At 39.3% G+C, this 443,130-nt stretch overlaps 24 protein-coding genes, 1 long non-coding RNA gene and 13 other non-coding genes across 62 annotated transcripts; 10 read left to right on the top strand and 28 right to left on the bottom strand.

Annotated features, from left to right (window-relative positions):
• Positions 1–37,322: 37,322 nt before the first annotated feature.
• ccdc85a (coiled-coil domain containing 85A) lies at positions 37,323–47,771 on the bottom strand. Of its 2 annotated transcripts, none has more exons than XR_013303863.1 (4): positions 47,206–47,771; positions 45,119–46,192; positions 39,242–39,299; positions 37,323–38,536 (listed from the first exon to the last, which is right to left on the bottom strand). XR_013303863.1 is itself a non-coding variant. In XM_077613239.1 (4 exons), exons 1-4 carry the CDS (start codon positions 47,425–47,427, stop codon positions 38,521–38,523), a joined length of 1,359 nt encoding a protein of 452 aa, XP_077469365.1. In that variant the 5' UTR covers positions 47,428–47,771; the 3' UTR covers positions 37,324–38,520. The 2 variants fall into 2 exon arrangements, 1 of the variants encoding a protein (XP_077469365.1); XM_077613239.1 differs by having other exon boundaries at positions 37,324–38,536; positions 45,130–46,192.
• Positions 47,772–48,186: 415 nt separating this feature from the next.
• trnaq-cug (transfer RNA glutamine (anticodon CUG)) lies at positions 48,187–48,258 on the bottom strand. Its single transcript has one exon. It is a non-coding gene; the product is annotated as a tRNA-Gln (tRNA).
• A 99-nt stretch (positions 48,259–48,357) lies between these two features.
• trnaq-cug (transfer RNA glutamine (anticodon CUG)) lies at positions 48,358–48,429 on the bottom strand. The gene has a single exon. It is a non-coding gene; the product is annotated as a tRNA-Gln (tRNA).
• A 1,006-nt stretch (positions 48,430–49,435) lies between these two features.
• On the bottom strand, positions 49,436–49,507 carry trnaq-cug (transfer RNA glutamine (anticodon CUG)). Its single transcript has one exon. It is a non-coding gene; the product is annotated as a tRNA-Gln (tRNA).
• Positions 49,508–49,606: 99 nt separating this feature from the next.
• Positions 49,607–49,678, bottom strand: trnaq-cug (transfer RNA glutamine (anticodon CUG)). The gene has a single exon. It is a non-coding gene; the product is annotated as a tRNA-Gln (tRNA).
• A 99-nt stretch (positions 49,679–49,777) lies between these two features.
• Positions 49,778–49,849, bottom strand: trnaq-cug (transfer RNA glutamine (anticodon CUG)). The gene has a single exon. It is a non-coding gene; the product is annotated as a tRNA-Gln (tRNA).
• A 99-nt stretch (positions 49,850–49,948) lies between these two features.
• Positions 49,949–50,020, bottom strand: trnaq-cug (transfer RNA glutamine (anticodon CUG)). Its single transcript has one exon. It is a non-coding gene; the product is annotated as a tRNA-Gln (tRNA).
• Positions 50,021–50,119: 99 nt separating this feature from the next.
• trnaq-cug (transfer RNA glutamine (anticodon CUG)) lies at positions 50,120–50,191 on the bottom strand. Its single transcript has one exon. It is a non-coding gene; the product is annotated as a tRNA-Gln (tRNA).
• A 99-nt stretch (positions 50,192–50,290) lies between these two features.
• trnaq-cug (transfer RNA glutamine (anticodon CUG)) lies at positions 50,291–50,362 on the bottom strand. The gene has a single exon. It is a non-coding gene; the product is annotated as a tRNA-Gln (tRNA).
• A 99-nt stretch (positions 50,363–50,461) lies between these two features.
• trnaq-cug (transfer RNA glutamine (anticodon CUG)) lies at positions 50,462–50,533 on the bottom strand. The gene has a single exon. It is a non-coding gene; the product is annotated as a tRNA-Gln (tRNA).
• A 99-nt stretch (positions 50,534–50,632) lies between these two features.
• Positions 50,633–50,704, bottom strand: trnaq-cug (transfer RNA glutamine (anticodon CUG)). Its single transcript has one exon. It is a non-coding gene; the product is annotated as a tRNA-Gln (tRNA).
• A 99-nt stretch (positions 50,705–50,803) lies between these two features.
• trnaq-cug (transfer RNA glutamine (anticodon CUG)) lies at positions 50,804–50,875 on the bottom strand. The gene has a single exon. It is a non-coding gene; the product is annotated as a tRNA-Gln (tRNA).
• Positions 50,876–52,160: 1,285 nt separating this feature from the next.
• trnaq-cug (transfer RNA glutamine (anticodon CUG)) lies at positions 52,161–52,232 on the bottom strand. The gene has a single exon. It is a non-coding gene; the product is annotated as a tRNA-Gln (tRNA).
• A 99-nt stretch (positions 52,233–52,331) lies between these two features.
• Positions 52,332–52,403, bottom strand: trnaq-cug (transfer RNA glutamine (anticodon CUG)). Its single transcript has one exon. It is a non-coding gene; the product is annotated as a tRNA-Gln (tRNA).
• Positions 52,404–55,141: 2,738 nt separating this feature from the next.
• Positions 55,142–82,884, top strand: slc24a3 (solute carrier family 24 member 3). Its single transcript, XM_077613491.1, has 17 exons — positions 55,142–55,464; positions 62,730–62,855; positions 74,380–74,456; positions 75,562–75,636; positions 75,719–75,803; positions 76,166–76,269; positions 77,122–77,196; positions 77,503–77,528; positions 77,621–77,674; positions 77,747–77,874; positions 78,158–78,318; positions 78,411–78,651; positions 78,825–78,991; positions 79,462–79,576; positions 79,940–80,052; positions 80,455–80,520; positions 81,521–82,884. The coding sequence occupies exons 1-17, from the start codon at positions 55,278–55,280 to the stop codon at positions 81,668–81,670; spliced, it is 1,950 nt and encodes a 649-aa protein (XP_077469617.1). The 5' UTR covers positions 55,142–55,277; the 3' UTR covers positions 81,671–82,884.
• A 2,587-nt stretch (positions 82,885–85,471) lies between these two features.
• LOC144084410 (uncharacterized) lies at positions 85,472–114,857 on the top strand. 6 transcript variants are annotated; one of them, XM_077612793.1, is made up of 11 exons: positions 85,472–85,561; positions 88,906–89,123; positions 100,849–100,905; positions 107,013–107,201; positions 110,476–110,618; positions 110,698–111,253; positions 111,565–112,144; positions 112,366–112,433; positions 112,764–112,860; positions 112,951–113,075; positions 114,169–114,857. In XM_077612793.1, the coding sequence occupies exons 6-11, from the start codon at positions 110,765–110,767 to the stop codon at positions 114,685–114,687; spliced, it is 1,878 nt and encodes a 625-aa protein (XP_077468919.1). In that variant the 5' UTR covers positions 85,472–85,561; positions 88,906–89,123; positions 100,849–100,905; positions 107,013–107,201; positions 110,476–110,618; positions 110,698–110,764; the 3' UTR covers positions 114,688–114,857. The 6 variants fall into 6 exon arrangements, with proteins under 6 accessions (XP_077468919.1, XP_077468918.1, XP_077468917.1 ...); XM_077612792.1 differs by lacking the exons at positions 85,472–85,561; positions 88,906–89,123; positions 100,849–100,905; positions 107,013–107,201 and adding an exon at positions 108,965–109,316 and having other exon boundaries at positions 111,565–111,847; positions 111,938–112,144; XM_077612791.1 differs by lacking the exons at positions 85,472–85,561; positions 88,906–89,123; positions 100,849–100,905; positions 107,013–107,201 and adding an exon at positions 108,965–109,316 and having other exon boundaries at positions 111,604–112,144.
• Positions 86,011–104,418, bottom strand: rin2a (Ras and Rab interactor 2a). Of its 2 annotated transcripts, none has more exons than XM_077612784.1 (12): positions 104,201–104,418; positions 101,721–101,799; positions 101,137–101,234; positions 100,306–100,516; positions 99,769–99,880; positions 98,922–98,994; positions 98,602–98,693; positions 94,059–95,621; positions 89,817–90,125; positions 89,581–89,712; positions 88,935–89,098; positions 86,011–87,834 (listed from the first exon to the last, which is right to left on the bottom strand). In XM_077612784.1, exons 2-12 carry the CDS (start codon positions 101,769–101,771, stop codon positions 87,502–87,504), a joined length of 3,138 nt encoding a protein of 1,045 aa, XP_077468910.1. In that variant the 5' UTR covers positions 101,772–101,799; positions 104,201–104,418; the 3' UTR covers positions 86,011–87,501. The 2 variants fall into 2 exon arrangements, with proteins under 2 accessions (XP_077468910.1, XP_077468911.1); XM_077612785.1 differs by having other exon boundaries at positions 101,721–101,796.
• fam98a (family with sequence similarity 98 member A) lies at positions 104,895–108,640 on the bottom strand. Its single transcript, XM_077612794.1, has 8 exons — positions 108,465–108,640; positions 107,868–108,016; positions 107,523–107,657; positions 107,015–107,196; positions 106,667–106,747; positions 106,482–106,598; positions 106,226–106,393; positions 104,895–105,963 (listed from the first exon to the last, which is right to left on the bottom strand). Exons 1-8 carry the CDS (start codon positions 108,500–108,502, stop codon positions 105,355–105,357), a joined length of 1,479 nt encoding a protein of 492 aa, XP_077468920.1. The 5' UTR covers positions 108,503–108,640; the 3' UTR covers positions 104,895–105,354.
• Positions 114,858–117,273: 2,416 nt separating the features above from the next.
• On the top strand, positions 117,274–132,826 carry cdh1 (cadherin 1, type 1, E-cadherin (epithelial)). 2 transcript variants are annotated; one of them, XM_077612787.1, is made up of 20 exons: positions 117,274–117,815; positions 123,794–123,939; positions 124,010–124,096; positions 125,197–125,311; positions 127,001–127,089; positions 127,244–127,384; positions 127,587–127,727; positions 127,845–128,000; positions 128,111–128,255; positions 128,868–129,040; positions 129,162–129,290; positions 129,445–129,630; positions 129,796–130,040; positions 130,131–130,273; positions 130,612–130,703; positions 130,923–131,055; positions 131,224–131,442; positions 131,540–131,670; positions 131,760–131,903; positions 132,070–132,826. In XM_077612787.1, the coding sequence occupies exons 3-20, from the start codon at positions 124,046–124,048 to the stop codon at positions 132,280–132,282; spliced, it is 2,646 nt and encodes an 881-aa protein (XP_077468913.1). In that variant the 5' UTR covers positions 117,274–117,815; positions 123,794–123,939; positions 124,010–124,045; the 3' UTR covers positions 132,283–132,826. The 2 variants fall into 2 exon arrangements, with proteins under 2 accessions (XP_077468913.1, XP_077468912.1); XM_077612786.1 differs by having other exon boundaries at positions 117,275–117,815; positions 123,794–124,096.
• On the bottom strand, positions 129,107–133,615 carry LOC144084413 (uncharacterized). Its single transcript, XR_013303794.1, has 2 exons — positions 133,119–133,615; positions 129,107–133,042 (listed from the first exon to the last, which is right to left on the bottom strand). It is a non-coding gene; the product is annotated as an uncharacterized LOC144084413 (long non-coding RNA).
• A 32-nt stretch (positions 133,616–133,647) lies between these two features.
• Positions 133,648–145,951, bottom strand: rasgrp3 (RAS guanyl releasing protein 3 (calcium and DAG-regulated)). 3 transcript variants are annotated; one of them, XM_077612781.1, is made up of 17 exons: positions 145,198–145,951; positions 142,616–142,667; positions 141,704–141,829; positions 141,469–141,568; positions 141,113–141,175; positions 140,903–141,034; positions 140,419–140,566; positions 140,166–140,339; positions 139,921–140,037; positions 139,550–139,828; positions 139,372–139,452; positions 138,268–138,381; positions 138,069–138,184; positions 135,139–135,286; positions 134,973–135,009; positions 134,396–134,545; positions 133,648–134,312 (listed from the first exon to the last, which is right to left on the bottom strand). In XM_077612781.1, exons 3-17 carry the CDS (start codon positions 141,771–141,773, stop codon positions 133,906–133,908), a joined length of 2,136 nt encoding a protein of 711 aa, XP_077468907.1. In that variant the 5' UTR covers positions 141,774–141,829; positions 142,616–142,667; positions 145,198–145,951; the 3' UTR covers positions 133,648–133,905. The 3 variants fall into 3 exon arrangements, with proteins under 3 accessions (XP_077468907.1, XP_077468908.1, XP_077468906.1); XM_077612782.1 differs by lacking the exon at positions 145,198–145,951 and adding an exon at positions 143,414–143,834; XM_077612780.1 differs by lacking the exon at positions 145,198–145,951 and having other exon boundaries at positions 142,616–142,883.
• Positions 145,952–146,271: 320 nt separating this feature from the next.
• On the bottom strand, positions 146,272–178,881 carry ltbp1 (latent transforming growth factor beta binding protein 1). 4 transcript variants are annotated; one of them, XM_077612777.1, is made up of 33 exons: positions 178,749–178,881; positions 176,751–176,859; positions 175,457–175,790; positions 173,315–173,385; positions 169,191–169,530; positions 166,353–166,498; positions 165,136–165,303; positions 163,785–163,991; positions 163,414–163,715; positions 162,953–163,055; positions 162,655–162,714; positions 162,088–162,210; positions 161,021–161,188; positions 160,642–160,815; positions 159,421–159,440; positions 158,914–159,016; positions 158,377–158,463; positions 158,176–158,301; positions 157,837–157,962; positions 156,853–156,972; positions 155,647–155,769; positions 155,029–155,151; positions 154,750–154,878; positions 153,755–153,883; positions 151,175–151,312; positions 149,991–150,152; positions 149,492–149,581; positions 149,262–149,390; positions 148,447–148,587; positions 148,205–148,381; positions 147,867–148,019; positions 147,512–147,661; positions 146,272–147,435 (listed from the first exon to the last, which is right to left on the bottom strand). In XM_077612777.1, the coding sequence occupies exons 3-33, from the start codon at positions 175,669–175,671 to the stop codon at positions 147,287–147,289; spliced, it is 4,452 nt and encodes a 1,483-aa protein (XP_077468903.1). In that variant the 5' UTR covers positions 175,672–175,790; positions 176,751–176,859; positions 178,749–178,881; the 3' UTR covers positions 146,272–147,286. The 4 variants fall into 4 exon arrangements, with proteins under 4 accessions (XP_077468903.1, XP_077468900.1, XP_077468902.1 ...); XM_077612774.1 differs by lacking the exons at positions 176,751–176,859; positions 178,749–178,881 and having other exon boundaries at positions 175,457–176,155; XM_077612776.1 differs by lacking the exons at positions 161,021–161,188; positions 176,751–176,859; positions 178,749–178,881 and having other exon boundaries at positions 175,457–176,155.
• On the top strand, positions 177,168–180,795 carry LOC144084406 (uncharacterized). Its single transcript, XM_077612779.1, has one exon. The coding sequence runs from the start codon at positions 177,377–177,379 to the stop codon at positions 178,469–178,471; it is 1,095 nt and encodes a 364-aa protein (XP_077468905.1). The 5' UTR covers positions 177,168–177,376; the 3' UTR covers positions 178,472–180,795.
• Positions 179,413–200,024, bottom strand: ttc27 (tetratricopeptide repeat domain 27). Its single transcript, XM_077612778.1, has 21 exons — positions 199,942–200,024; positions 199,743–199,856; positions 193,195–193,378; positions 192,356–192,485; positions 191,842–191,982; positions 190,601–190,703; positions 189,862–190,020; positions 189,369–189,499; positions 188,874–188,986; positions 188,434–188,500; positions 185,302–185,415; positions 184,521–184,616; positions 183,234–183,356; positions 182,739–182,966; positions 182,469–182,567; positions 181,943–181,995; positions 181,160–181,325; positions 180,887–181,084; positions 180,667–180,778; positions 179,946–180,046; positions 179,413–179,558 (listed from the first exon to the last, which is right to left on the bottom strand). Exons 2-21 carry the CDS (start codon positions 199,831–199,833, stop codon positions 179,433–179,435), a joined length of 2,535 nt encoding a protein of 844 aa, XP_077468904.1. The 5' UTR covers positions 199,834–199,856; positions 199,942–200,024; the 3' UTR covers positions 179,413–179,432.
• Positions 200,025–202,158: 2,134 nt separating this feature from the next.
• birc6 (baculoviral IAP repeat containing 6) lies at positions 202,159–246,578 on the bottom strand. Its single transcript, XM_077612675.1, has 73 exons — positions 246,141–246,578; positions 243,974–244,155; positions 243,429–243,566; positions 242,992–243,185; positions 241,755–241,866; positions 241,603–241,685; positions 241,293–241,518; positions 241,027–241,196; positions 240,818–240,876; positions 239,066–240,703; positions 238,563–238,712; positions 238,264–238,489; positions 238,032–238,192; positions 237,825–237,956; positions 237,406–237,537; positions 237,125–237,291; positions 236,898–237,031; positions 235,503–235,661; positions 235,252–235,383; positions 235,072–235,169; positions 234,842–234,989; positions 234,295–234,428; positions 233,942–234,091; positions 233,624–233,811; positions 233,101–233,406; positions 232,935–233,034; positions 232,465–232,679; positions 232,102–232,310; positions 231,670–232,022; positions 231,172–231,391; positions 230,928–231,064; positions 230,713–230,850; positions 230,262–230,389; positions 229,930–230,061; positions 229,612–229,827; positions 229,333–229,516; positions 229,079–229,252; positions 228,579–228,712; positions 228,163–228,316; positions 227,975–228,091; positions 227,713–227,873; positions 227,216–227,342; positions 227,023–227,133; positions 226,596–226,854; positions 225,951–226,522; positions 225,660–225,835; positions 225,482–225,578; positions 225,201–225,395; positions 224,908–225,108; positions 224,493–224,772; positions 224,152–224,408; positions 223,938–224,046; positions 223,416–223,640; positions 222,413–223,250; positions 222,189–222,332; positions 221,549–221,678; positions 221,009–221,140; positions 220,756–220,917; positions 220,507–220,680; positions 219,949–220,148; positions 219,290–219,623; positions 218,981–219,198; positions 218,175–218,339; positions 217,639–217,810; positions 212,222–212,444; positions 211,777–211,922; positions 211,410–211,520; positions 210,465–210,682; positions 209,887–210,048; positions 208,910–208,987; positions 207,399–207,587; positions 204,135–204,269; positions 202,159–203,325 (listed from the first exon to the last, which is right to left on the bottom strand). The coding sequence occupies exons 1-73, from the start codon at positions 246,349–246,351 to the stop codon at positions 203,146–203,148; spliced, it is 14,922 nt and encodes a 4,973-aa protein (XP_077468801.1). The 5' UTR covers positions 246,352–246,578; the 3' UTR covers positions 202,159–203,145.
• Positions 246,579–247,468: 890 nt separating this feature from the next.
• On the bottom strand, positions 247,469–251,545 carry yipf4 (Yip1 domain family, member 4). Of its 2 annotated transcripts, none has more exons than XM_077614051.1 (6): positions 251,484–251,545; positions 249,226–249,379; positions 248,661–248,832; positions 248,413–248,490; positions 248,228–248,341; positions 247,469–248,042 (listed from the first exon to the last, which is right to left on the bottom strand). In XM_077614051.1, exons 2-6 carry the CDS (start codon positions 249,336–249,338, stop codon positions 247,905–247,907), a joined length of 615 nt encoding a protein of 204 aa, XP_077470177.1. In that variant the 5' UTR covers positions 249,339–249,379; positions 251,484–251,545; the 3' UTR covers positions 247,469–247,904. The 2 variants fall into 2 exon arrangements, with proteins under 2 accessions (XP_077470177.1, XP_077470176.1); XM_077614050.1 differs by lacking the exon at positions 251,484–251,545 and adding an exon at positions 249,621–249,861.
• exo1 (exonuclease 1) lies at positions 250,061–255,690 on the top strand. The gene is made up of 13 exons (XM_077614043.1): positions 250,061–250,201; positions 250,625–250,803; positions 250,888–251,007; positions 251,200–251,323; positions 251,418–251,555; positions 251,722–251,934; positions 252,536–252,723; positions 252,829–252,931; positions 253,039–253,252; positions 253,621–253,804; positions 254,094–254,589; positions 255,121–255,293; positions 255,500–255,690. The coding sequence occupies exons 2-13, from the start codon at positions 250,643–250,645 to the stop codon at positions 255,549–255,551; spliced, it is 2,166 nt and encodes a 721-aa protein (XP_077470169.1). The 5' UTR covers positions 250,061–250,201; positions 250,625–250,642; the 3' UTR covers positions 255,552–255,690.
• A 5,142-nt stretch (positions 255,691–260,832) lies between these two features.
• Positions 260,833–266,655, top strand: LOC144085062 (uncharacterized). Its single transcript, XM_077614042.1, has 5 exons — positions 260,833–260,937; positions 262,334–262,376; positions 262,458–262,575; positions 262,657–262,832; positions 262,919–266,655. The coding sequence occupies exons 2-5, from the start codon at positions 262,374–262,376 to the stop codon at positions 266,381–266,383; spliced, it is 3,762 nt and encodes a 1,253-aa protein (XP_077470168.1). The 5' UTR covers positions 260,833–260,937; positions 262,334–262,373; the 3' UTR covers positions 266,384–266,655.
• A 469-nt stretch (positions 266,656–267,124) lies between these two features.
• On the bottom strand, positions 267,125–271,449 carry edaradd (EDAR-associated death domain). Of its 4 annotated transcripts, none has more exons than XM_077614052.1 (6): positions 270,564–271,449; positions 269,531–269,592; positions 269,089–269,131; positions 268,908–268,975; positions 267,733–267,781; positions 267,125–267,618 (listed from the first exon to the last, which is right to left on the bottom strand). In XM_077614052.1, exons 1-6 carry the CDS (start codon positions 270,595–270,597, stop codon positions 267,233–267,235), a joined length of 642 nt encoding a protein of 213 aa, XP_077470178.1. In that variant the 5' UTR covers positions 270,598–271,449; the 3' UTR covers positions 267,125–267,232. The 4 variants fall into 4 exon arrangements, with proteins under 4 accessions (XP_077470178.1, XP_077470180.1, XP_077470179.1 ...); XM_077614054.1 differs by having other exon boundaries at positions 269,531–269,589; positions 270,564–270,855; XM_077614053.1 differs by having other exon boundaries at positions 267,125–267,615; positions 270,564–270,812.
• A 139-nt stretch (positions 271,450–271,588) lies between these two features.
• Positions 271,589–274,857, bottom strand: LOC144085067 (uncharacterized). Of its 2 annotated transcripts, none has more exons than XM_077614049.1 (6): positions 274,740–274,857; positions 273,410–274,098; positions 273,140–273,282; positions 272,396–272,513; positions 272,253–272,316; positions 271,589–272,180 (listed from the first exon to the last, which is right to left on the bottom strand). In XM_077614049.1, exons 2-6 carry the CDS (start codon positions 274,088–274,090, stop codon positions 272,152–272,154), a joined length of 1,035 nt encoding a protein of 344 aa, XP_077470175.1. In that variant the 5' UTR covers positions 274,091–274,098; positions 274,740–274,857; the 3' UTR covers positions 271,589–272,151. The 2 variants fall into 2 exon arrangements, with proteins under 2 accessions (XP_077470175.1, XP_077470174.1); XM_077614048.1 differs by lacking the exon at positions 274,740–274,857 and adding an exon at positions 274,596–274,731.
• A 69-nt stretch (positions 274,858–274,926) lies between these two features.
• Positions 274,927–283,254, bottom strand: LOC144085065 (monocarboxylate transporter 12-B-like). The gene is made up of 9 exons (XM_077614044.1): positions 283,097–283,254; positions 280,102–280,259; positions 278,568–278,671; positions 278,353–278,496; positions 277,533–277,628; positions 277,307–277,466; positions 276,265–276,804; positions 275,935–276,194; positions 274,927–275,802 (listed from the first exon to the last, which is right to left on the bottom strand). The coding sequence occupies exons 2-9, from the start codon at positions 280,224–280,226 to the stop codon at positions 275,615–275,617; spliced, it is 1,617 nt and encodes a 538-aa protein (XP_077470170.1). The 5' UTR covers positions 280,227–280,259; positions 283,097–283,254; the 3' UTR covers positions 274,927–275,614.
• A 1,427-nt stretch (positions 283,255–284,681) lies between these two features.
• On the bottom strand, positions 284,682–295,042 carry pank1a (pantothenate kinase 1a). 3 transcript variants are annotated; one of them, XM_077614045.1, is made up of 8 exons: positions 294,109–295,042; positions 290,349–290,495; positions 289,598–289,803; positions 289,208–289,461; positions 288,354–288,530; positions 287,761–287,884; positions 286,869–286,994; positions 284,682–286,360 (listed from the first exon to the last, which is right to left on the bottom strand). In XM_077614045.1, the coding sequence occupies exons 1-8, from the start codon at positions 294,374–294,376 to the stop codon at positions 286,301–286,303; spliced, it is 1,362 nt and encodes a 453-aa protein (XP_077470171.1). In that variant the 5' UTR covers positions 294,377–295,042; the 3' UTR covers positions 284,682–286,300. The 3 variants fall into 3 exon arrangements, with proteins under 3 accessions (XP_077470171.1, XP_077470172.1, XP_077470173.1); XM_077614046.1 differs by lacking the exon at positions 294,109–295,042 and adding an exon at positions 293,750–294,093; XM_077614047.1 differs by lacking the exon at positions 294,109–295,042 and adding an exon at positions 293,564–293,727.
• A 395-nt stretch (positions 295,043–295,437) lies between these two features.
• LOC144085052 (C-signal) lies at positions 295,438–297,580 on the bottom strand. Of its 2 annotated transcripts, XM_077614024.1 has the most exons (5): positions 297,513–297,556; positions 297,214–297,440; positions 296,464–296,641; positions 296,291–296,385; positions 295,438–296,217 (listed from the first exon to the last, which is right to left on the bottom strand). In XM_077614024.1, exons 1-5 carry the CDS (start codon positions 297,538–297,540, stop codon positions 296,026–296,028), a joined length of 720 nt encoding a protein of 239 aa, XP_077470150.1. In that variant the 5' UTR covers positions 297,541–297,556; the 3' UTR covers positions 295,438–296,025. The 2 variants fall into 2 exon arrangements, with proteins under 2 accessions (XP_077470150.1, XP_077470149.1); XM_077614023.1 differs by having other exon boundaries at positions 297,214–297,580.
• Positions 297,581–298,032: 452 nt separating this feature from the next.
• Positions 298,033–304,351, top strand: nphp1 (nephronophthisis 1). Its single transcript, XM_077614025.1, has 20 exons — positions 298,033–298,223; positions 298,298–298,359; positions 298,428–298,488; positions 298,547–298,686; positions 298,777–298,963; positions 299,677–299,778; positions 299,846–299,961; positions 300,033–300,081; positions 300,146–300,233; positions 300,343–300,437; positions 300,500–300,628; positions 300,942–301,016; positions 301,095–301,205; positions 301,275–301,357; positions 301,953–302,029; positions 302,101–302,200; positions 302,269–302,381; positions 302,456–302,529; positions 303,865–303,909; positions 303,984–304,351. Exons 1-20 carry the CDS (start codon positions 298,158–298,160, stop codon positions 304,251–304,253), a joined length of 2,043 nt encoding a protein of 680 aa, XP_077470151.1. The 5' UTR covers positions 298,033–298,157; the 3' UTR covers positions 304,254–304,351.
• A 2,016-nt stretch (positions 304,352–306,367) lies between these two features.
• On the top strand, positions 306,368–312,088 carry LOC144084598 (myelin and lymphocyte protein-like). The gene is made up of 4 exons (XM_077613183.1): positions 306,368–306,501; positions 309,642–309,806; positions 309,898–310,071; positions 311,325–312,088. The coding sequence occupies exons 1-4, from the start codon at positions 306,415–306,417 to the stop codon at positions 311,397–311,399; spliced, it is 501 nt and encodes a 166-aa protein (XP_077469309.1). The 5' UTR covers positions 306,368–306,414; the 3' UTR covers positions 311,400–312,088.
• Positions 312,089–312,531: 443 nt separating this feature from the next.
• LOC144084599 (myelin and lymphocyte protein-like) lies at positions 312,532–314,521 on the top strand. Its single transcript, XM_077613184.1, has 4 exons — positions 312,532–312,670; positions 313,538–313,705; positions 314,115–314,237; positions 314,311–314,521. The coding sequence occupies exons 1-4, from the start codon at positions 312,578–312,580 to the stop codon at positions 314,383–314,385; spliced, it is 459 nt and encodes a 152-aa protein (XP_077469310.1). The 5' UTR covers positions 312,532–312,577; the 3' UTR covers positions 314,386–314,521.
• A 146-nt stretch (positions 314,522–314,667) lies between these two features.
• Positions 314,668–319,121, bottom strand: mrps5 (mitochondrial ribosomal protein S5). The gene is made up of 13 exons (XM_077612685.1): positions 318,962–319,121; positions 318,745–318,846; positions 318,288–318,419; positions 317,998–318,123; positions 317,817–317,930; positions 317,591–317,710; positions 317,352–317,386; positions 316,634–316,724; positions 316,467–316,513; positions 316,236–316,293; positions 315,723–315,785; positions 315,079–315,215; positions 314,668–314,987 (listed from the first exon to the last, which is right to left on the bottom strand). Exons 2-13 carry the CDS (start codon positions 318,791–318,793, stop codon positions 314,763–314,765), a joined length of 1,197 nt encoding a protein of 398 aa, XP_077468811.1. The 5' UTR covers positions 318,794–318,846; positions 318,962–319,121; the 3' UTR covers positions 314,668–314,762.
• slc8a1b (solute carrier family 8 member 1b) lies at positions 318,771–437,959 on the top strand. 4 transcript variants are annotated; one of them, XM_077612683.1, is made up of 12 exons: positions 318,771–318,916; positions 319,396–319,521; positions 372,709–373,602; positions 375,200–375,364; positions 376,898–377,688; positions 419,629–419,741; positions 423,660–423,817; positions 425,950–426,049; positions 429,060–429,245; positions 429,305–429,394; positions 433,034–433,137; positions 433,324–437,959. In XM_077612683.1, the coding sequence occupies exons 3-12, from the start codon at positions 372,760–372,762 to the stop codon at positions 433,594–433,596; spliced, it is 2,823 nt and encodes a 940-aa protein (XP_077468809.1). In that variant the 5' UTR covers positions 318,771–318,916; positions 319,396–319,521; positions 372,709–372,759; the 3' UTR covers positions 433,597–437,959. The 4 variants fall into 4 exon arrangements, with proteins under 4 accessions (XP_077468809.1, XP_077468808.1, XP_077468807.1 ...); XM_077612682.1 differs by lacking the exon at positions 318,771–318,916 and having other exon boundaries at positions 319,257–319,521; XM_077612681.1 differs by lacking the exons at positions 318,771–318,916; positions 319,396–319,521 and adding an exon at positions 362,692–363,161.
• Positions 437,960–443,130: the final 5,171 nt, after the last annotated feature.

Raw genomic sequence — 443,130 nt, 5'->3', positions numbered from 1 at the left:
ACCTAACTAAACAAATCAGCCAATAGAAAGGAAAAAAAGTTTTTTGTCTGCCTGGTGGTCCTATACCGGATCCTCCACGGCAGTCTGCCTGAGGGGGAGATGATCAAAGGGCAGGGTTTGTGTGAGTCTTTGATGATGCAGAAAGCCCACTTCTGCATATTCTGGTGAACACGTAGATATGCTAAACTGGATGTAATGGTAGAAAGGCTGATGCTCATAAGCTTCTGAGTAGCCTTTACCACCCTCTGCAGTGTCTCTCTCTCTCTCTCTCTCCAGTTAAGGAGCAGCTGCTGTCAGGTGGAGGCCAATCGGCTGAAACAAGACCGCTGCACTTACGGTGGTCTCAAAGTACACACAACAAAACCTGCATGTTGGTATTATTGATGCTGATAACCATGGTTTTATGGATTCTTAAAGGATTTGTACTAACAGCCTACCTAGTAAATTAACAAAAATAGCAGATATGTTCCTCTTTTTGTGATCAATGCCTCATTGAGCTTTGATTACTGTATTATTTGTATTCATTATTTATGTGGGGCCAAAAGTCATACTATTAGTACTTGTTATGACCACCTGTTAACTTTTATTAAGTAGTTCTTTACTGTAATGCCTTCTCATAATTGATAGCATTGGGTGCATTCCTTGAAATGACTATAATGGTGATGGGAGCGATGGTGACGATTTTTATGATAATGATGATGAGGAGGGCGATGATGAGGAGGAGGAGGACGGCAACAATTAAACAGACAATGACGATAAGAATTGTTTTTCTAGACCTCGTTTCTAAACCCTTATCATTTCAACAAATGTTACCATTTCATGTTTCAATCATGAATATTGTCCGGTCCACTATGAACATTCACAAGGTCGAACACAAATAAAGCACACCGAGACAGATGAGTGAGATTTTGAAGCTTCTGCAGAAGGCGAGTACGGAGGTGGTGGGTCCGACGACTCTACTTCTATAGAAAATATTTTACTTAGGGCAAGATTTCATGACATACAAATTCTCTGTTACAAAGATGCATCGCGACAGTGACACCGATGATGGTGGTGATACTGATGATGTTAAAGGCTACATATAAACATATAAACAAAGGACATACCCTATTACAAAGATGCATGGTTTGAAACCGATGGCTGTGATGTGGATGGTTTCTATGACATGGGCATGACACGGATTGAAGGTGATGTCATAGATGTGAAATAATCTGAATTGAATTGTCACTTCAAATGAATTTCTTAGAAATGTAATGGCCTCTAATGAGATGTTGTTTTGCCATTTTGGACATGGGGAGGGTCTAGACTAATGTATATGCACTGTGTGAGCTTGTGCTCTCCAAATTGTAAATGATTCTAAAGCATATTTTCTGCACTAGGGAGCAAACACTGACCAGGATTTTGATTAGACCCTAATGGCCTTCAGGCCTTAGGCTAAATTGATATGAGAAAGAGGAGAAAAAAAACTAAAGCAAACATAATTCTATCCTTTATGGTTCTCCGTGAGTGGAAATTGGAGCCATTTAGTTGTTGAATTATAATTTTCACATAAGCACAGCTTTGACAACAATTTACACGTCCGTTTGAATTGCAATACAGCTCAGTGAGGACTTAATATAGTAAAATACTGGTGTTTACACCTATTTTCTGTATAAGATTGAGTAATAATACTGTATAAAGTTGTGAATACAAACAAAAACTATACTAATAAAGGAATAATTCCGGTAAATCAATAAATTACATTTTATTTTTGCTTACGTTCTGTACATTTCTTTTCTTAGAAGTTATTATTTCCATAAGAGGTGCATCATTAGCAATTCTACCTCACAAGTATGCTGTTATTAAAAGAAAATATCTCTGCATGGAAAACTTAACCTGATATCTTATCTTGGTACTTGGAAAAACACTTCCAACACCCTCATTAACATAATCTTTTATTGTTCCCAAGGGATTTGAGCAGGGCTGTAAATCAGGCAGCAAACAGCAGCAACGCTAATTTTGTCTTTAGACTAATTTTAACCATGTGTCATAGCTTGCATTCTAATTACTCCTGAGGGCTCCTGAAAGTACATGATTCACATATTATTCAGCACAAAGCCAGTTAGCCTATCACAATGTGACAAGATTCCACATCTTTTAAAGGAAACAACTTATTTGAGGTGATTTGACATGTAGTATATAGGTACATAAAAGACTATCAAAGTATCCTCAGTACAAAGATTCATAACCGTATCATGGTCAATGATTTTGATGTCTCTTAATCACATGCCTATATTTCCTACGCTCCTTATTTTTTTAAATACATTTTTAAAAATTCCGTAAATAGAATCCATCATCCGACATGATAATCCAATTTGGATTAGACTGGCAGTCTTCCGGCCCATATCAGGATCCAAAGCAGTCTTTGGAAAACCCATGTTTGGATGCAGATGGTAATCACCTTGGTAATTAACTCTCTCTCTACCAAGGGGGGTTGAACAGAAATGATCCGTCAATGTTTGAGGAGCAACATCAAAGTGTAAAAGTAGTCTCAAGCAAATGATAGTTGGGTAATTGCCCTGTAGTACCTGAGAAGAGTTTGATCCTCTCCGTCTCAAGAGCAAACACACGCACGCCTGTGAGCACACACATAGGATGAAAGATGCCTTCAAATTTCCCGAAACACATTATTTATTGAGATGTGGAGGAATAACAAGTGCGACTTGATATGATGCCAAAAAAATAAGTATTTATTTTATTGTTTTATTTGGATGTTATTTATTGAATGAGCAACTGGAGGAGCACTACGAGCAAACCTCCACCAAAGCACCAAATCTAAAGCATCAGCATATTTGGTATCATAGGCGCTCCCTTAAAATCCGAGATAGAAACACCGAGCATACAGACATTTTTTAATATATATTCTTAATAATGTTATTGAGAAACTCCTCCCACATTCCAAAAACATGCATGGTAGGCTGATTGTTACACTCTAAATTGCCCCTAGGGATGTGTGTGTGTGTGTGTGTGCATGATTGTCCATCTCCTTGTGCCCTGCGATTGGCTGGGCCACCCATTCAGGGTGTCCCCCACCTCTGGCCCGGAGACAGCTGGGATTGGCTCCAGCACCCCCTGCGACCCTAATGAGGATGAAGCGGTTCAGGAAATTAGATGATATGAGAACTAGTCATTAAAAAAAGGGAAACCAGACCTTTATCTTATTTTTGTCAGGTGGAAACGTGGCACTGTTAAATTTTTATGCATCTGAGATCAGACGGTCCAACATACCATTTTCTCTCATAGTCAGATTTATAGTAGTACATCAGCGTAGTCTGTATCCCATAATTTTCCCATTTAAACCCCACTTACCTATGTTTTCGGAAATAAAAAATTGGTCTAAATGCTGACTGATATGAACACCAACATAAATGAAGTATTGGTTTAGACGAGTGTCAATTCCAGTCTGTAAAGGTTGTTATACTACCAATAATGTGTGGGGTAAACTGAGTTCTGCTTGGTTTACCTTCCATCAGAAACACACACACATACGCACACACATCACTTTGTCACTCTGATGCCAACAACAGATATGTCCATGTTTTTCTTCTTTTCTCCCCCCGCTCATCGGTAGCACGGTGGGAATGCATTATTCAAATAGATCTTTGTTACTTCTCCAAGATGATTGTGGCACAATCAGCCATGAAATAAGTTTGCTCTTTTAAAAGTGTTATTCTCCCTCCAGGTCTCTCAGGTGTAGCTTTGTATTCAGGTCGGCTTGCCGGCGCCAAAAATCAATCTCAATCAAAGGTGGCGAGGAGTTTATCATAAATTATCATGAAAAGGGTTCCCACTCAGTAGATGCTTAATTACAATCTCATTTGAATAAGTTTGCATATTAATGAATTTGGGATGGAAATGGTTTTCAGGGTTTGTGATGGAGAGCTGAGGGGTAACCCACAGCGATAATGACCATCTTTTAAATGTAACTGTAGTTCACAAACACACACACCGACACACGCACACAAGTGAATGGGTGAAAACACAAAGCACAGTCAGAGTCGGTAAGATTATTATTTTGATTTTTATGATAGACTTTTTGCCCCTCATCATTTTTAACTGCCCCCACAGTTGTTACATCTTACGACCACGCGCACACACACAAAAGACACATGCTCACATCTGGAAATAACTCTTTGTTGTGCATCCACACACTCACACACACGTGCACACAATTTTACACACTGGCTATTTGACGTTAATGCAGGCACACACACTCAGGGGCATTTTAATATGATTAATGGCTGTGTGTCTCTGACATTAATAAACGATAACAAAATTAAAGACTTCATTAGTCTTAACTTGGGCTTGGCGTTTGGTCACATGGTGAGTCAGCGCTGTGTGAAACTGGCCTCGTGTGCCTCATTTTCGTGCTTGTAGTTTTAGATGTATGCAAGTTTGAATTGAAGCATTTAATATCGTATCACCCAGATGTTGACATTTACACTCATGTTGCCAAAAGTTACAAATAATTTATGTGCAGAAGAATTGGGATGGGTGGAACAAATTAGTACTTGAAACATCCTGCAAACATGCTTACATATATCACCTATAAAGTTACATAGCCATCCTTTATTTTTCTAAGTATAAAAAGAGGAGACTATAATACATCAAATAGTCAGAAAAGTGATTTATTCCGCAACAGATTACGGCTGTGACCATAGACAATCCTTAAAAAGCTCTAAATCATTACGTTTGTCTGCTGTATTTCAGGTTTAGTAATACAGAGTGTGAAGCAAGAATTGGTAGTAATGTGTTGGGTAATTTAAAAAGAGTAAGGGAGTTATTTTGGTTGGTTGGCTTCCGCAAGTTCAAATCACTCATCACAATTTACAGTATAAAGGAATGCTACGATATTTTGTGTCACTGAAATAACAAATGTGAGACACATTTCCACGTTTCCAGTATATTTTAAAATAATAATTTGAAATTTTAATTCTTGTCCATTTCACTGGTTCCCAGCATGACAAATCTCCTGCTGCCAGAATTAGGAACGCAAAGAGTGTATTAAGCGCTTCTGTCAGGAAGGACTTAATGAACTGACAGCTCATGCTGGGATGATTTTGAATAGTCAGTCGGAGTTGATCCACTTCAGCCAAACCTTTCAACTACCATGCATACAGGTCCAGGGTACCCAACTAGCCAAACTTGCTTTAGTTTTTCTGATAACATTTTTTTTAAATCAGATAACGTGAACGGACTGGCTTGTGCCATGTGCGCAGAGGTGGTTGCTATTTCCAAGACTGGTTCCAGCATCTCCCAGTGTTCCATTTAATGCTGAAGCATCCCTTAAAACAAGATTGTAATGTGGTTTTGAATATTCACTGCTGTCAGCACCCATATAAAGAGACTTAAAGAGTCTATCCCTGCTGCTAATCTGTGATGACCCATTTATCTGCAGCACCGTGGGGAAATAACTTGACACAATGGAAATAAATCGGAGACTATAGTACCCACCAGGACTGTCTGACAAGGGAGGAAAAAAAAGATTTGTAGGGCTGATATGAGGAGAGAGTCTTTATTCTTTATATAAGGAGTTTTGATTTATGACTAAGAACAACCTTTTCAATTTTTATATACACGTATTTTTTTCATTACATATGGAATCACGCTCAGTGAGTTTCGAAACACTGCAATTTGATATTGCTATTTAGAATTCTTGACTGCAAAACTTCCACCGTTAATGGGCAGACGTTAGCGTGTTATTTGATTGCCTAAAGCCGTGAATACATGTATGTTATGCTAGAAGGAAATTCTGAAGAAATAATAATTTGGAAGTATATTTATATACTTGCCAAAAAATATTTTCATGGAGGATTTCTTTATTGATTGTTATGCAAGATGGCTTTCGCCACTAAACTAAAATGGACTAATCCCATTTACCCTAATCAATAATATGGCAAAGAAGATTAAAATATAAAATCAATTGCTAAACCATCATAATATTGCAACCATGTTATATCAACTTTAGTATATTTATGTATGACTCATGTTTCAGTTGTGGTTTAATATCTCCATCCATGCTAATTAATGAGGCCTTTTACCTCATTACTTTACAATATATTTTATGACTGTGTACGTAACTGTTCTGAAATTAATTATAATCTAGTCAAAATATTAAGAACATGTAACTGTCTTTCTGATTGTAAGTCATATTGTTGTTTTGCATTAATTTAAGAAAAGTTGCCCATTCCACTTAATAGCTACACTTGATTTATACACGTATAACCATACATGCCGTGGAAATAAAGTAACAAAAACAACTCTTTTTCTTAAATAAAAATATTATTCAGAACTCTTAACAATCATTTCAACCAACAGTCACTTTTTCTGTCAGCATGTGGTGGACATACTTATACTGGGACAATACAGCTGTCAGTGCTTTGACGACAACAATTCAATAGCGTCTGAAAAACCTTGAGTTTTCAAGAAATAGAGAACTAAGTGGGTTAGTGTGCTGTATGCGTTTGTGTGGACGTGATCATTTATCCTTGATGCAATAGCGTGGACTAGAGGCAAATTCTGGAATCGCACTTTAGTGACATCTAGACTTCACTCTCAACATCTCTGCCTCCCTCTCGGCTTCTTATCATTCATTGTTGCCTTCAATCCTTTCATTCCTTTCTTATTCACCTTCAGGACTTGACCTTATCCATCTGTTTGCATGATTATTAGGGCAATAGTTATTGCACATTATGCCAATGGAGGGGTCGTTTGTGATGACACAATTACAGACTCACATTAGAAGCTTTTTATTAAATCTGGACAAAGGCACTTATTGACTTCTTATATCACCTGAAGGGCACAGGCACATGTAAAATAAGGAAATTGATATATATGTAATTTAGTATTATTAAGTATGCAGGATTTTTTTTTCAATTTCGTAGTGTTTCATCATTGCTGATCATTTAATACACAAAGAAATAGAACATTGATTTTATGTTATCACGTATTGACCACAACTGACAGCGATAGACGTCAATCCATGTGAAGTGAGAGGTTTGGCAGCCAGCCCTTAGGTTAAAGGGATTGGGGGGTCTATTAGTGATAAACTCATTTAAATTCACAGCAGACTTTTACTACGGTCAATTGCACCGAAAGAGTTTATTTAGCCCAAAACAATAACAAAGATAATCAGATTATTACATAGAGTTAGAAAGCAAAACAAACAAGGACAGGAGTTGGTGTGTTCAGCTGCGTGGAAGAATCTGATCTTAATAGGAGCTGAGGGCCAGCAGATTAATTGCGGCAATTTTTACACACATAAGGCAAAAAAAAATATGATGGGACTTGGCCACACTAGTGGCCCTTGCTTATAAAGCAGCATGCTAATGAGAAAGTGTAACCCCTTAAAAAAAGAGAAAAGAAGAAAACAGCCATGGATTAAATCAGTCATAAAGTCACACTGATGTGTAAGTGGAGACGTTAAGCCTCCATTAACAGCAACAAAAGAAATGCATCATGCTCCATCACCAGCTCAGGCAATGGGGAGAAATGGGAGATCACAGACAGTTTGTCATTAAGGACATCATGTGACATCCTCACACATGCTTGCACACTCCGTCATGTTTGCGCTCATGCATACACAATGACAGAGGCGACAACACCGACCGATAAAAACACACTCACACGCACACACGAGGCCGTCACACAACAATGCAGATGCAGAGGGAGGGGAGGGAGAAGAAAGAGGGGGAGAGACAATAATGGAAGATTAAGAGGGGGAGAAGGAGAACAAGAAGGGAGGGCTCCTCTAATAAATCAGGAAAAACACGCAACTCCTGTTTGTTTGGTGATGGACTCAGGCTGAGCTTTTATGAGTGTGCGACCCTCCTGCAGTACACAACTCGAATGCTAAATCTCTGCTCTTAAATAGTCAACATGGAATGCCGTCACAGCACATTTTGACAAACTAGTCTATTGTGATATAAGGAAAAAATAAAGGAGATAAGCATAGGTATTTTACCGTATGCTAAACAACAATTCTTGGGTTCTTGAGGATACAAAAATATAGTAAGTAAAAAATGTTGAATTGTCCTTTTATTTTATTGTTCTCATATTATCAACAAACCATTTTTATTTATTTATTTTATAGTCCGTATGACATTTTTTGCCTACATTGCCAGTAACTCTTAAGCTGTCAGTGAGTCAACTTTTCCTAAACGTCTACAAGCACAAAACATTCATCGTAGTCTGCAGCAGTTCAGTGTTTGGCACCTTTGACTGCCAAGATGATGCTATGGGTTCAAACCCTGAGTAGAGAAGGGAACAATAATTAAAGTTTCAACATGATTTAACCACCATACAGCCCAGTTGTAGAACAGCAGTATAAAAATGTAACAATATTGACTTTTATCACCATGGTTTAAGTTAAAAGAAAAAAAACCTATCTTTACAGAAACTGACTTCTACAGTGCCACTGTTTTTGATGGTGGATCACGGTGCGATGTTATGCCGTGCCTTGCGGTCTTTCTGTAATCAGAGGTGTGACGTGTAACACAACAACATCCGTTATGGTTGTCTCCTTGACATTGTCTGTGACAACACTTTCACAACCGCCTCCACAGTGGAACAATTTGGCTCTCCGTGTTTTATATTGGCATAAAGAAAAATGGTGTGAAAACATTCGCTTCTTGAATTATCGGTTCATGTCAAAAAAGCTGTGACAAGTGGACTGAAACACTAACGGCCCACCCACCAATACCCCCATAGTTACATTTTTTTAACCAATGTGAGATGCAGTAGAAGCGCAAACTAAACCAATTGCTTATTTAACTTTTGTACGCATGCTCAAACTCATATTTTGGCTCCTTGTTAGTGCATCTAAATAACTGAGATTGCCCTGGCAGAACTCCAAAGCTTGTTTTGGTTTTAGCCCATGCTGAGACAGAAGAGTAGACAGAGAGAGTTATATACTTCACCCTAGCTCCCATTAGACAACTCGGGGAAACATGTCGAACTGCAATTTGTTTGCCTTGCATCCAATAAACAGCTCATTCACTGGGCAATCAGTTACTACGTTGCCGAGTGCGATTAAACCCAGTGGAGGTTGACAAAAAAAGAAAATATAACTGTTGGAGAAAAGAGAGAAGAGAAAAAAAGATAGTACATACAGCAGACACTCTGAAAAAATGGCTTTTGTGATTCCCTGCAGGTGATTATTTAAAGGACCTATCTTGTGTGCGGTCGATTGGTCGCCGGTCTTTTGGTCGCCGTCTTTTGGTCGCCGGTCTTTTGATCGCGGTCTTTTGATCGCGGTCTTTTGATCGCGGTCTTTTGGTCAGTCGACCGCGACAACGGGCGACCAAAAGACCGACGACCAAAAGACCAACGACCAAAAGACCGGCGACAAAACAAGGTAAAACAACACGGTCTACGCATCAATAAAAGCCAACAATGGCCATGAGCAGTTTCACTGAGCCGATGTGTGAGTGTATAAGAGTTTGTATGTACATGCGTTGTCCCTTTAAGAAGGTACGTCAGTCAGGGTCTTAACAAGTTCTCCAAAAAAACAATAAAAGTCCGGGAAATTTTGAGCTTTTCTTTAGCCTAATAATTTCTAGGGCATTAAGTATGACTAAAGAGTAATTCGCAGTTTGTATTTAGGGAATTTGAGCAACGATTTAAATGGTAATTATCACTTAACTTCCGGGCGACCAAAAAAACGGTGACCAATCGATCGAGTACCACCTATCTAATGCTCATAACAAAGACACACATTTTAAAGTTGGGCTTAAAAAAGATGTCCGCAGGAAAACCTCCCACCCCTTGATTAGTAATTCACAGATTTCTTCAAAATTGAGTGATATGTTTGAAAATGAGTGCAAGTTTCAAGCGAAAAATTGAGATCGTCAGAGACGCTAAAGGCCCTTTAAACATTGACTTTAATTTCATGAATCCAAGGAGGACTAGCAAGCAATAAAATGTTGCGTTCTCTTTAACAGTTCATTGATTTGATAGATGAAGCACAGTGTGCACATTACGGTTTTTATTAAGGGTATAAAATATGCATAACTCCCACGATGTTTTTTTCCTCACAATTGTCCTTTTTGTCTTTGCTGCAATAGCAAAGGCGGTGGATGGATGATTGGGAAATATCAGGGAATCTCTGTAGGCTTTGTGGGCCTATAAAGTGCACCATTGGGGCTGAACCTGATGTGTCAGATTAGTTGTGTAGACAAGGTAAATCTAGAATCTAGACAAAGTAGCACCCATTTTCCACATAGTAACTAGTAGAGTTAGTTCATTGGCATTGGGCACTTGAGCAGTAAGAGGAAACTCCTTCAGCTTTTATGACCCTATAGGCAATGTTCCCTCTAATTTTTTGTTTGTCTGGGCAGAAAGACAACCTCCCTGAGCACACTGAGTACCGGTGTGAGCAACATCATCATTGCTCGCTATGGGCACACACCAGTATCACACCTGCCATAAGATAAGTGAGATAGGTGTATGTCTACTACACATAAATAATTTAGTAATAATAAAATATAATGATTAATATCTATGAATGGGCGGCCCGGAGGATGAGTGGTTCGCGCGTCGGCCTCACAGCTAAAAAAATAAAATAAAATAAAATTTAAAAAAAAAATGGGATTTTATTTTGTGCGCTCCATATGATTTGCTGTGCGCAGAGAAGACAACAGTAGTGCACAATTCCGCACGCGCGCAGCTTAGAGGGAACATTGCCTATAGGCCAAGCCCTTTTCCCCATTGGGAAGCCTTACTATATATACTATTTTTATATTAAAATTGCTAGTTCTGTACATTTTTCCTAGTTTTTTTCTTTTCTTTATTTTTTTTTACAACTAACACATCCCCCATCATTTGCTCTTGTGCAACCTCAATCCCACCCTCCCTCTCTCTCTCATTACCTTAATTAGATCCAGCAGATGAACATCGTCTTGCCTGTTGGGGAAGAGGCTCGGCCTCAGTGATGCAATAAAGCTCATTTGCATTGGCAAAGTTAATTGCAGGAGCGGAGCAGGTGTATGGCAATAATGATCATCACACATGACACTCACCTGTGACCAGTAGCGTACGTGACGCACACACCAATACATATACAGACAGCCCAATTTTCATCAACATGGTGATGTTACAAAGTGTATATACTGTTTCCATAAAAAGTTGGTCAAGTAAATGTAAGTGAAATTCAGGGATATGAATATTTTCACATTAATATCCGAATTCCTGGTAGTAATGTGCAGTGGAAAATGGGCAACGACATTCAAATTGTGATGTCACCCAGTAGGCCAAGGAAATTACTGTGTTGTACAGTGTTGAGGCTTGGAAATTGTTTGCGGATATGTGTGTGAGAGAGAAATGAAATAGGATGATTATAGTTATGACATAAATTAAGCATGGAGAAGGATCCAAATACAATTGAATAGTCTTTTATTCATCCTCCATGGTTGAAATTTACTTGCCAGTGCTGCATTTTTTTTTTTTTAAATATCTTCATTTTTTTTCTTCAAATAAGGTCAGCAATTTCGCCAATGTTAATCGTCAATGTCAACAATCTCGGTAAGGAGAAAATATATGCGAACGATGATTGCCGTCTGACATGGATCATGTCATGGCCTTGAAATAAGGATCACACTTTTAGGTTGCCAGGTTGAGCAAGCTGGTAACGGTCGCACCTACACATAGATGGTGAGAGATAATATCACTGTGCATTTTGAATACTTCATTATTATCGCTTTTTTTCACATGCACCATGTGTGACCAAATTCAATGCATCAACGTAAAGAGGTATTTTAGAGAGCTCCTGAAATTTATAGAAGATGATATAGAAAATACTTTCTAAAGAAAAAGTCACTAAGTCTAAGAGGAGCATGCACAAATTGGTTAAAATGTTACAAACTGAAGCTGTCTCCTCCGCTCATTGATTTAAATGTGAGAATTCCAGGAATGTCAAAGTGAAAATGTGATGATGGCGCCAGATGGTGAGTTTTCCAAGTCACTTCAAAGAGTCAGGGACATGGCTTTGTAGACACTCTGCAGACTGCTTCTCTTTTCATGTTAGGGTCAGAGAAGGTTTGCGATGCACGGTTTGAGCCACTTCATTAGACTCCTACTTCATTTAGTATAGAGTGTTCTTAATTGTCCTTTGCTGCTGTGTTCATATTGCATTTTTCACTCATTACCTGCCATTGACAGTGCAAGATATTCAATCCATTTGAACTAGAAGGGTGGTAGAAGCTAGGTTTTTGCAGTTCACATTAGATTGCTTCTCCAGGAATCTTGCATTAGTTAGAAAGGCTCTTTGGGGACTCTGTGAGGAGTAGCAGTGTAAGTTGGGGATGGAAACAGCAGTAGCAGGCATTAGCAGTGTTTGCGCAGCTGTTAAAGTAATACAACGCCATTCCTCAGATTTAGAAGCAGTTCTGCAAAGCGCAAGGATTATCACTCTCAGAACTAAAGAGTCTAATCATCACCTAGATGAAAGTTTAGTTTGAGTTAGAATTTAATGATTAGATCATTGCTTACTCTGCTTAGTTTAGCGTAATTGTACTTGATAGATAGGGCTGAGAAATCAAAGTCCAGGGAGACATTGCAAAGTTATATGCCTGGCACCATCAGCAAAGTAACAACAAAGTAAATCGTTTGCATCGGCGTCATTCATGTTTTTTGCTCAAATAAAAATGTCTCAAAAATTGCAGTTCTCGATTAAAGATCGATATATTGGAGAATATATACAGTTTTAATTAACAAAACAAATGTAAATGAAAAACTTTTCAAAAGAAAAATGGTTTTCCATTTTTTAAATGAAATCCCCAAAAGATATTTTTTTCCTTTCCCCCTCTTTTTATTAAATATGTAAATAAATAAAATGTAAGAATGTAAAATAGATGAATAAATAGCTATAACAGATATTCACATTACTTTTTTAAAAAATTAAACATGAAAATAGGTTTAAAAAAAGGGGGGAGAAAGAGAGTGAGAGATATAAATATTTATGTTGACATAATGGCCCTTCAAAGGAAACCATGGCTATAATGTGGCCTGCAACAAAGATGCCTTTGACACCCCTATCTTTTCATATGCTGCCACTCCTATATTGTTTAACAATTGATTAAACTGTATGTAATGTGGTTAGTTATGTGATTTGGATACAGTAGAACATTTTCCTTCCATTTCCGATTACGCTCATTGTAGCACATATCAGCCAGAAACATTAAACTGACCATAATTGGATTACTGATATTGGAAATCTAAATTGTAGTGGCGTTGGTCTGCCTATCATCTCTATCATTCTTTGTACATGTCAGTCTAAACAGGATTATACTTCTTTATTGTCATTCTTGCTGACTGAATTCTGTGATGGAATTTTGCAGTCTGTGCTGCCTGAGATTGTCGGTTTTAGCAAAACTGACTAATGAGAGGCTGGAACACTGAAACTAGGTTTGTGGTGTTCACTGACTTATTGAGAAAAATAGCCATCATGAGAATATTATTATTCTAATTCCACCTTCAAGCCAGGAAGGTTTTTTTCCTCACTAAATGAATATAATATTGTATTGACATGTTCAGCAATATTACAATAGCTTGTATTTCCCAAAGGTGCTCGTATAAAAATTTAAAAAAAGTACTCAGTTACATTTTTAAGTCACCTTGCACCACATGTCAAACTCGTGGCCTCAAAAAATAAATGTATTGGAATTTTCTGTGATCTTCAACAGAATTCAGAGAGTATTTCTTTTTTTTCCACCTTTTTCAACATTAAAAATAAATAGCACTCAGAATGTATTTAAAAAAAATTTTTTTTAATAACAATTGACTTAATTGCATGTGTTTTTTAAAGATATTTTGCATTATAATTGGTTTTCTATTTCGGGCAAGATTTTTTACTTTGGTGCATCAATATTTACTGTACCTTCCTCTTTTTTTTCAATCAAAATGTGAATTAAACAAATAAATAACAACTCTATATATTCCTGTGAAGTAAACCATAGTTACGATGTGGCCCTTGACCAACATGAGTTTGACACTTGTCTTCCACTATATGGCAATCGTGATCTTGATGCTGCTGGATAGAGTGAGGAAGACGAGCACAACAAATACAAAGAAAGGTGGCATTTGGGGGTGTAATGGAAGCAGCTTGGCATGTCCGTGCTAATTTCCCTGCATTCTTTTTTTGTTGACGGGTGGATAAACAGTCTGCGTTGTGGTAAATTCCGTTTGAAAAGTGTGATTGTTGACAGGCCTGACCTCTGAGCTCTCGCCATGTTTCCCCATAACTCACAATTAACACAGACATTAGTGCATCCCGAGAGGCCCGTCCAGCTTTATTTCTTGCCTGGCAGCCACTGGGATCGGCAGCAAGGCCCCTGGACCAGAGCCCAGTTTTATGATTTAGCTGGAGAGGAAGCATTAGAGAGTTTGGGGGGGTAAAGAAGATGAGGGAAACAGAGGGCTACTCTGAGCACACTTTGGGGGTTTGGGGCTGTTACGGATATGGCTGCGGTAATTACTCAGTGCTTGTTATTGCCCACGTTGCCACACCTGCTCCCAGCAAGTGGACAATATAGAGTGGAAAGTGTCCAACAGCATCTTCAAAATGTTGAAGATGGCATTAAACTGAATTTGCAATAATGCTCAACAAACTACTTCGAAAATGAATGAGAGCTTTGTAATCCCACAAAACGTAGACGTCGACATCGCATCGTTATTTGGACAGACGCATTGTTGGGCAACGTCTGGGCGAAGTCCTTTTATCTGGGAAAATAAACGAGCACCTGTTCTTTGACGTGTCAAACTCAATCTCACGGCTCGTTAGCGGGACCTCTGCCCAATAACTGGGCTTTAGCACCGCTTTGGATTATAATTCCCTTGTCTGAGCTGTCACACAACGTCATTGCCACAGTTCTTCATGTTTTTATTCATTTCACATTTCATTATTTATTTAGTAACCGTCCAGGCAGGTGCCAAAACTGCCACCTATAGGAGTGCAAAGGTTCAAGCGAATGGCGGAGGTGATGCAAAACTGTAAACAGAGTGACCAGTACCAGTAAAAAAAACTACAGAATTAGTTGCTTTCAGTAATAATCATGATACAGCCTGTTATTTGTTATTTTCTCGTTCCTTTTGTAAGGGCTTACAGAGTAAATTTGTCACTTTGTTCTTATTGCTGTTCTTGGAAAGGAGACGACGATGAAAATTGTATAAAATGTCTAATCCCATTATTCACGGATGGATCAGAATGAAATTTAGGTAGATATATTCCAAGAATGTAGACCAATCTTAATTTGCTTGTCTCAAGGCTACATTTATCACATAATTATTGTTGCCTGCAGGGTCTGAGTTAGCCAGTAGAGCTGATGAGATATAGTATATTTTCACACACAAGGTGAACTTGATCAAAAAGCGCGTTCAAGTATCAAAACGGTTATCATTTGTTCTTTCATTTTTATATTAGATTGGATAACTTTATTCATTCCGTAATCGGGAAATTTCACTGTCACAGTAGCAAGAGAATACAGACACAGGAAAAGACTTAGACATAAATAAATAGGTAATAAATAAGTAAATTGTTATTGTATTTTTTTAAATAAATATTATAAATTGTTATTGCAATCCATTTTGATGCCGCAGGATGTCCAATGCTGGCAAAGATTGAATGATTTGAAAGCCAAATTGGATCGGATGTCTCCGTGAATGGCAGCTAACGAGTTAAGCACAACCATAATCCATACCTAAGGTGCACCATTATTCTTCATTAAAAAAGGGATATTTAGTGTGCCTTACAGTCGAGAAATATGGTACCAAAACGTATGCATTATTCCAATCATTTTATCTCTGGCCATATCTTCGATGCCAACACGCCCTTCCCCTTCCACCAGGTAACAGAGCTGTCACTCTGCTCTCAACCAGATCTGAAAGCATTAACACCTTCACCCTCCCATGGGGTTAGGGTCGTGGGCAAAAGCAGTGGCGCCCTGTATTCACCATGCCCTCGCCAACGCTGGCACATTAGGATGAGCTCGGCAGAACGGGCTCGTGCACCTTGGCAGGCAAAGCCAAAGTCACTCTGCAGGCTCTGGCACAAGGCCAGTCAGTTGAGATGAGGCCCAAGATAAAAAAAATGAAAAAAAAGTCAGCCAGAGAGAACGGGAGGGACGAGAGCAAACCGACACAAAGAAGAAGGAAGAGGGAGAGGCGTATTTCCTCTTTCATTGCGTCGACTAACTGTTTTCGCCTCGTCTTCTAATTGACAGAGTAAATGCACCTGCCATTATGGCACATCGCTGAAATGAGTTTTGGTGAATGAAGTGACTCACCAGAGAGAAAACATTGACTGGATGAGCAAATCAAGGTTTGACTACATGTAGGCATTTATTATCCATCCTTCATTCAGGTATTTTCTCAAACAATTCTACCAATGAAATTGAACTACTTTATTCTAGTTCTTATTGGGTCCTTGAAATTAGTATTACGTCTTATGAGAGGAGCCCACTCGTTCTAATGATGACCTTTTCAGTAAGATGCAAATTCTGTGTAATACCCCCGAAGAAAAACATTTTATTTGTTAAAATTTTAATTTGCATGTAGCTATGTTGCATGTGATTAAAGAAATGCTGGTAATGTAGTCTTTGAGGCACATTACAAATAAATGTGTTTTTGAGTCTGCCAAACAGAACATAAAAAACACAGTTGTGGGAAGTACGAGATATTTACTCCCAGGAATGAAAAAGGAAAATGATATAATAACTAATGGTGTGCTCTATAAAAAGCAGACATCACCCTAACCAACCAATTTCAAAGGAATGCCAATTTTGCGGGCACTCCCTTTAAGTATAACAAAGTCATATATTTCATTGTTTTTAATCAATTATTATTAGTGATGACTTTTTATTTCATCATATCACTTACACTGCACATTTGAGTTAGACCAACTTATCTGTTATCAAGTTATTGTTAAATTTTCTGACATTTGTGACCTTTGACCTTATTACCCCAAAATTTAATCAGTTCTGGTTCACATTATAAACAAATTCTGCAATTTATGCAAATACTCTTATGCATTCAGTAAGTTTCACCTACTGGTACAGATAAAAAGTTGTTCTTTTTATGAAAATCCATTCTATTTAAAAAAATATTTGCACAATTCACATCTTTATTTTTACTATATGGTTAATGTATTACATTCAAACTCCTAAATGATCAAAATATCCAGTAGAAAAATGCAGTGTGCAAAATGGAGGTTAACATCCATTCATCAATCCATTTCAACACCACTTATCCTTGTCAGGGTCGCAGGAAGGTAAACACAAAACCATATTAAATTATGTCTAATGTGGCATGCTGTTAGGCATTTTTGATGAGTGCTGTTTTGAATTAGAATCACGGGGAGTGATTTGATAGGCACCTTATCTGTGCCTGAAAGTGTCACGGAACATACCATCTGAAGTACGTACAGTAAATTATTTATCAGCTTCCTTAATTTTACCGTCTTGATTTTATCCTGGCGACACTATAACAGGCAAACAAGTGGCTTGTAGAGTCAAGAGCTAAGGTTAAATGCCTCTTCCAGACCGTGTATGCTTGTTTCTTTGTTGCTTAATTCATGCTGCATGTGAATATACAGGAGAACAAAAGGGACTAGCATATGTATGGCAATATGTATTGATATACAAGTTGTAGCATTTTGCCCTAAAGGCACCATGAGGGCTATTTGTCAGTGATAAACTGCTACGTATCTAGACTGTCTGTTGTGGTCTGTTTTATTACTAATACTAAATCCCTACTTATTACTAATACTAATTACCTTACTTATTACTATTACTAATACTAAATCCCTACTTTTGTCACTTTAATTACTTTGATAAGAAAATGTCATGAAGAAAAGATTGACCTTTCTCATGTATTGGATGGTTTCTAATATGCATAATGACTCTATCAGTGGAGGTAAGAGATTAGTTACCATGATGTGGCCACAAGCGAGATGCGGGGTTCTTAAAAACAGGACACACACAACTTTTTTAGTGCCATTGACGATGATAGCCATCCAATTATGTGACCCTAATGTGCTGTGAATTTTGAATTAGTTTGTCACTTGTGGACATCCAATCCATTTGAATTTTGAGGGCTGGCAGCGAATGAAGGTTGGTTCATTTGCTGGCAATCCTCCCAAATGGACTTCTATCGCTGTCAATGGCTGCAAATGAGTACACTGGAAAACAGATATATACGGTTCAATGAATTTTTTTCTGTTGCATTACCTCCATCTGCTGGATCGACAAGATAAAGTTTTACTATGTGGCTGTAAGAAAAATAACTATTTCTCATTAAGTAAATGATCATACATTATTGTCTGTCAATAACCATTGCAATTAATAACATTTTTAGGCAATGTTTAACAAGACACTCTGATCTGGCTTATGTTTTACCCAAACTTTGGCTACTGCATACACAGAACATGAATGAATATTCATATTGAATTTTCAACTTGCTGATTTGTTTACTATCGCTCCTTTAAGTAAAAAAAAAAGCCCATCCAAGAATATCACTCATATTTTCATCCATTTTAATTGATTAATTGCATGTCGTCAATGCAATTCTAGTTTGTAAACATATTGGAATGCACTACATCTGAAATTTTTACTCGCCAAAATAAAGCAACCTTGTGAATGGGTATGACTGTGTTCATGCTGTACACATGTAACTGTGTATGCTCTGCACACATTTTTGTGTGTGTGTGTTGAGGTGTCGGTGAATTTGGAGATGAGAGGAGGGGGGTAGACCGGACAGATTCCAACGCATAATTTAAATTTAATTGGACTGGGCCTGACTGGCTGGGGTCAAAATGAAGAGAAAATCAGGCACATTAATCAAGATAAAATTATCAGCTGATTAATCAGTGTTCTAATTATGGTGCCAGCGAGTCTCTTCTTTGTTCTGTTTTAATTACTCTGCTTCATTGTCTTTTCCATATGGCCATCATGTCCCCTCAAAATGCCCACTGAGCACACAGACAGGCCGGGTGCGACACACACACACACACACACACACACACACACACACACACACACACACACACACACGCAGGGAGTCATAACTACAACATGAAAAAGTACCTCTTAAAAAAATGACTACGCTTGTAATTTATTTTCTTCCAGAGCGTTAACTTTATGTCACTTGACCGCTAACTACACATAATATTGGTTTCCTGATATTTTACATTACAATAAGATTAAGTGAGTTCACTGTGTGGATCGACTAGTTGATTTCTATTATTGTTACATCAAAGTTTTAAGCGGATTTGGTCATTTGATGAGAAATATTGATACACATAGATAGCATAAAACATGGTTCTCATTTCTTCATTCACAAATTATTATTATGTGTGTGATAAGCTGGTGAATAAAACATGTTCTGTTGCCACAGGGGCTCTGCATTAGGCAGGGCAAAGTGGTGATTAGCCGAACCATCAGATTGTGCATTGTAATTCCCATGAATACTTCTTCCACCTTTTTTTTCCAGACTTTTTTTTACACGTCATATAATTTATTCCATCCATGTGCTTTGTTTTGTCCTTTCTTTAGTAATTCCAATATATATAGATATATAGAAGTAAATTTTAATATTTAATTGGAAATTCAACTTAATTTGACGAATATCTTTGTTTTTGTTAGAAGAATACTCCATACTCAGACTTTAAATGTTTTAAATTACAATCAGATTTTTTATTTTTTTATGTTTAAATATTTCACCTTACAGTAGTACAAAAAGGGGGGTAGCCCACATTGCTTTAGTTATACTGCTGGTTGGTGCATTACTTGGTTGTCATTGTGTCAAAAGGAATCGGAGCACTTACTTTTACGCCTGTGACCATGAGTCTCTGAATATGTAATTAGCTGCAGCAGAGCAAGTGTTCAATGAATATTCATGATCTTTCTAATTAGGCTTTTTTTTTCTTTTTGCACCAAGCCACCTTAAAAAGTTACCACCTTATTTCACACAGACGTGTGAGATTGATTGTGTGCAGGCTGAAAACATCTATTTCAGTCCATTTTTCTATTTATTACTCGTGTAAATTTTCAGAAGATTTTTTTCTAAAGGAAGTGTCTCTTGCAGTTATCTTTAACAAAATTGCTGTTCAATGTGGGTGCATATATATATATATATATATATATATATATATATATATATATATATATATATATATATATATATATACGTCTTTGTTATTCTTTTTACTATATCGTCTTATAAAAAGTCACTTCTTCTAATACAAGGCTGGTATGATTGTTACCACTATGGGTCACTCAGGGGATTGGATATTGCTGATGTTTAATGACTCTCCTCACATGTGCGGTCATAAACATGTCAGGCACTTGACACTTAAATTGACGACAGTTCTGCTCTTATGATATCTTGCAACAAAATGCTGCTAGATTATCATTCCCGCATGTGACTGGACATTTTGGCAAGTGCACTATTGTGATTTAAGGCAGTGTGACCTTCAGAAGAATTGGAAGTTTGCCCTTTTTGTGCCTGAGTTGTTCCTGTATATTTGCTCATTTTAAAAATATTCTTAATAAAATCTTGGAATTCCATAGTAATGCGGATCAACTGTTATCTGCCACAAGTCTTTTAAAAGATTAATTCATTCACCCCACCCTGTCTAAATGAATTGGACTTCTAGCGTCATTAAATGTGCAGCCAATGATTTAACAAGGAGGTAACCCAAATATACCCCATAATTAATAGGAAGTGACCGAAATCTATAAGTTAGCCATAAGGGAGCATAGAATCTAATGCAATTTCCCCATAAATTGTGTTTTCCAGATATATTTTAGTGATTATCTTCATTGCTTCATCTGTGCAGGCAGTCAAATGTAATTTCATAATATTTATATTTTTTTCTTCTTTTTTTAGTGTATGTGTTACTTGTCCTGCTCTATTACAATTATCAGTTCATCTGCTTTAAACAGTCCTGACCTCCTCCATCAGAGGTCTATGGCTTGGCACAAAATGGTTGCCCTAAGGCACTCTTGGCAAGTTGTTGCAAAACAGTGGCTCCGTTTGGGATGCCTCCATTGTGGCAGATCTATCCATCACCTTACTATTTATCTCACTCTGCAGTGCTGGCAAACTAATCCATCAGGACCTAAGTGTCTGAAAGCACTGCACCCCGCGGTAAATAAAGAGGGTACACAGTAGGATCACTGTGTAAGAGGGGATGCAAAAAGGTGGTCGGGGAAGAAACAAAGAAAAAAAATAATGAAAAACAAAGTAATATCATAATGAGGAGTGAGTCCGCTGAAAAATAAGAAATGGAGAGTAACCGTGAGGATAGAATATTACTTCAGAAATAAAAAAGCAACTTATTTTGCTTCAATTCTCTCATCACTACAACGAATATATCGTACAGTTAGCTCTCTATATTATGTTGAGTTCTTTTTTCGCATTCATTTCTCAGCTGCTAATGAGATGATCGTCGTATGTTCCATAGTACAATAACTCTTTATTATAAGTTGTAAAACTTTCCATTCCACTAGGACAACACTAGGCTATCCAAACCCCAGTGCATCGGGAAGTGGATATCAAGCAATCATTTTTAATACGGGCAATAAAACAACCACAGCGATTTGTATGGCAACAAGCTGGGCAATCTTCTTTATTTCCTTTTTATTTCTTTATTTCACAATCATTACAATTAATTGATGTGTTGTTATTAACATTTAGAAATGCTGTCACATTCGTATGTGGTAAATGAAAAAGTTTAATTGCCATCATTGTAGCTCGAATGGGGCTCACAAGGAAAAATCGGAATGGCCTTGTTGCGCTTCAATAGACTTGTGGTTTAAACCCACACTGATAATAGAAAGACAAAGTTAAAAGTTCACAACTCATATAAGAATTAATTATATTTGGTTTTTAGAGTTAGCTCACCCAGTCTTTATTAAGGTCACACTTATTATTCATTCATTTTCCTGAACCGCTCTTATCCTCACAAGGGTCGCGGGGGGAGCTGGAGTCTATCCCAGCTGACCAGCAGGGTACAAGGAGACGGACAACAATTCACACTCACACTCATGACTTGGGGCAATTTCGAGTGTTCAACCCGTGTACCATGCATGTATTTGGAATGTGGGAGGAAACCAGAGTACCTGGAGAAAACCCGTGCAAGCCCGTGGAAAAAATGCAAACACCACACAAGCGAACTAACCTGGAGTCGAACCCAGGACCCCAGAATTCTGCCATTGCACTAAAACTGCCTTGTATATTTTTGTTAGTTTGTTAAAACTGTATCATAAAGTGAACCTTTTTTGGAAGACTTTTTTTCAGTAAAACTATGAAGGATTGATATTTTCCCCATTTTAGATATTTCTTAACAAATACAGAGAAGCAAAGAGGGGCATGTGGAAAAAGTCCTGAGTAAGTGTTGCCTGCTGAGAAAAGCTTTACTCCACCATCAATCCTCTGTCTGTGTCTGGCTCCCTCGCCTCGTTAGCTAATTGAATAAATGAAAAATTGTTCTCTGCTCCTCGGGCATTGTGTGTCCCTTTGGCTTCAATTTTTTGCTCACTGTGTTCTCTCTGGCTTCCCTGGCCTCTTTTATATGACAGGATCACATAGAAATAACAATACTGTAATGATACTAAAATAAGGGTTGTCCTCTTTGTTTGCAGGCATGAAACAGAAGATAAGAAACAGAACAACTACTGCACCGCTGTCCAGGCATGACCCACCTTAGAAGGCCTTGAGGGTCCCGGAGTCTTACCCAGCAGCAGGAGGAAGGGTCCAGGCTTGCAATAGGGGCATGTGTGTTATCTGCACATAAGCATTTACAGAAATCTGACACGCCCACTATTAAAATTTATATCTATTGACTCATTTGTAGCCTCCCTCAAAACTGCAGTTCATACTCATGTTATGTCTTGTGTGTTGGGTATATATTTGCATAGCATTGCAATGCCATCTACAGGAGAAAGATCATAGCATTTTTTTTCCACTGCATATTTACAGGAGGAAGATCATAGCATTTTCCACTGCATAATCATTTATATAGATTTTATTTTTTACTGTCATGCGTGGATTGATATAGATTAACAATAAAAACCGTGCATGATATTAGCAATGGTCAGCCCAGGAATTTAGGGATATTTTAAAACTAATAATAAATAGATTTTACATTATAACTAGGGTATTATCACAGTACAATGTACTATACTAGTTAATTTTATTATTTTTTTAGAGAAATATTTATCATCTGTTTATTGCCATTTCCAATTCAAAATACTTGTGAATTAAATATACATATGTACATTGAAAGGAGATAAACAATTCTATTTCCACATTTAACAAATTACACATTAAACCAAGGGTAAAGAAGTACAGTTCTGCAGCTTTAACAAATGCATACATTTCTATGATATAACACACTTTTTGAATTCTGTATATAATGACACCCTTAGTATTCAAACTAGCTCCGTTAAGAGCATCTATTTGAGGGAGTAACAACGTTGTGATTAACCTCACTTCATCTCATCCGTGATATTGCTACAGTAATTGAAGCCATTTTAACCCCAGACGTGACTTATTAGGAGAGACGAGACCTGATTTACCTTTAAGCTTTTACCGTCGGGGGAATTATATTTTCAAAATAAACCTACATGTGACTTTTTGCCTCTGAGTGGTAAGCATAAGACCTTCAAAGGAGTCTTGAGATAGAACTGATTAGGTAAACACATGCTGTCCCTGCTTTAAAATGATGCTCATAAAGGTAGAGAGTACTTGCTTCAGTCATAGCGAAGAGGAAGCGGATTTGTGTTCGAGTGTGTGGACAGCATCCTGTATAACCTTCTGTCTCGCCTCATCCCTCTTGTGTCATTTTAAGCATGGGCACTGTAGAGTATATAGTGTACCAAGGGAAAGTGAGACGTGTGTGACCGTGCTTTGATAGCATGTCATAGTGAATTAGCCTCTGTGTGGCATCCGGCTGGCATGCAGCACAGACTGCCCTCTGCCCACCACACCGCATATGTGCCCAAGATTAGAATTAATAACCAGTACTGCCAATCATGCTTAAATCACAATAAGTCTGCATTTAGGGGTTGCTGGGAGGTCACAGGCATCTGGGCCTCTCGATGGCCAATCTGGAGTAACTAATAAGGGAAGTTTGCAAAAGTGTGTGCCTGTGTGTGTGTGTGTCTGTGCTCTTGTTTCATTGCTGGTGGCGGCAGCATCTGTTCTGGTGGACCACAGAGACTTGACAGAGTTCACAGCATATTAGAAAAAAACACAGGGCATCACACTAACTCCTGAGACGGACATTTGTAGTCAGAAATTGGAATAGTAATAGTCGACATCGATGTATATCACGGATGCGATATATTCTGTTGCTAATTAAAATAAGGAAATAGATAGCTATAAATAAAAATGTTAAAAATCATAATATATTATCAATACTGTTGTTTACCCCTCTCAGAGACAGTGATCCCTACAGTGGACAGCGCTTTCACCATGTATTTATTAGGCCGTCAATGGAAGCCAATGTGTTAAATGACTGCCCTGCGAAGGTTAAAAAAATATGTGAAAGGATCATAATTTACCATGAAATTTGTGATATATTAGTTTTATTGTTTTTAACAAGCTGAGAGTGAGATACCAAAGAAATGTGAAAATGACTCCCATGTTTACCAACATACTTGTGCATTCCATGTCTCCTTTCCAGTAACACTAAGCAGTGGCCATATTGCAGTGGCCACATTATACTGCTTCTTTAATAGGCAGACACATCCTGTAATTGCAATCAAAACAACAAAACAACATATGTCAGCCCCCCAGAGACTGGCAGCAGCGTGTCCTGCAGGCTCTACAAATGATGAGTGATGCTTGACAAATGAACACTAGATTGCCTATGTAAATAGAATCTCTACAAATTCACAACAATGATTTGGTATTCAAAGTATCCGTTGTAAATAGGAATTGGGGGTGGTACAGTAAAGGAGGGTTAAGGGATGGGCTGAAAGAAAAGAACAAAGGGACATGGAAATGCAGAAGTTCATCATGGCAAAATCTTTAAAGATAGAAAGGCTAATATTTTCCATGTTTTATGGTTTGAATGTAAATTCTGTCATTTCATTACATGATCATTATTTAAAAATGTTTACATATTATTTATCCATTTCCATTCAAGTTAGCATATTGTAATACTAAGAACATACTCAGAACAACTCATGCCTCATCATCAGGAGATGGTTATGTGAACTTCAGATTGCTCACATTTGGGCAGTAGTGCTTCTCAATTAAACTGCAGGAATGTAGAATTGCCATTAAATCTTTGTTTGCTATTGACTGTGATAGACAAAACAGAATTGCTTTAAAAATTTGACCAACATGTTAGGTGGTGACTGACCTTTCTAATAATGGGAATTCTAATTATACCTAACTGGTTTTACTCTGATATAGTGCTTTGTGCAATGATGCATATCTAAAATTTGCAACGTTTTATATATCTCATCTCATTTTCTAGGGTTGCTGTGGGTGCTGGAGCCTATCCCAGCTGACTTCGGGCCAGAGGCGGGGGACACCCTGAACTGGTGGCCAGCCAATTACAGGGCACAAGGGGACAAACAACCATTCACGCTCATACCTAGGGGCAATTTAAAGTGTCCAATCAGCCTACCAGGCATGTCTTTGGAATGTGGGAGGAAACCGAAGTACCCGGAGAAAGCCCATGCAGGAGGACATGCAAACTCCACACAGTTAGACCGATCTGGATTTGAACCCAGGTCCCCCCACTCCGGTTTTCTCCCATATTCCAAAAACATGCATGGTAGGCTGATTGGACACTCTTAATTACACCTAGGTATGGGTGTGAGTGTGCATGGTTGTCCATCTCCTTGTGCCCTGTGATCGGCTGGCCACCCATTCAGGATGGCCCCCGCCTCTGGCCCGAAGACCGCTGTGATTGGCTCCAGCACCCCCCACGACCCCTAATGAGGATAAAGCGGTTCAGAAAGAATATTTATAAAAACATTCTCAATATATATATATATTTATTTTTTTATTTTAGAAGAGGGGCCAATTCACATCCAGCCAAAATGTAAACCGCATATCCCTGCACGATAGGAAAGAAAATATGTTTTCAAACGAAATACCATCTTGTAACTTTCAGTGCTCTACACTAGATGTCAGCAGTCTCTTGTAAAAGATGACACCTTAGGGGACTGCGTAGCAATGCAGCTTTCAGCCATATTTGAGAGTTCACCCTCTTTAAAAGCTTGCATTTATTCCAACTTTTGAAAGTACCCTTTAATATTATATTTTAAAAATATATGATTATCTGGAGCCATTTTAAATATATGTAAGACTTTCAGTAAGGAAAAATTGTTTGTTCTGTTCGATACAAATACACACGAGTATATATTAGACCAAGGCAATAGAATAACAACACTTATTGTTCACCACCTTTTGCTGCAATTACAAAAACAGTCTACATTCTGTCATTTAACTTTTAATTAAATCATGAGAACATGGTAGCCCACTTCCCTTTTTCTTCATCACCCTACTCAACTGCGCTGTGTAGAATCTCACCTTATCAGTAGAGTCTAATTGGTCTGAGCCTGCAGAAAATGCCACATTAATGTATTAACTGTTCCCAGGAGGAGAGTAGGTGGGTACTATAAAATTCAGTGGCTGTCTAAGTTCCCCCGTGGGCCACCTATGTCTTTCTGCTTTGACATGGGGGTGATCACAGTCAACTTCTTGGCATGATTCTCCAGAGTTTATGGTACAACATAGTACTGCAAATCTTTCTTCTAATCTTATGATGTCCATCTGCAAAATGGCATTCAGAACAGCGTTATGAAATCTACATGTACCAAGACAATGTTTTAGTTTTGATACTGTCCGAAATATATTTACACAAATTTCATATGATAGCGTGGCCTTCTGGAGCAGCAAACTGTGGTAACCACAATTAGAAAGAGCTCTATATATCCATCAATCATCTGAGGTGCTTGTCCTAATTAGATTCCTCGAGTGATCTGGAGCCAATCCCAAATGATTTGGGGCGAGAGGAAGGGTACAGGATGAATAGATTGCCAGCCAATCACAGGCCACATAAAGATAAATATCCATTCACTTTCACATTTGTGGACCGTAATTGTAATAGATTTGTTGAGATAAGTTCTCTACTGGATAATCTACAATGAAAAGCGATGCAATTAACTTCAAAGTCCAGATAAAGAGACTTTGTAGATTGTTAAGGGGATTGGGGTAAAGTTATGTAATGCTTTGTAATCCGCAGCCAGTAAGAAAGTGAAACGCTTTGTCATTGGGCAAAATACCCTAGAAGCCACGGGGACAGGAAAAAATGATAAAGATAGAACCTTTGGTCGAGGACCAGAAGACTGGGGATTCTTGAGGGTAGGACATTGCAGGTAGGACAGCAGCAAGATTAGCAATAGGTCTCACTCATGAAAAAGTGATGGTGAGTAAGTCATCAGATGAGCATGAAATATACTACGTTGGGTGTGGCTGACTGCCAGAGTGGAGGAAAACCTCTATTGACCATCAGTTTCGTTTCTGCCATCTGTAGACAATTACATTTATGGGTGACAGGAAAAGGCTGCCAGTGGATAAAATGAAGGCGATTAAAAAGAAAAAAAGGAAAAGAAAAAAGACAATATAGGGTTTTCTCTTTCTAAACAGATAGCATCTTCATTTCAACTGTGAGAACAAAATAAATCAAATCCAAGCTAACATTGAATATCTAATGTGATTGCGTGGTTGCCCTACAAGCATCAAGAAGGGAGAACCAGAGAGAGGCACGGAATTCAAGCTGCTCACTGCTGCCAGGCGTTCATTAGCTGTGGAAATGTCAAATTTTATGTCTAAAGTCATCTCTAATTAGAAAGAGAGAGACAGTCAGAGAGTGTCTATTACTCTTGTCTTTCTGTTGTGATTGGAAGTACGAGCATAAGAGGGACACCAACATACTGATTTACAGAAGTGTATTGCTTCTGTGAGTTCAGGGAATTCAGCCACTCCATAACAAACTATTTTTGTCTGATATGCACCCAAAAATAATTTTTCAATGATGATTTGGTATCTCTCACTTTGAGACTCAAGAAAACTATACGAATATGAGTTTGAATCATTTAAATCAACCATATCCTTTCTTTCTAGTATTGGTTGCATTTGTCTCAACATCTTTTGTTGGCAAGATGGTTCAAGTTTGTTCTTTGGAATCATTGTGTCATTCCTACAAGGCCTTTACAATTACAATGCCTGTGCAAAATTGTTTAATTAGATTAGGGAGTGTGACAGTGTGCGATTTTACACGGTTGGGAAGAGCTTTCAAAATATTGCACAAACATTTTTGTTACTTGCACACAAATCATACTATTCATAAATTATTTTTGTCCAAAAATAGCATTGCGCCAGTGTCTTTTTCATTTTCCTCACTTTCGTTAAACTCATCACCCACCAGGGGTACAATAAAAATATAGAAAGTGGAGCTGGAATAAGCAAACTATAAATAAACCTGACCGCGGAGAAAAAAAAATCAGGGATTGTGGATGCTGCTGAAGTCCCCAATGCATTGAAAATGCACAAGAGACAATATATTCTCTTCTGCACTGCTAATCTTAGGGTGGACCCATGACACTGTTAGTTTAAAGAAAGTCACGAGCCATTTCTCAAAGTTATGTGTCATCATGGTTGAAGGTAACCTAGTAATTAGACCAGCAATCTTACATATGCTGGTTGATCCAGGAAAGGTTTTTTATTGCCTCTCATGTGGAACAATGTTATGTTGGTATTGCTGTACATTGGAGCTAAATCAGTACCTTAACTTTGGTACTTAATAGAGGATGATATACACCAATTTGGATAAGTGTGAATAGAAATGATGGAATTTTGAGGAGCAGAATATGTCGTACTGCATGTCTGTTGCTCTGACACCTATTATTTAAGATGGATATAATTGTCTACTTTATGTCTAAGCGATATCTAACAATAGCTGGGAAGTGTCAGGGAATTTGTGCAACTCAAATGCTTTGCAAAAGGAAAAATATCAATTCCAGCCTTTTTTATAATAGGGCTTCATTTCCAAGTAACTATCTTTAAATATGTTATCAATTATTGAAAGGTAATTTTCATGTCTTTTTTGGGACTCCAAGCTGAAAGTTTTGGTAATTATTTTCCATTTCACATTTTCACATCAGCTTCTCAACCTCCCTCTGTCTTTCTCACCTCTCTTCTGTGAGCGTACTTCCCATTTCACACTCTGCAGAATGAGTTGAGCTTCAATCACCTCTCAAGGGTGGAATAGTGTGTTCTCACAGGCAGCTTCACTTCTCATCTTTGGCTTATATCTGGCTTGCTCGAATTTTCCATTACCACCTTTAGAAATCTACAGTAATACGAATAAACATATATTTATTGCAACAAAATGGGACTTGAAATGCTTAGATGGAAAAAGTTGGGGCTTTCTTGTGAAAATACATTTACTGTGAAACAGAAGACTTTACCCCCACATAGAAAATCTAATGCCCAACTTTGTCATATTGGGGGGAATTTCACCAGATGAATATAAAATTAAAAAATGGTGTCAATCATTGCAATGTTCTCATTAATAAACAAGACTAGACTGCGTGCAAATGCAAAAGCTGTTTAAGCAAATCCTGACGCCTTACAGAAGAGGAGCTGTCATTCGTTTCACCTCGGGAGAAACAGCAAATCAAAGTGGATTTATAGGTGATAAATAAAATAAAATCTCAAGATGTTATTTTATGCATGGTAAAACTATCATTCATAATTCATCATGTTCTTATTTTAAGTTTTTTTTAAATTCTACAGTAAATCTAATGCCGAAGTCAAAGTGAAGAATTAGGGGTGTTTGTGAGCCTAAATGCAGGTCTCCAATTCACAGTACATTTAAAAAATGTGTGTTTTTAAGGAATCTCACAATTATGAACTCTTCAAGTCATCTAAAAGCAAGGAAGTCATGTAAGTCATGTGCAGAAAAAAGTCTGAAAATAGGGAACTATTGTGCTGAACATACATATTTAGTAAGGAAGAACAGAATGTTGACAAATTTTGATAGATTGAACTTTCACTATTCTCCGAAAAGCTCTGTTGTTGTGGAAAATCACTCATGATGCCAGTCCAATATGTAAATATTCTCAAAGAGAGGCATCATCTGATAGCCGTGACTTTTCAGTAAGGTTCAAATGTTATCATCATGTAATAATAATCCGAATTTGTTGCTGATGACAGTCTGGAGCACATGTGTCAAAGTGGTGGCCCGGGGGCCAAATCTGGCCCACCGCATCATTTTGTGTGGCCCAGGAAAGTAAATCATGAGTGCCGACTTTCTGTTTTAGAATCAAATTAAAATGAAGAGTATAGATGTATATTATTAAATTTCCTGATTTTCTCCCTTTTAAATCAATGCATAATTGTAATTTTGTAATCATTTTTTTCTGTGTTTTTAGTTCAAAAATCATTTTGTAAAATCTAAAAATATATTTAAAAAAAAGCTAAAATAAACATTGTTTTAGATCTATAAAAAACGGAATATTCAGGGCTTTTAATCAATTTATTTTAATCCATTTATAAAACAAAATCTAAATATGATATCTAAAATGGTCCGGCCCACGTGAAATCAAGTTGACGTTAAAGCGGCCCGCGAACCAAGCCAAGTCTGACACCCTTGGTCTGGAGAGAAAGTGAAGATGAAGTAAAGACAGATACTGTACTGGTATGACACTGTCAGGGTCAAAGTTTCCTCAACAACCTTAATAGCCTATTGGGATTATTTGAATAAGGAAAGACACTTCAATCATTTAAAGTGGTGGTCTGTTTAACATCGTTAGATTAAAATTATTACATCACAGTGCTGGGTCGAATAAAGGATTATAATTTTAATATTGAGTGTATCATTTATAGTAGAAAGATAACCATGAAATACTGCTTATCCCAAATTAAATGTGTCTTGTTTGGAAATCCTCAGTGATTGTGGTGTATGAATTCGTTTTTTTTTTTTTCATTTTGCTTGGGGCCAACAACCTCTGACTACTTGACTGTGATAGGCAATTAGAAGCCTCATTAAATTCTCACTATATTCAAGAATAGGAGGGCAATTGACTGGGCTGAGTGTTTTAATAAAACACCATTCACGCTAATATAAATGGCACGGAAACGAGTTTGCACCCCCCATGTAGAGATGAGACTACTTAATACTAGCCATCAACAAACAAAAATCCTGATCCAATGGCTTCCCTGGAGCCACAAACGCGTCCACTACAATGTTTACTAAGCCTCTTAATAGTCATAACAAGTGACAAACTGCAGGCATAAAATTAAATCCAACATGAAATAGAATGCCTTTGAGAGAGCGTATTCTTGAATGAGCCATGGTGCAATAAATCCTGCTCAGGTACTGCAGTTTCCAATCGCATGTATCAGCAGCCACTGCAAAGGAGGCTCGTGTATCATCACGATGAGGAAATGTCATCGTCTACTCTTTGAGGAGCTGATAAAGCCTCCAAATATAATACATCAATAAGTTAAAGGTGTTAAAAAGTAGGATTCATTCTAATTAAGCAAGGTATGGTGGATGAGGTTGCCATGGGGATTTTCACTGGGCAAACGGCCACACCAAGCCTCGAGGTGAACTTTGACTGAAAAGGAAGAACTCTGTGCTAGTAGTCCTCTTAGACACAGCACAGGCATTCCGGTCAATAAATAATGAAATTCCACTGTATCATGTCAATCTCTGTTTTCTAAATGAGTCCCACAGAAAGTCTCACAAAAGAAATGGTTGTTTGTTGTTTGCTGTTTTGAATTATTGATCAAATCTGTCCTTTAAGGTCTCTGACATTTTAGAGTGATTTTCTTTGCTCTCGGCCTATCTTGTATTTATGGACTGTTTAGAGAAAATTTGCTGTGGTGTACTGTGAATCGTTTAGGTGTCATGCTGACATGCATTTTAAGGTTCAAACAAAAACTGGCTGGAGCAACACACATTTAAATGCCTTTGAATGATCAATTTCTGCTTGTTTCACTGTTGTAAACTATAGCATTTTCAAGACTGATTTAGAGGAACTAACTGTTTGAGCACACCTCAGCTCTTCACGTAATTTGTTACAAAAGCCTGGGTCTTGTTCTTGAAACACAACAAACTGGTTCCATTAAGTGTGTTGTCGACCAGCAGTCAACAAACTGGTTCCATTAAGTGTGTTGTCGACCAGCAGTCACCAGCAGAATGTTTTTATAATCTGTCCTTTGACTCACAATAAGCCATTGTAATTATTTTAATGAATAGTGTAACATTTTCTTTGTATTTTTAAAAATTCTGGTTCAGCTGCCGTTTTCTTATTTTTTGCAAGACCTGTAAATACGCCAGTGTAATAATTTAATTTCTACTGAAGAAATTTCTGTTTCGACAGAAGCCGCTTAATTCTGCCTTTTTTTCCTTTAATGACAGATTTTACATTTAGAAAGTTCAGGTCAATAATTACACCAAAAGCTCAGGGACATTGGAACTTTTTAAAAATTAAATTATGATCAATTGGTCTCATTTCAAGGCATCTAATGTTTTGTTAGAAATTCAGTTAGTCACTCACACCCATATTACAATATTAGAGCATCAGACACGGCTCAAGCAGCAATGACTGCGAACAAACTAATGGGAATCCATTGCTCATAGGAATTTATCAATGTAATTTGACCTTGCCCAGTATCATTTCAATTTGACTTCCAACAATGTGCCATTCCACTGTCTCAGTAAACATTGATTGACAGCCGAAAATGCAATCAATCTCCATTTTACAGTGCAGCCAAAACTACTTTGCAATTAATGAAGGACTCTATGCTTTAAAAAAAAACCTGTAACGCATCACTGGCATAACCTTGATGGTGAGGGGACAGATTTTATTTTTCCATTTTAAATACTTCTGTTGTACTTCAACTTATTGGTTGACATTGACAGTGATAGACATACAACCACGCACACAATTTCATTCATCAGCTGTGGATTGAACAAACGTTATCACGCGTGGGCAACCAGTTTGGTTAATTCGCTGACAACCCTCCCACGGCAAATAGATTAGACTTATATTGCGTCAGCGGCATCCAGCAAGTGAAGAGTCGCATGAAGAAAATTTATATCCGTGGTTTGTAAAACGGTATTGAGTTAAAAGTTTCAAAGACTGGCCCATCTGAGATAAGCAGACAAAACTATGTAGGTTTCTCATTTCAAGCCCTGCAACAACAAAAGTCCCCAAATAAAACATATTACACAAATACCAATGATTTGTTATGATAGACAGTCTAAAGCAGTGAAGAAACAAATAAACCTATCCATCTTATATTGCACCTAAATGATATCCTGATGATCTTGGCCTACAGGTGTGCACAGAAGGCTCCACCCACCAGCAATTAACCTGGTTCCTGTAACGCCTGTGTACCAACCTCCAAATACTGCTTTTGGAGGTCAGTTATTCATTCATTTTCTGTACTGTTAGCCTCACAAGGGTCCCACCTACCCTGCATGTTTTAAGGATGAGGGAGGAAGCCATGGTACCCAGGGAAAACCCATGCAAGCCCACGGAGAACATGCAAACTCCACACAGGAAGGTCCGGACCGGGGATCGGACCCGGAACTAACTAACCACTCGTGCACCAGGCCACAAGGTTAGTTTTATGGTCCAGAAGCTAACTTTTTTTAACCTGATAGCTTCGCATGCAATATCAAGAAGCAAAGTGTATTTTTTGTGCATTTGCCAGCCATTGCTCTTTTTTTTTTCTCGAACAGCAGTGACATATTTCACTAGGTGATGATGTATGGTTCACAGTCATACAGATATGAATTTATACATAGTGGTGTCAATTTCAAATAGGAATCCAATTTTTAGCCCAATACGAACAGGCTTAGGTGTCATTTTTAAAAATTGGAATTGGACTGTTCTGACTGCTCAAAAGATACGTGTTGCAAATGGGCAAAAAAAATAGAATTAACCTGCAGTCTGAACGTTGCTTTGCTTTATCATTACCATTCTAGTCACTAACACAATTCCTGAAACTGAATTTAAAAGCTATTGACATTTTCATGTTATTGCCAACAATGTTAAACATCAGTACAATGCATTTCAACTGAAGTTCTGTATCTGGAGAATCAACTTGACCAGAAGAAGAGAGGAAAAGTTTCCTAAACATTTTCACTGCACTGCATACACACTGCGACTTCTAATGAGAAGAGAAAGTGCTGAGCCATGCGCTCTCTTTTACTAATTCTATTCACATTGTAATTTCCTCTTTTAATCTGCCACTTGCAATGACATTTCCACATTGGGAATTGACTTTTGACTTTTGAAACTGATTTTAGATCTCTTTTATAACATGCCTTCCTACATTTTCCATATTGCTTGTCATCATCAAAGTCATACGAAAAAGGCAGGAAACATTTAAACAACATAGGAGTGCCTGTAAGAAAATTACAACGTCACAGACGTTCATAACTCCAGTCCACATAGATTGTAGAACATAAATACTTAATTTTCTGAATGATTAAATTCCTTCACTCTAAAACTAAGGAGTTTTCTAAATACTAATACATACATTTCATTACCTTACTACTTATGAAGCTAATAATAACAACAGGGGGTTAATCAATTCAAAAGTATAAATATAAGCAGCTGTAGAGGTTACAGTAGTAAATGAATAAATTAAAGCTCCCTATGACCAATTTATGTATGAACAGAAGGGATATTATTCAATCTGACCTCAAAGTAGTGGGAAAAAAAGGTGTGCACTTCTTAAGTTGATGTGGCAAAGTCCTGTTCTTGTATTGGAATTTCATGTAGAACCCAAAACTTGAAGGGAGTCATAAATGTGCATGCATGGCGACTGATGAAGTCACAATTCATCTGCACAAGTTAGTTGTCAGCAAACACGGCCACCGTGTTACAACATTATACCAATGGGATGGCCAATCACTTAGAGATGGCGTTGCAATAGTTGCAGTGCCAAAATGGAGTCTTGCAAGGTGGACACATGGGCCTTCAATCAGTCTGCTTAAATAGTTCGGCGCTCAGGCTCATCCATCACCTGGTGAATCTCATTTCCACGTGTCCAATTGAAATGAACAAGGTCTACAATCAAATGGCTCTGGCTATGTCGACTATAATCAATATAAGTTATAAGTGGGTTTTTTGTTGACAAAGAATTATGGCATAATTTCGAAATAAAAAATTGTATATAATTTCACAATGGCTTATTTGTAGCCGTCTTGGAAACCAGAGTCAGTAACTGTGATGCAAGCATAGACAGGCTTTTTGATAATCATGAAAAGAATGAGCTCGACCTGGTCCAAATGGGTCTGTACATGAAGCATTTTTATTCTGATCAGACTTTAAATCAATACAATGTCCATGCAAATGTAACCAATGTATTTTATAGAAATAATTTAAAATTTACATAAATGTCCAGATGCATTTTGGGTTTTAGATTATGATTCTGTACGCTTGACCTAAAACGTGTCTGACAGGCAGAACAAGTCAGAATTGACAGAAATGGAACCCCTACTGCAGTTGTTCTTAACCTGGGTTCAATCGATCCCTAAGGGTTCGGTGAGTCGGTCTCAGGGGTTCGGTGGAGCCTCTGCCATGGAGGTCAAGATGTCTATTCACAATAACACTCCACGCTTGACCATTACTGGCTGCAGATGATCACGTGACCTTGCTTGGCCAATCAGTGCTGCAAGGAATTTATATATCTTGAATTAGAAAAAAAAATCATATTTTAAAGAAGGGTTCGGTGAATGCGCATATGAAACTACTGGGCTTTGGTAGCTCCAACAAGGTTAAGAACCAGTACTCTAGAAGAACAGTTCCAGCCTGCAGGCCTTATATTACACTTTTTACAAAACATAAATTCAAGCAAACATGCTGCATTTTGATGTTTTCAGCAGATGATCATGGCTCAGTAATCTATTATGTAAGAACAAGTGCAGTCAATGAGGCAGAAAGGTGCATGTAGTATTTGTGTGCGTGGGTAGAGACACACGTTTTTTTTTTGTTAGGGACGTGAGCGACTCGTGCAATAGATGCTGGCCACATGTCGCTTGAGTATATGCTTCGTTGCCTATTTCCCACTTCTGACTGACCATTCAAAACAAAGAGAGACACGATAGAATAGCATATATAGTGGGCTATACTTATTTTCAACTTTAAGATTGTTTTATTATTTCCAAGATTACAATGTGGCCCTGTGAAGGCAATACTAATAATCCGCCAAATTAAGATATATTATAGTTAGAATTGCGCTTTATTGAACCTGTTAGTTTTGCTTATTTCACAGTTGTATTTGATATATTCGTTTTTATCAAAGCCAGTTTCATAATTTATGTGCAGCAAATGATCAAAGCTGCTCTCGTCCTTGTGTCCTTTTGTGTTGAGGTAGCGGTCCCAATGTTTTCATCTCGGCTGAGGTCGGAGTACCTTTGTAGATTTCTAATGAGAGCGATGGAAATTTCATCTGTTCAACAGTACACATGTACAAAAGTCGTGTGGTGCAAAACATCCCCTGGTCATAAAAGCTGTAGCTTGAAAACCAGCATTTCCCACCCACACATCAGCTGCAGGCAGAATACAATCTCAGACAGCATTTTGGAAGCATCATCTTGTTAGGTGCATTGTATGTTGTTTTTTGCAGCAATGCTACTATTATTTGTTAATTTTATGTCATTTCAATTCTTATATGAGCAATAATCATTCTTAATTTCCATTCTAAATAGATATGAATGAGGTAATACAATACAGTAGCCGTTTCAAAAATCACACACTAAACAGTGAAGGGTGTTTTATCTAAAGTCACTTTATTTTCTACGTACAATTTTAGATATATATTAGTTATAGCAACATCATATAATTGGAAGTCAAAAATAATATTTTTTGGTATATATTTATAAAATGTTACAGTTTACAGTACTATTGTTAAATTATTTTATGAACCGAATCGAAAGCACAATATTTCTTTTTATTTTGAAAAAGGGACACAAGATTACAAACTACTAGTGGATGAACGTGACATAATCATATTTGCTTTTTGCTCATTTTGTAATGTGCAAGGCAAGAAAGAAAATAAATTCAAAATAAAAATAGTCTTGCAGGACCTGAGCTTCCTTTCAAATCCTCAAATGCCTTCAAATAATTTTAATAATGGTGATTTATTTCTTTGAAGCTTAAATTTGAATTAAACATCCATTTATATATATATATATATATATATATATATATATATATATATATATATATATATATATATATATATATATATATATATAAAAAGAATACTTCATTGCAAACAACTGTATATCTCAACCCATCCTCTCACTAATGTCAAGCTATCAACCCCCTATAAAATGTTAAGTTTACATAAAATTTATGACAGTAGTTTTGACACATTATTCATAACATAAATCATTTGAAGTACTGTATTTATAGAAATTCTCATGCTTTATGGATTGAAATTTGTTGTTATTTAGAACGTATATCAAATCCCATTCATTTTCTGCACCACTTATGTCAGACAATAGGTGAGGTAGTACACTCTAAATTCAGCATTTATGTTTACATCTATAATAGAGGTGTTGCAATATTGATTTGGACCGTCTTGTTTTGGTATAGAATTCAATTTGAGGTTCATTATAGCTTATTAAGTATGTGCTTAACAAGGCCACAACAGTGTTCTGATGCAGCTAAAATAGCATTTTGGTACAGCATTTGGGTGGCAAACGAATGTTAACATTAGACAAACTGAAATGCATGGAGATTTAAAAATGACTTTTTCACAAAAACCCATAGATAACGTCACAGAGCCTCTCGAGAGACACTAATAGCAGACAAAAATGTTTTGCCACTGCCTCTGCTGCAGCTTTCCTGTCAACATTACGCCAATAGTTTGAGCTTTCCTACAATATCGCAAGAAAATATTGTGCCATGAGATTGATACAATGACAATATTGATCCATAAAATTTAAATATCAATACATCCCAAATATATACAGTAGATAATGTTGTGCCTGCGATGTGGACCACTACCCTGACTATGGCATTAAAAAGTTATGCCATTGCAAATTTTCTTATTCATTGCGATTATTACTAGCAGCACTATAGACATTGAATGCACTTTGTATTGTCATGTTAGCATTTCTACTGTGGGATTCCGTGTTTCCCATTTGTAGGTTGTAGATTACATACAATGCTCTTTTTACAACTATATAGGACTCTTTTAGAATGAGAATTAGATGTGGGTGTTTCACAATACATAAAAAAAGAAGTGATTTAAGTCTTTTGTGGTGGTCTACAGAAATGCACAGCAGCAGCCGATAGGGCAACAGTTCTTTCAACTTCTTTCAGTTTTGCATTGATCCACGTCTCCTTCCATCCATACATGTGCTAATAACATTCTCTCTCTGGAGTGACTGTAGTCAAGCAGCATCCGATCACGAGGCAGGTGTGGTCAGGAACCGTCAAAGCTGTAAGACACAAAGGGAAATGTGCAATTACTGCATATTTATGCAAGGAATGTATGGGCTGTGAGCGATCGTGTGTGGTCAGCAGAATGCAAGGATCCTTACTCCCGTGGTTAAGATGGAGGCTGATTTATTCCGCCACTACGAGCTACTTTGTCATTAAATATTAACCGCCACCATCACTCACTAGCAGTCAGTACATTAAAACCAGGGTCACGCCAGGGTAACCTATCACCGTGGCACGTACACGCAAATACACCAGGGTATGGGTATTTAGTGGTATTAAACATTGAGGTTAGAAAGCTCGATATTTTATATCGACAGATAGACGACAAAGTATTAATCCATTGAAAAGCGAGCTGACCCCACCTTTGTTTTGTGCGAATAGATTATGCCTACAAGTCTACAAATGCATTTTTAAAAATGGTGTAAAAAGAGGAAATGTACACTATCATATTACCTGCCATTGACAATGATAGACACCCAATTCATTTAAACTGGAGACAATGATGGCGCTAGAGGGCCAATTCATTTCGATGGGAAGGGGCGAATGAGCGTTCATTTGAGAGATTACCATTAAAATTACATAATGCGTTACCCAATGTGGATATGACATTTGGACTGGAATGGTATAATTTGATACTCCAAAATATGTAATGGTATAATGCTTAAAAAGCATGAAATCTTTCCTACATACAAGAAGCTCACCTATCCCAAAGCTTTACACTCTTGCACGGGTTGGTGCAGCAGCCAGCAGATATCAGAACTAGGAGGAAAAAATAAGATTATCAATGAAAGCATTGATGGCACTTTATTCATGAGTCTGTACAGACTGCAGAAGTATTTGCATAAATGTCAACCACTGCAGTAGGGATGCAAAGAATGGTTTCTAATGACCAAATTTCAACCTTGTCAAAGATATGTGGCGCACCTTGAAAGTACATGTAATTCCAGTTGTCCATATGAAATACTTTCTTTTTCTGTCTATTGCTCTTGATTCCTGTCACAGTTGGACAGCCCCTCGTAGTGGTTTTCCCTCCCAGTCATCTTTTCTTGTCTCTTCCTTTGGTGACAGTAGGTGTCAGTCTGCCTCAATCTTTAATGACTATAAACATATATTTTTAAAGAAATTCAGATGCAGCTCATTAGGAACGAATGCAGCGTTGCTATAAATTAGCAATGTTAAAATTGGTTTTTCGTCTAACGACTAAACAACATAATGTTGTAAAATAGTGACCTATATAACTAAACTTTGACTGACTGACAGTTCATTTTATCATGCTAGTTGCCGGATTTTGCTTTCACGTCATGTTACAGTGCCATTGACGTCGGAAGACATCCAATCAATTTGAATCGTCACATTTATAGCATCGTCTCTAGAAACAAACAAATTCAGTTAAAATTCCAAAGACTTCTACAAATGTATAAAACTTAAAGGGCCATCAAAAAACGTTTCTAATTCCAGAACAAAACAGAAACCGAGCTATTATTAGATGGTCTGTTCATCTCAACACTCGTGTGAACTCCACCATGTGACAACTTCACGGGCATCACGAGCCATCTATGCACATTTCATCCACTCAGAGTTTCTGTCACCAAGCAGACGAGACCTTGCGCGTGCGTGTGAGAACGGCCGTCATGTCATGCAAATTCCTTGCATTGTGTACAGCTCCAAACATCACTCCTTTGCATTTGCTAAACTCAATATGCCCTCATTCACACAGTGACCTGCTTGCACCTCGGAGCAGCATCCCAGCGGCCCCGGCTAGCAGAGCGAGACACACATACATACAAACTGAAAGACAAGCCTCTGGGCTGATACACAGCTGTGTCCTCTGGTTCACTTCACTCACTGTGCATGTCAGCGAGTATGATGGACAAGGGTGGATGGATGAAGGAAGAGAGTGTCTATGAAGGCGCACAATTTTTCTGTTCTGATCCAAGGGTTCTGCATTTTTATTTTAAAGACACAGCAAAAAGAAGAAACGCATTTGACGGGGGCTATTTATCATTCATGCGCACACACCTTCACATGAAAGTATTACCACAATTTGGCTTTGATAAACTCCACACCAGAAGGGAATAACAATAGGCTATACAATTTGAACACACAAAACCATATATCTTATTCATGTTTAATAGTGTTAGTATTACAGCACCTTTACGCATTTATCGGGAAAGTCATTATTTTTGGTAATACGTTTACTTCACATTTAGGCTGCAATGTTGTATTTGAAATAATTCCACCCCCAATGGCATTATAATGCCACAGAGTGACATTTATTTAGGGGGCAGCTAATTTGTTCATTCACCAAGTGCATAGCCGAAAATTAAAAGCAACACCTGAATGGACGTCCTCCACTGTCAATGGCAGCCAGTGAGTTAAATGACAGCCCTGTAAAGGGTTAATGGTCTTTGTGCACTACCATTAATTTTGCAATGCGTGTCTTTGTTGAAATATGAGGACAAAAAGAGGGCATCAAAGCTGACTGGAGATAAATGACCATGAAAGCAGCTGTTGGCCTAGTTAGCAGGACAGTACTTAACACGGGACATCTGATTATACACACACGCGTGCGCACACAAAAGTATATTACAATCGCATGCTCTCTCAAAAAAAAATCCCAGACAAAGCTTAATAAGTCTGAAAAAACCACTAGACATTTGCTAACCTCAGACTGTGGTGTAACGGATAGAATGTTGATGTTCATATATTTTTATACCCCTTATCTCACTGTAATCTACCATCTTATTATCCAGCAAGCTTCCAGGTCACTGATGTATGACTCTACTGCTAAATATTCACAAGCCTCACTAACTTTTGGCCCAAGCCGCATGGAGCTCTTAATTTTGTTTACGCTCTTTCAATCCATAACAACCAACTTTCATGCAGCCTAATTGAAATGCCGCATTTTTATTATGGTGGAACTAATTAAACACTGGTGTCAACAACGATTACCGCTATGAAGCACTTTCCACCCAAAGGAGATGATTCGCATATGTGCAACAACGTAAAACAAAACAGTACCAGAACCCACTTGAAAAAAGAAAAATCATCATGAATCACTTATTAATACATAATACCAAAACATAGGCCTACGAAAAGGCACAGTCTTCAAATACAGTTTTAATAAACGAAAATACAATGCAGGGGTTATGGATGGTGCAGCATACATTTGCCTGACATCATTTGACGAAGTTTGGGATCAAAACGTATTCAGTGGCTGTGAGATTGTGATTGGCCAGTGATTGCCTGTTTCTGTGTGTACACTACAAGTCTAGTTGCCAGAATTGTACTGTTAAAAATAATGGGAAAAACATAAAATAACATAAGCTCAATATAGTGCTTTAGTAACCATCAAGTTTATTTTTGTATTTTTTTTAATGAAAATCTTGATCATATACATTCAACATTCTTAGGTTGTACGCAGTAATTAACATGAAGCCAGTCTTGATGGTGATAACATTACGTCGCTCCTTTGCTTATTTGCTAACTATAGAACTAATGCCGATCCATTGGTGAAGGTGCTCTGCTGATTATGAAAACGTGACTCCCTGAGATCATAAAAATGTTCGCACGTATGAAGATAAACTTCCATTTTTCAATGTAGTATTTACTGATTTTATAAAGGTGTCAAAGCCCCTCAACTCATTGGCTGCCACTGATGTCACTAGACGACCAATCCATTTGAAATGGAAGGGATGGCAGTGAATGAACGAACTTTCATTTGCTTGCACTTCAAATGGATTGGCCGTCTACTGGTAAGAAACTAGCAATAAAGTCACTTAAATTCATATCAGAATGATGAAAAGAGCCGCATGGCTGAACGGCTAACATCAACAGTGGCACTGAAAAGTTAAATTAGATATTTTGAATTCTCCTTTTTGTTAATAAACTCCACCCGTCATGAGACTGATGCCGAAAATTACTTTCCAGCTGACTGCTGCTGCAGTGGCTGCTACCACTGCTGACTGTACTGGGTTATAACTAACCTGCTTGCTACTGCAAAATTTGAGACCTGAACCCACTCCAGCGATTTCAATGACATATTATCAATTTATGCACTGCTCTTCCTCTGCCGCACATATCTTTTTCTGAAGATGTGCAAAAAATAAAAATACCTGTCTCCTTTCACAATAACAAATAAATAAATCTCATTATAAGCGTAGGTGTTGAAAGTCTATGATACTATATTTAATTGCTCTTAACAGCATCATTTTTTATCTTTGCCTTTTCTCATTAAGTTCATGCAAAATGGATAAACTTGAAGACACCCACTTTGGTTACTTCACATTTTCCTCACTTGCCTGTCTTGTAAGGTGCTGAGTGGCCTTGAGATAGCAAAATGTCGATGCGCTTTAGCGGGCTCACGAGAGGAATAAATGAGCTTCTAGTTGTCTGATATTTATGTACATGGGTCCATTGAATTACCTTCTTGTAGTTTCTATACATGTCAAAGATAAAAGCTTTCGCATTGGTAGATATTTTTAACATTTTTCCAATAAACCACTTAGTAATTGTTTAATATCTACATGGAGTTCCCGGAGGAACGATCAAGGATCAAAATCCCTTAAAAGCCGGGCTCCTTTTTTCCAAACAAGACACATATTGCACTCGTTGCAACATAGTTAGTGCACGTTTGTTGGCTTAAAGGCTCTTTCACTCTTTTAGAAGAGTTTCTTTCTGGAAAGACCCCAGTTATAATGTGAAAGGTACCCATCCCTAACACCTGACGCTAAAAATAACACCACTGCACACACTCCTCTCACATATGCCAAACACTTCGCACATACTTCCACAATTGCACAGAGATCTTTGGCGCGTGTGTTCGTGTCTATAAAAAAAGGAAACAGATATCATCTTATCAAGATAGCATAGCGCATGGAAATGAGCCTGGCCCCATTAGCAGATGAATGACAGCAAAGCGGTCATTCTCATTTCCTAAATCGTCTGTCAAACTGACAACGATAGGTGCGATTTAAGCACCAAAAATCCTCCTTTGTTTTCTGAAATTTTTAAAACTGCAATGATGTAATGCCATAAGCAGTCATTTTAATGCTATTGAAACAGAGTACTCAATGACCTCCTTCATCAAATGACTGAAGAAATCTATTATGGAATAATTGTTAAAACAGAAAAAGTCTGTCTACATATGCAGTGTTGTTAACAAGTGTTAGTACTTTTTAAACCATTATTATATTTTTTTTTATTCAAATTTTTTAGGGTTGTTAACGATGGTCTATACTTTCACCCAACCTAACACTGTATTCATTTTCAGTCTAAGCTGTCAGAAAAGTCATTTTATTTAAACTAGGAGGAGTGGCTCTGAATGCTAAATTTTATATGCCCTTGATGGCGCTACACCTTCATTCTATTTTGGGGAAAATAATGGATTAGACATGTAATGCCGTCAATGGGTGCCAATAAACTAAGGAAGTAACCCGAAATATAGGAAGTGACCAAAAATATATGTGAGGTTACTCTTGGGTGACAGATTGAATCATCCTTACACAAATTCTCCAGAATCTAGTTAAATGAAAAGAAACTTTATGTAACGGTTCAAAAAAAGGTAGATAGAACTGATTAAGTAGTATGGCAGCTGGACCAAAGCAAATGACAGTCTCTGTGAAGCTGGGTGTTGGACTCAAAGTCACCTTAATTAAAGAGCAATGAAGCTGTGATCTGACAACCAGAACAGTCTGCCAGAAAAGCAAATGAGAACATAGTTCAAATGGAACTCTGGTGCATAAAAAGGTCTGAATTTCTTAAATTATTTCAATTTTCTGGGAATTTTTAGGTATTTTTATTCACAATCCAGGCAGCTTCAGCAAATAGCCACTCATATCCGTGGTATCTGCTCTGTGGTCGTCATGGTAACAAAGTCATCTCATAGTTGGAAGTGCAGTGAAGGTGACCAAGGTGAACTGTGGCCTACTTTTATGAGACAGCAATTCAATCTCAAAACAGTCTGAACTCGGTAGGGATACAAAAAAAGAGGGTACAATGTATGCTGTTTGATGGGCAATTTTGACAAAAGCGTGTCACTTAAATTGTAGAAATTTCAATACATTTATGAACGTTTATTCACACGCTGTCATCCGCTTCAAATAGATTGGACACTTGGCACCAGGGGAAAAAACATAGTATTGTTGAACACTATTTAATATGTTATTAAGACGCTTTTATGCGTGTTAATTGTGCAAAAATGCATGTTTTCCAACAGTGAATCTGCAATCAAAGTCGTATTATCACGGCATGAACGCCTCATTTAATCGAAACGCTCTTAATTAGCTCCGACAACCTTCATTTCTTATTTGTTTCTGTTTACAAAAGCATTGCTAAAAAACAGCATGTAAACTATTTTTTCTCTTCTTTTTCAGGGTTATGCACACAAACAGCGTATAAGGCCTCTGCAGAATTTAAAAGATTGCAGCCATAATTGCCTGCCTCTAAGTAAAATACATAATAAAAGGTAAGTACAGTATTTTTCGGACTATACGTTGCACTATAAGTAGCACTAGCCAAAGACTATTTAATAACACATGCAAGTAATCAATGTGAATTTAAATACAAATGAACATTACCCTGTGCCTACCGTTGTACAGACTCTGTTGGTGGTGTGTCAGTTCCTCTCCAGCAGCCCTCCTGTGAACCATGTCTCGGTTTGGGGAGCCTCCACTCCTGCCCCCCTTGCTATATTCCAACCCTGGCCCAATTGGATAGTGATGGTGGTGTCGTATAGATTCTGGACTCCCAACAATCACTCGTGCTTTTCGAAGATGTTCAGGTGTTCCTAGAACTTTCTTGGCCTCAAGGCTCCCACAGCTTGCTCCCATGGCCTTTTCTGGACGGTGTCTTTGACTCAACTCTGGGCTGGACTTGGCTATGCCCTTCCCACAACCTGGTGATACTTGTCCTAAAATTAATAACTGCTTCTGGGCAAGTAGGTCAGAGCTGCAGGCTTTGCGATAGGAGTCACGGGGTTGCCTGTGGGGAGACTTGTGTTTCTCGGGGCTGTGTCCTCCACATCCTTGTGGTTCCAAGTTGGTAAGGGACCCCCCTCGTGGGCGGCACGGCTGGGGGAAGGTATGATATTCTGGGGTGGAGCTATGCCTCCTGCCTGTGGGATCGCATGCATCTCCCATTCGGGTTGGTGGTTCCAAGGAAGCATATCTTGATCCACGGCTAGCAGATGAACCCAAAGGTGAGGTTTTGTGCTGAGTGTTATCAGGGCTGTCTGTGCTTCCTGCACTGGAGGTGCTGCTACCGTCACCAACATCACGCAGAAGGCCAGGGGCACATAAACCTCCCCCCAGCTGAGACAAGCTGTTCTGGCTGTCAATAGAAGTCCTGCAGCCAGGCACCTCTTGACCACTGCCACTTCTCCCTAATGCAAGCACAGATGCCCTTTCCTCCTCCAGCATGAGGCACACCTCTTTAAGCTCCAAATTATCTCGTATAACATCACTCTGCCGCTGTTCTAACTCTTTTAGCTTCTGCAGGTAGATAGCCACCTCTTTTCTCATCAGGCCGCTACTGTAACGGCCCAAGCGCTGCCACTCTCGCGTCATCCTTTTCCCTTTCTGACGGTCATCGTCCAAGAAGCAGCAGAGGTCCCGGAGCTCTTGGTTATCTTCTTGCAATTTCTGGTTCACGTCCTAGTTTTTAAGGTACAAAAGAGAAAAGCTCACACACTGCAGTAAAGTATTAGGAATAATCATTTCTTAAGTGGTTTTCTTCTTTGCTTAACATGAAGTTTAATGAGTATCATTTAGCTGTGGGAGAGGCGGTAGTCTGTAATCACGTATCTATGGAATCACATGTGGGTACAGTTCATAAGTTCACATGCCAATTATCAGATAGCATCATCATCACAACTCATAAGTCAACAGCAAATGTAACACGGCAGGATTTCCTCCTCCCCCAGTGCTTTATAAGTCTAACTCCAGTTATGTTAATCAACTTTGTGCAATTAATTTTGGCTACAACACCAAATAATACACACACAACGTATCAAATCTTTGTAAACACGATGAAAACAGTTAAAAATGCAATTTTGAATTTTGTAGAATGTGGTACACTAAATTTGTTCACATACTCTGCATATTCTGAGTTTTGCCCATGCCCATAAGACCGGGAGTGACACCTCTGCTTTTTATAATACTCTTATTAATTTGAGATTCATCCATTCATTTTCTGAACCCATTGGTTTGCAGGGGTGCTGGAGCCTATCCCAGCTAATTATGGGAACAAGCAGACCTACAACTATTCATGCTCAGATTCATACGTAGGTATAATTTAGTGTTCAATTCGAACCTGCATGTTTTGGGGATTTAGGAGGAAACCAGAGTACCTGGAGAAAACCCACACAAGCCCAGGGAGAACGCTAACCACTTGACCACCCTTAATTTTATACATTTTAACAAAGAAATTCTTGAAGTCATATTAAAAAATTCACATGTAAAACATTTTACTGTGGGTCACCATACTTTGTGTACATAAACAAAGAATAGCTTTTCAAAACTGAATCATCATCCAGTTTTCTAACAAAGTGCTACCTCTATGTTTCTCTACACAGTCTAATGTTCCTTAGTCAATTTTAAATATATATATACATTTTTCCTGGGCATTCTTCCAAGGCTTTTCCTGCTCTACTCTCAGCCCACCTCACCTTTAAACTCCGGATCTCATTAAGGTGTTGCTGTAGCCTTCTATTGACTTCCCGCATCAGGTTCCCGTGCTCCACGATGACACCCCTCTTCTCCGTCTCGGTCTTCCGCAACTGTCTTACCAGCTCGTCTTTACCCCACAGAAGCAGATCCTCATCGGGTACCTTGGCGATGTCGTGACTCTCTGTCCTTTTCTGTGCTTTGTCTCTTGCGCTTTTCTCCATCCTTTCAAACTCCAATAGGGACCCCAAAAAGTAGTGTCCAAAAGAAATCGTAAGACCGAGAAAGCACTGATCTTATCCAGTCCCGTTCGGGTTCCCCAGACCACCCTTTCTGATGTATCGGAATCGCTGTCATTTAAGGCGCTCCTTCCATAGCCTATGATACCCGGATTATCGCCGGAGCTGTGTGAGACAATGAGCGGCTTGACGATAGGTGCCGGTCGGTCTCTCTTCCGGTGCTTGAGGCCGCCATGCGTCTACCATCCTCTGCTCGGTGCCCACCACCGTTGCGCAGGGAAGAGGAGGGACCGAACGGCGATGCTGCAGGTGCAGAGAGAGTCAGGATGAGCCGGTGTGTGCATGTTGGAATGTCACTGCATGCCCGTCTTCGGAGATCTAGCTTTGTGCGTCACCTGGTGTCCGCTTTAGAACAGTGCAACCAAAGTAGTATATACGTATGTAGTAGTTCTTGAATCGAATTGAATGCCTTTATTGTCATTATACTAGTATAATGAGATTTAAACATTCACCATGAAGTGCACATTTAAATAGTAGTCCTAAAAATATTTAGGGATCCTAGTTCAGTGCTCCTTTCATGGGTTTTCTCCAGGTGCTCCTGTTGCCTGCCCTATTCCAAACAGATGTATGGTTGGTTGGTTGAACACGTTGTGCATGTACTCTGGGTTATATCCTTTTATTGGTTAAGACATTAGGTCCTGCAAATGGAAAAGCTAATATCTGCTCCAAATAACAAAACAGTAGCAGTTCCACTGAGACTTGAACTCAGATCACTGGATTCAGAGTCCAGAGTGCTGACCTTTACACCATGGAACCCATCTGAGCTCATCTGGTGGATCATATGCATTTATTGGTTAAGACATTAGGTCCTGCATAGGGAAGTTGAAATATCTGCTCCAGAAAACAAAAAGGTAGAGGTTCCACTGAGACTTGAACTCAGATCACTGGATTCAGAGTCCAGAGTGCTGACCATTACACCATAGAACCTATTGGTGTTCTTGATGTGATTAATATGGTTTCATTGGTTAGTACAATGTGCTGCTGCAGGTAACAAAAGACATCAGGTTCCACCTAGAGTTGAACTCAGACTGCTGGTTTCAGAGTGCAGAGGGTAGATGTTCCACCGAGACTTGAACTTAAACCACTGAATTGAGAGTCCACAGTGCTAAGCATTCCACAATAGAATCCATTTGTGCATGTACTCTGGGTCATATGCTTATAATTGGTTAAGACATTAGGTCCTGCAAATGGAAAAGCTAATATCTGCTCCAGATAACAAATAGGTAGAGGTTCCACTGAGACGTGAACTGAGATCACTGAATTCAGAGTCCATAGTGCTAACCATTTTTACACCATAGAACCCACCTGAGCATGTTCTGTGGGTCATATGTGTTGCATGGGTTTTCTCCGGCTACTCCCCTTGTCTGCCACATTCCAAAGAGATGCATGGTAGGTAAGGTCATTGAACACTCAAATTTGCTCCTAGGTATGAGTGTGAGCGTAGGTAAACTATTTATTTTCTATACAAACTTTCATATTATTAATGGGTAAAAAGCACTTGGGGGGATTTGGGCTCAGGTCAACAACCTTACTTTCCTGAAATAACAAAACTATAGTCTTCCTTAAATCGTATTACCTGTCTCAAATATTTTAGGAAATAATTGTTCTTTTTTTCCTTCTTGGTCCATCTGTGCAGACAAACAGCTCACTTGTTGGTATAAAATTTGATTTAATAATTTGGGGGCATAAACATAAAGGATGATTTAACTGTCCATTTCACTGCAAATGTTTAACACTAGATGGTAGTACAGGCTTAGCTATGGTGTTACTTCTTTGGATACGTGTACAATAAAATAATCAAGTTTGTAGAGTTTTAAACTTACACCATAGAACGCATCTGAGTATGTCCTGTGGATCATATGCATGTATTAGTTAAGACATTAGGTCCTGCAAAGAGGAGTGGAAATATCTGCTACAGATAACAAAAGGGTAGAGGTTCCACTGAGACTTGAACTCAGATCACTGGATTCAGAGTCCAAAGTGCTGACCATTACACCATGGAACCCATCTGAGCTCATTCTGTGGATCATATGCATTTATTAGTTAAGACATTAGGTCCTGCATAGAGGAGTGGAAATATCTGCTCCAGAAAACAAAAAGGTAGAGGTTCCACTGAGACTTGAACTCAGATCAATGGATTCAGAGTCCAGAGTGCTGACCATTACACCATGGAACCCATCTGAGCACATTTTGTGGATCATATGCATTTATTAGTTAAGCCATTAGGTCCTGCATAGAGGAGTGGAAATATCTGCTCCAGATAACAAAAGGGCAGAGGTTCCACTGAGACTTGAACTCAGATCACTGGATTCAGAGTCCAAAGTGCTGACCATTACACCATGGAACCCATCTGGACTCAGTCTGTGGATCATATGCATTTATTAGTTAAGACATTAGGTCCTGCATAGAGGAGTGGAAATATCTGCTCCAGTTAACAAAAGGGCAGAGGTTCCACTGAGACTTGAACTCAGATCACTGGATTCAGAGCCCAGAGTGCTGACCATTACACCATAGAACCCATCTGAGTTTGGTCTGTGGATCAAATGCATTTATTAGTTAAGACATCAGGTCCTGCATAGAGGAGTGGAAATCTCTGCTCCAGAAAACAAAAAGGTAGAGGTTCCACTGAGACTTGAACTCAGATCACTGGATTCAGAGTCCAGAGTGCTGACCATTACACCATAGAACCCATCTGAGCACGTTTTGTGGATCATATGCATTTATTAGTTAAGACATTAGGTCCTGCATAGAGGAGTGGAAATATCTGCTCCAGATAACAAATCAGTAGTGGTTCCACTGAGACTTGAACTCAGATCACTGGATTCAGAGCCCAGAGTGCTGACCATTACACCATGGAACCCATCTGAGCTCATTCTGTGGATCATATGCATTTATTAGTGAAGACATTAGGTCCTGCATAGAGGAGTGGAAATATCTGCTCCAGAAAACAAAAAGGTAGAGGTTCCACTGAGACTTGAACTCAGATCACTGGATTCAGAGTCCAGAGTGCTGACCATTACACCATGGAACCCATCTGAGCACATTTTGTGGATCATATGCATTTATTAGTTAAGCCATTAGGTCCTGCATAGAGGTGTGGAAATATCTGCTCCAGATAACAAAAGGGTAGAGGTTCCACTGAGACTTGAACTCAGATCACTGGATTCAGAGTCCAGAGTGCTGACCATTACACCATGGAACCCATCTGAGTGTGCTTTGTGGATCATATGCATTTATTAGTTAAGACATTAGGTCCTGCATAGAGGAGTGGAAATATCTGCTCCAGAAAACAAAAAGGTAGAGGTTCCACTGAGACTTGAACTCAGATCACTGGATTCAGAGTCCAAAGTGCTGACCATTACCCCATGGAACCCATCTGAGTGTGATCTGTGGATCATATGCATTTATTAGTTAAGATCAGATTAGGTCCTGCATAGAGGAGTGGAAATATCTGCTCCAGAGTGCTGAACATTACACCATAGAACCCATTTGTGTATGGACTGTGGGTCATATGCTTTTATTGGTTAAAACATGGGGTCCTGCCATAGGGGATTGGAAATATCTGCTCCATGGTAGGGTCGTTGAATAGTCTAATTATCTCCTAGGTATTAATGTAAGCGTAGGTAAACTTTTTATTTTCTATACAAACTTTCATATTATTAATGGGTGAAAAGCACTTGGGGCATTTGGGCTCAGGTCAACAACCTTACTTTCCTGAAATAACAAAACTACAGTTTTCCTTAAATCTTATTACCTGTCTCGAATATTTTTAGGAAATAATTGTTCTTTTTTTCCTTCATGTTCCGTCTGTGCAGACAAACAGCTCACTTGTTGGTATCAGAAAAAATAGGTTCAATAATTTTGGGGCTCAAACCTAAAGGATGTTTTCAAATGTCAATTTCACTACAAATGTTCAACACTAGATGGTAGTACAGGCTTAGCTATGGTTTTCCTTCTTTGGATACGTGTTGTACAATACAATAATCAATAGTTTGTTGAGGTTTAAAAAATAAAACACAATGACGACAGGGACGTAGCTCCTTAGAGTCCTGAGGGTCACGTTTGACCCATCACCCCGGGGGCCCCAGTTTGATGGTGGAGCCAAAGGAGAGTCAAAAACAAATTTAAAATATGCAGAGCTATAACATCGGGTTAAAATGAACTAAAATATTTCTGTCCCCTAGTTTCATCATGTTTCACCAATTTTATTTTCAGAGAGAAACCATTACTACAAACTGAACAAGTAGTTTTTTTTTTGTCCAGTATATTTTTTCCTCCATTTTCCCAAGTTTTACTATTTGCGTTTTACGTGAAGCTGAACTACTAAAAAAACGCTTCTCCTCCATTGTTTTATCATCTGTCTTGTTCTAGGGAAGTGCTGCCGCAGGTAACAAAAGACTTCAGGTTCCCCCAAGAGTTGAACTCAGATCAGTGGATTGAGAGTACAGAGTGCTGACCATTACACCATAGAGCCTCTTTGAGTATGTGCTGTGGGTCATATGTTTTTATTGGTTAAAATATTAGGTCCTGCGTAGGGGAGTGGAAATATCTGCTCAAGATTAGAGCAAGAAGTGTGGATCATATGTTTTTTTTTTAATTTGGACATTAAGTCCTGCATAAAGGAGAGGAAATATCTGCTCCCGATAAGAAATGGTTAGAGGTTCCACTGAGACTTGAACTCAGATCACTGGAGTCAGAGTCCAGAGTGCTGACCATTACACCATAGAGCCCATTGGATCATCAGCTCTGGGTCACATGCTTTTTTTGGTTTGTACATTAGGTCCTGCATAGGGAAGTTGAAATATCTGCTCCAGAAAACAAAACGGTAGAGGTTCCACTGAGACTTGAACTCAGATCACTGGATTCAGAGTCCAGAGTGCTGACCATTACACCATAGAACCCGTCTGAGCATACTCTGTGGATCATATGCATTTATTAGTTAAGACATTAGGTCCTGCAAATGGAAAAGCTAATATCTGCTCCAGAAAACAAAAAGGTAGAGGTTCCATTGAGACTTGAACTCAGATGACTGAATTCAAAGTCCAGAGTTCTAAGCATTACACCATAGAAACCATTTGTGCTCTTAATGTGAGTAATATGGTTTCATTGGTTAGTACAAAGTGCTGCTGCAGGTAACAAAATATTTCAGGTTCCCCCAACAGCTGACCTCAGATTGCTGGATTCAAAGTGCAGAGTGCTGGCCATTACACCATAGAACCGATTTGTGCTTGTACTCGTTTGAACATATACTGTGTAGATCATATGCCTTTGCTGCAGATGTCAAGACACATCGACTTATCATGTCTATTCACGCTAACATGCCACCCTTGACCATCACTGGCTGTAAATGATCACATCACATTGCTTGGCCAATCAGTGCTGCGAGGAATTTATATACATCTTGATTTTTTTTAAAAATTCATACATCTTTGCGTGTCAAGCTTTCATTGTGGATGCCACAGTACTGTGATCCTTAAGGAGTTTATGCTTCTGCCTTTCTATTGCAAGCACACAATGTCGATGTCGACTTGCCTGGATTATATGGCATTAGTTTGCCCACATCAGTCTTGGAGAAGGAGGATTAGTCAACTTGCTCTAGCCGAAAAGCAGATTTGTCAGCCATGCTGTGTTTCCTCTCTTGTTTACTTTACTAATGGACATGACATGGTACTGTACTAAGGTTAAAGAGGTATTGGATTGCTCCTTATTGTAAAGTTTATTTGGTTGTGATGATTTTCTTCTGTCATTTTATTCAGCTGGTCACTGTGATATTTGTCTTTCTCAAAAGTCAAACTTTGTGTGTATTATATCACACAAAGTTTCAGATGCACATGCACGAAAACTAATTTTAGGTTCATGCGGAATTTGCTTTTCTGACTCTAGTAGAATACAGATTTATTCCACAACCACTACTGTAGATGGCAGTGGCGTTCATTGTTAGAGTTGCATACAGAGTTGTGGTGCTGCACACCTTCTAAAATATGAACAAAAACCTCTTTCTTCTAACACACATCATTTTGCACACAGTAGTAATGTAGAGTAGGTCTACTCTGAGAGAGGTCCTTAATATGTCTTTGCATCTCCATGCATGCATCTGTGTTCACATCTGTGGAAATATACTAAGCAAAAAAAGAACCTTAACAAAATACTGTAATCTTCTTTTATAACAGTGTTTTGTTAAAGCAGGATTATTCATCCACATAGCTCTGATTTGTTTAATACCACCTTTCCTGTCTCCACTATTCACAATTGTGGCATTCATTATTGTGCTAACTGCAGTTTTAAATAAAAACAAGAGAACTGTAATTATCTTTACTGTTTATGAATTTTGATAGCATTTTAGAAATCATAAGGCTTTTTACTGCTCCAGTCAAATCATGACACTAAAGGCAAAAGACAGCAGCTTCAGTGGTCCATAAATGATAGAGTAATGGTGAAATCCTGGAATGATTTACAGAACAATGGCTGTAGTAACAACACATGAAATGAGAATAGCATCACTATTGTGCACCCTCTGCCCTCCTGCCATAATAGTGTTGCACACCTCTGCAAGAACAGGGGGAAACTGGATTAGTGCAAAAGCTTTAGCGTGAGATGTGATGTTTTTGTGTTGTCACATGGTGCTATCCACTGCAGCTGAAGATCAATCGTGACAGCCCAATTTCACTGACCATGAGGAGTCCCAAGTGCTTTAAACATCGACCTTTCTTTATCTTCTTCAGCTTTTTGCCTAACTGCCTTTTCCATTTACAAAAATGAGTCTTTCTGATGTTGAGGTCAGGAAAGTGTACCCTTTGAACGCAAGCAACTGAAGTGACTTTGAGTGGAAGTGTATGTTTACAGGGTAACCAATCAATGTTATTTGTGATAATGTGAATAAATTGCAACACCTTTATTTTTTTAAAGTATTTTGCATGATCCATCTATCATTGTTGAACTGTTTCTGTACAGATTGGTTGATTCAAATGTTCCCCTATGTATTGCCGATTCTATGGCCTCTACAACTCACAACATTTCCAAATAGAACAGAAAACACGACACAATACCACTAGTCGAAATAGTCATCCAAATTGTAGCTTGTCCTCATAATGTTTGATGGCAAATTCTTCATAACAATAAAATGATTCTGTAAAAGCCCATGAAAAAGGAACCGTGAATCCTTAGAAATTTTTAAATTGACTTAAATTGAATAAAAGTAAGTGCATCTTAACTGAAAGCTATGAGTGACTTAACAATAAAAACAATGTACTTTTTTTTCTTTCCTTGCCCCTATTATTACTATTACAATACCAATATCATGCACCACCACTCTTTTAAGTGTGAAAACAAACCCATGGGACAACAAACCCCAATCTCCATTATATATTGTATAGTAAATGCCTCTGATATATAACAAAAACATTTAAATTATTTCCTGTGCGGACAGATGAGATTTCAGTGTTCTGAGGCACATCTGTGGTAAACTGACATGGGAAGTAACAATTTAAGGACATTCAATGTACGTCATTTAAAATGGTATAATAAGCGGCACTATGTCGTCACATTCTTGGTTAGAATGAGTATATTAGTATTTTTTTTTTATCTTGTTTTGAAGGTCTGCACCGGATGTCTTGGATAAACGACGTCTAGCTTGCTAGTCGGTCGTCAAATCAGTCACATCTGCCGCTCCGAGTAACTCCATCTCACTCAGAGCTCATCTCTCGGCGTCGTCCTCCCATCCGCCAACACTCCTACCTTGGTACCACCCGGGGACCAGCCTGAACGCTCGCCAAACGATGAGCGCCATGGCCCGCGTGGTGGGAGAAGGGAGGTCCGAGACTTTAGTGGGAGTAGGTGTGATGCTGAGCCGCCGAAGGAGTAAAGGCAGACGGAGAAAGCGAAAGGGCTTGTTCGCCTTGCAGATGTGCTTCATGGGCATTCTGCTGGGACTCGTTCTCGGGCTCAAGAATGTGGAACAGAAAGGTGAGGAACCAGCCGAACTCGTGCAAATTATGGGAACATTTAGCATTTTTGAAAGAAACAAATGTCAAGATTGGACACTAATCATGGCATCTATTGCTGGATTTTATTCATGTCATAATTCATTAGGTATGTCCTAATCACATATTTTTGCATGTGAGTCCAAGTCACCTGATTTGGAGAATCTGCTGATTCCAACTCTTGATGAGAAACCTTAACGATGGGTGGAAGCACATCCAAATTTGTAGTTATCCCACCATTATGGGCTTGGGATGTGGGAGGAAACTGGAGTACCCAGAGAAAACCCACACAAGCCCAGGAAGAACATCCAAACTGCACACAGTGAAGACCCAGCTGGGATCGAACCCTCGAACCCAGAATTGTGAGACTGGCACGCCAACCACTCGGCTGTCGGGCCACCTGATTTTTAAATAATATGTATCCTGAATTTTAAATGGGCCCGTCAATGTTGCATTATTGTAGTACATACAGTGTTCTATTCGAATGATGATGATTTCATTATTAGAGCAGTATAGTAGTATTTTTGCACATGTTGCTCACTTTGGAGAGAATGTGTGCACTTTTTGTGGTTATTTTGCATTTTTTTCAAGTTTTTGTTTAGTATATCTTACAAAGCCTCCCACTCACTCAAACATCCTAATTAGGACATTTGGGATGAACAATGAATGGATGGATTACTATAAGTAGTTGTGGTAGTACTAGTATTCAACCCTTACTGCAAATAGTGAGGATGTTAGTGCTGGTATAGTGCCTTAATACTCATCCTCTGTCTGCTCCAAATCCGGATGAAAAATAGGTGGTGTGTGACGACCTGATTTGTGGAGGTATCCAAATTAACATTTTTCAAAAATGTGCAGTACGTTATGGCACTCCCATATTTAATCATACAAATGTGACTTTATTTAAATTTAATTTTCCAATTTATTTTTATGTATCCAATAATTACTCAACCCTGATTTTAGGGTTACAATCCCATATCTTGCCTTTCAGAATAGGCTATCCATGGTGGCCCTATTCTTGTAAAGGAGTTTTAATACCTAGAGTAGTATATATATATATATATATATATATATATATATATATATATATATATATATATATATATATATATATATTTTGCTGCTCATGCTGTGCTTCTGTTCTTGGAGAAGGGGGGGGGGGGGGGTAGATAGTAATGCATCAATTTCATCCGAACAGTCTGTCTTTCTTGGCAGTTAGCTCAGTGGCCCCAAGCCTAAAGTAAACATCATTTACTAGCGTGAAAGTGAACGTGAATAATCCGTTTTACCTTTATAGGCGTATATTATAGACAAGTACTGCACTTGTATTCAACACCATCTGAAAAAAGTGGAACCAAATAAGTCTGTCGATTAATTGTATTTAGCCTTTCCAATAAAAAGTTGAACGGTGCGCATATGGATGAAAAGCTTAATACGGTGGAGGATTAGCCATATGAACCACTATTATCTATAGGGTTTAATGCAAGTGAACTTCACTTTCCAAGCTAAAGTCCCCTTTTCATCCATCTGTGACAAAAGTATTAAAAAAATGTTTACTGTCATGGTACATGTACTGTCATGGTATAGACATGCCATAAAAGGTTGCTTGGTTTCAGCATTAGTGTTCCCATTACCTTATTACATAACACAGACCTTTGCTTATTGGGTCTCCTCCTTTGTGTTTGTTAGCAGAATGGGTTGAGGGGGACACAGATGGAGCACTTTGCACTGACAAAGCCTGGGGACTCAGAGCAGAGGAACAGAATTAGACAAAAAGGAAAACAGACAAGAGTGCAGGGGGTGCTGTGAAGAGGAACAGGATCATGTGGGGACAGCTCAGGCTATGAAATAAGCAGGAGGAGGAGAAGGAATAGAAAAAAAAGCTCAGTCAGTGATATCATGAGAGTGACGGCATGGTCTTTACTTGATGATGAACAGTGTTTCGGTCACACCAGACTTATAATTTTGAATTGTGGCCCAAAAATTGAGCCGTACTTTCATCGGACCACAATATAAATCCGAGCAGTAATCTAGCCCAGATTCAATTGGGAGCGGCTTTGTCACGTGTGACTCCAAGTGATGGTAAATGCAGTAGTCAACGGTTATCTTGAAAATCGATTTAAAACTATGCCAGGCTTCACCTTGCTACAGGTTTAAGCAACTCAATGCAGTGTTCTTTTCATAATATTACTCGGTAGGTGAGCCCAGAACACATCTGCCCAAAATAACTCACTGCTGGAGGCACCTGACACGTTCTCTTATAGTTCCTTTGATTGACAGTAATTGTTCTTGACTGGTCTCATTGAAAAATAACTGCAGTGGGACGTAACCAATCTGAGGAATGAACATTTGAATTTTGCGGATAACACAGGTATTCAAACATCCAGAGGAAAATGATATTTGCGCTTTATAGTTTGCTGCATAGCATTTGTTGAACATCAGGGTGTGATGGGGCTACTTAAAATGCTATTCAGTCATGACAAATATTGAAGAAAAAGAAAAAAAAACAGTCTTAAAAGCAAGTTTGCTTGGGTCTGTATTTTCTCCCTGAGTTTAAATTTGTGTTCGGAGCCCTCCAGCTGTCAAAGCGAATGCCAGCAGCTTTGATCACTGCGAATCTCTGCAGCATCCTCATATGTTGTTATGCAATTCCTCTTGCTCACATCGGTTATGCTCACAATTCTGTCCCTCCTCACGCTCTAATGCAAATTCTGCTCTTACAAATTTTTGCATCAGAGAATTTGGGATTTTTTTTGGTCCGTGCTTCCTCAAAAGCAGAGACACAAATGCTGTCCCTTAAAAGTCAACATATAAAAACTCTTGTCTAAAAATTCCTCGTGTGTTTTAACATAATCCGCTAATATATATACTTTTTTAGTTTACGTGCTCTTCCTGTGCTTTCGTGGGTTTTTCTCCAGCGACTGGAGCTTCCTCCCACATTCCAAAAATGTGCATGTTAATTAATGACTCTAAATTACCCATAGGTGTGAAATTAAGTGTGAATGCTTATTTTTCCCTCTGGATTTGGATGTTTGACAGAAGGATTATGCCTTCATCCCTTAGAGCTTCAACATTTCTGTCTAGCACGGCAAGCAAGATATTTATGTACAAAATATTAATTTTAATTGGTGTGCTGGGTCCATTGACCACCGAGCCAGATTCTTGTAACAGAAATGTGATGATCTTAAATGACATCAATCTTTCACTCGTGCAACAGGGTCTTTTGTGGTATCAGGCTTGAAAATTATGTGACATTATTTAATATGCCATTAAATTAGATTCAACACTATTGTCTAACAACATAATGAAATAGGGATTGTGTCAAACAAGAGGTGAATCATCAGTGATTAAAGTGAATATTCAGTATTCACAGAGTGGGCGGTACGAACTGAACGCACCTACATGAAGTGCCTATTTCTAGAGGTAGGAGCAGGTTATATCTACAATAGCACGTACCTGAACTTGAAACATAGCCTGATAGCTTTATTATATAATGAACTCTATGGTGACTAAGAATTAATATTTCTATAAAATGTTATTAATGGGAAGGGTTAGGATATTAAAAGAGAATATACAGTCTGCCTGAATTCTGAGCTTAAATTTATAGTCTTAAAGTAGCTGACTTCATATTTTGTTGAGGTTTAGAATGAAAACAGGAATGTCTCTTTATCCAAATACTAATTTTGATACTTGGATACGCTCACAATTTGCTTTGCTCGCACCCTTTTTTTTCTGCTATAGTCTCAATCCTATCTAAATGCAAATCCAAAAAAAAAACATCTTACCTACACTATCCATAAAGCTTACAAATGCTTTAATACATATTTCAATTTTTAAAGTGTCAGTATATGCAACCCACCAGTGCGGCCTGATTCTTATTCCCTCTTGGGACAAGGATGTAGAAAAGTAGCTTGTTATACGTAGATGTGCAAGGTTTTAAAAAAGTTTTTAATACTTACAAGACGTAAAAAGAATGCTCATGGTCCTTAAAACAAACAGATATATTGCTAATGCATCTGTCATCGTACATACAAAGAATCAGAAGCATCTCTATAAAAGCATGTACACACATTCCCACATGCATGAACAGATCTGTCAAAGAATGCTAATGAAGATGAAGTAGCTAATTAGGGATGACATTGAGAAGCGATGGGCGGCCGTGTTATATGACATTATGTGGGCGACTTGAACCTGTAGATATAGGACCCTGGCCAATATAGGACAATGTGTTGATGAAAGATAATGTGGTGGTGAGTGTCTATGTTAGGTATTGGTAGAAATATGTGCACTAGCAAATCCCTGGATAATAATGGTATCCCAGATTGCATTTTCTTCTATATACATTCATCTGACACAAATGCACTGCATGCTTGGCCTAGTTCGAGTGAGCGAGTCCTGCAGGTACAACACATCTCAGTTTATTCTCTTATATATATATTTTTTTACAGCAACAGGGAAATCATCAAAATGCTCACACATTATTCCGGTGTAAACTTTAGTTTAATTGCACTCTTGACATTATTTCTACAGTACAATGATATTACTATTGATTCATTCATTTTCAACACCGCTTATTCTGGTCAGGGTCGTGGGGTGCTGGAGCCTAGGTATTGTATTAGAAAATCCTGAAATTGAAATCAATAAATGCATGATTTCTTTAGTTACTTCCTTAGATTTTTTTCTCAGTGGCACAAAGTAACCACAAATAAAATTAATTTTAGATAAATGGTATGCTACTTACAACAGATTTTTTTGTCTGCAATTGTAATGCTTGTTGCGGCTTGTCTCAGGTCTATTCAAAATCAATCACTGAGCATTTCTTCACGGCCTCAGCTAATATGCACAATACTTTGTGCTATTTTTTTAATTCATCCAGTTGTCTGGTATTGCAGATTGTGATATTGAATGCAACAGAGCAAAGTCAATAATTTAATTATGAATGTGTTTTCAAGCCCTTTAATCCACACATTTATTGGATATTCGAGACTAACACTAAATCGTTTTGTTCTTTTTGAAGGAACATTATATGTTAGTGAAATTCATCTCATCTTATCTCATCTCATTTTCTCGCTTTATCCTCATTAGGGTCATGGGGGTGCTGGAGCCTATCCCAGCTGACTTCAGGCCAGAGGCGGGGGACACCCTGAATTGATGGCCAGCCAATCGCAGGGCACAAGGAGACAACCAACCAGTCACGCTCACACTCATACCTAGGGGCAATTTAGAGTGTCCAATCAGCCTACCATGCATGTCTTTGGAATGTGGGAGGAAACCAAAGTACCTGGAGAAAACCCACGCAGGCCCGGGGAGCGCATGCAAACTCCACATAGGTGCACCGACCTGAATTTGAACCCAGGTCTTCCTCTGTGAGGCCAATAGCCAAATACTGTAGTTGTGAAAAATCACAATCTTTTAACCTTGAGCTTGCTGTACTTTAATCTTCGGCTAGTGCCATAGCAACACACGGTCTGAGCAAAGATCATATGTTGTACTCTAGTCTTCGGCTAGTGCCATAGCAACACACGGTCTGAGCAAAGAACATATAGTAAGAGGACACAAAGCTTGTTTACAAGTTATGACAGCCAAGCCCTGATGCAGTTTGACAGATTTCACCCTTGGGTTCTCTTTGCATAAACTGTACACTGTACTGTAAGAACCACTAGTATATGCTTCTGACTTGTGATTTTTCACCAGATAATGATCATACAACCGGGCATTCTCAATAGTAACGGATAGTGAGAACCTGGAAAAAATATAGAGAATATACAGAAAAGGCATCCAATACAGTCGCGATTAAATTTCACATTTATGTTCACAAAACTCATGTTGAGTCATTGCGCACTCAGTTTCTCAATTCTCTTTACTCATTCCTACTCAAAAGATGTGAAGTATAACTACATGTCTTGTGGAAATCCACCCTAGTATGAAAACAGTCTCAACCTATCTTTTTTCAAACCTGGCAAATAGATTACATTAGATTAGATCAACTTTATTCATCCCGTACTCGGGAAATTCACTATTGCAGTAGCAAGGTGAAATAAATAAATAAATAAGTAAGCTTGTTACATGAGATATATATATATATATATATATATATATATATATATATATATATATATATATATATATATTTATATATATACACACATATATATATATATATATATATATATATATATATATATATATATATATATATATATATAAGGATAAAGCAGTTCAGAAAATGAGAAATAGGATATATACAAGAATGCAATTCTAAACCTTATTAATCTACTTTTTTGTTTGACTTTATTTTTCCTTGCCTTAGGAATCTGGCATAATGGCATTTGCAGAGAAATCCAGGAATAAACTATACAAAGTGACAATTCTGTTGACCAGCGGCATAGTACACTGTGCTTGTTGAAGAAAATGGTTTCAAGCCAGATTCTCCATTACAGCTGTGATATTGCCTTTGCTGCCCTCTAAAGCATTTTACACTGAAACATTCTGTTCTTATCTTTGCAAAATTTGTCATGTTCTGATAAATATAGCGTAGAGTGGTGCTATTTATGGAAGCTCTCTGCCTATGCCGTTGCCTGTTGCATGGTGAGAGAGGAGATGGGCTGGAAGAGGGGTGCTTGTGAATACAGTGACCTACATGAATGAACTGGAATGATTGGCCTCACTGAGCTAGCCCTGCATACCAACATATGAGCACTCCTGCAGAAGCGTGGTGACACAACGTCCACATGGCATCTTATTTTGTTCTAGAGGGGAATAGGAGGGTTAGTGGGTGTTAATTTGGATGTCAATTAACACTTGAACTAAAGGTTTGTGTGGGATTTCAGCAACTCCCTTTCTCAACTTTAAATTCAATCCAATCAGAGCAAAGTTTATTTAAATGCTAACAACTCTGGCAAAATAAAACAAAACAGTTATTCAAGTCCAACTAGAATAGCATTAAATGTGGGAATTTTCAATGTAAATTATCTCGCAAACCCCATGAAATGACATTGATTAATGACTAATTAATCGACCTATTTTTACCCGTTACGAATAAAACCAAAGATGGTGCATATTTTGATGGCCTGAAACATACAAATGTTATCTTATTCAATAAATGAGCTGTTGTAAAATGTTCTAATGTACTCAGAAACCACGTTCCTTTTACCATAAGTCGTCTTTTTTCCCCGATACAATTGTTTTTATTCCCTCTGCAATTATTAACACTCATTTTTTCATCTATTTCTATTGTGATTTTCTCAGAAAATCATGCCCCAGTCTCCACAATGCTTGAAGATCCGAGATGGGAAAGCCGTCAACTTCTCCAAGAATTTAATGACAACCAGTCTAAGCTTTTCACCGAACTTGACAAAAACTGCACCGAACCAGGTAGGATTATTTTATACTTGTGGATATAAAGTGTTACTTTTGCTGCTCATCTTAGCTCTGAATTTTCAGATATACTTCTCAATTGACTCATCAGATTAGCTCGTAACATATTGCTGTTTTAGTGCAGTTTTATTCATGTTTTCAAATGTTGGGTGCTATTCACACTAACAGGAGGTGTAGGTTGGATAAATTTTTCCCCCCTTTTGGTATTCCACTATTAATACCCTTTAGCCCTGCTCAATCAAATTCTAGTTTGTTTGCTCAGGTGTGAGCACAGTAATGAAACGTGGGTGCCAACCAATTCAATTGGATCAGCCCAGACCGCCTGCCTGTAGTTACAAACAAATCTTGGCATGATCTAACATCTGGTCTCATCCAAATGGCAAATTAATACATTGTGTTATAGTTACACAATCGTTGTAATAACTTACCAATGGATAATGGTGACATAACTACGAGGAGCATGTAAACAGATGACACCATTGACTCAATTTTAGTAATGGTAGTTTTGTTTATAACTACTTTTTATATACATACTTTTTTTCTTTAAGTGGAAACTTCATTTTGCTCACCTACTGACAGCTTTCTGATTGTCGAAATAATCCATCCCATGTGGTTTGTTCTGAATGTGTATTCAAGGATTAGGGGCTGGGAGACAAACAGTTTTAGATTGCCAACCAATTAATTGATTTATCCAAGAAAAAACAGCTTTGGACACACACATCCACGATGTAGCCCCACATGTTTGTCCCTGAGCTTCTAGTTGTATAACTCAAGACCTACATTGTAGTTTCTCCTGTTGTTCATCATTGTGTTTTTCCCCTGGCACGGAGAATCGAAGTGTTTTCCGTCTGGGATCCCAGGGTTGAACAGGCTGATCATCTGCCAAGCATTCTCTTGATCTCATTGTAAACTCACTGCACCACATGTCTATTGCAAACTTATACACACTCCATTTTTTTTTATTTTGAGTATGTAATCTCAGTAGATTCAATAATTGATGTTAAGGACAATTTCTACAGTATAGACAGATGCTATTTAATTAAATGTTGTTTCGCCAAACACCAATTACTGCGATTGGGATTATTTTTGCTTCCCTGCACTAAAAAGAGTCTTTGAAAAGTGCTTCTTTTAGTCCCTCTCTTCCTGTAACTACTTTTAAGCTATTTATTTCCATGCTCCTTAAGCACCGTCTCATCTCTCCTTTTTCTTTGTTTTTTCACTCTTCTCAGGGTGAGTCATTGGTTCAATTTAATGCCGTATAACATTCTCATGCATACACACCACACTCAGATATCTGAGCACAGGCATTAGACAGGATAACAAGAAGCAAGGCGTGTTTGCCATTTCAAATCTAAACCAAGTGGAAATAATTGGACAAGGTAGCTGAAATAATATTTTTTTTAACTCATTGGCTGCCATAGACGGTACGAGACGTCAAATTTATTTGAACTATGGGGCTGGCAGTGAATGAACGAATGTCTAACAAGCCTCCGAGTTTATGTGAATTGGACTTTACGTAGTTATAAACCCATTTACATTAATTCAAAGCTGAAGTATGAAAAATGTGATTGGATTCTATCACCGTGAAAGGGTTAAGAATTTAGATTAATTTGTATTGTTACTACCATTTTTTTGTTTTGCATAGTGAGCTTCTTTTTACACAAGCACTGTAGAGAAAAATAGATGTATTTTTAGTAATATTATATGGCAACACTCCTGTAAATGTGAAACAGTAATGCTCAGCCACGTGACAGCCATGTCCCCAAAATAGCCCCCTTTGTCAAAATGGTTTCTTCTGTATCCTTCGAGGTCAAAAAGCTTGCAGCACTCTCTCATCCAACAAGCCACCTCACACTCACACTGTGACTGTTTGGTAGTGCAGTAGTGAAAGACAAATGTTGGATTTATTTTTCTATAGTTCTATTTTTATGATCCATGAGTCACAGCTACAGTTTGAGGTTTAACGTATTTGCCCTGTCTGCCCATCTCTGTGCCAGTTAATAGAGTGCGTAGTTTGTCTTGAGAAAACGTCCCTTAAGAGTTGAGGATGAACGATGCTTTCGTGAACAGTAAAATTCAAAAGTAGCTTTGCTCATCAAGTGTTGCAAATGTGGTCCAGTATTATTTAGCCTCTGTACAAGATTAGTGGGGGTTAAAAGTTCAGAATTTGAGTGCTATTCAATATGGAGGAAAAAAAAATCTATCACAATTTGGCAGATTTTATTATTTCATGATGTTTTCATGCCATGATATATTGCATTTTATTTATATGGTAAAAAAAACAATTATAGAACAATTATGTTAGCCAGCCCCTATCCTTACTATTTTTTTTATTTTGATTAAACTCACCGGCCATTGTATCAAGTAGGGCTGCAACATAAAACTATCCAGTGTAAACAGAGGCAGTACATTAGCATGCATATTTTTGTTCAAATATCTAATTATCTACTAATAAATGTGACGAGTGCTTTTGACTTTTAAGGCTGCTGTATATAAAGTTAGCATAATATAATGAATACTATTTTTGTTAGTATTGAGATTGGAACAAATTGTGTCGTCTGTGTTCTGTGTGGATGAGTTGTGGTGCTATTTTCAATTGTCTTTAATGCATTACTCGAGGATGGTACAGCAAACTAAAAAGGAAATAGACTATCTGCATTAATGCTTAATTTTTTTGTCAATGTGTGACTAATTATTCACGTCTTCATTAAATTGTCTAATTAACTGATGGAGCACTGCAGCTGTCCAACAGTATATTAAAGATTCAAGAAATGCAATTGCTACCTGTCAATTAAAATTGAGGTGTTCTGTTTTTTTTTAATTGTTTTTATTTTTTTTAAAGAAAACTAATAAATGACCATGCATGCATACACCTGCAACACAGAATACACGCTGGAACCCCAGAAGTTTCACCGCAATGTTTTCTCCTTGGAGGAAAATCAATGTTAATTGACTGTAGCTGTGTTCTAAACAAGACACATCTCTGCATGAAAAAGATAAATGTCTTAGGATGTCTCCCTGTGGGATTGCTTTTATTCTCTGCAGTTGAATTGCTCCTTTGGCTTTGTACCAGACGGCTAAACCCTACAGACGTGAAACCTCTTGAGTGTGTTATATGTCTTCTCAGTGTATAACCCTCTGAGGAAATTACTGTAGAGGTGAGTGTCCCAGGTCTCCATGATTTGTCATCATCGGCCATACATTTTCGCTTCTGAAGAATAGTCTAACCTTTGTGAAACCTTTATTAGCATAAAGAAGATAAAGGAGACATTGAAGAAGATTCACCCATTTTAATTTAAAGCACTGAATCATTTTCCTAGGGCTCTCAAAAAGAATTCAAATATTAGCAATGACTGAATACTCCCATATGATCATTCAACATGCTATAATCTACTCCTCCTATAGTATTAGAATTTACTCGACTGAACATCTGATTAGTACTTTCAAAGTGAAGGGTAGGGAGTGTGCTGTGGGCAGTCATGTATGTGAAATGAAAGATGACACATTCGAACCATTGTGCTGATCAGGCAAATCAGCATTTTTTTTCTTTTAGCTTTTTCAAATGGACCCTCAACCCTCTGCTGCCATGGAAACCATTGAACTGTGTCACCTGTGTGTGTGCTTACTTGCTGTCGTGCAGCAGTGTTTTTCAAAGAGTAAGCAGTGTGTTAAAAGATACACATGTATTTATCTTGCTCAATGCATTAAATAACCGTTCATTCTACCATTTCGCTTGTCCATACAATATTTCAGCATCTTAGTTTAGTTTGTTGCCTTATTTGGACACTTAACTCAAAAGCCAAAATAGACTGATCATCGTCCATCCTCAATGGCACCCAATGAATTGATATTAAAAAAACTGATCTTTTTTTACCGCATTCCAAGCCTCTCTGTAACTAATGAACGAGAAAAAAAAATACATTTTTTTTTAGCCCTTGCATCCTTTGATTTTTCTGAGCATAGCCCTCAGAGAAAAAAGTAGACCCCTAGACCCCCTGTAAAAGACACTCCTGGTCTAGATTCTTGAACTCCAGCACGGTTATTTATATTTCAAATCAGAAAAAGGTCTGCAGGACCTCGAACAGGCCATCAGATAGTTATTTTGGGTAAAGGTCAGCCACTAAGATAACACAGTTTAATTGAAATAACAAAGCTATTAACATTTTGTTGTATGTGTGTGTGACTTTTGCAACAGTAAATATCCCAGTAGATTGGTGGTGAACATCAGAATATTAGTGTAAGACTGGTTTTAATTACTTTTATTTCTCTAAAATTACTTGTTTTAGCACATTTAATTTTTGCAAAGGTGCCAGTCATTTAAAAACCTGAAAATGAAACATTGTGAATACCAAGCATTTTTTACGACCAATGACCAGCCATTTGCAGACGTTTTGAAGAGTAACTTCACCCAGAGTTACAAAAAAAGTTAAATAATTCAAGGATACACAGCATCAACTACCAAAACAATTAAAGAGTTCATACATAACACGTCGTTTATGTTATGGCAACACATTTTATGCAGTAAATGATGTGTTTCAGTAGGAAATCCTACAAACCATAGCCCTTTACTCTACTGTGAGATGTCTGTCAACTTGTTTGGCAGCTTGCTCCTCTCTATAGCAGCCAAAAGCACAAGCAGCCGCAAAATGAAGAAAAGCCTGCCAAGACTATGAAATAGCTGAAATGGAAGGACCCCAAATGCTCCTTCCCCGCTTGTTTTGTTAACTCTTTAGCTGCCATTGATAGCAATAGACGTCCAATCCCTTTGTAGTGGGAAGGTTGGCAATAAATGCTCATTCGCTGTCATCCTCCCACTTCAAATGGAATGGGCATCAACTAGTGGCAAACTCATTTAAATTCTTCTTATCCGTTATTCGGCATTTTCTGGAATTGTTACGAAATGGTATATGCAACACTCAGAAAACATATATGCGAGAGTGATGTCATGTATAAAGCGGATCAAAATCAAGATCATATCAGGCCATTCTGTAAGCAACATGCCATATTGTACGTGTGTGCGTGTGTGCATGTTTGTGTGTGCTGGGATAAGATTAATACTTGGGCCATCTGTTTGAGTCATGTTATATGTACTATGATAAAGACAGACTCATATTTGAGGTTTGGGTTCAATGCACATGCTCATTTGAAGACTGGTGCTGGGCATTCTTGACAATTTGTCTAGCTAATTTATGGATGAGTCTTATGTGGGTGATACAGGGTAGTACTATTGTAAACAAAAAATAAAGTGAAATAAATTCTTGAAAAAAATGCATGCGCAAGAAAGAGCACTTTGATGTGTCCAATAAGGTAACTGATGTTGCAATTGCGTCATTTATACTTGGCAAATACTAGACAAATATATAAAAGATAATATGACCAGCAGTACGAGAGCATTACTGGTGTACACTGTTGTCCTGGTCACAGTTAAAATAGAGTTCATGTGGTTTCTCAGATCTAGCTGGCGACATTTATACTTTTGCTGTGATGGTTGTAGTTTCCCTCTACTAAAAATGTTTATGTAGTAAATGTAACCATCCACAGCGTCCTACAAATTCGCCTCGATTTGGAGGGTATTGCTCTGGTTTTGCCCCAAAACAAACCACTAATATACTCTGATATACGCTTCCCTCCCATCGACTTTACCGTCAGAGTCACATAGCTTGACTGAGTAGCAACAGTATCTCAGTGGGGCAGAGCTTTTGTGAAAGGTCAAAAAAAGTTAGTGTGGGGGGAAAGCTGCCATAATGATTCTGTAATTTGTCACTAAATAATTGAAAATGTATTTAACCGTGCCATAACAATATTGTGGATGGTATAAAATTGACCATAATTGATGGGACATACTTTGCGTATCAAACAGCACTAATCTTAACTATAAATTAATATTAAAAACCAAACCAGTAACTTAAGAAAATGATGTTCGTTTTGTGCCTCCTGTATAATAAGTCCCCAGGCCAGCGCAGATCATGATCTGATTTCTTGCTGCCTCCCTGATTAAATGCCACTATTACCATGTAACCTTTAGCTTGGAACTAGCACACCCTCACACAAACATACAGTCAACAAGTTTTCAGTGTGTAGTTTTCCCCATCTGCATCACAATGTAGTTTCTGCTGTCACTCATACCTCACAGATGGATACATGGAAGATGGAAAAACAGATTCCCATTCTCGTATCTTATGTTTACACACTGTATTGCCTACTTGTATCTGTCCCAGCTTTTTGTGCGGCATGATTCATTTTTTCTCTGTCTACTATTGATCTCTTGGTAATTCTTCTTTTTCTACTGCTTACCGAGGTTCTGTGAGACCGAAATAGATAGGTTTCTTGAACGTTGTCTTCAGAGTAGAGAGAAAGAGCAAGGTCAATTTAACAGTCTGGGATATGAGTAAGGTTGTTATTTGGGTGATAAGAGTAATTCATCAAACATATAGTATTGATCAGGTGTAGCTGCAGTATATTGGATTGGATTGGATAACTTGTCCTGACTGAGGTAGAGAATATGCAGAGTCACTCTTCCAAGTTTATCCGCACAGTTCCTCAGTAGTCTGGAGCTGGAGACAACAGTAGCAGAGTAGGGCACCTCGACTCCGTTGCTGGTAAGCGCCGACAGCTCTTCCATCTTATCCCACGATGGAATGGTTGGTCAGAAGCGTTGCCCCTTCTCCCGGCACTTTTGTCCAGCTCCTGCTGGAATATGTTCTTATTGATGGAGAGAATCTATGCCAATATGCGAGGTCTTTAAAAATAGGTGTCCAATTCCTTGTTGTGAATTTATAGAGTACAGTTATCAGCTAAGCTTGTTTTGCAAAAAACAGACTACAAAAAGAAGGAATTCTGTGTCATTACAATCAATGGAATTTCCCCTGCTTGCAATTGTATGCATTAAAAAAACACTATTGCTGACAATTCCCCGAGCTCAGTATGGTTTTATATTGCTTTGAAATGACCCATTTGGAAAAAGGCACCCAAATACATTTTTATATATATGTATTTTTTTCTTTTTAAGTGTTCTATACACCAGTGGCAAGAAGTGTAGTATTAACCCTGAACCCTTTCACTGAGCAGTTTTACAACTAATTGTGTCTTCAGGCTTCAGACACTTAAGGGAATTGTTAATATCCGACGAGAGTGGTAGGCAACCTAAACTGTTCAGCTTTTCAGGGTCTTTTCTCCCTTGTTTGTCATTACTCTTTGCTGATATATATTTTTTCTCGTTAAATCAAGTCTTTCAAGGGCTGTTGCAGTTAGTAGAAATGGTTTATCTCTATCATTCAACTGTTGTCGGTTGTCCTGATTTAAAAGAAATTCTTTTGTTTCCACAAATTGATTCCATTCCATCTTTTTCTCTGCTTGTCTTCTCTTTGTTTTGCACTTTTTTTCTTTTTGCATTCACAAATGGTTGACGTGTTGGGTAATAACACCCACATACTTGTAAGTACTTGTGGCAGAAAATAAATGCAACCACATGCTGCTGCTCGTGAATTTTTGTGTCGACACGTGTATATGTTTGTGTGTGTTGCAATTGCATGCGTACAAATCTTTCTAAAACTTTTAAATGCCAACCAAACTATAAAGTGTAACCTTTGAAATATAAATCCTATTGTGCATATAACTTCGGCCTAGCCTAATGTGTACATGCCGTGACGTTTTTTCCCCTCAGTGTCCATCTTAAGCTCCTCAGCTAAGAGAAAAAATTGCATATATGATATTAAAGACAGTTTACCGTGCATTAAAGGATGAACCTCCATGACACTATATGATAGTACATTGTCGAAGGATAGACAGAACATATTTACCTCACTGTACATTCAAAAGCCTGCCTATGCATGTGTGTGCTTGTGTATCAGTAGAAAAGTGTGTATTTCTGGCGGTTTGGATGCAGATAGTATTTTTTGTTGTTGAAACCAGATAGCTGTATGTCCAATGTAGATTCCCTATTATCATCTGTGAACACAAAAAATAATTGTCCACACAACCAAATGTCTCGCACCATACCTATTGTGTAATTAGGCTCATGTTATGTCAACATTTGATTCACTGTTATGGATATTGAATTAGAGCATATCACGACTCACATTTGATCACATTCCTGCTCTGTCTCAAGGTCATTCTGATCATTAATATCTTTTTAAAGGCTGAAATGTTTTAAACAACTTTATTTTATCCACTAATTGACTGTCTTTGCTTTAGCCTAAAAGGTACCCTCCCTGTTTTTTTAATAGAGATAAAAATAAGAATTACCAGGGAAATTGCTTTCTTGAAGGACACAGAGTCATTGCTAATGTCACAAAAATATACTATTAATCAGTTGGTTTTATCAAATGTCAGCATTGGAGACTCTAATTTGTCCAAGGTGACTTCTGGAAACTGCCCCAAAAAACTCAAATCCTCAAGGGCAGGGCTTTGTGTTCTTAAAAAAAAAAACTAAAATTACTTCTAAAATACTTTTTGCTTGCTCATTTCTTTAAACTCATTGGCAACCATTGACGGCGCTAGATGGCCAAAACATTTTTACTTGTTGAAACATCTGTGAATATTCGATTGCTGCCAACCCTCTATTCAAATTGGATTGGACAACTGATTGGGACGTCCCTACTTATTATAGTATACTCTGTGTTTTCCTTAATATTTTATCCCTTTGCATAATAGTGTAGCCTTTTGAAAGTAAGCTTTTGAGCTTCAGTTATTGCTCCGTGTCTGTCTGTAGTAGGAACCAATTCAGCAAAAGACTGACATAATGTAAACAGTTTATTAGACTAAGTACAAATCATCATAAACATGTCTATATTTTTTAATATTATAATTGTGTATTTCTGTGAGCGTGTGTTGCCACAGTATGCTTATTGATGATGGAGTTTACAACATCTGTCATCGGCAGGAAGGGTGGTTTTTTTTCCGTTGCTCCTAAAACACTGAGTTCTTCCATTACGCTTTTAACGATGTATAGGATTTACCGTTTCTTCTCTCCTTATGTTTGCGTCTGTATCAGTGCCACACAGCTATTATGTAATGCTAGCAGTATTATGCAAGGGGGATGGGCTGACTGTTGTTCTGCCCCTGAAGTGACAAGCCGTCCGTCTCTGCTTGGGTCAATCCACGTTGATCTCGCGAAGCTCAGGGATTTGGCAGCTGACTTCAACTCACACGCTAGATCTCTTCATCAGTTCACACACGGGCTGCAACTTTGGTTTGATCATTCATTCTTGAAATCATTGTTGACAATACCCCTAAGTCATCAAAATCACAGAGTATTATCACAGTGACTTCTTAAAAAAACAAAATCGGCTCTTAAAACGCAGCCAAGGAAAATATGTCCGAGCTGTTCATCCACTGTCAGCCAGCCGGAACAGTAAGTCACAGTGGTAGAAATAGGACTACCTGACTTTGAAATCAGACTGACCATAAGCTTTATCAAAGAGGAAATGCTTGAGGGTCAGCCCTACAGACCAGAACTCAAAAATAGTTTCATGGGAGAGAGCACTGATAACGGAGGGTTGTCCATTATATTTTTCACCGATTCTGGGAACTACAGATAATTCGGAAAATTCGAAGTGTTCTTCTCTGTTACTTCGATAAGGCAGACCATACTCAAAAATATACTATTTTTGATATTACATATACCCACATAAAAAAATGTTTTCTTTTTAATATAAATTCTTTCATTGTCACCATTGGTGGTATTTTAATTTTGAACTAAAAACAAACGGCCCATAAATGGCACAGTGACAGAAAGTACCCCAGAATCTCCAGGAAGTGACGCAAAATCGACAAAAAGTAACCCGTATGTACCCTAAAACAAACGGAAAGTGACCCTAAATAAATAACAGGAAGCAGCCAAAGAAAAGGGAGGCATCCTGGAAATCCATTGATAGAGATAGATATCCAATTCATTTGGACTAGGAGGGGAAAATGAAAATTAAGTAGAAATCGCCTTAATACAGACCAATTTATTTTTATTTGACATTTTATATCTGAGACAATACTGCATTTTAAAGGACCTTTTAAATGTTGTATCTGTATCACATGTACTGTATCACAATATAGTCTACGTACAGTAGTATGATTTTACTCATTTCCCGACATACTACTTTTTTTACAGGATTGTTAATGAGATTGGCCTACGACAAGAAAGTTACGTCATTGCTGGGCTGTTTAAATATCTATCACCATAATCCTAAATCATGTCAGATGCTTATATCTGTCTAAATCTTTTTGATTGTACATTTTTATGTTTTAATCCAAACTGGTGGGGCAAACTGCATTTTTTTGTTGTTGATGGTAGTTGTTTACATTAAAGAAGGGTAGTTTTTTTAAAAGAAATTATTTTAAAAAGCTATATATACATATTTTAACCGTGTCTGGTGATGTGTTTGAAAGTGTGTTGACAACATCTTAGGTTCGACATCGTACCAAAACTGGCCCAGCTCTGCGCCTTTCTGTCAGATTCTACTTTCAAGTATTGTTAATAAATTGCTTAAATAATACTACACAATAGTCATATCTTTAATTCCTGCTAACTTAACATTTGTATTACCACCAGCCCCAAACCACCTTACTTTCTTGTGGAAATTCTGCATATGTGCTGTACAAAATAACCTTCCAATTGTCATGTGCAATTTGCGGTATCAATATTTTAGTAGCTTCTTCATATGACATCCTTTATTTATTTGTAACTTCCCGTAACTGCTGCTCTCATCTTGTTCTCTCCTCTTTGCTGATTACATGCCCAATAAAATAATAAAAGGGTTTTCTAGACATGCTGCAGGTGCCCCCGCCTGACTCACGAGCTCTTGGCTATGCTGAGAGAGAGAATGTCACTGCACATTGGGTTGCTATCATGTTAAATAAGCACATAAACACACACCCAATACACACTAACAGACACTAACATACAATAAGTTAAGCAGACACACAGTGGAGCTAGCCAAGCAAATCCCAAATACACGCACCCAAGTACACAGGTTGGGTCATGCTGGGTTGGAGCTATTTTTAACCTACTGGCTTGTATGCACACTTCTATGACATGGGAATTGTGCATGGAAAAAATGTGGCATATTCTGTCTTGATTGGGCATGATGTGGCCAAATTGAAATGATATGTACAATATGCAGGATGTCCATCACATTGTGAGAAAAAAAATCCTCTGTTATCCTGCGATGCAATATATTTTCAAATATTAAACAACAGGGTAGCCCGGCCAGCAAATGAATATTAAACAACAATTATGACATGCTTTCAATGTGGGCAATGGTCGACAAAGAGCTCTAGGAAAATTTGCGTACATAATGCATTTAATTACTCCCTGAAAACAGTGCGAACAAATGAGGAGGAAGTCATGTTCCAGATAAAAATATCTTATTTGCTGTCCTTTAGTGGATGTTGGTAAGTGCTTGTTAATTCATTTATTTGTTTAGTAGTGGAATGCCAATGAGATGTTTTGTCTAACTGGATAGCTATCCTCTCACAATAACTGCCTTTCCATGCCCTATTGTTTCATTCTTTTGTATTTAATCTGCAGCTATCCATGAGTTCCCCAGAGATTACTTCACAAACCAGGAACGAATCGATGGAGCTGTTGGACTGCATGTCCTATGTGTGAGTGTTTTTTTTAACAGTAATACCACTGCGTGCAGTAATTTAGTGTTATCCCCCTCTTATCCACTGTACCAAGTACAGGGGATGATGTTTGTTCTTGCAGCATATAAATTGAGAACTCTTTTACTGCCATTGATGGTGATAGACGTCCAATGGCTGGGGGTCATGCCACGATCAAATAATTCCAGTCAAAATGGATAGGACGTCTATCACCGGCGATGGAAGCCAATAAATTGAAATATAATAATATATATATTGAAATATTTTTTTACGTTTCAAAGACAGTTTTATTTCCAATGGCCTTGTCTTAATTAACATATGAAAATGTATTTTTTAACAGAGAGTGCTCGTCTCTTGAGTATGTAGTTGCATAACGAAGCTATGAATATGTACATGCATGATGTGCCCTAAAAGGGAATATTTCAAGTAAATGCGTTTCAACGAGAGTTTTATTTTTCTCAACTCGAGAGAAGAGAATGTCAATTGTATCTCGGCATGACGAAATCAAAAACAATGAGCTGCTTGCACAGTTTGTGTGCTGAGGCGAGAAGCTTACTGTGGGCTTACTGTATGTATGATACCAGGACAGGCTCACTGGCTGTTTAAGATTCAAATCAGCGCAAACACAATACCACATCTGTTAGGAGCTAGGCAGGTGCAGGCATGGTTGCTGCCACCCAGTTCAGTACACGTCGCCGCTTCTCTCTGTTGTTTTCCAAAAATGCAAAACAGAAGCTTGGAGCACCCAATTTTGGAAGTCAGAAACAGAGGAAACAGGAACGATACTTTGGTTTTGGACTAATTGTTCAAAAAGGCTACATGCAAACTGCAGAATAAATAAATACTATTGTCTAATTGGTGTAAAATGGTATTGTTCATCGAGGGAGATTGTGAAAAAAATCTGCCACACATTAGGTTTACCTTATGTTCATTGCGTCTGTCTGATTGGGTTTTAGATAAATCAAGTATGAAGAAAGGGATTATTATAAAACTTTCAGGTTACATTTTTAATATAAAACGAAAGATCAATTAAATATCAGGGTAATGAGTTCGGAGGTCACAGTTATGTAAAGCTCACAAGTGGATATGTAACCTTTTTCTCTAGACAATCTATATGTTCTACGCCTTGGCCATTGTGTGCGATGATTACTTCGTCCCCTCACTGGACAAGATATGCGAGGTAATTGACTGGCATTTATTCATATATTTAATGATATTCTAAATGTTGTTTTGTAAGAATCTGCATTTTTTTGTCTTACTAGCGTCTTCAACTTAGCGAGGATGTTGCAGGGGCAACCTTTATGGCTGCAGGAAGTTCAGCACCTGAATTGTTCACTTCAGTCATAGGTGAGAAACACACACATTATAACATGCACCAGGGATTAAATTCGCATTACTGCATCTGTTAATACATTGCCTGCCATTGCAAACAATAAACGTCCAATCCAATTGAAGTGGGAGGTTAGCAGCAAATGAATAAATGTTCATTCGCGACTAGGTTCCCACATCAAATGGATAGGACATCCAGTAGTGCTGAACTCGTCTTGATTGGACATCTATCATCCAGTTAACCAGAAATTCTAAATGCCAATTCAAACTCATGCAATACCTATTTAAAAAAAAAATCATGTAACATTGAAATTAGTCTGGCAACTCGATCAACTGATTTTTAACGTCCAGTAAACACAGCTTGTATGTCTGCCTCGCAGGCGTATTCATTACTAAAGGGGATGTTGGTGTTGGCACTATTGTGGGCTCAGCTGTCTTCAATATCCTCTGCATTATTGGAGTATGTGGCTTATTTTCTGTGCAGGTAAAGTACATTATTAACAGTAAAATATTTAAATATCACACATTGTTGTTTTATTCACGTGAAATGGAATGTTCCAAATCCTCCAAGTCTCCCCTATCTTGCATTGAGGAAACTGTCAAAGGACAAAAACAATAAGTTTGATTTAAATCCAAAGGACATAATTTCTTTCATTGAGACCACTCATTCATAGGGCAATTAAGTCTGCTTTGAGGCATCAGATTTATCTTTCTAACAGCACTCTGAGGACAGTTCAAGCTCAGGACAGTGAATTTTAAAAAGAATACCACAAGGAGAATAGAAAGGTTGTCGTCCAATTTCAGAATCTTGTAAGAAAATCATGTAACTGTCACCAAAATGATAATTGAGCTCCATAATGTCAAGGAGAAGTGGTCTGGTTGAAAAACAAAAACATTTCAGAAAGACATTGGTCCATCAGAAGAATGTAGAAATGTGTTTTTATATCACAGTGCAGATTAGAATCGCTTTTTTTCCGGTATAATTAGTGCACACTACATTTTACATGAAGAAAGTGCTCTCAGGCCCCTTTCGTGTTACAAAACAGAAAATCCTGTCTGTCCCTTACTCCCTCTTTAATCCCAAAAGCAACACAGAAACATACTTGAAAGAATGTTTTTCTTATTTAGATTATATGTTACGCAAGAGTGACACAGGGTGGCGTTCTACTGGTTAGAATTGTAGTGTCATTAACTCGACTAGTATTGATGATATTACAAAGTTTGTCATTATTTAAATATGAAATACACCACTGTTTTAGCAGAAGATATTTCATTAATTCTAATAAATAAGTGTGAGTCTGTGTTGTTAAATATTCTGACTTTTTTCCTCTCTCAGACCATCCATCTATCCTGCTGGCCTCTACTCCGAGACTCTACTTACTATACCCTTTCAATCTCAGCACTCATTGTGGTAATTTCTTACTTTTAACAACACTTTAGATTTAGAATTGGTAACTAAAAATGCTTGTGTACATGATGTGCTTTTTTGGGCCACCAAAATCATGCGGTCAGCCAGATCTGACCCCCAGGCCATTAGTTTGACACGTGTCGAAAATAAATAACTTCATTTTAGGAATAATAGAATACAATACATGCATGATACAATTACGTAATGTTATGATTATAAAGCGTTTTGCATTTTTTTTTATTTTATACTGTGATTGCAGTATTTCCAATGAACTAATAGTATATCTGTCCTATTCCTTCTTTGTTATAGTTCATATATGATGAAAAAGTTGTTTGGTAAGTGTTGTTTATGTTATTGTTCATTAAAATCCAGCACAGGACTTGTATTTATCTTAAAGGTTAAACTTAATCTTTACCATGCTTTTCAGGTGGGAAGCGCTCATATTGATTCTTATGTATTTCGTCTATATTTTGATCATGAAGTAAGTTTGCTCATAAAATCCATACAGACCAATTTTCCTGAAGGTATTCTAAATGTTAGATTTGTGTTCCAGACTTAACTCCCATGTGGTTCGATTTCTGGAGCGGAGGAAGAAGAACTCATCCAGTTTGAGAAATGGAGCCGCTAATAATGGCGAGCTAGATGATGGCTCTGATGCCACTGCTGTCCTGTTAAAAAAAGGTATACAGTATTATGTAAAAGTTGTAGCTCTTGAGTTATATTCTTCATCTTACTCAATCTATAGTTTTTGTATTAGACGTGTTTCAAGTCGTGTTGCAACGATACCGATACTAGTATTGATGATAGAGATCCAAAGTGGACACCGTCCAATTGCGTGGTGTACAATCATCAATCTGCTGTGAATTTAAATGGGTTTATCAGTAGTAGAAACCAGAAGGGAGGTGTCCTAATAACAGAGAATGTTGATACTATTATAATACTTGCCTTCTTTTCCTGCGTAAAGCAAACCGCCACAGGAAGACATCAGTGCTGATGGTTGACGAGCTGTTGTCAGCATACCCCCACCAGCTGTCCTTTTCAGAGGCCGGCATGAGAATCATGATCACCAGCCATTTCTCCCCCAGAACCCGCCTCACTATGGCCTCACGGATGCTCATCACTGAGGTGCAGAGCTCCATTCGCATACTCGTGCAGATTAATCGCTTTGGTTTTGAAATGTTTCATCTTTCAAGTCATATGTCTCATGCATCTTACAGAGGCAACGTCTGATCAACACACGGAATCTGACCAACGGCGACTCAGACGGGCCCGTGAAAGGGTCAAACAAGCGTAGCATCGAAAATGGGCTGTCCGGGGCAGAACGGGGCGTTAACTTGCGGCGTGAGGATCACGTGGCGGGCAACGAGACAGAGAATGAAGATAATGAGAATAATGAGAATGATGAGGATGAAGAGGAGGAGGATGGAGAAGGGCCGTTGGTGCCATTCCAGTGTCCAGGTAAATGAATTGATCACATTGAATCAGCTTTCAACTCAAATCAGATGGCTTATGTAATCACCAAAAAAGAAAAAATAACTTGATACTGTGGTATTTTGGACCCTTGGCCAAGAGGTATGTTTTCAGTGCACTTGCATTTTCCTCCTAATATGCTTAAAATATGTGCATTGCAGCTGGTGTCTGCAATAAAGTGAAGTGGCTGTTAGCCTGGCCTCTTTGCCTGCTGCTTTACTTCACCGTCCCCAACTGCTCCACACCTCGATGGGAGAATTGGTTTATGCTTTCTTTCGTCAGTTCAACCCTTTGGATCGCTGCCTTTTCTTACATCATGGTTTGGATGGTGAGAGCTTTCAAAGTCAACCCCAGACAGACTTATTTATAGGGAGAATCGTTTACAAACAAGTTGAATAAATATTATCAATCTTCAAGACAGTTTGTCGAGGATGTTTCTTTGCCGATAGAAGATAAATATTAAACATTTTGACAAACTAATTGATTGAGGATTTTTTGTGTGTGTTTATGCACCCAAAAATGTCGATACATTTAGTCAAACTCTATGTACATGTAGGATATGTTGTCCTGAAAGAAAAGGGACCCAATCAGGCTATTGTACCCAGGTCTTGCTTTTCAATTGGGTTGAGCTTTTTTTTGTTTGTTTTCTGTATTCCTGCATAGATCGTATCGGCAGGTACACATAGCTTCCCACTCCAAGTTGTGAAGGAATATTCTAGGCCTTTGCAACCCAAATTATCTTGCAAAACATGTAAAGGTTGAACTGCAATATCCCCCCAAAAATCACTTGTCTCGCAGGTAACAGTGATTGGCTTCACTCTTGGTATTCCTGACGTCATCATGGGCATCACCTTCCTGGCCGCTGGGACCAGCGTCCCTGATTGCATGGCTAGCCTCATTGTGGCAAGACAAGGTAGTCAATCACAAACAAATGTCACCTTCCTTTCTGTTCCCTTTTGGTGGGCGGTGGTGAGGGGAGACATCTCAATAGGGATCCTTCCACAATCCTTTGATCTTTGCTTTTCAACCTCCTGTCATCAAATATTTAACATTTCTGGGTTTCTGGGCTTGTGGAGAGGTACGCCCTCGCCACCACTCTGCCGCTTTGTGTACTCGTCACGTCACCATCTCTTTGGGACATCAATCGGACATAAGACAACACTGAGATAACCTTTCGAACCCCCCAACCGAGCTGCTCGCATCGTCTCTAACCCCCGTTTTGCAGACGAGCTTTTTTTCTTTCACAATACAACTTTCTTCCTGTGCTTGTGCGCAGGAATGGGAGACATGGCGGTATCCAATTCCATCGGTAGTAATGTGTTTGACATCTTGGTAGGCCTCGGCCTCCCCTGGGCCCTGAAGACACTGGCTATTAACTACGGTTCTGACGTGAGTAGCGAACAAAGATAAACGTGGAGTTCCACAATACAATAGTAATTTGTCGCTGCAAGTCTAGCGGGCTGGGTTCGATCGCCGCTTGGAGAAACCTATTATTTTTATTTAAACTGAAGTCCAGTTGACCTAAAATTTTGAGTTTCATCCCTTAAATTGGTTGCACGTTCACGCGGTATGATGAAGTGACAAACTTGCAAAATGAACAAAAGCAATTAAATACCCCACAAGGTTTTATTTGAAACAACAACAGATTAATGTGATTATTTGTTAAAAAAAAAAAAAAGGTTTGTTTATTCATATACATATAACATAGATTGTTGATAACTGTATGACAAATGTAAGCTTTTACAGCTTTCATTCTTCTCGCCATAATTTGAATGCATTATTTTCTTGCAGATCAAATTATACAGCAAAGGACTGATTTTTTCGGTCGGCCTTCTGTTGGCGTCTGTGTTTCTGACGGTGAGTGTGCATCTGAGCATCTCATTACTTCCATTATAGGCAGCATGTTTTCTCAAGCAGGCAACAACAACACTCAAATAGCTTGTTGCACTTCGTTTGATTGGAGGCTTAATAAGCCACTCTGCTATAAACCGTTTCATGACAAGGCGCGTTGCCATAGATTGGACCAATTTTGAGGGAGTGCCGGAACATTCTCTTCAAGTGTTTTTCTTGAATTGAATGTTTAACCAATCATAACACATCTCCAAAGCTATTTTTCTTGGGGTAATCAGAACACACAACCACAGGACCTCTAAATCCAAATCATTTAGACAACGACATGTAGAGTTTATTTTTTAACCGTTCTTCAATAATAGAAACCTATGTTAACTTGTTTGTCTTTGACTAACTTAGTTTTTGACTCCTATTAGTAATTAATTTGTTTTCCGTTCTGCCTGTCGTCACAATGTTCGCGGGCGTGTGGGATACTATCCAAACTAACAATGTGCAGTAGGCAGGGTACAACCTGGACCTCTTCGTCAATCATCTTAAAGCCTGGCTGTTAGACGAACAAAATTGCGATCACGACGCTGTCTAAAATTGTGCTACCTATGTGTGTGTCTAGTGTGTGTCATTGTTTATCTTGTACCTACACAAGCGACTAAAGATGGCAATTAGCCGGCGGCTACAATCTTACATATTTACATATATATGTTCATTAACATGAATATAAATATGTTCATTAATATGTGCTGTCCCTTATCAAATAAATCAATCAATCTATCAATAGGTAAGCAGCCAATCGCAGGTCACAATGAGACCAAAAACAATTTTCGCTCGAATGATGATGATGAAAACACCTTTTACTGTAACAGACGTGTACGATTTCATGTAAATTATCCGCTGACAGCCTTCCCAGTCAAAATGTATTGGAAATCTAGCACCGTCACAGCAGCCAGTGTTCTAAATAGGGTTCAGCTCTCTGCTTAATAAAAACAAATACATTTGTCTTTGTCTTCAGGTTATTGGAGTTCACCTGAACAAGTGGACGTTAGATAAACGCCTCGGTGTGGCCTGTCTCCTCCTCTACTCTGTCTTTCTGAGTTTCTCTTGCCTCATAGAGTACAACATCTTCACTTTCGTCAATCTGCCCACGTGTAGGGATGAGTGACGCGCCCACGTGATAAAAAAAGATGCGTCATTTCAATTTGACTTAGATGACGGGATACAACACTCGAAATCTGAAATTATGTTAAGTTTTGCCAAGATTTATGGGCAGTCATTGTCCACCTTCCCGGATTCTCGAGTGGAAATCACACATTTATTCATTTATGTTGTCATTTTATTTATCAGAAAATGACTTTCCACGCGAGAGGCATCAAGGATGAGAGCCGCGGCAAGTTTCTGATGAATTAATATTTTAAGTGCAAGGCTGGATTTCACATTTGGAAATCAACTCGGAAGGACTCAGTTTGCCCGGCAGACGGGATAATATTTCAGCCGTCAGTTATCTGATCATACATCCTGGATTATGTTGCATTATTACAGATCCAGGATTCGATGGGATACATTGTCTACAGTACATAGCCAAAAACACACCAGGGCATTATTATCCAGTCATGTTTTCTAAAACGTGTCACAGCAGAAGTGTCTACTGTACGTTTTGTATTTAAAAATGATTGAATTAGCTTTATGGAGAGCTTTTGGTTCCCTTTTTGTAAATAGTTTTCTGTAAATAGCCCCAGATGGCTCATATATTATTTATTGGTGTCATACGCACATTTCTCCTCGGAGGTTACGGAACCCTCAACAGGTTTATTTATGGTGCCAGGGTCGCTGCAATCCGCTTTTGGGAGAGAAGCTCTTCTTTCCAAATGTCTACTGATAAGCACAGTTCATTTTGATGTTTTTGAACGACTTGATTTAGATGTCAATATTAGGAAACAAAAGAAAAAAAATATGTCTGCACTCTTGTGAGATGGACCAGTTTGTATTATATCACTAGAACACTGCTAGAGTCTTAGTGTTGCACCGATACCATTTCTTGGTTCACGATACCTAGTTGTGTGGTATCAATGCCATGTTTTTTTGAAAATACAGTTGTTGTTGTTTTATTAAAAAAATAATAACTTCAAATGGATTGCATATACATACGAGTGATAATGCAATTGATGATAGGGTGCATCTTTAAGTAATTGTCTGCCCTTGATGACGCTAAATGTCCAAGCCATTTTAAGTGGGAGCCATGCCACGAATTAACAAATATTAATTCCTCATCTCAGCCAGGGAGAAAGTTAACTTTTTTTACTGCAGTGTTTGTTGCTGGTGGCCATCTTGAGTAGAGCGAAGGCGTTTGGAAAGTAGATCATGAAGAGTACATTTTGTGCAGTCATCATTTTTTTGTACTCTTCAATGACGTTATTTTGATTTTGTATCGCTACTGATACTACAATCGGTGCAACACTACTAAAATGAATAGCCTAGTCACATAGAAAATACTGTACTTTACTGCTGTTTTGCTAAATTAAGATGCTGACTAAGTTTTGCAACACTGATGGCATTATATAACAAGCCACTCTTTGCTAGGTTGATGTCCCTTTTAAAGATGTAATATAATACTGTACATCAGGACATTTATCCTAGGTGGAATATTTTTTTGTCTTTTTTATTGCCTAATGTTTAGATTCGTCAAGATTTGGTAGGTTTGTTCTAGATAAATATTTTTACTAGATTTTAGAGCATGTACAAGGTACAATACGTACAGGTGTCTGAGGCAGAATTCGCACTTATTCCTTGTAACACTTTTACAACTGTTAAAAACGTGTTCACCTGTGTAGTGTATCCTTAAAAAAGTTTGTTGGTTGAAATTACATTTTTCTTCTCCTTTAACCTATTTTAATTCATGATGTTTTTTAAATTAAAGTTCAATTCAAATGTAGGGATTTTATTTTGGTAGTTCATGCTTTTGTTGTTTATTTTTGGACAGAATTATTTGCGCTTTGACAGGAAAACAGGGTTTAAATCTGTCTAAGATGTAATGCAATAATATTGATCATACAAGCATATTAATAACCTCTTTTAAATATGAAATATGCATTGAAAGGAGAAAATACTCTTTTATACATGACACTTTACTACCAAATGTTGTAGTTTTTGAACTGTTAATAGCAGGATCAATTTTAACAGGACTGTTATGGATTGACATCAAATCATTTTGCAACCTAACAATCAAATTATAAAATGTTACTATTCTGGTAAATATGTAATATTAAATATTAATTATAATTTAAAACTCATCCATCCTTAAAAACAATGCATGTTTTGGAAGTCAATTGAGGAAAATGCTAATTAGACTAAACACAAACTGCTTCTGGTTTTGGCTTGTGAGAAATATTGATTATTTAAATTGTTTTAATACATTTCAAGCAAGTAAAAATTATAATAGACAATATTCTGGACAATTGACCCCAAAATAGTACAGGTTTCACTTGAGGAAATTGATTGAGGAAATTTTGAAAACTTGTCATGTTTTAAGTATTATCAGTGTCTTGGATTCTCATATAGAGCAAAATATATTTATATCATGCACTTTATCATTCACTCAGTTGTTGCAGGTGTTTGACATGTTTCTCTTCACGAGATATTACTTAAAACCAAAAGAGTATAGAGTACATGCATTTTAAACTAATCAGAACAATGCTTATGTTTTGAAGCAAAATTCTGTCTTGTAGATTCTTAAATGTGTAGTATCCATATGGATGATATATTTCAGATGTATTATATGTATATAATAGGTGTAAATGTATATATATTTTTGTCTCAATATGTATATTTGTTGAATATATTTTCATAGAATGTAGATTGCCCTTGTACTACTCCTTTGTTTTGATGTGTGTTGAAGACCTCTGAAGCTATTTGTTTACTCGCATGAAGATCCATGTTCAATATAATAAATTATTTATAGTACAACTAAATGTATATTTGGATGGGATTCCACCGACTTCCCCGAACTGGATTTATTTCGGACTGTCGCTGACATGAGTGGAATTTGAGATAGGAACAAGGAACTTTTTAAATGGATGCTTTACTTTGTGTTTCGATGTTTCAAATGTCATTTTAGAGAACATTTTGCTACCAGAGCATTAATAAATAGGTATTTGCTAAAGGGATCAAAACCTGTGTAGCATCATTATTCCTTGATCAAACACTACAAATGAACTAACTTCTAGGGCACGGGTAGGGAACCTGTGGCTCGGGAGCCATATGTGGCTCTTTCCATGGGTGCATATGGCTCTCCACTAACTTGTGATATGAAATATGGAAATCAATGGTGAGATAGCTGAATCCTGAATGCACTAATAGGAATGTCATGTCATGTTGACACTACCTCTACCACCACTTTAATCATAATTTTGTTTGATGATATCATTGATACTGATTTATTAGCAACAGCATAACAATGTTGTCAAAATAATTCAGAGACTTTTTGTACTTTAAAAGTGGTGAAATGACAAAAAACATCACACATTTGCATGTATTTCTACCTTTCAATTCTGAAAATGGGCCTCAAGAAATAACATTAGAAAATATGAATTGTTTATGGCTCTCTCTGTCAAAAAGGTTCCCTACCCCTGTTCTAGGGAATCAAAAAAGTTCCCAATTTTTCTAGTAAAATGGTGTAATGCAAACTCAAGGCAAAAGCGCAGATTCAAACCACCATGTCATTTTGTGTGGCATGTATACAAGTAAATAATGTGCATTAACTCATGTTTATTGTTAAAAAAAAATGAAATAGGGATCAAGTCATAGGGACTCGGACTCAAATCGCATATTTGATGACTTGCAAGTCGACTCAAGATTTGGATGAAGAAAAAAACAAAATCGGAAGATATGACTTGAGACTCGCCTCTACTTACGAAGCAATGATTCGATAAACTGAAAACTTGGAAGCAAGCATCCCGAGGCGCCTAACTATTGTCACCTGCTGCCTAGGACCGCCCCCGGAAGCAACTCGGTCTCGGGGACTTTTGACGGGGAAGACTTCCATTCGATGTGGAATGCGGTAAGGTCAAACGCACGCGATTCACAATTAAAAATATACCACGTCAAACTTTGTCCGCCGATTGACCGTTATCGTTAAAATTGTGCAATAACTAATAGATAACGTCACATAGTAGGTTATATACAGCAGGCTGAGCATATCGATGTTTGTTTTTTTGGTGTTGTGACGTTTACAAATTGCTGGATTGCACGTGTCTTGCTAAAATGAGCAAGATTTTCATTTTTCTTGGTGTTGAAGCAATATTTCTCGTCAGGGTAGTTATTTATTATTTCACATCTAGGGAGAACAGGGCTGCTTGCCACAAAGGTTAGTTCCCACAGTTTTTCTTATACCCTATCCCAGTTAACTATGAGCAGGTGGCAGGGTAGATCCTGTACTGTTTGCCAGCCAATCGCAAGGCACGTAAAAACACGCATCAAAGTATTATCACCATTATGAATTTGAGTCCATTATTCGTGCAAAATAATCTTTATTATAGTACAACGCATTCTTGTTGGAAACATTGACACTATGTAGATTAAAAACAAGTGTGGAAAATCCCTGCACGGATTCATGAACATTGATGAATATTGGTCATCTTCGATCATCAAAAATGTAATAATTGAACATTTGGCTCTCAGAGGTACTCTTACTGTGCTAAAAAATAACAAGAGCTCTTTTACGCCACTGGAAACTTTGTGGCGCATCTATGCAACATGTAACTGCACTACATTTAAAGGGAATGAGAGGAGATGCTTTGATTGCCTGTAAATTTTCGCAAATCTCATTTCTAGCTACCACTCAAGCTATTACAATTGATCGAAGTATTTTTCCGTGTGCTGTGTAAAATAATGCAGGTTCCAGTATTGAGAAAACACAAAACATTTCAAGTAAATTAGACAAACAGTACCATGTGTAATACTGATTGCAGACATGTATATTGTATCATTGCCTCTATGTGATCTCTCACCAGCTAGAAGCATACATAATCCTTTAAAAAAAACTGGCCTTTAAAAAACATTTTTTTTACAAGTAAGATTTTTCAGTAGCAGAGACCTTTTTAAAAACGGATTATTCCTCCGACATGTTACTCTAAAATCAACAGAGTAATGTGTTAGAATACAGTATACAAACAAATACTACTGGCTAAATTGCCGTCATGATCAACATTACACTGCTGTTATAATATTAACGTAACATCAATCATTTATGTATTTTCTCATGTTAAAGTACAATCTTTTCTAGTCACTCCATAAATGGTTAATCGCTCATGTTTCTAGTATGATGATGACAAATTTGTGCACTCTTCCGACACGTAGCTGTGCAAATTTTACGGACTTGTAGTGCACTTCAGCAACCTCTAGATGTCTCTATTTCAAAGAAATCATACAGGACTCAAACAGTTAACCAGCAACTGTGTTTGACATAATTTAGACTTATCGATTGATAAGGTGCTGTATATTGACAGCAAGTGATATCATAATGGAGACACAAATCATATTTTTCTCTATGTACACGAAACTTAGCCACTACCACAGTTGGCCCTTACACCAGCATTGTAGTTAGTTCGATTACAATAACAACACGTGTATTGTGATCTCGTTTTAAAATAAAGCGTAGATTTAAATCACAAAACACGACTTATTCCGCTACTCTAAAAACCCAAACAACGGTGTCGTTTGCTATGGTGGGTTTACAGGAATCAAGTTGAAGAAGCAAAGAACAAACTTTCACTTCTGTCAATGTGCTTTTTCTCTGTCTCGTCTCCTTGGCAATTTCTCCAGAGGATGTCAAACGTGACATCAAAAAAGGGAAGTGGCGACCGATACACGCAGTGTTTTGCGAGACGCATCCCGATGCGCTCGTTGGTCAGGGACATGTTGACTTGGGAAGGAGTAACTTTAACGTGACAGTCTGAGGACCAAATTGGTTGACTCCAGACTGAGATTGTGGAGGTGGTCCTAGTATTCAGATGTCAACGTGTGGTTTTTGGCATCCAGAGAGGTCGACGGCGAGCTGCCGCAATTGGCCAGGCGTCGGTAAACAAAATGAAAGGGTGGCGCTTGCGGGCGGCTGTGGAGCTCCGCCTTGATCTTTTGAGGGTGGGTGTCGGGAGCGAGCTGCTGGCTACTACCTTCCGTCAGCAGGAACAAACCGTAGCTGTCGGGGTCCGATACTTTGAACTTCAGCGCGCAGAGCTGACACACTTCCTCCGCGGTAGCGTAGGGCCGGACAGGGAGAGTCTTAGCGGTGCATCCACTACCTAGCTCCTTCAGTGCAACCCTCAGGTAATTCTAGACAGAAGTTAGAAGAAGAAAAAAGGCGGGGAAATTACTATTTTGTTACTGTATTTGTTTCTATGAATAAATAATCTGAACTTTATGAAATTGTCTTTTTTTTTTAAAGCAAATACATTTTCAACTTTTAATCGACCTCCTCTCCTGCTAATTGCTTACCATGTCATGTGCACTTAAAAAAATGAAGAAAAAGTAAACATACATATGTATACACTCATACATATAAAACACGAAAGTGAATTTTCAATGAATGTTACAGTTACTATTTTAAAAAAGGGAGTTACTTTTCAATCACCTTGTATAGCAATCATAGCATCATCATAGGCGCCGTTCAAAGCGGCAGCCAGTTGCAGTGGCTCCCCAAACCCTCACTCGTATTCTGTTTTTACAGCTTTTTTATCCTTTATTTTTACGTTTTGTCTCTAAAGCTTATATATATATGTATGAGTGTGTATGTATATATATGTGTGTATGTATACGTATGTGTATATGTATACCGTATTTTCACGACTATAAGGCGCACTTAAAAGTCTTAAATATTCTCCAAAATAGACAGGCCCCCTTATAATCCAGTGTGCCTTATATATGGAAAAAAATTAAAATGTGTCATTCATTGAGGGTGCGCCTTATAATGTGGTGCGCCTTATAGTCGTGAAAATATGGTATGTATATATATATATATATATATATATATATATATATATATATATATATATATTTGTATTTCAGCAATACGCTTATTTATATATTTATTCATGTATTTATTTATTAACTTACTTATTACCTATCTATTTATGTCTAAAATGCCTTTTCTATTTCTGCATCCTCACCCTCTTGCTACTGTGACAACGAAATTTCCCGAATATGGGATGAATAAAGTTATCCAATCCAATCCAAAAGCATAAATACATTTTTAGATTAAAAAAAATCACTGATTGGCTGCTTATGACGCCAAATCGTTTTGACTGGGACTGTTTGGCAGTGATCCAACGGGACGCTCCCAGGCAAAACGTATTGGACGTCTATTGCAGTCAAAGGGTCTTTTTAATATGAAATGTTTTCTTATAGGGCAGCCACATTGAGATTGCTGGACATACTTGAAAGTCATCAAAGGAAGGCTCGGCGTGCAGAGTTGTGCGTCGCCGGTGCCACTGGTGGAGCGTGTTTCTGGTCTCGGAGCTCAGCACCCTGGCCGCCTGCTCCTCCTGGAAGTTGTGGATCAGCGACATGGCTCCATAGGCACTGGTTAGATAATAACCACCTGGACCGCAAGATAAGAAAACACTGTAAGTCAACCTGTTCCTGTGATGCTCATTTTTGCCTAGCAGATGGTGCTCAACTTGCGCTGTCATGTTACATTTTGGGGTTCCGTAGGCAGTTTTAAGAATCAAAACTACTAGGTACAACTGTGAGTAGATCATTAGGTATCTTTACATAGCAGTGAAAATATGCATTCTACAGTACCGCTGCTGCTTTTTACACTGAATAGCTTGAGCCTGATATTTATTTTAATGTCGGTGCCAGATCAGTTTAATGTCAATTCAAGGACAAAGTGAGTGGGGGCAACACTGTCAATAATTGTTGTGTATTTCTCCCCCAAATAATTTGAAATGTACGACATCTCCATAGCGTGATATAAAATGGTCCATGTCGTGCTTAGGTTTTTTTCCCCCCATATCGCACAGGACTACTGTACATTCATAGCCAATGCAGACTCTAGATTAGGCATAAGGGAAAGATGACCTTCTCCATTAAGGAGCGAGGGGTCCAGAAGCTCCATCATGTAAAGTATCTCATTGTTCAGTTGTGGCATGCCACACTGGGCAAGCACGTAGGTCAACATTGGTAGGAAGTCATCCGCACCATACATACGCCCTGGGAAACAAACAAACAGTTATTTTAACTGTTTAAAGTGATGTCAAATTTAGGTTTCGCGCACATAAGTTTGTATACGTAGAATTCCGTGAAACCTTTGCTACCTGAATTGTCTTCCATGATGGTGTAGATGAGTTTGCAAACCCTTAGCAGCATTGTGACTTTCTTCTCCGGAGAGTACAGTTTGCACATGGTGTGGAACTTGTAGTTGATCTTCTCGATAGCGATCGGATCCGGCGGCACCATGTCTTCCACACCCATTTCATGCGGCTGCCGAGCTTTTGCCAAAGACATATTCTCCTTCAGTTCCTGCAATTCCCCGCTGCGCAACTGGAACTCCTGCAGTGCGCCGCTAATCATCGGCTTGAGAGGCTTCAGTACGCACTTGTGCATGGCCTTCTCTAAAACGTGATCTGAAAAGAGAAAAAAAAAATCATTTCCTATACCGCTTATCCTCACTCGTATTGTGGGGGTGCTGGAGCCTATCCTAGCCAACTCTGAGCAGTAGGTGGAGAACACCCTGAATGGGTTGGCAGCCAATCACAAGGGCACAATAAGACGAGCCATTCACGTTTACATGCAGAGATAGGGACTTTGTCTTCAACCAACCAACCATGCATGTTTTTGGGATGTGGAAGGAAACCGGACTACCCGGAGAAAACCCACGCAGTCACGACAAGGAAACATGCAAACTCCGAACAAACCGGGTATTGAACTTAAATTGAGAGGCGGACGTGCTAACCACTCGTCCTACGTGCCACCCTCAAAAAAAATCTATATGTATCTATGATCTTCATTTTAGTTTTACCATGAATTCACACAATTCACGGGTCGCACACAGTGATTTGTGGAGCCGGATTTGGCCCGCCGGCCGCCATTTTGACACCATTGCCTTACAGGGTTCCCCCAGAAAAGTTAGTGGCTGCCACGTAGGCGGTGAAAGATGTCCAATCAATTTTGACTGCTTGGGCTAGCAGCGATCAGAACAGCATTTGAAGGTCTGTCTATTTGAGTTCTCGTCAACATCACTGTTCTAATCAATCTTGTGCGCACAAAAAGCCACAATGGCACAAGTCAAGGACGGGTCGAGTTTCTGCAGTATGCCTTTACGGCTTATCTTGGCGTGTTTTTGACTATCTCTACAACACGAAAGTAAAAATAAGAAGTGTGTCGTCACAGGGGGAAAACTCACACAAAAAGAGGGAACATGCCTCCAAAGCTTTTTTTTCGTTTACATTTCAGCTCATGTGGCCTGACTAACAGATGCCATGATATCATCCAGACAGGATGGAAACCAAACCGCAGCACTGCTGAATAAGGAGGAACGTGTGTGTCTTTATGTGCATGTGCATTGCTGACTTTTCTTCAGAATAGGGTTAAGTCAGTTGTTTTATTTTCAAGCTCAGCATGTGCAAAGACAGATTCTTACTCAGCACTGCGCCTGGCCGGATCACATAAATCCCACTTGCCCAATCTGGTCGCTATGAATCATTCATTTCCAACTCGATCATCTTGCATTTTTAATTCCTTCTGTTGCTACCTCAGCTCGGCTGGAACTAAACTGCTGAGCACAAGATGTGTACTTTATTCCGAGAACTAGACAAAAGAACATTGTGACATTCCCCCAAAAATGACTAACAGCTGTCATTAAGGGCTTTGTACAGGAGAGTAGTATATTTAATTGTACAATAGTTATCAGCTAAACTGTTGTTGGTGGGTCCTTTATTCCCAGATGGCTTTCAGTAATATATAGTAAATCAATTTCTTCATGAAAATGCATGTTTGTCACTGAATTTTTTATATTTTGCACAGATCCATTCATCAGTCTACACAAGCGTGCACTGCTGTAAAAATGTATTCCTACTCGATGCAACCATGGTATTTTTTGCCCTCATACTAAACAACTAACCATTGTAGAATAAGAACGAATATTTTGTTTTAGTGGCATATACGTACAAAATACACAGAGATGGGACAATACACGCAACCATAAAAAGGCAAAGCTGCCAAAACTTCCTTTTTCCTAATGATAAGTGTTATGAAACTGAAAAGCGCAACCACAAAACCAAATTGATGCACCACTAATACTCTACTGAGCAGTAATGCGTGTCACAACACCACCCAATGGTGGAGTGGTTCTTCCGCTTGACTTTGCTAAGGCCCACGTGGGATCGATTTCCACTCCGTCATGGAGTGATTGTGAGTGAGAATGGTTGCCTCTCTATATTTGGGGGCTCTATCATTGTCATTGGCACTACAAAAAATGAGATGACCCCATACGTTCCAAGATATTTCACTTTGGAGAAGAGTTAAGTGTTTAGGAGTTAAACATAGCCTAGTGTAATCAGGATGAGAGGCGTTTCTGAGATATGTCTCAGTTCTCTTGATTGTTTGCTTCCTGCTAGTGACACAACCTCAATATAGCACCTTGGGTCAAAACCAAGCCATTCAGGTTGACGGAAACAGACCATTTATCTGACCTGGTACTAAATGTGTGAGCAAGAGTGTCTTTCTCACATTACTTTATGATTACAGTGTTGGCTAAGGAAGACCAGGTGATTATTTTTTCTAAATAGCATGAAACAAAAAACTTAATTGATGGCATTTTGACCTCAAAAGCAAAAGAATGCCGTAACAATCAAGAGTAGTGCATTTCAGTATCAATAACTTTGACATTTTTCGATACTTTTGACAACCCTAAGAAGCACATATTTTAAGATCATTGATCTGTGTGGGGAAGAGTATGAAACAAGGAGGTCCATTCTAACCCCACACTTCCACTCACCCCCCCTCCGATTACAGAACTCTACTCATTCTCATCTCAAAGAGATCCATAGAATTGAAGCCAAACAGAAACAGCAAAGCCTCTTCAATATGCTATTGTCTTCTTGGCCAAAATGTGATGATACTGTCTGTTTTTCCCCCCTGTTGCTGTTGTGATACTACACTTCATGTTTATTCACTTACCAAAAAAAAGGAACAATATTCTCATTTACAAGACCGCTGCTTTAAAATGTGTATATATGGTGAGCAAAACTAGGACAGCATCTGGAAAAACAGTTAGGAAAAGAGTCACTGTGAAAAAATGCAAAGTGAGAGTCAGAGACCTCCAGACTGCAAAAGAGAAAGAAGGCGCTCTGCTTCAATTCCACTCTCTCTCTTATTGTGTTCATCTAGCCCAGCTGGGCTTTGAACGAAGCATCGTCAAAACAAAAATATTGTGCAACAGTTCTCAGAACTAAAATTACTACTCCCAAGTATGTTATTGACATATTTATATGAATTTATGTCCACTTTCAAGGTTACCAAATTGAAAACAGACAAAATGACAAAAACTGGAATTGGAAAAAATCCTTCTGTTGATTGATAGTGTATTCACAAACGAAAATGTTTTGAATTTAAAGTCATACATACCTTAGTTGACCTATTTTATTCCCAGACGCAATATTTAATATTTACAACATTAATAAAAATAAAATCATACTTTTAATGTTTTTTTAAGTTACTTTATTTTGTTCTTTCTAATCCTGCACATTTCTTAACCAAAAAAGAACTAATAAAAATGACCAAATCTAGTACTCTATAAATAATTCGACGGCGCAAGAGGGAGAAAAAAAAATGACTTCCTAAAACTACTTATCAACATGATGACACATGACTGGATATGACATAGCACGCCTCATTCCCTAATCCTTGATGATAAAGTCATTATGCTTATGTAGTAGAAATAATATTGCAGCAAAACGTCAGACTTAATAACTCTTTCACTGCCACTGATGGTGTGATAGACATCCAATCCTCTCTTTTCTTCTTTCTACTATGAATTTAAATGACTAGTAGATGTCCCATCCGTTTAAAATGGGAGGGTGCAGCACTCCCAGTCCAAATGGTTTGAACGACAGGGACCATCAGTTAATTATGTGAAGACTGGATTAACTAAATTCAAAGTCAACTGTTACGAATGTAAGCATCTGGATGTGAAAATTAGGGATTAGTATAGTAATCATTCATTCATTCATTCATTTTCCATACCGCTTATGCTCACAAAGGTTGTGGATGTGCTGGAGCCAATCCCAACCAACTTTGGGTAGTAGGCGGGGTACACCCTGAATTGGTGGCCAGCCAATCGCAGGGCACAAGGAGAAAAATTTAGACTGTTCATCCAGTGTACCCTGCATGTTTTGAGGACATGGGACGAAACCGGAGCATCCGGAGAAAACCCATGCAAGCCCGGGGGAGACCCTACAAACTTGCCCTGTATCGTGTTAGATTGCAAAAGTCAGTCTGGATTGCCAGGTAACAAAAACCCACTCCTGGGGAGAAAACGACCAAATTCCTAGACTTACCTATTTGGTCTTCAGGTATGAGGCTCTCAATGGGCAAGCCCAGCTCTGAGCTTTGTCGCAGGTAACTCTTCATCTGAGTGATAAACTGACGAACAGTCTGAAGAAGCTCCAGTCCAGAAGCAAAGCTCTGCCAGGTCGGGGTGCCCGCCCCTTCGCCCATGTAGCTCAGGAAATCCTGCACTAGGGAGCCGAAGTAGGAACCTTTATCCTTGGACAGATCCACCACCCGTCGAATGGCTCTCTTTTCGGGTGTCAACAGTGAGTTAAAAACGCCGCTCATCTTGCGCAGCTGACCCCGCAGTGCTTTCTGGAGGACCAAAGCGCTGGCGCTCGGCCGGCGTCTTATCCTGTGCCCGGGCGGCATCATGGTCAGGTCGTGGTCTTGGTCCTGGTCACTCTCTAGGACAACCCCGTAGTCAGGCTCGTCTTCGTCGTCATCCTCCTCGTCGTCATCGTCTTCCTCCATGCTGGAATAAAGAAGATGGGACGAGGGTAGGGAAAGGGGGAGCTGGGTGTTAAAATCCTCCACTGTTGGTGGACTTGGGTCGTGAAGAGGAGGAAGGAAGAAAGCGGTGGACAGAGAGGAATCGAGGGAGTCTGAGGAATCCGTGGAAAGACTCATGTCACTCAGACGCTGGCAAACCCCCTGGCAGTCATCTGAAGCTTCTCCACCATTCTCTCCGCACCCCGCTGCTTCTTTCCTGGAGGAATCTGGTATACTGCTGCTGCAGGGCTGGCTACAAGCTTTGCCACCATTCTGTTGAGATAGTTTGGCCTTTAGAAGCGCCTTTTCGATAGTCTGCTCCTCTAGTGCCAAGTGACATTGGGCATCCTCCAGGGAGAACGACGGTGAGGGTTTGACCCTGCGAGGTGAGGAGGATAGAGACGACAAAGAGAGAGCCAGAGAGGGCCTGGGGATGGAAATAGGCGAGCTAATGCCGAGTCTCTTAGGTGGGGATGACGAGGGGCTGATACTAAATGAAGAACCAAGACGGGATAGGAGGCTACTGCTACGCTCCTTTTCTTCCGCCTTTTCCTTCGGTACGTTGATCCAGGGAATTTTTTCGGGCATACTGGCCTGCCGGGACGATTGCTGTGCTCCAAAGCGAGGCGGTGGCGGGCGGGCTGGTGGAGACCGGGAAGCAGTGTCTACACCACTTTTCTTTTTTTCAGCTTGCTCTTCCGTGTTGCTGTTGAGACAATGAGATTTCACCTCATTGGAGGGTTGCCTGTCAGTGATATCAGCAGGCCTGTCGCCAGCGACTTGCAGTGCTTCTGTTTCTGGGTTCTGATTTAGACGTTTGTCAGGCAGACCAGAAGAATTTGCTGGCGGGCTCTTGTTGATGTCTTCTTGGTGAACTTTAATGAAAAGAGGATTTATGAAGCAGAGTGCACCATTTGACTGAATGCACTCGAGTTCTGAAGGGCTGCGAGTCCGAAGCCAAGGGCGGCCTGTGGTGGCAACTGAGAGTGGTCGCTGGCCAGTCAGAACCCGTTTGTCAGAAGATGTGGCTCCTGATAAGATAGAACCCTTCTTACGGCACAATTCAGTGTCCCAGAATCCTGAAAGACAAAATAGGGGTATTCAGTATACCGTGTTGATTGCTGTGTAATACATTCCATAAAATATCCTTTAATCAACAAAAAGAATGAACACAACTTTTTAAGATCTGAGAAATTTACGATAAAATGTCTAAATGACAGGAACACTGTTAAAAAGAAAATACATTACCATGTTATACTCATTTAAGGGCAGCTGGTGTCTTTCTTGCTCTTAAGTTACTGAACTAAGAACTATCTAATGATCTACATTTACTAAGGTGCATTGTTTTCTTTGATTTGTCAGAAAACAAAGAGTTAAGGATGTACTTTTGATCTGGAATTCCATTCTCATTGACATCACTTTGAAAGAGGTTTGCAATCAAAGCTTTGCGACATGAAACAAATAGCAATAATATTGGGTGTTGCATCATTTCCACTGCAACATTAATCATTCTTCAGTATGAAACAAAAACAATTCTGGATAACAAGTATCCCTTCGAAGAAAGAGGAAAAACAACACTGGGTTTACTAATCGACACAGTCGCATAGGATTTCCTGATCTTGGCAACTTGAACCTGTAAAATTATTAGTACACCAGAGGAGCATCTGCATTTAAATTCAACTAAAGGACTGGTCAGGTTTAAGGTTTTCAGTGACCAAAAATTGTACGGGAAATTCCGAAACAGCATTATACAGCTCACCAGAACACAACACTTATAATGAGCTATACCACAAAAGTTGGTGGCCTCTTTCCATATAAACTCAGTCACCAGCTCAATTCCCACATGCTCGCACAAGTTAGATCAAACAATAGAATCATGTCTTTAAAGTATATCAAGGCCTGAAAGAGCTGGATTTTTTTCAAACTCAATGGCCTGAGACAAAAAGGTTTGAAAAGCATTATTCTGCAACTATTATCATTATTATTCTCATAAAACAAAATCATTTCCAGCCTCAAAATTTGTTAAGTTTAACCTTTCATCTGAGCTTCTACCGAGCGCACTTTTTGCTTTTGTTCATCAACTAAATGTTCAATACTATAAGTCAACTTTAACCAACCATAAAATACTTTTTATACATAAAAAGGACCTCCAGCAGGTCAGTTTTTGCAAAATTACAGGCATTACTTTCAAGCGGTTTATTTGCAAACTGACAGCATTCTTTCAAGTCTCACATGTGCCATGCCAGGCAGTGAAGTATAAAATATACACAAACACTAACAGCGCGGTTCCTTTCGACAACAGAAAATGGATGACAGGAATACTTACTGTGATCGCAAACAGATGAGAGGTTTTGAAGAGATCGGTTCCAAAATCACAGGATCGTTTCACTGGTTAATAATGCCCTAAAACACTGTTTTGTTGGTGTAAGCTGATCTTCTACTGTCTTGAGCAAAACTCCTACTCAATATTTGTGATGACTCCTCATGGTAATGTGTTTTTGGGATGGGCTGTTTGCAGAGTATCCCCGCCTCCATCCCTCCCTCCCTTTCAACTCTCTGCCTGTAATTCTTTCATGGACACATGCCCAACCCCCGTCTGGGCTCCCACTCTATCCTTGTTTACAATCGAAGTCTTCTTTGCTGAATGCATCAGTTTTACATGTTTATGTTTTATTTTTCTCTTTTTTTCCCTCTATAGCATTAGTTGGAACTTGTTTTCCAGGCGGCGTTTCAGGAGAGATTTTTGTAAAATATGCTGTGTGGCTTTAAGAATGATGTTATATATTAGTTTCATCTTATATTAAGAATATGACTAATGAAAGATAATGCATTCCATTTTAGCCATTCTCTGTTTCCATTTGAAAAAAAGAAAAAAAATGTTGGCTTTTGCTCTCCTTCAATGAAACTCGACTCCCTTGGGTGTTCACTATTTATTTACACAGGCGCGGTTTAGACTTTGACAGTATATCCAAAAGCTGGAATAATGTCCGAAAGATTGAGGTCAATTCAGTGTCTGTGGTGTTTAAACAAGCTTACAGGTAAAGACGCAAAGATGATTTTTAAATAAGAATAAATAATAATTGATCTCGCCCTGGATTTGGGGAAGTTTAGGCCTCGGATAGTGTAGTCTTAACATTACCTGATACTCAATTTCATTAAATAGTGGGAACTTAACACATTGGGTGCCACCGAGTGTGATAGACGAACCAGACTTGGTCTAAAAATAAGCAGTCATTGACCACGCAGTTATAGAGTTAGCATAAATCAGTCAAAAAGGATTGAATGTCTTTTGCCGTCAACGGCATGAAAATATGATCATCCATGCCAGACATCCTAGTTAAAATGGGTTTCATATCCACTGCAATCAACGACAGTGAATGAGTTGATAATGTTGAGAAATGACTTGCTGTATAAGTAAGTCTCTGCAACGTCATCGAATGTGATTATCCGAGACACAATCTCTTTTCACCTTTCATACGCACAGACACACACAAACCCCTTTGTGTGTCCATAAGAGCACCCTTTTATATACCTCACAAACCACACCATTGTCACCTTGCCTAAAAGACGACATTTAGTTAATAAGGCAGGGAAATTCTGTCTTTTAAATCCCTTCAAACCACATTAAAGGGTAGCTTTGAATGTGTGTCACGCTGGACACCTTAATATGATAACAGATGTGTTTTGTCAGGTTAACTCTCGAGCTGAGTCATACGTCAGAGCTTGAATGGACACCGAGATCACTGTATTAGAAATATTACATTCCCATACCTGTCAACCTCTGCCGATAACTGCCCTTATAAATGATTATGATTCCCCTTACAAACCCCCCAAAAAACCTTACAAACACCGTACGACTCATACGGTGTTTGTAAGGTTTTTTGGGGGGTTTGTAAGGGGAATCATAATCATTTATAAGGGCAGTTATCGGCAGAGGTTGACAGGTATGCATTCCACACAGCAACTTTTGTGTCCCCACAGTTGTATTTGTCAGAGGTTGCTTTCAAATACCATCATTTCAATTTGCATTACTGTATAATAAAAACAAATCCAACAAACCTGCTCCAAATTTAGCGATCTCTGCGAGCTCAGCAGGGGTTTTGGCTGAGGCAATGGTCTCCGGTAGCTTCAAGGTAAACGGAAGCACATCCCTGAGTAAAAGCAACAAAAGCAGGAAGAAATGGAATAATCGGGTTGGAGCAGGTGGGACTTAAGTGAGTCAGTCAATCTGCTGAGGATGGCATAGCTTTGGCAGAACCATGGATTCAACCAATTGTCTGGAGGGCAAAATGGCTGACTCTGTGCAATGCTTTAACACATTTTTAAAGCCTTCCTGACAGTCCAGAAAGGGCAAGGATAATTCTGAAGAATCGACTCACCTACTGATGCAGCAGAATGCAACAAGGCGAAACAGGTCTGCAAAACTCAGGCCAGATCCTTCTAAAGAAAAAGCTGGAGGACAAAACAGAACAGCAAGATAATCATGAATTCAATTACCTGGGCATGATGAAACTTCTATTAACAAAGTTTTTTAACAAAAGATATTTTTTATTACCAAACCCCAATTGTTAAACAACTACAGTTTGGTTCAATATAATTCAGCACTATCATACTTTAATACAAGGTTGTCAGACTCGGGTTGTTTCGCGGGCCGCTTTAACGTCAACTCGATTTCACGTGGGCCTGACCATTTTAGATATAATATTTAGTTTTTTTATTTTTATAAATGGATTAAAAGAACTGGATTAAAAGCCCTGAATATTCAGTTTTTTATAGATCTAAAACAATGTTTATTTTAGCTTTTTTATATATATTTTTAGATTTTACAAAATGATTTTTGAACTAAAAACACAGAAAAAAATGATTAAAAAATTACAATTATTGATTTAAAAGGGGGAAAATCAGGAAATTTAATATACATCTATACTCTTCATTTTAATTTGATCCAAAAACAGAAAGTCGGCACTCATGATTTACTTTCCCGGGCCACACAAAATGATGCGGCGGGCCAGATTTGGCCCCCAGGCCGCCACTTTGACACGTGCTTTAATAGGTCTATCTTGCTGTACATTAGGTTATCCACACATTTTCCCCTCTATGAAAAATTATTTCAAACTTTTAAAAAAACACCTTTCACTTTCTATCCTCAATCAAGAATGAAGACTTACAATACCTAACTGTCTCACAACTCCCCATTTAGTTTCTAACGCTACAATAGTGGCTTACTGTACTGGCTCTCCTTGACGGTAAAATCTTTTACAGGAACTGGGAAGTTCTTGTCCATGCGTAAGGATATGACCTTTTTCTGAAGGCTTGATGACTTCCTCACCAGAAATGTCTACAGGCCAAAGGAAGAAACACAAAATAAGAAGTCTTACAAATGCTGTACTTCATTGTGTGCCATATTGCATTTCATTTTTAGCCTCCAAATTGTTGTTAAAGCTCAGTAATATTGACCTTGGCAGGGATATATTCTTTTATCTGGTAGTTACCTCACTACAAATGTAGTTTTTAGTGTTGTGCTTAAAGGAAAATGAGTATTTTGATGAGCAAAAATAGCTAATCATTGAGTGTAAATATCAATAAAAGCTCATTGTTTGAGTGCTTGCTGTCAGATTAATTGGCTTTTCAGTTTACAGTGAAACATAATTGGTTGACTAAACATTTTTAACTCAAATTATATGTTGTATCTTAGATTTTTTCTGAAAACATTGTTTTTCAAAAACATTACATCAGGTATACAGTAAGAAATAATTTTCCTACTCCTGCTGCTTGCTTCTGTAGTATGTGTACAGCATTCTGGTGACTAAGGTCAAGTTGGAGCCACACAGGATGTGTATTAATCAGTCTGTCCAAAACACTGAGTCGCCGATGCAGAGAGTCATAGCCAGAATCTCTAACTCCAGCCAGTCCAGTATCTATTTTAGCACAGGGAGATTCTTGTAGAAAGAGTCCCCCCACTTCTTCACCTAGCCTAAAAAGATAGGAAAACAATTGTGCTATATAAAAGTAGTAAGTGGTGTATAGGTGCATATGCATGTCCAAGATAAAAATCCAAGTATCTGGTATATTTTACATTTAAGCCAAGGAAGGAAAAAAATGCATTGGGGTTTTTGTTCTTCCACGTTCTTTCATGATTTTGTCTTATCTAAAGAACAAAAACGGGTGCAGGCATGTTGGAAGAGGAAAAACAAGCAACCTGCTTCCTGTAATCTGATTTGTGTTTACAACATCAACTCGATTTTTTTTCTCGTTTATTGGACATGTCCAGAGTAGCATGTGTCTAAATCTTGATTTGGTTTTCAGGTGTGATTCAAGTTCAGCAAAGTTCACACACCGTTTTAGAGGACTGCATCAATACAGGTAGGCTAACGTCCTGCTTGCTACTTCTTGAAAACTCACATAGTAGGTAAAATAGTCAAGTAATATTGACACATGTATGCAAACAGTGGTTCTTCATCACACATATGCATAGAAATACACAAAAATCTCAATTGTGCTCTCTGCTGTCTGTACTGAGCTAGTGCATGGTATTAGTTTAACTGGCTTTTCTACGCATGAAATGATCTCATTCAGTCAACAAACTGAGCTAACCCTTGTATTGAATCTATGCCGTGTTTTTCCGTGGTCTCGGGCTTTTTCCCCATCTCTTTCTTCAAAGTGCCGATTTCCAGGGCAAAGGATTCAATCAACTACACAGAAAGGAAAAAAACACATTCACAGAAAGAAGTGTTAATACATGGATAATCTCTTCACATGTCAAAGCAGAAATACATTCAAATAAGTAAAAAAGAATCATATAAATTAACTGTTTAAAAATATTTCTCGGCTAAAATCAGAATGTGATGCTTGGGTTTACATTTGAGTCTTTTTTTGACGATGCTCAACCTCCAAATGTGCGGCAGCGTCCAATCATCCTGCTCGGCGTAGATGTAAAAGTACTAGCAGTTCTACTTTACTATGTAGTAGTAACATGTTTACATGGTTTATATGGCTGAGAGGCTCGATCAGTCATGGAAGATATAAGGACAGATTTTTTTTTGGAGTGGAGCACTTAAGAAAATATGGAGCCTAGAGGAAGAGGCACAAGAAAAACTCAGTTGTTTTTCTTCAACATACCAAGTTTGTCGCTGACTGACTTCCTTTTTTGAAAAACAGTAGTGAATGCTGTGACGTACCTTGAAGAAACTGCTTTTCCTCTCCTGTTTGTGGATTTTTTGGGTGGACATCTTGTTGGATCGCTTGGGTAGCTTTCTGCTAAAAATAAAAATAATAAAAGATACTTTTGTCAAATGAAAATTATGATGATAAAAATTCTAAGATGATTCTATTTTCAGTTCGTGTTTAAAATATGCCAATTTGTGGTTGATTTCATTTATGTTTTGTGCAAAAAAGATGGTCATTTAAGCAGTTGAAATATAAATATGGATATAAGATAAGTTATGATATGTTTATGCATACCTTTCAACCTTGGAAATGAAGAGGTACAGATACTTGCTTGCCTAAAAGAAATCACTGCCGGATTTTGCGGCCTGTAGCGACAGTTTTAACTTAAATTGAAGCTATCAAATATGTTTTATATTACCTATGAAATGAGAGATATCTGGGTCACGTTGCGCGTTTGGGGGTTTGGGAGTCTGACTCTCTATTAGTGTGAGCCATGTAAAGCGTGACTCAAAGTACAGACCAGTAAAATAGGAAGTGTGTTGTGAAAATAAAATATGGACTATGCCAACAGTTCATATAATCGTCTTCTCTCTATCCTGAGATACTGACCAGTGTTAATTGTTTCAAATGTTATGATTTATGACAATGCTATAATAGGTTGTGTTCCAAAACATGAAGGCAAAATTACCAGTCTATTCTAAATGAACTCACACAGAACCCAGAGACCGTTGACAACCAAAGCCTGCAATTTACACCTCAGGACACACCCTGTACTCTAAACCCAAAGTCCTGAACTTAAAATGGACCTGTTCCTTAAAGCTAATAACTACCATTTGCATTGTCTTGAAATCAAAGAACTACTGGCAATTATAGTTTGCAGCACTGCAAACCTTTGTGTAATATAACCGTTATACAGTAGGACATAAAACACTTCTTAGAAGCAATATAAATGAAATGCAAATCCTGTTTAATGCCACATTTCAATCCCATATTGGTTATTTTATTTCAAAGACGAAAACAAAAATACTCGGACATAGTACAGAAGTTATTTCCATGTGCAAGATAAAAATAAGTATTTAGCTTCAACCAGATTAGGCATTCGTTCATTATTAACACCACTAATCCTTGTCAGGACCACGGGGTGCTGGAGCCTATCCCAGTTGACTTCTGGTAAAAGACAGACTATAAGGTGGACTGGTCGCCAGTCAGTCGTAGGGCACACAGAGACGGACAACCATTCGGACTCACAATCATACCGTCAACGAGTGGGAATCAATCCCACGCTGCCCGCGTCGAAATCAGGCAAAAGAACTATTTGAGTCATCAAGCTGCCCAAATTAGACAAATTGAGAAATTTGTGTATCTTAAATGAAAAATGAGTCACTTGAATATTTCATCAGAATGGCATTGTTTGGTAACTATTACACTCCTTTTATTTCCTCAGAATGGAAACTCAGCTCACACTTACTATGTAATAACTACTATATACACAGTCTTTATGTTTTTGCATTATGGTTTCTTGCTCAGGGAGAAACTGAAAAGCAAATCGGCATCCCCCAAGCTATTTTTTTGCCAATATTTACATTTGTCTGCAGGGAGGCTTGAAATATCACACGTGGGCTCCAATGTACGTATAGTATATTTCTGCAGTACAATTTGAACATATTTGATTTATAAATTCAGCATTGGCGCAAACGTAACAACTATGTTTGGGATTATGCTATACATTAACATAAGGGTGTTTTTTACTGGATTGTTTGACCAGCAGTTAACTTAGATTTGAGTTCGCAAACCTAGCACTGGGTCGTCAACACTGAGAAATAATGATATTATCAGATTTTCAATTTTTCTGAGTAGATTAAAAATGTGTTGGAAAAATTCCAGCCCCTGCTCATTGAAAAATATAAAAAGAATAGCCGAAAGAGGACAATTTACAAGTGTAGTATATAACCTTGCAATAATCTAATTACTTACAGTCTAATTACTGTGCAAAAAAAAATACATTACACAAAGCTCTTCTATGGGGGAAGGGTGATTACAAAAATAAGTACATACTGTTAAAAACAGAATGCTCATTCATCGTGTAGTTACAAAAACGAATTTAGGTGTCGAGTTAGTGTTTCATTTTGTAGTACGGTACGTGGAGATGGTTGGCAACTTGACATGCAAGTCTGGACAATTCCTCCCGTTTTCTACACGACTTCACTCAAAGATTATGATGTGCCACTGTGCCACATCACTTTTTTGGGGTCAATTGTAGCACATCGTCACCGATCGAGGGTAAACAAACAACTAGTAAACAGGTGGTGGCGGGTTGAACAGCAAGTCCCACAGGATTCCTTGAACCTAATGCAATCAACACACCACAATACTGGACCTTTTATTCGAGTCCCTGCCTCAACAAGACACGTCGACTACAAAAAAACACAACGAAATGACCAGTCACGAATGCCAATACACAAAATTTGCTCAATTGAAAAACGATCCTTACCCAAATGCTGTGTATGTTGGTCAGAAGAAGCCCCCACTGTTATAACTATGTAGTTGGTGAATGTATCATCATGGCTCCATTTCGTATTGTCACACAAATTTAGTGGATTAATAAATTATCTCTTCATTTCCTCAAAGGAAGGAAGGTAAAGACCATCGGGGAAGCCCGATCGTCGGCTTCTTTCCATTACTTGGTTCCTTTCCCGACTTGGCTGCGATCGCCACTTTGTGGAACTTTTTGTTTTGTTTGTGAATACACAGAGCACTTCCGTTGAAGCCCTTTCATAACAAATGCTATAAACGGGATAAAATTTCCGCCTTGCTTTGAAAAGGTTGAACAGTATTTGGTGGTCGTCGTTTGAAAATACGTGCCTACAGAATAGAAACGTGTTGGTTTATCATCACTTATCTTAATATTGACTTGAATTTCAGTTATTGTCAACTAGAGAACTTGTCTTCAGTCCCACCCCCTCATGGGGGGCAGCAGTATGGCTGCACACAAATAATGTTTATTACCCAGGCAAATGTGAATTTAATAACGTGACTGGCTCAAAAGTATGAAAAGTAAGGAGACAATTTCCTCTGGGAGGGTCACTTATCCCCCTTAAAACCAGCAAACACTCAATTGTAACACAGACATGCAGTTATCAAGGTTTCCATTCATTGTCAAATAGGCAATTAGACAGTAAACCAACTTATTTCAATAACTTTATTGCTCCGCATCACATTCATGCAGTCAAGTACAGTATCCACATTTGTAGGCTTAATGGCAACGAAATGTGACCTATTTTTAACAAACCAATTTGTTTTTAGCGATAAACAAAAATTACCCTTGGCCATAAGAAAATTTTAAACCTGAAAAATAAGAGTTTTTGAAAACCCTTTATGTAAGATTAAGCATTTGCACATAATGCTCTTGTTTGCAACTTGAGAAAATAAGTTGAACTGAAACACACACATTGTGCAGGGCGACCAATACTGTACACTTGTAAACATTCATGTGTACATTTACATACAGTACATACTTAAGTATACATGTTGTACACTGTTGAGTAGTCTGATCAAACAGGCTGAAATGCAAGGATTGATAAGGCCTTCTCCACTGGGCTGTTGGATGGACTGTAGACTGCGCTGCAATGTCCCACACAACTATCTTCAACTAGTGTAGTGGCGGCTTGAATTAAAGCCAGCTTGGTTGTAGTTCTGGCCGCCATGTTGAAAATACTGTTCAAACTGCCCTCCTTGGTTAAAATTGTGGCCTCTCCCTCCCCAACCTCCTCGGCCTCCTCTTCCCCTGCCTCCTCTACTGCCGCCTCTCTCTTGGTGCCAGTTTCCATTCTGGTGGTAATTGTCATTATAGCCTGAATGGTGGCTGGACTCCTGGGGGCCTCCTTGATGGTTCCCGCCTCCTCTGTAAGCCCCTCTTGTGCCGCCTCCCCCCTGATGAGCCCCCGAATCGTGATACTGACCCTTGTAACCGCCTCTCCCTCCTCCACCTCCACCTCCTTCCCCCCAGCCTCCTTGCACCCTTCCACCTCTGCCTCCTCCCCTGCTACCCCGTTCCCCTCCACCCCTCTCGTAACCCCCCCGATTGCCTTGGGAATAATGATCATAGCTGCCCCTGCTACCACCGTGCCCACCGCCACCATAGTGTCCACCACCCTGGGGGGCATCCTGCCGCTTTTGCCACGAAGGCATTTCTGGAGGGGGAGGCTCAATTTCACAGGGACGACCTCCTCTGTCTGGCACTCGCCCCATTAAAACCTGGGGGGGAGAAAATAACAACATGAAATTGCATTTCCAACAATGACTCTGGATATTTTCTCCCAACATGACGCACAAAAACATTCAATATCTTTTTGCAGCACAGGGAAAAATGGAAACTGTCTAAAAAATTGGTTGCTCCCCCCCTAAATTCCATACATTAGTAGGACAATTTGTGCCATATACTGCGATACAGAGCACAGTTATCAGATCTTTAGAGAAAAAAAAGGCAATTCACTTTCATTTTTTTCAACTAACTCACCTTATTAATGGCGCAAGCTGTCTTCTCTCTCAACTTGCCACTGCTTGTGCGTGTGATTTTGGAGAAATCCTGTCGGGCTGCAAGGAGGTGTGCAACTGACATTTTGCTTTTGGTACCAAGAGCAGAACGTAGAGGCTGATAAACTTTGGCCAAATTCCCAGCTTGCGTCTGTCATGGAAAAGAAAAAAATCTTGCTATCATATGAGGAAAATGATAGCCTGCTTTTGCAAAGCTCTAATTCAAGGGTATTGCATACCTTTGCTCTTTCTGACCAACCAAAAGACTGCACGGTCACATCCAGACGTTTCAACAACATCTTCCGTCTCACTTCATACTCATTTACAAGTGCTTGATTGATGGCTTCAAATTTTTCCTGACGAAGAAAAAAAAGTTTAACTATTCCTCCCGTTTAAAAAGCAACCCTCATTTTTGAGTAATTACCATGTGCACAGGACCAAAAGGTTTCTTCAACAAAGGATCTCCTATGTGATTTGGTGGTACTCGACTGATGGCTTCTTTCAACTATCACACAAGACACATAAAAAAAATGAAGTGTCAGAAAGTTGCTGCTTTATCACATAATACAGCAGGAATGGCGACTCATATCATTTATTTTACTTGTGACCAAGAGAAAAATAGGAATAGAGTTGCAATTGCACCAAAAAGCCACTTATGTCATTTAGTCCTTATATGTATATAGTTGGATAGGAGGCCAATAAGCGATTTTTTTTAACGGGCATCAGTTAGCAATTAACAAATCTATGCATACTCTTTTTTTAACCAACAGACCTTCTTCTCAATGCCACTGAAGAACTGGAACATTGCAATGTTGGCTGGAGGCTTGGACATGCCAAGTGCCAAGCAGATGCCCTTTAGCTCTTGGAAGGGAGGGCTACCAGACTCCTGCGCCTTCTTCTGAGGTGTATTTATCAAGATCATCCTTGAAGCCTCCAGCTCAGACAGCAGAAAAGCTAAGGTAAAAAAATGCATTTGGTTATTATTTCAGTCAATTCAAATATGTTTACCTTGCTTTTGAAAAGAGTTCCCTCTGAGAATATTTGTGTCAAACTGAAAAAGTTGGAGCTCCTATACAAGCAGCCTTTCAGAGTAGCCTGTAGTAGTTTTAGTTTTGAATTCATGTCGTTATATGGCTGTGACAATTGTGTGCAAGCTTTTCAAAAGTACTACCGCATGTTGGCTAGATTGACACATCAGAACAGGGCTGCTGAATTTTTTTTTTATTAAAACTGTCACCAACATGTCGTGTAGATTAAGAAATATAATAGGGAAGACGTACAGAGCAGCAGCAGACAGTCATTCTTGTTGAGAAGTCTTCGGTTAACATCCCCACTTGTGAGGACAGCGTAAGGGCAAGCGATCTCTGACAACAAACCACTCATCTCCAGCTGAAAGCTCTCTGCCTCACTTGGACCTGTAAAAGGAACAAGAAATTAAAACAGCATTTATAAATTTACAAACACTTGTACAGGACTGTCTGTATGATTTAAATTCATTGCTTTATATTCAACCACATTGAGGGTCATTTCATTTTAAGATATTCCCCCCTGGCTTTGCAGGAATTGTGAGGATTCAAACAAAAGCAATCACAAGTGTGTCTAGGGGAAAACATGTGAGATCTTACAGCTTGTGGCATGGACATTCTCCTCCAATACGGTGTAAAGTCTGAGCTCTGACACAATCCAAGCACACAGCTTTGTAAACTCCGGTGAGGCGGCCCCACCATTAACAGCTGCCTCCAGAGCCCCGTCTTCCAACAGTGGGCCTTGATACCTTCAATCACATACTTGGCATCAATAATCAATTCAAGCCCTTTATTTTAAATTAATGACATCGTGCATAGTAGAATTGAGAGGGCCGTAGCAAGGAGATAATTTGCTAGAATTGACCCCAGCACAATATAATGACGGCGACGATGGGGTTAAACCAAGAAAAGGTGGAGCAGAGACACTGACTTAGAGGACTTTCGTTTTACGAGAAACAAGTGTGATAGATGTAACCGATGGCCTCCATGAATAGCAGTTTGCGAAGTTAAAACTACCATTATTTAGCTCTAGGTTAAAATGACTGTCAAATGGACTTTAGCCGAAACACCGGGTCAGCTGTTTAGCTGCACCCCACCACGTCACAGTGCTAAATGGACACAGGCATGGCTAAGAATTGCAATTCCCGTTATACATTACATTATAAAATTATTTGCTTATTTTTTCCATTCACTTACCCTAAATCCTCAAGAGCGACGAAAATATCATTTTCCATGGTAATAATTATTGCGTACGCTCTAAATCTCAATTTTAAACGCACTGATGTGGCCCAGTTGAGATTGACAGCGTTTGCGTTCTTCTTCGTTGGAATTATTGCCGCTCAGCAAGATGACGAAAGGACGAACTGCCGCCATCTAGTGAATGAAAGGTTCTTATACTCTTTAAAATGTTCAAATATGTTTGGAAAAGACGATATAATGAGGTCCCAAAAAATATTGCAAATACCCACACCCAAATATTTCGATTCCTTTTTCTTCAATTTCAACATTAGCATTTAAATCATTGTCATTTATGAAAAACACATTCAATCCATTTAAAACTTAAATCGTTTTTTTAACATGAAAGCAAGTTGTAGTAATTGCAGTTATTTTGATAATTATTGTATAAAACAAACAATCAACCTACAATTACAAATAAAACATAGCTACTATATACTCCTATCCTGTAGGTAGCGATGCAGTGATTTGCGCTTCAATTTATAAGTAGAAGAAGAGTCTGTTGTTGCCTCCTTGTGCTTAACTCCTTCGCAAATGCGCAATTAATAGACTTGTAAACTTAATATGTTTGGCGTTTGAACCGACTATTCTTTTTTCTTACTACTTGATCAAACTACAATAATGTTCCGATCCAATCAAAATCCGCGTAATCGGCCATCTTTTCGTGGATCGTCATTTCACGAGCCACCGTTGAATGTACGACCCCCTTATGTCCCGCCGTCTCCTAGAGATTTACCTCCTGGATCATTTTCAGACTCAACGCCTCCGGAAGACCAATTTCTACAAAAGCCTCCAGAACCAAGTTTTCCGAATGTACGTACACACTGATGTCGCTATCTTAGCTTAGCCTAGTTTAGCATAACATCGGAGCAAACGCAAAGTGTCAATGCTTGTGAAAGTACCTACTCTAGTCCTTTTTTGTCATACCATCTTCATAAAAGAAATTCGTTTGACATGACTAAACTCTCAATGAAAGTGCAATCATACATGAACTGTGGGTTGAAATAAATGTGCAGACTTTGACTTGAATTTAGATGGATCGTACCATTATAAAAGGTAGTTCCACTTTCCAAAGCTAAGAACTACCACGTGGAGTGCTTCTGGATTGTATATATGTTAACAAAAATGTAAACAAAGCTACTTTATGATTATAAAATCAGCTCCTACTTATGTTTATTTAGATCCTCAAATGATCTACTTCCGTGTAATTAGCACATTTGAAGATGTACGGTACAAGTAACTTGTCAAGAAAGAACTCCTTAGTCCACAGTCTCCATTTTGCTCAAATCGTCAATATTCTTTTTAAGCAAAAAGGATGCATCGTGTGCCTTTAGTCATTACTCTGTCTGATTTTTATGTGAAGCCTTGTGCTTAGAAATGGTGATTAAAATGTAGGAATACACATCACAGCATGTCATCAGTTATGGATATATGTATTACTGCATATAAATTGATATTTTGAGGTGGTGTATTAGAAGAAAATATAGCTCCTAATATAAATAATTGCAATTGATAAATTATTTCAAACCATTTTACATCAGTAAAGTGGCCTATATATCCTGGATGATGTTTTTTTTAAGTTACGTGATTTTAGAATGGGCAAGGCGGAAATAACTGAAAATGTGGCTGCACGTATGTGCACTCACTCTTAAAACTAAAGATGTTTGTTTTCAGAATGATTCATCAGCAGTCCTTAATTTATTTCTAGGACTCGCTTGTCATTTTCGCAGTCACATTTTACATTTCAGTCGATGGCACATCTAGTCACTTTGACATCTTGTAATATTTTATCTTATTTTTTTCTAAAAATGGCCAAGTGAAGACTCCTACTGTATGTCAAAAAATGGTAAGTTGATGGATTTGTAAGATCAAGGCACTTTTTTTATTCTGTTCTAATTTTTGTTTATACGCCATACTTTATCACCATTATGTCATGTAAAGTACTACTAACTTAATTTCTGAATACTCTCAGCCCCAATGCAGCTCCTTCTCCAGTGACCCTAGTACAGTGATTACTCTGGGAGGTCAGCAGGTTACTTCTCAGGCACCACCATCACAACCTCCGGTCTCCCAGTGGAATTCCACGCCCGTCCAACATGAAGCACCAGACAACAGGTAAGATTTTGTATGTCAAAATGTGATAACTAAATTCTTGATTCAATGTGGTAATCGATTTTTTTTTTTACTGTGGCAGTGCTGGAGATGAGTTCGTGAAATGTATAGCTCCAAATAAACCTTTCCCAGACTATCTTCGTGGCAACATGGCATACAACCTGGCAGATGCGTTAAAGTCAGCCAGTGTCCTGAAAGAGGCTATCAAATCAGATTATGCTTTCCAGAAGTGTTTGACCAGGAGCAAAAGTAAGAGCGAAAGTCCTGACTCTAGCCGCGGAAGATCTCGAGCCAAAAGCTGCAAGCGAAGTCGAAGCCGAAGCCGAGGAAGGAGCAAAAGCCGTGTTCGTGAAAAAAGTCGAGCAAGAAGCAAAAGTAGGGCCCGCAGTCGAAGCCCAACGAAAAAAAGGCCCACACGCAGCAAAAGCAGACCGAGGCGGTCATCATCGAAAAGTAGCAGTACGGACAGTAGCCATGGCGAAGAAGATAAAAAGGAAAAAACCCTGAGCTACGTTGAAAAAAAAAACTGTGGTAGTAGTGTTCTTCTGGGCAGTCATTTATTAGAAGGACTTAAGATGGTCCTGAAGAACCAAGACGCAGGAGACAAGTGGCCTTCCTGCAGGGAGGTCACTATTGAGGTAGGTCATCTCATTCAAACATGTTATAGTTCCATTTCTAATGTTAAATTTCAAGGCATTTCGTTATGTTGGTACTTTAATTAGGTGATTTGTTTTGAACAATTTGCTTTAGTGGTTGGAATGGGTTAACAGAATTTGTATTAGGTAGTTTCAACTGAGAAATTTGATTCCAAGTATTAGTTCTATTTCAGTTATTAGTGTAGGAATGGAATAAATTAGCAGCTGTATTTAAACGTACAAACACTGCATATACAAATGATCAAATTTGATTTTTCCGATTTTTAATAACTACCGTACTTTTGTCGCTCCAGGACTCTAACAAAATCAAAAAATGTGTTCCAAACAAGCAGAAACTTGACACTTCAGACACAATGACGACTTCAAAAACTCCGGAAAATGACAACATACTCCTGCCGCATGATAGAGTCGGCAGTGACTTCGCTTGGCTTCAGCCCTCAAATTCGGAGGTTTCAAAAGCAGATCAGTTTGACGATGAAGAACTCTTCTTATATGGAGATGAAAAAGTCACAAAAGACCAACTCTCCGGTGGAACATCTACAACACTCGTGACTGGAGACTCGGTCAAACCAAAGTGTAAAGAAATATGGGTCTCTGATCTGGGGAGGCAACAAAATAATCATGATAAGGCTAATATTTCTATTTTGGGTGGCCCTTCAACCGCAGGTCAATTCTCTATTACTGTGGAAAACAATGAGTGTGAGAAGATCAAGCAGATTTTGAACAGTTTGGGAAAATCAAACAAGAGCGAGAGAGGCCAACAGGCGCCTTCTGACTCGCCTCTGCGTTCCAAAGCTGCTTACTTGGATTTGGTAACATCTAAGGCCCCTAATGTGCGGCATGCTTTGGAATCTCTACAATCTCTGATCAAAGGTAAGTATACGCCATTAAATTTGATGTTTCATTTATTGCATGGATTTGTTTATTTACATTGTTTACATGTACAGCACACAAGAACAGTGTTAAATTGTTAAAACATCAATTTGATAATCAAAGTTTGGTGGTTGATATTTTTCAGTACCATTTGTCAAGCATAAGGGGCTATCTGATATGGTTTTTCTAATTGCATTTGTTCAACAATGCATTTTTTTTAGCAACCAAGGAGAAGCGGGAAAAAAAGGATGCAGTTAGTACATCTCAGGCTTCCTCTGATAAATACAAGGTAAGCTATTTCTCAGATAGTGTCTGTAACAAGATGAGAAACAAAAGGCCACAAAAAATATTTGTCACGTAAAATGAATGGGGAAACCTTTTTACTGTTTTATGATTTTCACTCCTTTATATGTACATGAACTTCATCTTTAAACAAAGTTAAATGACAAGAGCGAACGTATTTGGCTCAATCGTCCAAATTTCCAGTGAAACATTGTGGATTAGATTGGTAACATAGAACTATTTAAAAAAGGTGCATATTGAATTATTTAATCTTGATAACATTTTTTTGTTTTTTTAATTTTGTTTTGATGGTTAAATTGTAATTTCTATTCCGTAGTCGGATGATGAAAGTGAACGAAAACAATTAAAACAAGCAAAAATCGCTCAAACAGAACTTTTGATGAAAGAAGTGGGGGAACTTCTCAAAGAGGAAGGTAATCTTTTTTAATTATATTCATTACCTAAATTGCTACATTATTTAATACATTCAGACACTCACTATTTCCCTGTGGTGTTTTTTTCAGGGTTCAGTTTTCTTGTACCAGTGATTGGATTTTACTGCCAGAAATGTGAGGAGTTCATTGAAAATTTAAGTGCTGCTGAAAAACATGCAGCCATCCACACCCATCAAAAAGCCAAGATTGCCAATGTAAGTACTTTGCAATAGAAATGTAATGAGATTTATATGCCATAGCCTGAAAAAATATACTACCGTATTTTCACGACTATATGGCGCATCATATTTTTAGCCGCAGTGTCAGTAACGAGTGCTATTTCTGTATTTTAAACACACAAAGGGCGCACCGATTTTTAGACGCATATATATTATATATGAATATCTAACCGCAATAGCGCTGGCTACCGGAAGCAGCCCCAGACTCCTTTTCCGGTTTCCAGTGCGCAGTGACTGCTGGGATATATAGTTCTTGCACGCTACACCCACTCGCTAAAAACACGTTTTTAAAAAGGCAACGAAAGCAAAACTGAGTTTGGTTGTACTTTATTTAGCCATTTTACAACTTACTCACGTCATCATCACCCACAAATCCATCAAAGTCTTAATTTTCTGTGTCCGAATTGAACAATTGTCCAAATGAGTCACCGAAAACGCTAAGTTTTATACGTTCGTCCAGGCGGCCACAATCCATTCGCAAATAGTAGCTAGCTGGTAGCTAGCGTAACTTTTCCAACGGTGCTTTCCATGCTTCGTCAAGCTGTATTGATGTCGATGTATACAGGCCACAATCCATTGGGTGTATTGACAAAAGAACTACTACATATCCCAGCAGTCACTGCCTAGTACTTTGTCTACGGGAAAATAGTAGAGTCGGTGTACCCTATCAACTGATTCATTTTATTTTATCGTGATAACAATTTTAGTATTGGTCCATATATAAAGCGCACTGGATTATAAGGCGCCCTGTCTATTTTGGAAAAAATGTAAGACTTGTATGTGCGCCTTATAGTCTTGAAAATACGGTATATTAAAGACAATTTAGAGTAATGAACACAATATTTTGTTAGCCGTATGAAAGGACACTGCGTTCTATGGGTGACTTTTCTCAATTTTCCAAATCCCGATGAATGCTTTTGCCACAAAAACAAGCTTTTGAGTATTCATGTATTTCCTTTGCCTTTAAAAAAAAAAAGATGTATAGCACTTTGTAGCGTTCGCTTTAATGGAATCCATTTGAAGGGGTTAATATTTGTACATAATCATCTCTCTCTCTTTTCATCTTTAGCAGAAATCACTGGTGAATAAACATAAAGAAGAGACTAGAGGACACGCTAGCTCTAGCGGCACCAAACATCCCACATCGTCAGAGGAAAGAGACCACGTCGGTCACAGTTATTTAGATAGAGGAGACCACAAGAAACAAGTGCATCCTTACAGTAGGAGACACGAGGTGGATCAGAAAATTAAACAAGAGGGTGATCGTGTTCACAGGCCTGGGCAAGAGCGTACTTTTTTTAAGGACACCATGCTGATAACTGTTTCACAGTGTGTTGAACCTCCAATTGTTAAGGAAGAGAGAAATAAAGTTTTGGATGATAAAAGTCACGCTAGAGTGAAAGAGGAAGCAGCACACAGCGTAAAACGTAAAGATAGCAAGGAATACGAAGAGGAACAAAGTAGTGACGAAGGCAGCATCGGCAAAGAAAAGGCCTCAAATGGAAAGTCACGCAAAAAGAAAAAGGAGAAGAAAAAAGAAAAGAAAAGGGAGAAAAAGGAAAAGAAGAAGAAAAAGGAGGCCAAGTGAACATGTCTTAATATGTTCAGACCAAACTAAATGTCCCACTGCAACATCGCATTCTCTAATGTACCAAAATTGTAAATTGTCTTCACTTTTAATTACGTACGTCAATACTTTCCAGCCTGTTTTGTTGTAGGTTTTGAAATACCGTGAAATAAATCATTGGACAAACTTTTTATTTTTATTTCTTTTTGACTACCCATTTCAAAATGAGTTATCCTAAAATTGCCACTGTACCACTGAGACTTCTACCTTCAATTTTAAGAAAACACTTTTGTTGAAGACCAACTTGAGAAAACTGAACATTTCACTCATCAATGCTATACTAATCGTTTTTCTCTCCTAAATCAACTTCTTAAATTTAGATTCTAGCTACACTGTAGTATTTCTAATAAGACAATTTCAGACAAAAAGAATAAATAACTTTGCGGTCTTAGTTCAGATGTCCATAGGGTACATAAAACTATATATCTTACAGATTTGTGCTATGTTATTTTACCATGTTTTGCTGTGTTATCTTAAAGGTGTGTTGTTATTCTGCAAATGTCATTTTATGAAAACATGTTTCTCCTTTCCCCCACGTTCACCACATTTTTCTATTCTTTATTGTCAATTGAAAATTGTCTTCTCTTTCATAGATGCCATCATTGCACCCCTTTGGTCAAATCCCTCCACTTCTGCATCCTACCCTTACTAAGGTAAAGTTCCATGGTAAAAGAAGTCCGTGCATCCCTTGAGCTTCACAATTAAGTAAACATTCCTTATTATTGAGTTACTCAACATGCATATCACATGGACATTGTTGTCATACATCTCATTGTCTTGATGCTATGTTGAGGAGTTTACTATGTTTTTGGGAAACATTGCCTTTATTGCACGGTATATAGTATTAGGCAAGAGGTTTTACAGTTTTAGAAAAGTTTCATAATTTGCACAAAAATTAACCCCGCAAGAGACCCCATATACAACGCATATGAGATGGTATAGCAACATGACCATAACAGCATTAATTCACAATATCCAGACAAAATATTTTTCCCACCTTTTCGTCATACACTAATAACGTATTTTTCACATGAGCTACTTGTATTAATTTTTTATCCATTAGTTGGATGAGCCAATTTGTTTCAAGCTAGGTGCTTCAAAGGAAAACAGTTGATTTCAGCTTGGTGTGTTTGTGAGTACAGTGGTACCTCGACATACGATCTTAATCCGTTCCGGGACTGAGATCGTATGTCAAGCTTTTCGTAACTCGAGCGAACGTTTCCCATTGAAATGAACTAAAAACAAGTTAATTCGTTCCAACCCTCTGAAAAAACACCAAAAACTGGATATTGGATTGGAAAATAATGTTTTATTTCTTCTAATTCGCCATCTATTAGCAAAGTAACACATAACTAGTGGTTTAATAGTAATAAAATGTGTTTAATATAACTAAATATGGGCGATCGCTTATTCAAGACTACTACTCGTTGGCAAGTGGTCGTGCGTTATCCTATTGTGAGGACATTTGTGTGCATCATTTTCGGAATATTTTGAAGGGAATACAACAGCAAACAAACAGCCCATCGATAGCGAACGTGAGGGTGGAGGTGTGGCAAACGGCTAACCCGGCCAGAACGAAGGTAAAAAAAAAATAGAATTCAGTTTTGTGTAAAGTTACATTAAACGTATGTTTGAGTGTGTCTGTATATATTAATCCAAGTTAATTTAAATTTGTTTGTTTCGTTACGAGTGCGTTGTCGTGGAAAAAGGATTAATATATACAGACACTCAATATATACAGACACACTCAAACATATGTTTAATGTAACTTTACACAAAACTGAATTCTAATTTTGTTTTAATTTTTTTTTACCTTCGTTCTGGGCAGGTTAGCTGTTTGCCACGCCTCCACCCTCTCGTTCGCTATCGATGGGCAGTTTGCCGTTGTATTCCCTTCAAAATATTCCGAAAATGATGCACACAAATGTCCTCACAATAAGATAGCCCTCTTTTTGCCTGTGTATGCGCGTTGTGCGTTTCCTGGTCGAAACTTGTCTGAATAAATGATTCAGTGCTCGTAGATATCAGTTATAGATATATATATATATATATATATATATATATATATATATATATATATATATATATATATAAATAAATATATATATATATATATATATATATATATATATGATTATAGATATGATTATAGATATCAGATGCAGCAAAAAAAGACAGTGCGCTACAATGATAAACAGCCTCATGTCATGGCCACCTGGCTTTCTCGCATCTCGAAATTTTGATGGTATCTAGGGCGAATTATTCGATCGAAATTTTCATCGTACCTCGAGCATGTCGTAGGTAGAGCTGATTGTAGGTCGAGGTACCACTGTATAGTGCAAATGACAGGCGTGATTACAAATTTAGTCAAGGCAGAATTTAAAGAAAAAAAATTGCTGGATGGAGAATTTATTTGCCACTTTCAGAGCAGCGCACTTCAGAGCCCGATCAAGTTACAGTGGATGGTTTCTATTTATGAATAGATCACCAACTTGGGTGAGTATGATTTATTTATTTGATGTTTGCATTTAAATGTATATTTTATATATTAGTGTCATTTTTATATAGTCAGATAAACAATGATTGTGAACTGCTTCTAATGATATTGTAGTGTAGATTTTGATGTTGTTTCAATGAAAATAGTTATCTATAGTTCTAATTTATTACAAGTTGTAACAATTAGAAATTGTGACTGATGTGATAATAAATGATGAGATCAATTAAGTCCCACTTTAGAGTCAGTTCTGAAATGAGCTGCCACTGCTAGAAAGTTCATTTGATATTATTTACCATCATAACAATATCTACTTTTAACATCACAACTATGCTTTGAAGGGATTTTCATTCATTTACATTTTACATATCTACTTTTAACATTACATCTATGCTTTGAGGGGATTTTCATTCATTTACTTTTTACAGATGAAGTTTTTGCTCAATTAAATCATATACTTATGTGACAATATGTAAAAGGGAGAACAATGATTAAAATGAAATGTATTTCACATTACAGAATAAATGCTGACCAAAAGAACTGGCTATCTATTTCCATGCGTGCGTCTATGGCATTAAGCATTTGCATCAGCAAGGTAAGTCTGAGTTTCTTTTCAAGGCGGCTTACATAAAGAAATAGGTTTTACTTAGCAAGATGCTGATGAAACTTTGCCTCTTACACTAGGTTTTTGTGTTCATGGTTTTAAAGGTTTCATGTCTTTAAAAACTTCAGAAGTTCACAGCATCTTGAGTTTAGTAAGTTTATTCAAGAATGAGTGATGTATGACTCAAAAATCGTTGACGTATGTGATGTTCAAATAATTATGAGTAAACCTTCCGTAATTTTTAGGTCTTGAGAACCAGTGCTTAGTGTACTGAGTGAGGAAGTAATATTTACCAGCAGGTGGCAACATTGTAATGTTTTCAGTGATTAAAAGACTTGTAGAGTCGATAAGAGTTGCAGTTTTTTTTGTTTTGGATTGGATTTGATAACTTTATTAGATAAATTTCATTGTTGTTTTGTTTTATTCGTTACATTATAATTCTAACAGCATAAACAACATTTAAGGCAGAATAAAACATTTTGTTAAGTATGAATTCAATCACTATAGGCGATGTTGTGCAATAGTAGAAAATCTGATGATTCAGACTAACATTCCCGTCACATTGCAAGTCACAACCTGTCCAAGAGTGTTACAGAGAGTTTGTAGAGTGCAGGGTCCCTTTTGTCTTGACGTTCATTTTGATCCCACTGTCATTTCTCCTACAAACTATAGTAAGCTTGCCTTTAAGACTTTAAAAAGTAATTAAAAAAGAACAAGTTTTATTTGTTCCCCTTAAGAATACTAATTTGCAGACAGACAGAAATGAACAAGCACTCCTATTTATTTTCTTTATACAAAAAAAGAATCTTCCTTTAGCTTCTCGTGCATTTTTTTTTCAAGGAAGTTGCCAAACTGAGAACTTTGTGGCGGATGTACTAACCACCTATGAACAATTGTTATTTGCAAAAATCCAAAAGCAAGATGCAGCTCTGCAAAGAAAGCATGACTCATGAGAGTATGTATCTAATCTGTGTCGATATCTAGTGAGCAATACGTGAAGTATCATTTCTTTTTCCATTTCTTATTGGCTAGATGTTTGTGAAGAGAATGTCAGCTTGGCCCAGAGTTCACCTGTGAGTTGTAGTGCGTAATCAGAACCTGATTTCATTATACCATACTTAGACAGTGTATCAGTGCTTAAAACCAATTTGTTTTCTGTGTTGCTTTTGAAAGGGACTTTAGTTGCGTTAAATTTAACAGCTTGGTTCTGATGTCCTGCTCTTTGTTATTGTGGATGCCTCCTTTATTTACACATCAATGAATGTAATTACAAAATATAGCCACACCTACTTTGCATGGGCAAAGACAAAAGAGCAGTAGCTAAACACACACTACCGGGACAAAAAGGGGTTAAGGTACAGGGTGTGGTCTGCATACTTCTCAGTCTGACAGGCCTTACCTTCAGGCAATCTTCACCTTTCCACTGATAAGAAGACACTTGGATTAAGACGGTGTGACATTCCTCATGTTTTGGCCAAATCTATTCATTCCCATATGAAAGAAAACTGCCTCAGAAGACCCGCTTTTAAAAATAGAACAATTTTTCATTAGAATGTTGACTTTAGTCCATGCCGATTTAAATATGTATAGAGTACTCGCTGGTTTTATTTGGTCGATTTGCCACAAAGAGGGTAGTGGGGTTTTTTGCTGATTTTTTTAACCCAAGCCTGAATTAATTAGGTGGATATTTGAGTCATATAAGCATTTGGAAAAAAAGTAATGATTAACAAGCTGTTGAAATTGAAAATAAATCTACTATTAAAAACATTACACATAACACGTGTGTCAAAGTGGTGGCCCGGGGGCCAAATCTTGCCCACTGCATCATTTTGTGTGGCCCAGGAAAGTCAATCATGAGTGCTGACTTTCTGTTTTAGGATATAATTAAAATGAAGAGTATATATGTATATTAAATTTCCTGATTTTCCCCCTTTTAAATCAATAATAGTAATTTTTTAATCAATGTTTTCTGCGTTTTTAGTTCAAAAATTATTTTGTAAAATCTAAAAATATATATTAAAAAAGCTAAAATAAACATTGTTTTAGATCTATAAAAACTGAATATCCAGGGCTTTTAATCCAGTTCTTTTAATCCATTTATTAAAAAAACCCTAAATATTATATTTAAAATGGTCCGGCCCACGTGAAATCAAGTTGACGTTAAAGCGGCCCCCATTTTTTAATCCATTTTTTCTGTGTTTTTAGTTCAAAAATAATTTTGTAAAATCTAAAAATATAGTTTAAAAAAAAAGCTAAAATAAACATTGTTTTAGATCTATAAAAAACTGAATATTCTGGGCTTTTAATCCATTTATTAAAAAAAATCTAAATATTATATCTAAAATGGTCCGGCCCACCCTTGCTTTAGACTATTACTTTGTCAAAGCAGAACATTTATTCCAATAAGAGAAAGTCCAAACATAAAGTCTGTAATGGAAGAAAAAAACTATTGAAATATAGGTCTCATTAAAATGTGTATTTTTCTCACAGTTAGTCATGACTGCATGAACTCCCTAATTTTCTAAATAGACCTCTGTTCTGCAAGCGAGTACATCCTTCAGAGAAAACTCGAAAAATTAGATAAGCAGGATTTCGTATTGTCGTATTCTATACTCATTGGTCAAAAAGCAGGAGGGGCGTGGAAATACTATTGGCTCCATACAAACAAACTAAAACTTTAATGCACTATAAGTGTATGTAAAACTTTCCTGAAGTCGGGAAGTTAGTTCTATAGTCTGAAAGGCAATGCTACTCTAAAGATTGTGTGGGAACTAAAAGCTTATGAGCTGCCAGATAATGGGCTTTTAACAGGAAGTTCAGTCTTACTGGTTGATGGTAGCACTTTTATGCTTGTCGTCAGCTCGAGACACAGAGAGATAAATAACACTCCTCCACGTGTCCACCAGCAATGGGAGAGGGATGTAATGAGTGTCTACTTTCTGTTCTGCTAATGGACTTCTTCCCGCATCAGAATCGCCAAACCAATAGTGCGTGGAAATATGCTACTGCTTTAAAGAAAAATGGATTAAGTAGTCATTTACGGTGTAATAAACCAAAAGCACTATCTTTGTAGGCTTTCGTCCGTGTTGCCATGGGAATACACAAATAGCTAATAATCTTCAAATTTGACCTTCAGACAAAAAAAGCAAAGATCGAGAGATGACTTATGAAACAGTCAAACACTTTTGACCTGTTTTTCCAGTTAATATTATTTAAATGTGGAAGGAATTTTGATGCTTCAAACAATCAAAACTCATATAAGCTTAAATAAGTATTTATAAATCTTAAAATATAATGAAAGAAATATATAATACATGGATTTCTTTGCGCATTAGTCCTTGTTTTATTTTCCTGTACACTGATGCACAAAGCCTGACTGTAAATAACAGGAAAAATGACATCATTCCTTTAAAATAAAAAATAAAAAAACTTCCGGGTTCATGTTCTTCACCTACTAGCGGTTAAATAAATAAAAAAATAACTTGGCAGTTAATAATTAACTACATGACCTATTGGGAGCCAGTAGATGTCTCTCACACTGGGATCGTCTTGTTGCCAATAAAACAGAGTGTAAATTTTATTGGACTGAATAACTTTGGTTTCAATAAAGAAATGAATCAAAAGCTATAACAATAACAACAACTTGCATATATTCTATACCGTACCATACAAGTTAAATTGTACAATGGCACATTACAGCTAGCAAGGCGTCCTTGGAAAGAAAGTAAACATTAAGGTAGCCTGAATAATTTGAGCAATCATTTTGTGAAGACCACTTTGAGGGTTCAAGGAGCATATTTATTTTCTATTTTTATTTTCTTACAGGCAGAGCAGTTTCTAATGCTTTATGCTCATAAAAAATATTTGCCATTTTTTGGACTGTTTGCCACTTTTACTTGTTTGGGAACATCTTTCTCAATTCATTTACATTCTCCATTAATTAACACGGTTCTGCAGTTGTGTTTGTTATACATTCCAACATGATAAGTGGAAGGACACACTGCTTGTTTTAGTGTGAGAGTAAGGAAGATAGAGGGAATATTTTCACGGAGCGAAATTCCAACAAGGATAAGAAATCAGGGTAGGATAAACTGCCCCTTGGTTGACATACAAAGACATTCGGCTGTTTTCTTTTCCAAGAATTGTCAAAAAAGGAACACAAGGGGATATTTAGTTTAGTATATATGTATATATTAGGCTCCCTGATGGTGCTTTTACCGGAAATCAGCTGAATAGGCTCCATATTTTATATATAAGCACCTAGGAAAAGTGCAAAAAAATTAAAAGGTTAGGCAATTGAATTGTAGGTTACACGAATTATGTGTTGGCCATGTTGGATTTCTGATTACCAGCAGTAGATTGATTAATCTAATGCACAACCGATGACTTTGTCTGTTCCCAGTTTCACTTTAGCTGAATGTGGCATTAAAACCGGATGAGTCCCAAAAATAGCTCATGGTAACTAGCTAAACCTAAGCATGACCTCCAGTTTTGTTTGTCAATGTGGTTTCATAGCAGTAAGTGCTAGTCTTTGCCACTCTTAACTTCTTCATTGATGGAGCTAGCAGACAACAAAATGTAGTTTTACCACAAGCACAGGCTGACCGAAGAGTGTCGGCTGTCATTACTGATGTATGGTCCTGCCTCTACTTTTCTATGTTAAATGTTCATTGTTTTACATTGGACTGCACTACTACACATGAATTCTATATCAAAATTATTCATGTGTGCAGGTATTATGTGGTCACAATGTATTGTTTGAAAATTTTGGGGGGGTTTTCATTCTTTTACAATGGTTGGAATCTTATTTAGCATTACAGTCTGACAGCTCGGGTCGTCTCAAAAAGCCAGAGTTTTGGCTTTTCTGCAGATAAGTTTGAGACGGATCCAAAATGTTTCTTTAGGAAAATCTTTCCCTGATGAAGGATGCTGTCCCAAAGACTCCGTTGTTATGAATCATTGTTACAAATGTTTCAATATATTTCATCTGCGTAGCACTTTAAGTGGAAAATAAAACACGCTAGGAAGATAAGTAAATGACGGCTGCCCAACTCAATGATTTTTTTTTATCCCCTCAAGCTCCTGGTCACTCAGATGTGAATTGCCCTGCCTTCAGGCCCAACAAAACTGACCAACATCGTAATATGACACCGTCTTCCTGCCACTTAACTTTTCTCCTTCACCCCCCCTCTTTTATAACTCCGCTTATCTTTCATCAAGGCCTCTCTTCATCCCTATCCCACATCTTTCACTTGTTAAGTAGTGGCAAATGTAAATGGGCTTGTCTTTCTTCTTCACCCCGCAGACCAATGGCCTTCTTTCAGGGGTTAGATGAGTGGGAGGGAAGTACAAGTGATAGCATCACATAATTGCATTTTCATCATCCATATGTCTGGATTACCAGAAATTCTTGAAATCAAACTGATGTTCCCCCTTTTTTTGCTTTCAGTTCCTTATTCGTAAAGTACCAATGACTGTGCTTTCATTATGAGGTAACAGGGCAGTAGTAATGATCAGAACATTGAAAACATGTTTGACTATTGACTTTCAGGCAACAAGGCATTCATTTTAAGGTTTCTATGAGATAAAAAATGAAATTGTTGTATGATAACTTTCCAAATTGTATACAATGGGCCCCCTGCCTCAGGTTTTTAACAGAAACTCCCCTTTGCTTACACAACAGACTTTGTAAGGAGAGCCCTGATAAGTTGTGAAAGGTTTAACTACACTGTGTACACGGCAATTTGTGGTGACCATGGGGTGATAATAAAACGGTTTATGTATTAATATTTTACACATTACATTTGGAACATTGTTGACATTATACATCATGTTTTGCGACTAACAAAAGGAACTGAAAGTTATTTGCGGTGCAGCTTAGAGGCTCGATCGTATTTTAGGATGAGTTGTATCCCCCCGTCCATTATTTTGTGACTAAAGGGCTACAGAAACTGTCGGTATCTGTCCAGGGGGGCGTGTCACTGTCTTGTGTCCTTATATGGAAGTGGAAGTGGAGCACCTGTGAGATGACGTCACAGCTGGATGAAAGAACCTGCAGCCACTCCTCCTCCTCTCAACTCGTTCACTTAGAAAAGTTACTCGCCCGACTCACAGGGTATAGTATCGACGATCGGAGAGAAAATCACATCACTTGCTGAGGAATAACAATTTTATTTCATTGCAAGCGTTCACCAGGACGACTTTTGGCCATTTCCGGGCAGATGAGGGCCGCCACGTTCGCGGTGTGGGGAACTTTGTTCGTCACCTTTCAGGTAAGGTTCACTTCAGTTCCGTGTTCTGATATTTCAAAATATGCTTTCATTTATTTTAACGCCCGCATTTCTTCTCGGTGGGGTTATCTTTGGCAATCGTTTCGACGATTGATTAATGTCTTTCCCGTTTTCGAATTCGCACGTTGGCCTAATGATTGAGTTGGAAGGTAATCGGCCAATTCAGGCGCCTCCTGGGGGCCATTTTGTGTCGAGCAAGGACAATTGTTTGTTCACATTTTGAATGTTTTCTAATTATTGCGTGATCGAGTTAAGTTGTACTTCTTTGAGTACATTTGAAGTTCTCGTCAAAACAAAAGGTAACTGGCGACGTCAGTATTTGCTGACGTTAACCAAACGATGATACGCTAAAAGGCCTCGCCCTGCTCTTTGATATTATGTTTAGCCCTTTGGTGACTCCACGTTTAACGTTTGATCAACGTCAATTCGGATTCAATTTTATTTGTAACGTGTGCAGTTTGATATTTTTATTTTACACTTATTATCTTGACGTGAAAATTGATGGCGTTGTCGACCCGTACTTCCGTTTTTTTTCCCCCAAGCTTGTCAATTATTTGTGGTTTTCTTCAAAAATTCTATTTACGGTTTGAATCAAAAGTCCAATTGAGTTTCAACAACCATCTGCTTCTAAATGGCCATATAAAATCCACTTATCATACGTATTGATGCTTTACTTTAGTCAACATGTCAACAACTATTGATATTTTTAATCACATTTTTATCTCATTGACTTCCATTGACAGCGATAGACGTCCATTGCGTATAAGCAAATGAGCTACTTGTGATAAACTCATTTAAATACGTGTGTTCTGCAACTGCCATGGTGATTGGCACTGATAGTTAATCAATGACTAAAATGTGACTCATTGGGATCCATTGATAGTGGTAGATGTACAATTTAAAGTTTATTCATTGCACCCCTCACCAGTTCTAATGGATCTGACATCTACTAGTTATAAAATCCATTTAAATTCACAGCAAAAAGATTAAAAGAACCATATCATTGGCTTTACATCGTTTAAATCTTCAGGTCAAACCATTCACATACAACGCTCACAGGGCAAGTATTTTATTTCTTTCAGGCTTTGGCAGTAGTTTCTGTTGAAGAGCAATCATGTGTACCTGGATTTCAGTCAGACGTGAAGGTTTTCAGAGTCGGCAGAATGAAACTAGGAAAGGGCACCGTGCTGGGCAAAGGTAAGACGACTCAAAATGTTGTAAAACCATGTAGACTTCTGGATTTATGTTACTTTTACACTAAGGTGAACCGGCCCAAAGTGGAAGAGGAAATTTGCGAAAGATGTTTGTTTGAAATGGCTCTATACATCCGTGTTTATCATTAGTGATACTACTGGGAAGCTAAGCAAGCTCGAGTCTCAGCTTGCCTCACATAATGATCTTTTCTGCTCTCACTAATGTCCCCGAGCCTGTTTGGCAAAGCCGTTTTTTTCCCAATGCATGTCAACAACTGCTAAGGGAGGAGCACTCTTTACCTGACAGCACAGATAATATCTTACATGTAAATGTCATTAAGATAACTGAAAAACAAGTGGGTCAGGCGTGTTTTTACAATTCTCAAACATTGAATGACGTAGTTCAACAGTTGAGTTGTAAAGTGGATGCCAGTTAAACAGCACAAAAAAGACCTTCCTCTGTAGTGCAGTGCAATAAATAAAAACATCTCGGGCCAATTTATATCTATTTATACATGTAATACATCAGAAATATTTTGGTGAAAAATAATAATTTTTGACCGCTTTTTCCACACTTTTTAATTGAAATTGTATGAAGTGGTGCTGAAAATCAAAACTGCTCTCGATTACATACAGGTCGCTTACCTCTCGATTACCGCACACTGTCTGCCACTTACCTTCCTTCAAGTCAGCTAGGAGGCGGCAGATCACCAACCACCCAAACATCTATTCATATGCCGCAGAAGGGAATGTGTGTATGTTAGCGCGAGTTTAGATGTCTGATGGATGTGGGGAAAAAACTGTCCTTAAGCCTATTTGTCCGAGCTTTGTGGGACCTATAGCGTCTGCCAGAGGGCAGCAGCTGGAACAGATTGTGACCAGGGTGGTAAGGGTCCCCTATGATGTGCTTGGCTCTGCTGAGGTAACGCGGGCTGGCAATGTCTTCAAGTGAGGGCAAGCGACCTGTATGTAATCGAGAGGTAAGCGACCTGTATTCACAACAGCGGAATGACAAATTACAAGTCCGTAACTTACACTTATTTAGGTCTTTTGCCGATTAAACGTAGCTTATGGAGAAGCACCATCAATTTCGTCACACGCAGTTTCTGCGTGTGATGACAAGTAGGCTTTTTTGTGTTGTGGTAATGACGACATGGCCTATGTCCGATTATTATTATTATTATTATTAAACAGAAGTAGCACCGAAATGATCATATTTAAAGATATCAACTGATCTACTCATTGTAGTGACAAGTGGTCTTGACTTAAAACTGTTAGATTATCATTATCTAATTATTATTAGATGATTAATATTGAAATTGGAACACATCTTGTCTCTTTGGTCTGGACTTGTTGGTATTTTAAGCATTTGGAGCCAATTGGCTAACTATAAAGGACATTTTCAGGTGGTATGGAATTCCATCAATTTAGCAAGTCAGTGCAAATTGGGAGCCACATGCTGGTTAAAATGTGCATTGCAGGAATAGATTCAAGATGATGACGCTAGACATGCAAAATGTTGCTAAACCTTTGTTTTTGTTTTTGTTTTTTGGCATCATGGTCATTTGTACTATTCTTAAAAGTGCGCATACTATGCTCCTATTTAACCTACAGTTCTACCTCTGTTAGAAGCTATTACATATTTACTTGCATCAATTTTAAAGGTATTGTGCTTTTTGTCTCCCTATATTAGTGAAGTTCACAGATTGCTCAGCGCGCACAAGATTCCCTTTTAGCAGTGACGATAGACGTTTTGTGGTTCAAACTGATGGTGTGGTGAAGGTAAGATGTTTTCTCTGACAGAGTTGATGGTTTTAAGCACTTTGATCACAAACAACATTTAAGAGTAATATAATAGAAAAGTTCTGAGTTGTCAGCTTGGTGACATTTTAATTGTATGGCTGTTTGACAACATCGTTTCCCCCCCGTCATTCAGGTGAACAGGCCGGTTTCTCTTTGTCATGGAGACCATGGCTTTTTGATTCACACCTGGGACTCCCAAGGACGCAAGATGAGCATTCGTGCCATTGTACGGCCTAATGGCAACCAACATCAGAATGCTGAGTGTGATTCTGAGGTAGGTTGAAGGCTTTTTCTTTTGTTATACTAATCTGTACCTGGACTTTGCGCCCCCTTCTGTCAAGACAGAAATATGCAAAAAATCTGCAGTCTTTTTAAAAGACTCCACTTCTTTATTCTCATTACTGTTATCCAAAAAATAATGTAATTGAGTTAAAATGATAAAGTAACTATGTACTGTCTCCTTCCCCTTTTTATAGAGTGCCAGTGATGCAGCGGTCCCCATTTTTCACTTCTCAAAGTCTAATGGAGGATTAAAGAGACGAAAGAGAGACTGGGTTATTCCAAACATTAACATAGATGAAAATAACAGGGGACCTTACCCACTCAAAGTTTCTCAAGTAAGAATTCCACTTTTGAACATTTGATTACTTTCCAGTATTTAGATTAACCATAATACTTTAAAAAAAATGTGTGTATTTGTAAGCAGACAACCTCTTCTTTCCTCCCTTATGTAGATCAGGTCCAGTGAAGACAAAATAAAAAAGATATTTTATAGCATCACTGGTCCAGGAGCTGATCAACCTCCCGTTGGCCTTTTCACTATGGACAGAGACAGTGGTAATCTTTATATCACACAACCACTCGACAGGGAAAAGCAGGCAAAGTACATGGTAAGGATCCTCTCCCTTTTTGGAATAGTTTTAATTACTACTAGCAATTATCTTTTGGGAACACAAAAATACAGAAAAAAATAAGTGAACACTTTTCTCTTTGTGTTCAGTTTGATGCGTATGCTGTAGCACAAGGTTCTGGAAATGCCGAGGAGCCTATGGAAATTGTTGTTAACGTATTTGACCAGAACGACAACAAACCTGTGTTTGAGAAGGATATCTTCTTGGGAGAAGTGGCTGAGGCCTCAAGAATTGGTAAGGTCAATGAATTTAGCTTGAGGAACATTTATAATTGCTTGTTTCTTGAATGACAACTTGGACTTTCACAACTGATAGTGAATTTTGCCTTGTTCAATACCAGTATTTCTGGTGGAGATGTATACACTGCTGTGATTAATTGACTAATCCATTAGTAAATGAATTGTCATCTGTTTTGATGGTCAATAAGGTGTTTAGAGACATTGTTGACTATTTTATTTTTTTATGGTGACTGCAGTAGACTTCCAATGTAACAAGGGACATTCCTTCACCCCTCCTAGTCAAAATAAATTGGATGCTAAGTGCTGTCATTAACAGCCAGTCCTTCCAGTTTGAAGAAACTGGATGTCTATCATTAAGTTAAAGACACTTGTTTGTTGCAATAGTATAATGTTACTTTTTTCTTTAAATACTGGCTTTAGTTTCCATACTTTGAGTTAGTATTTGTCAGGATTACAAAAAGAATACATGAATAAACCTTAACAATATATAATTTCAAATATGTATCCAGTTATTTTGAACAGTCAAGCATGCCGGTCCAGCGACGGTTTATAAAGTGGTCATTTTGTCACCTTTCCATAATAATTGCTGTCCTTTCTCACTTGCCAGGTTATGAGGTCCTAAAAGTGAACGCCACAGATGCAGATCAGCCAGACCATGACAACTCTGACATCCGTTACGTTATTACGGGCCAAGATCCACCGTTACCCGTACCAAATCTTTTTGTCATCAATCCAAGCACTGGAGTCATCCGAGTCAATGCGGGTGGCTTAGACAGAGAGGTGAGACCTATTATCTTTTTTTTTATTGTTCTTTCTACATAAAATAAATAAATAAACATCCACGCATTTGCCTTGGTGTTGACCCCTTCCCTGAGTCATGATTGTTTTTGTCTTTTAACAGAAATATCCAAAGTACACATTGTCAGTACAGGCAGCAGACATGAAGGGAACTGGGCTGACTGGAAATGCTAAAGTAATTCTCACTGTAACAGATAGCAATGACAATGCTCCAGTGTTCACCAAAAGCTCGGTGAGTACCTGTTTAGTGGGGAATTGACTTGAAAAAATATCTGTGTTTCAAATAAACTATTTGAAGAAAGAAAAAAATCCCTGCAAAATATGCAATGTGTGCAATGATAAATGTAGCGGCCATTGTTCATTGAACATATTTTCATTTTCTACAGTATGAAGGCTCGGTGGAAGAAAACAGGATGGACGTTATTGTGCTAAAAATGTCCGTACAAGATGGCGATGACCCTCATTCCCCAGCTTGGAATGCAAAGTTCAAGATTATTGATGGTGATCCTGGAAAACATTTTTCTGTGCAAACGGGAAGCAACAAGAATGAAGGAATCCTCACCACTGTCAAGGTAACAAATCAAGTGTCTTGACCAGAGGGCATAATGGTCCAATACAAATGGAGAGAAACATGTGATGTTAGACAAGTTTGATACAATTTGTGGAAATTAACTTTAAGACAACTTTGTAACATTTATGTCCCACCCACCAATGCATGTTCTGTTTTGTGAACACAGGGTCTAGACTTTGAGAAGAGCGGCAAGCATGTTTTGCTGATTGCAGCAGAGAACGAAATTCCTTTCGCCATTCCGATGACCACCTCCACGGCCACTGTGACCATAAACGTGATCGACGTCAACGAACCCCCCATCTTTGATCCGGTGGAGAAAATTGTCGTCAAACCAGAAGACCTAGCGATTGACTCCGACGTGGTGCAGTACATCGCGTCGGACCCGGACATTGCACGCAAACAGAAAGTCATGTGAGTCGGACTGCCCTCGTTCTGTTGAAATGAATGGATATTTGAGGTGGTTTTAAATTTTATGGGCATTTTTTTGGCAAACATTTCTAGGTACAAGGTTATTAGTGATCCAGCAGGCTGGTTGAATGTGGCCATAGATACAGGCCTGATCACCGTGAGGAGTGCCATGGACAGGGAGTCCATCTTTGTCAAGGCCGACAAATACACAGCGCTCATTGGTGCCTATGACAGTGGTACGTTGATGTTCACAATACTGCATTTGATAGTTTTAGAGGAATACATCCTACAAAAAATGATAGCCAAGATTTTCTTGACACTCCCTGCTAAAGCAATTGTACGCACATTTAACATTCAGGTGTTCTTACCTCCTTTGGTGCCCCAGACAATAATAGTTTGTCTAGTAGACGTCCAATCCATTTGAAGCAGAAGGGCCAATGATTATCTTTTGCCAACACTCCAAATGCATTGGATGTCTATTTCTGTCGATGGGAGCCAAGAAGTTGAGAATAAGGCTGGATTTTGAGAACTTGCACCTTTCCTGAGATCTAACTTTGCCTTTAATTTTCACTAGATGAAGTCCCAGCCACAGGAACAGGCACGCTGATTATCCAACTTGAAGATGTTAACGACAACGCACCCACAATTGTGGAACGTTCATTTACGGTACTGCTCCTGTGCTACATTTGTCTCTTTTTGATTAGAGTATATAGTTCAATGAATTTGATCGTAGGAAAAGGAATGAATGCACGATTTACACCACCGGAAAGCCGACGTAGCTTCCTCTGGCAATGATTAACGGATCATGTCAGTCCACTGTGCTGTTCCATCACAAGAATTGACCGTATCCCGCATCACTCACGTTTCTGTTATTTTTCCCCCCAGATCTGCAACAAAGAATCTGTCCCTCAGTTGTTGTCAGTAACTGATAAAGATGGACCTGGCCACACTGCTCCATACAGAGTCTCTTTAGAGGGCGCGTCAAAGACCAACTGGACTGCTAGAATGAATGACTCAAGTACGTTGAATCCCCCACAAATGTCCACATTACTTTTCTCATGTCTATCAAAATTTAAATGCTCGGAATTTTGGGGAAAGTAGATTCGTCCCTTTCTGTCACACACTTTTAATTTGAATCTGGGTGCGAAAAGAAACGGTAGTGACTCAAATCCCTTGGTTGTTACAGAAACTGGCATCATCCTCAATCTGGCCACCGAGCTGCCGAGCGGCGAGTACACGGTGGTCCTTCGAGTTGGAGACAACCAGGGTTTAGAACAGGACAGCACCGTGCAGGCCAAAGTGTGCGACTGCACTGGGGAAGATGTCGTCTGCAAAGGCCGCGTGGCGGGGGGCACCGACCTGCCCGTTATCTTGGGCATCCTGGGTGGAGTCCTTTTGCTTCTCCGTAAGTCCGACGTTGGTCCTTGCTTTCTTCGCTGCGGTTCTCCAGTCTGCCTGCAAAGCACTAATGTTGCTCGTTGTTATTTTGTTTTTTCCTTCAGTGCTGCTGTTGCTCCTTCTGCTGTTTGCAAGGCGGAGAAGGGGAGAAATAAAGGAGCCTTTGTTGCAGGAAGACGATATCCGGGACAATATCTACTACTATGACGAGGAAGGAGGTGGAGAGGATGATCAGGTAAACGCTATGGAACTCACAAATTACCATACACCAGATGTATTTTGGGGTCTTATGATCAGTTAGTGATGGCTTTCTGTGTCCTGCAGGACTATGATCTCGGTGTACTCCACCAAGGTTTGGACAACCGTCCTGAGGTGTTCAGGAATGATGTGAAGCCAATGTTCATGACGGCTCCGCAGTACCGACCCCGTCCTGCCAACCCGGAGGAAATTGGCAACTTCATTGACGATGTAAGGCCAACGGTGGAAATGACCTGCATTTGTTCAGATGCTGTGGTTGATAGTTAGTTACATATCGGATCAGTGCATATGTAGCAAGTTTTTGATAGTCTTCCATTTTTTTCTTGTCTTAAATCACTGAGTTTTTAACCCATTGGCTGCCATTGATTTCTTGCAGAACCTGAAGGCTGCTGACAATGACCCTACAGCGCCCCCTTACGACTCCCTGCTGGTGTTCGACTACGAGGGCGGCGGCTCCGACGCGGGCAGCCTGTCCACTCTGAACTCGGATAGTAGCGGAGATCAGGACTACGACCACCTGGGCGAATGGGGGCCTCGCTTCAAAAAGCTCTCGGACATGTTCGGGGGAGATGATGACGACATGCTGTAAAGGTACCAAAAAGCAGAATGAATGGAAGAACGCCTATGAAGACGAGTGGATTGATTGTGCCTTCCTGTGACGTGTAAGCATAGACTGATGGATTCAAACGTTCAGATTATTCACGGCCCCGTCGCTAATTGAGAGACAAAGGAGGCGCTCTGGTTTTTGTCTACGGTTGAAATATTTAGGTGCCCCTTTGGACATCCAGGGATGGTGTGAAGCCTTGTTTAGGTTGGTCATGTATTCTAAGCTCTCATTTTGTGAATATTTTTCAATTTTGAGCCAATGTTAATTGTTTCAATAGACGGTGTGACTCTAGAAACACACAGCAGCACTGGGAAAATCAAAAGTTAAAGCTGGAAATGAATATAACTTAAACAGCTACTATTGAAAATGACATGGTTTTAGCTTTGGATGATGCAAATCTCAAATGCCAGGAAGGAGTCACTTTTTCCCCCCTGCTTATTTTGTAATAACTTTTGCTCTTGCTTAAAAAGGAATGTGTGATAACCCTTTTGTTAGATTTGGATTTTTATAAAGTTATCTTAAAACAGTTGCTGCTCTGTGACTGACTTTTTTATGGAGCAATCAGAAATGCTTGTAAAAAATCTTTCCTTTGTCTATCTGTAGAGTTTAAATGTTCATGTCAAGACCCCACCTTTGAGCCGTGTCAAAACAAAATGGACGTCCATCCCCATCAAAGGCAGCCAATGAGTTAAATGCACATTTTCGTTAGCCCTTCAATGGCGTATTCCATTGCGCGACGTGTCTGGAAAACAAAATACACTTTGCATTTCAATGAGCAGTCAATGTAATTATCCTTGTTTAATGTTAGTTTACCTTACTTTGGAGTGTAAACCTTTCGAGGGACTTGAAAACCTATTTTCCATCAACACAGTGTTATGCTACCCCCTAAAGAAAAAAATAGAAGGATGGGAACATCAAAGAGCCAAGCATCCTCCCAGACAGAAGAACTCCCTGGTACCAGCCTTGAGGGACTTTGCAGACCCCTGAGAATCTTTCACACATCTGTTAGCAAGTCAGCTATCCGAAAAAGAAAAACAATACAAGCAGTATTTCCCTCGAAGTTTCATTCAGTTACAACTCGGGCACCAATCTATAGGATTAGAAATATTCTGTATCGAAGTTGCCAATGGAAAAACAAGTTTTATACATTTGCAGTAAATGAAACTAATGTTATTCATGAGTCACAATGGACTTTATGGTTCACACGTCCTAGTAAAAAAGAGTGCAGTAACTCAAAACAAGTTTGACAACATTGTTGTCTTTAACAGTAGCAGTACTAAGCCTATTTTCAGAGGTCTTCACCCCACCTAAGATATTCTTTAACCCCCCCCCCCCAAGATGATTTGTTTATATAAAACCTCCAGTAAAAAAGACAATGTATAGTAAGGCCTTTAGCTTAAAAAATATAAAATGTATAGTGAAGCTTTTGTTTAAAAATGTGTTAAATAATTGCCCTAAGTGGAATTATTCTGTTAAAATATAAAAAAATAAGTTATTTAAATATACATACTGCAATCTTTCAACCTTGCCTTGAAATGACTCCAACAAGGACCTGGCTTTGCATGTAAAAATAGAATGTCTCCTCCAAATGCCATCCCTTGTTCCTCAAAGTGCTTCATCCATTACCTTCCCTCTTTGTGCAATCCCGTCATGTGTGCTGTGTGCGAGTTCTCCACGAACAGCCGTCTTCTGCACCCTTCCAGATTTATCGCTGCGCTGCATCAAAGCTGTCTGCCGTTGCTTGTTGTCTCGGTTTTCCCACGAGGCTTGATTTTTGGAGCTTTCTCTGGGAGTCCGGTGTTTGGTTTTAGGGAAGGTGTGGGATCCACTGTCTGCGGCCCCCCAGCTGTGTTCCGACCACAGAGGTTCTGTCTGGGTAGCCTGGCTGATGGTGGCCCTCTGCAGACGCACAGAGATCCTCTGGGCCGAGCCAGTCATCAGGGTAATGCTTTTTGTATCCCGAATAGGATGAGCTGAGGTCGTTGCAGGGAAGCTAAACACCTCGTCCTTGTCTAAAAGAAAAATGAGAATCGCAAAATCATTTTTTTTCCTTATTATTCAATGGGGCCAGCGAAAATGCAAGAGAAGGACTCACCCGTACAAATGTTGAGGGCAGGACTGCCGGGTAAAGAATTGTGTGCGTGTCTGTCAGGGGTTGCAGACCCGAAGGAACAAGAACGCAGCAGCTTTCTGCAAGCCAAAACTAACAGCTCCCGACATTGTTTATGGCAATTGACGCCGCAGTCTGTCGATTGAAAAGTAAATATTGCCTTAAGTTAAACGTTAACCTTTTTAAAAAAATATGCAGATGTAAGTAAAATTATATAGTCCTATCATTTGCTAATCAGAATGTTACTTATTTCCCCCCAAAATATAGACTTCTGCCTAAGCAGCCATATTCATAATGTGGGCATAATTCTACCCTCTAATCTATGAACTTTGAGGCCTTTTCTTTGTAGCAATCATATTACCTTTTTATTAGGGTAAGCTGTTATAAAATAATTGCATAAAAAGTTTGACAATCTATTTCTTTTTATCTTGAACATAAATATACAGAAAGCAAATACAACCGAATAGGTAAAAATGGTTCATGTATCTAATTTAAGATAATATGCTGTATTATAGATAATACAGGGGTACAGTATTTGAAAGATAAAAACTTTTCAAATTACCTTTGCACTTGTAGCCTTGTTTGATGATCCCCCAGAGCTGTAAGATAAGATTAAAATAAATAAGATTCACAAGCACTGGTGAGTGCACCAAATTGCTCCTTCATTACTTGGCTTTTACATGCAAAAACAATCAATGACTGTTCTCTGTTCATTCTCATATACATACAAATCCAGCGCAGTGTTCACAGAAGGTGGGCTTTAGGAATGTCATTTCCTGGAAGTTATGGAGAAATCCCGGACCCATTTTACACTGGAGTAGTGGGTTCGCGCGAAGGAAATATGCTATCATCTCGTCTTTACTGATCAGGCCATCTCTGTTACAAGTGGGGGGGAAGGAAGGATAAGGGAATCAGCCAGGAGGGTCATTTATATAGAAATAATTCAGACAGTAGTAATGCAAGCAGTACACAATATGGCAGTGGTGTGCTGTCAGGGCCTTCAAGGCCTTCTCTGCTGGCCTAAAAAATATCTGAATCATATACTTGTTATATTTGTCCATCAATACTTAATAACAAAATAATTCCAAATTGACTGTTGGCTTCCTTTCATTGCTTTCCCAATGGTTGCACAAAGTAGAGTGTGGCCACTTCGTGGCGTAGAGGTTTGTTCACCTGACTCCCATGTGGGCAGCTGGGGTTCGAATCCCGGTCGGGAAACATTTTCCCTTAATTGTTTCTATATAGTTGTAGTCAAGACCTTCCAATAATGACAAAGTGAAGTGTGGCCAATTTGTGGCCTAGAGGTTCGTTCACCTGACTCCCATGTGGGCAGCTGGGGTTCAAATCCCGCTGTTGTTTGACTGATCACTACACTATGTAGTTCAGTAAATGGATGATCCTTTTTTCATTAAAATAAAGACTTAGTCATTTTTTTCAGCAAAACAATTATGTTCCGGTCAGCCTTCGGCTGACCGGAAGACAGTTGGGGGGGGGGGGGTTCCTGGTGGTGTTCGACAGTCGGCCTTCGGCCGACTGCCGACACCATACAGTCGTTGACTGGCGACACCGGGACGTGAACCCTCGACACCCACGTCGCAGGCAGGTGACTTACCCACTACACCACGAGGCGGCCCGCCTATACATGGTCATTTGGTGCTTTTATTTAAGGAAAGACTGAATGACTTAGTCTTTTTTAATGGCAAAATGGTTCATCGTCCACCGAGATTCGAACCCTGTCTGCCCACACGGCAGGCAGGTGACTTACCCACTACACCATGAGGTGGCACACCTATACATGGTCATTTGGTGCTTTTATTTAAGGAAAGACTGAATGACTTAGTCTTTTTTAATGGCAAAATGGTTCATCGTCCACCGAGATTCGAACCCTGTCTGCCCACACGGCAGGCAGGTGACTTACGCACTACACCATGAGGTGGCACACCTATACATGGTCATTTGGTGCTTTTATTTAAGGAAAGACTGAATGACTTAGTCTTTTTTAATGGCAAAATGGTTCATCGTCCACCGAGAGTCGAACCCTGTCTGCCCACACGGCAGGCAGGTGACTAACCCACTACACCATGAGGTAGCACACCTATACATGGTCATTTGGTGCTTTTATTTAAGGAAAGACTGAATGACTTAGTCGTTTTTGATTGCAAAATGGTTCATCGTCCACCGAGATCCGAACCCTGCCTGCCCACACGACAGTCAGGTGACCGAACCTCTACATTATGAAGTGGCCACACTTCCCTTTGTCGTTATTGGAAAGTCTTGACTACACATAGTTGTTTTATTTAAGGGAAATGACTCCACACCAGGCGTCGAACCACACCTGCCCACATGGCAGTCAGGTGAAAATACCTCTACACCTTCCCAACAAGAGCAAGGTAAGCCACAATATCTCCCGGACTGTAAGTTTTTATGTATGTAGTGTGTGCGCGCGTATACACATATATACACACCAGTGGTGTGCCGTCAGGGCCTTCAAGACCTTCTCTGCTGGCCTAAGAAATATCTGAATAACAGACTGATGTTAATTATATTTTGTCCATGAATAGTTATTAAATAATTCCAAATTGTCTGTTAGCTTCCTTTCATTGCTTTCCCCGCTGGTTGCACTGCTTCCAGATGTGTGTTTTCATATTGAAGCATTTAACCAATCACATTTCAGCCATTATTTTTTGCCAGGGTCAGAAATCTGCCTCAAGGCCTTCACAATCAGTTCTGCAGGTTCTGCTGCATTAAACAAGCGTCAATTAGACTGTTGCTTTAACCAATCGTTATTCGATTTAGTGACACCAAGGCCTTTTTCGCAGGCGTAGGGATACATCATCGCTTTCACCAACTATGATTGGCTTGTGCTAGAGTGGACAAGCCAGAGCTACCAAACTGTATCTGGAGTGAGCTGCACAAGCAAATATATTGTTGTGTTGTTTTAATAGCAGTTTTGTCAACCCACAATGGCTGAAGGAGAAGAAATGGATTTCTTTGCAGATTTACTGTCAAAGCCATTTTCAAGACGGACTTTTCAAGAAAAAAAGCTGGACATCAATAAGAAAAGTCAGACAAACCCAAAGCAAGCAAGCCTTTCACAACCGGGAAGGAACATTTTCAGGACTAAATTGAAAAAAACTTATGCCAGATATACGATAGTACAGGCTCGACTTTCAGCATTAGCTTTGATGGCCATAGAAAAGGAGGAGGGAAGAAAGGAGGATGGATAGTGTACAGGTAAAAAGGATTTTGGTGAGTAAAATATGGCTCTATTCCTAAATAATATTTCAATTGTATGAGGTTATTATTGATGATTTTTATGTGTCGCAGCTGTGGCTGCAGTAGAGGTTTCATAGCCATAAAATAGTTTTTGAGGGTTGGATTGATTCCGACAGCTGAAGGCGTCGCTAGGAAATTCACGGACCGCCACTGCAATATGGTAATTGGGCTAATCGGTTTGGTACCCATGTCTGCATTGCGATACTAATAGAAAATGTTCGATAGGTACTGCACTGTTATTTAGAACATTTCATTGTACATGTACATGCATTGATCATGGATATTCAGGTTCATAGGAAATTGATTGAATAAGTTAAAATGGTGTGATATTCAGTCACAAACTCTTAAGACTCTAAAAATGCAGATTTCAAACGGTACTCACTGATCTTTGTCCAAAACGCAGAACGAGTCGAGGAAGGGAAAGTTAGCGGCAATGTTTTCAAAGTCTTCTTGGGAAATATAACCATCGTGGTCGGGGTCATAATTCCTGAACACTGACTGTTGGAAGACAAGTCGAGAGAAAATGGAGTCACTCTGACCTGGTTTCACGCTTAACTTTATCTAGCAGAGTGAGCACTCACATCCACCACTTTCCTGATGTGTTTATTGACCACGGAGGGATCTGGTTTGGTGGTGACACCCAAGGCCCAGTCTAGTGGTACAAGAGGCTTATTGGAAGTTGTAGGAGAAGTGGGCTGCAAGAGGACACGGACAAAGGACTTCTGTCATACTCAAATGATTCAAAGGCTAGAGGAAATTTAATACTTACGGTTAAGATTTGGAGAAGGTTTTTACGAATGAAGAAAAATTGAACAATAATCAAGGGTGTCAAACTCGTGCTTTTGCAGGCCATCTCATGGTTAGAATTAAATTATGTCTGCCACAATTCACTATTAGACCTACAGGGTATTCCAAAATGTTTGACCCCATTTCGTAGGCCAATAATTTTGAGAATTTTCGTTGGAATGACCTCAAATTTTCACAGCTTGTGTAGAAACAATTCAAGTTTCTGTGTGTAATGTTTGACATTTGTATCTCTTCAGGCCGTTTACTTCAAAAGAAGAGGCATTTTGCGTGTTAGAGTATGCTTGGACTCAGTCACCCAAGATGGTGCAGCCTGCCTGCCTTCACAAATTTTGCAAAGAAGGCACCAATTACAAAACCAATTAAGACTTGGCGGGGCACCAGAGTGTTGGTGTGTCGGGGGGTGGACACACCAGGATTCTTGCTGCGACTCGGATTTGAACCCACGTCACCAGACCTGTGAGGATGCGGGGCTGAAACGCACTAACTACCTTGGCCCCGGGCGGAAAACCCTGTATATTTTGTACTCATCATTTTTTTAATAGAATGTGAAAGTGTTTTTATTTCATTTCATTAAATGTGTAAAAAATGTAAATATTAAGTTTTCATTTTTTTTCAATTAAAAAAAAAAAGAAAAATGTAAATAGTCTTTTTAAAATGTATTTTTTTTTTATCATAATACACTTATATTATTATTCTTTTTTATTGCCTTTTTTACTCTAAAGGACACAAATAATAAATATTTTCTAATTTCTATAGTTTTCCATCCATCACTGAGGACCACGGAAATTCGATTCAAGTGAAAACATGATTACAACAAAATGACGTGGCGGCCCAGATCTGCCTGGAATTTCACAATGGTGGTTTACAAGGCAACTTACCAGCGATTTTGGATTCCGAGGTTCCCTGAGCAACGACAACTCGTAAATCTCATCCTCGGTGTAGTAAAGATCTAAAGAAAGCTGGGAATGTTTGGGGTAATCAGCATGTACAGATTTTTTTCATCCAAAAGTATCAAATATTTGTATCCAGTTGAGCAAGACACGAGTACTGCCTCACCGTTAGCAGGTAGATGAGGTCCATGTTGGGCTCCACTTGGGCCACGCTGCTCTGCAATGACTCTAGCTCATTGAAGGTGGCGTAGAGCTGCTGCATTTTCACTAAGTTCACCTTATTACTGCCTGCCACCCAGTCAGGGAAGACCACGTGCATGGCTATGAGGTCTTTCAGGTGCACACCCAGGATGGGGATTTTAAAGCCTTGACAGTCATTGAAGGCCTTGCGGTAGATGGAGTAGTTATTGTTGGAAGAAACCAGTTCTGTCATCTCACGCCACATCTGGGTTTGGATTCACGCCGTTTAGCCAAAGAGCAAAGGAGCGAGTAAGTGACGATCACGTCCAAGTTTGGGGATCGGAGCCGTTCACTTACCTTCACTACCTCCATAGATAGATAGGATTGCGTCTCCTTCAGGCGAGAAATGGAACTGTGGCTCAGTCCTCCCACCACCGCCATTAAAGTGTTGAAGTTCTGCAGCTGTAGAAGTTTCTAATAGGATGAAGACTTTTGTTGTAAATTATCCCCTGGATTCATTATTAAGATTTTATAATTCAATGACACACTCTAACCAATTGTTATTTGTTAATAGGACAGCCGCATCTTTCAGGAGAACTTACCTGAGCAACGTGGATGTATTTAGTGATCACCTCTGCCCTGGTTGGAGGTGTCAGCTTGCTTAACACCATGAGTTGGACCCACTGGGAAACTCCGTTGAAGAGAGCAATGGAGCGTTCCAGTGTTGGATTGTCCACCAGGCAACCGTGGATCACGTAGCTCTTATAATCGGGAAACTGGAGACAGAAACCAAAGTACAGCAGAGTGATTTGCAATGGAAAAATGTTGGAAAATAAGGCAAAGAAATGTACGTACCGATATCCTCCTGATGGATTTAAACTCTAAATACGTCATGTGTTCCGCCAGCTCCATGGCTTCCAGGTGGTCAAACAAGAGCGAAGCTTTTCCTTTCTTCACGTGCTTTTTACGCTGCGTCAATTTCCGCATCCAATCATACGAAGGACTGCAGGAACCATTCATTGTGAGAGAAATAGGGGGTAGCGGTTAGCTTAAACGCGGAAATGTCATGCTGATGAGTCTTCAAAATTAGACGAGGCTCCCAAAAATTGGATGTCGTAGTAATGATTCAATCATTTTCATCTTTGTGCATCATTCAGTTGTAACTTTAGTCTTCAAATGAGTGAAAAACTAAGGCTGGCCGACTTAGTAATTAATCTCACGCTACTAATAGTGATTAAAATGTTGCAATTATTGCCCAGCCCTAATAAAAACTATGCTTTACCAGGTACAGGTCCATTTCTCTCTGCGAGTCATACCGTAAAAAGTCCATCTGACTTACATGGTAGAGATGTCGATAAGCTTGAAATGCTCCTCACAACTGAGCTTTTCCGCGACTTCTCGGAATTCCTCTGTTATCCTAATCAGACCCAAGTCCAGGTTGAACTCTGCAGGGAACGTCCCTATCCAGTACCTAGACACATTATGATATGATATTACACATCTGTGACTTTGTGATCATTCTTGAAAGTGTGTGATTGACATGTCTTACCTCATCAAGTAACAAATCTTCAGCCTCGTTTTCTGGCAGTCATCATCGTTGCAGTCACGGTACGTATCATTTAGTCAAGGTTTTGTTGTTGTTGAATTGTTTTTAAAAATAAAATAAAATGGATAGGTAGAACCAAACATGCATGATATATGATTAAGGTAAATGTCAATGGCTAAATGACAGCTTTCAGGCCCTCCCACTTTACTCCACCTACTTGTGATGGACTCATTTAAATTCACAGCAAAAGAATGTAAGGTGCTCCTTTAAAAAAACTCTGTCGCATGGTTATCACAATTTCACAAACGCGATTGCACGTCTATTGCCGCCAATGGCAGCCAACATGTTCGTAGGGATATATCATCAGCAGTTTTCCAGCCAGTTCCGAAGATGTAACATACCAGCGGTGCATCAGCAGAAGAATACGAGGGAGGTTGGACTGCAGCTCTCCGTTGTCATCTGTGAAACAAGTAAAAGGATAAAGACAAAAAGCCAAGTCAGCGAATTGCAATTTTTGAAATTGGTCATAACTCAAGGACTCCCTGTAATATAAGAGAAGCATCAACACTTCAAATGTCATTGTGCATCACTCACCAAATGCATTGATGCATTCATTTAAGAGAGCGTCAAGAGAAGCCGCCTTTCCCAATGTTGAAGATCCCATGTTGATTGGTCAGTAGAAGGACAAAGGTCACAGTTCTACACCAGTCTGCTCTGTTTCTGCAGAATACAAGCGTGTTATCACTTGCTCTTTCAAATACATAAGGTAAAACTTTAGATTATGCGAACAATATCTCCCTTTAAATGATTTAAAATATAGACCACAATGTTAACATTTTGGTAGTGTGGACTACATGACTCAAAATGTGATGTCCACAAATGTTGAGGCCAGATTGAAATTATTATTGTAATATTTTAATAGTGAACGCATGTTTATTTCCCAGCTTGAGTGCCCAAGCAGTTGATCAGTCATTTAAAAAAATATAGTGTCATCATTAGCCTCAAAGAATCAAAAAGCAGCTCTGAAATATCTTTGTCGTTACTTTTACTGCTTTTTATTGCTCGAATGCACGTTATAGTCAGCTGTGCCCCTTAGCATGACTTGTTCTCTGCCGAGTTACAATGGGTCACTGTGTCCCTGCCTCTGATTTGCAGATGCATCATAATGTGTGTTTGTTTATGTGCAATCTGGCTTCTAAGCACACTGATCAAACAGTCTTGAAAAAGCAAAAGCAGAGCCTTGACACGCGTCAAAATCTATTTTGAGCCTTTATTTTCCAAAACAAGAGTGGAAAACTTAACACAGACTTGCAACTCGTTCAAATTGCATTGACCACAGTGCTATTGATGAAAAAAAAGTCCCTAACTGCCGCTTTAGATGACATAGTAAAAAAAAACAGCTGCTCCTGACATCTTGCATGCAATTGAAAACAGGAAGCAAGGTCACCATTCACCAAATGTGCCATAAACTAAGACCCCCAGTGGAAATAATAGAACGGCTCTTACCCAGTGAAAAGCAGAATGTGAAGAAACTATCCGTCCCAGCGAGACCGCCAAACTGTGGACGACATTTGAACGCTGATTAGAGGAGAGCGTACGATATGACCTCCTCTTCCTCTTGTTAGTAAACACAACGACCCTGAGCAGCGGGATCTCTGCCATGTGACCACCCACCAACACACTCACGCGCATGCACACACACTCACCACACACACACACACACATAGTGGCTGGGACATTGCATTGACTGCCATTGTAAAAATATACTCATTCATTCAATACAGTATTCCAAAAGAAAGACCAACATTTCAGCAGAAAACAGAAAGTTAACATAAACCTGAGGCCTTGTGGACTTCCTGTGGGTGGCTCCATTTTTTTTACCTAGGTCTACAATGTCTTGTATGTCTTGTGTCTGTATTCCTACTGCAACCAAGAAATTTCCCGAATACGGGATGAAATAAAGTTCTAACCTAACCTAGTGTACAATAAGTTATAGTTATATTGATGTGGCCTCAAGATTATATCACTCTATTCATGAATATTTACAATGAATACAATGGAATAGAATAGAGCATACAAAGTACAATGAAATTAAACCCCAAACCAAAGACTTGAATAAAGCCAACTTTGCATCAAAAGTGGTTAACAATGAACACTTTAGGACATCTGTCACCATCATTCATATTTATGACAGGTGTCAAGTCACAATCACAAAAAACATTCAAATAAACTGTAGTAGCCCTCTCATCATACTAACAGATTAGAGATAGAATAAACATAAATCTCAAATCACACTGCACATACCTCATTTACGATTAGGCTGTCGATGATTTAAACCGCGAATATTCAATGTTTGGAATATTCCCTCTCTGTGAAAGCCTTCAAAAGTCTGCGCCACCATTGCGAGCAGCTTCACATTCATTTGACACCGTTCCCATTTCACAACATGTTTGTCCATATGGCCATGAGACTTCCGTCCATTGTTTGCCCAACTTAGTTTTCCTGCCTGCGTGAATTGGCTTGCCTGAAAGGGCGCTAAATTTAGGCAAGGTGGGGTGGAAAAGCGAAGCAGGAAATGTACAAAACCTGCATCCAAATATGTTGTCGTCCTATCAAATTGATGCTACTTTGACCACACTGATGAATGTTCCAAATGAGCAAAACATTATGAGTGACTCATTCTTCCCTAATGCTTCTTCAATTTGTTATTCCGCTCACTTCCCAAGCCCAGTGCTTATTGAACATGTTTGCGCGTGTGTCCATTGTTTTAGATTGGTGTGAGAGGGTCAGCCCATCCCATATTCCTCTGTGATGACGTTGTTTGCATTGTTTTGTCTCTATGGGCTTCTAAAAATGTCTGCCCTAAACAAAAACACACTGACCGCACATCCTGCTGCCTGGCCGCACAAAATGAACACAAGCCCAACTTTTATTGTTTTGTTCTTTCAAAAGGGGGTTAGGAGATTGGTCGCCCGGTGTTCGTGCGTTTGCCGAGGACAGCGCCATCATTGATGGCTTTTCTCGCCATTTGGAGTGTAAAATGCTAGTTTTTTTAATATGCCCAACCATTGACTAGGAATTAGTTCAGGATGGATCCCACTATGAACCCAATGAGGTATGGTGAGATTGATAGGTTGAATAGACATCAGAGGTGTAAAAATATGTTTTAAGTGGGCACGCTTTGGACACACTTGGTCAAAATTTTTAAGTCTTTCTCATTCAGCGAAATGGTGAAAGGTTGTGACTGTGAACAAATCATTTAGGATCAAATTGAATTGACAATTATTTTGATAGTTGATCATTTAGAGATTTTGGAAGCAAAAATGGTCAAATGGCTTTTTTGAGCCTTGTGATAGCAAATGTTGTCTCAGTTATTTATAATATGGAAAAAGAGTTTTAAAAAAATTCAATGTTCAAATGTAAAAATGTCAATTCATTCATGCCTCTAAATTATGATTAAAACATGAAGTTAGTGAAAAAAAATACTTTTATATTTCTTAAATGTGTTTACATTTTGTAATTTGGAGGAAAAAAAAAGAGGGGGATAAAATGATTTAGTGGTATTTAATTTTTACTATGAAAAAACAAAGTATGAATCTGAAAATAATATTTATTTCTTTATGTGTCTAAAAATATATATTTCTTGGTCCTCAATATTTAACTGAGAACTACTAAAACTTTCATTACATTTTATTTGAGCTAGAAACATGAAGTGAATACGCATAATTCACTTTAGTGGCCCACACAAAAAGAACTTGTGGGCCAGATTTGGCCCTCAGGCAACACGTTTGATACCCCTGCTCACCAAAATTAACCCATTATTGAGAACAATGACTAAGGAGAAAACTAAAAACATATGCAAAACATAACCAGCACTTTAGTGATCTATGACACAAATTTATAATGCCTAATTTATGAGGCATTGTAAATGTTCTAAAACATCCAAAAGCACACTTCTATTTCTAAATTCATGCTACAAATAAATATAAATATCATTTCTATTAAGATTCTCAAAATACCGCCACCACAAAAATGCACGAGTAGCATAAAAGAGTTACCAAGAGTAGTAATGTGAAGGGGAGACTTACCCTTCACTGAGCCACGCCAACTGTTATGCATCCCATAATCCCCCGGTGCTCGCAGAGTCAAAAATATGGCATTACATGAGGAGCTGAACTCTATGCAGCAACTTCCATGTGCACACCCTCTCCGTCTGTCCGTTCGTCCATCTGTCTGTCACACTTGGCATCTATTAATAGATTGTCGGTTGACTGGGGAACAAAGGTTAGCTGCTGGACAGCGACAGTACTGGTGTGGAGCACTCAGATCATGGAAACCCACATATTTACATTCGGCTGCCTTTGACAACTCTAGGCGTCCAACCCATTTTGATAGAGAGCGGGTGGCAGGATCATCCGATCACTGCCAACCCTCCCAGTCATAATGGATTGTACATCTAGCACCGCCCCATGGCACAGCAAGGTGAGCATTTGCAGACGTCTTCCCAGTTTAACTCCTTCATGCCTGAATTTCCATTTAACAAATATACGAAAGACATTAGAGGAATACACAAGTACATTAAATAATAGTAATAGATAATACTAAATATAGAAAGTTAAATTGAAAGAGTAAAGCTAAAAAAATAGTCAAAAATCATGAAAAGGTAAATATATTATAGATAAATGAAAAAAATATACATTTAGGAGTTTTGGAGAACATTTGTAAAATTATAAAAATGATAAATTAATAATAACATCAACATCAACATGTGCCCGGCTTTAATTCAGAAGGGGGAAAGAGACATTTGACATGTTCACAGAATTTAAATATCCAAATAGAATTTAAATATCCATATTCACTTTTACTAGATGGGCTAAACAACCAGTTTTCCCAGTTTGTCAATATGTGAACATTACAGGCTTTGTGTAGACACAAAGACGTCGTTAAAAAACATACAAATACATTTGTGTTTATATTCTCCATAAAGTAAGACAAAACATTAAAGGTCAAGTAATTAGCTGTTTCATTTTGGGTGATTTCTAGTGCAGAAAACACAACGAAAATCTCTCTGAAATGGAAATGTATGTAGGAACATTGCATAGAAACTAAACTCAAGTTTAAAAAAAAGTCATATGAAGGCATATTTACTGACAAAATAAATATAGATCTGCAAATGTGTCATTTAATCTGAGCATAATTGTGACAATAAAAGGCTTCCATCTCAATCAATTTCCATCTATTAAAAAACATTCATGTTCGTCTACTAAATCTGTTCATGTCTGTATAATCTTCTGTAACAGATTTTAGTTGTTGCATATATAACCATGTAATCATTTTGTATAGATTTGTATTGATTGAATTGTGTTAACTTAAAGGGGAAGACAACAATTTTGTCTAATAAATTGGGGAAAAAAAACACAGAATTTCATTTTTATGATGTGCTATGGTAGAGAAAATAAACAATATTTTCAGGAATGGGAACAGACATTTTATTGATTACTTTGACTATTTCAGCCAATCAAAGAAGTATCCCAAATTGCATGCCCTACCTTATTATATCATTAATATCCATTATCATAGGCACCTGCGCTAGATGTCTGATGCTCACTGTGAGCCAATGGGACGAGTGCTGTCACTTGGTGGCCAATTTGTGTCGGGGCTGCTCGATAAATAACATAAAATGACGAGAATAAAATCGGTACATAATTTATTTTTACATCCCGTGAAAGTAGTGTTTCGTTCGGGTCGGGGGACTTTGACTTTTGGCGACGTAAGTTCGGTGTGAAAAATTGATAATTATTGAAATACTTTTGTTTCTTTGATTCCTGTTGATTAAACTTTGATGAGAATAACTTTATATGGTGACTATAGGTGACAGTTCTAAATTAGAACTATTTCAGATAGTAGTGAGTCTTGAAATCTTTGCAATGCAAAAAGTGTGCCAAAGCTCAAAAACGGTTGCAAAACACTGAAATCGCTGAATCAACAGACATAAAAACTGATGTTTGATTCATTGTGTTTTAAAATTTGTTATGACCGAATCAAGACAATTCTGGTAAAGCTTCTGATTGAAACGTAATGTATTTTTAAAATTGATGTTTGTTTATTTTTCAAATGTATTTTTGCAGGTGCGTGTAGTTTTACAGTCTCTTGTCGCCAGGTCCAGTCAAACCACACTCACTGTGTCGTCGCCACGCAATAATTTGGTTTTTCGGAAGGCGTGAAGCCCGGCAGGCACACGCACCGGTACGAACCCACAGTGTTGATGCATTTTGCATTTCTACACAGCGACATGCGATGGTTGAGCTCCGAGCATTCGTTCACATCTGCGGATAGAACAAAGAGAGGCACTTACGAAATTGTTTTGGGAGGATATTGTTGACCGATCGACTGCTTTTCTACCAATGCAGGCCATGCGGGGCAGGTCCAGCGTGTAACCGTCAAAGCATTCGCAGGTGTAACCTTCTTGGACGCGGACACATCGACCGTTATCGCAGCCGTTCAATATCCCGCACTCCTCAGCTCCCAAACCTTCAAAAGCCTTGAAAGGATCTGTGACATATATAACGTTGCACAGCCACATAAACACAACGTAGCTTGCTTTGAAGTAAATGCTATGATGGTGAGCTTAAATTGTTTTGGACGGCGACTAATCAAAGTTTTCCAGTATGGAAAGTGTGGAGAGTGAACACTCATTTAACGGATTGGCAGGATCTGATTACCCCCAGAGCCCACATACTCAGACTTCGGTACTTACATTCCTTATTGTCGTAGAATGGCAAAGCCGGATGTTCCTCGGGGGATGGTGAATAGTCTAAACCGGCATCGTATTCATGAACTGGACCGGCGACAAGGGCATCGCGGCCGTAAGAATGCCGGCCGCCAAGGTTACACATGGATGCGTAATCCCCTATAATAGTAATTCAAAAATCAAATGAGTGAGTGTCGTCATGGTTGCAGAATTTTTCACCAAATAATTAAACATTTATGAAATCGTAGCCTATCAATATTGTGATATACTGTAAAATAGCCCATAGTGATTTTTTTTTCATGTCACACAGCACTATTATGAAGTGTATAATACAAAGTACGCACCTGTATTTTTGTGCGGGCATAAGGCACATTCCATTCCCCATGCTTCTCCATAGAGACAGCAGCACTCTGTGAATGTTGTCTTCCTGTCAGGACCCATGGGCAAAGTGCATGTCATGGATTCTGTCACCTTTTGCCAGCAGATACCCTGGAAGTCCATTTGTCCCATTTCATGTTGCTCTGGGGGCAGACACGCAGTAATTCAGTCATTCATCCTAATGATACTTGTTGTACCAAAGTCTTACCAGCCACATCAGCAACAAAAATGCAGCTGTTACTGTTAGGATCCAACACCATAGGATGATTGCAGTAACAAATGTAAGACCCTTCAGTGTTCAAACATTCAGCTCCAATACACACAGACTCATCAAGGCACTCATTTATGTCTGTCAGAAAAATCAGAGACAAAGGTTCAAATGAAATTATGTTTTAAGGGTGTTGTTTGTTTGATTGTTGTCCCCTATAACTGTGGGAAAAATTTGTTTTACTAAGCATAATAATTCAAATATGAATTATTAAACATAATAATTCAAATATGAATTATTATACGTGGTAATTTATGTCGTTTTTTTGCATTTTTCTAATTAATTGAATCTCTCACTTTTCCTCATGCAAGCATGTTATGCATGCAATCAGAGAATATAGTGAATATAGTATATATATATATATATATATATATATATATATATATATATATATATATATATATATATATATATATATATATATATATATATATATATATATATATATATATATATACATATACATATACATACACATACACATACACATACATATACATATACATGTATATATATATATATATGTATATACATATATAAGGATTTTCTTGCCGTCTTAATCAGCAATTACAGCTAGCTTCTATTAATGAGAAAAGCTAACAATCGTACAGATTTGCAACTGCTACTGTGAATATGCCAAATATTGTAAATATCAGAAAAATATCCTTAAAAAATACCACTAATCTGTAAAATGTTCTATTCAATCCTTTGAGAGTATATTACCTACTATTGATGAATAGCACTCACATACACACCTATGCATTCCATCTTGGTAGGGTCATAGTCCTGTCCTGTCTTGCAATAACACTCATAGCTGCCTAATGTGTCTTGACAGAAGCCTCCCTTACACACCTCCTGGCCAAACAACGTGCACTCATCTGCATCTGAAATAAACAAGTCAATTATTCCAGCATGCAGTATGATATCACATTTTATTCATTTCTACATCCATGTGTTGCTAAAATGTCACATTTGCTTAACTTACTTTTGTAGCTGTCAGATGTAGGGACTTCATAAAGCAAATCTCCACTTGGAATAAATCCTTTTCCAGATGGACACATTTGGTTGAATTGGTCTGGAGGAACAAGGTCGAAATGTGCGTATTAACTCATCGGCTGCTAGCTCTGCTCTAAAAATGAACAGGGTTACCCCCAGGGCTTTCAGGCATTCTTTATAAGCCTGGTGGGCTTTTTTTTCTTTTATAGCTCCTCGCTAGGCCAAAACAGTGCTACAAAAGAAAAGTGTTTTGACCCTGTCTGTTAACGCGGTTGAATCCACAATGGCGACACTTTACGCAGTATTTGTGTAGTAAACCCTGAATAAATCCTTTTTACATTGACCTTAGCACATTGCCACTTACAACACTGATACAAAAGAAACACATTTCCAACCTGCATACTACTGTAACAGTTTGAATGTTATTTAGCACAATCGTAAATGAAGTCACTGTCTGCCATCGACTGCCAGTTCACAATAATACATACCTGTGCCATTGACAGGGCAAGGGTAAACCTCACAGTTGTCCCCCCAGCCGGCTCCCAGAGTGCAACAGCACTCTTGCAGTGTGACATGGCTGGTGAGCACACTCTCACATAAGTTCTCATCATTCAGACGGAAGTAGCACTCTTTACGCTCTATAGATGGCACTGAAGGAGAAAGACAAGGCAGATAAGAAGGTTTGGACCACAATGTCAGAGGGATTGAGCATCTATCATGTAAATAAAAAAAATCAGAAGAGTTGACTCATTTTTTACCTAAACCTTTGGGACGATATTTTGTTTAAATACACCTAAAAAGATACACAAACATACAGAGTATGTGTAGCTTTGGATTAGCAATTGTGCCACCTGGGGGTTGCCTAAAGGTGTTTCCAGGTGATATAGTTGTTGTTCTTGTGGGCACTGACTTATAAGTCCTACTACTCTGACATTCATGAACCAATCATCTTTAAACCTGGAAGTCACGTAGCATGGGCCAGTATCTATCAACCCTCGGAGCTCGATTTATGTATCATAATTGCAGAATCATGGATAAAATTTAGCCAGTAGAGGGCAGCTTCAGCCTGTAATAGCGCACACATGCTAATTTTTAAAATGAACTTACTACAAATTATGAAACAATAATTTAATTCATGTTTATTGGTAATTGAGTTTCATTTCGCCAAATAGAAATGCCAATGGCCTATTATTACAGCTGTAATTGAAAATTACTAAGAGCAACATATAAGTATCTTGATGTAAGATGAACTGATTTTGCTTCTGTGTGCACGTTAGATCCTCAATAACATAAAATAGCATACAATATGAAAATTATCTCCAGACAAGTACTTGGACGTGAAAATATAGTCAAAAATGTTTGACATTTGACAGGGCATCATTAAGGTAACCTTTTTTTATTTTTCCTTTTCAGTGAGTGTGTTGCTATGGTAACATAAATATACTAAATTTACTAAATGAGTATAATAATATCTTGAAATGATTGCATCCCGTTTTGGTTTGCCAGCCTAAGATTTTAAGTGTCTCAGCCTTACCACCACTACGAAAAAATTCAGGAGTCACCACTGAAGATTATGGTCTTTCAAAGGCCAAGCATATCATGATATATCATGAAGATAACGTAAAGTGCTATGATTTAGGGAATAGCGTATTACAAGATTAAAAGCAGTCACCTGTGGGAACAGGCTCACATCTAGCCACCATGGCATTAAAGTTCTGGCCGCTGGGACACGTGCAGCTGAAGGAACCTTCATTGTTAACACACAGGGCTTCTCCACAGACACTATTCAGCAGTTCACATTCATTCACATCTGTAGGGAGCAAAATGTTATAAATGAATGATTAAATAAACCAATACACGCAATATGAATATGTTTGCATTTTGGTTTTGGTCATCCACCTGCCATTTATCCAAAAGTAGTTATAACACATTTAGTGTTAACTTTAACTCTTCAAATGATTAAAAAAATAATAATAATAATTTAGATTTCTAACAGTGTCATTTTTAGCACCAAATGACCTGGAAGGTAGTGATAAATCCTACAAATCTGGTTTAGAATGTTAATGGTCTTGATGAGTACACAGCTCAGAATACATTAATCATACATATTAGTCATTTACAGTGCGTATCATAAATAGTCATCTCTTCAATTCATTCTAAATTGGATTCAATAGATTTTCAACCTCATTTTTTTTTCATGACACTTCATAATGACAAAGTCACAAACAGTTTATTAGGTACAGCAATTTTATGTGAATGAATAATTGCATCCTTCATTAAAAACTTACTAAAACCCACCTTCCAAATCAAATTTCGACTAAGGTAGCTGACAGTGAATGATCATATTTTACAGCTATTGACAGTGATAACTGTCTGACTGGGATGATAACAGCGATTCAGGTGGGCACTACTTGTACATTAATGGTTTAATGATGCAATTGCGTCATTTTAGATATTGTTTAGTATCACCGCATGCATTTAAAAAAATGTCACTCAACAATTATTATTAGGATCACGGCAAATAGCATGTTATTAATCTTTGTCAACCTCTGGGATGTGATTCAAAAATCATGGTTTTAGAATTCGCTCACTATTTTTGTTGAGTCTGGACGCCTGCATAACAAATTGAGTATTGTAAGAGGCCTGAGCTCTTTCCCCCAAAAATAATAGTTGAAATTCAAAGTGTGTCACTAAGTTAGCCGACCTTGATTTCGACCACCACATTTAATCTTCGTAGGTTTTCTTGACAGATTCATCCCTCTGACAGGGCAGTACGGGGAACCTCTAATTAAATTGGGTGTTGAAATCGAATGGCGGATATTTGAGAAGGAAATGTTGAAGGAGATTTTACAGGGTGCAAAGGGGTAGACCGCAAGAAGACCGTGAGAGACTGAAGTAGGATTAAGTAGACAACGAGGGGAGAGAAAGTAATAGAAAACAGAAGTTTCAGGGAGAGCGGCTCTCGACAGAGAGGAAGGAAGACAGCTAGACAAGAAGCATTCGAAATGGTTAGCGGTACACCACCACTGCACGATTGTGTGCTGGTTTGTAAGTGAGTCCATCTGTTCTAGCCGCACTGCAGTGAAGGCTTGGCAGTGAACGAGGCAGCTGGCTGGACCGAATTTAGCTGCAACCCAGCAAGACTGCCAGAGGACAGATGGGAAGTTTGTGTGTTTAAAACACACTCTGCATGGAATTGGAGAATTGTGGTGATTACGGTGGAGTAAATTGCCACTGGGATAGCAGAATGCGGGAAGGTTCATTGTGCCTAGGACTAATCGGAGCAACATGTTTCCAATTAGAATCCACTCGTCAAATGTACACTTTTTAAGCAATTGGACGAAGAAACACTGGATGTTTTGTACTTCAAATTATTTGAAGGACACAACACAAAAGTCGGTTGGTGTTATTGATAACATTTCTGAACAGTTACGATGCCAACAGCAATTAACAGTCTTCAACATTTGGGCACTGATTAACCGAATGAGATTATGGATATTTATGTGGCATCCTTACAACATACTAACTTCTGCTATTAACTAGGGCACTATTTATTTTACAAAGCAATCACTGTAAAACCTTGGCAATCAGCAATGAAATCGGCAGCTTTATAGTCGTAGCAAGATAACAATGATAAAATGTATGAACCAGACTGCAAGTTTTGGCACCCAAACTTGTTCTAACTGATAAAAAGCGACTAATAGATACAATAATTGTGGTTGACTAATGTGGGATCAGTATTAGAGATTGTCATGGGCAATGTTCCCCCTAAACTGCGCACTACTCTCGTCTTCTCAGCGCACAGCAAATCATATGGAGCGCACAAAATAAAATCACATTTTTTTTTTTTTTTAAGCTGTGAGGACGACGCGCAAACCACTCATCTGCCGGTTGGCCCATTCATAGATATTAATCATTACATTTTATTATTACTAAATCATTTATGTGTAGTAGACATGCACCTGCTTATCGCAGGTGTGATACTGGTGTGTGCCCATAGCGAGCAATGATGATGTTGCTCACACCGCTACTCAGTGTGCTCAGGGAGGTTGTCTTTCTGTTCAGACAAACAAAAAATTAGAGGGAACATTGGTCGTGGGGTAAATATCTAGTTTCTGTGTGTGGTTTAAAAAAAAAAATCAACTGGCAGAATTCTAAGATGTTTCTACAGAGCTGTATATAGATCGGAAAGTCATGATATCATAGACTACCTGAAATAGATCTTTACTAGATTCTACCATGGTTCACTTACCTATACAGCTTTGGCCATCTTGGTTTTCCTGGTAGCCCTGGTCACATAGGCATCTAAATGAACCCAATCTATTCTCACAGAAACCATGAGGACTACACAAAGTCTCATTGAGCCCACACTCATCGATATCTGTTGAAAACAAAAAAAAAGGAAATAAATAACTTTTTTCCCCGGATTTCATTGACCTCTGTGTAGAAGCATGGACAAATTGCAACAATTACATGGGTCACAATAACGAGTTGATTGACCTGTAAATCAATTTACATACTTTACTTGCTGTTGCAAAATTGGCTATCAAGAGTTTAGCACGAGTTTGAATAACTTTAAAGGAGTCACACTGCTACTAATGTGAAAAGTACATTTGCCGTTGCATTAAGCTCTAGCGACGTCAATGTTAGTAATTGAGTTCACAAACAGGATGGATTAAAATAAACAATGGCCAGCACCCAGCAAATGAATGAAGGTTCCCTGCAAAATCTGAATGCAAGAAATGTAGCCCAATGTCTAGACAGTCGGCACAAAGGCTTAATTTGTTTTCCCCTGTAGGTTTTTCCTTTTGTTACATTTTTTTATTTGAGAAAAGAAACATCAGTTCAGGCAAACGAGCCAATACTTCAGATCATTTTCCTGGTCTTAAAAGTATACGAGGAGATAGACATAGTAGAAATGGAGAGAAATGAAAGCCAAGCAAAGCTCTCAAAGGATTTGCACAGATTCTGGCTTCCATGCTGTGGTTATGTCTGGCTTTTTAACAACTATGAATAGTACTGACCAGTTAAATTAAATAAATCTCCAAATCTTTAAAAGATGTGGAATAGTTTCGGATTGCACCGAGGGTTGTCGAAATGCTGACTCAAGAATTGTTGTCAGGCATGTGAACGTCCCAAAGGAACATGAATTATAATCAACCAGTTGACATTTTGTGATAAACGGCTTCCCTGCTTAGTGAAACTGAGCTTCCATTTGAACTCTAATTCTTTGCTTTGACATTTTACCGTCACAGGAAGGTGTGTGGAGATTCGCAGTGAATCCTCTCCCGCAGACACACGCGTAGGATCCCTCTGTATTGAGACATTCACCGTGGGGCGAACAGAGTTCTGGCTCGTCTGCGCACTCGTCGACATCTGCAAGGAAAGAGACAAACATTTTATGGAGTTGCCGTGTGCGTGTGTTATGTTCGTACTTTCTAGACGCCGCACATGCTAACACTGCACGGTCACGCTTTGAGGACCCTTGACTAAAAACACACAGATTTTTTTTTCCACATTGCTAACCTATGCAGCTGGTGCCATCAATCTGTCGGTATCCTTTGGGACAGGTACATGTGTAGGAGCCCATGTTGTTAACACACTCCCCAATAGAGTTGCAAGGCTCATCTTCTAAACACTCGTCCACATCTAGAAACAAACACCAGATATTCGGAAAACATGCAAATAATTAACTCATTGTAAAGGAATCAATTCTATTGATGACGATAGATGTCCAGAGTGGGATTGGATCCAGTCAAAAAGTATTAGATGCATGACATTTTGGGTCAAGTAAGCCACGCATGGATAGAAAAAGTTCATAATGTGGCCTAAATGACCCAAAATAACACGTAATGCCAGGTCTCAATAATATACATAGTGTGTACTAGTTGCTTGATTTTTTAATTTAGACGTCCTCAGTTAATGAAGTATAAAAAGATGCGCAATCAACTAGTTTGTGTCATGCCAAAAAACAAATGTGGAGTGGCATTTTGCCAAAGTACACATTTTGTACATTTTTTTGAAATTAACTGTAATTAGCGCAGTATTAAAAGCTTAAATTCAGGTTTGAGTGCCGTTTAAAATGCCAAATTCTACCATATGAGGGCAGTCTGGAGCCCTGCATAGAAATGTCATTTAGCATACCGTCACACTGTTCTCCAGACAGAGACAAAGTGAAGCCTGGCCCACACTGACAGATAAAGGAACCATCCGTGTTCAAGCAGTGGCCCCTGGTACACACATGCTGATCTTGGCACTCATCTATGTCTGGAAAATTCACAAGAATGAAAAAGAGGATTACATTAAGTCAAATTTGCTTCATTATAATTTTTTGCCCTTTATAACAACTCCTTAAACTAACATTTTAAGATCATAACATGCGACAGTTCTTATTACGATGCCTGCTGTTTATAAATAGCACTAATTTATTATCCTGCGAGCTGGCGGCAACTACATTAACAACTGAATGAATTCACCTTTGTTGGAATAAATAGGATTTACAGTTATATAATTAAACATGCTGTCATCAGCCATTCTGGTTGCCGCTACTTTTACCTCAGCTCGGGCACACACAATTGTGCTCATTTGGCAGCACATGTGAACATCTGCGAGCTCTGTCATTCAATTCTATAAACGACCCTGTAGCATGGTATATATTTCTTTCCTGTCAGCGCCTCAACACAGTGGCTTTGGTGACCTTCCCTTGCACTAAAAAGGAGTCACCACTTGACACGGCGCATATGAGCCCAATTAGGGACAATAGAAGAAACTGTAAATCACAAGGGCAGAAACCCAGGCCTGGGGGCCAAATGAGGCCCACCTCATTTTTCTTGTGGCCCATGAAACTAAGGCATGGTCATTGACACTTTTCTTAAAATATACAGTTTTTCTTCATTAAATTTAAACTAAATGATATAATAAATATGTTTTCAAATGTAAATATTACTAATTTTCAATAGTTTTCAATTTCAAAACAATATAATAACTAATAAATGACTAAATACTATTTAGTTTCCCCGTTTGTGGCATAAAAAGAAAATTAATGTGGAAAAAAAACATTCTTCACAGTTTATATATATATATATTTTTTAAATTAAGACCAAAAAATATATTATATACATTTTTTTGGAGAATTGGATCATCAAATAATTTTCACAGTTTTCAGACCTAACCTAATGGCCCTCCAATGAAGTTCATGACAAAAATGAGACCCACTACTGTACATAATAAGATTCTCTTTTGGGTTTTTGGAATACTCAGTCATGTGGGAAGAAGATGAATAGAGTATGAATCAACGACCAAGCAACTCACACAAACACAGACGCATTCAAACTGCAATACAGAACCTACCCACACATTGACCTTCCTGTGCCAAGAACCCCGGCGGGCAAGATCCACAGTTGTAACCACCAGGGCTGTTAATACAAATACCAGATGGACATAGCGTCCTGTTTGCACATTCATTGATATCTGTGAAAATAAAGCAATATAGAGCTGACCAAAAAGTACCACCACTGAGACAATAGTTACGACATTCTATTCAAATAAAATTGCCTTATCAAAACAGTATGAAGATATTATCAGCTGATTATAACTGTGACTTCTGTTCAATTTAAGTCAAGAATAAATCAAGGGATAGGATGCATCTGTTTAGACCATAAACTTTGAATCAACCAAAACACACCCTCAAAAAGTTATAAGGGTATCTCTTCCACACCACTGCGGAAGAGAAGGTTTTATTGAGTTTTGGGGTGATGACCATCAGCTTAGTTTGCTCTTAGAGTTCCAATTCAGTTTCCTCTTTGCGGTTGGGGAATTCTGTTTCAAATTGGCAAGAAACCACATAATAACTGACTAACTCATATTTATATCGGAGTAAGAGCGAGGAAGCGGAAAGCTGCTAGGTGCTGATTTTAGTTCGGTGTGGTCGGTGTGGTTCCATCCAAATTTCCACCTATACTTTTAATTCCCTTGATGCGTACGTGATAGTTTGTGGAACCTCTTAGTGTCCCACTGCTTAATAGGATGGAAATTGGAAAGTTTTGCTGAGTAACAAAACACCAACGCTTTTTTTTGTCTTCAATTAACTACTGTGTGTATTTTATTTCAAGTGCATGCAAAAACATTCGTTTTTTTTCAAAAGTGAGTGTTCAACTAAAATTAACTCATTAACTGCCATTGGCGGCCTTTGGGGTCCAGACGAAATGATTGGACGCCGAGCGCCGACGGTGGCTTGAAAAGCATTTACAGCCAATCCTCCCACTTCAAATAAATTGGACCTCTAGTGTTATCAATGGCAGGCAATGACCAAATAAGTTATGGACACATACTGACCCACACAAGTGGTTCCTTCTTCATCAACAAGGAATCCTTGTGGACACACACACAGGAAACTTCCTTCTGTGTTTTGGCACAAACCACCAGAACACAAGGATGGGGTCTCCAAACATTCATCCATATCTGAACACATAAATAATAAAGAAAGAAATGACATTCTCTTTTTGTCAGGGTTCGTCATATACTTTTTAAGTAATCTTATGTTATTATAATTGTGATGAGATTTTTTTACAAGAAACTAGACAGATGTTATTGGTAAGATTGAAGATTCGCAATGCAGATCCATTTTATAAATCATTAACAAATGCAAATATAGGTGTTTTTCTTTATATTCACCTTCGCAGGAGGTCAGTTCTTCATTCAAGTGATATCCCTCATCACAATGACAGGTGTAGCCTTCAACTGTGTTGTAGCAAAGACCGCGAGCACAAATATAAGGGTTGATCTGGCATTCATCCACCTCTGTTAGAAAGAAAAAGAAAGTTATTTTGACCCAAAAAAAGGATTGAACTGTGAATGAATGTGTGGGGACATTACCAGCAGACTGAGTTGGAGCAATGTCTTGGCCTGCATTTGAAGGGAAAATCTCCACTGGAACTGGGGGAGAGCTCTGCTCAACAACCTCTATGAGAAGAAACAATTAAGTACAGTTAAGTGGTTTCTGCAACCCAGAGATTTTCCCCCCGGTAGTGTAGTCATGTCCATATGCGCCATAGCCACAATATGTTTTTTGTCTCCCAGAAAAGTGTCAAGATAACAGGAAGCAAGGTTTCAACAATGAGTCTACTTTGCGTGAAGAAGTTACAGTCTAACCACAGGCTCAAGCAGGCTGCTTTCATGCCTTTTCAACCATGGAAAAAGACTAAAAATTTGCAGACATGTTGACAACCTGCCATCTCATTTTTCAATGTGAATTGGGGTTTGTTCCTGTCGTAGTGGTAATATCTTCATCTGACTTTGGTGTTGAACACTTAAAACGTTTTTGTCCCAACAGCTAAATCATTACAAGCGTAATGCAACTTGGATTTGTGTTTCTCAATGCGCTTTTCCAGCATGTAAAGGGTAGACAGACACCTGGGTAAGCCGCATTCATCTTGACAGTGGACACACCAGGAGATAGTTGGGGTAGTATGGAATCAACGACTGGCCTAATGCTAACCGCAGGTACAACCAGCTCCTTCAATGACAAAACAGAAAATATTAACAAAAGAACAAGGTCAAATCAGATGAGATTTTTTGCCTAAATCACTTTAGTTTGCACGTGAAACACGCAGAGACTTTTGCCATGCAAGATGCATGCTGCCAAGAACATTCACAATCTGCTTGTATACATTAGCTGAGTGCTACTCAGTTGGCAAGCCAGAAGGCAAATTGTCTGCCACTTGCACACTGGATTGCCCTCTATGAAGACAAAGATTCCAAGCTGTATTGCCTCTGCTATGTATTACAAGTCACCAAGCGTAAATACCTTGCGGCCACCAAGTAGGCAACAAAGTATCTGACTTCATGCAAATGAGATTTGGCTCAACAGTAGCAGCTTATTATACTTTAGCGCATGCCAGATTTCTCAATCCAACCTACCTGATCTGGAGCAATGGTTGCTACCGACCAGAAAAAAAAAAGAAAAAAATAATAATTACTGTAAATTCCACACTATAAACACACCTGACTACAAGCAGAAAACAACCAAATGTCATAAAATGCATAAAAAATATAATCCCAGATGCCATCCTACGGGTTAGACAGAAAGACTTGATTGATCAAGAATCTTTATTTTTAATCAGCTAAATTATGTGGAGGTGTGTCGTTCACATTCAGCAAGCAAATAATGCCACAAGTAAGGAGCAGATTATATTTTCATTTGATAATGCAACATTTTAGAATGAAACTAGGTCACATTCCAACAACCTGAATATCTTACATGTCTATTTATTTCCATTGATGATATTTTTCTTTACTAGGGCTGGAATGGTCCAACAGAGGATTGAAAAATGTATGTGAGTTGTGGTTGCTAGCCAGTGTTTTCACTTTCATTTCTGTGTGACCCTGTGTACAGTGGTTGTACATTGGTCACGTAAAAGTAGATCCATTATAGATATTTGGAAGCTATATTGTACTCTATAAATCAGAATTGGAGATTCAGACACAATGTACTTCATATTGAGCCCAAGAGACTCCTTTGTGAATATGAATATAAAAGGTTGATGACATACAGTGATAAACACTACTTTGGTTCAGTAATAAATTGTGGCCTTCACGGAGGGATGGATAAAGATCTAAAACATACAGCTATAGGGACCCAAGATTTAAAAAAAAAAAAAAAAAGAAAGAAATTGAACCAATCTAATCCAGTTATCCCAATATGCATTTTTTATTAAATTTGATCCAAACTAAAAGAAGGTTACAAGAGAAAATGCTTAAAACTCTGACTTATAAAATAGGTAAAACATTTGCCTTTTTGGAGGGTCTTACTTATGTATTTTAACTCATGGCCTTTCATTCACGGCGACAGATGTCCACTTTATTTGAACTGAGAGGGTTGGTAGTCAATGAAATTGAAAATATTTTTTTTTTTTAGTGTTGGTTGCTAAGATGAAAGATGGAGTTTTGTGGGGAAAAATTGAGATTTTACATTTTTATTGATTGACATGTAGTTTCTGATCTTGCCAAGCACTTTTCTTTGCCGGGTTAGTTATTTTACATAAAGCCTTTTTTATTCTTTAGATAGTAGTCACAGTCATCTAACCTCAATTTTGGTTTTGATATGAAACATTTCCAGATGTAAAAATGTCATAGACTAACCTGGCATAATCTCTTCTGGCTTCCCAAAAGCCTGCACTGGTTTTTCTAGTGTTGGCAAGGGCTGCGGGGTAAGTGGTTCACTTGGTGTCTGGTAAACTGTAACTGGTTTATTGACGGGTGGATTTGGGAGAACAGTGTAGCCCATCCCACCAGGGCAAATTTCTTTGAACATAGCTGCAGGAAAAAGACAAAGAAATGTTGAGGATCTGCACACAAAGACTGTATTTGCGAACAAAGTGGCTTTGTAATGTCACTGTTGACACTCGCCCAAAATGCTCGAGGCACACAGAAAAGCTATGGCATTTTTTATATTAGGTGGCGGTTTGCATGTTTTTTTTCTGACAAAATAGACGTTTGGGTCCCGAGCTGGAGGCCTTACCTGTTCCGGGAGGGGGACATTTATCACAATGTGGTCCCCAGGCTTTGCCCACACTGCAGCAGCAGAGCTGTTTGCTCAGCTGAGCAGACACGGGGTGCAAACACTGCCTCCCTGAGCTCACCAAACGGAAGCAAGCCCCCTTCTCCTCTGGGACGGCAGGCATGTTGGCTGAAGAGGTGTGCGGGGCGGCGACGAGGACAAAGAGGAACAGAACGGGTGCGACGGAAGGAAGACACACAAGGGGGAAGAAATGACAAAGTGAAGAAATGAAGAAGTCCCCTTCACCAAAGCACATCTGGCTCAAACATAATATGAACATTGTCCTAAAACACCAGGCTACAAGAAAACCATGTATATATTCTATGCCGATTCTTCATTACTCCGCACCCAGCGATAAAACAGAGCTAAACGTAAAGCATAGAACCATATCACGGTACAATAGAGCATGGAGTAAACACTGTAGGGACAGACAAGAGCAAACATTAACATGCATTTACAGCCTAGTACGCGAGGGGAGGCATGCAGAGAGGTTAAGTTTGTGCTTTTCAAATGGTGCAATTCAACATCACCACATACCATTGACAGCTGGAATTGTTTTAAATTGAACTGAAAACAATTGTTTTTCTTGAAAGGGAACAAAAAAGCCCTTTCCGAGTAGAGCAGCGAAAAGTAAAATGATGGTTAGTTTAGATTTGGTACATCCACAAGTGACCCATAACAAGAAAGATGAGAATTCCAAGGTAGTAGTCCTCTCAGTTTAAATGAATTAGATGTCTATCGTCATCAATTGCAAGCAATGAGGGGGAAAAAAAAGTTATGTTTAAAAAAAAAAATCTTTTAAGTGTTATTGGTGCCGTGTTTCTGTTTTATTCATTTTAAAATGATATATTATGTGCCAAACGCACACATGCTAGGCCTGTTAAACACTCTAAATTGTCCCTTGGTATGAGTGTGACCTTTGTGAGGATAACCGGTAGTGTATTATTTTTATCTAGATAACCAATATACGAATAAATGAATGATTGTACAGAATAAATAATATCAAATAATGTGTAGTTTGCACTTACATATGCATGAGGTGCGCACTGAGTTGGAGATGTAGCCAGGTTTGCACATGCATCTGTAGCTGCCCACAGTGTTCACACAATTTCCATTTGGACACACTCCCTGTAGCATACACTCATCCAAATCTGTGAAGAAATACGATAGAGCACAAAATGTTATACATTTGAAGCAAAAGGAACAAATACAATTCACTTTTGGTGCTAGTTGACAGTGTACAAAGTGTGTGGTCTACATCGTGTGCAAGAAACGAGTGGAAAGATTTTATAATATTTCTATTTAATTTTCTAACATAAAGTCATCTTAGTTTCCAGGCCTTCTTCCTCAAATACTAATTCATAAATGACAGCTCTTAAGAAAATTTGCAACCTGAGCAAAATGGGCAAATCCCTGGCCAAATGGCATTTAGCCAAATGAGACAGTAGCACCCTCTATTGGGTCTCGTGAAAAACTGTGCCATGGTTATGGCCAGAAATTTGGTTAGAATTGATCATATTTCTTCCATTTTATCTTAATCAAGTCATTTACTCTTAATATAAATGATGAATACAGACTATGTTGCAATCTCTTACCTTGGCAATAAGTGCTGTTGACTTTCGTGTAACCTTGAGGGCAGTCGATTAAAGGAATTGCTGGTGGATGAATAAAAACAATCAAAATGGCAGAAATTGAACTGCAGGCCTCTTGCTGACAGAGTTGATTTTTTTTTGCTTGACTTTGATTTGACTTAAACAAAAATTACGATAAATTTATGAACCAGCAATATTTAATTCATAAAGCACAGCTCCATTTTTGTGTTCTTTAAACATCAGCAGCTATATTTTAAAGCTGACCTGACATGTTTCTACAGTGATGTCAACATGCACTCACATTGTTTAGTTGGACATTTTTGGCATTTGTGGAATCCCCATGATGTCCCAATAGTCCCACAGCACTGTTCCTGTTTAGTGAGACCTGGGAGAGCTTTCCCACACTGAAACATACAAAGCAGTCAGTTCATACTGTTGAAGAAAAGAATAGAAATTATTCCTATATAGGGTTTGTTATTTTGCCAGTGCATCAAAGTCATGTATAACTTTTATTTGCGGCAGTTTTCAGGAAAGATATAAGGTCATTAAATTAAGATTGTTAATATACCCTTTTAGTTCCTATTTCCTTCATTCATTTTCAACAGACAAGAGTAAGATAGCAATCCTATTTGTATAGTGTTTTTTTAATTATTTGAATATTTTATGATTAACAAGTTAACATAGATTTTTCCATCAGAAAAAATGGGCTTTAAAATAATTTGACTGGAGTGAATAAATCTCAAATTTACAAAAGGAGGTTACCTGACTCCCCACAGTTTCTTGGAAGCAACGTCCCAAGGTGTTTTTGGAAGAAACGGGTTGGTAATGCGTAATCTGGTCACCATGTTGGCCAGGGTAGACAATGTTGTAGCCATGATGCTGAATCTTCTGGTGACTTTCAGTGTGATGAAAGCTGTAGCTGGAGGATGAAGACGATCCTGACTGGGGCCCTCTTGGATTTTGTCCAAGATTATGGTGGTCATCCAGCTGAGACACCTGGTGAACTTGAACAGATGCCTCAGGGGGATGTTTGATATGGATGTTTACAATGTTGGGACTAAAGCCTGGTAAATTACAGAGCATGATTAAGGCCAAGGTTGAGCATTCGGCATTTAAAAAAAACGCACACTCACCAGGACTCTGTCCGTTGCTGTAGGTGAGAGGCAACGTGTGCGTGGAATGGACCTGAGTTTGACTGTAGCCGCCCGATGTCTGTTGGAGCTGATGATGGCCGTTTTGAACTGGCACCTGGCAGAACTTTCCAGTGAAGTTTGGAGGACATTGACACTTATCCCTCGCACTGCACTTGCCACCATTAATACAAGGCAGATGACACACCACTGAATAGAGGACGAGAGGAAACAATGCATAAGGAAGGTGTTATGCTATAGTGCAGACCGTCCGTATTAAGTACACAACCACCTCCCCCCCAAAAAAGCCAGAAGAAGCTTAATAACAAAATTAGATCCCAAATAGTGTTCCTTTCTCGGCGGCCTTGGCCCTGCACCTAATAGATGATATCACACCCACAATGAGTTGCAGATTTTTGCAGTGCTCGCATGTTATCCATATGCTTTTTATTCTCTTGTTGCCCTGTGACTGTTCTGTCATTCTGTCAACATTTACGAGCTAGCGCAACACGACTAAGCTATCATTAATTCTGGTTGTGACATCACAACCATAATTGCTGGAAAAAGTGGGTGTTCCCCGATGCATTGTTTTGGGTGGAGTACTCAATAAATTGTCCATGAAGTAGCTGATCATTTTCTACTGTCATGAAATCGTATCTCACAAAATGGTTTGAGTCTTCCCAAGTTATTATTATCCCTGTAAACCCAGCAAAATATCTCCATATTTACACATTCAGTACAGTTGTTGTCTGATATTGTCTACCTTAAACATGGCCTGAAATTGAGGGTATGTTAATAGGTTAAATGGAACACATTGTCTCTTCAATGAACTCTCCTCCCTTTGACCTTGTGCACAGGATAAACAAGAAAGGAGTTGTTTATTTTCTCTTCACTCTTCCTAGTAGGCCATGACCAAATAAGCTTTTATCTTCCCAGCTCCGTTGCTCAGATGTGCAACCTTTTACACAGCCCGGGAAGAAAAGGAAGCAAAAGAAGAAGGCAGCACCCCAAGGAACGAAGCAAGCCTGGGCAAGTGGATGACTAGCTTCCTTACACCACACATTTCCTTCAGAGTCAAATATGCAAACCATAACATTTGCAAAAAAAGTTTGGCGCCATCACGGCACTGAAACATGAGCGCTCATAGCCTGTTCTTCCAGTTCCATGAATTGGACGTCTATTGTTGGCAAAGGCAAGCGACGAGTTCAATGCTATAAAATTAACGCTTTGATGCCTAAATTCACACCAGTTCATGATGTCCCCCGCCTGGTGCCCGAAGTCGGGTGGGATAGGCTCCAGCACCCACTTCAATTACCAGTACACAAATGAATACCAGACAAAAAGAATCACTCACCTATCCTAAAGTTGGGAGCTGTCAGTGTATCGGTGGCACGGCCATTTTCACTTATGAGCGTCGTTGTATTTCCCTGCTGGCAGTTGTTGTGACATCTCCCCCCCATACAGGTAAATTTGCAGATAGTGGGAGTGAACACCACCTTGATCCGTCCTGTGTGGTTGCCCACTGCCACAGTGCAAAGCGTGGCAAAAAAAGAGGGATAGCAAATCTTTGTTATTAGCATAGTCAATCCAGATACTATTCCATTTAAAAAGTCCAATGGCAAAACTGCCCGAACATTAGTTCGTGTGTGTGTATATGTATATATGTATATGTATATATATATATGTGTATATGTATATATGTATATATATGTATATATATATATATATATATGTATATATGTGTATATATATATATATGTATCAAATGGCAAAACTGCCCGAACATTAGTTCGTGTGTGTATATGTATATATGTATATGTATATGTATATATATATGTATATATGTGTATATGTATATATATATATATATATGTATATATACATATATATATGTATATATATATATATGCATATATATATATATATATATGTATATATATATATATGCATATATATATATGTATATATGTATATATATATGTATATATATATATATATATAATGTGCTTCATTTACATACTGAGAAATCTATATTAAGGGTGAGACTTCCGCGATGAATTAATCTAATTAATTAGAGTCGTTGTTAATTCACCTTGATTAATCACGTCAGGTTTTAATAATATTCACGGCCGTGTATATATGAGTCAGTCATTAACTAATATATATACATACAAAATTAATCCGGAGACAAAATTACCACCAAAGCCAAAAATATCTTGTAAAAAGGTGCAACAGAAGTAAAACTGAGCTGAAGGATATGTGAGACAGAAATAGTTTTAGCAGCTGTGGCACCAAAAAAAGGAAAATGCACCTGTTAGACAGTCTGTCGTAAATGACGGGTTTAACAGAAAAGCTATATGTTTCCTGATTTAGAACAGCAAACATATCTGCTCCGTCTGACTGGAAAACACTGGCATATTCTAATATTTTTTGTACATTTTTTTAGGCTCAGAGCCAAAAGTGAGCATCTGTAGAATAATAAGTAATTTGTTACAAGGAGTCTGGTGGTGTCTAATTTTGCCTTGTCAGGAAGCAGCAAAAATTCCATGATATTAAAATTTAAGGACTCACCGTGAATCGGGCTGTGTGCCACCGACAAAGGAATGGGCCTTTCAAGTTGAGGTTTGATGTGCGTCTGCGTGTGGGTGCTGTGCGAATGGTAATATTTCGGCTTGATGACATATTGCTGGCCAGGGTGCATGGGCACGGTGCGGATTCTGGAGAGAAAGTAGACCCCGCTATCAGTCAACGTCACACAACAGTTCATGCGATAAACAGCAACTTCCGAAACGGCTCTAATGGTGAATCGGCAGGCAACTTTTTTCACTGCCAACCTTCCACTTCAAATGTATTGGATGTCTACTAGTGAGAAACTAGAAATAAAGTATGTTTTGACGTCTATCATCATCTTGGTAAGGGCAACAAGCGCTCTTTTTATTTTTTATGGCGGTCTGCGTATTTGTATGAAAAGGTTCTAGTTATGTGCAACACATTTATTTAAGTGAGTGCCAAAACAGATATATTTGTCCATTTCAGTGTCGTGTATGACAAGCGCTTGAAGAAGTTGATGACTAAAATCTGCCGGAATCCTAAAAGCTTCAGTGGCTTATAATTAATGATAGACAATTACAGAGAACAGTGTACATCTGTTTCTTTTTGAATGGTTAGGATTCTTTTTCTAAAAACATTCTGTGAGACTGAGTTCTGTTGACAATAACAGAAATTCGGGGACAATTGTTACAATCCCATCTGTGCGGGTCTTTTAGTTTTGTTTGTTTTCCTCTCTTCTTTTGAATTTATGTACATGTCTTGAAACAATGCGCTTTATGAATTTCAGATGGCACGAGGTCTTTCAGTCCATGCAAATGCTCTTTTTTTTTTTACTCCATTGTGTTGGATTGCAGGTTATAATTTGCATTGTTTCCAAATGGTGTTAAATCAAATAGTGTATATATTATGTCATACTTAACAAGAGGCATTTTCTCTCAGGTTAGCATTCACAAACAATGGTCTTGTAATGCATTAGGAATGTTTGGAAATAAAATGGTGGTGAGTAACAACTGGATCAGCAAAAGGCTCCCATTTTTCCATGGAGTCTTGTGTCAAAAGGAGGAAAAGGATGGACAGAATTGACAATTCACATAGAACATATACTAACTAATCAAGAAAAAAAAGAGATGATAGGAGGTGCAGGTGAGCAATGGCTGACAGATGCCAGTTTGAAATTGCTCGTCAATTTTTTTTGCACAAAAGTGGAAAATAACTCAAATTCTATTCAATAAATGTTTTTTTCACTCTCTGCCATTCTCCCACTCCAAATAGATTGGACTTCTATTGCTGTCGACTGCAGCCAATGACTTGTAGCAGTGTCTGACCAAGACATAATAGCAATATTTTACAGTCATTTTAGCTAAAACAACAGTTGTATGTTATACAACTATATGTCAAATACATTTTGGACTGAAGTTTGTTGTTTTTACACTAACAGTAAACTTCTGGCAACCACAGCTGCCAGTATTTTACCATACATTTGAGTATAATGTAGTCTTACAGTGTGTATTCCCTTTGGCTGGAATGTGACGAGGTGTTCTTCGCCATAACCAGAGTCCACCCAATGAATAATGGACGACAGGTTCATTCTAGAGTAATGGCTGGCAACAGAAAGGGTCAAATGCTGCACCTGAAGTATATCAATTCAAGCCATTAAGTTTGGCTCCGTCGGAATTTCCCAACGGGGAACCGAATCGTTTTCTCAAAAGCAGTCACTGATGTCTTCAGTTGTGACTAGTGCACAAAGAACGCTGCACGAAGGCATGCTGGAATTAGTTTGGAATTGAAAGACTGCAGAATACTGACTTCGACTCCATCAAAACACCTTTGGGATGAAATAGAGACAAGATTGTGAGCCAGGCCCTCATGTCCAGGATCAGTTACGTCTGACCTCACAATTGTTCTTCTGGATGAATGGACAGAAATTCCCACAGGCGCACTCAAAAAGATTGTCTTGCCTGTGAGGGAGTGGAGAAGTTGCTGCAGGGGCTATGAAGTACGTTTTTGGGGGGCCTGGAATTGAAATGAAATGAATTTCCATTCTATTTGTCATTTTCTTCAAATCAATCTTCAGTGAAAATTTCTAAAATTCACATTTACAAAAAAACAAATACTTCACGTTACAAATGAATTAACGGCGCAATACGTCCAATCCACTGAGAAAGAGCAAAGGGGTCAATTGCACGGGAAGATGAGCGTTCACAGCCAGCCCTCCCAGTTTAAATAAATTGGATGTCTATTAGCAGGGTGTTAAATATGAAAAAGAATCAACTATAACGTGTTATTGATGTCATTCTAAATGATATTATTTTTGTTTTCTTGACATTTTATCAAATTATAATTGTAATTACTCATTAAAAAACATGTATAAATGATGAATAACGATCAGACATGGCATTTTAAATGAACATGAGAATGCAAAACTGACTATTTTGGCAGAATTGAAAGAGTCCTACCTTGACACTATTACACTGCAAGTGTAAACGAAACATGCTAAAAAACAAATTACACTCCCTTTTTTAACATTCAGCTATCTTAATGCTAATCTCCAATGGTAGACGACATAGTATTTCTTTTTCAAGCGTCAGGTAGCTTAATGAAAATATACAACATATTCTGTTGTCTATGCGTCAACTAACCAAATGCTAATATACAATGGGAGATGCCAACACAAAACATTTTTAAATACGTATCGTGAAAAACGATAGACATTAAATTTTTTGACTGGGTGGCGCAAAATGCCCTGGTCAACCAGTCAAAATGGATTGAGCTGAGCGTGTAGAGGCGTCAAAGGGAACCATTGATTTGAAATGAGTCCATTACAAGTGGTTAAAAGGCCCAAAGATGAATAGTACTTACTGTTGCTGGACGTGTTGTTGGATATAATGCGGCCTCACAAGCTGTGGGGAAGGTTTGACAGTCAGTTTCATCTGGGCAATGTGGTCAGCTTGTTGAGGTAGGGGCAGATCGTGAGCATTAGGAGGCACTTGCTGAGGTATGGGCCATTGTGCCACTGTGTTTTGTCCATTCCTGTGACCACTGCTTTGATCATTGGTCACTCCTTTTCCAGGCTGTGCTGGAAGGGTGTGTGTGGGCACAGTCTTCTGCTCACATGCCTTGCCGCTTGAGCCAGGCTTGCAGACGCAGAGCTGGGGCCTGAGGCACATTCCTCCGTTTTGGCACTGAGGGATGCAGTTCGCTGGAATACAAAATCCAGACAGTTCCGATGAGAAGAGAAAAGTAAGGAGAGACAGATGGTGATAAGAGGACATAGATGCAAGGATATTTACGAAATAAATCTACAAAATTGGTGGTATTTGAGTCAACCTCCCCGGGAATCATGACTAAGTGTCTTCCTGACTGGATTGCTAATGGCTTACAACACAGACGTCAAACCGATTCCACAGTTTGAACAATGAGATTTCTGTTTCAACAAGCAGCACCTGACTGCAATCAAATGATTGCAGTTGCAAGAGAACAACAGATGGGTGAAAATGTGTCGCCTTGGTGGGCGGGAACATAAGCCCGCACCCACTTGGCCTACACCAAATTAGGGTAGAAAAGTTCAGATAAAACTAAGCATGCATTGATTCATCATTATATTCCCAAAGAACATCTTCACGATGTTCTTAGGGATTGCAACATGCATGCATGAAGCTACTCAAGTGGGGAATGTGGTCAATTAGTCTTCGCTATTCTTTCAAAAATGCACATTCAAAAGCGGTGCATTTTTTACCCTCAATAAATGTTAGGAATACAAAGAATTCTTGCCACATTAATAGCACTAATACAATTTTTTGGATCCCGACTGTGGTATCGACGGAGACTATTTTTGTGAGAAAAAAAATAGACACTGCATGTGTGTGTGTGTCTCACTCGAGTAAATGTATTGTTGACAAGATAGTTGTACTTACTGAAAGTGTTTTATTTGGCTAATATCTATGCAATCAGCATGGGTTCAGGTCCCATTTTATGCCAATGGCTGTGCGCTGCAAGCCCTCCTTGAAAATATCGTTCCATCAGTAAACAGACAATTTTAGAACAGAACCGCTCAGGCCAACTCGTGTGGTCTTTGGGAGCTTCCTGGTCCTCGTGGGCATCACATCGATGAACCCTGATGTACAGTATTTGTGAAGTAGTCAGAATGAATTGTTGTTTTTTAAATTAAATTAGGAACTGGCCCGATTTGCCTAATTCTTGGGCGCATTCAGCTCTGACATAATAAAAAGTGTCATTTTTAATTGCATTTGCGGTATTGCGCCGTGCTGACAAAGCACACACGGAGCGGAACAGTTGGAAGTCTACAGACGATAAAGAAAAGAAGTGCTGTCCGTCGTTTATTTATGACAAGTCCCGTTTCAGAACCTCATTGAAAACATCAGGGGGTATACCACTAAGATGATTTCAGTATTTTACCCGCTCGTGTTCCTCCGCTATCAAAACAACACTTCCCATCCTGGATTTATGGAATACCATAACATCAGAATTGGCTACAAAGTTAGCAGATAAAATTCATTCTTGACATACAATGGCCTCATTGTACTCAAGTGTGGACACGGAGGTAGAGCCTTTTTAACTTTGCGAGGATTCCTGTCTGCACTTGCATTCTCATGAACTTGAAATAGCAATATTCACAAAGCCGGGCATATTGCCGAGGCCAATCAAGTTGCCAGTATGTGGTCTTCTGAGGATACATGACTCAGTTTTGCCTCCCACCCAAGGTTGCATTATGTTAGATTGTCAAGTCTTGGTGTTACTTTTCTACTATCCTCATAAATTCTTTCATATGTATTTGCCCACATACATTTTTTTGACAGGGTATAACAAGTATATGAGGTGATTAAAAGACTAAATCCTTGAAAGGGCACTTATTGAATGCATGTGGCTGCCATTGTTTGACTGGGAGGGGCAAATGAACATTCATCAAAAGTCAAAATGAATTGGACGTTTATCACTATCAATGGTGGCATGATGTAACTTTTTAACTATATATTTATTTGATTTCCTTCCGTAAATGACAAGTCTCAAATCATATATCTAAAAAAAAACATGACAAGCAAACCAAATAAAGACACAATAAATTAAGATCACATCAATACATAAATAATAAACGTAATATGCAATGATATGTTTTAATTATTTGGGGGAAATGTATTCAACAATTGAGTTTTCCTTACATCCCCATTATTTTTATTTAATATTACACTGACCTGCCACATTTTAAATGTATGAAGTAGTGCTGCAACCAGCAGTATTACATTAAAATACATATTTTTACTTAAATGTAAAGATATCTAATTATCAACAAAGAATTGTGAGTAGTGGTTTTGACTTTTAAGACTGCTGTATATTAAGGGAATATAAATTATTAATATCAAATTCATTAATATTGATATTGGAACAACTTGTGTTGTCCGTGTGGATTGAGTGTTGTTATTTTCCATTGTCTTGCATGCATTACTCACGTCAGGTTGACAGGGAGAGCCAATCGACTAAGTATTGACTGGAAGTAGGAACGTCTTGAGGCTGATTCGTGGTACTACCATCAGTGTAGCAAGTCAGTACAAATTGGGTGCTATCTGCTGGTCAAAATGTGCATGGCAGGAACAAGTCTAATTATGGTGACAATAATTATATAATATGTAAAATGCCAATATATCAAGTGTTATATGGTTTTGGCGCTATATTTCATCATAGGATATTGCACTATTCGAGACTGATCTGCAAGGAACATCAGAGGAGCTTCACGACTAACAATGATGACATCACATTTGTCTTTTCCTACTGGAAGCCAGATTACGTTTGCGCAAACAAAACTTTCCACTTAAGATGATTTTTCTTTTCTTCCATTTTCTTTTCAGACAAGCGTAAATAGTTTTTATTACGCTCACCCGCCACTTGCCTGGAGCTGACGCTGCCATCTGTTGCGTAAATCGTTTTTCCCTCTTTGTCAGATTGGCGCAAGCAACGTTAGAAGCCGGCGCACTAAGCGCTGTAATCTAGTTGTTAAGTAGGAACAAAAAAAGAGATCCGTCATGGTGATGTTCTCACCCTTTTGATCAAACTATGCAGGGTCTGGCAAGCAGAGTGCTCCCCACCCACCCTCGCTAAGGTCTGTTAGGAGCTCCGGAAAAAAAAAATAACATGGTTGTCTGAATGAGTGAGTCAGTGTGTGGTTGTGCTTCGTGGAAGCGATCCAATTTAAGAAGCAGAAAAAGCGGAGTATAATGATTTCCTTTGTGTCACCTGGCTTTAAATTGCCTCAATCCGGGAACCCCCCAAAAACATCGGAAAGCGAAAGCGATCCAAAAATCCATAGAAAGTGACCCATCAGTGCCCTAAAACCAATAGAAGGTGATCTGAAATCAATAGTAACCGACCCATAAGTGCCCCCAAAATCTTTGGTGACCAAAAAGTACCCTAAAATTGAGTGAACCAAAATTAATTCATTTCCCACCATTGACAATGGTGGACATTACAACTGGGAGGACAGGTCAGTGAGTGACCCAAAAATCCCCCCAAATGAATTGGAAGTAACTGAAAAGCTATAGGAAGAGAGCCACGGCACCCCCACACGATTTCCCCAGAAATTGCATTTCTAGTTACATTACTGACTCTGTCTGGGATGACTTTGAGGAATGTCCCCTACTGGTCATTGTCAAGATGTTTGCATAGTGCTTCCTGTGCTTGTATAAACAGTAACGCCTCTCCACCCTTTAAGTGCTCAGCTGATTGGAGGTCCCAAAAATCACTTCATCCTTTGGCCAAACCAAACATTGAGTCACGTCGTGCACTTACACTGCATGAACTTTGTCAGCAACAGTTAAATCTGCTATATTTATCATTGTGTCCAACTGTATTTACGCAGAGATTCACAATGATGTCATGGCGATAGAATCCTGTTGTAGTACGGCATAACTTGCTGGAAAAAAAAATTGCCTTCTGGACGTTTGCGAGGACAAGGAATGTTTGAAGTTACTTACGCTTTGTGCACCGCTGAGATCCTTGAGATTTGCTCCATCCATAACAGCACTGGCTCCCACAGACATTCACCCTGGAAATACAAATATTAGTAACTCAACTGTCTGACATTGACGGGGGCGGACGTCCAAATCCATTTTGACGAGGAGGGGTGAACAAATGTTCATTCGTCCCTCCGAGGTCGAAAGGGCTTGGATGTCTAGCGCAGTCAACGTCACTGAAACATGCACATTCACTGCCATTCAGTTCAAATTAGCTGGACGTCTATCGTTGTCATTGACAAGGGATGAGTTAAAAGTAAAGATTGTCTTATTTTTAACATTTTAAACTTGGTTAGTTTTGTTGTTTTTAAATAAAAAAATAAGAAAATATTATTTTTATTTTAAATAGCGTGATTAAAAAAGGTTTTCTAATCATTTAAAATGTTTATTCATCTGCATTTAAAAAATGTTAATGTCATTTTAGATTTTATTTATCAACAATACAGTGTCATTTGGTTCCATATCAACAGTGCATTTCTTTTTCAAATTATTAAATTAATAATACGTTTCTCCAATATACCCAACACCAGATCTCAATTACAATGAACTTTTAAAAATATATATTATTATGAATAGTATTTTTTCTATAATTTTTAAATTGAAAAATAAATTATGAAATAATAAAATGTCAATAATAACACAAGCTGTTATACTGAAATCACAATTCTTGTAGGGGAACGTGCAAAAAAGCAGAAATTATTGACACCTTTAACTTTGGTTTATCAAGCCTCTACCCATTTTGCCCAAAACAAACTTGGCAATTTCCGAGAATTACAATTTTTGGGTGAGTGTCAAAGTGGCCGTGGGTGTGTAGTAGCACATTGTGATTCATCCTGCAGCGCTTAAATGGAAATTTGGCAAACACTTTCTTTTCTATTATTCCAGTGAGTTCCATCAAAGGTCACAGCAAATCATGATACAAACCACCTCTGGTCAACTTCCACTCCCTCAATTAATCTATGTTATTACAGATGTGTGTAACTTAATTTGAAATTTATTAATGAAACACAACCTTGTTTCATTACTTAATTCACATTTTATGAGTCAAGAGGTCATTGGGAATCATCCGAGCATCTCGCAAACAATTAATTTTCATCCGCACTGGGATTTAAATGCTGGAGCCTATCCCAGTTAACTAGGGGCACTCGGCGGGGGACACCCTGCATCGGTGGACAGCCAATTGCAGGACACTAGAACATGTACCCTCATACCTTGGGGCAATTTTGAGTGTTCAACCAGTTTTTGGGACATGGAAGGAAACCGGAGTACCTCGAGTAAACCCACATTAAACCCACACAGGCCCAGGGAGAACATGCAAACTCCAGAGGACACACCTGGGATCAAACCCTTGACCCCAGAACTGTGAGGCCGATGCACTAACCACTCTACTGCCATAAAAAGGAATATTCTCTTTTTTAGAATATTTAATTTGTTAGAAAAATATATTTTAAAAAAAGTGAAACAGCCATCCCTCCAGGAATTGGATGCCTATCATTGTCAATGGCAGGCCAAGGGTTAAATACTACAAATTTACAAAAAAAATCAATTAAGTGCCATAATCAGGATGTATTTATGTTGCTCTCAATTAAATTATATTCATTTGACTTATATTAACGTATTGTTTCATCGAAAACAATAAAAATATTTTTTAAATAATAAAAAGACAAAAGCAAGCAAATCTTAGGTGCCTCCTCGTTCATCACTGGTCAAAATCCAATTCCTTTAAACTGGGATTCCCTGTCAACCCCACCACTTCAAATAAATTGGACGTCTATTGCTGTCAAAGGCAGCCAATAAGTTAAAAATTGAGATCTAGCGTCTACATTTGTTAAAATCATTTTTCTCCAAATGTGGCCTTCATGAGCCAAAATGTCATCTCTATGCATGTGGACGCCAGGTTATAATAAGAAGTTTGGTTAAATGACCAAAGGCAGCGATTGTCCTAAATAAAATAAAATAAAAACTTGAATGAACATATTAGTGGCACAAAGTCGCTTTTTAGTGAAACAACCGAACCATTGAGAAGAAAAAGGGTTTCAAAAGGTGAATAACTAGTATAGTATAGTATAATTCGCCCCCACTCCCCCGGCCAGAGTGCCTCACCCAGACTGCTTGAGAAGCTGCTGCCTGTGCTGACTCTGCTCCGGAGTCTGCTGCGGAGCTCCGTGCCGAACAACAATGGACTCCTGGGCCGACGAGGCTTGCTTCCCCATCCGGCGAGTCCGGACCTGGCTGCCCAATTTGGTGGAGAGTTCGACGCTGTAAGAGTGCGGAAGCCCCGATCCGCCGTGCCGAGTTGAAATAGAGCTGACTCGCATCCCTTCCTCTCGGATCGCTCCCGGTCCGGGACCGGGACCGATGCCGATACCGGCACCGGTGCCGGCCTGGAGCACGTACAGCTTCCTCACGGCGCTGCGGATATGCTGCTGGGCTCCATCTGACAAACAGAACGGTGAGAGAAGGAAACCCAATGAAAGTAAGAGGCCCCGACTCCAAGCCATGTCCGTGTCCTTGTAAATCCCGAGTTTGACCAAAGTTTTCGGCTCTCCAATAACTCTCAATAATAACAACACCTATGAAAGTTTCGATACAGCGCTGGTCCTCGATCTCCGTATAATAATCTCCTTAAAAATGTACAGACACTATACAAAAAGAAAAAAATAAGAAAATCGAAAATTACATCTCGCTTTACTTTAACATCCTCAAGTGAAAATAATGTTAGTCCCGCAAAGTGACCAGTTTCCTGGTCGTGGCCACTACGAGCGAGGAGCTCTACTCTGGAAGTCCAGGAAAGTTTCTTGATGGAGCAGAAGAAGGCTGCCAGCCAGCCCAGCCTGCCTCCAGAAGTGACGTCAGGTGGGGGGAGTCACCACAGCTCCAAGAGCCTGGCTGGGAGTTCCATGGGCCCCCAGGGTGTCTGTCCGAGGGACCCCCAGGGATGAAATGACCCCTTGACTGACACCTTTGTGCTCAACAAACAATCTCGTGTGAAGTCTGCCTGACCTTTTCTTCAACTACCTCAGGGTTTGCAAACACGTGGCTCTCGAGCCGTATTCGGCTCTTTGCTTCTTATATTTTGTTTATATACTGTGGCTTTGTTGTTTCATGTTTCTCTTGTTAATTATTCTGTGTTAAAACACTCAAATTCATCAAAGCCCATGAAAAACAAATAATAAACGTACATTTAAAAAATAATTTGGCAGATTGGATTTTTTAAGGATGTTTTCTACACGTGGTAAACTTAACTCATTGGTTGCCATGTTTAAACTTGAGTCATGGGCGGCGATTGGCAGCAACAGATGTCCAATCCTTTGGAAGTGAGAAGGTTGACAGTGTTCTGCCAACCTCCCAGTTCAAATGGATTGGACATCTAATAGAGATAAACTTAAGTCATTACCTGTCCTTCAGGGCAATCGACGTCCAATCCATTGGAAGTGGGAGGGATGACTTAAGCGTCTACTAGTGAGAAACATATATCCTTGGCTGCCATTGACAGCAATAGACGTCTATAATTAGAAAGATCATAAAATTTAAATTACTAAAAAAATATTGAAAGTCATTTGTAGCTTTCATACATCATTTAATTATCCCTGTATGATGCTTTTGACATCATTGTATACACAGCCAGTAAAAGAAATGCAGCAAAGACCTACATTTTCAAATACACTACACTATATTTTTATGCGGTCTTGTTTATACAATCCCTCTGAATTTTGTCTCATAACACGGCCTTATGAGACCCAGGAAAACCATAAAAGATCTTTGTTGTCCAATTTTTGGACTATCATGTCTCTTTGTGACAAGTAGAGGGTGAAGGTCTCTTTATTACCAAATAAAACCGCCCTACAAATATTTCCCCTCCAAAGCGATTGTGTGGATGATTCCGTCTGCTGCCAGTTTAGAAGACTACCAATAGCAACGATATATTTGAGCCAGAGAGGAATACAAAATGGAATTTTCTGAAGTCTTTAGAGAAGGAACGACAAAACAGCTTTAAAAAACCACGAATACTGCGTTTCTACGATGTCTGGAGAATGTGAAAATGAAAATGCTCTCACTAAAATAGAACTCATGGATGACCTTTGCCAGATACTGCTAAAGCAACAGTGGGGGGACACAAAGGTTCCGGAGAAACTGAGTAAAATGACGGTTAAACATGAAGAAGACAAGAAGGCCATTCAAAAGCTTCTGAAGGATTTGGAGGCGGCTTTACCGCAGCCCAAAGAAATGGCAGAATTGGAGGAGGTAACGCGTGATCGGGTCCAGAATCTGCGAGAACAGATGAGCAAGATGCAGGACGAAAAAAGGCAGGTTCCCCCTAAAGCACTCGTGGAAGTCCAAGAGACACGCGGCAGCAACTTTACAGTCGTTGAGAATGAGAAGACTCATCCCCAAAGAGTGTACAAAAGGTTACAATCGTTGCACACGAATCTCTCGGAGAAGACCAAGGCGTTAGACGAGAGTCTTGCTTCGGAGAGATGTTTAAGAGATTCTCTCAAGAAAGAGCAAGAGCGTGTTAAAAACATGCTTTTGCAACACAAGACGCAAGTGAGGGCGATAGAAGTTTTGAGTTATGAACAGATGGAATCCATCGCAGCTTCCGAAAGCTTGGAGAATGATATCTACTCGGTGAGGATGGAGAATGCGTGCACCGGCGCCAAATACAACGCTCTGGAGAAGGAGTATGATAGGATGAAGGCTCGGTACCACAGCGTTTCAGAGCGCTGTGAAGAACTGGCGGCAAAGAACAACGATCTCGTCTTCAAGAATCGAGCGCTGACGGCGAAGCTCCAGAATGTGGTCGACAAACACAGAGCACGTGAGCTGGAATGGAGAAGGAGTGAGACCCAACTCCAAAACGCTCTCAAAGAGGAAAAGGAAAGATGTTCAGAGTTGGAGCAGAGAGCCGAGCGGCTTGCCGACAAAATCCAGAAGCAGAAGAGCATCTTTGAGAAGAATAGCCGAGCACTGGAAAAGGCTGTGAGCCAACAGCTCCAACTCATCGATGAAAAGCAGACACTGAGTGTGGCTTTACACAACGCTTTGGACAGCAACGCAAGATTGACGGAGCGACTCAACGAGGAAGCTGCTTTTCCCCTGAAAAAGACAGGATTTTGAAAGTTGCCTAATATGGTTATTTACAGTGTATGATGACTGATTTGCCTCTATTCTGCTTCAAAAAGATGCAACAGGACAGACCGACAGCTCAATCATGACACAGCATGGTCTACTGGGAAAATTTTACAAGAAAATTCTATCTGCATATTTTTTTTAAATCCATCACAATCCAAATGTTAGACATTTCAATGAAACCAGATGTTTCGGCAAGTATAAAAACTTAGATCCAACGCCCTCAAGTGGCAATATGTGTATTTATCCTGGACTAAACACTTACCTCAGAGATGTCCATTCAAAATGGCTTGTCTTTATGTGTCCTGCAAACGGCTAGCAAACAGTTTAGGGTATAGGACAAGAGGTATGAAAAATGAATGAATATCTTTGCTTTGTTTGAGCCAGCTTGGTAGCAGATTCATCATAATTAAAAAGGAAACCACCTAAAAAGGACTAAAATTGAGCAACTTAGGATGTAAGCAATCATTCATTTTCTGTACCTCACAAGATTCGCGGAGGGTGCTGGAGCCTATACCACCCAACAATGGGCACCCGTGGGAGACACCTTGAATTGGTGGCCAGCCAATCGCAGGACACAAAGACACAGACAAACATTTACTAGGAGAAACTTAGAGTGCTCAACCAGTTTATCATGCATGCTTTTGGGGTGTGGGAAGAAACGGGAGTACCCAGAGAAAACCAACACAAGCCCGGTGAGAACATGCAAACACTGTGATTTAAAAATATATACTGTGCTTGATGCTTTGACATACATCATAGCATACTATGAACATGCACGATTGTTATCACGACCGATTCCCACCAACGGACGAAAAGACGCTTAAGTCCACCGAGTGACTAAAAAACCTTCAAATTCATAATCCATGTCCTGTAATTGCTAGGTAAACATGATCATTTGTACAATATATGTTTTTTAAGAACTGTGAAGACCCTTGTGTGGAGGTCATCATGACGATTGGCCACGCAGTTCTTCGCACAACTCCTGCAGTTCTGTAACAAGCCCCTCTAGAACTACGACACCCTCTCGCAGCTCAGCATGGATCTCACCCGAGGCCACGTCAGTGTGCATTTGCTGGAAGGCAAGAGAACATGCCAACAATTAGTAATGAACGATAAAGCAAAGGATCCAGAAGATTATATCGACACTCTGGCCAATGTGTTTTTCATATGCAAGCTCTTAGCATTGCGCAAACGCTAAGTTGACAGACTGCACTTCCCCTGCAGTCCTCTGGCGCCCTCCAGGGAATGTGTGCTTCACACGTCTGCTATTCAAACGTAACACATTCCATTAACAGTATTCATGAAAATCCCAAAATTGATGGATCACTACAGGGTGGCAACAAGATTATTAAATCGAATGTCGTTTTTCATCCTTTATGTAATTTTACAGTAGATACCTAAAGTACGCATCATGCTCAAGGACTTCATTTTTTTCTAAAAGAACTGGAGTTGATCAAACCTTGGCTTTGGTGACCAAGCTCCTCAGGCTGAGGCGTGTTGAGGAGAGCATCTGAAGAGCTTCTGCTGGATTGTTTTTCTTCTTACTGCAACTGATGGTTACTAGCAAGGAAAAAAAGAGCTCATAAGCCAACGGACGCTTTTGTTCTAGATGATGACACTTAGTCTGGACCTCAGATTTTTTGAACGTTCCTATGGGGAAATACGTCATTACTTAGTAGCTCGCACACGTGTGAAAGCCGACGCCGCGGCTTTGTTGTTTTGATGACGGTTCACAGCAGTAATTCAGACATATCAAAACTAAACAGGCAGACACAATAAATCATGTTATGTCGAATTGTCTCCATCTCAAGGAGGAACTCATTAAATTACGGCCAGAAGGAAGGCAAGCGTACAAAATCACTATCTGCTATTTACGAGCAGACCAACAATACAGCCATAACAATACTATACACTTGGTTTGGCTAAATGCAATTACGTAAGTAAATAAAAGAAAAATGAATCCATCTGTACATTAAGTTCACTCCCTCAAATTCTGACGTGAAGGTTATCGCCGACGGATGGCGCCTAATGTTTCCGAGAAATAAGATCTCCGTTTAATCATTGAAAGCCCAACTATGTCATGACATCATTGTATTGTATCATACATGGCGAGCGTTTATCCAAATTCTGACATTTGGAGGTTATGGGTATGAAGAATGCGGGTCCATTTATGCACTTACCTTCACCCATATTGATTGCCCTTTTGATCACATCCTTAAAAAGGTCCGGTTCCTTTTCCCAGCCACTAGCTTGAAGCTCACAGCGAAAGGCCTTGGACAGGAATTGCAGTGCCTAAAATAAAAAATAAATCACCAGTATTAAGCAAAAAGAACCAAGAAGCTAACTTCCTGATAACTTAAAGTCAGAAGTGTGTTGAAATTGGAAGAAACGTGCATGCACCTTCTCATTTTCCTCTGTATTACCACTGTGGCCACCCCCATAAAGTATGGCATACTGCTGCCATATTTCAGGGTCATTGCTGTGGCGAGAACTGATCCGCCCTATGAGCTCCCTTAATTTGGACTGCAGAGATGCTTTCTGCTCACCCTGGCTGTCCGTCAAATCTTCAACAACAGCCCTAACTAGGATTTGAACAATCTGCAGGAGATAAATACAATGGAAATGTTGGATTAGCCAATTGCGGAGAGGTGAAATGAAATGCTTTTCCTTTACCTGGGTGTCTTTGTATTTGTCCCTCAGATCCATGAGGCGATGATAGGCCTTGATGGCTTCGGCAAAGGCACCAATGTCAACACTAACCACAATGAAGTTTTCCCAAATCTGCCAGTGTTCGTAGTTACACTTGATGGCTTCCTGGAGGGTGCGAAAAGCTTTGTTTCTGGAACGCAGGTCAAGGAGAGGAAAAAATGTATAATAAACAGCACATCATGCATCATATTTCTTAGCAATGAATGTTTTGATGTGTTTGTGGTTTGAATAGTTTACATTACAGTTGTCAAACTTGGGGGCTCGGCACTTCATTTGCGTGTGAAAATAAAATGTAAATATAATTTGTGTATCTCTCGATCTTTTAACAAACTATAGTAGGCAGCTATTCAAATGTTTGCACCTAATAATTTTAACCTTTTCAAATGCAAGTGACTTTTGGGTCATTAAAAATAACAACAACAACAACTAAAGATTAGAAATTATTATATCAATTTAAAAATCCTGATTGTATTTCTTATAAAATCTTTTAAAAAATTAATGCTGCACATTTGTAAATTAATACATTTTTAATGGAACAAAATGAATTAAATGTCAATTAATAAAACCAGAAATTGCCGTAAATGCTCATCTACAATGCCATCGACGATGCGAGACGTCCAGTGCATTTTAACTGGGAGCCGACGTTCTTTCGCCACTCCCAGTTAAAAAAAACATTAATTTTCTTAGTCGACTGTAAGAATCTGCTGTTAACAATTTAAATTACAATTAGGTGTTGATATCACTTACTTGTTTTTTAGGCGAATATATGCTGTAGAGAGGTTGTTCCATGCTTCTGCATTCTTTAAGCACAATAAAAGTGAAAAGTAGTCAGCAATAAGAAGGCATGCAAGTCCATAGATGCTTCCTAATCGAAGGTGTGTGATGCATTAATATTTTTTTTCACAATAATATTTGATGGGCAGGGGCATCCAAATGACAAATCGCTATAGTGATTTTGAAATTTGCTATTAAGTAATACATAGGACAGGAAAAAACAGCAATGTATTTCGTAGGAACGTAACAATTTACAGCTATTATGAATTCCTATAGTGATAGGATATAGGGCTAAAAAATATTTATAGTTGTTATTCAAATGGGATTACATTATTTTTCTAGAGTCTAGACATGAGAGTCGGCGTATGTGGGTTCGAGAGAGCGAGATATGAGGCACTGAAAGGAAATGTGTTGGAAGGAGCAAGAGATTTATGGGATTGTCATTTTTTTTCTTACTACTCCTGTCACGTTTCATCAGTATGTTTATCTTGGTACTCACATCTGGCTCCAGTCCCACACATCGTTGGAAAGCCTTGGCCGCTCCCTCGTAGCCCTCCAAGGCCAAGTAGGCACAACCGAGGGAAAACCATACACCCAGCTATACACAGACACAGTTACAAATACAGTAAATATTTGATATAGTCCTTGCATTAATAGATTTGACTTAGTATGTAAAAGACATTGTTGTTTTTAAGTCTGAAACAGATGTAAGTATTGTAAATGTTCGAAATCCATGGTTCTGGAAGTGTGGTTTAAGTAGTAACGGTACCTGCAAGGCATTGATTTTCAGTGACTGTTCGAAGCAATTAACACACTGCTGGAACTCCTTGTTTCGGAGATGTAGCAGGGCTTTGGACCGCATGGCTCTGGCACTCCGATGGCCTGATAGCTCCCAAGCTCGTTCGTAGTACTGATGGTCTCTTAAGATATCCCCTAGTAGGCAGTACAGACTTGGGGTCTCCTTCTTCTCCAACTCCCTGCGTACAATCTCTTCAGCCTGGGCACACAAAAAAAACACTTGTTCTGGTCCGAATGAACTACAAGGCTTCATGCTATATTTACTTACTACTTTAAAGTGCACATTTACTTAAAATGTGAAGTTGAAACTATACTTGACCAAAGTCCAGTTGACTTCACATTTCAAGTTGTAACTGTTAACTCGTCTTTTCCCAGTTTTCCATTTAAATTCTGGTGAAATCGGTGGACTTCAAACAAGAAATCTACTAGTCGTTCACAACCAATGTTACCTCCTCGTTGGCATTACCTTGCCGTGTTGACCGAGTCGTTCGTAGCATATGGTAACATCTTCCCATAGCTGCAGCTTTTCGTAAATGAGCAGAGCTGAACTGACGCAGGCAAGGTCAGCCAGAAGAGCCGCCAACTGTTTCTGTGAGAAAGAGCAACACTGAATTTTTGGTTTCCCACATACCCTAAAAATGCGTGCCGAGGGTCTCGTACACCGAGGTCCACTTGGGTCATTTCGTACTGTATCAAACTGCCCCAAATTAGTTTTTTTTAAAGCAGATGTTCGAGAATATTTCATTTCTTTGACACTAATAGACGTCCAAGCCACTTAAACTGGGAGGGTTTGTTTTCATGCCAAATTATATTATTTAACTCACTGACCGCACTAGACGTCCAAATCCATTTAAAGTGGGAAGGTGGCAGCGAATGAACGAATGTTCATTCGCTGCCACCTTCCCACTTTAAATGGATTTGGACATCTAGTGCGGTCAGTGAGTTAAATAATATAATTTAGCATGAAAACAAAGCCTACTAACATTTGGTCCACCTTCAATCTCTATTAGCAATAAAGTAGGGCTTCTTTCTCCAGCTAGTTCTCCATCATGAGAAAAAAAAAATGCATCACATCGCCAGATGCAATCAAGAGCCTCGACCTACTTTCCAGTCCCCAGGCTGCAATATGGACTCTTCAATTCCAGCTTTATTGCCGTTATCAGTTATTATATGGCGCCTGGGTGAGTGCTACTCCCCAAAAAACTCTGTCCCTCTCGCAGGCATTCCTCCTCCTTTAGCGTCTCAGACAAGTGAAAATTATGCCATTACGTCTATATCTTTTTTTCCTACGCATATTTTAGGCGCATTATGGGCTCTATTTTTCTTCATAACTTTTATGTAGCTTTGTGAGTCCCCAGATGTTGATATTCAATTTATAGTTGTGTCCTGATGCAATCTTTTGGCTGACTTTTAAAGGCAGTCAGAGTGAAAAACTGGAAAACAGAAAGGTATATGTGGACTTATTCACATCTTAATTTTATGGCCTCAATTGTGGTTTGGTGTAATTAAAAATGTATCCTTTGTTTTAGTTTGGTACAGCAGGGTTGCAAAACCTTGTTGGGAAAATGTTCCCCTTACTGACCAGGATTAATTACAGAAATGCAATTTTAATTAGGCTCCAGAGCCACACATGCAGAGAGTTAATGCAAAGGTCCATGCGGAGATAAAATGTCAGTCAAAAATTCCCTCTTTAGGAACGGTACACAAACAAATGAGTCATAGAAAAACAAACGAGAATACCAGTTTTTGTTACCTGGACAATCCATCTGGTTGGAGCCTCGCAGCAGTAAAAGACCTTCAGACGCTCAATCAAGGGACAGTTATTGTCTTCAAAATGGTCTACTACAGCCTGACAGAGAAAATAAAAATGTCTTGAAAACAGGCATTTTTATTGCATTATTATCATTCATTATAAACAGTTGTTTCATACTTAGTATTCCGTTAAAAAATAGTAATTAAAAAAATGCTTATTTCATAGAGATGGTATTTCTTTACATTTTTCTGTTTCTGAGCAACCATAGGTTGAAAAAAAATCTCTGATCACACCCATTCTTTCCTGAAGGAAAACAAAGAATACTTCCCGGTCCTGAATTTTATGTAGTAAAATCAATTAATTAAAATTGTGGCAACAAGATAACCGTCGATCATACTTTACAGATTTGATGACATGGAAATAGATGTTCCTTTCTGATCAAATGTGAAAAATGAAATGGGGGGACTGCACACTAAGTCCCTAGGGCCAGTAAATAAATGCTATTAATAACTTTCAATGCAGCTTGTATGTTATTGATCTAAATTCAAAAAAAAAAATTCATTGTGCAGGTTTGATCCCTTGATCCATTTCGAGTGGGACGGGCAAATGAAAGAATGTTTGTCCCACTCAAAATTGAGGGTTTGTGTATGTAGTGGCCATCAATGGCAGCCAACGACTAACCGTATTCGCCAAATCTTATCAGGTTATTTATAGAGAATCTAGAGGAAAACAGTGCAATTTGACTCATCTTTACTGTGCTTATACATGGCAAATATTTTACCTGAGTTTGCATCATGGCTCGCTCAATACACCGGGCACGCCCTTTTTCCAGTTTAGTCCGGAGACTAAGTGCAGTCACTTCCACGGCCCAGAACTTGGGTTGAGACAGTAAACACTGCAGAAACACAAGATAGCCAAGCATATTTTCACTTTTAAAGCCTGTCATGACAAAAGGATGACTTTATTTTTCCCAGAATGACTATACATCAGTGTAATGGCTATGGACTACTTTGTTTAGCCAATTTCAAATTTGGTTATTGAAACTTCTGGGCCCGGCACCATTAATGGCAATGGAACATGATGATCACTCAATGCCAGGCGTCCCAGTTGAAATATTTTTTTTAAAAATAATTTTCTTTCTAGCTTGATTTGAATTCTGATAGAAACTATTTCTACCTTTTTGCTTTGAGGCGTTTGTTTTGGCATTGCCACTGCTTGTTGGTGAATAAAGACCGTACGCAACTTCTTAAACATTTCATGACGACAACTTGGACAAATCCTCTTTTGGCCATGAACTCAAAATGAGTGTGATTCAGAATTTGGAGAATAATCAAACTGCAATAAGTCTCTTCTTTCAAACAACTTGGAAGAGAGAGCAATTATCAAGAGTTACGAGTCTTTTATATTATGACAATGTTAGTTAACCCATAACAGACGAGAATGTTTAAAAAGGGGCTTGACGTTCTGGATGTGGAAAATGGCTCACCACAGACACAAGAAGCACTTCAAAAAAATTCTTTTGATTTGTGCTTTTCCTATTGGGACTTTCAGCTTTTTGTCATACAACTACATAAATAAATGACAACTTTTACACATCCAAAGTGACACGGGACACCCCAACCTTAGTAACAGTTATAAAAGCAGTCAGTCATTGGTGAAGACAGCCAGACATGTGACAACCATCTAACCAGCCTGCAGATTCCTGGATCTACATGTAGACTGGGAAGATGCCTGCTCACAGAGCCAGCAGTATTCCTATGTCATATGGTATCTTACAACCTATTGTATTTTGCCAACTAATGATGGCAGCGAACAACAACAAGAAAATATTTTTATTTTTTATTTTTTCCATATACTTTTTTTGTTTTTGGAGCAAGATTTTTAAAAAAAATAATAAAAAGGGAAAGAAAAACTACAATTATCTAGCTCATCAGCAGACTTGGTTATTTAAATCCCCCATGTGAACATTACTAATGTCCCATAACTATAACAATAAATGAAATCAAGTGTTAATATGAAAGACAATTTTTTTTTGCCATAGGTAAAGGAATCATTTGGCAGCAAACAATTCCAGCTGGATCTGTTAACCTCCAGAGACCTGCTGTTTTTCAATTTTAATTTCCTGTCCTGACAGGCAATCTTATCAGTCTGGACAGACTCAGGATCGTCAACGAATAAGCCAAGTGAGCTATCGCATTACTCTGTTGAGACGTCTCCAGATGAGCAGTCCGTCTCAAAGTCAAATCTGTTGAATTAAAGAGTCAGACTCGTCTGCCAAAGTTTATCAATTCCACAGTTTAGTTTTCAATGATGGAAGTCGAATTGCTTCCCTGACGCACAAGTGGCAAGCGGGATAATAACTTGAAGACATCAGGAACGCCTCATCACGCCAAGATGACCGTGCAATGACCGGAGTCTGATGACAACAAAGTATGGCTTTTGCAGCTGCTTTAAATCAAAAAGTCTCTATTCACACTTGAACTGAAATTAAAACACAACCTCGAATTTACCCAATATTTTATATTGTTTGTATATATTTGATAGATAACTACTACAATTATACATTGTAATCGACTGAGAAGGACGAATCATCATAACCATTTAGACGTCTAGCAGCAAATAAGTCAAAAGACTGGAATAAAAAAAAAGACTGAATATTTCTACAACCAAAATAAAAGAATATTTGATTTATGAAACTGTCTGGCTAACTAAATCAACTTGCCAAGTCTCGACGATTACACGTTTGAAAGAAGGCCTCAGCCCCCGAGCGCCTGTCTTGTTATTGAACCAGTTCAAGTGAAAATTAAAGTTTTATGCAAGTCACTAGCAACTCGATGCTCTTCACTGCAAGGGCAATAAAATATTCAAGATTAAAATGCCAGTGAGAGCAATTTAGCAAACCAGCTGTATAAACATGTACAGGCCATTTTTGCAGTAGAGTCTACAGGGAGTTCCTATGAAAAAGGCTGCTTGTCGCCTCTCAAACAGCATCAGTGAGACGACACAGACAACCAAGAGGGGATATAGTATAGTATCCATTTTTTTAATCACTTTCGCAAATATTTTTGGAAATAAAGACCAACAAATTGCTAAAAGATTTGCCCCGAACAAGGCTTTGGAGTCCTAAAGATGCACGGATTGATAGGTCAATTTTATACATTTTGGGATAGGACACCTTTTAACAAATAATCCAGTTAATTAGAGGCTTTGTAATAAATCCATCTAGATTAAACGCAATTTATTCACATTGCAATATTTGTCCAAAAGGGCAAATTTATAATTTTAGTGGATGATAATCATCATACAATACTTTGGAACAATGCAAGCAATTGCATTTCAATTCAAAACAATGGAAAAGTCATTATTATTTTTTTAAAGATGTTAAAGTGCCATTTACAACTTTTTTTTAACATTTAATTGGTGCACCCATACCAACTACAGTAGGTATGTCAAAATTTAGTTGAATGAGTGATTTGCGCCCGTGCTGCTATGCTCGTGTAAATTATACATTGTTTTGAAAAACAAAAAGTGCATGACAAACGATATGTCACAGTAAATTCAAAACAAAAAAATAGTACGGTGAATTGAGACCAATTTTTAATTGAGGCACAGGCACACCATTTTAATCAAAACGCTCTGGGAGTAGTTTTGATAGTGCTTTTTGATGTAAAGATAATTAACCGCTAATGTGGACTGCATCCAAGCCTGCCTCTCAAGGATAGTCTGATGAATTAAATCATTATTCATTTATTCGTCTTCAAAAAAAAAAGGAGCCACAAAAGCCCCATGAAAGCAGTAGAGTGTTATTTAGTTTATCTACTTTAATTATTCTGATTTGCAAATAGAGCTCCACAAATGGACAACAATGTTGTGTTGATAAAGATTGCAAAAAGAGAATCCATTCTCTACTTACTGATGTAAAGGCCAGAAGTTCTTCTTGTGTAAGTTTGTGGACCGGGTTGTTCTTTTGAAAATCTTTGCTGTAAAACAAAGGAAAATCCCAATTCCAAAACTGTCCAAATATACGATACACAACAATTCATTTAGAATTCAACTTCAAAAAAACTAAACACAGTCACAAAATCCTTTGCGCAACAGATCCCACTGTGAAATTAACCCACATATTTCCAATTTGTAAGCAGCTCTAACAGTACGTGACAGCCCTGATGCTCATCAATCCTCAAGCAATCTCATTGACCTTTACCTGACTTTGCAATTTGCCTCACCGCCAGTAGATTATTTCAAACGATAAACCTAATAATCTAATATGTATGGCATGTAACGGCTTTTACTTGAAGTTGACATGAATTCAAGAGCTGTTGGCGCTTGAAGGTCACCTTGTTAAAGACTTACCAGACGCCCAAGACGACAGCCTGCTCCTCTGCAGTTAGTTCCGGCAGCGTGTACTGGTCCGGTTCTGCTAAATTAATCTTGTCTAACACTGTGTCATCCCCTAGATTGCAATCCTGAAAGTGAAAAAAAACAAAAACAATAAATAAATCAGACATGAATGGATAAAAAGGGGAAAAAAGGAGTTTCACTTAACACAACTGGCTGCCATTGGCGTCAAACCCATTTGAATTGGAAGGGCTAGCAGAGGTTACCCAATTTCAAATGGACTAGAACTATTTTCCCCTTAATGGCAGCCAATGAGTTAATAGAGATCATCATGTTATTAATCCAGCAGTCTATTAATAGAATAATAAATCAATCTATGAAACGCACACAATTACAAAGTGCTTTTTTGTTTGTTTTTTTAACATAACCCATGATGTCAAGGCATAACAAGATATTTTTACTACTAGTAATACAGGCAGGACTAGTAAAAGAAAAAGTATTCTTTCATACCTTGGGTAGTAAAGCTTGCAGTGTTGGTGAGGGACTTGCAACCGAATGATCCCAATCCTCTTTTCTCTTGATTTCAACAATGAGCTGAGCCAAATACTTTTGTTGGAAATAAGTACGTTTTCCCAAGGCACCTTAGTTGATAAAAAACGAATGAATACATAAATATGTTTCACGTTGGCTTGTTCAGATCATAAGGATACCTTCAAAACAATTCGGACATTTTATAAGTTTTGTTTTACTTTACAGGCTTCTACAACGATCTCATTTGTTATTGTTAATTTAATGAATTGGACTACTTTAGGTTTTGCAGTATGAATTAATAAGCATGATAAAAGTTAACTGCACATACATTTTCTTTGTTCTCAAAACAATGCACACCAGCTCAAAATCAGCTATGCAAATCGAATCCATCATTAGTTCTACTGAATTGTAATCTCAAAGAATTGAGCTAGTTCTAATTTTTTTGTCTCCTAAAACAAGAGAAAAATCCTACCAGTCATGTTGATATCAAGCTTTGAGAGCTCTTGGGCTTTCTTGATGTGTTCCTTGGCAGTCTGGTATTCGTAGTAGGACAGACAACAGTAAACACACTCCAAGTGGAATTGGATTGCCAGGTTGCTGTGTTCAGAGAACAGAGATTCGCATTTCAGCACTGTGGAGCAAGAAGACAAGAAATGTCGATATCGCAACATGAAAAATGCATCAGTATTTTTTCTCCTTCAGAAATATTCTATTTTTGACGGCTTTATAGACTTCTCTGAATGTTGTGAAATCTTGTTTCAAGCCTTTACATGAAAAGTTGCATGAATAAACCAAGACAAAACAATGTGCCATCAGGAGGACGCCCAAAAGACAGAACAGTTAACCCAGTGACAGCCATTGACGGTGATAGACATCCAATCACGTGCTTCTTTCCATATTTTTACTTTGAATTTACATAAGTTTGTCACCCATATGTGTCATTCCATTTGAACAAATTATTTTGGACTTTTGGCGCCCCCAACGGCACAAAATGGCGCTGACATTTCGCAAAGTACAGCTCGATCCTGGATCTCTGCACATAACTCATCGGCATCCGACAAAAATGTGGTTCGACTAACCAACCCCACAATGTTGAGTATTACTATATCTTGTTATTTATTTGAACAGCTCGAATTTTGGAGACTACAGCTGCGAATCTACTCCTCACCCCACCATGTTGTACTAATACACACTGAGACATGTACGTATACCTTTTTCCATGCTGATGAGAGACAAGTCAAGGAGCTGCTGAGAACACGCCTCCAGAATTTGCTGGTGAAGTTTGATGTAGCGCAGAGTCCACCAGGGGAGGAGCTTAAAATTTCAAAGAAAATAATGAAGAACTAATTATGCATGTTTAGTTGTGCATAAGCAAAGGACTACCTGTGACAATTGATTATATCTAATGGTAACATTTTGACAGATAATGCTAAAAAAATCCAGGCCCAATTCATGTTCAAAGAAATATTTTTGTGCAAAAAAATAGAACTAAATAGGTACAATATTTAAGATCCATTGCAACAAACCTTTGAGAAAACATTTGTAGCCAACATTAATATTATCATTCATTTGACTACCTATATTTGACTATCTTCTATCTTCCCTTGTGATACAACACTTGTCAGTGCGTCAAAACCGAAAACAATGATGACATGACCGTCTTCCTGGGAAACTTACTAAAGGCTTGCTTTCCATTTTAAATCATCCCATTTTAAATATTTTAAATGTATCACCCCTCTGGCACTGTACGTGCAGCTTTTTCCTCTTAGCTCATATCATAAAAATGTTGCATAATGAGATTGATTTTCTCTCGTGACGGTGCATGTACCGTGTAAAACTGGTGAAGTGAGGCGCTCATATCAAAAGGCTCCACTGTACTGGTTATCTACCAGGCTTCAAAATTTAAAAAAAAGCTAAGGCAATCCCTTCATAGGTAAGGATCATTGGAACGCGATTATTTTAGTCAGTGTCAAGAATGGTTCACATCTTTTCAAAAACAAAACGTTGCAAAAACTCTGCCCTGTGAACAAAAAGTACAAATCAGGGCATGAGAATGCAAACTACACAAAACAATATAACTGCAAGGGTTTCTTAAATATAAATAAATAAAAGGGGGTGGGGAGTGAACATACACAAACCACTGCTCTTAAATGTCTTTCTATTTTTCCAATACGGAATTTTTTTATTCTTCGTAACAATTAAAGTATTCACTACATCATTACTTGTGTAAAAATGTTTTTTTTTTTCCTGACCTAGCAAAATCGGAAGTGTCAGAGAAACGAAGACGATAAGCGATGTGGATAGTTTTGTGAGGCAGATGAGCCGCTACACATGAACTATTTTTGGTTCAATGTCAGGAGATGCTGAGATTTGACTACTCTGCCTTCTAGGAAAAAAACTTGTGGTGTCGCACACTGGTTAATTAGAGTTTATTATAGTGTGGATTGTTTACCTGAAGATGTTCCATCTTGGAAGAGCATTTGGCAAGAATGACCCGGGCCAGGAGGAGGAGGAATGGGTTGGACACCAGGCTGTACACAGACTCACCATCCAAGAGCAAGCAAGAGTGGATAGCTTCTATCATAGATTGAGGCTGGCAAAGAAAACAGACTTAAATATTCTCTATTGTTCTTCATGTTTAATTGGAAAAAAATACAAAAAAGAAAATAACGAATTCCTTTTTTTAGTAATTAAAAAAAACTTTTGTTTAATAATTTAAAAAAAGGAAATACTCTGACTTTTTTAGTTCTCAAACTTTGAAGACCACAGATGTTAGCAATATTTTATTTGAATATGAAAAAATACTTTGGGGAGACAGGAAAATGCAGTGGCCTTATACAGCTGCATTTTCGGAAGGAATAACAAATTATAAACACAAGGAGAGTGTACCAAACTCCGTTGTGGCACATAACAAAACTGTTACAGCCTTTTAAAAGCACTCGGATGTGTCTTGTTTATGTTTGTACCTCAGAGGGGAGCAGGGCCAAAGGCAGATGGTCAGAGAGATGGACAGAAAGTGGAGGACCGGTCCAGTTGCTTTGAACAAACATTTGGAGGCAAGAGACGGCAAGGACCATCACTACTAGCTCTCTGAAGCTGCAACGACAAAAGAGTAGCAAAGTGAAGAAAAAAAAACCTTTTGGGCAGCAGTTCCCCTTTATTTGACTTCAAAAAGTGGGAACAAGTGACACGCTTTACTGCCTTTGTATTTGCCTCCTTTCGACAATGATCGAGGGTGATGGAGGAGTAGAAACGGAAGAAATCATTATGAGCAAAGAGGAGGAGCAATATGTGTCACATTCATTTTATTCATGAGCCGTTTTCGAGCGAGCGTGAGGAAGCGATGTTAAGCTGTCCTTATTAAGAATTAATAATTCATGACTAAAGGAATAGAGACACTTAAGAGGAGCGAACAAACACTCTTGAGAACAGCTTGAAGTTATGCTCGACTACTTCCAGCCACCTCATCAAGTCATTATGGAGATTATCATTAGTCAACGGTTAGCAACATATACAAACCCGGGAGTTCATATGCTGTGCAAGATATTTTTTGGAAGGCAAAAATCGTCTCTCCTGTTTATTTATTGGACGCTAAATTATTAAAATTCTTCATATGGGACGAATGGATGGCCAGTGCGGGGAACGATGGCACGGCGGATTTCCATAACAACATTTCAAAAAGACAAATTATTGCATTTCTCAAGCAAACAGACCAAAGAGCTTTTATGTGTTCAAAAGGGCACGGATATACTACATGCGTGTATAGTGCAGCATAAAAAGAAGTACCTGAGGTAGATTATATTACCATTTGCTTTGCTCTCCATCCGTGTCGCCAGTTAGGTATAACAGGATCCGTCTTTCTAGATAGGCTTCAATGTTCTCTCCTTGGTGACAGCTGCCATCTCCGGTAAGCAGAGCGAACACCTGAGGGCTTCTGAGAACTGCCTCAAATTCCCCATTCATCAAGGACTCCAACAATGAGCCAGCCTCTAAAAGAAAAACATTTTCAGAATGACTTTGAATTCAGATTACAGTGGTACCTCGAGGTATGATCTTAATTTGTTCCGGGACTGAGCTTGTATGTCGATTTTCTCATAACTCAAATGAACGTTTCCCATTGAAATGAACTAAAAACAAATTAATTTGTTCCAACCCTCTGAAAAAAACACCAAAAACAGGATATTGGATTGGAAAAAATGTTTTATTTGTTCTAATTCACCATCTATTAACAAAGTAACACATAACTAGTGGTTTAATATTACTAAAATGTGTTTAATAGTACTAAAATTATACGGATTTCGAAGGGTGGAGAGAGAGAGACGGACAGAGAGGGGGGGGGGGGGGGGGGGCTTTTTGCACGGCAACACGCTCATAGCATAACATAAACACATTTAAATGAACTTGGATTACGATGCAGACACTCAAAAATAAGTTTAATCAAACCTAACACTAAACTTAATTCTAATTTTGTTTGACATTTTGATACCTTTCTTCTCACGGGTTGGCTCTTTTTGCCCCGCCTCCACACTGACTTTCATTCAATATCGAGGGTTGTTTGAGTTTGCATTCCCTTCAAAATATTCCCAAAATGATGCACACAAATGTCCTCACAATAGGCTAACGCACGACCACTTGCCAACGAGAAGTAGTATATACGCCATTCGCACTGACTAACGGGAAAAAAGCACTAAAAAAATGCACCGCTCCGCCCAGTGCTCGCAGAGACATTACAAAGAGGGAGTTGCGACCAGAGACATTACACGAGGGAGTTGCAGGGAGACAGTGCCCATGATGTTCTTATGAGCTGCCTCTCGCATGTCTACTCGTATATCAAAATTTGTCTCGTATCTCAAGATATTTTACTCGTATCTCGAATTGCTCATGTCAGACCACTCGTATGTCGAGGTACCACTGTACTAATATCGATAGACGTCCAATCCATTTAAAGTGAACAAAAATTAATTCCCCGCCATTCTCCCTGTTGTAATAGTAACAGCTTTAAGTGATAAGCTCATTTCAATTCACGGCAGAAGGACAAGAGAGCCCCGCAATTTGACGCCCAACATCGCCAATGGCATATTACCCAGTTTTCGGATGGGGACTCGGTATCGGGAGATCCACAGAATCCGGTGACTCGGACTCGACTCCCATGAAAAATATGTGGTCGGGACCTCCCCAGACTGAACGTTTATTGCTGTCAGTAGCAGCTAAATAGAGATGATTCAATGCTTGTGCATACTGATTACAATTTCTTCTTCACTTTGTGATTGTGATACAGTGCAGTAAAATGTTACAGTTTGATTTCAAGGTAAAAAGTGAATTTCCTGCTCTAGCCAAATGTGTAACTTTGTATCTGAAGCATTCCTACTTGATTAATTGCACATCCGGCTCCCTGGCTCTGGATGTCATAATAAATCAACCAGTACAACCTGTAAACTCTTTTACCATCAGGGCTATTCATCACGCAGGCAGTATGGCGACGTTGGCAGAGAGCCTGCAATTGCCATATTTACTATTCCGATCTCAAATGGCTCCAGTAGTGTTTCCACAGAGAACATTTACTTAGGAGAGAGAATAAGAATAAACGATACGCTTAGTTGTGAAGCTGCTTGTGTCTTGATGACAAAATGTATCAATTCAAGAAACAGAGATGAGCATTGACAATAAGCAGTGTGTGCCTGTAATCTTTTTATTTTTATAAGACGTCCAAGTACGTTCAACTGAATAGAAAGCCAGATTTACGTAGGCCCGAATTGACAACAATAACTCAAGATAACGTCTCAACTTTGGGGTTTTGAGTATTTTAACATGGAGAGTGAGCGTCTGAAGTACAGGATGAGTTCCATGGTTTTGGAGACGTTCAGCGCCAAGTTGTTGAGTGCACCACTCGCTGAGTCTATGGACTCAACAACAAACAAACAAACACAGATAATTATCTCATTTTGACTACTGATTTAATTATTTCTTATTTATTGATTGTTTATTTGTTTGTTTGTTGTTGTGATTTGTGCACTATGTGGTGAAAGCTTTAAATCTCATTATACTTGTATAATAATAATAAAAGCCTCTCTCTGAACCACTTTATCCTCACTAGGGTCGTGGGGGGTGCTGGAGCCTATCCCAGCTGACTTCGAGCCAGAGGCGGGCAGGGGTCACCACACCCTGAATTGGTGGCCAGCCAATCGCAGGGAACAAGGAGACAAACAACCAATCACTCATAGCTAGGGCCAATTTAGAGTGTCCAACCAGCCTATCACGCATGTCTTTGGAATGTGGGAAGAAACCGGAGTACCCGGAGAAAACCCACGCAGGCCTGGGGAGAACATGCAAACTCCACACAGGTGGACCGACCTGGATTTGAACCCCGGTCTCCCAATGTGAGGCTGAGGCATTAACCACGAAGCCGCCGGGCCGCCAGCATTCAGTTCAATTCAAGGTAAATTACTGTTTTGAAGATCAACTCCAGTGGCAATCTCCGGTACTGCAGGATTTCAAAACCATTTCCCTTACCTGTGGTTGCTCCTTGGTTTCCTCTTAACACCCCAAGTCATTTACACTATCCTTTAAGCACCCCCTTAGCTTTAATAAGGACCTGCAGCAACTGGTGTAGTAAAAGAGGAGGGAAGAGTTTTATTTCTCTGTAGATCTAATGAAACCCTGGGGCTGCTATGATAGCACTATCAAAAGCCTGGGAGAGAATGTGGCCAGGGAGGCGCTTTGGCTTTATGAGGGAGAAAATGAAAGCCTGAGGAATGGCCAAGTCTTTAATAACATTTCAGCTACTCTCCTTGTCTGCTGATGAAATGGCAGCAATTATGGAAAACAAGGCCGAGCTCCTCAAATTACTCTATAATTCATAACGATTCAGAGGGTGCACCACATTTAATCAGCAATGGGGAGCAGAATTTGCAGCTGAATTACCTGCGAGAGGCAAAAGACATCCAAAAGGAACAATGGAAGCTATCTTTGTAGACACTTCAATCCATGAGCCTTCATTAAGAAGCCAACGGCACGGTCAACGCCTGCTGGGTTTTTCCTCCATGAGTTAATATATGTGGGCAGGGTAACCTTGGTTTGTTCTGAGATCAGATCATATTCTGAGATATTTTGGAGGCTTGACCGGACTGACCGAATTCCAACTCAAGGAGAAAATAAATAGTGCTTGTTATTCAAACACCAGTCAAAGTAAAGACAGACTAATGACTTATTACTATGTTTCCAATTGGTCATATTTTGACATTTTTTCACCAGCCTTTCAGCCTCAATAAATTCCAGACGATGCTTTTTTGGCTTGGAGTAGATTCAAACTCTGGAAAAAACGAACGCCGTTTTTTCCAGAAGCCCTTTCCTCTCGGGGTTCGGACAATTATGTTGGAGAATCTTCTTAACAAGTGTGTCCAAAATGTGAAAATAGGGGTTGGATTGCAGGCTATAAAAATATTTCCCAAACTAGAATGTATTGGAGTATAATTCTTCAAAATGTGGTACCTGCTGGCTGCCTCAAAGTATGCAAAAGAAAGAGAATTTACAACCACAAATATGGAATTGAATTCAACAGAATCAATGAAAGCAACCGAATGTAAAACTGAGGAGTAGTCTGAGGGAGTAGATTATTTTTTTTATGTTTTGCCGATACGACATTCATATTTCTACAACAGTAAAAATAGTGCAAAAACAATGTAAACAGTAAATAACAAATCATAATTTGTTTGTATTAAAGTGAGCTCTGCAGATACCTCCTTGGGAAATTCTGTTTACAAACACTATGCTTAGTTTTTTTCAATTGTTTCATCATATTAAATCACCTTGCAAATTTGAGTTAAATAGGCTATTCCATTATTAAGTTAGCGCAAAATTTATTTACCCCAGAATTGAATCACCTCTTGTTATTTATAATAAAAAAATATTCATAATAATCCCTTTAATCAATATTGATTTAACTTGAATACTAATATAGAGACAAACAGACATATGGAACCCATTACAGAACTAAGTAAATATATACAGTGGTACCTCGTGATACAACATGCTCGTCATACAACATGCTCGTGTTACGACGAAAATTTCGATCGGATAATTCGCTCGCCATACAATTAAAATTTTGAGAGGCCATGACATGAGAGGCTGTTTATCATTGTAGCGCACTGTCTTTTATGCCGCATCTTTTTCGTGTATAACTACTATATCTACGAGGACTGAACGATTTATTCAGACGAGTTTCGACCAGGAAACGCACGATGCACATGCGCGGGCAAAAAGAGAGCTTTCTGCATAATGAAGTATACTGGTGCACACAACACCAATAGCCAATGGCACCCTTTCTCAGAATAAAACTTCATTACCCACAATCAATACGTGGGAAGCTCAGCTATTGCATTTCCTGTTATTCTTTCTAAGGAAAGGAGCTCCTGTGATCGTTCTTTCAAGCCTATTTCTCGTTGGCAAGTGGTCGTGCGTGATCCTATTGTGAGGACATTTGTGTGCATCATTTTCGGAATATTTTGAAGGAAATACAACAGCAAACAGTCCATTGATAGCGAACGTGAGGGTGGAGGCGTGGCAAACCGCTAACCCGGAAAACGAAGGTAACAAAAGATTAGACAAAACTAGAATTCAGTTTTGTGTAAAGTTACATTAAACGTATGTTTGAGTGTGTCTGTATATATTTATCCAAGTTAATTTAAATTTGTTTGTTCGTTTACGAGTGCCGTGGATAAAGTGCCCGCGAACAGCCCACCCTCTGCCACTGTGTGTGTCGTTGTCTCTCCCCTCCGCGAAATGCGTCTAATTTTACATCTACTAAACACATTTTATTACTATTAAACCACTCGTTATTTATTCATTTGTCAATATATGGCGAATTAGAAGAAATAAAACATTTTTTCCAATCCAATATCCTGTTTTTGGTGTTTTTTCAGAGGGTTAGAACGAACTAATTTGTTTTCAATTCATTTCAATGGGAAACGTTCGCTCGAGTTACGAAAAGCTCGACATACGATCTCAGTCTCGGAACGGATTACGATCGTATGTCGAGGTACCACTGTACTAACTTAACAGTTTTCTATAGATGACACCTAGTGGAGGTTAAAATGAATGAAGGACACAAATTAGTCCACTTTCTAATGACTAATAATATATATTTTTTTAAATAACAACTGCAGTCATGTTTGGATGACAGCCCTACTTAATCATTGACGTCTTCTTGGAATATATACAGTCACAAACAATCTCACTTTCTACACAGAACATCTTAAAACATCTCCTGGAGGAAAACAAAAGAATTTCCATCTGAAATAGTGCCATGATTACAAAGAGAAATAAAACCTCAGCCTCAGCACCTCGAAGCGGAAAGTTGGTTGTATTCTTCTTTGTAATGCCAGAACCAAAGAAAAACACAAGCTTGCTGAGAAATGGCAATCTGGAATCAATACTTTAGAGACATGAGCTCATGATCTGCATGTCTACACAATGAAGCCAGTGATTTAAGAGATGCTGCTTAGCCGTGACATTTATCACCATCCCAAAAATAAATAAATTAAAAAAAATAATTTAAAAAAAAAGAATGTCACGAGTGAGGGACTTCATAAACGGTTAAATTAGTGGTTAATTTGGAATTTATTGTTAAATCCTTGTGTCTTTAATCAATTCTTGACTGAAACCAAGGAGATGAGGTCCTAGTTGTTTTTTTAGGATTTAACGGTCAATTATAAACAATAAATGATTTTATAAGATGACAGACACAATGACAAAAATATGAACTGTTCAAAAAAGTACTTTTTCCTGTAATGTGTTAGAAATTTCACACACCACAAGGAAGAATATTCATAACAATCCTGCTAAATGTGATAAAAATATATATATTTGCATTGTAGCGAGAGACCAGAGGATGATCCCAAATAGTATTTAAAACAAAAAAAACGTCTTAATATTTTGTTATGGCGTTCAATTTTAAATCTGTAATACAATTACAGATTAATATACGCTATTTGGTATGACATGTAAATATAACACTGGGAATTGTTTTATAATTGGAAACATTGACAACACACAGAAAAATTATCGATACATCATTTATATCTTGCTATCATCCATTAGTGCTGATGAATATTGCCGAAATTATTCATTATTTAAAGTAGTCGCGCACGACATTGTTCACGCCACTTTTTTTTTACTGATTGCCTGCCATTGATGCCATAGGCGTTCAATTTGTTTAACCCTAACACCTGGCTTTGATTGCTCATCTTCTGATGCCGTTTTTGAACAAATGAATTAAATTAAACAATTTTTTAATTCAATAATTAACTTATTCATTAATTAGTCTGTAGTAGCCGTCCAAAAGTGAGCGTATCTCACCTGGGATGTTATATTTGTCCTGTTTCCATGTTGTCACCTCGCCCGATGTTAGAAAGCCTCGTAGGATGGAGATCTCCACATCGATTATCATCTTTAAAAGCTACGATCTTCTTACTGCAACACGAGATCAAAGTGTCAATCGAAAAGATTTAATTAAGATGATAAAATAGGTGGAAAGAACTAGTATATTCCTTCGTACCCATGTGGAGTAGAAGCCTTCAGCGGGCAGCCATGACAGATGAGCGTTGCATTGTGGGAACGTGACTGCCTCACGTGCAGTCCTACAGTAAACCCCGCTATTTCGCGGTTCATTTTTCGCTGAGTTGTAAAGCTGTATTTTTCAGTAGTTTTTTTTTAAGTACATTTTATGAAATAAGGTTGCCATAATTTATGACTTTGTTCTTTTCCTATATTAGAAGTAATTTGGTCCATACTTTTTAATGCAAATTTACATTTTAATTAGGGCAGGAAGTCCAGCGTAATATGGAAAAAGCTTTTACAATATGGTCTATTTTTTTTTTAGTTGTTAAAACAATAAAAGGTTGGTGCTTTAAAAATCCCATAAACAAAAATGTTTTCTTTTTATGCACTCCGATATCAAATTGATACTGCATTTCAGTCCCCAAACCTAGATGTGATCTATGTTATCTCCACACTCCTCACATTTAATATTTTTTTCTTTATAATAATAGTAATATGGCGCACTGTCCTCCGTTAAGTACGAAAACAGCTTTGCAAAGTAGACATAGAGATGTTTAGATGTAAAGCAAAACACTTATGGTGGGCAGAACTCAAGCTGACAAGACAAGGTGAATCCAACGATCAAGGGATGTTTTTTATGCGTAGCCTCCGGCACAAATTCATAATTCAACTCCTAATAAAGTTTAGCTTAATAGTAAGATAATCAATATTCCCCAGGTGGAGCTGTCTGCAATTTACCTCTAGTGTAATGACTCTTCTCCCAGCCCTGCTAAACTGATTCTTCTCTCAGCTCCAATTGTTAACTCATTAAGTGCCATTGACGGTGCTAGATGTCTAATAATGTTACTATATCCATCCTATTGGTATAATGATGTGCCTGTCTATCAATCAAGTATGTTTTTTGGTTTGCAGCCTATTTGAAAACACTATGCATTCTCCACCTGAAGTCACTGCGTCTGCACGCAGCTCTCTTGGAATACTAAAAGGACCAAAAGGGCTTTGACATTTAACTGTGACTTGGTGACCACACACACAATTTCCTTGTACATCAAATGGCTGCTGGAACCTCAAGATTACAAAAGCGTGGTGAAATAAAAGCAATGACGTATTTTGTAATTCATGGGGCCTTAGTCGGTTTTCCTATACATAATGAAAATAATGGTGGAAAAGGTTATGAAGGCATCACAGAAAAAAATGTATACTTGTCAAGGTAGTCTTAATACCCACTGATTTGACAAAATTTGTCTGTTTGATCGTATATTCTATTTTATAATCACACCTGTCCCCTATTTTTGTGTAGTTGATATTGTAATACATCAGAGGAATATATCAATGTATAAAATATGTTTAAATGTTTAACATTTGCAGGCCCAGGGGTGGATTTGTTGGTACTAAATAGTATACATTTTTAAAGTTAGCATCATATAATGCTGTTGGACACTCTATAGAGCAAGTGACTATTTTGGAAGTGTGGAGAGGAAATAAATAAAAAAATACAAAATTAACTACTTTGACCCAGTGCCAAATACATTATCACAATGTGGTCTACAATATCCAAAATGTGATATCCACCAGGTGACAAATAATATAATTTTTAGAATTAAATTATAAATAATAACAAATGAAACCCGATAAAAACTGAAAAACAGTTTAAGGAAACAAATAATTCGCTGAAGTAGAATTTGTTAGCATGGAATAAAGTTGCCTCAGTCTGCTGTTGCTGTGTGCATTTTCTTCTGACTTGTAGTTTGCTCAAAGGTCTTGGTGATAACTAAGCTGTATGTGGCATTACCTGCAACTTGTCTTGTCGGGAATAGAGGCGGCAAGGTGCAGGAAGCAAGGCGACAAGGAAGAAGGGCGTAGATCTGATCTCCCCGAGCGTTTCAGCGGCTCCAATTGGCAGTCAGCAGAGACTCAAGGATACATACATACATAGGTGAATGATTAAAAAAAAAAAACACTGGAAGCATTTTAAACAAGGAAATGACAATATAGCATGATGAAAAGCTAAATAAATAAAAAAAAAAATTAAAAAAAGGGAAATTTGCATGCTACCCCCTTTAACATCTTATTTTGTTAATTTTTGGCATCTAAAAAATAAGTCAATAAAACTTAAAAGCTGATTTTCACTTGATTTAGATTCTCCGATGGATCAAATGCATCAACCCTAGTCATGAAAAACGGACAACAAAAGATCATTGGCACAAAATAAACATACTTTCAAGCATCATTTAATGTCCTAGCAAAAGCGGCTGTTCTAAGGAGTGATTAAAATAGAAAGTGCATCTTTTTGTTCACTGGAGTTCCAACATAATAATAAAAAAAAAAAATCCAAGCAGTTTTGTATACGTCAGATGGCGAAAAATTGATAATCATTTTTGTAGAAACAGCAAAAAAAAATAAAACAAATAAAAAGGGGGTCACTCTATACTGGAGGAGTATTTGGTGGTATGGTGTCACTCAAAGGCACATCACAGCTTTGTATCTCACAGGGATTGTTGCACACGCACAGAAGACACACATACATGCACAAGCCTTCAAATGACACGTGAACGTGACACACAGTCTCATGATCCGTGTTGTTGATCCAGCGTTTTGGAAGAGGGAGAACCTAACGTTTAAGGACATCAGCTTTATTAAAGTGGATATGATCCCAGAGATATCAAACGTAGCGACGCGTAACCGGAAGGGGCTTTTTATCTTTTTTTTTTTTCTTCCTCTCTCTTTCTCTCCGTAGTGTTTTCCTTATCTTTCCTCTTTTATGCTGCAATTATTTTAAATATCATCCTTAAAGAATGACCGCTACAACGGCCCAAAAGATGACGAAAAAAAAATTAGTAAACATTCATCTCTAAAGGTAGTTTCCCTTATATAATTTCCTCTGTCATTATGTGTTTATAAACAAGTTTAATAACATACCAATCAGTGGTTATTTCACAACTGGGGGAGAAAAAAAATGCACAAAATGTTTACACGCTTTTTAAATGAATAAAAGTCCTTGTTGACTGTTTTTTCATGACGAGCATAGCATAGTTCAGAGTTCACCTCATGGCGTCGTGGCTCCTCACATCTCCACGCGTTCCACTTTTATACTATTATTAGATCTTTACATACAAATATGGACAAACTAGCGGCTTGAGCTCCAAAGGCGCCAATCTTTTTTCTTTCTTTTTTTTTTCCAAGGCGGCGTGAAGGGAACGACTCATACTTGGCCATCGTTGCCGGGCTCGTCCTGACTGCCGCCGGGTTTCTCCGAATCTTGAGCGGGCGGCTCTCGGAGGATGAGGGTGGCGCTCTTCTCCGAGAATTCGTCGCCGTCCGCTTCCAGGCCGTCCGGGCAGTGGAGTTTTAGTAGTTCCTCTCTGAGTTGAGCCGTGTGTCTCTGCATCAATAGATAAATTAAGGCCAGGAAATGTGAATGCTTCTTTAACTCCTTCACTGACGATGTTGACGACGATAGATGTCCAATCTATTTGTTGTTGTTTATTTAGCCGAGTGCAGACTTAGTGTATGTTTCAGTTCCACTGACGGTGATAGACATTTAATCTATTTGTACTGGTATGATAATAGCGAGCCGGTCAGAAAGCCTTTTTTTAGCCTCTCATATGCAAATATATTTAAAAAATATATATAAAATACAAAAAGGAAAACAGAAAATATCCATTTTAGATGACATTTTATTTACTTTTGTTTTTAACTAAAAAAAATGAAATATCAAGATTATATCTTTATTTTGTATGTATTATTTTCCCTTTTGCATTAATTAAAAAATTCCCATTTTATAAATAAAAAGAAGTAAATATTCTCTTCACTTTAAAAAAAAACTGTTACAACTCACGTTACTTCAAAATCAAAATACAGGGTAAGATCGAAATATTCTTTCATTTCTGCCATTATTTGTCGTTCTTTGATGACTACTTATCGGTAAAATTTTTACCAATTTCGTCATACGCAGTTATCTGGGTATAATGACAATTAGGCTTTTGTCGAGTCAATGATTATGACAAAGCCTATGTCCGATTATTATTATTATTATTATTAAAAGCCTTTTCACCTATATAAAAAGCTTTTTTTAAAATAGGAAAACCAAAAATCTATGTAAACAAAGTAGACTGAACCATAAGTTAACTTCCAATTTGTTTCACTTTCATCATCCTGTGACTGAATGTCACTGTCATTTCTGACTTGTACCTTTAGCGCTGCGGCATGATGGGACATGGTGCGCCCCACCCTCTTGTCGCTGCTATACTGCTGAATGTCAGCGATCCATTCCTCGCACTGAGACATGATCTCGGTTCGCTTCAGGTAAAAATGTTTGTGGATCACCTGGAAACAAAGATTGAGGGAAAACAACTCAGTCAATATTAAGTAATCCTATTATCATTTTAAATGTATTATTGTAAAAAACAAAACAAAAAAAAAAGCATTTCTAAAAAGGCAGTAAATATTTTCTGACTGGTGGATTAGAAGAAGCAAGCAATATCCTTTCGCAGGCTGCACAAAATGACACGGCAGACCATATCTTACCCGTGGGCCTCGAGTTTGACACCAGTGTTACACGAACTGCTTAAGCTTCCAACTAAAATGTCAGCCTAACTCAACTGCCCATCCAGGTCATCTGTCTTTTAAGTATTAAAAAAAAACATTTGTGATAAAAACCCACTTGTGAGCATTTCCATTTTTATCCCTCCGCTACCAGACACACACACACACACACCCTGACGGTGCTAAGATTTTATTGGATGTAGTAACATAGCAACAGCTGTGATATGCCTTGGAAGCAACAGGGAAACTAATAAGGCTGAAATAAGTCGAATAAGCAGCTAGCGGGAGCGTAAACGAGAGTAAAGGAATAAAACAACAGAGGCTGAAAACATGGAGTGCGCTATTGCAGACACATATTTCACACAAAACAACCTGAGTTTATAACCAAGTTATAATTTGACATCTGCTGTTCACCACTCCTCTATGAATATCAATCACATTCGACCCTTCGCTCCACTGCTTTTTCTCTTTCCTTGAGCTAACTGGCTGGTAGTAAGGAGCACAAAATGTATGAGTAACCCTTGATCTGCTGCAGACCTGCTGGATTAGTTATGGTCACTGCTGATTTTCTGCAAAGGAGCAGCAATAGAGGGTTTGGAGACCACTTTTATCTCTAATCTTCCTTTCGCATCCCTTTTCCACTCTATCCATCACAGTCACGACTCTACATCTCCTCCCGCCTCTCGCCTTCGTGGCGTTCGTTACATGCGGCGAGGTGAATTGATGGTCTGCGGCTTAGAATGAATGTCTCAAGGTCACTGATGTGTGGTTAATAAAAAATAAATAAAAAAGGGGGGAAATTTGAACTCCCGTCCAAGCTTTTTCCGGGCCAAGCAGGGATTTGTGACGGAAATCGGGAAGACAAGCACATGGATGACATTATGCACGGGCGTTGCAAACATAGAGGCTAAGAGAGGATGTTTTCCCCCAAGGCTCGTGTCGCGCCGGCAAACCGCCACTTGACTTTTGGTATTTGGACACAGCCATCAATCACGCGATGAAAAGACGCGCTTCATGCCAACCGGGGCCTATCGTGGCGCGCACTAACACAGGAGGAGGGGAATGTGCAGACGGAGATGAGGTCCACTGGCAGATGAAGATCCCTGGTTACCAGATAAACTCAGTGACCTTTGAGGTAATGCCGTCTACTCATTATTCCACGGGCAACTACGGGAGGAAGACGAACCAAGGAATGGATTAGTGGAAACTGTCTTTTCGGGTGTTGGGTCAAGGACACTAGTGAGTCGTGTCGGCATCATAGTCATTATTCATCTTATCCATCGTATTTTAATCAGTGGCCTGACCAACTCCGTAGGTCTTTCAGACAGTAGGGTTGGGTATAACACCAGCTAGCTACAACTAGCTAAGACCATCATCAGGTAGTAGGTAGCTATTGTCCAATCATGAGTCACATGGTGTAAGTCTTAATATGTTTATCAGTACATACTAGACATAGTCCAAAGTTTGTTGTAAGTGGCTGCAAAGTGCAAAACAGTTTTAGATTGATTGCTGTTTGTATAAGTTGGATAAGTGTTTGTGGGAGTTTTAATTTGTAATTTTCTAATGTGTATGTTACTTAACATGATTACAAACACTTGATTGAAATGAACAATTTCATAAGTGTACCCAACATTATGCATTTAATGTTGATTTAAATGAAATTTGGCTTTAGCTTGAGACAAAATGGACATGTAATTTTGAGAAATGAAGAACTATGAGTGATACATCTGCAAACAGCTTACTCACATATTTCACAGTTATGTGCAAGTGTATACTTATTCTTTGCCTCTCTCACATTCATAATTTAGCGCACAACCAATTGTCCTTAATTCTACCTGACAACCTGCTGCTGCGCAATTCAAGCTTGTGGAGCATGCTCCACATCTCTCATAATAGCTCTAGTTAGCCACTCCTTTCTCAAACAATTATACTAAAAATAAAATGGCATGGAAACAGCCCCCTTCAAGTTTAATAAGCATACTTGTTCTTTTTGAAAAGGTGATATAAATAAGGAGGTATATGTGCATTTACATCAAATTAGAGTTATTATAGTGGATCGACTACTCATACTGGCGCTGTCTATGTCACGTATTGCAAAACAGGAAAGTGTCGACTTTTCATATTCACTCAAATACAAGAAAGGATTTGAACTGAAGTCAAAATGCATTTTTTCTTGGGATTGTTAATTAGCAAAATATCCCTTAAAAGGCAAACCTCACTATGTTCTTTTGATGGTGAATCACAGACAGCTGACCTTTTGTTGTATCGGAGACTAAATTTCATGAGTTCACATTTTTTCACCAGGCTCAAGTGGGATTTTTTTTCAACGCCTTAGGGCACCGCTGCAAGATTATATTCCTTAATTGAACGGGACAGCAATGAGGTCGTTGTGGGTTTGGGCCTTGACCACCGCAAACCACAATTTAAGGCTCAAGACTGTCAGAAAGGTACAGAGCAGCATTACCTAACAGAGGGATTTTAGCATCAAATGCCACGATCCTTGGGGTCAGAGTGCTGTACAATATAACGATATGATCAGAACGATATAAACCTTTCCATCATCACCGACATGTCATTAACGCCATAAATAGAGCCAAAGATTGCGTAAGAATTGCGCTGACATTAATGAGATTCCATTTCCCATAAAAGTATGACCAATTGGTTTCAAATGTTCCTATCTCCACTGAAGAGTTAGCTAATTGGTTTCCCCTGTCAACCATATGAAAGTAATGCATGCAATACAATTGGAAATAGCAACACAATTTGTCGCAATATTAATTCATTTATTATGCTAACTTTTTAAATCATTATATAAATTATTATTTTTATTCTACTTATATAATCATTAAATAAAATGGCCCATTTTAAACAATAGATTGGCACACAATTGTTGAGTCTTTGTGATTTTACCTCTTTGAAACATGGTGAGGCGTTCCGCATCTGTTCAAGCATGGCCCATTTGACGGTGGCCTGACGTATGTTGCCGTCGTATTCCCGTGAGCTTTGCGTGCCATTGGGCGTCCCACGGGAGCGCTCATATCCTGGTTCATTGAAGTAGGGTTCGGAGACCAGGATGAGGGACTGCACTGACACCAGCACCTAAATGATAGGAACCAGTGTACTTTAAAAACACGCCTTGCCTCCTGTACTACAAGGGCCTTTTTCCCCATTATTGATCTATAGCATGCTCAATAGAATGATAACAAGTGAATACATAATTATGTGCTTTCTGCACAATTTAAACGAGCAAGCAGTCAACTCCCAAGTAGTCCGGATTTGTAGTCAATGTATCTTCGTGCCACACTTTTAGATCCCATTTAGTTATCTTCACTTTTAACTTCCACAATATTAAATGTATATTAGCTTTTTCCTTAAGAGCCCATTCTCAGACCACTTTTATTCGAGATCAAGGTCTCCTCCAACTCAGATTAAGGAACATCACAACAGCTCCAAAATGTAAACTTCTTGGATGAAGTAGAACTCTACATTTGACATGACCATAGTCCATTACTCTAAATATTGGATTATTGCAATTGTGTACAAAAAAAATGTAGCAGGATGTGGCCACTAATTCATAATGCTGCTGCCATAGTCCTAAAAGTAAAAGGCAAATGGACCATATTACATCAGTCATGAAATCACTGTATTGGCTTCTGGCGATCCAAAAGATAGACAATAAAAATTCACCGCTTTAACGTGATGTAAAGCCTTTCACAGCCTTGCCTTTTTAGAGCTCTTTTTGAACTTTCATGCGGATGAAGGCGCAAATTCTTGTTTGCTAATTAGAATTTTTTTTCATTAAGTATTTTTCTTCTAAAATTGGTTAATTCATTTGTCTTTATTGTTATTAAATTACCTTGTTAATTCATCTTGAACAATAAAAATTTCAAGTTTTATATATACGCATCATTTTTTGTATATTCCTAATGAACTAAAATAACTTGTCATAAATAATCCAGTTGATTATTCATAATTAAAATAAACTAGCATTACATCTTAAAGATATATTTAAACTTAATGATCTCCCAATGTCCATTTAAGAAACCCCAGTTTATCCTAACGTGACTTCATGTGATTTAAATTACTTTTAGAACTACTGTATATTACCCATACAAAGTACCAAAAAGATCTAACAACTAGCACTTTCTCCTCCTTGGTGATTAATTTTTACAGTTTGCTGAGGTGACCAATGACACTTATATTTTAATAATGCAGGTCAGCACATTGCAAAATGGTCAATGTTTATAATCCATAGGATTATTACATTGTTAGAATATTCTGTCCTGGTCAAAAAGGTTTGGACGTCTATCGCCACCTATGATAGTGAAACCTGATCCCAGTAAGCAATGTAATGACAGAATAGTGATAAACTCTACTGGCATTAAGACTCAGACAATACTTATGAATGATGATCAATATACCTGTAAAAAGCTTGAGGTCTGTGGGTTCCACTTCTCTTCTGGTCTTCCATGCCATGTATTAAGGATACTTAAACATACCTGAAAACATACAATAAAAACAATTAGGATATGCATCGAGAAGTCAATCATATAAAATAAAGAAAATGTCAATTGTTTTGAAATTGAAATTCAAGCTTCTCCATTGAGCGATTTGACTCAAGTTAATATGACTAAACAATGCAGTTACTGTAAAATACACTATGAAAGATTAGGATATACTTTCATAAATTAATCTAGTCCTCCATGTATAACATAAATGTGTTTTTCATTCATTCTCCAATAAACTAATACATAAACTCTTGACCCAAATGACATCACATTGAACCTCAAGTTAAATTCAATTTACAGTGGAGTGATCTGACAGATTTAATTTAAGGCATTTGTCAATTGACATATAATGCAAGGATCGATACCGGTCCTGACAAAAGACGTCCAAGGAAATTATTATCAACCCATTGCAAGTCATTTCATATGCATCTCCTAAACCCCTCCCTCATTGAGTCAGCATCCCCTTTATCGGTGTGCAAAATTGCACCAGGCTTTGTCCGAGCCTTACCATTGATGTAGGAAGCCCTGGGTATTTCTTATAGCAGCTGTCTAGACCTATTATGGAAATACATGTAGACTGTCAGCAGCTGCCTAAAGAGCCGCAGCAGATGGTGAGCTGAAGCACCTTGACCCGCTCCCTTAAATTACGGGCTGCCTTTGACGGCACGAGACTTGGCAGAAAATGAATCACCGTTCATTCGCTGCCATTCTCCCAGTTCAAATGAATTGGACGTCTACTAGTGGAAAACCCATGTAAATTCACACGAGAAGGTTGGAAAAAGCCACGTGACTGAAACTATTATCAGAATTCAGGCAGGATACGTTTGACTCATTTTGAATCAGTCACCAGCCTCAACCAGAAAAATCAGAGTTCAAATGTATCCACTTACTTTGCCGTCATTGTAGAGGTTAGGGTTAAAGCGCACACTGTGTCCACCGGTTGTCTCTAGGTTCACCAAAGGAGGGGAGTTTGGATAATCTTGGGGAAAATACACATCAAATTCAAAGCACCCATTGGCGTACGGGGTGTCGGCTGGGCCTGTGATGAGAACCTGTAAACAAAATCAGAAGTAGAGTAACACTATTTAATAATACCATTTACAATGACTGGATGACATTTTTTGGGATGACATGTATTGCTATTCATTCAATAAGCGTGGAGTGGAGGTCTGAGGTTAAAAATAAATAAATAAAAAAGCAACTAAGACACTAACTGCAATCAATGGCTGCAACATGGTGCTTCAAGGATATACTGACCCTGTTTAAGGTCGGGCAACTTTTTGCTGATGTTGCCATGTACACCATACACAAGCCCCGGGAGGTAAGTGAGAAGAAAAGCAATTCTAGTGCTTTACTCTCCCAACATTTCTCATCTTATAATCTGACTGAAAAGTGGCAAAATAACTTCTGGCATTGCTAAGTATTAGACACGTATACCTAAGATTATGTGTCTCAACGGCAGGTTTACCTTCATGATGTCCAGTCTCTCCTCGTCACAACGGACAAAGACACTTGATGAGGATGAAAGAGGCAGAGAGGTGGAAAGGGTGACAGCCTCCTGGGCGAGACGGCGGGATCTGGCTGCACTGTTTGTATCGCTGGCATTCTTCACCTGAGACATGTAATGGTAGTTGACCTTGAACATCAGCTTCCCATCCTCATCTTCTGATACCATTTCAAAAGTGTCTGAATTGAGAAGAAATCAAGAGTTTAAAGTGGGTAGTCAACCCTTCTACAAGCAAATCCACAAACTCATTTTTAAAATCACATGTACATAACGTTTTAAGTATAATTACAGCAGTAGCAAATACTGCAAGAACAGAAATTTGATGCTTCCTTTGTTCAAGTGTGTTATTAACCTCTCCCATTCAATATTTTCTCTTGCAGCAGAACCTCAGCGTGTGTCAAAATCTATGCATGGAGAGATTTATACTTGTGTGCATAGAATTTGTTTGTCCAGCCTGCAGGCTCACAGTCTTGAATTGTCAACCTGAATTTGTGTTTCGTTATACTCATACCACCTGTCGGTTTTAGCCTGTGAAATCAAGAGAACTTGTGCTCAGATACAAAGCTTGTTTGCAACGCATTGAGCAACAATGAAACAAACGGTGTATTAATGCCATTTCTCAAACAAAATCCTGCCTGCAAAAATCTTAGACTTCTTTGAGATCTATTATCTTAAAAAATAAAATAAAATCAATAATACAACCATGAGATAATTGAGCTTGACAAGGTTCATTTAAAAAGGATGAGACAGAGGAGCAAAATTGGAAGAGGTCCAAGTATGATGTTGAGAGAAAAGTAACAGAGATTGGAATACATTAAATATGACAGAATAGCTTACGTTTACATTGCAAGTAAATACACACCCATGTGTGGACAACATATATTTTTTTTAAAAAAACAGTCTCACCGAATTGAAGCTTCTTCATTGCAGCAACATATTTTTCTTCAAGAGAGCGAAGGATTGAAAGGGGCTTGGGTCTGCTGGATACCTTTCTTGAAGACTCAACCAATTTCCTTTCTGTTAAGGGGGTTGGAAATGAGAAAAGAGGGAGAGTTTTATAGTCGGTAATATTTTGGGTGACAATTAAGCTGGAATGCCACCTTTAAAAATTGCCTTGATGAAAATGTCCTGACTAAGAATAAAGAATAAAATGTGCAATAAATATTAAGTTTAACTCGATGGCAGCCAATGAGTTAAAATAATAAGAGAAAACCCAAAATGAGTAATTAAAGTGGGAAATCTAGTTGTAAGTTGGGAAGCAATATGGGTATACCCTGGTTGGCTTGTCGAAGGCTGGTGGTTGCGGTGTAGACTATTTCAGCTGTCCTTTGGATATCAGGCACAAGAAGGGTCAAGCCCTCAGGCTCTGGATCTGAACTGTCGGTCTTCACAACACCTTTGCTCTTATCTTTCTTTGACCTGGAATAGAGAATCATACACATTTAGTCATCATGGTTAGAAGAGTTAAAATTATACACTTGCTTTTTTCCACTATAATGAAGCAGGAAACATCGTTTTCTTTAATAGTGTGGAATAAGAGTTAAATAGGATTGTTTATCAATTGCTTATTAACGGCGAGCCTGTTAACCTGTTTTCCGGGTTAGGGTGAGATGTAATTCTCATCCTGAATATTCAATAACTAGTGCACCCACTTATTCAAATACGGGGTCCTAAAATCCTGATGGCGTGAAGCAATAGATTCTAAAAGTAAAACCCACCTGAGTCGATTTGTGTATGTGTCTACGCATGTCTTCATTTTGGCTAGCAGCATTCCAACAGACGTCTGTCCCTCCGAGTGTTCTTCATCCTCCTCTTCTTCATCCTGACCTCGGTCACCAGACAGAGGTAGCAGCAGGGGGACGAGAGATGTGCATGTTGAGATGGCCCTGAGCAGCTCCAGTAATGCCCGATACAGGGGTACATGGCGTGCCATATCCAGGACTATAAAGACACAAAATAGTGCTTATTAACTCATTGGCTGGCATTGACAGTGATAGATGTCCAATCCATTTGGACTGAAATGTGTAAAGATCAAAGTAGATACAATTTGTTAACAGACTAAAAAGAATACATTTGCCACATTCCATTAAAAAAAACGTACATAGATTTGAATTAGTCGTGACATTACTATGTTGCTCTCAAACTTGTGGCCGGTGGATTTTTTTTCTTTTTTACTTGATCTGATATCTATCTGATACAGATGAAGCCAGTTCCTATTTAATAATCGGTAATTAGGCAGGGTGATGATTGTAGATTTAGCACAGAGACATAATAGGGAAATAAAAGGCATGATTATATACTAATTAAAATGTTTTACAGCAACCTAAGCCCATAGACAACTAGGCGAGCATGGTGGCTGTCAAAGAATCACCCCCTCTCCCCCCACCGCTTTTCACTGCCTCCTGCTTTGTCCTCCGCCCAGCTCCGACCAATTTTGATCTCCCCACTGCTTCACATTGCCCCCACGTCCATCTCTCTTCTGCATAGCTGTCCACCAAACCAAAGCTGGTGCTGGGCTGCATTTCAATCAAAGAGCAGAGATGATTGTACCTCCCTTCAGTGTTTTTCCCCTTTTCCATTGGTGTTGTTTTGATGGAAGCTGTGCTCCTGCTCCTGTGTGCACAACTCGCCCCCACAACAGGGAGAGAGAGGGGAGGAGAAAAACGCTACTAAGCGTGAGCAATGTTGTGTCCCCCACCCTCCACGTTCCTCCTCATTCTTTTGCTCCTTCGTTGCCACGGCCATCAGGATCCAGCCTCCCTCTTTTTCCATCGTTCCGTTTGGTTATGCAATGCACAGCTCTGCCTTGGTGTCTAACTGGTGTTGAGGACCCACCGTAGTACGTGATACTCGACCGTCTGGCTCGGCGGCTGCCTCTGTCGCGCCACAATCGGCGGAATGTTTGAGCTTTTTATCCTTCTCTGGAATATTCCCAATCAGAGCTGGCTACTTCAGAGACCTGTGCATTTTTAGCGAGAAGACTGGAGGATTGGTGGCACAGAGACATCAGCTGACAAACCTACACATCAGCCAGACAATGATACGTCGTTCCAAGTCGTACGCATCCGGAGTGAGCGAGAGAGTTTATTGAGAAGCACTGATCACCCTGTTTCCCAGAGGAATGCGAAGCAAGGAAGATGTAAGATACAGAAGAACACTATGAAGGAGGTTGTTGGGAGAGTTGTGGAGAAGAGTTTGCAGAAAAACCGTGACGGGAAACTCAGAGGAAAAGGATGGGGGGAAAAGGTGCGCAGAGAGGAGGGGGCTTGCCTTTATTGCCTAATTAAAGCCATTTGTGACTGAAAACTCGAAGGGTCTGGCTGAAATCAAATTCCAGAGGATATTAGACTTGTTGGTTTGATCAACTGGATGTGAGAATCAGGTCGGTTTCCCTGCCAGAACAAGAATTGTTGAACAAAGCTGCCAAGACTGCCCACATACACCTGCAGGTCTACAACATGTAGAATGCCATCTAATCCAAAAAGCATAGTGGAAGACAATGCTTTACACCAAAACAACCCTGAGGGTAAGCCCATTTTTTCAAATTCTTTGTGTAAATTCCCATGAGTAGTGAGGGGAAACGTGTACGACATATTTTTTTCTCCACAAACATGCAGAGTAGAAAACAGTTTTCTTTTGACTCATTTTGTGAACTGACAGTCTGCAGCTTTCTAATGAACTCATTGGCTGCTGTGGACAGATATAGATTAAGCAGAGTTCCTCTAAAAAATACGTTGTTACATTGACCACATAGTAATGCTGGTATATTACCGTTTTAGATTTAGAAAAACAGATCAACAACCTTGACACAGTTTTAACTGCTTCAATGTTCTTCCAAAAATTGACTGACTAGCTGCCATTGATGGTGATAGCCGTCCAAACTATTTTGAGTTGAAAGCTTGGCATTCAGAATGGATTGGACCTCTGTCGTATAATAACTACTACTTTAAACCTACCGTTAGCACTTCAGTTAGCATGAAATAGGCTGGCTCGCCATTATTATTTGGGTCAAATTGGATTGACCGTCTATTGCCGTCAATGGCTTCCAAAGATTTCCTGTGTTTTCCTCTACAAAGGTGTGAATGATGCTCGATAACTACCCACAGCAGCTGGGCTATTTAATCATTTACGGCATATGAAGAATCAGTGGGCGGATGTGATGGGCTCTAATGCATGCATTTTATCATGCTTTTTTGATAGCAGTACTGCCTTCAAACATAATCACTAGTAATTTAACGATTCCATCCGAGATAATTTAAGGTTGATGCTTAGCAATTGCTGACAACTCTGCAATTAGTTTCACCTATCGGCTGTGCCAAGGCATAAAAATTGTGTGTCTCCCACCCCACTGCCTGGTCTAATTCCCAATTGATATCCGTTAGATGCGCAAAGGTTGCTAAGGCTGCACTAAAATTGTCATTCCAATGGTTATCCGAACTGACAGCTTATTCTTTCTTTTGTTTTATTCCAGATACAAGTCACCTTGAAGGGCTAGGCGAGTAAGGATCATGGGCACCACAGTTATCACCCTTGATGATGTGCGAGCACTGGAACTCAAGGAGGAACAAGAGGAATCAATTTTGGCCATGTTGGGCATTGTTGGCACATTCCTCAACCTATTTGTAGTTGTTTTTGTGTACATCTACACCACATTATAGATAGTTTCATCACAATTTAGCCTCATGCAAGACACTAAGACCAGTGTTTTAAGTTTTGAAAACTTGTGGAAGAAGTTTGACATGAACCTTATCACAAGTAAAAGGTGGAATAAGTCGGCGGGATTTCCTGAAGATACGAGAAACATGTCAACAAGTCCAGAGCTGGAAAGATAGCGAGACATCATGCAACATCAAGAAGGAATTAGTTGAAACCATGATGGACACTTGGAAGTGCTCAACCAGGGTTGAACGGGAAAAATACAAACTGGCCCTTATACAGCACCCCGCCATCTCCCATTGCTGACATAATGAAATATCACTTGTCACTTACCTTAATTATATTATTTCTAAATACAAAATACAAGCCAATGATGCTGGCAATGTTGGGGGAATTCTCAGTAGATGTTTTGATTTTCTTGTTACCTCAGGCAAGTCAACAAAGATTTTGACAATAAAGACTAGGATCTAAAATAAGACAAACGGTTCCCAATTAAACTTCCATTGATTTAAAAGCTAATAAAATATTCACCAAGATATTTGCTTTGAAACAGCTCCAGAAAATAAACAAGTTCAAAATGATCTACAATCGGCCCCGAGCCATGAAAAGCACAATCGATAAATGCCCAAGCTTTCTAGTGGTTAAGTAGGCCCCGAAAGGCAATGATAAATCCACAATTAATTCATGTAATCCATTAGCCCTGAGACGAAAAAAATATGGCTCAGAGAAAACTTTCTTTGTGATCTGTCCTCGAATAACAGAGGAGTAGCAATTTTAATTCCACAATTAATCTAAGTAATCAGCTCTCAGACAAAAAAAACACAACAAATATGGTTCTAAGAATCGATGTGTATATATCCCTAGAATATACCCACCAAATTTAACGCTGAAATATGAGTGAAAAATGGAATGCAATTTTTAGTGAGTGTCCTCACCAGGAAGAACAACTGAACGAAAAACTAAACCAGTAATTGAGACCTAAAAATATTTATATACCAACCTTGGTTTCCATTTAATAAAAATGTTCCTAACTACCACAAACCATACTAATGAATACTATACAATATTGCTCATTTGCTGCCTGCTGCAGTGACTTTTGTTTACTGCTTACTAAACTATCATTTGAGTATCGACATGGAAACGTCAGTGAGCTTTGTCCCCTAATACTATATATTATTATATTTTCAAATCGAAGAAGTGTCAGTGTGAGTTACTTCACTGCAAGTGTCCAATGTCTCTGATCCAAACTACCCCAGGCATAGTTATCTTTGTTTGGAATGGTTCATCAATTGTCGGCAGGGAGAAATGTGAAGACCTGAAGGTTTCACATTGAAATTAGGATGAAGCGCAAGGGTCCATTTACAGGGTCATTCGGGCCATGTTTGCCTTCATTCCTCCACTCAGATGTTTTCATAATTATTAAAATTGGGGATAGTCTGTTCACAACAACAAATGACCTTGTCTTAAAACGGACAATGAATGTTGTTTTTCTAACTGAAAAAAATGTTACAGTGAATACTAGCTGTTATATTCTTTGTACTTGAGTTGCTGTTTCTGTGTATACATTGTTTCAAGAAAAAAAACTGCATTGGCTCATATTTGGCAAGCCAGCTTCAAGTAAATCTCAAAAGTGCAAAACTAAACAGGATATATTTTTGTGATGGCAAGCATTATCAACTTGTGCAGATAACCAGACGAAATGTATGATCTGATTAAACCAATGCTACATACAGATGCATGATTTCATTTCATACCATTCTAGGATTACAATTGATTTTACAGTTCTCAGTGTACAAAACACCAATAGACAAATCCGAAAGGTTTAAAAGTCCTTCAGTTACGTTAAACTTCTCATTCGCTGAGTGATAAATACTGTAGAGCAGCACTAGCATTTGTTTCAAACTAACAGCTCTTTGGACATCAAAGGAGTGCTCTCACTTTTCTATTACAGCCAGCTATCTCTGACATTTATTGAAGGACCAGACCTTCGAGGCAAGTGACCCTTGTGGAGGCGTTAGCCAGAGACCCGCTAGCTTTTTTCTTTGAATGCATCACGATGTTCATTTGGTACATGCAGTGGCATTTCCCATTTAGGTGAATGTGTCATTATTTAGGCCACGGTTCAGATGACGTGGCCATATGTTCTAAGAGACTATCCATTTCATTTATCATTTACTGAAAATGTAGTTGGACTGACCAATATACAATGCCCAAAAACCTGTACCCACTGTGGCCCTTGAGGACCAGTTGGGACACCCTTTCATTATAGTGCATAGCGCAATCAACTGATTACACTTTTACATTATATGCATTACACTACAGTACATATTAATAGTAACCGTAAACCAGTAAATAGAGCAGTTAACCCATTACATTGGCCAATGGTCTTGAAAATGAGCATAGTATGTTCAGATATATTGGCCGTCCGATATATCTGTCGACATTTACTTCAAAAAGCATTTAATAGAGGAGCTCTTACCAGAATCATTGCGTAGGTAAGAGGACATTGCAGGGATGAGACAGGACTGACTGAGTAGTTCCTGCAGCACTACTGGAAGAGCCGAGCTGTTCTGGGTTCTGCTCTCTGCTGAAGATGCATCTGAACTGTGCAAGCTGCTGGAACCTGCAGCATTAATGTAGCTTGCCAAGACCTAGCAATCAAAAGAGGCAAGTGACTATTTTGGGGTAATAAAATAAGTAAACTGAGCTGAGAAATTAAGCAACAGATGAAATTAGTATTCATTCCATTCTTTCTCTACAGGTGGGATAATAAATGCGAGCCAGCCAGGAAGTGCCCGGGTATGCTAACCGCCGTGCTAACAATACTAGTAGAAGTTTTTCTTATTCGTCCGAGTGCAGACCAGGTTTATGATCATGTTTCAGTGCCATTAATGGCGCTACACGCCCAATCCATTTTGGCTAGGACTGCCAGTCAAATTGGATTGGACGCCCACCACTGTCAATGGCCCCCTATCAAGTTAAATAAAAAAAGGTGTTTTGTAATTGAACACTTACTTGCAGAAGGCAGGTGACATGTTCCTCTTCAAGACGCTGTTTTGTGAGAGCCTGCTCAACATCCCACCCTGATGCTGTGGACCCAGTACCGAAACCGGTTCCTTTGGCCCAATAGAGCTGCTGCTCCTCACTGGTCGCTCCACCGTGACAATTTGACATCTGTGGCTGAGATGAACATGAGATGTCAGAGCGTATTGTAAAATAGGAACAATCATAGAATCAGCTTTTTTTCTGAACGCAAAGACATTGAATATTCTTTAATGACTTATTCAGAGATTTTAAAGTTACTGGAAACCATTCCACAAACAGTTCAATACAAACTAACTGCAGTAAAGATGTTATAAAGAAACTTAAGGAAACAGGATTAGTGCAGGCATAAATTTAGTGTTACCAAAATCTACAATACTTTGATCTCAGTACTATACATGAAGGTTTTTTTTTTTGTTATAAGCCTGTCGGGTCACCAGGCTTGTTTTCTTGGGGAATTCTTCAACTTTATCTGGTTTCTCAAAACAACTATTGCAGCAAAAACTTAAAAAATAAAGTACTTGCATTAGTGGAAAAATTCTAAGTATATTTCAAAATACTTTGAGATTAAAAAAATACCCTTTGAACATTTTAAAATAATTTATATTTAAACCAGAATTGGCCATGAAACTTTTTTCTGTTGCAACAATCTAAAAGTCTTGATTGCATTCAGTCCAGTTGAACAATCTTACAATCATTCTGTGGCTTTCAGAGGTTTAAAGCAATTGAAGCCAATAGGAGATATTTTTCCACATAAAGAGTTTAAATGTGAACCATACCTCCGAGACATTGCTGTTTGCATTGGGATTTCGGGGTGCATGGTGGCTGAGCGCTGATAGGCAGGCTAAAATGAGATGAATGGCACCGATTTCCAGAGCCATGCGACGGAGCAGCAGGCCGTCATCAGTGGTTAGGGGAGTGCTTCTAAACAATGCTCGAAGGACATGAAACGGCAACGTGGGCAACACATTTGCTGACGGAGATTGCAGGATATGACCTAAAACCCAAGGCATAACATTTAAATATTCAGCAAGAATTGGTTTCAATTTTAGTTAGGCAACTGAAAGAATGGAATTATTTCAACTCACTTCCTTCACCATCGTCAGTGACGCCAAGCACAAGGCGTAGCAGACATTGGGCATGTTTTCTCTCCTTGAGCAGCACTTCTGCGTAGCCTGGCAGTCGTAGAAATAGGCCAAATGCTGCCAAGGAGTGTGCAGGGATGGGTGACATTGTTTGCACCGGGGATGAAGATGAAGATGTCGACTGGGACTGCTGCTTATTGATGGGTGGTGGCTCTGTAGCGATGGACTCGGGTGCCTCGTACACCAGCTCTCCCGATTGCTCAATCGTGACCCACTCAAACTGATCAGCATCTTTTGGTTTCTCCTGCGTCGCCGAGGGTACAACTGGAGCACTGACCTATAAACAATCATCAAAGAAATGAATTGTGAGGTATTAGCACCATTGAATGGGAATAACTACCAAAAGATTCGTTTTTTGCAGTTTACTCGATTTTTCTTAAGAGGCAAACAAATGTTAGATGTTCATTTGCTCATACATTTCTTAGAATTTAGCATTTTGCTACAATTTTGAAAATAATTTACGCCCAATTAGCTCATTGGCTGCCATTGACAAATCTATTTTTTACTGGGTCGTTTGCTGCCAGCTTTGCAGTCGGATTTTGCCCAAAATGTTTGTATCCTGACTGCCTATTCATGTGCCTGTTTTTTGTGACAAAGCCCACCTGTTGAATGACATCTGGGTAGAGCATAGGTAGCCTCTCCGCAATGAGCGCCAGGCCTCCCATTCCTGCAAAAACCTGCAGCGGGGACTGAATGGGGTGCGTTTCCAGTAAGGACTCATCCGTTGTTGCGTCAGGGCATTCATCGCCGGGTGTCATTGGTTCATCTTCTGGGCAGTTGTTTATCATATCAGGGTGATCCACTAACAAAGGCAAAACAAAGGAAATGTCCATCAACAGCAAAAAGAGAAAAGAAAATCATAAGATAGGTTTATGCATCACATTGGATGACTTGCTTTATTTTTTATGAAAAAAATAGAATCTTTGAAGTTTAATTTGTTTTCAATGTTATTTTGTGCTTTTCAACTTCAGCGAAACCACTGTGGAATGAAATGTGGTCAAATTAGGGGGAAAACTATTAAGATGTGCTTCCCCCCCAATACATTTCCATTTTATCAAATCCAGAGCAGAGCCTCAAAACGAGCAGATTCGTACTCTCATGCAAAAAATGTGATTGGGAGATCTCTAGTTTACATGTTTCACCAAACTGACTTTCTGTACCTTTCTCTGTGCGAAGCCGTTTGAAGGAGTCTGTCTTAGAAAGGCCAGGGTCAGAAATAATCTTGGAACCCAATCTAACTGTTAGGTTGATGGACTGATAACCCTGTGGCATCTTGCGGTCATACAGTAGTGTTAGTAGCTGGGCAAGGGTCATTTCAGGTGGCAAGGGTTGACCTAGAGAGACAAACGGACCATTTAAGAATTTTTTTGGCTGCGTGCATGAAAATCTTGCAGGTGATGTCATCCTACCAGGAAGCAGCTTGTGGTAAAGGTGGAAGACAGGCACGCTAATGGTTTTGGCAGAGGAGTCAACACCTGAGGATGTAGTCAATTTATCACTCATCACCCGACCCCGTCTGGATGGAGGTCTGGGAGGAGTTGATAGAGCTCGCTTGGACTGGGACTTCAAACCTAAGAGAAGAGAATTTTAGCAATGTCTCATTTGTGACAGTGCAACAGCAAGAAGTTTGTAGTTTAATCAACATAAATGAAATTTGAGTACCTGAGGCTACAACCACACTGTAGTTGTCCTGGAAGCCACTGTCAGCTTTCATCTTCTCCTTCTCCTCGTGATTCTTCTTCTCTTTGTCCTCCTTCTGCTCACTGATCAGCTTGGCTGTAATACTGGGCGTATCTAAATTTGTGCCACCAGAAACAGAATCACTAAACTTCAATAAATTAATAAAGAAAAAAAACTGTCGTGTTTGATTTGGATTGCCTTGAAAAACTCAACCTGAATGAAGTCATGTGAAATTGAATTTATTCTTTGGAAAATTCAAACCAAGACTTTTTGTTCCACATTCAGATCTATCAAATGAAATTCAGATCGCTGAATTCAATTTAAGATTTACATACGGATACATGGGAAGAGCAATTGATCGCAGTTAATAAGTATTTAACCTTGGCCAATCACCAACTTTTTGAGCATATATACAAGTAGGAAATATATAGAATTTAAAGCATGCTTTACATACAATTACGTAGCTTCTATATATGTCGTGTTATCAGGAAATGAAACACACAAACTGGTAAAGGTAATTACCAGACACCCGGTCCAGGACTTCAGCAAGAGTCGTGGAGATTGGTAAGTGGAGTGTGCGATACTTGTGGCCTGCTCCATACATGGGATGTTGGATCATGTGACTAGTAGCGTTGATGCGTCCTTTGTACAACTGCCAAATGAGAAGAGGCAGAAGGTATATTACTTTTCATCCTACCGACATGTAAGTGAGCGTTTCATGTTCCTTTGAACTTGGGAATGAGACACTTGGTTTGTCCCATATAAGCCAAAATTAAAATTATTTAACAAACTACAGTGGTTACCTCTGCCTGTCTCCACATATGAAATATTCAGGTTACCAAACGCCTCAATGGGAAATTCTTATCTCAGGATACGAAAGAAATTCAACTTACGAAAGGCAGGCTAAAAATTTAAAAAATCCCCCGAAAAATTAATATACAATTCATGTACATGTCATTTTGAAATTTGGCTATTTCCCAACAACCTGCTGGCCTCCCATTGGCTTGGTCACTCACTCCTCAAGTATGACTTATTGCAACCATTACTGTACCATTGCATCACTCGTAAGCGTTTTCACACAGAATACAAATAACAACCAATATTGTAAAAGGTAATCATGATAAAACATTAAAAGGACACATTTTCAGAAATACTGACTAACCGGACAAGGACTCTGTAGGAAGACTGTGACTTTCTCATCCTCCAACATGAGTTGCAGAAACAGTCTTCGTATGAAGCCAGAGATGTTTCCAGAGATAGGGACGTTGCCACGCTGGGGAGCTGATTGGAAAAGCTCACAAAGAACCTGCAGCAAAAAGATAAAGTTGAAAATAGGCATTTCGTTTTGTGCTTCTATCATAAAACAGAAAGCAAGCCCAAACCAACCTGTGCCATGAGCCGCTGGTTGTTAGGATGACAGGAAATGCACTGCAAAAAGAAAGCTACTGTGGCATTCTCCAAAGCAGTTCTCTGCTGGGTGGTGAGGCCTCCCGATTGGCCTGAAGATGCCAGGGAAAACCGTGAGCCTGAGGGAAGCGGCTGGGAAGGAGCCGAAGCTCCTGAACACGACTGACAACCCGCGTTGGCACTGGCACTGGAGTGGCAGAGCACAAAGAGCAGCGCTGTCCACAGAGGGTTGACCTCTGGCCCGCCTAACCAGTCTTTCATGGCGTGGCTGTTGCCGACTTCTGTGAGGAAACGCAGCACTGGAGCAGCTAGCTCCGCGGCAAGCGGTGGCCGACTTTGTGTGGACGTGGAGCAGGGCTGGTATTGGTAATGCCGCCTGTCAGCTAAAGCGGCAGGCAGAGGCAGGTCAGCACTCGTGAGTAGACAAACACAGAACTGCGCAAGGCTGCGAACTAGCAATGAAGGCAATCCCGAGTCCAGCAACTGCTCTATTGCCCCTGGGGACTGCGAGGCTGCGGCCAGAGTGGTTAGTTGCGACTCTGATAAAGTAACTGGAGCTCTAGCATGCTTTGAATCATCTGTGAGTCCTGCATTGGTGGTATTATCGTTGTGCTGCTTCTTGCCGTCATCGGTCATGGCGAGTCGGCGCCGCTGGGCTTGCGAGTGACTGGCGCTGGGCTTGGATATAATACCCATCCAGGACATGAGCAACGAGAAGTAACTTGGATGGATGTGACACATGGAGCAGAGGAGGCTGTCGACAGCTTTTTTGAGCACAATGTCACATGGCAAAGACATGGACCAATTGTAGAGGAGTCTAAGGGGAAAAATAAGCAACATGTTTAAGAATTGCTCTCAAATACCAAACATTCCATAGTGTGTGACAAACACTAGTAGTAAGAATTGTGACAATCCACCCCATTGTCCCTTAAATGTCAGCATGTAACAAGAGATGGATATAATGTGAAAACAATTTACTGACTCAAATAACTCTTGGTCGAGAAGTACTGGGAGGTCATAATCAACAGGCAGCTCGTAGCTGTGCCATAAGATGGCTGCAACACAGTGCAGGTGGGACGGCGAAGGCATGAGGAGCCCATACTCCCTCAACAAAGAAAAGCCACTGCTGCTGCCTGAGTAGCCCATGGGAATCTTTAGAGCTGCAACCCTTGAAGAGTCATGAACCCATTGGAGGAGAGCCTGTATTCTGGAACAGTAAAGTTCACAGCACACTATGATGAGTCTGAACAATATAAAAAAGATCCATTCCATTGTCCTTCAACGTGATCTTTGTCAAACTGTCTTAAAATACAATAATTGGTGTCTGTGAGGCAAAAGGATGCCAAGGATAAACATAAAAACACTTTTTACGATGAGTTTAAAAGACAGTCTAGACTATCACCTTGGTAGAAAGTTTTTAATTCATCATTGTAACAGTGAAACTCAGCAGCCAATCAGATGGTAAAGACAGCCCAAGTTAAAACAAACCAAGTGCCTCAAGTACCTTTCCTTGGTCCCCGAGTCCTGCGTGGTACCCAACTGGTACAGAATGTCAATAGTTGAATCTGAGGAGAGGCCATTTAGGCGACCAAACAACAGAGGACTGTTCAAATCTGAAGAGAAAAAAAGCACCAATTGTTTTATGGTGAAAAAAAAATACCTTTAAATTCCTCAAAGTAATTTGAGGAAGAAATGGGGATGGGGTTGAGCTCACTTACTTGCTGGGTCCGTACCAGAGGCGGCACAGTTTCGCAGCAGTATGTCGATGAGTTTAAGACCAATGCGCGTGGACTGCAGACCAATCTTTACCAAGACTGCTTCAATGTTAGGTGAGTGCATCCCACAGTAAGGTGACATGAGCAATGCAGCGCAAGTCTGTAGCAGGTTAGCTGTAGGTGCAGCTGCACTAGCCATCATGGCCTCCAGGTCACTAACATGGGTGAGGCAATGGTGAAGAAGACGTAGCCAGCCAATGCTGAGAAGAAAGACGGAACAGTTTGCCATCTGGCCCACGTGCCAACAATAGAAAGGTGTCAGTTGATGGGAATGTATTTGGTACCTGGTTTTCGAAACCTGGTCCTCAGAGGGCAAAAAGGGGTTGTTGACTGTTGCAGAGGAGGTGTTACCAAATGCAGTCAGACCCAAGAGTTTGATCTGAGACAGACCCAGGGTGCTGGCATCACGGGGCCGGTGTAACCTAAGACATACAGCTGACGCAACCTCGGCCTTCACCAGCTGGATCTTGATGTAGGTGAGACCACTAGTGATTACTGGCGTGGAGAGCGGCAACATGTTCACCCCATCGGCACTGATCTCCACGGAGACAGATGATGGGCATGCTGATGTAGGTGAGAAGAAAAATATCTTGTAAATGTTGTTCTTCCTCTGCCCAAGATGCACCCTCCCTCCAACTTTTACAAACATGCAATTAATAGTCTCCGCATAAATCCAGACAGACAGAGAGCTCCACTTACTAGCTAAAGAAGCCAGATGTGGCTGGATGTGGAGCTCCTTTAGCAGCACAGCTGCAGGGAGGTGTATGGTAAGATCACACCAAGCCTCTTCTGGTAGGAAGATGTAGGACCACGCCGCAGAACGAGCCCGGCGGTGAGGTGGTGTCGCTTGTAGTAAGACTTCTGCTGGCTGTGCTGTTGGGCTACTAGATGTAATAGTACCTGAGAAAGACAGATCATTTCAAATAAATTTCATGTACATTACCAAGTGTCATTAAATTGCAGGTTTAGTAGAATTGAATGGATTTCAACACCTAATGGGGCAAAGTTGTGAAGTCCCTCTGCGTTATCTGGCTCTGATGTCATAACTCGGGATTTCAGGTTGCCATCGGACGGCTTTCCAGGACCTGAATCTAAAAACTTCATAATGGTTGACACCATGCTGCGGGCCGTGTTCACGATGGCCCTGGTGCTGGTCACCATATTGTTACAGATCAACTGTACACCACCTGGTTTGAGACAAAAAAGTTATATAACCCTGTGTGATTCAGAGTACATTGACGATTTCGATGCATGGATCTGAGCGTCTACCTACCCATGTCATGAAAGGCTTTGAGAGCCTCGCTTGTGTCCAGCACTCGCAGAATAAACCATAAAAGAGGCTCAGAAAGCTGACAAGTGGAAAGAGAGCCCTAAAAATAGGCCATGTATAGTGTTTTACTCTGTACTTTAATATATCTACAACACACTGAGTAACACTTTCAGTGGCTTACCTGTCGACCCATGTAACCACACGCCATGTATGTAAGAATGGGCTGCAACATGACCTGAACAGAGGTAGCCCTCTTGCTGAGTGTGGTGAGGATTGTGAAGAGACCGTCACCGACTGAGATGGCATCTAGACCCCCATGGAAGTTCTCATGTTTGGTAAGATGGAGTCCACTAGCTCCTGAAAACCAAAGAGGACTGTTAGACCAATGGAGAATAAGCCAAGTGACTGGTAATTTAAAAAAAAGCGAAAGAAGCACTGATTTGGATGAAAATTCAAAGTTGGTACATCTTACCGATGATCATTGCCATGGCACTGCTGTTACACTGACCCAGCGCGGACAAGATCTGACTCATTATCTGCTGATTGGCCAGTACTAGATCAGCCACACCAGCAGACGGACCCTGGCTGGTCGTTGATCCTCCGGCCACACTCTCTTTGCTTCCGCAAACCTTCTCTTCATCTGACACGCTGCTATCAGCTGCCCCTCCGCCAGCCATTGCCAGCCGACCACTGAACTCCCTGTCCCCTGACAGAGGAAGCTGCACTAGCACGTTAACCAGCTTAAGGAGGTCAAACATCAGCTGGTCGCGGGTTGTTTCCCCACAGACAGCCTTTGCATCTCCTGGTCGAATGATGTTGGCAAAAAGGCCGCCAAAACAAGCGCGAGCGCCAACAGAGCTGTCAGAGCCACTGCGTGAAACTATTTTGTCAGAGCAGGTGATGTAGTGGTGGACCAGGAAGGTGATAGACTCGATGACTGAGGAGATGGTGACCACAGAAACCACTTCAAAGTTTTGCTCTAAAGTGAACTCCAAAAGCTTCACCTGAGCGTCAAGTGGACCTTGACCTGACTGGAACGGCCCCCTGAAAGTTCCAGATAAAGTTAAAGACCCAAAAGGAATATACCCAATCTAGCACCTGAGAAATTGACACATACCTTTCAGTCGATAGAATGTGCAGTAGTTTCAGTAGAAACTCGCTGAACATTTGTGGACAGGTGGAGGAAAGATGAACCTGCAAGCGACTCAAAAACTCGTGCATGGCTTGAGTGGCGGTAGGTCCAACTTGAGAGCTATGCTGATTGGTTCCATTGGTATTGCTGCCAGAGAGGAAACGTACCAGGACATGAACCAGCGTGGGATCGGAAACCATCTGATGTGCTGTGCTTTCTTGAGCGTTCATCCCAATACCGGAGGCTGAAAGTTTAGACATGTCTTTAATATTTGTAACCTTACTCAGGTTAACAGGTCACAGATGCTGAGGAATTCATTTGTACCATTTTGCCAATTTAAGTCACAATATAAATCTTTTGCTGGGCACTGGTTCCCTTTTCTGCTACACAAATTGAGTACAAATAGACTTACCGTGATAAGGCATGTTAGTCATCAGGGTCAGTGAATGCAGCACCAAACACCAGGTTCTTAGGGAAGCGTTGGGGTACCAGGCCAGCACAGTGAGAAAACTGTTAACAGAAGCTGGATGCACAGAAACAAAATTACTCTCGTGCTAGATGAGGTCGGGGCGGGGTATAGTGTGGGGATGTTGGGCAAACCTTACCTTGGTTGAGTGGAATGGTGGGTACTCGACTAGAGTTAAACAAGAAGATGTCTGATCCGGTATCTTCACTCCCACTCGAGCTGGTGTTGAGACTCAGTGTAATCCATAACTGTAGCAATGACTCCAACTGAAGAACAGAAATGTCTTTATTTTAGCATCTCTTTATTGTCTTATAGGATAAGATGTATAATGAAAAAGTACACAGGTCGGCAGATATGGTCTAAAAAAAAATTGCCCATTGTCTATATTCCATGCAACTTGATATTTATCTAATTAATGTTAAGAAATGTATAAAACTGAACGAGAGTATCTTCGATTATATTATGTATATAAGAATAAATTTTGGTCAAAATTTCACTAAAACGTACAATTACGCCCAGCGAACCAGAAGAAACGCTAAATCTCGAAAACAAACTATGTCATCCCAAAATTACACATACGTAGTGAGGGTATTATAATCAGTTAAATAAAAAAATGGTGAAAAACAAGAGACCAACCTGCACATGGTGGACTTGCAGCATGGAAAAGAGCTTGTTGAAGCAAGCACTCAGCATGGGAATGGAAGAAGGTTGGACTATCAGGGTGCTGCCAGGAGGAGAGCCTCCACCATGTAGCGCCCTCAACAGAGAGTCATCTGTACCATTGGTGGTCTGGCAAACTAAACATGGATGAAAAATGTTGATTACAGTTCACCATGAATACCAACATTACTGTTGTCGTGTGATTGCCAAACTATTCTTAATTTTCCCTTCTGATTACCTGTGGAGGAGTTTGACGTAAGAGCCTGTAGAATAGAGTCGGCTTGTAAAGTTGCCATCATTTTAAGCATCAGTTCAGCCTGTTGCTCCAAGCCCACCTCTAATCGAGCATCCAGGGCTGAAAAAAGGATGATAAAGTATCAAATACAAAAATTCAAGGAAGACCAAAATAAATTCCCGTCTTCTTACCTTGAGAAACTGAGACAGAAAGGCCTTGCGAGCCAGGCTTCTCAACAGCAACTGGGGGTTTAGATACTGGGATACCAACCCCTCCAATATATGGGGTGTAACCATACGTGCCGTAATCAGAACCCCAATAGTCATACCATGTGCTGCTTATTGGCTACAAACAGAAATAAAAAGGTCAAAAAGACATCTTTAACTGTAGTTTTTAATTAGTTTATCACGAGCAGACGTCAATTCCACTTGAACTGGGGGGTGGCAGCAAATGTTCATTTTGACGTCCAATCACCATCAATCAATTGTTGCAATGAGTTAAATGTGCAGGCATTGTTTTGAAAAACGTCAGAAATAAGTTTTAACATTTGAGGCACAACTTTTTGGGTCAAATACATCGGTTCTATGGTATAGTGGCAAAAACATACCTTAAACACTTTGGCAGCAAGCGGATCTTTTTCCAAATCAATATCTAAAGGGTCAATATCAACATCCATCAGGTCTTGTAGCAAGTCAAAGTCCATGTCTTTATCTTTTTCCAAAGACACCACAGGTGGAGCACCTATGTATCATAAAAAAAAGATTAATAATGCTAAACAAACGTGTATCACACAAGCAATGATTTGTCATTGTGTATTGAAACATAGTTCCCAATAGTCCTGTCCAATATACATTTACAAAACTATACGGAACTTTTTATTGACATTTTACATGTCTACAGCCATTCTTGCCATATAAATAGACCTCTTAATGCAATGCACATTTTGGTTATCAGATGGCTCCCAACTTCGCAGACTTGCTACATTGAGGATTTCCGTGTGCTATAATAGTACCACCAATCAGTCTCAAAATGTTCCTATAGTTAGCCAATTGGCTCTCCCTGCCAACCGTACGTGAGTAATGCATGCAATACAAGAGCCCATATTACCTGCAATGATATCAGGCACGAGGGCCTCATCAATGCTCTCCACCAAAGGCATTGGCATCTGCTGAGGCAAGGGGTCATCTGCATCGACCCCAACTGCTGAGGCTGAAGCACCAGCCTCCTCAACAACAGTCACTTCATCCATTACATCTAATGAACCTGGAGACAGTAGTTCCCCTGAAACATAACGGTGACCGTCAGGTCACTATCCACTCTGCCACATGTATGTGTGTGTATGAGCACAGTAGACAACACACCTGCCAGGATGTCTTGTAACATACAGGTGAGGGAATATTGAGCCCAAGCACCACCCCAGGAGATATCTCCTCGATTGAAGTCTGTCCCCACTAGCAGGAGGAGTAAACGCTCCAACTGGTGTTCAGACAACACTTCAGAGAGGTGGATTGTTGGTCTGGTGGCATTAGCTATCCTAGCAAGAACCTAAGGGAGGGAAGTTCAACACATTTCTGAAAGAATGAACCAACCATTTTCCGCCGTTCAATCTGAAATGGATCCTCTCAAATTTAACACGATACCTTGCAGACGAACAGCAGCAGGTCAGCATGACATGTGAAGTCCATGGAGAGGAGAAAGAGGGCTAACTTCTGCGCCACAGAGATGCAGCGCTCATGGGACAAAGTAAAGGGTAAGGGTTCAACTTCTGGTGCTTCTTTGGCTGTTGCAGACTCCGTGTCCAACGTAGAGCGCGGCCATTCAGCCGTTCGCCGAAGACGGATTAAGTCCTTAAAGTGCTGAGGGAGCCCCAGATTGCATTTGAATACGAGTTTTCTTGAGAGAATCACAATCTAAGATTCGTTTAAGGACTTTTACGAGAACTTTGGTGGAAAACCTACCTTGGATGTGGCTTGCTTGAGCTTGGCCTGTTCCACCAAAAGTTTGTAGGAGGAACCCTTGTTGCTTTGGATCTTCTCCTTCTCAATCTGCTCAACTAAAGCTTTTTGTTTTGCTTTCAGTAGATTTAACTGCTAGAAAGAAAGGCATACAATGAATATCAACCCTGAAAAATAGTCACCTCAATAATATAGCGTAGAGGATTCTATTGGTTTCAAATGAGAATTGAATTATTAGTGGGGGCAATATTTAAGGAAATGTGGTATCTGATAATCACAAACTTAAAAAGTATGAACTGTGTCGGTAAATGGCCAAACAAATAAGACACGTGTACCTGCTTGTGGTGGACAAGCTGCTTGCGAATCTTGCGGGAATAAAGTCTGTCAAGGCTGCTGCTGCCTTTTGTTGATCTATTGGTGTTCTGAGACTGAAGGCTGTTATTGATGAAGCTCCATTGAATACCTGGCAAAAAAAAAACTATCTTTAATGGCAAAGACAACTAGTGGTGGAATCACTCAATCACTGAAGGAACTTTGACTTCAGCAACACAAAAGTGCTGGGATCAATTGGTTAAAGACACTTAAATTTCAAGTTCAAAATTATACCTCAACTAAACAGGTTAGGATTACACAAAATAAGTTACTAAAGAGAACTTTAACATTTCAGTTGACTATTTAAAATCTTAAGTTAGAATGACAAATAGGAAGTTCTAGGTCAAGCTATACCATGCAATTTCTAAAGGAATAGCACAATGATTGTAATCTAAAAAGAAAAAGCTCATATACCTGTAAACGTTCTCTCTCGCTCTTTCCCCCCGAGGTGCTTCTTCCCACCTGAAGCTTCATCTTCTATACTCGTGACATAGTCTAAAAGTCTTGAAACAAGCATCACCACCCAGCTTATCATCGGGATATCCAAAACACCTGAAAAACAGACAATCAAGGATCATGTTAAGGATCATAATCCTTATGAGATGGTATGCCTAATGAGGCAACCATACCTTCAGTTCTGTGTTGTGTTGCAGCTTGTGATTGCTGCAGAGGTGATAACAAGCTGTCCAAGAGATTTAGTAGACCCTCCAATACACCACTGTTGCTCAGTGATCTTTGTCCAAGGCAGGACAAGAGCATAAAAACTCTGTGATGAAGAGGTTCAGAGAAATTAGGATTAAAAAAAAACAACAAAAAAAACATTGTACCTTTCTGTAACATTGCAAAAGCACAGAGTTGCGATCAACAACCTACCGGTCCTGCGGGAAGATGAGCAGCTGTTCAGAGTTGTAGAGCTCCTGCAATACGTTAGAGAGGAATTGTCCCCACCATCGTTCCCCTCCACACAGCTGTACCAAAAGCAGGCCGGCATGAAGTCGGATTTTCGGTGTACCGCTCAGGCAAAGGTGTTTGAAGAGCTCTTCACAAGCCTGTGCGTGGAACGTAGTCTGGAGCACCGATGGCACCGAGTGGCCTGATGTTATACATGCGTGCATGGCAAGACAAAGGAAGCATATGAATCAATATTCATAGAAACATTGCAACCCTAGCACTCTTACTAGGGAGAGTAGCAGCCATAGTTTACCTGCTATTATATATCTTAAATTAATAAAATCACTGGCTTATGATGCCATTGTTGTGATGTAAAAACTAAGAAGGCTGGAGTTAAATGTTGCAATTTTTCTTTTCTTATTAAATGCCAGGAAATGTCCTCCTATTTGGTGGCCTGTGGCCACTCTACTCTTGACTCACCATTGTTTGAGTGCAGCAGGCTGAGCAATGTGTCCAGAAGGTAGCGGATGATAGTTCTCAGCTGCTCTGTAGAGGAATTGTGGACCAAGTCTTTAGCCTCATGAGATTGAGCTGTGGGGAGAGACTTTCGACTGGCACCCAGTGACACACGCAATCTCTGGACGGCGTGGTGAGCCAAATTAAGCTGCAACTGAAGCTGGATGCAATCTTGGTAGGCTGAAAATACACGTTGGTCCTCCTCTACCACCTTGTCTGGTTTGCGTAAAAAGTATTGGGCATTGTTGGCGCTGTTGAGGGGTGGTAGGTCGATATTCTGAAGGAGGGTCTCCAATCTATGGCAAGCTAGATTGTACCTGGTCGGAAAAAAAAGAAAGCGATCCTAACATTCAGCCGTTTGCAACAGTTGTGTCAAGAGAATTTGATGTATTTTACCTGCACTGGATATCTTCCTGTAATGCCATCATCATAGTCAAGTGTTGCTCCACGTCAGGCTGACTGGCAGGTTCACTTTCTCCCCGCAGAGGATCATGCATCAATTTAAGCTCGCTCTCCCAAGGTAAAATATATGTATGGCCGTAATAAAATCCCAGAGGAATCTTTGCCCGTGCATTGGTGCTGCCGTAGCGACCAATCACGGTAATCTGAAGGTTGTAGAAGATAAAATATGTACAGATGTGTTATGGTGAAAATTCACGGCAGACTTGTGAACCAGACCGCACCAAAAAAATATGAAAACAAATTCTACTAGCAGTGACATATTCTGACGTTAATGTGAATCCAAAATAAAAAACAGACCTTCATGAACCTGCAGACAGGGGGAGGCAGCAAATCATGTAGGATGAGGGAGTGCGTACTGATGTCAGTGGCCACCACCAGCCTGCGGCCATCCACCTCCTCACCTAGCGTCCAAATGTCTATGGACAGAGAGGCCAGGTCGCTACATGTTGGGATGAGCGCATCAGTCAGCAGAACAGGTCGACCAAAGTCCAGCGTCACAAATCGACGAGCTCCTGGGAGAGAAAAATATGATTTTGTTGATTGAATAAAGCTGAATGATTTTTATATTAAAAACAAATAAACAAACTATGAAAAAAGGGACAATTTATAGTCCAGAAAATACAACAGTTAGCACCACTAATACTGAGTCAATGAAGTGCACATAGAATTAATTAAGTGTCACCTTGTATATTTCAACGTCATAATTTTGATAATTGATAATTTGATAATTCTCAGTCCTTTACACAATTAGGGAATGTGTGACATACCAGAATGCATCCGCTCTATGATGATAGACTGGTGTGGAGGTGGCTGCAAAAAGTGAGATGCCTGAGAAATGGCTATTGCCAAGCCACTTCCCATGGGGCTCTGTGTTAACAGGGAAAAAAAAATTACACACTTATGCTTCCGTTTTAAGGCTGCGGCCTCACTAACCGGCTTGGCTTTCTGAGAGTTTTTGTGTGCCGCCAAGTTAACTGGCCCTGGGTCCATCATGGAGCCGGGGAAAAGGTGAGCCAGCTCGGCACTGACAGCTGCGGACACTGCCTCGTTGGGCGGAGTGAGAGGAGGTGTCATGAAGAGCGGGGTTGTTTTTGGTGTCGGGGGGATGACATCGGAGGGATGAATGAAGAAACCAGGAGCGCAGGAGGAGTTGGAAGGCACTGAGTTGTGGATGGGCCCCACATTGGAAGCGGCCGCGGCAGCTGTGGTCTGATGTAATTTGGCTTCAAGCTTGGCTTTCTGCTTGCAGCGCACACACAAAAAAATCACTCATATTTCCTAACATGAAAATAAAACAATTTCTTCGTCGTGGCTTATTTTGTCCGCTAACCCATTTAAATCCTTCATTGGCTAGACGTCCAATCCATTTTGACTGGGAGAGGCTGTAAGCCAATGCTCTCTTTTTTTTCATTGATCTTTTCAATTTACTTTACAGTCCTCTGTGTTTGTTTTTTACCTGTTGCTGCAGTTTGAGCAGCTGCTGTTGTTTTTCCTGTAGGACCTGTAACTGTTGCTCGGCCGACACCATGGCATGAGACAGAGATTGCAGTGCCACTTGTGCTGCAGAACTAAGAGCTGTGGAAGCCTCGCCAACCGTTCCTGTCGATAGGCCCCCAACCGCCGGAGTTACGCCGAACGTACTCACTGCAGATAAAATAAATAAATTAAAATGCCATAGATATAGAAATAACAATAGAAAGTCCAACACAAAACAGCTTGCATGGCGAGTTAACCTGAGCCATTGCCTTAGAATGAAGAAGACAGGACTATTTACCAGTGAACATGCTGGCATCATCGCGTTCCACTCGGGTACCGTCACTAGTGGAGATGCAAGAGAAATGCAATGGCTCCACCTCTAGGAGCCCCGTTAATGCTGTGAAGCTTCCCTCTGCGGCTGCACAGTTGCTTACTTTGCCGTTCCCTGCTGGAAACCCCATTTTAAGAAATGAAATACAAATTAGAGAGATTAAAATTCTGCAGATTATTTTTTAAAATAAAATGACATTTCTATACAGTTTATTGATTAAGTGTGCAAGAACAAAGACTGAATTTCTTCATGAGCCTTCATGAACATCTTTTTGATGTATTCATTACTCTAGTTTAAATGAAAAGGTGCCTGTCTCTTACCTGAGAGAATGTCAGAGAGATCAATCTCATCTGACTGAACCCCAATGTTGCTGTTGAATGCATTCTTACAAGAGGACCCACTGACTTCCAGGTCAAAGAGCACGGGATCAAATGGGGAGCTGTACAGTCCATACCTATAATCAAACCAACCCAAAAATATAGGAGTAAATTAAACAGTCATTTGATAGCGACATAGTACAGTAACAAGTGTGTGATCCTACAAATGGGATTATTAATTTTGTGCAATCTGCCAAGTAAAGTAGCACAGCTTGTGACCACTCACTTCTACTGTGAATTTGAGTTTGTCACGAGTATATGTCTAATCCATTTGAACTAGGAGGGATGGCAGGGAATTAACATTGCGGGTTATTTTGCCTGCTAAGCCATATAAATACTTTTATCTCTTTGACTGCCATTCACAGCACTAGAAATCCAATCCATTATAATCCAGTAAATGTTGGTTCACTGCTTTCCTTCCGATTTCAAATGGATTGGACATCTGGTGCTGTTAAGGGCACCCAAACTTTTGTTCACAAGTGTAATATACCTGGTCTGCAGCAGCGCTTCCATTGGTGTGAGTCGGTCTTGCAGCTGTCTTGAGATGGCTGTGAGCAGGGACGCACAAGTGGTGCTGCAACCTGCCAGGTCCTCTTCTTTGACATAATTTAGCAACACAAAGTACCAGAACATGGAGCCTGGAAAATTACAGTCCAAGAAGTATAATTAGACAGGAGCTTGGTTTACAATGTTGTTTAGTTTTGCTTCCTGGCGACATACCGCCTGTCGCTGCAGCAGGCAAGTACGGCATATTGTCCAGCAGAGCCTTCAGAAGACTGGTGACAAAACCTTGTTGGCTGGGATCGCCTTTTCCATTGCTACAGCAAGAGGAACCCAATATTATGCTGACGTTAACCCACAAACAACCTCGTTGATAACGAATTTCGTAACCTCGCTCACCTTATGCAAAGTGCAAGAAAGCGTGCACACTTGTGAGCAATGCTTCGACCGGCATCAAAGAAACACACAGCAACAATATCCAAAAGCCGCACTCTGGTTTTGGCCAGCAACCCCTCCTTTCCTTCGCGTAAGCTTAAAATAAATCACGATAATAACATTAGGTCGTATGTCAATGATGTATTACATGTAGAGTTCAGTGGCTACAAGGTCTACACACCATTTGAATACATAAACATTGTCAGTTGGTATACCTGCACGGTCCATTGGAAAAAACACCAGCCAACCAGCACAAGATGTCCAGGACGAGGCCTTGCGCGTGTTCTGTGGAGAGGCCCTCTGTCCGTTGACAAAGCGCATCAAGTAGCTTTTCGTGGAAGTCTGGAAACTGCAGCATTGCACAACGCTGGACCCTTGAAGAAAAGAGAAAGGCGCATCTCCATTTAGCTGGACAGAGGGATATCAAAAGTATTGATGCTAAAATATTTTACTCAGATACGATATTTGATTGCAAAGTAGGTATTTGTTTTTGCACAGAGATAATGGCAAATATTTTGCCTTTCTTTGGTTACTTATTGGCTCCCATTGATATCCAATCCATGGGCTGAAAGCGAACCAGTTGCAACCCTCGCAGGTCATATGGATTGGGCTTTTAATAACGCTCCCCTACTTACGAACAAGTTAGGTTCAGAGCGATTGTTCATAAGTTGAATTTGTTCGTAAGTTGCTCAGTGCTATATTTTGTATTATAATTTATGTTTAAGGCCTGTATAAGTATTTTGAAGCCTATATAAGTATATTGAAGGTTTATATGAGTGCATTTGTATGTTTAAGGCTTGTATAAGTAACACGCATTGGTTTGTACTGAAAAAAACATTTAATAAAATGGAGAGAATACATACAGTACTGTATACATACATTAGAGAGAGAGATTTACTAGAAACTGGCCGAAAGAAGCTATCAAATGACGATTGCAGTTTTCTTTTTTCATCATTCAATTGATTTGCAAACTTTGTGCAACATTCAATATTTGGGTCCTGCTGCTCGATCTTTATGTTTATAAATGGTACTGACGGTCGAACGATTCAAGTTGTATTCCCGTGCAACGCTCACCACTTTCTCACGTGCATCAAGCTTCGTTATTATTGCCACTCATTTCAAATGAAATGGCTTGCCTCTTCCTTGCACCTCCCTCAATAGAAGCCTTTCGCTTTTCACCAACCATATTGAATAATGGATGCACGAGATATTTAATGATAAAAATGAAAAAGGTTCTTTGCACACTGGAGATACGTTCACGGACTTCCGCACTGCAACGGACTGGGCAGAGGAAGGTGGATGCTGGGTGAGCTGAGCTCTCAAAGCGCCAGGCGTCGGTATTAGTGGCGGAAAGAAGCACTACTCGGAAAAAGGCGCGCAATACAAAATCGAACTAACGAACATTTTTCGACATAAACGCAATTTGCAGACATGTTCGTATGTACTGTTGTTCGGAACTCGAATGTTCGTAAGTAGGGGAGCGTCTGTATTCAGTTATAAAATACCAAAAATACATTACACACAACTTCAATTTTTGGAAAGCCAAAACACCAGAATAGACGGGTCTATCCGCTATACTCTCAACCTGTACAGTCCAAAATTATTTTTACCTTTCTTTGGGAATAGACGTCTTTTTGAACCTTCTGATTGTAACAGACACCTCTTGCAGCAAGTCACAGCCTCGCATGTTTTCCACTTTCTTGGAAGATGCTTGGCTATCTGATTTTGCTCCAGCCCCCTTGTCCTGCAAAAAAAGGAATCATAAAAATATTGTTTACCATTTTACAACTTTATCTTTAAAATGGACACTCATCTGGTTATAGTAAAATATCAGCACCTTTGAAGCCTGAGCCCTCTGCAGCAGTGTGGACAATGAGTGAGATTTGGAACACTGAGGTTTGGCACTTGGCATTCTGACAACCGGCCGGGGGCTGTCCTCTATGTTTTTATCCCCTGCTGCTTTGATATGCACCAGAAAAGAGCGGTACTTTCCACCAGCCATGCCTACATAAAATTACAACACCATTGAACTACACAGATACACACAACTTCATATGAGTTTAAAAACAAAATCTGAATATTCAGATTCTGCTATAAGCTAGGTTAGCATTTACTGACCTTTGACCAACTTTGGGCTAGTGAGGCTTAGCATGCCAGCATGGCCAGAGAGATCCAGCCCACTAGCAAGCCACACTGGTCCACATAAGATGTCCTCCTTGTGCTCTTCTAAGAATGGACACAAAATGGAGCCTACAAAAGGCACATCACACAATGTTTTACACATGATGTACAGGAGAAAAAACTCATAAACACAAGTGGAGTGGCAGCTATTTCCATCTGTTTTAAATGCATCATGAGGCACAAGGGTTGGTCCAATGGGCCACGTGTGGAACTGGCACTAGAGCTTTATTACTGGAGTCTATGTTTGTGCTATGTGGTGATTTATCACACCCCTGCTTTACTTATACAGGGTGAGGCGGCAAATCGGCATAAAGTAAATTGATGAGCGGAGGAGTGGATATAAATTTAATGCTCGCCTGATGTATCCTCTATGTCCATAAGCTGGATGTCCTCTGTGAAGTCCAGCATGGAGGGCCGGCCATTCTTCTCCCCATTGGCATGGATGGGAGTGGAGAGGGGGAATGTGATCTGTCTATCAACTGCAGTTTCTGTCAAATACAGTCATTGTCAGAGCAACGCATCTTTCAAGACTAAATGTCACATTTCAAATGAAGAGTACTTACCACTGACTTTTCCCAGGCCAGGCGCTTTATTCTTCAAGAGAGTGATCTGGATCTGAGGAATGTTGACAATGTTGGCATTCAGGACAAACTTGAAGTCCACATGGCCCACCATGCAGGCCTTGGGCAGCACCACCTCAAACACATGCTCATCCCAGCTGGAACTAAAATGAGAACGTGAGAAAAGCCTGTTGATAATTTATCGTACTGTACTTACAAGTTGCCATATACACACCTATCATTCTGGAGCTTCCAAGTCCGAGTGTGCTGGGCTGCATCTCCATGGTGCTGTTGGTGGAGATGCTGGGGATGGCGTCGCTGCTGCTGCTCTTGCTGTACCTCCACCCAGCAGGGAGGCACAGTGGCAGAGAAGCGGGGAGTCAATGTTTCAAAGCGTGTCAGCTCCACCAACGACATGAGGCTCTCCGTAGACAGCGGTTGGTCCACTAGGAGTTCAACTCCTGCACGATTAATAAGCACTGTGCTCAAAATTTGAAAAAAATACATGCCTTGAATGTAATATCCAACGAATACCTGTGATCCCAGGGCTAGATGGGTTGGACGAAGGCCGGGCCCAATCCAGCAACAGTTCAGCCCCCTTAGAAATGGGGCCATCAATAAACATGTCTCCATCGTCTACATCATCACAAACACCTCCAATTTGAAGGAAATGAAGCTCTCCACCTGTAGAGAAAGAATCAAATGAAAACTAACGGACACAGTTGTTTTTCTAAACCCTTCATAGGTAAACTCGATTAAAAAAAATTGGATGTCATTAACGTGGCTGGATGTCCATTCCATTTTGACTAGGAGAGGTTCCAAGTTAAAATGGATTTGACGTTTAGCACCGTCAATGCAATTGAAAGATGAGCATATTGGGGGGCACAACCACAGTGTATGGCCAAGCAATTTCAGAAAATTACAAACACCTTTTGAAAATGTCAATTACTCTCAGCTTTTTGCATTTCTAGATCAGCTTGTTGGATGACATTTGTATCCCCGAGGTCAACAATGCAGGCAAATGAAATTCCACTTACCTTTAGTGCAGGCACAAAGACGGTCAGTTCCAGAGCAATAAGTTACAGAGACAAAGGGGTCTATCTCTTCAGCTGCACTCTCTTTCTTAGGGGGTTCAACCTTGGTCAAAACTTCCAACGTTGATAGATCCAAGATCATGATATTCCCGCCTTGTGTCGTCACCACCAAGTGACCCAGTCCTACCACCTCTTGTTTCTTAGTCTCTTTATGAGTGGTGGAAGTACTGGTAGCAGTGGCATTGCCGCTGTTAGTGGCAGCTCCGCACGCAGTACGAGTTAAAGCCGCAACAGAGCCTGCCAAGCCGATTCCTAAGCGAGCTGTACCATTTTTGGAACCAGAGGGCGTCTCCTCTGGAGTCTCCTCACTGTCATCCTCCCGGCTATCAAGCACATCTGGAGGAAGCAGGATGAAGGAGGTAATTGCATCACAAGGCTGGCATATCTGCTGCACCTTAACAGGTTCCTCATCCAAGGTTACAATACGGGTAGAATAATTAAGTTTATAGAGAGCAAGGTAGCCTCCGCCGCTCGGGCACGACTGTGATTGGTCCCCTGACGCAAGGATGAAGGTGGATTGAGGCGGCGTGTCCTCTTGGTGGTTGCCTTCCACTCCATTGGCGACTGGATGCCGAGTGTCCCCTTTCTGCTGGTTGCAGAGGGCAGAGTGCAGGCGATTTAGATTGTTCAGGGCTTCTACTTGGTTGGCTGCACTCACAGATTCTGCGTTGCATGGCTGCAGCCCGACCAGGAGGTGTACACCATCCCAGCAAGGCGTAATTGAGCTCACGCAAAGATTCTCCTCTTCCAGCTGTTTGGGCAACCTCAGGCATTGTACAAGCGTTCCGGGCCGAGGCGGGGAAGACGACGTGGCAGCGGCTAACGTGTTCCATTTGTCCATTTGACCGTCAAAGCCTGCCAAATTGGTTGCAGAGTCAGCAAATTGTTGAATGTACGTGATGGGAGGATCCTGAAGAAGAAGCTGCTCGTGGGAGTCAAACTCCATCTCGATTATTTGTGGCAGAGTGAAGCTCTCGTCGTGGAGGCCTTTGCCCATGATGTTGTTCATCTGAGCAAACACTTGCCCTGACGTCTTGTCATCTGTCTCTCTGATACTGTATAGCAACAGCACAGGTATCGTCCTGTGTACAGATGACACAGCGGTAGGACTTGGAGGCTGAGAACCTACCAAGTTCGAGAAGCAATGTTCCTGGCCAGCAGTCTGGGAATTACACGTTTCTATTTCCATGGGACCTTGGTCCTGAATGGGCCCTGCTTGGAAGGGCTCAGGGCCCTGAGTTCTACAGGGACTGTCAGACACCCTGCGTGTTGAAGATGGAACCGTAGGTTGGGTTCTGGTTGTGGAGTTGCTCGACGCCGTGCGGTACGTAAGCAGCCCTCCAGCGAGCAAGCAGGGGAAAGGAATGTTATGGTGCTCTGGGACTTTGTCCTTTGTTTTTGCCTGGTTGTGCGCCTTGGCTTGATTCAGCGAGGAATTGGCACCCAGTTCCTCCAGATCTTTGACGGTGTCCTCCAGCACGCTAGCCAGCACCTCCAATTGCAGTTTTTCTGGCTGCTGGAGCACACTGACAGCGGTCACTCCTAGGCTCACATCCATGCTCTCCCACTGGGACGGATGGCCTGTAACGGAAGAACTGATATTGATAAAGTAACCAAGATATCTTTTGTAAACTAATAAGATCGAGGGGACCAGCTGATGAATGTCAATTCAATAACAAAGACAAATTCTCATACCTGTTACAGACTCGGACCGGGAATGCTCATCGCTGTCTGAATCCTCCAACTGGTCGTCACTTATGACAAAATGGATTAATTAATACTGCTCAAGTCAGGAAACAGTAGTAAGTCAAAATCTCTCAGATACATAAACAATTATCATCTGGAAATCAGCAGGGGATACACAATACTAAAATGTTAAGCTGCAAAAAATATATTTGGCATACCTATCGCCCTCAAGTTTGGGCAGGTCTGAGCAAGAGGATGACTCCTCAAGCCAGGCCAAAGTGGGTCTCCGAGACCCCGTCAGGGTTTGCTGACTGTGCTCACCACCACACAGAATCAGCTGCCTCAAAATGGCCGGGTCATATGGATTAACGTCAAACTTCAGGTGAACCTGATTACAACAGCATTTGCATTAGTCCAACCAAGCCTACCATTTACGACTGAAACTCTTCAGGCAAAGTACAGCGCTGACGGTGTGTAATCTGACCTTCATCATTTTGGAAACATCCCAAATACAGATCTTGCCCCTCTTTGTCGCAACGGCCAAGAACTGTGGGCAGCTGCCAAAGCCGTAGCAGGCAATTTTGTCTGAACCGTCAGGACTGTTGGGAAACTGAGCAGGACTGGTTGCCAGTGTCACCGACAAGGGAACATTTTGAGTGTGCTCGCCCTTTACAAACGGACAATTAGGGGAGTGTCGCTCGTGTTCGGACCTGGGGAACATAAAAATATGTGAAATTTATGACACTATCAGTCACTTTACAAGCTATACAGTATAATCAACACTATGAACACACCATGGCTCATCTGTTGGTTCCCAACATACTAGACATACACTGCAGGTGAAACACATTGCTCGGTCATCCCCTGATGATGCAGGCTGTGGAAAGAGAGGGAGGGTCAAATTTTTTTACAAAGCGCTTGGCCAAGTACTACCAATTTGCCCTACCTGGTGGTAAAAGCCTGCCTGAGCCATTGGATCAGGCTGAGCCCACCGATACCCAGCATGTGGCCATGATGTAAACGTCTCCCTTCTGTTGGCCTCACTGTACATTAGAGATCTATAAAGGGACAAAAAGAGCATGAGTACAGTATTTTCTATGAACTAGTCAAAGACTAGTTATCCCTCTGGCCAATTACACCAGGGAACACAATTATTGATGAGTTAGGTCTGACAGCTGTTTAGCGAGTTTAGTTTTAAAACTAAAGAAAATTTAAAAAAAGAAAATTACGCCAAAAGACCACCACCAAAGAGCTTATTTAAGAAAAAATTCTAAATATTGCCAAACTATGATAGGACCACGACTGCAAAGCTTTCACGAAATGTGTTTTCTCATAAGGAAAAAAAACTTCAACTTTGAAATCAGCATGCAAATTTTACTATTTATTATCATAAATACCCAACTCAACAAATTTCATTTTTTTTAGATTGTTCCTCAGTGAAACTTGCGTCAGGTCCGAAAAAAACATCAGCAGATCTTAAATACTAATATTGCTTGTTCATATTAATTGCTATATAATGCAATGGTACCTGTACTTACGAAATTAATTCGTACTAGAAGTGGTTTTGTAAGTTTAATTTTTCATAAGTAGAGAGGCATTGTACATGTAAAAGCCCTAATAAAAATAATACATAAAGAAAAATGTTGTTTTAACCATACCTGAAAAACTAACAAAACGTCAGAACACCATGGCAACGAATGGCGGTCAAAGAAACACAAAAAGCATCATGGCGACGCAGCTCCCTCTTAGCCAATGGGAGACCAGCGGGTATTGGGAGATAGCCAATGGTAGAGAAACTCTATCATGCCAATTTTAATATAAAATAAAGGATAGTGTATTTATTTACATTTCAGGGGATGTATTTTTTATTTTTATTTTATTTTTTAGATTTTGCGTTTTGTAACTTGAATTTCTTTCGTATCCTGTGACCAAATTTTCCCATTGAGGCGTTCATAAGTAGAGGTACCACTGTTAAGGAAAAAAAACAACAGAGTAACGTTCTAGAATTCTAGTCTAACATCACAAAAACAGAAAGTACACTGTACTTCTCTTATATAAGTCACAATATTTTGCATAGAAAATGGATGACTTTGCTAGGCAATGCATTTTTTTTTCTTCTCAAACCCAAAACTCCCAAATGGTTTAGAGACGCATTTGATCTTGTTTTTATGGGGAATGCTCACCTATCTACAGAGCGCCCAGGCCCCACGCCTAGCTCGGGTCGGGCACTTGACAAGAGGTAGGAGAGTCTGTCCATGATGGATGAGGCCACAGACAAGGCAGCTATGTTCTGGTTGATCTTCTTGAGCTCACTAACAATGGCACTGGCAACCAGCTTCATCACATGGTGAGGAAGCTGGAAGGTTACTGTCGCCCACTAGGAGGAAGAAGAATAAATACAAAATTCAGAAAATGAATGAATACTTCAACCTCAATTTAAAGAATATAAAAGCACTGCGTAAATCAAATATTTCCGAACGACACGAATGCAGCTGGAAAAAAAGGTGTGCCAATTGGATGGTTTCATTGCCACCTTGGAATTAGGTAATTCTGGAATGGCAAGACTTGAATGCTGTGACAACAGTGAGAGCATGAAGTGGAGTGACGCTGTAACACCAACCTTGGCCACTTTGTGGTTGGCTGCCGTCTCATGTGAGGTATTCTTCAGGCCTTCTTTTAGTTGTACGATAAAGAGATCGTAGCCCTTTGTGTTGGATACGTCGATCTTTTCCTGACAAGCTGACAGCAAATGTTGAGCCTGGGGGAGAGAAAAAACAAGTATTCTTAACATGTACAACATTTTCTCTCACATTGTTTAGTTTACAGCTAACAGTATTCTTCTAATTTGCAGCAGCAGCAAAAAAATAGTAGCAACCCCAAGTGTTTTTACTTTGCTCATTGGCTGCCATTGACATTTATCTAAATTGTGCATCTTGTTCCGGAATGAAAAGCCTCGCCTAAGAGCAAATTGCTACATACAGAATGCTAGCATCATTGTGAAAAGGCATTTACAGTAATTGCTGGTACCACAGTCATGCAAGTAAAATATGACATTAAAACAATCTACTAGACTCTTTCTAAACACTGTAATAAGTCATGCATGAAACCATATGTGGTCCCACTTTTGATTGTCTATTTTTCCCTTATTCCCTCGGTCCTTTTTACCTCAGTGACAGGAAGCTCCATCTGAACCAGATCTTCAGGTTTGGTCACTGGAGGTTGGAGGGCTGTGTCCAGGAGAAGGATCCCATTAAGATCCTTCCTGCACCCTACTGCATAGTCGTCAACAAAAAGCACCTTATCCACAGCAGGAAAGTACTGACATCTGACACGGCCGCCGGGTTTAACTGGAAAAGCAGCAAAGGAAAAAATCATCATAAATAGGGGTAATTTCGCATGTAAATATATATGGCAATAAAAAAGTTATTTCTGCGTAATTGCATATTTTAACACAGGGTTGAAGAGTGAGAACAGAAGTACTCCATGTGTGGTGTGCTACATATTTTCTGCAGATTTTTGTTGACATTTGATTAATTAGGATAAAATTAGAAAGTGTTAAATCAACCAAACAGGTTTGATGTAGAAAGCTGCCAAATAATTTATTTGTATTTTTTTTACTTTCTTTTTGCCTTAAAGCACAACTCACTCTCTCCCAAAAAAACCATTATTTTATATGACAAAATTTAATTGTCTTTTTTTTTGTTTACCAGTATTTATTTTAGACTTCCATTGGATACATTCTCTCCTCCACTTCACCTGATTTTTTTTTCAATTACGTATTCACGTGTGTTACAAATAAGAAGCCAATATTTTTTTATGGTGAAAAAAACATGTATTTTTTCTCTGGCAAGTAGAGCTATGCTAATATAACAACAAAAAAGCCTCTATAAAAAATACATTTTGGACTTAACACAAGTACAGAAAGCCATTCACACATCTAAGGAGAGAAGAAAAAGTATCAACCGTGCGTACATATTATAAACAAATACACCATGAATACTGCTGTTGCTTCCATTTTATTATGAAAAGCACTTTGTGCAGCATGTGTTTGTGAAAACAAAGTGCTATATAAATAACGACCTGCCTGATTTCTTGAAATATTAACACATCACAAAAGCAAAGTGTGAATAACTTATTATATTAAAATGTATTTCAATTTTTCAGTCCAGTATTTTCATTTCAGTGCATTACTAATACCAGTTAATTTGGCTTGTCATATTGTATTCAGTGTTAGATGTGTGTCGTATAGATGGAATGGTGAAATAGTGGTGTAATAGTAGATAATGTCTTCTTTTCATAATGTGAAAACACGGCGCTTAAGGATGAATGAGAACATTTCAATTAAAAGACTTTCATGGTTTGGTACACCTGTTTTGGTTAGTCACAGAGTTTAAATTGGCTCACATTTAACATTTTAATACCCGGGTGTGAACGGTGTATTTAGACAAAAAAGTTACTGAAGGAAAGACGAAGGTGTCTATTTGTGAGAGGCGTTTAACAACTAACATGGGATATAAAGGTGCAACCTTGTTTTATTTATGGAGAGTTGTTCACTGTTAGATGAAGAAATCTTGACTTTATTTTCATTTCACTGGCAAACTTGTGTACATAAATGTTCAGGATTGCAATCAGACTTGGTCTAATGCTTTAACTTAAACTGCTCATGCATGACATTGTATGTAAAGACTGCGTGTTGATGAACATCGCTCCAGTTTTCACTACTTAGCCGTTCAATCTATTTCAACTGGTAAGATGCCAGCCCTCCCAGTTGAAATGGATTGGACGTATTTGCCATCAATTGTACCCAATGTTTAGGTCATGATATTTTCAACACATTTCCGCAATGACACCGATTAATTGATGATGATCGTGGTGGTGTGAAACGATGCGTACGGTGGTACAAAATGATGCAAATACAACTTGCATCTGTAGTTTGTTCAGGTTTTCTTGATATAAAAAAACAAATACAGAGGGCTGCGCTTTTGCTAGGTGACCCAACTAGCTAATATTAGCCTTCATGGTCGACATGTCATCAAGATGAAGACACAAAGAGTCATTTAACAGGTAAACAATGCTAGCACGGAAATAAGCCTTCTTCCTAAATGCTGTCAAAGCTCTACACGCGCCGTGTCATCGTGTGTATCGAAGTATCGATCGCGATCAAATAATCTCATTAGGCCCCAAAACAACTGTGAGTAGCGGCTATCTTTAGTTAGCCGATGTCCCACTCTGAGCTTGTGTCGTGTTGACAATCAGAACCCCGGAGTCGAGCGTGGCTGGCCGGGTAGCTCCGGTAGTAGCCCCGGTAGCTCCGGTAGCTGCGGTAGCTTACCGTGCTGCGCAGAGGCCTGAAGGATTGCCCCCGAAGTGCCGTCAATGACTTTTATAGCCCCTTTGCTGGTGACTGCTAGAATAGCGTTGAGGGCCGGGTGGTAGGAAAGGCTTCGCAGGCCCTCCTCGTCGCAACGCAGGCAACCGTCTCGCAGTACAATCCAGTCCGAGGGGGTGGACGAGCCGGAGCCCGGCGAGGCCGCGGCCGCCATTTTTCCTGGCTTTCCCCTAGCCGTCCCTTCTTGCTTTTGCTCCGAACAGATGACACTCTCGATAGAAGTAAATGTACAGGACTGGCTCCTGACTGTCACTCCTCTGCCACTGCTGATCCCTTCTGCGGCTTCTTCCCGTCCGCCCGTCAGCGCAGCAGCGGCTATTCACCAACGCCGTTGAGGAAGTCTCGTCACGGATAGACGCTGTCACTTACATGATAGCAAACGAAACTGGCGTAGCCGTAGCCGCATCTCGCGAGACGTCCGTGTTGGAACGGGAACGGCGTGATCAGTTCTTTCCTCACTGCGAGTTATAAGACTAACATTGTTTTTCATGTCTGCGCCGAGGGCGCCTATTAAAAAAGTGAATTCAAGTGATGTAAATCATGATTGAGCCACTGGCGGCCATATTTTGATCCCGGTGATAACTTCACGAGCGCCCATTGACGTGTTCAAAATGTTTTATATCACGCCGTGTGACGTTTGTGACAAACCTTTGACCAATAGTTCTCTAGATTTTGAGATCAATAACCGCCTTCTAAATTAAAAAAATCAAAATGATTTCAAAAGTAGAACCATAATCACAATCATGGAAGCGCAGTTGCGTTTAGGAACAATGGGACTTTTAACTTCCCACCGACGTCCTCAAAGGTCGCCTAAATGCACTTTACTTCCTGAAATTAGTTCAAATAATTTTAAATTGGCGGAAATACTCCCATGGATTCCTAAATATTTCAAGATGTAGTCAAATGCTAGCCAAGTAAAACTAGTAATAGACATCCAACCCAATTTGACTGAGGTTTGACCACTCCCTGTCAAAATGGATTAGACGTCTATCGCCGTCAATGGCAGTGAAAAACGACCAGTCAATGATAGGTCTCCCAGCGCAAATACATTTGGGTCTATGACTGACAATGGCAACTAATAATCCGGAGGTTTAAGTACTATATATACTACATATTATAACATCTGGAGCATGACTAAATAGTGATAGATTTACTCAAACATATTTTAGCAACTACTGAAATATCATCAAACTAAATAAGTCAAATATATAAAATATATATATTCTCCCATCCACTTAAATGACCCTCACAGATAAAATACCTACTGAGAATTGTCATAAACAACCATTTTATTCCCGCTGTAATTTCATAAACAATCTACACTCCATGAAAAAAAACAGCAACCATTGTCATTTTCTTTTGAACTTTGTGAGAAGTTAAAATAATGATGCACAGAAAAATCATTCTTTCCTGCAGTCTAACTGAATAAAATAATTCTGAATTTAAAAAATATTTTCCACCACATTCGCAGAACAGACTGTTTGCTATAGTATCATTTCAAACTTTCGAAATTTGTAAATGGGACCCTTCAGTCTATTGCACATCGTATTACGAGGATCGTAAGATTAAAATTGTAAAAGTGGGGCATTTTTTTATTGAACATTATGAAGATGAAACTATATACACAAGTAACATTGAATGACTCTTTTCCAATGTGGGATTAGCGTCACTGTCCATGGAAAAAGTCCAGAGCTCAAACTCATCCAGTCAGACGCCGGTATAAAGCGATAGGAAGTAAATGTACAAAAGCAAAATGGGATATATGAGAAGAGGCTTTTTTGTTTTAAATTCATCTCCGACAAGCAGTGACGCCGCGCTGTAAGCAGCCCAGAACACTCCAAACAGCTAAAAGTGAAGCAAACAACAATTACTTTGCTTTTTTTGATCAAGTTGTTAGCTACTTTATGCACACCTGGAAAAACTGAAAAACATTGTTACCAAACTAGGCATACTAATTGAGATGAAATCCTCTTTTGCAAATGTTTATCAGAATAGCCAGATATGGGAGCACATGAATATTCTGGACTCACCTTGATAAAGGTAGAAACCACCTCAAAACCTCCAATTACAAGAAGTAAAGGGGATATGACAATGAGTGGAAGAAGGGAATATCCGATCACTCCGAGAACTTGACCGTAGGAAACCTACTCAAAACAAAGCTGATTAGAACTTTTGAAAATGTAAAACACACTGGCTAAAATCCAGATCGACTTACCTCACCGCCAAGTACTCGAGCCAACAGAAAAATTGTTAGTGAACCAAGTATCCAGATTGTGATGATCCAGGAAACCACCTGCAAATAAAAATAAATAAATAAATGATCTCTTTGTATAAGTCTTCTCTGGTATAGTAAAAAATAAATGATCAAATGTGTCCCATAAGTTGTTTTACTGATCTTTTTGCAAAAAAGTAAATGAATAACACACTGAATTTAGGCAGGCCATCACCGAATGATCTTCTCACCCTAAATTGTCCGTAGATCGAGATCATAGAGAAGAGGAGCACCACAGCAAGAGGGCCCCAGAAGTCCGGGTTATCTCGGACCACCTGTCTGTTGTATCCCAATGATGGCATTGGCATAAGCACGCAGCGGATTTTGTAGTAGATGTCCTTCAAGTCAATGTCCAGCTCATCTCTAATCACACATACAACATCACATTCAAGGGCAGGAGAGTTACAATAATGGATTTGCACACCAAAAAGATATTCAATTATATTAAGCAAAGTAAAATATGTGCAAATAGGGTTTCTCCAATGCCTATCATCGATGGTCAACACCAATAAATGTTATAGATGACTTATAATAACATAAATCATAATTTTCTAACCCTGTCATGTGTCAACTATGCATATCCATTTGTTTATTTTCTCCGTAGCGGCTAGTTAAGTTTCCCAGCCATCATCTATTCACGCATGCTATGATGACAGACACAAGTTTGTCACATTCATGATGTGGAACACTTTGACAATAACCAAATAGATGCTGAAATGGATTATCAACACAGCTTTAAGAGAGATCTTGACTTACAGAAGAGGTTTGCTCTCCTCGCCATCATCTTCCTCCACCTCCAGAAGCCAACCATAGCCTCGCTGTCTCAGGAAGGCAGTGGCATAGGGGTCTCTCCCAGCATCACTGCCCATATTCAGCCTAATATCAGGGGCTTGAATTGTGCCACTGAGCTCTGTGGGACATAGGGTTTTGTGTATTTGTTAAAAAAAACAAGACTTTGTAAAACGCATTGGTCACAGTTACATAATTCTGATTTGGGACCTAAACATGAACATACATGCACTGAACATAATCGGTGTAGACTGAACAGTACCGATGACACATATTGTGACAATCCGAAACGGCGTAATGACGCCCAGTGATGCACATTTTGGCCTCCTACACTTGGTGAAACTCGACTAGCATTAGCTTACCTTGCGCCTCTGTCGAGGAGACGAATGTAAAGTCTCCGTTGTTCGGAGAAAACTGCATGTTCTCACTTTGAACGCGTCAATTTAAAATAAAAAACGAAATACGCTGTCATTGATTACAGCACTTGGTGGGGTTTAACTACAACATGTTGTTTTCGTTCGCTCGACTCTGCAATACAAAGCGGAAGTGCAAGGGACGCTGGGAAATGGGACACGTCTTATGATGCGTTCATGTGTTTTGGAGTCATTGAGGAAATTGGATAACCCCAAACCCTCCATCGGTCAAAACTGCATATGTATAACATATACCAGGAAAGAAATGAAGCTAAAATGACACAAAATAAATGAATAAAATTACTTAAACCGATTAAAATATCCCCGTGAGTGATCAAACCCAGTGAAAAAGAGATGGGCGGGCTGCCACCACTGAATGGTGTCGTAATTGACTCCGCCTCCTCCATCTTTTTATCCAATCGAAGCCGTTTATACTTGGATGACACGTTGGCGCTAAAACTGAAGATGCTTTTAGTCTTTCCTGGTGTGTTCGATCCACAATCCCGAAGCTAACACATAGTAGATAAAAGGTAGGTTGTAGTCGGTAGCAAAATGCATTTTTACTACATTTGTTCCGATCCCGTTTTACACCCCTATTTTTTGTGTTTATAAGCGAAAACAGTACGGGAATGCAGCAACTCAAAATCGCCTCGTTCATTGTGTTCTCGCAGAAATCCCTCTGATATGAACGGCTAACTAACCGATAATCCAGCACAATATAGCACATTTCGTTCAACAAACCTGAAAATTGTCAAATGTCAGCGTTTGTTTCATTGACTCGTCACATTCTACTTCTACCTTTCTGCATTGTAAACATAATTTGATCTTTTTTTCCTTCACAGTCCTCAGCATACATACAATTTTGTGAACGTTATGGCATTTTCCAAATATGACCGTAAACATTCCTGAAAATGTCTACCCCAGGCAATCCTTCTTTGTCATTTGTGTTGCAGCATTTAAATCTGCAAATCATGGGCATCCCCGGGCTATTGCAGTTCATCAAGGATGCGGGGGAGCCCATCAATGTGAAGAAGTACAAAGGTCAGACGGTGGCCGTAGACACATACTGTTGGCTTCATAAAGGAGCGTTTTCATGTGCCGAAAAACTTGCCAAAGGACAACCGACTGATCAGTAGGTCTATTAAAATGATATGCATAAGCTGAGGATGACAACCAACCGGTGTTGATTTTTTTATTTGTCTGTGCCTACTTTTAGGTATGTCTGGTACTGCATGAAATTTGTGGACATGCTGTTTTCCTTCAGTGTGAAGCCAATTCTTGTATTTGATGGACGCAATCTACCATCAAAACGAGAAGTGGAAAAGGCCCGCAAATTGTGAGTTCCAAAACTTGTGAATCCTAAATGAATGCAAACCACTTTGGATAAGAGAGATATTTAGGTTAGTTTATTTTGGGTCATGCAAAAAGTTATGATGACAGTAAAATGTTGTATTTTGAAGCATTCGTAAGTGGAGGTTCCACTGCTCATACGGAATATTTACTCAACACATATCGTTGTTCGCTCCAGGCGCCGAGAGACCAACCTTCAAAAAGGCCGGCAGCTGCTACGAGACGGTAAAATTTCCGAGGCCAGAGACTGTTTTAGCCGCTGTGTCAACATCACTCCAGCTATGGCCCATGATCTTATTAAGGTTCACTCTCAAATTGCCCAAAAAACATTTGCGATATTTATTTTATGAGGCATAAAAGTATGAAAATGCACTAAATCTGTTTTTGTTATGCTAGGTTGCAAGGGCGAGGGGGGTAGACTGCATTGTTGCTCCATATGAAGCTGACGCTCAATTGGCTTACCTGACTAAGGCTGGTTTGGCTCACGCGGTCATCACAGAGGACTCCGATCTTCTGGCATTCGGCTGTAAAAAAGTAAGGAACGATTGTTAAAGGCTATATCTTCTACTTCATATGCTGGGAAACTATCAAAGAGAATTCTATGACGCCTGATCAATGGGGGATAACTATCCAAAATTGGTTGTCTTTCGGCATCGACTATCACAATGAATCCCCAACGTTATCTTCCCTCACAATGCAGGTGATCCTAAAAATGGATAAGCAGGGTAATGGGCTGGAGATCGACCAGAGTAACCTGGGCCGATGTCGCTCTCTGGGCAACGTTTTCACAGAGCAGAAGTTTCGTTACATGTGCATCCTCTCCGGCTGCGACTACTTGGCCTCGCTGCATGGTATTGGCCTGGGCAAGGCGTGTAAACTGCTGAAATTGGCAAAAGAGCCTGATATCCTAAAGGTGAGCTCCGTTTCCTTACGTCTCTTTGAATTTGTATGGGCTACGACGTGCTTGGGAAGAAATTGAGCACTTCGTAAAATCCACAAAGACTAGCGAAACCTGTCATTTATGACGTTAAATGTCCAATCCTATTGCTGCATTATTACTTCTGAATGTTTTTGCTAATTCAACAAGTAGTTTGTACCTCAGAAAGACAAGAAAATGCCAATTCAGTGGAATTATTTCAAAAAAAAAAATCTAAAATAGTGATTGAAAATCTGTTATTCTGCCACCCTTGCATTGGAGGAAAAAAATGTTGCGTTTGATAAAAAATGTTAAAATTAATCTCGAGAAATATTACATAAAATGCCAAATTTTCATTTATGTTGTTTTAGCAGTCCTTCAAGGAGTTAAAGCAAATCCTTCATTAATTTGAAGGAAAGTAACATTTTTAGACTGTGTCCGGATTCTACTCATTATCCATTGAAACAATTTTATGTGAAGTTGCAGCCTCTTAACTTTTTTGTGTTCACTTGCTGCGCTCTTACGTGATATTGTATTGTCATCAACTCAGAATTTAGCTGGTTTTGTTTTTCTTTGCCCTCTTTCCTTTTGATGTCAGGTGATAAAGAAGATGGGCCAGTACTTGAAAATGGATCTAATAGTCCCTCAGGAGTACATCGAAGGATTTGTCAAGGCCAATCAGACGTTCCTTTACCAGTTGGTATTTGATCCCGTCAATAGAAAGCTTGTCCCTCTCAACCCGTATGAAAATGACATCAACCCTGCTAGTCTAAGCTATGCTGGGGCGTATCCTTGACTGTCACTGTTGGAAATTCAATTTAAATAGCATTTCCCAATTGCCTTCCACAACATGTGCAGTAAAGCCCGCCCCTTAACTTTATTGCTTTAAAGTCCTGTCGAAGACAACATCGCCTTTCAAATGGCACTAGGAAACCTTGACATCAACACAATGGAGAAGATTGATGACTTTAACCCAGAAAACCTTATGACGCAGGTAACCATGCCCAGAATGGCTGTTTTCTTCTATTTTTGTGTGGAGAAAATCTAATCAAATTGAAGTTACTGACAAGACTGAACAATGACTCCCAAATTTCTAACCAGCACATAAAACAGCGCAGCAGCAGCTGGAACGACAGTCCCAGTCCTGGCGGTTTCAGTATTTGGAGTCGAAGTAGTAAAGCAACAGCTTCACGAGTCGCCCAGCCCGATGAGTCCCCTGACAGGCCTCCATCCACTAGGGGGAAGGAGAGAGTCATCAACCTGACAGGGGTCAGGTTTCCCTGCAAAAGCCTGCAAGTGAAAAGACCGAGACAAGGTGAGATAGTCACATGAAATCCAAATCTTTTGCATAAATGAATTTTAAAAAGTACTTTTTAAACGTGATACTAAATGAATGAGAAAATGATTATCCAAGAAAATATTCATTAGTTGTCATACATCCATCTAAAATTTGCGGCTGATAAAAATTCAATTCAGGAATTTTCTTTTTAAATTAATTTATAGTAAAATTCAGTATATACTGTATTTTCTTGAATTATTTTTCTTTTTATTTGGTGACATTTTTTAATGAAAAGGGGGCACTACATTTTTTCCATGGATGACATTTGACATTCCTACAAAATGAAAATAAAGGATATTATCACTTGAACGTCCACTTTACCTGCCTGCTTCTCCCTTCTCCAGACGGCTGTCTATCAGACCAAGATGTTCTACACCAGTACTCGTGTGACCTGAAGCGATCCAAATCCACCCTGGAGCCTGAAACGTCAACACCAACCAGTCGGCCTCAGAAACGAAACCGCTTTGCCACACTGCTGCAGAGGCGGAACCAGGATGTCCAGGACCAAGATCAGGTTGTAATCAGCAGGTGGGCAAGCCCCCATTGGTGGCGGGTCAAATCCGGTTGGCACCGATGTTCTCCCTGACAGGGCACGTTTGAGTTCATTTATACAGTGCATTGAGAATGTCTAAGTTATTAGTAGCCTAAAATAAAGAAACATGAAACTAAACACCAGTATGATGCGAAACAAAGAGTTTTAGGACTTCCCATAAAGTCGAAAAGATTATGCCACTTCGGCTATCTTCTTAACAAAGACTACTTATATTTTTGCACAAGCATGCAGCAAGATTAAATCTGTCTCTCTTTCCCCATGTAGATTCTTCAGCAATTCCAGTTCCACCGCCAGCATTATGGAGGAATCTGCTCAGGTGGGTTTGGATCACAGTGTGGAGCCCAAAGCCACAAGCCCCGTTGCCCACACGTTTGACCCCGGCAGCGATGACTCCGGCTCGGAAGGCCCAGAAGCCCCTTCCGTCCAAACGCCCAGTCCTCCTCTTTCTGCCAACGACACGTCCTCCAATTCAGCCAGTACCGGTCTAAGACTATTTAACTGGTCAGCCAATTCGCCATTGAGTGATAGGTCGCCGACACTCAAGTCCACTCCACGCCTCAATGCCTTGCGACAGTTCCAGTATAAGAAGGACATTTTGTCCTTATCTACCAAGTCCTCCAATGATGGAAACCCAAAAGTGGACGGCAACCTTATGGACTCTCCACCCACACAGGACAGCGCCTACTTTTCTGAATCGAAGCCTCCCGTTGTTTCCTCAAAAAAAGAGGAAACGTCTGCTCCCAACTTTCAGCCCACGCGTGTAAGTTGATACAAAATTATTCATTTCATGAGCACGAATGCAATTTTATCGTTAATTTGAATATACAGTATTCCCTCAAATTTTGCGGATAAAGTAGACCAGGGTGGCCCGGCGGCTGAGTGGTTAGCGGGTCGGCCTCACAGTGGGAGACCTGGGTCCAAATCCAGGTCGGTCCACCTGTGTGGAATTTGCATGTTTTCCCCGGGCCTGCGTGGGTTTTCTCCGGGTACCCCGGTTTCCTCCCACATTCAAAAGACATGCACGGTAGGCTGATTGGACACTCTACATTGCCCTTAGGTATGAGTGAGAGCGTGAATGGTTGTTTGTCTCCTCGTGCCCTCCGATTGGCTGGCCACCGATTCAGGGTGTCCCCCGCTTCTGGCCCGAAGTCAACTGGGATAGGCTCCAGCACCTCCTGTGACCCTAGTGAGGATAAAGCGGTTCAGAAAATGAGATGAGAGAATGTAAACCAGACATGGCCGCGATAATCATGTCTATATAAAAATGTAATGTCCGATGTATTTCCCGCAGGTTGCAGGTCTAGCAAAGTCCAAGAACAACATTCTGATTAAAGTCCCAAAAATGCAAGCTTTGGGACCAGCTCGGGCCAGCGGACTGAGGATGAAATCCTCCCAAAACAACGAGAACAAACCTATTTTCCAGGCCACCATTAGTAATCTGTGGAAGAATTTCAGCTTCAAAAGGTAATTAGTTTTTCTAAGTAATTGAAACATTTGAATGTGGTTAATAGTCAGATTATTTTCCATTATTTAAGAAATCACAAGTTATGACATTTAAAAAAAAAATTATACTAGAGATGAACTGATTTCGACGTGTCTTCATTTATGTAAACAATCTGGCATTTTGACTGATTATGTATCACTTACTGTGTTGCCATTGTGTTTTCTAGAGATACTAAAAAGATGACATCTTGTCAGAAAAGTGAGCAGAGCAGTTATTGAAGACAATCTGGCGTCCAGTTAACATTTGCTACTTTGTATTGAAATGTTTTATAATGCACTGTTGTTGTTGTTTTGACAATTTCATTGTATCTTTTTTTTGATGATATCATACCATAGACATTAAAGGAAGCAAAGAATGGCTGCGGTACATCTTTGCAACCAAAAAATGTGTGACTTGGCAGATAGTGGAAGTGAATGCTTTCATGTAAACTGAAAATTCCCAGCCTGCATAATTGCGCACAATTGTCATGACAAAAAATGACAGATCCTGCTAGATTTACATATTTATTTTTACTATAAGGCTCTGTGGAGAATTAAGCTCTCATTTTGCGAATGATTACGTAAAGTTGTAAAATGTATTTTGGGGTCACTGTCAGTCCTGCGGTACTATAATTGATCATGAAACTCCTGTTTAAAAATCCACATTGATGGGCAATTTAATCTGCAAGAATACATAAAATTAACACGTTCTGTTTGCTAATAAAAGACTGAGATTCTGCGTTAAAATGTTTCCAGTTTTAGTGAAACCTCACAGGCAGCATTCCGATATTGATGCCTATTTTTGCTGCGCAGTCGATATACAAAGTTGACTTCTCCTTTTCAGTAGGTGTAGCCAATTTTCAATAAGAATGCTTTGTGGTCTTGGTTTTGTGCCAGTGCTAATTACACATCATTTGAGCATGTACAACGTTCGTGCAAGCGGAAGAATTTAAAGTTATATCGTCTGTGTTCTCCGGGTGTTTCGGATGCTTTTGGTTCCACAAAAGGCTAAATAACTTTGCGTTCTCTTATCAGATGTGACTTTTTTTTTTGAAGATTCTCTCATGCTAAATTACTCTGCAGTGTACATATAAAGTAATTGCGCTATTTTCAAGGAGTAATTGCCTTTGTGTCAGTCTGTAATGGTTCTTTTTTTTCCGGGGACAGTTGTGACTACTTTTAGTCATTAAAAAAAACTTAATACATACGTAATAAATTTTAACAATTAATCCTGGTGTTTTGATAACAGATTGGTTTTAATTTTTCCAAAAGAGCCAGTTAGCTGGCTTTTCCCCCCCAAACATAAACTGATCAACAATAAAATTAACTTTAGTTAACTGAACTAACTAGATTAACAAGCATCTTTATAGAGTAACACCTTAGATGAGGTCGGATTCTTCCTCGGAAGTCATAACACTGCCTCTGTCATGTTTTCTACGTTAATTTTGACTTTTGTGATTGCATAGGTTACAATAAGAAAGAACTGTCATTAACTAATGATGAATGAAGTCCTTACGCAATACATTCCATTCTGACAGTGGTGTTGTGTGTTGTTGAAGAGGATGAATGTGTACGAAGCATTGTTTAAAAAAAAAAAGTTACTAAGTAAATGAATTTTATTACAGTAGTTATTCGACAGTGTTGCTATGGGGCAAAATTCTTAAGCTAATCCGAATACCAGCCATTCTTCTGTCTCTTTTTGAAGCAGCCTGACACACTGTTGCACAAGGTAAACATGCCTCATCCATAGCTTTAGCTTCAAAACCTCACCTAGCATAGTTGACATATTTAAATCATTTTGTTTGAAAAATTGTATATTTCTATGCGGTCAAAGGAAAACAATCCATAATTTTTTTTCATGTGCATCCATACAGAATTGGAGGAAATTTGCTTTACGATGATTGAAAATATACCTAGACCTTTCTGATTTTCTCCTAAATAACCATAAAGAGTTGCTAATAAACTTGGCGTCCTACGTTAGTAGTACTTGCAATTATAATGATTAATTAACACAGGTAAGAAATGTCAAAATAATAAATAAATATAATTTTACTGTTGTATTTGAGATTCAATTCTGGGTCATTCTAATTCATTTGGTATTGTTTTCCTCAGTTCTTCCAAACACATTTCCTGTTTTAGTGTTTTGCATGTGGGTTATTTAAAACATTTTGCTTGGGACTTAAATTGTCCTCCAATATTGGAATGAATATAGTATCTATGTGAATTTGGTGCTTGCGAAATGAACTGAAAAAAATGTGAAGATAGGCTTTCATTGAGAACTCTTGAAAGAGTGATAAAGATTTCAACAACACAGATAGTCTGCACAAAAAAAAAGAAGATAATGATAAGAATGTTGTTTCACGGCATTCCCTTTTGAAAACATGGCACGAGTAAACGCTCCAAATCTTACAACATTCTCCTCATCAACATTCAGGATTTTGCCTACATCAGTGAACACATGAACCGAAGCATCTACGCTTGAATCTAATTCATTCATTCATTCGCCCATCCCAGTCGAAATAAATTTGACGTCTAACGCCTTCATTGCCATCGAGAGTCGCGCAAAATCAAATTTTCCCTGCGACAACAAATTGCTGCTGATCTGTGGTGACATTTAGGCTTTTTGTTACTTTTTCTCTACGGAATTTATGAAAACACTACCCCATTTGTGACTATGTTAATTCAAATTCGCCTTGCATAACAGCCAACCATTAAGTAGCACACTTTGTATAGTCAATGAATGAGCATGTCTGTAAGGTTTGTTATTAGTCCGACCCTGCCGACGCCGTAGGAATCTGCTTTTTCGCCACATGCTCCGAATTCCTTTTCCACGGGTAGCACTTAGCAGACAGAGCAGCTCTGCATCAACCGGAAAAGCAATTTGTTTCCGCTTAACTGTCAACATGCGTACAGATTTATCATTGTTTCCCATTGTTACACACGGGAAAGCGATCAAATATTGTGTAGGGCTCCTTGTTTGGCTACTTTGTCTCAAATTTCCCTGCACGTGAACTCATAAAGCCTGCCGGGATGGTATCAATCAGAAAAGAGGAGTTGTGATGAAATAAGAAGGAATGTAGTGAGGACGATGTATACATAGCTGTCATAGCGAACCCCACCCAACATGCCAACAAGCTTGGACTATCAGAGGGGACATCACCCCGACAGTCCGACAAAAGGTTTCATTGCTAAAATGCTTTGACAGAAAGTAACCCAAAACAAAAAGAAACAATAGTTGCCCTAAAATAAAAAGGTAGAAACCTACAAATCAAGGAATGACAACCCACAATGACCCCAAAATCAACACCTCAAATCCACAGGACGAGCATGAAAAAATTATGAAGAAACTGGCACGGAAATTCCCCAAAACAACAGGAGGGTCCCAAAAGCAATAGGAAATGACCTAAAATTGCCCCAAAATCAACAGGTAATAACCCAGAAATCAACATACTACCTGGAATGGCCCCAAAATCAACCCAGAAATCAAGATGTGACCTGCCAGGGATTGCCACAAAAATGCCTAAAAACCCGAAGAAAGTCCCTCAAACAATAGAAAATGAGCCATAATTGCTTTCAAATCAACAGAGAGCGACCTAAAAGCCAAGTGACCCGAATCTCCCCTAAAATCAAGAGGAAACAACCCCAAATGTTCCCAAAATCAACACCTCGAAACCAAAGCATCCCCAAATAATTCATCCAGAAATAACTTTTTCTAATCCTCCTGCTTGAAACGGATCAGACGTCTACTGGTGATAAACACGGTGACCGATCGATGTTTGGACGCCGCACGATTGGGCGTTGAACATTTGAAAGACTTCAGGGGATTAAACCCAAAGGACAGAAACCGAGTCGCCCAACACAACACAATATCGCTATTGTAATCATTTGTCTACTGGGCAGGGTTGTTTGTGACTCACCTTGCCAAGCTTACTTAGTCTGCACCCAAACACAAAAAAGCTTACTTTTGTCAGTACATCACCATCGCTGAAAATAATATAAACATCATTTCACCATCCAATCTATTTCAACTGGGAAAGTCTGGGAGAAAACTCCTCTTTCAGCACCATTGACAGCGCCGGACGGCCAATCCATTTCGACTTGAACCAAGCCAGTACGTGACCGGACGATTCGCCGAAGAAACGTCTTTCGGCGAATCGTCCGAGTACCCAGTCAGTCAAGAAGATTGGATGCCGAGCGCCGTCGATGGCAGCCGACGACTTGACCGAGTCAGTGCGTGAGGTTGAAACTGTTGAAATTCTTGAACAGTTTGACTGTGACTTAGAGGAATTTGAAACATCCTTTTTGTGGATGTTTATATGGCGGTGTTTAATGATGAATGCAACTAGATAGAAAAAGGTTGAAGCTTTGATGTTTCATTTAATAAATAATACAGAAAGATATGCATATTCTAAATACATGAAAATAGTATTCATGCCAAAAATAACACATTTAGGAAAAATAATAGGAAATGTAATTACTGAGAATTAGTCAGTAGTCAGTCAGAATTAGTGGGGATGTATAAATAAACTTTTTCTTGACTAAATCTTTATTTTGAAGTAATTGTATATATTGTATTTCTTTTTATTTTTGTGGGATTTATTTTCATCTCTTGATGCCCAAATCTACTTTAAAGAAGCAAAGCATTAGAGGAATACAATACATGTACATAAAAAATTATGAATACAAAATAAAATAAAATAAACCAAAGTCAAAAACAAATATTTTAAAGTTAGGAAATTATTTTAAAAATCCCCCCCAAAAAATTTAGTTTTTATTTTAAATTATTTTTTTAATTAACTTTACTACTTTTTGCAAGAATTTACATTTATCAAGCATTTATGGAATACATACTATCAGTGCACAAAAATAGCGCGAGTGCAAATATACTATTACTTTTTTATTTTCAATCTTCTTTTTTAATTCATTAGGTTGTCTTTCAATTAGTCAACCACAATATATATTCAATTTAAAATTGCCTTTAGTTTTTAGCATCCATCAGCCAATCACTAAAAATAGACTTTTTTTCCATGCAGCCATGTCACGTTACATCCCCAATCATACCGAAAACAAGCATAACATATGACTGTCACATCAATATAGTAATCGTGTATTGTACAGATCATAGCACTTATCGATAATAACTGTGACAAGTGACAAGGCTTTGCAATATATTCAAAACAAAACAGCAGTCGCGTTGCAACAACTGTAATAAAAGCCAAAATGTCACTAAGGTATTAAGGCCTCTAATTCGTGGAAGTCCAATGAAGGGTTTGTATCATTAGTTCTCCGCAGACCTGGTTAAGCCAGTTCCAAAGGAAAGGTGTGTTTCTCTCCGCAAAGACTTTTTCTCGAGGTGCATATCATCTGGTTTCGAGTGTCAAAAGGCCGCGGAGTCGCTTTGACCGACATACTTTACAAGTGAGGTGTTGCGCCGCTCGGGGAAAGGAAAGGGGGTGCGAGGTGAGGCCGTCTAACCTGTTCTCCTGGTTGTCCTCGCGCTTCTCGGCATTTAACTGGCAGATTCTTGGCATCTTTGCGACAGAACGAGAGGGAGACGTTGAAGAGGAAGGAGACGGCTCTGCTTGGGCTTTTTCCGAGGTGGAGGCATCCCTGGAAGCGATATACGGTACAGTGACATCCACTTCAAAATAATTGCGTGCTTTCAATTAGCTTGCGGTGTTAATTTCTTAGCTTTTTGCACTCTACGATAATCCGATAATGCAGGGATGCGTGTACAAATGAAGGAGTCGTTACCTTTATAAGGAGTATGCACCAAGTATTTAAATTTGTTGTTTGGCATGGATTTGATGTCCAATTAATTTAAACCAAAAGGACGGTCTGTGAATGCTCACCTTTCAGTGCCGTTGACGGCACAAGACGTCCAATCCATTTTGACCGGGCAGAGGGTATTCGACTATTTATACTTTAACATCTCCTGCAGATTTCAACAAAACTATTTTCAGGCCAAAATTGCTTCCAGATTAAAATTCGCTTACATAGACTAGGAGCTGCCAACCTCCGTTGACCACATTTCAGGAGTACCCATGTCCCATTTCCGGAGTTTATCCGGAGTGAATGCGATTCACTCAAAATCAATATGCGCTGAAGTTGCACAAGACGAATCATTCGTCAGAACTTGGAACTCGGATGATTCACAATGCTCTTGTCTTACCGAATTCTTCCAGTTTACAGTGCAGTTGAATCAAGATGGCAGAAGCCATAGCGATGGTGTGAATTTTGAGGCATTTAAATGGGAAATTTGGTACTTTTCCAAAATAGCTGCTTCCCAAAAAAATTAAGTGACATTTTTTTGGGATTTCCGGAGTTTAGGGAGGTTGTCCGGAGTCCCAGTGTTTGCCTTGCACTTCCGGGTAAACTCCTGAAATTCTGGAGTAGTTGGCAGCTCTGTTAAGACTGATACATTTTAGCGATCATTGCCTGCCCACCTCTCCCAGTCAAAATAAAGTGGACACCTACCTCCGTCAAAGGCTTCACTGAAACTTATCAGTCTGTAAGTAGCCTTTAACTAAAAAAATCTGTCGTGGAAAATGAAGGAAATGATCTATAAGATGGCTCCAACCTGCATGGATTTGACATGGATTAGTGGTAGCCAATGGGCTGTGACATGAGAAAAAGTGAAATGATTTGGTGGTTGTTTACCTGCTGTTATGCTTTTCCTATTCTTTGGTGGATGTGCTGCAGTCACTTTGTTGCGTTTACTTGCGGGGACGGTCGGGTGTGGTTGACAAACAGACTGTTATGTGGCGGAATACACGTGTCCATCACAGTGGCATGTGGGGGAATGTAAACCAACTCGTCCTCAAACATTCAGGCCTCGGATTCCTGAGGTGCGGTGTTTGAGGCTCGTGTTGTTTGTGTGACTTGCGGACTGCACCACATGCAAGCATAAAATCATCCCTTAATTCACGAATAATTGTTAGATTTTGTTGGTGTTGAACAATTGCTCCATGTTAAATAATGCTAGCTCTCATCCAAGAAAGTTGTCTTTTCCTATTTTTTAGATTGACACAGCGTCCATGGTCTAAACACACCTAACAAATAATGGTGAGGTCGAGAACTCAGTCTAATGGTGACGGTCACTTTGTTTCGATTCTAAAAAGTGTTCCTATGCCCATTGTTTCCTAGAGCGTAGCCAGCATGAGCAACCTTTCTCAAGGCCTGGTTTTGGATGCATCTGGAAACAGACCGGTCATTTTAGGAAGCCCAGATGGCGCTGTAGTTGGAAACAGCGGCGTGCAAACAGGTAGGAGAAAAGATGGACGCCAACGTAAGCACGACACGCTTAAATAGGAAAGATCATTTCACGGGTTCCCAATCGTTTCAGTTGATGACATTGTGGCCGCCACGATCCGCCTCGATCATCTGAGACCGGATGAAGTGCAGAACATCCTGAAGGTGCTGCAGCCATATGACAATAACATGAAGGTGGTGACCAAGAAGCAAATGAGCACCAGTGCCAGCCTCAACTCGTTGGGATACGGCACTCAACAGCCAGCCGGGGTGACTTGATTTTCTTATTCTTAAACAAGACTGACACGAAACTACTGAAAATAGTGGTTAACCAACATTTGTTTTTGAATCAACAGACACTCAACTGGGACTGGGGGAGTGCAGACTGGGAGCCATACACTCAAAGTCCAGTTTCTTCCCTCGATAGCCCGGCCGCAATGTTACACGCCGCTCAGGGCCTTAGGACTCAATTAAATGGTTCAGTGGGGAACGAACTTCCCAATGTCAATCTAACAGAGCCATCAGCCGACGCAGAGTTTACGCCACCCTCCCTTGAAAAACTTGGCTCAGATCTCAACGGCACCCTCACCGCCGGAGAGTTTCCGGCACCCTCTCTTGCAAGACTTGGCTCAGATCCCGACGGCACCCTCACCGCCCCAGAGTTTACGGTACCCCCCCTTGCAAAACTTGGCTCAGGTCTCAACGGCACCCTCACCGCCGCCGACGTCAGGTTGGCGAGTCCCCACATTGACAATGGCGGTGCCTCACTGGACATTGACAAACCACACGTAAAGTCAGGTAACCTCAATTATAAAGCCCCAGGTTTTACAATGCCAGAATTTAGTCTACCGTCAGTCAAAATGCCAGCGATAGATGGGGACCTAAATCTCCCTTCTGTCAATGGCGAAACAAAGGGCCTAGATATGTCTTTACCAAATTTAGACATTAACAGTCCAAATGTGGGGCTGAATGGACCAAACGTGGATTTAAAAACAAAGGGCCTAGATATGGCTTTACCAAACTTAGACATTAACAGTCCTAATGTGGGCCTGAATGGACCAAGCGTGGATTTAAAGGGTCATGATGTCAACATTGATAGCCCACGTGCTGACATTGGTGTCTCATCAGATCCTTTTAAGTGGGGGCAACTAAAGGGGAAGTTGAAGAAGCCCAAATTGCCTGGTGCAAAAGCCGACCTGAACGTAGATGCAGGTCTGAAAACACCCAAAGCTCATTTATCTCTCCCCAAATTGGAGGGTGGGTTAGATGCACCAAATCTTGATGTCAACTTGCCCGCTGCTGATCTGAAAGGGCCAGATTTGGATATTCAGCCCCTAAAGATTGAAGGACCGTCAGAAAAATTTGTCTGGCCTCATCAGAAATGGAAGAAACCAAAATTAAAAGGGCTAAAGGGAGACTTTGATGCAGATTTAGGCTTGAATAAACCTGATTTAAACCTTTCAAGACCAAATCTTGATGCACAGCTGGACCTCCCAAAAGCTGACTTCAAAGGCCCCAATATAGACGTGAAGACCCCAAATCTTGACATTGAAACGCCATCTGTGAAAAAAAACTGGCACCTGAATTTGAAGAAACCCAAACTACCCAACTTAAATCCACCAGACATTGACCTCCCAAGAGCGAGCATTGATGCTGGCATTAATGCCCCAGACGTCAACCTGGATTTACCTAAGGCCGATTTAGATGTTGACGGCCCAGACTTGGACAATGGGGCTCCATCGGGTAGAATCAAGTTCCCAACCCTGAAAAAGCCCAAGTTTCGATTTCCTGGAACCAAGGTGAAAACCCCAAGCCTTGACCTTGATACACCTGGCCTTAACCTCTCTAGTCCAGATGCATCACTTCATGGCCCGGATCTGGATTTACCCAAAGCTGATGTTGATGTTAAAGTGCCTGATGTCGATGCATCTTTGAAGACCAAATGGCCCGCCTTGAAAATGCCAAAATGGGCCATCTCCGGTCCGAAGGTTAATAGTCCAGATTTAGACGCTCATGTTTCAACACCTGACCTGAATCTCACAGCTCCAAATTTGGATGGTGAGCTAAATGCACCAGATCTAAAACTAAAACCTACAGAATTGAATGGACCCAAGTTAGACATTGATGCTGGAGTGCCGTCTGGAAAATTTAAATGGCTCAAGAAGCCCATGTTTGGTACGCTTAAGGGTCTAAAATCAGAGGTTGACGGTGATATCAAAGTGCCTGACGTGGATCTCAAGGCCGCTGATATGGATTTGACAGGACCACATATTGCTCTTTCTCAAAAAATTGAAGCTCCAGATCTCAATATCAACGGCCCAAGTTTAGATGTCCAAACTCCCGATGCGCATATTGAGCAAATTGATGGTAAACTGAAGTTTCCAAAACTTAAAATGCCCAAATGGGCCAAAATTAAAGACGCACAACTAGATACAAATATCAAAAGGCCAAGTTTTGATGCTAATGTTCCTAATGTAGACCTAGAAACACCCGATCTGTCCATATCACCATCAAAGCTTGGAGGTAGTCTTGATACACCAGATATTGACCTGCATTCTCCTGGACTTTCAAGTGGGAATGTCAGGTTTCCAAAAATAAGGTTGCCAACACTGTCAGGTCTAAAGGTAGAAAAGCCTAATCTTGATCTGAACACAAATGTCAAGGCTCCACAACTTGATGTGGCTTCTCCAGATGCTAAAATTGGCGGTGGATTTTCCGCTCCAGATTTGAGTCTCCCGGATTTAAATGGCAGCACATCCTTGAATCTTTCGGCGCCAAACATAAGTACTAAATTGCCTAATGGTGAGCTGGAAGCACCTGACGTCAAACTCAATGGCCCAGATGCAAATTTGAAAACGCCAGTTGTAGGCTTGAATTCCTACTCAGGAGACTTTAAAATGCCTCATTACAAGGTTCCCAACCTGGAACTTTCAGGCAGCGAACTAGAAGTCCCTAGTCCTCATCACTCAGTTCGGGCTGGAATGGAGACACCCAATGTCAATGTAGGCGTGCCAAATGCAGACATAAATGGTCCGAAGATTACTGGTGGCATAAAAGTACCAGAATTAGATGTGGAATCTCCAAAAGTAGACGCCAGTCTTGATAAAAACAAATTGCCACATTTTAAGTGGCCCAACCTAAGTTTCTCAGGAGCCAAAATGAAAACGCCTGAGGTTAATACCAGTCCAAAACTGTCACTTGAAGGCAAAACCTCTCTACCCTTCTCTACCCCTGAAATTAGCACCGACGCTCCTGAAATTGCCATTAAAGGTTCCCCAAAAAGTAAACTGAAATGGCCCTTTAAATGGGGATTTACAGCCAACTCCCAGGACACTGATGAGCATGAAAGTGACGCTGATACTCCTAAATTCAGAACACACACCTTGCCTAAAGCCTTCAGAGACACTAAAAGTGAGACCCCAGATTTCTTTAGCCTGTCCAAAGCAGAAATCGAGGCCAGGGATTACGTCGTGAGCAAAGGGGTCCGTTTGCCAGTTGTAAATGTACCGACAAGAAACGGGGAAAGGGTAGATATCATGGAGAGGTTAAAAATGGCACAAGAAAAGGTATCGTCAACAAACACCACACCGACGGAGGACAAAACTCTCTACCTGAAGATGGCGCCTCCGACCCTCGATGCTAATGGAGAAACGGGAGACTCTGGTTTAGTTCGAGGAGGGACGTTCAAAGTGGAAAAACACGAATCTCCGCTGGGCTTGATGATTCCTGATTTATCAAGCAAAGATGATAATGACAAATTATCAGTAGGCCTCTCCAATATGCTAGGCCTCAACGTCAATAAAATAGATGCCGATTGCTAACTTTGAATGAAGCGGAGCCAAGCCGAGAGAAAGCTAAACGAAGAGAGATCTTTGTTTAAGCTATGTTCATATTTTCTGTTATTTAAATATATATAGTACATATATATACATGGAAAGTTGTTTTCTTTTAAAAAGATTCATTTGCAAATATAGCTTTCCTCACACACTGCATTGATTTTCGGAGAAGGCATATCATTTTCCTTTTGATGAAGTAACTGTGAATGTGATTTGTGAATTGTCTTCAATAAAAACAACAGTACGTTAAAATCTCATCAATGACGAAACAAAATCTTGTTTTGTATCAAAATCAGTGTGCGAAGATAGAATGATGCAAACTTGGGTTTGGTCACCAAAGGTCAGATAAGTAATTTCTGGAAAATAGATGAAGTAACTCAAATTTATCGGCAAAGTAGTATGATCAAAAGTGAAAGGGTTGACATATTGCGGAATGAGGGGCAAAGAGAAATCAGGTCATAAATGTATGCCACGGTTGAGTGGCAGGGTTGAATTTGACTGTTTTGGTGGAAGTCTGCTCTCTCATAGAGCTCTTCTAGTTAAATACATAAATATTTTAAAATAAAATAATTACTCAGAACTAAAATATAACTAATTATAATTGAGGCCTGGCATCTACAGGTTAGTTTTTTTGTGATTACCGAAGTAGTCACTTGCACTATACAACTAAAACCATAATTCATTTATTTACATATTTACTGCAAATGCAGGTAACCCCCCCCCCCCCCCCCCCCAAAAAATACCAAATTCTTGCGACCTATTAAAAAAAGCAGTCCATTTCAATAGTATGAAAAATCAGAAGAAAAGGAAAACAGGACAATTAGTCTGAAAATACTAATTTGCCTGTTGGCAGCGTGACGGCCAATCCTTTTCCATCCAGCTCTGCAACAACCGCAACACGTCGATGCGCTGGTAAAAGCGACAGAGTTCGGTCAGCTCGGTGACGGGTTTCTGGTTGTAACGGAGTAAAAACTCCTGAGTGGGGCTGTGGGATAGAGAACCTTGGGTCCTGTGCTCCAGCAGGGTCAGCTCGTCGTAGCTCATGCCCCAGCGGCTGGCAAAGTTTTTCCAGTTTTTCACAGTGCAGTGGTTGGGGTCCAGCTTCAGTCGCAATAAGTCCAGAAGGTCTTTGTCATTTAATAGATCGCTAATCTTGGGAGGAGGTGTTGGACAGCGGCATTTTGCGCGCGCCCGCAATTGGACTTCCTTACGATAATCTTCTTGGCAAATGAGGACGTGAGTGAACAAGAGATGAATGGAGGGTGGCGTTATTTAACTCTTTCATTTAGGTATCCAGTGTCTTTGATTTTTTTATATGAGAAGATATTTTATACCTTGCAAAGTAGATTTCAGGCAGGTACATTCTTCAGTATCAATGACTGGCTAGAACAGAAAAGACACAGTAGAAGTAACTTCCAAGAACCAAAAGGTACTCCAGTGTTTTCCTACTTTCATTGAATTTATCCTTGGTTAACTCATTTCTAAAAAGCAACGTAACCTTATCTACCTTGTGATGAACATTACACTTAAAACCTTTATTTAACGCACATGTGTCAAAGTGGCGGCCCGGGGGCCAAATCTGGCTCGCCGCATCATTTTGTGTGGCCCGGGAGAAGTAAATCATGAGTGATGACTTTCTGTTTTAGGATCAAATTAAAATGAAGAGTATAGATGTATATTAAATTTCCTGATTTTCCCCCTTTTAAATCAATAATTGTAATTTTTTAATCATTTTTTTCTGTTTTTAGTTCAAAAATCATTTTGTAAAATCTAAAAATATATAACAAAAAATTAAATAAACATTGTTTTAGATCTATAAAAAACTGAATATTCAGGACTTTTAAGCCACTTCTTTTAATCCATTTATAAAAATAAAAAAATCTAAATATTATATCTAAAATGGCCCGGCCCATGTGAAATCCAGTTGACGTTTAAGTGGCCCGCGAATCAACCTGAGTCTGACACCCTTGATTTAACGGATTTGTGATTAAACGGAAAACAGCTGCTAGTAGGGGGTGTCTATCTTGAATTAAAAAAAACCCACATTGGTTAAATATAAATTCGCCATCTATTGAGTTTAACTTTGATTTATTTGATAAGGGACACCACAAATTAATGAACATATTTATATTCATGTTAATGAACATATATATGTAAATATATAAGATTGTAACATTGATTGTTTTTCCTTGGACAAAAATGTTGGGGTCGCTGTTATTTGTCACTCTTTTCGAGAACATACAGACAGTCTTGGATATGTTTAAGTGTAGTTGAGATTTTTCAAGCCAGTTATTAACACTCGTCATTGCATCTGTGAGTTCCTATGCAGCATGTTTTTTTTGTCTTTCGCGTGGACATATATTGCCATCCATGGCAGTCAAAGAATAATCTAAATATTAAATGTGGATTCAAATGCAATAAATGACACTGCCAGTAGGTGTGGTGTTGTCAAGAGTTGGAATGCCAATAAATCCTTCAATGTGAGCTTTCAAAGAGCAATTTTTCTGACCTGCTGTGTTTTATTGGAATGACTCAGATATCCAGAGGGCATTGAGCTGAGGTGGAGGGTCACGGCATCTGGTGGAAAAAAAAACTTTATGTTTAAAAGCTGTTATAAATGCAATTTGCATGTGTAACATAATTCATGAGCCGTCCTTAATAGTGAGTTCAAGTTCATTTAACGTACTTACCATTCTGGTCAGTGACTTGCACTGGGTAATTGGCTTCTAAAGACTGAGAAAAAACAATAACATACAATTGAGTATGCAGTAATTTGGTATTAAAAATATGTTTTAATATTTTTTTTCAAAATAACATGTTATACAGTATCACCCGATACCACACAGGCGTCGGAATCAAGAGCCAAAAAACGTATGACACGACACTAGCTGAAACATAAATCAAACTAATAAAAATAGAGCCTTTTTGAGGAAGCGGTGCAACATAGGCCTACACATATGGGAGAAAATAACAGTAACCGTAAGTAGCATGCTAGAACTTGTTTTGTGTGATCGCAGCAGTTTCACAGTGTGACTATTGCTCATACAAAATACAAGCGTTGAGGGTGCAAATAAAGAAAATTTGGCAGATAACAAACAAGACATAGAAGCAGTGGGTTAAAATAGCACTCACAATTTCTGCCAGAAAAGCGGTGGTGTCGGTGTCCTCCACTGGCTCAGAGCTGATTCTGTCTGCTTGCAAACATATTTTTTATCATTTGAATTTTTGCTCATCTCACTCAAATCATACGAAATGATGCAAATTTGATATAAAACACAAACAGTGGGATTATTTTTTTAAATTCAAATAATAAATTAGATTATTTTAGCAGGCCGTCCCTTGCAGTATAAAGAAAGTTGAAGTGAAACAATAATTGAAGCTCAGTTTTTAATTCTCTGACGAATGTGGGTTCTTTCATTCCGACCATGTTGGCTCCGCACACAAGAAAAAATGGAAGTCAGTTAGGGATGGGCTCCAGCACCCCCTGCGACCCTTGTAACCAGTTCAGAAAATGAATGAATGAAAAGCATGTTTTTTTAAATCTATCAAAACACTAAACACTGTAAGCAAATGTGAGTTGTTTTTTGAAAGAAACAAGCTTAATTACAGGTCTGTCAAACCACGTGCGAAACTTTAAATAACGTTATCACGCAATAAATACACTTGGGAGTGTTTGTTTCAATATTGCATTCAACTTAAGCTAACACGCGCGGGCACACAAAGAAAATGACTGATTTTTGTGGCATTCCAATTTGGGCAGAGACAAAATTCAGAAAGAAACACCAAGCCCAAAGATAAAGTTAAATCCCGGATAAGCTCAGCGTTGTTTTTCCTTTTTTTTGGAATGCAAAGACACGCTACTACTTGCTCAGATCCACGTTTAAGAGATCAAATACAAACCGCATGATAACATACTTCTACTTCAGCAAGTTAATGCAAGTGTTAAAGCTTTGCTTCATGGTCAAAACGATTTATAAAAACGATTATTTTCTTATAATGTAATGTTATCCTTAATTAAACGAGTACAACCTTCTGGTCTGGCGTCACCACTAAACAGTTGCTCGAGTTAAATTGAGTTACCTGCACTAAAGGTGCAGTACAAAAAACACGTTTCCCAAATTAATTAAGATTATTCAGTATTGCAAAAGTCATTTCATGCACTTACCAAACGGTTCTTTATGAGTTCTCAAACTGTTCATTTTCGAAGCTTTTCCAATACTGCAGGTACGAGTTGGATGTTGATGCACGCCAGGAGACACCTTGGGAAAAGGAGCCCCGGTTGCCAGATGGTAAAGAAAGAATCCGCGAAAATTCCGGACTGGTGTATATTTCTCTCCGGCGCCAGGTCTTTGAAACTAGTCCAATTTGGAGGGAACTCACCAATCTGGCAACGCCTGAGGGAGCAGGTCTGGGAGCGTCAATTAATGCTGCGTTCAATTGCTGCTCGAAATGTGATAAAAAAAGGAGGAACTGACTATTTTATAATTATATTTTTTCGTTTGAACAGGAAAAATGGCAAACTGAAATTCTAACTAGAAATTAATTACTCTATTATCATTTATTAACCTTGTCTTTCAAACCTAATATTATTTCACGTGTTATATAAAAAAATAATCAACAGTCGCTTTTAAACCTTTACAGGACAAGTCACTATTTTTTGGTAATTAAAAAGAAAAACTCCTAAAACCTGTTGCTGATGTACATGGACATCACAATGTGGCTCATGTAGGTAGTTTTTAATGGAAAAACAATGAATAAAAAATAATAAACACTGGTTAAGGCAATGATGGACATCCAATTCACTTAAACTAGGACGAACGGTAGTGAATTCTAATGTCAATGCCATTGACGACACTAAGTAGTCAAAATGGGTTGGACGTCTAACGCCATCAGTGGCAGCCAATGAGTTAAATGAGTTACAGTTGTGCACTATTCTTAACTGAGGACAAGAGAGGTGATTATTCTATCTCTTGAGGAAACTTACAGGTGAACACCTTCAGGGAATTAAGGAAGCCACACATTCTTTCATTGCATGCACATACATGTTGGTGTTGCTGCCAACCTAAAATTTTCCCTGTACAATGGGAAATCATGAATAATGAAAATCTGAAGTCATCCAGATGAGTGCAAGGCCTAAAAAAGTGAAGCACAAATAAAGCGTTGAATTGTTGATTGTAGAACAATCTGCAATGCAATTCAATCTGATTTATTTCAGTATTTACATGTGTACAGCACATTTATAGTAGTGCATGCCATTTGGAATCAAGCACTAAACCTGAAGCTTTAACAACAACAACAAAAATGTTGAACAATCCAGGTCCAATAGAATAAACAACCTAAAGGAGTTATGGAAAAAGTATTAGTGGCTTATGAAGGCACAAATTATTTCCAGGAAAAAATATTTAAAACTAATAGTTCTATGAGAAAACATGGACAAGTGAAGGAGATTGCATGTTTGTGCACTTAAAAGCTACAGTAGACAGGAAATGTAAAATAAATAAGACAAAGAAAATGCTCAGTTGGAACTGGCGAAAAATAAATCCTGCCTGTTGGAGTGCACCATTTTGATTTTGCATTGTCAAGTTTCATCACAGCCTTGTGTCATTCAAATTGGACGCATTTTAGGGCTAAACTGAAAGAAAAGGAGTACAAACGTGGCAAAAAGTGCAAATCTGTAACAAAGTGTTTCTGCGATAGCCTCCCTGACCTCAGAGCACATTGTGGAAAGGAAGACGAGGACCACCTGAGAACGGCTAAGACCTGGTTAGCCTGGCTTGATCCGCTAGAAAACAAAAGGCAACGTTTAAGCTGACTGGTTGCTGTTGATGGAAGAACGTACAGAACTTTGACATACTTGAATTGCGTTGATTGCAAGGTCCGAGTGTGGGAGTTTGGGGAAAGCGCTCCTTTTTGGGCTCCTGGTAGAAAAACAAGTTTGGTTTAGTTGGATTGGACGTCCAAGCCACGTCAATGGCAGACTGGTCTCGATGGACTCACCGCCATCATGCCGAGACAAGTGAGGAGTCTCCTGTTAGCGTGGGAAGTGCCCCACTTGAATTTGAGGCCTGTTGCGTCACATAGGTCATGGTGGGGGAGATAAAATCCTGGACGGGCACTAAAAAAAGTTTTAAAAAAAATAAAAAAACACGTTGAATTAGACAAGGCACTTTTTTAAGCAGTCGTTTGAAAGAATCTACTTTTTTTTTTAAATGGATATTGACGTAAAATTAGCCTGCCTCTTTTCATGATCAAAATTTTGAAAGATGGACCCTAAATTACAAACTAAAAAGCCAATAATATCATGAATAAATAAATACCAGGTTTTCATCCAGTGCTTTATAAGCCTGGTGGGATCACTATGCAGGCACAATGGCAAAGAAGAGAACACAACCCGAGTTAATTTTCCATTTCTTTTCTATTCATGTTCCCGATGCGTTTGAGTGTGAATATTCCTTATTTTGAATTAAATGGTGCGATGCCGTGCTGAAATTTGTTAGCGGTTGTACGGTGTCTTTCATAACAATAAGGTCATTTTGTATTTTAATGCACAGCTCGTGTAATTTTCTTTATGTGTGGCTGACTAGTTTCACTCAACTGGAATAAAATAAATGACTCGAAACCTCTCAACATCAAACTCGATTGAAAAACAAAACCACTGCATTATAGTAAGGCTATATGTCCACCACGTCTGACCCGAAATTGAACTCAAATTGCTCAGGCCTGGGTTCTTCTTTTTCCTACCCGTCGGCTGTGTGCCTTTCACAGTCAGGGAGCTGTTTAAGATAAAGTAAGACCTCCAAATTGGGGATCCCCCCCTTTTCATCTTCCTCCTTTGTTTCACACTTTGTCGGTGCGTCCATATGTGGAAAAGACGCTTGGAGGAGCTGATGGACAGGAAAGAAAAGAGTGCATGGTGAAAATTGACCCATTTTGCTATATAAAATGATGAATCGTCGCCATCTCCTGGCAATCGGGCGCCAGTAAAATTGCTTTCAAGTTCAAAATGCCTACCTGGTGCGTGTGGTCATCCCGTTCTTTAATTTGGGCCCACGTTTCGCCCAGATCTTGCTGCGTGGCGGCTGAGCAGAAGTCGGCAAAGCTGTCACTCGGAGGGAGACTTTGACAAGGACTGGAATGGAAGGCGATAGGTTTGGAGGAGGGATTAGAGGTAGGACACGTTCCCTGAGATGCGACACACATGTCATCCATCATCTGCTCATCGTCGGTGCAATCCTCGTAGGAGGCCAGCGACGAAACGTTGGGTTCCGAGTCCTCCGACGGCCCCTCCAGGGAGGGGGAGTCCGGCTCCTCGGAGGCGGAAGAACCCCGGGGCGTGTCCCGAGTCCTGAGATGGAGGCGGCGGTGACACGGTCTCGGTTCCGAGTCCGTGACAACATCCCGCGTGTCCTTTAGAACGTTAGAGGGCGTCGTGGCACCCGCGAAGGCGCAACACCACGGGTGGCCCGCTTGCTCGGCGAACACGGCGAAATCAGCAAATCCCGCTGCCTCTCCGTTGGCGAGCGGCAGAGGGTCCGATTGGGGGAGGAAACCACACTTATGGTGGAACGGCGGATTGGCGAGGCCACGAGAAATTTCACGGAACGCTTCCTCGCCTGAGCCCGCCTCTCGGATGTCATCATCCAGCGGGGGGCCAACTACGGCGTGCTGATAGGTCAGAATGTCTGGCTCCATTCATCCACCTGGAAGAAGAAAACATTTCAATTACTTTGGGTATTTGGACACATTTAAAAAGAAAAAAAACACTTAACACAACTTTATTGCCGAGGTCTAGAAAATTGGCATAATCAGACCTGCGACATGTGACTTGGTTTTATACTGAAACCTAAAAAGCATTCAGGCTAATTTGATGACAACACTGAAGCTAAAACACAACAACTTTAATCGTTATAAGCAGCTTAGCATGATTGCTAGCCATTCGATTGACAGTTGTCCCGACTGCCGGCATGTCAAATCTTCCTTCCTTCAAATAACACTAAAATGAAAAAGGTTCAAGAATATTCTTGATGGAAGGCTTTTGATGCATATACACCAGAAGAGTATCATAAAGTAACGCTAAACATATGCTCTATCCTGCCAAGAACGCACGCTAGCTTTGTTTGTTAGAGCAGTCGAAAGATTAAAATCGCCATTAAGAACTTGATGACTAAATACACAAAAAGACGTTTAAGTCGTATACCTTTCCAATTCATTTATACTACGTTGCCCCTCTGTTTTTTAGCCGATTAGCAATTTAGCCATCGCCCTGAGTCCTTACGTCATCACCGTCATAGGGAAGCACTAACCAAGACAGAGTATTAAAAGCTACCTTCTCACTCGTTACCTTTTTTGCTTCTTTGTTACAGTGGGTAACCTCGACCGGACAAAATTCGGGGCACGGTAAAATAGACGATCTTTGATCGTGATCATGTGGGTGTACACACTGCCACTTAACGGACACTAGAATAACTACACTTGATTGTACTCGTGCCTAATACATATTTCAACCTCTTGAAACATTCGACATCATAAAACATTGCCGTACATTTTTATTGTGTGTGAACAGTTCAACTTTGTTTAAGTGATAAGTTAGAAAAACCCACATTTGCAACTGTATTTTGAAAAAGAAATTAAGCCCTGCAGCAATCATACATCATATCTACATATAAATACACAACAAATAGTGTTTATCCATTTCCAGCATGTTTGGTCTTTTTTTTAACATACAGATAATACATAAATCCAATCACACAGAAATGGCAAGAATTCTTGCCAAAATATTGATACGGTATGAATACCTTAATATGGTGCCTTTTCATATTGTTATTCCTCAGAAGTTCAATATTATTAACACACACTGTCATATTTCCACGTGTTGCGTCATTATCATTCAAAGTCCATTCTATAATTATCAAATATCAACACTGTTAAGTGTTATCACTCACAGTATCGTTACACAGGTATCAAATACTGATTATTTTCATGAGTTGTACCGTCATTTTTTACGGTACAATGAGTACAATATCAATCCTGCACAATCAAATATTGCATTCTTCATGTAACACCATTAAATACCCATATGAAATATTGTAACGATGCAAAAATATCAAATATCAATAATTTGATGTGTTGTATCGTTCGTTAGCTTGTACAAAAATATCAAAGAGCTGAAGTTTAAAAAAAAAACGTGTTTGAAGAGTTTTTGGCTATTAAGACTGCTTAAATGACATCCTGATGACAGACGGTGGGAACTGGGTCAGTATGTTCGGGGCAAGGCATCTTCTGCCTCGACCGACGGGAGCGTCGGACCAACATGGCTGCCCCCAAAATAGCAGCGCTGCATATGAATGAAGCACCACTGACAAAAAAGGTCGCTGTGTAGTTGGCAGTCACGTCCACCAACCAACCTGAACAAAGACATAAAACCCATTAATGTCTTGTTTGGAGAAAAAAATACATCAATTAACAATATATTTATTGAGGAAAAAATTGATACAAATAATAAAGCAATAATAATATAAAAATCCATCAAGTCTTACCGCCGATGGGTGGACTGATGAGGTATGGTATGGCGTGCAAGAAGTAGACCACGCCCAGAGCTGAGCTGAGGTAGGGGGATCCCACGGCGTCCGAGGTGACCACAGGGATGAGCGCCACGTAGGCGCCGTCAAAGTAACCGTAGACCACCGCGAAGGCCGCTATAGGTGCGAAGGATTGGCTGAGTGGAAGCCACAGACAGCTCAGGCCCTCCACTGCAATTGCTAGCATGTAGCTTAGCACTCGGTAGCGCTTCAGACACCTGCGACGGTGTCAGATTTCAATAAATATTGCGGGAAATAAAGATATTTTTCCATCACGCCTTCACTTACTCCCTATCCGTGATCCAACCAAAGGTGATGTTACCCACGATGCCGCTAACTCCAAAGAGAGACATGATTAACGCGGCCTGCTTGTGCTCCACCCCCTTACTGAGGGCGTAGGGAACCAGGTAGACCACTGGAGTACTACAACCGTACGCCAGGAAGAGGAAGGACAAAGCCAGGACCAAGAAGTCCGGAAGGACCAGGAAGCCAAAGTCTTCTCCCGGTTGGAGGCAATTACAACGCCGACCCCGGTGGAGAACTTCCATCTTTGCGGCATCCATATTGCGGCTGGGGTTCTGAGTCTCTCCGAGCGCGTTGCTGATTAAAATGCACTCGGCCAGCTTGAGATCCGTAAGCTTGGTGTCGGGTCCGCCAGATAGCAGGGCTAGCGTGTTAGCCTGATTCAGCTTGTTCACCTCGGCTAGTTTGCTGTTCTCTAGGTGGCAGTTTGCGAACAAGAATCCTTCCTTGTAGTTGAGGTCACTCTTTTCCAGTGTCTTTTGTGGGACCTCTTTGGATTCGTCGTCGGTGTGTTTGAGAGATGAGCTTCATCAAGAGAGCAGAAACACAAGAGTTAAGTTGTTCAGGCTGGTACCACAATGCCTAGTTTAGTATTAAAATGGGAGGTTTCACAACAATTTTTCAGACACTGTCTAAATGTAGACCTGGGCGAAACAGCCAGGCAAAGGACGTTTTAGAATAATCGTCATTTTGTGGACACGTGCTTTGGAAAGGGTGAAGCATGCCAAGTCATTTGGATTAATCAACAGGCGTTACTCAATTTCCTTTAGGAGCAGTGCATTGGTTGGCATAGCTTTTCCTCTTCCTGATGGGAGGAGAAACTGGTTTGCTTAGTGGAAGGTTGACTTTGTATGAGAAAGGATACAGCCAAAGTTAAAGTCAGGTAGCATTTTGAGGTGAAGGATCATCTGATCAGTATGAAATATTGATATTTTTATCGATCCCTGTTTGAATGGCTTGTACGTCAATGAAATCAACTGAAATATCCAATTTAGATTTATGTTTATGGTGTATTGAGGTGTATTACCTTTTCCCGTATCCATGCTCCACCACCGGCCTCATCAAGGCTCCGCAGACACACAAATTGGAGACAAAGCCCCCCAAGACCAGCATGGCGCCCCTCCAAGAATATTGATCGATAAGCAGCTGCACCAAAGGAGCCAAAATGAAGGTCCCGATGCCGCTGCCTGGACGAAAGAACGTGAATGTAATGCTAGTTTAATAACAGAAAGTTCTGAAAACAGAGAACCTACCAGACTGGGCGATGCCGTATGCCAACGCTTTCCTCTCGTTGAAGTAGCGACCGACCATGGCAATGGATGGAGTGTAGCACAAGGCGAAGCCCAAACCTAAAAAAAAAATTATATATGATTAAAACACCATCACAAATTGATACACATCCCTATATCAAATTGAGTGAAAGTGATTTTTATGAAAACAATAGAGTGTATTGGAAAGAGAAGGGTTTTTAAAAATAAATGAATCAAAACGTAGCATTCACATGCAATGAAGTATCGAAAATTCAGAATTAAATATCAAAATGTACTATAGCAGTGTGGCAGAAAAATTAACTGACGAACTTTGTGTCGCATCATTCACACTAATGGTCTATTAAAGATACACATTATTTTTTTATGTATGACAAACTGCCTCACGATGGTATGAAAATAGCAGTCATATTTTGAAGTACTGTTTAAACGTGTATCATTACAATATGAATATGACAAATAATAAGATTTTCATGTGTCATTACTAGCGTTCTTAGTAGTGTATCAATAATATTTCACGATTGAGTATCAGTTCAACTGTAGCACATATTGATAGCTATTTATGTTGGTACTTAGTTGTCTTTTTTCAGTGAAAATATAAATATTTACCTCCTCCAATAACGGAAACTGACCGAAACAGAGTTTACGTGTTCTCTTACTGGTCTGTTTGATTTTTCTGTATGTTTGTATTCGGGATCATTCAAGAATAAAAAATAAAATAAACAAAAAAAGTGTGTTCACTATCATTACATGATCAAATATTGGTATAAAATGTGAGACATTTGATGTAACAGTTTGGATGAACCTGTGATGATGCCCAGGGAAATGTAGAGATGTTCCAGAGAGGAAGCGAAGCACCCAAGGACCAGACCCAGCGAGGACAAGAATCCCCCCAGCATCACCGTGGCCCGGCACGACAGACGGTTTTCGAGGAAACTTCCCAGAGGTGCTGGGAAAACATGACTATCGATTATGACACGAGCAAAAATACAAAAGTGTTTTTCGCAAAAACTTTTCTACCACAGAGCATGGTGGTGCAGTCAATGAGGCTGTGTATCCAGGCCGTGGTGGAATAATCTCGCTCAAAGTGCAGCTGGAACTCCACAAAAAACATGGAAACACACCTGGACACAGCAGAAGTCACAAATGTACAAATAAAGTCACTTTTATGTCATAGAGTGAATTAACCTTAATGGCTATAGGCCCATGAACCCTTTAACTTTCTTGCAGTACTGTCGAACTTTATTGCTGAGATTCTTTTGGTAGCTTGTTGCCAGGCAAACTTTATATGGATACAGCTCAACCACTCTCATAGGCTTATAAAAAGAAAGCATTGTATAATAGATGTCCTTAACATTAAATGTGAGGCACGTTTTTGGGCTTTATTCTATTGTTTGGTACAGTATTAATACACCAATATCAAATATTTATACGTGTCAAAGTATGGTCTTACGGCACTTTAATGATACACAAGTATCAAATATTTCTATTTTGAACTCTTACTGATGTGAATTGTTTTTATAGTTTTACGTTTAATTAAAAAAAAAATGATTAGAATATTTCAAAATATTGCTATTTAACCAGGAGGCCTTGCGTAAATGAAGTCTTCCATAAGTGCGCTTATATAATTTCATGTTTTCCGCCGGCCACTTTCAGCTGATAAAGATTTGCAGCAGGTTATCAGTTGACACCTGCCACTCATTCACTTGGTTATCTTTGTTCTGATTTAAGAGAAAACATGCCAATCCTGGGAAAAAGCATGCAGTGTTGCTCAACAACAAAAGGAACAGAACAAATACCACTGGGAATGACTTCATTCAGAACTTTGTGGGGTGGAAAAGTGCTGATTGTGCAAAAAATGGAACATGGAAATGTCTCGGCAGGAATTTCGAGCCTTGGTGGGGGGGAGAAAAAGTTAACACTTTAATCTGTTCAGGTATGGCGTCCTGGTAAGAGAGAAGCCATTTAGAAACGCTTACTAAATCACAATAGTGAAGTAAAATTAAAAAGTTTTAGGACACTTTTAGGTAGCTTCCATGGTTGCCATTGAAAGTGCTGGACGTCCAATAACTGAAAGGAATGAAGCACCCCTAGGTCAATTCCTGTATACGTTGGGTCTTTAACTCTTGCATTATTTCTCTATTGGTGGTCATTATGTTTGACAAAAAAACAACTTCCCTCAATTCCTCCAAAATGAACAAGAAGTGACGGCAAAATGAATTTGATGTTTAGCGCAGTCAATGGGAACCAATGATTTAGTCACGTACTACATGTTACTTTGGGACAACAAATAACATTTTCAATTGTTTTTCTACTAGTGCGGCATTTTTTTTGTACTCCTATAAATTCTGACACACCAACTTTTACTTGTTTTTGTACTATTGACAGACTAAAAACACAACCTTCGTCCTTGTTTTTGGGAGATTACAAGCGCACGCAAGGAAACTTATCCTTTTGAATTACTGGGAAACCGTCCACATTTTGTTTACATTTGTGTGACTACGCACAGAAACAGACACACACTCTCACAATGTTTACACACACACACACACACCTGGTGACTGCGCGGATGCAGATGGTGGCGAGGAAGCAGGCCCCGACGACCATCCAACCCCATCCGCCCTCCTCAGACACCTGGGCTCGGCCCGGGCGAGGCTTCTCCTGCATGCTGACAGCCATGGCTTCCGACCAATCACAGGCTAGTTGACATCCCTTTCACATTGAGGCAGAAAGGTAGAGGATCAAAAATTTGGTTTGGTTTAGAGTAGCAAGGCATTTGAAATTTTTCAAGGCTCAGTAATTCATAATAATTTCCAAGGACTTCCCTAATAGTTTTTTTAAATAGATTATTTTTTGGGTGTTCTTGCTCACTGATTTGAACAATTTGAGTGCAAGAGCTATTCATAATAAGTGAACTCATAAAAGCTTAAGTTTGTCATTACTTTTTAAATGTCAATATTAATATTATATATATATATATATATATATATATATATATATATATACCAGTGGCCTGCCGTCGGGGCCTTCAAGGCCTTCTCTGCTGGCCTAAGAAATATCTGAATCATATATTATATTTTGTCCATCAATACTTCCAAAATCCTAAACTTCCTAAATAATTCCAAATTGTCTGTTAGCTTCCTTTCATTGCTTTTTCCAACGGTTGCACTGCTTCCAGATGTGTGTTTTCATATTGAAGCATTTAACCAATCACATTTCAGCCATTATTTGTTGCCAGGGTCAGAAATCTGCCTCAAGGCCTTCACAATCAGTTCTGCGGGCTCTGCTGCATTAAACAAGCGTCGATAAGACTGTTGCTTTAACCAATCAGATTTCGAGTTGGCAACACCACAATGCCTTGTCGCAGGCGTAGGGATACGTCATTGCCTTCTCGCTGGCGTAGGGATATGTCATTGCCTTCTCGCTGGCGCAGGGATACGTCATCGCTTTCACCAGCTATGATTGGCTAGTGATTAGCCAGAGCTACCAAACTGTATTTGGAGCGAGCTAGAAATGCTATGCCAGAAATACGACAGGACAGGCTCGACTTTCAGAATTAGCTCCAGTATTTGTATTTAATCATTAAATGCTGCTAGGAAGTGGATTTTACCCGTTGAAGGCGCTACGAGAAAATGCACGGACCACCACTGATGACATGTGTCACATACATATACATATATATATATATATATATACACATACATATATACATATATATACATACATATATACATATATATACATACATATATACATATATATATATGCCAAATGACATGCTTTGCAATGACAAAATGAAATAAATAAACCAACAAATGTTGACAGGAACTCATGTTGAAAATAATAAAAATGGAAATATTGAAATAATTCCAGAAAAATGAAATACATTAAAAAATCAAATCTTGAAATAATAGAATACTAACGTTTTGCCATTTTTCTGACTATTACGCTGCTACATTTTCTCTTTACTACTGTAACTTCTAGTCCACTGCATCTTCTATATGAACTTCTATATTTTCTTGCCAAAACTGAAAACTGTGGCTTTCAGTCAGCCGTGTTATGCAGTCCTTAAACTAAAGTATTTGTGTATTTATAAATTCATTTTCTCATTCCTGGTCCTATTGTGGGAACATTGCCATCCCCATGAAAGCCAACAGCGCAGCTGTGCCAAGAAGAGGTCAGTGGGTTGCTTTCCGCTTTATCACCTGCCATGCTTCCCTTCCAGATGCTACAGCGACTGCTCCGAGTCTCATTGCTTGTGTTACGCAAGAGCCTGGCAGATAACAAGGCTTGTCACTGACCCACACTGGACAATAGGGATTGTGAAGTTTGACACCCTTTCCACGAATCCTGGCACCCGCCGTCTATTTCCATCTGAAATACAAGCGCACCCTTCATGTTGTCAATAAGGACACGGAGGCCCGCCAGCTACGGCTTCGCACACCTCATTTACTTTGTGGTAGCTGACGATGTGTGAGTTGGCACTCCGTTTTATCGTATTTGTCGCTCAGACTGTGCAAACGATTGCACGTTTTGTCATCGGCACTGTGGCGAACTCTACAACCCGGGTGACCTTTTGCAGACAAGTGATGACGATGCAAAAATAAATAAATAAAAAGTGAGCTTTGACCTTACAGCAGTCACTTTCCTCTCTGTTTTAAACGTGTTTTTAAGTTTTAATTTCATGTGCATGGGTGCGGTTCATGTTAATGATGTTAAGTAACATTACCACTTAGCATAACACAACATGAACTATTACTATTCCAGTCAAAATGGATTGGACATCTATTGCTGTCAAAAATAGTGTACACCATTTAAACATTTAGGCATTTAAGGGCATAAAAGGGACACACAAAAAAGAAATAATCTGAAACTGTGTGGGTTTCTAATTTACAGTAAATATCATCCAGTTTTGTCTGGCCCTCAAGGCCAATAGAATATTATGTTCTGTTGGTAATAAATATGTAAGCAACCAAAAGAAAGTTTGTTCCTATTCTTCAAGAGTGGCATATGGGAAGTTTTTTTTCTTTTGTTTAAAAAAACATCCCTAATTCAATTGTCTAAAAACAAAGAAACTATGCAAAAGTATAAATTATGATAAAATTCCTTTATCAACCTGTGTGAACTTTGACTTCACTATCTAAAAATGTAATAAACCCGTTTTGATATGAATCCCTTTATTCATTCGTGTAAATAGAGGTGATAACTGACAGTGATATTTGTATGATTTTTGTACCACATTGTGGGGAAAAAAACTTTTGAAATCAAAATAAGAATAAGGGTTCCCTTAAAACCTTACATGTGACACAATAACCATAAAAGATGTATTAATACAACTTCTGACTTTTAAAGTGTTTTCATTCAATCAGTCAATTAGGTACTCTTTTTTAAAAAAAATGTGAAAACGACATTTGCTAGTGTTTTCTTTCTTATAGTACTTGGAAAATATATGACATTTCACTTCAAAACATTACAATGCAAAGCTAGGCACATTTTTTTGTTCATTTTTGAACATCATGCTGCCATAATAATAATAATAATTTACTTACATTAGTTTCTGTGTGTCATGCCTCCACAAAGTTGAATGAGTGAAGTGTCGCTGCGCTGGCAGCGACTCCGTGAAGGTGTTCTGCAACACCAGCGGCTGAGTTGAGCACACAGCATATATATACACTCGCGTGTATATGCCGGTGAGGAGGGGGGAGGAGATTCCCTGCATAAGACCCAACACTCAACAACAGAATTAGTTTAGCTTATCTCACATTCCTAACTTTGAGTGCCATATGTACATTTTTCATTAGACATCTCTCGCTCTTCATTGCATTGCATAATATTGAATAATAAGAATTGAAAAGCCATTTCATCCAGTTTGACTTTTATTCCTTCCAAGAAAAAGTCTTTTTCACATCATTAAATACACATTGCACATGGCATTGTTTAGTTTTTTTTTTTGTTAAAAGCAGCAGAAATAACGCAACAATCAGCGTCAGCTTTCACAAATATCCGGCCAAATCTTTATTTACATTATATTTTCTTAAATTGAGTTATTAAAGAGCTGTTTCGTGATACAGCTGTAACAATAATGCAGTGTTGTTCGATACTGTGATTTATAATAGATGCTTTCATTCCAATGTATCACTCATCACACGATAACCGTATTCTGATATCATTAAAACTGCTTGAAAAACATCACAAAATCAATATCATCCAAAATGCAAATAATTAGTTGTTTTGCCTATCATTCTTTTCCCCCAATATTGAATCATGATACTTTTGATACTGTTGTAGTATTAGTTCAAATGTGTTGTAATTTTCATGATTTCCATGTATCCAACTATTTCGTATGATACAATTTGTAAAATATGGTGAGTTTTCATGACTTTCATATAAATATTTTACTTGTATAAGATGTTTGTGAAAGCCGGCCATGTTTAAAAATTGTGTCAGATTGCTGGTGCTGAATAGATCCTTATTATTCATATTTACACAACTTTTCTGTGTATGTATGTATATATGTATATATATATATATATATATATATATATATATATATATATATATATATATATATATATATATATATATATATATATATATATATATATATATATATATATATATATATATATAACATACAGTACACATTCACAATTAAACACATCAAACATTCCAGTCAATCGTTGAGATAAACCTTCTCTTGCCCATATCGCTTCATTTAACGACTTGGCGACTTGGACTTGTTGACAGAAAAGTCGTTTAAAAACCAAAGAGGAAGAGTTCAAAACAAAAAAAGTTTTCAAGTCGTGCAAGAAGCAATAACATCATGGCGAGTGAGGCTGACTCAGATACAACGCGCTCATCGCAACAACAACAAAAAACATTTAAAAAAGCATCCACTTTAAACAGCGTTCCGATAAATTTCAGCAGGACGCGAGACGGAAAGGAGGAGTTGATCTCTCCGACTGTCACGCTTGCATATTCAAGTGGTCCTTTTTAGCATAGGACAAAGAGCCTACTCGTACATGGACCGTAAATGAATACCAAGGAAATTGAATGAATGCTCAAATGGCTTCCTAATATTACGATGCTAACTGCATAGCCAAGTTTCACACGGGCACGACAGTTCAATAAATATAGGCATGGTCCCAGCTCTTTACTGTGTTAACATTGTCGCCAACACAGAAATCATTGCACAATTTAACGAGTTCCAAGAGGAATACAGAAACAATGGATGAAAAAAAGAGGGGTGTTTTTATTTGTTTTTAAAACGTTAGCATTATTATCATTTATACTGTATTAAATATATTTAGGCAAGTGTACCTAATATATGGGGTAAGGCGGTGGGGAAATCTCCTAATTTTGTCTCTAAAAGATGACCAGCATGCGCTAGTTAAGTTATTTGCCATCATCAAAGCGTTAGAAGTCACTCTAAAAATCGTATTTTGACTTTTGTGCAAAAAAACAAAAGAAAGCTCTGATTTCGCTGAAAAAAAAGCAAATAATTTTTCAAGGCAGGTTACGCATTATAAGGGAAAACAAAGAAAACACACACAAAAAACTCGAAAACGCGTAAAAACTGGCACCAATAATCAGATTGCTAACACCTCGGCTCAATTTGGGCCAAAAAGAACACTTTGACATAAATAATCCGTAGTGTCATTTGCGGTTTTTGTTCGCAGTCATGACGGAACTCGTAAACCAACATGGGAAGAAAAAAAACAATTAAATATTAATAACGACAACCATTAAATAAAGAAATCCAGTTCTATGTACAGTGTCTGATGAAGATTATTTTTTTCGACTTTCGTACCGCCACGAAACAAGAGCACTAACCTGGAATGAGGGGGCGGAGGGGATCTAACGGACTTCGGAGGTAATATCAGAGCCGTAACAAAGGCGGGACTGCGTAAAAAAGGTAAGGCCGGGTCATTGTGTTGAAAGAAATTGTCACTGTCCGGCAGTGCCTGCCACAGGTTGCGATGCAGAGCTACAACATAGTCAAAATTGTGTATAAATCTTCATTGACTCTGGAATACCTCACACTCACTTCTAATGCCCTGTTGCGTTGAAAGCAACTGCCACTGTGTGTCCGGATGGTCTGTTACGGTTCTGATGCTAACTGTTAAGGGGGGGAACTCTGTGTGAAAAAGGAAAAGAAGACACTGAGGTGAAAAACACATGCGAGGTCACAAACAAGGCATTGACGCAAACTAAGAGCATTGAAGGTGAAACCGAGGTCAGGTTGGAGGCCACAGATGTGCAGGTAAGGGAAACTGGACTGAAAATGTTTTTTTATCAACCTTTCTGGCTGATGTTTAACAAGAGGGAACCTTTGAGACGTTCCACCGCCTGTAACTGAGCGTCAACTTGTCAATAAAGTTGGGAGGAACTGCTAAAACACACAAACTGGTGGACACGTAATGGCACAAAGAAGACAGAGGAAAGGCAACAAAACAACAAAAATTTAACGTGGTTCACTTTTAGGAGTTTGGTGACACGCGGAAAGGCCATTTTAGAATTGTACTTTGGCAGGATTCTACTTCCTGGTTATGTTCCCATTCCCACCAATGACAGGACTACTTTTTTAACCTAAGTGAGTGATTACAACATGACGACCTATGTACACTTGATTCCCCGACGATTTCCCCCCAGCTTCCCTCGCTTCCTGGCGTCTTAGAGTGATTCCTTTAGCAGCCGCTGCGGCGTTTGCAGCATTTCCAGAGTTGGGGACATCACAGTATTGGAGGGTACACTCAGGGGTCCTCAGTTGTTTTGAGAAGCTCCATCAGCGCGCCCACGGCTCCAAAGTAACCCTGAATTTAACATAAAAAAAGCACATTGAGAGCCTTACGGTCCAAAAGTATGTCTGCCATGAATTATTTCAGAAAATATTCAGATTAAAACAACAGAATAGACTAGTATAGACCTTGTATATACGAAATTAATAAATTCATCTCTTGGTTGGATGGAAAAAAATAGATGCTTATATCAGCAGTGCTCGTCTTGATCCAATTTCATAGACAACACCCATGTGTGTATGATTTTTATAAATGTAAATATTCAACCTTTTATTGATTTATATTTTTATTTTAAAAAGGGGCAAAACACTAAATATTCTCTTATTTACTTATTTGTAACAACTTTCACACCTGTGGCAGAAACAAACGAGACCGCACAGTAGCTGTGACATATTAACACTTTCAACGCTCAAAACAATGAAACACATCAACACACCACCTACCGATCGAACGGCTGTAATCTCATTTTATAAATGAACAATGGCAGCCAATGAGTTCATTGCGTTAAAAAGTGACTTTTTACCTCATGTTCCAAGAAGAGTGCTCGCAGCTGTCCTTTGGACCAGAAGTCCATGGCGTAGGCTAGCAGTTTGGTGGAGACTGTGTTGATCCGTAGAAAGTTGCCCACAAAAACCACGCGCTCGATTTTCTAACAGAATGAGAATCATAGCTATTAGGCAAAAAAGACTAACAATGAGTTCCTTCATCAGTTGAAACCCACCCAACTAACATACCAAGACATATAAAGAGAAGAACTGACAAAAAAGCTGTGTCATCTGATATATATATATATTTTTTTTAATTCAAATCCTAGCTCCTCACCACATGGTGGTGTGAGTGTGCCAATTTGCAGACAGGTTTTGTCATGATATAATTTTTCAGCCTTTTGACTTTAATCCCTTGATGACTCAATTTTTATTTGACAAATATACATAAAAACCTATGGAGGATTACTTAATCACAATACGATAATCATAATCCTCATATTACTTCCATATAGATAAAGTTTAAATTCGTTTTTTAGATTCAATTTATGCATATTTGTTCAAAGTAAATTCAGGCGTGAAAGTGTTGAATAATGATAAAATAATTAAAATAAAGGAAGGATAGATGGCAAAAATTTTCTCAATGTATTTTAGTAGCTGGCTTATCAGGCTGCCACAATTTATCAACTAACTAATTAACAAATTAGTCGACAACTACTATCTGAAGGATGACCAGACACCACATGATTGGACAAAAAAACATTCTGCTTGCCGCGCCTCTCCGTGCAGTGATAGCCCTGTACAATGCTGCTTGATCGCCATTGCCACAAGGCAACACTGTAAAGAAGCTCACTGCACGCAGAAAAGTCGCTGGATTGGCAAATTCACTCGTTTCTAACTCATCAACGTTGACTTTTTTTAATGCTTTACCTCATTGACGGCGCACATGCGCGCGATGGAGCCGATGTTATTGGTGATGGTGACTAGCGTGGCTCGCGCCAGGTCCTCCTTGCTGATGCTATCTCGCTTCTCTTTGCTCATCATGTGACCGTAACTAGAGTGCAAGAACGAGAAGATTGTTGTTTTTGACGTGGGAACTGATAGCGCAGTGACAGATAAAAATGAATGCTTTTTTTCCCCGCTAACTTTTGCTTTATTGTTCAACCTTTGAGCTGGGCAGATTAACAGGTAAAAGGTCGAAAAGTTGGATTCATACATTTAATCTATTCTTTTCTGCTTATAGATAGAGAAAATGATAACCTGAGTCAAAATACGTTGTCATTTAGTTCATGTTAAAGACCCTCGTCTTTAAGACGTTTTTATTTACCTTTGATTTTAAACAATTTATAGCCTCTCAGTTCAAACAATTGGATTTAAGACTTGAAACTTTTTAAGACTCAGCACGCTGTTGAGTTGCATGATTGCTAAATGACAAAGTGCGGCGTGAATTTCTGAAAGTTCCCAGCATGTGTCGCATAAATCCCACTCGCTATTTTGTAGTGAGCCAAGTCGCGGTGCCTGACCTGGACGCCACAGCCGATCCCTGCAGGCCAAAGCGCTCGTAGTCGCCGCCGTAGATGTCCTTAACCAGCTTGTCCACGTTGGTGGAGTCGCCCTTGCTCGCCATCTCCAGAGCTTCCTCGAACGTCTCGCAGCCCGTCAGAAGGCAGCATAAGCCAAGGAATGTACCACCACCCAGACTGAGGGCAGAAAAATACCTTTAAAACTATACAAAAAAATCTCTACTGGTTTTGATATTCATGTTTTTTTTCTAGTTTAACTCCACTCTTAAATATATGAGATACACAACTAAATGACATGCTGAGTGTCATAATATCATTTCACTAATCTTATCTAATCTGTTGCATAATAGAAGGTGATGTTACATAAAAAAAGACAAGTGGTTAAAATACATATGTTGACTATGTTCACCTTTAGGATCTTTTCTTTCTGACAAAGCGGCTTTTTTAATCATTCGGTGTGTTTAAATAGAGGGCCTCATTTCTATTTGTCAGCGTTTTGCTAAGTATAATTTTAAGAATGAACTCTAAATGTGTAATTTATTGAATTTAATGGGACTCCAACTAATCATAACATGTAATATTTAAATGTACAAAGTAGCACTTTTTATTTTATTTTTAATCCTGTGAATATCTTTAATTAAAAGATCTTTCTCTATGTTGTTCCATCTACTAAAACTGGAAGGGTACTGAAATGACTTAATTTTAATTTATTGCACTTTTTTTTTTACTCATTGACTTCCATTAATGCCATAGACGTCCAATCCATTTAAACCGGGAGAGGCTAGGAGCGATAAGAGCTTAAATGGATTGGACGTCATTTGTCGAGCCAATGAGTGAAGAGAGCGGGAACCGACCTGGTCCCGGTGACACGCTTGTAGTCGTCCTCGGAGTAGACGGCGAGGATGGAGACGCCGGAGCCGATGTTTACCAGCAGCATGGGGAAAGGGTTATCCAGCGTGCACGGCTGCTTGACGCAACTCTGCGTGTCCGACGGGTCGTGGAAATAGTAGCATTCGGGGTGGCCGTTGAAGCCCACCCGGTCTGCGAAGAGCATGCCACGAATCAGACAGTCCAGCTCGTCCAGCTTCATCAGCTCCAGGTTGGCCATCTGGGCAATGAAAAGAATGGGTGGGGTCATGACTCGAAAAAAAAACCTGGTTCAAACAGTTAGTATTTCCGATTTAAATAAGGAGTGTTTTTTTAACACTTGTGTTCAACTGCATCGAAAAGGCTTCTTCACTCACGGATCGGAACTCGTCCTCGAACTTATAAGCGCCGCCGCCTGTGGCGCAGAGCGTGGTGTGCAGGCTGGAAAAGTTCTTGTCGCGGCCCATCTGGATGAAGCGAGGCATGGCCTGCGTTGGGAAGCGGATGAAGTGCAGGTTGCCGGTGCGGCCGCACATGGTCAGGTTGCGCAACTCCAGGTGGACGTCGCGCACCCCCGTTTTGCCTAGAAGACAAAACGCTCTTTTTATTTTAATACGAATCACACGTTTTAACTTATCTCTTTATGCCAGGCAACGTATAGAGACAGGAAAAAACACAACAATTATCTCAGACTATGTGGAAGAGGATACACACAATTTTAAAATTCATATATCAGAATAATAATTCAGATTTTACACATTGAGTTGAGATTGTCATTTTTTTTCATGCCATTTATGGACATTTTTCTTTGGTGGGATGATGTGAAATTTTTATAATGTAATATTTGTGAAGCAGTTTGGGAGACGCTAATGCACGATATGTAAAAAAGAACAATGGAAGTCGCAATTTTAATGAACCTATTTTGCCTCACTAAAGCACAAATATTGAGTATGTCCAAATGACTATTGCACATGAAATATCATTTGAGGAAAAGTTCAATTATGCAATTTTTCCCCTCCAAAACGATAAAAACGGAAAAAGCACGAATTATCTTTGGCACTAACTTGACTCTTTATGCTTTGCACATTCACAAGATTTTCTCCTAACACAATTCGACTATCTTTTTACCATAGGCCACATTTGAGGTGAGGTATTTGCGAATGGACTTGAGGTTCTCCACTTCTTCCTGCTCTTCTTCTGCCGTAATGTCCACTGGCTCAAAATAGACGAGCTTGACCAGCGTGCCGCCGATGTCCATGCCAAACCACGGAAACGCTGTAGGGGGACAAAGGAAGATCCGTCAATTCTTGCTTGCACGAACACAACAAAAAAGCCGGCGTGGAACAAAAGGTTATCATATAACACACTTGGCAAAGGTGTGAAACGCAACCTGCTTAACAGGGTTAACAGAGCTCAGAACACAGCAAGGAATGCCATGGAAACAGACCCCCCCCTTAACATCTCTATCAATCAATTATTTTCCCCTCTGTATTCAGTTAGAATCCAGTTTGTTAACTGACGTCCATTGTTGAGATGGAATTAAGAATATTTTCTTCAGTCCCGTAATAACACTTAATCAGTGACTTAATCAATCAATCAAGGATAACCTTGAATTTTTTTGTGGGTAAACCTGGAATTAAGAGCGATAGCCGACCATTCCATTTGAATTGGGATGAAAGCAGCGAATGAACGAACGCTGCCTCCCTCCCGCTTCAAACGGAATGGACGTCTATCGCCGTCAGTGAAAGCTAATCCAGGCGCACCCCTCTAATTTTAGAAGTGGCACAAATCCATGAGGTGCGACAGACGTGATGAAAGTTCACCGGAGATTGGATGTAATTGTAATGTAATTGCGACAAATTCGATTACCTGTTCAAGAAAAATGAAAAGCTTGTGATCGTGCGAGCGAAGGTAGATTGTAATTACTACAACATTGCAGTACATACTAGCGCCACCTACTATGAGACACAACAAGCTGCTAGGACCTTTTTGCTTCAGGAATCCCAAATGGTAATCACAAAACGTTCCATGCTTTCATAATAGCTTGGACAGTCAGGAGATTTGGATTCTCCTCCTGCTACTCATGATGCAGCCAATGAACAAACACTGTTTCTAAACCTGGCTGGGGCAGCTTGACACTTGTTCTGTTTCCCTTTAACCCACTGACCTTATCTCAGTTCTGTCTGTCTTTGTTCACCCTCCCAAAAACAACAACAAATCGAGCAGTTTGGACATGAGAATAGATAATCATAGATGCTGTACTATAGTCTTGACGTATTTAAAAAAAAACACAACCCTATGGCGGAAAGAGTCTTCATCTATAATAAAATGTCTAGATATAGTGTGGATCTTTCAAAAAGAAAATACCTGAACAATCACAGGTCTTATCAGATTCTAACAGTATTACTAATCATTTGAGTTATTTTTTTTTATTTTTACATTTATTAACTTACTGGCTGCCATTGATGGCTTAAGAGCATTTTCTAAAAAATGGGTTAATAAAGAAGGCAAACCACTACATTACAAGTTTGTTTTTATTTGTTTGTTTTTATAAAAGTTAAAACTGATTGGTCAGGCTCATCACCTACACAGGCAGAGACACAATCCAGTCAAGGGTCGACATGACAAAGAGATTTGAAAAAGGGTGAGTTTATGTCCACGTAGGTTAAAGGATTGTGTGTTTGTGTGTATGTGTGTGTGCGCGCGTTTGTGTGTGTGAATAGGAGGGGGTAATAATTGACAAATCTATCATATCCATGCTCACGGAAAAGCTTGTTAACATGACTCAGCTCTTTCTATTTACTTTTCAATTAACGAACTAACCTTTGGTCTACTTTATTTTTTAACTGGTCTTGTGTATGTAAATGTGTGTGACAAGAAAACTAAGAGGGTTAATTCAAGTGATACATACGACCTTTTATATTCCAACCATTTTGATATTGAAGTGTATAAATCCATTTAGACTTTTTACTGTGAGGACCTTGAACAGGTGTGTCTTCGGTGTAAATTACAGAAATTACTCTTCAACTTTTTGAATGATGTAGTATATCTATACATCACTTCACATTACTTACATACTTCGCCAGATTGTAAACTAAAAATACAACCCAATGAGGCATAGGATTGTGTTTCTTTCCAAAGTAACACCACCCAATACTATAGCCTCGAACGCCAATTACAGCATTTTCGGTCATTTTGATGGTTGGAATGAATTTATATCATCAAAAACTCCAGGGTAACAGTTCCGATTTTATACCAGGTCATTAAAATGTACCTTAATGTCAATGCTGTATGCTAAAGGAGCAAGGTGCAACTCAACACAAAAGTGGGGTTAAAAAAATAATAATTAAAAAAAATTAAAATCTCCCATCTGAAGGGTTAAACTATCCTCCCAAAAAGCTGGAGTGGTTTTTGAGTTCATTGGGATGGCAGGCTGGCCATTGTCCAAAGATAATGCTGCCATAAAAGAGGAGGCGGTGTACAAGCGGGACCCCCGCTACACTTATTACATAACCCGGACATTTTTTTTAAATATTTGCAGGCTGTTCACACCTTGCTGTTTAAGACAAGCTTATCAAGGGTATTGTCAATGCCTGTCGTGGTACAAAAAAATGACTCATTCATCACCAGTCATCTATTTGTTGTGTTTTGGGTAAGTTCCCATTTCCCCCATATTTTTTTTTTGTTTAGCAAACAACAATTTATTATATCATGATTAGTGATTGCTGTTTTAAAATGATACAATGCCAAATGGTCCAGTCCCTTAAAATAGGGTCTGATTCTTCCAAAAACGAACCTGTCTAACTGTAAAATAAAAACAGGGATATTAGAAAGTGCAAGTAGTTAGTTACTCATTAAATATAAACATTTTCATAATGTACTTTTAGTTTGTACATGAATTTTAAAACATTTGTGCCCAGGTTCAGAATAATAGAACCCCCACCAAAAAAACTAGTGCTCATGGGCAATCAACCTGTCTTAGACAATGTTAATGTAAAGTAAATTTTAACATAACATGACTGCACCTTCCTCGTGAGTGAGTGAGTGGAGAACACAAAAATGATGTACACACCCATTCTCCCCCACCCCCTGATCCAAGTTCGGAATGCTGACAGTCTACACGAGAATCACCAAGCCCCTAAACGTGCAGCAAATCTCAGCAAGCTGCACAATAATGGCCGGTTTTGTCACAACAACAAACACTGCTCTGTTCAGCTCAGTGATGTATGAAGAAGCGCCATTCCGCAGACTTTAAACCCTGTAAACCTATCATTGCTCCACACATAGCTTAAATATTAAAAAAAGTGAGAAAGACCAAGAGCACAGTTAAAGTAAGAACTTACCAGGTTTCTTTTGATTTCTGAGCTTCATCGTGAGGCAAAAATATCAGCTCACAACAACTAAAAACGGGTTAGGGAAGTTTAAGAAAACTGCAAAGCATCCCAGTGGGAATCCCACTCAGTACTTTTCAATATTGTGCACTTAAGAAATCCTCCCAAAGTTTTTTTACCGGGTGATTTTTCACTCACATTGCCCGTACCGCTGGGTAAATAAGAGGGCGTGGCCACGTCCCATTCACACGCCGTCCTGGAGACAAGAGTCGAGCCCTGATTGGCCGTCCCAAGCCAAGCCCACTTATCAGGAGCTTTTTCCACCACTGCTGGCGACCAATCAAAGCTTGGCAAACGCAGCCAGCAGTATATAAAAACCAAACATGAAAAGACAGCAGACTACAAACCAGCAAGATGTTAGTAACTAGTATGCGATAATCAAAACAAATACATAAATAAAGAGTTTTTAATACATGCATGAAAAAAATAAAAAATAAAATGTCAACCCAACGAAACATTTAATTATCAATCTTTCCTTAAATGTGGCAAACACTCACGGGGTCTGTGGCGCTTCATCGACTCCGTCCTCCTCCGTAGCCGGCTCTTTTTGGCCGGTGAACCGTTACACTCCACATCCTCCCCTCGGTTCATGTGGTGGTTGTTCTCCAACTGGTCACCGCTGGTCGAACCGGCAGAAGCGAGCGTACTGCCGTGGGCGCCGCAACCATTCATGTGCCCGTTGTAGCTCCTCTGGCTTGGGGCGTTGTTGACACGGAAATGTCCCGACGCCCCCTTCTTGTCCACCAGTGATTTAGCTTTATCCATAGCAGCAACTAGAGCGAGGCTAGCCTAGCATTTACGAGGCGGAAAATTAGCCACAAGGGGCGGGAATAAAATGTCCTAGTTTCGCTGTAGCATCTACGGGTGCCGGGGAGCTAGCAAAGAGCTACATTAGCATTGCTTCACATTAGCAAGAATTGAGTGGAGGCGAAGCTAACGCGAATGCTAAACTAGCTTTAGCTCGTTCACGGTCAGCCGCACCGTCCCTGTCAAATACCCCAAAGCCGAATATCAAACGCCTTTTATAAAATTTCTTTTAAAATGGAACACACACACCCCAGCAATTCTAACCGTCGCTAAAACAACACAGCCGTGGCGTTGAGGTCACTCGCGGTCATTTCCTTCCATTTACAAAACGACGAAAAAAAGCTGGCGACAGACAGACAGATCTCGGCGTCGCTTTCGACGTCAGAGCGAATCCCCGAAAAACCCGTTCACCTTCTTGGACCGGTTTTTCCCCCCTTCAAGCCGTGTCAAAACGTACGGACGAAAACATTCGGCGTCTTCCGGTCCACTTTACACGTTTATTTGCCACGGGCGGCAGGCGAGCGGGGTCTCGGGAGGGAGTGTGCATCTGCGCGGGGGGTTTTATTTATAAGAGCCGCTGTCTGTCATTCCTTCCATGCAGTGCTCGGTGCCCCCCCAACCAACACTGTACATTCCCTACTGATGTTCAGTCACGACATGTTACAGATATTAAATGTTAAATCAACATAAGACAATTGATATCATGGAAGAATGTAAAGTACAGTGCAAAACGTCCAAGATATAACACTACTATGATGATCACTATCAATAGATTGATAGAAAACATTGAATGGCAGCATCATTTTGGATACTTTTTCTCCATCTGGTGTTGGCTTGGAGTAAAACACAGACGGCTAGTGATCACTTCAATCTGTGAATGCAGCTTTTTGTTTATACTGTATATGTATTATTGATCATTAATTATGTATTTGTGCGCTTCGGGGAGAAGTTTTAAATCTTATTATAGTGCTTGTATAATGAGAAATAAAGAAATGCAATTCAGAAAAGGACAGATTGACTTGATGTCTGAATTTACATTTAACAAATATACACCAAAAAGCATCAGGGGAATACTAAAGTACATGAAAATAATTACAATTACAAAAAAAACCTCAAGTGTTATCTTGAATAGACATGATGTGTCAATGTGCCCGTGGCAGAGGCTCCATCGAACCCCTGAGACCGACCCACCGAACCCAGATTAAGAGCCACTGATCTAAAAGAATGTACCATTACACCCCAAATATTATAGCAAAAAAAATACAATATGAAACTAGAAAAAAAAATTGAAAATGCTTTTGTATTATATCTGTGTACACTACATTACTTGCACATTCATATCTTGTCACTTAATTTTGTGGAAACATTGTTCAACATTGACTTTGAGATTGTGACTAAATCTGATTGGTTTATTGATGTACTCATTGACTGTGAGTGAGTTAAATAGCATACCATTGTATAGTAAAAACTTAAAATATAAAAAATGTGGTCTCCTTAGAGAAATAATACACAATTATAATTTCAACGTAAGCTTTAATTTAACACAGTACATCCACCCATGTTTGTATTTAAAAATGATTACAAAAATAAAAAAGAAATCCACTCTGCTACCAGGGCAGTTGAGTGCCATCCCAGTTATAAGCCTTGCCTGTCTTTTCTACATCCAGCCCTTCTACAATGGCCATCAGGTATTCCACTGAGCATTCTGCGCTGAACAGTTTCCCCTCGGGTACATTCTTGTGATACGGTTTTGACAGATTCGTGTCGACAGTTCCTGGATGCAAGCAAACGCAGACCACCTGGAAAAACAAGAGTCAACCATTTGACTATTGTTATTTCATTGACCTATATGCAAACTGCATCCTAATTTACCTTGGGTCGAGCACGGCCCAGCTCGATGGAGAGGTTTTTCGTGGCCATGTTGAGAGCCGCTTTAGACATTCTGTAGCTATACCAGCCGCCAAGACCTTCAATACATATGAAGTGAAACTGTTAAACCGATTAAAAATGAGAAGTCATCATGGAGAGGTGGTCAAATTTTATACCATTGTCACCAATGGAGCCCACTTTGGCGGTGATGTTGACAATAATCCCACTATGCCGCTTGGCATTTTCTGTCGGCTGTCGCCCGAAGCCACCGCTGCCCTTTTGCAAGAGAGGAGCAAAGTACTTGGCCATGACCAGTGGACCCACAGTGTTGGTGGTCAAGGTGGCGATGATGCCCTGAAGGGAGATAATTTCAGGAGTCACAGGTAAATACAGCATCAAAAAAATGTATTTCTAGGGAGAAATTTTTCTTAATAGTTGGTCTTTGGCAAAAGGAAGAAAAAAACTTAGTCTAACATTGACAGCGATATACAACCTATCCATTTGAACTGGTGGTGAACAAGCCTACCAGTTCAGCCATATGCCAGTTCAAATGGATTGCATGTCTATGAGTGATAAACTAATGAAAAGAGCCATTTCTGCATTGTCTATTGACAATGGAACAGAATTTTTTTTAAAGAGATTTTTTTTTCTGTAGTATTTGTTTAAATATAAGTAATGTACATTTAAAAAAATAATTTGATGAACATACATTTCTTAACACATTCTTAAAAAAATGTGAGGTTTAAACACAGAAACTGACCACATTCAGAGTAGTCAATTATAACTCCAGTGATTAAAAATATGTATTCCTCCGTGTGTACGTGTAATATGTATGTGAATTTAAACAAATAACTTTTTTGTCAAAGGGGTTTGGCATTGGCATGTGAAAGTGAAAACTATATTTGATTAAAATTTCCCCCATTGACCTGTGCAGAAACATCCCTGAGGCTGGTCTCCCCTTTCCCGGAGGGATGAAGCAAAGCCGACGAGTTTATCATCAAATCAAGCCGTCCAAAGCTCCCCTTCACCCGGTCGGCTGCCTCCCGTATGTCCGCCTCTCTGTTCACGTCCAGCTGAAGCACCGTGAGCCGGTCATGGTATTGTCCGGCGAGCCCTTGCAGTTCCACCGCCCCGTCCGGGTTCCGACACGTCGCTATGACATTTGCAGGGGGTTTGTTTTTTAAAATGTATTTACAAAACTGTAGCCCCAGTCCCCGACTGGCACCTTGAACGAGTGCAATGGGCGCCGCCATGATGCCGGAGTGACATAATGGTAAACAGGGGAGAGAGGTAAAATAAAAATAAAACACGTGCTTGTTGCATTCATTTCCAACTAAGTTCGTGGGAATCCCGAGACTTCGCCCGTTGCAGCTTTATTATTATTATTATTAAATAATATATATCTATAATCTCTCGTGGGTTCTCACCTTCCTGTGTGGAGTTTGCATGTTTTCCCCGTGCCTGTGTGGCTTTTATTCTGGTACTTTGTTTTTTTTCTCCCACAGCCTTCCATACACGTTTTGGGATGTATAATTTTAGCCGTAAATATATTTTTTAAACATTTCACACGTAAGATTATCAACTAAATATTTTAAACATAGATACCATATAGCAGCCTAAAAGTAGGCATCATTTAACCACATTATTTGGTGCGGCATCTGCCGCAATAGCATGAGCCTTAGTTCTCCAGAATTACCCACAGCAGAAAGAGCATGTAATAATACGTACTTTTTTTCGGCGACGAAGAAGAACACGCCACGTTGCCTAGCGACCGGCGGACCAATGGGGGCGCGGCAGCACGTCGCGGCTAGTTAGCTTCTCGAGCTAACCCACACGAATTGAAATGATGTTGGATCAAATGAGCAATTAAATGCCACCCAAAGGGAGGGGGCCACTGCAGTTGGTCCACAGAGAGGTGGACAACATCAGAGAGCAGGTTTGTTCTAAGTTTGAACAGGACGATTGTTGATCACATGTTAATACGTATTTTCAATTGCGTTTTGTCCCTAGTTGCAAAGTCTATTGAAAGATGTTGAGATTAAGGTGGAAACCAAAGAAGACTCATTTCGAAGGTATACCAAACCCATTTTAAAGTCTATTTAACAACTAAATTCGTTACTGCTACGTATATGTTTATCAGATGCCAAGACCTCAAGATTTCTGCAGAGAAAACACTAAAGAACCTGATAAAATTGACCAAGGTATTACTTGACACGTAAATGCAGTTTGTAAGGGCATCTAAAGACTTTTCTATCGCAGGCTGATGAGATTGCGCCAGTGGGACACTACGACCAGAGAAAACTAGAAGAAGAAGGGCGACTGCGGAATATCCTGGAGCAACTGAACAACCTCTCTGACAAGATCTCACCTCCTGGACCCAGCGCCGAGCCAGATTCAGGGTCTCTAACGTTACTCTTTGCGCCGTCGCATCTTTTCGAAAGGCCGTGAGTCTCACAAAGTCAACAAAATGTGCTCGGTTTGCTCCACAGTGACACCCAGACAGAAGATAGCGAAGATGAAAGCGAAGAAAGCGACGGAGACGATAGCGACGAAGATGCCGCTGACGATGGTAAGAACCAGAGTCATGCGGAGAACGTGCCTCCAGAGTCCGAGCCTTTCTTCTACACGGCACTCAGCGATTTCAAAGGAGACCAGGAAGGAGATTTGCCGTTCCAGGTGATTTTATGTATTTATAATATTAAGATTTGGAGAGAAAAAAAGGATCCAAACTGATATGCACCCAATGTGAAATCCAGCTTCACCTGTCAACCATTTACAGGACTGATAGCTATACGTTAATTAACACGACACATTGGAAATCATATTTATATAATGCTTATAACACATCAAATATATACTTTGAATTGTACTGAATGATAAGTGGACATTGGCAAAATATAATATTAATAATAATAATAATAATAATCAGACATTGGCTTTGTCATCATCATTGATTCGTCAAAAGCCTAATTGTCATCATACCCAGCAGCGTATGACGAAATTAGTGGTGCTACTCCACAAAGTGCGCTTTCCTGGCAAAAGACCAAAATAAGTAATATAAAAATATAAGAATCACATCCTGTCAAGGTAAATACTAAAAAAAATGCCTAAATTGTCTAATCTAAGATATTATTACTATCCACGGAGATCCCGATGTCTAGTATCTAAATAACTTGATGAGGGGTGACCCTACAGAAAGATTATGTATGCATGATAAAATGATGAAACAGACAGAATAGAAAAAAAATGTAAAAACAAAAGAATAGTACAAAAGTACTCACTTAAAGAAATATAATTTACAACTAAAAATGAACAAATTCAAAGAACGTATATTGGATCAATATTGAGAAAAGAAATAATTTACCAATTTACATTCTTGCCGCTCGTAGCTGGGTGAATCAATAAAGATCATCAGAAAGACGAGCGACGGCTGGTGGCTTGCTGAGAACACCAAAGGAGAAAAAGGAGTGGTGCCAAGAACGTACCTGAAGGTCCACACTTCCCTTCCACAACAATAGCCGCAGCTGCGCAATCTCATAAAGCACGATTCCTCTTCAGATTGGTTCCGATCTCGACGACGACAGTGACGAAGTAGAAGAAGAAGAATCTGACGAGGCCGAGGAGGAGAAGGAGGAATCTGATGAGCTGAGCGATAACAACGATGAAAAACAGAGGTTCCAGTTGACATTTTTTTAAACTCGTGACTCATTTGTTCATTTATGAACTGACTTTTTTGTTTCCACAGTGTTGCTCCCAAGTCCAACTGGTCCACATTCCGAAAAGCTCTCACGGAGGTAAAACTCGTCAGGATGTCCAAGAAAAAGCGGATTTCAACATGATTTGTTTTTCGCGCAACAGATCGACGCAACGGACGTCCTCTCCGCCATGGGCGCCATCCCTTCTGGGTTTAGACCTTCCACTCTTAATAAACTGCTGACTGAGGAAGGTAAGTGGAGTTTTAAACTAGCTAAAATCCAAACTAACAGCTAACAGGCAATTGGCTAGCTAAGACTACGTGAATCCGAACTGTATGAAACTCACATTTTCTGTCTCAGGCGACAAATACAAAGGGAGTTCGTACATGCAGCCAGAGCTCAGCCAATCGCAGCTCTCATTCAGCGACCTCTTTTTAGATCCTGACACTGGCAAGGTGAGCAAATATTTCCTCCACCAAGGTAGCTACTTCCACCATACTTCCCGTCTTCCTCCCAGGTGCGTCCACGCCAAACCCGGACATGCGTTTGCTTCACCCTGTGGAGTTGTAAGAGGATCCCCAAACCCGGGGTGGCCCTCCAGGTCCTCAGCAGACACGTTCGCCTTTGCGCCTTTGACGGAAATCGGGTACGTTAGTGATAACTTGCTTTCAAGGACAAATATTGGGTGTGGTCATTTGGAATTAGCTAGGACTTGAGGCTGTATGCTTTAAAAGTGAAAGTCCCTGAAGCTAGTTTTTCTTAGTAACAAGAAATTTGGTTGCCATGTCCATCATGAGTCGACTCACAAAAGTCTCAAGAAGCCATGCAATAAGAGAAACTGATCATTTTGGGTTGAAGCAGACAGTTTAGACTCATTGCAGATAAAAAAATAGATGGCTAAATGGTGCAGAAACAGGTAAGTGGCCTAATATTTTTTAATTTTGTTTTCCTTGTAATAGGTTCTGAGCAACATACACACCGTGAGGGCCACTTATTCCCGCAAGAAACCCAGGATCTGGCTTTTCTCCCCACGGGTATGAGCGTAAGCGGGTGTGTAGTAGTGTTTTAAAGTTGCTTCTCAGCGGACTGATGAGGTCACATGCTTACCGCAGACATCCGGCGTCATGCCCTCCCTGCTGGACGGCGATTGCTTCCTGCGCTGTGACGCCGACAGTCCCGGTCTCGGCATCCTCTTCGAGCTCGGCGTCACCTTCATACGCAACGTGAGGGCACAAAACGAAGTGAGCTGAGATCATCGCTGTTTGGATTGAGCACACGTGGCTGTCTTTTAGTCCACAGGTGCTCGAGGTGACCTGAGCTGTGGTTGGGCTTTTTTTAAACTGAGTGACGACGCCGGAAATCCCGTCCCCAACAGGTAATATGGGCACACTACATAAACTGCGAGCACTCAGCCGATCCAGGCGGACCTTTACTCACCTGTGTTGTGACCTTTTCATTGATTATCGTTGACCCTTTAGTCTTGTCACATCACCAACCCTGCAAAATTGAAGTGAAATAGAATAATGTGTTATCAAGATGCCGCAAAATTCATTTTTTAATCACTTTCATGTTCATATTCCTAATCCCTTTATTCATTCTTGAGTTATCTTGAACGCACATATGGAACCTAACCATAAACTCTTTCCATAGGTTTCACCTACTTTCGGAAGTAAGAATAAATAAATAGAAATAAAGGCAAATATACAACAAAAACAATTAGCTCAAAATAATCCCAAAATTTAGATACTAAATAATAACAGTTATTACAGTAAAAAAATCCCCCATTACAACCTTACATTAAATATAATGTTGATTTATAAATTAATATGTACAGGACATGAACCAGAAATGTAGAGTTAGGGTTCCCAGAATGCCACAAAAAAAGGAGCTGACCCAAAATAAACTTCCTACTTCATGTCTTAATTTGTTTTCCACAAAACACCCATGTTAACACACGTGTATGTACGCAGAACCTACGAAATCCCAGTGTGCGGCGGCACCCCTTACGAGAAGAACGTCGACGTGGACGGCGCTCCTGCAGCGCCGTGTAAGAACTGACAGTTTTTTGTAAATGACAAATTTGAAAGAGTTCTCATGGGCCCCCCTCTTGTTTTTCAGCCACGACAGGCAAATTCCACCAGCTGCTAAAAGTACAGCGGCAACCTAAACTCATCATCAAATTCAAGACCCCCAACAGTCGGCTCAAAACACAACTAAGGTGAGGCGATTCCCGTGCACTCCTCTGCCCGTTTCCCAACCGCTGCGTACTGTATTTTCCTCCTGCAGCCTCCTTCCCGACACCCTCGTGCATTGTCTGAGCTGCGTCCCATTGCTCGCCATGTACCGACAGATTCTAGCCGACGCGTTGCTTGTGGATCGGCCGACCATGCAAAGCGCGGGTAAGAAAAAGAAAAAAAAATGCCGAAGGCTCAGCGAAGCGGGAAAAAAGTCACGACTGGGTTGGAATTTTCAGATTTGATATTCAATCCGATTCTCGCCGCCTTTCCGACTCTGGTGGATCAGCCTGATATGCTGGACGCTGTCAGGGTAAGACAACGTTGTTTTTTATTTAAATGAATTCTTTAAGTGACATTGACGCTGATTGATGATAAGCTCTTTAAACGTGTTCATCTTTAGTAGAGGTTTGACAAATGAATTGAATGTCTAGCGCTGTTAATGGAAGCCAATGAATTATGAGCTATTACTATCAAGAGTAGTGCAAAATTAACCCGTAAACTCGTGACAACAAATTTCTGGTGATGCATCCAGATGATTTTGGTGTGGATTAATTTGAAAAATACAGTGAAATATTGGAAAATCCCAAAATAAAATTAAAAATAGAGATTAAAAAAAAAGAAAATGACAAATTTATCAAGAATGACTATATAAAATCAAAGTATTAAAAATAAATCTCATCTCATTTTCTGAACCGCTTTACAAATAAATATTTTAAATGAAAGATATGATATTTGGGAAAAGATAACAGAAAGGTGGAATATATTGTGTATATAAATGTGTATGATGACAATAAAGGTTTTTGATTTGATTAAAAAATTGTTATAAATTATTTTTATGTAAAAATCATATAGGGTTTAAATGTGGTTATATTTTTTGTTGTTGTATTTAAAATAAATAAATGTAATTAGAACTTGAGTTCTATTTTCCATTTGTAGTATATTTTCCTCAATACTATTTTCCATTGTTCCTCCAATGCTTTGTGTATAGTTGTTACTCTTTAGCTTCCATTGACAATACTAGACGTCCAATCCTTACCACTCCTATGCCAAATGGATTGGATGTCTACCGGTGATTCACATTTTAAGAGTTTTAATTAAATTAAAGAACCAGTCAGTACACATGTGTCAAAGTGGCGGCCCGGGGGCCAAATCTGGCCCGCCGCATCATTTTGTGTGGCCCGGGAAAGTAAATCATGAGTGCCGACTTTCTGTTTTAGGATCAAATTAAAATGAAGAGTATAGATGTATATTAAATTTCCTGATTTTCCCCCTTTTAAATCAATAATTGTAATTTGTTAATCCATCTTTTCTGTGTTTTAGTTCAAAAATCATTTCGTAAAATCTAAATATATATTAAAAAAGCTAAAATAAGCATTGTTTTAATTCTATAAAAAACTGAATATTCAGGGATTTTAATCAATTTATAAAAAAATATATCTAAATATTATATCTAAAAGGGTCCGGCCCACGTGAAATCAAGTTGACGTCTATGCAGCCTGCGAACCAACCCGAGTTTGACACCCTTGAGTTAGTACATAAAATGTAGTTTTGGGTTTTGTTGTAGTATCAAAAATGGTAGTCGTGAATATTGCTACAGTTGAACATTTTAGTATCGTGACAACAGCAAATGAATTTTTTTTTTTAGACCGCTTGGATGGATGCACACAGCACCCTGAAGTGGTCACAAAAGGTGTGTAGTACTCACATTGGCCTACAGAGGAGGCTTTCATCCGCCTATTTGAAGTGTGCTCGTGTACCGTGTAGCGAGAAGAGGCTCAGGTGAAGGACAAGTTCGCCGAGACATTCCAGTCGTGGGCGTCGCTCCTGCTGCGTTCTTCTTCGCTGCCGCCTCACCGCTGGGCCCACCCGCCTTCGGAGGAGCAGCGCGCCCACCTCGCCTCCGCCACGCTGGAGGCCCTCAAGAAGGCCCGCGGAAAAAACGGCAGTCTGGAGGTGCTGGCCGACCCCGACCACACTCACGTGGCCTTTGACATTGCGGAGATGACCTTTGACCTCATGCGGGTGGTCCGATAGGAAGAAAAAAAAAGGGAAAAGTCAGATTTATTTTTGTAATAGTATTTGTATTCGAATGTATGCTAGTGATTGGATTACAATAAAAACATTTTGCCATTTTTTTTCTCCACTTTTAAGCTTCATCCAATCAAAAGTCTCAATCCAGCTGTATCCTGTGGTCTCCTCCCATTAGGTCAACATCACTCACTAAGTGTATGAACGCGGGTATTTGTGTGTGTAGTGTCGCGTTACGGGGTAGTAAAGGAGTGTTGAGTGTGTTAATTATTAGTGGCACTGTGCATTCTTTTTATAGTTTGCTATAAAAGAAGGCATGCAACCAAGCAATCAGTCAGTGGATCGGTCCACTGGAATGTCACTGGATCGTTTGTGAAGTCTAAATCACAAATCTTCTTAAAATGTATATATTTTTAGACCTATTTTTTAATCCCTGGTGAAATTGTACTCCAACTGCCACCAATATTCAAACTAAGCATTATTTTTTTTAAATACTGGACTTTAAAATGTGCTATATGAATGTCATTCTTTTGAAAATTCATTTTTAAATCTATTGAGGATAATTTTTTTAACTTAACCCATTGATGCTTGAATTTACATTTACAAAGATGCTGTATATCAAAAAGCATTGGGAAACTACATTCATATTTAACAGAATATCCCAAACTAAAACAAAGTTTTTTTAAATGAAAATGAAGAAAATATATCAAATTGTTCAATTCTTCATGCAAAAATTGACACAATCTAAGCAGTGTGTTAACACGCCAAAATATTAGTGCGTATTTGTTGTCAACTAACACGATTTGTCCTGTCTTTCCACATTCCGTCGGCGTCCCCCTGGTGACCACAAAATCCTCTGTATTTATTTTTTACCCTCATATAGGTCACGCTAAAACAAAGCCAGAAAACAACAGCACAGATTTAACCCTATTTTATCTATCTCTTAACTAAAGGCCATTTCTCTGGTCAGAAGAGCCTAAAGTGGAACCGGTTGTGTCCAAATACTTTTGTTCCGAATTAGAAAGAGAGCAAGTATATAATTAGATCAGGAAATATGATATATTGAGGGGAAATATGATGTAAATAATTTGGTAAATTTCTACACAAATTGGTCATCTGAAATCACCAGGGTAAATAAAAATAGGGTTCAAAGTAATAACATGCAGGGAAAATATGCTGTTATATTTGGAGTGAAAATATGGATTCTATTCCAAGGTAAGTGAAGGAATTCTCTAAGAGAGATTCTCTTTGTTGTAGTTACGGTTTCCTTTGGGGGGGATTTTTGACGGTTTAGGTTGCATTTTGTTTTCAATCGCATGCATAATGACTACAAGCCCTAAAATTTATTATTTATTATCTGGGGAGCATTCATCAACCATTATAACATCCATGCTTTAAAAATAAATAATATTTGTAATTGAAACGGAAGAGGTGATTCAATTTTGTGGTCGTCACAGATGCCAAAAAAGAAAAGTTACGATAAATCAAGAACAGATAGATACAGATAAAGATAAAGAAACTACTATTATCACACTTGCAGGATAAGTAAAATTTTGGGGTCATAAGGTGAAAGGCCACAGATATCAGAAAGAAAAGTTTGCGATATAACTCAAGAATTGATAATGACATTATTAATAAATTGTTTGCAACATGAAACAGAAGAAGCAATATTTTGGGGTCAAGAGTTTAAAGGTCACAGAGATCAGAAAAGAGATTTTATGTGATAACTCATTTGAAGCCATTAAACAAAAGTTTCGTTAATTCAACAAGCACACTCGTTACTCAAGCCCCTCCCAGTCCAAATGGATTGGACACCTAGAGCCGTGAATGGCAGTGTTCGAGTCAAAGGCGGATTGTCTGCTTTTATTATCTCAAGCGCCACTTGCAACTCCTTTCCATGTCCCGCATGCAAAATTTGCCTCTCAATCACTTTTTGTGTATGTACGTAAACAGCTTCTTTGACTTACAGACCGGCCCTTCCACACACCAACATAAAGACCCATGGAAGGTAGGCGTAGGGCAGCTGCTGGAGGAGGAGGAGGAGGTTCGGGGAGGTGGCCTTTAGGTTTAAAAAAAAAAAAAACTAACAAAAACCACACACATTAAAGCACACGCACGTCTCATTGGGCAAACAGACGCTCGCACGCATCAGGGCAGCTTGGGGAATATGGCTTCCACCACGTCGGGAGATGTTTTGCCAACCGGCGGCGGGATTTTCACTAGCATCCCCGACTTGTTCTTCATCCCAGAATTTGTGAGTGGTTTTCAAATTTTCAATAGGAAATATGGCACATATGTGTGTGTGTGTGTGTGTGTGTGTGTGTTTTGGGTGGGTGGTTGTCCGGAGGCGCCTTGCCATTCTTTTGCCCACAAACGAGGGAGAGTTGTTGTAAGATTTGGGTGGGGTGTGGGGTGTGTCATTTTCTATCTGGAAATTATACCCATTTTGTACGAATAACTTGTGTTTATAATGGGTTTTTCTCACATTATTGCTTTAAATATATTCACTTGTAACTCATTTTTCATTCTAGAAGTAAATTTTTTTTTAAATAGTGTATTTTTGTACTTTTACCATTCTTCCAAATATATTTATACTTTTGATTGAAATATTTATTTTTGATGTTTTGATGAGATATTTTATTTTCTTAGTTTTTATTAATTGAATATTTTTGCTAAAGCATTTTTATTTGGTTTCATTAATTTATTTATATATATATATATATATATATATATATATATATATATATATATATATATATATATATATATATATATATATATATATTTACCATATAACTTCAATTGTGGAGAAATATTAAATTTTCTAATTTAGCATTTAACTGTGCCCCATATGATTTAACAATCTTTAGTTCTGATATTTTGAATGAGATATTTTTCAAAACTTATATTTCTTATTTATTAGAATTATTTTGTTTTGGTATTTTAAAAACACACGTCATCATTTACTACTTTTATAATTTTTAGTTTCTATTGTTTTTAAAAAAAAAAATCTTAAACATGAGAATTTTATTTTTTTAGAACCTAATCTTCATTTTTTTTTCTTCACATTAATATTTTTACATAAGCAGCATCCAGGCACCATAGCAACTAGCTCAGTGACAGTTGAGCCTGTCAGTTGTCATAGCAACGACAAAATAGACGCAAAACATAAGAAAGTCAATCTATAAAAATGTGCTGTTTAAGCTAGAAATATGTCATTCTTACATATGTATACATAAGTACGAAATATGAAGTTGAGGAGACTGCTGTTGACTTTTTGCTTGATTGTCATGTTGCTACATTGGCAAACACAAACAAAATTTGAATGAACAAACTCAATTTAAAAAACTAAAACAAACAAACTAGTCGGTTCAGTCCCAGAGAAATGATAAACATAGTGATTCTATTTTTATAAAGAAATGAAGTGAAAAAAAAGGTTTGTTCATTATTTCGAATACAAAAAAGCACAATATATTTGGACGTTTAGTTATAAAAACTAACATTAACTAAGGAAAAATAAGTATGACAAATTTCAAGATTGAAAAAATATGAAGACAAAAGATTAAATCGTTTAATTGAACTGAGAAAAAAAAAACACCTGGCTTAAAGAAAGAGGGAGGGCGTAAATTGAAACCGGTCATCTTCTCGGCTCCTTTTACGGTCGGGTCAGTCCAAACAAGAACCAGCCGATCTGGTTTTGAGCCAAACCCGTGTTTGTCGACAGCGAGTGACCGCGGCGGATGGGAGATGTTTGCTATTGGCGACTCACATTTAGACACGAGACTCAAAGACGTAACGCTACCTGAATAGCGCTTTTGTCACTTGTGTCGTACATTGCGAGGTCACAGAGGTCAGATAAGGAAAGTCGTTATAACTGGATAACTCAATATCATAATCAACTCAAATTTGCAAAAGGGAGGCGACAAGATTAAGATGATGATGATGATGATCAGAGAAAGGGTCAAAGGTGACAGACATCCGAATTCCGATGCTTTTTTGAATTTTTAATCATAAAATCATCAATGTGTCAACTCACAAGACAATATTAGCCATCATCCAAATTACATTTAACATTTTTCCAATATTAACATACATGACTTGAGAAAGTCTGCGTAACATTTTCATACCATACTTTTCATTCAAATCCGATTATATATATTTCACGTCTAGCATCGTGAATGGCGGCGTATGATTTCAATGAACGCGGACACAAAATATTTTTCACGTATGTCATTAAAATAGTCGTAATTAAAAATGTAAAACATTGGCTAGGTTCAGCGTATGCGGCAAACGAGAGCGATAAAGTTCCCAAAAATTCTTCCGGTGAAAATCTGAGTTCAAATACAACATCCGATGTTTGCCAAGTAGTCGAGGCCGCCGGTAATATTCGGGGTGGGGCGTCAATTCCGAAGAACTGATCCGTAACGAGACAACGTAGTGAACAGAAAGGACCATGTTTGCTCTGCGTTTGCACATTTATGTCTCTTTATGAAGCGGAACACGACTACGATACGTATTCATTGACTCTTAAGATTCCAGATACACTAATGGTCACATGACCAAAGCAGGTGGGAGTAATAAATGGTAACAATGGCGGCTTTCTCTTGCCGTCTCAGGGTGGAATTCAACATTTTGACACTGTAATTAATGGACTTTTGAGTTAAATATTCACTGTCGTATTGTACTACTTTTAACATTGCTTTCATGGGGAATGTTTGTCAAAGGAGGAGAGAAGAACAAAAAAAGTTAAGAGTGGAAGCTTTAAAGTGTTTTATGAACGCCGGATAAGTGCCATTGGGAGTTTCTTAAAGGGACACGCCGGGAATTTTACGGGACTTGTTTGATCCTCCCTCAACCAAACTATTTTATGGCAGGCAATGACAAATATATATCAACTTTGGAATGTTAGTAGCAGCCATATTCGGAGTATATTTCTGGTTTTATTTACATTAGTTTTATTAGTGATGTTTATATAAACATTCTAATAATATATCTTTTTATTGTTTTTATTTGTGTTGTGTTATCATGGACACAAACATCAAGATAAACAAACAGAAACAAAAGAACACTAGTGCATACCTGTCAACCTCTGCCGATAACTGCCCTTATAAATGATTATGATTCCCCTTACAAACCCCCCAAAAACCTTACAAACACCGTACGACGAGTCGTACGGTGTTTGTAAGGTTTTTGGGGGGTTTGTAAGGGGAATCATAATCATTTATAAGGGCAGTTATCGCCAGAGGTTGACAGGTATGCTAGTGGTCATTTTCTTGAGATGCTCACAATTTCATCAAAACCATCAAAACTACGAAAATGCCACACGGTTTCAGAACAAGTACGCCAACTTGAACCTCTAACCGCAAAACATATTTTCCCCAAAACTGCCGTCAGGTTTTCGGCGGTCTGGTGTGGATCCTGGTGGCGTCCACCCGCGTGAATCCGGACCACCCGCTGGGCTGGGTCATGTTCGTTTCCGTTTTCTGCTTCGTTTTCACCACCCTCTGGTTCTTCCTCTTCCTGTGTGGCGCCAATCAGAGCAGTATTTGGCCGGCGTTGGTAGGACTGGTCCAGCTCGGGTTGGGGGGGGGGATTTCCGCCAAATTTGAGCTAACATTTGGGTTTCCCTCCTCGGCCGTATCCTCCGCAGGATACGTTCTACCATTTCCTGGCGGTGGTTTTCTACCTGAGCGCATCAGTGATCTTGGCCTACATCACCGTGCTTAAAGGCTGGGGTTTAACAGTCAGCTCGGGGGGCACTCCGTCCATTGTGGTCCTCATCGGGGAAGGCCTCAAGATCTACAGGCTGGACATCGCTGCTGTGGTGGGATGTCACACGCAAACATTTAAAAAAAAAAAAAAAATATATATATATATATATATAGATATATAGATAAACTGCTGCAAAATTTTACATTCAACAAGATTTTGATTTAAATACAGAAGCTGCAAATAGGTGAGTTTTCCTAGAATAATGGAGAATGGAATTTGCAATTGTTGACCCTTGTAGATTTTAATTTCAAGACAAAGGAAAACCTGTAGTTTGGGCTAATATGAACCATTTTAGCATTACAACCCTCTAGGGCACCTGTGTCAAAGTGGCGGCCCGGGGGCCAAATCTGGCCCGCCGCATCATTTTGTGTGGCCCGGGAAAGTAAATGATGAGTGCCGACTTTCTGTTTTAGGATCAAATTAAAATGAAGAGTATAGATGTATATATTAAATTTCCTGATTTTCCCCCTTTTAAATCAATAATTGTAATTTTTTAATCAATTTTTTCTGTGTTTTTAGTTTAAAGATCATTTTGTAAAATCTAAAAAAATATATAAAAAAAGCTAAAATAAACAATGTTTTAGATCTATAAAAAAACTGTATATTCAGCTTTTAATCCATTTATATAAAAAAAATCTAAATATTTTATCTAAAATGGTCCGGCCCACGTGAAATCAAGTTGACGTTAAAGCGGCCCGCGAACCAACCAGAGTCTGACACCCTTGCTCCAGGGAATTAAATATAATCACGCATTGCTTGCCATTGACAATGAGAGACATTCAAACATGGCTCAGAAAAATGAAATTAGAACTCATTGAATTAGTTTGTCACTCGTTAATATCGCATCCATTTGAACTGGGAGGACGTCCTTCAGTTCAAATGGATCGTTTTACAACCAAGCATATTCATATTTTTGGAGGATTAAATACAAATAATGATGAAAATTGTATGGAATTTCCAAAAAAAGATTAAAGTACAAACCAACTCCAGCCCAAAACCAATAATATTTGTTTAGGAACATTTTTTGGAAACTATTAAAAACAACAACAACATTACTTATTATTATTCTTATTCTTATTATTATTATCATTCTTATCATTATTATTATTATTATTATAAGTAGTATGTTGACATTGTCATTTCTATTTTACTAAACACTTCAAGTTGAATTGAATACAGGATTTCACGACAAATTGTATTGGCATGAAAATCCCTACTATATTGCCAGCACAAGAAAAAAATATGAAAAAATCATGTATTTTATTGCTGAGCTGACATTGGTTCATTTTTTCTGATGTCATCCAGGTGATGTCACATGTGGCCACTCTACTCTACTTCCTTCACGCCATCTTCTCCGCGATCCGATGGAAGAGAGCCTAAAATGCTCACACAATTATGTCAGTGGTCTAAAACCTGAACACAAAACCACTTATTCCTACTTTTATTATCATTATTTACTTACTCTTTTAGAGATATTACTTACAAACAAGTTACATGACTGAATGAGCGACAAACAAAGTCGGCGTCAAATGTAAGATTTTTTCTTACTTATAATAAATACTAATTCACATAATAAATGTCATCCCCAAAACAGAAATTTTCACATAATCTAAAGAGCAATCTATCTGGAAAAATGTGTTAGGTTTTCTTTTTAACAACAAAATAATTTAATAAAAATCAATCACTCAAATACTGTAGCCACGATTTTAAAAATGACTTCAAATGTAATTCTATGGAAGCAACACACAAAAAAATGTATGCAATTGAAACATGCAAATAACTTAATTCCAAAATTGCTCAAAAATGTGCTCTAAATTACACATTTTAATACAGTAAATCATCCAAGCTTTTGGTCAAATATTTCAACTTTACTTCACATTTCAACTTTATTTCAATGTTTTTCTTCACAAATGTTTTTATTTCACAAAAAAGACAAACGGGCCGATTTGGTTCAAAACAAACAAAAAATAATTAAAATAAAAGTCCAAAAATGTGATTTTTACTGTATTGCATCAGTTTGTTTACAACTACAATGTCAAACATTTTCAGCCTTCTAATGATGCTTTTAATTTTTTTTATTAATGATCAGTTTATGTCATGCATTTTTTCATTTGATTGCTTATCGTGTGTCAAAAAAGCTCACTTTTTGTATATACACTCGACAAATGATCTCACTTTACAAATCTTCAATGAGAAATAAAATAAGTAGCATTCCAAATTGCCTCCCCGAGTCATGTTTCACCGCCATCCAACTCATTCGTTCATTCGACCCTCCCATTCAAAATGGATTGGACGTCTATCGCCGTCAATTACGGGCCAAAAGTTACAGCAATTTGTGTATAAAATGAGAAGAGCTATTCTATTCAATCATGTTTCTGGAGGCCCCGAGGCCACAAAATTTTACCTCAGCAGCTCAAAAAAAGAGAGAAAAAGGGCGTGTATGGTGATATATGAACCATAAACAATAACAGAACAGGTTTGGCGGCTAAGGAAGTTTCACTAGTATTTCCACCAGTGTCCATCTATTAGGACGGAGAAAAAAAAGCGACTATTTTGCGATGGCCGCGACCACGACTCATTCCATGGGAAGTCTGCCCAGTGGATTGGCGATATGCGTGACCTTGCCGGATTTGTTTTACCTGCCCGAACTTGTGAGTGACCTTCGCACCTGACCTTCTTTTCAATTTCTAATATTTGGAGCCATTTTGTGACTCTATACATTTGCATGCTTTGGATGTTTATATATAAACATGCAATGCAGTGGATGTAATTTCATGGTGTTGCAAGAAAATGAGGGCTCTTCAATTTATTTAAATTAGGTTCATTAAAGAATGGGGTCTGATCTTTACATTTTTTTTCCTTCTTTGATTGGAAAATGTCAAAAAAAATCAATGGAAAATGAAAAATAGTTGTAAATATTCAGTCTTATTAAGGAATGAATTTTTATTTATTTATTTTGTGGCCAGACCGGTGAATGAGTGCTTAGTAAATACGCCTTAATGTTCTTGAAATTTATTTAATTAGGTTCATTAAATAATGGGGTCTGATCTTTACATTTTTTTTTCCTTCTTTGATTGGAAAAAAATGACTGAAAAAAATCAATAGAAAATGAAAAATAGTTGTAAACATTCTGTTTTCTTAATGAATGAATTTTTATTTATTTATTTTGTGGCCAGGCCGGTGAATGAGCGCTTAGTAAATAGCCTTAATGTTCTTGAAATTTGTTTAATTAGGTTCATTAAAGAATGGGGTCTGATCTTTACATTTTTTTCCTTCTTCTATTGGAAAAAAATGTCTGAAAAAAATAATTGAAAATGAAAAATAGTTGTAAACATTCAGTCTTATTTAGATTGCAAACTCCTCTAATAAACGGGTTGCTCTTTTTAACCTTTTATCTTTTTGAAATTAACAAATCTTCATGAAGCGTCCTCAGATAGAATGCAAAAGTTTGACTTCTGCGTCGACAAAACCAAAAACAAAGCCATTCCTTGCGCTTCACATGTGATTTTTACCTGTAGGTGACGGGCGGCCTGGTGTGGATCCTTGTGGCGTCCACCCACGTGGAGCCCCCCAACCCACTGGCCTGGGTGATGTTTGTCTCCATCTTCTGCTTCATCATGACTCTCCTCTGGGTGGTCTTCTTCATCGCCGGATGTCACAGGAACGCTTCCGCCTGGGCGGCGGCTGTAAGTAGACGCACGCCGACACGAGGCTGAAATCTGAAATCAAATTGAAATAGAATGAAAGAATGAGGACTAGAGAAATCTGTGAATAGTTAATTTTTTTGCCACTTAGGATAAATACATGAAAAAGGACAAATTATTCAGATAAAAAAAGAGAATAAGACCACCAATCCATTTTGATTGGGAGGGACGAATGAACGCTGTCAATGGTGCTGAAAGATGAGCATCCACAGTCACTCCCCTCCGTTTAAGTGAATTGGATGTCTATCGATGTCAATGGCAACGAGTTGAGGATGATAATTGAAAATGTAGACTATTCTTAGGGTTAACAATATCTCAAAACAATTAGTCAGATGTCAAAACGCGCAATTGATCACCTTTGTTGTAAAAAATGATGGAATTTCTTGTGTAGGACTTTGCCTACCACGCGATCGCTGCATTGTTCTACCTCAGCGCTGGAGTCGACTTGGCCATCATCACTTTCCAACTGAAATCAGGAGACTTCAGACTCTACCAAATTGACATTGCGGCTGTGGTCAGAATATTTTTACAGTAGGGAACTGCAATAATTTTTATTCTGCACTGTTTTAATTGTGTTTGCCTTTCAGGTATTTGCCTTCACAGCCACACTGCTCTACTTTATCCATGCCGTCTTCTCGTCCCTGCGATGGAAATACTTCTGAAAATAACAAAAATCTTATCAATGATCAACATTTCAATTGTTTTGGTGCTAGTGTTTATCATAGCATTTCATAGCTAGGCTTTCAGGCACTTTTCTATTACATTTATACTCTCAACTAATACAACTTTTTCAAAAAATGCCAATCTGTGTTGTTTTTCTGTTGGTCACACCGACAAATTTTTATCCTTTTTTTACGATGCGTTTGATGGACGTCGATTGTCGTCAATGGAAACGACTGAGTTAAGAACCAAATTTCTATTTAACAATGAATCAAGAAATCCTATTATTCTCCATTTGCTTTTATTGTGACACATGATTATGGTTATCTTATACAAATTATTTCACATAATGACATTCAGTTTCCACATAATTGCATTTCTACCAGATGGTGCGTTTGACACCCGCCCAAATGGAGCGCTTGAGTCCCTGGGCGGCACGCACGTCATCCCAGTGCAGTCGCGTGTCTGGTATCTCGTCCTCGGGTTCCGGCTGAGCACGGGCTCCCTCCTTGGGGGAGGCCACCACCATCGGCAGGGGTCCGCATTCTCGCCGGTACTCAACCACGTGCAGTTGCTTCTTGTTTGCCAATGTCTGGTGGGTTTCCTGAAAGTAGGAAATGTGTTAGGGTGCGCCGTGTGTATTTGTTCTAATTCATTATGATCAATTAAAACAGTTGTGACTCCGTATTCCTCACCTGCTTAGCCAATCCGGAAAAAAGCGCTTTGGTGAGGTTAAGCAGGTTGACGGATCCTTCCACTTTACAGTACATATCTTTCAAACCAATGAGTTTGCACATTGTGATGACTGCACGGTGGCAGTGAAGGCCGTAACCTGCAGGCGCACACCATCACACACTTAAATCAATGGCTGCCGTTAATATTGTTTAAGCCGAAATCTGGAATCTTTTACAAAACCGACTATGAAAACGTTAGAAAATAGAGATGACAGTCCAATATTAACAATGAATGAGGCTGCTTGTGATAATGAAACATTTTCAATATCTGAATTAGTAGATCCAAAACTAAAAAACAAAGTCGATACTAATTTAAATAAAGTAAACAGTTAAATAAAAAAAAAAATTAAGAAAGATGTTTTCCCAACAATGTAAGGATTAAAAAAAATAACTGGCTCACAAATTAGGGTCTTGTTGGACATATAAGAATATTACAAGAAAAAAATCTAAAACAATATATAAGAGTAAAAATAATATGGATGGTAGAAATTTGTCATTTTTCTGTTACCATTAATTGCTCTTGTCTTGAGTGGCCATTGGGAGGCAGCGCCATGGATGACTACCAAAATTGACCTAAACTTTTTCATGAAATCACCTACGCCTACCTTCATTCTGTTTTTTCATGCGAAGTGTCGTCCTTTTGAACTTGGAGTCGATGTCGTGATAAACTGTTGACAAAAAACAACAACATTAAATTGCGGGTTTTTAGAAGGAAGTGGTAAAAAAAAAAGGGAAAAATATGCGAAAAAAACAACAACGTAAACATAACAATTGTCCTAACTTGTAACCACAACGAGTTGAGGGTGTTATTGTTATTGTCATGTTTGAAATCTTTTATTCTTTTTTTCCAGCCTGCTATGTACTTTGTGAAAAAAAAAGACATTTAAATGTCAACCAAAAAGAGACCATCTTTGGAACACATCCTGTGCCAAACCTTTTTTCTTGCGCACTTTGTGTCATTTCGATGATTTGAGCACCAGCGAGAGGCACAAAAAGCCTTGTTGACATCTTCACTGTCATTTTGTTCTTTTTGTTCGAGTTCGTATTGCAGTGAACAATTGAGAGATTCTTCCTAAAGTCCTCATAAGTGGTGACTAACAATCTTAGTGTGTACTTACTGGTGTGGTTGTTGTATCTTTCTATGTAGTACAAATAGTGGATGGCTCGATTCTTTGCCTGTGCAAACACAGGGAGTAGCAATTATGATTCCAAAATCAATAAACGACACCGAAAGTCACGTCAATAGCTGCACAAAAAAAATCACATTCAATAACTACATAAAAAATATGCTTTATTATCTTCACAAATATAGCTAGAAAAACTCAATTTGAAAGGATTTCAAATCTCACCTTCCTAAGAGCTGTATTTCTGTCTGCCGCCTTCCCTAAAGCGAACCCTGCACACAAAAAGGATAAAAACAAGTACTGATTTACAAATATTCGAACATTTTGTATCAATTTCTTAGACAACTTTAGTTTCGAGATGTAAAGCCAAGTATGTTCGAGGGAGTGTGCACCTGCGGCGCCTTGTCCGTTGCCCACAGCAACCAGACAGCTAATGGACCTCTTCCGGCCTTCCTTGGCTGTCATGTTGAACACAGTCTTCACCTGTGGGGCAACAACCATTGATAAATAATGCTTTTGTGTGTTTCTGTGTGACATCCAAACAAGCGTAGAATTATTAATATATATTTTTTAAAACACTAGAGGTCAGCAATCATACACCACTAAGAAGACGTCGATGGGATGGAACTAAATTGATCTAAAATATAAAGTATTTCCCTCTGCCACGAGGTCAAAACAACAGAAAGCAGAGGTTATGCACTTGGAAAAATGTTTGTTTTCAAAATAACACAAGAATGAATAAAAGGATTTATAAAATACTAAGTGCTCCAAGTACCAACATCATTAAAAAGCTATAAAGGTAGCACAGTAAATCAACATGCTCAAGCAAATATTGCAAATCACTGCTGAAAATGGTTGGATGGATGTAGTTTAAAAATTAACATGGCGTCTAAATATACAAAACTTGTATTAAACTTTTACACTCAACAACCACATTTACTTTCCAGGGACCCACACAGCCACACTTGTTCTTTTTGCACTGCATTATAGTTACCAACTTTTTTTTTTCTTCTATTTAAATTCAATACATCACTTTTACACATGTCTTAAGTGTTATATTGATGCCTGTTTTATAACCATGTTTGACAATTGTTAGCAAACGTCACCTACCTCAATGACACGGGAGTCAAAGTCTTCATAAGTCTCTGCAGAGTAAAAAAAAAGTTACTTTCTACTTTGTTTATTGTTATCAAAATGTTTTGTTTTCCAACTGCATAAATGTAATCTATATACATACGTATAAACAATACAAATTTAATCCAACCAAAATTCTTTAAAGGTGATTTATGGAAATGGCATTGGTGTAAAAGGAAATCAAACTGTACAAAAAAGAATGAATTATTATTTACCTCCATTTGGTCCGGGATCAGGTGGTCCTAAACTGATGCCTCCCCAGGAGTTTCCCGTCCAGCCTCGCTCCCGCGTGATCTTCATCTTCCTCTTCCTCTCCCACTCATCACGCTGACGCACTGCAAGGGAACAAACAACATCAAAATATAGATACACACGCTTTCCACTTGGCACCACCCAAAAGATCACGAGTGTTTATGCGTTTATTTCTTTGTATTTACATACCTAGTTCAGCTTTAACTTCCTGCTGCTCAGCATCGCCTCTACGGCTCACGCTCTGCACGGTACCGTCTTTCAGCACCGGGGCATTCAAGCCGGGCCAAAGGAAGCCTCCGTGACCTGTGCGGGAACAAAAGGGCGTCTTAGCTTGACCTCCTATTCTTCAGATTATACTAGTCTTTCTCACCTTCTCCGATCTTCTGTCCACGGTTCAAGTCTCTCCTCAACTTGCGTTTAGTTCTCTTCCCTCTTCCCTTCCTGGCGCCGGCGCCCGACTCAGCCAGCACGCCTTTCCAAAGCTCTTCTGCCGTCACTGTATTGAAGCGCACAACCAAAGTTAACACAGGTAATCGGACGTCGACAGCTGTCACTGAACCCTTGTCATTCCATGAATGCACATACACTGCAGCTGTTTTGGTTTGCAACAAAGTTTAACTAGGTCCCAATTAATATTCTGATGTAAACATTTGTCCTTACACTTGTTGAAGAAGCTCCCATGTCTACTTGGCTGCCAACACATGACAGGCAAGGGAGAAGGTGAGGGGGACAATCGAGTAAACAATTGGGATCCATGGAAGGCGCCCCCTATCGAGGGGAAAGAAGCAGCGCCTGTGGAGAAACGCAACATGATTGTCAGAGAAAATACACGAAATCCGTGCGAGTGCAAGCGTACGCTTTTGTCCTCGTCTCCACAATGTTATTGGTAACGAAATAGCAATATATACAAAGGCATCCGACAGATTATTAGGGTATATAATACAGGACAAGTATCGTAACTCCGAAAATCCCGTCCAGTCTGACAGATTCTGCAAGATTTGTCGTTTGATGAACACAACCTCTGATTTTTAATCACAAAAACAAGCATGCAACACACAAACAACATAAAAATGACAGGTAATTCATCTAAAAAGAAGATATACGGCAAAGATCTCACCTCCAACAGCGACTCGGAGGGTACAACATACGCGTATGGCCGCTGCCATGTTGGATTTGTGACGGGTCTTTCAACTGGAGAAATGAAGCGTCCGAATTACGCCTGCTCAAAAATGACGAAACAACGACGGACCGATTTTACAATGTAACAATAATCAATGAAGTCTGATGAAGTAAGTGTCATCATCGGGATATTTCACAAATCAAACAATTACTACCTCCTGTATATACTTTAAATGTGATGATCGTCTCAAAATGTTGTCTGACTACATAGTATATGTACAATTTACTAACAAAATGTTATTTGCTATCTATTAATTTCAGCCTTTTATTTATTTTAATTCAAGACAGTATACAATAATACATGAAACTAACACAGCAATACCAAAATACAGATTAACGATCAGTATACAATTATATACAAAACCCAACAAACAAAACGCCAGATGTTTCAGGTGCATTTAATTAAATAGGTAATTGTACAAATTCTTCTCTTGGCCTTTTTTGCCCGACTAGAATGACTGAAACAGTTTGATTTCTGATGATTTGATCCTCTTAGTATGGATGGTATTGATTGTAATGTCACTGTGTCTAAAAATATACTGCTTAAGTATACAGACTAAAGGATTCTGATGTTTTTCTTCTACATTAGTGTTACATGTGCAAGTTTGAGTTATATTGAAGATCCATGAAAGCATGGGCCATGGATGCCATGCACCAGAAGTTGCCAAAGATTGATAAAAACACTAACATCGTGGGAGACTCGATTGAAAAATGGGTGAGTTTTTAAAAAATGGGTGAGTTTTTGTTATTTGTTATTCTCATGTGTTCATCAATCCTCATTGTAACCATAGATGGGCCTTAAAAGGCAAAAGGGAGGTTATTAGTGAATGGCAAATGAATGACTCTTGGATCCTTTTCGCCCTTATTAAATTGATAATGAAATCTGGAGAGGGTTTATTAGTCAGCTGCTCCTCTGAAGATTGACTGTAAATGTGCAATTATACAGAGCCTAATTTTCACCCTCTGGTATCAATTTTCCTGTCAAGAGAAAAGGAACAATTAGAACATGCAGAATGAGGTGAAATCGCCAAGGGAGACGACATTTAGGGAGATTGTTGTCAAACTTCTGCTACTAAATGGTTGCATTCAAAATCTTTCGTCTCGCCCACTTGTCATGTCTTGTCTTAATTGTTGAACATTATTTTTATGTTTGGGTGCATTTGACATGTGCAAAATGTAAAGCCTCTTTCTAGCCTGTTTCTATTCTATGTTGCAAAATCATGTGAGTCTCACAAAGTATAATCTTTATTAGAAATGAACTGTTGTGTCATGTTATCTCCCCTTAAAGCTTCGAAATGTAGTGTGCATCATGACAAGGCCAACAGGCACTGAAAGCTCCACTTGTGGTGTCACATTTATCAACGTCAAGGCGTTATGATTTTTTTCTGACCCTGAAAAATAAGAAATCTCCCCTCCTATCTAAAGAATACCCACAAGTCCCAATACTTTAGTTTGTACAGTACAAGCCACAATTTGTTTGGCCCTAAGACCAAAACAAGACTAACGGTGCAGAGTCAAGAGATGACGGCCTTCATTTGATCTCCGGCGGTGTAACTTTAATTGTCTTTGACGTACGGCTACGATGCGCATGTTGGCTTCGGGGCAAAAAAGCGTGTACGTTGCCATTATTATGAGCCTGTTTCTATCTCACGGTGGTCCACGTGCAGGCTGATGTCAGACAGCCAAGCAAGGGTCTTGTCATCTGTAATATCTATTTATAAAGGTCTTGTAACTATAATTGCAATACAAGGGCAGTGACCCACTTCTTGGTATGGATTTTGTGTGTATATATTCCCTCTTGATTTGGATTTTAGATTTAACAGTGGGTAATCTGTAGCCTGGGTGTCACGTGTACAAAAGGGTGTACTTTATAATGCTTGCAGATGGCGTTTAAGAAACAAACATAACATAAAAAAGCCACAAAATGCAAAACAATAGAAGTGAAATGATGTAGGTAAAATACCATTTTGAATTCAATTTAGAAATCAACATTTTGATTATCATTTGAATGTGAGGTGAAAAATCAGAATTGAAATAGAAAATACTGTGGAAAATATGAAATTAAAATTGCGTTAAATGAAAGATTTAAAATTGAATATTAAATTAATAAAGGTGAAACACAAAAATTAAATTATTAAATACAAATACAAAAAACTATGCTAAAATGATAAACAGCTTTATGTTCGAGAATGAATAATTAACAAAATTATTGTACATTCCAATGTTAAAAAAAACAAAAACAAACTGCCTCAAAGTGTACAAATGAACGTAATGCCACCCAAATCTTCAGACAAATAGCACAAAATTCCAACAGAGCTAACATGAAAGCGATGATGTTCACACACAAAAAAAGTCAATAACGCACGAAAGAAAAAAACTAAAAGGTAGAAAAGCCACAGAGCCTGCCAAAAATCAATAAGTAATTTTGCTGGCAAACATCCGCAAATGTGCCACAAGACACTCCAAGATGGATTCATTCCTGCCCAACGTTGTGACTTTCCCTCAAACTCTGCTGGAAAAGATTAGGCTGAGAAGAAACCTTACAAAGTAGTCAACAGTTGTTCACTCTCAGCCTATTTTACCTATAGAATCCACCAAACCGAGTCCATCGGGAAAGCAGAAAATGACTTTTGGGGAGCCATAACACGGGCAAGGTGGACAGTAAATCACTCTGTTTTTCATTTTAAATAGCTGCACGCTACTTGACTATCTGTTTCGACACTAACACCTACGATTCCCAAGTGTGAGCCTTTTTGAACGATACAGCATATGTGACATTTATGTGAAAGAAAAACAAGCTTTGGAGCACCCCCCGCGGACCTAGTGAGGATAAAGCAGTTCAGAAAATGAGATGAGATAAGATCACATGATAATGTAGCTTTTTCCATCCAAAATAGAACAGGAAAAGCTGTATGACAAGTTTCTACATGAATTTTGTGCTCATCTTTTAACATTTTATTTCATTTCTAAATAGTTACATTATCACTTTTTCTAGCTGACAATTTTATGACTTTTCTCCGTTGCCTATATACTACATCGACGAGTTTTCTTCCAAATGTGAGGAGCACAAACAAGCAACATTGTGTTCACCTTCCTTTAAAAGTCAAATCATTGGCCATCTCAAACCTGGGAGTGCAAAACTGGAGGCTAAAAAGTTTCGACGCATTCAAGAGAACATGGAGGGGGGGACGTTGACACTTTGATATATGGCCTCCTCTTCCACTTCACATTGAATCACACGCTTACTCTTGCGACCTTGAATGCCTCTTTAACCAGCTTTGTGATCAGCCAATGCGTACAAAAGGAAGTTTTCTTTAAAAAGGCAAAAAGCATAACACATTTCGTGTAATTTTCTTTTATAGGTCAACCTACACACCACAACCTTTATCAATTCATTGCATAATTCATTTATTGCACTTGTATGAATGTCAGTGTTATACTTCTTTTTAATCATCCATTATTCATTGGGGAAACACCAGTACCGCACCCAAGTGTGTGTGTTTGTGTGTGTGTGTGTGTGTGTGTGTGTGCTCTCTTTCTCATCCTGAAAACAATTTCAGCAGTCATTGACAAAAGCCATTGGTGCAATGATGCTGATCTCTCCATCAGTGTTGCGTAGGAAGGCTGGTGTGTGTGTGTGTGTGTGTGTGTGTGTGTAATCCTTTAAATCACGGTCATAGCTGATTGGGTGTAGGAGCAGAGGCGCGTGTGTAAGGGACCCATAAATTTGGGCCAGGAGATCATATATGTACCATCACGTGAACAAACACCATGGCTATAAAAAGCCTGCACACGCCTTTTCCACTGCAATTTATTTTTGCAACACCCCACCACCCTCCCACAACACATACACACAAATATGTATGGTATATTCTGTATGTACTATGCATACAGGCAGGCAGTTTTAATCCATCAGTTTAGCCGGTGTGACAGCTCCATTTCCTGGCAGACACAAAAGCTGATTTGGTTTCGGAGGAATTCCAAGTAAGCGCCGTTTGTCAAGTCCATGCACACAGACACACACACACATATACACACACATACACACACACTCACACACTCACATTTGATCATTGGCCAAGTGCTAACACCTCAAATTGTAGTTAGAGTAGACTACGAGATCTCCCTTTTACCGACACGTTAGCATGACTTTGGAACTCTGGGTGTAGAAATAGGACTCGTAGTTTAGTATTGGTAGCATAACATCACACAAGCCAGGACTATCTATGTTATGTTATGCTCTTTGATAGCAAACGCATCATTAACGTTTTTTTCTCCATCTCCTCATGCTTCGGCTCTTCTTAATCACTCCATCAGTCATCTCCGCATTTGTCTTTTTTTAGCTCATTTTGGAGGGTGCATCCATCTTGTGGTCCACCTGTTCTTTGTCACCGCTGCATGATTCAAAACCAATTCTGTAGAAGTAGAAGATAAACAACCCCAAAATAAAAATGTATGACTGGTAATATTCCTAAATGCTGGCTGCCTCCGTTTAGCCATGAGATGGCACTGTCAGCTGAGAGGTAAATGTACAATGGAGGTTTATGTAACTCAAAATTATAAAGTAACTACATAGCCGAAAAAAATCTGGAGACAAATACTGTGTAGTGTATAGATTTATAATCATAACCAGGATTTTTTTGGGGGGATGATTGAAGAGTACAGCTGTGTAAATTGCTTTATTCAGATTTTCACCAATCTAAAATGTTTTGTTTTTGTTGTGATTGACTCTTTGGTTACCATTGAGGCGATTAAACTCATAGAAAGAGTTTTAATTGAGTTTATAGGAGCCCTATGATTGCACATCATCGCCCACAGCACTGATAGGGAGAGTATTAAAATTCACGAAAGTAATGTATTCCATAATGCAAAGATTATTGGATAATATATTAAAAAATGCTAATATGACACAATTCTTCAGGCCACCTTTGATTAAAATTGTTTATTAAAATTATGAAAATATGAACTAGTAAATAGTACCACTATTTAAGTGCCTGTACCATTAATATACTTAAGTCTATTAGTCACAATCATAATATTCTCAAGTCACCTCCCTACTTTACCTTTATAATATTAAAGTTTAATGAACATTTTTGTAATTTTCTTTAAACTGGCAAATGAACAAATCCACCCCATTCAGTCCAAATGGATTGGACGCCAAATGGACTCTTCTCAAACATGCTCTTTTATTGTTTCTCATCCACTCCAGCCAATCTTTCCTAAACTAGGCTGAATCTGGCTCTTTCACGGCAACGTTACGCTCCAAATACTATTTTCTCCATGATGAAATGCTTGCTCGTGAAAATCAGTGCATACGCTTGTGCTGGTGCGCATTTGCACTCGCCAGCAATCTGGATTCTTCTCCTCCATCTTAGGCTTTGGATGAAAAAGCATCTCTCCGCTCGCTGCACTTAGCGGAATTGAACGGCGTAACAGCGAGCACGCACACTCAAACGCACGCTGCTATACGAACCACGTTCCGTTGTCATCCATCTAGCAATCCTTTTGTCTGTGTTGCCACCTGTTTTGGTATGGAAGTTCAAGGTGGAGCTGTTCCATATTTATTATTCCCAATGTTGTATTTATTGACCCGGACTGCTGCAGATTGACCTTTCGGTCTGTTGTTGTTTGTCTGTCTGGCGGAGGACATCTTGGTGGTATTGTTGCAACTTTGGGTGCTTTTTGTCATGTTGAGCTATTATTTTATATTTTGGGGGGAGACATCGATCATGACAGACAAATTCAAACAGTGCTTGAAGGAACACATTCAGTAAGTGTCAACAGTTTGTCTATATTTTTCCTTAATGTTGTTTCAAAACCTACTGTTTTTTTCATGATTCAGCCACAGGTAGAACTGAAAAAATCAAAAATATTATTCAGATTCTGTCAGTGAATTGAAGCTACATAATAACAATGTTTAAGTTGGTAAGTGTGAATAATGGGACAATTTGTCTTTTGTAAATGTCAGAAGAAATTAAATTTTCAATTAACATAAAGTTATCCAATCCAATCCAATCTAGTACCTACAGAGCAAATATAACTTTAGTGTTCTGAAACGATCAAAAACAATGTTGAGCTTAATATTATTCTGAGATGGTGACCACCGATGGTGCAGTGGTTCTTCCACATGACTATAGTGCGGGCAGTCTGGGTTCGATTCCCACTCGGTGGCTGTGTGAGTGGTTGTCTGTCTCTCTGTGTGCCCTATGACTGCCTGGCGACCAGTCTAGGGTGTAGTCTACCTTTTGCCCGAAGACAGTTGGGTTAAGCTCTAGCAACCTCCGCAAAGCTGTTCGAGGATTGGAAGTATGGAAGTTGAATGAATGAATTATATTATGAAATAGTCTTGTTTTTGAAGAGACCATTTTTCTCTGTTCCCACCCCCGCCCCATATCACATTATCTTCAACTGCTGCACACGCTAATTTATGTTTTTGTGTTGTATCATATTTCCAACGTCAGCTTTGCCACGCAGGTGTGTGCGTGTGTTCGCTTTGTTTGCGTGTACAATGATGAATGTCCATGCATCACAATTGATCTGCATGCAACCTTGCTCTTCACCGCAAAGTCGTGTCGGTATTTACTTATTTATACGATCCAAATTTTGCCTTCTGTTTCTTTAAATGCATTGTGGTGAATCTTCAAGGTCGCAGAAACCTCCTCTCGCTGTATCACTGGCCAGTAAGAAATGTCAGAACGCTAACGACGAATGCTAACGAGGCGTGCCGCTGTCACGTGTTAGGCTAAATGCCAAGCACGGAGAGAGAATAGTAAGGAATGAGGCTTTGAAATGGAAGGTGTATATAAGAGTAAAACATTTTGATTCACTCTTTTTATCCTTCTACTGTCATTTGAAATGAGTTGGTCACCAGTAGACGTCCAACGTTCATTGATTGGCCGCCAGTCCTTCCAGTCCAAGTGGATTGGACGTCTATCGTCGTCAGTGGCAGCCAATGAGGTCAACAATATCTATTGTGCTGAGTTGCATTTTCCTCAATGTATGCACTATGTTGCATGTGCAGTTTAAGTACAACATCGTAAATTATGCGCCCGTGGTGGAAAAAGTGTTTGCAGTGTAAACACGGCAACATAAAAACACAAGTGGGCGCATAATGTACTGAATTTCCCACGATGCAACATGCGAGCTAATGTGTGTAGGTAGTCTTTGTGTTAGACCAATTTGACACTGACAATTAAAGGATATGTCAGAGTTGTAATAGTGAAAAAAATTGGTGGATGGATCGATCATAACCAACATTGGTATCTGTACTAAAGGAGACCAGTCAATCACAAATCATGAAATCTATACTTCTACTTAGTACTCTGCTACTCTGCTGTGTACAACTATAGTGACACAAATAGTATGACTTATTCTCATTATGTTACTAATTTAAAAATGATCATAACGTAGAGTTACAAGGTTGTCCTGACGTCAAAGAAACAACATTTTAATTGAAAGACCTTTGGCAACTCAACATTTTAATTATTTTTTCTGAAGGCATGTTTTTTTTTCTTGCGTTAGTCATATTTTTGTGAAAATAGTAATACCATTTATATTATGCCCCCCGTAATACCCAAGGGCACTTTGTTCCATAGTAAAGTTGATAAAATTATGAATCAAATTAAATACAATAAATATAACTCATGACTGTATTTAGATTAAAAATAGATAAATAATGTAAACATAAAACGGATAATGTTGATACAAAACCCAGAATATAATATATTTAAATTTTCAGAAAGGATAATATAAAGATAAATATGTACTGTATTTTCACGACTATAAGGCGCACTGCATTATAAGGCGCACCCTCAATGAATGACACATTTAATTTTTTTTCCATATGTAAAGCACACTGGATTATAAGGTGCTCTGTCTATTTTGGGGAAAATTTAAGACTTTTAAGTGCGCCTTTATAGTCGTGAAAATACGGTACAGCAAAAATAATACACGTTATAACAGTTATGATAAATTCCATTCTGGAAAAACAGAAAATGGAAGAAAATTATATATTTTTTATCCTAAACATATACTCTAATATAAAGAGTAAATATAAAAAAAGTAGAATTCAATGCTATTTTTGACCAATACCCCAAGCACTGAGTTTGTTCATATTTATTTGTCCTCGCATTTATTTCTTGCTTTTACAATATTTATGTGACATTATGTATTCCCTGCAGGCAAAACAAACCTGTAGGGCTATTTTTATTACATTTTCTACTAAAATCAACAGCATTGCAAATTTCTCCATCTTCACCAAGCATCTTGATAAGATTTCTGCAGCTCTATTCCCCTCTTTGCAATTTGCCGTTTCATCAAATTGTCGTCATTTCATTTAAGAAATGAGAATAATGGGGTCACTAAGGAAAATGCCTTGGTGCATTTGTCATTGTTATAAAACAGGAAGTTGCCGAGGGTTATTGTGTTGGATGCGCTGGTGCATTCACGCTTCTTCTGTAAATGGTTTTTGGCCGTTCCACAACGGCTAAATATGCGAAAGATCATCCCTTTTCAACACAACGTCTAATAAGCCGTTAACATACAGAAATAACTCTGCAGAAGGAAACAAAGCAAAAACTCAGCAGATTAAGTCTTTTCATATATGGAATCATAGCAATCCTTATTTTTCCATCCAGCACCTAACACAATATTTCCTTTGTATGCCACATACAGAAAAAGAACGGAATGTTTGACCTTCAATATTCACGGGGGCAAGCGACCAAACATGTCCCTCAACAAAAACATTGCCCCAGGAACACTATAAATCTAATTGTTTCACGAATAAATACTTCCCCAAAATGCGAAACAAAAACAATTCTAGTTTTCCACTCTTGTCATGACTACCTCTGTTTAGTGTTTAAGCTGAGAAGTGAAACCGAATATAAAATTAACTCAAGCTTCGCGTGCAGGCAATATTCAATGAGATTTTCATAATTTGACACAGGAAAATAAAAACTGGGCAGTGGGCAATATTTTGGACACCACTGCTTTGGAACCTGATCCATTGCAGAGCCACAGAACGTGTCGCTGAGTCGCTCTGCAAGGATTTTTTGCAGGTCTCAGCATGTCTACGTTCATGAGCCCCAATGCCGTGACAAGGTCAATTTCGCGATTCCTAGCCTGGACTTAAGCGTTTGACCGGGCCTAATCCTTCAGGGCAGGACCTAACTTCCTGGCAGCTGCACCCAGGACACACGGCTTTGTCTGCCTTTGCTATCTTTTAAGGCATAATATTGTGAGTGAATCTCAATGCCAGGGCAGTAACGGCAAGCTCTCGAATCAAACCAAATTAGAAGTTGGCGAAACTGAAGAATAACATGGGTAAACTGATGTGTGGTGGTCATTTATCCTATTTTCAAGTATGAGACCCCCGATCATTTGTGTTTATTGATCGGCACCAAGCCATGTTGGTAATGATGATGATGATGAATGGATTGCATTGAAAACAAGGGTGTCAGCAACATGCTGCCCATGTGTCGACCATCACAACACATACTTTTGGGCATTTATCAATAGCAATTATCTTTGAATGATTGGAAACATACTTTATATATATATATATATATTTTTTTTTTAAAGATTTAAGGCAATCTTAGAGTCTGATGAATTTAACTTGTTTTTATTGCACTTGCTCATTCAGGCTATCCAAGCTGACTTACGTAAGAGTGCACGCTAGACTCGCCACTAGTCAGTAAAGTATACATAGAGATGAACAACCACGCAATTTTGTTGTTTTCAATTAATGTAAATAGATAAAAAGAAACCAAAGAAAAAAATACCATGAACTCATTAACCTAACAATAACAATGATTGTTTTCTGTGAATGCTCGTTTTTCCAATGCTATTGACAGCACTGGATGTTAAATCCACTTTAACTGGCAGATACTGCTCGTCAAAATGGATTTTTACTTTTATTTGTGAGCAGTCAATAAGTTAAATGACTGCCCTGTAAAGTAATGTTTTAAATTAATTCAATTTGAGACATTTTAATAGCTGTGTGAATGCGTGCAGATTTTTTTCTCACTTTCCATCGACCACAAAAGTCAACTGCATTCCACACCTTACAATAAAACTCATATAGTAAGTGAAAAACATTTAAACAAGACTTTCATCCATACTGTTTCTGTAGTGTCTTTCCTGTTACGTGACAATTAATGTCAAGACTTTAGTGTATAGCACAAGAAAATGACAACTCACTTTTCTGTTGTTCTGCACATCAACTTTAATCCTACGTCCAGCAATGGTTCAAGTCAAACCATGGAAATCTTGTACCAGGGGTCACTTTTATTGTATGCATATCATCCAAGGAATGCACAACATGCTATGCTATTAAACACTCAGAATCCTGCTAAACATCCATTTTCACTGCTGAGTGCCTCGCTATGCCACTCGTACATCAAACTCTGCGTACATATGATAAAGACATTTTCCATCACACCCCGGCGCCGAACTGAACGCGCTTCTGATGAGATCCGCCGGCCTTCCGGCTCGATCGCGTTTTGTCTTTGATTTTAGTTTGATCGTACGCCAATCGCGTCTTCTCGGTCTTCGGTTTCCTGTCTTTGGTCTTGGTCGTCTTTTTGCTAAGACTGGGGCGCGACGGAGACTTCGCTTCCTGTTTTTTCTGATGACTGACCGTGTTGGGCCGGGTCCAGCCATAAAATGAGCTCGCCGACCCGTTTTCTTCGCTGTCGCCGAGACTCATGTAGGTGAACACCGGCTTCGTGTGGCTCTCCGGGGACTTATTTCGTTTCCGTTTTAGCGTGTTCTCTCCGCCGTGGTGTGCTTCAGGTAGTTGCTTGTACTTAGAAGGTCCTCCATGCTGCTTTTTGGGGTCTCGACCTTTGTCAGCCTTGCAAGGCGCAGCGATATCCACTCTTTCTAGCATCTCCGCTGTCTCCTTCAGACTCTTGTGCATAGATGAGCTACATTTCTGGTGGGTTCCGTTAATTTGATCCGTTCTTATGTCCTTGTCTCCATTTGTTTTGTCCTTGGTCTCGTTAAAACTGTCATGAATGTCTCCATTTATGTTTATTTTATCGGTTTGTTTTCGTTCTCTTATCAGCTTCGTAATTTCTCGTAGGCTGTTGCGCATGTAGGATTCAATGAAATTCCAGTCATTCTCGTGTTTTATCTCATATTCTAAATACTCTTGCAGCTCCTTAAGTCTGAAATGCGTTTGGGTTTTTCTGTCTTTCCTCTCAACTGCTGGTCCTTCTCCTGTGAGGTTACCCGTCTCCCATCGACTGTCCTCCACATAGGATTCATTGAGTCTGTGGTCTCTTCCGTTGATATTTTCACCTTTTAAATCTATTGATTCCTTAAAATTGTCTCTCTTTGGGGATGCAGAGCGGTTGATTCCATTTGTGTTTTCAAATATTGTTAGATCCTTAGCCTCCTCCAGATTTTTGTCCGGTTCCTCCTTTTCTGTTAATTCCTTAAGATCAACAAGACTGTCTCGTGACTCCGATGAAAAAATTTCATGGTTTCTTTGACTGCTGTTTTCATCTTCTGTGGCCTCCACAATCTCCTCTAGACACATGTAGGCTTCATGTAGTCTCTGGTAGTTTCCACTTATTTTGTCAACTTCCATGTAGTCGTCAGTCTCAGATTGACTGTCATTCATCTGGGCTGCGACCCATTTCCACTTCCTTCCATTTTCATCTCTGACTCGTTCAGACTGCATCTTATTCCCACTCAAATGCGCGTGGTTGTTTTCATGAATGTTTTTCCTGTCTCTAATTCGCTCCTTAGTCTCCCCATGCATGTGAGATGGAAGACTTTTGTCTTTATTCTTTTTGGCGCTCTCGGATGTGAACTCTGAAGTCTTCATTTGTCGGGTGTAATGTTCATGTGCGTTCTGGTGCTTTTTGATTTCTTTATCCATGAAGTCCTCAGTCTGTGTTAGACTGTTATATATGTAGGATGGGAGGCGCTTCCACTTTTTCCCATTTCTATCTCCCATTCTTGAGGACTTCTTCATCTCCTTCAGACCCAAGTGCAAATGGTTGTTTCGATCCTTTTCATCAACTCTTTTTCTATCTTTTATTCGCTCCTTCGTCTCTGAAGGGCTGGCACTCACAGGGAATGGAATGGATTTCCGGTGGTTATCCACTCCTGTGCAGTCTCCAGTGTCTTTGAGATTCTGGTGTTTGTAGGATGCATTTCGGTTGCTTCCGGTTGTTTCGTTAACTTTCAGCTCTTTAGTCTCAGGAAGGCTTTGGTGGGTTCTGCTTGTTTTATCAATGTCCATGAAGCCCTCAGTTTCCGAAAGATCGTCCGAGATGCGGGATGCGGGGCATTTCCAGTTCTGTCCATTTTTATCTCTGACTGTTTTGGAGTGCTTCAAATGCACGTGGCCGTTTCCATTTCTTTCATCATCTCTTTTTCGCCCTCTTTTTCGATCCTTACTTTCCGTAGGACTTTTCTCCACATGAAATGCAAGGGTTTTCTCATGGTCATCTATTCCCGCTACGTCCAAAGTCGCCTTATGGTTCCGATGGCTGTGGGATGCATTTCGGTTTCCCCCGTTTGTTTCCTCACCTCTCGTCTCTTTGTGACCGTACCGCACGTGAGCTGCGTTGGGCTTTTGCTCATATCCTTGTGTTCTATAAACACTCTTTCTCTCCAGGGGTTTTTCTTGAGGCCTTAGAGACTTCCTCTCCGGTGCCTTTCCGCGCAACTTTTGGGCCACTGAAATTTCAATCTGCGAGCACATCCAGCGCAAAAACGCCGCCTCGGATCGGTTGCGTAACGCTGCCCCGGGCTGCACGGCGTGAAGGCGGATGCACTCCACAACCACGTCGGGCAGCGAGGGCAGCATATCCGAGGGGATGTGCCCCACCAGCCGCGACAGACGTTCGCTGTAGACGTCCATGCGGCCTAGCGCATGTAGCCTGACGCTAAGTAGACTCTTATCGCTGACACGGGGCGATGTATGCCGTGGTGATGTTTGTACAAAGGTGAGCCCTGATGTAACAAGGCTCTGATGGGATCATCACATGCCGTTCGCTGACATCGGCCGACATACGCCCCCTGCATAAGAAAAATGGACCGTTTGGAAAGTACTAGTGAAGAATTCAGACGTGCTGATATTAATCACCTCTGTATGTGCCACTGGTTGCCTTAGAGACGGTCACTTGTTCCTACCAGATTGTGCAGTGGGCTGCAGGTATAATCACATCCCCTGTGCCTTATAATTTCCATCTTTTAGTGCCATATGGTGTATACAAGTAACAATTACAGTAGATAAATATGATCCTACAATCATAGCGTGCTAATCAGTGGAGTGGATTTATGAAACCTAGTCCATCTATCTGTTGGATATTCAGAGTCTTTCGACATAAGAACTGCAATTGTCATTTGCTTGTGTGTGCTACTGCCAAATCTTGCTTTTAAAGACATTTAAAAAAAAATCAAATTTGTTTTATTTGTATGTCTGTTATTTCCTAAACATAGCACTTAAATGTACCCCGTTTCAAATCTTATTTTTGTGTGAAAGTTAATACATTTATTTTGATGGTGGGGCTCATGTTGCGCCCGCCTGTCCATCTGAGTCGAGTCAAGGCTGTAACAAGACAGTAATGATGATCTCGTTAAATTGCTGGTGAGTGAAAACACAGAATGAACATACGCACACACATTTTATGAGCTCTCTTATTTCCCAAAGGTCTCACTCGTATTGACTGAGGTAGTCCTAAACTGGTATTACAGTATGTATACTGTGTGTGTGTGTGTTGTGTGTCTGTGTAGTGATGAATAACATTTTTACTCCTCATTCAGCCTTCTTAGCTTGTGGGTTGGAACGAACACAACATCTTTCCTCTAGCGGTTTTAACATGTTGTGCCATTATAAATTAGTGCCAATACAAAAAGACCGAGGGCATGCGAATAATCTTAGGCACTTGTTGGGTATAAGCTGCAGTCACATTTCCATGATAGTAACAATGCAGTAGATCTAGATGAACTGAAGCAGACACAATATAGTTCATTCAATTGCATCACTTGTATGTTTCCTGATGAGATGTTTTTAGGTGCTAATGGAAAGTTTAAAAGGACATGAAACTAGTGAATTCTACTTAAGAATGCTTCCACAGACCATTTTTTCGTCTGACGAAAGGCTGTTTTCATAACTAAAAGCAATATGTCCTCTATCCGAGCAACACAGACTGGCTTCGAGGCAGTTTTGTCTCGTTCGTGTCTCGCTCCAACACCTTTTGGCATCTCATCTCCAACTACTCTGATCTCGCTCCAGATGCGGGCCTTTCAGAAAGGCCGTCTTGTCCCGCAGGCTGCCCGAGGCGCGAGCGAAGATAAATAGGCGACCAACACTCATCCCGCTAGTGGGAAGACATCATCAAAACAAAGACGGAGCAATCAATGAAAAGACTGCCTCCATCACAAGATGTTCCCTCATAGCAGCGTGACAAATTGTGTCTGTGTTTGAGGCGAGGCATTAAACACAGCTACCTAATTAAATCCCACGTTACCTGGAGGATGAAGCCAAATGAATTTTTCAAGCCTCCTAAAATACATCTTTGTGTGCTGACACCATTAATCCACAAAGCACATAGAAATCTTTCCAGAGAAAAGTGCAAGCTTAGTGAGTAGTGTTTTCCATCCGCGCCAAACTTATAACACTAAAAGCAGCCAAGACAAAGGTCAGGGACTACAGCTGGGATGAGCAAATTGAATTGAAAAAGCCTCCAAATGAAGTAAACCTGCACTGTCAGAACAAACTTCTTTACTTAGGGAGTATAATGAAACACCCATCGATCTGACAAAATAGAGATTTTATTCAGAAAATGCAAAAAATACAAAACCGTGAGTACAAATTCCCTTTTGTGTGAGATACGGTTGCACAAAATAGTTAAGTATGCAAATCCTACATTTCTTAGACTTTTGATCGTAGAATTTTTTTATAAAATGAAATCCCTTACAAAAGCAAACGTGTGACTAACTTAATGTCAGTCACGCCACGCGTGCAAACATTCCGGAAAATATTGGCTTTGATTCACGTTTTTCTCCACTACTACACATTGGAAAAATGCAATTTTCTGCCTTTTAACTTTATTAGACAAGATTATTTCCGCTGGAATGCGCATGATTCTTTCATTTTTTTTCCAAGTAATCAAGCAATCAAGCACTTTTTCAAAACGCACAATTTATTCCTTCAAAGGCAAGTGACTATTTTTGGGAATGTAACAAACTTGGTTTATTAGCAGTTTTAATTAAAATTCACATTTTAAATGTTTGTTATTTTTTATAAATATAATGTTAAATATATAAAACTTGAATGCAAAATGAATTCAAAGCGAACAAAAACCATACACTAAAGTTGATTTAATTTTTATTCATTAAATCGCCAAATAAAAAAATAAAAAAAGACTGACTGGAAGGATCAAATGAACCCTAAACCAGTCAAAAAAATCAGACGTCTAGTACCGTCAATGACAGCCAATGAGCTAAATGAGTACTCTAAAAGTGGAGGGTGAAATGAATCTGGTGGTTGCTGCTAAAATACGGCAGACATCAATTTGTTATTAAATTAAAAAATGATACTAAAGTAAAAGCTTAAGCAAGACTATTTTAGTTTCCCTTTTTTATGTGCTGGAGAGCATGATGAAGATGTTGCACACGCAAGCCCATCTACAAACAGTTCAATAAAGGAAAGCACTAGAAGGAGAATAGCTGAGCCACTTGGAACTACAGTAGTAAACTCAATTTCTGTCATTTTGTAACAGTGATTTAAAGTTTTATGGTTGCAATAAAATCCATGGGCTTTATATGTCAGTGATTTATAGGGCAATAATTACTTCTGGGTACTTGTTCTTAGAGAAATTGTGGTTTTACTCAGATTCTGGCATTTTGCCTAATATCATTTTAGATGGGATATTCACATTCGATTACATTGCACTGTCATCTACATCTGTGGTACTGCTGTTTTCAATTTCCGAGTTAGCTCTTGGTCAGTATCATCTTGGTGGGAGGTAATTTATGAAGGCAGCTATCTTGGAAAACACTGAGGAATCAGGATAGGTTATTGAATGAAAGAAAATATTGCTTCCTCAATGTCAAATTTGTGACTGAATCTCAGTTTATAGTATTTCTCAACTCATGGCAATTTTTACTTTAAGTCAAATGCCCATATATTTGTAAAGCTAAATTTTAACAAACCACAGTGAAGTTGGATCTCACCAAGCTCATCTACTCGTATTTTTTCTGTGGGACATAACAACTATTTGCTAAAATCTCACCTATCAGAAGCTATTTTTGTGCCTGCTCTACACCACGCCACAAGAAGCCACAAAAACCTTGTTTTTCATCATTTTACTTTAAGGTTACCGGATGTTTTAGGTAATATCTTGGGAATACATTTAAATGTGAATGTACGTGTATCCAACCATAACTTTTAAATGAGGTTACAGTACATATTGAGTCGAATAATTGTTTGACGGATACCAGTACCAGTAGGTACATAACATCCATTTATGTGATCTAATAAACTATCAAGTCAATTTTAACTACATCTGTAAGTACTTCACATTTCCGAACCAAATTAAGTGATGTATACTGGGACACCTAGGCTTGTTAAAAACCTGTGGCGAAGATACCTTAGTGTAAAATGTAGTCCCGGTGCTTTAAATTCCATCTTTTATCCACCAGGCAACAAACGAAGGAACCATAATTTTACTAAAAATGACTCGAAACCATTGTGCGAATGTTTCTTGGTCCTATTTTTCTTTTCCTTTGAGCGTGTTTTCCGAGGATGATTGTCTCCATTAGCCCTGGCAGCTGATGTATAATGACTAAAACCCTTAAATTCTCCTTAGCATGGATGCCAGCCAGTCACACAGCACATTAGCTATCCAAACGAGACAAAAGAGGGAAGGAAAGAGTGGGCGGAAAGTAATAAGGGCACAGACAAATTCAGCTCTGGGAGGAGACTAAATGACATTTTGAGGCCGAATGCGGACATCCGGAACTGTCTCTCTGGATCTCGATTTAGGATTGGTTTCTTGCTGTATTTCTTTTCGATGTTAAGATTTTTGACCCGGAGACAGTCAGGAATATCCCCCCAAAAAATTCCCCAACTAAATATAAGTTTCTTACGAGAAAGCTTACTATTTTGTACTTTATCGGTTGGTAACCATAAATCCACAACATAGGGTCACAAAATTCGAGGAATTTTCTAACTATGATCGATGTCTATCTGGCCTCATCACCCCTGTGTCTCCACAAGTATTATCTTCAAGTGTTTGGCTTCCGTTTGCAGTGACAATAATAGATTAAAACAGCAAGCTGTGGCGCAGAGTGAGGCCATCGACCTGCATTGCGTCTTCCCAAGACAATGCAGTCTTTGAGAAGCGGGTTATGTTGCCACTTGACCGATTGAATATGCAACACCTTTTCATTTGTAAAATGCCAGATGAGATCGAAGAGTGTAATTACAAGCGGTGTGAGGAACGCGCCCACGCAGGCGTTTTCCGCTTACGGGTCGTCAACAACAATCAATTGACTCGGTTTGGTGAAAGGAATCGCTTTGTCTTGGGTGTTACGGCCACATGAATGACTAGTAGTAAACGTATTGTTTTGCAAAGAGTTGGAGTGGAGTAGTAGCGTCACCTAACACGAGGCTGTTACTCATTTCACAGTTGCAAAAGCGTACGCGAGCAGCGTGGCAGAAGGTCTTGCGTTCACATCCACAAGCAAGACTCTGTTGGCGACGGCACTTTGTCACCGGGCTGCCCGACGTTCCGCCTGTCTCGGGTTTGCGATTCTCATTTGCACCTTGGTGGCTTCAGCTGTCATGCTGGCTCACTTTGGTTTGTGCATGTCAGGGCGCTCAAATACATTCCAGATTCAGAAATAGCCGCAAGGAGAGATGCACACTGGGTTTGAATGTTAGGTCATGATAGCAAGGGTTACTACTGTACTGAATCAGCTTGTTGATTTTCTCTGTACTTCCAGTTCATGAAACAGTCAGGTCTTGTTTTGAAGGAAGAAAGAAATTGGTAATACCTAATACATAGGCTGTTTCGAATGAAATGACAGTTCCTCTATCGCACAACAGAAATTGACTGATTCCTAAACGCTGGCCTTAATACTTTGTGTCATTTTCCTTACCAAGAAAGGAGTACTATGATTGTTTTGCCTGCAAAAATAGGGATGCAAAAATCACATTTTTCTGATTGATCACCTATATTTGCAAATCTTGACATGTCAATCTTGATTTTCATGGACGTTTTGGCATTTGAATTGATTTTGTCTTCTTGTAAAACATTGAACAATCCCCGTTAAACAAGACGTGTTTTTACATTTTTTATATTTTCTCTCAATACATTGGCTGTATTTGACAAAGACCGGCATCCAATTCATTTAAACTGAGGAATGTCTGTAGATGCTTACAATTCCGAATGAATATTTGTTTACAAGTGTGGCCCAAAAGGGTTAAAAACATGCAAAGTGAGTGAAAATAGTTTGTTACTGAATAAAACGCGCATTTTTCCAGACAACATTGCGGTAATCATCAGGATGGATGGTGCTGAGCAGGAGTAAATGAAATAGAAAGTCATTATAAGTGAAAGATTGCATTTCCGCCTGACGGAACATTTCATATTCACAGTGAATATCCTCTTTGGACTTGGCATTTGCAAGCAAACATTTGCACAATTGCCTTCTTGGGCCAAGATGGATACTAATAAAAACAAAGCAAGACTGCAGGAAAGTTTTTGAAGTTTTAATCGGACGTGGTTGGTGGAGACGATCTTCAAATGAGCCACTCGGGCGTGATTTAAGCCATTTTGGATCATGCGTCACGGAAAGGAAAGTTGCACACGAACAGAAGTTAAAACCTGGACTTCTGCTACAAAGAGTTTACAAAAAAAGAGGAAGTGATTGAACATGAGAAGGAACTACCGGATCAGAACACATTAGGAAATATTAATAACTGTTTGAAGGACTGTTAGACAAGGACGAACTACAAACATATAAAGGAAGAGCAATGTAGAAAAATCAAAGAAGAGGTTGGTTAATGGCTTTGGATGATCCTTTGCTAACCATTTACCCAGCACCCTCCATTCTCATCTGTCCATTTGCGGCCCCCTAATAACGACAATCTTCTACTTAAGTTTATTCATGATGGTAAGAATGGCTGTAGAGCCGGAACAATGGAGAGTACTTAGATAGCTTTCAATTAGACTGATAAAACAATTTCAGTGTAGCGCTGATGTATTCAGTCTTGTGCATTCATATGTGATCATTCAAAGCATCATAAATGAATAAAGTTTAATTAAAGAGAGGGACTACACAGGAAAATTAGTTTCCGATTTTCCTCGGCTGAGCCTTCATTTACAAACCTGCTTTTGGTCTATAAGTCCCTTTTACAGCAGATTTTCTGGAACCCTGAAAAAATCCAAAGATTCTGTTAATATGGGGATTGTACTATAGTGTAAATAGTTGAAGAAGTCTGTGTCTGTGAAAATCTCATGCAGAGGGTGCACGGGAGTGGCCGGCGGGTTTAGGGGTTAATTTGCTGGAAGCTGAAGCTGTACTACATCACCCCGTTTTGACAGTTGGAGGTCACGCAAGGGCACCACAGCTCTCGCCCGAGAGAGCGTCACACACACAGATTCAGCCCCAACCGTGTTAGCAGTAGCGTGTGATTTATTGTCCTAACGAGCCTTTTTCATGGCAGTCATTAAATGGATAAATTGTGTAATTGGATTTCTATTGTGTATTAGTTTAACGTAGTCCGATTACTGCTATTGCTCAATTCAAATTGTGTTTATTTTTTATTTTCTTGTTGTTTACTGGTAATGATATTAAGAATTATAAAAATCACTTTAATGGTGATTTTCCACACTACTACACGTATAAATCAGTGAGTTAAATGTGATCATTAAGGGATTTACAAAAAGAGTAGACGTGTTTCAAAAGTCATGATATACAAAAAGTTGGTTTGCTACAAACGTCTTATGCAACAGTGACCTTTTGTGCCCTTGTGACGGGGGGGTTGATGTCACCCCATCTGTGACGCTCTTGAACTGGGGGGCAGCTATGAAACGAACACTGTCACTGCCCAGTCACTAACCCCCCGGCAAGCGCTGATCTCGTTTGTGGCACGTTTTCATAAAATTCCCCCTTCCTTCCACTTCAGGCAACGCAGCGGATGTTTCCGCAAATCTGTCAGGACATTACTGAGCTATTCTACCCTGTGACTGCGACCAGACGTTAGATTGCGCCCCGTCAATAAATAATGCAGCGTTCGCTCAACTGCTGATAGATTATGGCTGACGTGAATCACGGCTTTGCCTTCGGAAATGGCTTTCTACCTCCGACGTTATCACGACAAGAAAACAAGCCTTTGAAGATGTGTGTTAGTTAACTTTTCGGAGACGCTTTAATGGGAAATTCTCGGGAATGTGATAGTCTAGGGCCGGGGTGTGAAGCGCCTCAATAGCAAATATTTTCTTTTTTGCCATGTAGAGCGAAAATGAAATATCCTCTCTTTAAATCCGAGAAACCTGAATTCAATGCCCATGATGTACCATCACAGATCTCATATCTTGCCCCCGTGCCTTGACCTTCACACCGGTGGTTTTAGGAGTGTGAAGCGTGACTTGACCCCAATAATCTGATTTGAATTATTAAAGTGGGACGGCACAAGAGACTAATTGATTGACGATCTTGAGGCTCTGAGCCTTTTGTCCATCGAAACAGGAGCCCTGTACGCTATACATGTTTACTGCTTAATCCTTGAGCGCTCTTCAGCCCCCCCCCACCCCCTGCTGCTACTCTTATTACGCAATCACTTTTCACACGCATACATACACGCACCACAGCCAAGTGGTAGATAACATACTGCGGAAAAGGCCCTACAAAAAGACATCAGATGCACTAGAAGGGAATGACAGAGCAGTGCAAATTTGTGTATTCATCCCTTCCTTTTTCATCACTTGTCAGCCTACCATTAATGGCTGATACGACTTCCACGCTTCGGGCAGATGTTCCGACAGGAGGAGGTGGTCTTATCTCCGCTGCCAGCAATTTTGCTTGTAGATATTCTCTGTGCCATTCTTGAATCATTGGCTGCCATACTCCCAGGTCAAATGAATTGGACATCTTTTCGTGATAAAGTAATTGGTGGGAATGTGCGGTTTGCCCAGAGGAAAAGAAAGTTTATTTTTTTAAATAACTGGCTGCAACTTATGGCGCTATACATCTATCAGTGACAACTTTTTTAAAATAATCTTTTTTATTTAAAAAAGTTTTTTCTTTAAATAGATTTTTTTCATCAGTTTTGATGATGATTTGTTGCCAAAATTTGCATTTCAGGAACATGTCTATATATGGTGATAATGACAATAGACATAAAATACTGATACCAAGTTATATAGTGTTTTGGCTGTACAGCAGTCATGATATGTATATTATATTTGAAGATAGTGAAGATAAAATGAATACATATTTTTCATCTTCTTCTGGTTATTATACACTTGATCATATTCGCGCATCACTACCGCATTGAACGGGTACATTTTTTTGGTACTCGGACGTTTGGTCGACCGGACGTTTGGTCGACCGGACGTTTGGTCGACCGGACGTTTGGTCGACCGGACGTTTGGTCGACCGGACGTTTGGTCGACCGGACAGAACGGACTTTTGGTAGAATGGACGTTTGGTCGCCGGGTTGTTACTGTTGAAACCAGCTCTCAAAATTATAATCATGAGAGAGAGAGAGAATGAGTTTAATATCTAAATATCTCATATCAAAATATCAACAGTAAACTCTGTCATAATTTGACAGCTAGCGAACCCGGCGACCAAACGTCCGTTCTACCAAACGTCTGTTCTACCAAACGTCCGTTCTACCAAACGTCCGGTCGACCAAACGTCCGGTCGACCAAACGTCTGGTCGACCAAACGTCCGGGGACCAAACGTCCGGTCACACATTTTTTTTAGTCTAATAGACGTCTATCACCGTCAATGGCAAATAATAAGTTGAAAGAGAGCTTGTAGTGACACTTCTTTAAAGCAACAGTTGCATCATAAGTAGTCTGCCTAGGGACCACATGGGCAGCTTTTGTACTGTGCAGCTGATCCTCAAGAAAGAAAAAAAGATCTGTTTGTCCCTGGAGATGTTTCAACAGAGATGATATACAGTATGAGTTATAGGTCACCCTTTGAGTAGGCTGTAATAAAAGATTATTTAAGGACTATCAGCAACAAAAGCAGTTTTTAGCATTAAATGGGATTATTAGATATATGATTGTACTGTTTCTGAGAAGGATGAATGTCACACCCTGTTATCGGGGTGGAATAAGAATGCAAGGTCACTTTGGCGAAAGAACGGCGCCTGAAAGAAGCCTGGTCTTAGGGAGGGTTGCGCCGAAGGGTGGTGGTTTGTGACAGCTGGCATGGCGGAGCCCTGCGGAAAAAATGCCAAGATGGATCAACGGCAGCGTGACGGAGAGGATCAGATCAGGCTTTTTAATACCAGGAGCCTAAAAAGACACAAGCTTATTATTTTCTATTATGTACAGTGGAAGTTTAAGGAAGAAAAAACTTGTAGTATCTTGAAAAATCCATCCTGACAGCATTGTTAGCAGTAGTTCAGCAATTCCTTGTGACCATTAACAATATGACAAAACTCACCAGCTCTTGTGCTATCTACCCTATCATGCTGACAGCACCAAAAAACCTGTATGTTTCCGTTCCCATAATAAAATTATGAATCTCCCAAGCCATCTGTATGTTGACTAACCAAATATCAGCATGCGACAACACATTTTCCATACGCATCGAAGCGGGTTCAGTTTGTAACTTTCGCATTCTCCACTCGTGCATTCTGACTATTATTCTTTCATTCAGTGTGATTCAATTTAGTTACACAAAAGACATAAATGGCTTCCATCCGTAGTGTGCGCCATCTTAATTAGTTATCGACTTCTTGTTAAGAACTAAAGTTCAGTGGGCGCTGGCAGCAATCCTTGTATTTGTGTAGGCATTTGATTGCTCGATAAATAGGCAGCTTGTGGAAAAGAGAAATGCGCAAAAAGGAAGTGGTAGAAAGGTGACAAGGTGATCTGGTCCAGTGAGGAATGGTTGCCAAGACAGCAGAAGAGATGGTTAAGGGGATTCCACAATAGAAATGGAGTTAAAGCCTCATTGTGGTTTTTGTTCAGTCTCTCCCTTGGGCTGCCACCATCCCCTTCGAGGCAAGGGAAGATTGCCGCAGTGTTCCGCCACCCACCCACCTGCTCTCCAAAGAGGCCCTCGATAATGGGTTGTTGCCAAGGTCACCATCGTTGTCATCCAATCCCAATTCTCTCGCGCAAACCCGGCTTTCTGTATCAGGGTAATTTGACCCTGACATTGTCCGTTGTGGCAGTAATTGCGCAGTCTTTGGTGGCGCCAAAGTCAAGTCACGAATTGAAATTGGCCATTAGCGCTCGTTGGGGAGGCTAGGTTGATCCCGGATGGCGGGAACGTGACAACCGAGAGCGCGTGCTGGTTCGCAGACGTAAAATGCGAAGTGATTTATGACATCAGATGCTGTTGTTTAATCCTTAGCGAGAAGGGGACGCGCCACAGGGTGGCTTTTGCTTTGCTTATTTGTGTCATGTCAACATTGACGAGTCTGAGAGCTATGGTGCATCCAATCTAAGAAGCAGTGCGACCTTATCGATGCCAAGGCAAATGTCAAGCAAGCTCATGTACGAAAATAAGTATGCTGTTTTTTTAACATCACTGTGGAACAATGTTGGCCTTATTATTTATTACCAGTATATTAGTATGACCTTTCAAATTTATTGGAATCAGCTCAACATTCTTCAATAATATCAAGCAACATTTTAGCATGCTGACAACTAACGAATATCAATATGTAGCCTCAGAGTCAACTTGCCGATATAGATGATCATCAGTCTTTGAAAAACGATATTACTGTATTGATTGTTTGTCAGGTTTCAATGGTAGGAAAATGAATCATCTTCGATTGCAACTGGTCAATTCTGGGGTATATCAGACAAACCACACACCACGTACTGTTTTTCAGTTCTTGACTATTTGAGTAAGTTGATATGTGAGGCTAACAATGGCTTGACAAAACAGTCTTGTAGTTTCTTTCTGTGCAGGGCTCATAAATATGTGTATATATGTATATAAATGTGTATATATAAAATTCTGTCGAGTAATGGCATAAAATTGTTTTCCCTTGTCTTCAAATCAAATCAAAGTTAGATGATGAACTGACTTGATTATCTCGTGAGAAATTACTATGTACATCCGTTTTGAGTTGGGTAGCTGTTCAATCCCACCAAACTCTTATTTGGATGTAGGTCAATAATCCCTGAAGGTTTGAAGATAATTGCTTGCGAATTACAACCGGCAGAGCGCTAGGAAAAATCCTTAATGGACGCAGCAAACCGAGAGCTAATCCTGAGCTGGTTATTTTTTTCCGGCAAATCATAGCCTCGTATACAGCCTTTAGCTCCAGTGTGTTATACATAGATTGTGATTTGAGTCAATTTGCCAAAAGGCTAATCTGTTTTGCTAAATCCCGTTTTCCTCTTGAAGCGGATTGAAATGCAAAATTCTATCAGAAATTGACTGATTGATTTGAACTGACACTGGCCGCGTTTTATTTCAACCAGTATTTTCTCCTAAAGCTAACAGGTAATTACCGTTTCTCTCAAATGCATCATCTTCTTGTATCAGGCCCACATACAAACACACCCCAGCCTGTGGGGCTTTGCTGATGTTGCTGAGGGTGCAGAAAGAAAAAAAATCAAAGTGCGGCATCAATCGGCTGTACTTACATTCATGGCCAGCGGTGAACACACAGCTAGCGAATGCGGTTATTTTTAATGCAGTCTAAATGAAAGGCGGAAATTAGACAAACAGGAGGATGTTGGGCGGAGGTCAAGAGAGACAAGGCAGGCAAGTTCAAAATTGCCAACATGTTTATGACAACGAATCCAAGATGGAGGTATCAACCCTCTGGTTTTACCATCTGCCAGCCAAAAGATAACCATCGGCCCTGCTCTGTCGGCACATAAAAGAAATGCAGTAATAGGGTCTTTTGAATGGAAAATGCAAATGTTAAAGCTCTAATCAGCAGATTCTTCTGATTATAATGGCCTTAGGGAGGGTGGCTAGAAGGTGAGATTCCTTTGGTGAATATCTTATCTCTTCCACCTTGTCTTAAGTGAACCCAATTCAGAGGTAGAGCAGGGTTTTTGTGTCATTGTCCCATCTGAAGACCATAAAGAAATTCAATTAAATGGTAGTCATATAGTATGTTATTTCTGAATGGTCTGGTACTTGGTTCACATTCAGTTTTCAAAAAAAAAGCTGAGTAATCACTCTGAGAATCAGGGTGTTGACTGTAATGAACACACTTTCTAGTACTCTTTAATTTGACAAGTGTGACATATTAGCCCAGCCAGACAGCTACAAATGAGTAAGTAGTCTGGAACAACTCTCTAAAGGTAACAGAAACATTCCTGGCTGCTCCACTAAAGGTCGATGGCCGTCTGTAGTTACCTCGGCACGGCCAGATGCCCACAGGCCGTTTAACTTGGCCAAGACGCAGTCTTCTGGTTGGCAGTTTTCTATGTTTGGTTACTGCCAAGTAGCTTGCCATCGTCCAACAAAAGACCATTGTTTCCACGGAAACAGTCTTTTTGTTCAAGGAGGAAATCTAAATGATGGCAATAAGCAACAAAGGCAGGCCACTGTTGTTGAACTACAGACTACACGTCCTGTTTCCATTTTTAGTTTTTCACAAATGTTGATATCTAAAGAGGATAAAATGGTCTAAAATCAAGGCAAAACTGTTTTTTCCCCAACTTGTACTATTATTAGAATTTTAAAATACCAAATGTAGAGTGTTTTATATTTTCATCTCTGTCTCTGTTTTAGCCTAAAACATTTTCCACCGTAGGGATGGAAATCCATTAGCAGGGGGACGGTAGAGGTCAGGATGTATACTTGCTGGATACCCCTCAGTTACCTTTTCGTTTCTCTCAAGTGTATTTTTTACTCAGGATAAAAGCACTGTTGCAATTGGTTTGCACCCAAAATTTTGTTTATTGCTGCCCAAGGTATTGTATTATTGTATTTATTAATTCATTCATTTAGCCGTCGCAGGGCACAATGAGACAAACAACCAATCACTCATAGCTAGGGGCAATTTAGAGTGTCCAATCAGCCTACCATGCATGTGTTTGGAATGTGGGAGGAAACCGGAGCACCCGGAGAAAACCCACACAGGCCCGAGGAGAACATGCAAACTCCACACAGGTGGACCGACCTGGATTTGAACCCAGGTCCCCCATTGTGAGGCCGACGCGCTAACCACTGGCCGGCCACCCTCTGATGCACATCCATATACATATCCTATAAGCAAGCTACAAATATCCTTATGCAGATGTTTTATTTTCAGCATCCACTTGAGTCCGCCTACATCAGAATAAGGCCATAAAACAAAGACCGACAAATGCGAGCGAGATGATTCAAGCAGTTTTGCCACGATAAACAAAAGGCATACCAGCGGTGCCCCGTTATGTAAGCCTGTGTTTTTGTTGTGCTTCCTAAATTGCGATGTGTAGGATTAAATGCTACCACCACACGCTTATCATCAGATTTGTTCTGTGACTAAGCATGCAACGCTAAGCCCTCTGCCAGGGAATTTTGGGTCCTGCTGAGAGCGAGATACTCAAGAGTATTTGTTCGCAAGATTTAACTCGGATGACCACACGGCGTGCTGAATTATTCATCTGGACACTTCTCTTATTGTAATGTAAGCTATCTGTGGCCGTAATGATTTTCATTGACGCTGTCTGACCTGAAGATGCGGTCAAGCGTCCAACCTGTCAGCGACCATTTGAGGCCCGCCTTCAGTCGTTTGGCAGTTTTGTCTATACAGCAGCGAAGGTCAGAATAGAGGTGAATATTAATAATTCATCATAACATTAAAAAAGATTTGCCGACTGCTTGCCTGCTAGCTTTGGGTATGATACATTTCTGACTTTTTGGTGTATAAACCTGGATACAAAAGCTAAAATTGTGGCAACAAGTGGCAACGTTTATTTTGGAGGAATAAATATGAAGCTCATTTGCCAAAAACAAAATCCACAAATAAGCCGCTTCGTTATAAAAGCCACAGGGTATAAATGAAGACAAAGCAGTAGCAGCTTACAGTCCAAAAAATCCAGTAGTTTGTTTGTAGGTCATTGTTGCGCATCCTAACGGGGCGGGTCTTGGATTTAAAACTTAAGAGTTCTCTAAATAAAGACAGCAGGCAAAAAAAGACGATCGATTTGTTTGCCCCAACATCCTTTCTTTTTTATTTTTATTCGTGTGCTCCTGAGGCAAAGCGAGCAAACCATTAGTGATTTGCTTTGTCGGCTCTAGCGCCAGCTACTTAAGTCCAGCAAATCCCCTTTCATAAATAAAGGCTCAGATAAACTGCTATTGTTGGCTTAGACCTCTTCAGCAGCCAGCGCCGAGACGTGCGAGTCGACAGACCGCCGGAGCACTTAGCGACTCGTGGAACTTCCAAACAAACCAACGAGAGATGTACAAGATAATATCAGATGATTGTTGTTATTTGTCAAGCTGCTCGCACAAGCACCAAAATCAAACCGTTGATTAAAAGCAACATGGTGAAGACTGGAACAGCAAGCTCTAAAAATGATGGCTTGTGATTAAGAGGAAACGCATCGCTCTTGTTGCCACAGTGACTGCAATTATCTACTTCAGTGGTCCATAACGTTGAGAGATTTGACCAAGCATTTCTTGTATATTGTTAGGACATTTAATTGCCATTGAACAACGATAGATGTTTGACATGGAATGTTTCAGAGACATTGCGTTTGATTTATTTAATAAGGGACAACACATTAATGAACATATTTATATTCACATTGATGGTGATAGACGTCCAATCCCTTTTGAGCAGGAGTGGCTGGCAATTATCATTCGGTCAATACGTTAATTTATAGTTGCTGATCTCTTTCCGTAGTTTGGATGTTGTAGGTAGTAATATGTCAAAGTTACTGTGTGGTCAATATTCATGCCCGGAGTCTATGTACTGATATAATACAAATATAATACTACAAAATATTTTTAATAATATATATTTAAAAGAAAACCTTCAATGTTTTAGTGCAGGGGTGGGCAAACCAGTCCTTAAGGTCGACTGTAGGTTCAGGTTTTTGTTCCAACTGATCCAGCACATACAGTTTAACCAATGCGGTTTCTGCAGAAACAAGAAGCATCTTTTTTCAACCCACGGATTCCACCGATTTGGCGGATGTAATTAACAATTCTCAAGGCTAGAGGCAAACCATGTGGAAAAAAACAGCGTTGGTAAACTCCTTACTGTTGTCCTTTGCCGTCAACTCCGATTGCTCCGAGATGTGAGGACAAATCCAAGAATAGATAAAACCAATCCTTTCATGAAAGGAATCTGATGCAAAAAGCACTTCTGCAGGGAGGAAAGCGAATGTTTTTTTCATGGGCTGCATCATTCTCACTTAATGTCTTAATTTTGCTCCTTGTCAAATCGAGTCTATTTGTAAATGAAAGGTGTCATTCTGACACAATGTCTCAATGGCACTCAGATTAATTTGCTCGCACGGCTGTTTGAAAACATTTCTCTACATGGACTGAATGTCAAAGAGATGAAATTGTTATCTTACAAGGAAAACAAGTCTTGTAAAAGGCCTTTACGAGTTTATTTGCCGTGGATGGCGTCGGATTCTCTGATGTGATGCCTGTAAACCGCTGTCCGGCATTTATCAACGCATTTGTTTTAATGCGCCCGAGACTCTAATCATATTACATCAATAGAAGCGAGTGCCCTTGTCTAAAAGTAGGCCTCATTTATAATTCATGCTACATTATAAATGTTAAGAGTCCAGGAGACTTTTGCTTACTCCAGCCACAAAGTGAGAGTGATGGGTTTTTAAAAAAAAATTTTTTTAAATGAACTCATTCATTACCAAACATCATGTCATAACAAATCCCTTTTTTCAAGCGCCACACAATATTTTGTTCTATGGCTACATGAACACAGAACTTACAAAAAGAGCCATTAGATTCTCATCTTTTATCATTAAAAAGGTTTGTTTCTCCTCTTTTTCATTCTTAGTCATAAGCAGTAGTAAGATAAAAAAACGTTAATACGTCCCATCTGTTCTCAATGAACGGAATCATTTGCTGCCAGCCTTCCAGTTCAAATGGATGGCATCTCTATTCTATACTAGTGATACACTCATTTAAATTCACAGTAGAATGATAAAAAAGCCACATGATTGGAGGTTTGTCAGCATCAATACACTGAAAGAGTTAGCAGACACTTTTTATGGGGTATCTTGCTAATGCGAAATTGGGCAATTTTGTCAAATTCCCACATAGACAATTTTTTTTGCAAACTATCAAATTCAGTAAAGTACCTAATGAGGTGACTTTAAGGACCCTTAGAAAAAGCCATTGTGACCCTAAACACACCGCCAAAATGGAAGACCGTCTTTTGAGAAATGGCTTCTTGTGTTTCATGACCAGCAATTTTTATTCCATAAAAGGCCTTCACGCTGTATGCTTGGCCCTAACATTAATCATACTTCCTGAATGGTGTATACGTGTGCCTCTACTTTATCTGATGGACCATGTCAAGGCCGGGATGACATAGTGCCCAATTATTTGGAGGCTTGTTTAACCTTTATTTAAATCGGAAATTTGGATTTTAATCCCGATTTCCATGTAAATGTATGGCCAAAATGAAGGGGTGACTCCAGAAGATTCTAAAAGTAAACTCTGCATATCTGTCTTTTTCTTACTTTATTTTTCTTTAGTTTTGAAGGAAGTCGAGTTTTTTCCCCCCAAGGTTATGTTTGCTTTTGGATCTCTCAAAATGAACAAACACAATTGCTTCAATTATAGTTTAAGTGGCTTTTGTAAACAGACCTGGCAGTTTCAGAATGCTTTCAACTAGCCTCTTTTCTCTTCAATTCATTTTCCTTTGAGTGTTGTATGCTTAGAGTCCACTCAGCTCTTGGATAGGAACTGCAAGCGAAGCCCTAGCACTTTAGCACTGACGGCCAATGACAGGCTTATACAAGACTCCTATACTTTTGCACTCACATCCAGTGAAGTGATTGGGGTCAGTGACAGGAAGCAAGTGAAGCCCTCTTCTCTCCGTCCTATACCTTCTTCCCTGGAGGTACAGTGATCCAATGACAAAGACTCCTTTGGGGCTGCGAGTCTGCAGGAGGCTGACGTCTGATTGTTGACAGTGTGTCCCAAAGGCCTAAACACTGACAACAACAAGCAGTTCGCCTTCTTCTTCCTTGCATTTGCTCTTATTGCCTTTTCTTTGTTGATTTTCTCCACAAACAGACCTCTGTAGCACCCATGATCCTAGTTTCGCCAGGTCGACACAATTAGGCCACCCAATTACGGCTTGAAGCAGAAATTGTACCTTGTGACATATGAGGACATCCTATTTTGGGTTGACAATGGTAGACGTCCAAATATGTGGCTCTTTTTGTCCACCTCTGAACTTAAATGAGTGTATTGTTTGAACTGACAGGGCTCAGCAAATGAACATACTTTAATTCGCTGCAAAGCCTTAAAAAAGTTGACCATTTTGATGAATCAAAGTCAGACATCTACTGGAATAAGTTGAAAATTCAGCCCCTAAGGCCTGTTTTACATACTAGCTGTATAGAATTTGGTAGACATGTCTACCATGGTGGTTGAATAGTTAGCACGTCGGCCTCACAGTTCTAAGATCGAGCGTTCTTTAGTTACTCTGGTTGCCTTACACATGACATAAACACACATGCTAAAACACTCCAAATTAGGTATGAGTGTATGCGTGAATGGTTGTGTGGCCTGCGATTGGCCGATTACCAACTCAGGGGGTCCCTATTGCCCATATTTGTCTGGAATAGGCTCCACCTCCCTCGTGACCCCTTGTGAGGATAAGCTATACGGGAAATGAATTAAGGAACGCCTACCATGGGCAGAACCCCCCAAAATTCCATCCAATGTTGCTTAAAAATGTCGACCTACTACCAAGTTGAGTTTGCATATACTAAACAGATGGGGCACTCTAAATTATGAAGTGTTTGAGTTCTCGTCATTACACGTGGGTGGAGAATGGCATCAAAGTTTGACGATCCAGTTAAAACGCTTCATCCAAATTAATCTAATTTCAACAAATGCATGCGTACATTATGGTAAAGTATCCAAGTATACAGAGAGCTTATGTCTGCTGTGTGAACAGCTGCCAGGGCGCTATACGAGCTCTAAAGCATATCCACTTGCAGGACGACAGTTGGCATCTACGTGGCGCTCCCCTATGGCTCCCTTTTCTGCACGATACCGTGTGCAACATCACAGCACTGTCGGTGCAAACCCTGTCATGTTTGTATGCGTGTATTTGTATGACACTTCACTTCCAGCTGGGTCTGTCAAAAGCAGATAGACCTCTAGTTGGGAGGAATCCAAGCAAGCTTAAAACAGCGTTTAAATTCTTATAATCTAATCAAGCCATCCATTTTTTTTCCGGAATAACACGTTTCTCTCTTTTCAACTGGACATTGAAGATTTTTTCGCAATTAAACACCGGGTTACATTTTCATGTTTAATTATGAACTTGCAACATCATTTACATGCAATTGATGAGAAATGCCTAGCTGTATAATGCAAACATTGGGTGTTGAACACTTGAAATGATCTCACACACCCACACAGCACCTGCACACGGTGTGGCATAGAGGCACACAAACCAGCCAGTCCAGCAGACTAATTCATTTACACTTGTTGTGACAACAAACTGCTGCTCAGCGCTGCCAAGGAGACAAAGTATGACATAGTATAGCATACACACAACCAGTCATATAAAATATATAATGTAGGACGGCACCTTAACCCTTTGTAAGGCACTCGTATGTATTTTTCTAGTCTGGTGGAATGTTAGTAACACAGGAATCGAAAACCGATTTTCTGACCTCTGCGATCTTTGACCATTTCTGTTCTCACCGTATCAACAATCTTGGATATTTTTGTCAAATTGGATAATCTGTCCTCAAGTTAAGGCCAAATTCATTTGAACCCTTTTGGCCCAATTTGTTTTTTTTCCAAAATAACAACTAAACAGTCACAAGATATGCAGGAAAATCAGGGATTTTAGAAATGTTGGCAAAATTATAATTGATTTTGTTCTTGTCCAAATCAATTGATGGTTTGATTTGATCATCAAGTCCCTGAAAATGATGATTAAAATCAAAATGATAACTACAAGAGGTTAAGCCATCAGTCAATTTCTGCCCTTTGCCAACACCATCAAGATTGAAAAGCTCCAACCACTCAATGCTAATCTAGTCTGATTTATTATGATCACTTCACCCCTACTGATTATATCGTCCTTGTCATTTCTGCACACCTCTCAGATATACCTCATACTTGCAAACTTTTATCGGATTGGTTCTAATTCCATGATAAAATCACATCTTTTTGGAGCACAACAACACGAGCATTTCATTCACCTTTGTATCTTGCAAGTGTAAATCCATCCTTGCCTTGTCATTATCCTACATTATGTTATTTTAAAATACCAATTTTTCATCAGAGAGGGTTGTAAATCTGTCTTATCTTTGATGTTTAATAATCAATGTAATGTTGTCCAACACGTTAAATCAAAATGTTTGACTACATCCAAGTAATCGTGCTCTTTATCTCCTTCTGTCACTGACTACTAAACTTCATTAACGCTTCCCATCCGCGGACGGTCAAAGCCGCTCAGCGACAAAGTCGTCAACGGCGTCACCCGGTAGATTACTCGCGACGGGAGAAATGACTCGGCAAAGAGTGGGGAGGCGAGAAGCGATTGCTCATCATGATCCTGCCCAGGAGTGATTGAAGCAGACAAGAGGGCAAATACAAAGTGTCATACTTATTATAAGAATTACCATTTGGATACTTACTTGCAAAACACTCCAGATCGATCATTTTAACATCAATGGAAATTTTTTTGAAACTGTATTATTTGTAATATTAGATGTAAACTGAATACCAATTTTGTCTTGCTGAGTGAGAAAAAATGTGTGCACTCGTTAAGCACTTGTTTGCACCAATTAACAACGTTAACCAGAAAAAAACATCTAAAAATAATACACCAAAAAACCTTGTAAACCTCATAATTTTTTAACTAAACATATGGAGAATGGATAAAACTGCACTAGAAAGCAAAAAAGCAGCAAAGACGTTGAAAAAAAAACACCAAACGGTGAAAACTACGGGACAAAACCTACAAAAAAACATAAAAACCTGCAAAACCTCACCCAAAAACCATCAAAATACGAACAAAATAATCCTCCGTAACCCCCCGCAATTAAAAAAAAAGAACTAGAGCAACAATTCCGACCAAACTGTTGTTGCTTTTTATGAGCTGTGTAATTACTCAAATATTAAATGACAATCATTTCCAACAATGCGCCTGTTGTACTTTTGTTCTCACTATTTGAACCCTGTTCGACCTGTCAAAATTTGCATTTGCATGACAAAATGCCCCAATGCGGCTTTGTTCAATCAATTTGGCTCCAATGGGGAGTCAGAGGCAACAGATTCAAGCAATTTCCTAGGCAGCGCGTGCCAGGGAGGGAAAGACGGGAAATGAAAGCAAAGCAAAACCCACTAGTCGGTATTAAGATGGAAATGAGGGAAATGCCAAAGCAGGAAGAGGACACAAAACAGCGCGGATGCGAAAGCCTTTGAAAAGATCGCTGATAAAACTCATCAGGCTACATTTAATTAAAGCTACCATATTTTTAATGTACCATTTCAACATTACATGATTGTGTTATCTTTGTATTTTTGACTCGCATGAATGAGGCTCAATTTCCTGCTAAAATACACTCTCCTCCAAATTATTGGAAGAGTATCTGCAGTTCCATTAACTATATTAATTCGCAATACTAAACCGGAAAAGGAAACACCTGAACTTCAAAATATAGTCAAATATCCTGTTTCATGATGAGGATTTCAGATGCTTTAATATTAGACTAGATTTAGATTGGAAGTTTATTTCATCCCGTATTCGGGAAATGTATTGGTTGCAGTAGCAAGACAGACACAAGACACATAAGACATTGTAGAGCTAGTTTAAAAAATATATAGTAATAAGAATCTATCATAAGGGTGCAATGGAAACCTTTTTCGAATCTATACGCCACAAGATGTGACGTAGCTAGCTCGTCACATGATTGACGCTCAAAATGCAACACATTTTGGGTAAGACTTGATGAAAGTTATAAAACATTTTTTTAAATAATAGCCTTCCATGGCAACATTCTAACACTTTCCCCAAATTCTTTAAATATCGCTTTTGTTTTGCAAAAAACTTGTAGAAGCCCAAGACTGCCCCATTTTTTTTTTAGTTTTAGTCAAGAATGTAGAACTCAACTCAGGTTGTTTTTAAAATTTAAATTTGCAACAAAGTGCTGTATGTAAATACAACATCCACCAGTTAACAATTGAGAACCAAAACCAACATTTTTGACAGTAAAGTCTATTAAATAACTGCCATTGAAGAAACTAATTCTTTTTGACTGGGACTTGCGAGTGACTACCATTTGCAGTAAATGTTGCTTTTGCCAAGATAACACATTTCAATCACCTTTTTTATTATTGCAAATTATATGCAGACGCTTCCCCAACGACAAACGTGTGAATGTGACAGAAAGAAGGTGTAGCTTGTTATCACAGTTCGTGCTTCTCTGAGGTTCATTATCTGGAAATGATTGCACCAAGTGAGGCTTAGATTGGCCATCGTGGTAAAGGTTACATGGCGTAACAAACACAAACACACTTCGAGAGCAAATAGATCAGACAAAGCAAAACTGTTTTCCTCTTTTGCTCAAATCTTATCGGAACACATGAGGGGGAAGAAAAGCATTCAGACAAACTTTGCAACCAGTGGATGAATCCATCTGAAGTCGGACTAGACCACTTAGCGAAGTAATTGGCCGTCTGACGAAGACATTTTGACAATGGGACGTATCTATTTTTCCCGCACACATTCCAACATCTTGAATTAGTAAGTCTTGCCTAAAGTGTAGAAACTGTTACAGCTGTAAAACATCAATATTTTCTTTTGCCTTTCCTCTCTTCCTTTGGGATCTTTGCAGCATGAGTGCATAGTACCATGAATACAAATTGAAAAAGTTGCCAAAAATGGCCAAAACAGATAAAGGGACAAGTGGTGTCACAATTATCTCCAAGATTTATTGGCACAATTGGTTTTCCAGCCGTGTTTTCCACACAGAGACGCCTGTTTCTTATCTGTGCTAAAGTCATCCTCTTTATGAATGTCTTTCTCATTCAGGTTTCTCTTTTAATAGCCTTAAAAGGAGGTTGAGTCACGGAAACGGAACAAATGTCTACAGGAGTTAATTAGGCCTTTTTGGGTTATTCTATTCAGTTCCACTTGAGAATGAAACTGTTACAAACACTCAGTACGATACAATTAATTGCCAAACCAATAAATATCGAGCGTTGTTGGACATTATTGGAAATTCAGTGCCTGAAGATGGTTTTACATGGCAGAATGAAATTTTGGCATGTCTATTACCAGTAGACCAACAAAAAGTCTTGAGGAGCCATTATTGAAATAGAATTTTGTTTTTTCTTGGTAGTCCTTCAAAGACAAATCCTTCCAAGGTTTATATTTTGATAATGCATCCACAGAATCTGTTTTATTTTTTTGCTAGCAACACGTAGTTGGTCATGTGTCATAGTTTAACCCACAAAAAAGTAGGAAGAATCCATGCTTTAAAATAGTCTTCCACCTTTAAATACAGACCCTGCGAATGGTTTTATCTTGAAAATTCAGCCCCTGAAGCTACTTTGACATAGCTCATAGAAATTTTGTAAGCATCTCTATCATGAGTAGACCCACAAAAAAGCCTGAAGAAGCTATGCCATAAAATACAAGGAAGTCCGCCTTAGTCCCTAGTAAATACTTTCACAGCTCAACATAAATACAAATCAACTTAACATTTACTGAATTTTGTGCCCAGGAGAAATTGACATCATTCACCATACTAAAATGCACACGGCATTACTAACAGAACCAAACAACGGGAGCGAAGCCAACTAATTCAATTAAATGAAGTCAACTGTGTGCAAGCGATTAGCTACTTACTTTTTGGAATAATCAACCCTAACTGGATTGCCAGACAGCCCACTTCATTATGTGCTAATTCATAATTGCAAAAGGACTTTTTGTCATACTCCATCAAAACAAAAATACTTGCCTTTGTTATAACCACACAGACGAAGCAGACGTAATGTTCTTTCCACTTTTGAAATTTTGCAGTCCTTTCATGCGCGATGACTCACTTGGCCTGTACTAAAAGTCCTGGCCAGGAAGGTGACTCCATCCCGGCTTTTGTTGGGCTAAGGCTGTTTATTCCCGCATGATTTAGTGAGCGCGCTCAGTTGACAGTAAGCGTCCGACCTTGTCCTCGAGAAAGCGAGTAGGTGCGGCGTCGGATGAATGGAATGAAAATGGGGAAATGTCTCTTTTGGCGGGCTTGCTCCTAATATGGTTTGCGCGTCTATTTATTTATGGACTCAATTTACTTTTGACGGACACCACGTCTAATTTAATGAAGTTTGATATGAGAGCATTATTTAGACCACAACTTATCTGAGAAGGATAGCATAAGTTTGTTAAAAGTTTTCAAGGAAAAAAAGTCAAGTGTGTATTAATACTCTTCCACTTTTTATTGTATTGTATTCATTTTTGTGTTGTCACATTAATCAAAAAATATTTTGATAGTTAATTAACTAAAGGCCCAAAGACCCTTAAATATAAGTATATTGTAATTAATAAGAAAAAACTAAAAATACATTTTCATTTACTAAAATATTTATATTTTTTATTTAAAACGTGCATCTTTTTTAAACCTAAAAATACATTTTCTACAGTTATATTTTTTTCTGAAAATGATTGTATTTTTTTATATATAAAAAAAACACAAAAAATTCTCTTTCGTTTAGGCCAGGGGTAGGGAACCTATGGCTCGGGAGCCACATATGGCTCTTTTGATGGGTGCATATGGCTCTCCACTAACCTGTGAGGTAAACTATGGAAACTGCTGGTGAGAAAGCGCAGGAATAGGAGCGTTACGTTGGTATTATGGCATTGACACTACCCCAGCGCCTTATAATCATTTTTTTCATTACACTCTTTTGCATGGATTTTCTCATTGATATTCATTGATTAGCAACAACGTAACAATGTTGTCAAAATAATTCAAATACTTTTTGTACTTTAAAAGTGGTGAAATGACTAAAAAAAGCCCACATTTTCATGTATGTTGACTTTTAAATCCGGAGCATGGCTCTCAAGGATTAACATTTAAAAAATATGAATTGTTTATGGCTCTTTCCATCAAAAAGGTTCCCGACCCCTGGTTTAGGCCTTTAATATTTGTCTTTATCTCTTTGACAGTGCTCGACGTCCAATCTATTTTGATTGGGTGGGAGGCATCTAGCGCCGTCAATTTGCAGGAAATGAGCGCATCTGTAACATGACCCTAAACGGTAAAGACAAATTTAAATATTAATCCCTAGCTAAAAAGTCACATAAACAGTTTAAAGACGAATCATCTGTATAGCACTCTCCATTTGACTTCTAACATTGTCTCCCAGCTTTCACTAAATCTCGCCAGCAACGCACCTCCCCTGCGATAAATCTGCCGCCCGATTTGAGAAATGTCACACCAAAGTGCAGCGCAAATACGCCTGGCGGCCTTTAACTTGATTAAATCCTCGGGATGCTGCACCAGGCTGTGACATACAGAGCAACCAGACACACTTTTTGACGCCAGGGAAGCCTGAAGCGAAACTCTGTTGGAGAAGATTAGCTCAAACTGCCAAAAATTATGTAATATGCAGATCATTCATCCTCGCAGCCAGATGATGTCACTCGATAGAAAGCATTTGATCCGCCATACGTGCTCGTCGTCTGCTGGGATGAATATGAAATGGAACTTATACGTACGCAAATAAATGTGACTGAATGAGCGTTACCGTGAAATCCAAGTGAACCGACTTTCCTAGGTCAACAAGTTGTGTCGTTTAGACTTTAATTAGAAGACTAATACAAACGTATTGAATGCGCAGTCAATATCATTATACTGCATTAGTGCGTTAGCTGAGCTCAAGATGCTATTTAATTTCGCCAAGCGGTCCCAGTCAAAGTTAATTGTATGTTTATCACCGTCAATGGCAGCCAATGAGTTAAAATGGTCAAATTTGCCCGTTATTCAGACATTAGATTAGATAACTTTATTCATCCTGTATTCGGGAAATTTCATTGTCACAGTAGCAAGAGGGTGAGAATACAGACAGGAAAAGACATTTTAGACATAAGTAAATAGGTAATAAATTATATATATATATATATATATATATATATATATATATATATATATATATATATATATATATATATATATATATATATATATATATATATATATATAAAACACTGCATTTTAGAACCATCATTTAAACGCCAAAATAGGATAATCGCTCCCCAAATCCACCCAGTTAAAATGGTTTGAACGTCTATTGCGATCAAAGGAAAATATAGTGAAATGATAACTTATAGTTATTTTAAGGTAATATAGAGTTGCCATCCTGTATTTACTAACCGACAACAATGTGATAGTCAATTATGTTAATTTTCCTTATGGGCATGTATTTATAGGCTGCAGGTCTGTAAAGTCGTCACCTAGGTGTTTGTTGTTCTTCTTCTTGTGGACAGTATCTTTGAATTGCTACTACTTCCTCATTTTTGAGCTACTTATTTTGAAATGCGGTAGCTATGCAGCAAAGGTCAGTATCTATCGATCCTTGGCGATCGAGATTTTTTATTTTTCGTGTCAGGGCTGATTAATTAATTGTGGATTACAGTTAGGAGTTAGCCAATAGACGGTAGCCTTCTGTAGTTTAGGAAGTTGCCAGTAGACAACATGCACACACAGCATGTGGACTTATTGGCCCCTATTTTGCTTGTAGGTGGCCAGTAAGCCAGCAGAAGATATGTGGGCACAGTCTTAAGTCTTTAGTGTGCTGTGGCACACTCGTGATTGGTTGATTTTATCCATTCCTTTTACAATTTTTCAATGTAAATTACTCTCCATTCATTTTGTGTCATTATGCTTTTATTTCTTCTTTTAATGAAAACAAATAAGGGGGAACAGTAAATATTGTCTGATTTCTGCAGTCCTCAATCAACGCATAAGAATTTATGAACCAAAATGAAATATTTGCAGCATTTTCCTTTATTTTATAAGACAGGAATACACTTTCATAGTAATACATATTATAGTCCATCTTTTCTCAGTGCGTATTTTTTGCTTACAGTGAACATTTACTGAATTATATGTTATTCAGACATACACACATGCTCTTATAATGACACTGCGCCATGTCCAGTTGGGCACAACTCGCCCTCAACTCAACCCTATGGTCTACCGGGGGGGCTTTATGTCCACAGGTGACCCAGGGTCTGTGTCGCGCTCGTGCGTGCGTGTATGTGGGTGTGTTTGTCCGATTAAGCGGAAACATCATAAGGACATGTCCTCTGAGATTAGCACTTGTGTAAATGTCAAGCGTGTTTCGAGCTGCTGCTAATGAACACAAAGCTCCAAAGATTTCGGAAGGGGACAATAAACGGAAAAAGCATGAAATTGTGTGAAATGGCATTTGGAAAAATGGAAAAACTATCATGCTTTTAGAAATTTTATTTGAGATTGAAGATAATTGAGATCTAACAATAGTACAAGCAACACTGAAACAGAAAAAAAATAAAAACTGTTTATAGCAGCCATAACTTTAACATTATAAAGTTCTGGTTATTAAAACTGTGAATATAGAAAATAAACCGTTAGCCACATAATTATTCATGCAAATAAATAAAAAATGAACCACATCATGACAACACAATCTCAAGTATGAAATATATAATGATAGTGAAAATAAAAGTTAAATACAACTGTACTGTAAATCAAATAAAGTGAAATAATTTCAAATTGCATGCATCGCTGAAATTAAATGAAAAATAAAATTAAATGATGTACACTTTATTCTTCTCACTTTCTTTTAAAAACAAAAGCTATTTCTATTAAGTATTAATTTCCTCTTGGCTATATACAGACTTTTCCTGTAATGGCTTTCTTCTGACTTCTGATTGGCTAAAAGGGTCATCTGTTGTTCTCGGTTTGTGCCTGCAAATTCGATTTCACCCATGCCAACCACTTAGTGTGCCCGGTCCCACAAAAATAATGAATAGTGCAAAATCCCAGAAGAGCAAAAGGCGAAGAAAAGAGATCAAATGGATAACAACATCATCACAGTAAATACTATTTTCCAACTGTCACCCAACGTGAGTAAAGATGCGTTTGCTTGCTGGCTACAATTTCAATAAAAAAGGGGTTTTATCTTTCAAGTGCAGCAATACGGGTGTGTTATTACCGCTGTGTTCCCCCGCATTGCTGCTTTTTACCTTCTTCTTTGCCTCCGTGCCATATTTCTTCCAAGCCCCATCAGTTCTTCTAATACCTCTTCTTTCGTCTTGGCTTCCCAGCGTAAAAAAAAGAAGAAGAAAGTTTTGATTTATGGCCAGCGTTTGCCTGCCTGCTTCATCTAATTCTATATTTAAAACAATCTTCCTCTGGCCAAGATGTGCCCTCCCACAAATTAGTTTTTAACTCGTAGACATCCAATCCATTTGAAGTGGGATGGTTGGCAGCGAATGTCAATGTCAGCCCAAAAAAAATCTAATATATCCTCTATCACTATCAAGAGTTGTACAAGATTTACTCCAAAATTCATTTTGTCATTTTTATTGTCACACACTTGCAAATTCTCTCCAAATGGATTTAGAGATTAGATTAGAATTTTATTTCATCCCATATTCTTGGTTGCAGTAGCAAGACAGACACAAGACACAGAAGACATTGTAGACCTAGGTAAAAAAAACTGGAGCCACACACAGGAAGTCCACAAGGTGGGGACCTTCTGCAGACTGAGACTTAGGTTACCACACAGTCCCTCAGTAGTCTGTCTTGACCCTTCTTTTGCATTTACACGCAGTTTTTATGAGGGTAAAGTAGCATGAATGGCCTATACGTGCACAAACCCTGACGCTTCATTCATACATTTGGGATCTTGATGCACAGCCACAGGCAGCCTTATGTCATCGCAAATTTTGCACAGAGACGAGTCAATATTTAAACGCGCACATGGACACAGGTTACCTGGAGTACGGCGAGCCTGAGTAATGCAGCCGAAAGGGACGACGCTTACTAAGGCAACACTGAGTCACTCATGCTACATGAATTTCTCTGACACTTTCCTTTCAATTCTGGTCAGTTGAAAAAAAACATCTCTTTAAGGAACCATGACATCCTTAAAAATAGAACACTACATTTTAGAACCATCATTTAAATGCCAAAACAGGATCATCACTCCCCAAATCCACCCAGTCAAAATGGTTTGACTGTATATTGCGATCAAAGGAAAAATAATAATAATAATAATAATAATCGGACATATAGTGAAATTATAATTTATAGTTATTTTAAGGTAATATAGAGTTGCCATCCTATATTTACTAACCGAAAACAATGTGATAGTCAATTATGTTAATTTTCCTTATGGGCATGTATTTATAGACTGTGAAGTCGTCACCTAGGTGTTTGTTGTTGTTCTTCTTGTGGACAGTATCTTTGAATTGCTACTACTTCCTCATTTTTGAGCTAGTTATTTTGAAATGCGGTAGCTATGCAGCAAAGGTCAGTATCTATCGATCCTTGGAGATAGAGATTTTTTATTTTTTGTTTCAGGGCTGATTAATTAATTGTGGATTACAGTTAGGAGTTAGCCAATAGACGGTAGCCTTCTGTAGTTTAGGAAGTTGCCAGTAGACAACATGCACACACAGCAGGTGGACTTATTGGCCCTTATTTCGCTTGTAGGTCGCCAGTAAGCCAGCAGAAGATATGTGGGCACAGCCTTAAGTCTTTAGTGTGCTGTGGCACATTCGTGATTGGTTGATTTTATCCATTCCTTTTACAATTTTTCAATGTAAATTACTCTCCATTCATTTTGTGTCATTATGCTTTTATATTTCTTCTTTTAATGAAAACAAATAAGGGGGAACAGTAAATATTGTCTGATTTCTGCAGTCCTCAATCAACGCATAAGAATTTATGAACCAAAATGAAATATTTGCAGCATTTGCCTTTTTTTATAAGACAAGAATACACTTTCATAATGATACATATTACAGGCCATCTTTTCTCACTGCATATTTTCTGGCAGACAATAAGCTAATCGACTATAGAAATAACTGTTAGTGACCAATGTTGCTCACGTGGTTGTTTCTATCCAAATCTGATGAAACAACTAAAGCCCCTTAAAACCATTCGCGTGATCACATGACGTCCACCTTGCCATGCCAGCTCTCTGTTTTCTCCTCCACTCTTTTTCACCTGCAGCCACTCATGTCTTATTGGGGCTGCTGAAAATAAAGGAACTATTTTGGGGAAGAGAGAGAGAGGGTGGGCCAAAAAAAAGCCTAGGGCCCTTCTTCTATTCCCTTCCCCCTTCCTCTCCCTGGCAGCTTTAATGTGACACTGCAAAATGAAAGGGAACGAAATGGTACATATCGGCGGATCACAATACGAGAACATGAAAGTACATGATGTGAAATGTGTGACTTTAAATAACAGAATTTTAAATCGGTGTTGCGTGTAATTCAGAGCTCGCACTGAGATGGAAATAGAAAGCCAGGACAGGAAAATATCATTAGAAAGACAAGCGGTAGAGAAGTGAGAAGACATGTCCGGTTTATTTATAAAGCAGCCTTCTCATTGCCTCGAGAGAATCAGTGACACATGAGCCAAAATCATATTAAACATATTGCTATTGCATTCTAATTTGATAACACATACGTTTTATTCAATTAGGTTCTGTTTTCTATTTTGATACGAAATGAATTAGGGGGACCTCAACATGACAGAGAACCCTAACATTTTTCGATTTTCCTGGTGAAAGTCTGATATTGTGTCTTAAAGTTGACATTTTGCCATAATATCTGTAGATAGTGGTGTGAAATTGGAGTTTTGTGGGGGCTTTTTGGCTGGATGGGTGTGTTTTCCTTGTGTGTCCTGTCTGCATGATTGTATGAATTTCACCTGCTGTGTCCCTGCTGTTTGTGATTGCCATCAACCCCTGTCTGTGTATTCAAACCCCGTTTTTGTACATCCTTGCAGGGGTATTGCTTCCTGTCGCGAGTTATGTTTGTCTGTTCGTCGGCGTGCGTCTCCATAGTCAAGTTTCTATTTTTGTTCATTTTTTCCCAGTTTTTATTATTTGTAGGGCTATTTTGTCATTAACATCCCAAGTCGTGCACCAGCACTAAACTCTCGTTTGCCCGCTTCCTGCTCCTGGGTTCCACTCCGCTCGGCAGCCGAGGCGAAATCATACCACAAACAAAAAGTAGTGCACTTTCTATCGCCGTTAACGGCACCGAACGAGTTAAATATTTCCATATATGTTTGTAGTATAAGTCGCACCTAATTCCAAGTAGCACTGCCAAAAAAGCAAAGAGGACAGCTGACAGGAAAACGTCTACTGCCGTCCCTGGCAGCAAGTGAGTTTAGACATTGGGAAGGGAGGAAAAAAAAGGCGTGTGAAGAAAAGAGGAGTGTTTGCTTGTCAGAGAGAGAGAGAGAGAGAGAGAAAGAGAGAGTGAGTGAGAGAGAAGGTGGGTGGGGGTAACTGGAAGAGGAAGAATGAGGAAGACGAGCCTCTCTCCACTCCGGTCCCAATCCAAGCACACATGCGGGCTCTGCTGATGAGGCTCTACCACGGTCATTCAGGTCGCTCCGGAGGCGCTCCATGGAAACACGTCGACCTCACTCCCACCACCACCACTACCACCACCATCGCCGCCACCGCCACCAACAACAACAGATAAACAAACAAACAAACAAGGAAGCCAGGGGAACGAGAGGAAGAGGAAAAAAGTGCCCGTGTGCATGGGAATCCAGACTGGTGTGCCCCCCCTCCAGCACCACCACCACCACCACCACCACCGACGCCACCGCCACCCCCTCCTCTTCCTCCTCCTCCTCCTCCGACTTGTGTGCGCCTTCGCTCGGGGGCTCCGTCCGCCGCCTCGGTGGTTATAAGAGGACCTCCGCTCGGCTCACCTCCACTCGGATCATCTCCGCTCGGATTAACTCGTACGGAAGGTAGGAACTTTCCCCCCCTACTCTGCTACACTGTCTTTTGGGCTGATATCACACAGAAATGGAGCATCTGGTTGAGCGTCCGAGTGCGCAAGACGCCGGTGTAGCGACACCCGATTGGCTTCGGGCGTCCGTATTCACTTGCGTCTTTTGAGCGGCAGTGGCAATTACGCATGCTGATCACGTCCCTGTGTCTTACCCCTGTTTTTTTATTTTTTTTAATTGAGCTCCAAATTGGACCCCCGCTGGATATGAACGAACCGCTGATGCACTCAGGCGCATCTTAGGGATTTTTCATAGCACTTCAGCATGAAAAATGCTCAGATGCTGCTCTTTTTGGAAGATTCATGCCCCACTACTACTTCTACAATGCGGTCCCATCACTGGAAGGATTTCCAGGCATTTTCCTGCTTGACTTTAAGATGTATTATTATAACAATTCCCAGGTAGATTTGACTCCAATAAAGTGCGCCAATAGAAATGAATCATCTTGAAACCTTCATTGGGCAAATGACTATTTTTGGTCATTTAAAAAAAAGAGAATGCATCCTAGTAATATAATATTGACAAAATGATATAAAAATAATCATTAAAATGCACCTTTTTTATGTACATGGCATCAAAAGTTTTCACTAGCTCGAACCAAAATTTCCCAAATCACCTTTTGGGTCAAATAGGCCACAATATTTGTTATAGAAATGTAGAAATGTGGCCTACATAACCCAAAAGGTGATATCCAGCTTTGTTGTTGCAAAATCCCAATTATGCTTTGATATATTAATGTCATTTTTCCAACATTTATATTTAAATATTTCTATAAACAAATTATTATTTTTAAAATAAATAAAAACACCACTATAATGGATGGTTGTGGACCCCAATAACAGTCTAAAGTTTTTATTTATTTATTTTTTACAACAATGGACGCCCAATTTCCCCCGAGGCCTAGCTGTAAATGTTAATTTACGACTACCATTGACGGTGCTAGATGTCCAATTCATTGGGAGGGGCAAATGAAGAATGACTAGTCAATGCCAATTGATTTTTGCAATCAGGCAAATCAGATGGCTGCCAACCGGCCCAGTCAAAATGGATTGGTCATCTAGCGGCCTCAATGGCAGCCAAAGCGTTAAATAAGGGTTATACAACTGCATTGAGATTGGAAAACAGCACGGTCCTCAGTGGAAACGCTTTCATGTTGCCAATGACTCGGAAGGTTATCACAGCATGCCCCCCAGTCGTAAAGATCCCCTAATGGCCGGCGCTCATGCCGAAATGATCATAATGATGCAGTGCGGTGCTGCGTATGACAAATATGAGACAGTTTGCTTGAGCAGAGACGCTTGTTTGAACAGCTTTGAGCGCCTGCACCATGCATACAACTGTGGTGGGAGGAACACTGCTGTTTACGGTAAATATGGATCAAAAAGTTGAGGGTTTGCATCTGTTAATGGATACCTGAGGAGGCGGGACAACGACTGGTCACGAGATACTATTGAATGTCTTTTTAAAAGGAAAAACTGTATTATCTGACATGCTTGATTGCACAAATAATTGACTGATGGGTAGCTATCTGAACAGGAGTGCAGTACTGGTAACCATGTATCTGAAATCGATGCGCCGTACGTTGGACGTTCATCATCACGATTAGTGGCCATGTAGCAAAAAATGAAGATGGATGAAGTGGCCCAGTGAGTGGCTGGTAAGATTCCTTGGCCTCAGTTTAGGTCAAAAAGAGCCCAGAAAAACACAGTTAAAACATTTTTTGCAAATTTTGAGTTTGAAATTAGGGTTGTCCTGATAAGGATTCATTCACAAGAAAAAAAGCACATCCCAATGTCAAATATTTTCATTTTTCAAACATGAAAACTCACATTATTTTACTGCTTGCTGCCCATTCTCCTACCAGCTGTGTTGTGATGTTGCATAGTACCAAATCATGTGAAATACCGATTATCCTTGATCGTAGCAATGCTTTATGAGAGTGCAGCAATATTTTATAAATATAAAAACTGTTGCTTAAAAAATAACATTTTATGTATGTATCTATGTATGTATGTATGTATGCATGCATGTATGTATGTGTATATGTGTATGTATGTATATATATATATATATATATATATATATATATATATATATATATATATATATATATATATATATTATATACATGCATGCATACATACATACATAAAATGTTATTTTTTAAGCAACAGTTTTATTTATCAGCCATCCGGACCATTACAACATAGTACTATACATATCCCAATAATTAAACACATTCCTCATTCAACATTTAATTGTATGCAAGCCCCCCACCCCCTCGCTTTTCTATAAGTCGCTCAATGATGTAGTAGAACACGCACTCCAGAGCCACTGATGCTCGCTTGCTAAATAATGGATGCATCCAAACAAGCTTACATGTGAGAAATGAACACGCTCTAGCAATAGCCTGCCTAATACATGGCGTGTTGATGGAATTGGTTTTCTCATTGGCTCTGAGTACATGTGACGCAAATGAATTGATGATTGGTGAAAGCAACAGTGTGCTTTCATACAGCATTTTTGCATATGTGCAGAACTACAGCTGTGATTGGATTCATGCGTGCCTATTTCTTCTCTCGCACGATACAATCCACGCTTACATACAGGATTATTGTAGTACTGTGTACCAGCTTTAGATGCCCATCATGTTTCAATGTCATTGACGACAATAGAGGTCACATCTATTTTGCCCTTTAACCCCGAACTTCACTACTTGGACTCCAAAGGTAATGTTTTGTACCAGTCGCTGATTCCAAATAAATAAACCCAGTCACGGATTTGGTTAAAATTGAACTCGTATGTTTATATTTTTGTAACTTTTTCAGATCTCAAACTGGAACTCTTAATAATGTTCTGCACCTTTTTATCAGGTCAAACACTGGCAGAAATAGGAGTGTCACTCCATTTTACCAGGTCCGAAAAAGTACAGGGAGTACTTGAAATATGAAGTATCATGTGTATGAATCAGTAATTAGTCATTTTGAACAGATGACCGCTGTCCCTTCAAGAGTTGAAGTTCCCCAATGCCAATCAAGACCGCCAATACTGTTCCAGAATAACCTTTGCAGCTATGACTAGACCTTGAACCGACTAATAATTACATCTGTACGCTATTTTTAGCATGTGTTTACCCTCCGAGTTGCTGACCACGCCGTGATCATTTTCGGAAGCGCCGGCTATAAAAGAAAAGATGATTAATGTCGGATCTAACCACAGACGCGTGTTAAGTCCAAATTGCAAGCCGACACATGTTCACGTCACGAAATGAGACACCACGGGTGCCCCTTCTGGCCTTCGAAAATGAAATACCCACACTGTGGTCCTCTCATTAATCGTATACTGTGTCCTACTTTGCTGCCTTGGACACTTTGTTTTGATTTCATTTGGCTCTCCTCACCGTTTACATTCTCTTCCAATGTTGCCAAAGTTTGAAATGTTTCATCATCCGTTCGCGAGTAGCATTCGCTTGGATGTTTCGGGTCTTTTCTGACACGCGTCACCCCCACCGAGAAGCACCGATTCATCATGCGTAATTCCCCACTTTTTTACGTTGGCGTTTTGGCAGAGTCTGACGTGGGTGCGCAACATGTTTTTTGGTTTTCTCGTCACTTTATGGCTTGTTTTGCTGTTGCGGCAGCCTCAAGGTAGTAAAATTTTGGCGGCTTGATGGAATTCGACTCGCTTTCAAAATGTTGATGGTTAACTTTAATAGTATTGTCGCTAGGTTTTGAGACCACCGTGTCAACCTCAGGAGTGTAGCGAGTCAAACATGCGCCTCACGTTTTGCCCCTTTTATGCATCATCTCGCTTTACCCCCCCACTGGGTTCCTCTTGAACGCGAGCCCGGCCTTTTTTGATGGCGGCTCACGGGGGATATTATGAAACGTGATATTTCAATTAGAAATCAATGAAGCTGCCAGAGCTCAGCGGGCCAAAGCTGGCTGGTCTTACCCACACGCGCACTTGATACTGCTAGCTGCTAATGCAGTTATATTCCCTTTGTCTATTGATTCAAAGCTCCTCATTTTTTTTTGCATCGTTGGGACTCATTCTCAGATGATATAATAGGTCATTGTTTCATGGTATGCCTAAAATTGATTAAAAACTGTATCAAAGGGTTAATACTTTTTTCCCTTTAGAAACATTATAAAATCCAAATTTATTAAAATATATAAACTTTTGTCTATTTTTGAAGGAAAAACTAGAGACAATTGAAATGTAATATGAGCTTTAAAAATAGAATTAAAAAAGTACAGTTGAAAGTAAATTAAAAAAAATAATAATATAATTCTCCCCCAGAAATCTTAAACTAGTTTGTCTTTTTCGAAAACAAACAATCCAGTCAAGTTTAACTTCAATCAGAAATGTCTAATTATCATGTGACAATATTCTGAAATGCATAACTACAATGATGTAGCTAAATGAAAATACACAACATATACATACCTGTTTAAATCATTTTAAAACAATGGAGTGTCGTTAGGAAACAAACAACGCAAACAACTACAGCTATCACAATGGGTAGAGTCTGATTTATGATCCCATAAAAACTCTATCAAAGGCATGTTATTGCTTTGGTGGAATCTGAAGATCTAAATGTCCTGCCAGAAGCATTTTGCTACTTTTCAGCCATGACTACAGGCTGAGGTGCACTGAATTCTCTTCTCAGAAAACAAGCGGTAAAGATTTCGTGCCCTTACTCTAACCTTAAAATCTGAATAAATGGCCCTTGCGTTGATTTGAATGGCAAAAGAGAGTTTTCATTTTCCTCCCATGGCGATGTAGGTTTTCTTCGGGTACTCGGGTTTCCTCCCACTTCCCAAAAATGTAAATGCTTGGCTGATTGAACACTTCAAATTGTCCACAGGTATAAATGTGTGCATGCATGATTGTCAGTATCCATGTGCCCTGTGATTGGCTGTCAACAAATTCAGGGTGTACCCCGCCGACTGGCCGTTGTTTCCTGGGATAGGCAACAGCCCTAACTTGACGCTTGCAAGGAAAAACGTCTCCAATAATGAATGAATCAAATGTTAAATGCATGTTAGTCACATGTCTCAAGTAGTGCTGCAACCTAAAACTATCATTGTAAACAGAAGCTGACATTTTTATGCTTAACTGTAAAGACAGCTAATTATTTACTAATACTTGTGAGTGCTTTTGACTTTTAAGACTGCTCTATAAATTGAATAACATTAATATTGGATTATAAGTATTGCTTTTTCCATTGTTTTTCCTGCATTACTCCCTTCAATCATGGTTGCTATCTGCTGGCCAAAACACATTTATGGCGATAATGACCAAAGGTAAAATATCGAAAGAAAGCTTGATATAGTTTTGACGATATACATTGTCATATTGCACATCACTAGTGAACACAGCCTTCATCACCAGAGAATATATTAGAAATATTCAATAAATGAGCCTTCTAACCTAATGCATGGGCTGCCACCTGTGAAATTGTTTGATTTATCTCATTACGGGGCTCTAGAAATGAACTGTCAGACGAGTGACGATTTCTTACTTTAGCAATCCACCCACCAGAACAATGCGGTCATTTTCATCCCCAATAATCATGTTTAAAGTGCAGCAGTGTGCCATTAAACAGCCGGCAGAGGGATTTGGGAGGGGGACTAGTATATGGTTGTCTTCAGCCCTTTACTTGTTGGGGGGAAAAGAAGGGAAAGAAGCAAAGTCCCTTAAGTGAAGAAAGGGATGAAAAATCCAAAGCACACTGAATTATTTATTGTCTGAAATGCCACACAAAGCCGGGTGTGACCGCAAAAGGCAAGGAGCCGCTGCCAGACCAAGACGAGAAAATCCTCGTTCTGGAGTGACGTTTCATTTACCAGTTATACAGCCATATCGCAAAAAAAATAATGAGATTAATGCCTGTATTTATGGAGCTGAGAACATTGTGCACTAAGCCTTCGTTGCACTCCTTCGCTGCTACCGACGGGGCTAGATTTACCAGCCAGTTTCACTGGGAGGGTTGGCAGAAATTGTCAAGTCCTCACAGTTCAACTGGTTTTGATGCATATAGTGCCCTGACATTTAACCATAATAGGTGTCAAATCAATTAGTTTGAAGTACATTTTTGTTCATTCACCATACCAACAAGTTCAAATGGATTGGACGTCCTCTGTCAATGGCATTTAATGAGTTATTAATGAAATTACATGACAAAAAATGTGATGTATGTGGCACCAGGTCTTTTTAATGACCAAAAACAATCACTTGTCTGATGAACGGTTAATGGAAAATATGTTTTAGAATTGCCTGGGGGTGAAAAATAACAAGCACAACTTCATTAGGATTATTTGCACTGTGCTAATTAATGCACTGATTACAGCTAATATGTCTTTCTTTTTTTTTAAATGTAGGGTACTGTTGTTAATGGCATGGCAGCAAGAAAAGCAGGAAAGTGCTGATGCAGTCATCGATATTTAGTTGTTTAAAGGGTGCTACAGTGTGACGTTTAATTATTTCGCAAATGAACGACGCTATCTGGGTCGGGCTTTGTTATTGATTGCTCCCGTAAAGGATTTAAGTGCATGATTGTGGAAATTAGCCCATTAGAGATTTGTGGATGTTTAAGTTCATCCTTATGTTAGCATGAACACTCATGCAAATTTACTTTCTTAAATTGTGCCCATGTTTTTTCCTTGAACCACTTGATATAAATCACTTTAGGAAATCTCTTTTTAGTTCTTTTTGAAACAGTTGGGATTGAATTTGCAAGCAACATTGCGCTCCATTTCATGAGACATAATTAATCAACAATCCCAGACCAATTTTTACCAACCGCTGAATCGATTATCATGTCTATCGTTACTTCTTATCCCCAATTCAATTACAACACTCTCCCGTTGAGCCAGTACATCTCTCTGAAGCACACCCGCATTGTATCTTGTTTGTTTCGTCCGCACAATAATGAGCGCGGCATCGAGCGGTGTTTAAAAAAAAAAGAATCCCACTTGAGCAGCCCACTCCTCCGTTCATTCTTTAGTTAATTACAGGGACAAATACCGTAGTTACAGCTATGTGTGGTCATCCAATGCAAGTCATGATCTCTTTAACAATTAAGCAATTAAACAAGAAGTGTAAAGTTGATTGGTTTTATAGCTGTCGTTCAGACGTCTCCGACGCTTAGAATGAAAAGATGTGACAATTGTTGATCATAAATGTCAATTAGCTTCTTAAATTGCCATTAGGGCTGCCACAAATGATTATTTTGATAATCGACTAATGAGTTCACATATAATTGATGCTATTTACAGTTCATATAGCAGAAAACAGAGAAAATTTACCGTATTTTTTCTATCGAAAATGAAAACAATATTTTAAATTATATTCAGATTTATTTGTAATAGGAAACGGAAGAGGTCATTTAATTTGAGAGTAATGAGACCAAAGGTCACAGAGGTCAGAACTATAGTGATGCTTTGAATTTGACTGCTTAGATGTTAATCTGAATCTCCTTTAGTTTACTTATATTTTAATTCAATTTTAAGCTATATATATATATTATATATATACATTTATATATATGTATATATATATACATGTATATATGTATGTGTATATATAATCTGAATCTCCTTTAGTTTACTTATATTTTAATTCAATTTTAAGCTATATATATATTATATATATACATTTATATATATGTATATATATATACACATGTATATATATGTATATGTGTATATATATATATGTATATATATACATGTATATATGTGTGTATATATATACATATATATGTATATATATACATGTATATATGTATATGTGTGTATATATATATATGTATATATATACATGTATATATGTGTATATATTTATATACATATATATATATATATATATATACATGTGTATATATATATATATGTGTATATATATACATATATACATGTGTATATATATATATATTTATATATATATATATATATATTTATATATTTATAAATATAGATTCTTCAAGTCTTAGCTTTAAAACATTTAATAAATTAAAAAAAATGAAAAGTTTAAAATCACTATGTCCGTCTGATCATTATTCTTACGTAAGGCAGACATAACCAGCAGCCATCGTGGTGCAAACAGTGGCCGTTTGCCTACCGCTTGTAAATTCCCCACTACTACGGCAGCGTTTGTTATCTTGCCGGCCAGATTGAAAACACAATTTTGAATCACCGCCAGCCAAAGGTGTTTATGTTGTATCCTCATTTACTCGGCAAACCTCGTTACAAGTCAGCCTGAAATGATTATTGGGAACTCTGGGTAACCGTCCCACAGGCCTAAGAGTAGGGGGGGAAAAAAAACCTTTCCTTGGATGTTGAGAAATTCGAGTTTATCTTTGGTGGTGTTATTTGAACTTCTTGCCCTCAAAGCGCAATACAAACACCTGAAAGATACCTTTTGATGTTTGAGCTTCTGCTCCTGCTTCCCAATGAACTGCAGTATACATAAACCACATTAATTTTGCAGAGGCTTGTCTAGAAATATACCCAACCAGATGGAGGTAACGAAAGCTGGTTGTCCCCATATAGAACAGAAGGTTATCGATATGCCATCAAAATTTTCCGGTAGAAAAGTGGCTGCCAACACATGGTTGGTCATTCACCCTCAAAATGAATTCTATGTCACTGGCAATCAAATTCCTCTGAGTTTGAAATAATTGGATGTCTCCCGAATTGTAAATGTATCTGGTCCTATTTTTTTTATGCAATTAACAAAATATATACAAAAACGCCCAAAACTTGTAATACAGTTTTTGTCAGACACACAGATTCCACAAAATTTGACAAAATATTTTCCAATTATTTTAACTAGAAAGTAACTCGGAAATGCTTCCTTATAATTGGGAGTGGTCAATAGTCTACTGCACCGTGTCAAAGTGGCGGCCCGGGGGCCGAATCTGGCCCGCCGCATCATTTTGTGTGGCCCTGGAAAGTAAATCATGAGTGCCGACTTTCTGTTTTAAGATCAAATTAAAATGAAGAGTATAGATGTATATTAAATTTCCTGATTTTCCCCCTTTTAAATCAATAATTGTAATTTTTTAATCATTTTTTCTGTGTTTTTAGTTCAAAAATCATTTTGTTAAAATCTAAAAATATATTTAAAAAAGCTAAAATAAACATTGTTTTAGATTTATAAAAAAACTGAATATCCAGGGCGTTTAATCCAGTTCTTTTATTCCATTTATTTAAAAAAAATCTAAATATTATATCTAAAATGGTCCGGCCCACGTGAAATCGAGTTGACGTTAACGCGGCCCGCGAACCAACCCGACTCTGACACTCCTGGTCTACTGGATGTTACTGAAATTTAGTAGTCTTTCCCATTAATAGTCTCATCTTAGAATATTGCAGGTAGATTTCCTGATCCACGTTGTTGTAGCATCAAATCTTGATATAATTGTGTCGCAAAATGTTTCCTGTCATACTTAATAAATCAATTCTGATTAACGTCTTATTTTGTCCTTTTTCCCCAGATTCAGCACCGTCATCTATAGTCGCCTCTCGTCTCCAGTCCGGACGTCAACATGGCTCTGAACCTGTTGGTCGTGGCCCTTGTCCTGCTCGTCAGGCTTCAGCCTTTGCTCGCCGGCGCTCCTCCCGATGCCGGCATTACCGGATCACTGCCAGCGGTGTCTCCCAATAAGACGGAGTGCGGAAAGGCGGCAGAGTGCTCGCCCGGTGTCTTGCTGCCAGTGTGGGAGCCGATGAACCCATCGTTCGGCGACAAAGTGGCCCGGGCGACGGTGTACTTTGTAGCGCTGGTGTACATGTTCCTCGGCGTTTCCATCATCGCCGACCGCTTCATGGCGTCCATCGAGGTGATCACCTCCCAGGAGAAGGAGATCACCATCAAGAAACCCAACGGCGAGACCACCACCACCACGGTCCGCATCTGGAACGAGACCGTTTCCAACCTCACCCTCATGGCCCTGGGCTCCTCGGCTCCGGAAATCCTGCTGTCCGTCATCGAGGTGGTGGGCCACGGCTTCGACGCCGGCACCCTGGGCCCGTCCACCATCGTGGGTTCGGCCGCCTTCAACATGTTCGTCATCATCGGGATTTGCGTCTGGGTGGTGCCCGACGGCGAGACCCGGAAAGTGAAGCATCTGCGGGTGTTCTTCGTCACCGCGTCCTGGAGCATCTTCGCCTACATCTGGCTTTACCTGATTCTGTCGGTCATCTCGCCCGGAGTGGTGCAGGTGTGGGAAGCCCTGCTCACCTTCTTCTTCTTCCCCATCTGCGTGCTTTTCGCCTGGGTGGCGGACCGCCGCCTGCTCTTCTACAAGTACGTGTACAAACGCTACAGGACAGGCAAGCAGCGCGGCATGATCATCGAGACCGAAGGCGACCGGCCGCTTCCTTCTAAGGTATACTAGTCGCTCTCCGTCTCCATCAAAGTTTCACTTGCACATATAGACTTCAGAGCCTTATCTCGAAAGTCGGGCTCTGTTTTATTTTTCTCGGCAGCTCGAGCCTCGGTTCCAACGGCCTTTACGTTTGGTTGTCTTTCCTATCAGAGATGTTTGTTACAGATGTCACATTTCAGCACACTCGCTTCCATTAAAAATGACGTGCGCATCGGACACATGTAAACAACAGTAAAACCATAAAAGGATGCAAAGACAAGAGAAGGCACGAGCCACTTTTATACGCAACATCCAAGCTGGCTTTCTCCCGGGTTGCTGTTTTCCAACTGAATACTAGCAAAATACAAGATCCCTTTTGTGGAGATACCTAAAAAAATTCTCAAGTTATACCAACTTCAGTACTTTTTCCATAGGTACTTTAGATTTCATTTTTAGGCTGAATCGCCCAGCTCTACTTTTGTTCACCAAGTGTCCTTCAAGAAAGATCAATGAATGATAGTGTCAGGTGTAAAAAAAAACTCCTGTCCTCGAATGGTAGAATGACCTCACACACAGCTCTGCCAAGTCGACTTTATGTCCATATTCCAGCATTTTGAATAACTGCTCACTATTAAGGCATCATAAAACTACCGGAAGACGATGCTTAGCTGGTGGACTTCATTTTCTTCATTCCAAAACGATGCAATAAAAGACAACTTTTAAGGTGTCATAATACATTTCTGGCTCTAAAACTCCCTTAAGCAGAAAATTCCTCGGTTGATCATATCTTCCTTTTACAGATTGTTTTAAAATGATGACTTTAAAGTCACGACAAAAGGGACATGCCCTTGTCCCTGCCCTGAAACTACCTATAATTGCCACGGCAACTTAGTTCTCCCCATTCCAGAATAGTAAAAAAAATGTCGTTTGTGTCAGTCTGAAAGGAACTTACAAATATTATCAGCTCTGATACTACCTTCAGATGAATAATTATAAGATCGATGCCAGAACCCACTCCACATTGGTGGTAAAATGCTGACGTTTAAGTAGTGTATAAGGGCTGTACTTAAAAATGCATTTTAGTCAGCAAATATTCTACTTGGCAGGATAATGTCACCAGTGAAAGCACGTTATTTTATGCTTTATAAATGTTTTTTCCCTAATAGAGAAGTTTCATACTAAAATTATCTAATAAAACAATGTTGTGCTCATTCAATGTTTCTTTGAGGCATTTTAGCTACCATTAAAGTGTTGTAATACAAAGAGATAAGAGCATGCAAACAAACCGGGTTTGCAGCCTCGAAGGATGAAGATTTTCAAATTGCGACAGTGTTAAATTGCCAATTTCCCTCAAGTGCTAAAGGAACATTTATTTACAATCACAACCTTCATAACCTTTCGATCCCCGACAGCTACAAAATGAAACAAAAAGCAAATGATGGATGTGTTTATGGTCAATGAGGTCATCTCTCGGCAACGACGTGCATGGAAACCAGTTGTGCCGCGTTTTCAGATTTTAGTGTGGCAAGCATAATTTAATGGCAAGATGACATCATCCATAGCTGGATAACAGAATTGTATCAAAAGGAGTAAACGCTTGGTCTGGTTTGTCTCTAAGGTGGACATCGAGATGGACGGCAAGATGCTCAATTCTCATGGCGTGGACTTCCTGGATGGCCCGTTGGGTTTGGATATCGATGAAAAGGACCTGGACGAGGAGGAGACTCGTAGAGATATGGCCAAGATTCTCAAGGAGCTCAAACAGAAGCACCCCGACAAAGAGGTGAGGAGAGATTTACTTGTCTTCAGGCATTTTCTTCTTCATCACTTTGAGAGTAGTTACGGATGTCGAGAATGGTGGAACTGGGTTGACACGGTCTGATCTCCTCAGTGCTCCTTGTTCAAGAAAAACCATCCTTAGTGGGCTTATTGGTCAAATGTTGTTGAATGAATGAATTTTTTAAGGGTTGAATTTAATTCACTGGCTGTCATTAAAAGCGCTAGGCGTCCAATCCATTTTGACTGGAAGTCAATTTTTTGACCTCTGTGACATTTGATCTCATTGCCCAAAATATAATCACTTATTCCATTTCAAATGACAAACATCCTGTAAATTTAATGGTAAATTAATTTGTTCTTATTATCTTGAACACAAACATTTATGGCATCTTTGACCTCATTACTTCAAATTTAACAACCTCTTCCATTTCTTTCAAATATATGCTGCAAGTTTGTTTAACATTTATTCATGATGTTCAGCACAAACATTTCTGACCTCTATGACTTTGCAATTAGACATCATTGCTCCCAAATGTAATCACCTCTTATATTTGACATTACAAACACATGCAGACAGTTTGATAATAATCCCACAAACATTCAAACTAACTTAATACATAATTTAAAGGGGACTTAATACATCCGCCTTCCGTAAATTTCCCCTACTAGTGGATTTAAAAACATTACATTCTAAAAACAACAATGCTTTTTGACAGTAATATTTTCGAACTTTTGTCTCTGCTCTTTTATTGAATTGATTCGCTGAGTGAACATACACACACAGTGAAGCCTTACTGTTTCCAAGCTTTTGTAGGCCTGAATTAAGGAGTCACAATCAACCGGTACGAATGAGGAAGCAGTAATTCTATGATGTGTTGATGAATCCCGACATTAGACTCGCTCAAAGATTTAATAGCATCATAAAACAGATCATGCAAGGCTTTGTGAGGCATTACACGGCTGTCTTAGTCGAACGTCCAAGGTATTACTTTCAGTTGTCGACTCCTCGGCTTTTATATCTCCCTCACATCGCTCGCCTTCCACCTTTACAAGCGCATCCGTGTCCCAAGATAGTCTTGTTTCCGATACGAGCGTGTCTGTGAGGTCGTCTTCTCGGGATGTTTTAGGTCCACCGGCTCTTTTTCAAATCATATTTGCTGACATGATACTTTGCTCTACCAGAAAATTTTATGACCAGACTTGTCAGAGGGGAATACATGGACGGCGTGAAGGAAAGAATCAGAATGATATTATCGTTCCCAAGAACTATTTTTCCAAACTGTTATCGGCCACGCAATGATGCTTCAGAGTGGGGAATGTTTGAAATAGTTGAGAAAATAAATCCTCAAATACAACTCAAATATTCCATTTTAAAACACTAGGAATCAGATATTTCAACGCAAATAGTCTCAACACAAGTAGACTGACAATATAACACTACTCGTGTGCATGTTTGATAAATCGAAGACTCCTGGGACTTGAGTGTTGGACAAGCACTATAGAAAATGTATGTATCCTTTTGTGTCATTGTATTCAGGTGGAGCAGCTAATAGAGCTTGCCAACTATCAAGTACTGAGCCAGCAACAGAAGAGTCGCGCTTTCTACCGCTGCCAGGCCACCCGCCTCATGACGGGCGCTGGCAACATCTTAAAGAAACACGCCGCCGACCAGGCGCGCAAAGCCGTCAGCATGCACGAGGTGCGCTCAGACATCGGAGAAAACGACCCCATCTCCAAAGTGTTCTTCGAACCCGCCACTTACCAGTGTCTAGAGAACTGCGGCACGGTGGCGGTGAACGTCATGCGGCGGGGCGGCGACCTGGCCAAGACCATTTCCGTGGAGTACCGAACCGAGGACGGCACGGCCAACGCCGGCTCGGACTACGAGTTCACCGAGGGCATGGTGGTGTTCAAACCCGGCGAGACGGTCAAGGAGATCCGCGTAGGGATCATCGACGACGACATTTTCGAGGAGGACGAGAACTTCTTGATCCACTTGTCCAACGTCCAAGTCCTGACCTCGGAGGGCGAGGAGCCCACGGAGGACGAGTCGGCCAACCACGTGGACTCGGTGGCCTGCCTGGGCCTGCCGGCCACGGCCACCGTCACCATCTTTGACGACGACCACGCGGGCATCTTCACGTTCGAGGAGCCCGTGTTTCACGTTAGCGAGAGCGTGGGCACCATGGAGGTGAAGGTCCTGAGAACGTCGGGCGCCCGCGGCGTGGTCACGCTGCCCTACAAGACGGTAGAGGGAACGGCCCGGGGCGGCGGCGAGGACTTCGAAGACGCGCACGGCGTGTTGGAGTTCCAGAACGACGAGATCTTGTGAGTACCCGCGTTAACGTGAATGTTATGGATGAGAAAGTGAGGTACGATGTGGTCACAATGATGGTTCGCTCAACTTTAGCATCTTCCTTTTTCATTTCTATCAATCTGTCCACTCTTTTGCTATTTTGGTATATTTCTGCTGCTTTAATCTCCTGATGGTAAAGTACTCGTATCACGTGACTTCGAGTCAGACTTGATTTGCCAGTTTTACAACTTTGGGTCAGTGGTGAAAAGGAACAAAATGCATAGTGTGCTACGAGTGTTACCTTGATTGTTGACAACTCTCCAAATCCTTTTTCATATTAGTGGACTATGTTATTATAATATTACTCCCAAAGTCTGATAATTCATTTGAAAACTACAGAAAGAGTAAGAAAAAAGTGGGTATTTATGGTTGTTGTTTTTACTTAAAACTTATACATAGCCATGTGATGATAACCGGTTAAGAAAATGAATGAATGAATATTTCGTATCAGATTATTTTATCAGAATATACATATACTTTTGTTTGCTTAGTATGAAACACGCCACACAAGCGTAACAAAGATGACAGAAGCGAAGATAAAATGCAGATTTTTAACTCATTCACTGCCATTGAGGGCGATAGACGTTCAATCCGTTTCACAGTTCAAATGGATTAGACGTGTTTCATTGTCAATGACAGCCAATGTGTTAAGAACCTAAAACAATGAGCATTCAGGCAATCATTTAGACATTTCAACATATTCAAATAGTGGTCACCTATAATAAACCAATGATGTATCGGTTAATTGCGAAAGCCACACCCAAGAAAGCCTAATGTCTGAATCAACTTGAGGTGTTTTTGTTTTCTCGCAGCTGTGCTTTTAGGATTCCACAGGGCCTCTGTTTTAATCTTCTAAGGGTTGTTATCGATCGCTGGCTTTCTTGGCGCTCTGCACGCTCAGCAGGTTTCGGCCACCGTGTGCTGCAGGGTTAAAGATGTTAAAAAACAGGATTATTTGTTGCTAGAATCTTAATCGGCGGAAAATTTAAAGCAGAAGACTTTAATGATAAATCACGCAGAGACGACGACTGCCCTGAGAATGGAGCAATCGATCGATAAGCTCGTCAACTTGACTCACGCTGCATGCTAACCCAGGTTTTCCTGAGCACTGCAGGGGCAATCATTAACAGTCAGGCTCTTTGTTTTAGCGACTTGCATTCAGAAAGAACACCTTGCGTATAACTGGATTTTTCCCATCATGATACAGACGTTTAGCCTCCGTTTGAAACTGAACTGGATGCTAACTGGATCTTTGTAATATTTTTAGTGAACCAATCAAGCGCTATATATTCATGCCAGTGCTTTGGGTAAAGTGTTTTTTATTGCATTTTCCCAAAAGCTATATTTCAACCGACACAGCCCCAGAAGCTGGCAGATATTAAAGACTCAACTTTTTTTGTCATTAAATGTTTGTTTTCTGTAAAAACGCTCAATTCAGGCCTCCTTCCCCAGCGGTTGGCGGTCGTGTCCGCATCGTAAATCAACGTTTGCCATTAAGCCCGCCCTGCCTCTTTCTCTTTCTCTTGTCCGTCGGGGCTTTACTAGTCTGCAATAAAGTTCACAGCGTTGAACTGATGGGCCTTTCGCCATGGCGACCGGCCGCTGCTTTACGGCCAACACGCAAAAACGCCTCTGACCATTTCGACCGATCCATGATTGGAGTGCAGGCACGGTGATTATCTGTTTAAAGACTCCCGCTTGGACTGTTTCTCATGCTTCCAAGGCCCTAAAGATGAGCTACTGCTGCCCCCAATTACTGCACCATTCCTGATTCTATGGATTAAAGTTACCTCCCAGTGCATCACGGAGGTTACCTTAGAGACCATTTCACAATATGGAAAGTGTATAATGTAGAAATAATCTATTTGAATACAACCTATTCATGATTTTATAGCATTGAGGGGACAATCAACCAGAGGGTGCCACAAATAATTATATTTTTTATTTCTACTAATTACCGTTTATTTCTGTGATTAATCAACTCATCGACTCACGTAAAAATGTGAATATGGGCTTGGCATTCAGCTGGAAATGTACATTTAAACAAAAATTAGGTTCCTGAGAAAAGTTGCATTATGAATATAATGCAAGTACTCTGAGTGTAAAAAGATGCAAATATTTCCCCCAAAAATATTTTTTTATCTTAAGAAAAGAACTAAGAAACACAATAGTCATTGTTATTTTTTATTTTAACATGTATTTTTAAACATATTTAGTATCATATTCATTCATAAATAGAAATTAGGATATGCTCACCAGATGTTTCTTTTTCTTGATTAAAAAAAGATTAAGCCATCCCCCCTCCCCACTTCAAATAGATTGGACATCTACTCGTGATAAACTAATTGGATTGGATGTCTAAAGATAAACATAGAAAATTAAAAACTATAGTTACCATCTTTCTTTAACCACTTTATTTTAAAATAGTTTGGATAAAAATGAAGAAAAAAACTAATAATACTCTTTCGTATGTATTTTTGTTTGCTGACACATTTTTTATTTTATTTACTTAATTTCAAATTATTACTTATGCTTTTTAAAACAATAAAAACGCTCCATATCCCGATAGATTTTGAACACAAATATAATGCGTTTGTGCCGCAACGTCAATAATAACCACAGAAAAATGCTACTGCTTTAAATCCTTCAAACGGAGTACACACACATCCACATTTAGTATCCATACACACACAAATGGAGAAAGTAGCTGGTGAACAGGCCTCTAAGAAGGCCAATCTATGCTGTTTACTGGAGTGTGAAGTCTGCTGTTATTGTGTGTGTGTGTGCGTGCATACCCGTGTAGGAGGGAACCTCATTTGAATCTACACTGCGTTTCTCCTGCCTGCTTATGGAAATTGCATAAATGGCGCAGTAGAATGTGTGTATGTGTGTGTGTGTGTGTTGTGCTTCTATCTGGAACCGAGTGCATTTTCTAGTTCACGAGGTCAAAAAATTGACTCCGGGCAAACACGTGGTCACTCGTCATATTCGTGTGTGCTGCCATTTGCGTGAAGGTATTAGCGACGTCACTAATGAATCCGAGTAACAAGCCGGCAGTCCTTTTCGGTATCTAATTTCAATTAAAAAAATGACCCACTTTCAGTACCAATTCCATCTGGATTAGGCTTTATAGAAATAGAAGCTGAAATGTGCCACGAGGTGCTCTCGATAAAAGCATTTCCGTCAGGAGATGCCAGGCGTGGTAGTAAGACTCCTGTCTCAAAACTGCATATGCACTTCAAGGTGTACATTTAAACACAGTAAAAATAGAAAATGTGTCATGGAAAACATTTTCTCCAATGCTTATGCTCACCAGAGTCCCTATTAGGTGACGTGAACCCTATCCACCTGATGATGGGGTGAAAAACTTCTCACTTCCACATGAGATATTTTCAAAATTCTTACACTTTTGTAGAGAAGGATATTAATAAATAATATATGCCTGCGAGCATTGTTATATTGTCAGTCTACATACATTTAGCATCATTGTCATAGCAGTTTTAGCACTTACAGTATTTTCACGACTATAAGGCGCACTGCATTATAAGGCGCACCCTCAACAAATGACACATTTTAATTTTTTTTCCATATATAAAGCACATTGCATTATAAGGCACCCTGTCTATTTTGGAGAAAATTTAAGACTCAAGTGCGCCTAATAATCGTGAAAATACAGTAAGTCAATTGGATTTGTCACTGAAACTCATTTGCTACCTCTTCTTATGTTGCTTTTGAATAATGGAACAATTGTAAAATAATCTGTAAATTAATGTATATATATATATATATATATATATATATATATATATATATATATATATATATATATATATATATATATATATATATATACATATATACACACATATATACACATTTACTTTGCAGATTATTTTAAAATTGTTCCATTATTCATTCACTTTAGATTCCTGACTGCATGCTTGTGCTGCTGCAACACCAAAATTTCACTTACAGGGGATCAATAAAGAATGATCTTATCTTATATCGTGATATAAACTCGCCCATTTTGTCATAGGATTTTTTTTCCCAACTCACATATCACTAAGTGATAATTTAGTGAAATTGATGCAAAAACTGCAATCTTGAGAGTTCAAATGGCACTGTGGCTGTCATTTGTAATACCGGCATTCGTAATCTGTTGTTTCACCCCAGAGCATTACAAAAATGAAGCCTGGTCCCTTGCTTTGACCAAATCACGCAACCTTTCATAATAGTCCAAATGAAAAATTGCAAAGAAACAGTCTATGAATTTAAAACACTGCACCATTCATTCATCACCTGCCCCGTCGTCTCCCGCCATTCAATTGAACCTCACACCCTCTCTTGAGCTGTCTCTTGTTTTACCTAAGCCAGAAAATCAGGTTAAAAGTCACCCTTAAGCTGACTCTATTTTAAAATAGCCTAAGGTTTTTTTTGTGTGTTTATTTTGGCATTCATCTACTCTTCCTGGGAGGGACGTGCCATGACAGTCTTCCGCCCGTTCACGCGTGATTGACTTACAAATCACCTCGCCGTCCAACACAAAAGCGCCGACGAAGATCACCAACCACACCAGTAAATCAACGTAGTAGAATATCGCTTGAAGGCTTACTAATAGTTGTGCGCTGACACTGAGAAGGGCCTGCGTGAAATCAATGGGGGGGTAAAAGGGCTGATAGAATAGGTGCGGCGGAGAAATCGATTCCGAGAGACAGAAAATGATGAATACAGGGTAGAAAATTCTAACAAGTGGCAGACAGAATAATATTCACTAACAAAATGGGCAATGTAGTTTTTCAAGGTTCCCTGGCACAACCATTGAAAAAAACATTCGTTAATTGTATTTCTTATAATGATAATAATGATTACAAGTGAAAACAGGACTATGGGTAGCACGGGTTAACCCACTTTTCCAGCCTCTTCTACCATCTTTTCACTTTCTGTTCTTTTTTCGACTCTGCAAATGGAGAGCAAATCAATGACTGAGCTTTGTTCTTAAAAATAAGCTCCTTTTCTTCTTCTTCTTTAGCTCCATCGCTGTCCTCCGCCTCAACTTGCTCCACTCTTTGTTCTTTAAAACAAGCGACCCAACAGAACCAGCAATAAATCTGCAGTGATAGCTTCACTGCTCACTGCATTATATTATATTTCCTTAACCTAATACCGCTTTCCATAGCGTGTTTACAGCACGTTAGCATCGCACGCATAGTTTGTAGGTGAATAACAACAGCAGAAGCGCTTGTCCTAAAAAGGACAAGACTAGAAATGGACGCTGGTACAGACCGATCTGTTCCATGCTCCATAAGATAAAAGCACAGATTGTCTAATAAGATGAAAGCAAACTCCAGATCGCCCTCATTTGCGGCGGACTATATTTACATGCATTTTGCAAAGTGGGGAATATTCATGAGGAAGCTTTTCCTTTGTGAAACAAGTGCTTCTTGTCACTTTGTCAGCAGTAGGATTCTAATGAGAACTCCATGCGGAACATTGTCAACTGTGGTTGTTGGGTTATTAAGAAACATGGGTCGTAAACTATCGCAGGGGATTGGTGGGTGGTCCTCTACAGCCAAGTGGACACTCTGGAGGTTTTCTACCTTAGAAGAATACTTTCTTTTGTATTGGTCTTCATTATTGATCACGATGCCTGAATTTACATGACATAAATCTAGTTGATCAAGCATTGAGGAATACATCAGTACAATGCAATAATAATAATGAAAATATCTATAGAAAATCAAGTTGAAATTTTCTACAAAAACTTGGGGAACCTTAAATAGAAAAAAATATCAAACAAACAAACAAATAAAATCGAAAATATGAACTGGAAATAAGAATGTGCTCAAATTAAATCAAATTGGAACATAGGATACAAAATGATTCAAAAAGATTGAAATGTGGAAAAAGTTACATTTTTTGCATTTAATTTTCTGTCTGTATTTTCTCTATGTACTATGTATACCTCCAAAGGCTTGTGTTAACTCTTCAACTGCCATTGAAGGCGCTAGATGTCCAATCCTTTTGAAGTGGACATCTACTAGTGACAAACGCATTACAATTCCCAGCAGAAAGATGACCGGACACCACACGATCGGACGTCTAGTATCGTCGATGGCACTGAAATATTTCAATATAAATTCCGTCATGAAGAGGTTAAATCAGCAACTTTTTAATTAGTCCCTTCTAAGCTGCGGAAGACTCATGACTAATCAGCATGCGGAGCTAATATCCTTGATAAGGTTTCCTTTCTCCGAGAATCAGATAATTTGCATGCAGCTTTGCCTCGTAGATGAACTTGACATTTAGAGAGCAGTGCTGGCTGTTTGGAGCTATTTCTACATGGATCTGGCATTTTCTCGTGGATGAAAGCACACAGTGAGTAAGGATGACCGAACGGGTACCGAGAAGCTCATTTGTGCCGCTTAGCGACTCCCATCACTGTAGTGGATCAGAGACAGAAGACTGGAGCTGGCGCTATAGATCTTCCAGCCGCAAACACACACACACACACACACATCCATTCGCTGCAGTGTAACCTTATCTGCCAGAGTGGCTCTGTGCGCATTCCCAGGCTTAGTGATTTGATACCAGCGGTGTTGAAGCTCAAATCTCGGAAGGCTACATTCATAGGAGTCAGAGGTGGAACCAATATGAAACCGGAGAGCTTTCTATGGTTAAAAACAAGGGCTTGTCAGCTATGAGAATGAGTCAGTGTCACTCTGGGTATGGTCTTTATTTTGTCGTCGCTCAGTTTTGGTGGTTGATTTGGTCTCAGTGATCAAAGTTGGAGCTGAATTCTTTGTCGAACCAAGGTTTCAGACTTGGTGTTTGGTTTTGAAAGCGTTATGAAGAATTTAACTCAATGGTAGCCATGCAAAGGCGAGACAAAAATGGGCCAAGAGTGGGCCCTTGAAGGGCAGCCCCACATGTAACAGCCAAGTTTTCCATTGGCCAAAACATGGCTGCATTCAGCCTCCATGTGAATACACAAATCCCGTTTTTTAGGGTCATCTTTTTGTGTAACCATTATGACATTCAGTAAAAATTAGATGTCACAGTAATGTGCTTTATAAGGTGGTAGCAATGGCGACTTGGTAAATAAGCAGCATGAATGAGCGTTCAGTCACTGCCTACTAGTGACAGTCTACCAGTTATAAACTCTGCAGAAAGATGAAAAAAGAGTCACATGATTGGAGGGTCTTTTTAGTTTATGTTGAATACATATCCCCTGAGTCCTTCCTCAAAGTAGGACCTGAACCGTGTTCAGATTGTTCCATTTCGACAACAATGTTAACTCCCAACGTTACGCTTCCTAAAATGTAAACCTCGAAATGCTGGGTATCGTGACAGGCCTGTGTGTGCTAGGTAAAAGTCCGCAAAAAGAAGAAGAAGAAAAAACAAGAAGGAAATCCCTGGATTGGAGGTTAACCCGACTGATGAGGGCTTCCTCTTTCCCAACAGAAAATAGACGAAACCGGAAGTGTTTGTTGTGTAATAGCTCAACAAAATGTATCGATATGACCTCAGACTTTTTAATGCAACACATTTTCTGGATCAAGCGACGTCTCAAAAGTTAGCCCTCCCCTTAATAATAGATTATTTTGCGATAAATTCATCTTAATAGAAAAATAACACATTTACAAAGGTATTTTCCTATTTTTACAATCGAAATATATAAAACCATTCCAACAAAGAAACATGATTGCCTTCCATCTTAACTCAACCAAAGATGAAAAATCTTCCTTTTGATTATTAAATCATCTAAAATGGTTTTTCAAGTAGTGTTGATGGACTTATTGTTTATCTTGCCTTTTTGATTTTAGTAGTTCAACATCTGTTACCCCCACTCAAGGCTCCACAGCGTTATCGCTTGCACATCAAAAGCGGACAGCTGGTGCGTGAAATGAGTCTTAATTTTGAATGTTTGCCTTATAGTCTTCCGGCATACGCCGCAATTACAGCGCATACAGTCAGCCCGGGTCCGACACTTCTTACGAGTGCATCAAAGTGGGACCAAACCGAGCCCTGAAAGGTTTTTCGTCAAATATTAAAGCAGCAGTGCGTCTCCAGTTTCTCTTCAATCAGCCTGGGATGTTCTTTTTTTAAATTTATTTTTTCCTTCCCTAGGCCTCTCGACCGTATATTAGTCCGGATTGCGAGTGAGTGGGAGGAAATTACAATGAGAGCAGGTCCGTCCACAAAGAGATGAAAGAAAGCTAATGACGTTAAAGGTTAGCGCGCACGACTCGTGGGTGGCCCACACTTGGGTTGAGGGTTCAGCGATTGGTTCCTAAGACGGGAACAAAAATAGAAGAAAATTATTTTCTTTGAAGTCAATGGAAAGACCTAAAGACCTTTTGCGCTTTCCGCAGAAAATGGCTTGGGTGGAATAACGCAGAGTGATTACGCTCGTAGCCACGTGGTAACGACGAACGCAAAGAACAATCAGTGTGTGTTAGGCGCCCCGCTGTTTGGTGAAGGCGGTGGTTGTGATGCACTAAGTGTTTCTCAGCACACCTGTGGGGAAGACATCAACAGCTCGTGCTGACATCGGAAAAATCTGTTAGTTCATTTAAATATAACATACCGAATATGATTTCATGTTTTCACAGTAGGTGAAACTTGCGGATAAATGAAGAATATTGAATGAATAAATGAATAGAAAAATGCAGCCAAATATTGAAAAAAGCTAAAAAATATATAATAACCATTACAACTACATAATAATATTAAAATGATCAAACTGATATGATTTTAAAAATAAATCAATAGAAAACTAATTTAATTTATTTTTAAGAATACTAAATATAATCATTTAAAATAGTCTATTTCTAAAAACTGTGTATTTTATTTTTTATTATATTTTTAAAATTAATCTATATTTTCCTCTTTCTTTTCATTTATTCATTTTTTAAAACTGTTTTGGGGATATTTCTAATTTTAGGTATTTATTTAAATGATTGTATTCCCTCAAAAGTCTCCCAATATTTTGTGATTTTAGAAAATGTTTATTTAAAAATGAATATTTATTTAAAAAAAAAACAATAAAAAATGAACAGCGTTGCTATTTATCAGTGCCTTGCATGTGCAAGACATCATAAAGGGAGGTAGTGCTCCACTTCATAGTACACTGTATTGGCTTTTGTTTCCCCACTGGGCCTTTTCTGGTTCACTTGTCGCCCCGCCACGCCAACTTCTCTCCACACCCTTCGCCTCGCGCCACTCGTTCGTCAGCTCTTGCATTAACTGGGAAGCATTAACCGAGGAAGAGAGTGGGAAAGCAGTGGTGGAGGGGGTCCGAGGGGAAATGGAAAGAGCCACAGTCTTATTTCCATTGCTTCACCCAGAGGGAGAGACAGAGGGAGAGAGACAGAGAAAGAGAGAGAGAGAGACTGAGAGAGAGAGAGAGGAAGCCGCAAGGAAGATGGCAAAGTGACAAACGTCTGGCCGTAAAGCAGAGCCAAGGCAAGGAGGAAGGAGGGAGTGCAAGATGTAATTAAAGTGACGATGACCGCCTAGCGAAGACTCTCTCACATTTGCACGTTTAAATCGTCATGTGTTTAATGTCCTAGTCACACTATCAAGAGGCCAGCAATATTGCATGCATTCAAATTTCGAAATGTATCTGTTCATTTTAAACAAACAATCAAAAAAAATTAAAAATTCTTGTAAGTAATCAGAATTTATAAGATAATAAAACTATTAATTGTGTAAGATTTTACATTATTAATCATTATGAATATTTTTTAAATGTGATGCAATTCTTGTTGTGATGCTAAAAAAGTTATTTGGAATATTTTAATACTCAATTGATTTTCTAAAAAATAATCTTTAAATATTGTAAACATAATTAAAAAACTCAGTTTTTTTAGTTTACCTCATGGATTTGTGGTGTTTAAGAAGATTGAAAAATATAAAAAACAGGTCAAATTAGTCAAATGTATATTAATTAATTAATTATTAAAACTCTTCCAGAATTTCCTTTTCTGACCTCTGTGACATTTGATCCCAATTTAATCCCCTCTTGCCTTTTCCATGACCCTGAAAATTTGAGTCAAATCCATTACCAAGTTATCACAAAATTATTTTTGACCTCCGTGACTTTTGACCTCATGACTCCAAAATTTTACCATGGATTGATGTCCAATCCATTTGAACTCTCCCACTTCCCTTGGATTGGACGTCGACAAGTGACAGACTCATTTCATTTTACAGCAGGCGCATGGAAGGAGGATGATTGGACTGGTGGTCTGGTGGTCTATCACCATTAAACAAATCCAAAGATATTCAGGGCGTGTGGGAGTTTCAGGGAGATCAATAGCATTCACTGCAAATGGAGGTCAAGTCATGTAAAGTGAGCTCTTCGTCGACACCCCGCGCTCAAGAGGGCTCTCAGCCTCAAGCGTCTTTCAATTCCCGCTGGGTCACCATTAGGGACGGCCATTTCGATTGCTTGTATACGGCACTGCGGGCGTCTGGAGTGCCCGCCGACAAATCTACTGTGAAATGAAACAACCGAAGACGCCTTGAGTGTGTTATCCGTTATCTGGGAGCGAGCCTGCTGGAATATGGTCAAATTGGGACATCACGGTGTGTCTAATTTACCTCTTTAACTCTGACACCAACAGTCTTTGGATGCCATTCATGTTGATAGGCGTCCAATCCATTTTGAGTGGGAGAGACTGCCAGCGATTAATCGCAATTGCCACTAAGCAAAGTATTCCCTTATTAATGCATTTTGAGAAAAAAACATATTAAAATGAATAGTACTCTGTAAATATTATATTTTTAATCCTTTTTTTATTTTAGAAATACTTTCAATCATCTAAAACAGGGGTGTCAGACTCGGGTTGGTTCGCGGGCCGCGTTAACGTCCACTCGATTTCATGTGGGCCAGATCATTTTAGATATAATATTTAGATTTTTTTAAATAAATTGATTAAAATACCTGAATATTCAGTTTTTTATAGATCTAAAACAATATTTATTTTAGCTTGTTTATGTATTTTTAGATTTTACAAAATGATTTTTGAACTAAAAACACAGAAAAAATGGATTAAAAATTACAATTATTGATTTAAAAGGGGGAAAATCAGGAAATTTAATATACATCTATACTCTTCATTTTAATTTGATCCTAAAACAGAAAGTCGGCACTCATGATTTACTCTCCCGGGCCACACAAAATGATGCGGTGGGCCAGATTTGGCCCCCGGGCCGCGACTTTGACACATGTGATCTAAAACATAAATGAACCAAAAAATCCATTCATTTGAACAAAATGAATTTCAATTTTTTTGCGAATAAAAAACAACAACAAAAAAGATCAAAAGTACTGTATTATACTGATGAGTCAACCAAAAAAAAATGATATGTCACCGTCTATATCGCTGAGACATCACTTTAATTACTATATTAACCTATCATGCGATGCATAAAATGGCCAACAGTTTTTGTTTTTCAGAGAAGAATAAATGACTTATCATAGAAGTGAAACTGCCGTTTATCGTGATAGTTTCTGGGAAAATATAGCGTTTACATTTTTCTTTTTTTGTGGAAACGGGCCTACACAGACTCCCATTTCCCTGGACTCTCAGCAGCCCTTTTCTAGTCCTCATTTTGTCTCCGGGGAGTCTCGCAGGAATGTTTCCATTCGCAAAGAAAAAAAAAGTGGCACTGGTATGCATGTATTTGTATGTGTGAGTGCAATGTGGAGATTATTTGATGTGAAAGTGTTTATATTGTGTGTATATACATATATATTTTTTCAAACTTTACTGTATGGGGGGGCTTATTTTTCCAATCCTGACACCAAATTCCATGCATACTCCTAAATGCTAATGGTTGGAAAAGGTGGCCTGTTTTCGAGAAATAATGTATTTTCCGGGGAGAAAAATTGTCACGCAAGAGAATACGATGTGCTTTGTAACAGAAATAGTTGTCTTGGTGTTGTATATACGAACGTCATTAATAATACTTACTTTATATTATAATACATATCATTCAATTCAGTATTTAAAAATTTCCTCAATGGCAGGAGAATCATAAACACTGACGAATAATCCCTGTTTATTAACTCAAGTGCCGTTCACAGTAACAGTGTCATAACAAAACTCACATTATCTAATTTATCTTCTAACTTTTTATCTGGAGCAATAAGTAAGCAAATAACGAGCACAGAACATGAATTTCATTTACACCCACAATGCCACAATGCATGCTCGGAGGCATGAGACTGTTCCTATTGGTCTGATTCTCCCGCAAAGGTTGATGGGTAATTTGTCAGGGGACTGTCACTGAGAGTAGTAATGTTCACTAATGACCTGCCTGTGTGTATAGTAAATTTCTTGAGGAGCCCTTTGAAAATAGCCTTCAAAATGAAACATCTGTTCTTGGGGTGTCATTCAATTAATTTCCCCACAAAAATGACTTACTGTATTTTCATGAATATACGGCGCATCGTATTTTTAGCCGCAATGTCAGTAACGAGTGCTATTTCTGTATTTTACACACACAAAGGACGCACCGTTTTTATAGACGCAGCCAGGCATGGCAAAACATACACCAGCTTAAACATACGGACACGCGCTAAAAACACGTTTTTAAAAAGGCAACGGAAGCAAAACTGAGTTCGGTTGTACTTTATTTAACCATTTTACAATGTACTCGCGTCATCATCACCCACAAATCCATCAAAGTCCTAATTTTCTGTGTCCGAATTGAACAATTGTCCCAATGAGTCATCAAAAACGCTGAGTTTTATACGTTCATCCAGGCGGCCACAATCCATTTGCAAATTGTAGCCAGCTAGTAGCTAGCGTAACTATTCCAACGCTGCCTTCCATGCTTCGTAAAGCTGTGTTGATGTTGATGCCCAGGCCACAATCCATTGGGTGTATTGACAAAAGGACTATATATCCCAGCAGTCACTGCGCAGTACTTTTTCTATGGGGAAAATAGTAGAGTCGGGGGCTTCTTGCCGTAGGTGTGAGAGCTGTAGAGGATGGTGTACCCTATCGACTTTATTTTATTTAATCGTGATAAAATTTAAGACTTTTATGTCCGCCTTATAGTCGTGAAAATACGGTATACTCACTCCAGTGCGACATATTTTTTTTCTTTGTTATTATGGATTTTGGAGTTGTGTAACTTATACATATATAAAGGCCCCCCCATGACCTCCTGACTGAAAAAAAATGTACCGGGAAGCCAACTCATTATGGCTCAGTAATGACTTATCCTGGGCAGAGATAGAAGGTGACAGAAGTGGCGCTGCGAAATATTGCGTTTTGAAAAAAGATGGTCTTGCTTTCTTTTATAGGCCTGGGAATTGAGATTTGAGAATCGCCAGTGGCTTATTTAAAAAGCAGCTGGGAAAATCCAGTGGAGAATTATCACGCAGGTACTCAGTGGCTTTGCTTCAAATGGGGTAAACAGGGAAATCGATCAGTTGCCACCACGTGTGCACGTGTGACGACATTGATTAATGCGCGGTCGTACGGCAGGACTGCTGGTGTCTTCGATAACCAATGATAAAGGAGGTCGCTAGGAGTGGGCGAGTATTAGTTCAGGGGATCCTGAAATGTGTAATATTTATTTATAGGAAATACATCTCACAGTTTAAATCATTGGTTTCTATTAACGGCGTTACAACGTTTGTTCATTCGACCCTCCCAGTTAAAAGGAATAAAACCTCTAGCATTGTCAATGGACCCGAAACGTCACATATTAAATAAAGGTTAAATAAATTGGATGTCTATCGTTGTCAGTGGCGGGCGATGAGTTAATTCTGACTTTCTTTCCCTGATAGACTTTGACTTTATCATCCTAGGAATGATTGATTTTTTTTTATTTGGGCAAATTTTAAAGTCTGTTTAAAATAAGTTTTTTTCCCATTACCCACTGACCAAAATAAAACTAGTATTTTCACGACTATAAGGCGCACCACATTATAAGGCGCACCCTCAATGAAACATTTTATTTTTTTCCCATATATAAAGCACACTGGATTATAAGGCGCCCTGTCTATTTTGGAGAAAATTTAAGACTTAAGTGCGCCTTATAGTCGTGAAAATATGGTAGTTTTATTCACTTTTCTCTTTAGAATTTTTTATTAATTAAATGTTCTTGTCTCATGACAGGATGACATAAAAGATAATTCTATTTTATGTTATTATATTATGAACTCTTTCTGACTATAGTCAACTGTATTTTACTGTTTGGTTTCTACATGAGTATTTTCTCTTGAAAAATACAACTTTTTCACAAAGTAGGCAATTTTCACATTTCGATGCCACACGTGGTTAACTTGAAGTCATTGACTGTGGTCGAAAGCAATAGACATCCAACTGAATTCATGGTTTCGAAGAGGAAGTGCAGCTTGTGTTTTGTACAAGTTGAACAAAGAGTGCGTGGTCACGTGGACTTTGCGGTCCACTGACTGACTTTTTGTGTTTGTTTCACTAGCACTTAGTGCTTTATCTCCTGTCAGAAGTTGAATGTCAAAACGTGTTCCGCAGTGAACTTGAAGCTCGTTCCTCCGCGGCGAAGCAGCATGGAAGGACATCTGTCACAACATACGCACACATACACACTCTTACCAAAGTCGTGTGACAGGTTTCCACCGCGGTTCATCGTTTTTCATTAGAACTTCAGCATGCGGTTTGAAGGCACAAAAAACTCCCCCCAAAAATCAGACCGCTTCACTCTTAGAAGAATGAAACTTGCTTGGCAGGCATGTCTCGTTTCTGTCGTGAGTTAATGTTTTTTTTAAAAGTCGCAAAGATGAGAAAGTGGAAGTCGGACATTTTGGTGCAAAACTAACATTTTTTGTTTGTTTGTTCTTTTGTAGTGCTGCCACCATTGATTCATTGACAACTGACCGATTATCAAATTTTTGTGATCCTCGATGAATCATTATCTCTTTTTTGGGCACTCATTGAACTCATTGGCTGCCATTGACAGCGCTAGATGTCCCAGCCATCTTGACTGGCAAGCAAACAAACGATTTTCTCACTCTGCTTTCACCATGGGCTACCAAATATTAGCAGCCACCCCTTAATTTGATTAAAAATATATATATATATTTATAGGATTTACACTCCCTCTTTTTTGCTTCTCCCCTCACTGTTCAAATAGACGCCTACTCGAGATAAACTTATTTAAAACTAACATTTTACCTCCTTTTTAATCATAAGATGCCTGAATTTACACTTGACAAATATACATCAAAAAGCACTGACGGAATACGCTGGTACATGAAAATATCTATATTAAAGACAAAAATCAGTTAAAAGTAAAACTTTAAACTCAAAATGATTTTTTTAAAAATAGGAGAAGCTCTCATATTCAACAACTAATCACACCGCCACTAATTTCTTGTATTTCTCCATTGCCTAATGTATATTTGTCAACTTAATGACGGCTAAAGACGTCCAATTGGAGATTTACTCGTAGAAGATTAATCAGAAGGACGAAAAGAACCACGGGATTGGAAGCCATAACAAACAAAGATCCAATCAAATCCACTCCGCTGTCAGGCTCTTTAACAAAACAAATGGCTGAGTGTTAAGACCTACCGTATGCATGCATGTACATCTGTGTATGTATATATGTGCTTATATATATGTGTACATATATATATATATATATATATATATATATATATATATGTATGTATGTATGTATGTATGTATGTATGTATGTATGTATGTATGTATGTATGTATGTATGTATGTATGTATGTATATATATATGTATATATATATGTATATGTATATGTATATGTATATGTATATGTATATGTATATGTATATGTATATGTATATGTATATGTATATGTATATGTATATGTATATGTATATGTATATGTATATGTATATGTATATGTATATGTATATGTATATGTATATATATATATATATATATGTATATGTGTGTGTGTATATATATATATATATATATATGTGTATATATGTGTGTATTTCAGCAACACGCTTATTTATTTATATATTTATTCATGTATTTACTTATTATCTTACTTATTACCTATCTATTTATGTCTAAAATGACTTTCCCTTTTCTGCATCCTAACCCTCTTGCTACTGTGACAACGAAATTTCCCAAATACGGGATGAATAAAGTTATCCAATCCAATCCAATCCAAAGGTCAGATCTCAAAACCAAATCACTCGTTTGAGATGAAGATGCCAATTCAAATAGCGCAACTGGGTCGTCCCTCAACCCCAGCGGAGTTTAAGCGTTCCTCGTCTGGCATGCGATGAGGTCACGGATTTTCTCAGAGGGTGAGCGGACCTCCCGTTTCCATTCCCGCCGGTCGGTCCCCGTTGATATTCCCAAAGGGGCACTTTTGGGATTTATTAAAGGAAGACTGGCCATCTTTTTCCCCCAGCGGATTCTGGCCTGCTTCCATTCCCTACTTGCCCTGTCCTGGTTCAGCCGGGTAATAATAGAATCCTTACCTGCGGCGCTGTCTGCGTGCGTACGTTAGATCTGGAACGGCTACATGTCATAATTCAATCTTTTTGACTTTGCTTACAAGTTGGAATGTAGTCAGTCGTAACTCTTAAAACTTGTCATGTTTCACTAGAAAATTTCACTAGAACAACATTTTCCACCAGCACAGCGTTTAAGTGAACTCATTGGCTGACATTGATGGTGCAAGATGTTTTTGATGGATGGATGTGTCAAAAATATGCTCTTCTATCATTTGACCTTCAATTACTTAAGCATTTTGTAGCAACTTTGACTTTACTTCAGTTTTTCTTTGCTACCAAGAGGAACAGAAACGAGCATTCGGACCATTTTTAAAAAAATGTCTCTTTAGTTTTCGGCGATTTATGGCGGCAGCCCAACGCAACGTGAGATGCGACGACGATGAGTTTGACACCTATGCCTTATGTCATTTCTTTTCTTATTGACTCTGAGACGTTCCGTGCAATGTGCACACGGGTAACACTTTCCATTCACGCTGGGGCGTTTGGCCTCGCATACAGCGGTCGTTTTGCGACTCAGTGTCATAGTTTAAGTCCACCTTTGGGAAATGAATAGAAATCAGGGGGAATAAATTATCTCGCTACAGAAGCACACTATTGTTCTTTGACCTCTAGCGTGCCTGGTTGTGCTCCGCAAAAACAAGCCGCCAACAGTCTAATTTAATGATGTCCAATCCATTCGAACTACGAACCTCGGTGCCATGACGGTCACCTTCCAAGTTCAAATCGATCGCACCTCCACTCGTGATAAGATTTTTAATGTAATTTTTAAGAGCCACCAGCTTGTATTTTAGTGGTCAACAAACACACGCCGCTAACGGACTGGCTTAACTCGACGGCAAGCTTTCTTTGACTCGCTGCCAACCTTCCCAGTTCAAATTTATTGGAGTAGTACTCATTGAAAGTTTTTTTTCTTTTTATTTGGTTTGTAAGAATCACCTGATTGGACGTTTAGCGTCGACAATGGCAGTGACAGAGTTCACGTGGAAGGTGTTAAAGCCGCTCAAGTCTGGCACAATCGCCTGTTCTAGTGACAAAAAAAATTAATAATCTTAAGAAGACCAATTCTACAATGTCTGACCTACTTAGGAGATATCAGCGGACTTATTAATAACACACACGTCTCCTTTCTCAAAGCGACCTGCTTATTATTAGGGTACTTGGATTACATGACTCCTCTTCTGATAAATTAATCGCCTTTTGAGGACCAGAAAAGTAGGATCTGATGGAAAATTGGTATAGGTTTTTTTTAACCCACAAAACCTGAATGACAGCATTGAAGAGTCAGCCATTTTTGTTTAAAGGTGAGGAATTCCTAAAGAATTTCCTGCAAATACTGTTACTTTAGGAAATGCCGCCAAATTTATACTAATACGTATACATTGACTGCCTGATATCTGGATTTTTTTTTCAAGATTGGCTGAAATCAGCCATAAAATAAGAACTTTTATGTTCCCGATTTGGTCCATGATCTTTGTCAGTTGTTACTCGCTACATGCAAAAGGAAGTAGCATTTTTTTAACTTTGAATATGTACATTTATATAATGAGGGTTTCACATGCCTCTTATTAAATATATCGGCTTACAAAATCGGGTGTAGACATTGTCACTCAACTGATTATTTATTTATGATTTTTTTTAATCACTATCAGCCTTTGATTATCCTATATTAATCGCCCTCGAATAAATATACTGTATTTTGAGATGGATTATAAGGTTCCAAAAGGTGGCCCTCATCAATCCATCATAAGAGGAATACATGTCTTTCCTTGCATCTTTAGCACACTTGCAGAAATCCAAGCAAATATGTAAAGAATCATCTTGTTTTAAACCAAGACATTTGAATGCAGTAGTTTCTTTGAAATTGATGCCCTTATCTTTTATTCCGGTTTCCCTCCCTCCGGCTTTTGTTTTCCCCTCCCTGCTCCATCTCGGCATTATCAGTGCTAATCATCATCCGACGCTGACGTACATAAAGCGCCGCCTGCTGAGAACAGGGCCTTCTTTCAAGTGCAAGCTTAAGGCTATGAAGGGGCAGCAAAAGAGAAAAGGATTGACAGGAAAGGGGGTCTGTGACATCAACGACAGTCCTAGCAGTTGAGCGTTTCAATGTCATTGACTGCAATAGGCGCGATTGAGTCGGACCGCTTGAGTACTCTTATGTCATGAAGAAAAATCTCAAAATAAGGAGATAAAAGTCAGTTACCTTCCCTTCATTTTGCTGAATGAATGATCACTTATTTCCTCTTGGCTAAATTTAACAAGGAAATTAGGAATCAAGCTGCCCTATTAGTAAAATGAACCATTTCCTGACGAATCCTCTCAAAGTCAAGTGGAAACCTTGCGGTATTGGGGGCCAGATTTGACAAATCATTTGTTAATAAATCAGTTATTGTGATTAGTCGTTTGATCGTGGCAGCCTTACATGGCCCTCTAACAGAAACCAGAGGCATAAACGTGGCCCTGGTTTCATTTTTGAGACAATAGCTTTCTCGGTTCTGGTTTCAAAACCACAAATTGGGCCAAAAGTACTGAACTTCCTGTGTGTGGCTCCAGTTTTTTACCTAGGTCTACAATGTCTTGTGTGTCTTGTCTTGTCTTGCTACTGCAACCAAGAAATTTCCCGAATACAGGATGAAATAAAGTTCTAACCTAACCTAAAATGGTGTCTTCAAACCGAAGTGAATTTTTGCATTTCCTGTTATATTAGACATGGCCCTTCAATTTCCTGTTGCTCTCTGTACCTGCTGACAGGATATTCTGATCCTATTTCACAGTCACTCAAATTGCTTGCCCTCCACAAAAGCCACTACGGGTGACATTACCTGCTTGAAACCTCAACTAATTCTTGAGAATGTCATTTCTTCAGCTGGGTCTCTTTGCAGTGACCCCGCCCCTTGTAAAATATCTCACCACCACTCTTTCTTCTCCTTGAATCAGCATCAACGAGCCATCTTCGCCATCCTTCTGATCTTCTTGACATTTCGAAAATAAGTCCACTCACTACTCTGGTTTTGATTTCCCTGAGAAGAACTTTTGATGTACATCAAAGCAGTGAGCGGTTTTTCGTGATGTTCCTCATGCCCTTTACGCTGTTAACAAAAAAAGCAAAAAAAAAGACTACATTTTGAAAGTTTTAATCCAATATCCACAGGCTACTGCAAATGCAGCCATTTCCACTGAAGACGGGGGTGTTGTCGGTGAACAAAAGCGCAAGAGAATAGGTTTGCATAGGCCAGTGTTGCCAAGGGAGACAGCAGTGACGTTACCCCGGGTTGCGAGATTAAAATTCAGCCTCCGTCAGTGGGAGAGCGAAACCTTACAAAAGACCCTCAGGCTTCAAGTCATGCTAAAATGTACTGTAGTCTTGTCGACGAAGTTGAGATCAGCTCGGTGTTGGTGCTTGGCCGTTACACGGTTGCCGTGACGACTGCCTAGGAGGCTAAGCCAAAAAGTTTTTTTTTGCTATTCCTTTGACGTGAAAACAAGGTGACAGATCTCTAATGATATGAATGAAAATGTATGAAAGTGTAGTGTGCATACCAGAACAGTAGTTGGCGGCGTATGTGATTGTGAGCGCTGATTGTATTCATTTTCCTGAATAGCCAATTACTTAATGGGAGCAATTGTTTCCTGCAATGCTCCCAGTTCAAATGGATTCCACCTCCATCAGCATCAATGGGAGCCAATGAGTTCATTAAGTGAATGTAGTTAAAAATCATTATCAATTCAATCAATCATTTTTTTTAGAATTCTTTGGTATTTACTATGATTTATTTTTCAAATTGGATCTTTTTAATTAGTTCACTAATTTTATCAAAATGGTTTATATATATATATATATATATATATATATATATATATATATATATATATATATATATATATATATATATATTTCCCATTGGAAAAGAAACACATGGGAACACAATTAAAAAATTGTATGTTAAATAGTGGCTGCAGAATGGTCTCTGGGTCATAAGTTTAACACCCCAGTCCTAGATGAATGTGATGAAAACATTTAAGAAAACAACAACTAATTTGAGCATGAAATGAATCATCATGTTGTTGTTATGAGCTCAAAGTGGAAGACAAATTCATGTCGAAAGTGAAGACGATTTCTCCTATACAAACATAGACCGTACTTCATTTTGGGTTATTTATGTTCCTCCTTTTACTTTTACTTTTCTACTACGCACACACATTGTTGGGATATGCGGTCTTTCAAGCTTTTCAATGACACAAATTGCTTCAGTTCTGCCACGCTCTGTTAGCTTCTGCTATGGGGTAATGGCACATGTTTGCAAACATCGCACACACCAACTTACCCACCCACCCCCACACATACACCACCAGACATCTGCTTTGTTGTCCCGTGTTACGTTGCAAAAATAATGCAAACTCAGCAGACTACTACTTCTGTGAAGTTGTTTTTCATCATGCGCGTACAAAAACAAAAAATACAAGCGTTTTAGTACCTTTACGTTGGCAGTGAATTAGTTCATCTGAAATGAATTGGTCATGTTATAATTATCATGGTTACCAGTATGACTGTGATATTGTTATAATACATGGAAAATAAGGTGTACCAAACAGTATATACTTGACTTTTTGGACTTTTCCCACAGTAATTGTAAAAATAGCAGTTTTACCGTCAATGCTAGAAAGACTATATAAGATGGTTATACTTTCCATCCATTTTCTATATCATATGTCCTCATTTGGTTGTGCTGGAGTCTAGCCCGGCTAATTACGGGAAGTGTATAAAAGTAGGATACGGAGTTGATGTAATCTTTAATACCAATTTAGTCTTCCATGATGCAAACATGTTGCTGGAATGTGGGAGGAAGCCTGAGGCTCAAGAGAAAAGTCGATACAAAATCCAGACGGGAGATCAGAGGCCATAGAAAAGCCGGAATCTCAGTCCTATGAAGCAGAAGTCGGCACAAAGCTAGCTAGGCAGAGAAGAAAACAGATAGAAAATCTGGACAAAAAGATGATCTCGATTATCATCGCGTGTCGATTTTTACATTGTATTTTAACTCCTTTGACAGCAATATTCTTAAAAAAAATATAAAAAATATGGGACACTGGTAGGTCTATTTTGTTTTTTCCATTCGTCTTTAAAAACACACATTTGTGTGAGATTTTGTCCAGTAGATTTTAAATTTCACCCATTCTACCAACAGATGGATGCACTAAATTGTGAGGAATGTGTGGGTGGGGCATGGTATCAAAGTTTTATAACGTTGCATAAAAGATGACATTTATTTGAAAATTCAGCACTTGCTGCCAGTCTCACTCAGCAGCATGAAATTTGCTTGACGTGTATTATGAGCAATCTTGAGATTGTTATTCTTTGCCCAAATAGACATTTTGATTTTTCATTCTCAACAATTCAAGTCTTTCAATCAACGGTTCAATGATATTTAAGGGTAATTAACACATTGCCCAATTAAATCTGGTGTTGCAGCACATTTTAGACTTTTGAATGAATCAGTGTTGCTCATTTTATTGACAGTTAAGACCTTAAATGTCAGACTTTTATACACTTCAGGTTAGGCTTGCCGTTGTTAGCAAGCGGCAACTCATCAATTAGAAAGATATTGTCAAATTTAATATATATTAATATAAAGTATAAACCAAATTTGACAATCCAATTGCCATTTTTCCTATAATCTTTGTACTAAATATATTCACAGCAAAACACATAGTCCAACTATTTTGGTAGTCCATTATTACGTTAAACATTGTTGACCTTAAAAATGTGAAAGTGCTGTTATTTAAGTCTCCTCGCAGTATTTTAAAAATACAGAAAATATTAATAAATATACAGTATATTCAAATATGCTTATCACAATGATGATCGGTCACACACAGAGGAAAAAAGGGTGAGAATGGAAAGCGGGAAACCGCAGCGATCCCGAGCTGGCGATAGGCGGGAAACAGGAAATGAAATGAGCATGAAGAGTCAAGAGCGGCGAAGGAAGGCGGGGTGGGAGCGCACAATCGATACTGATTAAGTTGTGGAGCGGGGACCGGCTCCATTGAGGATACATGAGCCCGCACATCATGCAACGTGCATCTTAAGTAACACGCAGCCCAGCGCCATCATTGTTATATTAATAAACAAAGCCTCATTCAATGTTGGCCATCAGGAGTGGGTTGAGAAAGAAAATTGAGTTTAGTCGATTTTTTTCCACTGGTAACTAATAACACAAATTAAAATAGATTGCACTTTGCCTCGAAAGTGGGAGATATAAATTAGTGCTGTATAGTTAAAATGGTTTGGATTATCTATTGGCTGCCATTGACAGCGTAGCCTTTTGGATCGTTTTGATTATATTCATCTAGCAGGATCGCTTTTAACAAATATGGTGCCATTTTGATTGGGAGCAATGTTCCCTCTAAGCTCCGCGGGTGCTCAATTGCGCACTACTCTCGTCTTCTCTGCGCACAGCAAATCATATGGAGTGCACAAAATAAAATCCCCATTTTTTAATTTATTTTGTTAAATTTTTTTAGCTGTGAGGCCGACGCGCGAACCACTAATCTGCCGGGCCGCCCATTCATAGATATTAATCATTACATTTTATTATTACTAAATCATTTATGTGTAGTAGACATGCACCTGCTTATGGCAGGTGTGATACTGGTGTGTGCCCATAGCGACCAATGATGATGTTACTCACACCAGTACTCGGTGTGCTCAGGGAGGTTTTCTTTCTGCCCAGACAAACAAAAAAATAGAGGGAACATTGATTGGGAGGTGATCCCTTTTAGTTAGTTACTTAGTTATTTATGTTAAAAGAAAATACAAACACTGAAAATGGTGAATTGTTCGGCCAGTAAAATTGCAAATAGATTTTTTTGTGGGGGGATCTGCTCAGCACTAAATATTCATTTTTCTTAAGGTCATGTTGGATAGAAGTAGAAAGAAATGCATTCAAAAATTGCTCATCAAGGTGCACAAAATGCTTCCCCGTCCAACAAAGCGTTAATCCTCTTCCTTCTGTTCTCTCCCACACATCCAAAACATGCTCGCTCAGCCGCGAGACTGTATGAAATATGAATTATCAGATGAATTAAAGATGGTGGCGGAGGCGGTGTGGCGGGACCTCCTTGCGCCATCACACGAATCTGACATTTCCCTTCCTTTAAGGAGGAAAGCAGCATGTTTAGGTTTGATGGACAGGTTGACGCCTCATGCAAGCCCCGAATAGGCCTGTCGGCAAAATGAAGCAATGCTTTGTTTTTGTTGTCAGACTGATGGCGTAAGCATATCCTGGCATTGCTTTTAATCACTTTTCCCGCAATGGGAAGACAGATTTCTTTTGCCTGTCCGTCACAAAATTTCCACCCCAAAAAAATCTGCCCAGCCGTGACTGATACATGCAGGATCGCCTAATAATGACAGTGACGCAGTGAAAATTCAAGGCAGCGACAGTAACAGAAAGTTCTATAGCAGATATGAAATCATGCTGTTCCCCGGTGCGATCAATCTTTTTTGGCGTGCGACCGATGTTTGGTGGCTCTCTGACCTTGTGGGGTTGAATTATTTGAGTTTTGTGTTTTATGGTGTGCTCATCCAACTCTTGTCACGCTCCAGACGCTCGCGTCGACAAAAAGGAGAACATTTTTCACCAGTGAAGTGATATCGATCCGTCTGTAGGGATGGCTGATCTGGCAAAAAATATTAGCGTTGCACCCACCCATACCAGCATCGCTTCTATGCGCCGTTAAAATAACATCACCGGTATTGGGTAGTATGAAGTCATAACGAGCCAATGGTGCGTGATATATAATTTTTAAGATCTATTTTATACAACCGCCCGCTATTCATATAGATGAAAGATGTCCAGTTATTCTTCTGCTGTGACTTTAAATGGGTGTATACATAGTTGCTCTGTACTGGACATCTATGACCACCAATGGCAGTCAATGAGTAAATGATAGTTGCTTTTATGTTGATATATATAATCTTTTAAAATTTGCTTTAAGCTTGTTATGACTTCATTTTAATGTCAATGAATTGACTTTGATGGGACCGTTACCCCTACCAACATGGCTGCCATCGTGTCCGGTCGATTGGTCGCCGTCTTTTGGTCGCCAGTCTTTTGGTCGCCGGTCTTTTGGTCGTCGCTCTTTTGGTCGCCGGTCTTTTGGTCGCCGGTCTTTTGGTCGCCGGTCTTTTGGTCGCCGGTCTTTTGGTCGCCCGTTGTCGCGGTCGGCGCGACCAAAAGACCGGCGACCAAAAGACCGGCGACCAAAAGACCGGCGACCAAAAGACCGGCGACCAAAAGAGCGACGACCAAAAGACCGGCGACAAAACAAGGTAAAACAACACGGTCTACGCATCAATAAAAGCCAACAATGGCCATGAGCAGTTTCACTGAGCCGACGTGTGAGTGTAGAAGAGTTTGTATGTACATGAGTTGTCCCCTTAGGAAGGTACGTCCATCAGGGTCTTAACAAGTTCTCCAACAAAAAACAATAAAAGTCGGGGAAATTTGGAACTTTCCTTTAGCCTAATAATTACTAGGGCATTAAGTATGACTAAATAGTAATTCACAGTTTGTATTTAGGGAATTTGAGCAACGATTTAAATGGTAATTATCACTTACCTTCCGGGCGACCAAAAGACCGGCGACCAAAAGATCGGCGACCAATCGACCGTGTACCGGCTGCCATGAGGCCAGGGCAGGTCTTTTTATGCTTTTGATGTGAATTTTTTTCTTGTAGACGTCCAACCTATTTGAAGTAGGATAGCAATTATTTAAATTCAAGTACACAGTAACTTAGTATTTAAAGGAAACTTTGTACATATATATATATTTTTTAAATTAAACATGGTATTGCTCCAGTACCGACATCTGCCAATACCATACAGTCAGGTATTATTGGAGCAGTAAAGTGCACAATGCTCCGGTTCATGATCCCCCAGCCTCCATTTTGTTCCACACTTGGCTTTAATTTCCTGATCTCCCATCTGCTTGCTTCCTCATGTTTCTCCTTTCCATCCTCCGACGAGCTCTGCTCGTCTACCACGCTCCCCCAATCCCGACAACACCTCCTCCTCCTTGTTGGGAAGATAACTCGGGCTCCCTTCCCCTTTTTACCATCCTGAGAGGAATGTGCTGTCACTCTGAGAAGCTATTCATTGATCGCTCCTTGGAGGCAGCGTTAGTGTGTGTGTGTGTGTGTGTTTGCCATGCTGCAGTCCTTGGCCCTTGCTTTGTTATTTGCGTCCAATCGCAGTAAGATGAATAGGCGCTTTCACTTTGATTGCATTAGTTCCAGCAAGAGAGGGGATTCAATGCTTAAAAACAAGTCTCTTCAAATAATTTACACCAAAACATGTTCTAGGCACTTAGGAGCACTTAAGTTGTATACAGTTTTTGCCAATAATGTACAGTTCCCTCCAAATTTGATCCCCAAAGGTGCAACAAGTGACACATCAATAACAGAAAAGGACCTGTTAGTATTTTCCAATTAACAAGAAAGTGATCCAAAATTCATTTCAAACTGGGAAGACTGACTTGGAATGCTCATTTTGAATTTTTGGGCGAGTGAATTAAGAAGCAAGGGAACTGAAAGACTCCAAAAATCACATTTTCTGATTCATACAGCCAATGAGTAAAACATTCATCAGAAAACAAAATGGTAGAATAAAAATACTGACTCCAGTCACTCGAGTAGGCGGAAGCTGTCGGAGGTGAGAAACAAGAGTGCCAGTGTGTGCGCCGGTAACCACGGCAACCCATTTCTAATTGGCCAGCGGGCCTGGCGGCGTGATTGGCGTTCTGTTGCGGTCCAGAGGGGCGGTGGGCTTGGAAGCAAACAAGCATGTTGACAGGTGGAGACATTAAATCCCATCCGTGTTGCCACCTGACGCACTTCTGGAAGATATTCTGATGGCCCACAATGCACTGCCTGTCATTTTGATAATGGGGCTTCTCATTCATTCACTTCAGTTTGTCCATTAGTTTCCGAATTCATGAATTCACTGAGAGAAAGACATTTTTTTTAAACTGCAAAAAATGAAAACTCACTTGAAAACACACCAAATTGCTGCAGTCTTCTACTAACATTTCTGGTATATTTCTTCAAACTTGCTATGATGCATGACAACGAAAGCCTAGTCGGATCAATTTGTTTTAATCCGATCATAATTCAAAGAACATGATTAAAAAAACAGGGAGGATTTTACCACGCTCTAAAGAACAGACATTTCAACACAAGTGCCAAAGCAACACACTCAGAGAGGAAATTCTAGCTATCTTGGACATCGTTTATCTTCAATGGCTTGCCGAGATTTAATTGAATTGAATCATGTAGTTCAAATGACAGTGACAAGGCGTACACCATTTTTGACCTTTTGCAAATGCCCCAAAAGTCCAAATTGGAGAGAAGGTTATAGAGGCCTGTCAGTTGTGCTGCTTATCAAGCTACAACAGCGCGTCGCCCGCGGGCATGCACCTTGTGTGTGTGCCGATAAAGTTGCTCCAGCTTGGAAGTCGTGAACTCGACCGGTGTGATATCGCCGCATTTGGAGCACTCGCAATGCCGCATTGCACGCCTTACACTCTGTGATTGCTCCATGGAGATGCGAAGCTGGAAGAGCCTGAAATCATGGTGGGAAAAAGCAGACAGTTTTTACCCATAGGTTAAATCAGGGGTGTCCAATTGGCCTGATGCGGCCCACTGCAGTACGGCACGCGAAAGTAAATCATGCGCATCCATTTAGTGTTTTTCAATGAAGGAATATTCATGAAAAAATTCTGTACTCCAAAAATCGAAAAAAAATCCTTTTTTATTTCTTCAGCTCTTAACAAAATTTTTAATATATAAGGTTAAACATTTGCCCACATTATTGTATGAAAGTATGCGCATTCACTTTGTGTTTATAGTGACATACACACCCGCCCAAAAACAAAATCTATAACCGTAAAGAAAATGTAATCTCATCTCATTTTCTGATCTAATTTATCCTCATTAGGGTCGCGGGGGTGCTGGAGCCTGAATCGGTGGCCAGCCTATCGCAGGGCACCATGAGACAAACAACCAATCACTCATAGCTAGGGCCAATTTAGAGCGTCCAATCAGCCTACCATGCATGTTTTTGGCATGTGGGAGGAAACCGGAGTACCCGGAGGAAACCCACGCAGGCCCGGGGAGAACATCCAAACTCCACACAGGTGGACGTGACCTGGATTTGAACCCAGGACCCCAGAGCAGTGAGGCCAACGCGCTGACCACTCGCCCAACTATAAAGAAAATGAAACTTTAATTTCTTTTGCATGTCCAAATTTTTCTCACGATGTCTAACTTAATTTCGCAAAGAAAAATGCTAACGCTTAAGCTTTTTGTCATCAAGAAACACAGTATTCGCCATCCTTATTTATGCCTAAAGGCGCGTTTTGTTTGATAATCAGGCATTATTCTGAGATTCTCCCCCGTTATACGCTTCCACTAACATAAAGCTCGTGTCTCTTTAAGTGTTTTGTTATGCTCCATGTTAAAGAACCTTGTTCCCTCACTCGGCTCTTCTTTGATGAGGAAGTGGTGCAACGCTCCATCAGGGAACATCAATATTATATCACCGCACCACACCACACACACATTATAATCCAACATGCCTACAAGCAGATGCAGTTAAACACACACACACACACACACACACACACACACAAGATTGCCTGCCGCATCACTTCACTGTGGAGCTAGCTATGAGGCCACCATCTTTCCATTTATTCAACCACACAGTGTGTGTGTAAGTGCTTCACATACACTGTGCACACGCACACACGCAGGGAAGTAAAAAGTTTCCATGTTTAGGCTAACTTTGAGTTTTAACATGACAGATGTGAGCTGCAGCGCACGCACGTGCATGATTGCTATTTTTACCTCTTTTTATGTCTTTGTGCTCATAAGTGTGAGGCGACGCACACTCGGTCATTTATAAATTAGTGGAAAAGGAGCGCACACACACATACACACACACACTTAAGACAAGGTTCGCTGCTGTGTTCAGGGCTTTTTTTTTCCAGTGGGACTTTTCTCAATTCCGTATGCATCACTGTTTTCACTGGAAAGACTTCCATCATGGAGGGATTAAACAGAAATTTTGTGTAAGTCAAAAAAGCAGCCAAGTTATTATTTAAAAAAACTTTAACTCATTATAGTCAATTTTGATGAATGACTATGGTAGTTAGTGAGTTGTATTAAATTGAACAAATTAGGGTTCAAATGTTGATTTACAAAACGGATTTCCAGGGCTGAATTTTGCAATCTTGAATGGGCCACTGAAAATGGTTAAAATAACACAAAATTGGCCACTTTTAACCAAGACTATAAGCTTTCCTATGCATTTTGAAGCATGGTTTCTTGACGCTATTTTTTTTACTCATGTGTAGACTTGTCTGCCAAATTTCATGTTGATAAGTGGAACTGTCTGTCTTCCAGGGCAGGATTTTCCCATAAAGTGGAATTACTTGCCTTTTTTTTTCGTGCTGAAATCCTTTTTGTCAAGGTTGACAAATAAATAATTACACATAGTCACATTCTTTCCAATGCTTTCCCTCAGTGAGTTAATTAAGCATGTCCCGGTGAGAAAGTTAAGTATTTTATCAAGCTGTCTGTTCGCCAGGAAAACAGTTGGTCTGCAAGTCACTTTCAAGCGGTTATCAGTCGAACGCACTTCCAACCCGATCAATAAAGCAAGCCAGTGATTTCATTTAGCCGTCCTTCACGCTAACAGACTGTCTTTATCCCGTCTCCATTTGTCCGCACTCTTCCTTCCCTCTCCGACAGCGTCCCTTTAAACGTGTGTGTCTGTGTGTGTGGCGCAGTATTGGGTGGCAATGTGTAGGTGGTGACCACATGAGTAGAGTCAACAAGCTTCTAGGGTTGTTCTTCCATTTCACATTTAAATTCACAAAATCCATTGTAAGCCAATAGACCTGTTTAACAAGAAGCATATTTATCTGCATGTAGGAGGCTGATGATTAATTGTGAGGACTTGAATGTAATTAGCGTCATTCATTGTAAAGCCGTGTGCTTGTGTTTTTAATTAAGATACAAGAATTCGATGCAGTACTAGTCATTTTTGGCGTGACCGGACGTTTCGTCAAAAGACGTTTGGTCCCCGGACGTTTGGTCCCCGGACGTTTGGTCGACCGGACGTTTGGTAGAACGGACGTTTGGTAGAACGGACGTTTGGTCGCCGGGTTCGCTCGCTGTCAAATTATGACAGAGTTTACTGTTCATATTTTTATATTAGATATTTAGATATTAAATTCACTCTCTCTCTCATGATTATAATTTTGAGAGCTGGTTTCAACAGTAACAACCCGGCGACCAAACGTCCGTTCTACCAAACGTCCGTCCTACCAAACGTCCGGTTGACCAAACGTCCGGTCGACCAAACATCCGGGGACCAAACTTCTTTCGACGAAACGTCCAAGTACCCATTTTTGGAATAGTCAATGTTGATGCACACCATTTTGCCTGCTTGCTCCCACAAATGATGAGAGTTTAATTAAGTCATTTTAAGCCGCATTCTAATGCAGTTGGTACTCGGATGATTTGCCTAAAGACGTTTCGAATCATCCGGTCACGATGCAGTTACACAAAGAATCATTTTTTCTCATGTAAATGTGTATTTTTAAACAGTGTACTGTAAATAAGTGGCCCGACGGCTGAGTGGTTGAGTTTTTTTTTCGGTGTGTGTCGAAAAAAACAGACCACTAATGGAGAAATACTGCGTTGTGTTACCATTTCATTTTTGTAATGGAGTATCAAAAATGGTAAGAAGCATAGTGTTGAAAAACTTGACCCAAGTAGTCGTTTATTACTGTAATTACAGGCAGTGAAGCGTGAACTCAGCCTTACAGTACATTACATCTCTGCAGTTTGCAACTTCAGCCTTCAGCTGAAGTGGAGTGGTGTAAATGTCAGAGAAAGTTGGTGTAAATAGCAGCTGCTGCGTGTAAAAGGTTGCAACCTGTCACGGTCACACCAGAAAACTCCTCAGCTTGGTTTTTCACTTTAAAAAAATAACAGCAACCTAATGATAGATCACCTTTCAGTGTCTCTTCCTAACCTTAACCCTAGACTGCCACTCGGCCTCAGTTTTCAACCTCGCACCCACCTCAAAAACCCTTAAACATCGCTACAATTTACTCTCAGAATGTTTCCAGCGTCCCATAAAAGAGGTGCTCGCTCTTTTGCGTGCAATGCCGGTGCAGCCAGGCGTGAAATTAAACTAACGTTTAAATGTAAGTTGGGACAAAGTACTTCTCTTGCTCAATATGGGTAAATAAAGGGAGAAAAGGAAATAGTCGCCGTTAACAGGAACGGTAATTTGTTATTGTGCAATTGCACTGATTTATCTTTTTTGCTGTTCACTTCGGTGTCGGCAAAACATTTATTTAAAAAAAATCCTTTCAGAAATAATAATGTGGAGTGTAGAGCTGTTTATCTTAAATATTGCGATTATTCGCTGCCTGTCAAAATGGATTGGGCATTTTTATCCCCGTCACTGGCAGCCAAGCGAGTTGCAATGAGAGAAAACACAACTTCATGTGTACTAATGATCAAACAACTGCTGATTATTCCCAGTATGAGGCTTGCTAATAGTCCCGTGAAGGTCAACTTGTTTCATTACATTTATTGCACCGCAAGCCCCATCAAGACGATCTGTTCCTGCGCAAATGCAAACAGGGCACTATTAGCTCTTAAATATATTTGCCTGTCACAAAGCCATTTGCTGAACCAGCTTCCGAGCCTCCATTAAAAAAAAAAAATAGGGAGTGGAGACCAGTCTAAGGGTGCCGCAGGTTTGAGAAGTGATACGTGACATCTAATGTGACACCTACCTCGCCTGGTCTTGTAAGTGACAGATCAATGACATCATGTCTGGACTTAGTGGATGCGACAAGAGTGGTGGAAATCGATCAGTGTTTCAAAGCTCTGATCAGATTGCGGTGAGAATTTGTAGCCAAGATGGCTGACCACGGATGTCGATTTGAACCGAAACGAGAGTGGCCTAAACAAGACAAACGACCATGCCTTTTGGAAATTGTGCTTGAAATCCCCCCCCCCCCCAAGACTTTGAAAATCACCCCAGCTTCCAACACTAATGTTTATCATTTTATTTAATTTATTATCATGTCATAAACCTTACATTGACCGTTGGTGTGATCCAACTGTGAGATACTTTCTATACATAATGCACGACACTGTCGCTACAACCCACACATTTTTCGCACGTTGTCACTACATTTGACACTTTACTCCTAAGATGTAATTTTCCAAGCAATTAGCGGCGCCTTTTGCCATGCTAATCTCTTCACTTACACACACACACATACCCTCCCATTTCCTCAGTGTCCTGGCAGCGGAGACCTTTGCCGAGCTCTCCTCCCCGCTGGGGGACCACCTGTTTGTTCCCATCGTTAGGCGTATAACTCAGATTGAAATCAGCACGACCATTGGGTTTCATTCCATTTTTTTTTGCCCTATCTTGAATGGATCTGCCTTTTAATGAAGTTTATTTTTAGTAAGCAGACCATAAATCAAAGTAACACTCGCAGCGATGCACGGCGCTCTAATAGAATGAAATAAAAACAATCTGACTAAATTACACAAAATCCTGAATCCGCACGCAAAAATGGCCAAAACTAGCTGCTTAACCTGACTCCGCAAATCAGGCGCCGCACTTTAAATTGGCTCCGAGCGCGCAACCAGAATAACTTTGGAGTACTTTCTTCATATTTTCCGATGACTTTGCAGTGTTTAAGCACACCTTTGCGTGTCAGGGACGAGCGCCGAGGGGGTCGTGTTAGGAAATCTGGCCAGAGTTAGCGTGTCGCTAGACGTGGAAGGGAAGTTGAGGTCTGGGAGCAGATGGGAAGGGATAATTTTGGAGGAGCTAATGAAACAAAAGCAAAAATGAAACCCTTTCTCACTCGAGTGTTCGCACGAAAAACGTGGACGTATCACACCTGCACACTTATTATTGGTACCGACCGTCCAATAAGCTCGGCTCGGAATCACTCCCATGCACGCCAGTCACGTTTCCAGCTGCGTTGGGACAGCTGCCACCGCCCGCGGTCCATCAGTAAAAATAGAGGAAAAACAAATAAACAGAAGCTTATTTTTCAAGCAGGAATTTTCTCTCTGGTCACTCGAGCCACTGGAGCAAAAGTTCGGAGCTCAAACTTAAATAGAAAAAATAACTGGGAAAATGGCAGCCATCAAAATTTCCTGGAACTTTGGTCAATCGAATGAGATGTCTTGGGCGCTGGTTCTGCTATCATTAAGAAGCTTGACCCAGTACAAGACCTGGGTCACTTGTTTCGTCGACTTGACTGACAGGCGTCTACAAGCATCAGGGGGAGGCGAGGCTTTGTCACAAGCGGCGTCCGTCACTGTCGCGTAATGAGGGTGCTTATTTTTATCGTTACTCCATGTTATTGTGCCGTCCGTGTCGGAATCTGCCATGTGTATCATATTACTGGCGAGAATGAAAACACTAGGCAACGTTTTTTTTTCCCCGTTTATCCCTAAACTTCTACTTGTGGGAAAACAAGTTCAAAAAAGCTAGTACTATCGCATTTGTAGGACTTTTTGAAGAAATTTGAAGCAGATCCAACATTGAACATAATTCTCCATAATGTTTCACCCAAAAGCTCCCTGTGTGATTTTTGCATTGTGGGAGTAATCTTTTTGGAAGGCAAATCCTCCGCTTCCTGCCGGCTCGGATGCACAAGCAGTCTTCACAGGCAATCAAAGTCAACTAATCCCCAGTCAGCCTCTCGTTGAAGACGCTCCACCCGCCGATCAATACGAGGAGAAAGAGTATTTTTGATCAATAGAGAAGCTCATTTATTATCCCGGGCTGCCGAGGGAAAGACGCCGGGCGCAATTCACTTTTCATCCGTCTTTTGTCGAGCGTGATGTGCTGAGCGTGCATGAGTGAAGCAGGAAGGGGGAACAGGTGATGCAAGTCAGTCAATGTCTCGTCGTTGCACCTCCGAGACAAAGCGGCCCCGCGGAAAAAGGGTCATACGTCGTGCTGAAGAACAATTCACCCCGTCTTAACCTTGGAGATGTGAGATCCATAATAAGCGGCACTTCAAAGTTGAAGAGCTTGTTGGTCCCAGGATTCATTTGCATGGAAGAAGATAATTCTATTCTTTTTAAACGGATAATCTGGTTGAAAGAAATTCAAGTGCAAGACAACTCCTACCATCAATGACATTCATGTAGGGATGTCGACTATCTGCTGATGGTAAATCGGGCCAGATCACATCATTTTCAGAGATTTTTTCCTATTATTTGAGGCCTAAAACACAAGAAAATAAATCAAGAAGTGCAAGGATATTGTCGGAAGAAAACAAAAAGATATGTTTTGTAATAGGCAACATGGAATCAGTGCTTGCACCGATTCATCGCTGGTGCTATCGCAGCATCTTGGATAAGTCTCGGAAACTCCTATCTCTTCTTTTCCATTCGATTTTCTCCGATTGGATTGCATTCCTCGACGCGATTGCGTTCATGTCAAGCTCACCACGGCCTCCATCTGTCGCCTCGGGCAGCGTGACTCCATGGCGTCTCCAGGGAAACTGCAGCCGGAGTGTTTTGGTCTGTGTGTACGGTGGAGGGTTATCTCTGTTTGTTTAGCTATTCTAACCCAGAAAATACGCAGGGCAAATCAAATAATAGGTCAGCTTGTGCTCAGTCGATCCTCTGTTACGGTCCAATAATTTTGTTTCCAAATTGGACTGAGTGTCGAGTCACACCTGGATTTAAATTGCTCATCTCAGCAATTCCAAAAGTCAAAACTGTCTGACTAGGTTTTGCTGTTCCACTTTAGACGTCAGCGTCTAATTTATTTTCAACAAGGTTCTACCTCAGTGGTTCTTAACCAAGGAAAAGTGGTGTTTTCGAACGGGATTGAAAAGCTTTTTTTATTATTTATTTCGACTGCCAGTCACCCATCAGATTGGAGGAGAAACAGGTTTTCTCAGTGGAAGGTTGACTCACACTTGGTTTGAAGAAGTACAAAGAACTTATGAGCAGGGTGGACTGCTAATATGTGAGGGAAGCATACAACAATGCAAGGGGAATGTCGATGAGAAATAAAGCAGACATTGTGAAATGAATTAAGTTTCATTTCATTTTCCAACGTGAAAGACAAAAAATCATTTGTAGTACATTTTTGTTTCACTGTGGTGTTGATTTGGGTGAAGATTGATGCTTTTCCCCCCTTTGAACTTGGCCTTAGATCAGGAAGTCCACACACATTAGCGGTTAGCCTGTATGAAAACATTCAAACACGACTTTGTTCCACAACCGGACCATCTGTCATCGCTCTCCTCCTCTGCTTACCTACAGGATGTTCCCCGGCCTAATTGCAATTAAAATCCATGTTTGTGTTCACCGCTTTCATCACCCTTGATTGCATTGATTCAATTATACCTTTGCAGATCACTCATTTAAATGATTGACAGCCATTGATGGCGCCAAAAGTCCAATCCATGTTGACTGATTTGTTACATTTTTACATTTCCAAATCGGCCACGACCTTTACCAAACTGACTACCCATATGGGAGTAATGCATGCAAGAAAATAAAAAATAGCAACACATAATTCTCAAAGATGGCGGTGTCAATGGTGCTGAAATATGATCACACAGCCAAATAAAAAATAGTGCAGCGTGCCAAAATTTATGTACGATTTTACAAACCGCTAATTTTGTTAGCCGTGCAAGCTAACCACAAGAATGGCCTGACAGCAGTGGGCTAACGAGCTGACCGACATGCACAAACGTGCTCTTTATGAAGGCTAATAAGGAGCATGTGAGCGCACACAAACATTCACACCTGGGACGCGGCGCTACAGTTCAACTTCCAAATTAATTAAAGCACACACTTGCTACCTCACCCCTTTTTTGTCTCCCGTGCCCGCAGCTGTAAGACGGAGCTCATTTAAACATGGCAGCTGTGCAACATCACGCATGAGTTCACTTAGATGTATTTGTATTTTTCGTTGTTTACTGTTAGAAACTTCCAAGCACAGAAACAGTTAGCAGAGGGCAATCTATTTTTAAAATATAGTTTTTGTTCCACCCACAAAAGTCTAATTTCAACTGTCTTGTCCATTTCACTTGACCTTTTGGGTTTGACAGTTTTTTTGTGATACAACCCAAAATCGCGACATGTTGACAAACTTTACAGCAGGACAATTTTAAATACAATATAATATATTCAGGCATATATTCCTTATCCTCTACCAAAAATATAACTTGTATTTTTGTAACTGAGTCAATTCAACATCCAAGCTAACATAAAAAAAAACTATTAACAGACCTTTTATTACAATGACAAAAGAATGAATCAAAAGCAGATTTTCTTTCTTTTCGTAAATTCTAAAGGTGCAATTAAAAAAGAACTTAAAAAAAAAAATGGCCGCGAGTTTGTCTGAATTTAAGCAATTTTGACTTTGCGGGTCCTTCAAGGTACACCAAATTGTCTTCCATTTTCCTGTTGTTTTTCTCATCTCCCACTCCCTTTTGCGATGCCCGGCGGGGCTATAAACAACAACCTTTACCGAACAGCTCGTCTTTATTGGACGCCACCACCAAATGGTTGATGAAGTCGTAAACAGATGCTCCTTATTTTCCTCCCGGTTATTTTTCCAACTATTTCATCCCGTTCATCATCAGAGGGAGTTTCCCCTAATAGCGCTATCTTTGTCTCTATCTAAAGTATGCCTCGCTTTCCAAATAAGGCCTGCTGGAGCATCCGGGGGACTCCCCAACACATGTCGGAAACGACAAACGCTTGTAAATCTTGATTGGAAGCACACTGTTTGAACGTGATGATAACTTCCAACAACTTGCCGGGAAGCTGCTGCGTCTTGTCCTTATTAGGTAACCTCACTTTACTGTGTGGGATTGTGTAAGGAGGGCTTTATCCAGATGTGAAGCACCTCTGGGTGCCCGCCAATGTGTTGAGATGACATCTGGTTGGTGCTTAATGAACTCAGATTGTTCATAATTCATAAGGAGATGTTGAAATCAGCAAGACAGAGATATGAAAAAAACATCTTTTACTCCAATATGGGCTCTTTTATATCACGATGTAATACATTTTGAATTATTTCATCAAAATAATAACACAGTTTTTACCCAAACTCACTTTATCTGTCTATTAATAGAGATAGAATATCATTTTAGGTCATTTTGCTGATATATTTTCATGTATCGTAAAACATCAGTTTGAATAGTAATGATTTAAATAGCTTTTTGAATCAGATTGATGACGATTGGCAGCCAGTCGGCTTTGACAAACATAAAACTGACACAAACAGTCAAGAGCACAAACCTACACGACAGTGCACTTTTTTATTCACCGAATCCGCCCACGACAAATCTGCTCTGAGCAAACAAAGCGGCTGGCGGCTTGAGGGACTACAGACACACACACACACACACACACACACTGACACACACTGACACACATTCTCGCACATGGGGCCTCTTTCAAACTCCCATTTTCAAGTTCCTCACAGACAGTTTACACACGCAAACTGTTGTCACGCTAACAGGACGTGGTTTTCTATGCTAAAACCGTTTTTTCTCCATCTTTACTATTTACAAGTGTGCTTTACTGTTTGTATTTATAAATGTTTTTGTTATTTTTATACAATACAAAGGCCATTTTGAACCCTTTAATTAAGTTACTCCACACCGTACATTACAATAGAATTCAAAAATATTTAATGCTCCTAATCCGCATACGATTAATGCATTTTTCCTAGCAGTGATTTTAAAACAATTGTTATCAATAGTTAATTTACATAAACATGAACTAGCACAAAATACTCTCCTATTTTTCTTTTTTTATATATATTTTTATTGAAACATGAAAAAATGTATATGGTCTCATTTGTATTTATTCTCTAGTTTGTTAAGCAAATGAACGAAAGTCCTTTCCAGTTCAGATGGATTGGAAGCCTCTTGTTCAAAATTGAAAACATTGAGTACCATTAATTGCCACTCAGTGCCACTTTCGCATGGAATTTGTCATTTTTCCCCATTTTTTTCACTTCCTACCCTTACAACAGCCACACAATTGCTGCTATGAATACCCAATAGGTGCCAATGTGTGAAAAACGACTCAATAAAGAAGAAGCTGGTACGGGCGAGGCAGATGGAGGCTGTAAACACTAGGGTGTCCCAGCATGTGCACCTTTTCAAGCCCAAATTCTCACGCGAATGTGCTTCCGTGCATGTTTGAAGACACCTCTTGAATCCCTGTAAGGACCAACTAAAGTGTGGAAAAATAACACTCTCCCACTGAGAAACCAATCAAGGTGGAAACTCAGTTACATTATTTTCCTCCTTGGGGAAACATTGGAATTGAACCATTTGCCTTGTAACTTTTTGCAAGTAGAACTTCTGTAACCACTGGCATCAAATTCAAGGCACGGGGGCCAGATCCATCCCGCCAATTATGCCAAGTAATGAAACGTGAAACTACGAAAGTAGTAAAATTCCCCGTCCTCAATGAAAAGTTGAGGCGTACAGAAATTAGAGAGTAAAAATGTGACTACTTTGGTTTATTTCATGGCAATAACGACGATAAACGTAAAATGTCAAAAATGCAACTCTCCGCTCAGTGCTCGCAGAGACGTTACAAAAAAGGTAGTTGCGACCAGAGATATTACACGAGGAGTTGCGGGGGAGAGAGCCAGTGCCCCTGATGTTCTTATGAGCAGCCAACGAGAAGTAATATATACTGCTCGTATTAGCAATCGCTCCGGCATTGGCACTGAGTGACGAAAAAAAAACCACTGAAAAAAATGCAACGCTCCGCCCAGTGCTCGTAGATATCTGTTATACACGAAAGAGATGCGGGAAAAAAGATACATTGATAAACAGCCTCTCATGTCTTGGCCACCTGGCTTTCTCGCATCTCGAAATTTTTCTCGTATCTAGAGATAAGTATTTGCTCGAAATTTTCCTCGCATCTTGAAATGCTCGTATGTAGAGGAACCACTGTAGTTTTAAACACAGTCTGGCTAATTTAACCTCTTGACTTGCGCTATCCAAACTCGGCGACAGTAACACGTGGAATCAAGTGATGTCATGTGGAAAACGGTTGAATCGGGCCGTACTCCATATTGGATACACAGTGGGAAACCAATGAGGCCTTGACAGACTAATTCCCCCCCCCCCCGCCCCCCCGACCTCCCCTAAATTCGGGAATGGTGACCTGACTGTTGATGCTGGCAGACATCGCAAATGACCACACAAGCACAGACATTCCCAGACACACACACACACACACACATACATTCAGAACGGCACAAAACGTACTAATAAAACACTTATCGTGCACGTGACCCACACACTTGTGATGCGTTGTCATGGCGACAGAATATTTGGTGGAGAAGATTGTTTCCAGACCAGCGTGTGTGTTCGCACACGCTAACTTGTGGCATGTAATATTTGACAGTAGCCTACATTGTTTGCTTTAAGCTTTGTCTGAGCGCCTGCGTCCAGTCTTGTGTTGATACAGTATATACAAATCAATCTCTGCTCCCTTGTGTGTGTGTTTTACCTCCTCGTTTGGGTTTGACAGCGATAGATGTCTGATCCATCCAATCTAAGGTGGGAGCGGATGTTCGTTCGATACACGCGTAAAAGAGCAATCTTTGATTTTATACGATACGGACGATCTGTCAAAAAATGTTGTCTTTAGTCTGGTAGACTATAACAGTGCATTGTTATTTTTTTAAATACAGGAACACTATAGTATTACGCGATTCTTGCCAACCAATGAGAGTCCTTAATTTATTTCCTGTTTTTGAAGGGACTAGACGTAAATATAATTTGTCGGGAATTTGTGTCCCATCCATGCGATACATTGGTTTTTATCTATCAAATATGTAACATAGGGTTAAGGAGTACCAAGTAGTAACAGATATCTGACAAATGATGGCTCCTACCATTACTTTCCATCATCCCTCCTCTTATAGGACAGTTATAAACGAGCCCAACTCTGCTAATGGGTTAATCCTATCTGCTTTGTGTGTGTGTTGGCAATTCTCTGGATTAAACCCTTCTTTGTTTGGATGAAGCGTTAGATAGATCAACCTGGCCGTAATGAGATAATGAGAGAGCTGCTACACGTCTTTCACCGCCACCGCAATTAAGTCCATTAAAATGCCTTTAAAATGCAACGTGAACTACACATCTTGTACTAATGCGCTCTTTGGTATTTTTTTTTTTTTATCGCTATCGCAGGGACAAATTTGCAAAGCTTGCCTGGTTTCAGGCATGTGGATTTTATCAGCTCATACGATTGAAACTGAAAAGAAATATTGTCATATGTTGTTACCAGAAGGCTTGTTTTATGGTTTCTACATTTGCATCTGTGCGTGGTTTGATGTTTTGAAGCTCGACGGAAAGATTGCAAGCTGTTTATCAGCTGTCCCTGTAGTGGATTTGGAAGTATTTTACGAGTTTATCGAGCATTAGTGTATTTTTTTTAAATGGGTCCTTTCTTCTGCTTCTCTTAATTCTGCACATTTCAAAAGATTTTGACTGTGCTTCTATTCGTCAGTCCGCTGTTAATTCAGCCAAACAAATCGCATTATCGCTCGGTGGGCCGTAATTTTGTTACAAAAGCAAAGAGCCTTGAGGAAAAGGAACGTCCCCGAGCGGTTTGAAAGCCCCCACGCTTACGTTTAATCTCATTAAAGTCCACCTGAGGCTTGTTCGTGACCTCGCCAAATGAATGCATCCTACTCTCTGCTGCGTTGTTATATATTAGCATATAATGTGCTTTCAAACACTTTGGCTAACTTGCTGGTGGAGGTTAGCCATCTGGATCCAACATTCGTTTCATTTGTTTTATGTTTTATTATGTTTAATAATATATATTCCGTATTTTCCACTGTATAAGGCGGACCTTCAATGAATGGCCTATTTTGAAATTTTGTTTTACCAGATTATAAAACGCAGTAGTAGCAGTGGTAGTAGTGGTAGTGGTAGTAGTGGTAGTAGTGGTAGTAGTGGTAGTAGTGGTAGTAGTAGTAGTGGTAGTGGTAGTACTAGTGGTAGTGGTAGTGGTAGTGGTAGTGGAAGTGGTAGTGGAAGTGGTAGTGGTAGTGGTAGTGGAAGTGGTAGTGGTAGTAGTAGTGGTAGCAGTGGTAGTAGTAGTAGTGGCAGTGGTAGTGGTAGCAGTGGTAGTAGTAGTAGTGGAAGTGGCAGTGGTAGTGGTGGTAGTAGTAGTAGTAGTAATAGTAGCAGTAGCAGTAGCAGTAGTAGTAGTAGTTGTCGTAGTAGTAATAGTAGCAGTAGCAGCAGTAGCAGTAGTAGTAGTTGTCGTAGTAGTAATAGTAGCAGTAGCAGCAGTAGCAGTAGTAGTAGTTGTCGTAGTAGTGGTAGTAGTAGAAGTAGTTGTCGTAGTAGTAGCGGTAGTAGAAGTAGTTGTCGTAGTAGTAGCGGTAGTAGTAGTAGTTGTCGTAGTAGTAGTGGTAGTAGTAGTAGTAGTTGTCATAGTAGTAGTGGTAGTAGTATTAGGAGTGTTGGTAGTTGGTGATAGTAGTGGTAGGTGTGGTGGTAGTTGGTGATAGTAGTAGTAGGTGTGGTGGTAGTTGGTGATAGTAGTAGTAGGTGTGGTGGTAGTTGGTGATAGTAGTAGTAGTAGTAGTAAGGGGTTGTATTACAGTGTATCAGTACACATCAACTAGACTAGATGAGATGTTTTAGTAGCAGCAGTAGTAGGGGTTGTAATATACATCCACTAGATGAAACTAGTAGAAGTAATCAGGGCCGGGGGTTATACATCAACTAGATGGCGCTGTAGTAGTAGCAGCAGTAGTGGTGGGTTGTTTTATAGATCCACTACATGGAGCTGTAATAGTAGTAGGAAGTCATTGTTATACATCTACTAGATGGAGCTGGAGTAATAGTAGTAGTAATAGTAGTAGTAGCTCCCTCCTGTGGGAAATCCAATACTTGCTATTTCCTCTGGTTTTCCTTGCCTTTTCCTCACTTTTCTCTTCTGCTTCTTCTCCTCCTGCTTTTCCTCCTTCCCTTCAGTAAAACCATCAACGTGAGAATAATTGACGACGAGGAGTACGAGAAGAACAAAACCTTCTACCTAGAGATCGGCGAACCCCGCCTGGTGGAGAACGACGACCCCAAAGGTCGGGAGGCGCTACTTTAAGCAAATCACCTCCTTGTGTGCCACATCTCCTCCTCGCGTTTGCGTGTTTGTGTTTTGTGCATTGTTTTGTGCCGTGTTGTTCATTTTCATAGCATGCATGCATTTTTACCACCCCCTTCTATGTGTGTGTGTGGGTGTCCCATCCAGGCAGAGCATAACGGTTAAGATCTTAGACCGTGAGGAGTACAATAAGCAGTCCTCCTTCTACATTCTGCTCCAAGCACCACTGTGGAGGAGATCCAACGGGACAGATTGGACAGGTGTGAGACCCCCAACCCCTCTCTCGCTAACCCAGTGGTGTCAAACTCTTTTTGCCCGCCGTTTTTCTGCTTTTCTGGGAGGGCAATAAGGGCCGCCACCAAGGCCAAGAATCCACTAATTGACAACTAATCAAGTCGATCAACTCCACCCACCGTCAAATGTTTTGAGACACTTGCCCATTCAGTTGGATGAAAAAGTGTTACAAAACCAAAGACTTTGATCGAGGGTGTTTAGAGTTTTAAAAAAAAAAATTGAATTGAATCGAATGCCTTTATTGTCATTAGACCATTTAACCCTTCACCAAGTCATAAAAAGATTTTTATACAATGAAAATGAAGTGAGATTAAAAAAAGTAACGAGAGAAAAGATATACATATTTAAAATGTTTCTCTTAAGAGCCAAATGAAAAAAATACACTTTAATTTTAACTCATTTGAATGTATTCACATTTATACCAAAGTCAAAAAAAAGTTCTTCCATTTTTTAAATTAACAAACAAACAATGATAATTGTAGATATTTTTAAATTAATTGTAATGAAATAAACCCCTTGATGCCACTTGTTGTGAATTAGTGACGTGATAGACCAGCCCTTTTAGCATAACATTGTCGCTAAATGGCGTCATACATCAAATTAATTTTACTACTATAATTATTTAGTTATTTTTTAATGTATTGTATTATCACATTGTTGAATGTGTAAAAATAACAAAATACACTTCATTTTATTTATTTTATTTTCAAAATTTTGTATCCATTTATATATTTTAAATAGTTTAAATAGTACACAATATTTGTTCATTGTTTATTATATTTCTCAACTTGATTTGGGATCTACTTGAAAGCTAAAACACAAATGACAGATTTTTAGTGAAGGGAATATTCTTTCATTACTATAGTCCTTAAAAAAAGGATTGAGGTCGATTTTGACTTAAAAGTACACTTTGTCAAAATAAAGATGGAGACAATCCACACGATTTAGTATTGCGGGGCACACAATCTGGCCCCCGGCTCGCGAGTTTGACACCTAACCCTACAGCAAGAACTCCATAGACATTCAATCAGAAAGGCATCGTTTAATAAATTGGTTGCTACGAATGTTCATTCCCTGCCAGCCAACCACTTCAAATGAATTGGACATCGCGAGTGAAAAATTTATATTTACACATTTATCCATTTTTTTTGGAAAGCCTTTTGATTGAGGTTCAGCATTTTCCCTATCTACCTTCATTCTTTTTCTTCTTTTGTTTTTTGTTTGTTTGTATTTTTTTTACTTTTTCTCCCTTGCTTCCCCTTCAGGGTCTCGCTTGAGTGGAATCACACCTGTCCTCTCCTCCTCCTCTTCCTCCTCCTCCTCCTCCTCCTCAGAGCTTTTTCTTCTTTTCTCCCGCCACTCAGGCACTTTCAGGGCTTCTTTTGCAAGATGTGAAATATACTGCCGGGTTTTAAAATGTCAGAGCTTTCTCACTGTGACATTTGTAGTGTTCGCAGGTGGAACGAGTAGTTTCTTCCTCCCTGCAATATTATTCTGTGTTTTTATCTGGTAAGGTACCAGCACTCATACAATTTTGCCGTCGTTTTTTTGAACAAAATATGAATTTTTGCTGCTTAAACTGAGTTATGTAGAAGAAATTAAACACAAAAAGCTCGGGAAATTGGGACTTAGACGTCCAATTGTCATTTTGTTGTGGCGTAATAGGATTTTTTTTTACTCGTTGACATCCAATCCATTTAAAGTGGGGGGGGACGGCAAATGAACGTTCGTTTATTCGCTCACCCTCCCATGTTAAATGAATATGACGTCTATGGACGTCAATGGAAGCCAAAGTGTTAACAAATGCATGAGAATAATTGAGAGGCGAGTTCACAGCAGGCCAAAAGTGCAGCGTGTGAGGAAGGAACAGCCCTGAGAGGGCAAAACAGCCCAAAACACATGGGTCAAGACGCACACACACATACACACACATGCTCACACACACACATGCTCACACACACATACACAAACATGCTCTCACACACACATACATACACACACACCGAGGAGCTCAGTGGGAATATACGTGACAGATTTTGTCTGACAGCAATGTCCTCTCGCCCTCCTTTCCTTGAATCCTCATGTGCGTGTATGTGCTCTCTTACGTAAACGCAATGTTAGCATCTAATTGTATGAATTTGTGTCACTTTTTGAAAACATGAGCTTCTTCACTGACTGCCTTTGACGTTGATAGACGTCCAATCCATTTTGACAGGGAAGGGCAAATGAATTTGGTTCCAAAAAGTGCTCAAAAAGGATTAGGATCAACTAGCATCATTATTTTAGAATTACTTAACTGTTATGTATTCATGCAATAAATATCATAAGAAACGTTTCAGCAGCAAAATTGTTCAAAACGTCAAAATACAATCCTATTTTTCATTGCTTGAAATGGTGCTATGCATACATAACATCATGTTAAAATGATCCAGGGTCTTAATCGGATCAAATTGTGTCAAATATCATAATACCTGCAAATATTCCGAGTAGACTTGATATTGGATTGTCATGAAAATTGGTGATTTAGGCCCCATATTTCCAATCTTCCAATCATTTCAGCATTGACACTAAAAAGAGCCCATTTCAATTCGGTTTCAGCCATTCCACGCCAATTTCCACAGAAATTGCAGTCTTCACTTAAGAACATGTGCGCACTGCATGGAGTGCTATAAAATGAGAGGTCGGTAATTGTCCACCTCCTGCAGTCGTCACAGCCATCTCGCGTCGTTCAGCCCTTTGCTAAGAGCGTCTGTGGACGTGTAGTTAACTCGTGTGTATTTAAAGGCACAGTGACGGCGCTTAAGTGGCGCAGCATAACCAAGGGGACCCCATTGTCCTTGTAGCCACCGGAACGTTGACTTTATTGTCAACCAATTACACTCAACTAGTGCTGAGCAATATGGGAAAAAAAAGAATTATCTTGGTATTTGGGCCATTTTATCTCATGTTAAATAAAAATGTCATAATTGTGATGTGTTTTTACAGTTTCAAAGTATATTAGAATAGCATCATTTCATTGATAATTAATCAATTAATATTGACATTGAATCAGATTGTTTTGTGTGGGTTTTAAGTGGGTTACATGTCTTGTCTTACATGTTATCAATAATCATGTCCATTCTTTTATTACTGGTGAATGTAGTAATTGTCACCGTGTGTTCACCCACCTCATATTTGCTCATTTTTATTGAATTGAATGCTTTTATTGTCATTATATGTTTGCATATTCATACATATACATGTACATTTATGCATATTTATGCACATGTACATTATACATATCATACATGTATACATATACATGTACATTTATGCATATTTATGCACATGTACATTATACATATCATACATGTATACATATACATGTACATTTATGCATATTTATGCACAGGTACATTATTTATGAAATATTTCTGGGATGTATGCACCATCAGTGTGTGTTGTGGTGTGCATTATGACACCCCTGTTTTTGTTGTTGTTGCATAGGCATCTAGTGATAACAAAATGACATTTTTTATGATATTTCACCCATAATTTTTCATGTCAACTCTCACACTCATACCTATGGGCAATTTGAGGTGTTCAACCAGCCTGCCCTGCATGGCTTTGGAATGTGGGAGGAAACCGGAGTACCCGGAGAAAACCCACGCAACACTGGTGAGAACATGCAAACTCCACACAGGGAGGAGCGACCTGGGATCAGAACCCTCGGCCACAGAACTGTGAGGCCAACACGCTAACACTGCTGCGTGGACAACATTTATTAAAAAAATAGAATCAAACTTAGTATATATTGGCTCCTCCCAGTCATAATGTGCCGTCAATGGCACTGAATCACATTTATTGTTAGCTAACAGATCTATATTTGTCTTGTGTTGGTGCAGAGGAGAAGCAGCAGCCTAAGGAAGAGGAGGTCAAGGAGGAAGAGGAGGCCCTGACAGGGAAGGACATGGAGGAGCAGCGCATCGCCGAGATGGGGCGCCCCATGTTGGGGGATCATGTCAAACTGGAGGTGATCATTGAGGAATCTTATGAGTTCAAGGTAAGGCTCCCCTTCTAATGGACACCAGCAGAAAATTCCATCAAATGAATCTGTTTGGAAAAGAAGCGCTAATCAAAATAATGCTAATAACCGCCATGTTGATGAAGCTGTTCGTTGCAGTATTCACCTCAAATTTTTCTTTTATTTGATTTTAAATTCCCGTCATTCAGAGAGAGCTCTGCAAAATCGCTAAATATCTACCAAAGATGGCAGGTGTACCTGGGAAATAATTGTTAGTCTCCCACGCGCTCTTTAGACAAGAGACAGTCAAGAAGATGGACGTGAATAACAGCCATCATTTGTGGCCACTTCACCTGCCAAATTGTGCTCCCACACATCCAGCATGATTTCCATGACACCACGTGTCCTATTTTGCGCCTTTTACTTGCAATAAATGAGGAAAAAAAACTGCGCTCAGATTGCTGGAATATCGACTTCCATTGGAGTTCCTGCCCAAATCCACTTTTAGTGCTGACTGGTCACGATTCACCCAGTTGACAGGTCGCCGTGGCAACAAAGGCATCATCCAGTGTAGAGTTACAGTCCAAATCGGAGCTGTTAGGACTGAGAAACATCTTGTCACGTTAAACTACCTCTTAAAGAAGTCGCAAAAATCGGATTTCCATGACGGTTCACATGACAAAAGCCACATCCAGTTTCAATCTTGGCTGCCAGACCTTCTTTTGATTGACATTTCTTTCCACATTGCAAAGACCCTGCAAACGCGTAAAAGCGGAGCAAAATGGTCGTCCAATCTAGGCTCCCTATTTATTTTCATTTAAAAAGCATTTACTGAGGGCTGAGATAATAATCCTACGCATACACACATGGGTACTAATTAACCGAGCAGCGGGACCGTTATCCTCCTCCTTTCTTTGCGCATCAGAGGAAGAACCGGGACTCTAATTGTGTTGAATGAATCTTGGAGGGGTGGAGATAAAACCTCGCACACACACAAAGAGGAACAGATATGCACGCCAGCAGACTTTTTTTTAAAAATGTTCTTGTCGTTAGAATGACTTGTGGAATAAATTATATTGCACCAAAGTCCAATAAAAAAAGACACACATGAAGTTCCAGGAAACTTTGGGTCTCTGCTTCCAAGAAAATTACATGACAAAAAAAATGATTGAGAGAAATGAGTTCATGGATATGCAAAATTGTTATTTCTGATACTTTTCCATCGGCTGCAAAAGAAAAGGGAGTTACTCTTCTTTAAAAAAAAATTCTACTAAGTATCTTTGAATACCTCAATTTTCAACAAGTACTTGCCCCTGTCAGGCTCTTTAACAAAATGGCTGAATGTTAAGACCAACTATATGTATACATGTACATCTGTGTATGTATGTATATGTATATTTATATATATGTATGTATATGTATATTTATATATATGTATGTATATGTATATTTATATATATGAATGTATATGTATATTTATATATACATGTATATTTATATGTATGTATGTATATGTATATTTATATATATGTATGTATATATATATATATATATATATATATATATATATATATATATATATATATATTTCAGCAACAGGCTTATTTATTCATTTATTTATATATATATATATATTAATAAATTTATAAATTAATTTATTTATTTATATATTAATTAATTATATATTCATGTATTAATTAATTAAATTATATATTTATTTATTAACTTATTTATTACCTATTTATTTATGTCTAAAATTCTCACCTTTTTGCTACTGTGACAATGAAATTTCTCGAATACGGGATGAATAAAGTTATCCGATCTAATCTAATGCTAATGCTCTATTGACAATTGAGAGTTTATCTGTATTAAATATATATTCAAATACTAAATTACATTGCAGGATTATTTTTTTGTCCAACAAAAACTTCATGCCTTTAAATGATAGACAATCATGTGATTTTTTTCAACCCGAGCTATGATTTTAAGTGGGAGGGATGGCAGCAGATTGTTTATTTGCTGCCAGACATTCCAGAAAAAAATGTTGTGAATAAATATTCACTGGCAGTTCCAATGGTTTGGGTGTCTATGGTTTTGGGCGTATGAATTCAGATAGTTGTGTGTTGTGAATCAACCATTACGATAATTTGATTCTTGTGTTTTTTTGACAGAACACCGTAGACAAACTGATCAAGAAGACCAATCTGGCTCTCCTGGTGGGGACCAACAGCTGGAGAGACCAGTTCATCGAGGCCATTACTGTGAGCGCAGGTAAGATGGCAATCTGCTAACGCGCTAGCAATTTCCTGAATATGATGTCTAATTCCCATGAAAGCAACCACTTGGATCAAAGCTGATGTTTTTCCATGTATGAAAAAGGTCAGGCCATCTGTCGACTTAGAGAGGTGCCACTTCCACAAGTGTAGTTACATTTTGGTTGCCAGGCAACCAAGGGAGAAACCAAAGAACCGTGGCCGAGAAATCATCTCACCTGATGCTTTTTGGGCTTCAGAAGTGCTTCTGCTGCATTTATATAGAATTGATGGCTTCATATACATGCAAAAAACCTTTTTTTTGAGTGATTGGATTCAAGAGAAAAGCTTTCGTTTTGTTTCATGGTGTTTCATAGCACGGAATAGATGGTACACTCGCATGAGTCATCTTTAAAATCTGATGTTGTTTTTCCACTTAGGAAACTTCTTGCATTTTTTATTAAGTGTGACATTTTACAAAACAATTTTCTTCCAGTCTGCAGCTTTTAAATATCACATTAATCAGCAAACAGCCACTTGAAATATATTATTACACTGCGTAATTTGGCAAAACGCTCAGTTGATGGAAAGTTTCTTAGTTAGTTTGTTAGTTGGTTTTTGCCAAAACTTGTTGAAAATGAATCACTATTCTAATGGTTATTATTCTCAGCTATAGGAGGACGACAGCAGTTAATTCGATTGTTCAGTGACCCGACCGTGACCGGATGATTCGCCGAAAGACGTTTCGCCGACAGACGTTTCGCCGACAGACGTTTCGCCGACAGACGTTTTGCCGACAGACGTTTTGCCGACAGACGTTTTGCCGACAGACGTTTTGCCGACAGACGTTTTGCCGACAGACGTTTCGCCGACAGACGTTTTGCCGACAGACGTTTCGCCGACAGACGTTTTGCCGACAGACGTTTTGCCGACAGACGTTTCGCCTGTCGGCGAAACGTCTGTCGGCGAAACGTCTTTCGGCGAATCATCCGAGTACCTGACCCGACGGAATTTTTGGATATCGAAATTAGTATCCTCGCACACTCGTTTTTAGCAATGGATGAGCTACTATAGATTGACTTTACAGCTGGAGTTGAGTTTCGTGTTTGATTGCAGTTCGGCGACAATCAAGCAAATGCAGGTCATCACACAACAAGTGCTCAAGTGTTTGCAATCAGCAGCAATTGGCCGGTGAGGGGCTTTTCAAGTGCAGGAATGCCACAAAAATACTTTTTTTTCACCCTTTCAGGGTCACGACAGTGGAAAGCTGAAATGTTGACACTTAAGAGCTTTATTGAGCAAGTGACTCTTTTCCTATTTTTTTTAACTACTCAAGACCTTTATGTGGATCAGGTGACTTTTTTTATCAACACTTCATAGGGCAGGTGGCTATTTATGGTCATTTAGAAAAAAATCAATATTAGCAATATTTTTTTCTAAATATTATAAATAGACAGTTTCATTTATACATTGATGCAATGTTATTCGCAAGTAAATTAATGAAACCTAAATGAATAAAAACATAAATAAACACCGGTTACAAGTCTAGTCAACGTTTATTTATAAAGTACATTTAAAATGACAGCAGTAAAGAGAAGGCTGTACACAACATAAAAGCAATTTAAAATGACAAATCAAATGCGATATATCAACAACTATTAAAAAAGTCCCAAGAAAGTAGGAATCGTACCAGTTACAGTATTAACAATAAGTCGAATTTATGGTAATATCTGTTCAATTCTTTTAACCCGGGAGATCTGCCTTTGAATATTCATGTTTCTGTGCCATTGACAGCATTAGACGTCCAATCCATTTTGACTGGGAGGGTCCAAAGGGATTGGACGGCTGCTAACGAGTTAAATGAAGGCTCTGCAAGAGTTAAAAAAAAAGATAGTCTGTATATGAAATTATTCAAAACACACACGCTGGCCAACATTAGGCTTTCAATTTTTTTTTGTGGCTTGATTGATTGACTTGCTGCATTTACTGATGAATTTGCCTTGTTTACTCCAAACAATCAGATTAATGGTACCTTGCTCTCTGGGTCTTTTTTGTGCGTGCGTGTGTGTGACAGGAAAGCTGACAAGGGTGGCGTCACATGAATATAAACATGAGCGTGTCAGCGCAAGTCAGACACACGCACCGCGTTTGGGGCTGTTGTCATACCGACCCTAGCCGACGTTCACACTTCAAATTGGAGCTGCCAAACCATCTGGAAAGAATTACCATTTCAGATTAGCAGATGTAATCTCGGGGGATTGGACGTGGGAAAAAAGTTGGAAAAGATAAAAGTTGGAAAGCGTGAGGTGCTCTTTCAAGGGGATTTACTAGACCATAGGAGACAAAATCCAGGCAGAGGGGCCACAATTTCAAAAAATATTTGTGTGGCCTGCAATTGTCCGTTTTATGTGCTAAAATAAAATGTCACTAGTATATTTCGGAAAAGAAATCAGAGATGTTTTCTTTTCCCAAAAATAATTAATACTGTAATCTTACTGTAATAAACCAGTGGGGATTATTATTATTTTTGCAAACTGATAAATGTAATGTCTTTTGGTATGAATATCACAACGTTAAACGTTCCTTCACTGCCACGCTCCCAGTTCAAATGCATTAGACGTGTGTGGTAGCCATTGAGCAAATAACACTTTAGTTGAAATTGGTTCAAGTCAACCTTTTGAAAACATTGCAGTGCTTCCCAGTGGACGCGGCGCCCTTATAATTAAGACATAGAGGTTGTGGGTGGGCTGACCTTCTCCTCGCCGTTACATTTGGAATTAATGAGCGGGTTAGCGGCCGTGTGTCCACCCCTCAAAAAAAAACGACATTTATTTTTAACCACATAAAAAGTCTGGATACATTTTCTTTTTCCTAAGAAATGGCACGTCTCAATTGTTCGGATCCAAACACAGAAACACGTTACCTTAATTTTATCCTCAGTTCTACAATATTTAAGTGTTTTAAATGTATAACTCCTCTATTTCGATTTTGGGGGAACTTTTATTAACTTGTGAATTCAACTCGAACAGGCGAGGACGACGATGACGACGAGTGCGGCGAGGAGAAGCTTCCGTCGTGCTTCGACTACGTCATGCACTTCTTGACCGTTTTCTGGAAGGTCCTGTTCGCCTTCGTGCCGCCCACCGACTACTGGAACGGCTGGGCGTGCTTCGTGGTGTCCATCTGCATGATCGGACTGCTCACCGCCTTCATCGGTAACGACGCCTGCGCCGACTCTTGTTGACCTCGCGCTAACGCTAGCGTGTGTCCGCAGGCGACCTGGCGTGCCACTTTGGCTGCACGGTGGGCCTGAAAGACTCGGTGACCGCCGTGGTCTTTGTCGCCTTGGGAACGTCGGTACCAGGTGAGCTATCGGACGGGAATGTATCGTTGCAGGGTTGTTTTCAGTAAACATACGCAATTAAAACCATATTATTCACCATAACACATTCTTCCCCCTTACAAAACAACAATCCAATCTGCCAAATTATTTTTTAAATAGAATTTATTATTAGTTTTTAATGGGCCCTGATGAATTTGGATGTGTTTTAAGAGAGGATAAAAATAAGAGAAACATAAAATGAGGTAAAGAGCCATAGTATATACAAAATCTCATAAGTAAAGACCCGCATTCATTTTGGTCGGGAGCCGCATGCGGCTCGAGAGCCGCTTGTTTGCCACCCCTGCCCTGGCATGTAATTCACTCTCCCACTTCAAATGTGATCAAGTAATTGGTGAGAGAGTGCACCTTGGCCAGAAAAAGAACTTTTTTATTAACTGTGGCTGCCATTGACATGCTAGATGACCAATCCATTCGAACAGGGAGAGTTGGCCGTCCCACTTTAAATTTAATGGGCATCTACGAGTGATAATCAAATTTGTGGGAGGGTGCTTCTTGGCCAGAAGAAGAACTAGTTGTTGTTTTTTAACTCATTGGCTGCCCGTAACGGTGCATTGAAACTCCGCCCATACTTTTTAAAGTATTTTGCTAAATGTAGATTCAGGCATGTTTATTTTGAAATCCAGCATTTAGCATACTGTTCTATTTTGAAGTCTGATACTATGGGCATTTTCCAAGACTTGTATTTGTAAGACAAGATGTTGGGTCTCGGCATCACACATTGGTAAATGCGCTATTCCCCTATTGGATTTTCTTCCTGTTTCTACTTGACGAGGCTGTTATGAGCATAAAACGTCCCCCGGGTTTCTCATTTAAGAGATTTGTGTTGCTTCGCATAACATTTGCAATTCAGCGCAGCCATTTTGAGCAAGAGATTTATTTCTCCAATTTCCACTTGCGCACTTTTTTTGACTGGAGGAAAAAAGGAAAATCCAAGGCCAAGCTGCAATGACGCTGCAGTAAATGATTTATGACCAGAGCGGCCCCTTCAAGACAATCAGTCTCATGTGGGGCAGGGATGTAATAGGGTGGGCTTATTTGAAATAAAATAAAAAGAAGTAAAACGATGGAAGATAATCATTTAGTTCATTTAAAAATGTAATTTTTTTAAATAATTGTTTCCCCATGTTTTTGTTTTATTTAAACAATTTACATTTATATGTCATTTTCATGAAGTCACTACACATAGTTTACTTTTTCAGGCTTCCATTGAAAATCTATTAGACGCCTCACACCATCAGTGGCAACTTTTATGTGCTTTGTGTGATTACAATGTGTCATTTGCATGCGACCATTTGTCATGTCAGAATTGGGTGGACTTACAAAGCATTACAATGAAACACACACACGCACACACACACAAAATGGAAAAAAATGTCACCATTTAGCCTTATTAGCACACAGGCAAGGCTCGCCGCAAAACAGACTTGCAGTTTGGCTTTCCCACTTCATAAATACCGTCTTGCCCTGCCGTTTCCGCGACGATTAACCTCATTTATCACCGCCGCCAACACACACATATACACACACGCGAAACCAATAGACCAACTCGCCAGGAAGTTAAAACTAGAGGTTGTAAACACCTGAGCTGCACAGTTTCACAAGCTGAATTTTACTTCCCAGTCAAACTTATTTAAACAACAGGGTCCACTGATCAAGCGCTGTGTATTCAAGGATTAATGATATAGCCAATCATTCCTAGCCAGCGTAGCGTAGATCGGAAGCGAGGCGTGGATGGCAGACTCCATTATGCGCATTTATTTTGTTGTAGAAAAACAAAAATAATAATTAAAATGTCCTCAAGACATTCATGAACAGTTTTAGTTCAGACACTTGAGAATCTCTCTTTTCGGTTTCATATCACCTAGTTTCACTTTTACAAAACACAAAGAAACTTCCTTCTGCCCTTAACACTTTAAAGTTATGTCACTAAGTGGCTGCCATTAACGATGACGGACGTCCAATCTATTCGGAGTGGGAGGCCTTGCAGTGCAAATGAATTGCGTCGATCACCATCAAGCGGCTCTGCAAGATGATCATCCGTTGCCCCCCAAAAAATCAGATGTGATGCAAACACGGTGGTGCAGATGGTGTGTGTACGCCCACCAAAGAGAGCAGAAGGTCCTTGAAGCTTAATAGCGACTTGGGAGATTTATCTGTGCAGTCCTTTTTTTTCTTTGGCCCATTGCCTATCACCCCTGCTGCACCTCTCTCGCACCATCCTCTCTTTTCTCTTTTCTTCCCACCGTCATCCGTTTTGGATGACGTTTCAAGGAAAAGCATCCATTTTCCTTTGCCGGTTGTGAATGAGGGTCTGATCAAGCAAAGGTGCTGACCTGTGACCACGCAATTGCTCTTTGGAAGCCATCTTTTGTCTCGGGGAAAATGGAGAGAAAGTTGCCAGAGTCGTTCGAGTTGCAGTTGAACAAAATAATTGTTGAAATACGTCGAAAATTTGGGGAAAATTTTCATATAGTTGGTTACGAGGCAAAAAAAAAACGGTCTGACCAGCATTGGGTTTTTCCTATGTTGAAATTTTGTACATTATTATACATAAAATAAGTATAATATTTTTTAAAGATGTAGGACTACAGTATATAAGTAAACATAACTTGATATGTTTTCTTTTAAAAGATTATAGAAATGTTTATCAGTATGAAATTGAAAATGATTTATTTTCATTATAAGAGAACCACCTATTTGAACTGTTCCAATACGTACAAATAGCAGACTTTAGCACCCCCGAGACCCTTGTGAGGATTAACGGTATGAAAATAATTGAATGAATGAATACTAATAGTTACAACAATAATACAGTATGGTATTTATATTGGTGATTTATCAAACTATTCGTGTAATCATAATTACTATATTTTTTTAAGGGACTCATCTTAAATGTTCAACTTGTTAAAATAATGTTTTAAAAAAAATGGTTATTTACATAAACACTACTTGTTTTAGTATTCGGAGCTACATTGCAGTTTTAAGTTGTTGAAGTAACAATATTGTTTAAAACACTTTTGTATTTATTTACTATTATGTGACGATTGGTGAAGTGGCGCCATGCGCTCCACAGAAAAATATAGTAATAGTATAGAAAAATATAATATAGTAATAAAAATATCTACATTCTAGAACACATGTGTCAAAGTGGCGGCCCGGGGGCCAAATCTGGCCCGCCGCATCATTTTGTGTGGCCTGGGAAAGTAAATCATGAGTGCCGACTTTCTGTTTTAGGATCAAATTAAAATAAAGAATATAGATGTATATTAAATTTCCTGATTTTCCCCCTTTTAAATCAATAATTGTAATTTTTAATCCATTTTTTCTGTTTTTAGTTCAAAAATCATTTTGTAAAATCTAAAAACATATTTTTAAAAAAGCTCAAATAAACATTGTTTTAGATCTATAAAAACCAGAATATTCAGGGCTTTTAATCAATTTATTTAAAAAAATCTAAATATATCTAAAATGGTCCGGCCCACATGAAATCGAGTTGACGTTAACGCGACTCACGAACCAACCCGGGTCTGACACCCTTGTTCTAGAACCTAGCATTTCCTGAGAATATGGACAGTAGTAATTTGTATGCATTTGCCACAGATACGTTTGCCAGTAAGGTGGCCGCCATCCAGGATCAGTACGCTGACGCCTCCATTGGCAACGTGACCGGCTCCAATGCCGTCAATGTTTTCCTGGGGATCGGGGTGAGTACCTTTCATTGAGAAATACTTTCATTCAGCTCTTGCCCAATTCCCCAACACCCGCTTCCAACCCCTTCCTATTCAAACCAGCCACTCGTCGCAAAAAAAAAACATACGATTCGGAGTCATCCATCCATCGTTCACTTAGCCACGAAAACCCAAATCTAAAGCTTTGCGCGTTGTCGTCAGGTGGCGTGGTCCATCGCCGCCATCTACCACCAGAGCAAGAATAACGTGTTCCGAGTAGATCCGGGCAAGCTCGCCTTCTCCGTCACGCTCTTCACCATCTTTGCCTTCATCTGCGTCGCCATGCTGATGTACCGGCGGCGGCCCGAGATCGGCGGCGAGCTGGGCGGGCCGCGGACTGCCAAGGCCCTGACCACCATGCTTTTCGTCAGCCTGTGGCTCCTTTACATCCTCTTCTCCTCGCTGGAGGCCTACTGCCACATCCAGGGCTTTTAATATGGCCCAAAAGCAGGCCCCTGCGAAAGAATCTCGTGGTCCGTGCCGACGGCGTCGTAAAAAAACGCGGAGAAACTCTTTGAATGAATGACTTCGCATAAGAAAAGCCACTACAGAAAAAAAAAGAAAGAAAAAAAAACGTCTTAAATTCGCCAACCGTTGAGTTTGCACTTCGGAAACACCCCAAACGGATCGGTTGCGTTCGTGAGTCCATGCATGAGCGGACCACACCGACGAGACAACCTGAAGGTATCCGGTTTGCGTGTGTGGACATGATTGCTGCTTAGGGACTCAAGTACTGAGTAGTCGAGTACTGTGAAAACAACTAAATCTCGCCTCTTTGTTTTTTTGTTTTGTTTGCCGCGTGTGACTGAAAGCGCTTTCGTTAGGTATCCCCTCCGTTTTTTTGTTTTTTTTTCGAGCGGTCGTCCCCGAGATGTAAATAAAGCCGAGCTTACTCGCGAGTTCACGAATGTTTTCCCGGTCGCGCTCTCCTGGACGTCTTTTTTTTTTTTTGCGTTGCTCGATACTGTAGAAAGGGGGGTATGAAAACGCGTGCTTATACCTTTAATAAGGCCTCGTCCGGTTGGATAAAATGGCCGCTGTACCGTTTAAAACTGTTAGAGTATTACGAGTGCATATATAAATACGTATATAAATATATAGAAAAAATTTATGTGTTTTCCACCGATGTAGATGTATGAATTATTAAGGTATCACCCTCTGTAAAACCTCATTTTCTGACGCGTTTCTCCAAATTTATGTGTCTTAAACCACAACCCCATCATAATGAATGATCAATGGACCAATCCGAATCCTTAAGGGCTGACCTACATTTCTGATCATCGCTCCTGAAACCTCACTCGCAGTTCCGTCACAAGGCTCCGCCCATAAACCAGACAATATGAAACATTAGCATGGACAGCCCATCAAATCTGAGTTTCACTTTTTGAGTAAAAAAATGGTGTTTTTCGTGTTTTGGCCGTATTTTCACCCTCCCAAAAAGTATTCTGAGACTTGGGGCTGTTTAATTTAAAGGGGAACAGGCATAGTTTGTCTTTTGTAAAGTAAAAATGTGGAAATTGGCTACCATTGACATAATGGACATTACAAAGATCCATTTTGGTTGGGAGGAGGGTGGATAAATATTCGTATTTATGTTTTTTGCCCCTCCCAGTCAAAATGGATTGTTGGTCTGTTGTCATCAATGACGCTGAAACATAATTCATCATTGTTGTCAAATTTAAACATCCAAAAATGTTCTCACTAAGACCTCGAGGCGCTCTAAAGAAGCCAGGTAAGGAGAATCCCCCCTATTAAACTTGCCATGCACACACTAATTTAGTAAGCAATTAGAGCACAAGTAACACGAAAGTACAAAACAAAATAGTAGTTAAAAAAATAAAGTGCAAAACTTATGTCCTAAATATAATCTTTTTCTCTTTTCTTACCCCCCCAATAAAAAGTAGTGACTTACTCTTTTGCATGAAATAATCTATTGAATGGTTGCTCAATTAGATTTTTGGCATAAAAAAATCAAATGAATATTTTTATTTCAATCATTTTTATTCATGTTTAAAATGTAATTTACATTTAATTTTTATGGTTAAATACATGTATACATTTTCAAAAAAAATATCAACAAAAACAAAATTAATCTATTTCAAGTGAATGAAACAGAAATACACTGGTGGCTTAAAAGTAAATATATTTTTTTTATATAATTCGTCACCATATTAATCGCGAAATCATTGACCAGAACTTTCTGCTGATGTTTTAATTCTTAATGTCTATTTGCGATTATGTCGCTAATAGTTCAAATTTTGCCTGATTCTGGAATGACTGAATTCACCAACTGTTTTAATAACGACGATAATAATAATCTCCGCCCGACTCTTGCATGATGCACGATTTTTTTCCCCCGTTTGGAGTTCTCCTTGAAGGCCTTCGAGTGCCCGTTTACCCCTGTTTTTTGTCAAAAGGGAAATATTTCTATGCGAATATTTGCTGTCCAAGCAACCGTACAAGGGTTTTTCTAGCCGAGGGGTCTTTTCATAAAAAAATAATAATAATTAATTAAATAAAAACTACAATAAAAAATGCAAATTTGTTCATCTTCTTAAACGCTTGTGAAAATCTAATCACGTTAAAACTTTCTATATATTTGTCTCTTCACTGGCATGGAGCTGAAGGTTTATACACTGTAAAAAGTTGTCCTTAGCCGCGTCACTTTTTTAGTAATATCGGATTTACTAAAAAGGTGCACGCTTGCCCAATTTGTTTGAGCGCAGGAATGAAAAGCTTGTAGTCGCGCGTACGTAGATGTTTGCATCAAATTAGGTAGCTAGCCTTCGTATTTTCATGAGGAATTAACTCATTTTGCCACTGGTTTTGACGATTCTGCCGGGGCTAAGGCTGCATTCGGGAACGCTAGGGAATTTCCAAACTCTACGAATTTTGTGAAAAGTGCAAAAAAAAAAAGAAATATTTGCGGAATTGAGCAAAATGAAATTGATTGGAAATTGCGATTTCCCAGTTGACACAAATGCAACATTAGCCCGATTAGCATTGATGCTAGCAGGAATGGACAATTTGTTTCAGTTTTTTTCAATGAAGGAAAAAGATTTGCACTGACTTTGTGGCTTCTGTGAAATAGCTACTGCGAAAATGTTTTTCTTTCTTTTATTGAAGTTGCTTACAATGTAAACAACCACGTTGTACAAAGCAGGAAACGAAAAATCTTTAAAAAACAAAAACAAAAAAAAGACACAATTTACCTCCTGGTTCACTTCATGACTAATTAAGCGACGGACCAACTGACAAAAAGAGGAACCGGGACGACGGTGGGAAATGATCGGAACTAGAAGTGAAAGAGGGGAAATGAAGTTACAGCCATATTTCGTTGATTTGTGGGGTCAGCGAGCATTCGTGTGTATCGTCCTGGTGTCTTACTAATCTGTCCTCCATCGCTTTTGTCCCCGAACGGGAGGCGGCGGCGATTTGTCTATCTGCATCAATCGCCATCATTTTCGGGAATGTCAACGTGCTACTTGTGGACACAGTGCATGAATGCTAGCGTGTGTGTACATAGTAGAATTATAGACAATTGTATACCATCATCCTAATTAAAAAAAACATAAAATGGTCCGAATGCTGTACAGATTCAGGTTTTTTCCCCCTCATTTAAACCATTTTTGGAGACTGACTTGCACATTACGACAAAGATAAAAGTATAGACTTGATAGAGATTAAAGTTGTATATTTTCCAGATCTATGATTTTCTTCCAAAATTACGAAACTAGTCATTAACATGTTTAAATTTTATTTTTTTATTTATTTTATTTTATCAAGTAGCATACGGTATAGTAGTGTGTGTGTGTGTTGCAGAAAAAAAATCATCCAGAACTTTTTTATTTCGTTGAAATTACATAAATACTGGATAGGCTCCAGCACCCCCGCTTCAATTTCTTCATATACTATTAAAACTAACTGATTGGCTGCCATTTTGACTGAGTAAACTGGCAACATTTATTTGATTGCCCCCACTCAAATTGGATTAATATTGGTAGTCAATCATCAATACTAGCCATCCCATTTTTAAAAAAAATACAGTATCGATTACTGTCAATTGCAATTAAAAAGTTCATGTTGAAAATATCTTCATCCTAAAAAAATGTACGTTTTACATCTCGGAAATATACAACTTGCGTCTCTGTGTATTTTAGGGTTTTTTGCTGTTATAATGTGGTCCTCACACTCCTTTCACACAGTGTGTTTCGGTATTCTTTATCTCCTTTCAAAAAAAGACGGAGGTGAAAAAGGCAATATTTTCTGTTGTGGAATGAAAACAAGAACTAATCAAACGCTTGTTTTGTCGAGAAAGAAATACTATTGTGTATATACTGTACATTGTTATTAAGACAAAATAAGCGCAGAAGAACTTATTTATTGTGGCAAATGACATACAGTCCAGTTTATTTCCTTTTGGGGGACATTGCTAGTATTTTCTTGGTTTTCCACGCTGGACATTTCAAACGGGAATTTTCCTTCATTCGTTCCCCCCTGAATTGCTGTCATTCCCATCATGCATTGCTCCATTCACTTTTCTCACACACGTCTGCCGTTTTATTCATGTTTGGTCAAATAGAGATTTTTTTTTCCTTCAGTGTGTTAATGTGTTTTTTTCTTTCCTGTTAAATGATTATTATTTGTCAGAGACCAGTTATTTGTGTGTGTCTGTGTGCGTGTGTGTGCGCACGCGCTTGTGCGTGTGTGTGTTGCCACTAACTGTGACTGCTCTCCATGGTACTATGATTAAAAAATCCAATCAAATAAAGTTTGGGATACCCTGTTTCAGAGACAATATGACTTTTGTGGTTTACTAGCATGTTTGCGAAACAAATCTACAAAATGAGAACTGAAATCAGGGCTTTTTTAACCCAAATTAAAAAAAAACAGTTTGGGAAATTACTCCAAACTACTCCAAACTCCTCCAAACGTGAAAAAAATCACTTGTGCCTGCCATTGGTCGCTGAGGGCGCCATCATCTTACCGTAGTTAAACGTGCTCTGACTGGCCAGACGCGAGTAGTTTCTAGTGTTTATCATGTCAGCACATCCCAATAGTTGTTGGTAAGGCTGATCGAAGGTCTTGCATTCGATCATTAAAATATCAACCTTGATACCTGCGTAATGTGTATCTCATGCTATTATTGCACCCAGAGACTTGGTGAACACTAGACCGCTACGGACACACTTCCTGGTTATACTGCTCAAGTGACTTCCTTTTTAAATTTGTCTACGTGCAGGCAACACCTTTTGGAAATCCACATGCGATGATTTTTCTCAAGATTTTCCCTTCAAAGGAACACATGTGCACTCCCTATTAAAAGCATGAATATGGAGATGAAAATTGTGAATCAGGGGCGGCTTATACGCGAGAAATTGTAAAATTCAACAATTTTAAGGCAATTTTAACGGTGCGACTTGTACGGTACATCCAAATTGGCATTTAGCCGCCAGGTCGAAGATTTGTTTGTTTTAAGCCAGGTTATTAGACCCAAATGTGTCCAAATATGTCCCACCTGGCATGAACATTATCTATGAGATTAAGCAAGCACTTGCGTGTGTGTGTGTGTGTGTGTGTGTGTGTGTGTGTGTGTGTCTGTCTGTCAGCTGTTTCTCACATAAACATGTGAGAGCAGATTAGGAGAAAATGTCAGGCAAATACCAGAGGCTGAACTCTGTCCCTCACCGAGCGTGCGAGCCGCCATTGCTCGTAAATGATGGCATTTTAAACATTTTTAGGTGATTACATGTGATGAAAATCCAGTAGCATTAAAGGAGGAATAAAAGAAGAATTGAATTTTCAACCGTTTGAACCCATGGGTGACGGGAGCAATGAGTGTTTGACAAATGGTGCGTTGGCGCTGATTGATTGTCTTTTTCGAGTCTTTTCCGAGTGACTGCAAGTTCATTCTGCTAAAGTGAAATGAGTCGAGAAAGATCAATCAATAACAGTCTCGGACCTCCACATTGGAGCACACACACTCGTGGATTCTTCTTTTCGTCTCACGCTACAAATGAAATCATCTTTTTTCCATTAATTTGGTTGGTCATTATTACTCTAATTGCAAGTTCCTTTATCAAAACATTCATACTTTGTAGCTGTTCTGCTGAATGATGTTTTATATGGTTTATTTAAAACTCCCAAAGCAAAACTACTTTAAAGGGCTTCCCACAGTGCTTTAGAGATTAGATTAGATTAGATTAGAACTTTATTTCATCCCGTATGCGGGAAATTCAGCAAGACAGTAGCAAGCACAGACACAGAAGACATTGTAGACCTAGGTAATATATATATATATATATATATATATATATATATATATATATATATATATATATATATATATATATATATATATATATATATATACTTTATAAGATGGGCAGCTACAAAAAAAGTATAAAAAGCATACAGTGCACATTTTATCCGCATTTCAACTGCATCCAGTGCTACATTTGCATTAATAAGACCTGGTTTCGTTATGTTGTTGTGCTTTTCTGCCCCACAAGTTGACTATGTAATGCTAATTATTATCAAATAACCTTGTTCCTTCCCAATTTGTATGATTATTTCTGCAACATTTGGAAGTTTTTTTGTCAAAATGTTCACACCGACAGAATTAGGTTTTCAAGATGCCAGGTTTAACGCCGCTTTCCGACTTCCTCTCTCCCATCTCATTCCTACTTCACTCTTTGATCCTCTGTCCCTTTAATCTTTTTTTTTCTTCTGTGTCCTACCTCCATTACCGACTTCGTTCTCTGCCGAGAGGCCACGGGCACGAACCCCGCCGAGTCGGAGCGGTGCTCTTCCCTCGTTGCTGCGCAGCAACAACCAACTGAGAAGAAAAAAATACTGTTCTTCCGTCTGCGTTTAACCGAGTGGACGTCAGAAACCCGTCAGCTCGCGCGGAAATGAAGAAAAAGTCATAACAGCAATCGAGGGGTATTATTGAGGAGGTAATTGCAGACGTAGGGTGTGTGTGAGTCATTGGTGGAGTGCTGGGCTATAGGGACTTCTTGTACTATACAACATATCCACAAACTCTTATATTTTACAGATAATGTTTTTTTTTTCGGTAAAACATCTGCAATATGAAACATTATTATCAAACCCATCATTTTAGGCTCCAGCCAGTTTCACTGTGGAGTTCCAACTACCTTTGAGGAGTACGGTAGTTAGGAAGTACTTTTCTTCAAGTGCTATCTTTGAGTGGTGCAATTTCAACTAATCCTCTTTATGCAAAAGGAGCAGGGGAAGCCAGGGGCACCATGGGATTGGAAGTAATAGCTACCAACTGACAAATAGGCCAAGGGCTTTTTATTTAGCTAAATGGAACACAGAGAGGCCTTGCTGTGGATGTTTTTTTTCTTACAAGATTAAATATGGGGCAAGGGAATTTAAGTGATGTTCTTTGTAATGTGGGACAAGGGCTCCAATGACTTCTCTTGATCTTTCTTCTAACTTTATTAACGTGTTGGCTGGCAGTGATCATAAGCAATGAGTCACCTAATTGACTTCTATAAAGTACAAATTACGGGTTATTTACTGTTATGTTAAACTGGCCTAAAAAAAGGAGTCATTACGGATATCCTTTTATTAAAAATAAGATGGATTGTTTTTCTTTTTGTTGTTCCTTTTAAACAAAAGCAATTGTTTCAGGGTTTTTTTTATATTTAAGCAATGAAAAAAAAAAAAAAGGAAATTAAGTAGAGAAATAAATTAACATATTTTCCAGACTGTAAATCTAAGACTAATGCGGAAGTGTGATTTATATATATCAGTGGTGTGCCGTCAGGGCCTTCAAGGCCTTCAAGGCCTTCTCTGCTGGCCTAAGAAATATCTGAATCACAGACTAGAAAAGAAGAAGGATGGATATTGTGTACAGGTAAAATGGATTTTTGGTGAGTAAAATATGGCTATATTCCTAAATAATATTTCAATTGTATGAGGTTATTATTGATGATTATTTTATGTGTCGCAAGCTGTACCTGCAGTAGAGGTTTTATAGTCATAAAATAGTTTTTGAGGGTTGGATTGATTCGCTGAAGGCGTCGCTAGGAATTTCGCGGACTGCCGCTTATATATATATATAGTATATATATATATATATATATATATATATATATATATATATATATATATATATATATATATATATATATATATATATATATATATATAGACTGAAATGTTTGGAAAAAAATCTTAATTTACAACTTTATTAAGGAATGATCCTTTTTCTTTTTCCCATACTTTTATTTTACTGTATTCACTCGATTGGCATCCAATTCTTTTTGGACTGGGAGAGACCAGTCAAAATGGATTGACCATCTATCGCTGACTCACATTACCGGACGACTAAAATGAATATTTCAATGGTTTCATGTCACACATACAAATTCATCTTTCACCAAATGGATTTATTTGTTCATTCATCAAGTCTGTCCCCACGGTTCGTCTTTCTAAAGGTCACTTTTGAATTAGGCTCTGAAGATAAACATGTTGTTGCAATGAACCCAATAAGAAGTTAATGAAAGAAAAGAGATAGAGAGAGAAAGTAAAATAGAGATTGGAGAGAAGATATAGAAAAAAGGCAAAGCCAGACTCGTTAATTCCAATTCTTACTTATGAGGTGAGCCAAGTCGGGGACATTTGGGAGATTAAGATGAGAAAACAAGGTTTTAGCCTCGAGTTGACCTTTCAAGTTGTCTTGCGGGGATTTCAAACTCATATTGTGCCCGTGGCTGGGCTCAAATGGTTATATTCCACACTTGAAGACCCTTCCCAGGTGTCTTCTATATTAAAGTAGATGAACATTAAGAAAAATGGCCAGTCCGTTGCTAAAGTCTACTTTGTGTGTGTTTCTGTGTGCATAGGCAGCAGCAGCAGAGTCAATTGAGCTTCCCCACACAAAAAAGTGTCAAATATTTACATTCAGTTTTAATATGTGAGTACTATGTTTTAGAAACAGTCATATGTTAAAGTCGTTTTTTACTAAATAAACTTGAAAAAAACATAAGAAAGGCAAGGTATTGGAATGAAATGAATGAAGTTCAATGGAGGAATTCAATTCTCAGACCAATGGCACTGGAACTTCAGCATCCATAGCAAATCAGACTAATTTTGATGTATTTGACATTTATCCCCATCAATGACATTCATAAATTTGGTTTTGGCTAGTACGTTGAAAAAAAAGCACTTTTTAGATGCTAGCATTACGAAAAATAAAAAAGTATTTGAAAGTGTTTTCTAATACAAAAGAAACTGCCACATTTTGTAATTTTTTTATTATAAAAATAAAATTACAATTAAAATAAAACAATTTAAAAATATATACATATACATATGCAAATGCATATACATATACGTATACATATACATATACATACACATACACATACACATACACATACACATACACATACACATACACATACACATACACATACACATACACACACATGCACATACACATACACATATACATATAGGTACATATACATACACACACATACATACACATACGCACACATACACACACACATATATATATATATATATATATATATATATATATATATATATATATATATATATATATATATATATATATACACATGTGTATACATAGATTAAAAAAGTGATGAAAAAAATCATCTTTTTTCTAACCTGGTGAAAGTAGGTACTCATTAGTTAGTTACATTTTTTCTTTAATTATGTGGCAATGAATGTGTTATGATCAAAACATTGTTTCTAAGTAGTTTTTCATTTCTGAAGCTTTTGCATACTTTAAATTATTGCTCTTCGCAAGGAACGTGCTTAATGGTAGCCTGACTTTCTCAGGTTGATATCCTCGGATATTTTATATTTTCTTTTTGGAAATCCAGGAATTTGATTAAAAAGTGGCAGTGGAATCCGTCTCGTGGGAAATTATGCAAACATGGCAGGTTGCATTCAAATTCTGCT

The sequence above is a fragment of the Stigmatopora argus genome, chromosome 11 (assembly GCF_051989625.1).
Source record: "Stigmatopora argus isolate UIUO_Sarg chromosome 11, RoL_Sarg_1.0, whole genome shotgun sequence".
NCBI classification, from domain to species: Eukaryota; Metazoa; Chordata; class Actinopteri; order Syngnathiformes; family Syngnathidae; genus Stigmatopora; species Stigmatopora argus.
The sequence above is the reverse complement of the archived record's forward strand: the minus strand, read 5'-3'. Positions and strand labels throughout refer to the sequence as shown.

Coding starts and splice junctions, on each gene's coding strand:
- LOC144085062 (XM_077614042.1), top strand. Junction 262,576..262,656: donor AAACAGCGGCGTGCAAACAG/GTAGGAGAAAAG, acceptor CAATCGTTTCAG/TTGATGACATTGTGGCCGCC. Junction 262,833..262,918: donor GCACTCAACAGCCAGCCGGG/GTGACTTGATTT, acceptor TTGAATCAACAG/ACACTCAACTGGGACTGGGG.
- rin2a (XM_077612784.1), bottom strand. CDS start 101,771: ATGTCCACCCAAAAAATCCACAAACAGGAGAGGAAAAGCAGTTTCTTC. Junction 90,126..94,058: donor CATACCTGAAGACCAAATAG/GTAAGTCTAGGA, acceptor TTCTCTTTTCAG/ATCACGTTTTAGAGAAGGCC. Junction 89,713..89,816: donor CATCATGGAAGACAATTCAG/GTAGCAAAGGTT, acceptor TTTGTTTCCCAG/GGCGTATGTATGGTGCGGAT.
- yipf4 (XM_077614050.1), bottom strand. CDS start 249,678: ATGCAGTTTTCTCCGAACAACGGAGACTTTACATTCGTCTCCTCGACA. Junction 249,380..249,620: donor CTCCTCGACAGAGGCGCAAG/GTAAGCTAATGC, acceptor TATGTCCCACAG/AGCTCAGTGGCACAATTCAA. Junction 248,342..248,412: donor CTCGAGTACTTGGCGGTGAG/GTAAGTCGATCT, acceptor TGTTTTGAGTAG/GTTTCCTACGGTCAAGTTCT.
- LOC144085065 (XM_077614044.1), bottom strand. CDS start 280,226: ATGGCTGTCAGCATGCAGGAGAAGCCTCGCCCGGGCCGAGCCCAGGTG. Junction 277,629..278,352: donor TTCCCTGGGCATCATCACAG/GTTCATCCAAAC, acceptor TTTTTTTTTTAG/GTTTGGGCTTCGCCTTGTGC. Junction 275,803..275,934: donor CATCAGTCCACCCATCGGCG/GTAAGACTTGAT, acceptor GTCTTTGTTCAG/GTTGGTTGGTGGACGTGACT.
- pank1a (XM_077614045.1), bottom strand. CDS start 294,376: ATGGATAAAGCTAAATCACTGGTGGACAAGAAGGGGGCGTCGGGACAT. Junction 290,496..294,108: donor GATGAAGCGCCACAGACCCC/GTGAGTGTTTGC, acceptor GTCCCCCTACAG/CGTTTCCGTGGTTTGGCATG. Junction 286,361..286,868: donor CACTCTTCTTGGAACATGAG/GTAAAAAGTCAC, acceptor TGTTAAATTCAG/GGTTACTTTGGAGCCGTGGG.
- ltbp1 (XM_077612774.1), bottom strand. CDS start 175,854: ATGGCTTGGAGTCGGGGCCTCTTACTTTCATTGGGTTTCCTTCTCTCA. Junction 159,017..159,420: donor CAACCATTGCTCCAGATCAG/GTAGGTTGGATT, acceptor TTGTCATTGAAG/GAGCTGGTTGTACCTGCGGT. Junction 155,770..156,852: donor ACAGGAAGGTCAATGTGTGG/GTAGGTTCTGTA, acceptor TGAATTTTCCAG/ACATAGATGAGTGCCAAGAT.
- LOC144084410 (XM_077612788.1), top strand. CDS start 109,125: ATGTTCCGATCCAATCAAAATCCGCGTAATCGGCCATCTTTTCGTGGA. Junction 111,254..111,564: donor GCAGGGAGGTCACTATTGAG/GTAGGTCATCTC, acceptor TTGTCGCTCCAG/GACTCTAACAAAATCAAAAA. Junction 112,434..112,763: donor CTTCCTCTGATAAATACAAG/GTAAGCTATTTC, acceptor TCTATTCCGTAG/TCGGATGATGAAAGTGAACG.
- mrps5 (XM_077612685.1), bottom strand. CDS start 318,793: ATGGCAGCGGCCATACGCGTATGTTGTACCCTCCGAGTCGCTGTTGGA. Junction 315,216..315,722: donor CATGAAAAAACAGAATGAAG/GTAGGCGTAGGT, acceptor GTGCGCCTGCAG/GTTACGGCCTTCACTGCCAC. Junction 314,988..315,078: donor TTTCCGGATTGGCTAAGCAG/GTGAGGAATACG, acceptor TCCTACTTTCAG/GAAACCCACCAGACATTGGC.
- slc8a1b (XM_077612683.1), top strand. CDS start 372,760: ATGGCTCTGAACCTGTTGGTCGTGGCCCTTGTCCTGCTCGTCAGGCTT. Junction 377,689..419,628: donor TTCCAGAACGACGAGATCTT/GTGAGTACCCGC, acceptor TGTCCCATCCAG/GCAGAGCATAACGGTTAAGA. Junction 419,742..423,659: donor CAACGGGACAGATTGGACAG/GTGTGAGACCCC, acceptor GTGTTGGTGCAG/AGGAGAAGCAGCAGCCTAAG.
- nphp1 (XM_077614025.1), top strand. CDS start 298,158: ATGCCACCCAAAGGGAGGGGGCCACTGCAGTTGGTCCACAGAGAGGTG. Junction 298,489..298,546: donor ACCTGATAAAATTGACCAAG/GTATTACTTGAC, acceptor TTTCTATCGCAG/GCTGATGAGATTGCGCCAGT. Junction 301,017..301,094: donor TCTGGCTTTTCTCCCCACGG/GTATGAGCGTAA, acceptor TGCTTACCGCAG/ACATCCGGCGTCATGCCCTC.
- ccdc85a (XM_077613239.1), bottom strand. CDS start 47,427: ATGGAGAAAAGCGCAAGAGACAAAGCACAGAAAAGGACAGAGAGTCAC. Junction 46,193..47,205: donor ATGAGATCCGGAGTTTAAAG/GTGAGGTGGGCT, acceptor CTTAAAAACTAG/GACGTGAACCAGAAATTGCA. Junction 39,300..45,129: donor CCAACAGAGTCTGTACAACG/GTAGGCACAGGG, acceptor TTTTCCTCCTAG/TTCTGATATCTGCTGGCTGC.
- LOC144085067 (XM_077614049.1), bottom strand. CDS start 274,090: ATGGAGCCAGACATTCTGACCTATCAGCACGCCGTAGTTGGCCCCCCG. Junction 273,283..273,409: donor GGGATGACCACACGCACCAG/GTAGGCATTTTG, acceptor CCTGTCCATCAG/CTCCTCCAAGCGTCTTTTCC. Junction 272,181..272,252: donor TTGCAATCAACGCAATTCAA/GTATGTCAAAGT, acceptor TTTGTTTTCTAG/CGGATCAAGCCAGGCTAACC.
- LOC144084406 (XM_077612779.1), top strand. CDS start 177,377: ATGTCTGGAGAATGTGAAAATGAAAATGCTCTCACTAAAATAGAACTC.
- LOC144084599 (XM_077613184.1), top strand. CDS start 312,578: ATGGCCGCGACCACGACTCATTCCATGGGAAGTCTGCCCAGTGGATTG. Junction 312,671..313,537: donor TGTTTTACCTGCCCGAACTT/GTGAGTGACCTT, acceptor TTTTACCTGTAG/GTGACGGGCGGCCTGGTGTG. Junction 314,238..314,310: donor AAATTGACATTGCGGCTGTG/GTCAGAATATTT, acceptor TTTGCCTTTCAG/GTATTTGCCTTCACAGCCAC.
- LOC144084598 (XM_077613183.1), top strand. CDS start 306,415: ATGGCTTCCACCACGTCGGGAGATGTTTTGCCAACCGGCGGCGGGATT. Junction 306,502..309,641: donor TGTTCTTCATCCCAGAATTT/GTGAGTGGTTTT, acceptor AACTGCCGTCAG/GTTTTCGGCGGTCTGGTGTG. Junction 310,072..311,324: donor GGCTGGACATCGCTGCTGTG/GTGGGATGTCAC, acceptor GATGTCATCCAG/GTGATGTCACATGTGGCCAC.
- rasgrp3 (XM_077612781.1), bottom strand. CDS start 141,773: ATGGGATCTTCAACATTGGGAAAGGCGGCTTCTCTTGACGCTCTCTTA. Junction 141,569..141,703: donor TGAATGCATCAATGCATTTG/GTGAGTGATGCA, acceptor CTTGTTTCACAG/ATGACAACGGAGAGCTGCAG. Junction 134,313..134,395: donor TGCCCTCAACATTTGTACGG/GTGAGTCCTTCT, acceptor TTTTTCTTTTAG/ACAAGGACGAGGTGTTTAGC.
- exo1 (XM_077614043.1), top strand. CDS start 250,643: ATGGGCATCCCCGGGCTATTGCAGTTCATCAAGGATGCGGGGGAGCCC. Junction 250,804..250,887: donor AAAGGACAACCGACTGATCA/GTAGGTCTATTA, acceptor GCCTACTTTTAG/GTATGTCTGGTACTGCATGA. Junction 255,294..255,499: donor AAGAATTTCAGCTTCAAAAG/GTAATTAGTTTT, acceptor TGTGTTTTCTAG/AGATACTAAAAAGATGACAT.
- LOC144085052 (XM_077614023.1), bottom strand. CDS start 297,540: ATGGCGGCGCCCATTGCACTCGTTCAAGGTGCCAGTCGGGGACTGGGG. Junction 296,642..297,213: donor TCAGGGATGTTTCTGCACAG/GTCAATGGGGGA, acceptor ATCTCCCTTCAG/GGCATCATCGCCACCTTGAC. Junction 296,386..296,463: donor GGGCTCCATTGGTGACAATG/GTATAAAATTTG, acceptor TATGTATTGAAG/GTCTTGGCGGCTGGTATAGC.
- ttc27 (XM_077612778.1), bottom strand. CDS start 199,833: ATGATAATCGATGTGGAGATCTCCATCCTACGAGGCTTTCTAACATCG. Junction 192,486..193,194: donor GATGGAGAGCAAAGCAAATG/GTAATATAATCT, acceptor TTGTCGTTGCAG/CTTCAGAGAGCTAGTAGTGA. Junction 179,559..179,945: donor GCTTGGTCACCAAAGCCAAG/GTTTGATCAACT, acceptor CTTGCCTTCCAG/CAAATGCACACTGACGTGGC.
- edaradd (XM_077614052.1), bottom strand. CDS start 270,597: ATGAACAGTTTGAGAACTCATAAAGAACCGTTTG. Junction 269,593..270,563: donor AACTCATAAAGAACCGTTTG/GTAAGTGCATGA, acceptor TATGTTTGCAAG/CAGACAGAATCAGCTCTGAG. Junction 268,976..269,088: donor GCAAGTCACTGACCAGAATG/GTAAGTACGTTA, acceptor TTTTTCCACCAG/ATGCCGTGACCCTCCACCTC.
- birc6 (XM_077612675.1), bottom strand. CDS start 246,351: ATGGCGGCCGCGGCCTCGCCGGGCTCCGGCTCGTCCACCCCCTCGGAC. Junction 235,170..235,251: donor TTTCTTGCACTTTGCATAAG/GTGAGCGAGGTT, acceptor CTCTTGCTGTAG/CAATGGAAAAGGCGATCCCA. Junction 228,317..228,578: donor TTGCTGCCAAAGTGTTTAAG/GTATGTTTTTGC, acceptor TTCTGTTTGTAG/CCAATAAGCAGCACATGGTA.
- cdh1 (XM_077612787.1), top strand. CDS start 124,046: ATGAGGGCCGCCACGTTCGCGGTGTGGGGAACTTTGTTCGTCACCTTT. Junction 127,728..127,844: donor ACCCACTCAAAGTTTCTCAA/GTAAGAATTCCA, acceptor TCCCTTATGTAG/ATCAGGTCCAGTGAAGACAA. Junction 131,904..132,069: donor TTGGCAACTTCATTGACGAT/GTAAGGCCAACG, acceptor GATTTCTTGCAG/AACCTGAAGGCTGCTGACAA.
- slc24a3 (XM_077613491.1), top strand. CDS start 55,278: ATGAGCGCCATGGCCCGCGTGGTGGGAGAAGGGAGGTCCGAGACTTTA. Junction 78,319..78,410: donor CACGGATGCTCATCACTGAG/GTGCAGAGCTCC, acceptor TGCATCTTACAG/AGGCAACGTCTGATCAACAC. Junction 80,053..80,454: donor CTATTAACTACGGTTCTGAC/GTGAGTAGCGAA, acceptor ATTTTCTTGCAG/ATCAAATTATACAGCAAAGG.
- fam98a (XM_077612794.1), bottom strand. CDS start 108,502: ATGGAAAATGATATTTTCGTCGCTCTTGAGGATTTAGG. Junction 108,017..108,464: donor GTCGCTCTTGAGGATTTAGG/GTAAGTGAATGG, acceptor ATGTGATTGAAG/GTATCAAGGCCCACTGTTGG. Junction 105,964..106,225: donor CAGCTTGCGCCATTAATAAG/GTGAGTTAGTTG, acceptor TCTCCCCCCCAG/GTTTTAATGGGGCGAGTGCC.